General features: G+C 50.2%; 18 protein-coding genes and 3 long non-coding RNA genes across 92 annotated transcripts; 10 read left to right on the top strand and 11 right to left on the bottom strand.

The window, feature by feature from the left end:
- Positions 1–476: 476 nt before the first annotated feature.
- Positions 477–14,148, bottom strand: SEZ6 (seizure related 6 homolog). Of its 2 annotated transcripts, none has more exons than XM_072026136.1 (17): positions 14,020–14,148; positions 6,348–6,911; positions 6,143–6,276; positions 5,307–5,499; positions 4,833–5,018; positions 4,577–4,745; positions 3,972–4,138; positions 3,695–3,889; positions 3,294–3,432; positions 3,009–3,205; positions 2,734–2,928; positions 2,456–2,647; positions 2,157–2,354; positions 2,032–2,070; positions 1,803–1,923; positions 1,614–1,716; positions 477–1,137 (listed from the first exon to the last, which is right to left on the bottom strand). In XM_072026136.1, the coding sequence occupies exons 1-17, from the start codon at positions 14,081–14,083 to the stop codon at positions 1,066–1,068; spliced, it is 2,928 nt and encodes a 975-aa protein (XP_071882237.1). In that variant the 5' UTR covers positions 14,084–14,148; the 3' UTR covers positions 477–1,065. The 2 variants fall into 2 exon arrangements, with proteins under 2 accessions (XP_071882237.1, XP_038021893.2); XM_038165965.2 differs by having other exon boundaries at positions 478–1,121.
- Positions 14,149–17,213: 3,065 nt separating this feature from the next.
- PIPOX (pipecolic acid and sarcosine oxidase) lies at positions 17,214–19,973 on the top strand. The gene is made up of 8 exons (XM_027472177.3): positions 17,214–17,382; positions 17,832–17,980; positions 18,193–18,394; positions 18,485–18,667; positions 18,737–18,889; positions 18,962–19,120; positions 19,239–19,314; positions 19,394–19,973. The coding sequence occupies exons 1-8, from the start codon at positions 17,239–17,241 to the stop codon at positions 19,522–19,524; spliced, it is 1,197 nt and encodes a 398-aa protein (XP_027327978.3). The 5' UTR covers positions 17,214–17,238; the 3' UTR covers positions 19,525–19,973.
- Positions 19,974–20,524: 551 nt separating this feature from the next.
- On the bottom strand, positions 20,525–52,011 carry MYO18A (myosin XVIIIA). 14 transcript variants are annotated; one of them, XM_072026092.1, is made up of 49 exons: positions 50,998–51,109; positions 46,656–46,721; positions 45,743–45,801; positions 44,567–45,235; positions 44,271–44,336; positions 43,945–44,022; positions 43,401–43,541; positions 42,648–42,704; positions 42,081–42,168; positions 41,901–42,010; positions 41,649–41,825; positions 41,321–41,531; positions 41,041–41,183; positions 40,526–40,626; positions 40,382–40,445; positions 40,040–40,184; positions 38,734–38,745; positions 38,102–38,275; positions 37,929–38,019; positions 37,658–37,850; positions 37,099–37,185; positions 36,145–36,286; positions 35,899–36,058; positions 35,631–35,817; positions 35,264–35,504; positions 34,338–34,447; positions 34,193–34,258; positions 33,772–33,900; positions 33,168–33,311; positions 32,217–32,306; positions 31,999–32,118; positions 31,805–31,916; positions 31,580–31,707; positions 31,326–31,480; positions 30,192–30,315; positions 29,905–30,105; positions 29,466–29,576; positions 29,045–29,149; positions 28,821–28,967; positions 28,613–28,726; positions 28,287–28,403; positions 28,130–28,213; positions 27,827–27,964; positions 26,861–27,046; positions 26,619–26,758; positions 25,942–25,986; positions 24,175–24,297; positions 22,090–23,286; positions 21,029–21,237 (listed from the first exon to the last, which is right to left on the bottom strand). In XM_072026092.1, exons 2-48 carry the CDS (start codon positions 46,690–46,692, stop codon positions 22,098–22,100), a joined length of 7,311 nt encoding a protein of 2,436 aa, XP_071882193.1. In that variant the 5' UTR covers positions 46,693–46,721; positions 50,998–51,109; the 3' UTR covers positions 21,029–21,237; positions 22,090–22,097. The 14 variants fall into 14 exon arrangements, with proteins under 14 accessions (XP_071882195.1, XP_071882193.1, XP_071882192.1 ...); XM_072026091.1 differs by lacking the exon at positions 50,998–51,109 and adding an exon at positions 47,424–47,591; XM_072026095.1 differs by lacking the exons at positions 44,567–45,235; positions 50,998–51,109 and adding an exon at positions 47,424–47,591 and having other exon boundaries at positions 44,271–44,333.
- A 536-nt stretch (positions 52,012–52,547) lies between these two features.
- Positions 52,548–65,350, top strand: CRYBA1 (crystallin beta A1). Of its 4 annotated transcripts, XM_072026100.1 has the most exons (7): positions 56,792–60,047; positions 60,685–60,748; positions 61,314–61,422; positions 61,646–61,764; positions 63,426–63,567; positions 64,207–64,349; positions 64,516–65,350. In XM_072026100.1, exons 1-7 carry the CDS (start codon positions 60,017–60,019, stop codon positions 64,661–64,663), a joined length of 756 nt encoding a protein of 251 aa, XP_071882201.1. In that variant the 5' UTR covers positions 56,792–60,016; the 3' UTR covers positions 64,664–65,350. The 4 variants fall into 4 exon arrangements, with proteins under 4 accessions (XP_038021777.1, XP_071882200.1, XP_071882201.1 ...); XM_038165849.2 differs by lacking the exons at positions 56,792–60,047; positions 61,314–61,422 and adding an exon at positions 52,548–53,027 and having other exon boundaries at positions 60,685–60,749; XM_072026099.1 differs by lacking the exons at positions 56,792–60,047; positions 61,314–61,422 and adding an exon at positions 55,027–55,529 and having other exon boundaries at positions 60,685–60,749.
- A 3,706-nt stretch (positions 65,351–69,056) lies between these two features.
- NUFIP2 (nuclear FMR1 interacting protein 2) lies at positions 69,057–85,180 on the bottom strand. 3 transcript variants are annotated; one of them, XM_038165846.2, is made up of 5 exons: positions 84,823–85,180; positions 80,476–82,185; positions 74,685–74,717; positions 74,032–74,086; positions 69,057–73,732 (listed from the first exon to the last, which is right to left on the bottom strand). In XM_038165846.2, exons 1-4 carry the CDS (start codon positions 84,974–84,976, stop codon positions 74,034–74,036), a joined length of 1,950 nt encoding a protein of 649 aa, XP_038021774.1. In that variant the 5' UTR covers positions 84,977–85,180; the 3' UTR covers positions 69,057–73,732; positions 74,032–74,033. The 3 variants fall into 3 exon arrangements, with proteins under 3 accessions (XP_038021774.1, XP_038021776.1, XP_027327975.1); XM_038165848.2 differs by having other exon boundaries at positions 69,057–73,427; XM_027472174.3 differs by having other exon boundaries at positions 69,057–74,086.
- On the top strand, positions 84,757–86,608 carry LOC119713285 (uncharacterized). Its single transcript, XR_005260347.2, has 2 exons — positions 84,757–84,895; positions 85,138–86,608. It is a non-coding gene; the product is annotated as an uncharacterized lncRNA (long non-coding RNA).
- On the bottom strand, positions 86,343–106,070 carry LOC101804034 (uncharacterized). 32 transcript variants are annotated; one of them, XR_005260334.2, is made up of 16 exons: positions 105,456–106,070; positions 105,238–105,329; positions 104,066–104,232; positions 99,417–99,660; positions 99,058–99,153; positions 96,414–98,918; positions 95,552–95,770; positions 95,365–95,442; positions 94,823–94,973; positions 94,405–94,719; positions 92,356–93,468; positions 91,903–91,983; positions 88,290–89,222; positions 87,593–87,668; positions 86,684–87,076; positions 86,343–86,591 (listed from the first exon to the last, which is right to left on the bottom strand). It is a non-coding gene; the product is annotated as an uncharacterized lncRNA (long non-coding RNA). The 32 variants fall into 32 exon arrangements; XR_005260343.2 differs by having other exon boundaries at positions 86,684–87,668; positions 88,290–88,403; positions 88,983–89,222; XR_005260344.2 differs by having other exon boundaries at positions 88,983–89,222.
- Positions 106,071–106,445: 375 nt separating this feature from the next.
- On the top strand, positions 106,446–171,692 carry TAOK1 (TAO kinase 1). Its single transcript, XM_027471817.3, has 20 exons — positions 106,446–106,989; positions 135,205–135,431; positions 139,204–139,275; positions 142,191–142,292; positions 143,949–143,994; positions 144,891–144,987; positions 145,775–145,888; positions 146,703–146,794; positions 149,345–149,438; positions 150,853–150,934; positions 152,891–153,058; positions 153,990–154,193; positions 155,420–155,554; positions 156,133–156,369; positions 157,142–157,270; positions 158,739–158,942; positions 159,392–159,631; positions 163,289–163,501; positions 164,582–164,764; positions 168,611–171,692. The coding sequence occupies exons 2-20, from the start codon at positions 135,300–135,302 to the stop codon at positions 169,070–169,072; spliced, it is 3,006 nt and encodes a 1,001-aa protein (XP_027327618.1). The 5' UTR covers positions 106,446–106,989; positions 135,205–135,299; the 3' UTR covers positions 169,073–171,692.
- A 5,989-nt stretch (positions 171,693–177,681) lies between these two features.
- On the bottom strand, positions 177,682–180,257 carry ABHD15 (abhydrolase domain containing 15). Its single transcript, XM_027471831.3, has 2 exons — positions 179,392–180,257; positions 177,682–178,460 (listed from the first exon to the last, which is right to left on the bottom strand). Exons 1-2 carry the CDS (start codon positions 180,255–180,257, stop codon positions 177,992–177,994), a joined length of 1,335 nt encoding a protein of 444 aa, XP_027327632.3. The 3' UTR covers positions 177,682–177,991.
- Positions 180,258–180,504: 247 nt separating this feature from the next.
- GIT1 (GIT ArfGAP 1) lies at positions 180,505–189,145 on the bottom strand. Of its 4 annotated transcripts, XM_038165939.2 has the most exons (21): positions 188,988–189,145; positions 186,044–186,177; positions 185,849–185,961; positions 185,661–185,766; positions 185,487–185,573; positions 185,236–185,366; positions 185,055–185,149; positions 184,921–184,963; positions 184,660–184,686; positions 184,340–184,388; positions 184,171–184,243; positions 183,408–183,505; positions 183,051–183,290; positions 182,824–182,976; positions 182,505–182,732; positions 182,297–182,350; positions 181,953–182,039; positions 181,784–181,857; positions 181,505–181,687; positions 181,357–181,420; positions 180,505–181,283 (listed from the first exon to the last, which is right to left on the bottom strand). In XM_038165939.2, the coding sequence occupies exons 1-21, from the start codon at positions 189,037–189,039 to the stop codon at positions 181,071–181,073; spliced, it is 2,304 nt and encodes a 767-aa protein (XP_038021867.1). In that variant the 5' UTR covers positions 189,040–189,145; the 3' UTR covers positions 180,505–181,070. The 4 variants fall into 4 exon arrangements, with proteins under 4 accessions (XP_038021867.1, XP_038021869.1, XP_038021868.1 ...); XM_038165941.2 differs by lacking the exon at positions 182,297–182,350; XM_038165940.2 differs by lacking the exon at positions 184,660–184,686.
- Positions 189,146–191,161: 2,016 nt separating this feature from the next.
- Positions 191,162–199,913, top strand: ANKRD13B (ankyrin repeat domain 13B). Of its 6 annotated transcripts, none has more exons than XM_038165937.2 (15): positions 191,162–191,407; positions 194,771–194,906; positions 195,031–195,155; positions 195,251–195,296; positions 195,450–195,635; positions 195,720–195,909; positions 196,464–196,530; positions 196,619–196,700; positions 196,778–196,842; positions 196,930–197,060; positions 197,192–197,349; positions 197,482–197,634; positions 197,726–197,886; positions 198,558–198,638; positions 198,808–199,913. In XM_038165937.2, the coding sequence occupies exons 1-15, from the start codon at positions 191,297–191,299 to the stop codon at positions 199,027–199,029; spliced, it is 1,914 nt and encodes a 637-aa protein (XP_038021865.2). In that variant the 5' UTR covers positions 191,162–191,296; the 3' UTR covers positions 199,030–199,913. The 6 variants fall into 6 exon arrangements, with proteins under 6 accessions (XP_038021865.2, XP_038021862.2, XP_038021863.1 ...); XM_038165934.2 differs by having other exon boundaries at positions 195,432–195,635; XM_038165935.2 differs by having other exon boundaries at positions 195,432–195,635; positions 198,558–198,643.
- A 440-nt stretch (positions 199,914–200,353) lies between these two features.
- CORO6 (coronin 6) lies at positions 200,354–206,191 on the bottom strand. 3 transcript variants are annotated; one of them, XM_072026159.1, is made up of 12 exons: positions 205,984–206,191; positions 203,872–204,071; positions 203,341–203,463; positions 202,754–202,883; positions 202,480–202,661; positions 202,210–202,329; positions 201,854–201,973; positions 201,396–201,500; positions 201,157–201,302; positions 201,019–201,076; positions 200,692–200,922; positions 200,354–200,543 (listed from the first exon to the last, which is right to left on the bottom strand). In XM_072026159.1, exons 2-12 carry the CDS (start codon positions 204,067–204,069, stop codon positions 200,421–200,423), a joined length of 1,536 nt encoding a protein of 511 aa, XP_071882260.1. In that variant the 5' UTR covers positions 204,070–204,071; positions 205,984–206,191; the 3' UTR covers positions 200,354–200,420. The 3 variants fall into 3 exon arrangements, with proteins under 3 accessions (XP_071882260.1, XP_038021861.2, XP_071882259.1); XM_038165933.2 differs by lacking the exon at positions 201,854–201,973 and having other exon boundaries at positions 205,984–206,190; XM_072026158.1 differs by lacking the exon at positions 202,210–202,329 and having other exon boundaries at positions 205,984–206,188.
- Positions 206,192–207,374: 1,183 nt separating this feature from the next.
- SSH2 (slingshot protein phosphatase 2) lies at positions 207,375–296,826 on the bottom strand. Of its 3 annotated transcripts, XM_038165645.2 has the most exons (16): positions 296,688–296,826; positions 284,488–284,577; positions 265,398–265,441; positions 240,426–240,529; positions 235,951–236,015; positions 231,880–232,001; positions 229,476–229,544; positions 228,630–228,695; positions 227,298–227,492; positions 225,365–225,458; positions 225,113–225,241; positions 222,746–222,792; positions 221,387–221,533; positions 219,423–219,623; positions 214,347–215,190; positions 207,375–213,102 (listed from the first exon to the last, which is right to left on the bottom strand). In XM_038165645.2, exons 2-16 carry the CDS (start codon positions 284,497–284,499, stop codon positions 211,168–211,170), a joined length of 4,074 nt encoding a protein of 1,357 aa, XP_038021573.2. In that variant the 5' UTR covers positions 284,500–284,577; positions 296,688–296,826; the 3' UTR covers positions 207,375–211,167. The 3 variants fall into 3 exon arrangements, with proteins under 3 accessions (XP_038021573.2, XP_027327611.3, XP_038021572.2); XM_027471810.3 differs by lacking the exon at positions 284,488–284,577 and having other exon boundaries at positions 296,688–296,821; XM_038165644.2 differs by lacking the exons at positions 265,398–265,441; positions 284,488–284,577; positions 296,688–296,826 and adding an exon at positions 253,910–254,054.
- On the top strand, positions 296,627–335,510 carry EFCAB5 (EF-hand calcium binding domain 5). Of its 6 annotated transcripts, XM_072026157.1 has the most exons (26): positions 297,086–297,378; positions 297,521–297,579; positions 301,312–301,387; positions 301,499–301,671; positions 304,707–304,777; positions 304,906–305,282; positions 308,341–308,497; positions 309,098–309,161; positions 310,705–310,775; positions 314,075–314,230; positions 318,185–318,284; positions 318,942–319,225; positions 319,672–319,810; positions 320,988–321,056; positions 321,196–321,288; positions 321,714–321,928; positions 323,168–323,324; positions 326,643–326,932; positions 327,802–327,974; positions 328,705–328,933; positions 329,680–329,832; positions 331,032–331,135; positions 331,964–332,217; positions 333,037–333,263; positions 333,887–333,983; positions 335,280–335,510. In XM_072026157.1, the coding sequence occupies exons 6-26, from the start codon at positions 304,921–304,923 to the stop codon at positions 335,420–335,422; spliced, it is 3,537 nt and encodes a 1,178-aa protein (XP_071882258.1). In that variant the 5' UTR covers positions 297,086–297,378; positions 297,521–297,579; positions 301,312–301,387; positions 301,499–301,671; positions 304,707–304,777; positions 304,906–304,920; the 3' UTR covers positions 335,423–335,510. The 6 variants fall into 6 exon arrangements, with proteins under 6 accessions (XP_071882255.1, XP_071882254.1, XP_071882257.1 ...); XM_072026154.1 differs by lacking the exon at positions 297,086–297,378 and adding an exon at positions 296,627–296,706 and having other exon boundaries at positions 304,707–305,282; XM_072026153.1 differs by lacking the exon at positions 297,086–297,378 and adding an exon at positions 296,685–296,822 and having other exon boundaries at positions 304,707–305,282.
- Positions 335,511–336,192: 682 nt separating this feature from the next.
- On the top strand, positions 336,193–351,420 carry NSRP1 (nuclear speckle splicing regulatory protein 1). Its single transcript, XM_027472317.3, has 7 exons — positions 336,193–336,335; positions 337,121–337,208; positions 344,081–344,137; positions 345,785–345,916; positions 346,809–347,016; positions 347,673–347,781; positions 349,729–351,420. The coding sequence occupies exons 1-7, from the start codon at positions 336,316–336,318 to the stop codon at positions 350,765–350,767; spliced, it is 1,653 nt and encodes a 550-aa protein (XP_027328118.2). The 5' UTR covers positions 336,193–336,315; the 3' UTR covers positions 350,768–351,420.
- Positions 351,421–354,236: 2,816 nt separating this feature from the next.
- SLC6A4 (solute carrier family 6 member 4) lies at positions 354,237–376,788 on the bottom strand. 2 transcript variants are annotated; one of them, XM_005023142.6, is made up of 14 exons: positions 376,418–376,788; positions 368,456–369,068; positions 367,654–367,788; positions 366,692–366,911; positions 366,126–366,264; positions 365,606–365,740; positions 363,631–363,734; positions 362,783–362,910; positions 362,584–362,696; positions 361,693–361,824; positions 360,455–360,554; positions 359,991–360,091; positions 357,127–357,294; positions 354,237–356,310 (listed from the first exon to the last, which is right to left on the bottom strand). In XM_005023142.6, the coding sequence occupies exons 2-14, from the start codon at positions 368,916–368,918 to the stop codon at positions 356,236–356,238; spliced, it is 2,013 nt and encodes a 670-aa protein (XP_005023199.4). In that variant the 5' UTR covers positions 368,919–369,068; positions 376,418–376,788; the 3' UTR covers positions 354,237–356,235. The 2 variants fall into 2 exon arrangements, with proteins under 2 accessions (XP_005023199.4, XP_012958482.4); XM_013103028.5 differs by lacking the exon at positions 376,418–376,788 and adding an exon at positions 370,842–370,994.
- Positions 376,789–382,175: 5,387 nt separating this feature from the next.
- On the bottom strand, positions 382,176–404,042 carry BLMH (bleomycin hydrolase). The gene is made up of 12 exons (XM_038165852.2): positions 403,886–404,042; positions 403,012–403,209; positions 402,406–402,515; positions 401,638–401,779; positions 399,290–399,378; positions 397,914–398,006; positions 393,354–393,509; positions 392,734–392,892; positions 392,570–392,637; positions 392,061–392,178; positions 389,864–389,933; positions 382,176–383,197 (listed from the first exon to the last, which is right to left on the bottom strand). Exons 1-12 carry the CDS (start codon positions 403,896–403,898, stop codon positions 383,046–383,048), a joined length of 1,368 nt encoding a protein of 455 aa, XP_038021780.1. The 5' UTR covers positions 403,899–404,042; the 3' UTR covers positions 382,176–383,045.
- A 169-nt stretch (positions 404,043–404,211) lies between these two features.
- On the bottom strand, positions 404,212–408,574 carry TMIGD1 (transmembrane and immunoglobulin domain containing 1). The gene is made up of 7 exons (XM_005023141.6): positions 408,517–408,574; positions 408,145–408,245; positions 406,986–407,264; positions 406,221–406,499; positions 405,368–405,471; positions 405,073–405,101; positions 404,212–404,683 (listed from the first exon to the last, which is right to left on the bottom strand). The coding sequence occupies exons 2-7, from the start codon at positions 408,221–408,223 to the stop codon at positions 404,680–404,682; spliced, it is 774 nt and encodes a 257-aa protein (XP_005023198.3). The 5' UTR covers positions 408,224–408,245; positions 408,517–408,574; the 3' UTR covers positions 404,212–404,679.
- Positions 408,575–409,522: 948 nt separating this feature from the next.
- On the top strand, positions 409,523–412,107 carry LOC113845642 (uncharacterized). Its single transcript, XR_003501381.3, has 3 exons — positions 409,523–409,661; positions 410,627–410,727; positions 411,969–412,107. It is a non-coding gene; the product is annotated as an uncharacterized lncRNA (long non-coding RNA).
- Positions 412,108–414,036: 1,929 nt separating this feature from the next.
- On the top strand, positions 414,037–436,252 carry CPD (carboxypeptidase D). The gene is given in 21 exon segments (NM_001310382.1): positions 414,037–414,797; positions 416,695–416,942; positions 423,131–423,273; positions 424,025–424,194; positions 424,771–425,138; positions 425,557–425,748; positions 426,629–426,796; positions 428,008–428,117; positions 428,419–428,521; positions 428,956–429,098; positions 429,684–429,853; positions 430,396–430,707; positions 431,956–432,151; positions 432,419–432,554; positions 433,364–433,513; positions 433,954–434,049; positions 434,138–434,202; positions 434,390–434,521; positions 434,892–435,077; positions 435,398–435,497; positions 436,026–436,252. Coding segments are annotated over 21 exon segments (4,176 nt in total).
- A 2,799-nt stretch (positions 436,253–439,051) lies between these two features.
- GOSR1 (golgi SNAP receptor complex member 1) lies at positions 439,052–470,584 on the top strand. Of its 4 annotated transcripts, none has more exons than XM_038165762.2 (9): positions 439,052–439,206; positions 439,357–439,465; positions 441,212–441,299; positions 441,511–441,618; positions 443,100–443,191; positions 443,602–443,676; positions 458,418–458,447; positions 467,008–467,090; positions 468,407–470,584. In XM_038165762.2, exons 1-9 carry the CDS (start codon positions 439,176–439,178, stop codon positions 468,529–468,531), a joined length of 741 nt encoding a protein of 246 aa, XP_038021690.1. In that variant the 5' UTR covers positions 439,052–439,175; the 3' UTR covers positions 468,532–470,584. The 4 variants fall into 4 exon arrangements, with proteins under 4 accessions (XP_038021690.1, XP_038021689.1, XP_038021692.1 ...); XM_038165761.2 differs by having other exon boundaries at positions 439,357–439,471; XM_038165764.2 differs by having other exon boundaries at positions 439,162–439,201.
- The last annotated feature ends 5,139 nt before the right edge of the window (positions 470,585–475,723 follow it).

Here is a 475,723-nt window from a genome sequence, read left to right as displayed (position 1 = left end):
CTCTTAAAGGCGCAGAGCACCTGGAAAATTATGGGGGGGGGGCACCCAGGGGGTGGGGGCTGGGGGGGGGGGGAGCAGCGTGGGGAGCACCCAGGGGTGCTGCAGGGCGCTCCCTAGGGTGGGGGGCGCCGTGCACAGCCCCGGGGGGGTGTTATAGGGCTCGGGGGGGCTTTATAGGGTGGTGGGTGCCCCCCACCCCAGGGACCCCCCCATTACCCCAGGGACCCCCCCACGACCCCCAGTGCCCCCCCCCCACTCAGCACCACGCTGGGATTTCTTCTAAAACACCGCTTTTTTTATTAATGAACCGACCAAAAGATGAGGGGGGGGCTCCTCTGAAAAGGGGGGGGGGGGGCACACACCCTATGTGACACCCCCAGCCCCTGGGGGGGGGGGGGGGGGGCACACAGGGACACAGCCAGGCCCGGTGCCCCCCTGCCCACCCCAGGGCTGGGGGGGGGCAGATCTGGCCCCATAGGACGCCAGGACGTGCGGTTTGGGTTGTTTTTTTTTTTTGGGGGGGGGGACACGGGGACACCCCCATGGGTGCCCCCCATCCCCCAGGAGGGTGAAGCAAGCAGAGGGGGGGGGACACCAGGAGGAGGGGGGGGGGGCAGCATGCTGGGGGCACCGGGGTCAGGAGGGGGATGGGGTTGGGATGGGGTGGGGGCACCCTGAGCCCCCCCTTGTGTCCCCCCCCTTTAGGACACCCCATTACCTTGCTGGCTGCCCCCCCCACACCCCCCCCAGCACCTTCAGGCTGCCCCCCGGGGACCCCTGCCCATCCCTAGGGGCTCCCCACAGCCTCGCGCCCCCCCCTGCCCCATTTGGGGGGCGTCCTCCATCACTGGGGAAATTGGGGGGGGGCCCAGCACCCCCTGCCCACCCCCATTAGGAGGGTCAGGGGGGGCTGGGGGAGACCCCACGGGGGTCTCGGAGGGGTTGGGGTGGTGGGGAGGTTGGGGGGGGGGGGCTCCCGCTGGGGGGGCTCCTTGCGGGAGGTGTGCCTGGCCCCATAAGGGGGGTTATGGGGGGGGGGGGGCAGCAGGCACAGGGAGGGGGGGCTCAGGAGGGGGCTGCGGCACCCCGGGCTAGATGGACACCTCGTATTCCCTCGTCTCCTGCAAAGGAAACAGACTGCGAGGGGTTGGACACCCCCTGGTGCTGCGGGGTGCCCGGGGTGGGGGGGAAACGTCTCCCACCCTATATGGTCCCGGGGTGGGGGGGCACATCCCATGGGCAGCTTGTCCTACAGAGCCCAGTCCTGGGCACATCACATCCCACCCCTACAGGGTCCCTGAGACATAAATCCCATCCCATACATGCCCCTGGGGCTGAAAATCCCCCCCACACACACACCCCCTAAGACCCACATCCCACCCTATAATGCCCCAGGGGATGCCCACCCACCCCATACCCCTCCCCGAGCCCCCCCTATCCCACCCTACTCATTCCCCAGGGGGGTGCACAGACTCCCGGCCGCACGCCCCCTGCGCGCACCCCTTGGGGACACTCCTGGGGGTCCCCGGGGCGCACGATCCCCCCTTATCCATGGTCCCGGGGTTGGGGGGCGCAGACCCCCTGGATATTGGGGCGGGGGGGCTGGTTCTTACTCCGGTCTCGTAGGTGGGGTTGTCGAACGCCGACTCCACGGTGATGTGGTCGTAGGGGTGCGAGCCGGAGAGGGGCAGCTGTAGGGCCGGCTTCCCCTGGAGCCTACGGGGAGACGGGGACAATGGAGGGGCTGGGAGTATGGGGGGGGGCTTGCATGGGTTGTGGGGACCCCCCCGGTGGGCACTCACTTGGAGAAGTAGAGGTAAACGCCTGCGATGAGCAGGGCCACCACCAGCACGGGCAGGAAGACGGCGATGGCCACGTTGGTGCCCTCCAGCGCCGGCCCCGACGGCACAGCCTTGGCCACGGCTGCCCCCGGGGGGGGGGAGAAGAGGAGGAAAGGGGGGAGCTCAACATGGGGGGGGCACCGCACCCTAGCACCCATGGGTGCCCCAGCAAGCCCCCGCTTCCCCTTACCATCCAGGTTGCGGTTGCTGTAAAACTCATCGTAGGAGGCTGAAAAAGGAGCTGGTGTCAATGGGGAGAAGTTTTTTGGGGGGGGTCCTCGGGGGTGTTGGGGTAGGGGGTGGGGGTCCGCTCACCCGCTTTGCAGATGGGGGGGGAGCCGCTCCAGCGCGAGGGGTGGCCGGGCAGGCAGCGCAGGCTGCCCTCGCCCAGCAGCGCCCGGCCGGAGGCGCAGGAGAAGCGCAGCGTGGCCCCCGCCGGGTACAGCCGCCGCTCGGGGCTCTGCCGCCCGCCCGCGGGCACGCCGGGGTTGTGGCAGGGCTCGTACGCCTCCGCTGCGAGGGCAAGGGCACGGCCACGTCACCACCCGCTCGTCCAAACCCCCCCCCTTTGGGTGCACACCGGCCCCCCGGGGTGGGTGCGCCCCCCGACTCACGGATGCACTTGGGCAGGCGGTCGCTCCATTTGGGGCCCCCCGAGGCGCGGTCGTGGCAGGTGAGGAGCCCGGCGCCCGCCAGCACGTAGCCCTTGTCGCAGACGAAGCGCACGGTGGCCCCCACCGGGAATTTGGGGCTGGAGACCACCCTGCGGCTGTGCTCGGCGTCCCCAGGGTCCCGGCAGGTGGTGACTGCGGGCGGAAAGGACGGGGAGGTGAGGGTGGGAGAGGGATGGGGTGGCGAGGAGGGGACACGGGGGGCGCGTGTCCCCGCTCACCCCGCTCGCAGGAGGGGAGGTCGCCGCTCCACGTCAGGTCCCAGTGGCACATGAGGAGGTCGGTGCCGGCCAGCTCGAAGCCGGGGTAGCAGTGGAAGGTGACGACGGTGCCGTGCAGCAGCTCAGGCTGCGAGGCCGTCTTCCAGCCGTTGGCGATGTCGGGCAGCTCGGGGCACGTGTCGTTGCGGGGCACCTCTGCGGGGACAGCGGGGTGAGAAGGGGACGGGGACGGGGTAGAGGAGGACACCCACACCTCTCCCCGCCGCGGGGCGCACCGGAGAAGTGGATGACGAAGCCCTGCCGGTAGGCGAAGACACCGGCACCGGGGTCGGACTGGAACTGGATGGTGACATCGGCGCTGGAGGCGAAGAGCTTGAAGCGGCCGCGGGCGCCCGTGTACTGGCCCAGGATGCGCGCCGTCAGGTCGTCCCCGTCGTAGAAGGTGAGCACGTCCCCGGCACCCAGCCGCAGCCTGGGGGGACACGGGGGGGCGTGGGTGTCCCCCCTCCACCACAACCATCCTGGACTCATCCCCGTGCCGCGGAGCCCCCCGCACTCACACGCGGACGTCCAGCATGACGCGCTTGTCCTCCTCCACGTGCAGCCCCCAGATGCAGTCCTGGCCCTTGCCGTATGCCTCCGGCCAGTTGGGTGACAGCACCACGCCGGCTGCGTCCGTCAGCTCCCCGCTGCACACCGCTGCGGGCGCACGCCGGGCTCGGCACCACTGTGGGGGCACTCACCACAGCACCCACTGTGGCCCCCCGAGCTCCAGCACCCGCTTTGGCACCCCAAATCTAGCACCCAGCATCGTGGCACTCACCTCCAGCACGCGCCGTGCCGCGGTGGCTCCACCACCCGTGGTGACCCATCCCCATCTCCAGCACCCGTTGCACCCCCAGCTTTGTCCCCCCCGGGTCCAGCACCCACAGCCCCCCGTCCCCCCGTCCCCGGTGCCCACCGCGGCACGCCGGCTCCGTCTCGTTCCACTGCGGGTCGCTGGGGTCGACGCACTCGATGATGGTGGAGCCCTGCTCCAGCGTGTAGCCAGGGTCACAGCTGAACTCCACCGTGGTGCCCACCGGGTACCGGGGGTCGCTGGCCGTGAAGTTCCCGTACTTGACGAAGGGCTCGTAGCAGTGCCCCTGCTCGAAGGCTGCGGGCACACGTGCAGAGGTCTATGGGGTCCTGGGGGGTTGCCCAGGTGCCTCCTCCTCCCCGGGACCCCCACCCCGTACCCTCGTAGCGCAGCGCCATGCCCGCGGCGGCCCCGCTGCTGTCGGTGGTGAGCTCCACGAAGAAGTGGCGGCCGGTGCTGAGCAGCCCCTCGATGGGCAGGTACTCCACCTCGTAGGAGTCATACACCGGAGGTGCCTCCATGTTGTTCCCGTTGCGGATGATGAGCCTGGTGAGGTGCGGGAGGGTCAGGGCGCTGCACCCGACCTTGGGCATGGCCAACGGTGCCCATCCTTGGACATGGCCAATGATACTGACCCTAGGACATGGCCAACGGTGCCCATCCTTGGATATGGCCAACGGCACTGACCCTAGGACGTGGCCAACAGCACCCATCCCTGATCATGGCCAATGGCACCCAGCCTTGAGTGTGCCCAATGGTCCCCACCCCTGGTATGGCCAACGATACCTTTGAATATGGCCAAGGACACCCATCGTTGGGTATGGCCAACAGCACCCGTCCTTGAGCACTGCCACCCCCCTGTCCTTGAGCACGGCCAACATCACCCCTCCATCAGCAAGGCCAACCCCTCCCATCCCCTCTCATGGCGAGGGGCTGTCCCGAGGTGCCCCCTCTCCCCCTCTCCCACCCCGTGCTGACCCAAACCTGTCATCATCCTCGGCCAGAGAGACCTTCTCGAAGTGGAGGTGCAGGCGGTGGCCGGCGGGCGCCTCCAGCAGCCAGTGGCAGGTCAGGTTGTTGCTGTAGTTCCCGGGGAAGCCGGGGGAGACCACGCGTCCCACCGTGGCGTTACGGATAGCCCCGCCGCACGCCGCTGCGGGACGGGCAGGGGTGGTCAACGGGTGCTTGGGTGGCACCGGCCGCGTCCCCGTGCGGGGCTCAGCCATGCACCGGGGCTCACCCATGCATTGGGGCTCGCGGGTGCTCCAGAAGGGCCGGGTAGCGTTGCGGCAGGTGAGCAGGCGGGCGCCCTGCAGCTGGTAGCCCGCGGCGCAGCGGAACCGGGCGTCCCCGCCGGGGTGCAGGCTGCTGACCGAGACGTCGCCGAAAGCGGGCCGCGATGGGAAGGGGCAGCTCAGCAGGTAGGCTGGGGGCGGGTGGTGGTGTTACAGGGCAGGACAGACCCCCTCCGGACACCAACATGGGGATCCCGCACCCAGCCCTCAGCCCCAGCCCCTTGCACATCGGTGATGTTGCTGATGGTGCTCAATGAGGGCGTAATTTCTCGTGCTAATTATCTCTCCGTTAGCGTACCTGCTTAACCCGGCGGCGGCACGGGTCGCCGTGCTGCAAATTGGTGCCACACCAACGGGGGCACCCCACGGGGACAGGTAGCACCCCGCGGGGTGTCAGCAGTCCCGGCAGCGCCCCGTACCTTGGTAGTGGAAGCGGTAGGAGCCGGGGCTGGCGGGCTGGGGGCTCTGGAAGCGCAGGGTGAGCAGGTTGGCGGGGCTGCGGATGACCTGGCCCCGCAGCAGGAAGGACTCGTTGGCCAGCACCGCGGGCTCCAGCCCCGCCGCGCTCTCCACCGTCAGCGTCTCGCCCTCGGCCAGGCTGATGTTGTGCACCTTGGGGGGGGGGGAATGACACGAAGGGGGTGTCACCGCGCTCCCTGGCAGCGGGATCTCCCACGGTCGATAGCGCGCCGGAGCTTGTCCGCGTGGGGCAGCGCCTTTCAAACACGGTTAGCGCCGCCGTAAATCTCCCCGTGGCACGTGGAGCAGCAAGAGCCCAGCCAGAGCCCTGCGGCACGGCCGGGCCCGCGGCAGCCAGGCGTGTGCTCCAGCACTCCGGAGCAATTTGCTGTTAATGATGTTAATTAAGCAGCGCTGCGCGGTGATGAACGGCGGCGCCGGCGAGCGCGGCTCGGCGAGCTGGGGGCTGAGCGCGGAGCAGCAACCCCGCGCTGCTGCCTGCTGCTTGCAGGAGGCTTTTGGCGATGTCAGATTGGGTCGATGCCGTCGTTAATTAAATCCTAGATTGCTTCTTCGTCAACAGGTGCCAGCCGTGGCAGCCGACAGCCACGGGGCATCGCGCCAGCCCCGTGCACCCACGTCTCTGCTCTGGAGCCCGAGGGTGGGAGATGCCCTGAGCTGTTTCTCCTGGGACAGTGGCACAGGGATGGGGACAAGGACAGGGACAGGGCTCTCTGCGCCCTGTAGGGCCACGCGTGGAGACAGGGACTCACGCCCTGTGCCACCCGCAGCTCACCTTGATCTCCACGCCATAGCCAGGGTAGACGGAGATGGTGTAGGTGCAGTCCAGGCTGCTGTCATACGGGGCACCGGCCGGCTCTGGGGACACCAGCCAGCCCTCGGGGCCCGCCAGCGTCCGGTTGCACAGGGCTGGTGACAAGGAGACCCCCGCATCAGCCCCGTGTCGCCCTGACCCCCCCAATCTCCCTCCCGGCGCTCACCTGGCCCCTGCAGCGTGGTGACAGTGGTGGTGGTGATGGTGGAGGTGGTGGTGGTCCCCTCCTCGTCCCCGGACACTCCGGTGCCCCCCGGGGACGTGCCGGGGGTGGTGGGCACCTTGCTGGGGGCTGCGGGGCTCGATCCTGACCCCGCAGTGGGTGAGGGCGAGGGGTCTGCGCCCAGCGTGACCCCCCAGGGCTCCCCCCACGGCCCCGGGCGCTCGGCTGGCGTGGTCAGGGGGGCGGTGGGGAAGGCGGCACGGGGCAAGGCGGGGGCACGAGGAGGGGAGCGGGGGGCTGGGGGGCCAGGGGCCGGCCGTAGGGCATCAGCAGGCAGTATGGGGCCGGGAAGGGCGGGCGGGAAGGGCGCCTGGGCCAGGTAATCCTTCTTCAGGAAGGCCTCGTGCAGCAGGTCCTCCAGCAGCGGGTGGTGGTTGAGCAGCTTCAGGGTGGGCGCCGTGCTGACGAAGCGCGCCTCGGCCTCCCGCTCGGCCGGCGTGGGCAGCGCCGTGGGGTCCCCCTCGGCCTCCGAGCTCTCCCCGGCCTTCCCCTGCAGCCCATTGAAGCCTGGGGGAGGAGAGAAGGTGGGAATGTGGTGCGCCACGGGCTGGCGATGCACCGTGGAACGATGATACACCACGGGCTGATGCTACACCGTGGACCGATGCTGCGCCACAGACCAACGATGCGCCTTGGATTAATGCTGCACCACGGATTGATGCTGCACCAGGGACCAAAACTGCCCCAAAAACTGATGTTGCCCCACGAACTGATGCTGCACCATGGATTAATGCTGCCCCACAAACCCGTACTGCCCCACAAACCCACACCTCACCGCGGTGCCACCCCAAGCGCGAGCCTCTCACTGCGCACTGATGCCGCACGCGGTGCTGCTGCGGTGCCACCCGCACTTTTTGGCCACGCTCCCAGCACAGCGGTGCCGTGCCACGGGGAGGAGAGCGGTGTCAGGGGGACCGAGGGCTGTCGATAAAGCCGATCGCTTTCTCCAGACGCGCTCCTGGGTGAGCAAGGCCTGAGCCAGGGCAGCGAGCGAGCGCATCAACCGCGCGCAGCAGGGCTCCGCCGCACCTCACCCCAGCGTGCTCTTCACCAGGGCAGCATGGGCAATTAGGGCTTGGCTAATTAACGCACAGCTGGGTCACGCTGCACGTTAAGGGTTGCCCTTCTGGCCTCCGAAATCAGCCCTGCTGGGGACAGCCCTGGCCTCAGCTTGTCCTCTCCGTGGCAGGGACCCCCCCCAGGACCCCCATCCCCATGGTGCAGACGTGCAGGTGGCTGCCATGGGGTCGTCACCGTAGCCCCAAAGCTGGGACCGTGCCCACCAGCACCCCAAAATATGCCAAACCCGGCCCCCTCCCTGCTGCCCCACACAGCCCTGAGGACCCCCCCAGTGCCACCTCCCAGCCCCCTTTACATCAACACCCAGCTCTGCGAACACCCCAATTAACCCAAACGAGAACAGGACCTCATCAGCCCTAACGAGCCACCGTGGGGGTCCTGGGGGTGGGGGGGCTCAGCCCCCATCGTGGCCGTGCAGTGGTGCCGGGGGGGGGGTGACAGTGACGCTCAGCACCCCGACGTGGCACGGAGCAGGGCGCATGGGCACATCTCGCCGCGCACCGGCGCTGATGACACGATACTGCCAATTACCGGGTAATTAGACTGAGCCGTAGCAGGGCAGGGCCCCGCAAAGATTAATTACTCTGCGACTGCCACTTTTAAGGGACTATTAAGAGACATTAGCTTCGGAGAGCAGCGTGGGGGGAGCCGCTGGGTGCTGCAGCTGTCCCCAGCACCACGTCACCCTGTCCCCGCGTGTCCCCCTGGCTGCCCAGGGGGGTGAGCGCCCAGCCACAACGCCTCCGCGAGGTTAAGCTGCCCCCCGGCACCGCCAGAATTATTTTCTAATAGGATCCATTTATTAGAACATAAAAGTTAATGAGTTTATATTGAAGGGCGCCAAAAATCCCTTTTAGGCTTTTATAGCAGATCGGCACCCCGGGCCTGGTCCCGTGCTGCTCGTGAGCTGTCCCACGCAGCAAACGGGGGCGCTGGGGCACAGACATCCCCCCCCCAAACCCCTCACACCCCCTGCCCACAGCCTGTCACCTGCTCAGGGTGCTGGGGGCACGGTGGCACGTGTCTGGGGCCATAACACCATGGTGTTCTGGGTGACACGGGATGCTCATGGTGCCACGAGGATGTTTTGGGTGCCACTAGGGTACCACAAGGATGCTCCAGGTGCCAGAGGATGCTCTGGGCACCAGGGGATGCTCCTGACCCTCGGAGGACACCGGGTGCTGGGGGGCACCGCAGAAAACCAGAGCGAGCCCAGATGCCACCACCGTGCCCCTCAGGCACCGCAGGGATTACAACCTCCACCTCCGCAGACGTCTCTAAGCCGCTTATCTCCAGTGACCGTGCCACGGCTCCATCCCTTCTGGGTCCCCGAGGTGGCCAGGTGCTGGTGACAAAGGGACCTCTGCTAACCAGCACCCACCACCCTGGGGCCTGGTGCTGTCGGGGGGGGCGAGACCCTTCCAAAGGGGCCGTTCCATCCCTTTGGGTGCCCTCTTGGCATGCGGAGCACGTGGCTGCGGCCAGGCCGGGGTCCTAATCCGTCACATCGGCTTTGCCGGGCGGGAGTCTATTAACGGCGGCCACGAGCCGGAGAGATGCTGGAGACTAATCCGTCTGCGGCGGGCGGCCGCCCCCCCCGGCAGAAATCAATCGCGGCTGGTGTCGCAAATAAATAAATAAGCAGGCACGCAGCCGCCCGGGGAGCGCCGATCGATACGGCCGGCGAATAAAGCAATAACACAGCGCCCGGCAAAGCAGCCGGGATGGGACAGATGCTCGGCTGCCCCCGGCACCGGCCCTGCGCCCTGCCTCAGTTTCCCCATCCTGGGGGTGCTGGCGCCCAGCCGGGGCGCAGGATCGGTGCAGGGAGCCGGGATCGCCGCCCGGAGCGAGGGCAGGGGCCGTGGACGTGTAGGAGCCGAGGTTTATTTTCCAATTTAAAACCAATCTGGCTTTGCCCCCGTGGCCAGGGCTGGCAGCTGTGATGAATGAGCTGTCAGGCAGCCGGCGCCACGCTCGGCACCCCGCAGTCCCCAGACAGCCTCCCCCAGTCCCCAGACACCCTCCTGCGGTCCCCAGCCACCACGGGCACGTGCGGTGCCACCGGACTGAGCATCTCGAGCCGCGGGGACGTGCCTGAGTGATGGCAGCTCCCGATCTGTGCCACCTGCCTCGGTGTCCCCAGAGATGGAGACGTGGCACAGGGACTGGGACGCCCTCCTGGGTGCCCAGGAGCAGGCAGGGATGGGCACCCGTGGGTGGGCGCAGGCAGCACCAGGATGCAGGTGGGTGGCACACGAGCACGGATAGGGGTGGGTGGGCACACGCAGACGGCACGTGGGTGCAGGTGGGCACCACCCTGGCGCCTCCACTGCCAAACCAGGGCTGCTGTCCCCTCTCCAGGGAGGTGACAAGCAGCGACAGAACCCGGTGCAGCAGCAGGGGACACACGAGGGGGCAGCCCCCGGGGACACCGTGGGCGAGCGCGGCTTCCAGCCCCGGCAGCTGGCGGCACAGCCCGGCTTTAATATTCATGGTGGCGCTCGCAGGGAAGCGTTTGACCTTGTATGTTTTGCGATTCTCCTTGAATTGAACAGTCATTTACCCGCTGACACATGTCACATGTCGCCGCAGTCGGTTCCCCGGAGCATCGCGGCCGAGCCGCCCGCTGACATCCAACCGCGCCGCCGGCACGCGCCGCCACCGAGCCCACGGCACCCAGCACCCAGCCTGGGGGCTCCGGGGGGGGCCCAGCCTGGCCCCTTCCTTCTTGGTGACCCCAAATTTAGGCCGCTGATGCGTTGAGACCCCAGGGAGATGGGTGCCCTGGGTCGTGGTGCCCCCATCCTCTCCGTGCCGCCCTCGCTCCCTGCGCCCCCGGTCCCCGCGCCCCCACTTCCCCGCGCTCCCCGCGGCGCTAATGCATTTGTACGGCGATTTCCATGAGCAGCAGCGATGATAAATTGCACGTCTGCTGCTATTTCGGACCTGATCGCTGTCGCCACGCACGCCGGCGGAGCCAGCCAGCCTCGTGGCGGCGTTTCCCCCCTCCCCGTGCGCACAGAGCCCGGAGCAGCCCCCCCCCCGACCCCGCAGCCGTGTGCCAAAATCCCTGTCACAGCCTCCCCCGTGCCACCCTGGGGTGCCAGCCCCATCCCCTGGGGTGCCAGGCTGAGCTCGGGGCTGCACGGGGCAGCCTCGGTGCTGTGCACGGGTGACGTTTTTGCTCCAGTTTTTGTGTCCTCCCCCCCCAGCTCCCAGCCCTGCTCCTGCTGCCAGCGATCAGAACCGAAAGGCGGCGGCGCTCAGCACATGGAACCCGCTCCTGGGGCTCCCCGTTCGGCTGCTCGACCCCGACAGCCTCCCCGCAGCCAAAACCCAGCCCCAGCACCACAGGGACGCTTCTGGGGGTGCCAAACCTCCCCCTATCCCCCCCACCAACCCCTCAGAAGCATCCCCCTGTAACATAGAGCCCCCCACCCTTCCCGGTGCCCCATCACCGCTCTGTTTGTGTAGGGCCTACACTAACAGCAGAGCCACCCAGCTCGGGCTGGAAGCCACCGAGGGCTGATGCCACGGCCACCCCCAGGGGACCACAGCGGCTGGGGACAGCCAGAGCCCCCCCCCATTTGGGGACAGCCCCCGCACGGCGCCGGCTGATCTGGCATTTCAAGCACCTCTCTCCATTTTCACAGGGTCACAGCGGCGCTCGCGCGGCTGATTAATATTTGATCCCTTCAGAGCAGCTCGTTACTGCATTTAAATTATATCCGTAATAACCCCCAGCGGCACGGCGAGCGGGCTGAGAGGGCCCGACGCGTCCCCAGCACCAGGACGCCGCGCCACGGTCACCGCCACCGCGGGGAGCACGGGGCCGGGTCCCAGCGGGGAGCTTGGGGACACCCCCGGCCCCCCTCCAGGAGCCCTCTGGGGAGCAGAACCCCGGCACGAGGAAGGGATCCTGGCGCTCCCGAGCCGCCGCCGCCGCCTGTTACTGGAGAGAATCCATTACCTCCCTGGTTATAGGCAGCTTTCAGAGGCAATCTTTCAATTGTGCGCATTTAAAGAATTGATTGGAAGCTAAATTATCCTCTCCTGCCGGATCCACCGGAGACACAACTTCATCCACCTCCCCGGGGGCAGCCGCCTGCGCCCCCCCGAAGCCCCCAGCCCACCCCAGGCACCGCACAGCACCCGACGGCCCCGGCGAGCCCCGTGCCAGCCTGGGGGGTCCCCAAAACATCCGAAGAGGGTGTCCCCATGCCCTTGCCGTGCCCTTCGCAGCGCACAGCCTCCTGGCACCCTGCGGCAGCGCCGTGCCCAGTGCAGTGCCCAGCGCCGGCTCCATCCCCGGTGAGTTTCCAATTGAGGGGTTGCCGCTGGCCCAGCCACGCTCGCCGTCCCCGTGGGGCACCCCAGCCCCGCTTAAGAGCATTATCCAGATAATCCCGGCCTGGCAGCTCGGCGGCGTGGCGGCGATGCACTCCTCCAAGGCACGCAGGGGAGGAGAGCGCGCTCGGTTAATTACCGAAGCAGATGCTCGCTCGCTTCCTTCCCCGGCCGCCTCCTCGCACGCAAAGCCCCTCCGAGGGGGGGCACAAAGACCCCCCCCGGCAGGCACGCACACAGGTCCCCAAAACGCGTTGCTACCGGGTGTGCCTTGCTGAGGATGGATGGAGCAGCAGAACCGGGGGGCACCGCCAGGCCCTGCGCCCCCCAGCCTCGATCCACGCCGCCCGCCTGTGCTCCTAGGACCCCTCCTCACAAGCTGGACCCTTCAGCGTGGCAAAAAAGCCTCCAAAATCCAGGCTGAGCAGGTTTCAGAGCTCGGGTGCTGCGGGGAAGGTGGGATGGAGCCGTGCCCTGGTACCGCAGCCGCTCGCTGCGGCAGCGCCACGGAGCTGCCCCGGTGGGCACTGGGGAGGGGGGAGCCAGAGCTGCCCCCAGGAGGGGACAGCACAGGGGGGCTGGCAGGAGGGGGACAGGGTCAGACCCTTCCTCACCACCACCTGAGAGCATCTCCAATCCCCCGGCCTGGCTGAGGGCCCCAAGCCCCCATCCCCGTGCCTCCTGTCCCCGTGCCACGTCCCCACCACGCACCGGCCCCGAGGCCGAGCCAAGGCCACACCGAGCGTGGCAGTGCCACAAAAGTCAGTGCCAGGCTGGGACCCCCATCTAACGGGGATTTTTTGGGGGGGGCTGACCCCACAGGCAGCCCCCAGCCCCAACACCACATCGAAGGGGGGCACAGGGCGGATGGGACCTCGCCGCTCCCAGCCCCGGGAAGAGCTCAGCACCTCCCAGGGCATCCCTACCTCTACGGCTCGGGGAAATACACATGCGGAGTTTAATTAACTTTATTGATATTCAGAAATTAGGGGACTGACTGGAGGTAATTGCTCATTAGAAATCATTAAACTGACACGGCAAGCACCAGCCTCCCTCCGGGGAAATCCTGCCCTACCCAGGGCCCCCTCTCCTAGGACAGAACCAACCCCAAACAGAACCAGGGACGCGACCCCCCTGCATCCCCACCGCCCCCCCCCAGCAGGACAGGGCTCCCCGCAGCCTCACCCCAATTTTCACCCCACGGGGGGGTCCCCATACATTCCCCTGAGGAATGGGGCCAGGCCAGCAGCTTTGGGGTGGTTTGGCGAGCCGGGAATAGCAGCGGGCACGGGGCCACGGCGTCCTTCCCGGCTGGGCTCGGCGGCCAGATGGGAGTTTATGTAACTCCCCGCACGGCTGCTCCCTGCGGCTGGCTCCTCCACGCAGCCTGCACCCCATGGGGATGTGCCCCCCAACAGGGACAGACCCCCCCCCCCTTGGGGACAGACCCCCTCACCAGACCCCCATCGCTTGCGCCGTGCCGGATCAGGGCACCCCAAAGCTTTCCAGCTCCCCTATTTTTTATTTTTTTGGGGTGGGGGGCTGGTGAGCTGCATGGTGGTGAAGGTGCCCGCACCCATGGGGGGTTTTAGGGCTGGTGAGGTGGGGGGGGGGATGCAGGTGGTGGTCCCCCCCCTGGGAAAAGCCACCCCCTGCCCTTCCCCACCGCCCTCCCCGCACCTCGGGGTCACCCCAAGCGATGCAGCAACCAAAAAGCCCCCCCCACCAACACCCCCCCCACATCATCCCCCAGCCCCACAGCGGGGTCTGCACGGAGGGAGCAGACCCCAATGGGGCGTAGCCTGCCCGTAGGGCGGGGGGGGGCTGCGAGAAGCGGGTCCCCCCCGGGCGGTGCCAAACCGTGCTCCGTGTACCCCCCCCATATTTCACACCCCGGTAAAAGGGGGGGTGCCACCGGAGCCCACCGGGGGCGGCGTTGCAGGCTGCAAAGCCCCACCGGGGGATATTTTTTTGGGGAAGGGGGGGGGGACACAAGATTACCGTTTGGTGTGGGGGGGTGCGCATAGAGGGGGAGGCTGGAGAGGAGATGGGGAGGGGGGGGCTCAAGTTGGCAAAGTTTGGAGCGGGGCCACCGGCACGGGGGGGTGCAGAATGGGTACGGGGGGGTCGTAAAATGAAAGGGGGGGGGTGGTAAAATGTTAAATGGGGGGGGGGGGTCTCTTACCGTGCGCGGGGGCGCGGAGCAGCGCGGCGAGCAGCGGCGGCAGCAGCAGCAGCAGCGCGCCCATGGCCGGCGGCGGCAGCACCGCGGACAGCTCCGCGCTGCGGGCGGGGGGGGGGGCAACGGGAACCTCCCCCCCCCCTCCATCACCACCACCCATCCCCTCCCCTCCCAACGCCCCGAGTGCGGCGCCCGCCAATCCTGCGGGCTGCGAAAGGGGGGGCTCCTCCCTGCGCCCCCCCCCCCCCTTCCCTTCGCCACCACCGCCTCCTCCTCCCCGCCCAGCGCCGTGATGCTGGGAGAGGGAGGCTGGGGGAGGGGGGCACCCCCCCCCCCAAAAAAAAAAAAAAAATAGAATAATAAAGCCCAGTGCCCCCCCCCACACCCCCATGTTGGTGGGGTGGAGCTATTGAGGGCTGTGGATGGAGAGGGGGAAAGGCAGAGCTGCGCATCGCATCCTCTGTTTTTTTGTGTTTTTTTTTTTTTCTTTTCCCCCCCCCCCCCCCCCAAGGACCCCCACCCCATCCCAACCTTGCACACCCCCCCCCTTCCTCCCCCACCCCTAAATAGCCCCAATTAGGGCCGGGCTCATCACGCCCAAGCAGCAAAACCTGGGGGCGATGGCAGCTCGCACAGCTGGGCACCATCCTCCCCATCCCTCCCACCCCCGTTTCATTCCTTGCCCCCCATCCAGGGGCCGAATTCTGCCCCCCCCAGGACCCCTCCCTCGGGCTGCAGCCCCCCCCCCCCCCCCCATCAGCAGCACGGCCCCCGGGGGGCTTGGCAGTGTGGGGGGGAAGCCATCCTTGCAGCAGGCAGATGGCGTTGGCACCAGCGCAGAGCTGCTCGGTGCTGGCTGCTGGACGGCTCCTGCGTTGTGTTAAAAATAATAATAAAAAAAAAAGGAGAGAAAAGAGAAAAAAAAAAAAAGGGCTCTTTGTTTAATAACCCCCCCACCCCCCACCCCCCACGTCTCCGTGAAAGCCCAGATGGCTTCGCCTTGGTGACGCCGCGCCATGCGCAGCCCCCGCAGCCCCAAAAAGATGGGGCTGGGGGCAAACGCGGCTCTTGGGGCATCCCGGGGGGGGGCTTCAATCCCACCCCCGGCACCGGGGGGGAGCCTGGCCCTGCCACGGGGACCCACGGCCTGGTTCGGTGTGGGGGGGGTCCCTCGGCGGTGCCGTGCAGGGATCTGGCACACCTGCCACGCACCGAACCCCGGCAGGGCTGGGGAGACGGGCGTTTTGAGGCCAAACTGAAGTTTCTGACGTGCCGATATTCAAACAAATTTTAATCCGCCCGACGCTTCCCCCGGCACGCACCTGGACTGCTAATGAGGGGCTGCCTTAAACGGCTGTGGATTTTGAGACAAAGCAAACAAGCGCCGCGCGGATGCCTTCGGAGCCTTCGGGGCGGCGCGGGTGGCACGGGACGGGGAGAGGCAAAGGAGGGCGAGAGCAGCCCGAACCCCGCACGCCTCAGCTCCTGGAGCTCCTCGGGGAATTTCTCTAGGGATTTTGTAGGGCTGGGTGCTGAGGGTGGCACAGCCCAGCAGGGAGCGTTGCGTGGGTGCTGGTGGCCCTGGGGAAACTCCAGCGTGCAGTGGGCGCAGTGCGCGCAGTGGGTGCAGCAAGCCAGTGCCGAGCCCCACCAGGCTCTGGTTGCACCTCCTCATTCCCAATCCCTCCAGCCCCGATCCAGGCAGTTTCGGCAGGGAATATTTCATTCTTACCCCGCGGCCCGGCACCGCTCTCCTGACCTGCACCGGCTCCTTTGGGGAGCTGATTTCTTGCTGCCGTGAGCATCGCCTGTGGTTACGTTAAACCCAGGTCAAGAGGCCGGTGGCAGGGCATGGGAAGGGCTCTACCCCCTCCAGCCACGTCCTGCTGCCACCGATGCGGGGCTGGAGGTGCAGGGGGGGGTCCCCAAAAGCACGGGAAGATGTGGCTGCTTTGGGGTGCGTGCCCTGGCGGGTGTCCCCGGCTGTCCCCACGGCCGTGGTGGCCTCCCCGGGCTTTTCCAGCGCGATCCATTACGGCGCCGTTAGTGGGAGAGGAGTTCGTTTTTGCCATTTAACATTTCATGGATAATTAATTATTCTTCATGTTCCCGGCGAAAAGCAGAAGCAGGTACGGGCTGTTCAAAGGCTGGGCGCCAGCGGAAAAGCGAGCTGAAACCCTGGGAAATTGGTGAATTTATTCGCAGCATCAAAGGCGAGGGGGCGGCGGCGCCGCCGTAATGGGGCCCCGCGCTGCGCGCAGCCCCCGGGCACCCGCCTGGTGCCGAGCCCGCCGTGTGCTCACCAGAGGTGAGCGGGCGGGCAGCAAAATGGATAACGGCGTTTAACATCTCCTAATAATGACAGCTCGCTGGTAAATAATGCCTGTTATACCACAGGAGCCCGAGTAAATTACTTCCCCGAGTTAGCAGGCAGGGAGCACAAGCTGGGGGGGCTCAGCGCAGCCCCTGCCTGAATTATCCCCCCTGTGGTGTCCCCCCCGTGTGTCCCCGCATCCCAAATCGCACCCCAAATCTGCACGCTTGCAAAACGCACCGCGGGCAGCGGGGCGATGCGGGTGCCTGGCCGTGCACCCACCGCCCGGCGGGCCCTAAATCACGGCTATCTGCTGGCAGAGGGGGAGAAAAAAAAAAAAACGGAGATGGCAACCCAGTAGTTTATGGATATAATAAATTGCTCCGGAGGAAAAAAAAATGTTTCCCCTGAAACAAACGGCACGGGCTGCAATCTGCACACAAATGGCCCCTCGGTGCGCGGCCGGGTTATGGCCAGCCCCTTGTCCTGAGAGCAGCCACAAAACAGTGGGGTAGGAGTGGGGGATTTAGGGAAAATAATTTTCCATCGTGTTTATGCTGCCCACTCGCTCCGATGTCTCCTGGCTGCCTCCAGGGCACCCAGCAGCACCCTTGGGTGCAGGTCGGGCAGGGGGTGACGGGTCCCCGCGGTGCCAGCGGGTGGCAGCAGGGTGGCAGTGGTGTAGGGGTGGCACGGGGAGCAGGGGCTGTGGTGTTGGTGGGGAATCGGGGGGGGCTCTGAGGATGGGGAGAGGCAGGAGCTGTCCCCAGCGTGTCCCCACGTGCTCCCGCTGCAGGCTGGAGGGTGGCCAAGGCTCTGCTGCCAGCTCCACCCGGCCGGACTCTGCCCCGGCCCTCCCCTTGGCTCGGCTCCTGGCAGCTCGAGGGGAACGGGGACAGGGACAGGGGATGGGGACGAGGACGGACATGGCTGCCCTGAGCCAGCCCCAGCAGGCGTCCTATGATGCCATCGTCATCGGGGCTGGCATCCAGGGCTCCTTCGCCGCCTACCACCTGGCGCAGCGGCACCGGGACACACTCCTGCTGGAGCAGGTACCGGCGTCCCCAACCCCGCCGTGTCCCCAACCCCACCGCATGGGGACAGGGACCTGGCTGCACTGTGCCTGGCCCCATGCCGTGCGCATGGCACAGAGCCAGGGTGTGCTGGTGGCACGACCCCAGTGTCCCCAGTGCCAGGACCCCCATATTCCCAGTACCAGGACCCCTGTGTCCCCAGTAACAGTCCCCCAGTGTTCCCAGCAACAGGCCCCCAGTGTCCCCAGTACCAAGACGCCCATATCCCCAGTGCCAGACCCCCCAATGTCCCCAATACCAGCACCCCCAAATCCCCAGTTCCAGTCCCCCCGTGTCCCCAGTGCCACCCCCCAGCCCCACTGTTTCTCAGAGCAGTGTCCATCAGGGTGGGCTGCGCACCCCGCTACCTGCTGGGGCTCGGGGACACCCTGCAGCCGTGGTCACCCCGATGTCCCCGTGCCCCACAGTTTGTCCTGCCCCACTCTCGGGGCAGCTCGCACGGGCAGAGCCGCATCACCCGCAGCGCCTACCCGCAGGCGCACTACGCCCGCATGATGCCCGACAGCTTCCTCCTCTGGCAGAGGCTGGAGGCTGAGGCCGGCACCAGCCTCTACAGGTGACGGGGACGAGGACAGAGCCCCCACACCGGGCGCTGTCCCCTCCCTGGGGAACCGGGCTGGGGGTGGCGAGGGGTCCAGCACTGTGCGGGGAGGCAGCCCGCGGCTCCGGCTAATTTCTGGGGCTCCCTAAAGGAGGAGCTGTTAAGGAAATAGGCGGCTAACGGTGCCATCCGTTGTCCCCAATGTCACCGTGGTGGTGGGGACGCAGGCGGACGGGGCTGGTGGTGCTGGGGCCGGCGGGTGACCCAGAGCTGGAGGGCTGCCGGCGCGGCACGGGGCCCGGTGACACACTCGACGCCGCGGCGCTGGCACGGCGCTTCCCCGGCCTCCGGCCCCGTGCCGGGGACGTGACCCTGTGGGACGGCAGCGGCGGGGTGCTCCGGGCAGACCGGGCGCTGCGGGCAGTGCAGGTGGGTGCCACCGCGGGGGACGGGGACGGGGGACAAGGGTGGGTGTCCCCATCTCCATCCCCGCAGCCACCTCCTGCTGCCCGCACCCAGGAGGTGTTTCGCCGGCACGGGGGCACGCTGCGCGACGGGGAGAAGGTGCTGAGCATCCAGCCCGGTGCTGTGCTCACCGTCACCACCACCGGCGGGGTGTACCGAGCCCCCCGGCTCATCATCGCGGCCGGAGCCTGGACCAGTGCCGTGCTGGCACCGTTGGGCCTCCGCCTGCCGCTGCAGGTGAGGGTTGGTGGCACCGCGGGGCGGTGTGGCCGTGGGCACGGCTGACCCGGTGTCCCCCCCCCGCAGCCCCTGCGCATCAACGTGTGCTACTGGAGGGAGAAGGAGCCCGGCAGCTACAGCGCAGGCACGGCCACCCCCTGCTTCATGGCTTTGGGGCTGCCCGAGGCTCCCCACGGCATCTACGGGCTGCCTGCCCTCGAGTACCCCGGGCTGGTCAAGGTGAGCGGGGCACGGTGGTGGGGGCACCGCGTTTTCCCCCCCTGTTTGTCCCCACTGAGCGGCTGTCCCCAGGTGTGCTACCACCACGGCAGCCCCGTTGACCCCGAGGATCGGGACCGGGCCCCCCCGGGTGCTCCCCACCCCGACGTCGCCCTCCTGAGCAGCTTCATCAGCAGCTACCTGCCCGGGCTGGAGCCGCAGCCGGCGGTGCTGGAGACCTGCATGTACACGGTGAGACCTCGCTGCCCCCTCTGTCCCCGGCCACGGGGCCAAGAAACGCCCCCGGTGCCCTCCCTGTGCCCGTGGGGTGCAGCCCCCAGCCCCGCTTGCTCACCCTGTGACCCCACAGAACACCCCAGATGGAGACTTCATCCTGGACCGGCACCCCAAGCACAGCAACATTGTCATCGGGGCCGGCTTCTCGGGTAGGTGAGGGGCACCCGGCCCCCCCCCCAGTGGCACCCTGGGCACGGCCACGTCCCCCCCAACTTCTCCTCCCCGCAGGCCATGGGTTCAAACTGGCACCGGTGGTGGGGAAGCTGCTGTGCGAGCTGAGCCTGGGCGAGGAGCCGTCCCACAGCACGGCCCCCTTTGCCATCAGCCGCTTCCCCGGTGCGCTCCGGGCTGCGCTGTAGGTGCTTGTGCCCTGCTGTGCGTATCCCTGCACCCCAAAATGCCACCACCTCCAGCTCCCTGCATCCCGGCATCCTCAAAGCCTGGAATCCCAATACCCTGCATCCCCACATCCCCATGCCCCACTGACCAGCACCCCAGCACCTGGCACCCCTCTGTTCCAGCAGCCCCACACCCCAGCTTTCTGGTCCTCTGCATCCCAGTGACCCTAAATCCTGGTGCCCTGCACCCCAGTGTCCCTATATCCTGGTGTCCTACACCCCCGTGTCCCTATATCCCGGTCCCTGCCTCCCTGCACCCCCCATGCCATGCGTGCCAGCCCAGCTCTGCCAAGCGCCCGTTCCCCGGGAGCTTTGTCAGCCTGACGGAGCTGGAAGAGCGCGGCGAGACACACTCACTTAGGAGTCAAGTTAAATGTTTTAATGTTAAATGTGCCATTTTATTATCATTAGATCGCTCCCACTTAATGAAAGCGCATTAGCGCAGCGTGGCTGTAACAGCAGCGAGCGCCGAGCTCGGCCCATTTGTTTCGAAGAGATGCTGGGGGGGGGCAGAACGGGATGGTCTGGGGGGGTCCCAAGGGTGCCAGGGGTCCCCAGGGGTCCCCAGGGTGCAGGGAGCTCCTGGGGTGGGGGATTTTGGGGGGCAGCACCCGGTGGGTGCCTGTGCCGAAGCCCAGCGCAGGCGGCCAGCGGCGCACATCGCCGTCTCCTCCTCGTTAAATAATTAACAGCGGCAGGCGGAGGGCTCCCATCTCCGCCGCTCATCTGCATATTTATGAAGATTGATAAACGAGTCGGCACCCGGCACCCTGCGGGGGCCGTCTCCCACCTCTCCTTCCCCAGCACCCGTGGGTGGGGTGGGCTCAGGGAAGGCGCTGGGCTCATCCCATCCGTGCACCCCGAGCAGGAGGTGTCCCGCTGCACCCCACAAACCCATCCTCACCCCCCCCCCAAAAAAAAGGGGTGACCCCCCAGGACACAGGGCAGGCAGGAGGCGGCATCACCAGCCAGAAATGACGTTTATTTTCATACAGAAAGGAAGGGGCTGAGAAAGGACGCACAGCTGGGCTAGTGCAAACCAAAAGAGGTGGAGTGGGGGGGCCGGTGAGGGTGGGGGGGACACACACAGCCCTGGGGGGGAGGGGGGCGCACGGGACCCCGTCCCCACGTCCCCTTCCCGGCTGCGGGGCGGCTGCTCCCGGGGGCCCGGCCGGAGACGTCTTTGGCTCAACTAAACGGGGATGGGGAGCACGGGGAGTGCCCGGGGGGGGGGCTGCTGGAGGTGTTTTTTTTGGGTGGGGGGATTTTAAGTTACAAAATAAGGAGACAGCAGGCACTGAGGAAGAGACCGAGGGGCACGGAGCCGCCGGGGACAGAGGGAGGGGGGCACGGGGGCTGCAGCCAGCGAGCCGGCCGGGCTGCTCCCCCCGTGGAGAGAGCCGGGACCCCCCCTGTCTGTGTCCTCCCCCCTCACCGTGCAAAAAAAAAAAACAGAAATACCGGCTGCCCGGGGGGGCCCCGAGGAGCCCGTGGGGCCCAGTATTTCGGGGCCATGAGGGGAAGGGCGGTGGGGGCTACGCGGGGGTCTCGGCGGCCCGGCTCTCCGTCTCGCCGTCGCTGGTGGGGCTGCGGGACGAGCGCTCAGCACCTTCCGTGGCGTCCAGGTCCTCGTCCCATCGGTCGTAGGTGAAGGATCTCCGGCAGCCCGTGGGGCTGGGGGGGAGAAAAAAGGGGTTAGGGGGGGACGGGGCAGCTGCCAGACCACCGCCCCCTGCAACGGGGCTGCCTTGGTCTATTTTTTTTGTTATTTCTGAGAGATTTGGGCACTGCCATCGCCTGCTCGCTCTGTGTGCCCAGTTGTTGGGACCCCACGTGCACAACCCCACGTCCTAAAAACACCGGGTTTGGGCTCAAAGAGGTGCTGGGCTGCACCCGCTGACTCTGGAGCTGTGCCCCCAGCCCTTGGGGACAGCCCCGGGCAGGGTGACAGCCTTGGGCAGCGATCCAACAACTTTCTGAAGGCTTTCTGTCCTCCTCCTCCAGCCCTTCTCCTGTCCGAGCCGTAGGAAAGGATTGAACCCGCTCAAAACTTGCTGCTGGGCTGGGTGGTGAGCCCCCGGCACCCTTCCCTCTGGGGTGCAGCACCCCAGGACGAAATCAATTGCACCCCCATGCTCCGGGGTGGATAGGGTGCAGGATACGGCCCCTGAGGACCCCCACACACCCAAGGCACAGCCGCCCACCCCAGCCACTCACCCGCGTCCCCCCCACGTCCACACACTGCAGCAGGTGCGTGTTAGTACCCGGGTACCACGGGGAGGGCTGCGGCCCCCACCTGCCCACCCCAAATTTCCTGGAGAACTCCCCACGGTGCCGGCGGGGAGCCGGCAGGGGATTTAGGGCTCCCCGGCGTCATCCCGGTGTGTCGGCTGAACACGAGGAGGGTCCCAGCAGGGATGCTGCTTCGGGGGGGTCCCCAGAACCATCCGGGGCCGGGCGAGGGTTAGGGCGAGCGGTTAGTGGCACACGGGGAGGTTCATGCTGCACTGCACACCCCGCTCCCACCTCCTGCCTCAGTCGCTCTCGGGGCGGTACAGGTACTTCATCATCAGGCTGTCCACCTGCTTCTTGCGCTGCTTCTCCTCCTTTTTGCCCCGGCTGGGGCGTGCTGGCTCCTCGCCTCCCCCCCCCGCCGCCCGCGGGCCCTTCTTGACGCTGGACGTGCTCCGGTAGGAGCCGGAGGAGGAATCGGAGGAGGAATCAGAGGAGGAGCCCGATTCGGAGGACGCCTTCTTCTTCTTCTTCTTGGATTTCTTCTTGGACTTCTTGGCGCGCTTCTTGGAGCTCTTCTTCTTCTTCTCCTCCTCTTCCTCCGAGGAGGAGGAGGACTCTGAGGAAGAGCTGCTCCGGTGCCGGCTGGCGTGCCGGGACGACCGGGACACTTCGAGGGTGGATGCGGAGCGGCGGAGGCTGCCGGGGTTTCGGTCGGCGGCGCCCAGGGGGGCCGCGCTTTTCACGCTGCGCACGCTGCGGCCGTCATCCCCCGAGTCGGCCTCGGGGCTGGAAAAGCCCCCGGCCCGCGGCGAGCGATAGCTCAGCACCTCCTGGATGGCAGCCTCCAGGTCGGGGTCGAGGTAGGAGCGGTGCCCCACCGGGCGGGCATCCCCGGGGGGCCCATCCTCGGAGGCGGCGCTGCGGGGCCGGGGGGGCACGGAGAAGCTGCGCCCCAACGGCGGCTGCCCCCGGGACACCTCGTCCGCCTCATCCAGGCGGCTGCGTGCGAGGGAAAGCCGCGATTCGGGGCGTCCATCCACCCCACTGCGGCGGCTCCGCAGGCTGCCGGGGCTGGAGAGGGCGAAGCTCAGCACCGAGCAGCCCTCGTCCCCTTCGTCCCCATCCTCCGGCCCGCGCCAGGAGGCCGAGGATGCCCGGCTCACCGGGGCGGAAGCGACGGAGGCTTTGTCACCCTCGGTGTTAGCCGAGAGGGACCACCGCTTGCCCAGCCCTTGCCGAGCCCGGCCGCTGGCGTCGGCAAAGGCGCGGGCGATGACGGCCGCCCGGTCCTCGTGCTCGGCGCCGCGGGCCACCCTGCGGGCAGCGCGCTCGGGGGACTCGGGCCGCTCGCTCAGCGCGCTGAAAAGGGTCTGCTCGTCCCCGCGGCCACCTATGGAGTCCTTGAGGCTGGGCCGTTTCCTATAGCTCAGGCTGCTCGCCACCGACACCGGCCGCTCCTCGGCCTCCGGGCCGTCCGCGGGGGCCGATCTGGGCAGGGGGGCAGCGGGCGCGCGCCGGGGAGGGAAGAGAGAAAGGAGGTGAGCTTGGGGGGGGGAAGCAGCGTGCGGCGAGGCAGGCTAAATAATTTGCGTCAGCGGAAAACAGCTTCATGGAAAACGCCATGCAAATTAGGGTATTGTTCTAGCCCGTCACTTTGATTCCCCTTTAAAGTGCTGCGTTCAATTTATTTCATTGTCAGCTACCTGGAGCCGCCGCGTTTGATTCCTGACTTCAGAAAAAGGTGGAATTATCTCCAATAACAAAATGTTTTACATCTGCACCGCTGAATAAATTAAACCAATTAAGAAAAACTGGCTCAGATCTTTCCCCCCTGCTCAGCAGAAGGAGGGGGGGAGCCCCCCGGGACTCCCGAAGCCCTGCCAGGAAATTGGGTTTGGATGAAAGCAATCTGCACTCATCAGGCGAGCGCGCTCCCCGGGGATCGGCCCTGACCGCCGCAGCAGGGGGACGTGAGCAGGGCCACGTGTCCCCCCTCGGGGACAGCTGGGGGGCGTGAGGCTGGCTGATGAGCCAGGGACGGGTGTGAGATGGAGGAGCTGTGGAAAAGGGGAGGATGGGAAGGGGTTGTGGGGGCAGGAGCCCACCACAGGTACCTGAGCAGGGAGGCAGGGGAGGGGGCTGTGGCTGGGATGCTGGGGGACCAGGGAGGTCCCCAAAAAGGATGTGGGGAGCTGAGGACATGCCAGCACCTGGGCACCTGTGTCCCCAGCAGAGACTGAGCCTCTCACCAGCGTTTGCCCCAGAAAACCACACGAGCATCATGCAGCACCCATGGGTGATGCCCATCCCTCGCCCCGGCCCCTCGTTGGCCATCCCCGTCCTCTCCTGCACGCTGACCCCCCGACCTGCACCCACCTGCTGCTCTTCAGGCTGCCGTCATCCGAGAGCGCTTTGGAGGAGCCTTTGTTCTTGGACAGCCACGACTTGACCCCATCCACGCGGTCCTCCAGCTCCGAGTCCACGTCCGAGTCTCCGTCGCTGGCAGAGGGAGAAAGCCCCACGGTGAGCGGGGGGGCACCGGGTGCCAGGGAGGTGCCACCGTGCACCCGGCGTGGCCACCTCCTGGCACCCATCCTGCTCCATCTCGGGGGCACAAACCCGCATGCTTCAGGCTCCCCGAGGCACAGCCGTGCCACGACCCCCCCCAAGACCCCCAAAAAGCCCCCCCAGGAAGATGCAAGGATGCTGGGCAGGAGGGGGCTCGGCACAAGCGTGCCGGCTGCCCCAGGCACGCGGCGCTTCTCGCTGCAGCAGCAGGAGAGCCCTGGCTGCGCACAGCGACGTGGCTGGAAAAATACCGACGAGGCGCAGGGGGAGCGAGAGGAACCACGCGGGGCACGGCTCCAGAAACCTGGGGGGGTGGATTTCGGGCTTGCCGAGAGCACGGGGCCGGGGAGGAAATAAGTGGGTTCGTTTTATAGGCCGCCGTCAGGCGCAGAATTACAGCGGGGAAGAGGCACGTTGATGTCTCTGGGTAAACAGGAGTTTAGCAGGCAGAGCTGAAATGACTCCGGCAAGGCGGGCGCACGAGCGCGGCGGGCAGATTTACGGCCCCGCCGTGACGGAGAACCCCTGATTTACACCCAGGCATAAAAAAAGCCCTATCTGGCTTAAAACATCTAATTTATAATGGCCGTTCATAACCATATTGATTGCCTTTGGAAAGAAGGTGCCGGGCGCGTCGCAAAAATCCATTGCTCCGCGTTAAAAGCATCCCTGCATAAATCTCCGCTAATACCCAACCGCTCACTGCTTTCATTAGGGTTATCGCGGCGCCCGGGAGGAAATCGAAGCCTCGTGTCCCCCCCCGACCCTGCCGGGCTCCCTGCTGCTGGCCAGCACGGGGATGGATAATTTCATCCTAAACGGGTGCTTTATCCACACGGCTTTGGGCTCAGTCCCTGCCCGGGGACCAGCACGGAGGGGAGGGGGGGACGGACAGGCTATTATAGACCCTGCGTATGAATCCTCCTCGTTACATTCAAAGCAACGAGCTGCACTTCATCACACGCCGCTCCCTCCCCTGCAATATATCCAGGCAACGCTCGGCTTTAAAAAAAAATAAATAAATAAAAAAGGAAGGAAAAAAATAAAAAAGAAGGCAAAAAAATAAAAAGGAAGGCAAAAAAATAAAAAAGAAGGAAAAAATAAAAAAGAAGGAAAAAAAAGAAGGAAAAAAATAAAAAAGAAGGAACAAACTAATAAAAACACAAGCCCCATAAACAAACTCAGGGGGCAGCCGAGGTTTTAAATCGGAGGAATTAAACTCGCCGTCAAACGCAATTTATGTCTGGAGGAGAGTGCCATTAGTTAACCGGGACCCGCGTCGCGGGGGAGCGCACGAGGCAGCCCGGGTGGCGCGGGACATTAATTGCGGGTGACAGCGGGGCTCCGGCAGGTCCCGGAGCTGCTTTGTGCCCTCCCGGTGCCCGGTGGCGTGGCAGGATCCGTCCCCGGCCCCGCGGAGGCGGTTAGGGGCAGGCGGTGAGGCCGCGGGTGCTGTTAGCTGCATGCGGAGCTGGGCCAGTGGCATGCGGGGGCCCCGGCCCCGGGGGGGTGAGCTGGGGTTAGGGGATGGGGATGGGGATTGGGGGGGGGGAGAAGGAAAGAGGAGGTCCTCACAGTTTACTCTTTCTTTTCTGATACTTTGCCACCATGTCCTGCAAACTGGGAGGGGGTGGGGAGGGAGAAACATAACAGAATGAACTCAAACGGAATTTAAAATAATAATAAAAGAAAGAAACCAAGTGGAGGGGGGATGAAAAGGGAGTAAATCAAAACGGGGGGTGGGATGGGGGGGGGATTTGGCTGCTCTGACCCCTTCTGCAGGGCTGGGCTGGGCTGGATCCCAGCGCCCTGAGCCTCCTGCGCCCTGGGGGTCCTGGGGCTGACCCCAGAAATTTGGGGCTGGGGGTGCTCCGTAACGCCCACGGCCGTGCTCCGGGCACCTCCGCAAGCTGCAGGGGGGCTGCGGGTGGAAGGGGGGGGGGATGGCCGGGTGCGGGGCTGCGTGGGGGGCTGCGTGGGTGGGTCCGTGGGTGGGTGGATGGATGGATGGATGGATGGATGGATGGATGGATGGATGGATGCACGGGTGGCCAGATGCACGCGTGCAGCAATGCACGGATGGATGGATGGATGGATGGATGGATGGATGGATGGATGGACAGCGCCCTGCCAAGGCTGGGCACAGCTGAGGTGTCCCCCCCCCACCCCCGTGGCATTTCCAAAGTGGCGAGGAGAAGCGGTGAGCCCGGGTGAGGTGCCCCATGCGGGATCCATGCGCGGGGCGCGCTCACCTGTTGATGAGGTCCTCGTTGCTGTCGCTCTCCATCTCGTCCTCGATGGCAGCCTGCAGGTCCCCGATGCGCTTGAAGGCCAGCTTCAGGTCCGACTGCAGGCTCTGGTTGGCGGCTTCCAGGCTCTCCAGGTCCATCTCCTGCGGGGACGGTGCGGGGTGAGCATCGGGGGCGTGGGGCACAGGGACCCCACTGCCCTCGCAGCCCCGTTTTTTGGGGGTGCTCCGGAGCGATGCCCTCACCAGCTCGTGCTTCTTGCGGCTGGCCTCCGCCTCCTTCTTGGCCAGCTCGCCCATCTCCTCCTTGACATCGCGGAGCTGCCGCTGCAGCCGCTTGTTCTGCTCCTTCTCCCGGTTCTCAGCAGCCGCCCGCTGGTCCCTCTCCTCCGTCAGCTTCTCCATGTTCTCCTTCAGCCTCGTGGCCAGGCTCTGCGGGGCATCCGTGTGGCTTTGGGGGCACCCCGATGCCCTGGTCCCCCCCAGGCACCCCCAAATCGCATCAATCCCCCCCCAACCTGCTGTGGTTACGGGTGCTGCGCCACCCTCCCCGAGGGCTCGTCCAGATCCCGTCCCCATGAATTTACATGAGGGAAGGAGGCGGGAGGAAGAGCGGCATCACCGGGGAGAACCCCCCCCCCCACACACACACACCCCCCCAGGCCAGGGAAGGGGTAGAACAATTGCAAGGGCTTTGGTGAATTGGAAAAATAGATTTAACTTTGTGTGAAGTAATTACAGCATGTAATGTAGGGAAAAAATAGCTTCCATTCTCCAGCAGCCGCTGAGCCAGCCGCTGCATATTTATGGCCCCGGCAGAGAGAGCGGGAAGGGAAATAACAGCTAGGAAAATATTAAGAGGAGAGCTAAGCTGCTCAGCTCCCTCGGCAGAGAGCTGCAGAGGCAGAATATAAAGCAGGCTGCGTTTAGCAGGGCCGGGAGAGTCTATAATTTCACTTAGTCGATGCAGGGAAATAGCAGCACTTTGCCGGGCCGGGTGGCGGATTACGGTTATCAGCGCCCGCGGGAGCTTCCCCGGTGGGGCTGGCGGCACCGTGGCGGTGTGGGGGGTCCGGGGATGGGGACACCGGGGATGTCCCCAGGGGACCCCTGGGCTGCTTCGTGCCTTGGTCACCTCGCCGTGGTGGTTCTGTGGGGACTGGGGGGGTGTCGGACCCAGCCTGAGCCTGTTCGGGGGGTGCCTGCGCCTACCTCCAGGCGCTTGACTTGCGTCCGCTCGAACTCCAGCCTGGTCTCCAGCTCGCGGATCTTGGCCTCCTGCCGGCTCACCAGCGACTTGTCCACCATGGACTGCTCGAGGAACTCCAGCTGGCTCTGCAGCGCTTGTAGCTGCGGGCAGGCAGCCTCAGTGCCAGCTCCCCCTGCGCCTTCCCCCCCCCGCCATCCCCACGGAGAGATCCGGGGACCCCCTGGGATAGTCCCCGGGATGTTGCGGGGTCCCATGGGGCAAGCAGCGTGTTTCTGGGTCCCCCCACCTCCAGCTTTGCTCCTCACCTTCTCCTGCAGCTCCTGCTTCTCCTTGTTGACCTCCTCCAGCTGTGCCTGGAGGTCATTCATCTGCGCCAGGTCCCGGGATGCCTGCGGGACGAGCCGGGCTGTTAGTGGGGCCGGCAGGGGCTGGACGTTATGGGGTGCAGGGGTTCCCCCTCACCTGGGCCACCGCCGCCTTGTGCTTCTTCATCAGCTCGTTCATGTCCTCCTGGTCCTCCTCCAGGCGACTCTGCACCTCGTTCTTCTCCCGCTGCAGCCTGCTCAGCTGCTCTTCCAGCTGGGGGGAAAAAACAGCACCTCCCGCTGTGCCTCCTGCCCCCCTACACCTGGCCGAGCCCCTGGGGAGGGGGCACCCACCCTGGAACGCAGCAGGGACTCCCCAAAAAAAACCCCAGAGGGTGTAGGCTCATTCTGCTGGCATGGGGAAGGGGTCTCCCCCTGGGGGCACGTCCCCACCGCGGCACGGCGCACCCCGAAATCACTTACGGCTGCCTTGGCTTTGGAGAGGTCATCGATCTGAAGGTGGAGGTCTTCAATCTCCACCTCCATGGACTTGCGGGCCTTGACGGCGGCCGCGCAGGTGAACTCGGACTCCTCGAGCTGCGGGGACACGGCTCAGCACCTGGCCTGGGGGCACGGGGACACCCCCAGCCCCTCGGGGGACACGCTGTGGGGGCGGCCAGCCCGGACCCACCTGGTTCTTGAGCTGGGCGATCTCCCTCTTGCTGGGCGCGTTGTTTTTCAGGTGGTCCAGCATGATCTGTGCGTCAGCCAGCAGCGCCTTCGTCCTCTTCAGGTCGCGGCGCAGGCGCTTCTCCGTCTCGAAGTCCCTCTGGTTGGCCTGCAGAGGGAAAAAGCCGTACCAGGCACCGTGCTGTGGTGACCCCCCCACGGCACCTGGGTGTCCCCATGCCCTACCTGGTCGCTGACGGCCGATAATTTGCTCTCCAGCTCCCGCTTCTCTCTCAGCACCTTCTGCTTGTCCTCGTACTCCTCCTCCAGCTGCACCTCCATCTGCTTCAGCTGCGGAGAGCCCGGGGAGCCCGGTCAGGGGGGACAGGGATGGGGACAACCCCCCAAATGTGTGCCACGTGCCCCGGGGACAGGGGGTGACCCCTCGGGCTGGACACGGTGAGCACCCATTTGCGCAATGGGCGGCGAGGTGCCCGGCGTGTGAGCGGGACCGGTTGGACCTGCCAAGCCTGCTGGAGCCGGGCAGCGGGCGCGTGGGAGCCGGGCGTTGTGTGATGGTGTCCCCAGCACCTCCCCGGCACCCAGCTGGGGCACGGGACGCATCCCGGCCTCTCCTTTGGGCAGCGGGGCCGTGGCCAAGCCCTACCTTCTTCTGGCACGACTGCCGAATCTCCTCCACCTCCTCGTCGCGGCTCTCCACCTCCTTGGCGTGGGTCTGCCGCAGCCGCTCCATCTCCATCTCGAGCCGCAGCTTGGCCTGGAAAAAAGGGGAGAGAAGGGGGGGTGGTAAGATCCAAGGGGACACGGGGACGCCCCCACGCCGCTGCCCTGCTCACCCAGTAAACCCCCTGCTCCTCGGCCGACCGCGCCGCCCGCCCCGTGGTGACCTGCCGTGCCATGGTGGCGGCGCCAAGGGCCGGGAGCTGCGTCCGCAGCCGTAGCCTGGCCTGACGCCGGGGTGAGGGCGGTCGCCTCCGCTCCCCGGGCAAGCCCGGCCCAGGTAATGACAGCCCTGCACGAAACCACCCCGCCCAGAAACCCACGCGCACGCGGGGCGGCCGAGCCCTCGCCCCTCCCCGCCGTACCTGCTCCAGCATCTGGATGGTGCCAGCCTGCTCGTCCAGTTCCTCCTCCTGGTCCTTCACCTTGGCTTCCAGGTCCCGCAGCTGCTTCTTCACCTTGGCGAGGGACGCCTCGTCCTTCGACTCCTGGCAGGAGATGTCCTGCAGCTCGGCCTCCAGCGCCTCTGCCCGCTGCGTCAGCCCGGCGATGTCTGAGTCCTTATCCTGCGGGGACAGGGAGCGGCGGTGAGCCGGGGGAGATTTTGGGGGTGCCCGGTGTGGCAAGCAGCGAGGTGCCGGGTGCCTCTCACCTCCAGCAGCTGCTTGAGGCCGAAGACCTCGGCCACCAGCACGTCCTTCTCACGGCTCAGCTTCTCCCGCTGCAGCCTCTCCCGCTGCGCCTCCTCGTGCGCCTGCGAGAGCTCGCCGTCGAATCTGCGCAGCGAGAGCGCGGCGAGCTCAGCGCCCCGTGCCCCCACCAGCCCTGCTCCACCTGGCATCGCTGCTGGCCGTGCTGGTTACGAGCCCTTTTGTCTCCAGCAGGGAGATGCTCGGAGCAAATCCTCCCAGCACCTTCACCCAGCGGCTCCTCGGGAGCGTGGCGCTTGCGGTGCGCACCCGAGCAGCCTCCCCATGGGGCTGTCGTGTGCCGGTGGGACCGTGGCTGCTGGTGGGGGGGCTTGGCTACGTGGGGACGGCTGCTTGAAGCAGGACGCAGAGGGGCTACAACGCACAGGGGTCTTCAGCAGAGAGGGGCTCTTGCAGTGCCTCGGCTCCCTGGTCCCATCCCCGGGTAGCCACAGGGACGTGAGCCCCCGGCGTGGCAGCGCTCAGCCCCTCCCAGTGCCCCCAAGAGAGGATCAGAGGGGTTTGCTCTGAAATCGCTGCCTCTGGGGCTTGGAAAATAACCCTGCGCTCGGGTTTGTGACCTGTGTTACACACCCCGGCAGCTAATCCCCATTTTTCTTCGCGCTGGGTAATAAACAGCTGCATTAACACAGACTCCAATCCGCGGAAATTGAAATTAATTAGATTGGATTCTCTCGCTGTATTTGTGTGTGTGATCATTACCATAATGAGATGAAAGCGTCCCTGCTGCTTAATAACGTTAGCAAACTTTGGGGCTGGGAGAGGAGACGGGAAGAGAGCGGGCGCGGAGCAGAGCCACAGGGCACAGCCCCACCGGGGGCTCGCTCAGCCCCGGACCCTTGGGGGGACAACGGGGTCCCCCACGTGGGGAAGGGGCTCCCCAGCCCCGAGCACCCCCCACACCACAACCCAGGGAAAAGGGAGCCTCATCTTCCCCGTGCGAAGCGCCTCGCCCAAGCGGGAGCTGGTGAAGTGCCCAAATCCCAGCTAAAATGGTAAAACCACGCTGCGAGAGGCTCCCAGAGCCACCCGGCGGGGGGTGCCACCACCCCGTCCCCGTCCCCGCGCCACCCCACCTCCGCTGCTTCTTCTCCAGGTCGTGGTTACGTCCCTGCTGGCCCTCCAGGTGCAGCTTGGTGTCCTGCAGCTCGGACGCCAGGCGCTGGCACTTCTTTTTCAGCTGCTGCAGCGCCCGCTGGCCCTCCTCGCTGTCCGCCTGCAGGTCCGCCAGCTGCGCGCAGGGGCAGGCAGGGTGCTCAGGGCCGTGGGGTGGGCAGGAGGGGGTAAAAAATTGGGGAGGGGGGGGGTCTCGGGGCAGAGCTGCACTCACCCTCCTCTCCAGCTGCCTCTTGCTTTGCTGCTCCACCTCCAGCTTGTCCTCCAGCTCCTGCTGCAGCCGCTTCTTGGTGAAGTCGATCTCCCGCACCGCCCGCTCATATTTCAGCCGCCACTCGCCTCCTGTGCGGGGGGCACCAGGGGGCTGTGGTGGGCGACACTCCGGGAGGGGCATCCCAGGGTGCACCCGAGATTTTGGGTGCCCGCTGTGCCACGGTACCTGAATCATCGTCGTCCAGCTCGCCGTTGAGCTCGGCTGCCCGGATGAGCCGAGCTTCCATCACCTCCATCTCCATGGACTCCATCTGCTTCTTCAGGGCATCGTACTTGGCCTGCCAGGGGACACGGCCCCGGTGAGCCCCGCGGGGACCCGGGGAGGTGCCAGGGGGGCCGGGCAGAGGCTCGGTGGGTTACCTGCAGGTCCTTCATCTCCTTTTCGGCCCGGAGCCTCTCGGCCGTCTCGGCGTCCAGCAGCTGGGAGGCCGACTCGCCTGTGTTGCGCTCGTCCGTCAGCTCCGACGTCAGCTCCGTGATCTGGGGGCAGCGGGGACGTGGTGGTGGTGGTGGTGGTGGGGGACAGGCACCGGGGTTTGGGGACGCGCTGAGCCCACCCGGGGCCGGCTGGGACCTACCCTGCTCTCCAGGCGGTCGCTGTTGAGCCGCAGCTCGTTGCGCTCCTTCTCCACCTTCTCGAGCTTGCTCTTGAGCTGCTGGATCTCTTCCTGCAACACAGCGGCGGGCGGTGAGGGAGGGGGCAGGCGCCGAGGGAAGGGGCTGGCAGGCACGATGCTCTGCACCCCCAGCACCCTCCCCCTCGGCACGGGGAGGGCCGGGTGGGGGCTCCCCGGGGCTGGGAGGCGCTGGCGGTGCGGGGGCTCTCCCCTGCCAAGGGCTGGGCAGGGACTTTCCCCAGCCTGTGCTGGCTCCGGCGGCCAACTCCAACCCCATAAATGGTGCCGAAACACCCGGAGGCCACGCAAAGTTGGCCTCCGGCAGAGAGGGGGGTCCCTGCACCCCCCCCCGGGAAAAGGGGTGGGAGCAAACAAAGCTGCTCTCCTCCTCCCCTAGCACCCAAAGGGTTTAGGGCACCCAGCCCAGGCGGAGAGGGAGGGGATCCTGGGGGGATGCCCAACCAGCACAGGGCTCCGTGCTGCCTGCCAGCTGCGAGCGCATCGCTCTCTCCCTTGTCCCCTGGTGCCAGCAGGCAGGCTGGGGGGGACAGGAGGGGACCTCAGAGCCCCCACCCCGGGCACCCGAGGTGAAAGCTGAGCCGGCAGCGGCCCGGTGCCAGGCGGGGGGGCACGGTGTCCGGTTGCCTGCACCGTGCAGAGCCCCCCGCGCACGGTGCCCGGTTTCGTTTCCATTCTCCACGCCTTGTAACCGGGCTCTCGGGATGCTAACGACATGCTGCTTGGCAAATTAGGGAGCAATTCATGCTGGGGGGCACGGGGCAGAGGTGACCCTGCAGCCCACCCTCTGTGGGGTCCCGCAGCCCACCCCACTGAGGGTCCCTGCCCGTCTCCAACGTGCACCCGGACCCATCCTGCCCCATCCCCACCCCCCCCCGGCGCAGCGGTACCCACGTCTTTGCCCCGGATCTGGTCCTCGGTGAGCTGCACCTCGATGAGGGGCCGCACGGTGGTGAAGAGCTTCCACCAGGGCCAGTCTTTCACCCCCTTGTTCTTCTTGATGTTCTTCTGCACGCAGCGGATGGCCAAATCCTGGATCTGCGCGGGGCACACGGCGTCGGCACGGCTGCCGCGGGGCGCCGCCGGCCCAGCAGGACGCACGGGTGCTCAGCACCCCCACCACCACCCCGGCACACTCCCCTTCATTAGCATGTGGGCTAATTGCTCCTGGCTTATCTGCTGTCCGATTACCTCCGGCACCCGCACGAGCTAACCTCGCCGCGGGCGAGGCGCCGCTGCGGTGCCTATTTTACGCGCTCCTTAATAATAAAAAGCAGGAGCTGGCACGGCCGCTTCATCCCGGCAGCCCGGCGGGGCAGGACGGAGCCGACGGCCCCGGGGCTGGCCCCACGGCTCCCCACGGCTCCCCACGGCTCCCGGGGAGGGGGAGAGAGAGGCGGGAGGAGGAGGCGCTGGGCCAGGCGGCGGCAGAAAAGCTGTGCTGCCCATTTTAGGCGAAATTGTGCAGCGGAGCGGGGAGGGGAGAGGCGCCACGAACCTTCCTCTTCTTGAAGAGCTGCCGTGCCAGGAAGCCCCTGCACGCCGCCTGGAACAGGGTGATGTTCCTGCTCGTCTGTGCGTCCCGCTGCTCCTCCAGCCTGGCCAGCGAGCCCGCCCGGAAAAACACCTGCGGGAGGGGGGAAAAAAAGAAAAGGGGGGAGATGCGGTGCCACCATCCCGCTGTGCTGGCCGGTGGGGATGTGCCACTTGTGTCTCCTTGTCCCCACCACGTCCTCGCCCTTCCCCAGCCCCCTGGCCCCGTCCTGTGTGGGGTTTTTATTCGGGGTTTTTATTCCCAAGGCGTGAGGAATGGCGTGGGTGGGAGTGCACACTGCTGCCCTTGTGCCGCTGCGCCCACCCTGCCCTCAGCCAGACCCCGAAGCCTGCAGCGGGCAGGGACGGCCCCAGCGGGGTCCTACCCGGCTCAAGCCCATGTGGTAGCTGCTCTTCTCCAGGTCCAGCGACTCCAGGAGCTCCTCCACTGCCTGTGGGGAGGGACAGGGGTCAGGAACAGGGTGCAGGACCCCAGGGCACAGGACCCCAAGGGGTGCCAGGCACGCGTACCCGCTTCTCGTCCACCACGATGTAGTTGCGCCCGTGCTTCTTGGTCAGGTGTGGGGCCAGGACGTCGAAACGCCGCCTGAACTCGGCGAACACCATGTGGTCGGGGTAGCCTGGGGGGGAGCAGAGGATAGGGGGGCCATGGGGCAGCCAGGATGCCTGGGGGACGGCCGGGGACAGCCCCGTGCCCCCGCACGCACGCTGCCCCCTCCCCTGTCTTTTGGGAGATTCAACGGGGCCACCCAGGACGGCTGCTGGAGGTTTTCCTTGGCCTTGTTGTTTAATAATTTCAGCCAAGATGTGGGGTGAAAGCAGCCAGATTGCTGCCCCAGGGGAGAGCAGGGACACGTGTGTCACCCGTGCAAGCAGGCGGGCCCCGCTACGGGTCCGTCCTGAGCCGCAGTTAATTGCCGAGCCTCCCCATCTTAATTAACGAGGGGGGTGCTGATGGAGAGGCTGACCCCTCCACAGCCGGGGGGGGGTCATGTTCATCGCTGCGGGGAGGTGTGCGCCCAGCATCGATTTCCAAAGGCTGCAGGAAGGGTCTGGCCCCGAGGCCCTAAACCCGGGCTCGGCGGCCGCATCCCCCAGCACTTGGCTGAGCGCGACCCGGAGCCCCCCTCCCCGTCGGGATCAGGGCCGGCTGCCAGTGGGATCGCTGCCAGCAGCCGGGCAGCACCGGCGCAGACACCCAAGTAAGGCCATGCCTGTCCCCGGCACCGAGCCCCGAAGTGACAACAGCCCCGCGGGGGGAGCGGGGCCAGCCCCCCCGGGACGGGAAAAGCTGGCAGCAGCCGGGCTCTGCGCGAGGACGCGTGCCAAAGGGGTTCCCCGTGGGGCCCCGCGCTGCAGACGGGGGATTTGCTCCCCTCCTGCCACGCCCGTGGGTGGTAAGATCGGACACGAATTTTGGACTGGGGGGGGCTCACCTTGGCGGTACATGCGGAGGGCGTCCAGCAGGCGGGAGCCGCGGAGCTGGGCGCGCAGCAGGGGCACGTCGAGCTGCATCAGCCCCGCAGCCTCGCAGTGCTCGGCCGGCAGCTCCAGCTCGCTGCCGCTCACCCGCCGGCACGGCAGCCCCCGGGGGTCCCCGCCGCCCCCCGCCGCCTTGGGCAGGAAGCAGTGCACGAAGTGCAGCTTGGACTTCTTGATGCTGTCGATGAGGGCATCCTGCGGGGACGGGGGAGAGGTGACACAGGGCAGTGCCCCAGCCGGACCCGGGGACACACACCCGTGCCATTGTGCCAAAGCAGGGTGCTGGGACCCCCCCAATCATCCTGAGGGCCCCCCACTCACCACTTGCAGCTTGATCTGGATGCACAGCGACTTCTTTTTGACGGCGGCCACGCCGGTGGTGAAGGTCTTGCGCATGCTGGTGGCGCGGCGCAGGGCCAGCTGCGAGCCCCCCTCCAGCCCCGCCACCGAACCCGATAGCACCAGCGCCGACCCGCCCCGGCCCGCGAACAGGCTGCTGATGACCTTCCTGCGGGGCACGGAGGGGACGTCACCCCCAAAATCACCCCTTTCCCAAGCTCCTTCCCCAAGCCCGGGGGACCCCACTCACTTCTGCGACTCCTGCAGCAGGACGGAGGCGTTTTGGGTGGCCGGGTTGTGCTTGACGTGGTTGAGCCAGCCCGTGGCATCGTACTCCACCCAGTTGGTCCCCGAGCTGTGGCCCAGGAAGAAGTGCCGGGGCTTGTCGCTGGGGAGCAGCGGGTCGTGCCCTGCGGGGAGACACGGCACCGCTGGGCACGGGCACCGCAGCCAGCTCAGCCGGCGCAGCAACGCGGTGCCGGTCGCACCCCCAGACCTTTCTTGCCCCCCTCCTGGGGACCGTAGTAGGCGAAGAGCCGCTCCAGCAAGGTGTCCTCGCTGCCGCCCGGCTGCAGCGCCTCCTCCTCCAGCAGCCACAGCAGCCCCCGCGCCTCGTCGGTGCGGGCCAGCGAGCGGACCTGTGGGTGACACCGCGTTGGTACCGGGACCTGGAGGTGGGCAGGGATGGGGGGGGGGGACCGGGGGAGACGCGGGGAGCATGCAACCTCCTCTGCTGCCAGCAGCACGGCAAAGCGGCGCCGCGCGAAACGGCCCCTGCTTAATGGGTACCTGGCAGGGAAAGAGGCAAACGTAACGCGCCAAGCTCGGTGGCGAGCCAAACGCTGCGCTCTGGCACCCCTGGGATCAAACCCGGTGTGGGGCCAGCGCCAGCAGCCACACTCAGTCTCTGAAAGCCTCGTCCAGCAGGGAACGGAGCACCCCAAGGACCAGGGCACCCCAAGGATGGGTGCACCCTGCAGAGCGGAGCATCCCAGGGATCAAAGCACCTTCGGGATCAAAGCACCCCGGGACCAGAGCATGCCAAGGATCGCCCCAGGGCCATCCTGCCCTCATCCTCCCCTCCCGGAGGCACCGGGGAGCACGGTGCCGGGGATGCACCAGGGCTGCCCGCTGCTCGCACGCTCAGTCACGCTCTCATTGCCAAGCACTTAGGAAATCACCTTTCCTTCCCCATAATTACCGCTAAAAGGACAGCAAAGCAGCACGGCCGATGCTATCGCCGCGCCTAATGCTCAATAACCCGCCGTAATGGATCGCGGGGCTGCCAGCAGCCGCTCGGCTACAAGGAGGAGCAGCAGCAGCCGCCTCCAGCCCCGCTGTCCCAGCCCTCGTCCGTGCTGCAGGAGCGGGTTTTGGGGACGGAGGTGGCCACAGAGGAGCTGGGTCACGGCCGGGACGGAGGCCGCGAGGAAGCGCCGTGGGTGCTTACCAGTGCCTGGTGTGAGGGCTGGTCTACAGTGGCTACAGAGCCCCAGGTAGCGGGCTCTGTGTCAGCCAGTGCAAGCTCTATGTTTTCCTGGAGAGGACGGACAGAGGAGCGATTAGTGCCTGTGTGACTGGAGATCAGCGTTAGGGCCCCCGCGGGCCGGTCAGTACGTTAGTCTCAATCGGATCTAGACAGGAGATGGGGGTTTCCCGGGCGTCCCACCGCCCCGCTGCTCCAGGGAGAGGTGCCGGGGGCGGTCAGGACACCAAAAAGGGTCCCCGTGGGCACCCAGGTGGTGCCGAGATGGAGCAGCGGCCACCGTCGCCCTCCCACCACCCGCAGCAGCCCCCCCCCAGGACACATTTGCCGGCACCATCAGCGGTGGGAACCCCCCCGGATACCCCTGAAGCAGAGAGCGCGGTGTCAGAGCTGATTGGGTTGGACCCGGTCCTGAGTGACCACTTGTTAAGAAATTTGGGGAGCAGGGGGGGGGTCACAGGAGATGCTGGAGCAGAAAGGAGAGAGGAGGGGGTGACAGTGCCCCCGGGGGCGTCCCCGCTACCTCCTTGTAGCGCTCCAGCTCCTGGGCGAAGGTGCGCTGGTGGAAGAGGAGCTGCAGGCGCTCCTGGGCGTAGTTGTGGCACAGCTCCTCGAAGGTGGCCCCGCGGCTCTGCCCCGCCACCTCGGGGTTCTGCGCCCCGGGGGTGTCCACCACCGTCACCGAGCACACTGAGTGCTGGCTGGACTTGAGCGCCCTGCGGGGGACACAAGCGGGGTGGGTGGGTGCTGACCGACCTCCCCCGGCACCCCCCACCCCAAATCCCGTCGTGTACCTGTTGAGGAGGGAGATGAGGAGGGTGAAGAGCTCCGAGTACAATCCCGAGGCCATGCCCTCCAGGCACTCCAGCGCCGTCAGCTTGGGACCTGGCGGAGGGGACGGCTGCGCCCTGAGTGTCCCCAACCAGGCGTCCCCCCCGGGGGCCACCCGCCCCTCCCCGCGCCCTACCTGTGCCGTCGCCCATGCCCTGCTCCTCGGGGCCCTGTCGGAAGGAGGTGGAGCGCTGCAGCGTGCCCTTGGGCTGGTGCTTGAAGATGGAGGAGGAGAGCTCCTCCAGGCTGCAGCCCAGCAGGTAGGCGGCCTTCTGAGCCCACTCGTGCCGCGCAAACTGCTTCCTCCCGGCTGAGGGGGGAAAAAAGGAGGCTCAGCGCCGGCTGTCCCACGTTTGGGGCTCTCCTGGTGCACCCCGGCTGGTCACTGGGTCCCCCACGGTGGGATGGGGACAGGGGTGGCACACAAAAGCCAACCCCGAGGCGGGGACGCTGTGCACGGCTGGCGCAGCGTGATCCCAGGGCTTGCACGTGGCCAGCACCAAGAGGAAAATTTTGGGGCTCGATTCGAGGAGATGGGGGGTAAGTGGCTTCGCCTCCCTGCAAGGCTGAGCCATGCTGGGAGATGGGGACGCCCCTCTCCATCACTGCCCCCCGCTCTGACAGGGACAGACCGCGGCTGCCGGACACGGACACACGGACACAGGGTGGGGAAGGGAGGTGGGAGCGGGTTAATGGGGACACGGAGGGGGGGACACGAGAATGGGACGGGACAGGGAAGCCAGAGCCGCGCGGAGAACAGGACTTTACCTTCGTCGGCGTCTGCATTGCAAAAGGGCAGCATGCACCATGCGAACAGAGACAGGGGTTAGCAACACCGGCACGCGGCAGCGCGGGCACGCGACGCGGGGACGCCCTCCTGCCAAAACCCCACATGCACCGAACCTGGTTCCTAACCCCCCCCCGACCCCCTGAGCACCGCCACGGCGAGATGTGAGATGCTAAGACCCGCTGTGGGGTCTGCCCCTGCCCCACAGCAAGCACCACAGGCACCAGATCGAGCCCCAGGAAAAAGGGGGCTGGGGTGGCCGAGCTGGTGCTGAGCATCCCCAGAGATGCAGGGAAGGCACCGGGAGCAGGATTTGGGCTGGGATGCTCCCCCCCTCAAGGCAGGATTTGGGGATGCTCCCCCTGAGCAGGATTTGGGGATCCCCCAGCCCCTCGCAGAGGCTCCTGCACCAGCCGTGCGTCCCTGCAGCGGTGCTGCAGCGGGGCCCTGCTGCCCTCTAGTGCCTCGAAGCGCCCCTGGGAGCACGCTGTGCCCGCCGAGCACCCAAAACCCGCTCCAAAACGTGGCACAAATGGGGCTCTCTGCCCATTTCCATCTTGATTCCCTCCCCCAAGCTGCTGAACCCCTCGATCCAAGCCTCCTGCGAGCATGCAGAGCCCAGGGCAGGCAGCAGAGGGGGCTTCCAGCACCTCGGGGGTAACACAAGACCCCCAGCGGGGAGAAGAGCAGCTGCAGAGGCACCCTGAGCCCCCCAGCAGTGGAGAGGTGAACCAGTGCCATCAGGGCGAGCCCACGGTGCACTCCTGTGCTGGGTTGCCAAGAGGTAACCCCAGGGCTACCAGAGCCCAGCCCGGGGCTACTCCCAGCACACCAGCAGCACCCCAAGCCCCTTCTTAGCCCCCAGACCACCACCAAGCCCGGAGCAGAGCCCTGCATGGCTCCAATTACCAGCTCCATCTGCCAGTGGCTCTGTGGGAGGACAGGGGAGGGAACGGCGTTAGGTGGGGGGGACGACATGTGTGCGCCCCCCATGCTCCCTTGTCCCCAGCCACAAAACTCCCTGATGTGACAGGGACGGTGCCAGGGTCTCGCTCTGGTGGTGCCCGGGGTGTTTGATCCCTGCTGGCTGGGAGCTACCCGGCTCGCCCCGACCAAGGGGACAAATCCAGGTGTCACGGAGCACCCAGAGCACTGCCCGTCAGCTTGCACAACCCCAAAAGCCCCCCTAGAGCCTGTCTGCAAGGCGCAGAGGTGCCAGCATCAATCTGGACCCCGACCAGCCAGCAGACCTGAGCTCTGCTGATCAACGCGTCCCAGCCCCGTTACCTTTGGTGGCTCCGGCAGCCCCCAGGTGACAAATGGCCCCCAGGACGAGCCAGAAGGCTTTCTGCTCATCGCCGGAGATGCCCATCACCTTCATGGCAGCCTGCAGCTTGTTGAACTGCTGGGCTGCCTTCTGCTTCTCCTCGGGCTGCGGAGAGCAACGGGAGCCATTGGCACAGGGTGACTGCTCCCGGTGCCTCTGGCCAGGCCACGAGCACCCAGAGGGGCTGGGGACCAGCAGAAGTCCCCCTGCCCGCAGGGACAGGGCCACCCTGGCTCTCCCATCTCCTTCCCCAAGCCCCCACCCCCCTGCAGCCCCCTGCCCAGCCCCGCAGCAGGCAGGACCTTGGCGAGGGGCACGATGCCGAAGACGTTGTTCTCCGCCAGGTGGTTGAAGTGGAGCTCAGTCCTGTTGGGGGAAACACCACCCAGGTTGGTCCCCGAGGTGCCGGGAGACCCCCAAGACCCCCGTGCCGGGGCCAGGCTCACCGCAGGGCGCTGTCGGGGCAGGCCAGCAGGTAGTAGAAGACGTTGAAGGTGGCCTCGTTGGCAGGGCGCCGGGCGACACGCAGCTTCTCCAGCAGCAGCGTCTGGGAGAGGTCAGGGGGGTTGGGAACCATCCTCGAGGGCCAAGCTCCCACCAAGACCCCCCAGCCCCAGCCTCATCCTTGCTGCCAGCCCAGGATCCTTTTCCCTGGGCTCCCAAGGAGACGTGGAGGTCTCCTGGCCCTGCTGCAGTAAGGCAAACACCCACGCAAACCCTGAGCATCTCTCCTGGGGGCGCAGGGCTCGATCAGCAGGTGCACTGGAGCACGAAGTGGCTCTGTTGCATTTTAAGGGCTGCTGTTATCACCCCGACTGGCTGCAAACAAAGCCACGAGCTCGACGCTTGGCTGCGAACACGGCCTGGCTGGCAGGAGCGGGTTAGAAAGGAGAGCTGGCAGGAGAAAACGCCCTCGGGACGGACCGGCTCCTGCGCCGAGGGGGCCACCCCGGCCCCTCACCTGTACGGAGGCGGACGCCACCTGCCCAGCCTGGTCGAAGTCCAGGGAGATGATCTGGGAGAAGCGCGTGGCGTTGCCGTTCATGCTGGTGCTGCTATTGCCAAAAGCCTCCAGGACGGTGTAGAGAGCCTGCCACTTCTCCGCTGCGAGGAAACAAGCGGGGCGGTGGGGTGCGCGTGGCCGGCGGCGTGCACGCGGCGAGACGAGTGAGAGAGCAGCACCGTGACCGCGAAGCGAGGGGCGTGAGGAGGTGGCAGGGGGCCCCGAGGCGAGCACTCACCGGAGAAGACCTTGCCGGTGCTGCCGGCGATGGTGGCGAGGTACTGGACGAGGTGCTGGCAGTTGGTGGTCTTGCCGCTGCCGCTGGCGCCCAGCAGCACGACCGCCTGGTCCTGGCGGCTCATCAGCATGCTGCGGTACGCAGCCTGGGCCACGGCGTAGATGTGCGGGGACGTGTCCTCCCTGCGGCACCCCTTGAACATGTGCATGACCTGGGGGGACAAACGGGGGACGCTCAGCACCCTGCGGCCCTGCAGGAGCACCTCTGAAGGGTGACACAGCTCCGGTGCCACCAGCGTGCGCCACCGTCCCCCCCACCCCGGTGTCACCTTCTCGGAGTACATGGAGGGGGAGCTCAGCGGGTTGATGACGACCATGGTGGGGCCGGCGTAGGTGTGGATGAGGTTGCCGCCGTAGCGCTGCCGCAGCGTGTGCAGGACGCTGGACTCGTTGAGGTAGAGGAGGCTGGCCAGGTCCTCCACGCGGTCGCAGGATGGAGGGTTCGCCTGGGAGCGGGGCCGGGGGTCAGGCGGGGAACGGGGGTCCCCACCGCCCCGCGGCCCCCCATCCCGCGGCCCTACCTTCTCCACGTCGTCCTCCTCCACCTCCAGGACGGCTCCGTCGTGGTCCAGCTTCACCTTCACCTTGCCCTCGGGCAGGGCGCTGGCCTCCTCCGGCCGCAGCTGGCTGCCTGCGAGGGCACACGGGGCTCAGCGGGGCCGTGCCGGGCACCCCCACGGCCTGGCCTGACCCCAACTCACCCAAGGAGAAGCCATCCTTGTGCACCAGCCACACTTTGTCGGTCTCATACCAAGCCTCCTCGGCAGCTATCTGCTCCTCTGTCTTGGCCTGTGAGACAGGGGGACGTGGGGCTGGAGGGAGCGTGGCGCCATGCCACCTTCCATGAGCCCTGAGCCCTCCCGAAACGTGTCCCCAACTTGTCTGCTGTCCCGGGGACCCCAGAGGGTTTGGAGCTGCAGAGCCCCCCTGTCCCTGACACAGCCGGGGGAAGACACAAAGCCACAATGACCCTGGGATGCAGTCACCACACACAACCCTGGCTGTGCTCCCGAACTGCAGCCCCGGCACCCACGGCACCCCCGTGCCACTCGTGTAGCCGTGCTGGGACACAGGGACACGTGGCGTGCTGTGGGGACGCAGGACATGCTGCAGGGACACAGGACATGCCGTGGGAACATGACGCAGGGACACAGGACACAGCACAGCAGTGGCACAGTCCCACGGGGATGGGTAAGGTCGGGCTGGCACAGCCGGCACGTGGGGGACGTCCCCGCTACCCGCGAGCAGGGCGAGCCCCGGAGCCAAACCTGAGCTGCAGCAGGGACGGGGCCAAAGGGGGCTGCCAGGACATCGTCCACTTGTCCCTATCGAGGCCGAGAGATGGGGCGTGAGGGCGAGAAGGGCCACGCTCTGCCCCGCAGCGAGCACGGGAAGCGGTGGGGGAAGCGAGCGGAGGCGTGCGGCGAAGCGCGGCCACCTTGGAGCCCCCGGCCACGCGGACACCGCAGCTGGGACAGCTCTGCCAGCACAGCAGCAGCTCCAGCACAGTGCTGGACATGCACGGAGCTGGGAAGGTGGCCATGAGGCTGGGTGGCCAAGCTCCCAGCGCAGGTTGGGGGTGAGGACACAGCCCCCGGGGCTGGAGGTGGCTGTGCCATGCGCCTGGGATACTCTGGTGCATGCCCAGCGAGTGCCAGCGCAGGGACACGCGGGGAACCAGGGCACTGTCCCCCCTCCTCCACCTCTCCCTGATGCTCACCGGCCCTTCAGCCTGGCTCTGCCCTTTCCCTGCCCGCTGGAAGCCCCTGCCCTCCCCAGCCAGGCTGAGAGCCACCGTCCTCCTGCCACCTCCACTGACAGCAGCCGGGGTGCCTGGCTCTCCACCGCGTGCCCCAGCACGGCCACGGGGAGCCCGGAGCTGCAACAAGTGAGCCCGGGGAGAGGCACCCAGCCCCGGCCGTGCCCTGCTGGCTCGGCTTGCTGTGACCGAGGGAGCGCGATGAAGACGCAGGGCCACCCTGGCCACTCTCTGCAGCAGCCCTGGGTGGGGAAAGCCTTACGCTCCAGCACGAGGCGCGGGCGCAGACACCAGCCCAGCGGCAGACAGAGGACAGCGGGAGGTTGCCAGTGGAAGCAGAGAGCTCCTGAGGACAGGGGTACGGTACCTGGCTGGGTGCCGGGGCGGAGGCTGCGGGGTCCAGCTGACAGCAGCGAGGGAGGAGGAGAGAAAGAAAAGAGGGGTAAGAGGCAGAGAGCAGCAACAGCACCGCGACACCCCACGGGGCCCCGGCATGGCCAAAACCCCCCAAGACATCGCCCCAGCTGGCACAGCCGTGCTCGGGCTGCAGCGGGGACACCGACACAGGGACATGGCACGGCGCTGCGGGCACCGCAGCTCCCCACGGCCACGCACGTTGCTCGGGGCAGCGATCACCAAACCCAGAAGCCAGCGGCACCCAGAGCGGGGCCACGGGGCTGGCGGCCACAAGCGGCGGTGCAAACACCAAGGGAGAGCACACGGCGTGGACGGGGCAGCGTCCCCATCCAGCACCGGGCACCGGGCCACGCACAATCACCAAATTCCCACCCCCCTCCCCGAATTACAGAAGCCGTGAAGATCCTCTCCAGCCGGCGCTGCGCCTCTTCCGACGGGCTCAGCTGGGGAGCGGGGCCGGGGGCAGCCTGGAGGCAGAGCACCGTTAGCAGCGGGCTGGCTGGCACCGGCACGTCGCCGGCACGGGGGACATCACGGGTGCTTTTTTTTGGCCCTGAAGCCCACGGACACCACGCAGGGCACCTCCCTTGCGCAGACCCTACAGCGCCCTGCCCACCTGCACCTGTGCTGGGGCACCCGCAGGCACCCAGCACTGCCCTGGACAGCCCTGGCAGGCCCCTGGCACCACAAATCCCGGGTCCCTGCTCCCACGCACCTGCTGGGGGGGTCCCAGGGTGGTTTTCGCGGGGGTCTGTCGCTTCTCGCCGGGCTGCTGCTTCTTCTCCACACGAGCAGGGTGGGGAGACAAGGGGCAGCGTGATGCGGTGGCCATCACCCACCCGGCCGCACCAAAAAGTGACCCCCGCCCGGCACCACACACCCCAAAAACACCCCAAAACCACTGCAAACCATGCTGGTGAGCTCACACCATGCTCCGCCGTGCGGGACGAGGCGTCCCTGCGGGTCGTGCCGCACACCCACGCCGGGTTAGAGCCGTGCACACAGCGGTACCTTGTGCCTCTCCAGGGCGGTGGGCTTGGGGGCGGGTGCCTTTGGCGGCTCCGCTTTGCCTCCCGAAGGCTGCGCCAGAGGCTCCGGCTTGGCTTTGGCACCCGGGGACACAGATGGCTTTGTGTCCCCCGCAGCAGGTGGGGAGCCTGGTGCAGAGGCTCCTTTGCCTCCCGAGGGCCCGGGGGACTTCTCCTCTCGCCTGTCTCCCAGCCGGAGCCGCGGGCGGTGCTCTTTGGTTTTGCCCTTGGCCATGAGGGTTTTGAGCCCCGCTGAGATCTCATCTTTGGGCTCCGGCTTGGCGGGGGCGGCCGGCACAGCGGGGGGCGGTGGTGGGGGCGCAGGGGGACCTGGCTCCTCTTTTCTGGGGGGTGGCACGGGCTCGGGAGACTTGACGTCTCGCGCCGGCTCCCTGGCACCGCCGGCATCCTCCCCCGGCAGGACTTTGCGCACCACCTTGCGCACCACCCGCACCACCCTGCGGCGGGACAGGCCCTGCCCGTCGTCCCCCTGCGCCTCGGTGCCCGCTGCGGGACCCTCGGGCCCGTTGGCGGCCCCGTTCAGCACCGGCTCCGGGCTCTTCCCTGTCCCCGGGGGCGGTTCGGGGCTCTTCGGGGGCTCAGGTTTTGGGGGTGCGGGTGCCGCATCCTTCGCGGCGCTCGGGCTCTCTGGCTGCAGCCACAAAGATAGGGGTGGGTTAGAGGAGGTCTGACGGTGCTGTGCCCACTCTGAACCCCTGTGCTGCGGGATGTGGCTGTGCTGGGCAGCTTGGGCTGGTGCCTGGGGTCCCAGCACGGCTCCTGGCCAGATTTCAGGCACCATAGGATGCGTGTCGGAGACATCCAGACATCCAGTCCCCTCCCTGAACCATCCTACAGCTCCCTGCGGTCACTCAGAGCAAGCACCGAGCCTCTGTCCTGCTGGGCTCTGCAGGACAGGGACGAGTCCTGGTGAGCCAGAGGGTCAAAAATTGCTGTGACCTACAGCCGGGCACCCCTGCGGCTAGGTGCCAGCTCCCACCACCACCAAAACCACCCGAACCCCGCACGCTGCCCTACACCAGCTCCAGGAGGGGGGACGCTGAGCCCACGACCCTCTCAGGAGGTGCCACCACACCGCAGCCAAGGGCGAGCCCCATCCTGGCACAGAGCCCCCATCCCCGTGCCCTGCAGCACTTACAGCCCCGTCCTCCTTCCCGGGTCTTTTCACAGCTAAGGCTTTGTCCTCGTCCTTAACCTGAGGGTCAGACAAACAAGAGGGGCGAGTTTCAGCCGCCGCGGGGGGACGCGGCGACCCGGTGGGCTCGGTGCCGGCCGCCTGCTCCGGCAGCACCATGGGGAAAGGCACGCAGCCCGGCGCCCTCCGTGCTTCGGGGGGAGGAAGCCTTTGTGTGAGCAGGTGAAAGAGCCCAAATTTGCAGCCCGCTGCTGAGCACGAGGCCTCGGTCCAGCCCGAGGACGGCACCAGCTGAGAAAAGGGGGCGAAGCTCCGAGGCGCGCCCCGCAAACCCCAAAACGTGGCGCAGCCCCGCTCCCTGCAGCAGGAGGGGCTGCGTTGGCAGCTGGTGAGCGAGCTGGTAAATAAAGCCCCTTCGCTCCTCCCCGCGCGGGCTTCTGGCTTTTCGCACGTTGCTCAACTTAGCTCTGACAGCTGAGCTAAACACAGCGCTGAGCAACAGGCAAGGTGCGCGGGGGGGAAAGCGATCCCGCCCGCCGCCACCCTGGCGGCACGGCGCACGGAGGTGGCACCAGCTCGGCTCTCTGGGCTCTCTGGGCTCAGCACTGCCAATTTGGGGTGTCCTGGGTGGCGATGTCGAGCATGAGGGGGTTCACACCGTGTTAGGGGAGGCACCAGCCAGGTGGTTAGTGTGTTAGTGGGTGCATTCGTGGCCGCAGCCATGCAGTGACGGGGTGTGGGGCGGCTGCCTGTTTGCTCAGCGTGGCACGAGGGCAGCTCGAGGGCCACTTGATGTGCCGGAGGGGGGAATTTTGGCCCCCCGGGAGCGCTGCTCTGGATGCGGCACACGTGCTGGGCAAAGGGGGGGAGCTGGTGGGCACCGTGGGGTGCGAGCACACGCGAGCAAGACTTCCCTTCTGCTCCCAGAACGCAAAGCGGGATGAGAAGGCCATGGCGATGTCTCATGGAGCCGCAGCCCTGGCTGGGGGAGAGAGGGAGAGGTGAGAGGGAAGGCTCGGGGGTCTCAGGACCCTGAGCTGACCCAGCCCCATGCAGCCTCCGAGCAGACGGAGCCTGTAGGAACCGCTCGGGGACAGGCACAGAACTCATTGTGCAAAAAAAGCCCCTTTGCTCATACGGCAGCACTGTGCCCAATTTTCCCCCCATGCCGGGCCAGCCCGCTGCAGTAAGCAGCTGCGGGGTGAGGGAAGGGATATTTTCTGCCCTGGGCACGCACTCGGCACGCCGGGGGGGCTATTCTGAGCCTGACCCCGTGCCAGCAGCCGGGCAGACCAAGCAGGGACCCAGTGGGGTCTCCGAAACCCAGCGGGGCCAATCCTGCGCTGCCCATGGGGGGTCCACAAAGCACCACCCCTGACAATAAAGGGCGCAGAGGAGCACCCAAACCACCCGTTTGGGGGCACAGCACCCTGCTCCCCCCATCCCCAGCACCTAGGCCCCCTCCCACCCACCGAGACACGGGGGTCTGGGCACAAACCTGCCCACGGAGCCCCCAAATCCTCTGCCCCCGGTGCCCTCCCCTCCATGCCGCACGGCACCAGCACCAGGGTCCCCTGCCACAAGCAGCCCTCGGCCACCACGGCAGCTCCCATCCCACCAAGGGGGTGGCCCCCACGCGTCCCCCTCGGGGTCCCCCCCAGCCGTGCCGGGGTCCCCACCTTACCGCGGGGCCGGCAGCGGGGTTCCCGGTGGGACGAGCAGGGCTCAGGGTGGTGGGAGAGGCGCGCGGCGGCGCGGGGACAGCTGGGCTGATAGGGCCACCCTAAAAATAGCCGAGGAATGCGAGGGCCCCGGCGGCGCGCGCAGCAGGCGGAGGGCGCACGGGGGGGAAGCTCGGGCAGCGGGGGCCTCTTCGCCGCTGGAGGAAGTGATGTGGGCCCGCGGCAGGCTGGCGCCGCGGGGGGGAAGCGTCCGGCCCCCCCTCATGTCCCACTGCCCGCCCCTGTGGAGCGGGATCTGTGTGCCGAGGAGTGGGGTCGGGTGCTCCCGCACTCCCCGTGGCCCCGCTGCTGCTTGCTGGGGGTGAGCGGCGGAGAGCGTTGCTTTGCCAAGAGCGTGGCAGCCCCCCGAAATGCTACCGGGGGTGGAGAGCCCTGTGCACCCTGGGGGGTGGCACAGGGGGGCTGTCACCGTGCCGGTGGGACAGGGATGAGGGTCAGCACCCTGCTTATACCACGCCAGTCCAGCCACCCCCAGCACGGTGTCACGGCCCCCGTATGGCCGCGTCCACTGCAAAGCTCCCTCCGAGCACCGAGGTCTCCCCGGAGGCACGGGACCGGCACCGAGGGCGAGTGAGGCCGGGGCCTCCCCACACGGTGCGTGCCGGGAAGGGGCCGGCAGCAGGGAGCAGAGCGAACCAGCAGCACCACAGAAACTGCCCCAAACCTCGAGGAGATGCGTGGTGAGGGCAGCGAGCACGGGGCACGGGCACGGCGGGGATCCCAGGTGTGCCCACCCTGGGGACACACACACACGGCCCTGCCTGAGGCCACGTCCCTTCTGACCCCACAGGGCAGCCCCAAACCTTCCCCACTTGCCTCTCTTGGGGCACAGAGCAGGGACAGGTGACTGAAACGCCCTTGGCATTGCTGCCGTGACGTGGTGGAGGGTGCTGGAAGGAGGAATCACATCGGGGCACTGCAAATCCCACAGCCCCAACCCCACAGCCCCCAGCACCTCCCCACCACTCCGCTTTGGGGACCACACGCGTCCCACCGCCACGTCCACCCATGTCCCAGCACCCCGGTGGGACACTGGGCGCAGCAAGGAGCTGGCAGCCAGCTGCACCACGGCACGTCAGCCGTGCGCCCCGGGTGCCGGCGGGCGAGCAAAGGCCAGCGCAGGGCAACCAGGGCACGCGGGGCGCGCCGGCACGGCCGCCGGATGCCTGTGGTCTGGCTGAAGTGCTGGAGAGGTCGGGCGCGTTTCTGGAATATTTCTGCCCCACCAGAGCCGGACGGCGCATGCCTGGGCCCTGCCCGAGGAATTTCGAGGGTAAATAAATAAATAGGAGCGTGGAGCCCAGCCAGATCGGCTGCCCAGCGCCGGGAGCGCGGCTGGGATGTGGTGGGGCTTTCCCCCGCTCCCCATCAAAGTGCTGTGCCACCAGCCAGACCCCACGAACCTCACAGAGTGATTGGGGCTGCCCAAAGCACCCCAAGCATCGCACCCTCTGCCTCCTGGCTCCAGCACGTGTCCCCACCTCGGGGACAGGCAGAGGGACAGGGGCAGCTCGGTGGGGGCCCCTCCGTGGAGGGGTTAAACCCCGGCACCTTCCCTGCTCCAGCCGGGGAGGGGCTCCCAGAGCAACAGCCCAAAATATGCCTATAATTTCCTGTTTCAAAAAGGATCATTTTTATTTAAATTAGGACCAGAAGCATTCCAGGGAGCTTAGCTGGGCCTGGGGGAGAGCCGGGCCTCCCTGCGCGCGCCGGCACCTTGCACGGCCCCCGGCTGCACCCGCTGCCTGCCCCAGCTCCCCGGCACGGCCGCTGGCACCAGCTCCACCTGCAAAGCCATGGAGTGTCCCCCCGTGTCCCTGCTGAGGGTCAAGGGTCCCCAGCGAGGACACAGGACGAGCTCATGTGGAGAGGTGCCCCTACCCCGAGCCAGAGAAAATGGACAGGGAGCACGGGGCCGGCAGGGCTGGGGATGGCGGTGGGGAGCTGGCTGCAGCCCAGGCGCCCGCCCCGTTACGCTGCATATCCTGAAGATAAGCAGCGGTCTGTGGTCAGCACACGGGACGGCTCCTTTCCAGGAACTGCTCCTGCCATGATTTATGATTTATGCTTTAACCCCTTGCAGGCACTGACCCCGCAGCGCCGGGCACGGCCTGGTCGCAGCACAAAGGGAAGGGCACCGCTGTTACCGAGCACAGCGCGCCCACCGCAGAGCCCTGACAGCCTCCCCTCGGCTTTCTGGTGGCTTTTTGGAAAAGTGAAACCCGGAGAGGCATGGGGGAGGCAGGGAGAGGGCAGGCAGAGAGCTCTCCTTGTGCTCTCCATGCACAGTGGGAGCAGATAGCCGCTGCCAGCGCCCGCCACGAGGCCATATGCTGCGGCATCTCCCCCGCAGCCCCGGCTGCTCCAAGGGCACTGGCATTTCCTCCTTCCCCTCCCCAGCCCCAGCACTGCGTTTTTGGTGCCACAAGCACCTCACCAGCCCCTACGTGCTTACATCAAACATGCACCTGCACCCACAGTGGCGTGCTGCAGCAAGAGTGGCAGCCACAGGCAGGCAGCCGTGCCCCTCAGCCCCCAGCCCAAGCCTCTTGGGGCTGTCCTGGAGCCAGCAGTGCCCTGAGCAGCTCTCCAGAGCTGGCCACGCTGCAGGGCTCCAAGGAGGAGCTGCTGGAAAGCCAGCACCCAGATTCGGTGCAGGCTCCACCCTGCAGCACTGGCACCTGCCTGGGGAGCTCAAGGAGCAGCCTCCCCACACCACGGCCACCAGCGACACGGTGGGGACAGGCCCAGCTCTGCAGGGTCTCAGCATCCAGGGAACCAGCTGGAAGCTGGCCGGGGTGATGGTTAGCCCGCGGCAGGGTCAGCGGAGCCAGCGGCACACGCGGAAGATGTGGGTCACGCAGCCATTAAGTTTCTATTTATACAGCACCAGCCACGCACATCGGGCTCTGCAAACTTTCCGTCTCCCCATGGCACTGCACGCCGCGCCGCCCCCACCGTACCCTCCTGCAGCCAGGAGGGGAATCTCATCACTCCCCTCCTGCAAAGCTTCACAAGTTTCCCCCCGAGCTCCTTTCCCTGCCAAACCTCACTCCTCCCTGGGAGGAGAGGCAGGGGGAGGTGGGCACGGGGGGCTTTGGGGTTGGTAGGCATCGTGCTGCGTCCCAGCGCTGGCACGGATGCTTTGCCTTCACTTATACCTGGGTCAACGCACAGGCTTTCCAAAGGAGAGCCTTTCCAGAGCCCTTCCAGCAGGAGAAAGGCCAAAACCAGCCTCACGTTGAGCATTTTGGGGCCAAAACCCACCAGTATGAACTCACGAGCCAGCTGCAGACTCCTTCCTCAGCAGCATCCTGCCTCCCGGAGCGCAGCAGGCATCGCCCCCGCATCCTCGCCACAGCCGCCCGCTCCTCCCTGCGCTTGCTGCAGCCGGGAGCAGCTGCAACGCCCGCTGCTTCCCACGCCCTGTGCCAACCCAAACACCCGCCGCGAGGACGGTGGCGGCCGGCAGAAACCCGGGGGCACCAGCCGGGTGGCAGGGACGCCGCTACTCACATCCCAGGTGGCGCGGCGCGTCCCCTCGCCGCCCCGCAGCCAGCAGCGGCTCAGCTCGCTCAGCTCCAGGATGGGCTGCACCTTCAGCTGCACCGTCTCCCCCGACTGCCGGATCATCTCCACGATCTCATCCCGGGATTTGCTCTCCACGTTTCTCCCGTTGATCTCCACCAGCCGATCGCCCGGCACTAGCCCCAGCGCCAAATCCTTGGTGCCGGCACCGGGTTCGGCGAAGTGCACGACGCGCCGGTACACCTGCCCATCGGGGGCACGGTCCAGCATGGTGGTGCGGCGCAGGGAGAAGCCGAAATCGCCGGTGTTGCGCCTCTGCAGCTCCAGCTGCCGCGGCACGGGGGGCTGCGGGGGCACCAGGGCGGGCAGCCGCAGGTCTGCGGGGAATCTCTTGCCCACCAGCTCCGGCACCCGGGCTCGAAAGGAGGTGGCAGGGGGGGTACGGGGGTGTCCCGGGGGCGTCCCGTGCTTGGCGAGCTGAGCCTCCAGCGTGCGCACCTCCACCTGCGGGGAGGGGGCTGCCGAGTGCTCAGAGGGGGTGGAGGTCTCCGAGGCGCTCTCGTCCCGGCTCTTCTGCGAGAAGGAGAAGCGTTTGACGATCATCTGCGAGTTCTGCTTGGCCAGCGAGCCGAACTTGGCCGCCCGCTGCAGCACCGAGCCCTTGAAGTTGGCGTCGTCCACCTTGAGGTCGTCGCTGGAGCTGGCCGTGCTCAGGTGGCCCGAGTCCAAGATGACGCTGCCCCGGTTGCTGTCGGAGTCGATGTCGGTGAGGTGCAGGTCGGAGCCGCTGGCCACCTTGATGGGGATGGGGTTGGAGATCTCCAGGCGCGCCTTGGAGTCCCGCTTGGAGGCGCGGTTGAGGTTGAAGAAGCCCCTGCGCATGCTCATCTCCTCCAGGCTCTTGAGCTCGGCCGCCGACATCCGCTCCTTCTTCTCCTTCTTTTCCTTCTTCTCCTTCCGCGCCCCATCCTTCTCTTTGTCCTTCTTCATCAGGTTGAACATGGTGGAGGGGGGCTCGGGGCGCGCTCGCCCCCGCGGCAGGGTGCTGCTGGGGGCGCTGCTCACGGCACGGCCGCCTGCCTGCGGAACGACACACGGACACGGTCAGACCACGGCCAGCACCGACCCCGTGTCCCCACAGGGTCACCTGCTGCCACCCCCAGCCCAGGCCACGTCTGGGATGCCCCAAAATGAGAGCAGAGACCCCCACAGACCCCTCAGGCAGTTTGGGAGCCGCACAGGCAGGCAGGAGAGGGAGGTTTCCCGAGGGCCCATGATGTTTGCAGCGGTTTCTGCTGGTGTGGATGTTCCCCCAGGCAATAAAGCCTGCGGCACCACAGACACCTCGCCTGCTGGTTCAAAAGCCCCTTGTCGAAGGCACAGAGGCCTCTCTGGGGCTGGCCCCAGCCTCGGCCACCGCAAAGCCAGCAGGGCCGCGGGGAACAGCAGCGCAGTGTCCCCACCCAGGGGGGACAGCAGGGAGGGAGCCCCCCAAACACAGCCCTGGCCGAGTGCCCCCCTAACAAACAGGAACCTGTGAAATCGCATCCCTCCGAAAGGCTGATAAACGCCTAATTTTAGCCGGGACGACGCAGAACTCGTGACGCTGCGGCGACCTCCAGGAACAGTCGCTCTTTCATTAGGGCATCCCGCGCAGGGGGAGGGCCCCAGATTGCAGCAAAGCCATGGCACGGCCAGCCCCGGGCCCCACCGCACAGCCTGAACCCCCCCGGAGCCCCCCACACAGCCCCGGGGCACCCCCAGCCTCAGCCCCGGGGCGAGCACTGCCTCCCCGCGCGGCCGCCAGCCACCCACCGACCTCCATTGTGCGCCTGGGCTGCGGATAAACAACTCAAAAATCAAACAGCTGGGTGGAAAAGCAGCGAGGGACGGACTGACAGCTATATATAAACAGAGCAGGAAGCCGCGCCGCGCAGGAACTGAACCTCGGCACAAAGGACAACAGGAAAAGTCCCCACGTTCCAAGCATCTGCGCTGGAGCAATCCGGCAGGGAAAGGTTTGTGGGACCCATGGGGACGGGCACGGTCCCCACGCCAGCAGCATGGGCTCCGTGGGCACCCGAAATGCCCGTGTGCCATGCCGTGCCGTGCCGTGCCTGCAGAGCCATGCTTCAGCTCCAGCGCAGCATCCCCACCTCCTGTGCCACCTCCCCGCAGGGCCACGTGCCCCCAGATGCACCCAGCAGGACACAGGGCCCTTTGTGCCCCGTGTCCGAGCTCTCCTCATGCTGGGGACGAGGGCAGTGCCACCGTGGCCTCGGTGCCAGCAATGGCAGCGAGGGAACCACCGGCACCCCTCCTGTTGATATGTGCCACCGGTGACCCCACCTGCTTGGGCATCCCCAGAGCAGCACGGTTTGGCCAGGGCAGTGCCAGGCACCCCCAGCTCACCATGGGGCAGTGAGGGGGTTAGGGGCTGCCGGGACCCTCCCCGGGTACCGCGGGGAACCCCATGGGCAGAGCGGCCGGCGCAGCCCGCCGGGCAGGTGCTGCTGAGGGACGAGGCCCTTCAGAGCCCGTCGGCCAGCACCGCTCTTTGTCCTCGGCCGTTCCTCTCCCCCGCACACATGCTCCCTCCGGGCCTTTGTATGCTCGACAAAAAGGGGGAAGGAGCGTTACGAGCTGCATCGCTAATGAGCCAGCAGCGCCAACCAGCCAGCAGCACCAGCCCGCAGCACCGCCACGCGCACCCCACGCAAGGCCACTGTGCACAAGGGGCAGGAGCTTTGGAAGCCACGAGGCCCCCCAGCATGGCCAAGCGCAGCCCCCCGGCCTCCCCCTGGCTCTTATGGGGTCACTGCCTGTCCCCAAGGAAGCTCCATGATCCCAAGGATGCCAACGGGATGCAGGCACTGGAAAAAGCCGGGCGCAGGCGGGTGCTGTGAGCAGGGGGTGGCCGCTGAGCGTTCCCCTGCTCCTGAATCACCCCGTGCACCCTCCCAGGCTCAGCCCGGGCTCGTTCCGGGATTATCCAGCTCCAGGCATGTTGGGGTGGCACCGTGCATGAGCCAGCACACGGCGGGGAGAGGCGGCCGCGGGCGCCAGCTTTGCTCGCTCGTTGCACGCAAGGTGCTTGCTGCGACACGCGGGCTGTCAGGGCAGGGAGGACATCACCCACAAGGTCACAGCCATAAGGGAACCGACCACAAAGCCACCCCCCGGAGACCCCCAAAGGGCTCCCCCGCTGCGGTGCTGAGCCCCATGACCCCGCAGCTTCCCGGCAGGGAGGAAGGCGTTCACTGAAACTCGGGGCCACTCCTTCCCTCCCCGCGACGCAATCTCGTCCGACGCGCTCCCGACACGGGGACCTGAAGCGCAAGTTTGCCGGCCCCTGCCCGCCCCACAGTGCCGGCGGTGGGACCTAGAGGCTGGAACCCACCCCCTTGGGACCCCCATGCCCCGGCTGTGCCCCAGGTTTGGGGACAGTCCTGAGGACCAGGGAGCTGCTGGCAGCGATGTCCAGCTGTTCCCATGCAGCGGCTGACCTGTGCCACAGCTCCTCGCCTCCTCACCGGACGCCGGCACAAGATTTCCGCAGAAGATTTAGGGGGTTTCCAAAGTTCTCCACTCTGCCTGCCCTTACGGACAACGCTGGGATGCGTCAGGAGGAGAACAACTCCTTCCAGCGCCACCAGGCTCTGCCCAAAGCTGGATTTTGGGTCCTCCCGTGCAGGAACCCGGCAGCAGAGGACGCGGCTGGCTGGCAAACGCGTCGCCGTGCCGGGAGAGCTTCAACGCGTCACCCTGGGCTGTGGGGTGTGCGTGCCCGGCGCGCCCCAGCGCCCGCCTCGCCCCAAACCGGGGCAATAAAACAGTCTGAGCGTTACAAAACACCGCTGCAGAGCAGTGACCCCGCCGGGCTCTGTGCTGGGAACGGCAGCGATTCAGCAACCGGCTGGCGGGGAAGGAGAAGTCCCCCACTGCAGGACACCCCCTGCAAGGGGGCTTCACCCCACTGCCCACATGAAGGGTCGCCAGCAGCCACCTGCCTGCCCCGCCAAACGTTTTGGGACCCCGTTTTGCAGCGTGACCCCCAGCAGGGCCCAGCCCACAGCAAAGAGCTGAGCCACAGCTCGTCAGCGGGCAAAGTCCAGGGCCGGCGCAGGCGCTGCGGTGATGCTTGGCTCTGCCCAGGGCTCGGTGCAAGGGTGGGGGTCCCCCAGCTCCAAGGGACCTCCGAGGCAAGGGAACAGTGGCTGCTGCTCTCCTGGCGTGATGTGGGCCCACGCTTTTCAGCATCTGCCCTAAGTTTAGCTCCAACGCTCGTTGACCAAGCGATTTGCATCTCAGAGGCCAGCTGGAAACCACACTATTTCTGGACACGCGTCCCAGCCCTCGCCGCTCTATATATTGCTCCCCGGGCAAATTAACGCACCGGCAGGCACTGCAGCACCCAGGGGCTTTGCCAGCCCCCCTCATTTGCTGTAAGACCACCCCTTTGGGCACCCCACTGCACCCCCAGCAAGGTGACCCAGGTGCCAGGGGACCACTGCTTAGCGGTGAGCCGGGCGAATGGCTTTGAGTTCAATTCCCTGGCAGCACGGGGGGGCCCAGACCTGCATCTTCTCCCTGCTGACACCCATGTGAGCAGGACCAGGCTGCCTGTCCCCAAATACCCCCCCAAAAAAAAAGGGAGACACCCCCAAATGCCCCCCATGGGGGGCGCGCACAGCTCCCGGCACGGGGTGGGGGCACCCCGGGGGTGCTGCGGCACGGCACGGCTTGGCACGGGGAGGGGGGCACCCAAGGGCGCAGCGCACAGCAGGGGAAGGGAGGGGGGGTCAGGAAAGAAGAAAGGGGAGGAGGATGCACAAACACGGGCACCGCAAGACAACAGCGCCCCGTGCGCGTGCACGCCGGCGGGGGGGTGCACGCGCACGCGCGCGCACGCACACCGGCGCGGCCCGGACCGGGGGGAGGGAAGGGAAAAAGGGATCCGGGGAGGGGGGGGAGCGCGCTGCAGGAGCCGCAGCCTCGTCCCGGTGCCGGTGCCGGGCGCTCGCTCACTCACCCGGAGGCGCAGCGGGGCCCCGGCGCTGGAGGCAGCGGCGGCGGCGGCGGCGGCGGGGCCGGGCCCCGGTGGCGGCGGCGGCGGCGGCGGCGGCGCGGGGCGGGGCGGGGAGGGGCTGGGGGGGGCGGCTCCGTACCGGGGCGGGCACTGCCGGCTCTGCGCGCGCCGCCCGCAACACCGGGGCGCGGCCCCGGGACGGGAGGGGATGGGATGGAGAGGGGCGGTGGGGGGGGGGCGAGGTGCTGCGACCCCCCCCCGGGAGGGTGCGAGGGATGCGGGGCTCGCCCCGGTGCGCGTGCACCCGGTGCACGCGGGCACGCACACGCGGTGCGCGCACACAGCCGGTGCACGCACGCACGGAGGTGGCACGCGCCCCTGGTGCACAGGCAGCGCGCACACACGCATCGGTGCTGGCACACCCCCAGTGCGCACACAGCCTGGTGCACACCCCCAGTGCACACACACACCCCCTGGTGCAGGTACACCCCCAGTGCACACACCCCCAGTGCACACACACACACCCTGGTGCTTGCACACACACCCCCGGTGCACACACACAAATTGCACACACCCCCAGTGCACACACGCACACCCACCCCAGTGCACTTACAGCCCGGTGCACCCAGCAATGTACCCACGGGGCCATAAGCTGGGTTGCACACTCCCCCCCCAACACCCCCAGCACACACGCGCACTCTTGCACAGCCACGCGCACGCTGCTGGTGCACGCAGAGCACGCTCACCCCCCCCTGGAAGTGCAGCACAACGCGATCCTATGGCACATCTCTGCAGCCCCCCAGCGCACGCAGTCCCCACCCCGTGGCACATCGCACCCCGCGATGGAAAGCACCCTGGTGCTGTAAGGATCTAACCAAGGGCAGTCCACCCGGCAAGAGGAGGGTTTCAGGCTGACCATCCCTGTATCCACTGGTGTGGGCTGAGCTGGAGAATCCAAAGCAGGAGGTGGAGGAGCTGCCTGCAGAACCATTTCATAGCCGGTGCTTCTCCCCATGGCACCTGTCCCCTGGGTGCAGGAAGCTGATGGCTCCAGAGGATGCCCGCTGCCTCGGACAGGAGGCAGCACGTGGCCAGCAACCAGCACCAAGCACCGCAGTGCCTTTGTTATGCCCCTTCCACTCGTGTCCAGCTCCGGGCGGTGTGTCTGTAAGGTTAGGCACAGCCCAGAAATGCTGCAAACCCCCGTTGGGGCACCCCAGCATGCACGGTAAAGGCTGGCAGCCTGGGGAAGCTGGAGAGAGCTTAGGGAATGGGGACCGCATAGTTGGGCAGCCACAAGCTCGTCCCAAAATCACTATTCAGTGTTCATCTCTGCCCCAAAGCCTTGCATGGACAGAGGGACCCATGGCACTGGGATCTGCCCCCAGTTCCTCCCTCAGCTCCCAGCCCCGGATCCCAGTGGCAGATGAGGCCCAGCCCTTGCAGCGATGGAGGCCGGCAGCCGTGAGCGCAGCTGCCTGCTGCTTTTGTGGTGCTCTCCTTTTGTCCTGGGCACGTGGCGCTGAGCGCGGGGAGCCGCAGCCAGCTGGAGAGCGGCAAGGGGGACGGGCGAGACGGAGGGTCGGTGGCTGAGGTGGCTTGTCCTGCTGCAAGGGGACGTGTCATGCTACTCTACCTCGGTGCCCTGCCTCCCGGCACAGCCCGGCCGACAGTTAGAGCCTGCGGCAGCTCCTGCTCCCTTATCGCAATGGGCAGGCAGCAGCGGGGCTGACGTCGGTTGGAGCTGACGTTGGTTGGGGCCACCGAGCCTCAGGGCAGCATCGAGGGGCTCACGGAGCCTTGTGTGCACCTCCCCGATGATGAACACCTCTGTGCACATGGCAAAATGCCCAGCACACGTCTGCGGGAGCCTGTCTGACCCCACCAGCCCTGCCTTGAGCAGCCCTTCCTCGGCACGGAGCTGTGCGGGGCTTTACTCAAATCCCACACCCTACAAACTCCCCGTGCTGCTCACAGCTTTACGGGGGGCAGCGGGTGCTGGCAGCATTTTGGAGTGCCCACGGCAGGCTCAGACGTCTGGCCACGGCAGCGAGGGCCCCGAGTTGGGCTGGGAGGGGAGGCAGCCGCTTCGCAGCGCCACGGGGTTTGCTAAATAGGTCACTGCTTTTTTATAGTCTCCGGGATCTAGAAAAACCAGTTGTTCCTGACAGCCCGCGGACCGACAGCGCTGTGGCAGCAGCGGTGGCTCCCCAGGCCCTCGCTCCCATCCTCCCATGTCCTCGGCGGGGGGATCTGTCCCCAGCAGGGGCTCGCTGTGAGCTGCAGGGGGGACCTGCAGCACCCCTGGGTGCCACGCTGTGGCCATGCCCGACACAAGGTGGTGCATAAGGGGGGTTTCTTCCCCACCCTGCTTGTGGCCGGTGCTGGCTGCCAGCTCGGGGCTTTGCCCAAGGCCCATTTGTGGTGTTTTCTGTTCACAGACTGGCTGTGTGTGGGTGTAGGGGTGAGCGGTGCCGTACACCCCCTGCACACTGCTGCACGCCCGCATGCGCCAGCTGCAGCGCTGCCTGGCCGGGCTGAGCTCTCCCTCTAGCGGCACCACGCTCCTGGCAAAGCCTCCATGCCCCTCTGGCAGGGTCCCCAAAAGGCACGCTGGAGGATGTGTGTGCTGAGAGGGGTTCACGTGCTGCTGGGGAGGGTGCCCCGATTCACCTGGGGACACTTTGTGGGCTGTGTCTCAATGGCTGGGCAGAGGGCAGCCGCCCCCCACCCCGAATTTACTGGGATGTGACAACAAAATCAGCCATTGTGTCAGTGTCAGACCTCAGCAGCGCTCTGCTTCCCCCCATTTCACCACCCCGACCCCCTTAATTCAGGATGCCCCCATCCCCATCCCCAAGGACGACCCCAAAGCCGGGCTGCCCCATCTCCCCGCACACCCCACCCCGGCCATGCCGCCCTGCCGGGGTCCCTGCAGGCCACGCGCCAGGCCGGGCTGCAGGCCGTGCTGACGGGGCGCTTTGTTTTGTGCTGCGAGGACAAAAGGGGCAGTCAGACGCGGGCGGGCGGCGCTTTGTGCCGGCAGCCATGCGCTGAGGCAGCAGCCCGCGCCGCCACGCTCGCCTCCTGACCCCCGGCGGCTCGGCCTACGCCCGCCATGGCACCCACAGCCCGTGCCCACCATGGCACCCCACAGCCTGCATCCCCCACCCTGCGCCACCCGCCCTGCCATGGCCCCGAGAGAGCCCTGTGGGGAAGGGGGAGCAGGACCTGGTTGCCATGGTTACTGTGAGGCTTAAGGCCTAGGTGCGCCAGGTTGCCATGGTTACCGCAAGGCCTATAGTGCCGCCCAGGCCTATGGCGGCCCTGCCACCCCCACGGGCTCGCCACCAAGGCCATGGTGGTGCTGTGTGAGCTCAGGGAGCCAGCACCGTACCAAGGGCCTGGTGTGGCTCTGGGGACATGTGGGCAGGGGGCCCCACAGCTCCCACCATGTTGGAAGAAGCAGCCTCACGGCCCCCTTGCTGCCATGGGGCTGTGGCTGCCCCACAGCCCCTGTGCCACCCCACAGCCCCTGTGCCACCCCACAGCACATGGGGTGGAGGCAGGGACCCTCTATGGCCGGCGGAGTGAGGCTCACCCAGACGGTGCCACGCTGTCCCCCCCCGTGCTCACCTGCACCCAGGCCAGGCCAGCCCCGTGACGGCGCAGTGCATTGCCCCTGGAAAATGCCAGAAGAGCCAAAATGTTGAGTCATTCACGCCCAAGATTATCTGTGCAAACAGCCGCCTCGATTATTTTTGTTATGATCAATTTTTTTTTTTTTTTTCCTTTATTATTATTTTTTTTTTCCCCAAGAATGTGGCCGGGCCCATGGGGATGAGCTGCTGAAATCTCTGGGGATCAGCAGAACAATGCCAGCCGGAGCATTGTGCTGACGGCTCCGCAAATGCTGGCAGCGGCTCCTGGCCAGCAGCGCCCTATAAAAGCGGGGCCGCTGAAGTAGGCAGACATGACATGGGCGAAGCAGCAGTACCGCCTGAGCTAGGTGAGTCCTGGGGCCGGCCCCGCTCCACCCCAGCCCCTCTCGCCCCGCTGCTGCCGTGCGGATGCTCCTCTCCGGTGGCAGGAGAGGAGCCAGAGGTACCTGGAGGGCTCACACGTCCCCACTGGCAGCTCGGGCACAGCGGGTGGCAGAGAGCCCCCCATGGTGTGGGGTATCTCCGTGCCCAGCACCTGCCTGGTGGGGCACAGCACCCCTGTTGGCACCTCAGGCTGTCCCGATGTGAGGAAGGAGTGCCCAAGGGAGGCATCACCAGGGTAGGGATGGGAGCAGAGGGTCCCTTGGACCTCTCCAGTAACTGGGCAGAGTGTGCTCCCCAAACTGTCTTGGGGTTTCCTTGCCATGGCTGGGGGAAGAAGAAGTGGACCGAGCGCTGCATCCCGGTGTGAAATGGGTGCACGGGCTCCGTTCCATGGCTGGGAGGAGGGAAGGGGCCCCATGGTGGTGGTGGGCAGGCTGCGGGCAGGATGGGGCACCCCATTTTGTCTGTGTCTCCTGAGCCACCTCTGTGCCCCCCACACCGTCCTGCAGCTGGCGAGGATCTCATGGAGAGACCCGTGAGCGGGCAGGGGGATGCGTGGCAGTGCTCTGCAACACCGATTGCTTTTCCTTCCTTCCCCAGATACCTTCCCAGCAGCAAAGATGGCTCAGACAAACCCTCTGCCTGTCCCCATGGGCCCCTGGAAGGTACGTCCTTGCACCCGCTGCCTCTCAGGTGTGGTGGTGGGAGACAGGGAGGGGGCGAAGCCGGTCCTCCCCAGCCAGAAAAGCTGCACCGCAGGGAGTGAGGCCGGGGGAGCCAAGAAAACAAGGCACTGGAGCATGCCTCCTGCCTGCTCAAACACCCCCGGGGGGGTTCATAAGCCTCTTTGCAGCACCCTGGCCTGGCCGTGCCCTGCTGTGACAAATTGTGCCATGCCAGGCAGCTACCGCAGTCCCCCAAAGCCACACGCTCTTATTGCCCTCCCCTGTGGGTGAAGGCAGGCTGGCAGGGTGGGCATGGGACTGCAGGGCACAAGGGCTGCAAAAGGGGCATTGGGCATGGCAGGGCGAGGTGGAGAGCAGCCCTGAGGGCACCAGGGATGGTGACAGCACTGAGGACAAAGCCAGTTCGCAGAGGGAACCGAGAGGGAAAGGAGAAGCACGTGTGCAAGTGGGACAAAATCCTGCCAAATCATGGAGAGGACAGCGTCAGCCGCAGCCCCCGGGGAGTTCCCCCTCACCCTTTCCCCATTAATCCTCTTTGCCCTCGAGTGTTCAGAGCAGAGGCTGGGAGAAATGCCAGCCACAGCTCTGCCACCCTCCCGTCCCAGAATGGCTCCAGATGGTGCCGCTGCCCCTGGGACTGATCTCCGCAGGGGTGAGCAGGAGAGTGGAGCTGGCATGCGGCTCCCCCAGCACCAGGCAGGGCGCTGCGGGGCCAGCAGCACCGGGATGCACGAAGGCGTGTGGTTCTGCATCAAAACCCAAAGGATGCCAGCTGGCTCTTCCCCAGATGGAGCATGACCCTCTGGAAAAGCTGCTGGTTCTTTCGGGGCCACTGCCGGGCAGTTCGCAACTTGGCAGCTCGTTCTCTGTTCCAGATCACCGTATACGACCAAGAAAGTTTCCAGGGCAAGAGGATGGAGTTCACCTCGGCCTGTCCAAACATCATGGAGTGTGGTTTCGACAACATCCGCTCCCTAAAGGTGGAGTGTGGCGCGTGAGTACCCGGCTGCCCGTGGCGTGGGTGCTTTCCCAGGTGTGGGGCTGGCAGGGCAAGGGGTGCCTGAGCACGTGCAGGGCTGGAAAGTCTCACCCCACTGAGCTGGAGCCAAGCACTGCAGCCGGGGGAAGCCAGGTACTGGGATCCCACCCTGCCAGGGCAGAGCAGCGAGCTCTGGGCACCACCAGCACAGACACAGGGCCAGGGGACAGCAGCAACACCTTTGGCATCATCTAAAACTGCCTCCTGCAGTCTGGGAGCAGTCGTGCTGCTGTTCCCCAGTGCCCAGCATGGATGATGCCCGAGGATGCAGCAAAGATCAGTGCTCAGTGAGGGGCTCTTGGCTCACAAGCTCAGCCTGGTCCCCGTTCCCCCGTGTAACCCCATGAAGCACCATGCCTAAGAACCCCATTTCTCAGCCCAGGGCCCAACCCTGCTCCTTAGGGCCATAGCAGAGCCTTCCTGCAGCCTGTGCTGAGCTGCCCCGGTCACTGTTAGGGTATGGAGCAGAGCCAGGCTTCTCCCTGCACGCAGGAACCTTCCTGTAACAGGCAAGACAGCTCTCGAGCTGCTCCGAGATGCTGTGCGTAAGGAGCAGTCCCCATGGCAAACATCCCGCTGGGGCTGGGGAAGCAGACAAGATAGATTTGCACTGCTATATTTAGGATTTGTAATGCTAATGGGATTACCGCAGCATGCGTGCTCGCGCCGTAATCAGCTCACTGCTCCACTTGACGTGTTCCCAGCCAGGCTGTTCACCTTGCTTCCTAGGAGGCTGACTGCAAGGCATGGGACCAGGGCTGAGTTTTGGTCAGTGGCAAGAAATCCTCAAAACCCCCACTCGGCGTGCCCCTCAGCATCCCCTCTACCCCATAAGCAGGCCTGCAGGATGCACAGCTCTGTGCCTCCCTCCTCCCAGCCCCCAGCCCAGTCTCTGCCTCCCTGCTCCCCTCAGCTGTGGATGTCCCGTCCCCAGTCCCTGTACGGGGACGTGCCCAGGAGGGATCTGCACCCTGTGGGGTGCCCGGGGTGGGGGCAGGTGCTGGGCAGGCTCTCGTGTGAGTGTGCAAACTGCATCCTGCGGGGTGGAGGCATCCCTCTCACCTCCTTGTTTTCAGTGTAGAGGGACCCAAAAAGGGCACAGGCGACAGCTCCCAGGCCTGCCCAGAGCCAGGTTGGTTCTGCCTGGTTTGGGCATGAGGAATTCAGGTCTTTCCAGCTGTGCCAGGCTGTAATTAGGAAGTAAGGCAGAAATGAGGTGTTTGGGAGAGGACAGCCTGCTGGAGACGTCCTTTGGCACCCTAACGTGATGCCAGCCCACGCAGACAGCCACAGAGCTCTGCTGGGGAAGCGAATCCCCACCGAGGTTTGCAGGCTGGGCCCCTTGAGGGTGGGATCCCACCTCCTGCAGCAGCCAGGGGATGCTGGTGTTGCCATGCTGAACGCCTCTCTGGCACTAGCCAGGCTGTTACACCCTCTCCGGGTGCTCTGCCCACATCCAGCACCGTTTCCTCTCCTCCCAAGCACTCGGGCTTGCGGGCAGAGGCCAGACCTCAACCTCCTCCTTGCACCTACATCCACCTCCTGGTGCCAGCCCTGAGCAGGATGCCCAGAGCTGCTTGCAGGAAGCCCTGGCAGCCCTTGCTCTGTTTTTGCAGCTGGGTCGGTTACGAGCACACCGGCTTCTGCGGGCAGCAGTTCATCCTGGAGAGGGGAGAGTACCCGCGCTGGGACGCCTGGAGCGGCAGCAACGCCTACCACATCGAGCGCCTGATGTCCTTCCGCCCCGTCTGCTCTGCCGTGAGTGCCCCTGCTCCTGGGCTGCCTGCAGCCTCCTGTCCCGGCAGCAGCAGAGGCACAGGCAGGGCAGGAATTGCCCCAGGCAGGGCAGGAATTGCCCCGAGCAGGGCAGGAGCTGCCCCCCGGGTGTCTGCGCTGCAGCAACCTCTGTTGCCCCAGCACGGAGCCAGGCAGGGGGCTGGAGGCAGCAGCGGGCTGCACAGCAGCTCCCAGCTCACACATCTCTGAGCCCAGGCAGAGCGAAGGCTCCCAGGCAGTACCCTCAGACCAAGAGACTGAGGTTAGGAAGGGCAAAACTGCTGTGCCAGGGGCTTTGCAGGCAGCAGAGGCTCTGAGAGTGGGCTCAGCTCCTCCCCTGGTGCCCAGAAGGATTTGCTGTAGCTTTTCTGTTTTCTAAAGCTTTAAAGGGAATTTCTGTGCCTGCTGTAAAAGAGCACAGCTGTTACTGATGCCTCCCAGGACAAGCCCTGACCCTGCCCCAGCACCTTCACACCAGCCCCAGGGGCTCTGAACGCCTCCATCCCTTGGGCTGCGCACACAGCCCCCAGGAAACCCTCCAAACTGTGCTGTGCTGCTGCCCCAAATTGTGTCTGGGGAGGGCGCACTGCCTCCCCCTCACCCGCTGCTCTTCCATCCCAGAACCACAAGGAATCCAAGATCACCGTCTTCGAGAAAGACAACTTCATCGGCCGCCAGTGGGAGATCAGCGACGACTACCCCTCGCTGCAGGCCATGGGCTGGGCCAACAACGAAGTGGGCTCCATGAAGATCCCCTGCGGCGCGTAAGTGACGGGCAAAGGGCCACCAAGCACCAACGTGCCTGGGCTGAGCAGCAGGGACAAACCACGGCCACCGCTCTGCTGCCACAGCCCGAGGGGGGACGCCCCGTAACTCCCTTGCTTACCTCTCGTTCCCCTTACGGCCGCCTGACGACTCCGTTTCTTCCAGCTGGGTTTGCTACCAGTATCCCGGGTACCGCGGCTACCAGTACGTCCTGGAGGCCGACCACCACGGGGGAGACTACAAGCACTGGAGAGAGTGGGGCTCGCACGCCCAGACCTCCCAGATCCAGTCCATCAGGCGCATCCAGCAGTAGCTGCCCGACGCCCGGCCCCCCAACTCTCGAGCACATCTTTGCAAGGTTTCTAAAGCTCACCGGCTCCCTTTTGGTGCTAATACTCCCCTCCTAAAATAACACCCCCTTCTTGTACTGCAACTGCTTTATGGAACAACACTCCTAAACGGTACCAGCTGCCACAACTGCCAATAAATGTGACTGAAAGAAAAAGATAAAACCAGCTTGGTGGGTGTTTGCTGTTGTGCGCTTGGAATCGGAGTCGCGCGTCCCCATCCCGGCCCCTGCAGGGCTCCCTTCCTCCTCCCAGCCCTCCCCGTCCCCCTGAAGGTTCGGGACACCTCACCCCATTGCCCTGCAAGGCCGAGCAGTGCCCAGCACTCACGTACACACAGCCACAACCACGCGTGTGCTCCATGGGCAGCGTCACCCGGCCAGCAGCCACGCAGCATCCCCAGGGCCAGGGGGATGCTCCGTAAGAACGCAAAAAAAAAAGTCACACCGACGCCCACAAACTTTAAAATTTTTATTCAACAATTTACATCACTTATTGTCTGTCTTAACGTATTCGATCTACACAAATTTCTTTTTTTTTTTTTTTCCTGATAAAATAATAAAATTTGGATAAATTTTGAAGACCTGTTGGTGCAGAATAAACAAAATTCAGGTAACTTTTTTTTTTTTTTTTAAACATTTAGTGTGAAGTATGACATCATTGGTAAAGATACATCATGCCATTACAGCTCATGGACATTACCTATCCTTACAGTCCGTGACATCACCCATACCAGCGCAGCGGGCTGCGCCGGACACAGCTACAGCAGGTATTACACTAACTCTTCTAGCCACCCTCTCACGATCGGGAAAACGCCTACTTTTCCAGCTGGGCACACAGAGTGCGTTAACCTATTCCAAAAATACCAGGAAGGGGAGAAGAAAACAAAACCGACCTTTCCTGTTTCGTCTGGTTGCACACTACAACATCGACGACAAAGAGGGGCTGCCCCTCTCCGCAGGTCAGAGGTAATTCAGCTCCTGAGCAGGTAGAGCACAACCCCTCGCGGCGATTTTAATACACACCAGGGAACTGAAGGAAATGAGAACTATCGGCAGGGCAGGAGGAGAGGGCTCCTGCCCGGGAGAGCCGTGCCCTGCTCCTGCGGGTCTGCCTGGAGAGAGCTCTCCAGCCCAGCACGGAGTCGAAGCAAGCGGTGGTGTTTTGCACCGCTATTAACACTGAAGTATTCGGGGAGGGGGAGAGAGGGGCATCCGTCCCCCGAGTAAACAAGTTGAGGACCTCCAGAGGCTTGCGAGCCACTGAAGGTGTGTAAGTACACGTGTGATGGTAGATAGAAAAGCAGCCCTGTTCTGTATGAAAAAAAAAGCTGTCAAGTTAGTACAAAGTTCTGCCATGGTGAAGGGAACACGGGGAGAAAGCTGTCGGGGTCCTTCTCCCGTCACAAAATCCAGACGCCTCTGCACAAAGGCTCTGGGCTATGCAACAAGTTTTCAAAGGGGGCACCTGCAACCCAACGCACATAACTCAGGAAAACAAAGCCAAAATAAAGCTCTCACCCCGCAGGCCGGGAGGGAGCCCCTGCTCCGCTCCGGCGGCCACAAACCGCACGCACCCCGCGCACACACACCCGCAGCGGGACAGCAGGGAAGCCTGTCCCTCTCGCTCACAGTGGGAATACAAAACGGTAGGGTTTCTCTTCGGTTATTTTGCCGTTAGAAGCCTCAAGTTTGCCCGTGCCACCAGCTCTGCCCGGCGGGCAGATCTCCAGCCCCTCCTCCAAGCTGCTTCGCCCGGCACGAGAGCGCAACCGGCGCGGCTACGGCCCCCGTGCTCCCGAGCAGAGAGAAAAGGGCACTCGTTCATCCAACAGCACGAAGTGTATCCGAAACAAGCCAGCTCACCCCTCTCCCTCCAATTACTAAAGTAGGCTCTTTAAAATAAAAAAATAATATATATATTTATATAGATATACAGAGAGAGAGAGAGAGAGACAGAGAAAGCAAAGGAGAGAGAGGCTACTAAAAAATCAAGAAGCGCCAGTTTTCTGCTACAGCTGTCAGCAAAGAACTGTCACCTTACATCATACCCTCCGAGATGGTGAAGATAATGTAGGCAATGACAGCACAGGAATGCAAAAGAGGGCAGATAAGTCACTTCTGGTAATGAGACACAAATTAAACTTTCAAAACATGTGCATAGCTTTATTCATCTGCTTCAAACTAACCTTTTCACGGAGCTTCAGCGAAACCCGAGTGTGCAAAATGCATTTCTAAAAAATAATGCAAGCAAGCTTTCACATTTACAGTGGCAGAAGTACGGAAAGACTAACAGAAATCACACGGACGGGCGAGGAGAGAGAGAGAGATGAAGAAACAAGAATTGCACAGCTTCATATTCTGAGTCACTGACTGCAAACATAAGCATTTCTACTTCGTTAACTGTAAGCAAGGCATGTTTACTTTTCCTTTACAAAAAAAAAAAATAAAAATGAAAAAACCCACAGTAACAAGAACCACAGCCTGGAAGGGAATAAATCCCCTGGGCAATGGGGATCCCGGCTGCTGCAGAGAACCCCCAGTTCCAGTGGCGCTGGCTCTGGACCTTCACCTGGTTTTGCTCTGCAGGCCAAGCACGGCAACGCTTATTTCTGTCTGCAGGAGAACAGCAAAGCAGATTCTTTCTCTCACCCCCACTCCCCTCGAAAAGTCGCAGAAAACAGGTCATGTTAGGAAAGGAAAGGTGCCATCCTGAAGGACATTTTCCCCAAACTGTAAGACAGCCACTAGCCGGACTGGCTTCAAAGCCTCGTTTGCACCGCAGACCCGATGGGCCGGCTGGAGATGGGGCAGGGTTACGGGGTATGGGAGATGGTCGCTGTGGTTATGGGACTTGCGAGTGAGCAGCCCAGCTCTCCGACAGCTCGCGAGCCACTTCCAGGTCTGTTCAGACGGAGCGAGCACACGCGCAAGGCACGTTCAGGATAGGGACACACACGCACGTGTGTAAAAGAGCAAACGCTGGCCAAAAGATGATGCTGGATAAACTAATTAAGCAGGCGGGGAATTCTGCTCTACCCCATTTATATGCTATTTTCCAGGCAGTTGTAATCCCAAAGCTTTTTTCCTACACTTTAGCCCTTCCCTCACTTTACTATGATTTTTTTAAAGGATTTTCTATAGATAGTCAATTCTGTCTTTCTCCGTGGTGTGCAAACCCCCCTGCCAGCCCCGGTGGCCTGGGTGTCCCCTATGGGGAAGGAGAGGTCCTGGAGCCACCCACGCCCCGTGGCAGCGCCCCAGGGCCCTTCCTCCCCTGCCACACGCCTTCAGGCCACCCTGCTGCAGGGCTTCCTCCAGGGAGGACATCGGACACGGCGCCAGCCTCGGGGAGGCAGCCAGGCAGGAAGGAGGCCGTGCGATTTTTAATACTGCTGGTTAACTTCACATTGAGATAAAGCATTAAAAAGATTTTTTTTTTCCGTTTTTTTTTTTTTTTTTTTCCAGAGATGAGCAATTTCCTTCCAAAGATCTATTCAGACAGAAAACAAAATATTGAAAGCGGAGACGAGACAATAGCTCATTGAGATTTTTGACCTCACAAATACTCCGGCATCTTTCCCGCACCGCCAGCCATCGAGGAAGGAGAAGGTGGAAACCTCGGGGATTTGCACTGCCCTTCCAATAGCAGCTTGAGAAAAGGAAGGAGAGAAAAAAAAGAAAAAAGCACAGTGTTCTTTCAAGTTAAGAGTTCTCCTTTTGCTTGCGTTTGCATAGAAATTCAGCACCAGGATCGGGTACAGCCCTCTCCGACACCCCAGCTCCCAGCTCCCCGCAGTTAGTGGCTGTGTTACAGGAGGGTTCAGCTATCCTCAGAGGAACTACATGGTCATGTAAAAAAAGTGCATCACACATTCTTGATTTTCAGGGTTACTTATAGCAGCAGCAGCATTAATCCAAGACATGAACAGTTGTAGATTCATTCTCAAATGCAGCAACACTCAATGAAATGTCTTCGAGGAAGGTCACGAGAGGGTCCTTCTCAAAAGGATAAAATGAAAATTAGACTATTTAATATAGACAAAAAGGAGATAAACCAACAAAATTAAAGACGCATAATCTTATTTACATTAAAAAAAACATTCTTGTTAAAATATCTTTACAACACCTAAGCAAAAAAATATGTATTTTAAGAATAAAGCAGAAACTCCTAAAGCAGTATCCATTTTTGGAACCCTTATTTAGCACCTGAGGAAAGACTGTATGGAAAGCAGACAGGTTTTTTTGTCTTTTTTTTTTTTTAGTTTGTTTTTCTTAAGAAAACTGTAAGTTGTATTTCTGCTAAACGTTCATATGTTCGCAGTACACGAGTTTCATACCACAGAAAGAAATGAACTAGTTTTGTTTTTTTTTTTTTCCGTTTTTTTTTTTTTTTTTCTTTTAAAGATACTCTACTCATTAATAAGGCTGTAGAAAAGGGATACTGCTATCTTACAAAATGGCTTTAGGGCTCTGGACACGTCGCGATGAAGCTTTCTGATTAACAGTCATGATAAATACAGGTCAGCATCCCCTGGTGACGGCACGGGTAACGCCTTGCTCCTGGAGCTCCCGCATCTCCCGGCACCGCGCTGCCGAGCGCTGCCACTCGCGAGGACCTCCAGCAGGATACAAGGAAGCCAGCCTCACCCTGCGGCGTCACACCTATTGTGCAAATTTCTAAAGCTCTGTGAGCTCTGGACGGCGGCGCAGCCGGCAGAGGAGACCCAGATCTGCTCCCGTGCGCCCAGTCCAGGCTCGCGGCTCTCGGCTGCCTGCGCTGGGGTTTTTTTCACAAGGAAAGGCCGAACACACCTCGTCCTCGTGGTGGCCGAAGCCAGAATCACCCTCGCTCCTTTCCCCACGCCAGCAGTCTCCCAGCCTCAGCCCTCCTCTGCCTTCTGCACCCGGGTGAAGTTTTTTGTAGCAGCTTTAAGTTACGGTTAGCCTCGTTCTCTCCCCTCCTGACCTTATTCGCCTCCCTTGTAAACAGCCTCTGCACGGAAAACAAATCACTACACACAGACATACAGAAAGATCTGCTAGGGACAAGACTCCTGAAAGCTCCGGACACCTTGGCAATTCACTGAAAATGCTGAATCAAGAGCAAAAACTGGATGCAGGGGAAAGCCACCGGCTGCGCACGAGCAGTCCCGAAATCGGCCCGAGGTGCTCCCGCAGTCACCCACCAGCCTCTTTTGGAAAGGATGCGGTCGTGCTGAGGTGATGCTCTCTTTAAGGTGAAAAGCACTAATTACACACGCGGCTCAGAGGACAACTTCCATCTCTTAATTTTGTTCCAAGCAGGAAGCGAGTTCCCTTCTGATTTAGCCAGCCGGCTCTCCCCGTCACCGACCCCCGTCAAGCAGCTGGCACGCTCGCGACCCAGCGAGAATTTTCTTTTAGAAGAAAATCCACGTTTAAAAGAAGCTCACAGCAGCGAGGGAAGGCAAACAGCGGCGCTGGAGGCTCGGGAAGGGGGATGGGTTGAAGCAGGTGAGCACCAGAAAGCAGATGCTGGAGCTACCCGTGTTATCAGAGAGCTTTCTGAAATTGGAGAGATTTTGGAAACGGGTTTCGCAGATGGGTTTAGAACAAAACCAAAACGCAAGCGGACCTTGGAAGCTGAACACCTGGCAAACAGGCCCAGAAAAGGGGACTGAGGGGCTTGGAGAGCCTTCCTCTGCACAGAGCAGCTTCTGGGAGCACACCAAGCGCTCCCCAACCTGCCAAGAAAGCATGCGCCCAAGCCTTGGGTGCACGAGACCCCAAAGACACCCTACAGGACCCGCTGGGGAAGCAGAAGAGGTGAGGAAAGACCAAACCTCTGTCCAGAGAAGAAAGCAGCGCCGCAGGGATGCCCACACACCTGCACATCCCCCGTCTCGGGCAGGAATCACTACTCAAATAAATAGGAAGCCAAAAAAAAAAAAAAAGGGAACCGGGCAGAAAGGGACACGTAGCGCCTCCGAGGAGAACAGAAAGGTGAAAGAAGCCTTAACCTGAATTAGTTCGTAGCCATTACAAAACCAGGTGGTAATTTCACCCTTAGAGCCACTTCCCAGCACTGCACACATCCGAGGGGTTTGGTTTTGACCTTCCTCAGCTCAGCGTAACCAAAGCCATGGCACCAGAGCCACACGCTCCTCCTCGCGCCGCGGACGCCCCCAGCCCTGGGCAAGGGGCTGCGCACCCCCTGCGGGCTGTTTTTGGTTTATGCTACAGTACTAAAACTCTGAGTCCAACAAACAAACCATGAGACCGATCAGGAACACCTTAGCATTAATTCAACATGCTAAAATTAGTCACAGCTCAATTTCACTTTTTTTTTCCTTTTTTTTTTTTTTTCTTTTTTATAAGTTTACACAAAAATAATCAGAAAACAGATTAAATCTTAAGATATTTTTAATAAGTGCTCAGTAAGGAATTGTGTGAGGACTTGGGGAGGACTGCAGATGGACAGGGCGAGTTACACAAAGCACAGAGAAAAGCTTCTGCCACGGTCCTGCCTGGCTCCGGGCGCTACCTAACCAAACCTGCGCTGCCTTCAGTGGCGGGGCTGCGACCACGAGAGCTTGGAAAAAGGATTTCCTAACCACGTCGTGCCGAGCACGTGGCGAGGAGCTCGTGCAGACAGACAGACAGACGGGTGTTTGAAGAGGGGATGTTCAGAGACACAGCAGAGGAGGGGTCTCCGCGTGGGTACGGCCAGCACGGGGCCGCGAGACAGAGCAGCGGGGACGGACGTCGGGGACCAACCAACCCACCCATCGTGTGCACCGTGCTTCCTTCAGAGCTCCTAGCCGGGGCAGGGTACCAGGACAGCTCAGACCCCCCAGGGGAGCAAAACAGGTCTTGGTTTTGTCTTTTTTTTTTTTTTTTTTTTTTTTTTTTTGTAATGGAACCCAGCCCTTAAGGCGACAAGTGACTACACAAGGCAAATAAATACACAGCAGAGCCTTAAAGCCAGTAAAACAAACTGGAAACTTTGCCATCAGCCTTCAACATTTCTTCCATTTTGAAAATAATAATAATAAAAAAATGTTTTCTTCTCCCTTACCCCTCCCACCAGCCCCGTTGTCCAGTTTGTTCAACACCTTAAAGCTCAGGAACGCCCCCGGCTCTTTCGCAGCGGAGCGGGAGGCGATTCCGACTTTTGGCAAGCAGTTGGGAGACTCAACAGAAGTAAAACCAGGAAGGTAGGAGGACTAGATGTAGGGCACATCTGTAAACATGTTGTACATCTGCAAGTTACACACACCTGCAAGGGTGATACAGTTTAGAGGTGAAACAGAACTACCAGCGACTGGCCAACCACAAATTTCTGAGCTTGGACTGATACAATACATCGCCGCTATATAGTACCATACCAGGGTATTATACTATATAGCACTTAATACAGAAAATGGAGTAGGCAATCCAGAGTCAAACTTTTAAAACGAAGCATTGCAGAAAGCTAGCACTCTTACAAAAGGTACAGAATTCAGTTTCCATGTCCCACCGTGAACCTAAGCGCTTCGTCCAGGAACAATCTCATGAAAAGAAGAAAAACAATTAAAAAGGCATGCTACATACTCGTTAACAAAAAAAAAAAAAAAAAAAGTGGATAAATCTAAGCACGAGGGGTAGACGAAAGGTTTGGGCTTCTCTGCTTCCTGTAATGCCCCAGAGGATCCAGCCTCACCGGAGGATTCAGCGCCTCTGCTGAGCTGGGTGCCCAGGCTCAGCTGAGCTCAGAGGGGCCAGAAACCCCTCGGGGTTGCTTTTGGGGTTATTCACTGCTGGCTCTCGCCTTGGACCCTCCGATCCTCCCACCGGGAGCCCCCCCACGAGAACCACGCAGCCCCCAGACGGTTTGGACGTGCCACACACAAGCTGCAACGGGACAGAGCGGGTTACACAGCTGGAGCCTGCAGGCTGAGCAGCCTTCGCTACCACTGCTAGAAAGCTCTCCTTTCGTTCATTATTTTTTTTTTAAATTATTATTTTCATTCCTAAGCCCTCCATTTTTTTGTAATAAAATATATTTTTATTAAGAGATAATTAGAAGCAGAGCCCGGAAATACACAGACTGCGTTAAAATATAAAAGAGCGTTTCCAACGGGCAGGTGCGGGGAGCCCAGCCATCGGTGATCTACAGACAAACTGAAAAGGATTCAAGTTCCCATTTTTCTTTTTTTTTTTTTCTTTTTAAAATTTTTGTGGTTTTTTTTCCTCCTTTTTTTTTTTTTTTTTCAATTTTTTAAGAGAAAAAAAAATAATTAAAGAAGGGTGAGAGTTAGCAGATCTCAATTCCACTTCAGTTTTTCAATGAAAATGGGAAAAAAAATCCAGCACACGTAGTGTTAGGAGACAGACAGAGCAAGTATGAAGCACCTACGTTGAAAGCAAGAGATTTTTTTTTTTTTTTTTGCTCCCAGTAATACAACGGCATTAACCTGTGGGAACAGTGGTGTTTGTTGATTTTTTTTTGTCTGTTTTGTATTTTTTTTTTAAACCATATTAAATGCCTAAACCAATTATTTAGTTTTCCATGTTGTCTTTTAAAACGAAACAACTCTTCAGTTGCAATAGTCCAACGTGTAACCGGAGCCAGGTCAACTGTGTGACTTCACCATGCATCCTAGAACTGCAGTATTACCATCTTTCCCCCAGAAGAACGATGCTTTAAGACAATTTTCCCAAAATAGGACTGGCTGCTTTACTCCTGGCAAAAATATGTTATAATTCTCTGGAAAAAAAAAAAAAAAAAAAAGAAACTCTGCAAACTTCAAGGTGTTTCTCCAGCATTCAATGGAAAACAAAACAGGAAAAAAAAAGGGGGGGAGGTGGAAGGGAAAGGGGAGATGAAGGATGGTGAATCATCCTGATTTCCCTGTGATTAGTGTGTCACTACAGTCACAGAACGAGAAACAGAGACCTTGTCAAGTGGAAATGCCTCTCCAGTGGGTTGCTGTTGCCCATGTAGACGACAGCAGGAACTTTAGAACTGGGCTTGTAAATCGAGTCTGTGTTTGTTAATCACTTGCATTCACTCTTTAAACAAAAACAAAACAAAACAAAAAAAGAAAAAAAAAAATCTATTCAGTACCGGAGATTAAATAATCACGTGTGTAGTCTCGTTGAAATAAATTTTCAGATTCCTTAAGAAGTCTAATTACTTTCAGTCGCCATTTTTAAATAACTATATTATATATTTGTATATATTATCCTGTGATTCTAGTTATGGTTCCTCTGCTGCACTGAAGATTTAGAAGGAGCATAAAAGCCTTTTGTCCCCCACGAACAGCACGAGTGCTGCAGAAAGGTTATAACAGGCAGTCTTGTCTTGCTACCTTCATTGATCCGGGTGATCCATGGCTTCATCGTAGGTGATTATCCTTTTGGGATCTGGAAAGAAAGCAAAATCCTAAGTTTTCGGCAAGCTACTTCCAGAACCCGTGGCTGAAGATATTCCCAACAGACCTGCAAGATCCTCAGCTGTTACCAAAAGCCTCCCACCCCGAAAAGAGGTGCAATTAAAGGCAGGTCATTGGCTCCGTGCAGATCTGCACTTGCTGCCCTCGTTGCATCACGTGCAGCAACACCATGGGAAGCACAAGGCCCCACATAACGCTCTCCCCACACTGTGGTCACAGCTGAAATGGGGGGGGAGGCACCCAAATCTAAAGCTTAATCTTGGGTGTGACGCCCAGCACCAGAAAAATAGAACAATTATGACATGCACATGCGTAAGACTCATGAAATCTAGACTGGCTCTGTTTTTCTTTCAGGTGCTCTGCTTCACTCAGAGCCTCCCACAGCCACGGCACAGCTTGCTGGCCTGGCTTTCAGAGATCCCAGCACAGATAAACCCAAGGAGATGCAAACAGCAAACGCCAAAAATCTCGAGCATCTCCAGACACCGGCACGGCCGGCTCTCAAGACCCATCCCAGAGGTCAGAGCAGGACAGTGACCGGGTTTGCTTGTTATTCCCTGCATCCTTACCTTGCTTCTGCAAATTCCAAATCGTTTCCATTTCTGCGAAGACAAAACGAGAAGACCATTGTTACTAGGTGCATCTGGGTGGTACTTACAGACAACCCCAAACAGGCTTTGATTTCTGGAGTGTGATACGACACCATAAGTGGCGGTGCCATGACTGCTCCAAGGCCACTGCCAAACAGCACCGGCAGACACCAGGGAGCGATGCTCCAGCGGCACGTGGCTCCTTCCCCAGTTTTCCACCATGGCACAAAAACCAACCCGACCCCCCCAGCCCTCACTGGAAGAGCACGTGCCTGCCCTTGTTTACCTACGGAGTAACAAGGAAGTTAAATGTTCTCCTCGTTGGCATTAAGAAGCGACAGAAGGCTGCTCCGCTTAAATTAAGCCCCTAAAAAAATTAAGTCACAGTAGGTCTTTAGAGACCTATTCAAAATAACTATAGCCAGCCGCTCGCAGGTTGCATTTATGAGCTGGAATATTTATGAAGACGCTAACTGTACCCTGCGCCCAAGATTAAGAGGCATCATTATGGAAAAGAGCAGCGAGGAGGAGCACGCGCTGCAGGAGCAATCTTTACAGCCTCCCTTCTGCCAGAGGGGAGCACGGCCGCCACAGGTGGGAGCAGGGATGGCAACAGGTTATTGAACAACACAACGCCTCGCGTGGCTGCAACACAAGCAACAGGTAAAGCACACGAGGGAAAAAAGATGAGAAAAGGCTACAAAACCCTTGGCTTGTGTCCCTTCGGCTTTTGTTCCCTACGACCTCGAGCTCCCCGAGGCAGGAAATTGCATGCAGATAAATATGACCTGTCCTCTCGGCACAATTCAGCCTTTTGTAAGGAAGGCCCTGACCCAACGTTCCAAGGCTGTTATTTTTGCCTCCCAATAGCAGCAGTGCTTTACTTTCACTGAGGAACCCGAACCACCGGGACGAGAGCTCCCTCACCCCGAGGGGCGAGGCCCCAGAAATGAAGCAAACCAGCTACCAAAATCCCCTCCAGCAGAATCGGGTTTTCCATTCACCGTGAAGTCAGACGCATCATTTCCTAACCGCCGAAAAGCATCAATTTTCACAGCTTTCTTCCCCAAAGGCAGGGGGCAGAAAGCTGCTCTCGCACCTCGCCGGCTCCTCCACGTCGGAGCAGCGAACCCGAGGCAGAGGCTGAAGGACCACCACCAAACAACTTCAAGTACCAAAATTCTGTAATCTAATGAAAAACAACCAACCAAACAACCCTTTTCAGACTCCAAACAACCTTCCTTTACTTCTTGAAGGAGCAGTAGGGGAGAGGGTGGTGTGAAGCACCCCGTACACCCTAAATGCGTGGATGCAGCGGCTGGCGGGTGCTCAGCCTGACCCACATCCCACACCGAGCAGCACAAGCAAGCCGACCACGATATCCAATCTTCCCGACACTCCTGATGCTGCCTGCCAGCAGCACGAGCTGCAGGTAGATAAATAACTGCCAGCCACAAACCCTTGCACAACCTGGCTTCAAAGCCAGCCCTGCTCCGAGCCGGGGGCCGAACGAGGTCACCTCCAAAGCCGTGTCCAACCTCTCCTCCAGGGCTTTCACAATCGAGCTGCGGGTAAAGGAGCCACTCGTGGGCACTGCCAATAAACCAGGGGGCTGCAGGGAGGGCTTTGATGTCAGGAATGGACTGAGGCACTCTGGTGAATTGCACTGAGGCTCCTCGTGGGGCAATAAACTTTACAGCAGGATCGGTGCGTAACCTTGGAGGGGAAGAAGTCTTTATGTGGTATCTCGTTAAGACGGGCACTTTTATACACGTTTCCCTTGCTAGAGAGAATGCCCCTGCAAAGAAAAGTCTGTGCGATGTTCTCTGCTCTTATAAACCTAACACAAAGTGACAATCGTCCCTAAACTGAACAGCTAGAAAAGAAAATAACCCAGAAAGAGCATCCGTGTTTGATGGCTCCGCAGGACACGATGATTATGCTCAGGGATTGTCCAGGAAATAAAGCAAAAATTAAAAATTTGATGCTGCAGAGACTCATCGTTATACCACTGGGCAGCGGTTCCTGCCAAGTGGAAAAAGCAGAGAGTTGAAGAATTAAATCAGCTTCTGCCCCACAGCCCACAGGCTGAGCCCTAGCCCCTTCCCACTGAGGGGGAGAGAAAACCACGGCTTCCCCCCCCCTCTTTCCTGATGCAAAGGACGAGATCTGCTGAATTCACAGCTCTGCCGTTCCTTCTGACCCAGTTCCCCATCCCGGCGAGCTCCTTGCTGGCCCACGCTGCCTCGCTCTATTTTCCACGCCGCTCTTCTGCTTCTTCATGCGAGCGGAGCCGTGGCGCGGCCGAGACGCCGCGAAGGAACAAAGCGGCAGCGCAGGCAGGAACTCGGGGGCAAGGCAGCAGAGGAAAACTGCTGCAGGTCCCTCTCTCCTCCACCTCCGTGGTCTTTGCCACCGTAAGACCTCACTGACCCTCTCCTCAGCTCGTGAGCGGGATGCCAGCGAGCCCCCAAGCACAACTGCTGCCGTACGGAGCCCGCTCCAAGCCGTGGGCACCCTCAGCCTGGATCACAGAGAAATTCTGCACAGCCTTGACAAAAATTACAGAATGAAATGTTTCATCCAGCTATCTGGAGGAGTAAAGCAAGGGGAAGATGTTGATTTCAGCGGAAATAAAGCTGAGATACTCCCAGGCTCCTCTTCTCAAGGACCAAACCACCTGCGAGGACCAGACCCAGCCTCAAAATGACGAGGGTTTTGGCAATGCCATGCCAGGATGAAGCTTTGGTTCTGACCCAGGGGGGAACAAAGCCCCTGAGTGAGAGCATCCCCTCCTTCCTGGTCCTGGCAGCCTCCCCCACAAAGCTCACAATCCTGGCTCCAACCAGACAGCGTAACCCACCAGAACGTGGATCACGTTTTACACCCGAGCAGGTCGGATGACCAGGGGAACCTCTCTGCCCTTATAAAAAAAAATAATAAAATAAAATAAAAGGGAAGCAACAGCACGGAGCGGGAGCGGACAGGAAGCAACATGAAAAGCATCCAAGACCAGGAGCACGCAGCAGCAGCCCTGCCAGAACATTCCCAGCACCCCGACCTGCGGGGAAAAGGCAGCCCGGGTGCATAAAGGAGCTCAGCTTCCTCGGCCAGGACCTCACTGCTGGCACCCACGTCTGGCAGGCAGGCAGGAGGATCGCTGCACAGCGAGGCTGCTTGTCCTGAAGCCCAGCCCTCGCTGCTATCTCCCCGTCTCACTCTCTCTCCACGTGCTGCCTGCGCTGGATTTACTGCTCGTGGAGCTCAGGGCAGGGAACGCACCAGGGCAGGTGCCCCGAGCTCGTCCCCGTCCTTGCCCCGCAATCGTGTCTCTGTGGCCATAACCCCGGAGGCAGGGCAGATCCCGAGATCAATGGAGACTTTGCTCAAAGGCAAACAGATTGATCTGAAGAGGGAGGAGTTCACCGGCCTCTCTAACTCCAAACCAAACAAGCCGAGGACCCGGCTACCCACGACACCCGAGCGCCTGCCCGGGCACAGAGCTGCTCCTTTCCCCCTGCAGAGGGACTGGCTGGCTCCTGGCTGGGACCCCAGGAAAATAACCCAGGATAAATGGAGATCCATGTGGTATTAACCACTACTGCCCCACAAACTGCTCCCCAGCAGCTCCGTTTGCCAAATAATTTCTGGTCTGGTGTGACAGAGGAGGGCACGCACACGGTCTGACTGCAGGACGGTGGCACTGGGGTTTTCCATCGTGCACAGGGCAGGGAAAACGCTGTTCCTCCAACATCACTTACACTAAACTCACCACAACAGCCTCCAGCAAACACCAAAACACAGCATCCAGCATCACTGCAGAAAATGTACTAAGCCCTAGACTGATCTCTGCTTGGTACACCCACAACAGCACCCGAAGACTGCAGAGAAAGAGGAACTCAGGCTGCCCGGAGCACCCTGCCACTGCACTGCTGGCACCCCCGTGATCTTGTGCCCCTAAATAACCCCCTGCAGCTGGCACAGACACAGCCTGCAAAATAATGAGGCACAGAGGAGTGGCAGGGCAGGAGCCCTGTGTCCCCAGGACAGCCGAGCACCAAGGTGCTCGCTCTGGCTGCCCAGAGCAAAGCCCACGTGGGGATGCCTGCCCAGGAGAGGAAGGAGCAGAAAGCAGAGCTTTAAAAGGAGCGATCGAGGTGTCTGCTCTTGCTGCTGAATGCAATTAACCTCAGAGTTCAGAAAGACTGAACTCAGCCAGACTTTGAAGTTATCACCTCCTTAAGAGGACATGGGAAGGGAGTGGTCTTTATTTTCCTGTTGGTACTATTGTTTTACTGGGGTCTGTCTTTCACGCAGCCGGTGAGAAAGGGAGAGCCGAGGAGCCTTGCTGAGGCTGGACAAGGTTACTTTTGTACAAGAAAGTCCAGGCTGACAAAAGGAGACAAATTTAAATGTTAGAAACATTTGCAAACTTAAGAGGATTTGCCCAGGACTTCCCTTCTACACCACGCTAGGCTTGTGGCACCCCATTTCTGATGAGAAAATTAAATTCAGGCAGCGGGCAGACAAGAAATGAGTACAGAAAGCTTGCACTAAAGCTGGAATAGACCGAGCAGAGGGTGGAGGAATAAGGCCCAGATAAAAATCTATCGAAAAATGAATTGCTTTTAAGTGACCGGGCTTACTATTACTTTGTGTGGGTCAAAACACAAGTTTGCCAAAGCCACCCAAACACTAACCCCTCTGCAGATGAGACATTACCCATGTACACACATGGAAGCACCCCCACAAAATGGGTGATTGCCTTCTTCACCCTTGGGGCAGGGGGATTCAGGGACAGGCAATGTGGAGGAGAACAGAAAAGGTCCCTGTGTTTGCCAGAGGGGGAGAAAACACTGTGCCAAAAGGGAATCTCAGCTCCTCCTAGCATCCAGCCAGGCCTAGGAGAGACCTCTGAGCTTTTGGGGCCGAGACCAGAGGTAAAGCAGAGAGCAAGCTGTCCTACAGCCTTTGCTCTGCTCACTCCCAGCTCTGCGCACCCGTATCGTGCTTCAGTCATTTCAGGTTTTAATAAAAAAGAGCCAGACTACAAAGGACTCCATGAAAGCAATAAAATCATCTGAAAGATTTGGCCTACAAAGAGAACAGGAAAATTCAATCTGCAGCTTGCAGAAGAGATGATACGCAGAGATTTGTCTTGCTGTTGCCATAATACTTAAGAAGGATAGAGAAAAGTGTAGGGGGAGTGCTGAAAAATACAAATTAAAAAAAATAAAATTAAAAAAAAAATAACACCGTGAGGAGCCAGAGATGCACAGGAATCATTTTCCTTTCCTTAAAGCCACGATTTCATGGCCAGATCTGCCCAGGGGAGAAGCTGCAACACTTTGGTGGAAGAGGTGCGAGCACAGACCACGAAGTCCTCTCGGTAACAGGAAAGCTGGAACAGGGCAGGTGAACCTACACACCGAACGCCTTCCAGTGCCAAGAAGGACAGGAAGACCTGCTTGTTCCATAGGAATTAAAATGCAAAACATGCTAACAGCTAGCCATTACCCCTAGCGACATCACTTACGCTTGTCCATTGGAATAGAGGAACGAGCTGCTAGCAGAAGCTAAATAACTTTTACAGGAATTTTCCCAAACCGTTATTGCCATTAGACATATGCAAGCAGAGAGCCCATTTCTAAAACAATCAGAACTGCTGTAAGAAATACACCGCGTTATAATATTGCATTGCACTTCAAAGGAAAATAAAAAGGAAAAAGAAGAACAGAGAATGCCCTCAGGCAGCGCGTTAAGCCATTACCTTTAGTGTGATATTTAACAGCAGCACTCAGGTCAAAAGAACCCCAGCTATCTTTCCTTTCTAGGCCTCTCTGGTACCCCTGTTCTTTGGCGGAGGCTAACAAATTGTTCGTGGGAGAGGCCAGAGGATTCTCTACTTCATAGTCTTTTGAAAGAAACACTAAAGCACCTTGGCTACCGGTGTCTGCCTTTTGCAGCTCACCGGCGTGATGCGACTCCAAAGCTACGACACCACCCTCGACAGCAGTCCCAGGCTTAAGAATAGCGCTAAGAATTGGAGGGCTAGTCCGTTTATCCAGCTCGTAAGCCTTAGGAAACACAGGTTGTTCAGTTCCTGAGGGAATGATTTCAGCACACTGTGAAACCAAAGTGGCAGGATATTCCCCTTGAAATGTCACTTCCATTAACTGATTATCCGCAGGTTTCCCCACAACAGTTTCGGGGCCAGCGCTGGGCTCGTTTATGAACGACAAGCCCCACTGGTTCTGGAAGATATCTCCCAGGTTCTGCTGATTTGTCTGCGATGGGAAGTCGACTTGCGCTGTACCCAGAAGCACAGTTTGCATATTTGAAGGGTAGATAAAAAGGCTAGATTTCTTTTGTTCGAGAGCTGTCGAAGCTGTACTTATGTCCTGGGGTACTGACTCAGAAGAGGTTGATGTTACAGTACTAGCAGCAGTTGTGAGCAGTGGCTGGGTCCCTGGAGAATATACATTTCCATCAGTCCCTGCTAAAATTGGCCCGTTGGAAAAGCTAGCAGAAGTAACAGATTTCATAGCAGACATGGGGACTTGGGACAGTCGACTTGATGTTTGGGCCTGAGTTTCCCCGGCAGATGACGAAGACGACGACGATGACGTGGATGGGGTTTGAGCTGCTTTGTTGAGGTTTTCTTTAACTTTACTTGCATAACTTATTTTGGGAACAATTTTAGCACTGCTATTGTCCACTGGAAAAACTGGGGGTGGCTTAAATAAGGTCCATGAGTCCTCTTTAGACGTAGCTGACGAAGCATGCTTCCCTTTGGGCCGGTCATCAAACTTCTTGCTGCTAATCCCAGGTTTGGCATCAGAGTTTTTTCGCTGTACATCCCCAAGCCCAGGCTTTCCTCGGCCCGCTCCACCAGCCCCAGCCTCGTATTTCCAAACGGGCTTAGTATTTTCGATTCGGTTCCCCTTTTGTTCACTATAATCAGGCTTGAAACTCTCAAGTTCCTGTTTTAAGGTCGGCGTGCTGACCTCCTGTTGCATTATTTTGTCCTGTACTAGATTCAAGTTCTCACAACCCTTGGCACTGTTGCGCCTGCCTTTCCGTTTCTTAGGCGTAGTATATCCACTCTCAGAGCCGCTACCATCGTTATCGGCCCCCTTGCCTACGTAGCCATTGGTGATGTAGCTGGAGTTATTGGTCACCACGCCGTTTGGGACAGACACTCCCTCTGGCTTGTCTGAGGACTGACTTTCTCTAAGCTTGTTTTCGTAGGACTTCTCATTCTTTTTGTCCATGCTATTTTTCTGAACGAAGTTCTTGGTTTTGATTCCGGCTTTCCCCAAAGCACCGGCCTTAACGGTCTGCTTTGGGGTCACATTAGTGTCTACGAGTTGCTGGCTGCCATTGGGTACCCTGGATCCTGGGTTGGTGGTTTCATCAGAGCACAGGCCCTTCAGCGACACTTCTCGTTCCCCTGCGTTACCATTTAGCTCTCCATAGCCTAGAAGAAAGCCAAAGACAACAAAAAGCAAGAATTAGAACGGGAATCGTTACACTTCTGATTGCAAAAAGCTGTAATCAGCCCCGAACATATACAGTTTTGCCGAGCAGATGTTTTAAAATAGGAAAACTTTGTCTGCTCTCCGATACATGAAAATACATCCTTATTTGCTGGAAGCCAAGGAAAGGTTCAGCAGAAGGCACCAGCAGCTACCGGCTCTCACCCAACAGCAGCGCGGTGTTTAACACAGGTAACAAAATAAAGCAAAGAGGCACTTGAATGCTACACAAGGAAAATACGCTGTACTGAAACCCCCTTGCAACCTGGCGAGCTATTTCATCAGCTGCCATTTCCAGGTCACGCAGAGGAAATTCCCAGGATGCTTCAAGAGAGAGGGCCCTGCTGCCTTCGCTCCAAAATTCCTTGAAATTCGGCATCTACCCTGTGAGCCAGCTCCACGGCCTCTGTCCTCTCACAGGCCTGTGGCACCAGCACCCCTCCCTCCCACCTTCCTCCAAGCGCCACCTCTAGAAGAGGCAACGAGCCGCCTTCCGAAGGCCACGTGCGAGTCCGGCTGGGAGCTGGAGGGAAGACAAGGTGGCAGCATTTCCTCTGTCATTTCCAACCGGCACCTCCCTACACGTGCTCCGAGCAGGCGAGGGAAGCACCACGTCCCCCGAGCACCGCCACCGGCCCCCTGCCCACCGAGAACATCCCAGGGAAGCGCCCGTGAGGGCCCCAGCCCACCAAAGCAGGGCACTGTGCTGTTATCTCATCTCCCCTTTTTGCTTCTGGACTTCAATTCCGGGCCTGAAGGCTCTCAAGGTCTTGAGGTCATGATTTAAGCGGAGCAGAAAGCCCAGACCGAACCACCTCGCCTTCCTCGAGCCGACGCAGAGCACCACGCGTCCCCCAGGCCCGAGAGCGGGCAGGGCTCCAGCTTGGAAAAGAATGTTTTTGTTGTCACCGCTGCTGCTGAATTATGCAGCTATACTAAAAAAATCATTGTTATCCTCACATCCTGGAGCCTCAGATGCGCGGCAGATGTAACTGCTCAAGTTCTGCGCGACTCGGGAACACGGGAATCCTTGTAGGGAATCTTTACAGAAATTCCACAGCCCCCTTTGCCGAGAGGGATCAAAAAGGGTTTTACTACACTCGAGTATCTCCAACCACCACAACTTCCACTGCAACTTCCAAAGGCGCTGCTCGGAACAGGGCCCATAAATACTTCATCCCAGAGAAAACGAGCAGGGCGGGACTCTCAGCTGAGTCGAGGGCTAAAAATTAAATATTCCCCAGCAGCGAGCGGGGGAAGCCCGCTCAGGAGTAACGTGGTGCAGCTGACCTTGCGCGACTCGGGGCTCCTGACACCACCAGCTAACGAAACAAAACAATACGCGCGGTCACGAGACCACTGCGGACGAGGAGCAAAAAAGAACAAAATGAAGAAAAAAAAAATCCATTTCACCAAGTCAGCGTGTCAGCAGTTTCGAGTCCCAGTTTTCAAGGCTTCCCAACTCAGCTGAGTTTTGCCCCAAATCAAGGTTTGGGGCGGCTGGCTCCGGCCTGGAGCCAAGGGGGGCAGTGACCCAAATTTTGGGGGGTGAGGAGGACGTGGGAAGGAGGTGAGGAGCCAAGAGGAAGGGGGTGTCGGGGGGCAGTGTGTGGGGAGCCCCCCTGCTACCTGTGGGGCTCCTGGGCAGGAGGGAGCTGCCCCAGGGCCCCCAAGCTCCCTGCTGATGGAAGTGAAGATTTCAAGGAGTATGTGTATGGAGGGGGGGACGTAAAAAAACACAAAAAAAAACACTAAAAAAAAATAATCAAACCAAAACAACCCCCCCCCCCACGCACATGGCACCGCGACTCCTCATCCCACCCCGCGCTGCCTCGCGACCCGCCGCACCCCCGGCCGCTTTTATTTTTATTTTTATTTATTTATGAGCAGAACGGGCGGTGTGTCTGTGTGTGTTGGGGGGGGTGAGGTCGTGCTTTAGCGGGAGGAGGCCTCTCCATGAGGGGGCTGAGGGGGTTCCCCCAACATCGGGCTCCTCACGGGGCTGCGGCTGGAGGCTGAGGAGGGAGGCAGGGAGGGAAGGGGGCTGAGGAGAGAAGGAGGCTGAAGAGGGAAGGAGGCTGAGGAGAGGAGGCTGAGGAGGGAGGGAGGCCGCCGCCCTGCGCTTTCCGTGACTCATTGATTTGCACGCTCATCACTTTTCCACACGGGGCGGCCTCCCCCCCCCCTTCACCCCCTTCACCCCCTTCTTCATCCCCTTCATCCCCAACCGCCTCCTCGCTCCCTTTCTTTATTTTTCTTTATTTTTTTTTCCTCTCCCTTCCCCTCCCCGCACAGCCCCGGGGCCGGCCCCACACGTGCCCGGCGCTGCCGGCGGCCCCGCGGCTCCCTCAGCCGCGCCGGCTCCAACATGGCGGACAGGAAGCGGCCCCAGCGCGGCGGAGAAGCTTCCAGCCGGGCCGGGGGAGGAGGAGGAGGAGGATGAAGAGGAGGATGAAGAGCAAAGAGGAGAACGACCAGGAGCAAGGAGGAGGATGAGGAAAGCCCCGCCGCCACCCCGCGAAGGTCACCAGCCCCGTCCACGACCTCCCCCCCCCCCCATATTCCCCTCAGCCCCGGACCTGTTCTCCGCTTCGGCGCCTCCTGGTGCTTGTGGAGCGGCTTGGGCTGGGCTCGGCCGTCGGGCGGCGGCAGGTAGGGGCTGTGCGGGCGGTGGTGGCTGTAGTAGTAGTAATGGTGGTGGTGGTGGTGGTGGGGAGGGGGCTGCTCCTCCATGGGGAGGGGGCTGGCTCAGCTCGCTGCCGGCGCTGCCTTCTTCTTTTTTTTTTTTTTTTTTTTTGAGAGAGGGAGCAGCCGTGCCGTGCCTTTTTATTATATATATATTTTTTTCCTCTCGCTGTGTTTTCCTTCTTTAAAAAAAATATATTTTTTTTCAGGCCGTGCAGGCTCCGGCGGCTGGGACGCGGCTTGGCGCTGGGGGGGAGGCGGCGGAGGACTGGCAGCGACCGCCCCCCGCCCCGCGCCCCGCCCCGACCGGCGGAAAGGGAAGGGAAAAACCCCGGGGGGGGAGTCAAAAAATATGGAGGGGAGAGGCCGGCCCCACGGCTCGGGGCGGTGCTGCCTCCCCCGAGCTGCTGGGTGCGGGATTTGGGAGCGGGGGTGGGGTGGGGAGCGGCCCCAAAGGGGGGCTGGGGGGGGATGGAGGGAAAAGGGGGTCCCACAAACGGGTGCTCGCAGCCTTCCCGAGGATGTGGTGAGGAGGAGAAGGGGTCTGGAGCTTCTGCTGGGGGGTTCCTCGGGGGTCCCAAGCCCGCTGGAGCGCCCCCGGTGTGGCAGGGCTGGGGGCTGGTTCAGCGGAGCCCCCCCCGGGTCGCAGAGAGGGGTCGGGCTGCAGGGGGGGTTTAAGGGGTAAGGAGAGGGTTGGGGGACACTAAAATGTGTTGGCTGGGGTCACAGCCCTGTGTGTGGGGGGCTCAGGGTGATGAAATAGCTGCAGGTGGTGGTGGTGTGCCCTACAGCAACCGGGGGGGTGAGCGGTAAAAGAAAATCATGTAATTAAAGACTTATAATAGCCACAAAATGAATAAACAGGGTGCATAGCCCATCCTTAAAATAGGATTGTGTTTAAAATAGGATTGCGTAGCTTCTCAGGGCTTGTAGTTGTAGCCTTAATACCTGTGTGTTATTTTAAGAAATTAAAATAATAAAGCTTCTCTGTCCAGAAAGCCCGATCAGGCTTTATTTCTGCTCTGCAGGACATCACACAAAACACAGAGCCCTTCCCTTAGTTTTATTTCATCAGAATACGATCGAAAGCATATGCCTCCAGCACAGCTTCCCCCTCCCTGTTCTTTAACACGTACAAAGTAAAACCCTCCCTACCACAAATCCAACTTCTGCATTAACACCGAGGGCTCCTTTTCAAGGTTGGAGGTGCCTGAAAGAGGAGTTCTGTGCCCAAGAGGCCCTACAGTTTGCATTTCTTCCAGCACACTGCAAAGCAATTTAAGGCGCAGTGAAAGCGTTTAAAGGATGACTGCGAACGGGAGGCTCTGCCCCTGCTCCCCGGAGTAACGGTGCTGGCAGCCGCTGACTCAGAGCGACCTCACGGCGCTGAGGAGACAACTCTCGAACCCAAGAGTCAGGCTTTAATCACAGTTGACATTTTATTGGTGGCTTGGAAGAATTTATTTTTAATATAGGGAACTGGCTTGAAGACAGGCTTCAAAAGACTCCGGAGAAAGCAAACAATTACGGACAAATCAGCTGCACACACAGACAGCAGAAATCTAAATACAAAGGGCAGCGTGTTGCACGTACATGAAAGGTGAAGCAAGTCTTCTGTTTCTTAGAAGCGCTGTGTTGTCAGTTTTACATTAACCATGTAAAGCTGGAAAAAAACAACAACAACAACAACAAAACAGATTAAAAAAAAAAACACAAGATAATGTAGCCTGGGGCCCACCAAGCCCCGTAACACACCTGGCGAAGGAAGCACGGGCACCCCGCACACCCTGCTTAGTGCCGAGATGTCTTTTCATGCACTACAAGTTCCAGCATGCAGCACTGCTCCGTGCCCTGACGTCTGCGTGCCATGCTGGGACACGTAGTCCTCAGACGCTGCGCTTTCTATTAAGGGCAGGCACAAATTTCTCATTGTCGGGCTATTTCATGCTCTCCTTTCAAGCCGACTTTGTTCCGAGTGACACCAAGCACCCTGCCCTCGCTAGCGCAGCGCTGCACCAGCTATATAACACGTGCAGCTGGGTGGGAGGTGTTCTCTGGAGCTGTGGAAAAGAAACAGGAGACTTCCACGCTTCCTCATCTGCAGCGGTTTCCCTCCTTGCTGCTGAGTTTGGCAAGTCAGCAGGGTCTCTTGCAAAGGAAAGAGGTAATTTGCCTTGGAATTCCACACCCACTGCCAAGCATTCCCACATCCAGGCACAACGCTGGGCAGAGCCAGCATAATTTCTAGCTCGAACTCAGAAGGCTATTTTATAAAGCTTTGAAGTGTATGGCTTTTCAGAGAGCCTGCCATTTAACGCTGCAAAATGAAGGCAGCAAGGAATGAATCAACTGCTACAGAGCTCATGAGAAAGTTTTCCTGGACAGACCTGAGGTGATTTTTTAATTCATATGAAGACGCAGTTAAGCTTAGAAGCTACTCCAATGATTTCCTAAGAATAAATGATTTCCTCTCACAGGCAACCCTCTTTAAGGCACTGCATTTAATTTTCATTAAATGTTTAGGGTGAGTTGAAACCTTGAAACTATGAAATTCATCCACGAAGTGTCTCCTGTTTAAAGCTCAAAACTGGGAAACATCAAAATTACTGTATGCACAGATACTGAGAAGGACTCTTATACAAAGCATGTTCAGCATTTACCTACCTTTTTTTGCCATAATGTTTTCGTTTCTAGCAAGGATCCAAACTTGCCAAGAGCCCTATATTCTAATACACCCAACCTAACAAAGTAAAAGAGAGGATAGTTCCAGTTATGTTTATAACAATACCATTTCAATCAGTACAATATGGTCACAAGTCACCAGCTGATATTTAAATGCTGGAGGAAGACTCGGATCTAGAAGTAGAGGTTATTTAGGATGGATCATGGGGGTGACAGTGCTCCTTGCAGCTTCTACTTGACCAGGGGTACGGCTGTCCTCACCGAGCTCAGAACACTGCCATTGACAATTGCATCCAGGTAGGGGGGCCTTTCCTTGACTCCATTTTTGTACTTTACTGTGTATATTATTTATATACAGTCTCTTTAAAGACTTCACCCTCTAGAGACAGTTTGATAGCAAGCTGTGGCTTCGAGGTCTTAAAAGGCAACAACAAAAAAAACATTTAGTCCTTAGCAGAATTGTAGGAATGGACACTGCGGACACTTATCTTTCCTATCCCTAATAATTTACACATTTCTACATAATAACACATGCTGAAGTAGATTTAAAATGAAAGGAAAAAAAAAAAAAAACCACAACTTACAAATGCCATAAGCACACACTGTTAATCTTTCAAGAAAATTAAGGCAGCCCAGCACCCAAAATATCCATAGGGCATAATTTTGTGAGACAGCAAACCTCATGTAATGGTTAGCTGCTCCCAGAAGGGAAGGTCATCCCTCCCTCTGCCTGCCTGCCTCTGCCCTGCCCGTGAAGCAGCACTGGAGCTTCTCTGATCCTGGGTGAGGCCATCTGAGAAATTAAACAAACAGAATTCCTCAGATGAAGAAGTGTACATTTTTCTTCTGGTTAAACTTCCTGGCCTGTTTCACTGGGGAGCCAGACAAACATTAATGCCCTTAAGAATGGGCTGCAGCTCCAGAGACTTCCAGCTCCAGCCTTGCAGAGCCAGCCCTGCAGCAGGGATGACCCCTTCTGGGAATTGGGCAGTGGGGACACAGCTGGGGCTGCAGCCACTTCAGCCAGCTAATTTTATTTTGCTCATATTTGTTGAGTCAATCCCCTCGAGCGCCCGAGGATGGTGTGACCACCCTTCAAAGTATTCGGAGCAAGCTGTAACAGAAGGGCTTTAACCAGTGGGACTTCATTCTGGTGGCTACATCCATTGTTTAATAGGGCTGGATCTGAGGAATGTCCCCTGTTGTAAACACATTGAAGTGTTCACACAGGCATGAGTAACATCTGCTGCCCATATCTGCATGAAAAATTGTTTACTAGAGTGCAATCGTATAAACTGGAGGCTGCTTCCTGGACACGTATAAAGGGAGCACAAGAGGCAGGCTAGTGGTCAGCCTCAGCCAGGCCTCTTACTGTTACTTGTCCTGGATTTCCAAGAATCCTGGTTCTGGGGTTTCAGACGGTTCTGGATCTCCTCCTGCACCCTAGGATCGTCACAGGGACCACAGAAATCAGCACAAGCTTCCCAAGGTGCTCCTGCAAAAGCCGTCCTGCGGTCAGCAGGTTGCTCTTCTGGGACCTGAGAGCACAGGAGGCCCTGCCTGACTTCGGCTGGGGATTGTGTCAGTCACTGCTCGCGGTAGACTTTGACCCCTGGAAGACAAACGGAAAAAGCTCAATCCACAAATTCCAAGCGCTTTTTATCTTGTTATACAACACAACAGTCACAAGGGTGCTAGTCATTCATATTTCATTCTCACTGCATTTGGATACCGAGCACTTATTTCAAAACAGGGACATTTTTATTTTTTTTTTAAATACTCGTGGGGTACATAAGCATCTGGCACCCAGAGACCTAAATACCTGTGTTTGGACTCAAGGTCTCCAACCTAAAAATGCCTGGCACTGGCAGAACACTGAATCTGGACGGGTTATTATTTGAGTTATTATTACAATTGCTGTTTCATTGTGTGATACAGGGCAACAATGGTTGACTACAAGATTAGGGACTGAGAAGAGCCCTTGTCAGAAGGAAAATTAAAAAGCCCAGGACCATTCACCTCTGAGGAAGTGAATCAAAAAGCCCACAGTGAAGGTATTACAGAAGACGTAGCAGAGAGATAGCAGTTTGAGAACTTTTGTTCACCTTATCTCAAATTATTGGAACACGGGAACATGAAGGGGGAAAAAACAGCAAATTAAAAGATAAGCAGCCACCTTTTAAAGCCTTGCATAAAATATAGAGAGAATTCACCGACACGCAACATTGAGGAGAGCAAGGCATTATTAGTATTCTCAAAGGATGGGCATAATTCAGCTAAAAGTAAATATTAACATCTAAAATTGAGCTTTTAGAAGGATTATTATCTATTACTCTCTCAGGCACAAGTGAGAGTCTACCCCTTATGATTTAAGAGAAGATTTCTGCCAGGTATCTAGCACCCGGAGAGCTCAAAAGAAGCGGGGGGCAGTATTTACTCATTATAAAGCCATCTACTCAGAAGACTTGATGAACTGAACACGAACAGGACAGCTGGTAGCTCTACCTAGACAGGGAGGAAAACAGGAGGCAGCAGAGAGGAGTAACGACTTGCAGGGCAAGCCGTGGTCACTGCACAGCAGATTCCCATTAGTATTTTCCACAGAGAAAGTATTTTCTTGCATCCTCTACTCAATGGGTCTATGCTCCAATTTAGAGAAGACAGGTGTTTGGGTTACTGTGTGACAACACTGCACAGGACAGAGTTAAAGGCTACTCTCACCTCATCATCTTTTGCCCTATTTCCTTATCTCGGAATCTGGTCCGCAGCGCCACACTTGTTCTCCCAGCCAATTTCCTTTACTTCACTCCTTACCTACTTGTGAGGACTGAATTACAGGACGAGGCTACCGTGCACAGCAAAGGGTTTGTAGAACAGTTTTTCTGGCACAGCTCCCCAGGTGGAGATGTGGTTCATATAGGCAAAAGTACTCCCTCAACTATCTCCTTAAAAGGCAAACTATACCATCAGAATAAATCATCCACTTCTTTGCTTTTTGCGTGCCATCATTGCTGCAGGGTTGAGTCTGGTACATTCCAGCCCGCATAAGTATTCTGGCAAAACTAGTAGTTCCTTGACCAGGAAGACAAGATGCACCAGGAAGCGAAGAGCTTGTATTGTTTTCTAAAGAAACGGCTTCTTTTTGGTATTTACTGAAAGAGGAGAGTGAATGAGCCATGAGTACTGACTCTGTTAACAATGGGATGGGGAACTGCATCCAGAAGTCACCTCTGGGGTGGCAAATGGCAGCAGAACAAAACAACACTCCCAACAGTTCATTTATTATACGCATTAAACAATATTATTATTTCCTAGTGAAGCTATGGTGAACCCTAAGTAATATCTAAAGACCTAACAGAGCTTACACATCTGGAGTTGAACCAGAACCCTAGATGTAAGACCCCCACTCTACTGGAAAGTAGCCTAGGACTTCACACACCAAGTCCAATTAGTAATATTCTTCATTATCATCTTTAGACTGCAATAGACCTCATGTCAGCCCCAGGAAAGGATGTGAGTCAATCCTTGACTAACTGGCTCTGATTCACTAAGGAACCAACATATATAAAGTCATCCTAAAGATAAAAAAATGCTAAGGCTTGCTTCACTGATAATGTATCTAATGGCTGCTGAGGTTGGAGTAATAGAAGAGAGATGAGAGAGAACAGCACTACATTGCTATGGAAACTAGAATTTTCAAAATAAATACCTTTGCAGAACTGAGGTTGCAGATCTAAAATAATCCATACTGTTTTTGACATTTCCTCCCTTTACCATGGGATTCAGACAGGCTGACCAGCCAGGCATGGGCAGCAAGCTCACATGCACAGAGATCAGCCTGCAGTGACACAAGGTCCCCCATGGCTCACCTTCCTTACTCCAGTGCAGGTTTTGGGCCCTGAAGAGAAGCATCAGCACTTGGTCTGTTACCTGTACAGTTTTTGGGGCTTTCCTTCCAGACTAGACAAGCCAGAGTAAAATGAGTCTATAACCACTTGAGGGGGGAAGTGCTATTTTTATCCCACTAAACTGGGATATAATCTTTTTTTTTCCTCCAGTCTTTTTGTTAAGTGAACTGAGACAACACAATATATTCAGCAAACCTTCTTTATGAGGTTCTGATTCCCTTACTCACTAGGAAACTCCTTACCGTAACAGATGACTCCTCTGCAATTACCATTCAGGGTCCCTACCCAGTACGTGCTTCCCGTTAGTCCCATTTCAGAAATACAACCGGTAACTTCCTTGACTGCATTTGGGCAAAAGGTTGCTCATTTTAGACACACACATACCTCCACACACCTGGTACCATCTCACCGACTGCTGCTATAAAAGCGTCCAAGCTCTCGAAATGCTGACTCACAGGGCTAAGACTATGGAAAAAAAAAATAAAAATTAGACTTGCTAACGTGGAGTCTGGCAGGTTTCCTGCCCTTCCTTATCTGCGAGCCCCTTGCCACCACAGGCTGTAACGAAGGACCTTGTTTCCTGGGAGGAGGCAAGGAGTAGGTACTTGTTTCCTAAAGATAGCCCAGATTCCTTTCGACTCTCAGCTGCTAGCTGGTAATTGCAGACAGAAGAAAACCCCCAGTGCTTACAGCGACGGGGCTACATCTGAGGAGAGATGAATGACTTCTGGGGAGGCTCTCTTGCTTAATGCAGCATTGCCCACTTCTGTGCATGCCTGGGATGTAGTCAAATTTCTTTAAAATGCCCTGCTATGTACTACAGGATACACTCCTCACCTGTAGCCTTCGCTGGCTGGGGTTAGTTCGATTCCTGCCTTCAGCAGAGCTGACTCAGTGCAGACAGGCAAAAATCACTGTTTGCATTAGGAGACACATCACAGATGCAGGCGAGCAGCACTGGGTACAGACTGTGGTTTGCTGCAGGCATGCCAGCACAGGCGAGGACAGGGACCCAAGCTCACGCTGCGTGGGGACAGCGGGGAGCAGCGTGGGGAGATCCCTGCCACCTAGCTGGGAGCCGGGCTGGGTGCGTTCTGCCTGCGTTAGCACACCGCTGTGCCCAAGCTAATCAGCTCTGGATCTGATCCAAGCTGACTGCCCACCACATCAACAGCTTGTCTTCCCCCCAGGAAATGACCTCCTGTTTGCGAAAGGCTGAGCATTTAGGGAAACAAAAGTTTGATGCCCACACGTTTCATGTGGCAAAGGACTTCAGAAAGCAGCGAGGAGCCTTTGGGACTGGACCTGGATGGGATGGGCAGGCTGCTGAGCTGCCTCCTCCTCCCAGTACCTACGCAACTCATTTGCAAAGAAGCAGAGGCTGACAAGCCACATTTGCAAGCTGGGCAGGGCAGGCCAGGGAGCAACTCTGGCTGAAGGTAAGGAGCGGCAGGCTGCGGTGAGAGCTGTACTGCAGCGAGCGCTCGGAAATGACTGTGCTAAAGGTCTGGATAATGACCGGGAAGGTGAGGTGCTTCAGCTCCCACAGCGATGCAGAAACAAGCTGGCAACACAAGTTCTCTCTCCACTGCTCTCTCGTGTTCCTAAGCAGGTGAAAATAAATCTTCACGGCGGAGCTCAACGCCAGCTCCTGAGGAGCTCTGTCTAGGAGAGCGAGTTAGGGTGAAGACCTCTGAATCCCCCCTCAGCTCTTTTCTGTCAGCTGGAACCTGCTTTCGAGAAGTTCCTTGTCTGAGTTCATGCCCTTAGATTACACTGAAAAAAACCAAAGTCCTTCGTGCGCCTTGGGGACACCTAGTGCTGGAGTAGAAGAATGTAGAGTGCAACACGCAGGCACTGCAGAGCTGGGTGTGCTGGAAGAGACGCTGGAAATGTCCCGATGAGCCCAGATATGGGGGCAGCAAGACAAAGGGCGATATATTGCAGTATCTGTTAGGCATGAGGCAAGAGATCACATGCTATGCCAAGCATCCACAACCTCAACTCCCAATTCAAACTGGTTTTGATACAAAATACCACTTACCCAACCAGTGTCCCCTAGCAGGTTCATCATACTGGGCATTACTGTGTGCCTTACCCCAGCCTCCCCAACTCAGAGGAGATTCCAAGCCAGGCAGAGGCAGCAGACCCAGCTGTGTCACTTGGCCACCGTGTGACCAAAAGCACAGCTTTTGTGCCTCTCTCCCTATCACAAATGCATTTTATAATGTAGGGAGAGCAAAGAGCTGCCATAAAAACAAGGCAGCTGAAATCAGGAGCAGCCTGTTTGGCTTGCAAATGGCACCTGCTAGGAGGTGACGGCTGCGCAGAGGCTTGGGAAGGAGCGAGAAGGTCCCCCCAGGACAGGTGAACTAAGAGGTTATGGAGCTATTAGGTCATGCCACACACGTAGCAAGTAGCTTATCATCATGAGGAAGCAGTCTTTGTTTTTAAATTAATCACTTAGAGGACTCTGGCTTCCATCTTGTGCTCCCTTTTTATGAGCTTGTTTCATTTTGGTGACCATTTCACCAGTGGTCACTGCACCGAGCCTGACTGAATTTAAGAAGAGATTGGACTGTGCACTTAGTCACATGGTCTGAACTTGGGTAGACCTGTGCGGTGTCAAGAGTTGGACTTGATGATCCTTAAGGGTCCCTTCCAACTCAGGATATTCTATGATTCTATGATTCTATGATTTTAAAAAGCTATAAACCTTCAAAGCCGATGCAGAGGTGGGAACACAGCTATAGAAAACTGCAACCAGACCACCACTTCTACAGATCCACAGGGCATAAATTGAGGCCACAGCCCAAAACAGCACTGAAAAAAAAAAAAAAAAAAAAGCCAGCACAGCCTCCCACTCCCTTTGTGTGCATGCTGTACCTGTATTTGATGTATTAGCTCCACGCTGCAAAGCCTGGGAGAAGCCCATCAGAACTGTGACGTGCCAGACCAGGCTGCCAAGCAAAGCACTCACGTGTCACTGGAAAACATTTTACCCCTGGAGGCATGGGGACTTGTTTAATACCTAGATGGGTGGTGAATGCAGGGCACCGTGTAGCACACTGCAAATTACAGCCACAGCAATCCTGTAGCAGGCTTTTCTGTTGTTTCTGGCTAGCTAGCGGACGAGAGGGGCTCTGTAAGTATCCCTCACCAGGCCCGCAGTAAACACACTGTACAGGCAAAACAGTACTGCTGTAATACAACGACAAAAAAAAAAATCAGGAAAAAAATACAGGAGGGGCTTTTTTTTTTTTTTGCTACTTTGGCTCACTTCAGACACCAAGAACAAACTTACCCAACACCCATTATCTGAAACGTTGCTGCTGTGATGGTTCAGATGGCTCCAGCATCTCCGTAGCAAATACCTGCTTTCAAGAGCTGTTATAGTAGAGCATAAACACATCCTCTGGCATAAAATATGGATTGCTTGCTCCAATTTCACAGACCTGTGTGAAATTTCAAGTAGATTAATGAGGAACAGTCCTGAACTAGTTAGATGGGCTTAAAAAAAAGTTGGGACTTCTTTCTCCAGGCCTTCTGCTTGACGTTAATTAACTGGTTAGCATTCAGGATCACAGTTACATTTGTGGAAGCTTCTGTACCCTGCTGGTGCCAAGGTGAACTGGCTAGACACAAGTCACGAGTTGTATTGAATTGATTTTACCCGTAACCTGTTCTAAGTACAGTCTGCAATCAACACGGCCTGTAGCTTCAAAACGCACTAGAAGCACACACCTCGGGACGCAGAGCTGCCTTTTTTATTGGCAGCTTACTTTCTGTCTCTCACTAATCTGAGAGCCGTAACTATTGTGCTTTTGCCCTGTTTATAAAGCTTACTCGAAGCAAATCCGAGGACCTGTCCTCCATCTCACATAGCTGCTGCTGCAATGACAGCAGCTCAGTGCGAAGACAGCCCTGTATGAAGGCGAGATCAGATCATAAATGCAGAACAGCTGCTTAAGCAGAACGTAAGAAAAAGCAGCAAGGATGTTGCTGGGCAGAGAAAAGCATTGCAAGAGCTTACAGATAGCCTCCTTTCTCCAGAGGCACATGCGCACTGCTACCGTTCAGTCGCATTTCTCTCCAGCTTCCCGGTAGCAGCAGCAGCAGGCGCGGTCCGTCACATCTGACTGGCTGCAGGACTCTGTCCTCCTCTGGCAGGAATGACCCGGCCTCGATTTTTCACAGTTCTGTCACCTCCTTCCTCCCTTTTCGGCACGGTAAAAATCACCAGGCATGAAACCTGCAGCACAAAGGAGATTCGAGCCCAGCCTGCTGCAGCACGCTTCCCTCCGCAGCGCAGGCTGAAGGCACGGCGAGCCTCCCGTAACCTACATCAGGTTCCTGTAACAGGTCAGATCAGGCACTTCAGTGCCAAACCTGAGACATCAGGGAAATAAAACCCAAGGGAGAAGTTACGCATTAGCACGTTATCTTAGCCAGTGCCACAGGGTGTGCCCACGCCTTTGATCCTCTTGTCCTTCTCTTGGTGCACCCCTGAGCCCTCTCCCACTGCTCAGCACCTCTCCTTCCTCAGGGCTGCTTAGCTAATTAACTGCTGCTCTTCCCCTTGCTTTACCCAGCTCTACCTGCACGGAACGGCAGAGCTACTCCTGTGTCATCACTACCTTTAAGAAAGGAGCTGACCCGCAAGCTATTTTTAGTGGCATTGTAAAGTTGTGGAGCTATTTCGGTCACATCCCTGTGCCGTAAGCTGCAGGACGCCGACAGGCTCTGAGCCTGCCTAGGGCAACGGGGCTCTGAGTGCGAACCAGAGCGGCGCGTGACTCCGCACTACGGCCTCTCTGCCCTTCCCGTGCTGTAAAACTACACCAAGGTTTTATTTCTAATCATTTTAGAAGCGAGCAACACATCTTCCTGGGTACCAGAGGCTCTGCAGGGTCTTCACGTCGTTGTCCTCCAGCCTGTAGGTCTGCAGAAGGTGCTCTTCATTCTGCGGGCTCCCTCGCTCCCATTTGCCTTACTCACCAGGAGGCGAACGGTGCAATTAGGAGCCCGCAAAGGCACCCGAGGAGATTTTATCCATCTTTTGCATCAGACCTCTGCGAGAGATCAATAAACATTAGGCTGGTGTCTGCTGAGAAGTTGGGTGCGTGTAATTCTGTGGGGGCAGAAGGGAGGCCAGGGAGGAACCACTCACGCAGCAACACGCTGTTCTGACCGCAGACGGTGCCGAGGAGCTCGGGGTACATCCAGGACACCAGGCAGGAGGTGCCTGGTCCAGACAGTTGTTTTTTCTCCAGTGCCTAAGGCTTGCTTGCCAAGTTTGCTGGGGCTACGTGGCAGGTGCAAAGCACAGGCAAGAACAGAGGCCAAAGCAACTGGATTTAACAGAATTAAATCCCTAGATACAAAAGGAAGCTTGAAGGATGGGAAGTGTGAGGGAAATGAAGGGAGATAAAAGAGAATACTGAACTGCTGCGTTCAGACAGGGATGGGTGAGTCAGACATACAAAGGAGGAGCAAGTGAGTAACCATATACACAAGTTATTAAACATCTGACAGCCATCCCTCCCCAGAAAACCCCTCTTAGGACTGCTGCTGTCTTCAGCTGTGGTGTGTGTCTTCCCAGGACACTCCAGATAGATGCAGGACTGTTAATATCACTGTCCCGCTTGGTGCAAGCCTGTCATGTAGTGAAGAGGAACCAGAATGCCCTCAACTCAGACTTCAAGGTCCATCTTGCATTCCCCCTCCCTGTCTTCTAGATTCTCCTCAAGAGTTCTGTTCTCACACCACAACCCACAGCCTGCTCCTATCAGCTGACCATTAACTAATAAAATTTTACAGCATGTAAATTAAAACTAGTTTAGTAAGAAATTGACTTTTTGGTCAATATGTGGCAAAGGCGCAGACAGAATAATAAAGTTTAATATATTGTTATTTTTTTCAGGACACAACGGAGCTGCAGCTCAGTTCAGACACAGATGTGTCCAGCAACAATATGTCAAGGCCTGTTGGATCAGAGGGCTCAGTGAAGTGTTCTGTGTTTCAGCTTCCCCCAGAGCTATGCACAAGACTAGCAGTAAGCATTACCTAGTGAAAACACTGGTGTGAGATGGAATAACACAGTTACATGTTGCATTCTTTCCCTGCTGAGCTTCAGCAGCCTTGCTTTGGGACGCTGCACAGGCAGGATAACAAACACGGCGTGACACAGAACCAATAACCTGCACGGTGTGCCCGTGTTACTGCTAGCAGAGCTGTGCCAGGGCAGGGAGTTACCAGTTTGCCTTTCATCACCTGTCTATGTCCTTAATACTTCATTCATTTGCACGCAATTTATCTTCCTTTTGGAGCATTACCAGAATCATCACCTGTCTCCAGCAATTATTTAATGAAGACATCAGATTGCCATCTTCGCAACGCAGGTATTTGGCTGGTAAATATAATGCAAACGCAGTTAGAATATTGCTACACCTGTTCCATTTTCTGGCATGGAAACACCAGATGTACAGTAACAAATCACAGGCGGCTCACCCCACAGACGTAGTCAGAGGTTGTCCACCAATTGTGCGACTCAGGCAGGAGCACACAATGCGCTCTAGCTGACAACTGCAATTGTTCAAGCCTCCTCTAGGGAGTGCAGTCGTAAAGGAAGAAATGAAACTGCAGCACGGATGCCAGCTGGTAATCTGTGACTCAGGATATTCAGGCAGCCACAAATGGTGCCTGCCCATTTCCAACGGCACACAGGGAGCAGCAACGAGGTTTGAGCTTGAGGGAAGAACAGGAGGCTGCTGGAACCCTGGGTACGCTTTAATATGTGAAAGAAACGTCTTCCAAGAACAAAGAAAAAGTAATCAATAAGTGAATCAAGCAATAGAACAACAAATACTGAACCAATCAGTTAAACCAACACGCCCGTGGGTGCATACAGCATGGACAACATTGCTATGGGCTCTCCATCTCCTGCCCACAAGTAAATCATGCTGCGTGTCCATCGGATCATCCACGGAAGGAACACTCAGCCTCAAAACATCATTCAGCCTTTGGCCTCTCTGCAAAGAACAGCAAATAGATTCATTTCTAGGACTAGCTGTATTTTGTAGTGCACACACATCTTGGCACTAGGAAGTGGGCAGAGACATCAACTTATTTCACTCTAGAATCACAAAGCAGCTGGGCAGGCAGCTGTAGTACCTGGCTGATCCTGGTGGTAAGGAATCACGGGTCCAAAGGCATAAGGTTGCTGATTTCTTCCCTACAAATCCCATGCATGCATCAACTCCAAATCCTTCTACGCCTTCCTTAAAGAAGTACCATAACGTGAAACAAATCCTCCCAGAACACAATCTTTGCCAAGAGAATCCATGTTCCCAGTCTCAAGAAAGAAATTTAAGGAATGCAGAAATAATACCACCATCCACCTGAGGCAAAGGATAAGAGAACAAACACGCTGGTAACAGCCTGGATGGAAAGAGCTGATCTGCAGAACTACATGCAGACAAGTGCCAGGGTCTTTCCCACAGCACAGCAAAGGACATGGTGTTTTCTGAAGTTATTTACCAGTTTGTGACAAAGCAGCTCCGTGGCACTCCTGAAGTGGAAGATCCCTTAGCGTTGCCAGGACAGCACAGCTTTAAAGCAGAGCATCTTTCTGACCTGCCAAAGCACGGACATGCTTTACTTTCCTAAGTAAATGCTACATAAGAAGCTGGCATCACAATAACTAGGGGATTACATGGTGACCCACTGAAGTAGAGGTCTGGGTTCCTCACCAGATCCTCTGGGGAGCAGCAACATTGAGGATGGTAGAACTGGGAGGCCAGGAAGCAATAACTCTTGCTGCATATGGATAAAGCACCCGGCTGGCACAGAGAACTTTGCCACAAACAGAAACCATCCACAGCAAACCAGGAACTTACGTGCATGAAGGACAACAACTGGACCAGGGACTTCACTTTCAGCCAGACGCTCAGGTGGCAGCAGAGCTGTGGGACAGCATCAGCCTTGTGCTTTTAGAGACCGAAAGTCCCCTTTGCAGCAGGCAAGAGGACGATAGCTTCTGCTGTGTCTGTTACTAGATGTGGGTTCTGCAATCCAAATGCCAGCAGCCGGCTCGGTGTAGACTGAGGAGCATTGCTAGTATCTGCTAGTGTGTAACAGCCCCTGGGAAGGAGGCACAGCCACTGAGCACAAGCTCCGTGTTTACTCAGCAAGCACCAGCTGAAGAGAACCATCTGACTTCTAAACTTCTACTGCCTCCCACTTTTTGTCTCATTGCTGCACTACCTATCTAAGCTACAAGTATAGGGTGCCACAAGCTAATTCACTCATTCTCCCTTTATTATACGCCCTCTTGCTATTTTCTCACCTGTCTCCTCAACCAGCTTGCTGAAAACCCTAAGTACTGACACAGAAAAAAATAAGGAGTTAGTAGAAGACACAGCAAACAAAAAGGAACCATCAGCTCACCCTTGCAAATAAAGGAGCATCTCCTCCCTGTCTTATCTACCCTTACATTTCCCCATCAGCACTAATTTCTGTCTTGAACAGTTACAGGTGCTTTTTAATAGAGGCACAGGAAAGGCAGCCTTCACATTTAAAGATCCTCAGGAATATGCAAGGTTTTTAATGGTAATTTCTGGTGAGGGCAGATCTGATTTCTAAGGAGAATGTTCGTGATGTATGCATTTCCACAGTCTCTCCACCTCTTTAGGATTCCCACACTGGATTACAACCTACCTTCACATATAAGATGTTGAAGCTTTCAATGAGGTCACACCAGACACTGACAAGCACTGATGGGTGAGTCATGCTGCAGTAGCCAGAGATACTAGCAACAGATTTGTTAATCTGTATGCAGTCTAACCCTTTTTCTGGTCTAGAATCTTATTTCAGACTGAAACACGGTATCTCGGAGATGAGTGAATGCAGAATTGGGGAGATACATGGCTGTATTTTTGCAACTGTTGTACAGATGATGAGGAGAGGAGAATCAGTTCCTGGGAGTACCTTTACAGCAACACCTAATTTGTTGTTTTACTTGTAAAATGGAAGATCAAGGTCCAGATCAGGTCAATGGGGGAGCCATTCAGTGCATTTCACTGGAAAAACAGGCATGCTAATTAGGAATGTAAGGGTTCTCCTGGGAAAGCTCCACACACATTTGCTCCAGCAGTTTAAATCACCTCCAGCAAGCTGCTCTTCTGGAGGATACTGCCCTGTACCAGGGTCAGGGGGTGTAAATGCCTGCCTGTACAGCAGCCACTCCAGCACAAAGCCCAGCGTAGGATTTGGATAGGATTTGCCCTAACATAAAGGGCAAACTAAATCTAGAAGACATTGTAGAGAGGGAGAAGAAAGAAATAATGCGGTGCTATGGTCTCCTTGCTATGATGCTAACTTAAAACTTCCCACCTAAAGGAAAGAATTGTTAAACACTTCTCTTCAGAGAACAGCGTGAGCAGCAGCCGCCAGTGGGACAACTAACACAAGATGTATTTTACAGGGAAAGACAACCACCTGTAGATTGCGTAACTATAATGAGTTTCTTCCTAGTTTCACATTATTAGTCACCTTTCACCCTTCTCTGCCAAAGGCCTCTTCATACCCATCCAAACCAGAAACAGGACAGAATCTCCTCCTGTACTACTGCTTTCAATCACTCTTCAAGGTCAAGGACTCCATAGTAGTGAGGCTTACAGCCCATCCCAGCCACATTGAAATAACCCCAGAGTAACACCCCTTCCAGTCTTGCTGTTGGGAAAAGGACCTGAACAGATTCTCCTTATACTTTTTTTTTTTTTTTAAAAAAAAAAACAAAAAACAAAAAAAAAAACAGCCATTAAAAAGTCTTTGGACCAAAACATTTTGATTTTGCTTTTAAAAGTGAGACAGGAATATTATTATCTTCAACTGCGTTTAAGACATGCCCCAAAACCCTACTTATCTTTAAGCATCTGATCAGATTTATTCAAGTCCAACGCATCTCGTGGGCTCTGTCAATCACAGTAAAGCTGTACTGGTATTCTGGAAGTACTTCCTAGCATGAGTGTTTCAAAACAGGGCAATTATAGGCACCCACCAACACAGCACACAGGTACTTGATACAGAGAAGCACAAGCATATCAGTGCTTCTCAGAAGATAGAAGGCCTCACCCTGTACCTGGTAAAGAGATGTGGACACAGCCAACAATGCTGGGTCATCAGCTGGCTACAGAAATTGAATGTGTGCCTTTAACTCAAAGCAATTCTCACTTTTTCCTGTGGGGGCACTGTGTGGAACAGGCCAAAGTGACTAAACTTGATGTTATTTGGGCAAATCAAATCCTCCTGATATACAATTAACTTTCAGAAAAACTGTCGCGCAGTTTTAGCCCAGAGGAAGAGTCCTGAACACATTTTATAAGTCCTGAAACTAAATCATTGCAGAGGTCCATCCAGAACCCTTCCCCAACAGAAGATAAGCCTACCTGGAGTTTCTTGGTAACCTGACACAGGTGCAAATGACATACTGGCAATTATTTGTAGTTGCCCAGCTTGCCAATTGCTGAGGAAGGAAGAGCTGCTGAGTCACACTGCAAGCAAGCCACTTTTCCACTTTTGCCTGGCTGCCCAGAGGGTAGAGTGGGACAGTCAGCAGGCTGAGATTCTGTTTATGCCTGACATTGATTTTCCCTGTGACAGTAGTAAGTACTTGTGCCTCTGTTTCCCCACTTCTTAATGGACACCTCAACTCCCTTGACTCACGGGACAGGGATAAGTGCACAGCAAAGAACAATTCTGTTTGTCTAACAGAAAGCAGGAGAAGAGTGAAGCAGTATTGGTTTTGTGTAATACAAATGGGGTTATGTAATAGTGTCAGTATTGCCTCATTTTTGTCATTATGGCCTAACAAACTGTCAGAAGGATACTGCCTGACGTGGTATCTTCATCCCAGTGAATGTACTGAGCTATTTAACCCGGTGATACAAAACCGGATCGTAACAATCTGTAAGACTACCTCGCTTCTTTTTGACCAACCTTCCTCCAGAACATGTTTTTCCTGTATAACCTCGTAACCCATAATAATGGCCTAAACTACGCTATAGGAATGATGTCATGTTTCATGAGCTAGTAAAAGCAAAACAATCCCTCACTTGTGCATTTCATAACGAGCAACACACTAAAACACACAACCACTTATCTTTACAAGCAGAGAACAAGGTGAAAGTTGGTTTCTAAATCAGTATATAACAGATTCGTAATAGCTTCTTGAAAGAATCTAAAAAAATTGGATCAATTACATTCACTTACTTGACAAGTTCCCTAGAACAGAAGCAGTGACAAATGCAGTTCATAACCACAGTTATAATTAATAACTAAATTTCATTAATTCAGGTTCCATGATTTATTCTGCAATTTATATTTGTTTGCTTAAAAAAAGGTCAGACTAAAGCAGCGTGTGGACTGAAGACTAAGGAAGGTATGCCTGTGATTACAGTGGCTGAAACTGCCCTAATCACACTCTTATCGTTCCTTATCTACTGATAGTATTTATATAGCAATGATTACTGAAGTAGGCCCCATCACTCCACTGAGTTACTACTGCACCAGCACCTTCGTGTTGTAAGAAGTTTATACTGCTAGAGGTGTTGTCATTCTGCTGAGACAGAAAGCCAAGCTTCTCATCACTTAAAGTCATTAAAAAAAATAAACTATGACACTTCTGAAGAAGTAGGGGTGTTAACCCCAATGTCCTGGCCAAATTCCCAGCTTGAGTAATTACAATGCGCCTTGAATAAATTCTTGCCACAGCTTCCGTTGGACACAGCATTGTTCTCTACTTCCTCTCCTACAGTATTATGTAGTGCTGATGCATGCTCTTAAAGGTCCTGTCTACAGAGGAACGTCGTAAGGGTCTACCCCCAGCCCAGCTCTGCTGCAGAACATTGGGAACACCACAAGGAAACCAGTTCTGCCTGTCAGCTGAACCGTTAGGCAATTTGTAATTTTTATTTATTGATGTTCTGGCACCTCCTTCAGACGGGATTAACTTTGTGTATTGCTATCTGATAGATAAACTGCTGCAAATCCCAGATGCAGACATATATGATGTTGTTTAGTTTTTCTTTAAATGAGCTAGATTTGCATTAATAGGCTAGCAAACTAAGCTAAAGCAATTTAAGCTTCCTAGAAGCCTACTACAGTCAGCAGGAAAAGCAACCAAGTCATACCTACTACAACAGGCCTAGAAAACCATGTTAAATATGTCTAGTTCGGCTAGCAACAATAAACATTGTAATTTTTATAGTGCCTGTTCTTTAACAATTTCAGTCAACTTTTTCTAAACGGGTGGTCCACAGCTGATACTGTTTACTTTTAAAGCAGTCACTGAAGACTTATCAAATGTATATCTAGCATTTTAAATAAACTACTTGACAATTAATAGTGAAGCATTACTCATGTTTTTCAGCAGCCACCATTAGACTCTACAGCTTTTTACCCAGAGATTTTATCTTTTTATGTGTGTAATACAAAGAGCTGAGGCCTAGATTCTCTGCTGGTGTTTTGCTGGGTTGGCTCTACGTACCTCACTAACTGAAGCTTTTACTCTCATAATTCACGAGCTTTAAAGGCAACTTGTCTGCAGGAAGAAGTACAAGACCAAGATTTGGAAGAACCTGATCCTTAATTCCACCTTATGACCCCATGGGCAGGCATATCACTCCCTCTTTCTGCTCCATTTAGTTCTCCCATCTGCAAAAAGTAAACGATACCCACTAACGTGATGAAACAAGTACAAAAAAAAATATTTATAGGCCATGCTGAACAGATTTGTGTTAAATACTATTGTTCCAACATTTGCAAATACAAATATTTACCTTTCCTCGTAGGCCCTTAATTTCCCCAGAAGCATGCATCCAAAACCATATTATTTTTAAAAGACAGAAACTGTAGTTTCAGAAAGTGGATGGTTTTATTTTTGTGCCATTACAAAAATGCCTTTTAACTTGTCAAACGATACGCTACAAATATCTTTGGCAGATGAATGAAACCAAGTTTCCTGTCATAGCTGCCAACTTCAAGGTTGAGATAATCAGATAAACCTTTAGTTTGCCTTTCCCAATACTTACAACAACATATGTTTGAAGTGATCCACATTTGTCTTACTTTTCCTACTGGGATTTGAAAAGGCAAAGTATTAGACCACTATGTGACACGTTTGCAAAACACTAGATGTGGTCCACAACCATTACAGTCAACCTCTGTTCTCAACATTCCTTAGGTTTCCTCTACCCCAGGTTAAATAATCCCCAGTAGTTCTGTCTGCTTGTTTGGAAGTAAATGTGAAGTTTAGATTAATAGTCTCCAGTACCATCTTCAACATCTGCTGGATACAAAGCCTTCTTATGGTACAAAATATCTCTTTATTTATAGGAAAATAGGAAAGATGTTTCCTTGGTTTTATTGGTATCAGTAATATAGGGGCTTACAGAATTGTATTGTTTCATACTCAGGGCGCCTCAAAACTCTTAAGTGTTTGCAGGGCACCTTATAACCTGAGAACACTTACTTTGTGTATAACCCTGAATTTAAGGAGTGAAAGCAACACCTGCAAGAACACCTCTTCCAAGCTTTGTCCCTTACGTAATTATTTCTATCGATTTATTATCCGGACATCAGTATAAATTGTTATTTTGATGATTCTTTGCCCCCATGCTCCTGAAAGGGAAAGCAACTATAAACACAAGGGCGACTGACCTCAGCGATTTCCTCTGTTCAGACAGGAGCACAATGCACTTAAACACCATGACAAGGAGACTTGGATTGTTTAGAATTCCTCCAGCTGTAATCTATGGCAAAAACAAATAAACAAATATGTGACTACAAGACACGATAATTAATCCCTGCACGAAGCCAACTGTTATCTCTAGCTCGTAGACGGAGATACCAAAGCACACAGAGGTTCAACAACCTACCAAGTTCAAAACCCACCGCTGAGAGCCAAGACTACCGCTCAGGAGGCCATGTGCTCACTCTGTGAGATATTTTTTTCCCCTCTTCTGGCCCTAAGCCAGAGACGGTTGGGGCGGGCGGCCTGAAACACACTGCTGTGCTCAGGCCAGGGGTGCTGCAGACCCCTGCACCAGCAGGCCCTCAGGGGTACTGCTGGTGGCTGAGCTGCTCCAGCACAGCCCTGTTGGGTCTCACAATTCTTCTTCACAGAATCACAGAATTTCTAGGTTGGACCTCAAGGATCATCGAGTCCAACCTCTAACCTAACACTAAGAGTCCTCCACTACACCATATCACTAAGCTCTACATCTAAACATCTTTTAAAGACCTCCAGGGATGAGGTCTTCATCCCCTCCCCTGCCCCCAGTCCCCACCTTCCCCATCCCTAACCCCTCTTTCTCTCCACAGCCCCTTCCTCAAACCCTTCCTCAGTTTCCCCTTGGCTCCTGCAGCCCCACGGTGCCGTTACACCCTCAGCTCCCCCAACCTCAAGCAGAACCCTCTCAGCCTCCCCCTCATCCCCCTCATTTCCCTCAAGCACCCCCCATTTCTTTCACACCCCCCAGACCCCTTTGCCCACCCTCCCATCCCTCAGCCCCCTCCTCTTCCTCATCTCCCCTCTTCCTCACCTCTCCCCTTCCTCAGCCCCCTCCTCTTCCTCAGCCCCCTCCCATCCCTCAGCCCCCATCCTCTTCCTCAGCCCCCCTCATCTCTCTCACCTCTCCCTCAACCCCCTCCTCTCCCTCACCTCTCTTCTTCCTCAGCCCCCCCCTCCCCACCAGCCCCCCCCACAGCCTCACCTCACGCCCCCCCCACCCCCCTTTACCCCAAACCTCTCCCTCACCCCCTCACCACCCCCCCCCCAGCCCCTCCTCGCCCCCTTCCCCCCCTCCACTCCCACAGAAGGGGGGGGACGAAGCAGAAGGAGGAGGAGGAGGGCGGCGAAGTCTCGCGAGAGGGGCGGGCGGGGGCCGCTGGCTGCGGGCAGCGCGGAGCAAGCAGCGGCGGCGGAGGCGGAGGAGGGGGAGCAGCCGGAGCCCCGGGAGGCGCTGAGGGGAGGCGGCCAGGCGGGGCGGGCGGCGGCGGCGGCCATCGCGGCCCGGCCCGGCCCAGGCGAACCCCGCTCCGCCGCGGGCGGGCAGGCACGGCCCAGACAGCCGCCCGCCCGCCCTCCTCCCTCCCGCAACGCCGTGAGGCCTGGCCGCGGCTCGGCGAGCGGGGCCCTGGTGGTGGTGGCGGTGGTGGAGGAGAAGGAGGAGGTGTTGGTGGTGCTGGTGGCCGCCCTGCCATCTTAGCTGCCGTGCCCCGCCGCCTTTGTGCCCGCCGCGCCCGGGCACCCGGGGGGGGCCGGGCCCGACGCCCCTCCGGGGGCGCCTCCCCCCGCGGGGCCGCCGCCCCTTGCCCCGCTCCTCCTCCTCCTTCTTCTCCTCCTCCTCCTCCTCCTCCTCCTCCTCCGCGGGGGGCCGACCGGCGCTCCCAGCCCGGCTGCGGCGGAGGGTAAGGCGGGCAGCACCGCGGGGGGCTCGGGGGGAGGGGGGGGGAGGATGAGGAGGAGGAGGAGGAGGATGAGGAGGAAGAGGAAGGAGATGGCGGAGCGTGGGGGGGGGGGGCTACGAGGAGAGATGGAGGGGAGAGGCGAGGCGGAGAGATGGTTGGTGAGGTGGTGGGGGGGGGGGGGAGGAAGAAGAAGAAGGCGGCGGTGGGGCCGGCGCCTCCCCCGCCGGGCTCTGCGGCACTGCCGCAGGACCCGGGGCCGCTTCCCCGGCCTGGGGGGGCTCCTCCTGGGTGGGGGGGGCTGCTCCGGGGGGTTGGGGGCTGAGGTGGCGGCGGGGAGGGAGCGGTAATGGCGCTGCCGGGGTGTTCCCCGCGCCCTGCCGCTGTCACGGCCGGCTGAGGCCTAAGGGCTGCGGCCCGGCCCCCCCCGGGATTTTTGGGGAGGAGGGGGGAGAAAGAGGGGGGGGGGGTAGGTCCCGATGGGCCCCTCTCAGTACTCGGGCCCCCCCCCCCCAGCCCCGTGTTCCCGCAGATCTGACCGCGGATGCTTTATTTTTTATGATTATTATTTGATTATTTTTTTATTATTATTATTATATTTTTTTCCCCAAGCTCTTTTTTTTTTATTTTTTTTATTTTTTTCTCTCTCTTTTCCCTACCCCCTCGCTCCTCCCCGAGCGGTGAGTTCTCGGTGTAAATACCACTCGGCGCGGCGCTGGGGTGGGATCGGGAGGAAAGTGACCTATTTTGAAGGCCTTTTTATCGCTTCCCCCCTCCGAACGGGCATGTGCCGGCCGATTCCGTTAGCCAAATAGCGTTTCCCAACCATTTTAATTTGCCAGATTAAAATATCTCGCCGGGGCTAGGCTCCCGCGAGCCGGCGTGCGGGTATGGCTTTAGACAACCTCGCTCAGTCGCCTCTGCTGCAAGCCTCTCGGGAGCCTCGGAGTTCACCTTTGTCACTGTGGGAGCAAAAAAAAAAATAAATTAAATAAATAGAAAAGAGAGAGATGCCCGGCTGCCTGTAACGTGCAGTTGTACCATTGTGCTGGGTGCGGTAGGAGAACCAAGGGGGGGGGGGGAGGAAAAAAAAAAAAAAAACTAGGATTAAAATGGTTGTTGTCAAACGTAAGATCTTTACGTGTCTCAGGAAGAAAACGGCAGAGAGGACTTTGGGGTTATTTTCTGAGCAAAAGGCTCGGTGGTGGTGGTGCTCGCCCCTCCTGCTTGTCACGGCGTGGGGCATTTGGCCGGGTGGCATTCTGGTGGCTGAGGCGGTTTACATGGCACTTGGCTTAACTAGTTGGCCAAATCGTGTCCTTCACCTTTGCCCATCGCGTTTGGAGAGCCCTCACGGCCGTGTGGCCCTGCACGCCGAGGGCAGATTAATAAGATGGTACCTAAAGGTTTGGCTGCTATCGATTCCTTACTATTACTGCTATTTATAGAGCGTGTGACATGGCTCTTGTTTTATGTATTTGGGTAGAGGTTACCGGCTTGGAATGCTTCAAATGAAACGTTCCCAAAATACCACCCCTAATGCTTCATGTATTGTTGAATGGTATAGCTCGGATCCCCAGAGTCTGAAAAATAGCTTTGGCTATTAGCACGTCATAATAGTGCAAATATTGTGGCAAACCCTGATATATTTTGACACTGCGGAAGGCTTGTTTTCACTTCTCAGGATTACAAAACACCAACTTTTGTTGCAATAAATGCAATTTTAGATACGTGATCCTTGAAACAACTCCCGAGTCTACGTTTTTGTTTCTGTTGCCCCTGCTCCCAGTGAGCGTGCTGTGATTTTTGCCGCTTGTGTCCAAGGACAAACCTAATCAACAACTGGTTCAAGCCTTCGTCTTAGGTTCTCCACAACACTGGCCTAGTTCTGGCTGGTGCCTTTGCCATTTTTAGGACTCCTCTTCCTTTTATCTGTTGACTCAAATACATTGATAAACTTGAACCTCCATTTATCCTTTGAACTTGAGGGAATGTTTTTCTCCTCTGTTAAGAATGTCTCGCTGAAGAGAAAGGGATTCTGGCAGAACAGCTTAAATTAAATTTAATCTTGTTAAAAACTGGCTGAAGTAAGAACTCCTTGGGTAGTTTGATTTTATTTATTTATTTATTCTTTAACTAGGCTGAAATTAAGTGCTGCATGTAGAGGAGCAGATGTTGGAGTCAGAATTATGTACAGATAAGGTGACTTAGGCCTCAAGTGAGACTGCTGGAAAAAGTTATCTGTCATGGCCTTCCATTGAATTCTTCTGCAAGCTAAGTTGGAGAATTTTAAATCTGTACTTCCATCTAAATAACATTTCCATTTGTGCAGCTTTCATCTGGGCCTTATCCATGATAATTCATCGGGTTTTGTCACTAGAGTAACGTATTTTTAATGTGTTGTAAGACAGCCGCCGTTTTTGCGCGTGGTGAAATGTATCAGAAGAAAAGCAAATATCACACCAATAATTACATCTTCAGATGTATCCTAGTAGTGAATTTCCTGTAATGGGGATGTTTTGTGGAGAACAATAGATGTGGCAAAGGATTCAGAGATTTGTTTTAAAGATGTCGTAGGTAGCTGACTCTGCAGCAGAGCCCCTTGGACGCAACCTGTGCGTTCCCACCCGTTACCCCAGGTGGTTCCCAAGTACTTCGTCTTGGTGCTAATTCTCCTTTCCAGCAAAGAAAGACTGGATGTGCTGCTGCTGTTCTCTCTCTCCTGCCTCTTTTGCAAGAATATGCTTCTCTAACTTTGTAGAGCCTACAGAATATTTGCAAAATATTCCTCACATACGTTTATTGGGCCGTATATCTGTGTTTGTCAAATAAGAAAATGTTTAGGGTTGATCTGGGCCTCTCTGATCCAGCAGTGGTAAAGAAGCTGTGATAAATATCTCTTCTCCTATTCCACTCTCAATGTATTTTGGAGAACGCTTGCATAATTAATAAGATCCTATCTTAGAAGAATTTTCTCTTCATATTAAAATCCTTTTAACTACATAATATTACGTTGAAGCGCACACCAGAAACTCTGAGGACTTCTGGCTGCTGGTGTTACCAGTGGTGATCCTGGCTCTTGTCTTCTGAATCACGATGGTGCTGGCCATTGTGTGCTCCCTTTTCCAAGTGCACTATGGAGCCTGAGGGGTTTTGGTTGTATTTTCTTACACAAACCCAGACAAAGAGGAGAGCTTCAGCTCTGGACCAGAGTCACGCATGCATCAGAGAGTGTCCCGAGCCTAGGTTGAGCTGTGGATAATGTTGGTGCCCTCCCTCAGTCAACCAGGTCTGAGACAACCTTTGTCATAGCGATACAGAGAGGAATATTTCATCCCTTCTGAGATTGTTGGCCATCCTTCCTTTTATACCTCATGAGTGTGTCCTACTCCTCTCCACAAAATGCTCGTTCTTGACTGCATGGTGCAGAACATATCCCCAGTCTGTGCTGTCCTGTGCTCTGTGGTGAGCTCCCGAAACTCTAAAAGTCAATTTGGTTGTGTGGTGCCATCCTCCACCTGCTTTTCCGTGTGTATCACTCCAGTGACTCTGGTCTTTGTCTGATCCTGAGCTGAGCCCCTGCGGACGCACCAGCAGAAAGCTGACCTTGGGAGACATCTGCATGGTTTGGTGCTGGTTTGGCACTGGTTTGGTGCTGGTTTGGTGAGCTGGGCCAGCTCAGCACACTGCTGGTGCATGCAGGGACAACTGTGGGCACTGGGCTGCACGAGAGCCCGCAGCTGGATGGAGCTTGTGCTGCCTGCCACCATGGCTGGACCAAGGAGGGACACTCTGATACAGTGGTTGGTGGCACCTCTTCCAAAATATTTAGTAGCTAGGTTTGGGGATTCTTTGTTTTTGTTGTTCTGTAATGGGCGGAGGAGATGATCACCCTACATTGATTTCTGCGGGGAGAAGAGACTGGAAAAAAATCCACTGGATAAAGGGTCAGAAAAGCACTAATCCCCCTGTGTGAAGCTCCAGCGGGAGCTCAGCTGTGCAGAGCTGCAACAGAAAGAATGAAAACGGAACCTAAAATGTAAAAACGTGAAATGAGAGGTGAAGTACAAAGTATCTGAGGGGGAAAAGTGCACGAAACAGGAGGGAAGGATGGGGAGCTGTTGGAAGCACGGGTGGCTTTTAACACCATATTCCTTCCTCCTTATCTAAGTGCTCATTTACAGCACAAAACATGGAGGCAGAAAGACTTTCTGAAGGTCCTTAGACATCAGACAGCATAATGGGTGCTCCAAACATGGTTTCTTAAAGCATTTTTTTTTAATATTTGATGATCACTGGAATGACAGTCTTCTTTATTATTATTTTTTGAAATTACCAAAGGGAAGCCATCGAGAAGTTTTAATACTTCGTCAGAAATTATTACACTGGACACTCTTGACAATTTTTTATTTTATTTTTTTGACATCCTGCTAAATCTTCCTGGTTTCTGTGGCAGAAGAAAAAGCAAAGTAGCCACCGTAAACATATGACAAAAATTGCCAAAACAGCCAACAGGCTTTGTTAATCCAAGGTGATGGCTTCTTACTTGGTGTGGACAGGAGGTGATCGCTCTGCCTCTTGTATCGCTTGGCTAGAAACCCTTTTGATTTTCCTCTAGGAGTTGGGATGGGGTGACAGCACGAGGTTTGCATATTAGCTCTTATCCTTAGTGTGGAAGAGGCTAAAAATAGTTTGTTTTGGGGAAAAGTTAGATCTTGACGGGAAAAAAGTAAAAATCGCAGAACTTTGAGCTTGGCTCTGCCGTTCTCTGTGCCTGTGGTCTTCTGCTGACCCTTAGAGCAGTCCTGGCTACAGCCATGCAAATGTTTTGTCAGGGTGAGATGTAATTTTGTAAGAACAGTTTTCTCCTGTGCTCATCAAGGGTAGGGTGCTGCCAGGGCAGCCTGCTGTCAGTGTGGGTGCACGGTGTCTGAATTTGGCTGGGAGCCTCTGCTGTGTGTTGGGGATGGTTGGGGATGCCAAGCCTTATTTAAAAAGTAAATTTGGTTAAATTTGGGTGTTTAATGTTAATCGCAGAGATTCTTGCTGGTAGCTTTTGGACTGAAAGCCAGCGTGTGTTTTGCTGGATTTCTTAAATTGCAAATCAAGTTGGTTTCAGTCTTCCAATTAGTTCAGCTAAACCTAAACCCCCCTAATTCACCCTGTTAGTCTGCTGCTGGTCACCAGGCCTCCAAGTGGCATCATCCTGCAGGATGAGCACCCCTCCTTGTGCTGCTGGTTCAGCTTTGGTTCATTCTGCCCCGGGCTGACTTCGAACCCGAGGAAACCCTTGAGGTCCAGGACCTTGGGACAGGCTGCGTGCATGTTGAAAGATAGGGAGCGATTCTTACAACAGCTTTTGGCTTGTTCCCCATCCCTGTGCTCAGCCTGTTGTCCGAGCACCCAGAAACCCTTCCCCTTCCCTGCCACACCACTGCTCAAAGGCCGTAGCAGCCCCGCGAGCCTGTTCCCAGGGAGCTGTTATGCTGGGATTTCTTGGAAAGAATCGCATGTGGCACTGCACATGTTCGCTGTTTTGGTTTCCCTCCCCCTTCTTCATATGCAATTGTCCCATCCCGCCTCGGTCCCCCCTTTTCATCGTTGCCTGTTCCTCCCTGCCCCAGCCAAGGAGACGAGAGGAGAGGTTATTTTTGCTGCTTCTCAAATAGGCCACGAGCGTGCAGTAAGGAGCGCGGTGACTTTCTCCGTGGGAAGCTGTCGGTGGCTGGGATTTCTCAAGCCGTGTACCCCTGGCAGCGCGAGATGTTCCTTCTCTTGCAGCCTGCAGTTGTCACCAAGCTGCCCAAGCTCCTCCCAGTCCCCACTTCCTTGTAACCCAATCTGCAGAGAGATCATGGGATTTGAATGCTTTTCCCCTGCTCCCAGTGTTTGGGTTGTCCCTGCGCTCCTCGCGGAGCCATCTCTGTGCCGCGCTCTCCATTTCTCTGGCTTTGCCTGTTCCAAAAAGCAGTTGACAGTTGTTAAAATCAGTTCTGGGCCAGCCACGATTTGATGCAATTAAACTGTGTTAAATGCGTTCCAGAACTGCTTCTTGGCCTAGATAGCAAACTAGTTAAACCCTGGGTTTGGAAGCTATTTCTGTAGGATTTGACCCTGTACCCTGGGTGAGCTCGCTCTCTACCTTTGTAGATCTCAAATGCAGCACAGGGTCTTCTGCCTTCCCGTGTCTCCTGGGGCCTTTTTGTTGCTCTTTGCTTATCTGAGCCTTGCCTTGAGAATTACAGGCTGGTCTAACCCTAATAATCTCGCCCCACCACCCAGAAAGACTAAATGTGTCGCAGCGATGGGATTTTCCCCAGCACCAGCTGAACTGGTGCAAACCCCACTTCATACCTGCTCGGTACACCTAGTACAGAGGCAGGCTCTGAGATTTTTGTGAACATTTGGCATTTTAATTAAAAAAGGAAGGTAACCTAGGCCTCGGCAGAACCTCCTGCTGGCTTCTAGAAGTGCTTCTCAAAGTTGGGAAGGAAATAATGCCACGTTCACAGGCAGTGCCTTACTGAGAATGCCAAGCTCCGTTTTTCTTACAGGTTAATTGCCATATAGGCAAACCCTGAACTCTTACCTGGGTTTTTGGCTTGATTTTCCTCCTTCCCTTTCCACGCAAAACCCCTCTAACTCCTGCTTTGAAGTATTTGGAACTGGGTTAGTCTCTGGCTGGAGGTGTGTGGTAGAACCTCGTGTTAATTCTTGCTGGGACCTGCCCGTTTTGCAGCAAGAATGCAGGCAAACCCATCTGAATGCTGATCATCTGTCCTTTGAGGAGAACGGGAGATTATTTTTCCTTCGGTTAACACACTACGTGGGCAGACGAACCCCAGAGCATCGCCATCCCACAAGCCTCAGGTACCTGAGTCAGGGGACAGCTTTGTCAGGATGCTCGGGGCTGAGCTCCGTTGACCTGGGGGTGGTCACTGCAGTTATTTCCCTGCCCCGGGACCAGAAGGTGCTGCTGGAAGCTGCTACTGGAGGAAAATGGCCTGAAATGGCCTGGGTTTAAGAAGAGGTCTCTATGAGAGCTTTGTGTCCCAAGCAAAATATATTGTGGAAGAAGCAAGTCCTCACCCAGGCTGTTAGTTTGGTTTGCATTGCACTACGCGTTTTAAATTGATTTGCAAAACCAAGACCGGACAAAAGATTTATTCCTGACTTGACAATACCGAGCAGAGAGCTCTGGATACTAGAATAACATGACAATTGTTTACTTGGAAAGAACATGATTTATATTCACTAGCTTGTAATTAGTCAGGAAAGCATAAAAAAAATAATTAAAGAATGATTTGTAGTTTATTAAAGAAATGTTTTGACAGTCAGTTTTTGATGTATATATCAGCAGTTCTTTTTTTTTTTTTCCCCCATATTTTGGAAGAGCCCCTACATTTTTCAAATTCTTTTATTTAGATGGCAGGTGTTCTTTCTGAAATAGCCCCTATCTCCTAAAATAACGTGTGAATTAATAGAATTAATATTTTCAACTATCTTGAATTTTCCCCTGTTGCAGGAATTGGTGGCTGTGGGCCATCGCAGCCAGCCTGGTCCAGCCCCAGGGTGCGTGGCCCCCTTTCTGTAGCCTTTCACAGTCTTCCCGTTGTTCTCTCTGGTATTGAAGGCTAATAACTGTAGTGGCTATAAACTGGCATAATCACTACGCGTTTTGCAGGTATTGCAAATATTTTTATGTTTAACTAGAAATAGATGTCGTTAATATTAATACGGGGAGAAATGAAATATTAATCCACAAATAGAAATTTAAGTAAGCTGTAACACAGGAAGGTTGTCTTAAATATGTGATGCTTTTATACTTTCCTCTGAGCTGGCAGGGTGATAATGGTAATCCCCGGTTCTTAATTTCATCCCTAACTCTTAAGGTACATGAAATGAGCGATGAATACATATTTGTCTCATGTTTATATGTCAGGGGTAGGGAGGTCCAGGTGGAGCAATGAGTGATTTGCTCATGATCTTCCTGGAGTGGCTGACCTACTCGTAGAGCAGCCTGCAAGGGGGTTTGTTTCTTCATGTATTCCCTATAGATTTTTCTCATCACAATGGTCACTTAATGTTGCTTGTGAATGAGCTGGATAAATGCTGAAAATTGTAATGTGATATATCGCTGTGATGGGACTCGTTGCCTGATTTGTGCTTATTTTATATGGAAGTGTGAAAAGGGCCTTAAATACTCCATCAATCAGTCCTTAAACTTGATGAACAGCAAACTCAATCTTTTTGTTCTGGAAGCCAGTCACACCCAGGGATAACTGGGGACGGCTCACCTAAGCAAAAATATTCCTGATTGTGTGCAGTTGCAAGAAGGGGAGGTTGTCTGGACATCTTTATGGAGATCTGTGAGGGTGCAGTGTATCCTTTTATCCTCTCTGTGCAGTCCCTACCGCAGCTGTATCCCAAACCTCCGTAAGGGTCTGGGTGTTGTGCAATGCCATGACATGCTGATGTTTTCGGTAAAAAAGCCGAAAGCATTCTCACCTGGTGTGCTAGGAAGAAAGAAGAGCTTCGAGCCCCTGTGCCTGCCAGGAGTCTGGAAGCGTTGAGCTCAGTTCATCGCAAGAAACTTCTCATCTGTTCTGGATTCTGCTTTAGCTGTCTCCACAGAGAAGTTTACGGCATTGGTATTCATTTAAAACATATCTACGCAGTAAAATTGCTGTGGCTTAGTTGGAAATAATCAAGCTAAGGCTTATATTGCTTCAGTTCCATTATTTTTAAACTCGAATAACCAAAACAGCATATAGGCCTTGAAATTTGAGCCCATGTGTGGAAGTGCTCAGTGTGCAGGACCTTGGTTTGGTGTTGCCACTGCCATGGAGTATACAATTCAGTGAGGTTTTTTGTGTGAAAATCTGCTTTTAGCTTTGGAACTAATACCACCTGTGCTGGTTTGGAATTGTTCATACCTATTTAGCGTCTGCATTGCAAAATCTACCTCCCTATTTCCATGGGTGTTGGAGAAACACGGCTGATAGGGCCCCGTGTGAGTGCAAGGGGAGTATCGTGTGAGGTGTGCTTCTACTTGTCTGCTTACGGTCTGGTCTGGAGGCATGGAGCACCTGCTGATTTCGGGGTTTTCTCTATGTGATTTCATGCCTGTGATTAGCATTTCTGAGGACATGACACATAGGGCCTCACCACGAAAGTATGTTCAGTAAATACATAAACAGAATTACAGCCATGGTCATTGTCAGTCTGTCCTGACTGGTTTCCAGAGGTAACCCAGCAGGACACGGCATGCTTCCTCGGGTCCGTGGGATATAACAGCTCTCAGGCTTGAAACTTCTCAGTACAATTCCTGCCCTGAATGGAGTTCCCACCTCCTTTTGATGCCTCCTCAATGGCAATTGTTTGTCTTTTGTTTTTAATGATTAGGGCAGGATATTGAAGTATTTAGGTGGCGTATCCCAGCGCCTCACCATTTTATTGTTCAGAGACTTCAAGTCAAGCTCTGCAGAACACTTCAGCTGCTTCACAGAAATCTGTGGTTGCATTTATCCAAACCCAACCATTTGCTTTTCTGGGATTTCTCAAGGTAGAAGATGACTGGTAATAATAGGACTTGTAAGCTCAGGGAGGTGTGAGAGGTGTGGTCTGATGGCATCTTCCAAAAGCTTTTTCTGGAGAACATCTCGGAGCAGTCCCTGGTTAGCTGATGTTATCATTGCTGCCTGGTCCCTTAGTTAACAGCAAGGCCGTGTTTGTGTTGCTGTTTGGAGAAACTATTAGTATTCTGCCTGAATTGAGCAGGCTGCTAATAATACTGATTAGCTTCTGCATAAGGTGGAGATGGCAATCTCATTAATTTTGTATTTAATTACCAAAAAATCAAAGCAAAGAGCTGTGGAATGATTTGTAACCATTGTGCTGTTCAGTAGCTGTCAGTGGAGCCATGTGACCACTACATACTTAGTATTTAATTCTATCATTTACCTATTTCTTTTTGCTTTGCTGGATTTTTTTTTGTATATTTTTACTTAAAATTAAATCATAAATTGTTAAGAGCAAGGAACATGATTGTGTGGCATCTGGTTGGTGCCTTGAATCTCCACGAAGCATCTTGAAGCTTCTCTTCAAAGATCTTGAAGAGATTTCTCTCTTAAAGCCTGTTATTTCTCAGCCTGCCAGCCACGTCGGTCTGTTGAGCTCAGGTTTGACTTGAGGGATAGATCTGCTGGTGACGTGGGGCAGTCAGCTCACGGGCTTCTAGCATGGACCTCTCCTGAGCTGTAATAAACACGGACAAGGTATGAATGTCTCCTCTCGGCAGGAAACGGGGCTTTCCTGCTGCAGATGCTGCTTTCTGCATGCATGCACATCTCCACATTCCCCCGTCTCTGGCGTAGCGTATTGTACTTGCTCTGCAAGAGGGCTGCTTCCTAGAACGCTTACCTCACGTGGAAGAAATAATTTTATAAAGCTTTTAAGTAAGAGCAGCTTCAAATTTACAGCGACTTAGACGTGCTGCGCTCTGCTTTGTTCCATCATGGTAGAAGCCACTTGCCTGTATAACTCGAAAACAATAATAAAACAGGCATAAACAGGCATAAAACAAGGTAGTGTTGGAGGTATTTTTTTGGCGAGCAGTAAGTAAACACCTTTCACTTGATTCTGCCTGGCCTGGAAAGCATCAGGGTTGTCGCCTTCCCCTTTGGAATGGCTGCTCACGGGCAGAGCTCCGAAGGGGAAATTCTTCTGCACGGACATGTGGAGTTGTGAGTTGTCCAAATGTTAACAACCGCAGGCAGCCCCAAAGATGAAGCTTTTATTTGCCAGAGGGCTCCTTCACTCTTGTTTGGGTTTTGCTTTTTTTTTTTTTTTTTTTTGTGCGTGTGATGTCATCATTCTGCGAGGTCTGCGCTCCGGCGTCCTCCAGGAAAACAAAACAGGGGACGAGACCGGAATTTCAAATGCAAGAAAACAAGCCGATCTGATTCTTCCTCTCCTCCCGCCCCCTTTTTCTTTGAAAGGAGCTTTCAAGCTGACTTTTTACAGCAGGAATTAGTTTAATAGAAAAAAGAACGTTAGGAAGCACGGCTGTTTCTCTCCAGTTCTCACTATCAAGTTCTCCAAAATAAACTTTCCTTCCTGCCTTGTGTGCTGTAGGTAGTGAGGGATGTGATGCCTCTTGTGTGCCAGATAGGAGTGGATGGCTACCTTATAAATAGCCAAGGCCTTTAAATATCCGAGTCCTTATTTCAGGGATCTTTTTTTTTTCTTTTACTGTAACTTTTCTTTGTTTTTTACTGTTTGGGAGACATTCAGGCACGCACGGTGTAGTGCCTTGCTGCCACACTTGCATTAGTTCCTTCCCATTGAGCTATCCCATATAGTTTTTAGGAAGTCGTGGTACTACCAGCAGCCTTCCACCGAGGATACTGCAGGCCCTGGCCAGGGTCAGGGGAGCAGCCAAACCCAGCGGTGTGACTGCTGCAACCAGACTGGAGCTGGAGGTGTCCCACAGGTCTTCTTGCTTTTTGGGAGCCCTTCAGTGGCCCAGCTGCCACTGCCTTCCACGTACCAAGCTGTATGGCCCATGTAAGCACCAACACGTTGTTCTTTTCCAGGATAGAGCTCATTCATAATGACTTTGCAAAATAATCTGCAGAGAGGTGTTTTTTGGTATTTGGAGGGCATAAACGCTGAGTATTGGTCTTCAGGGGTAGGTTGGGGTCTCCAAAAAGCCATCCAGATGCAGTAAGAACTTGGGGCAGTGAGCAAGGCTGGAGCTGATACTCTTTGCCCCAGTGTGTTCAGGAACTTTAATTAGTTCTTGGTTGCTCTTTCTAGCTTGTGTCCCAAAAGGAAATTCTGTTTTCTGGCATGGCATGTTGGGTTCTCAGTAGCTCCCTGTGCAGCTGGGCTGCAGGGGTAATCCGCATGCGGTATGAGCGAGCAGCTCTCATGGTTTGCTGGCTGGTTGTGAGGACAGGATCTGCCCAAGGTATTGGTGCTTGTCCTACTTTCCCTGCTCAAAATACAAGATCCTTAGCGTGTGTAAAATGGACACCTGGCATCCCCTTGGTTTACTGGCCAACAGGAGCAGTCAGCAAATAGATCTTCCTTTTAATATTGAAACTTGACTTGTTTTTCTTTTTTCCCTAATTTGTCTGTTCCTACTGACAAACAAAAAGCATAATCCATCATTCCAAACTGCTGAAAAAGAGGCCTCAAATTGCCAGGTATGAAATTATGCTGCTTGTTCACTTACCAGTAGGCAACGGCGTGCCAGATGTTTCAGAACCTACAAAGAAGAAAGTTCTTTGTACGTGTGATGTTAGTATTCACAGAAGGTGTCAGATTGACAGCCTTGGAGATTGTGGAGATTGGAATGTTATTTATCCCTATGAAAGGTGCAGTGCAGACTGCAATAGTGCAAAAATTTCTTTCCTTATTCTGCTGTTACACCCTATTAGTGCCCTTCAGAGGCAGCCCCCAGGGGTAAGGAGCACTTTCGCTGTGCCCATTTAGGTAGTTGGCTGCTTTGATGAAACTGCCAGAAGGATATGAAGGTGTTGTTGTTGTTTATTTCTGTGATGTGGGTGCTTGTCTCTTGAAACCCAAATAACAAGAAAGGAATTTGCTAACATCTGCCTCTAAACAGCTCCTGTAGCAGAGGCAACCTTCAGCCACCACATTCTCTGGTCATATACAGGCTGCCAGGCTCAGGTGAAAAGATGCTAGCCATCCTAATTCATTCAGTGAGTTATTCAGTGAGTTACCCATTCTTCTGCAAAGCTGTAGCATAGAATCAGGTAAATACATAATGCTGTTCCTTGTTTTAATAAGCTGGGCGCTGGATGAAACTTAGGAAAAAAAGCAAACAAAAGAACCCAGACCTTGTTCATGTAGCAGTTGGCATAAGGAACTGGACATCAGACCTTTCTGGTTTTGCAGTGAACTTGTGTGATTGTAGGTCACCTCTTATTTACATAGTTCACATCTTGTTTATAAGGTAAGAATGCTTATTGCAACTCGACCAAGCACCAACAGATATCAGGTGCTTTTTAAGGGTCTGTAATGAAAGTCTTATTCTGATGTTCCATTGCAATTTTGCCAATTGAATAATACCTCTTTAGGATAAAGTGCTGCAAAAGAAAAGGACAGGAGAAGGAGCAGTGTTTTGCACCAGAGTTCGGACCTGTGTAAGACAGTAAATGCCAAAGACCTGTGAATGGAGATACCGTAGGTGTGGTCTTTCCCATCCTGCTGCACTGACACGGTTGGTTGATGTTAGTCATGCAAAGCCTCATTCTTCCTCATTCTGCAGGCTGCAAAACAATAGATCTGGGTTGTGATCTGCTTGCTTCAAGCTGTGGTGGTGATATGTTTGAATACCATCGGCTAATAATGTTCTAGCTTCAGAATGAATCGTCTTTATTTCAGAGATATGGCTTAATTTTACTTTGAACCAACAATTAAAAACCATCAACCGCAGTGCAAACCATTGTTTCCATCCCAAAAGGCAAGCCTCTTTGTTAAAGCTCTCAGTGTTCACCAGGACTAAATTTCTAATATTGTTTCTCAGTATGAAATATCTGTTATGATAAAATTTAAATATGGATAGCTATGATTAATTAAGCTGGACTTTAGGTAGCATCTGGTCTTTCTAGCTATAACTCCATCAATTCCATCACAGCATTTTTCACTTACTTTTTAAGAAAACTTGATTTTTCTGCTCAAAATAAGGACTACTTCACTGCAGCCTTAGCTGACTGTAAGGCGGATCCTTCAGTAATCGTAAGGAACCTGGGCAGAAATGGTGATAGTACTGAACTATTGATATAAATACTAAATATGAATACTAAGTATTGATGCAGCCAGCTTCTCTTATTTTGTAGGAGTGTTCATCAAACTCTCCAGAGATAGAGGAGGGTCTCTGGGAGCTGTCATGTGGGAAAAGTGTAGTGTTTTGTGTGAACCAAACACTACAGCAGGCCCATCTGCTAAAACAAAAGTGGAGAAAGAATGCAAAGACCTGGTTCTAGGAGAAAAACAAAACCAAACCACATCAGGGGATGTCTTTTTGGAAACTTCCAACATCCCACTGCTCTCCTGGGGCTGTTCCTGGGCTGTCTTTGTCCCCTGATGCTTTACTTCTTCCACATCTTCCCAGACCCAACCCTTTTGTGGTGTATCAGTGGACAGTGGTGAGGAAGCCCTGCTGACCACACAGCTGAATCCTGCTCAGGCTGCATGGAGCGGTTACAGCTCTGGGCAGTGGCTCCTTTGTCATCTCCAGCCTCCGTACTTCACACGATGGTGTGATTGTGTCTCTGAGTTGTGTGGTTCGGCTTTGGCCAAGCCACTGCCTTGAGATCAAAGACTCTTCACAAGAGCCACGACTGCCAGCTAGCAAAGCGCAGGCTTCGAGCTCAGTCCTGCCAGTACCGAGCGCTTAAGGAGGGGTATGAGATTATTTTAATTGGCTTTTCCTTTGCATTGCTGTTCCTTTACTGCATCTCTCAAAGGTCAGCCTCAGAAAAGTCACCTGTTGGCAGCTCCCTGCTCATGCCAAAGCTGAGCCTGGAGTTCTTGAAGCAGGCAGGGCAGCCTTGTTCCAGAGAGCCGACGTGAGAGCAGGATCCACCATATCTCAATTAACCTTTTATTTAACGGCACAGAAAATAGTCTTCTCCATCAACTCAATCAAATTTTGGTCACCTCAACTAAAGGGGAGGAGTGGAAGTGGTCGCTGATTTTTTTTTTTTTTTTTCATTCATTTGCTTTTGTGAATGATTGCTGAGAACAGCTGGATTAAGCAGCTTTGTGTGCGAGCGCACAAAGAACCTGTGAAATATAAAAGTGTTTGGATCTGTGCTGCTGGAATAGACCAATTTCTGATTACAGCTTTCTGTCAAATTTAGGATGGATGCGTTCCTACTGTAGCTGAAATTGCCTTTCCAGCCTTAAAATACTTTAATGCTTACGAGGTACATTCAAGGATCTTAAGCACTTTCCTTCTCACTTCAGTCCAGAAGGAAGTGCAGCATTTCTTGCTTGGGAGCAGAAGAGTTGGTGTACAGGAGGAACGGTTGTGGAAGTATTTCCAGAGTAACATGCATGGAATGGAGCTTGAGCATTAAAACCTGCTCTGTGGACCTTGTTTCTGAGTTGTTCCAAGTATTTCCTTCAGATGCAAGTGTTCCCCTACCTCTTTCATGCCTTATATTCAGGACAGTTACTGACACTGCCAAAACAAGGAAAGAGCCAGCTAGCTTTTTTTAAAGCAGGCTTTTGGAGAAAAGATGTACTCGTTTACCTTCGGTGTGTGTGCAATGGCAACTGAACCTGTCTTTCTGGCGGGGAGGCAGTTAAGCAACAGGGTGTCTAAGTCCATGGGTTGATGGACATTTTAGGAAGCCCTCTGTGGGGTGAGTTCTGATAGATTCCCTGGGCATATTCTGCTGGAAGTCACTCCTCTCCTCAGCTTTACAGAGCCTGCAGGTACTGGGATCGAACGGACCCGTAGCACTTGAGCACTCAGTGGATGTATCTCCTTCCTGGTGGCACACAGACATCACAAGGATGCAGGCGGGTAAAACGTACAGCTCAATTTTTATATAAGCTCATCAGCACGGAGACTCCTTGCGTTTGCAAACCCGCTGCTGCTTAGCGAGGCCCACGGGGCGCTCCCGGAGCACGCGGGGCGGTGGCAGCAGCGGTGCAAAACAGCACCGGGCACTGCGTGGGCAGCTCAGAGCTGCTGGTGCTGGCCAGGCCCAGGGCTGCAGGGCTCAGGAGGACTTTTCCCCTGCAGCAGAGGCTCTCGTTTCCGTTTCCTAGACTGTCGGGAATCTCTGTCCTGCGCGCGGTGAATCATTCCTGGATAGCACCCAGGCAGCGTGGAGGAGGAAGGCGCCTGGTGTGAATGCAGGAGGTATAAAAGTCAGATGAGAGAGGGGAAATCAGAAGTGTAGTGAGGGACTGCAGAGGGATCAGAGAGGGATGAACCATGTCTGATGGAGAAATGGAGCCGGAGGTTTGCAGAAGAGGTGACTGGGGAGGTGGGGAGGGAAGGCAGCGAGCGGAGGTCGGTTGGCAAGGGGGGTGGCAGGCTCAGTTCTGACACCTTCTAATTCTGGAGCGCTTGCCTTTGTAACCTTAATCATTTTGTTCTAATACACTAGATACAAAAATTACATTATATGTTCCGAGGAATTTGGTTACTATGGTAATGGGTATAGAAGTACATAAGAGATAAGATGTCAGCAATCAGAACAGCTGTAATTCAGCACACAAACCCGTGACTGCCTGAATTTGGGGAAGCAGGCCGCTGCAAACTTCTGCTTCGATCTCGTGTTTTACTGCCGGCACGTCTGTTCCCGTGTGAAAGTGACGTCAGGGCTTCTACAAGAAATCTTTCAGTTTTTTTTTCAGGAATTTCGGCAGACGTGCCCGAAATTTCTGGGTAAACAAACCACATACCTCCCTCTGTGCCAGGGGAGGGAGGTCTCTGTGTTCCCACCCGGCCTCTGCATGCGCAGAGCGTTTTGCAGACCCGGGGACAAGTTAAAAGGGGTGGCTGTCCTCATGTGGAAAATAAATGGGAATGTACAAAGTGCACGGCCGTGCAGTAACAAGAAATATCCCATATAAAACTGGTTCATCAGTTAGAAATGGAAGGATGTGAAAGTCTTGAGTATATCCTTTGGTAAGACGCTGATTGTAAAACGGAGTGCTGTGTGGCTGGGAAATACACAGATGTGGAGAATTTTGATGTTTAAAAAATTGCTTAGTTTGGGACAGATGCGTGGAAGGACTGCTGGGATGGTCTGGGAAGTGGATGTTTGTAAGAGGAGGCAGAACTGGCCTGCTTTTCTGAGCTGGCAGGCTGAGGGAGACAGTGCATGTCTGTGCTTGCCCTTATCCCTCAGTATTGATAAGGGAAAAGAACTGTTCAAGCTTTGAATACAGCACAGGAAAAGGAGTAAATCAGTGTAAGCTGGCACGTAATAAATACAAACTGTAAATCACTCCTAATCAGTTATTAAATTGATTCCTAATCAAATAGGAATGGGGGTCTGGAGCAGCCTTGTAGTCAGGGTCGTGGCTTTAAGAAGTCCTCAGGGAACTGGCCATCAGTTGCTAACTGGATTCTGCTGTACATTCGCTTAAAATAGCAGGTACAGGGCTTGAGAAGACCTTCAGTCCTATGATCCAGCTATCCAATGGGTCATATTCTGTGTCTGAGCCACCGGCACCCAAATCGTTGTGTGTATTAGTTAAGAAAAACATTTTCCCCCGTGAAACCGAATAAAACTCATTAAATTAAAAGGGTATGCTCGTTATCTTAATAGGCACTGAAAGCTGCTTTTTTGTTAGTGGAAGTAGCCTAGGCCTCGTAGAACTTGCAGGAGAAGCATTGCCTCAGCTAGGTAAAATCGTGAAAAGGATGTTCTTTGTTGGTGTTTTATTTCGGTTTTAGGTTGTTTGACTAATCCTCTTGCTGTGTGCTATTTAAAAAGTTTTCCTGCTCAGTCATGTGAGGACAGGAAGAATAAATACTCAGCTTGAGCTGGAGGAAAACGGGACCGGTCCCCATTACCCTGGGGGATTCCAGCAGGGACGGAGGTGTTGGGCTCTGGGTGCTCGGCGAGGGTCCTCCACTGGCTGCAGAGGCTGTGGCAGAACAAATTGCACGGCTGCAGGAGGTTGCAAAGTGTCCTGATGCTGAAATACATCCTACCTTTTTGAACCTGCTTTAAGTTGCAAAGTGGAGGAAGAAGCTTATATATGCACGTGTGTGTGTTATATCTGCATATGTGTGCTCCTTATACATGTATCCTGCCGAACTCCTAATGCCCTGTGGCTGTGCTCCGTTAGATTGCTCCCTCCTTCATGAAGAGCAGAACAGCCTTCCACTGGTAATCTGTTTTTAAAAAAGCTTTGCAGCATTCACTAAGTAATGAAGATCCATCGTGTCCGTGCGTGTTCCTGGAACCTAGCGAGATAATTTCTCATTATTTGCGTGCGGCCTTTCGATAAACCTCTCCTCTGGATGTGATGCTAGTGGTATATTTTATAACCTCCCGTGTTAAACAAAATTGACCTTTTTCATAACAAAGTGTGTTGATGAAATGTTTGTGTCTCGTCCTGCCTTCTGTCTCTGGCAGTGGGGAGCGATTAGGTGCTCCAGCAGAGCCAGGAGCATTCAGAAATACCTCACCTGACCTGTCTGGGGATGCTCTTACGCGTGTAAACGTCTAGATTAAAAACTAGTGTTTATATCTCTTGGACTCAGTACCTCTGCAGTATTTTCTGCAGGTTAATTTTGGTCTTTATAGCTTGGTTGGTTGAATTCCTTCACCGTTATAAATACGCTGCTCTTACATTTTATGGACTGTCCCCTTGCTCTTGAAGTGTGAGGATTTACATGACTTTCTTATGTGTCGTTTTTGACTCCTACACCTTTTCTCATGGAGTTTAGTTTGTCTTCTTGGACGTTTATGATTTCGTACTTCTGAAGCCTTATTGTACTGTACTTTGATTTTATTGCTAGTAGATTTGAGTGGGGAATAATAGCCAGGAGCAGACCATGGCAGAGATTTTCTTAATGATTTTTATCAGAAATTCTGTATTATTTTTGTAGTTGATTCTTCTTCTTTTTCTTTTTTTCTTTCTTTTTTTTTTTTTTAATTTGACATTGTCTTCACGTAATTGTGCAATTATTTTCATTGAGCTGTCTGCCCAAGGCTCATTTCTTGTGAGTTATGTTTAGTTTGGGAGTAGGGGTGTGCTTGATCACTCATTACTTTGGGAGCTTTCATCTCTTGTTTTGTTGCTCGTTCACGTTATTTTTTTATGGTTCTTGTATAATTTTTGGTACTGTCAACTGCCCTAAATAAAACTCACGTTCTTTTCCCCTCTGATTTGAGACCTTAACTGCAAATATTTTGCAATTTCAGTACCTGTGGTCGCTCAGGGGCTGCAAGGCCCTTTTCCCTTGAAGCGTTTCATCATCTATCTGACCTCTTGCTTTTTTCAGAGCTTTCTATCAGTATTTCAGCTCTCAGTCCAGAGGTGGTTTGGTTTCTACCTACAACAAACCAATGCTCAGAATAATTCTGCGTACCAGGCTTCGGTCAGTACTTCTTGAAGATCCTTCCCTGTTCTGTTATTTGAATGACAAACAGTCTAACTGCTTGGCTTGTTGGTTTTTGGGATCACCCCAAGATCAGGATGTTATTTCCCCCAAATATTCAGTCAATTCTGCTCGGTTTGGTGTGTGCTGCCCTGGAACAGGAGCTGTTGCAAGGAGCTGGCATTGTTCTGGAGTTACTTCAAGTTCCTAGGACAGTTGCTCATCTTCGTAGCTCGGTGATGTTTAATTTCCAGATTTATTGAGTGGCCAGCTTGCTTGATGTATGATCTGTGATACCTGCTCTTCTCACAGAGCCAAGCCATCACGATTTTGTGAGTAATTCTGCTTCCTTGCTGTCCCTTCGCCCTCCAGCCCGGCAGCAGAGTGGATGGGCGACCGCCCAAGGCCCCTGGCTGATGTGGGTTTGGTTGTGTTGTTCCATTTGCTGGATTGCTTTTATTTTATTTTATTTTATTTATTTATTTTTTACAAGACAGTTCCCACAGAATCTTCCAGTTCTCTCTTGGATTTCTCAGTCCGATTTAATTTCAATCCCAGATCCTTGCTGCTGGCTTCAGTGTCCCCAGGTTTCTGCTTGCTCAGGGAAGATTGGGAGCTGTGTCCCACTGAATTTGATTGCATGCACGATTTAAATGTTTTCCTGTTCTTACTGGTCAGAGAGACTTCAAATTGCTTCCTTTCAGGCCTCCTTTCTGAAACTGGGTATGATACTGAAACTTTTTAATTACTTCTTTTCTCAAGGGTAATTGCCTATATTGTGGGCTTTAGTGGCTTATTTCTGAGTCTGAGTCCAAAACAGCTAATTTGCTTGTTTACTGTATTCCTTGTTCTGGGGCAGAATTGGTTTAGGGGTCAAGAAAAGGTTTCTTAAAGCTCCAGTCCCATTAGGACATCTGGCTCTAGTTTCTTTTATGGGCAGCTGGAGTTTCCCAGTATTTTTCCCTCTGGACCTGATGGACTCCCATCAGCTGGCTGCTCACCAACCTTCTCCTGGCCGGCGAGCAGCATCTCCTGTGCTACAGCCGTCAAACCTCACACTCCTCAATCACTGCAGTGCCAGCTGAGAGAGGTGGGCACGAGCTGTCTGCAGGTGATTCAGTGCACAACACGTTTTGGTGTGATGCTTCACCACATAAAGGTAAGTAGCTGGCAGAACTTAATGAACTGCTAAAGAAGGCGGCAGAAGATTTCGTTTTTTTTCCAGTTGTCTTCCTCATAGCTTTGCTAGCCTAAGGAATTGCTAAATTTAGAGCTGACCTTCATAATAAATATACCAGAACTATCACAAGCAAAGGGATTCGGGAGATGTTAGTGCTGGCTGTGCCAGGGTATGGTTAGCGCTTCCTGGAGTACCTGACACTGGTCCTTGGGAAGCAAACATTGGCCATTTTTCAGCTATTGTGTAGGCCTAACTTGATCCAATTGAACGTTTTTGCTTTAATAAGGAGGAAAAAATACAAGATGCTTTTTGGTATTAATGTTTCTTTCAACTGCGTCAGTAAGGTGTTTTCTTTGTGTTGTTTAAGCTGCAAGATCAGTGACAGATTTTGTGTTTCTTGGGTGAGTGACGCTGCAGAAATTGCCAGTTAACAAAAGCAATATTTCCAAGATTGCTGATAGTGTTAGGTGTACTCGTGTTTGTTTGTAACTGGCATGTGTAACTGTTGTGAAAATAGATTCAGTTTCTTCAGAGTATCTGTCTTTAGCACGGGAACAGGCTTACCTAGATAATTATCTTTTCTGCCTATTTTAAGTAATAGAAATACAGAACACAAAACAAAATGGAAAGCACAGGGTAATTGTTGCTTTGGTAATCGCTGCTGGCTTACTGCTGGTGCAGATCATCCTAATAAACACTTGCACCCAACCCAGAAGACGATCCTGGGCTATGGGAAACTTAACTTTCTGACTTTTGCTCGTGACATTCCTGGAAAGTAAACATCCAAGCAGAACAGCTCAACTGGATCAGAAAGTGTGCTGGGGTAAGTAATTCAGGGAGTTATGATGGACGTTTTAGTGTCAGAATCTTGAGAGGAAATCAAAGTAAGCCGCACAGTGTACAAGTGCATGTATAAGGCAAATGCAAGCAGTACTCCGAGATAAAAGTATCTTCCTGAGGCTATTCTGTGAAGAAGTATAATACAAGAAAAAAATACAGGTAGCGAAGCAGAGAAAGAAAGGAGAAAAAAAAATCTGCAAAGAGGTTTTTCCAGGAGAGAACCATTCCTCAAAAATCTTTTTTAAAGTAGAAAAAGGAATCTTACAGGAGTGATAGGCTTGCTTTGTCAGAAGAAGAAGAATTTATCATGTTGGGGAAGAAAAGGCTGTTTGAACGTGGCTGCTCACACAGACAAAAAGCTGCCAGAATTCACCACAATACCCAGCTACGAATTCTTCTTACCCTTATAATCTTTTCCTTCTACAAATACATACGGACGGGAATGCGGAAGGTATAAAGGGGCCAGCGTTTTATGACCGTTCTTTGCTGTAAACTTCTGCTGCAAAGAAGGACCTCGCAGTGAGCAGCACTCGTGGTACCCAGGTGCGTGTGGGGTTGTAGAGCTTTGTGGAGGCTGTGAGCTCTCACCTGCTTCAGCCCTTGGCAAACACTCTTGTCTTTCCTCTTCTCCAGTATGTATTCTCAAGTACAAGCTCGAGACTGAGGTGCCAGTGCAGAGAACAGTGTTGCAGTGGGGCTTTCCGTGGTCCACAGTTACTGCCTGCATTCCCGTTTCCTCAGCCCATTCCCACGTGTCTTTGTTTTGCCTGTGGTTGGCATAATTTTCAGGGTGGTTCCTTTTTTAATCAGTTTAGTGACAACATTTTAGATGTTTTTTTTTTCCCCTGAATGTTGAACACCTTCCTAACAGTCTCTGATACAGCACCATCCATCTGCACCTCCATTTTCCTTAGTGGCAGGTGGTCCTGGTGGAGAACAAGCATTCCAAAACCAATGATTTTAGGATCATGGATCAGAAGGGCAAGTTCATGACATTGTCAGCATTTTTTCGTCTCAGTAGCAGCTCGCTACTAAACAGCAGAAGGCAGTCAGCAAGATCCCAAGGAAGATGTTCCTCAGTGCCTCTTGCCCCTCTTCCAGGGCACGGGAGGAGCAAAATGCCACTTGCTGCATCTCCAGGTTTTTCTTGTTTCATTTCGGGGATTTTTTTCCCTTAATTACCACTCTAGGAAGACTTCCAAATTGCAGAACTAGAAGGAGAAGCATGTTGTTAGCTTGATGGGAAGGGCTTACCCAAGTACGCAAGCACTCTGCGGTGTGTGGTTTCACATGAATCGAGTGCTAAAATCAGTCATTTTGTGAGGCTTGAAGATGCTGATAGGCTTTCCGCTGTGAGAGTCACCTAGAATGCACCTGTTTTGGTACCATCTGCCACGGTGTAATTGAGCACGGACAGGAAACTGATTTTTAGCTGCTGAAGGAAATGGTCTTTTTCTGCAGTGAGCAGAGAATAACTGGTTTTCCACATGGAGCCACTGGAGATGTTCTCCACTTTTATCAGAACAGGAAAAAAGAGTAGACTGGGTGGGCCAGAGCCAGTGTTGAGAGATGTTTTAAGGAACATCCACAGCACTTGGTGACTTGGCAGGACTTTTTATTTTTCTTTTTTTTTAAATCAGGTAACAGGTATATTGTTTGGGCAAGCTTGCTGGAAGGAGGAATTGCATCCCATGTCTTGGAGGGGTAGGTGCCAAAGCAGCACAAACCATTTCTATCTCTTGCCTCAGACACTACATAGCTGTTCATCGTGCTGCCTTCTCTTTGCATACACCGTGGCCTCGTTTTGTAGTGGTGTAGATTGGGTGTTTTGCTATCAGGCTTCTAACAGCTCGAGCTCAGCCTCCTGGGCTCGGCAGTGGAGTCTTGCTGAAGTGATGCCTGGGCTACGTAGTTGTGAACCAGGAGAGCCTCTTTGGCAGCTCACCTGGGAGTCAGAGAAGAAACTTCCTCTACCTGCTGGGCAACTCCTTTCTTCAAAGTCCAGCTGAGGTTTGCCCTGCGCGGTGTGTGAGCAGACAGCTCCCACGTGCTGTGTATCTGGTTGGGATGCTGTGTGGTTCGTATTTAGGAAATTGCCTGAAAATGCATAAATAGCGACTGCTGCACGTTTTGTGTACAGTCAGCAACTTGCTTTCTATAATGTAGCTTTTTTTTTTTTTTAACCTTATTTGTTTCTATTCAGACTGTATTTAAAAATGTTTTGTCTGCTCCTTTAAAAAATATAAAATACTGGGACTGTAAGTCAAGGCTTCAGTGCTGTACTGAAAGCGAACAGAAATTTCCGAGTCGGTATTTTAAGCATTCTTACCATCTAACTCTTGCTTTAGGATAAATTGTAAGTAAAAGAAAAAAAAAAATCAAAGTCAGTTCTTTCAATAGTTCCAGTTTACCATATTTATGAAAGTGGTGGAAATTTTTAGTGTCAGCTGGAAGCCATTCAGGAAAATTTTAATAGTGTGTTGAGTGGATAATTTAATCTCTGCTTCATACACTCCCTGGATCTGACCCATATGCAAGTGAGAGAAAATCCTTTTTCCCTCTTGACAGTGGCATGATGCACTCGTTGCCCATCTATTTGATGCTTTTGCATTCGGTCCTAGCAGAGGAAATGACTCCAAAATTTAGCAAGTGTTTGTGCTGCATGCAACGGAGATGCTTAAAGGAATAAAAACTAAATACCAGTTTCCAAATGGTGGTGGTGGGCTGTGTGTTTGTTCCCCCAGTTCCGTGGCTTTGATTAAGGAGGATATCAGAGGGTTGGTGTGTTTGTGCTGGATATTTTATTCTCCTTATTGTCTGCTGGCAGTGTGCAGCCCTAAAAATCACAGGTAGTGGCCTCCCGAACAGGTCCTTAAGCCTGATGCACACATTATCAGGGAGACATACCTAGTGTACCTACACTTGATGTTAAGGATAAGTTTTTATTAGTTTTGCAGTCCTAAGTGTATCGTGTGGCAGATGACTGTAACGTGAAGCAAGATTTACATCTCAAACAGCAAATAATTGCTTGTTTGTAGGTCAGTGATGGAGGTAAGCGTTCCTCTTGTCCTCGTTAGCCATCGCCGGAGCCCTTGCGGTGTGCCCCTGGTACCCAGCGAGATGGAGAGAGGCAGGGTGGTGGGCTGCCTTACCGTGCAGATATCTGCTCACTGCTTCCATTTCAAGCTCCCGAGGTGTTTCTTTAACCCCTGTTATAATATTCCTACTTAGAGAAGCCGAAGGATGTTGAATATGTTGGTTCTTTGAAACTTCATTTGTAGGGACAGCGTGCGCTGCTTTTTAATGCTAATATCCTACATTAGCTGTCACGTTTGGGTCCCCACGAACTTTTGAACCATCTGAAGGAACTGGAAGTGCTTTGAGGCACTGGTGCTTCGTGTAGCCTGGTGCCTGTGGTCATCATCGTGGCTGGGTTTGGATGGGAGACTGAGGAGTTGCAGGGCAGGTAGGTGGAAGTCTCGGTGAGTAGGCTTGCCTCTCGTTGGCAGCACAGACCCGGTGCCTTGGTTTATTAATGGGAACAGCTCCTTGGGGTGCTGGAGGTCGGGTGTTTGGGTGCAGCATGGACAGGAGCAGCCTGACCAGCCTCGCTAAATGTGCACCCAGCATTATTTCTCCTAATTTCTCTAGAGTTTCTGTAGTGTAAGCCTTCAAGAGGCACGTAAATACAGCAGAGCACTGCTCGTGCTCTGCAGGATCCCGGGGGGACTTAGTCACAGGGCTGGGTCCGGCTGGAGCAGGGGATGGCCCGGCAGACGGGAGGCAGAGCTCCCAAGGGAACAGGTCTTACCCCTTCCGCACCTTCCAGCTTCCTTCGGGCCGCGGGTCAAGGCGTGCGTGTGCTTTTAGCCTGGCCGCGATTACAGGGAACGCGACGCCTTATTCATGGCCTGCTGTGGATGCGTGCACGCAGTTTCTGCTAATTGGCAGTTGTTCAGATGAAAGTAATTTGATAAAAGTATTTTGGCCTGTAATCAGTGCCATTAGTACTAGTAATGGTAGCCAGCCAGTCAATCTAGTTTGGCCCAATACGTGAAAATAGAGCTGGTCTGGACTTGTGCTTTGCTGGAGCCCTGGTTTATTTTGAGTCCTTTTTGCCTCCTCCAGCATCTGGGTGGTTACGAGTGGAACCAGTTGCAGTAGGGATCGTGGTGTTTTACACCATGAGATGTTTTTTCTGTCCCTTCCTTTGGGTATGAGTACCAATGGGGCAGAGCAGGGGGCTTCACCTCACTGCAACACACACACCAAACGCCCCCCGGGCGGCAGGGAGCGGTGCAGGCACCCAGGGGATCCATCTGTCGGCCTCCAGACCTCCACCACCACCATGAGGCGACTGGTCCCATCCACTGGGATCAACTGGGTGTAATGGGAGGGCTGCGCCGACCCCGGAGCTGCAGGAAAGAGAGAGCCCGGGTGGAAGAATGTGAAATATGTAACTGCGACTTGACTGTCATTTAGAAACCAGCTGCTTGGCGGTCTGTAATTTAATTTTCGGTGCAGTTTAGCTGCAGTTTCATTTTTATTTTTTTTTCTTAAGGTTCATCTGTATTTTCAGTACATTTACAATAAGGTGATGGCCACATCGCATGGTGCTTGACCTAACATCCATTCCCCAAAGCGTTCAGGTCTTGTTTCTGCACGAGGGGGCTGAGCGTGTCGGCTGCTGGACCGGCCGAGCTTGGCAAGCCAGGCATGTTGTCTGGGCAAAAAGATATCTGGGGAGCTTTGGTGTTCTCACATCCTTAAAAACAGGAGCACTGCAGGCAGCTTTCTTAAGGATGGACTTTGCACCGATGCATTTTATCGATCCGTGTGAGCAGGTAGGATGACGAGCGTAGCGTCACCTTCCCATTGTGCCTACTCTCTTCAAGTTCTTAATACCCGGTGGTTTTACCCTCGCACATCTCCAAGCAGCAGTTACTTCCAAGAACAGGGATAAGGACGTCTGCCTTGATCCTCTCAGGACTTGGAGCTCACCCCAGTGGGCCCAGCCTGGCCCCTGGGTGCTGTCTGGGAGGAAGGCTGAGCGGAGGCTGCGAGGGGTCCTGGCCGTGTGTGTGCGGGGCTTTCTCCTCCGCTGGCTCGTGTGACTGCTGGCCATATTAGCAGGTTTATCCAAGCCTAGCCCCTCTGACTAACAGATGTAGGGAAAAGGGCATTCTGGGATCGCAGCAGTTGCTTTTGAACAACAATGTCCTTTTTGTAAGAATCCGATGCTTCTTAAAAGATGGAACATGACATCATTACCGTCGATCCAAGAAGCATTCCTTCAATAACACTGAGTGTGCTCTGGTTATCAGCTCCCTTCCCCCAGCCCCTTTCTCTCCCTCCTCTGACTGATGCTTTTTGTCTATTGTTTCGGCCGGGGCTGTAAATGCGAAACAGTTGTCTTTCAGTGTTATGTGCTTGTTAGGGCTGGAATCAAGTGGAATATTGTTGGCTCCTTTGAAAGAAAGGACGAAAAACAACAACAAAACCCAACTTGCCTTGCAGTCTCCACAAACGTAGCGTGCTGCAGGTAGGGGCTGAGTCGTGGCTATCGATTTTCCTTCCCACACCGCCTGAGTTACTGCCTCCTGCAAGGGAAGGTGGGGAGGTGGCAGCCCTGTTCCCGTGCACCCAGCCCCGCTCCGTCGGCTGTGTCCTGTGCTAACGGGCTGAAGGCTCCCACGACGATGCTGGCATCGATACAAAATGCGCCTGTGCACGCTCGTGAGAGGGGTACGGCAGAGCTGTGAACAGCTGCGTGGCTTCTGCATGGATTTTGTACTTGCTCCACCGCTGGGATTCCAATCCCGTTTTTTCCCTCGGCCCCCGAGAGTGGGCTAGCGTGGAAACACATCCAGGGTTGCGTTATAAATCTTGTTGAATCTGCTTGGAGGAGAGCTATGAAAATGCTGGATTTCGCTTCCCTGCTCTGCCTTCCCTCTCCCACGCATGTCTTCAGGAGAAAAGCTGGAGAACCTTGCAGTTACAGCTAGGTACGTCTTGGCTGCCTCTCGCACGATCGCGTGCTCCTTGTAGCCGTGCTGGCAATTGTTTGAACTAACAAGGAGCAGGCAGTCTTTGGCACTTCCACGTGCTGCATCCGTCTAGAGGAGAGTACCACCGAGCACAACCACGCAGGGGTATGGCTTTTTCCATGTCAGAATCGCTCCGCAGGGAGGGGAAAACAAATGATTCATTGATGGTCTGGAGGCTTGGAGAAAGGTGGAGCTCTCACTGTCCTGGGAAGGAGGAGAAATGGGCAGCAATAGATAGATTGATTCAACTTGGTGCCTTTTTTTCTGCCATAAAGATGTAAAACTTTAAGGGTAGGTTTTGAGATGTAAAGTATGAATTAAAAGAAGTACAAGTCTCGACCAGATAAGGGTTGTGTGAAGGAAGGGAGCTGTGTGAGCAGCTGTCTGCCAGTGACACGGGGTTGGTTTTATTGGTGATAATTTGCGGGGAACCGAGAGGACATCCCAATCCTCGGGCTCTTCCCCTAGGATGAAAAAGCAGACGTTTCACTCACAATGGCTGTGTGGCTTTCACCTGTAGCTAAGAGACGGGAAGATTTGAGCACAACCTCATGATGTATTATGAAATGGATGGGCTCCAAGGCGCGTTTTCAGTAAATGACAGCAAAATGTAAACAGGAGAGGTTCCATGCGTCCCTAACGGGGTCTGAATATGCAGTTGTGGTCCATTTTAGGAAGTCCACCAGGAATTTAATGGCATGTGTAACTCTTCAGGGAGGGGATATCGGAGTAATATGGGCTCGTTAGTGACAAACTGGTTATCACCGCGATTCTGCTGACCCCTGTGCAGGGGGCTGAGCAGATGCTGGGGCAGGAATGCGCCTCGTTTTGTGCTTTGATTTCAAATTGTGTTCTGTAGAAATAAATACCTGACCAGTGCCTCAGTGGGACTTCGACATCCCGGCAGATAGGTTGCGCTGCTTCGTGGAAGGGGGTTGCTTGCTCTGGAAGAAGTGGAGGCTGCTCCTCCGCTGCTTTGTTTCGGTGTCTTTGAGCAGAGGATAACCAGTGAAGGCTTTGCTATCTTTTTCTTGCAGTGATCCATGCTGAAGAGGCTCCATTCATACAGATGAGCCAAGGGTTGAGGCAGCACTTTAAACCCAGATAGTCAGTCGGCTAACTGCCCAGCAGGATGCCATCAACCAGCCGAGCGGGCAGCCTGAAGGACCCCGAAATTGCAGAGCTCTTCTTCAAAGAAGATCCAGAAAAGCTCTTCACAGATCTCCGAGAGATTGGCCATGGAAGCTTCGGAGCAGTTTATTTTGTAAGTAGCCTCGTGGCTCGTGAATTGCAGCTGTGTTTCCTTTTGTCTTCAAACTGTGGACAGAGAAATTTTTTTGAAATTGTTGAGGAAAAGAAACTGTGTGAATCTTTTTATGGTGCTTGGGGAAGAAGGGTTTTCTTTTATATGTGCACAGTCTGCCTGTTCACAGGCTGACAGCATCTTTAAGGTGTTTGCATTCAAACGGAAAGAAAAAATGGGAGACATGGCCCTTGTCCAGTGCTTTTAGGTTATGTGGCAAGTAGGGATTTTTCTGCAAATCAAAAAACGTACTTTGGCTCCATCATTTCTGATCGCCAATGCACTTCTTTTGATTTGATTGTCTCCTTGTCATCTCCTGTTCCTTGAGAGAAATAGAGTTCTCTCCCTTCGTGCATACCCCACAGACTCCCTTAAAGACATTCTTTGTATTTGACACCTGAACATTGGTGCTTTTGTTATCCTTGGGCCTGTCACATCCTCCTTCCCTACTGCAGGCAAGAATCCCAGTATTTATCTGTACAAAATTTACTCGATGTGAGCGTCTGGCCAGTAGTTTCTCCCAGGCTGCTTGTAGAGCTCGACTGGAGGTGGGATATTTCATGGTAACCTCATGTGCAGGTTGCTGTATGTTAACCCAAGTGCACACTGCGAGACCTTCATTAAAAAACCATTTTCCTCAGAAAACCTTTTCACGTTTATAATTACAGGAGGCGTGGCCAAACCTGCCAATGTTCCTTCAGAAAGCCATTTGTGTCAGTATTTTATGAGGTGCCTATTCATTGGTAATAATTGCAGCAGGCCATGTTGGGAACCTTCCAGCACAAATTTAATGCAGCACAGATGAACTAATTAGGAAAAGCTTCTTAATTTTGTTCCCTGCTTAAAACTAGGCGCTGCCAGTGTCTGGGAACAGATCTGGAGGAGGAAATGTTTTCGAATGGAGCAGTACTCACCTGCGGCCTTTACTTCACTCATTTGCTTAAAGCGTGGCTATGAGAGGAAGGAACACAAAATCTGTCTTCCTGCTAAGTGGAAATATTATTGAAGTTTTTCAGAAATACTGTAACTTACAAAGGAATGCATGCACCACATGAGTATGCAAAGCCAGCATTCAGCCGTAGATAACCTGCAAACTGTGCTAATGTCTGTTTGGGGGACTCTATTTTTGCTAAATAAAGAAGTGTTTCCAGCAGAGAAGATAAGCTGTTGTTATTTGTGTGCTACAAAGTTTTAACCTATACCAATATTGTATTATGATATCTTTTTGTTGCCAGTAATACTAAGAGCTGGAATCTGAAACTGTTCCACATGATGCTTGGTATCTCAAGCAGAAACCCAAAAGGTGGGATGGGCAGCCTGGGAGAAAAATTTAGTTTAGGTGAAATAAGCGTAAAGAAATGAGGTAGAGGGCACATGTTTTGGGTCCTTTATTATTCTGTAGAGCTGGAAAAAAAATAAAAAAAATCAAGTCTCTTTAACAGGATTTTGATTCTGCTAATGTAAACTATTAAATTTTATCTAATCAGTGTAATATTGGATTACAGTAAATAACTGCTTAAAAACATATTACAAAGTTGATGACATACTCCACCTTTTGTTTGCTCGTGCCTGGCTTGTGTCACTGTTCAGGGGCACCAGATTTTAAACCTTTGTATGGAGTTTTCAGAGGATATATGCCCCTAAATGTCTGTCATAAAGCAAGCCTGGTTTGGTTGGATGAAGTCAGCTGGCCTTCTAACAACTTCATGGCTTTTGTCTAGGAACTCTCTTTTTTCCAGTTTTTCAAGATCACAAGGAAACTTAAAAAAAAAAAAAAAAAAAAAAAAAAAAAGCAAAATTGTGATTTTAACATTCTCTGGGGTGTCAGCTGTGGGGTTGTCTCTCTTCAGTCCCCCTACAGCAAAGAAGGGCTCCAGGTGTTATGCAAATGCAGCCAGTGGTGGCTTGCTTGGGTTTTCTGATATTTAGCACCCAGCCACCAGTCTGCTTTCATTGCATACAGCCTGAGCCCAAAATGTTGATGATAAATAGATGTGGGAGTAATGAACAAGTAGAACAATCCAGATCCTGTCTTTCCTTTTACTAGTGATCCCCAAAAGGGGGTGATATGTTTATCTTATGTGATAATTGGCTAAGTTAACACATTAGAGAAACTGTTCTTTTTTTCTTCTTTGTTTCTGTCACATTAAACATCCTGCAATAGTGCAACAACAACAAAAGTTTATTTTATAATTAACACGACTTTTGCTGGTTCACCTCATGGGTTTAGTTTCTTAGAAACTGCAAGTCTGGCACCTCTGAATCATTTTGGTATTGTCCTCACCCTACTCCATGTTCTGCAATGTAATAATAGCTTTCATTTGACACAGGAAACCTACTACACGGGAACACTGCAGATGGAGCAGAAGAATAACCCACTCTCTTTTGTTAGCGCTGTGCTCCTTCTGCTCCACTGTAGTATTTTGCTTGCCTGCTTTATTGCAGCTCTTCACTGGCTCGAATGTCTCAGAGATTGCCTATAATTAGTAAAAGGTCTAGGAGTTAAAAATTTATTCTTCTTTCCTTAAAAAAACAAACAAACATAAAAGCAGACCCCCCCCCTCAAACCTTAAAATATTGCAGTATCAGCAGGGCTGGAGGGAGTGTCCTCTCCGACAGAAAGAAAACTAAAAATAGTGTTGGTTCCAGCATCTCATAGCTGGCTGAAATCAAGACTGACAGGGAATTCTGGGAGCCTTTTCTTTCAATGAATGACAGAATTAAAATATGACTGAAAACCCTTTTTACAAAAGGCAGAGTCCTCATACTTCATTAATCCTGTCCAGATAGGCTGTGCATGGTAGTACCAATACATTACAAATCAGCGTTTTCATCAGTCATCAGCGAGTTCGGCGATGCACATCACTTTGATTTATATCATTTGGCTTCGTATCCAAGCTGATGATGCTTATCAGAGAGGCTCAGAGCTACCCCCAGTGCTGTGCCACCCAAACCCTTCAGGGGTGCAGGCTGGGGTTGGGGTTGGCACCGACATCCAGCGGGGTGAAGCGGTGCTGGGCCCTGTCCTGTAAGCACCTGGGCCACCCTTTGGTGCTGAATTAAACAAAACTCATCTTATCTTGGACTATTGTTGTGTGAAAAACCACGTGCATTTATTCTGCAGTATAAACCACAACGTTATTAGGCTAAGAAAATGAAAGTCTGAGCTGGAGCCTGAAGATGGGTCGCGTAGAGTGCTGCCATCTCTGTAGGATCTTTCTTCCCTCAGGACACGGCAGCTTATTTGTGAGCACTGGGAAGAAAGCCACCAGCTAGAGCAGGTATCTCCTGCGCATCCTGTGGCATCTTTGCTTGTGTTTGAGATGGAATAAGGGGGCTGAGCCTCGCTTCTGTTTTGTCTGGAATCTACCTGGGATGTGAGAGAAGCTGATTTAGAAAGGATCCATCTTGCTGGAATTGCAGCTGCTTTTATAAGCTATGATTTTTAGTTTAGGAGTGATGGCATTCAGCTCCTGCAGAGACTTGCTGAACGCTGAACACAGAAAATTGTTGCACCTTGTCTCACAGATTTCTCATAGATGCAGCAGTCACACCCGTTGGAAGACATTTTAGTTTTCACTCCCTATAAAAGTTAAAAAAAAAAAAAAAAAAAAAAAAAGGATAAAGATTTTTCATTGCTTCTGCCAGAGTTAACTCCCTGTGTGTGTTTGTTTTACATCCTATGGGAAATGATGATTTGAAGAAACTGATGCCTCATGTTTTCGTGTTTCAGGCACGTGATGTGCGCACCAATGAAGTGGTGGCCATCAAGAAAATGTCATATAGTGGGAAGCAGTCCAATGAGGTATGTAGAATATCCTGTGTATTAAACCTTGACCTCTGCAAATGCTTATTATGTGGGATGATTTTAATTAGCTTCAGCTACAGCAAGAGAGATCTTCCCTGTAACTGTAAAGGTGAATGGGGAGACTGTATAAACAAAACAAATTTGTTTACTGTTCACAGTGTATATCTGTCTAATCTGCTCCTGGGAAACGTCAGTAAGGCTCATTGCTTTCAGACATGAAGTGCACATTTGCAGGGCCACATAGTATGTTTGTTATGTTTGTATTCAATCTTAAAAAAAGGAGTTGTCGTTTTGCCCTTAGACATTCAATTCTGAATTCCTTTTTCCCTTACCATTACCATTTTGCTTACTGTACAAAAATTTATTAGGAATTACAGCAACGGATGCAGCAGTGAAAGATTTAGAGAGAATTTTGCATTCTACAAAGTAGTAAGGCAGAATGCATCCTTCCCTGAAATGACTCTTGAGGAGGAGCTAAAACAAAAGCAAAAAGCAACAGTGAATGAATGAGTGTGAAAATCTGAACAGCAGCACGATCAGGGAAGAGCTGTCAGAGCTGGGGATTAAGGTAGCCCTTGCAGAGTGATCTGTAAAAGTAGGCCTCTGAGATTTAAATGTTAAATGTTTTCTTGGCCACCCTGGATGTGTGTTTTTTCTTAAGACGCTTAACAGAGATAATTGATTTTATACTTCAAGCGTTTAAGTGCTAATACAGATTCTTGAAAAGCCCAACAAGACGTGAACAGCTGATTTGGTATTTCTGGTAACGACATCTATTAAGTTAGGGTGCCATTTTTTCAGCAGAAGTATTTATTGCAAGCATATTGTTCGAGGCATTTATAGTTGAGTCCTCCCTCCATGCTCTTTATCCCAGTCTTAGAAGCAGTCTAACTGATGAGTTTGACTAACAACTCGTTGCTTTCTGTGCTGCCTTTTGTGTATTGATCATCTGCGCTACAAGGAGCTGAAGCATTGCCTCCTTTCTGTGTGTGTGTATGTATATGTGTAGGAGGTAGAGGTGGCAATGTCTCCAGCACTCCTAAATTCTAGCTTCACAGTTAATTTTGCTATGCATGTTTCTATTTTGTCACTGCAGTGACTTGTTTAACTGTGTACTGATGAAAGAATAATTTGTACTTACTACTTGTCCTACTGTTTTAATTACTGTGAGCTATAAATACTCTATTCACATGAATGAAACAAACTGTGCATGCTTCAGAAATAGCTTTTGTTTGTCTTCAATGCGTATGTTTCTTTATTTTGAAGAAAGTAATAAGACCAGGATTAAAACGCTTTATATTTTACTTCTATATTTATTTGTTTTATTCAGAAGTTTGCGAAAGTTATGATCTAGTCTGTGTAAAGAGAATTCATTAAGGGCAATCTGGTATCGTTTATATTTACTTAATTTTCTTAATAAGATTTTATAATTGGTGGGATAAATCACTCCTTAAAATAAGCACATTTTGTTTTTAAAATAAGTTTAAAACCTTTGAAATATGTAGCACTGCGCTCCTAATGTGATCTCAGAGCTTTTTTTTGCTCAGGAAATCATGAATAAGTCTTGACTAATATATCGCCTCTCTCATCCCAATATAGAAGAAGTTCGAGTGGCGCTTCCTCGCTTTGGCTTTTAGTGCTTAGTACCTCAAAGGCAACCAGGTCATCCTTGTGCTGGAATGAGAGCGTCAGTGAGGAAATTTATATTAGCGTAGCTGCACGAATGTCCTTCTCATAAAATTTCTGGTATTAAGAAGCACTTAGTCAGTGAGTTGCTACCATGCTCCCTCATTTCATTCGTGCCTCTAACCTCAACATTTTTATTGAGACTGGGGGCTTTTACATGTTTTCCAAAGTATTTTTGTCTCTGGACCCTCTGTCCATCGATGACTGCAAGCCACACACACATGAGGTGTTGAGATCAACAGGGCCTGAAAGACAACCTTTGACCCTTTTGGTTACTGGGGGAGGTTTCTCTGCTTCTGATTAACTTCAGAACTGATATTCTTTCTCAAAAACATTTTCAGTGTCAACACTGTCGTGTTGACATCTGCATACTTAAATGGTTTCGGCTACTGCATTTGTTTTTGAACATCTTTCCCAGTAGTTCTTGTTTTTACCATTGCACTTTCCAGCTTTTGCTTTTCTTGCCTGAGGATGGGTGGATGTGCTGCAAATGGAAGGACTTGGTGATTTTCTCCAAGGGAGCAATGAAAGTGTCTAAGCACATATTGGAAAATGACATTTTGCCCTCTTCTGTACTTTTAAGTTGTACTGGCAAAGTTCCCCTTATCATACACCTGAATTTTGTTTTATCTGTTTATTCTTTTACTCCTGCAAAACTGTTCTCTTATTGAAAGATAACTCATGTTAAATTGTTCCTTGTAAGGATTAAACTAGTAATGGAGAAGTGTTATCAAGAACATAGATATTTGGCAGCTGATAAATGGAGCATCATCCAGTGCAGTGCACTTCCCAGTAGGGATAAGTCTTTATAAGAGTTAAATGAGAGACAGCTGATCCTGCCAAAGGACACTTACCCACACCTTTTTCAGGTCAGGATGTATGTTTGATTTGACAGCAGAAATGGTATCCCTTAGAAAAGGATTGCTTCTTTTTCAGGACTTCCTCAGGTACCATGTGTTTACCTGTATATCCTATGCATACCTATAAACACAAAACATGACATCGAAGAGAGATCCTTCCCCTACATTTTAATTGATCAACTTCTTATTTTGTAGGTCACTTGAGGAGTTAAGTAGTGAGCATCATGGTGTTGATAGAAACTTTTTTGATTTGGAATTTCAGGATGATTTCTGCCTTTTAAAATAAATAAATGACATACTAACTTGACCAAAGGAAATAAGCCAACAGTTTCATGAAGTCTTTCTGTTCCTTTTTTTTTCCTACAGAAATGGCAGGATATTATTAAGGAAGTCAAGTTCCTCCAAAGAATAAAACACCCCAACAGTATAGAATACAAAGGCTGCTATTTGCGGGAACATACAGCATGGGTAAGCATCTGCTGCACTCTGCACTTCTCTTGCCTTGGTTAAGGGTGCTTTAAAATATCTCCAGCTGGCTCTCAAGAGGCACCTGAACATTTACATTGCACAGACGCAGATAAGTGTAGCCAAGGACCTTAGAGATGCTCAGCAAAACTGCACGTAGTTTTTGGAAACAAGATTTAGAAAGTTTTCCCTTTAACTTGCAGAGTCAGGTGACTGTGCTGTTATTGTGATGTGTTTAGCTTGGTGGACTGAGTATTTAAAATATAAATAAAAACTGGAGGAAAAAAAAATATCTCCATTGCTTTTCTCACTTTAAGGAAAAGTGAGAATTTCAGTGGTACTGCCTGGGAGACAAATATGTCAACTTTATTGGATATTTGAGATCACTGAACAGAACATTTGGTATGCCCCTGAGTGTTAGCGGTTCAGTACTTTACAGGTTGACTGAATGTGTTCCAGAAGTAAGTGTTCAATTGTGTTTTAATGGAATAGGCTTGAATCCCTACTGATAATTGTAAACAAAGTATGTTTTGAATTGTTAGTATTTCTGCTATCTAACTAAATGCTTCTGTTGTATATTGTTTACTTCTGCTGTTTTGTTTGTGGTGGTGTTTTTTTTTCTGCGTGTGTTTTAGTGACAAAACCAACTAGCTGTTTTTATCTCTGGCAGTCATCTCCTAACCAATTTCAGGCATTTGATTTAAACAAACAAAAAAACAAACCCTGAAACTAAATGTGGTTTATTGGACTTTGCTTAAAACTGTGTGTAGGAATAGATGCGTTTGGTTATGTAGAGGAAGAATCTTGTCGAACTAAATGTGATTTAGCACCTTTCATTGACAAGGTCTTTCTAGTATTATGGACTAAAGAAATCACATCACTGAAGCAATATTTTAAGTTGTAAGTAGTGTTCATGTATCAGCTTCAATAAATCTGTAGGACAAAGTTTTAGGTTTTTTGTTTTTTTTTTTAAATCTGACTGGAACAAAATCTGAAGTAAATCTCTAAATAGCCCCTTAATACTCTGACAAGCTTGTTACGTGCAGTTTAACATTTGTCTTAGGTACATGCATATAGAATATGGTATGTAATACAATACATAACTGGCTCTGAAAATGTTCTTGCCTTCCTTAAAAGCGTTGTTGCTTGGTATCTTACACAAGAAGGCAGTGCTAATTCCAGTGAGAGCTGCTCTTGTGTGAGGGGTCAGTGCTAGTATGGGGCTTATGTTATAAGCAATACTTGCATTGTTGTAGCTGAGCACTGCTGATTCCCAGCTAAGTTTAGCATACAATCCGTGCTAGGATTTTTGCTGGTCAGTCTAAATACCATTTTATTGTTGTTTATTATAGGTTTGTTTTGCAGTACAGTAATTTGCTGCTTCTCGTGGACACAATATATTCTGGAATATTTTTTCACCCGCCTTTCTTTCTTACATAAAAGCTATGGAGTTCTAAGCATATGGAGTTTATTAAAGGGCAGTCTGTTGTTATAAAATGTCATGCTCCTTCTCGTCCTTGCTGGACATGGGACAGACCAACAGTCCAGGTTGCATTTTATGCACCAGTAATTATTTCTAGATTTCTGTGGGAAAATCTAGAAAATCGGCGTTTGCTATCAGAGATTTTCTAACAACTATTTTGATTTCTTCCCATACAGCTTGTTATGGAATATTGTTTAGGATCAGCATCAGACTTACTAGAAGGTATGTCACACATGCTTACTTGACAGAAAATCAGTAGTACAGAGGTAGGATGTTATAGAATCATGGAATAGTCCCTGAGTACATAGTTTTCTTTGGGAGAAGAGTATGTGTAGACAGTTTGGGAAATTCATATGTGAATGTGGTGTTGTTCTGTAGAATATTAACTTTCCTGGATAAGCCTAGTTTTTCTTAAGTTCATATTATTTTTAAGTAAGTTGTCAGTCATCTCCTTATTTTCTTTTGAGTTTGAGATTCTCGTGTCATGGCAGTTCAAGATTTATTTCTGAAAACCCTTGCTGTTGATCCTAATGCTTACTAACAACTGTAGGCCTATTGACCGAAATAGCACTGCAGCAGTATTAGGGTTTTACTTGATAGGATCTTTGGTTAAAGGGTCGCTTTTCTGTCAGGCTTCTTGAAGTGAACTTTCTTGGAAGAAATATGTGTGTTCAGTAAGTTGCTCATCTCCTTCCCTTGCCAGAAGCATTTCAGGACAAAAGGCTGAGCTGTCTGGGAGTCACCTTTATTGCTGCAGTTTGTTTATTTGTGTCTGAATTGTCATAAAGTTCTAGGGTTTGGGAACTTAGATGGAAAATCGAGTTTCAAACATATCTGGGAGAATTGTCATCAAACTGACAAGAATGTAGTTTTCAGTTGCAAAGTAGTCTCTTGATAGTAAATAGCTGCTGTTTTATAGTGAAAGATTACATCTGATTATAGAGCATATTTTATGCTGTGAACTACTTTTTAATTGCACATTTGCTTCTCGTGCTGGACCTAGTAAAATTAAGTTTTAGTGTTTTCTCTGTGTTTACATTGTTAACAGTACTCACTTGCATGCTGCAAACTACATTGTTTTCTTTAATATTGAATTTCAAATAAATTCTTTCCTGAAGTTCATAAAAAGCCATTGCAAGAAGTGGAAATAGCAGCAATTACCCATGGTGCTCTCCAGGGATTAGCATACTTGCATTCTCACAATATGATCCATAGGTAAGTGGTTATATTTTTGCTGTCTCATGCACTTATAGATAATTTACCTTGTTGATTGTATCCTCTTCATCCCAAATTTAATATTCGTAAGCAGGTATTTTCTTTTTGCAGTGACCATATGCTCCCAAACTAGTAATTTATAATAATAAAAAAAAAATCCTAGCAAGCTATGTATCTCTGTATGCAGTGTCTCTGGCGTTCATAATTTCTGCACAAGGGCAGAATTTGCTAAGCTTTTCAGTGCTTGGTATGGTGCTGATTGTTCCCTGAAGCAACGAATAAAAAGGTAGACTGAGTTCACCTAAACAGCTTGCAGCAGCTTCAGTAGAGACATTGTTGGGAAGAGGAGAATGTTAATATTAAAAAAAAAAAAAAAGGCTATATATGAATTCATGTGTTGAGAAACACACAGCAAGGATAGGATGCAAATGGCTCTTTTATTTAAAGTACCAGCTACATTTCAGTAGGACAAGCGATTTGAATAATTGCACTGTTAGGACTTCCTGAAAAACATTTATAAATGTTGGTTAAGGAGTTATTGCTGAACTGTATATGAAGCTTATCTAGGTGTGCCATTAGAAGTAGCTGAAATTTTAAGTTGATTTTTGAGACAAGCTAGATTCAAAGATCAAGGGTAACGTTAAGCTATTAGCCCAAAGATTACAGGTTTTGTCTTTGGAGGAAATGTGGGTATTTTGCAGATTGAACATGTGAATGCTTGTCGTGTCCTATAGAAGGTTTTCTTTTTTGGAGAGGAATAATACTGACATTTGTATTCTATAACCAGAGATATCAAGGCAGGAAACATCCTGCTGACAGAGCCAGGACAGGTGAAACTTGCTGACTTTGGATCTGCTTCCATAGCATCTCCTGCCAACTCATTTGTGGGGACGCCATATTGGTAAGCCAAGTGTTTTAAGCGTTTCTGGCTATGTGAAGTGAAAGGATCATTTACTGGGTATTTAATGTATTTGGACTTCACTGGAGCTAGCTTTGTAATCCTCTAGTTGTGGTAGTGATAAAATGTACTTTGCAAGAGATTAAATCGTAATTAGGTTCTGACTCCAAGAAATTGGGACTCCTTGTACTTGCAGTTCACCAAAAAAAAAGTAATAAAAATATTTTGTTGTTCTATTTACCCTGACTTTAAGTGGTGGGGGTGGGATTTAATAACCTGAGGTATATTTTAATCCCTCCCCCCGGTGGCTTTAACAATTCGTATGTTCTTACCGCATCTGGCTGTTGAAATAACTGAAGTGTTTTTTCTTTCATAGGAAAGGCCAGGTTCATTGAACAAAACCCTTTGCAGATCCCTTGTATGCTTTTGATCTCTTACACCGAATCTGTGGTGTTTACACAACTGCATGCTATAATTATTTCACCAGAGTTGGCCAGCCAGCTAAACTATTGGAAATGTGGGAGGGCGAGATGGTGGCGATGCTCATGAATGGAGAGCTGGGCAAAGCACAAGAAAACATCGTGCAGCCTCCTTAGGGGGTTGTACTAGCGTGGGTGCCCGGCTGAGTGGCGTTCTAAGGTCCATCCACATACAAACTGATCCTTGTTTCCAGTATCCCATGTTCATGGCTGGTATCTTGGGGAATTTTGTGTTCGTGGTAGCTGAAATCAGTGAAATAGTCTGTTTCATTGAAACACTGCTGATGACAATGTGTTCGGCTGAACAAAATTTTATGAGCACTGATTTACTATTTTAGGATGGCCCCAGAAGTGATTTTAGCCATGGATGAAGGGCAGTATGATGGCAAAGTAGATGTTTGGTCTCTTGGAATTACCTGTATTGAGTTAGGTAAGTTATTTTCTTTGCAGAAATTATGAAATAGAACTGTTTAATACTTAGAACTTTTCAGCTGAATGACAGTGCTGAAGACATATGTTTGCATCCTGTCCTGGTTTTCTCAGGGGCTTGAATTTTAGGGAAAAGAACTAAATGTGCGCTACAGAATTGAAGACCAAGTCTCCAACTTGATGTTAATTGAGCTGGTGTTTTCAGTACCCAAAGAAAGAGTTACATAAACAAAGCAAATAGCTAATCTATATCACTAAACGTGTTCGCATTCTGTGAGAGAGGCAATTAACTTTTGAACTGAAAAACAGTCTACTTGCTGAACAGGTTTATAAATGAACCATTGAAAATACCAATGTTAAAATATATTTAGTGGTATAAATTGATGTTGTTTGCCTGGAACTTTCGGATATATGAATCAGTCCTGCAATGATGGGAAGTTTGGGATAAGTGAACAGTTTCAAAGCTATATTCAGTGTACATTGCCATTTGTGAATAGATTTGGCTAGAAAATCTCTTTTTACCAAAAGGAAAAAAAAAAGGAATAATCCAATTTGAAGTGTTAACCTATAAATCAAAACCAGAAGAAATTATGCTACTGCCATTTGAACAGACTTCCTAAAGCTGAACATCAATTGAAAAGGACTACGTTAGTATGGCATTCTATTTAAATGTACTGCGTGATATTTTCTAGGAACAAAAATACACTCATGGAAGCACAACACAGCACTACTTAGATGTTAGTCAGGACCCAGCTCTTTAGGAGCACGTAGCTGTAAGGTCCAGGGATGGTGAGCTTTATTCCTGCTCGTTGTACCTGAGGCTGTCCTGCCATCCTTGTCAGATCTCATCGCTTGTGCTCCAAAGCGACCACGCAGGAGGAGCAGCCTGGTGGGGCAGCAGGAGCTCTCAGGAAAACGCTAATCCATGTGAACTGCACAGTTTAGCTAAAAATGCTGTCTGGCATTCCAAACTGTCAACTTCATTTTCTTCCAGGACGCGAAATAGATTCTTTCTTCAGAGCAGAGATTTTTTGTTGCCAATATAAAGCAAGTTCAAGGGGTGTGACTGCCATGACAGAATCCTGCTCTGAGTGGACCGAGGAGATTTGGCTGGCTGCAGTGCTCCAGGAATGCAGTTAGCTCATGGCCACCACACCCCCGGGTGCCGTACTGCACGCTGCATTTTTGCAATACGAAGCATTAGGCTTTGTGTATGGCTTCTAACTTGGTGGGAGGTGAGGCCAGGTCAAGACGGTAGAGTATTATAGGCTGGATCGGTGTGGTTATCTCATGTGTGTTGGTTTGAGTAAGCATGGGAAGAAGGCAGGAAAATGAGACATCTCACAATCTTCTCAAACTGTTGCTTAGTCTTAGAAATGGCCCTCACTGAGGTCTCAGTTTCGCTGTTTCCTGAAGATTTGTACTTTATCCAGGTGAGTTAAGAGAAAAAAGATAGGGAGAGCAGCCAGTTAAAATAGTTTAGTGGATCATCAGTCTGATCCTGAGTAGAGACAACTGGTTATCTGACAGCTTAGAGCAGGTAAATTGCTGCATGGGGCTTAACTCCTCAATTTACCAGTTGTCAGGAATTTGTAGGGCTTAGTCTGTTCCCTGACAGCAACAAATAGCTGTGATCTCTGATACATAGGATACTGCTACTATTCAAGTTAAAGAGCAGAATAAAAAACTATTTTTTTCTCCTTTTTTTTTTTTTTTCCCAGGAAGGAAAGCTTTCTGTTGCATTTTCACTGGTGCAGGAATGTCCTCATGGCCTGACCAGCTTCTCTGGAATGTTTATAGTGAGGCTGAGCTTTATAGGTTTACCCTATAAACATTCTGATGAAGCTTCAATTTTGTTGTTACAGTGAGATCATCTCCTTCCTCATTAAGTTTTCATGCTGTGTCAGTCTGTAAGAGTAACACAAGCTTGAAAGAGAGAAGAGCCAAAGAGAATGCAACTCTCAAAATAGTATAGAGTTAGAGTTAGCCTGTGCCTGACTTCCTGCCCGGGTGCTTAGTCAGTTCAGTGTGATTTGATGGCTGTTGTAACCAGCTTTTTCTACATCACTGCCGTGATGTCCTGATAAAATGAAAAATGTATTAGCTTTTTAGCAACTCTAGTGTTGTGCTGTTTTGTTTGAAAACAAAACAAGCAAACAAAAGCAGAAGGGTGACACCAAACCAAGGATGTTAGTGGCTGAACACTGAGTATAGATCTTACTGTTAACTTACTCCTATTTTAGGACATTTAAATGAGTCAGAGAACTCAACTATGATAAACCACGTAATTTAGAAACTTGAGAGGACGAGGCATTTGATCTTCAAAGTGCTTTCATCTTCTGCAGTGGAGAAACTGATGGTATAGGACATATGCCAACATATCTGTCTGATTGCAGGGTAGGGTTGGTTTGGGGTTCCGTGTTCAGGCAACAGTGATTCTGCTGATGTGGTTTTCTTGTTAAAGGGATGTAAACTAAAAAATATAAAAGAGCAAAAAAAAACAAACCTGAGACTATCTCCCTATATAAAAATTATTTTCTTTTGTGTGTAGCGGAAAGGAAGCCTCCTTTGTTTAATATGAACGCAATGAGTGCCTTATATCACATAGCGCAGAATGAATCCCCTACACTACAGTCTAATGAATGGTGAGTATTACTGAGGGAGGAATGTTGTAGGGAACTGCTGTAAATGGAGTGCTTTGTCATGCTGAGTTCTTGAAATGGCTGGATTCCTATTGGGAAGATGTGAGCTGGAAGGTTCTTATTAGGATCGCTGTTCACTATACACAAAATTGACCAATTACTAAATATGCATTTTAGGGTCTAGAATGTAGTAGGAACAGGACGAGCTGCTGGAAGAATGCAAGATCCTGTAATAAATATGATACATGGGCCAGTAAACTTTTGAAGCTCAGAGGCTAGCCAAAAATGTGGGGTTTAGTGTTTTTGTTCTTTTTGCTTTTTTTTTTTTTAAATCACAAACCACACTGTCAATTCCTAAACCTTGTTTTGTTGAAGTATTGCTCTGAAAGATGAAGACACTGCTTGTATGTGGCAAGTGTCTGTTGCATAAACTTCAGAAGAATAAATCACAGCAGCAACATTTTGTGCCTCCCAGCCTCAAATGACTGTCTTTTTTTGAAACAGTAAACTGATTTCAAAAGTTAAAAACTTCCTAATTATGTTTTTCTGAGCTGTAGTCCTAGGCCCCTAACATAATACATTGTACCTTATTTTTAGATTTTTTTTTTCTACTTCAGGGATTTTCTGGTTAGGCTATTTCACACCCTGGTGCTTGACAAAACATTCGACTCATTTTCTGCATTTTTCTGACCAAAAGATGCAAGAACTTAATTTACTGAAAAATTGCGGTAGCAAAACCCCACATTACATGGTGGGGGGGCGGGGTGGGATGGAAAAAGAAAGAAAACCTGTACAGCCGATGTACCGCTATTCTCAGTGTTTAATCGTGCTCTTCTGGAAACTTGTGTTCAGGGGAAAAACAGACGAAATAGGGAATTTTAGCTGATGGGGGAAGAGGTGGTGTTACTAAACAAATCGTGGCCTTAAGCCTTGCTTGTGACAGATTGCACAACAGGGTGGAAGTCGGGTCTGAAGGCATTTCAGGAATGGTGTGTTGATACAGTCTGAGGATGAAACACACCTGCACACGGGGGGCAGAGCAGGGCAGAAGCTCTGCTTAGGCCTTGAAGAGTTTGTGCAACAGAGAATTTGACAAGTTAGATGCTGACATGGAAATGAGTGGGTGTTTGCTTTTATACAAAACTGCTGCTGCTCTCAAATTGCCCTTGTTTTCATGTTCTTGAGCTGAAACTTTCTCTGGAAGCTGAGGTTACAGGAACCTGCCCACTGGTAGCTGTGAGCTTTGGCTTGATTAGGGATGTCAGAGGCTGTGGTACAAGGTGGTGGGTCTATTTGATTTCCCCCCACTCTTTCTAGTAGCAGCACCCAGATGTGAATGTCTTGATGCCTTAATGAGCTTTCAAAATTAACTGGGTAGTTAATTCAGATGGATTTTTTCCCCCTTTCCTTGCCACAGGTCTGATTATTTTCGAAACTTCGTAGATTCTTGCCTCCAGAAGATTCCTCAAGACAGGCCCACATCAGAGGAGCTTCTGAAGGTTGGCTTGCTTGTCCTTTTTGTTTTCCATGTGGTGTTAGAACAGGGCTGTGCCCTGTGACATTCTTCTGTCTCACTTACAGCACTAGGTTACAGTTAACGATGCTCTGCCCGTTAGCCTCAATGTCTTTGAGCTGAGGGTCCAGGGAGTGTAATCAGCTGGCATTCCTAGCTGTGCTGACCCTTTGCAGCATCTCGGGCAGCTCCCCAGGTGATTCTCCATGCCAGCCTTGTTCTCATGATGAGAACACGCAAGTGACACTGGCTGACCATCAACATGTCGAGGGTTTCGGTTGCTTAAGCTCAGTTTATCCTTCCAGTGATTATAATTAATCCTGACAGAGCTGCCATGCATTAGTTAACAAATGCCTTTCTTTACTTCCTTCTTTATTCTATGCTATATACACCCCTAAAGGCTTTTTATCCTCTCCCATCACCTATGTGCTTTATACGTAGGACTGAAATCTGCTGTTCTAATGGTATCTCTGGGGGAAGAGGTCAGAGAGAGGCAGATTTTCTTCCCCATACTTCACCTGGACATGAATATGCCTCAACCATCTGCAGATTATCTCCTGCTTTATTTTTTGTTTTGTTTTGTTTTATTATTCCTCTGGTATGCTGCAGATACTGGATACCAGTGTGGTAGATGGTTGCAAAAAGCTGACGTGTTCCCTGAGCAAACACGACTCGCGCAGAACTTAGGTGTTAGAGCTGCTTTATTATAAGTGTGACTTTGATGGATTTCCTCTGTGGCATCAGGTGGCATTCAGAATTCTGCTAGCTTGTCATTCTCTTTGCAGTGCTCATGACATTATTTTGGGGAATTTTTTATCCCTGCCATGTTTCTGCTAAACTGCCATTTTTCCAAAATACTGCATTAACTGAAAATGGATGCTATTTATGAAGGTTTTATCATCACCTTCTTGCATGTTTTTACTCAGCTGGTTCTGAGGACTTTTGCCTCTTTAAAAATGGTGCATTCAGAAAGTAAAATGCAATTACCCTGTAAAGGTTTTGGTGTGGGTGTGTAGTCCTGCCATTTCAGAATTCTGCAGATTGGTTTTATTTTGAGCAATGCACTGCAATTAAAGAGAACATTGATGGAAATTAAACGTTTGTGAATGTATTCCTTCCATATCTATAGTCTGAAACAGCTGCATGCCACTTTAGAGGGACAGGTAGGGAATGTGACATGTTGGAAATGGCAATACAGCCCTCCAAAGGAACAAAATGAAACTAGTGGTGATGTTAATAATGACTCATGCTTGCACAGCACATTTCATTTGGAGACTGGAAAAACTGCCTCTGACATACATAGGGAAGACTTGTTTTAACTATTAGCAAAATGTAGCTACCTTTGCAGTGAAATGTAGTGAATATCTCTAAAAAAGAAAAAAAAAAAAAGCATAACATGGCTTTTAGGACTGAGCGTGCAGTTCACAGCCTATTTATGACTGAGCTGTATGCTTGAATATTTGATTCTCAAGCTTTATTAAACTAGGAAATTGGTTTTATAGTAAAAGTTTGCTGATACGTTATTTAACATTCGGTTACCGATGTTAACCAATGTAAGACTTTTAGCATTTGTATGTTATTTGCTGCTCTTTCCCCACTGAGACACAGCTAGATAATGTATCCAAATACCCAACACCCAAAGAAGTCTAATTTTAACCTGAGCCTGTTTTCATAGTACATGCAATACCACTTCTGTTTTTTTTTCCCCTGTTTTGTTTCACATCGTTATTTTTTAGTGGTTGTCTCCCATCAGAAAACAATCATTCAGAAATCTGTCTGGATCATGAAATCTAAATATAGTGACAATGTAAGCTGTCAAGGTATTCTCCTCCTGTGCAGAAAAGAGGGCTAACAAAACCAACAAGATTTCCTAACTGTTATATCCTCAAAGCATGTGCACTGGAGGCATGAGAGGTCCCTCACCTATTTGTGTGTTCTGCAGCACATGTTTGTTCTTCGGGAGCGGCCTGAAACAGTGTTAATAGACTTGATTCAGAGAACAAAGGATGCAGTGAGAGAACTGGACAACCTGCAGTATCGTAAAATGAAGAAGCTCCTCTTCCAGGAGGCACACAATGGCCCTGCAGTTGAAACACAGGAGGAGGAGGAGGTGAGAGAAACTTTGGATGTCATCACTGAACCAGAGAAAGATGATGTCATTTAAATAACTGTAGCTCAGATATTGCTAAAATGAATGGAGGGCATTTACACACCTGGCTATAAACTCTGTCTTCCTGTCTGTACTTGGAATAAAGCCTACCTCAAGGCACATACGAGGACAAACAAGGTAGATGGCTAGTGCTGGCAAGAAGCCGTGCCATTTGCCCATGCCTGAACAGTTAACTTCCAGTTATGCAAATCTTACCTTCTTTTGTCCGTTTATAAAGCTTTATGAGGACTTTTTCAGCAGCTGTATTTAGTCCCTAATTTGACTGTGTGTACCAGCCTCATGCTAGTCTTTTGGATACACCCAGAAAATGTTTTTCTGAGATTTAAGACAGAGAAATTCATACTTGATTTAAAAAAAAAAAAAAAAAAGAAAGAAAGAGAGGGGGAAAAAAAAGAGAAAAAAGGCACAGAATTTTATTTTTCCTTTTTTTGGGTTGCATTCTGCAGTCACACACATGAAAATTCAGACTCCCTGAATTGCAGAGAGTCCAGTGCTCTCATCTACAGAAAGGAACTGTGCAAGGTGCAGGGTCCCAGCTGAACACCTACTTAGATGATGCTGGTGTCAGAACAGTTTCTGGTGACACGCTGGTGCTGATTCAAGATAGAGTTCAGCTTGTTAACAGGCTTGCTGTTGAAAAGAATCTGACATCAGCCAGTTAATCTTGACAAGGTTGCTTCTTTCTCTCCCCAGCAGCCCACAAGAGAAATGTTTCACGACAATGCCTGGAGGGTGGGAACTGCCATGAGATGGCAGGTAGATACCTATATAAAGGAATGGAATAAGCGTATAATTTGGTAATGTCCACAGATAGAGCTGTAATGGATTTGAGTTTTCTTGCTTTGTTTTTCTAATAATTCCTTTCTTTTAGGAACAAGATCATGGTGTCGGCAGGACAGGAACAGTGAATAGTGTCGGAAGTAATCAGTCCATTCCTAGTATGTCTATCAGTGCCAGTAGCCAAAGCAGTAGTGTTAACAGTCTTCCAGATGCCTCAGATGATAAGAGCGAGCTGGATATGATGGAAGGGGACCACACGGTGATGTCAAATAGCTCTGTCATTCATTTAAAGCCGGTAAGCATTGGATTTTTGGCTGGATAACTTTGAAAATATAGAATGGGAGTGGGTTTGTATTGATACAATAATAAAAAGTCATTGAGTGCTTCCTATTCTAAATCATTATTGGCAGTTCGTGTGATGTGTCCCAAATACATTAATGTGCATTGGAAACTTTGGACAGTGGCTGTAAAAATCATTTCTATTAATTCAGTAATAATTATTTTGGTAATTGAATTGTTTCAAAATTGTTTGCTTGATCATGAGGACTTGGAATGGCAGGTTGTGAAAACATCCATTTAGTGAATGCCCTTACCTTGCAGAGCACTGCTTCATGACACAAAAGGACGTGAGAGTTCCCCTGTTTTTCCTCCTAGTTAGTGAATTCTTAAATTTAAGACCTCCACTAGTGATTGAAATCTGTTCCTAATGCTCCCAACTTCCCAGCACTTGATTGGAATATTTGGTTAATGAGCAAAGAGGCACAGAAAAGGAAATGCAGCACTGTGGCCATGGCAAGCTGTGAAATCCCTTTGAGTGCCTTACCCCTCTGCATGATGAAGGATAACTGCAGATTGTCACTCTGAACCGTGCTGCTCTTGCTACGGAGGGGTTATCATACATTTTCTCAAACCAGTAACGTTTCCCTCGCTAATGATAGGTGTGGTTAGAATGTTTTGTTCTTTGCCCAGATATGCAACAAAGACACAGGTATTTCCTCAGGGAGTTAATTAGTATATCATATCTAACTACTAATCGCTCTGTGATGAATGACAAACTCAAAATAAGAATGTGGAATACACCATGACAAATTTTAAATTTTGCTTTGAGGTATTTCTGTAGTGGGTGTAATGAAAATCATCCTCTGTCTTTCAGGGTTACAAAGATGTTGTTTTTGTCTCTCTGGCTTGATATAATCTATAGCTTTTATGCTTTGTTGAAGTAAACTATTTAACTCAGTTTTCAGTTTTCCATTTATTTTTTTCATTTACAGCAGTAATCAGTAATTTTCCTCCTAGTAATAAAATTGCGCAATGAAATTTCCAAATTAAACATCCTAGACCACAGCTCCCGTTGCAATATATTCCTTTGTCCAACCTATTGGCAGGAGGATCCCTCAGAGCCGATGAATGTAAAACGGGTTTACTTTCTTCTCTTTTAAATGTTTTTTGTATCAAACTAAAACAAAAATATTTAGTAATGGTGATTCTTTTTATTCTCTCGTGTTAATATTTGCTGATAAGGAGGAAGAAAACTACAGAGAGGAATCAGATCCTCGAACAAGGGCATCAGAACCCCAGTCTCCTCCCCAAGTATCTCGCCACAAGTCTCATTATCGCAATCGAGAGCACTTTGCTACTATACGCACAGCATCGCTGGTATGTTAAGCTTTTTATTTTGATGAAGTTGTAGAGGAAGGGATGTCTTTGAACACGGCACTATTAAACTACTTAGAGCTTTTAGGATTTCATGAGAATATGAGCTATCTTCATTGACTGAGATATTATCACTGAAATAGCTTAATGGGAGTTAATAAAAGCGTAAAGGAGACACCTGGACAAATGTAATTTGTGTATATTAGGTATTTATAAAACCAGTAGGCTTAGTAGAATGCAAGAACCAGCTTATAATAATAAGCTGGCTTTTATTTTCATATGTATATTATGTACATTTGTATATGCATGTACGTATGCACACTCATATTACATTGGGCTAAAGAGACATTATTTAGCACCAGCTTTATAACAATTGTACAGTTTTTCTGCTGGATCCCATGTGAGCTTATCATCTACAGCAGAATTCAGTTTTTAATCTGCTCTACTGCCATGAGGAGGTGTGCTTTTCTTTACAGCAAAATTACATTTCTTTACTGAATAGTTTTCTTTTGTGGTCTGAAGACTGCTGAAAAGCAGAAGAAGCATTAACTTACTTTGCCCCGATGTGGTTATCTTCCTAGGTGACAAGGCAAATGCAGGAACATGAACAAGACTCTGAACTCCGAGAGCAGATGTCTGGCTATAAACGTATGAGACGGCAACACCAGAAACAACTGATGGCATTAGAGAATAAACTGAAGGCAGAGATGGACGAGCATCGCCTCAGGTTGGACAAAGATCTTGAAACACAGCGTAACAATTTTGCTGCAGAAATGGAAAAGCTAATTAAAAAGCACCAAGCAGCCATGGAGAAGGAGGTAGGAGATTACAGTTTAACAGACTAGTCTACATTTGTTAATTACATTGAATTGTCCACTTCCCCTCACTGATGAACAGATGACATTGTAGTCTCTTACATGTCTGTTTTCAGGAGCCAAGCAAATTGCTAATTAGAAAAAGGCTAATACAGCACCTCCTTACACTAAGGGGTTTATGTAACTAGAGGAAAGGTATGTCCTTCATCGCAGTGCGTTATACTAAATGTTAGTATGCTGACCCCAGAAAAACTACTGTAAGGGTTTTCCTTTCTTTTGCCTTGTGTATGCTGTCAATAACTGACTGCCATCGAGTGTTATGGAGGCAGATGAGCCTGCAGAGAAATGTGCCAGCTGTGCTTAAAGGCTCACTGTCTGGTTGCTTGTGGATATGGGGGTTTTTATGCTTTTAAATAATTTATAATGAAGTGGTGCCACCTACAGAGATTATTATTGATTATTTGTTCATCTTAGATCTCTTGGTGGAGGGCTATGAATATAGCTGGTCATAAAGTGTTGACTTTGTTAGGAAAGAATAGCTGAACAATAGGATTGAGAAAATGAAGCACTGAAAAAGGACTCCTACTGGTGTATTGTTGGGGGTGGGAGGGAATAAGAAGAGGTTAAGGGCAAACTCCTGAGGCTTGTGCTTTTTCAGAGTCATGGTGAGTATTGTGGTTGTTGAACCATGAGTTCCAGGTCTTGGGGCTAAAATGGAACATAAGCTACAATTGATTAGGCCTCAGAAACTGATCTGCTTTTGGATTTGCTATAGGCTAAAGTGATGGCCAACGAAGAAAAAAAGTTTCAGCAGCATATTCAGGCCCAACAGAAAAAAGAATTGAACAGTTTCCTGGAGTCCCAGAAGAGAGAATACAAACTCCGTAAGGAGCAGCTGAAAGAGGTAACCCGTCTGTAATGAGGAATGTGAACCAATAATACCGTGTATGATACAGTGTGAGCGGTGAATGGTTGGAAATAAGAGTGCCAATGTGAGCAAGAAATCTTTACCTGGACTGCAGCAAGTTCTGCATTTCATGACCGAAGTCCTGTATGTACTGTATTTGTTTCATGACTTTAACCTTAGAGTAAGAAGGTTGAAAAAACAAAGATTAAGGAAGGTTATGAGCATTTTTCTCATACCTGGTTGCTGCAGATATTGAATGTGCACTGCAGCAGTTAGTGAAGTTTCTCATCACTAAATATTTCTGCAGCATGAAGAAAACAGAGCAGTAAAAGGTGACTTGCAGATTATGTTTAAAGGCAAGTATCTGTGAAAACACTTAATTTTAATGGGAAAAGCAGTCCAATAGTTCAGTAATCACTGTATTGTCGTGAAAACCATGACCTTTGTGAAATGCAGAGAAACTGTAGAATCAAACTTCCTGATTCTTTTTATGGAGTGGCTGAAAGTGTAAGCACTATAAATAATTTTTTTGAAAGAACCGTTTAGAGCTCGACCATCAACTTCTGTGACGCAGCCTTGGAACTTTCCCCAAAGGAGAATATTCCCAAACATAGACATTTCCTGGGAGGAAAAGGCCAAAGAGCAGTAGAGCCATGAAAGATTTAACAAAAACTATAGTAACATGGGCTTTTTATAATAACATGGAATCTTTTCCTGGGCAGGCAGTAGATTACAGTGTAGCAAAAAAAAACAACCCTGATATACAGAGGAATTCTGTCTCATACTTCAGGTGAAACATATCACAAGTTTAGTTACTGTATGGGCACCTCTAGCATGCGGTTCAAGTAAGCAGATTCTTTTGTGGCAGATGCCTCAAGCTGTGTGTTTATTACAAATGTGGAAACTGTGGCCTTACGTTTCACCTGTGCACTTCTTTTTATTGTTTTTGTAAGTTATGAAATCTTAGTGAGTAGTCCACCGTGATGAGTTCCTTACAAAACGTGTATGTGTTCTGATCAAGGAAGGTGCAGGAATTTTCTGTTGTGCTTTGTGTGACTGGAGATGTGTGTGAGCAGTGTTTGTAAATGAGATGGGGTGACAGCGCTTTTCTTCTCATGTCATTCCTTTGGGACCATGTATTTGGGGCCTGTATTTTCTGTGGCAAACCATCCTTTTTATGTTTTGAGCTCATATATATGTCTGGGAACTGTGGACATGAACCCGATTTTGACTCATTAAAAGGGCCAAAGCAAAACCAAACCAAAACAAAAGGCAGCTATGAATTGTCTCCTGGTGTTCCCTTGGATATGCGATATGATGCGTTTTGCAGAGGCTTAGATCATACTGAACACGAGAAGACCGTGTGGAATGGCTTTGTCTGCAGCATAGTTTATTAGGCAGATCCACCCAGCTGTTCAAGGCCGAAGAGCTACTATTCCACAATTAATTACCTTACTCTTATCAGGAGCTGAATGAAAACCAGAGCACTCCAAAGAAAGAGAAGCAGGAGTGGCTCTCCAAGCAGAAGGAAAACATCCAGCATTTCCAGGCAGAGGAAGAAGCCAACTTACTGAGGCGTCAGAGACAGTACTTGGAGCTGGAGTGTCGCCGTTTTAAGAGACGGATGCTCCTCGGCCGCCATAATCTGGAGCAGGACCTGGTTCGGGAGGTAAGAGAATAGGCAGAGATGGGGCTCTGGAACCACGTGTGTGAAATGTATCTCATCTGCAACCCAACTCCAATCTCACCTAAGTGTTATTTACCAATCTGAAATATTTTAGGAAAATAATGGTTTGGTATTTTTTGCAATCGTTAAGAGTCGAATGTTCAGATTAGTCTCCTATTTTGAGAGAGTAGTTCGGTCCAAAAAGTCAGCAGATGGAACAATTAAGGTCCTTTCCAGAAAGTGCTTACTGTTTTGCATCTAGAACAGGAAGAAGAAAAGTGAAATGAGGAAGGAAAAATTACCAGTAGCGTACTTCTGATAAGGTGTAGAAACCCTGCTTTGTCCTCAGATGGCTTGAAAGAAGTGCCCTTGTGAACAGCGTGAAATGTCATCTTGTACTTTGAGATTTGCATTCTCCAATAAGCTAATAATTCCCTTTGCCATCCTGTTAGGAGTTAAACAAAAGGCAGACCCAGAAGGACCTGGAGCACGCCATGCTGCTGCGTCAGCACGAGTCCATGCAGGAGCTGGAGTTCCGCCATCTCAGCACCATCCAGAAGATGCGCTGTGAACTGATCCGACTCCAGCACCAGACCGAGCTCACCAACCAGCTGGAGTACAACAAGCGCCGGGAGCGGGAGCTGAGGCGTAAGCACGTCATGGAGGTCCGGCAGCAGCCCAAGAGCCTGAAGGTACGGCGCGGTGCGGGGCTGCTGGGTGTGAGCTGCGGGATTGGGGTGGTGGTGGTGGTGGAGAAGTGGTACATTGCAGCTCGGTTCTCATTTGCAGTGTACGTGAGCCCAGGGTATTTCGAAGCTTGTTAATTTGAAGAGGTGTCTAATTTGACAGCGAATATCTTGTTATAGAAGTACCTTGTTTGTCGAGTTGTGTGACCGCACCAGGTGTCTACAAGCACCATACGTACAAACAGTAGCAATGGTGAGCAGGGTTGCAGGGCGTTGTAGGCAGGCTGTAACAGCACTGTTCCCTCATTTTGTTTGAAAAGCTGTTATTCCCAGCAAAGCGTCTTCCTTTTTGTGGTAGTTTAAAATCTATTTAATCTTTTCAGTGTCATTTCCCCCCCCCTCCTTCTTCCTACGCTGTGTTCTGATCCTCTTCTCCTCACATACACAGGGAAGAGAATCCACTTTTCTATAATGAAGCTGTGTCATTAAAAAAAAAAAGGAAAAAGTGAAATGCACTATCAGTCTTGGCTTGCACACCTTGTTGATGTTTTTTATATTGAAGCTGGTATGTTAGCAAGCATGGGGAAAAAAGAAAGATGCCAGCCAACTGCAGTGTCCTCAGGAAGCTCCTAGCACTGACCTTTGCCATGTGCTCCCATGGGCTTCTTGTAACTGCAGTGGCTGACCAGAACTATAGGGCCTCTGTAATTGAGGCTCTTACTTGTTTTCATTGCAAACCCTCACTTCATCCAAAGAAGTCCAGTGGTTTATTCTGAAGTGTCTAAGAATGGAGTGTAAGGCTTCCACATAGCTGCCTGGTGCATGTCCTTTGAGGAGGCAGACTGCTCTCCACCCAGTGTTCGGCTGTGCCAGTAACAAAATGGGTGATGGCATACTGAACATGAGATCTTTGTTGGTCTAGGTACTTCTGCTTTGTGATATTTCACATCTGACTTAGTTTGCACCAACTGCAAGTCATCTCCTTGCAGAGAAGAAAACAAAACAGCTCAAAATGAGAACTTCAGCAAGAAAAAGAATGTTATTTGTCAATATTAGAATAATATTTAATAGTGAAAACCTAGCTTGTGAGTACAAGGGACCATCTGATCACTGTTGAGAATCTCCAAGGATATAAAGTATAAATAGCTGATGACTTCACAGGGAAGCTGTGCCGCACTCTGAGCTGAATAAAACTGAAGCAGCTGCATTAGGTTGATCCTTCGGAGATTAGCATGAATGAGTTCTGCCTCCCCAAGGTGATGTGGCGCAAACACGAGTGGGCAGCACGTCCCTTTGCGCTCCTCGCTGGCAGCGGGGACAGCAGAATCGGAGGCCTGTAGGGGCTTAGCTGCCCTCTCACCTCTGCAGACCACCCAGCCCCGTCCCTTCTGCAGTGAGGACAGGGCTGGAGTGTTTTGGCAGCGGGCACAGAAAGCTCGCACTGTGCCTTGCATGGCTGTTGTGCGATTAGGGAAGGATTTCAGGCTTGAGCTGTCAATCCAGCACCTTGTGCATGCACACAGCGCTAATAACGCAGCCTGCTGGACAATTGTTCAGTTTGGAGTACAATCCCCCATTTATTGAGGCTGTTTCCTAGAATTAACTCATTCTCTCGCTTCTAATGCAGGCGAGTATTCTTATTTGCCTAGATAATTTGACTGTTTGTTCAGTTTCTCTCTCCAGCCATGTTTTCCCTGGAGGGCACATCTCAGGCTTTCCCTTTGTTACTTGGTGAAGGCTTTTGTCCTGAAAACAGTTTTTTTAACGGTCAGTGTCTGTCGCTGCTGTTACGGCACCAGAAGGACTGGTAACTAGAATTCAGTAGAAACTGCTCTGTTATTATTTTGAGCGCTTTAATTGTGATGCAAATCGCCTCTTGCTGGTGTTTCACAATACTAGGTCAAAATGATCTTGTCAGAAGTCTGACTGGAAACCTTACCCCTCCCTTCTGTTTCCTGTTGTTGAAGGCCTGGGGTTGGAAGGCAGTAAACAGGCTGGTGTCCAAGTGAAACTTCGCAGAAAGTGAGGACAAAATAGATTGCTGATGGTCTGCTGGGACCAGGTCCTTGATGGGAACGTGTAACCTGCAGACGTTTCTCTTAGGGGCAGGGAGACACCACCCAGGTTTCCTGGTGGGAAATAACGTACTGTGAATTCAGAATTGGTAAAAGCGATGTCTTTCTCTCCGTGATAGATTTGTTTGAATAAAACCCATCTCTGTCCTGTTTTCTGCATCAGGTTGGCAAGGTGGAGTTGTTGGTTTATGCAACAAAGCTTGTTGGTGGCTAAATTGGGCTGGGTGCATTGTCTGAGCCCACCGGGTCTTTGTAGGTAGCTCCAAGTGCTGTGCTCATCGCCTGCCCCGCTCAGCCTGGAGCTAGTGCCAGGAGCAGCCAGTGGAGGAGCTGATGGGAGACGTGCACACATCTGCATTGCTGCTTCAGGTCCCAGGGCTCTCCCAGCTTATTCCAGGGACACAAATCCGCTCCTATGCTCTGTTCCTGCCCCAAGTGCATCAGGATGTGACCGTGGTGGCTGACGGTGTGAATGGCCCAGGCTGTGCTGACTGTGCTGGTGTGGTTTGTTCTGTTCTGTTTCATCCTTTGGTTTTGTGTGGTGATGTTTTTTTTCTGACCATGGAAAACTTGACTGTCTGTCAGTTAACTGGTGTCACTCATCACTTCTGGATTTGTTGGGGTTTTGTTATAAGTATCCCAGCCAGTCCTCCTGTAGAAAGATGCAGGAAACTCCACAACACCTTCCTTTTCAGGGCCTTAAAACATTTGGCAGATGTTACCCCTTACAAGCTGCTCTGCAGGCAGGTAAGGGAGGTGAAAAAAAAAGAAATAATTTATCCAAGGTCGTACAGCAAAGTCGGGCTCAGATACCTTTTCCAAGATTGATGTCTCCCGGCCCTGTGTGCAATAACACAGTTATGTGTCTGCACAGTACTGAGATGCAGCAAGTGCAAAAGGAAAACTCAATCTCCAGTAAGCCTCCGTTGGGACTGGGGAATTGTTTTGTTTGCTAGACTGGCACCATACCAGTGTTGCTTGTGGTATACATCTTCAAGTGTCAAACCTTTCCCAGCCATTTTTGCTTATCTTTATGAAAACCAGACTCTTAAAGTTAAGAGTTAAACATATCTTACGCTCATCAAACCCTCACTGGAAAAAGTGTTGCTCTTTTTCCCTGTCCCTTCCCATGCACCAGATCTGCTTCTTCTCATACCATTAAGTGCTGTTCATCTATATGTGCCATACAACCATGGTCATGTGCAAGTATGGCTTTTGGTGCTAATTAATGTTAGTTCTGTCCCTCAAGAACTCTTCTTGAAAAGCAACACCCAGCACTGGATCCAGTCCAGTGACAAATGTGAGGCTCTTTGTGCGGAGACAGCTGTATTTAGGCTGGAGCTTTGTTATAAAAGTGTCTCTATTGTAATTGTTTTGCACAGTGGCAGTGTCAAAGCAGCTGCAGCAGTAGTCATTGCCTCTTGTATATTTTGCTTCCCTCCTTGCACTGTAGATGTTAATATACATTTGTGTATTCTTGAACTCATATCCTTAATGTAATCCTAAATATCCATTTGAATGGATATTTCTCCCATTTGAAACACGCTGTTTTTTTTTTCTTTTGTTTGTGTCCCCTCCATCTTTCCAGTCAAAAGAACTACAGATAAAGAAGCAGTTTCAGGATACATGCAAGATCCAAACCAGACAGTACAAAGCACTGAGAAACCATCTGCTGGAGACCACGCCAAAGAGTGAACATAAAGCTGTCCTCAAACGGCTCAAGGAGGAGCAGACCCGGAAGCTGGCTATCCTGGCTGAGCAGTATGATCACAGCATTAATGAAATGCTCTCTACACAAGCTGTGAGTCGCCTCCGAGGGACCCAGGGTTCCTCAGCCAAAGAGGGATGTTTGCATTTTAACCGATCTGTATCCTGACAGCAGGCTATCTGCTTCCTTGCTACACATGCCATACCCTGCGCAGTCGTTCCTCTGTATTTAAAAAGCTGAATTCAAATACAGAGGAAAGAGGTGTTACTCCCATCAGACAGGTTGGAGCTGAAGCTGCTCTTGCAGAGATGCAAAGTGATGCATCCGTGTGGCTAAAGGTCTGCTTTTGCATGAAGTCTGACAGCGTGAATGTCTCTGTTAGAGCATCATTAAATCATGTGCAACTTGCTGTCATAAGTCGTTTAGGTTTTGATTTGTCATTGATACCAACCAAAGCATGTCCCACTGGTGGAAGATGCTCGGTGAGTCATGGAGGAGTTCAGAGGTTTGACTTTAAACCTGAAAAAAAAAAAGTGTTAAAAGTGTTGTGAAGGTTCTGTAAACCCTTCTTAAAGAATGACCACCTGAGCAATTCTGTGAGTCCCTGCTATAACTGAATGTGCAGTTTTCTTTGCACTTCTTGCATATTGCATCCTGCTTGTCACTCTGCACAAATTTGACACTGTGAGGCAGGGTAGCTGGCCTAATTTATGTATCAGAAGTGAAAAGTTCAGTATTGTATTGCTTTTAGGTTTGTGTCATTTTATTCTTTTGCCCTAAGTCATACATTGGCAGGGATATGAACTTAAAGTCTCCTGCTCACAGGAAATTGGTTAATCCAGTTGAACAGAGCAGGAGACCTTTTCTTTGCCTCTACCAAAAGGACAGCTGTGGATATTAGCACCTCCAGCAGTCTGCTCTCTGCAGCATGGATCGTGGTTCCTGAGGCGCCACCGCTCATCAGCGTCACTTGCATCAGCACTGTGGGCTCACAGTCACCAGTCTTTGTCACTATAGGTTCTCTGTTCAGTGAAACCAAGTACAATGGAGACCAATTGTATTGCTAAGAAAACAAAGTCCCATCCCATTCTCTCCCTCTCCCCACAGTCCTCCCCGAGAGTGTCATGAGTGGTTACCCCATAGTGAAACATCTCTATTGTCTGCCTTTCCCAGCTGCGTTTGGATGAAGCACAGGAAGCAGAGTGCCAGGTTTTGAAGATGCAGCTGCAGCAAGAATTGGAGCTGCTGAATGCATATCAGAGTAAAATCAAGATGCAGGCAGAAGCCCAGCATGATCGGGAGCTGCGTGATCTTGAACAGAGGGTATCCCTCCGTCGGGCCCTCCTTGAGCAGAAGGTAAAATGGGCATACGAGCATCATTAGCACACTCAGATCTCAGATCCTAAATTGCACTGTACCTATCAGCATAGAGAGAAATTGCTTTTACCTTGCTGTATACAGTAACATGGATCATTTGGATATTCGCCTTTCTGGGATGATAGCTCAGTGACACGCAGGCTAAACTTTGCCAGCTCAGCCATCCTATGTAAGCAGCTTCTGGCTGGGATAGAACTGCTTGAGGCATGCCAGAGCCGGAGGGAGTCGTGCCTCTCTGCACAGAAAGGAAAGCAAACTCTTCATTCTGTCTCTGAGCTGCAAATTAACATCACCAGTTTATAAAAGAACAGATGTAACAACCTAACATGAAGTTTTTTGGTTTTTGCCTTGAAATTTGCATGGTACAAGCAATTTGGGGGGGCAAAAAGGTGGCAGGGGGACGGGTTAAAATGTATTAGATGGACTTGGGATTTGAGACCCTGTTTTTTATGGTAATATGTTTGATTATTTTGGTGTAGCTCTGCTCCATTTGTCAGTGTGTGGAGACCCAGCTGCAGTTCCCTACGAAATGACACTTGTTACAGAAATACTGCTGTCAGCAGCGTTGCCCTTAAACTGCACTAGCCAGAGCCACAAGCATGGGCAAACTGCTGCTCCCTGGGTTTCAACTTGAATTGGCTGTTATATGTGTTAAGGGGCTCCTTGTTGAAGCATGCTTTTCTATGCAGTGCCAGAAACATGGTGTTTATAGAAACGTGTGCGAGGGAGGGGTCTGTGCAATCCAGAAGAAGGGTAGTTAGTGCAGCAGTCAGTGAAAGGAAATGCACAGCTTTCCTCCTGCAGCTTTTTTCCGTTTTTGATTTGCTCTGTGGGTGCCAGCTGTCACCATTCACACAGCAGTCCCAAACTTTGCTGCTGCTCGGCGATTATTAAATTACAGCAATTACTCTGTGGCCTCGAGGTTCTTCACACTTCTCCCAGAGGCTAACAGATGGATGCTTGGCTGGTAGAGGGCCCTCGTTGGAATAAAACTGCTCCACCTCATGGTGAGCAGAGGAAGCATCTCCAAGAGCACAGCATGGGCCTGCTGTGCTTTGGTCCCCTGCAAGTAGATGAATCTCTGGAAGTAACTGAATTTGTGAAAGCAGAGATCCTGTGTGGCACCCACGCGTGGAATAGCTGTCCTTAAATTCCATCGCTAGTCGTTCCTCTCCCATCCAGCTCCTGTCACAGCCCTGCACGTAAGCGTGTAAGCAGGCTGGGTGTGCATTGCCCTCTGGCGGTGCGAGCTGACGAGAGCTCTGGGAAGCAGTGTGACATAGCAAGCCTGCTGCTGGCCATCTCTTTGTGCGGGGGATCAGCAGAGACTGCACTGCACACAACATGATGCCAAAAGCTGAACTGAGGCCAGTGGCTCATGGAAACGCACATCAACCAATATTAATGTTGTACAAGTCTTTCAGCGTGCACAAGGATCAAAGTCTGTGCACAGAAGGCCCATACAAATCATTTGCCATTGGTAATGGGGAAGGAAGCTTAGTAAAGTTATAGTATAGTGGAGAAAAGGAAACAACAACAGTAAATTCTAAGATAATTTTTCCTTTTTTTTTAATGTGTCCTGTATGTCTCTGCAAGACTAACACCTTAAAAACAGATAGATAAATAAATAAATAAATAACAGTCCATCGACTCCCATGGGAGGGAGCCTTTATTTAGCAATATAAGCAATGCCAGTGCATTGCTGCTCACAAAGTTGTGGACCAGAGGTGAGACTTTCTTGCTGGGATTACAATTACTTAGTGGCAGCTCAAGGAAAAAGAACTGGGTGCAAAGGTAGATGCACCCTTCTTTTGCAGGGATATTCCTTACAGGGAGGGGTGGACAGACTTTGTAGGAGTTGCCAGTGCTCTGGTGTGGGTTGCTCAGCAGTGTCACCAGGGATTTGTGTGCCTGTGCTCACTGAGGCTGTCTGGCAGCCAGGGAGAGGGCAGGTACGTGCACAAGTCGAATGTCTGAATTCACGTGCACAATTACATACCTAGCCTGTGGCAAAGTCAGTCCCTGATGTTCCACGGTAAATGAGGTTCCAGAAGTAAGCATGTGCATAGGATTCTGCTTCCTTCTCAGCGCAGTGCTCTCCGTTTTTGGTGGTGCCCATCACCACAGTAACTCAACAGAGCGTAAATGACTCAGGCTAAGGAGCCAGCAGCCAGCCCCATCCCTGCACAGTCTGTAAGTGCCAGTGACTGAGGTCCAGTTACACCCTGATGCGATGTTGTTCGTATTGCACCAGTCACAAGCGTGTCCCAGGAGTGTCTTTAAAAGACTTCAGATTTACTCGTTTCCTTCTCATGTGCCTCAGGCACCTCATCTTCAGTCCTGCATCCTGAGGTTGTTTCTAAGTGATGTCATTTTAACACAGCGCGTTGGGCATGCAAAGTTGGATTGCACAAAGTCCTGTTTTGTTTTGTTTTCTGTCGCAAAGACTGAAAACTATGTGCAGCTAGATGTGCTGAGGATGCTCTAGTTCTGAAAGAAAAGGGGATTCTTTTTATATAGTGTCACTGGAAGAAATATGTGCAGCATTTTGAAGAGCTAACGTCAGAGAAAGCGCCTTCCTCTTGCTGTTTGCAAGCCAGCTGACCACTGCACGGCTCTCAGAAGAGTAGGGAAGGCTGCTCCGTGAGTCAGTGTCACTCACCTAGCACCAAGAAGCAGACAAGTGGAGAAGGCTGTTTCTGAGAGCCCAGAATGGCTCAGGAGATGACTCACATAGGAGCAGATTGTTTCCTAAATTCCAGATGAAGTCATTTTGAGTATTCCCTGACTAAGGCAAGAGAATGCTTACAGCGCTCTGCCCGGTACCTCCAGCACAGACCAAAATAACTCCTCTTGACCACATTGCTGCTGATGCTAGTGAGCTCTGTTTAAAAGCCTTGGCTACTGCTTTTTACCCTTTTGGCCTATTTCACTGAAGCCAAAAGTAGCTTTTTCAGTGCTGGCAAGAAGATAATGGAGCGATTCTTTGGTTCTCCACCTGCCTGCAAAGATTTCAGTAAGAAAGGCTTTCATCCCTCCCTGATGGGTGTCAGGAGGCTGTAGCCCAAAGTTATCTGCACTGAAAAGAGCTGATCCCAGTGCCCCTACCAAAGTACAGCTGGAAACTGGTTTGGAACAGTGTCACAGGGAGGATACTGGAGTTGCCAGCTTGCATATCATCCAGCTAATAATCTGCCACCCGGTGCAAACATCACTGCCTGCTTTCTTAAGTCGCACGCACTGGGGGAAGTATCAGGGTAACACAACCAATTTAGGAAAGGGATAGATAAGAGGTGATAAACATGAGCTAAGAAAAGCTGGCTGATGAACATTGGAGAGGAAATTGAATGTGGGCTAGTACATTGAATCCTGGAGAAAAGAGCAGCTGTCATCGTCGGATTCAGCGACGAACAGTGGAGGTCACATTAAGCTGTGTTGGCAGGTATTTGGCTGTATAGATCCTGTGCTTGGCTCTGTCTAAAGGTGCTTTTGCAGTAGGTTACTATGGCAGCTGTAGGCTTTGCTGCATCTTAAAAGATTTATCTGTGTCAAATTGTTAGTATCATTGCAGGCTTGGGATTCACATCCCTGAAAGGCTCTGTATTGATGAGGGAGCAGGCACCAAGACACTCCAGCTAGTACTCGCTGAGCTTTGCCATGCACACAGATTGTGTGTTGGGGACATCTGAGCTAGATCCAGCCTCCTTTAGAAGTCCGGGGAGAAGGTTTTGCATTAGTTTGCTGTTTCAGGTCCTTCGGAGACTTGAGGCCGTGCCCGTAAAGGAGCCCTGCTGCTACAGACTCTCTCTTTTTTTTTCTTCCCAGATTGAGGAGGAGATGCTGGCATTACAGAATGAGCGTACCGAACGGATACGAAGCCTGCTGGAGCGTCAAGCTCGCGAGATCGAAGCCTTTGACTCAGAAAGCATGAGGCTAGGTTTTAGTAATATGGTTCTTTCTAATCTCTCCCCCGAGGCGTTCAGCCACAGCTACCCGGGAGCTTCTGGCTGGTCCCACAATCCTACTGGGGGTGCAGGACCTCACTGGGGTCATCCCATGGGTGGCCCACCACAAGCTTGGGGCCATCCAATGCAAGGTGGACCCCAGCCATGGGGTCACCCCTCGGGGCCCATGCAAGGGGTACCTCGAGGTAGTGCTATAGGGGTCCGCAACAGCCCCCAGGCTCTGAGGCGGACAGCTTCTGGGGGACGGACGGAACAGGGCATGAGCAGGAGCACAAGTGTTACTTCACAAATATCCAATGGTTCACACATGTCTTATACATAACTTAAACAATAACTGAGGGTGGCAATTCCACTGGAGCTGTCTGCCAACAGAAACTGCCTACAGACACCAGCCCAGCAGCCTCCTCAGTGCGGTGCTGACGTGTGGAAGCTGGGTGCACATGGAATATTGTATTCATTTTGTAAAGCATTACGTTTTGTGTTTACTAACTGGGATGTCATAGTATTTGGCTGCAGGGTTTGGGGGGGGTGGTTTTTTGTTGTTGTTTTTTTTTTTTCTGTTGTTGTTGTTGTTTTTTTACTTTTTGGAGGGGTCTTGGGAGGGCGTCTGAGAAATATATGCAATTAGTCAGAAGAGTTGGCTGGTGGTCATCACACTGACAGGACAGAAGGGCCTCAGACTGCCCTCGTCACACCATCCGTAGTAAGTCTGAGGGAGAATGGAGACCTCCTCCCATGTCCATAAATTTCGAACTGCCACCCTGCAAAAACCAGGCAAGCTGCCTTTTAAACCAACATCCAGGGGAGGAACAGCTGGATCTTCTGTTCCGTTTTTATTTGTCATTAAAGTGGAAACATTTCTAGGGTATTGCCTCTTCTAGGCATTTTCAAAAGACTTGTAGGTGAGGAAGAAGGGTCAGAAGAGAGGCCAGGAGACACCAGGGCTCGGCAGGGCCCTTCTACCCAAGTGCCCGCTCCGTGTTGTGTAAGAAGTGAAGTTCTCTTAGATGGCACTGGTCAGCTTCCCGAGAACTGTGTAGGTAAACCTGTTTGGAGGGAACAGGCTAGAAATGTTAAAAAAATAAATTAAAAAATAATAAAAAAAAATTGTATTCCTGCTTTAGCACTCCCTGACTGTGCTGCTGGTAGCTCAGACGAGGTTGGGCAGAGGAGCGTAAGTAATGCACTTGTACAGCTAATACTGTGACATCTCATTTTAGCTAAGCATCAGAATAATTCTTGGAGCCCAGCGTAGTCCTTTTTGCTCCGTTCAGAAATGTTAGATTTTCAGCCAATCAGTCTCAAATGCCAGAGGTATTTTGAAGGATGCCATAGTCACAAAATGCCATTGATCGGGTTTTTCATTATTACACTACATCCACCGATTTATTACCTTTTTGGCTTGTTGCAATTTCCTGTTTACATGTAGAGTGTAGCCAACTGTTTAAATGTTTAGTTGCCACAGTGTACCAGGAGGAGCTGAGCCAATGACTCTTCCCAGTTGATGACTAACCCACATCACCACTGTAGATCTTGCTGCATGTGAGGCTCCTTTTTATTATTTTCGTTGCTGCAATACTTTACAACCTTTACAGTCCCTTGAGATGCTGTGATTGTTTGGCAGCATATCACACCACGCAAGAAGGCACTACTTCCAGAGGCTCCTCGGAGCTGCTGTACTACTGAAAGGAAGCAAAGGAGGTTGTGAAATCAATACAGTGATAAAAGGGCAGGGAGTCGAATGAACCGAGGGACTTTGTGGCATAGTGTCATCCCTTAGTGCTGGGAACTGGAGATGCCACCGTGCTCTTGTGTCAGTGCCCGAGCGGTCTGGGTCAGCCAGCGCTGTGGGGTTAGGAGAGGTGCAGGTAGATGGAGTTTGGCTCGAGGCAAAGATTTCTGTCTTGGGGACTGACCAGCCAGGGTTCTTTGTAAATGTTTTTCCTTGCACACTAATCATCTTGAAGAAAACACTAGCTGCTAACTCTAGGATTTGCCTTTAATATGTTTATAGGGCTCAAAAGCAAGGTTTTCCGAATGTGTTTGTCCACGTGACATATTTATAGTGTGAATACTCTAGTGTCTCGCTGCTGTTCGGAACTCTCAACAGGGCGACGTTCTTTCGTTATAGCTAAATTAACATCCACTCCCAATCCTTAACACTCTGCCAGTGTCCAGTGAATCCAACTGGGACTTTTAGCATCTTGACATAGCATATCACTCTAAGGAAATATGGAAACTACCAAAACATGTTTGAGCAGCCCCTTAGTAAAGAGCTTTGTAGTGCTAAGAGGTCACAGGAGCTTGGGACGAGGCAGTGGTCCCAAGGAAGTGACTGGTTGCCCCCTGCGGACAGTGGTGACTATGAATTGTCCTGTCCCTTCCTCTGCTTTGTTTTTATGTGGATGTTTTGGGGTCACTCCTTTGCATCGCAATATTGTTAAAAACGCAGTGAAACTGATTTAGGAAAGGTACCTGTATTTTCCTGGGTTTGGAAAAGAAAGACAAAAGAAACGAGTTGAAAGGCCAAAACCCCCCAAACTGTATTGGCATTTACCATGTGAGTGTGGAGTGTGTGTCCAGAGCATGGTGCTACCACGAGGTTTTGAAGCTCAGCTCCTCTATCGCGAGCAGCAGCAGCGACAGTGGGGACAGGCTGCACCCGCGAGTTCAGCGGGTTCGTTCTTTTGCTTCTGTTATGGTTTGAATTTGGTCAAAGTCTCTGGCTTAAATTGAGCTACTTCAACAGAATTCTCTCAACCCATCTCTTTGTGTAATGTCGAGCATGACTGAATGCTGAATCCAAATGATGGCTGTCCCATATTGGCTTTTTTTGTATTCAAAAAGAATTGTGTAGTAACCATTTTTACATGTATATCATGTGCAGACCTGGACTATTCCAACAAGTTAATATTTTAATTAAAATAGTTTGCAAAAACTGATTCAGATCAACTGGTCTAAATGTGTGTGTCCCTGTGTGTGCCTGGGGGAAGGAGAGCTGTCCTAAACAAGCCTGGTCTCGAGAGGAAGCACCCCGTTACGCAGGTGTAGCCCGAGGGATGCAGTCAGGTTGTGCGTTGGAGGTGTATGAGGAGGTCGTTGGTGTTGAGAATTTGATTTTGCATCTCGGATGTCATTCTGAGATGCTTGAACAACTCTAAATTACGCTAGAGCGACGCAAACGCTTTCTGAATCAGTTTGCAAACTCTGTTTTTAAAAGCAAGACCAATTGCTCCCTATTGTGCTTGTTGCAGTCGTGCCCTAACCTTGGCTTTTAAAATACTGTAATCTCGAAATTGTAGAAACTGCTCCAGTACCTCAGCAAAGATGTTTTTACATCTTTTAAGCTTGTGTTTAACACTGGGGAATCTCTGCTGTGTGGACTACTTTGCAAATTTTATTGCAGTATTCTCAAATCACCAGCTTGACACCTAAAATCTGTTTTTCTGTGGTTATTTTCTTTTCCCCTTTGCCAAGACCTGAAGTTCTGATGTAGTTTAGCTCAGAGATGGAAAAACAGTGGAGCCAGCATTTTCACCTCGTTACCCGATTTCAATTTCTTTTGATTTTATTTAAGTAAAATCAGTGCAAGGGACCACATTTTTTCTTGTTCTCCGTGGTGTCGCAGGGAGTCAGCAGCCACCTCTCCCATCCATGTTGAGCGTTTCGTGCTTTCTTCCCGGGATGCAGAGCTGAAATGGAGGCCGCCTCTATTTTCACCTGCATTCGGTCCGAGCCTGTGAGCTTCAGAGGGGTGGAAGAAATCAATGTGGTACGATACCAAGCTTCCCACAGAAAATTCCCTGCAGCCCTTCCTCGCCTGGCTTGGGGCCAGGCTGGCATTGCTCTGCACCCCCTTCGGCCCTCACGCTTCAGAAGAAATGTGTGCACTGCACGTGAGCTGTAACCTGCCCAGAGTGCACCCTGCTAGATCCTGGAGTTTATTCACCCCCCAGGGAAGAGGGCCCGTTGCACTTCCAGCTGCCCTGCCCCGCTCCCCCTGTCCATGTGCCATTTCTTGAGAGGCAATAAATCGTGTTGTACCACTGTCTGCCATCACTCTGTTGAATACGCACATCTCTCTGGATATATATATGGTCTCTCGTGTGTATATATTTATATACTCTGTGGAAGCGTGTGTGGGTATGCGTGCACACACGAGTCATGCTGTGCATTTCTGTCAGGGCACTTCAGTTCTGCTCTTCTTTAGCCCTCCCTCCCTTCGTGAGCTAGCTCAGCCCGTGCAGCAGGGCTCTCTTAGGACAAGGGCACCAACAAAAACTGTGCCGGGGCTGAACGCCATCAACAGCCCTTGCTTCAACGCTGCCCTGGTAATTGTAGCTTTCTTTTTCTGGGGAGCAGGAGGGCAGGGTGGCTGCTGGTGGTGTGCTGTAAAGCAGAGACGAGAGCTCCCAGAGGGTACCAGGAAGTCAGAAGACTGCAGAGAAGAAAACAAGATGGCATAGAGATAGGAAAAGCGGTTCAGGCAGCGCACCGACCGGCAGGAGGGGCGCTGGGTGGGCAGGTGAAGTGCTCAGCGGGCTGAGCTCAGAGTCCCCGGCTGTGCCTCACCACGGAAGATCACGAGCCCAGCGTGGTCCTGGCACACCAACTTTTGGCATTCCCCAGTTTAAGCTGCCACTGACCCCGAACACGATGTCCGCCTTTGTTCGTGGCTCCTAGCTAGAGCAGGTTACGTGGAGGATGAAAAGAGAAGTGGGAAGATTTCATATAAAGGTGTGTGTGTACACACGTACGTATATACACACACCTCTGGTGCGTTCTTTATTCCGCTAGGCACGTGTGCTTTGTTACTCAAGTCCCGTGAACAGAGGACAGCCTTGTTCTTCCCCTGGGTGCCTGCTGTGGCTTTCTGGTGAACCTGGCTGTGGTCTTGTCTCGTAGCAGAGGGGCGAGAGCCACGCTGGCCAAGTGGCTGCCCTCAAACACGAGCTCCTCAAGCTGTGAAGACCCTTTTCTTCTAACCTCCTCCTTTGTCCTCGAAAGCCCCCAACATCTTAGCGCGACATTTGGCACGTTGAGGGATAAAAATGGTTCTTTTGTGCGTCAGATCGTTCATCCAGCCGCAATCTTTACCCTGTGGGGCAGAGCAGCCCCGAAGCCCAGCCAGCTCAGCAGCATGCCAAACACGGGCTCTCTTCTTCGTGCTACCAGAGAATTTGGAGTTGGTTTTCTTTCCCCCCCACACACCCCTTTCAGAAGGTCTCCTGCAAGCTTTTTAGGAGAGGCTTGGGTTTGGTTGTGGCATCCAGGAGCTGAGCTCCTGCTCCTGGGACTGTCCCGTGCCGGGGGTGAGGAGCGGTGGGTGCCCGGGCAGGGACGCTGCTGCGCGTCCCTCTGCTGTGGTTGTTTCAGTTTGCACTTTTAAGAGTCGATTGAGCCGGAGTCTGTTGAGAAATGTACGTGAGGCACTTCAGAGGGTTGCGGGTAGCTGTTTATAGCCAAAAGAAGGAAAAAAAAAAAAAAAAAAAGCTGATAGACCTGGTGGTTGTAGTAAACATCACCCCACCGGGGAAAGATGGCAGCAGATAACCCCGATTCCTGTTGTGCAACGCAGCTCAGCCAGCTGCGCCTGTGCCGTCGCCTCGCCGCATCCCTCCCCTGCCCGGCCCCGCTCTGCTGGGGAAGGAAAGGCCTTTGTCAGCTAGAGAGGGACTTAGTGAATGAGATCTGCCGGCAAACAAGCACCTTAACCACTGAGCTGCGGGTCTCCGAATACTTGCACTTCACCCGCAGGCTCCTCGGGGAGGCGGGGAGGGGGGTTGGAGGAAGGCACTTTTGGCACAGGACCGTTTGCTTTGCACCTACCCGGTGGCCTCGAAACATCCCGAAGCCATGTCCTAGAACAACCCGGCGCCGGTTCCCTCTCTGCTTGCTTTCTCCGAGTGCACACACCGAGTCCGGACACCCGGGGTAACCCGGCCAGGAGCGGCGGGCGCTGCCACCGCCGACGTGAACGAAGCCGGGGTGCCCGGCACCCCGCCTCACCCCTCTGCTCCCCTGCTCCCCACCCCTGAGTACGGGTACCTCAGAACATGCACAGTTTGAATTTTTCACTGACAATTAGTTTAATTATTGTGAGTGAAAACAATTGTAAGTATCTGTAAATATGTAGTTAACAAATTGACCTAGTTTCTGTATTTTTTAAGTTTTTGTACTAAAATTTATAGATACAGTATGTGCCAGCTAGCAGAAAGCTACTGTAATTGCCAGTCGTAGTTCAGCATGCGTCTAATCCCTGAGACTTGTCGAAGTGACACTGTAAGGATTTGTGCTTAAATATTGCGAGCTGGGGAGGCGGGAGCTGCGGCCGCAGCCGCCGAGCGGGGCCGAAGGACTTCTTGCGAAGCTCAGCCGCGCCTGGCAGCTTCACGAGGCCGGTGGGGTTCCCTGCTCTGCCTGCTCCTCTCCTCCTTCCCCTCCGTGTTCTGTGCAGGTGCTGTAATGTAGGCGGTCCGAGGGATGGCAGCGGTGGCTTGGAGCTTTTTTTCTGGGGCTGAACTCCACGGGAACCGAGTTCAGTTTCTTTGCTGCGGTTTTAATATCGTCTTCTTACTCTATTTTTCAGCCTCTGTAGAAATGATACGTTTCCCTCCCCCCCTCCCCTTCTAAACTAAACGCTTTTGTCTTAAGCCCGAGCTCATCTAAACTGGAGAGAGAGAAAAAAAAAAAAGAAAAAAAGAAAAAAAAATTTTGCTTAAGATCACTGCCTGCTTTCAGCGCTAGGATCGCGCATTTCTATGGCAACTCGGAGCTCGGCGCAGCTCAGGCACCGGCGCAGTTGCCGAGGAGCTGAAGGACGCGGCTGCTGCTTCTGCATGGCTCACCGTGGGCGTCTCGGCGAGACTCGGGCACCCACGGGGGGGTCTCGTGGCCACCGGTGTCCCTCGGCAGCACGTGGTGGCCGAGCCCCGCTCGTCCCCAAAGCCCTGTCGCCAAGCGAGGGCTGGGTCCCCCCCGCCGTGCTGCCTCCGGGTGCCGCCCGTCGCGCCTCCGCTCCTCGCCTCGTGGCAGAGGCAAGTCTGCAAGTGGGGCCTGGCTTCGCCGCGTGTCCTGGGAAGCTGCGAGCAGAGGAGGGCGGAGGCGAGGCCGTGCTCTCGAGGGCTGGTTTTCCAGCCGCCCCCGTCGCTCGGTGGGGACGGGAGCTTTTTTTTTTTAAGGACTCAGAGCGGCAGCAGAGAAGGAGAGGCATCCTCGCGCGCACGGGTTTGGCTTCTGGCAAGCAAACCACCTGCTTCCTTTCTTCGGCTTTCCTTTCCTCCTAACCCCTCGCAGCTCTTCCCCCTTTTCGCTTGCTTGGAACAGGGACATTTTTACCTGCCTAGGAACAGCTAACCGTTGTGGGGGAGGGAGGGGGGGGCAGACCCGATGTAAATACTTAACCGTTACAAAGTGAAGTGTGTATAACATAAAAAGGCTACAGCCGTTTTGGTGACTTGTGAGTGCTTGAGAAAAGGTCGTGTTACCGCCTGGGTCGCTCGGTCCTGCGTGCGGTGCCGCAGACACCACCGCGGACACCGCGAGGATCAGTTGGGGCGTGAAGTTAGCCGTGAGACCCCCTTGGTTTAGTGTACGAGAGGGTAGCGTAACGTGTGTCATAAGGGTAGGAGAAGCTGTGTGAGGTGTGTATAGTGTATATTTTTAAAAAATAAAAATAAAAATAGCTTGCTTGTATTGTGAAGATTTTAAAGACAAACTTGAGAATTCTAGCCTAACTATTAACACAAGTTTAACATCAGTTACCCCACTGGGTTCAGAGCCTCTTGAATGTATATTCCTTTTTGTAACCTAAATGACCTATTCTTCTACCAGTCAGCCAGACATCCTATTTATATTTTTAATTTTATATATTACTTTCCATTTGTTTTCATTATTTCCAGCATGTTTCTGGTTTTGGTTTTCGTTTGTTTGGGGTTTTGTTTTGTTTCTTTTTGCACAGGCATTGTGTGAAGTCAACGAAATGTTAACTCGAACCTGGTATTTTCCAACCTGTTTCCCCACCCCTTCCTCTCCTCCACCCCTGTTTTTTTGTTTTTTTTTTTTCCTCCACCATCCGTTTGGGTTTTTCTGGGATGGGATGCAGCGGGTGGGAGGAGGGGATGGCTATTTTCCATTTGCAGCTTCTGTGCAAATGCCAGGTCTTTTGCCAGTCAACTACAAAAACGCTTCACTTGCTGGTTGCTTTAAAGAAAAAAGAAAAAAAAAGAAAAAAGAAAACAAAAATGTAACCTTATCAGTGGAAGTAGACCATGGCGGGAGGAGGGGAAGTGCACACCTGTAGCGACACCAGTCTAGCTTTGGCTGCGAAACAAAAGCAAAACCTTTCTGGCGAGGCCTCGAGGCAGCTTCCAGCCCCTTGGGCACCCCCTGCCCCATTGGGGACGGGGTTTTGCTGGTTTGGGGCTGGCGGAGCGACGTGCCCTGGGCTTGCTCCTACCCCCGGTGCCCGCGCGTTGGAGTGCACAGAGAGCCCAGAGCTGCCTATTGCCGGCAGCGAGGCCGTGGCTGCTTTCCCCATCCTCCTCCTCCTCCTCCTCTTCTTCCTCCTCTCCCCCATCAGGACGTCCAGCTCCCCACCAAGAGCTCGCCCAGCGCCGCGGGGTTTCCTCCAGGTACAGCGCCGCGGCTTCGGCAAAGCCAGGCTGCCGCGGGGGGGCCGGGGAAAGGCCCCTGGCGTCGTGGTCCTGTGCTGCAGAGCATCAGGTAGAAAAACACACACATATCTGCTGTTTTACTATGAACACTGGTCTGAGGGGTCCGGGCCCAGCGCCGACGGTGGTGGGCCGCGAAGGATTTAAATAGGGGACTTGAACTCCTTCCTGCTTCCGTGTCTGGTAGCGCCAGCTGGTATGAGTGAATCTACAGGTGTGCGTTTTCCTTCTGGTAGAAAATGCCACGAGCACTAACTGGTAAGGCTTAATGTACAGTATATTGTCAGTATTCTGGTATTCTTCTGGTTCAACATACATTATAGCTCATATATAACCTGTATTAATTGTATAGATTGTGCATTTAAAGCTGTTACCAAGTTGTCAGAAAATAAGAGAAGAGAAAAAAAAAAAAAAAATAAGGTCATATGTAATATTTTGTTTGTAAGTATCCTTTGTATCATAGCAAAGGAAATGTTAAAAAAAAAAAAAAATCAACTGTAATAAAGTAATTTTAGTACACGGAGTGTCTGCCTGCGTTCCTGAGCTGGTGATGGGGTAGGGGCAGGGGGCTACCTGGTGTAGGACCGCTGCCAGGTGAAGGCGGGGGGCTCGGGGACGGGACCCCCCCACCGCCGGGGCTGCGGCACCCCCGTCCTCCTCTCCTCCACCCGCAGGAACTCACCGATAGCCCTAAAATATTCCAGCACGGCCTCGTGGGCCCAGCAGCGCCCGGGACCGCGTTGGGGGAAGCCGCAGTGACCCCCACGCGGGGTGAGCAGCAGGAAGAAATAGGGGCTGCTGCGAAACAGCTCCCGGGGCAGCGTGCGGGCAGGGGGCCCGCGGACGGGGTCGTCGGCGCTGCAGACGCACAGCACGGGCACGGCCACCTCGTCGGCGTCCCGCAGGGGCTCGTTGCGCTCCCAGTAGGTTTCCCAGCCGGTGGTGGTCCCGCAGAAGAGGGCTTCCTCCAGCTCCCGCAGCGAGCGGCTGCCCAGCAGCTTGGCCACGTCCACCGCCTGGGCCAGGGCGCCTGCGTACCTGCGGGGATGGGGTGGGTTAGGGGGGGTGCTGGGGATGGGGTTGTGCGCCCCAGCGGCCCTAATGCAAGGTTGGGGATCCCCCTCCCCGTGTGCTGTTGTGGGGTGGGGGTGTCCCTGCAGCATCCTGGCACCCAGGAGCCATGGCAAAGGGAGGCAGCGGCACCATTGCTGTGAGAGCACCGGTAATAAGGGGTAGGGGGAAATGGGGGGGGCCCAGACCCCCCCTGCTGTCACCTGGCCAGCAGGAATGTCCCCGTTTAAAACCCCAAATCCTCAGCCTGCATCTTACACAGCCTGGCGGCACCCACCCAGGCTCTGCAGGGGCTTAGGGCTGCCATTATTTATTTATTTTTTTCCTCTCCCCAATCAGTTTTGGGAATATTATTTTTTTTAACTATTATTTATTTATTTTGACCCTCATTCCCTCCCCCCTATTAAGCCCCATTTTCCCCCAAATCTCTCAGCACCACCCCCGGAGGTGACACTTGCTCGAGGCCCCCCCCTGGCACTCGGGGTGACACCGGGTGACAGGGACACCGTGGGCTGGGACGGGGGGGGGGGGCTGCAGCCACAGGTGGGTGGTCAGGGCCCCCCCACCCCATAGGGGAGCCCCCCAGGGTGCTGGGGGCAAGCAGCGCTGTGCCTGGCCCCGCTTTGGTGCTGGGGCTCAGGGGAGGTTCAATAACGCCCCCAGTGCCGCTGTGGGGGGTGGGAGGGAGGTGGGGGGGGGCAGTTTCCCTACGGGGAGAACCCCAAATGGCCGCCACGACCCCGCAGCGCGTTGCTGAGGCGCCCAACCCCGCCGCCACCACCAGCTCCCGGGGTTGGTGTTCATTAACCAGCGCATTTTGCTGCCCTCAGCACCTCCGCCAACGCTGGGGCTCCCGGCACGGGGACACCCCCATCCCCAACCCCCGTCCCCCACTAACCTGCTGAGTCCCCTCTTGAGGTGCAGCAGCAGCGGCCACTCGTAGAGCCGGGGCAGCGAGGCCTCGAACCAGTCCCGGGCACGAAAAACGGGCGAGATGCAGGCGGCGGCGGCCAGGCGGCTGGAGGAGCCGCTCTCGCCCAGGTAGGCCAGGAGCAGCCCCGAGCCCGAGCCCTCGCTGACGGCCAGCAGCGGGGCGCGGGGGTGGCGGCAGCACACGTAGGCCACGGCCTCACGCAGGTCCCCGGGGTCCCCGAAGGGCTGGAGCTTTGGGGTGGCCAAGGGGCAGCCGTTGTGGCCCCGCCGGTTGAAGACCACGGCTTCGTAGCCCAGCTCCAGCGCCCGGCGGCCCAGCTGCAGGAGCCCCCCCGGCACCTTGCCGGTGGCGTTGGGGATGAGCAGCAGCACCGGGCTGGGGGGGTCCCCGCTGCCACGCCGCCGGCTCCCAGCCCCCCTCCGTGGCCCTACGAACCAGTCCAAGGCCACCAAGCCGCCGTCGGGGACCTGCAGGTGCTCCCGGACCACCGCTGGTGGTGGGTTGGGGGGTGCCAGGAGCTGCTGCAGGAGACGGAGACGAGGCCAGCGGGGCCACGGCCAGGGGCCCCCCCTCAATGCCGCCGAGCGCCCCAAGCTCCGCTCCAGGTGCTGGGCCAGCGCTGAGGGCTTGCAGAGCAGCCGGCAGCACCCCACGGCGTCCTCGGGGAGGATGGGGGTCCCCTCCTCTTCCTCCTCCTCCTCCTCTTCCTCCTCCTCCTCCTCCTCCAGGCCTCCGGGCACCCCCAGCCTCGCCCCCAGAAGGTGCCAGGCCAGGAGGCCCAGGAAGGCGAGCGCGGCCACCACGGCCACCAAACCCTCAGGGGACAGCATGAGGGGCCCCCCCCGGCTGGCAGCCCCCGGTGGGTGCTCGGAGAGGTGGTGGCGGGGCCCTGCCGGGAAGGCCCAACCCCGGGGCTGGGCGAGCAGCGGGGGCCGTGCCGGGGACGTTGTGACCGGCCGCCAGCCAGGGACAAGGGGACTGGGTGAAACGTGAGCGTGGCGCCGGGCTCCCTGCAGCCCTCCTCACCCTCCCCCCGTCGCCCCAAAGCCCCCCCCATGCTGTAGGAGCCGGGGGGGGTCCGTGCAATGCTCACATCTTTATTGATACAAATGTACAAGAACACATCTTACAGTAGGGAGCGCGGCCCCAGCATAGGGCAGGACGCCTGGGGAGAGGGGTTTTTTTTTTTGGGGGGGGGGCCGCGGGCATCCCGGTCCAGTGTAACGCTGCGGGTGGCCTCGGGGGGGTACCGGCCACCCGGCGAGGGATGGGGTGGGGGGGACAGGGGGGGCATTGCAGCTGCCAGCACGGGCAGCTCCACACGCTATGTACAGGATAAGTTAGGCGCATGCCCCGGGGTGGGGGGGCTGCACGGGGGCGGGCGGGGGGGCTGTACAGGGGGACGCAGGCACCTACCCCACAGCTGAGCACCAGCTCCGTGGAGGCACCAGGGGTGGTTTTTGGGGGGGGGGGGGGGGATACGGGGGCTCGCCCCGCTCCCTGACCCCGCAAGGGCTAAGGCCACTTGCACCCCCGGGTGCCAAACGCCGTCAAAAAAAAAGAGGGAGGAGGAGATGGGGAGGGGGGGGGGAAAAAGGAGGGGAGGAGAGGCCGGGGAGGTGCAGGAGGGCGCGGGGCGGCGCTCACTGCTTCTTCTCGCGGGTGGTGATGGTGACCAGCTGCTTGGCGGCCTTGGCGATGTCGTAGGCACACTGGATGACCTGCTGGGTCAGGAGCTGGTAATCCACGGCAGCGCCCGGCTCGGGGGGCACGGTTTTGCGGCACTCGCTCTGCAGCCGGTAGGCGCTGGCGTTGAGCAGCCGCAGCGAGCTCCGCACCGTCTCCAGCGCCGGTTTCTGCAAGGAGAACAGCGTCAGGGCATGGGGTGATGGAAACGGGGGGCAAAGGGGGACACCCCAAACCTCCTACCTTGGGGAAGAGAGATGCCATCTCCGTCACGGCCGAGTGGATCTTCTCCGAGCAGGGCACGAAGCTGGGGGGACAGGAGAGGGGTTAGGGAAGGGGGGGACACACGATGGATCCTGACCCCCTCCCTGGGGTCGTGGCGCAGCACTACCTGTCGTGCTTGGACTCCTGTGCAGCCCGCAGCAGCTCCTGGATGTTCTTGGTGACCTGCTCGGTTTTGAGGATGACGTCCTCCGTGCTGGGCAGCCCGGGATCCAGCTCCCCGTCCAGCGGGTCCAGCTCGTGGGGGAAATCCTCGTCCTTGCTCAGCTCCACGAAACGCTTCCCCTCCATGCTGCGGGGACCCCAAACACCCAGGGGTCAGTGCCCACCCCACGTCCCCATGTCCCCAAAGCAGGGTGGCAGCGCAGTCCCCAGCCCCGGCGCTCACCCAAGCAGGATCTCGCCCGCCTGGGTGTTGTCGTAGTCGCTGTCGGTGCCGCTGCCGTGCCGGTCCAGTTTGCTCTGTAGGGCAGAGGAGCGGTGTCAAAGCCCTGCCCAGCCCCAAATCCTGCACGGGGCCGGGGTCCCCCCACCCCAAATCCTCCCCAGTACGTCACCATGTGCCGGGCACCGTCAGGCGGGCAGGAGAGCAGTGGGGAGGACGGGGGAAAGGGCATGGAGGAGGCCGACGGACCTTTCCGCATCTGGAGGGGGGAAAAAGGGGGGAGACGGCGCTGAACGGGGCGCACAGGACCCCACAGAGCCGACCCCGGGCACACGCAGGGGAGGACGAGCAGAGGGGACACGGTCACCCTGCATGCGGGAACCTCCCGGGGAGGGGGTCCCAGCGGTGTAGGGGAAGAGGGGGGGGACATCCCAGGAAGATGTGGAGGGCTGGCAGTCGGGAGGACGATGGCCACCACGTCCCATGCAGGAGCCGCCCCCGCCGCGGCCCCCTTACCCGGTACACGCTGGCCGGGATGTGCATGGAGTACAGAGCCTCGTCCTCCGCCTCCTGGCGACACACGAAAGGGTAAAGCCCCGCCGCCCCCGGCCCCCCCCCGGGGAAGGAACCCAGCTCTGCAGCACCACCAAGCCCCCTTGGGGTGCCCTAAATTCCCCCCCAACCCCCAAAAATCTCCCCGTGTCCCCTCTCCGGAGCCACTCACGCTGCTGCCGAAGGGCTGCAGCCTGGTCACCAGCTCCTCCACCGGCTGCCCAAAAGGCTTCAGCGCCGAGCCGGGCTCGTACATGGAGAAGGCCTGGCGGTCCCGGCGGTGTGGGGGGGCCGTGCCGGGGGGGTGCCCGTGCTCCGGGCGCTCGCTGGGGGTCGGGGCCGGGTGCGGGGGCCCCGTCTGCTGCCGGATCTGCGTGTTCTCCGACTGCAGCTTGTGGATCTGCAGCAAGGGGAAGGAAAAATTAGGAAGGGAGGGAAAAACGCAGGGATAGGGGGGGGTACGATGGGGGTCCCGGCGTCCCCGCGCCCACCTCGCGCTGCAGCCGGCGCAGCTCGTCGCTCAGGCTGTTGTTCACCTTCATCAGCTGCTGCACCTTGGCCTCCGAGGCGGCCAGGGCTTTCTTCACCTCCAGGTACTCCTGCAGCGTGATGGGGCCGTCCGACAGATCCGAGGAGTCCATGCTCTGCGGGGACAGGGGCTCAGCGCCAGGATCCGACCCCGGCTGGGAGGAGAAGGAGGGGGGCGCACGGGGCTCACCCGGGCACGGTTGTTGCGGGAGGCGTTGCGCAGCAGCTCCTGGTCCGTGTCCTCGTCGGAGGCGACGCTGTCGTAGTCGTGCTGGTCGTCCAGGTCGCTCTGGCTCCGCAGGGAGAAGTCGAGGTCGCCCGTGGGGCTCAGCAGGCTCTTCCCTTGCTGCCGCCGCTTGGCCTCCCCCAGGATGTCGATGAGCAGCGTGGCGAACTCCCTGGCGTTGAACCTGGCCAACTTCTGCCGGCCCTGGGAGGTGAAGGAGGGAGAGAAAAAAAAAAAAAAAAAAAAAAAAAAAACGGGGTGAGGGGGTGGGGGGGTCCGGGTGTAAATCCTGGGGGGCACAAGGGGTCCGGTGGGGCTCACCTGGTTGCGGGTGGCCGAGTACTCGGGGTTGACGGGGAGGAAGGGGACGGCGCTGCGCTCCGTCACCAGCGTGCTGTGGTTCTGCGTCGTCAGCCACACTGAGGGCAGGGACCTGGCATCAGGGGGGGGGGTTCCGACCCCCACCCCAGGGGGTGGCTGTGTGGGTGGGGGGGCCCAGGGGTGCTGTCCCCACCCCGGGCAGGCCGCGGGGCCGGCAGGACGCAGGCGCGGGCTCGGGGCCAGCGTGCTGGGGCTGGGAGCGGAGCCCAGCTGTGCTGACGGAATCGCCTCCCCCAGCCACCCCCTCTGCCTGGAGGGGGGGGCTCCAAACACCCAGGACCCCCAAACCCCTTTGGGGCACAGCCCCGTGTCCCCCCCAGCCAAGGGTGGAGCAATTTTGGCATGCCCATTGCTCCCTGCCTTTCCCTGGAAAAGGGTCCCCCCCCCGGCACCCTTCCCTGAGGACCCGGGGCACCCCACAAAATCAGACCAGGGCTTGTCCCCCAGCCCCACAGCTCGGGGGGGGGGGGACACACCCAGCACCCACCTCCGGCACCCCCACGTCCCGTGGCGTGGCAGCAGCCCCTTGCGTGGAGGAAACGGCCCCTGGCCCCGGCCGGAGGAATGAGGAAGGAGGGGCCTGCGGTGCCGGATCGCCCCCCCCTTGCTGCCTGCTCCTCCCCGAGCCGGGACGCCCGCCAGCACCGAACGGGGGGGGGACACCCTGCGGCCACCCCCGGCTGCTCCCCGTGGCCCCGCTCACCCGCATCGTTCTCCCGGCGATCCACCTCGTCGTACACATCCATGGCCAGCTCCTCGAAGAGGCGGTTGCTGAGCTGCAGCGGGACGAGGGGGGGACATATAAATGTCAGGCCGGGGGGGGTGGCAGGCACTGAGCCCCCCCCCCAAGCCTGGCCCCGCTCCCCACTCACCGCCTGCAGCTTCTTCTTTGCCGCCTTGGCCAGCTCGGAGAGGTCCAGGCTGTGGGGTGCATGGGGGGGGGACACAAATTGGGGGTTATTCCTGCTTTTCCTCACCAAAACGCTCCCCAGATGCGCCCCAGATACCCCCGGGCTTGGAGGGGGCTTCGCCGAGCAGGGAGAGGGGCTGGCAGGCAGGCACGGGGCCGGGGGGCGAGGTGGCACGGGGCGAGCGGGACCCCCCCCAACCTGGGTGCCCCCCGCCGGGCTGCGCCGAGCGCCGGGGGCTGCAGCGGGGGGGCCCCCGGTGCCGAGAGCCGAGCGGACAATACCTCTGTGCCATGCACTTTGGGCGCACCCTGCGCTCCGGAGAAGGCAGCGGAGGGAAGAACAGGATAAAGGAGGACGTTAAACCCCACCACGCTGCACACGGACCCCCCCACCCCATCCCATTTCCCCCCCCCCCCCCTTCCCAAAAAAGATGCTCCAGCGTCGGTCACGGGCAGGCTGCCACGGTGCCCCCCTCGGCCCAGCAGGGATGCCAGGGGGGGACGGGGGTGTCGGCGGCGTGGCCGCGGGCACGGGGCGCTCACCTGTCTGCCATCTGCGGGATGATGTAGTGCCCGTTCTTGTGGTCTGCGCAAAGACAGGGGTGGTGAGAGCAGCCCCCCCTTTTTACCCCCCACCTCCCCAAGGGCTGAGCCCCGGCGCCGAGCCCGGCACTCACCCGGCTTCCTGCCGCAGAGGTAGAAGGCCAGCCGGTCGGTCAGCTCGTACTGGCACTCCACCAGCCGCTCCGCCAGCTCGTGCTGGGCCGCCTGCCTGTGGGGGCACGGGCTGGGGTGATGCCAGTCCCGGGGTGATGGTGAACCCCCCCCCTCCCCATTTTTTCCCCCCCATCATCTCACCTGGCGTAGTCGATGGGGGTCCGGCCGTTCACGTCGGGCGCCCCGGGGTCGGCGCCGTAGACCACCAGCAGCTCTGCCTGCAGGATCTGCCCGGCCTTGGCCGCCACGTGCAGCGGTGTGGTGCCCTTCTCCTGCGGGCACCGCGAGCATCAACCTCCAGATCCGGGGCTGGAGCACACCCCGGGGGGCTCCGAGACCCCCAGTGCCCCACAGCTGACCCCACAACCAGCCCCACGGCGCGGGGCGCTCACCGGGTGGAAGAAGTTGGCCTGAGCCCCCAGCGAGAGCAGGCGCAGGCAGGTCTCCAGGTTGCCCGTCCGCACGCTGGAGTGCAATTGCTGCGGGGTGAGATGAGGTGTGGGGGGGGTAAGTGATGGGTTTTAATCCCCCCACCACAACCGGGGGGGGGGTCCCCACGCCCCCACCTTGCTGAGGTCCTTGGCGGTGACGCCGTCGTCGTCCCGGCAGGGCAGCTTGTGGACGAAGGCCAGCATCTGGTACTTGGCGCGGATGAACTCCGACTTGGTGGGGCTGGTGAGGATGGTGGGGGGGGATAGCAGTGAGGGGGGGGTCACCCAGACATTGCAGCCCCCTCCCCGCAGCCCGCACTTACTGCACTTTGTCCTGCGGGTTGGCCTTGCGGCGCCCGCTCTGCACCTGGGCCGGATCCAGCAGCGAGTGCTCCCAGATGGAGTTGGCCCCGTTGCTGGCCAAGGTGTGCACCATCTGCGGGGCAGAGGCACGGCGCTGGGTGCCGGGACCCCCCAAAATCCCCCCACGACCCCCTCCCCAAGGCCGGGGCACCCACCTGGAGCAGGGTGGCGGGCCAGGGGCTGTGGCGCAGGTGCTTGACGATGGAGATGTGGCGGCCCAGGCTGCGGTGCACGCTGCAGCACTCGTCGCAGATGAGGACGCCGCGGTTGATGGAAGCCCAGCCGGGGTCTGCGGGGGGCACGGGGCGTTACGGGGGGGTCCCTTCCTTCCGTGCAACACCCGAATTTTTATTTTGGGGGGGCAGCGTCGCCGCAGCAACGCGGTGGTTTCCCAGGCGACGGCGAGGGGCTCATCCCACCGCCGGGGGAAACCCAAAGGTTTCCATTGGCAACCAGGCACTGCCTGGGGGGGGGGGGCAGGATTCGGCCTCCCCCAGCACGAGGGCGGCTGGCAGCGGGGGCGACGCCAGCCCCATGCTGTGAGCGGGGGCGCCCCAAACCCGGTGGGGGGGGCTGTGCACCCCCTGAGCCCCAGGCTGGGCATGGGGAGGGCATGGGGGGGTCTCTGGCTGGGCGCAGCGCGCCCCCAAAAGTGTGGGCACCCCGTGCCGGTGCTCTCCCATGCACGCAGCCATCGCTGGCTCTGCAACCCCTCAGATTTGGGGGGCTGGTGCTGTGCCCCCCCCCCAGCACTGTGCCCCCTCCCCAGCCCTGGCTGCTGCCCCCCTCCTCCTGGCCCGGCCGGACTGGAGCCCTTTGTGTCCCCATGAGAACAAAGGGACGTTTGAGCGGCCGCGCCGCTGGCACCGGCCCCGCTCCGGCCACGGCACCCACGGGGGCCCCGCTGCTGGCCTCAGGGGGGGGCAGCTCCCCCCACCCAGCACCCAAAACAGGTCCTGGCCCCCACCCTGCACGGGTGGAAAAGGCAGGGGACAGAAGGGGCAGGGGGTGTCACCCTCCTGCCCGCAGGTTGTCCCCAACAGCCCCTCTGGTGCGGCAGAGCCGTGCCAGCCTCTGCCCAGCCCCACAGCCAGCACTTCCACCCTTGTTTCTGTAGGGCCTACACAAACACCCCGCTGTGCTATAGGAGGAAGGGACACACGCAGGGGCACACAGCCCGGGGGGGTGACAGCCCTCGCTGCCCACCCTGTCCCCAAATGGTGCCTTGTCCCCACGACCCCATAGAGGAAGGCGGGCGAGCGGCCAGGCTCCGGCGCTTCCTTCCTGCCTGCGGGGTCCCAGCCCCCTCCCCAAAACCCCACTGGCAGTCCCACAGCGTGACAGGCAGCCCTGAGGACCCCATTTTGGGGGTGCTCCCAGCACCGGCCCCACAGCCCCCCCGCCCCCCCAGCCTGGCAGCGCTGCCCGGGCAGATGGCAGCGCCTTGGCAGCCGGCACGGTTGCATCTGCGCCTCCGCGCCCGCGGCCCACGGGGCGCTGCCGGGAACAGGACGCTGCGTGCAGGGCCGTGGGGGGGGGGAACACGAACCACCACACCGGCCAGGCTGCTGCAGCCCCTGCACCCTACAGATTTGGGGTCCCACGGCGTGTCGCCCCCTCTGCACCAGCGGGACCCAGCGGGATGCGCGGGGGCATCAGGGTGGCTTGGGGAGCCTTGGCACCGAGGGACCCCGCACCCCGAGCGAGCGCCAGCCCCGTGTTGGGGTGTGTGTAACGGGGGGCTGATGTCGAAGCCCCCCCAGGCCCAGTGAGGGGAGGGTTGGGGCCAGCTGCCAGCCCCACCTGGGGACAGCAGGGCGGGTTTTGGGGTGAGCAGGGCAGGCAGCGAGGCTGGGGCACCCTGGGCACCCCTTGGAGCACCCACGTGGGGCCGCGCATCCCCGGCACGGGCACTCCCAGCGCGGTAGGAAGCGGCCTCTGGACTTTATAACTCATTTCCTCACATGGCTGCCGGGTGATAAGAGATTGGAAGAAACTGGTTTCCATTTCCCCCCCCGGGCTGGGAGCTTCGGCACCGCCAGGCTCGCGGCGCCCCGCGGAGAGCCCCGGGTACCCCCCGCTCGCCCACCACCGGCCGGGGCAGCCCTGCGCCCACGCGTGCCGCCGGCTCTCCTGGCAGGATCCGGCCCTTGGCACGTGGCCGGAATAATTTGGGCACAGCCTTCGCCCGCGGGCAGCTTTCCGGGGCCGGCTGCGAGGCCAGCTTCGACGCTCGGGCCCCGTTCATTCATCGCCTCGGCGCCGCGGGGCTGGCCGCCGGCACGGGTTTTTGGGGGAGCGGCCCCCGGCGCGACGCCCGCGGGGCTGGCACCCGGCACCGGGGCTGCGGGCACCGGCACCGCCGCGGATGGGGATGGGATCCGTCATGCCCAGGCTCAGGCTGTGGCTTGCAGCCCCGCTCTGCCCGCCCCGCAACCAGCCAGCCCCATGGCGTGGGCGCTGGGGGGGCCGTGGGGAGGGTCCCCCCCGGGTCCCCACCAAAACCCTGCCCTCAGCCGGGTCCCCAGATGGCACCGGGAGTGCCCGTGCCGAGGGGCGCGGAGGCTGGGGGCAGATTTGGGGGGCTCCAGGAGATTCTTTGGGCTGGGGGGGTACAAGGGGGGGGTGCTCGGTGTGTGGGGGGGTATTTGGGGCGCATCGCAGGGCTGCTGGGGGGATGCGGGGATCCCAAGGGGTGCGGGGTGGGGTGCGAAGGGGGCGCACCGTGGGGTGTGGATGCGGCCCCTGGCACTGCTTTTTGAGGGGGGGGCGCACAGAGGGGGGTGCAGGGTTTGGAGAGGGGGGGGGATGGGGGTGCTGCGGGCGTAGCGGGGGGGCACAGCGCTGGGTGCACCCAGGGGGGGCTCAGCGGGAGGGCTATGAACCGGCTCCTGGGGGGCTCCGGGGGTGCAAACGCAACGTGGAGGGGGGGACACAGACAACCGGGGGGGGGCTCACGGGCAAGGTGCAACCGGAGCCGCAACCGGAGCCCACCGGAGATGGGGGGGGGGCAACGGAGACTCCGGGGGCTGCAGCCCCTGCACGGGGAAGGGGGGGCCCGGGGGGGCCGGGGTTTGTTAGGGGGGGGTCAGCCCTTACCTGGGGCGCTGCAGTCTGCGCACACCTCGGCCCGCTGCGCCTTCCGGGACATCCTCAGCGGCGAGGCGGGCCCGGGCCCGGGCCTCTGCGCCAGCGTGGGGGGGGGGGGCGGCGGCGGCACGGACCGGGCCCGCCGGGGGCACCGGGCAGGGCGGGGAGGGAGGGGGGAGGAGGAGGAGGAGGAGGAGGAGGAAGAAGGGGAAAGGGGAAAGGGGGGGGGGACAGACGGCGAGGGGCCCCCCGGCCGGGGCTGCCGGCTGCTCCCAGCGCCCGGCGGCTCCGCAGGAAGCGGCGCAAGCCCGGCCCCGGCGGAGGAGGGGCCCCGCCGCCGCCCCCGCCCCGCGCCCCGGTACCGGCACCTCCCGCACCTCCGGCACCGCCCCGGTACTGGGACCGGTCCCGCACCCGCTGATGGAGCAGCCCCGACCTGCTGCCCGGTTCTGGTTCTGGGCAGCAAATGGGTCTGGTTCCGAGCTTGGTCCTGGTCCTGGTCCTGGTCCTGCTCCTAGTCCTGTTCTTGGCCCTAGTCCTAGTCCTGCTCCTAGTTCTGGTCTTGGTCCAGTGCATCTCTTGGTCCTGGGCACCCCCTGGTCCTGATCTGAGTCCTGGTCCTGGTCCTGCTGTAGGGCATATCCTGGTCCTGGGCATCCGCTAGTCCTGGTCTTGGTTCTGGTCCTAGTCCTGGTCCTGGTTCTGATCCTGGTCCTGGACCTCGTCCTGGTCTTGGTCCTGGTCCTAGTCCTGATCCTGATCCTGATCCCGGTCCTGGTCCTGGTCTAGGGCATCTCCTCAGCCTGGGCATCCCCTGGTCCTGATCCTGATCCTGGTCCCGGTCCTGGTCCTGATCCTGGTCCTGATGCTGGTCTTGGTCCTGGACCTGGTCCTAGCCCTGGGCATCTCCTGATCCTATTCCTGATCCTTGTCCTGGACCTGGTCCTGCTCCTGCTCCTGGTCCTGGCCCTGGTCCTTGTCTTGGTCCTGGACCTGGTCCCAGCCCTGGGCATCTCCTGATCCTGATCCTGGTCCAGGTCCTGGTCCAGCCCCCAGCCCCTCCAGCCCCGGGCACTGCTCTGCTCTGCCCCCAGCCCTGCACCCCCAGTCCTGCCCAGTGCCCCCACCCCGGTGCCCCCACTGCCCCCAGTCCCAGCCGCAGCGTGGGGTCACTGCGGGCAGCCTGGGCCGGGTGTGGGGGGGGCACAGGGGTCCCTGCCACCCCCCCCACCTATAGACCCCCCCGGATGGATGAACCCCACCACGTAGGGAAGGTGCAGGGAGGGGGATGACGCCAAGGGGGATTGGGGTGAGGGTGGGGTTTGGGGTCTCTCTGGGGGCCGGCCCCACTGGGGACCCCCCCGGTGTCACCATAGGGACCCCAGGCCACCAGAGGGGTGTGGGGGGGGTCCGGATCTTGTCCCCCCCCCGGGGGCCTGGCAGCGCTGTAACCTCACCGCTGGTTGCCATGGGGATGACCCATGACGTCATGGGGCATTTGGGATGGTGGGGACATGGGGGAGGTCCCGGGGGGGGTCCTGGGGAGAGGGGGGGGGGCTTGGGGAGGGGGGGTCCCGGCCACCGGCTGCCACCGGCCCGGCGGGGGGGGACAGGCAGCGCTGGGGGGGGGAGGGGGCAAAACACGGCACCGGGGGGCTGGGGGGGACAGGGGGGGTCCGGGAGGGTCCTGGGGGGGGGCCGGGGGGGTCCAGGGAGAGGGGGGGCGGCGGGGGGGCCGGGCCGGGCAGCGGAGGCCCAGCCTCGCATTGTTCTCGGGAGGCCGCCGGAAAAGGCAGAAACGCAGGAGGAAAAGGAAAACGGGGGGGGAGCTGCTGCTGGTGGGGGGGGGTCGGGGCTGCACAGAAACCCCCCCACGGCCGGGGGAGGGAATCATCCATCCACCTCGGGGGGGCGCAAATCAGGCTGGGGAAGGAGAATACGGGGGGGGTGGGGGTGAATTTAGGGAGGTGATTATGGGGTGGGGGGACACGGGTGTCCCTTGGCAGCCCCCCCGCACCGTGCACACAAACACACGGCGGGGGGGGGGCGGCTGGGGGTGGGGGGCGGAGGAGGAGGAGGAGGAGGAGGAGGAGGAGGAGGAAGGGCGCGATGCGCGCTGCCTACAAGTCCCATGAGGCCGGGCGGTGCGGGGAGGGGGGGCCATAGGGGTGTGTGTATGTGTTGTGGGGGGGGGATTGGGGGTGGGGGGGGGCAGCCCCGGCCGGGAGGTGCCCGCCCCGCTCGGCTCCGCTCCGCTCCGCGCCCCGCGCCCCGCTCCGCCCCGCTCCGCGCCCGCCGCTCCCCGCAATGCTCCGAGGATGCTCGCGTCTTGCTCGGGCAGGAAGGGGCCGGAGGGCAGGTACCCGCTGCACTACCTCGTCTGGCACAACCGAGCCCGGGACCTGGAGCGGGAGCTCAGCGCCAAGCAGGTGGGGAGGCGGGGAAGGAGAATTTTTGGGGTGGGTGGTCCGGGTAAGGGGAGGTTTGGAGGGGGTTTGGGGGCATCCCCGGCGCGGTTTGGCGAACGGAATGGCACGGCCGGGGCTGATGCAATGGTGCCTGCACGGGGTGCTGAGGATGAGGAGGGTGAGGATGGTGCTGAGGATGATGAGGAAGATGAGGAAGATGAGGATGAGGAGGGTGATGAGGATGAGGACGGGGATAAGGATGTGGATGGAGGTAGGGATGGGGATGGAGATAAGGATGGAGATGGTGCTGGGGTCCCCCTCACCACACCGCCAGCAGGGCTCAGGGTCCCCCCATGCCCCCCCCGGGCACGGCAGGGCTGTGACAGCCCCACCAGCTCTGGCACACGGCGGTGCCCCCCCCCCACGTGCCCCCAGCCCCCTCTTAGGCCTCCGCGCCCCCCCCAAACCCAAGGTGCCGAGGGCCCGGCTGGGGGGTGCGCCCCCAGCTCCCCACCCTTTAGGGAGGGCCCCCAGCCCCAGGAGGCCCAGCACCCTCCTTGTGCCCCCCCCCCATGGGTTGGGGACCCCCCCCCAGCTCTCCGATGACCGCGGGCGCGTTCCCAGCCCCCATCTCCCCGCTGGCGTTGCAATCCAGGTAATTAAAACCCAACCCTGAAGACGCAGGAAAACCGCAGGCGCTGGCGGAGGCCGGCGGCGAGGCTGTGCCTTCCCCCCCGCCCCCCCCCCGAGCCTCAAATGCAGCTGCTCGACCCCCCCCCGGCACCCTCCCAGCACCCTAGGGTGCTGCGTGGCCCCGTGCCGGGTGGGTGCGGGCAGGGGGTCCCCGCCGTGCCGTGGTGCCCCCGCCACACCCGCCTCCATTGTGGGGGCTGGCCGGGGGGGGGGCTGCATGCCGGCATTGTGCCCCCCCCTCCCCAACACCGCTGGGTTTATTTCCGCTGTAATTTGGGGTCGTTTTGTTGTTTATTTTTTTTTTTTCCACCAGGAGCGGCAGAGATCAAAGCAGGGCGTGGGGGGATGCGGGGGCTGCGAGCGGGGTTTTCTAAGCGAGCCCCCCTTGCTCTGGTGTGGGGGGGCTCCTCCTGGGGCCCCCACCGTGCCCCTGTGGCTGGGGGGGGAGCAAAGCCGGCCCTGCCTGCACCCAGGGGTGCTGGGGGTGCACTGGGGGGGGTGCTGGGTGCTGCAGGCCAGGCTGCAGGGCAGGAGGGGTTTGGGGAGAGGAGGGGGGGGGCAGCCTGGCCTGAGCCCCCTCCCCATCCCCACCCAGGGCATTTGGGGACACGGCTCGGCCCTTTGCAGCCCTGAGCTGAGCGGGCCCGTGTGGCTTCTGCGGGGGGTGCTGGGGGTGCCTGTCCCCTGCCTGGGCACCCTGCCCTCCTGCCACCCCGGGGACCCCCACGGGGGGCAGTGGCACCCCATGGGACCCCCCCCCTCTGCGTGCAGGTGCGTGGGGCTGGGAGCGCTGGGGCAGATCCTGGGGCTGCTCCTCGCCGCGCCTCTCGCCGTGCTGCATGTGGGTCACCCCTGAATGTCACCGCCGGGCCCCAGGCTGCGCTTGTCCCCACCTGGGGACCTCGACCCGGTGTGTCCCCATGGCAGGGACAGCGTGAGGACACGGCTGGCAGTGCCACGACCCCACAGTGCCAGGATGCCCCACGCCACCGCCTGCCCCGTCTCGCACGACAGTAATTGGGGTCACCCCGCTGTCCCCTGGGGCTGCGCAGGGACACCACTACTGCCACCCCGTGCAGGTCCCTGTCCCCCGCTGCCACCCGGGCACCGGCTCTGGGGTCAGTGCCCACCCTCAGGTCCCCCACCCTGGGGACAACCCGCGGGGTTTGGGGCGAGGAGCGGCCGTGCTGCGGCCTCACGTGGCACCGCCACCGCCCCAAACACGTCCCCGTCCCCAGCGGGTGTCACAGCCCCAGGACAGGCAGCTGTGCCCCCCCCTGGCCCGGAGCTGTCCCACGCTGTGCAGGGTGGAAATTGGGTCACACCGTGTCCCCCGGGGCTGGCTCCGGCATCGTGTCCCCAAATTGGTGGCCCTGGACCCCCCCCCCCGTGCCCCATGGCGCTGGGGCACGGCTGCGGGTGGGGAGCCCCGCGGAGCCTGCAGCACCCGTCCCCCAGCTGGGGGGCGATTGCTTTAATTAGAGTCATTTCATTAGCGCAATTAAAAAGCAGCAGTCGCCTGGAGAGCGTTGGAGCAGCACGCGGGCTCCTGAGGAGATGGAGGGGGAGGTCTGTTTGGTTTGGGCGGTGGGGGAAGCCTGGGGGGTCCCCTGCGTGATGACCCCCAGGGACATGGGGACACTCACGGCCCTGGGGACATCCCCAGGACATCGCTGTGGTGAGCAGGGGGACAAAAGTGACTAGCGGGGGGACTTGCTGGGGGGGTGAGAGCCCTGTCCCCAGCAGCAAGAGCCCCCACCTGACCCCTGCCCATCCCCAAATCCCTTTGGGGTGCCAGGTCCCAGGCGGCACCTTTGGGTGGCACCTTTGGGTCCTGCAGCTGCGCCTCCTGCCCCGGCACCATCTGAGTACCGCCTGCTGGAGGGTGGGGGGGGGATGTTGGGGGGCTTCCTCACAGCTCCATCAGGCCCCCAGCCATGCCCCCAGCCCTGGCAATGGGGTGGCTGCAGCTTCTCCCCCCCTCTCCTCCCCCAAGTAGGACGCTGGGTGCTGGGTGCGCCGCCACCGCTGCCGTCGGGGAGAGCCGGAGCCCGGGGAGGGGTAGGGGGGGGGGGATTCCTCAGGGCTGGCTCTGCGCCAGCCTCCAGGCTTGGCACAAACAATCGCAGCCCCAGCACGGCTCCCCGGGGCTGGGGATGCTCGGAGCAGCCGCTCGCTCCGCTCACGCAGCGCCGCCCGCCCCCGGCTCCGGCGGGGAACACGTGCGCCCGCCGCAGCACCAAGCGTCGCCCGCCGTGCCGCGGAGGGGGCTGCCGGCAGCTGCTGCCTGGCAACTGGGCACAAACCCGCCCCAAAACCCCCTCCCAGATCCTCAGAGGTGGGGGATTTTCCCAGCTCGCAGCTGCATTGGGTGCTGTGGAGCCTCGTGCACCGTGCTGGGGGCACGCACCCATCGACCGCCTGCGCGTGGGGACCCTGCTCCATGCCCGTGTCACGGGTGCAGCCCTGCCTGGCCGTACCGAGCCGTGCTGGGAGCAGGAAAACCTTTGGGTTTTGAGCATTTTGGGGTGCGGTGCCCATGCATCTGCTCAGGGGGATGGGGGTGCTCATGGAGATAGAGGCAAACGTCGGCTGCTTTCCCCGGCCATGAGCCTCACGTCCGTGGGAGGGCACGGGCAGGGGGTCCCGGCCATCCTGGTGCCCCCTGAGCCCTGCCAACCCCCCCGGCAGGCCGACATCGAGCAGCTGGACCCCCGAGGACGCACCCCGCTGCACCTGGCCACCACGCTGGGCCACCTCGAGTGCGCCCGGGTGCTGCTGAAGCATGGAGCTGACGTGGGCAAGGAGAACCGCAGCGGCTGGACGGGTGAGCAGGGGCTTGGGCACGGGCACGGGCACGCTCACCCCGCTGCCCCAGCTCCCTGGGGGGCTGCTTTCTGGCACTACATGTGTGGCACCGTGCCATGCCGTGCCGCCCCTTGGCCCCGCAGTGCTGCAGGAGGCCGTGAGCACCCGGGACCTGGAGCTGGTGCAGCTGGTCCTGCGCTACCGCGACTACCAGCGAGCCATCAAGCGCCTGGCCGGGATCCCCATCCTGCTGGAGAAGCTGCGCAAGGTACCTGCCCCCGCCGGGGCTTGGGGGGGGGAATTTGGGGAGGTGGGGGTACCACGGCCAGGCTCCTGCCCACCCCGCTGCGCTCCCACCGGCAGGCCCAGGACTTCTACGTGGAGATGAAGTGGGAATTCACCAGCTGGGGTAAGCTCGGGCAGAGCGGGGGCTTCCCAACGTGTCCTCCCCCACCCCTGCCCCGTGCCCACCCCCCAAACTTGCCCCTGTCCCCCCCTTTCGGAGGCGCTGGGTGCGTTCCCCCACCCCGCTCAGCGCTCGCAGCCCACCCGGGGGACGCAGGGTGGCCCCGTCCCCGGCTGGGCTATCGCCGTCTCCCCCCAGTGCCGCTGGTGTCCAAGATCTGCCCCAGCGACACGTACAAGGTGTGGAAGAGCGGCCAGAACCTGCGGGTGGACACCACGCTGCTGGGCTTTGACCATATGACCTGGCAGCGGGGCAACCGCAGCTTCGTCTTCCGCGGGCAGGGTGAGACGGGGACCTGGGGGGTGTGGGGACAAGGGGGGGGGACGCACGGGGGCTGTCCCCGCGCCGACCGCCCGCTCCCCGCAGACACCAGCGCCGTGGTGATGGAGATCGACCACGACCGGCGGGTGGTCTACTCGGAGACGCTGGCCCTGGCCGGCCACGACCAGGAGGTGCTGCTGGCTGCTGTGCAGCCCACGGAGGAGCAGGTGATGGGGCGGCTCACGGCCCCTGTCGTCACCACCCAGCTCGACACCAAGAACATCGCCTTCGAGAGGTGGGCATGGGCTGCGATGAGCCCCCCGGGTGTCCACGTCCTGGCCATCCAAGAGCAATGTCCCATCCCATCCCATCCTATAATATCCTTCCCATCCCATCTCAACCCATCCCATTCTTTCCATCCTGTCCCTTCCCATCCCATCCCATCTCATCCATCCTGTCCCATCCTGTGCCATCCCATCCCTTCCCATCCCATCCTGTTCCCATCCCATCCCTTTCCATCCCATCCTATCCCATCCTTTCCATCCGGTCCCTTCCCACCCTATCCTATCCCACCCCATCCCATCTTATCCCATCCTGTCCCATCCCATCAGATCCTTCCCATCCCATCTCAACCCATCCCATCCTTTCCATCCTGTACCTTCACATCCCATCCCATCCCTTCCCACCCTATCCTATCCCACCCTATCCCATCTCTCCCATCCCATCCCATCTAACCCCATCCTGTCCCTTCCCATCCTTCCTATCCTTCCCATCCCGTCCTATCCATCCCATCCCTTCCAATCCCATCCATCCCATCCCATCCCTGACAGCGTCCCACCTCACCCCCAGGAACAAATCCGGGATCCTGGGCTGGCGGAGCGAGAAGACGGAGATGGTGAACGGGTACGAGGCCAAGGTGAGGGGCAGGGGGCCGAGCCGTGGCGGGGGTACGGCCGGTTTTCGGGGAACACCCACCACCTCTGGCACTCCCCTCCCTCGGACAGGTCTACGGGGCGTCCAACGTGGAGCTGATCACGCGGACGCGGACCGAGCACCTCTCGGACCAGCACAAGGGCAAGAGCAAAGGTAGGGCGAGGGGCTGCGGTGGGCAGGGGGCTGCAGCGGGCAGGGGGTCTTCACCGGCCCCCATCCTCACCCCGCAGGCAGTAAGACCCCGCTGCAGTCCTTCCTGGGCATCGCCGAGCAGCACGTGGGGCCCAACAACGGGGTGAGTGTGGGGGGCACGGGGAAGGGGGGGGGGTCCCCGTGGCCGCGCTCCCCCCGCGCTGTGCCACCGTGGGGGCCGTCCCCGCAGACGCTGATCACGCAGACGCTGAGCCACGCCAACCCCACGGCCATCACCCCCGAGGAGTACTTCAACCCCAACTTCGAGCTGGGCAACCGGGACATGGGGCGGCCCATGGAGCTCACCACCAAGACGCAGAAGTGAGGGGGCGAGCGGGGAGGAGGGGACCCCCCCCCCCAACCTTGCCGTGCCACCCCCAACCCCGCTGCCATCGCGGGGTCCCCGGGGTTCCCCAGCCCGGCACCTGTGTCCCCCCCCCGCGCCCCCGCAGGTTCAAGGCGAAGCTGTGGCTGTGCGAGGACCACCCGCTGTCCCTCTGCGAGCAGGTCGCCCCCATCATCGACCTGATGGCGATCAGCAACGCGCTCTTCGCCAAGCTGCGGGACTTCATCACCCTGCGCCTCCCGCCCGGCTTCCCCGTCAAAATCGGTACCGGGGTGGGGGGCACCCGAGCACCCATGGGTGCAGGGAGGGGGGACCCTTTGCCGCCAGCATAGCCCAAGCAGCCAGCTTCAATCCCTACCCTTTATAATTTATTTTTTTTTGTATTATTTGGGACAGAAATCCCCATCTTCCACATCCTCAACGCCCGCATCACTTTTGGGAACCTCAACGGGTGCGACGAGCCCGTCAGCTCCCTGCGGCACAGCCCCAGCAGCGAGGCGCCCTCGCCCAGCAGCGACTCCTCCAGCGTCAGCAGCTCCAGCTCCCTCAGTAGGTGGTGGGGGAGGGACCTGGGGAGGGGTCCCGGCGGGGGTCCCGGGCGGCGGGGTGCCCAGCCACGCCGGCCCCTGTCTCCCCGCAGCGTCGTGCCGGGCATGTGAGATGGACCCGGCGCTCTTCGAGGTGCCGCGGGGGTACAGCGTGGTGGGCACCCACCAGGACGCCCTGCGGGAGGACGAGGACGACCTGCTGCAGTTCGCCATCCAGCAGAGCCTGCTGGAGGCGGGCAGCGAGTACGACCAGGTGGGCACCATGGGGAGAGCCCGTCCTCAGCATCACCCAGCGGCCTCGTCCTCATCCAACAGCCTCGGACTTGTCCTCCACATCCAACATCCCCGGCCTCATCCAACAGTTTTCTCATCCACCATGCTGAGCGTCCTCATCCAACATCTTCCTCCTCCTCCTCCTCATCCAATATCTTCTGCCTCCTCCTCATCATCCTCATTCAATATCCTCCTTCTCCTCCTCCTTCTCCTCATCCAACATCTTCCTCCTCGTCTTCATCCAACAACCATCCTCAGCCTCATCCAACATCCTCAGCCTCGTCCTCCACATCTAACATTTTTGTCATCCACCATGCTGATCCTCCTCATCCAGCATCTTCCTCATCATCATCATCCTCATCTAACATCCTCCTCCTCCTCATCATCATCCTCATCCACCATTCTCCTCCTCCTCATCCTCATCCAACTTCCTCAGCCTCCTCATCCATCATTTTTCTCATCCACCATCCTCCTCATCCTCTTCATCCCCATCCAACCTCCTTCCTCATCCTCACCCACCGCCCTCCTCCCCCTCCTCTGAGCCCACAGACCCCATGGTGTCACCCACCCCTCTCCCCCCACCCCCACGTGCCACAGCGGGGCTGAATTTCCCCTCCGAGCCCCCCCCAGCCCCATTTCCACCACCCCCAGGTCACCATCTGGGAGGCTCTGACCAACAGCAAGCCGGGCACCCACCCCATGTCCCACGAGGGCCGCCGAGGAGACAGGTTGGTAAGGTCCGGCCAGCGCCCCCCCCCCCAACCCCAGGGTGCAGGGGGGGGGGGGATAAAAAAAAAAAAAAAAAAAGGGTCAGGGGGCAACCACCAGCGGGGGCACCGACCCCTGGCACATCGTGGGGGTCCCGGGGGGATGCCGGCTGAGGCCGTGCCGCCCGTCCTAGGACTCCCCAGCACACGGCAGCCCCCCGAGCCCCGGGCAGCCCGTCTCCGGGGGGGGGCGGGGGTCCCGGGGCGCTGCTCCCCAGCTACGCGGAGCAGCTGCGCTTGGCCATGGCGCTGTCGGCGCGGGAGCAGGAGGAGGCCGAGAGGAGGACGAGGCAGGAGGAAGAGGAGCTGCAGCGCATCCTGCAGCTCTCCCTGACCGACAAGTGACCCCCCGCTGAGCCCCCCCACCCAACCCCGGTTTTCCCCCCCCCCAGGGACGGGGAGAATGCACGGATGGGGCTTAGGGTGGGGTGGGTGGGTGGGGAGAGGGGGGAGATGGGGGGGGTGTGAGTGTGTGTGAGTGTGTAAGGGGGGGCACATGGGGGGGCACGGGGGTCCCCATAGCTGGGGGGGGTGAGGGCCTAAGGGGGTGCTCTGGGGGGTGGCAGGGAGCAGGGGGGGTCCCACAGCCCTGTGTCCCCCCCCCCCCCCCCCCCAGCCACCCCCCTGGGGTGCTGCCCTCGCCCTGGGGAGGTGGGGGGGGGGGCACCCTGAATGGAGTGAGTGGGGGGGGGCTGTCCCCGGGCACCCCCAGAGCTGTGAGGCTCCAGGCACCCCCTGCTGCCCCCCCCCCAAATTGGCCCCACTGCCCAGGCGCTACCAAGTGCACTTACCCGGGAGCTGCTCTGCCTGCCAACGGGGGGGGGGCTCAGCCCCACTGCACCCCCAGCCCACATGGGGCAGCCAAGGGGGTGCCCACAAAGGGGTGCCTGGTTTCACATCCCCCCCTTTCACCCCCTGCTTGCACCCCCCTCCCCCCCAATTCCCTGCTCGGCTGCCCCCCACCCCCCTCTCCCAGCCCCCCCATCCTGGGCACTGCCCCCCCAGCCCCAAGAGAAACCTTACATCAAATGGTGCTAACCCCCGGGCCCCCACCTCCCCGCCCCGGGCTGCTCCTTCTTTGCACACTGGGGGGCTGCGGGGGGGGCCCCCGGCTCGCTCCCGCGGGACTTTTCGTAGCGGCCCCCCCGCCACGCACCCCACAAGCGACGTCTGGGCCAGGGCCGGGGGAGCCCCAAGCAGCTCCGAGCGCGGCCGACACCAATAAATGCTCTTCAACGGGCGCCTCTCGGCCTCTCTCTGCCCCCCCCCGGGGCCGTGCGGGCAGGGGGGGTGCAGGGCAGGGCCCCCCCATACGGCCCCCGGTCCCTGCCCCGCAGCCACGGGAGGCCGAGCCCTTTATTGGAGGGGGACCCCAGGAGCACCCATAAATAGGAACTGTGGGGTCGGGGGGGGGGTAGCACTGTACCCCAGTGTGTGGCTGGATGGGAGGGGGGGGCACAACCCCCCCCCCCAGTCCTGGGAGGATGCTCCGGGCACCGAGGTGGGACCCCCGTCCCCTGGGTGCTGTCCCCGGACACCTCTTGGCACCCGGGGTGCAGGGGGGGAGCGATGCCGCTGGGGAGAGGGGTGCGAGGTGGGGTGGTGGGGGGGCTACATTTGGCCCCCCACCCTTCAGCCTCGGCTCCTGGGGAAAGAACATGGCTCTGGCCTCCTGCCCGCTGCGGGGACTCGGCTTTAATGCCTGCCTCGGGCGGGCGCAGTCCTCGCCCTGCCCGCGGCCGCGGCGCTAGTCCGTGCCGTTGGTGAACTGGCAGAGTTTGTGCTCCAGGTCGGAGATGCGCTTCTCCTGCGCCTGCACCGTCTCCTTCAGGGCACGGATCTCCTCCAGCACCTCGTCCAGGGTGGGCAACTGCAGGGGGGGGACACACACACATACATGGGGTCACCTCCCTGCCTCCATCCCAACCCAAAACCCCCAGGAGAAGGGGACGGCCCCGGTGCCGAGGGGTGGCACGGAGCCTGGGGTGCCCAGTTAAAGGAAGGGGGGGGACACTCACGGAGAGGTCGGTGTTGGAGGTGGAGTGGCTGCGGCGGGGGCCCGGGGGGGGCCTGTTGTCCAGGATGTTTTTCTTGACCACCTTCAGCTCCCGGTTCTTGACGGGGACGTAGCCGTCCCGCAGCGAGATGAGGATGGGCTCCGCGTCCTTCCCCGACAGCCACTCGTCCGCCTCCAGGGCCGGCTCGGGGCCCGGGGTGTCGGGGTACAGGTCGTCCTGGAAGAGGTCTGACTGCGGGGACAGGGTGGTGGCGGTGAGATGAGGTGTCCCCCACCCCCCAAAAATTAAAAATAAATCCCATCCCCATGCGGGTGCCCAGGGGCTCACCTTGCGCGGCACCGTCATGACGATGGGCTCGCACTTGCGCTCGTGCAGCTTGAAGAACCTGCGTGGGGTGGGGATGCTCAGGGTCCGGCTGCCCCCCTCCCACTTCCCACCCCCCCCCAAAACATTCCGGGCCCCCACCTGGCGATCTCGCACTTGCTGACGTCCAGCCCGCGTTTGGGCATGAAGCCCATGCCCCGCTGCGGCTCCTTGCTGCTGTAGGTGTTCAGGTAGTGCACGTAGGGCGCCTCGTCCGTGATCTCGAAGTACCGGATGCTGCTGTCCCCCTGCGGGGACAGGGGGGGACACACATCAGCCACCCGTGTCCCCAGGGGTTGGGGGGGGATAGCAAAATGGGGGGCAGCACCCCCCAGGGTTACCTTTCCGCACAGGTAGACGATGCTGGAGTCGGCGTCGTAGAAGGGCAGCAGGACCCCGTTGCTGGTGTCCATCTCCTGCAGGGCGATGGGCTCCTCGAAGTTATTCTGTGGGGTCGCAGCAAGGGGTTGGGGGTGAGGAGCAGCCCTGCTCCCCCCCCCCCAGCTCAGTCACAACACGCCTTGGCCACAGCACACTGCGGGGACGGGGACGTCCCCCCCAGGACCCACTGCTCGGCATGCCCCTGCCCCACGCCTGCTTACCTGCACCGGCCCCATTCCTCTTCTGGGGGAGCCCCCCAGCCCCCCCAAACACTCCCCACGCCCAGGCACAGCACAGCACACATGGGAACTTGGCATGTTTTTTTTGTTTTTTTTTTTGGGGGGTGGGGAATTTGGGATTGGGGTGGGGACCAGGGGAGCCACGTTCCCAGGAGCATCACTCCATGCGGCCTCGTTACCGGGTCCCACAAGCCCAGCTCCCGCTGGCTCATCCTGGTGAAGCCCGTGGTAAAGATGTGTCCTTCCCGCGTGAAGATGGCCCGCACGGGCCTCAGCCCTTCGTGGGGGGCAAACCTCTCCTGGGGGGGCGGAGGGGGGGGCACAGAGTCAGCACAGGGCAAGGGGAGGGGATGAGAGGGGAGTCCGGATCCGTCCCTGAAACATCCGCTGGGTCCTGCTCGTGGCGGGCACGTGGTGGGCACAGGGGGAGGTCCTGGGGGGCGCACGAGGTCCCGGGGGGGCCCCGCTCGGCACGGCACGGCTCGGCACGGCGGGGTCCCCAGCACGGCGCTGGCCGGGCGCCGCCGTCTCGTACCAGGTCCCAGAGGCCCAGCTGCCGCTCGCTCATCTTGCTGAAGCCGGTGGTGAAGATCTTGCCATCGGCCATGAAGATGGCACGGATGGGGCGGGCGCCGTCGTGCGGTTTGTCTTTCTCCTGCGCCGGCCGTTAGCGGGTTAAAGGCAAAGACAGAGACGCGCGGGCGCGGGCGGTTAGTAGGGTCGGGGGCGTTAGCGGGGCCGCGGGGAGGTGGGTGGGCACAGCAGGGACACGGACACCAAGAGGGGACGGGGGGGGGACACTCACCGCCACGACCTGCTGCTTGCGGGGGTCGATGACGCGGACCTTCTTGTCCTTGCAGGTGGTGACCAGGAGGCTGCCGTTGCGGTTCCAGCCCACGTTGTAGATGAGGTCGGTGTGCATGTCCTCCAGCGCCAGCAGCATCTCCCCCGTGCCCACGTTCCAGAGGATCACCAGGTTGTCACAGCCTGATGGGGACACACGGACGGGGGTGGATAGACGGACGGGTGGACGCTGTCACCGCCCTGGCCGCGTCCAGCCGCCCCCGGGGAGCCCTTACCTGCGCTGAGCAGGACGTTGCGCGCCGTGGGGTGCCACGAGATGATGCCCACCCGCTTGGAGTGCCCCTCCAGCGTCACCACCGGCTCCGTGATGCTGCGCACGGGCACGTAGTCGGGGATCTGCCACACCTGGGGGGCACGGAGAGCACAGCGCGGGGGTGGCGACCTCCCCCCGGCAAGCGCTAAGAGTGCCAGAGCCAATTAACAGCATCATTAATTGCAGCTCGAGCCACGGGGACGACAGCGGCGCCTCCATCCCTGGCACCGGCTGCGGCGCACGGGGTGCTCCTGAGCCCCAGGGGGGGGGACACAGACACACGAGACCCCATCCTGCCCGGTGCAGGACGCAGCCCCCGGCCCCCCCCCGGCTATTCCTGGGTGCTGAGTCGCCGGGGCGGGTATATTTAGCACAAAGTGCTGCATCATGGAGAGAGCAGCCACCGCCAGCGCGAACGCATGGCACCGGGGCTAAAAATAGGCCGGTGACACTTCGCAGGCTGCGAAGCACAGGACAGGGGGGGGGTCAGGGCCTCCTTTAGCTCCCCCTCCTTTTAGCCCCCCCCTCCCGGAGGGCTGGGCCCCTCACCATGACGGTGGTGTCCTCGGAGGCGCTGGCGATGACGTTGTCGTTATGGGGGCACCAGTCGATGTCCAGCACGGGCGCCGTGTGCCCCGTCACCAGCGGGTGGTTCTTGTCCACGCGCCCCGTCTGCAAGGCGCAGAGCCCGGCATCAGCACCCAGGGGATGGGGAGGGGAGAGAAAGGTGGGGGGGGCACACAAGGACCACCCCCCCAGACCCCAGCACGGCTGCTCAGAGGGGGGGACACGCAGGGGACCCTGACCACAGGCAGAGTTTTGCAGCTGCCTGGGGGAAACTGAGGCACGAGGCCCTGCAGGGAGGTGGAAGGGAGCGACGTGCCTTGGACCAGGCTGCTTTGTGTCCCCCTTGATGGGGGGGGGGGGCTAAAAGAGGGGGTCCCCAGCCCCTCTGCCCGGAGCCCCCACATGGGGACGGGGATTTTGGGGCAAAGCTGAGCAGAGCAGAGCCCGTCACCATGTCCTGCATCCCCCCTGCACCCCGGGTGGGGGCCGTGTCCCACTGCCCTCCCCGCTCACCTTGGCGAGGGGCAGGACGATGAAGGCCCCCCCGCCGCCGGACTCCACGATGATGGCCAGGAATTTGGGGTTGACGGCGCAGAAGGAGCTGTCCCACGTCACCTTGGAGACGCGGATGTCCTCGTACATCTGGTCGGCCTTCACCGGCTGCCCGAAGACGTGCCGGAACTTGCTCTGGCGCACCACGCGGCGGCTCATGGCTGGGGGGGCGCGGGGTCAGGCCTTGGGACCCCCCCCAAATGGCACGGGGGTGTTTTGGCAGTCCCTAAACCCAGCGCTCCCAGGGACCCCTCCCTGACCCGGGTACAGGAGGGAGCCAGGGGACACGGTGATGGTGGGGATGGAGGTGTGGAGGGGGGCACGGGATGGAGCCTGAGGTGGTTCTGGCCCTGTAACAGGGACCTGGGGTGGCCCCGGTGCACCCGGATGGGTGCTGGGCACGGGCATCCCGGGGCGTGATGCCATCTGCCTGCCCCATACCCCATGGCCGTACCGTGCCCCATGGCCGTGCCGTGCCCGTGCCATGCCGTGCCCCCTGGCCATGGCCGGGGTGGGCACAGGAGCAGCAGCAGTGGAGGAGCGGGGCTGAAAGGAGAAGCCCCAAGGGGACGCGGAGGTGCCACGCACCAGCTCACAGCTTGTCCCCTTGTGTCCCGTCCCGCAGCGGTGGCCTGAGGTCACCCGGCTCGGTTGTGCCTCCGGCGGTGCCTCCAGCATCGCCCCCACCCAGGGCTCCCCACGACCACCCACTCTGCGCCCCCCCCGCACCGCAGGACCCCTGGTGAGGGTCGGATCCTGCACAGGCTCCGCTGCTGGCACAGCCCCACGGCCCCACGCGCACAGGGGGTGCAGAGAGGAGCCCCCAGTGCTCAGCACAGCCCTGGGGGGCTCCAGCCCTGGTCCCAGCCAGGCACCCGGTGCCCCCATCACCCTGTCCCCACCCTGCTCCCGACACCTCCCTGGGGGCAGCGAGCCCCCTGTGCACCCCAAAACCCCCCAGGTTGGGGCTCTGCGGCACCCATGAGCTGCTGACCCCTCCTGGGGGCACCCCCACGTCCTTCTGGGGGTGCAGCCACTGCTGGGGCCGTGTCCAGCCTTCAGAGCCCAGCCTGTGGGGCCGGTGCGGGCAGGGGCAGGGGACCCTCAGCTCCCGGTGTCCCGGCCGGGTGGCTTTTGGCCAGGCCACGTGCAGCACCGAGCCGAGCCGCCTCTGCCGGCTCCCTGCAGGTCCCCAAGGGTCCGCGGCCCTTCAGCATCACCCCAGCGGGTGCAGGAGCCAGGGGTGGGGGTCCCAGAGCTGGCACCGCTGGTGTCCCCCCCACACTGCCCCAGGAGAGGGTCCCCAGTGCTGGGGGACAGCAAGGGGGCTCCGTGGGGGACACCCCGAGGGTGCTGCACAGCTCCCAGTGGGAGCGTGGCTTGGGGTGCAGGTGGGGACGGGGAGGGAGGGGCAGCCTGGCTGGTGGGGTGGGGGTGAAGGTGGGGTGCAGGAGGGGTGCAGGAGGGGTGTGTGTGGGGTGTGTGTGTGGGGTGTGAGCAGGAGGGGTGCAGGCAGGGGACCGGGGGGTGCAGGAGGGTGCAGGCGGGGAGCAGGGGGTGCAGGTTGGGTACAGATGGGGTGCCACTGGGGTGCCATTGGGGTGCCACTGGGGTGCCAGCAGGTGCAGGTTGGGCACAGGCTGGGTGCTGGCGGGTGCACGCTGGGTGCGTGCGGGTACAGCCAGGGTGCAGGAGGGTGCCGGTGGGTGCGCGCTGGGTGCCGGAGGGTGCAGACAGGGTGCAGGCGGGGTACAAGGCGGGGTGCAGGAGGGTGCAGGAGGGTGCAGGCGGGCCAGCCCCCCTCCCGGCCGTGCCATTACGTTGCCACAATTGAATCCGCAGCGGCTGCCCGGCCGCCCGGAGGTCACTTTCCATTTATAGCCATCTCCCGCCGGGCGCGGGCGGGCGGGCGAGGGGCCGGGGGCCCGGCACCCCGCACCCAGCTCCGGCCGCCCTCTCCCCGGGGCTCTCCCCCCCCTTTCCCTTCCTCCCTGGGCTCCCTCCTCCTCCTCCTCCTGCCTCCTTTCTCCCCATCTCAGCCCGGCTCGGCCCGGCCCGGTCCCCGTTTCCCACCTGCGCTCCGCGGCTCCGTGCGCGCTGCGCCCCGCTCGGCTCCGCCCGGTTTCGGCCCCGTTCCCCCGTAGCCCCCGGCCCCCGGCCCCGCTCCTCCCGGCTCGGCTCGGCTCGGCTGGGCTGGGGCTGGGCGCGCAGTGCCGCTGCCGCAGGGAACAGCTGAGCCGAGCCGGGAGCCGGGGCCGGCACGGCCCCCCCGCGGCGGGCACCGGGAGGAGGCGGAGGGGTAGCGGGGAGGGAGGGAGAGGGGGGGGGGACCCGGCCCCGCCTGCCCCGCACCGGCCCCTGCCCGCCCCCAGCACCCCCGGCCCTGCCCCACCAGCCCCAAATTGGGATGAGGATGGGGATGGGGATGGGGAGGGGGTGCCCGAAGCCTCCCCGCGCGCTGGGAGGGAGATGGGGACGGGGGGGGGGTGGTGCAGGGAAAATCCGCTCCCCCCCCCCCCTCCCCTCCTTGTCCTCTTCCCACCCCGCAGCATCCTCCCCGCAGCGCGCAGCCCCTCCTGGTCCCCCCACCCCTCTCCGCAAGGTGCTCGTCCCGGAGACCCCACCCCAAACCCCCCCGGGGGATCACGGCCGTGGGATGGCTCCTGGGGGGCCCAGCACCCCCGTAACCCCCCCCTCAGGGGGCTGCAGGCAGGGGGGTGAGCCCCCACCCCACGATTTGGGATGGTTGCAGGGACGCTCACAGGCTGCCTTTAGGATTTAGCAGAGCCCGGCCCCGCAGGGATGCCCTGGCCCAAGGGGATTAAGGGATTGTAGGGCTGGGGGAGCTGGGGGGGGGCAGCCCTGGGTTCCTGGAAAGGCAGCGAGCGCTGGACCCTACAAGGGCACCGAGCAGAGCCGGGCCCAGCATTGGCTGAGGCGGGCAGGAGGGGGCAGCTGGCGAAAAGGCAGCGAGAGGTGACAGCCCCGACCCGCCTGCCAAAGGGGTGGTGGGCAGGGAGGGGGCTGCAGGGGCACCCCCACACACCACACCTCGTCCCACCACGGTCCCGGCTCGGTGCCTGGAGCTGGGGCACAGAGCGAGCCCCGTGTCCCCAGCACCTCAACCCTGGCAAGGTGGGAGAGGCCCCAGGAAACCTTTTCCCAGTGGGTGCTGGGGGAATGGGGTGGGACGGGGCACCCCAAAACTCCCCAAGCCCTACAGGGATGGCTCCGCACCCCAACCCCTCATCTTAGGCCCAGATTTGGCACAGGGAGCCCGCAGGGGAGCAGCTGGGGGTGGGCTCCTGGCTCCCCACACAGGTCCCTTGTGGCTGGGGACCATTTACCCCTCTGGTGGGGGCCAGAAGCAAACCCCACAGCCCCCCCCATGTCCCTGCTCTGCCAGCAGCAGGGATCACCCCCCTCCTCGTACCCAGTCCCAAGCAGGGGGCGGCACGCGGACGTCGTCGTCAAAATAAAACTTTATTCATTCGGTAACAAGAACATTGAATCTGCACATCAGTGCACAAGTTCACATTTAAAAACAGCTGAGCACATCGGTCTTAAGTCTAGAGGGGGAAAGGGACGATCCCAGCCACCACGGAAGGTCCGGGAGGGGCCGAGGGCAGCGCTCCGCTCCCCTCCCCGGTTTGCAGCCCCCATGGGCTCGCTGCCCTACAGCCAGCCCGACAAACCCCGCACGGACATCGCATCTCCAGGAAGGAAAAGAAAAGGCACCGGCACTCGCATTCGTGCCAAGGGAGATGTCTGCAGGGCGGCCGGGCTGGGGGCACCGCTCGTGGCACTGCCAAAAGGTGGCCAAGCCCCTGCCCAGCCCGACCCCGGCTCCCACCTCTGCCCACGCCAGCAGGGGTTCAGGGCTCTGGCCCCTTTACGCAGAGCCAGGACGGGATTAAGGCAGGAGGCACCGTGAGCAGGGACCCGCTGCAGGTGTGGATTCCTCGTCCCAGTAGGGCTGGTGGGGCTGCGGGGCTCCCAGGGCAAGGGCGAGCGGCACCACGGTGCCCACACCGAGTCCGAGCGGTGCCGGGTGCCACCGGGCTCCTTTCCACGGGGCCCTGGCCCAAAATCCTTGCCCGGCTTCGAGCCCAAAAGGAGCCCGAAGCGGCGTCGCCTCCTGCCACCCGCTGGGACCGTGCCCCCCGGGAGAGGGCCGAAGGGGAGAGATCTGTACAGGTGGTGACTTCTCAGCAGACCGGACGCACGCACACACACGCACACACACACCATCGAGTGCAACAGAACGCAGTGTAAAAACCAGATTCACGCACACGCTATCCGTTTGTGCAAGGCTCACACGTTACAGTACAGCCGGAGATCAGGCGGGCAAGGTGGGGGGGTCAGGGGGGAGGCAATGGCTGAGATATTGTACAGGAGTCAATGTAAACAACAAAGCGTCCTCCGAGAGGGCTTCGCCAGAGACCAGAACAGCTGCTTTGTACAAAAATGCCCTTAAAACAACGCGTTTCTCCTAACCCCCCTCTGTCAGCGAGGCTCGTCAGCTGCCGAGCCCTCTGGAGATGCTGCTCCTTCCTCCTGGGGGAAGGTGCTGCTCCCCGTGGTGCTCAGCGGGGCGCAGGAAGCACTGGGGTGGCCGCGGGGACCAGGGGCGAGCCAGCGGCACGGAGAGGGGACAACTGTCCCCGGGCAGGGACCTCTGAGCCCAGGCACTTGCCAAGGACCTGCGCTGCGCCCCTCCAGCCCGCTCCCCTTCTGCCATCACGTTCAGAGCCTCCAGCCCCCAAGGCTTTCATCGCTCTGCAGGAGAGGGACCTGCCCTGGGACAGCACGGCACGGCTCCCCCCGGCTGGAGCACCCGGAGAGGAGCGGAGTATTGGGAGGAAGCAGCGCTGCTGGTCTACAAAAAGTAGGTGTCAGATCAAATCGGGCAAGAAGAAAACCCCAAACCATCACCTGCCTGCTCCTGGAGGGGACAAATGACACAGGGCTTTCCCTCCCCAGCAGCTTCTTGCCCTCCGGGGCACCCAGCCCCTCTGCCCCTGTGGGCAGTGGGGTGTGCGGAGGGCGGTGGGGGAGGCGAGGGCTGAAATTGCCCTTCAGCGGGTGACACGAGGCCCTTGGCCTTTCCTCAGTGCCTGCCTGGCTCCAAAGCCAGCTGGAGCTGTCTGGGAGAAGCCAAATGTGTCCCGGAGGAGCTGGCCTCCCAGCTCAGGGCCTTGGGTGACTTGCAGGGAGTTGGCTGGGGCCACCGTGCTACCTGACCCCCCCAGGGCCCTGCTGGGCCACCCCGGGCTGCGCTCCAGCCCAGGCAAGGAAGCGAAGGATCCCTCGGATCATCTAGAGGAGGGCAGGGAGGTGGGATCCCACCCCAGGCTCACTTCACCTTGCTCACTGCAAAATCTGCCCTGCCACAGGGCTCCAGCTCTCCCAGTGGGGATTTGTGCTGCTTCCCAATACTCCGCCACGCTCCGGGGTTTTTTGCTCCTCTGCGGCTGGAGCTGAGCTGGGCTCAGCAGAGCCCGCAAGGCTCTGCAGCATGGGTGCTGCTTTCTAGGCACGGCCTTGTCCACTGCTCCTCCCACCCCATGTCCTCTCCGTGCCGGGCTTTCAGCAGCTGGAGCCATTCTGCATCTTCTCACTGCTGAGCTCCTCCTGGGAGCGGGTCTGGGCCGGCGCCAGGCACCAGCTCAGACACGCTGTGCGTGCCCTGCCATAGCCCTGCCACGGGACTGCAGACAGGACCCAGAGCTCCCCTGCAGCCCTCAAGTGCCTTTTTCTCTGCTCCCGACAGCAGCCGGGTAATTTGTGGACATGCACGGCTGGAAAGGAGGAGTTTGGATTTAGCCAAAGTGCTCGGGAACCGTAAATAATGAGCTGAAAGTGGGAGCAGGCGCCGCAAGAACCTGCAGAATGGCTCGGGGAGGGCTGGCCACGTCCCCCTGGCACTTCTGAAACCCAGCTTCAGGCAGGAGGGAGAGGGGCAGAGGCACAGACCCCCTCCTGCAGCAGGGTGACGGGGTGAAGGCAGGACTGGAGGGGCCGAGACACATTTGGCAAAAGCCAGCCTCGAGGCTCACTGGTAGAAGGGGAAGACGGCTCACAAAGTCAAAGCCACTCCGGGTCTGTGCAGATTACAAGGAACAGCACTGAGTGTGAGTTAGGTGGTTTTGTTTTCCAGTTTACAGAATGCAGTCTTGCCCTTAAAAAAAAAAATAGAAACAACAACAACAAAAAATCTATATAAATACCGTATGTACAATTTAGGCAAAAAAAAGAAAAAAGACTTCCAGAAAAGATCTTCCCTCCGGGTTGAGTGGTAGGAGTGACAGCAGAGAGGACAAAGCTTTGCATTCAGGAGGGGAATACATCGTGTAACAACTCCAACAGCCTCTGGGTGGGGAAGCGAACAGAAGTGCCCGTGAGCGTGGCAGGGGGAGAGGAAAACTCAGGCAGCACGAGACCAGACCAGCGTTCAGGTGGAGGGGAGGCAGCAGGAGGGCAGAGGACAGATGATATGGCCATGAACTTGGAAGGCCCACAGCAGAATTCAAGTAATGGAAGGGTTCACACCCTAACGAGGTGCTTGTTTTAGAAGAACACCCGGGTTTCACAGGCTCTGGCTGGGGTAAGAGAGGATGGGGCAGCTGGCGGAGGAGCTGAGGCCCCAAAAAAGCGGGGCTGAGAGGTGCTGGGGGGCTCGGAGCCCACCCTGTGCATTCCTCGCCAGCAGAACCGAGCCTGGGGGCTGGTCCTGGAGCAGCTCCATGAGACCTGCCAGAACCGTGCAGTTCCAGTTCGCAGAAAGAAAAGAAAAGGCCAAACAAAGGGGTCTTGGCACAGCCTTCACAGTTACGTGGGCTCTCAACCCAGCTGCCCAGCACCATTTCGTGGCATGGGGAAAAAAAAAATTCAAGTCAGAGACTAGGACCTGCTTCTAAGCAACATTCCACCTTGCCGAAGCGAGCCGATAGCGTGTTGCTGGGTAAGGGTGTTCTTTTAAAACAAGCCAAAAAAAAAAAAAAACAAAAAAAAACCACATTTGAGGTTATCTGAGTTAATAAAAAAAATTAAAAAACAAAAAACCAAACAGTCCTGCAGTCAGAGTCACACACAGAAGAACCAACCCACACCTACATGCGCCAGGAACAGTCAAATGACAATATATATATATATAAAATTAACCCATAAAGTGCATGATCCTTATATTACACCTGCCCCTTGCGTGAACGCAACCACACGGGTTCTCTGTAGGAAATGGCAGCCGAGGGCTCGGGATCACATCGTGTTATAGAGGGGATTGGTTGTCCGCTTTTTATCATTGGTCTTTTTCAGTCTCCTCAAGGGGTGAGTTCTACCATGCTGCTGCCGGGGGGCGACAGCCGGGCCCCGCGCTGCCGACAAGGGGTCCAGGAGCAGCGGAGGACCCTCCGAGGAGGTAGTCCACGTCGGAGCCGTGCCGGGAGCCGAGCTCTGCTGGCTGGAGCCACAGTCTTTGGCGTACTGAGCCAGCGGTCGCTCCACCGGCTTGCTCTGGGCAATGCACTCGGCTGTTCTGAGCTGCTCTACGAAATGCTGAGCAGGTTTGGGATCCCCGAGGGCCGGCGGGGAGGACAGGCGGTGCTTCCCCCACGGGCTCTCCAAGCCCTCCTCCAGCCTCTCCCCGCGGAAGCCTCGACCCAGGGCGACGCAGGTGAGAAGCACGGGGGGGTGGGCGTTGGAGGAGGCCGACTGCCTCTCGGATAAGTCGTCCTTGGAGAGGTCCAGGCAGTCCAATTTGGCCAAGGACGCGGAGCGTTTCATGTGGGAAGGCGTGGTGAGCCCCGCGTGCCGGATCCGTGCTTCGATTTCCTTTGCTCGCTGCTTGACCAGCCCGGGGCTGTTGCTGCGCTCCTCCACGCTGTGGCTGCTGGAGCTGTGGGGGAGGCTGTAGCACAGGAAGGAGATGTCCAGCAGGTCCATGTTTTCGGCACGGTGGCTGGATAAGTCCTCGCCGCTCAGCTGCCTCGAGGAGCCAGCACTGCCCCGGCACGGAGGCTGGCTGCTGTCCCTGAACGGGAGATCTGCATCTCCCTCAGCGCCACACGGCGCCACTGGCTCAGTGTCTGTGCTCGTGCTCTGCTCGGTGACGCCTTCCAGGTGAACTACACAGGGGTAAGACGAGCCATCGGGGCTGGCTGAAGGCGTACTGGCCACCTGGGCAGAGGGGGAAGCAGCACCGGGGTGAAGAGAGAGCCCAGCACCTTCCTCGCTGGGGCTGCCCTGGGTGGAGGTGGCTTGCTTTTGTACCGCATGCTCTGGCAGTGACAGATTGACCAGCGTCGGAGCTCCGGGACAGGTCGGGGCCTTCTCGGAGCCCAACGAAGGGTTCAAGTTTTCATCTAGCGGAGGGGCGGCCGTGGCCAGCTCCGCAGCCCTGACCGTGGGAGTGTACTCGATGATTTCGATTCTTTTGGGGAGGAGGGAAGGCAGTGCTGGCTCTTCTGTGCCATCAAACGAGACCACCGTCCTGCGCTCTTGCACCTCCTGCCCCGGGCTGGGCTCTGCGGGCAGCGGCTCCTGCACAGGATTAGCACGAGGTGCGGGTGGGTGCCTGCCTGCAGGCTGCTCTGCCCCCGGGGGCAGCAGCTCCTCGCTCCGTGCCCTGTCCTCTGGAGCCAGCTCCAGGGGTGGCTCCTCCGTCTTCCCCCGCGGCAGGAGCTCAGCAGCAGCGGAGTCGTTCCTGGAGTTCTTGCGGGTCGGTAAGACGCAGGCTGGGGGCGCATGCTGGTGCTCCTGCTCCTGCCTCAAGCGCTCCTCGAACTCCAAGGTGGCTCGCCGGACAGAACCGGGGCACCACTTGGGCTCCGGGTTGGAGCTCTGCTGCTCCCCCGCAGGGCTGCTCTCCTCCAGGTCAGACTTACGGGAAGAGAGCTGCGGCGAGGGGGCAGCGTCTCGCTCAGCTTGCAGAGGGTCCCTCTCCTTCTCCTGGTGTCCAGCGCAGGCTCCCTCGCTCTGCTCCACCCTTTCCGATGCCCAAAGGGCCTCCACTGGCAGGTCGTGCACCGTGGTCCTCTTTGGTGTCTGGGTGGCGGTGGCTGAAGCCTCCTTCTGCTGGGCAGGTGCTGCTCCCTGGTTGATGGACTCGATCTCCGTGATGATTTCCTTCACAGAAATGGCATTTTCGGAGTGGGACTGCGTGAGATGGCCTGCGCCAGGCAGCTCGGGGACCTCCTGCAAGGCACAAACAGGGGAATTACAAACGGGTCGGCTGTGCTGACACACAGCAAGCTGCCTAAAAGCAGTGGGGGAGCACCCCCCAAAAGGAACAGAAAGAACAAGTGCTAATGTGCAAGCACACAGCGATTACCAACACAGAAGCAATATTGTCTCTGGGACTGTGCGTAACATATTCCGGGCTCGATTTCCACCTGAGCTGAGATTTAAGAATTGTTATTTCATTGCCATGAATTCCAAAGGATTTTTGTTTTCCCTAAATATAGTTCAGTTAACCAAAAAAAAAAAATCCAGATGCTGCTAAAAGTGCAGTTTTGAACCGAAAACGTGGAAGATTCTTCTCACGTAGGGGAGCAAACAAAAACAGAATGGCCAAGCACTGAAACACTCCCCGAGGAAAATGGCCAGAGAGGCTCCCCCAGCAGCACAGACGCTCCTGCTGCCAAATCACAGGAGAGAGCGTCGGCCTCTTGTGTTTGGAAGAGCCTTATTGCCTCACATGGAGATGGAAAAGATTCAAGCAATGCAGGGTGGAATTTAAATAAGAGAGGCTCCTAGAAAAGGATGGCCCTGGACACCATCAATCCCTGTGAGAGCCCTGCAGGGTGAAAAGCAATTAGGACAGAAAGGTACCTAAACACAGAGGTTGCTAAATTCTCTCAAATCTCTCTCTGCCCCAGGAGAGAAGCCAACCAGGATGTCCCTGACTCCATCACCCTGGGCCCAAACGAACTCATTTTATTCCATTGGTGGAAGCTCTAAACCTGCCCCAATTTATTGTCCCAGTGCTGGTGCTTTCCAACTAGGGAAAAGCGCCAGCTTTGTCCCATTATTTGGTGGATTCCTCAAGTCAGATGAATATCCGTGCAGGTTCAGGATGCTGGCTGGCCTCGACTGTTCAGCTGCACTAATGGGTCAAGTCCCACCTATCCGCTCTCCTGATGTGAAACTCAAAAATAAGTTTTTCATGAGAACAGCAGACCAGGGCAGGGCAGGGTTGACTCAGCCAGTGCCCTGCCACAGCCAGTAAATAGATGGTTAAGGAAAAAAAATGCAGAAAATGGCAAGTATCTAAACAGAAAAGAAAAGGGTAAGTTATCCAGCAATCCCACCCCTGAGGGTGGCCCTGTTCACTGACAGCTAGACCTAGAAAATCCCCTGCCCGCAGCAAGCTCCCAGCAGAACTACCCACAGCCACGTTTGAGCAGTACTTCCTAAAAAAACAAGCAAGTTATTTTAACCTTTTGTTGCTCTTCATCTGTGGAAGAGTCATCGGATGCCTGAGGGGAGTTTCCAGAGCTGTTCCTCCGAGCATCTGCACCCACGTCTGCAGCTGGGGGCACTTCCAGCGCGGGCACCCTGGGGACCCCGTTCCTGCCACTCCCTTGCTCCTCTGTCCTGGAGTGGGAGCAGGTGCGTGACCTGCTCTCCTGAGAAAGCTCCACGAATTTCTCCAAAGCGCTGAAGAAATCAATCCTGTCTGTGCTGAGGTCTGTCACTTCGGGCTGGGCGTTCTGCTGGAGACTCAGGGAGTTCTGGTTTGGGGACTGGGGGAAGTCTTTTAAGCACGAAGTGAATTCTTCCATGGGGACCAAGTGCACGTTCATATCGGGTTTGAGGGCATCTTTTTCTAGGTCGTCCACCGTCAAATCCGGGAACTCCATTATTTCCAAGGGGCGCTGGAGCTGCATTAAGGCCTCGGAAGCATGGCAGTTATCAGTGGGGACAGAATCCACGCAGCACCCTGCCGTACAGCCGTTGATGTTGTTGAGGTTCAGCTTGTCCTCCATCTGCTCAGCGTGGAAGTCTCTACACGTGAACTCCAGGTGGATCCTCCTCTCCTTCACGCACGTCTCCTCGATCATGTTGGCATCCTCTGGGAGCTGCTGCTCCCTGTCCAGCTCGGCTGAGTAGATGGGAGACATGGGCTGCTGGTTGTCGTTGGTTTTGGCCTCCGAGATCTGGTCGGCCGAGCTGGTGATCTCCTTTTTGTTCAGCTCCAGCCCAGCCTTGCAGATGGGCTCGTGATGGTCTGAGAGGTCGCTGTCCGAGTGCGAGCGCCACAGCTTGTTATGGCGCTGTTTGCTGTGGGAAAGAAGAGCAGAGGAAACACTGAGCTGTGTTTTCACATACCAGGGCCAGACCCACCTTGTTCTAAGAGGATGCAGCCTACGTGAAAAGCCGTGACAAACACCAGAGTCATCAACCACAAGTGCAGCTGAACCTAAACATCCCAGGGCCAAACCTGCTGCTGGAGAGGTTGATCCAACACCACGCCGCTTTCCAGCCCCTAAATTCCACCGCACTGTTCTGCTCCACACACACACGTACTCCCCAGCAGTGTTTTTATCAGTGTACTCAATCAATTGCAGCATTTAATTGACTACAGAATCTGGTTCTCAGCCAACACATGCTTCTCCACTTGCTAGCAGGTAAGCACTGGCCAGATGGGACAGGGTCCCTGGTCTTGGATGGTGGCACTGAAGCCCCATTTCCTTGTGGCTCCCTCTTTGAGTAACTTCAGTGGTCAATCCCCAGGCCCTGGTAACCAGACAGGGCTCTGTGCGTGTGTACGTGTGTGAGTGAGACAGGAAAACACAGAAGACATCCTCTACAGTCAACAAGCGGCCCCAAACACCACCTGCTTTTCCACAGGAAGGAAGGTCAAAAGTTCTCCAGCTCTTGGAAAGCCCCTTTAGAAAGGTCTGAGCAGTCACAAAGCACTGCACCAGCTTCGTTATTCCCACCTGCCAAAACCAACCAGCCCATGTTCTGGGCTTACAGAGAGCAAAGGAGGCAACTTCTCGCCATGAAACCACACCAGCTGGCCACATCTGCTAGGGCTTTGCAGAGTGACCACGGCCACAGGGCTGTGCTTCCACTGCTTGCCCCTAGGAGGAGAGCAGATACCACAAAAAGTCCTCGAATCTGCAGGAGACTTGGCCAAAGCTCCCTCGTCCCCTGCTAAGCATGAGCAGGCGCTCCCAGACACATCCACGGGCTGCAATAAGTTAATTAACAGAGGCTACTGAGCTAATTATAATGCAGCAATTTAGTTGTGGGTGCCCAACAGCTAAGGAAAATGATCCGTCATGGATTTAGCTGCCTAGCCCCATAAACCAGCTGCAGCCTTCCCGTGTGGCACAGGGCAGACCCAGGTCCTTTCAGAGAAGAGGAAGGTCTGGATGCTGCAGGGCACTGCTGCGGGGTGTAGGTGCTCCATCCTTCATGGGTTTTGGAGCAAAGGAGGACACCAGCACCAGAACTGGGCTTGTCCATGAAGGAGGCTCCTGCTGAGGCTCCATACAGGATGGCAAGGATTGCCCGTGCCTCTGCTTGGGTGACCTGGGGAGAATTGCTGATGTTTTCTGAGCTTCAGCGGTGCTTCAAGCCTTTCCTAACACCCTCCTCAGATTCTGTCCACCAGAGCTGCACCAGCTTACAGGTCCAGTCCTGCCCACAGCTCAGCTGGGGCACTTCCAGCCCTGCTGCTTCAGCGCTCAGCTGTGCCCGTGGTTTGAAAGTCAAAATTGCCTCTGTGCAAGGACAAACCAAACGTGCTTAGCACAGCCCTGACCTGCGATCAGAACAGATGTCAGCCAGCCCCGGGTAGGTGCCTTGCATCCTGTTAGCTTGTCACCTCACGCTTCCTCCAGCCTTATAGCCTGCGAGAGGTGCTAAAAACAGGTCCAAGAACCAGAGCCCATGGCCCTTCCTGGAGCCCACAGGCACTCTTGGCCTTCTCAGGATGGGGAAAACAGCTCATGGATGTGCTAGCACCGAGCCTGGAGCTTCTTGTGGCAACCCCACACCGCAGCCAGGTCTCCAGGCCCCCACATAAAGCCACTGCTGCTGGGTCACAAATTGCACAAGGACGAGCAATGCCAAGCACTCTTTTGCTGCAACTCACCCATAACTAATCAAAGAAACAGGGCTAACTTCTCTGTCACTATCACTGGAGGGAGGGGATGGTTTAACCAGCCCCAGGAAGTACAGCTGTTCCAAAGCCCAGCACACGTGTTGTTGTGCAGGCAGGGGGGTTTTCGTTTTACAGCTGGAAAACATATCCCAGTTGCTGTAAGCCCAGCACAAAACTGTAACCAGATAGTGTGAGCACATGGCTGCCCTCCCAAACCTTCCCTCTGAAATCCGAGCAGTCACATGAGCGTGAATCCGATGGTTTCTTGTTTTTTGTTTTTACCTGGCTTGGAATACCACGGGAATAAACAAGGCAGCCAGAGGGCAACGCTAAATAACAGCCAAGAAAGGGGAGAAAAAGCAGTTAGAGCCGAGAAAGGAACCGCATAAAGGAGGACCGTTTCTGCAGCACGGAGGCTATTCCTTGCTTCAGTGAAGCTTCATTTACTGCAGGCTTTTTAGCCCTCCACGCACAGATGTTAATGCAGTGTTCCTGCATTTTTTAAAGCCTCACGAGTAACTGTGTTCATATGGGGACGTGCAGAGTAGGTCAGGAGCTGTGGCGTGCTCAAGTGGGAGGGGAGCCACACACCACGCAAATGTTGGCAGCGAGAAAGATTTACCTCCTGAGGAAAAAAAAAATACTGAAAGAGACAGGAGAAAAAAACATCCTTAACCAGAATGTTTGTACAGGGTGGCTTTGTACGTGTGCCACCAGCTCGCAGGCTGACAGATTACCCGAAGTGATTGCAGGGCTTGAAGATGTGGTACGCCGGCTGCTGCCAGCCTAGGGCTCTTCGCAGGTGCTCACCAACCTGTGAGGGTTGCACAGGACGTCGGTGTGCTTTTCCCATCTGAAAAGCTTCTTTTTGTCCATCCAGTGCACCCCAGAGAGATCTAATTTCCTAGCCTGCCGGCGCTATGTAGCACACCACAGCGGTCAGGTCACCTCTAGCTCAGAGTTAAGCACTGACCTTTATTCACTGGTACCAGCAGTGGCATCACATGAGGCAGCCAAGGCAGGTGTGGTATTTGTCTCAAATGGTTTCCTCAGTGCAGGAGAGCAGCATTTCTTAAAATATCTATTTGACTGTGACCTATCCTGAGAATCCTGCTTTTTCAGGTAGAAAGAGTCACTGTGGCAGCCAATGTTTGGGGAGCGGGGATGAGGAAGGCAGGCATGGGAAGAGGTGGAGGACAAAGATCCTGTGGGTGCACCTGAACAGGGAATAAATGAGCTGGGAAATGCCCTCAGGTTGCTTGTCTGTGCTGAGAGAGAAAGAGGACGCATACTGCAGTGATAGGAGGAAGTCACACCAGGGGTTTGGTGTAAAAACCAGGAATCCAGACCTGGCCCAACAGCAGAGATGACAAGAAGGCTGGAAGCAGGTGGATGGAGAAATCCTGAGCACAGAAAGGGAAGGGAGGTCTTTGCAAGTGGATAGGAAAGACCAAAGGGTCAAAAGCAAGATGAGGACAGAGATGAGTGTCCTGGGTGTCCTGAAGATAGCACGTGGGTACCTGAGCTGCTGTGAAGAACAGCAAAGGGCAGGCACATTTCAACCGCACTAAGGTGTGAAATACTTGGGTCAAAACATGCACAGAGCCACCTCCTGTGGCAGGAAGGGCACAGCTTGGGTAAGTTCTGCTTGAAATTGCTCCCCTGCAAGGCACACCAGGATCCCAAACAAAATACTGTACTCTGGTGAAACACGGAGTATCACTACCTCCTTCCAGCTGATCACGTGGAGGCATTGCTTAACAGAGCTTACAAGCAGATTTCTCAGAAACTTGCAATATTTATGTCTTTTTGCTAATCAGGTGATAGGTTCGGGGTTACAACACACTTGCCCATACCCAGGCCCAGCTCCAGACCAGCCTCAGGACTCCATGCAGGAATAAACACTGCTGTTGCAATGCACAGAACATCCTGTCCCCTCCCCTAACACCAACACTCACCAAAGGGATCTAAATAAAACCGCACCAGCTGCTGAGGAGGGGCATGTTCAACAGGGAACTGTAAGGCTGAGATGGAGACAAAGCGACTTCCCTGCCAAGTGATGTTACAAGCAACGGGGACATCGTTTATCTCTGCTGGAGCCTGCACAGATCTGAATGCTGCACTCAGATAGCAGTTCACGGGATGCTACTCTCCAAAAATAAAAACAAAAACAAACCAACCACCAACCCTAGAAGCCAAACAGGCTCCTAAAAGCTCTTTATTACACCCATTTTCCCAAGCTCAGCTGAGATAACCCAGGCAAACAGAGCACTATCTTCCCTCAGATAACCACGACCTTACTTAACGCAGCAATGAAAGTCCTAATTAAAATAACAGAGTCAATCATTTAAGTGTTATGACTTAAAATGGGTAAATCTGGGTCACTCCTTCTGCTCACCTGGCCAGCAGGATGCCTTGGTATTCCTCCAGCTGCCGCATGAAGCTGGGGTTGGGCTTGGTGACGGTGCGCCGCTCCTTCACGTAGTCGTAGGCCCTGTCCAGGTTCCAGCCGTACTCCTTCATGGCGTAGGCGATGACCGTGGATGCCGAGCGGCTCACTCCCATCTTGCAGTGCACCAGGCACTTTGAACCATTTTTCCTAGAGCAAGAGAAAGGCAAAGAGTCATTAAGCAGAAAACACAGCCTCTGAGAAGCTTAAGAGCACAGCGACTTCTCTCCCTGAGCACTACCAAACATGTTTTCCACACTGTGGCCTCGCTTGTAGCCTCTTGGATGTGATCTGGTAATCCAATTTACAAACTGGAGCAAGACACACAAAGAAAGTGAAGAACAAGACCTTAATATTCTTAACAGGTTTTGTTACAAGAGTTCTTCCAAAGCTTTTATCACAACGTGGACAAACATCAGTTGTTATGAAAACTGCTGAAGACTAACACAGCATCCCTGCACTACTGACAACACACTGGGTTTGGCAGCTGGCTAGACAAAACCAACACTGCTATGGTCTGGTGTAAGAAACCCTGCCTAGCCCCCTCCCAGACCTCTCTCCCTATTGAGAGAGATTTCTCTCATTGAAAGGAAAGCAAACAGAGCCTTTGGAGCACGATGAGCAGCCGCTCTGCCTGGGGGAGGCTGGCCCAGGTAGTGCCCAAAAGGGCAGCCAGCACCCAGCTCCAAGGAATTCAGAAGTGTTTCTCAGCCATGAAATCGGAGGAGGGAGGTTAGCGGGCCCTTATCTGTCTGCTCCATGCACTGGGCAGCGCTGGCGCAGAGCAGGATGAGAAGATTTTCATTTGGCACCTACAATTTTCTCTTTTAAGTGCCAGTTTCTTGACTGCCAGCCACGTGAAGTACCCACAGGACAACCAGGGAGGCCACGCTCCTGGTGACCAACAAAACTCCCAAACCCCTGACTAACAAGCAGACAGTGCAAAGAAAGGGGTACGGTAATTGGTCCAACCTGGAAGATTAACAACTTCCATCACCTCACACACAGAGCTGAGGCCCAATCATTCAAGCCCCAGTGGAAAATATTCTGGGCAGAAGAACACTTGTGAGGATGACAACACTTCAAAGTCAATACTGAAGGGGAAACAGTGATGTCTTTTGAAGAAACCATCTTAAATAAAATAAATCTCTGTAACTTGCTCAAGAGAGCCATACTCAAACAAGTCAGCTTTTAAAGTCTGAGAAATTGCCAGCACCAGCTGTGGTTAAGAGAAGACAGACTGCTCTAATGGAAATAATACTTTAAAGGCAACATATGCCAATCTGCTTTCTGACCAGTTTTCCCTCAAGGAGGCTGCTGAATTAGCTGGAGGCAGCTCATATAACTGGGATGCAGTTCTTTGCAGCAAAAAGGGACTACTTCCAACATCCACTATCAGATTACTCGGCGTAACTGACAGCTCGGAGACCTATCCAGGCATTTATCCTGTAAAAGGGAAGAGTTTGCTCTGCATCACACAAGAACCCACTTCCAGACTATGGGCTTCACAGTACTACCTAACAAAGCAGGGAGCAGCTTATGTTTGTGTTCAGTTTGCAAGATTTTACTTCTTACTTTTGATAAGCCCTACTTGATTTGTTATTGCCTTTCCCTCCCACCAGCACACTGCAAATCCACTGTGCTCCTTAAGCAGCAGGTGAACTTTTAGATCTCTGCTACAGATCTCCACGATTTGCCTGGACTGCAACTGGGCAGAAAACACTCATTAGTCCTGCTTGTTTCTTTTACAAGCACCTGTAAGAATGACAATGTGTGGAAGGCAACTCCAAACACTTAGACTACAACATGAATAGGCAGGCAAGAAAGAAAAGCAGTTGAGAAAATCAGTAGGAGAATAATCAATAGTTAGTAATACATCTTCTAAATGGGTTTGTTCTGTTCTGAAGACTTACTTTGCCTTGGAGATGAATTTGTAGGTGTCATTCCAGTAAGCCAGAAGATCTGTTGCTTCTTCATCATACACCCGAATATTGTGGTACTCAAAGAGGCCCGGGAAGAAGTTATCTATTTCTCGAGTCACATTCAAAATATACCGCACCCTGCACGGAAACAGACAGCAGATAAGAATGCAGAGCGTGCAGAGCACAGTGAGTTCAGAGACATCACAGCTGCCAGATAGCAGCTTCGCCTTGCTTTGTGATTGGCAAAACTCAAAGCATTAGAAGCTGCAGTCTTGAACATATCTCCTTGGAAATGAGGACTTAGCACAAGGAAGCATTGGCTCACGCAGACAAGAGGTTTTTCTGAGCAATTCAGAGCTCAGCCCCTGATTTAGAGCTTAGCCTCTTCCTGCACAATCTGTCAGGTTGCTCTGCTTGCCCCCACCACCTCTCTGTTTTAAGTGTTCGCATCACCTGTGTCACAGGAGCTCCTGCCCAGACTGTTCAGTTAGTGTCTGGATGCTTTCTCGAAGCCCCTTTGTGAATCTTTCCCCCTGCTGCAGCAGTAACACAGAAGAGCACTGCGAGGGAGTGACATCCCTTTTCCCTAGCAGGTCTGAGATCGTTAGCAGTCAAGTGGGACCCAAGGAAACCACAGCAGACCCTTAGCTCAATAAGGGGAGTCAGTTTTGATATACTGATTCTCCATGGAGCAGTAGTAATTCAGTTCAGCAGAGTGATTAGTTTTTTTTTTTCCCCCTCAATGGATTGGCATAAATAAGCCAAACCTGTAAATAATGGTTTAATTGTGCAATCCTGGTGCTCAGACCCACCTGGTCTAGAGACAGGACACTAACCTCAGGTCTGAAAGAGAGGAAAGGCAGAAAGCAGAGGAGCCCACCAGTGCTAGGCCCAGGAGCAACAGGACTCGTTTCCTCCAGGCCCCACTCGAAGGAACAAACTCTCTTTGACACATTTTCCTTCCTGCCGCAGCCCGGAGGTCCAGACTCCAGAATGCCTCTGTAATCGTGAGGCCTCAGCCCAGAGCACCAGGCTGGAGCAAAGGGCACGGGGCCAACTCCGCAGCACCCAGCTAAGGAACTGCAGCTTGCTGCTGCTTATAGCTGTGAGATCACTGCTGGCCTCCTTCGTTTGCCAAGGGGATGTCAGTCAAGGTCAGGGAACGGGATTCTTTTACTTTAGGGTGCCTGCTTGTGGGACACAGATTTCAGAGGAAGCGAGAGCTTGTTCAGATCTGCAAACCCTTTAATGAGACTCAGGTTACACAGCAGGTAAAGGATAGAGTTTGTTGCATAGACAAGTGTTGAGGCCAAGCTCTCGCTTTTAAGCTGATGGCCTGGAGCTACTTACCCTCTGTTCTGCAAGTCTTCCAAGTTGGAGGCGTTCCATTCAGAGCCCTGCAGGGAAAACACACACAGAGACATCAGCCAGCAGGAAGGCATGGCCAGACAGCTGATGGAGGGACGGACGGTCACCAGTGAACCTGAGGAAGCTTGCAAGCCAAGTGTCAGGGAGTAGGTGTCTCTTGAGTAGAGGAACACACAGAAGGGTGGTAACCGGGCTGGTGTTCAGCCCCTTATCTCACCCCATCAACCAGACCTGTCCCGAAGCAGCAGGCAGCTCTGCAAAGCAGGAGCCCAGCACCATACCCTGGCACTTCTTGTAAACCACTGAGGAATCGACCTCAAAGATGAGACCGCTCCACCCTTTCCCTGGAGGCTGCTGACAGCTCTGCCCCACAGAAGGGAGGCTGCTGGTGTTTCAAGCCATCCAGGTGCTCTTTATACATGAAACACCCATCTCGCACATCAAAGGCAGCAGCACTGTAAGCTCGCTCGATATACACATCGCCTCCCTGAACTCAAAGCCTGTGTGAGCACAGGAACAAGCAGGCTTTACCCTGGTGAGCTAATTCTCTTCCCCAGGGCCTCCAAGCCGCTTGCTTCCTGCTCAAACACAAAGAGCTCAGCTGAGGACAAGGCCACTCAGACAACAGCTTCCTTCCAAAGTCACGGTGTGCAGGCTATCTGCTTCACAGGCGTGCTCCTGCATCAACTACAGAGCTCACAGAGAAGCCCTGAACACACACAGCCCTCATCTAGAGGTAGGCACACACCCAGGGAGGGCCGTGTTACTGTTCTGCCAGCGATCAAGGACAAGTCTGGTGTCTTCTCCTGACACAATAAACAAGATGTCTTATCCTGATGCAACAAACTAAATGCGGCTGAACTACTTCCCAAGACAAACCTTCATAATGAGGGCATCGCTCACGGGCTCAGTACAGATGGGACTCTGAATTCTGAGCAAGACAAAGGGGGCAAATGTTTCATGCCTCGATGGCCCAGATTCCAGCAGAATCTGCCTGTGGCCACAGATCTGGTCAATCCCAAAGTCCAGAGCTGCGCACAACCTGAAGGAGGACCATGGGGCTCTGTGGTGTGCTGTTCAGTACCTGCCAACAGATGTATTGTGGTTCTTGGTGTACCACACTAGCCCCCAGACGTGGTTTCATGTTGTCTCCTTCTGGCCAAGGAAGGTTCCTCCACCTGGTAGGAAGCAGCTCTGTGCCTCCCCAAGACCTCACAGCACAGCTCTGCCCTGCAGTACACACGCTGCTGAATTAAGCTGCTGCTCATCAGCACAGGGCCTGCTTGCAAACATTTTATCCCACACGTTAGCCTCAGCCCTCCTCCTTGGTGTTGCCTGCAAACTTTATTTAATGGTCTTGTTCCCATTAAACGTACTCAGAGCCAAGACTCCGGGGCCCTGCTTTGGACTGAGCTGCCTGCGCTGCCTTTGACTAGCACTGTAATCCTGTAACAAGCCTCTCTTGGGAACACCTAGTCCACAAAAACACATTACATCGGAGGTACTTGAAGTTTCCTGGCTCCACCCCACCACAATTTCTTGGGAGCACTCACATTAACATACCCCATCCCTTCTGAGCCATAGCATTAAGCTTCAGGAGGCTGGGAGAGGCCGTCTCCGTTTGGCCAGACCAGCTGGTCCAAGAGGAATGGCTTTGTTTAAAGCTGAGCCAAGTTCGCAGGCTAGGCAGCCCAACCAAACCTGCGTCCGTTCCTCCAGGGCTGGGAAATCCAGCGGAGTGCTGACTCACCAGAAGGAGGTGTAGCAATTAGACAGGCCCCAGCAGCAATGAAAGGCAACTAAGCAAGCAAAACATTAAGAGGCGAAACATTTATGTTTCCTTAAGCGACTGATCTCCAGGATTCTTGGTTCAACTCCTCCGCTCCCCCTGGATCGCATGAACTCAGAACTTTCCATGCTGTAAAAGTGTCGTTCCACCTGAATTTTACACAGCCTGTGCCAACTGCTCCCCTCCCTCTTTGCTGTAGCTGTGTCCTTCCCAAGAACTTGATGTGTGGGTACCCTGGCCAGCTGAAGCTACAAAATTAGTCTTACGTCAGTGGAAACAGCGCTGAGAAGTGAAAATTGAAGACTTTTTTTTTCCATTTCACCCTCTAGTGACAGGGACTACAGATTGGCTGGTATTTGGTAAAACTTAGCACAGCCAAGCAGTGCTCAACAGCCCTAGTGTTTTGTGTCTTGCTTAACATTACGTGACCTCAGGACCAGCCACCCTCTTCCTTTGGAGATCCCTGAAGTTCCTCCAAAGCCCTGCTTCAACCACGACGTGGTGAGAAGGGCTAGGTGTGCTCACAGCTGGAGCTCTGTGGAACTTGCTGTCAGACTTACCAAAAAGACGTGATCAAATATCTGTGTGGGGCTGTCCATCTGCCCGAGGATCACTATCATTTCATTGTCTATGAACTCTTTGAACTCCCGCAGGTTGCACACCATCTGCATCTCCAGCTCAGTGCGTATCTGGGTGGGGAGGAAGAACACAAGGAAACCACGTGAAATTTTCTCTTTTGGTCTTTTCTCACGGCCAAAAGAGCTCTCTACTTTGTGCAACAGTGCCTCCGGTGCTGCTCCCTCACCACTCACCTCTTTTGATGTGATGTTCTCCAAATCTTTCTGCATCATGATCTCCCTTAACTTGGTCTTTATTAGCCGTTCCGTGCGTTCCCGCTCAGTCGGGCTATCACAAGAGAGAAACAGAGTCAACAGGAAGGGAAATGAACCAAACTTATGGCACTTTTAAAACTGGCGTTGTTCAGCCTGGATGCCCCACAGAGTCTCAGATACTCCTGCTACTTTCCCCAAGCACATCCTCAGCTGAAAGGAATTCAGGTGACTGTAAAGCCCGGTTTACATTCCCAGTTGTATATGAAAGAGACCAACTGAACACTCCTAATCCATTGTAGTCATCCAGAGACCCTCTGGTATTTGGTAAAATTTAAATTGGGAAGGCTGCATTATACTCTCTGGAGCAATATCTGAGCCTCTCCCTACCTTTCTTGGAAAGGTAACAGCTCCAGAGTTCCTTACATGGAGAGAAGAGGGCAGCTAAGCCTCTGTGCATTCCTCCAGCCTCTGCTGCCAGGGGCCTTATCACCAGCTGCAAAAATAGCCTGCCTAACACCAGGGGAAGTTGCAACAGAGCAGCAGCACAGAGCTGCCTGACCCATCACCATCTCAGAAGGGGCCCAGCGGTAACATCTCCCACCACCTTTCTGTTCCTCTGGAAGGCTGCCAGGATGGCGACCGCACAGACACTTCTGCTTTACAAGTGCCCAACTGGTGGGTCACAAATAAACCCCATCAAAGTTCCTGGTGCCTTTAACCTCAAGCATTACTCCAGGAATCGATTAAGAGAATGCTGCCCAGGTGTCCCCAGGAGATAATTCAATTCCTGCCACCGGGGAAAGGATGGGCTACCTAAAATACATATATATATGAAAAGCTACGAGAGTATTAATCTGACACCCTGCCAAAACTTCTCAGCCGCCCTCCTCATACATTAAAAAACAATCAAGTGTGAAGACCTGTTCACAGCTGAATAACTGCGTTAGCATTGTTATTCACTCACTGAACTCCAACAAAATGAAATCTCTGAGAGCATAAATCAGCCAATGGCACCGTTACACTGGGAAAGCAGCTGGGGCTTGTGAAGTCATTTCTTCTCCTAAAAACCAGGCAACTAAGCCCTCATACTTGGCAACACATCTGGACACAGAGTACTTTGAGGTTAAATGGTATCAGTACCATCAGCAATTACTAATTACAGAGGTTGTAACCCTTGAATATTGACAGCCTATAAATTCTGCCTTTCCAAACTGACTACGCATCTACGTCAGCCACTGTTTTAGACCATACATCACCAGACATCCAAGCATTTAGCTGGAGACAGCTTGGGACCTCCAGACAGCCCAGTTCTGCACTTAAAGAGCTCCTCAGAGCCAAGAAAACTGGCACTGCTCTTTGTCTTCATTCTCTAGTGTATCAGATGGATGCTGAAGAGGATGCCTCCGAGCTCACAGACTCACAGGTCCCTACCTAAAGGCTTCACACCAAAACGAACCGTGTAAGGAAAAAAGACCATGTTGTTCCAAACATGTGCTGAGACATGCTTCAGTGTAAGAGCAAAGTCCAGAGAAACCTGTTCCTTCCAGACAGCACCAGGCCTGGAAACCAGAGGACAAAACTAGCAAACAGGAAGGTCCAGGCAGCAGATTGCACCACACCTATCTCTACTGCAGTAACACAGCACTTACCTTGTAAAGATACGAGAGCCTAAAGCCCAAGGTAAACAAACAAAATGAAAACAGAGGCTGGAGGAGACGGAAGGGAGCCCCAAGAGGGCAAAACTTCCAGCACCGGTGTTTACCTAACCAGGTCCGTTTATTACCTTGAACAGGAAATCTCTCCTCATTAGTACCTAATTAAGAGCAAAGTCTGTGGAACCAGGACTCCTTTTCTGGAGACTGCACTGCTCAAAAGCCAAACACCTCCGCTCAATGGAGCAGGACCGACTTACACATCTGTGAAGAGGGCAGGCGAGTCGGGCCGGTGGGACTGCACATCTTGCATGGCATTCCACTCGTTGACCGACGACTGGTCGGAGTTGATGTGGCTCTCATAGTAACTGACCCACGTGAGGAAGAGGCTCCCCGGGTAGTAATTGTTGCTTCGCGCCACTTCACAAGCCTTGTGTAAACTCTGCAGAGCAGACCTAGGAAGGGGAAAAATACTTGCAGGATTATTATTTCTTCCTCAGGCTGGCACTGAGCACAAAGCAGCTGCCAAATCCCGGGTGCTGCTCGCGACCCAGTGGGTACAAAGTCCAGTGCTACCTGGGCAGGGGCTGTCCTGCAAGGATCACCACACTGCAAGAGCCTGCTGCCTTAACTGAAGACACACTCCTCTTGCCCAGATTAGAGCAAAGATACCCAAAATTCAGAGGGCAGAGGCATCTGTGTCACTGGCTCCAAAACCAACTGCCTAAGTTGTGAGTATGATGCACAGAAATTGTGTCCCATACGGGTGCTCTGACTGATCCTGCTGTGCTGTCACCTCTCCACATGCAGGGCAGGGACATCCAGGAACGAGACAGAGAGCTGCACACCCCAGGGTTTAGGGCTTGACTTCACTGAGGTGTTTGGGTGTCTGCCCTCCCTCACTGCATGAGGGATGTTAGAAGTTTCTTCAGCTGCTGCTGGGAAACAAATCCCTCTCCCCTATTTTTAGCTTGTTTTAAATCTTTGACTGTGATCAGAAGAATCCAGGTCAAAATCACTGGGGTGACACAGTAGCATGACACCCTGACGGGGGATGTATTTCTGCAATGCAAAGAAGCTTGAGCCAGAAATACTTTAATGGCCACTACATTCTTACATGAACCACCCTAAAAGGAAAGAAAAATGCAGGCAGCTTCTCTTTCCTTCTTGCTATCACAATGTACATGTCTCACATGTACAGAGACTCCTAAAATACGTACAGAGTGTATTTCCTTATTTACGTCAAATAAAATATTTCAAATGCATGCTTGCATTAATAGAAAATTCTGCTTTGGAGAGCTTCAAAGCAGCAGCCCTTTGCAAAGAAAATTGCCCTATTCCCTCCTGCCCCCAGCTGCGATGAAGGCGCGGCTCCAGCAATGTTATGAGCTCGCTGCTGCCTACCAGCACTTGCAGGCTTTTCTTTTTTCCTTTGGCATCAAACTTCCTTCCCTGTCCCTGACGGAGACTGCTGGCTGTTGAGCAGGTCTCAGGATACCCGTAACGCAAAGCAGCACCTGCTTTTTAAGAGCCCGAGAAGCCAAAACACCTTGGAAAAAGGATCACTGGGACAGATTACAGTAAGTGCTTACCACATCGCCTGTACAGACACTGGCTTGAATATGTGAACCCTGTTATCTGTTGATACGCTGAACCCACTGGAGAGAAGAAAAAAGGCACAGTAAAAACGTGTTCCAAAAGTAGGTTTTCAGTTAACAACAGAGTTTGTAGCACGCTAGAACAGCAAAGGACTAGCCCTATGTGCACACTGCTGAGTTCAGCTAGCAAACAGATCAAAATAGCAGGCTAAAAGCTCTAAAGTGACTTTTTTTTTTTTTAAAACGGCTGCTGTTCAGGAACAAAACTAAGACAGGGGCACAGTGCTGGGCTGTGCTGATTACCTTGGCAACACAAATTCAGTGCCACAGCTGGGAGCAACAGAGTGCAGCTAAAGTGATCCTGGGGCAGCTACCAAGGAAAGAAAAGTCATTCCAAGCGCTGCGCCGGACAGCCTTTGTGACTGGCACAAACAGGAGCCTGCAAGTCAGGCGTCTGCTTGGCAGAGACACATCATTCTTACTTCATGTTCAGCAGAGCGCTGCCTGCTGCAAGCACGGTGGAGGAACACATAATAGGATCCCTTTAAGAAGCTTTCACTACACACCCACTCAGCAGCAAAAGCTCCTTTACTCCAGCTTAAACACACACATGAGCCACTGTCTCGGTGCGTGTTTATTCACAGGGAAGTCAATTATGGGTGTTCCCTGTGACAGCCGCTGTGATTTAGGGGCTTTAAGTCTACCAACCTGGGACAGGTCAGCAGCAGGAAGCCTGCTAGACCTGCTCGGGCCCTGACATCATTTGAGGTCTCCTCCATACCCCATACTGCATCACTAAGACCCTCTGCTACCGACCCAGAAGGTACAAAGGACACTCACCCGTCCCCATCCAGGTGGATCAAGGTGTCACTCCACAGCGGCAGCACCAAACCCATTGTACAAGTGCTACTGCAATGAGAGAGAGGAGGTCAGGGCATCTATGACAGAACCATGCAATTATCCAGATCTCACAGCAATGGTTGCAGACGTTTGCATTCATTAGGAAAAAATAAATAAAACAGATCCCACGGTTGCTTCAGGAACAGAGTCAGTGTTGTTTTCTACAGGTGTCTGGCAGGGATTATCAACCAGATACAAGGTACAGCAGTGCTCTTTCAATGAAGCTTAAAGGGTTAACATAAACCCAGGGGAAAAGCAAACAGGATTCAGAAGCAGCAAGCTCCACACAGGTCAGAGGAGGCTCTCAGTGTTGGGTCAACTCAAGGCTTTCTTTACACATTAATTTAGCTCAGGCTCAAGTGGGAAGTGGTTTGGTTCTCGCTCTGATTTTGCGATCCCCAGCTTTGTTTTCTTGTTTGCCCCTCGGCCACAGGTGCTGGGAACTGGGACCAGTGTGGTGTAGTAGTAGGGTGACTCCCTCCCGCACCTACAGGCTGAGCACAGCCACCTCTTGGTGATCCTACTCCTCTCTTGGCTGCTTTGACCTCTTTGCCCTCATGGTCACCTGCTTTCTGCAAGGCTGACCAACAGGCCAATTTCAAAGCAGAAATCAAGTGATAGAAAAAGGCATGGGCAGAGGAACCCCAACACAACCTGCAGCAGGCTGTCAAACAAAAAAGCGCAGTCTTAAAGCTGCAAAATTGGTCCATAATCAAGGCAGCATCTTGGAGAAGAGTCAGAGCCACTCGCCTCCTGTTCTTAGGCTTTGCTCTAGCTGCTCTCAGATTTCCACCAGCCCTAACAGCCCCCATTGGTCCCTACAGCTCGCGAAAAGTAGGGGAAGAGGGCAAGACGTGAGGCTTCGGAGGGTCAGCAGGCACGAAGCCCTGTAAACGCGCACGCCTCGGAGCGACCGGTGCCCAGCACAAGGAGACACTGCGGCACGCAGCTATTTCTGTTGACAACATGAGATGAGCTCATGGAAAGATGTGTTTTTAAAAGGCTTCCCAAGGTGGCCGGGGTATTTTTAGTGATACTGTTCAGCAACCGCTTATCAGAGACCATAGCAACAAGTCTATATTGAGTTATAAATACCGAGTGGGCTAGGGGAGGGAGGATCAGACTGACCATCCACAACCTCAGTAACTCTAGGAGAAAGCTGAAACAACCCCGCTGTGTTATTAAAGCCCGGATGCCAGTGAGCTCTCAGCTATCAAAGGTGGCTGTGCTGGTGTATCACAGCCAACAGCAGGTTCCAGGCTCACAGCAACCTGTGCAAGGACAAGTTATTCTTACACTACCCCGAGAGCATCTCTGAGCTGCAGCTGTGCACACACGCACAGGCAGGGACCCGGGAGCCAGCGGCAGCATCGGGCTGCTCTCCCTTTTCAGCAGGCATCCCTTGAGCTGAGCATCCCAATCAAGCCGCTCGAAACTAAGCGTGGTGGCTGTTGTGCTCAGCAGGCTGCTGGGAAGGTCATTTCATGGCCAAATAGTTCCAAAAGGTTTCTAGTGACCCTGCTAACTGCCTGAAAGTAATTTCTACCAACTGCGGTCATCAGCAAGATTCACTTCCATGTCTAAAATCAGAGCTAGAAAAAAAGTGCCTGTACAAAAGCTTCCAAAATGTTTTGCTTTTCTTTTTTTCTCTTATGTAGACCAAGATTTACTTAAAATTCGTTAAAAGATCTGTGCTCCCCCATGCCCTCTCCAAAGAGTCCCCCTCTAAACTTCTGCTGCTGGGGATGCTGCCTCGTGGCTTGCAGTCACTCCTGCAGCAAAAGCTGCTCCCAGCCACGTTCTCCAGCCCTTGGAGAGGTGAGCAGCGATTAAAATCGATGAAGCTTTTGCTACAGCGATGACACACTAACGCCTAGGGAGAACACGCGTTGTGTCAGATGTGCCATCAGCAACCCTGACATTCCCATCGGGCCCTTTGTGCCTTGACCTTGGCAAAGCGCTGCCTGGCAGTCGATTTCCTAAGTGCTCTCCTGAACCCTGATGTCCAGCTTCTCAAATGACAGCTTTGCTTCTTTGCATCCAAGTCCCCCCCATGTCTCATGTGCAGATACAAGGGTGAGGGACCTTGCCTTTCAGAGACCACTTAAGGCTCTTAATGTACTCACTCAGGCCTGAGACTTGGAGGAAATGCTGACCTGTGCTGTTTCCTTTTTTTTTTTTTTTCTTTAAACTCCTTTCAATTCTGGAATTCTGGTTCTGAAAAAAGGCGTTAGGCTGGAAGACCTGAAGCAGCCTCCAGAAAGCAGATACCAGCCAGTGGTTTCTGCACTTGACTCAACACGTGGTGAACACAAGGACTTGCCCACCCAGACAGCACACGTACCTGTCGTTAGAAGAGAAATCCATCCCGAGGACGATGCTCTCCTCCGTGTCTTGCCTGCCGTTGGTAGACACTACCACCATGTATCGGGTGCGGTTCTGGTACGTGCTTTCCAGTCTTACAGCCTAAGGAAACGAAGGAGAGAGGTGAGCAGTGCAGGCAGCAGGACACACAGCACTACCTTCACGAGCCACCTTTCCATGCTGAGCGGCAGGCGCGGAAGCGGTGACACAGCTTGCATGGATGTGATGGCCCGGACTGCTCAGCCAGGGAACCAGCAGAGCAGGGAGAAGTGACTTGCTCTTACACACAAAGCTCTCCTCGACAGCTGGGGTGCTCCCGGGGCCTTAACACACTTTTCTGTAGGCTTGCTCCGTCCCACCAAGGCTGTGGTGAAGCAGCAGCCTACACGGCCCTGGTTTATGCGCCCTCACAGAGCATTACACCTTCAGCAAGGCTGTAAACCATCCTTTTCACCCTCACAGGGTTTTGTTCCCAGACAGCTGAGGTTCCTGTAGCACTGCGCCATACTCGTGGCTGGGCGCAGATTGCTCCGAGGGTGAAGGTCGTGGTGCCTCGCTGCTCCTGTGACAACCACATGCACCCAGTGGAAGAAAAGAGATCCAGCAGGACTGGAGAATGCCTGGATGCTCCCCCAGCCCAAATATCACTAACAGCATTCAGAAAGCAGCCGTGCAGCTAAGTTGTGTGCATCAGACCGATGAGGAAGTTCCTGAAAGCCTGCACCAAGACGTAACGCTCCTCCAGGAGCCAAAGGGAAGTGAGAACTGACGGGACTCAAGCAAGTCATACAGACAGACTGCTGTTTTGCAAGGAGCCTGGGGAAGGGAGCTCAGCTTTGCGAGCTTTGCCTATCCCTATCTGCAGCAGACAACGTTTTACTTGCAACACTTTTTGGACTCCTCACCCCTCGCCTATCCACCAGCCAGTAGTTCTCGGCCACCTACAACAGAGGTTAAAACAGCACACGGCAATTAAATCAGAGCTCACCGTTTCTCTAGGGCAGGAGACAATGCTGAGAGCAGCTTGAAAAGCTTCCCAGTGTTGCGGGGAGCAGCAGCCCTGGTGCTGGGGGTGGAAGAGCAAGTGCAGGCAGAAGTGTTCGCTGCGCTTTCTAGACTCGTCCGATTAGTCTAAGACTAACAGAAGGTACCCAAAGGCTGATGCCAGCGGACAGATGTGCTCTGTATAGCAAGACTGTGCCCCACCCCGTCTCTTTAGGATAAGTCATGCTAAAACCAGCCTTATTTTCCTCCTTGCGCCTCGAGTCACTGGGGTTCCTTTGGGAAGGCGGCGGATCAAAGCGGGCAGGCCTTCGAGGTGCGTGTTCTGCCAAGGGAGGCTGTTTCTACAGCTCACCACTGGCAGCAAAACAGAAAGGGTGCTCTTCAACCTAGAAGAGCAAGCAGTCACCGAGGTCTCGGTGGTTAGAGTCAGCATCGACATCAGGATCCAATCCTCAAAGAGCAACGAAGATTTGCCTAAAGCAGGAACAGGCAGCCAAGAGCTGCTGTGTCCAGGGCATCCCCATGAGTGCTATTTGCTGCTTGAGGACAGTGCAGCAGCAAGAGGATTACCATAATCTAACTTACTTTGCTAAACCAATTTGGCTAGCAGTAATTAGAAGTGTGGCTTTAATGCAAGACCCTTTAGCAGGGGACTGGCCAAACAGCGACCCAAGGTCATGCAGCTCCACGTCACTGGGGGAGGATTTCCAGGGGACCAGTTAAGAGAAACAGGGCATGACTTGTTGAGGCCCTCCAGACCAACACTTCCATCCTTCCCTCAAAGCAAAGGGCCATCAGTGGAGCAGATAATGCATTCTGCTAAATTTGCTGGAATAATGTAACAGTGAGCTTCATGTCCTAAACCAGCCAAGCTCAGAAGTTACTATTAGAGGTTGAATATGCCCAGCAAATGCAAATTGCATGTCTGATCTCTTCATTAAGCACTAAGTCCTTATGCTTACCCAACAGTAGGAGTACACCAAGTAACTAAATGGTCTGCTGCCTTTTAAATTAAGACGTTTGAAATCCCAACCAACCTATGGAGGATGGCCTAGCTTCAGAGACCATGATGACGTGGGAAGGTTTCTCTACAGCTCATCTGCACAGAGCCTTCTCCTCAGTTTGGCGACATTATTTATAGTCTGTTCATGAACAAAAAGTTCTCTGCATCCTCCCAGGACCAGCAATGTTTTGCTTAAGTTTTATGCTCACCTAAACACAAGCCAACTTTAGCTTTTGTTGCGTTCCTGTTTCATCAGAAGTGTTGAGTATTTTACCTGCCCTCATGAACAGCACCTTCCAAAGTGTAAGTTCATACTGACCTTTCATCTTTTTGATGCTACAGGATAGCAGGTGTTTCGTACAGGATCACAGTTCTCACTGGGACATTTGATTTGAAGGCAAAAGAAGTGCTCGAGTCTTCTGAAGTATTCTTTTATTATTAAATGCATGGAAGTGAACAACTCCCTGCTCCGCTGAGCCCCAGGAATATTTTACATCAGTTTGTACACTTTCAACTCCTTTTCCTCCTTCCTACTGATCTTACACTCACACCATTTCCCTGATTCTGCTCATTTAGAGCTAAAAGCTCTGCCAGTAGCTCCAACAGAAACAAGAGTTGTTCCAGAACTTAAGTGTGGGTTTGTAGAGGATTGGATTCCTCCGCTGCCCTCTGAGCTGTGAAGCCTGCCCTCGGAGTGACAGCAGCCAACACAAGATGACAAGAATGCATTTCTCTCGGTACTGTTTATATTTCAAATCTCATTTGTATCTACTATTTTATGAGAGAGTCTATTGCAGCTCTGCACACCCTTCGTTCGTCAAGAATCAATTAAATTCAAGTAGACTATCGAACTTAACCTCATGCAAGATTTCAGCATTCCAAATGTAGCTCTGAACAAAAGGGTTTATGTCTCAGCCCACAAAGTCCTCATTCAGCTGTTAAGGCTAATTTGTCCCAAATCACACAATGTAGCCAGTGATATCGCCGAACAATGACTTGTTCAATAGCTTCCAATGTTCTAACCCCGGCTCAGATTTTGAAAAACACCGAGAACCCCCCAGTCCCATCACTTTCACTGAAATCTTCACTTCAGCAAGGTGTGCCTGACAAAATTTGGGAGTAGGTCCTTCAGTTTGCGTATGACAAATTAGTTTCTGTGGTTGCTTTTAGAGTTAAAGCACTCTGTAGTAACTTGGTCTGTTTTATAACTATACTCCTAAGATCAGTCCGACTCCAGCACAGCTCAGGAGGATTCAACAAAGTCGAGGTGCCAGAATAACACTTCTGAGGCTGGCAATCCTGCTTTGGACACACGTTGCTAAGATGCACCAAGACAACACGGCAAAGGAACTTCAGGCTATGAAGTGATGAGAGATGCAGAGGCACTGCAGTCATGCCTGACCTTGTAGAGCACTTCAACATGTCCTAGACAAATTCCTCACTGCTCTTCTTCAGCTTCTGGAGGTCTCTAATGCAGCCTATCAATGCTATAAATGGCAGCACTTGGTTTTCACCCTATCATTATAGGATGCAACAACCCAAAAAAGCGGAAAGAGAGGAATCAACATGGGTACATAGCCACAAGGGGATCTTGTTCGTTCCTTCCTGATAAGCCTCAGCCTTTTGGGATGCAACCAGTTAGGAGAGCAGAGTGAGGAATACAGCTGAGCTAACAGGGAGAGGCAGGTATTTGTGCTGGTCAGACATAAGTCACCTACTCCTGATATTTTAATAGGACACCAAGTTAACTTACCCAGCTTCTCAGAAAGGACTGTAACAATTGCCAGAGCACAGAACTACTCAGTACTTGGTTCAGACAAAGGCAGTCTGCTCGCCATACAATTTGTCTCCCTGAACAAGCAGGCCTTTTTATAATAAGTTGTTTTTTTTCCCCTTGTGGTTGTTGAGAGGACTCCCCAGACCTGACGATGAAACCACTGGCACATACACACAGCACTGCTTTCAGGAGTTACACAGGTGTATTTGTCCAGTGGAACTTAACCTTTATATTCCTAGCAGCAGATAAGCAAAAAGCCAGCCTACCAGTCTGATGTTGTCTTCTGGGCGGAGCAGTATGAACATGGCCTGCAGGTGTTGCTGGAGATCCCCTGGAGGAAAGAAGGAAAGGTGAACACTCAAAAATAGCTTTAAATCACATGCAAGCTCCTCGCTGTCCAGCCAGAGCAAATGTCCCCCAGGAAATTTGACACGTCACAGTGAGTGTTGCCACTTCCACCCACCCCCAGATGACAAAACTCCAGCTCTTAGTCAGCTGCTCTTTGCTCCGTGTGCTCACCTGTTCTCATTTCACCATGCTCTCTCCTGCTAAATCCTGTTATCTTTTGAACAGAAGTAAAAAAAAGTTTCAGTACTCTTTGTTCCTTTAAAAGGCAAAGCAAGCCAAGCAGAAACAGACCCTACCTCATGGTTCAACATCTCATCTACCGTGTGGCTCGCATCAGGAGCCTGCCATTCCTTTTCCACCAACTTAGTACTCCGAGCAAAACTCTCACCTAGACAGAAGGGTCCCCTTCTAGGTGAGGTTTGGTCCCATCGTACAGCCCACACACTTCTGTACCAACCCCATCCAAGAGTATCTAGGAATTACCACCTGAAAACTAAACAACTGTAGTTTTTCCTACAAAATGCTTGCTACTCCTTTACTGGTGAGGCTGAGAAATAGTGAAAGAAAGAAGTATCAGTCACACAGTAACTGTGAAGTCTTAAAAGGCCCGAGGGGCACAGGATCCTCAAGTAGCAGACTTCTGACAGACACAGGAGGTGCTTTCCATCACTGCTCCTGCGCTGACTTCTCTGCTCCACTCCCTGGCCCGCAGGGAGCCACGAGCTTTCGGCTCAGCGCATCGCCCGCCAAGCATCAGCGAGCAACAGCACCTCCAGCAACGAGCTGCTTTTTTTGATCATTACCTGGGAATTTCACCTGCGTTCCCAGAAAGGAAAGCTCAAGGCTGCCAGGTGGCACACATTGTCAAGCCGAGGAGCCTTCCCTCTCCTGCCCTCTGCCACCCCTATGCAGTGGAGAAGCGAAGTTGAGGCAACGCTGCTGCGAAGAGCAGGAGTGCTGGAGCATTTGGGACAAAGTTTCGGGGATTTGTAGAAATAAGGGAAGCTCATGCATGGGGCAGCACCCAGAAGTGTCACATAGGAGTAGGGAAAGAAAGAAAACGCTGCTTAAGGAGAGCATTGTAATCACTTATCGCTGCTGCAGCCCCTCTCCTGGTGGGAGGAAGATAAGCTTGTGCAGAGCGGGCTACACAGGACGCAGCATGCACTGCTCCCCCCTTCCTTCCTCCTTTAGACACGTTTCAGCATATGGAGAATGAGTCAATGCTCCGGGAGAGCATTTTCACTGGGGGGTGGGAAATCAAGGCGAGCAGCCGTGCTAGAGCAGTCCCACACAAAGCAGCAGAGGTGACGGGCACCCGAAGCCGCTTCGTGCCCCAGGACATTGTTCTCGGTGCTGGCACACGCTGCCCTAACCAGCGATTATTTAGGGAGACAGTTAACGAAGGAAAGGCCAGCTCATCCATCAGATGCTTCTCCTCCCAGGGGTGCAGTGGGAGACAGGATTTCCCTGTGTCAACACCAGTGCACGAACCCTGCTCAGTTCCTCCGAGTCCCAGCTGCAGCAGGGACCAGGAGACCAGCAGGCTCGACACTCCCTCTGCTGCAGGTGCCAGCAGGCACCCAATTTGGGGTATCCATGTGCCTGAAGCAACGTGAAACAGAAGATGCTTCATTTCGGTTTTTCCCTCCCCAAAATGTAACAGCTTCCACCTATTGCTGCCGCTAACTCAACGTCAGGAACCAGTTTAGGAGCTGAAGTTCCCAGAGATGAATAATACTTGAGGAGGTTTCTAAGACCCCTTTCTGCAAGGCTCAGGCAAGGAGCTCCGTTAACCCTCAACCCTCAGAAAGTTTATTCCACTCTCTCCTGTTCCCGGCTGCCCACCAGCCTGTCCCGCCAGCCTTGAAAGCCGCAGAGCTGGAGACCAAAGCACTGCTTCCTCGGCCAGCTTCGCTTGACATGCAGCACTTCCAGCCCCAAACACACAAGGCATTCTGTAAGCTTGCTGGATGAAGAAAAAGCCAAAGGAAGGTTTTAGCATGCCAGAATCAGCACAAAGATACCACATCCTGCCCTGTGAAGAGCTGCCGGCTCTGCTGGCATTCCTGGCACGGCTGCTGCTTCCTATCACATTGTCCAGCAGCAAGCAGATGCCTTTGTTTCCTCCGAGCTGGCAGGCTAGGTGCAAAGCATTAGTGCTCAGATGGGATCTTAAAACCGATTTATAGTATTCCAGAGATGGCAAAAGCCCCAGGGAATTTGCATCCTTTTCTGGCCTTCTCCAGCACCACCAGAGCATGAAAGCAAGCCCCCAGCCCCCAGATCCGGGTGGCACGGCACGCAGGACCACCCGGGGAGAGGGGCAGACAGCTGGGACCTTATCTAGTCCGTCTGCCAGCAAGCAATTTCCATTTCTGAAGGTGATACAATTAAAGAAATGGGTGTGAGCATTAATTATTTCCTGTTACGCATTTACCCTTCACGCTGGGTTCTAGCACCCCGATGAATTAGGGAGGGAGGTCTGGGAGGTCAGGGAGCCTTCCCGGAACACAATCCCGCGGCCACTTGAAGCACGACTGCATCCAAAGGCACGATGTACGGGGAAGTTACGCCCGCTCCCCAGCCCCCTTCTGGCTTTGTGTGCCAGAGATAAGCCTCGACACACGTGGGATGGAAGCGGAGCATGGATCATCAGAGGCTGAGGAAGGAGGCTGCTTCCTGTGCTGCACACCGAGCTCACCGCCAGCGGCCGGTTCCACTCCCTGAATCACCCTCTCTATGCTGCTGGTTTAGTTCTGGTGGCACAGATGTTTTGCTCAGGAAGGAGGCACACGGATCCCTCAGTGCCTTGGTCTGCCGGCACATGCTGCACGTCAGGAAGGTCCACAGAAGAGATGAATGGGGTGCGCTCATTCAAAGGACACTTTGCAGGGAAATCTCCAAGTGCCTTATAAAAATGCCACAGCATTAACATCACTTGACCAGCAGGGAAGCTGAGGAAAGGACGAGTGCTGATGCCTTGGAACTCTCGCCCCCTAAGTGAAGTCTTCTAAGAACAGAAATCCCATCCCTTAGGCAAGCCAGCTTCTTAAATAGAGCACCTTGCTGTAAGCAGTTACAACACACCGGGTTTGCTTTCTTGGCAGCCCAGCTTCCAAAATCTCTGTGCTGATTACCAAGCACCAGGATTTTCCACCAAGCTCTCCAAACCTCTCGTAGGTTATCTGTAGCAAGTAGAACGTGAGCAGCAAGAGACCCAAAGCTGTCTGCAATGCCTCACGTGGGCTCACAGGGAAACCTGCCCAACTTTCAGCTGGGCTCCTGTGCAAGGCAAAGCCACTTCAGCTCCAATGAGAAGGGCCAGCTTTGAATTAACTTTAGGACAATTTATTTTCCTTTGAAAATTGGCAATTAATGCATCTCAGTCAAAGCAATCTGGGTACTGATTATGCTGTGTGTGATGTGTAGCTGTGTGTAATTAACTGCCTTTTGACTTAAACTCCATCTATAAAGACGTTTGTGAACAGGTTGTGAGGTGGATCAGCCCAGTAACTGCCGGATGGAGAGCTGGGTGACACTGATGGTATCAGAGCACAAAGAAACCTACACCTGGAACCAGATCAAATCACTTTTTGGGGGCACTTTTTGGCAAAGAACGACAGCTCCAGCCTCTCTGCTTCTGCCTCTGCCCCATACAGATAAGCCCGAAATTCTGTACGTTGTTTTTTTCCTGCTGATAGTTTAATGGCAGGGAAAAACCCCACACTATCTGATCCCTGTAACACACCATCAGTGAATAAGCACCACGCACACATCGGAAAACAACCTACCCCGAAATGTTTGAGTTTCATTATTCAGACTGACTTTTCAAACAAAGAGTCAAAGCAAAAACACAAATCTAACGTCCAGGTGATAAAGGGGGCGGGATTCTGCCTGCCTCCACATTATTCACTGCTGATACGTCTGCAAAGTCACTCCGACGTTGCTCAGAATTTTCCTCACCACCACGCAGAGGTGAGCAGCCTCCCTTTCCTCCATCAGGAGTAACTCTCAGATCGGGAAGGGCAATTACTCATCTCGTATCTAACCTCAGGTTTTCCAGCACAGCGTAAGAGACTTTGAGTACAATCCTCCCTCACACAGAAGGTACAGCAGGACCTTTTTTTGGGGTGGCAGTTCTTAACCCTCCATGATGCCGTGATTACTGCCCCAAAGTCACTCTTTTTGTTTGATTTTGCTGGGTTACAAAGAGTACTGAAACTTTTTTTTCCTACTGGTATAAAATCTAAGTCCTGAGGCTGGGAGATCTAGCTCTAAGGCACACCTGGTGCAAACAAGCAATGTGTGTGCCATCTGCAGAGAACGAATTTGAGAAAGGTGGACTGGGAAAGAGGAGAGCAGAGGAGCCTCAGCCCTCAGCTGCACCTACCTGCATGCTTGTTGCGCCTGTGGCTGATCCTGGGAGTGGAGGAGCCGTTCCCTCGGGGCAGGAAGAGCGCCGCTCCTTTCACCGTCAGGAAGCTTTCGCTGATGCTGCAAGGGAAGAGACACAAACAGTGAGCCAGGGAATCGCTTTATTGTCTTTTAGAAGGAGAAAAGCAACAAAATCGGCTGGATTCACGGAATGAGTGCTCTGTTCTTTTGCACAAAATAGATTTAGTTCAAATTATTTTGTTGGTAGAGAACTTCCCCCCCAAAGTACTGCAAACATCACAGAGGAACCTCGAAAAGCTGAACATGTGCCGGGTGCTGTTCTGCCCACAGAGGTGGAACCTGAGCAGGCAGAGGGGATTAACCTATGGCTATATTTTGGACTTGAAAGCCAAGATGAGAGATCCACATTTCTAAATGGTGATTAATACGGCAAGCCCACGCATCGCTGCAATTATGGATCCTGTTAACCCCGTGCTTTGTGGTTCAGGCACAGCTGATGCCCCGTAGAAACAAATGTCTTCCTTCAGCAGTTAGCCAAAAGAAAATTAATTAGTGCATGCAACAGATTAAGAAGCCATGAAAATACTACGAATTGTGTGATGTTTTACTCAAAGACCGACAAATTAAAAGCAAAAGTGTAGTGCTGTTCAATTCAGACATCTCTTGCTGCCCTGATTTTGCCCTTTATGGAGTCAAACGAGGAGAGAGGTTTGTGGGAAGGGGCAATACCAGGAGTCCTCGAGCTCCGTGGTACAGCTGAGAGTTTGAGCACTTCTTCCAGTAACTCTCTAAGATGCTGCAGCACATGGAAAAAGCAGAGCTCACTACAGATGTTGCAATTAAGCCATCCTGTTGCAGCACAGTTCAGGGTTCCTGCTTTTCTCAGAAGTGATGAGATCGTCGTACACGCTTTGAAGAAAGCCAAAAACAATCCTACAGTCAACAGGATGGTTGATGAGCACGATAAGACAGGATGGGAGAGTCCCTGGCATCAGGCACCGCAGCAGCTCCATGCCCTCAAAAAGCAGACGGTGTGTCCTTGTCAACCAGAGAAGAGACTGGGAACGTCTCAGTTCCTTTCTCCGCTTAAGCAAGTAACAGAAATGATTATTTACTCCCTTCCCTTAAGGGCCAAGGGCCAGGAAATAACAATAGGGCAAAAAGCCCCGGCATGTGTTTGAAGAACCTCTACGTACGGAGGGAGGGCGAGCGCTGCACCGCGCCAGGTCACCGCCTGCAGGGCCGTGTCCCCGCTGCTGCTGCCCCAGGGACACTTTTTGGTGGCTCCTCGGGGCAGATCGGTGCCTAACCACAACCAAACACCACAGCATCACAGAGAAATCCTGCGTGACTGAGATCCAGGAGCCAGCGTGCCACGAGCTGCCTTCCTGCTTTGGGGCTGACCGCTTTACCCCCAGGCGTCACCTGCTGGGTTCTTGAACCAGGGAGTTACAAACCCTGCGTTACGGCTGGATTTCCCCCTAACCTCACACACGTCCGGGCATCTCCCTGTTTTCCTGGTGGGGATATCACACAATCAAATTCCTGGAGCCCCAGCAGGGCAGATGCACATGCAGGAAGCCCCTTTCTGAACCCGCAGCACACCCCCCTGTGCAGGCTGCACCTCGGCACCCTCCTCGCCCGGTTTCTCCCCGGGCTATTTTCTAGAATTATAGCAGACGTCAAAACATGCACTGGATGTTTCAGCAAGACAGAACTTTAAAAAGGAAAAAAAAAATCACTCTTTGCAAATTAAAATTGATCAGAGATCTTTCTCTGTGCCAAAGAAGAAGTAGAAATAATTGGGCACAGCACACAGACCCTGCTCAGGTCAGGAATTTTGCCTGAGCCTTCCTGCTGGCACACAGATCCTCTGAAAGCCCTCAAGCTGCAAATTTTTTAAAGCCTGGGTACTAGAGCGGGGTGAGCAGGCGCACAGAGCTCCTTCAGACCAGGCTGCCGACTCAGATGACTTCTCACCTTTTCTTCCTCCCTTTACAACCTCACCACAGAGGCAAACACACGTCAGGGAGGAGAAAGAAGCCGGCAATCACAGCCTGTTCTCACCTAGTTCATTTTATCAGCCAAGCCTACAGGCAGCATTAGCAGCCCTTAGCCTGTGCCCGAGGTTTCACCCCAAGGGATTTAACCACTTCTAGTGGGTAGCAGCACGTAGGTAGGGGGCTGCAGGTTAGGACTCTTCTCATTTCCATCACACAGGGCAAAACTAACCGAGGGGCAGCAGCTGGAGCTGGGAACAGGCTGCACAGTGCCCAGGTCCGTGCTGCAGCAGGCAGGAGCTGGCTCTTTCCCTACAGCATGGGACACAGCATCGCCTGCTGTGTGCCCACCTGCCCACAAGGGACAAAACCCCAATTCCTCCAGCACCAGCCCCAGCCCAGGGCGGTCAGCACAGCTGGGACCTGAGGGCCCTTCTCCATCAAACCTCCAGGCGAGAGCATCGCCAGCTCCAGCACCCCTGCCTAGAGCAGTGCCCAAACTCCTCCGGCTCACCCGTGCATCAGTTTTCATCCTCCCTCTTTCCCTTGCCTGTTTTTTAAAGCACTTTGTTTTAATTATTGCCTACAACAGCAGTATTTGTGACTTCTATAGAGGAAGGCAATGCTTGGCTCCCAGTTTAAGCTCTGCTGAGCGTTGGAGCCTGGTGAAATGATTCACAATTTAAGTCTGGTGAACAGCGACGGCAGCCAGTTATCCTCACGCACAGGACTGGGAAAAGCAAAGCAGCACCCGTCACTAACAAAAACCCCACAACAAGAAGCAGGAGATGGAAAAGGCAAGAAAAAGCCTCAGGACCACTCTGTACTGCCATATTAGCAGGGGCAGCTGGCACGGACACAGCCAGGCCCCTCTGAGGTTCAGAACAGAAACAAGCCCAGCATAGAGCAAAACAAGGCCACGGCTTCCCGAAAAGGGCTCTGCGGTGCTGTCAACAGAGGTGACACCGCCGAGGGCAAGGAGAGAAAGGGGAAGTGGTTCTCCAGCCCGGCAGCCTCTTGCCACTCAGCACTTCTGCAACTTCAGAACCGGCCCAAGGAGGAAAACAAACAGAGCGTGGGAACCCTCCCCATCCCCAGCGCCTGACGCACGCTGCGTTTTTAGCAACATCTGCATTTGTGACTTTTTTTTTCCTCCCCTTAAAGGGCTGTCTGCAGGCATTTCCTCTGCTCCAAGGTGGGGCTCCCTGGGGAGAGAGCTCAGCTGCGACTGCACCGACACAACCACAGGGAGGGCTGCAATGCCCGCGGGGGTTTGTCTGTGCTGACCTACCGAGCCCTTCTCGCCTTAGCCAAGCCATCTTCTCCCTCGCTTCGGTCTCCACGATGGGCAACTGCTGGGGCTGAGCTGAGAGCCAGGACAAGTTCCTGTTTGCAGAAGATGCCCAAAGGTGGGGTGATGGGTGCGAGCCTCAGCTCTAAAGGCATCACAGCCCTAAGGGCATCCCCTCTGCTTGCTCCGAGTTCATGGCACACATGGAGCCTTGCAGCACTGATGATTCTGGCTGTGTTTGCAAGCAGAGAGCAGCCACCTGAGCTGCACAGACCAAGCAGCTCAGGCAGTATCAGAGAGGGGATCGCAGCAGCCCCGGGTCACCCAACGCAGCTGCAGGGAGTTTTGACACCCACTCAGCACCCTGCCGAGCTAACAGCCTGCGGGTTGAGGCCACTGCTGGAAAAAAACATCGTGCTCACGTGTCATCCGTGTTTCTTTGCCACCAGGTGTGTTTGAATTGAACCCCAGAAACCTTTCTGCAGCCTCCAGAGCAGGAGCAGCCAGGGCATGCCAGCAAAGCCTGTGCCTCTGGCAGGACATCGCATTCACCTCTCCTGCTTCAGAGCATCACAGCAGCCAGGGCTCAAGCTCCTGGGGGAAAGCAGGCATCCTCCTGGTTCTCTTGCTCTGGCCAAACTGCAGGGCAGCCCCCTTTGAAGCCCTGCACGCTACATGGAACAGAAACACGGAGCAGTGGCATCCATTGGAGATGGCACCAAAGACAGCGGCTCTGGGCTCAGAAACTCACCCCAGCCACATCCCCTGGACACCGACCAGATGTGCTCCCTCACGGGCAGGGGAACTGACCCATTTGCAGCAGGGAAGCAGGCTGGGTTGTAAGGCAGACTCGAAAAGAAGTTCCCAGATTTGTTTTATCATTCACCAGCTGCTGCAGATGTCAAAGCCTGCGTGAGTTCCCCGGTAGCCTCAAGTCCTCAGCTGTGCTCCGGGGGATGCACCCGGAGGGCAAGAAAAGTCCCCCAAAGCAAGAGAAAAACGAGTTGTGCAAGCAGGGCTCTGACGTGCTCTGGAATGCAGGGCAGCAGAGGAGCACAAATCATTTTTCCTCCAGCAACGCAGAGCTCACGCACCAGGAACACAACCGGGGTGCTGACTGCGAGATCCGGGCACTCGGTGCTCACAGCAGAAACCCGATTCTGTGCACAGGGCTTTAGGCTAGAGACCGGGGCAGGAAACGAGGCTGTGAAAGGAATTTGCTTTACACGATAGTCCCCGAGGGCTTCCTCCAGGTCTCCAAGTCAAGACGTTCCCAGATGGAGCCCCACGGACTCCAACACGCACTTGGAGGGCACCACCTCGTGCCCCACACCACCATCCTGCCAGCTCCTCCTGCCCCCGGCACCCACCCAACACCTCCAGAAATACATTCTTTAAAAACACTTTAATCAGCGTGAGAAAACATCATAAGGAGAACCTGCCACGTCAAGGATCAAAGGAAAAAAATAGGGTTTTGATGAGTTATCTCCAGAAAAGCGCCCCTCTGGCTGACACGTGCTGATCTTTTCTTCCTCCCCCCCGAATTATCTCGGTGGTCACCGATCGCCCTCACCCCACACCACCTCTGCAGCAGCTGGCTAACACCCAGCACACACACAAGCCCTCCCACCACATCTACCCACGTTTAGCTCCCTAATTTCTCCCCAGACCCCCCCAAACACGTGGTGGCACCACTCCCAGCTGCCACGGCCCTGCCCGTGAGCCCACCACCCCCATGACCCCGATGCTTTAAATACTGCCGTGACCCAAGGCACACGAGACACGCTAAGGTCACCGCGCCATCCTGCACCACCCAGGTTTTGGGGGCAGCTATATTTAGGCCAAGCATGCTCAGCACTTTGGGGACGCAAAGCCCCGTAAGCACCAGTCCTGGGGGAGTTCAACTCCGTGAGCACCCGGCACGGAGGAATTGTGCTGGGGGAGCTCTGGTGGCAGCCTCGCTGCCCGCACGTTAATGGTCCCCTGCGAGCAGAGCACCAAAACAAGGATGGCTCTGTCTGCCCGCACAGAAATCAATGCCTAATAATAAGCCTTTCCTCTGTGCTAAAAACAAGCAGATGCTTGATTACCCCAAAGCATCACAAATCTTCAAGAGGCTGTTGGACTTCGCTCATATAATACAAGGAAGTTATTTGTTCGGTATTTTAACTTCTGCAGTACTCAGCACTTCCAATTTTCTCTCGTTCTCCTTGCATCCTCCCCATCCTTGATCCCTAAATCACAGCTTCCAGCAAGAAGAACAAAACCAGCTCAGAGCTGGCTGCCCCTTTGGGCTGGCACAGAGGGCAGTGGGTGGTGAGCAGCTCCAGAGGGACGGGAACCCGGCGGGTGGCTAATCAGTGGGTGCTGATGTGAACTGGAAGGTGCTCGGAGCTCCTGCTGTGCTGACACAGCCCATAACCAGGCCGATGATCTGCTCACCTGCCTAGCTGGTGGACCAATTTGCAAATACATCTGTGGCTTCATGTTAGGGAATAGCACAGCCACAATTGAGAGCGAATAAAGTTTAACAGGGCTGTAAATATCAGCCTGAAGTTCGGGCTGGTTAGCAGTGAGTAAGCATCATAGCCAAACTCAAACATTTTAAAGTTGAAGTAGTTTCATGCATCTGTATCTTTTCTTTAAGGCTAATTTAAGTGGGGGAGAGTCCTTAACATAAGCAAGGCCAACACAAACTTGGGATTTGTTTTAAAGCTGCAAACTGAAGAGGAAACACAGCATCACTTTAGGCTCCCTGACCCCACAGCGCTGAGGAACGGGGCAGCCCAGCCTTTGGAGAACTCACCCCATTAGAAGGGAAGGCAACCAGCAGAGAACAGCACTCCAACGTCCTGCTGGCGTAAGTGACAATCCGGAGAGAGCAGGAAAAGCTCTCCGAATGAGACCCTGAGATATAATTATGACGCATTTCAACATGCAGACTCAGCACTGCTCTCCAGTCCAACTCTTCCCCCCGCGGATGCGGCGAGCTCTTCCTGGAGACGATACCCCTTGTGACTCTGCTTTTCTTCTGGCTCTCTCAATAGGGATCGGCTTACCAGGAGGCCTTTATTCCTGAAATAATTTCCATTAATCACTCACCATACACCGCTTTAAACAGAAGCTGACAGACTGGGGGATGTCCAACAGCACCGTTGCATCTCCGAGCCTAAAGAAAGGCTGAAACGAAGGGCGGGACGAGAGGGGAAAGGAGCTGGAACACTTCTACAGAGCAGACAAGTGAACTTCAAACCATCCAACAGCACTGCAAGGTGCTTATACAGACCCTTGCAAATTTGAAATAATAAGCAGCATCGCTTGAACCATGCACGTTTTGTGCTGTCTGCCCATAAAACAGGAAAGAAAAGGCAACACCAGCACGCATCGCCCCGAAGCACGGCCCTGCAGCAGCTTTGCATTTGAGATTCCTCGGCGCAGCTGCAAATTAACTTACTCTTAATATCTTCCCGTGACTTCCAGCTAAAGGAGATGTCAGCACTCCTCTTTTCAATGTGTTTTAAGGCGTTTTTAACTCAACACAAGAACCCTGTGAAGTTTAGCTGACTAGGTCTTGGGCTGGAAACCCATTAAATAAAGTTTTATTTTACAAGAGCTTGAACTCAAAGAGCAGAGATTCCAGATGTGTTTATCCCTGCGAAATCAGGTGCTAAATTTCATCAGAATTAGCACTTTCAGCAGTTTGGCAGCCAATTTTCAGTAGCTCTTAACGCAGGTCCTCGTATTTCCTAAAAACATGAGAACCCATTTAAAAACCACACGTGGAAGCAGCGAGATCAATGCAACACCGAGCGCAGACCCGGAGAAGTCTCTAAGAACAGAGCGTACTTTAGGGAAAAGGCTCTTAAACAGCTTTTAAAAAGCCTCTACGACAGATATTTGCTTAATTTTGAGTGTGAGCGAGTCCCACGAAGCATTTCATGATGTGCTTAAAGGAACCGAGGACAAAGCAGGACCATTGCAGTTGGGTCAGGGTTTTGCACCACGCTGAGCACCCACCCTACATCTCCGTGCCTCCCTGCTTGCTGCCAGAGGGACCTGCTCTCAAAAACCTCCACCTCTGGGCACATCCAACAGCCCTGACATTCGGAGGCACTGCTCAGCAACCCACAGCTCCCTGCACACACCGAATGTCTCACGGCCCGGCTCGCAGCTGGGTGTTTCTCCAGCACTCAGCACCCCACCTGCTAACAAGGCACGGCCCCGTTCCTCCGTTTGCTCTCCTGCAACTTTCTCGCCGTGCTAAAGCAGCAGGGGGGCTAGGGATGGTGCTGACAAATTATTTGTTTTTATTTAGACTAACTGGCTTTCCGTCCTTGCGACACACGGAGGAATGCAGCTGTGCTGCTTTCCGCTGGGGTTTGGATTTCTCCTCCTCCTTTTCAAAGTAAATAAAGGGAAAACCACCACCAGCAAACTACCATCATCATCATCATCCCGGCCAGTGACAAACTCGTCGCACGCTGCCACTCAATGAGCTTTAAAAAAAATAAAATGAAAGGGTGTGGGCACAACTCTGAGCTCATTTTAATCCAGCATCAAGGTAAAGAAAGCAAGACACCGGCAGACCAAGTTTTAGAGGACAAAGGTGAAACCGATGATAGCTTCTCTTATCTGTAGCTGTGTACAGCTGAAGGTTCCCCTGAAATTATGGCCTGGTAGAGTTGGTTATCGCTGGGTAATCAGAATAACACCGCTGCAGTCCCACCTGCCATTGGGAGCCTCTCACCAGCCCCGGGACATCAGGAAAGCCGCCCGGCGTCTCGGTGAGCTGAACGTGCCCAAGTGACGACACTGCTGGCCACAAAGCGACCTGCTGGGCAGCCTGAGGGCTGAGGCTGTGGGGAGACCAGAGGCTCGGACAAGCAAATCCGTTCTCTTCACGCAGGAGAAGGAGGTGCAAGGAGATAGGAGACACCCCGGAGCTCATCAGACATGGCAAGGAGGTGATTTCTAAATGCAGGAGGCAAGTGCAGAGCAGATGACGGCTCCTAAGCTGCCTGTGTGCTGGTGTCAGGGTGCTTCACTCCAAGCTCAGCTCACCCAAATGAATCCCAAACTCACCCAAGTTAACCCCAAGCTCAGCTCACCCCAGCAGTCCTCTGTAGGGCCGGGTCCCTGCCCATGGAGCCAGGGCGCTTCGAGGCAGCGCTGGACTGAAGGACAGACGTACCCCAGCTCATCTCTGGGACTGCACAGAGCCAGAACCCAGCTGGGACAAACCTGCACCTCTCCAGGGAGAAGCCTGGAGTTTCCCCGTGTAAACCCAACGCAGGAGTCACCGAGACCCGAGAGCCAAGGAAGCACACGCTGGGGGACGGCACGGACCTCGTTCAGCCGAGGGCTTCACTGCAAAGTGACAAAGATCATTTGTTTACAGAAAGGGCTAAATCACTTCTGGTTCAGCAGCCCGTGGGTTTAGCCTACTTGTAACAAAGGTGTTTTGAGAAAAAGCACGCTTCTTAAATGGCTTATTACAAATACACCGACGGACTCCAAAGGGCTGAGGAGGGCCAGATAAGTACGGGATAAACAAAAAAAAAATGCACTGAATGAGGAGCCTGTGGCCTTAATATCCCTAAAAATGCCCAAAAGGGAAAAGCTGCCAACTCCAAGAGGCGCTGACCCTACCCCCGCAGGCTGGGCTGCCCCAGCACCCTCAGCCCCAGCTGACACTGGGGTATGGATGAGTTTTGTGTTCACCCTTACAGGGTTTTCTCCTCCCCAGCTGCGGCTGCTTGGTGTCCTTGAACCAGAAGGCTTCTCCCTGTCACAAAGCACTTGGCTAATCCCCCCCCAGCAGTCACAAGTGGCTGCAGAGCCACCGCTCCCGGTCTCCAGTTACTTCCAAGCTGCTAAATTAAAGCCCCGGCCCACACGAGCAGGCGAAGCAAGGGGCTGGCTGCTGAACACATCACCGAAAGCACAGCCGTGCAGGTTGAAGGGCAGCGGGGGAACTTCACCCCCTTGCATTTGGGGGATTGGGAGCCTTCAGCTAGCTGCTCCGGGGCGCCGCAGCTGGAAACTCAAGCTGCAGAGTTGCTCTGGACACATTACAGCCATTACACTGGAGAAAAAATATTTGCTGAACTAGTTTCAGGCCCATACGGGCTGATAACTTGGATGCTGTTTGCCAGACTGATGCAGAGGAGGCAGCAGCTCTCCGCAGCCCGTGGCGGAGCGGGATGCGGGGTTTTAAACTCTCTCTGACCCTGCGAGCACTGGTCGGGAGCAACGCTTCGAGAAAAAGTTTGCCTGAAGTTGTTTAAAAAACAATGAAGCAATATTTTAGCCAGGGGCTCTCTGATAAAGGTACGAGGAAGTAGAGTCCTGTGGAAAAATCCCAGGCAGCCTATGAAGCGGCCCCAAAAGGTCCTTTTCTGCTGATAATCTCGCCCCGGGTCCTTCTGCTTCGTAATCCTGCAAAAAATCCCAAGCATTTCCAGAGACAAGGAGCATCTGCAGAAGTTCCAGGACGATGGCGAGTCCATCTCAGAGGCAACCTCTGCCCCTCGCAGCCTGTTTGGCAGGAGCTGGGCAGCCCTGCGTGGGCTTCCCCGATAAAATATCCCACCTCAGAGCTGCTGGGTGGTGTGGGGAACCCTCATGCGCTGTCCAAATTTTACTTTTACATCCCATAACCTCTCCCATCCCTCAACGTCATCCCATAACCTCCTTCCATCCTTCTCCCTGCCCCCTACCAGGAAGGCTCAGCGAGACAAATACCCATAGCTTCCAGGGGAATAAAAGGAAAAGCCAAACAGGAAAAGTAGTTATGAACAATAGGGCCCTGCCTGGGTTAATGATCAGCCCGGAGCAGGCAGCACACTACTTTTACCCAATTACCGCAGCTTATTTGCACGGCTTTTAGTACTCAGCAGGTAGTAAGGGACCTTTTACACGTCATCTTTCTTATCGGGGTGAGAGGAAGGAAGAGAGAAGGCTGGCAGCCCCACAGGGCAGCGGGAAGCCCAGCACGAGGTGCTGTGCCCAGGGGCAAGGGGCCAGGCTGGACCCCCAGGGGCTGCCCAAATGCTGCTCCGTGTCCCTGCTGGGTTTGGGGCCGTCCCCTGGAGCCGCACACACCGGCTTTCCAAGCATCATCTCTTCAAACCTGAAATATCGCCGATTCTCAGCACAATGCTGAAGTACTTCGGGAGGTACAGAGGCGATTAAAGATTTCCAATAGCACGCTGCTCTGAGGACAGCAGCCTAATTGCTGAGCGAACAGGGCTTTTGGCAGCAGGAACGTCGTGAGCAGGGAAAAAGTGAAGCTTCCCGTGCAGCAATAAATAAATAAAGAGTCTCCAAACAGCAGCACCGGCGGCCACGCACTCAGTGAGGATCCTGGTGGGGCACGTGGCACAGCTTCAAGCGAGGTGCCCTCAGGACTTCACAGCACCGAGGCGCAGCCGCAGGGCTTTGAAGACGAAGGTGAACGGCAGGGTGGAGAAGGATGAGGACCCGGGCACAAGGACACGGTGCGGCGAGGTGGCGGTGATAAAACGGGTGCGTATCACGCGGTGATGCAGCCCGCAATCACCTGCAGCTTCCTCTTACGGCGTCACGCCGCTGCTTCACACCCCAGCGCAGGGCTGCTGCTTACGGGAAGAGTGGTTCTGGGGGACAGCGAGCCTGCAGCAACGTTTTGTGGCTACCTTTAACCCTCTGCTGAAAGTGTTCTGATTAACTTCTGGGTTTTACTTCTCTTTTTTTAAAGAGCTCCAAGCCATGCCCGTGACGCTGTGAATAAACTACCCGTGCTGCTTCGATTTGTCCCCCAATGTTTAAAATACTCGTTGTAAAAACTCTCGGTTAACGTCTTATAATAGGACACAGGCTGGGATGAAGCAAGCAGGGAAAGCAGCGTGTTCATTTTCAGATCCATCTGGCTCCAGGAGCGTCGGGGGATGCAGTAGTAAACACTCGGAGCGCTCCAACACGTGCTCGGCGTGGGCTCCCAGAGCTGCTTCAAGGTGCAGGACGCAGCCCAAAATGCACCCAAATCCCAAGGGATTTGAAAACCACAGCTGGGTGCTGGGGTTTGAAAGCAAGGGCAGGCACCCACCAACATCCTCAGGCACTGCTGGCTGTCCTGGTGCCCTCGCAGCGGGGAACCCTTCCCTGCCACCACCACAAAGAGGGAAAGGGGGGCAGAGGAATCTGGCACGAGGAGCAGCACTATCACAGGGCCACGGAAAAAGCACTTCAGGGGCACCAGCAACGAGTTAGATACCTAAAACTTGGCACGAGAAAAAGGAAGCGACTGCAGACAGGAAGAAGTGATCTGCGGCAAGCTCTCCAGGCTGCTTCTGCTACAAAATTCTCTGGTATTCGCAGGATGTCTGAAGTTTGGCTTTTTTTCCTTCTATCTCTCCATCAGCTGCTTTAGGGTTTCATTAGACCAAAGCGAATTCTGAATCCCACACAAAAATAAAGCCAGGAAATCAGCAGAAGTCCCACTAGGTTCACCAAGAGTAGCAAGACTTTCTGGAACAAGTTACAACCGTAAATCCTGAGCGTTTGGAGAAACCCAAGTCCCTCAGATACAGATTTGAGTCCTTGTGAACCTGAAATGAATCAGACCCAGGGCAGCTGACCACGTTAGTGGCTAAAAGCGTCAACACAGGAGCAATTTGTGCTGATCTCTGAAAGCCAGAGCTGACCAGCCAAATACAACTACTAAAGGACACTGAAACACAAGTTCCCGACAACATTTGGGTCGCCGACGTCCTCCTCGTTCCGCAGAGAATAAGTTTCAAAAGGAACAAAATCTGGATTTTTAGGTCTTGCCCACAAGGAAATTAGGACGCCTGATATTACCCAGCCTTTATGAACCTGTAATTAGAGCAGTGTAAATTTAAAAACAGGTCCTTCTTGTGCCAGCCCCGGACACTGTCCTGATTGAGACCGCTCTCAAAATATTAATCCAGCCTCGTGCAGACATTTACACGTGGGCTAAAAGCTCTGTCACTCTCACGCTTGTTAATCTTTCCTTGCAGAAAAGGCAAAGGACGGCGCGAGCTCCCCGATAACCCGGTTATCTCCCCAGCCAGAGGAGGAACGGGTGCGCCCTGCGCCCAGGTGGGAGCTGGGGCTGCCAGCGCCCCATTTCCCCTCTCCTTCCGTCCCTTTCTGGACAGCCTCAGAGCCTGCGTTCAGTGTTTGAGCAGCGAGTAGAGCAAACACCTTAAAAGCACTGAAATTGTTACCTAGCTACCTGACAGAGCTCGGTAAACCCTACCGATCTGTGAGGCAGGGCTTCAGCCTACAGCGGGTTCGTTGGGGTTTGGGGTTTTCTCCCCACAATCACAGAAGTGTTTTTATTTCCCAAAGCCCAGGGCACGTCCAATTTGCATTCCTGCTTCTACGGAACAGCTCAGGTAAATCACTGCTAAACCTTCATTATCAGCAACCGCAGGGAGAGCTGGAACACTTACAGGCACCGCCGCGAGCGAGCGGGGAGAAAAAAAAAAAAAAAAAAGACTAATTATAAGCATTTTGGGTCAGGTATGAAAGGCTCAGAGAGACTTAGCTGATTACCCAACGCAGCAGTGATTGCTTGTGCTCCAAAAAGAGGCCACGGAGTCCTGGGACGTGTTTCCACCCCGAGCACAAGCAGGGGTCCCTGCTGCGAGCTGGGCAGCGCCGTGCGGCTCGGGGCTTTGCCAGGGCTCCTGGATAGAGGCACGCAGCCCCCGTGGGACCCCCGGTGCTTTATCCTGCTACCTTTAAACCTTCCGTGATGCCTCCATGGGACAAACCAGCGGTAGAGAAGCCTCAAGCAGGACCTGACCGCGCTGTCTGCTCCCTAAAAACTCCCCCACCGCCCCAATGCACCCCCACAACCCTGTACCGAGCACTGCTACCGAGCAGCCCACGGGGTAAAGGAGGCGATTTGGGGCCGGCACCCCGGTGCTGAGCGATTTTGGTGCTCGGCACCCCGGGGCTCAGCGCTCCCCGGAACGAGCCCCTGCGGGCAGCGAGCGGGGGCGGTGGGAAAGCCCCGGGACGAGCCGCGGCTGCCGGAAAGCGAAAAGTTTGCTCGGAGAGACGGGGACGGATCAGGAGGGGGGGGCACGGAGCGGGGACAAAGCGGGGACAGGAGAAGGGAACCGGCACCGGGGGGACCCCAGCGGGGACCCCCCCTCCCCGGGTGCTGCTACTCACAGCTGGGCGATGGCTCCCTGCGAGATGACGGCGTTGTCCGAGAAGTAGGGGATCATTGCGGCGCCACCAGCGGCCCGGCCGCCCCGCGCTGCTCCGCCCGGCCCCGCGGCATGGGGGGGTATTGAAGGGGGGGGGGGGGGGGGAGCCGCTGCCGCCGCCGCTGCCCCCGCTCCGCGCCGCGCCGCTCCCCGCCGCACTGCGCAGGGGCGGCCACGCCCCCCGCTTGGCCACGCCCCTAACCACGCCCCCGCTCCGCCTGGCCACGCCCCCATCCCGGTTGGCCACGCCCCCGCCACGCTCGCTTTCGTGGTGGCCACGCCCCCTTCTGGTGTGGCCACGCCCCTCGTGGTGTGGCCACGCCCCCTGCCGCACGTGGCCGGGGCAGCGGGGGGCAGCGGGGGGTGGTGGTTTTAGGGCGGTTTTTGGGGTTTTGTTTTTTTTTCTCCCCATTCGGTCAGGTTGAGGCCGGAACAGCCGTGTTTGAGGCTGGGGGGTCCCTCCCTGGGTGCCCAAACCAGGTTGGGTGGGCAATGTGGGCTGGTGGCACTGTGGGGCCGGGGCTGGGTGGGTTTTAGGGTGCCCTGCAGCCCCCCTGCAGCACCCCAATGGGGCAGGCAGTGGATCGGCCTCGATTCCTTGCCCGCAGGAGGCAGGGCAAGGTGGTGGTGGCTGGAAGCATGGTGCTCAGGGACCTGCCAGCCCAGGAGCCAGGCCTCCCGAAGCTATTTAATGCCCCGCTCCAGCACCTGTAGGGCGGAAAGGCAGAAAGGAGGCTCCTGCCCACAGACCTCTGCCATTGCCTGGGATTTTTCCACCACCTCCATGCAGTTTTCCACCAGGAGCCCCACGCAGCCCCGCACACACCAGCCCGAGAGCCCAGCTGCGTCCTGCACCCCCTGCTTCGTGCGGAGGAAAACAAGGGAGAAGGGCTGGAGGCTCACTTGGCCTTCCCCTTCCCACGGAATGCAGGCTGTCCCAGCCCAAGGGGACACAAACAAGATGCTATTCTCGGGCGGTGCACATGCTCAGGGTGGTAACACGGCACCAGGGAGCTGGCACTGCAAGGAGCGAGTTTAAACGCGGTGAGGATGGAGGCAGCCATCCAAACTCCCTGGGTTTGGAGCAGAATGTTAGTCCTAACACCTCCCCAACGGGGAAAAAAAAATGTATTATTGCCAGGGCATCACTGCAGAACTGCCCGCATGATCAGGGAGCGGAACTAGAGGCCAAAAGACAGCTTCAGCTAGGGATTGTTTCCAACTAAAACTTCCAAAGGGCAGAGGAGCTCTAAAAGTGACACAAGCGGTGGCAACCGCCCCGGGTCCCACTGAAAGGTCCCCGCCAGCCCCGCTCCCCGCGGTCCCAGGGGAAGACGAAGCGGCAGAACTCGTGATTCTGCAAGTTGTGCTAGGACATGGTTGGGCTGCATTAATTCAAGCAACGTCATCTCATATAGCCCAGAGCACATCCCTGGTAACAGTTCCTCGCAGCTGTAAAGAAGACGCCGTGCCAGCTCGCTGCGGTGCCAAAAAAAGTCATTTTGCTGAACAGGAATGAAGTGAGCTGCAAGAAGTGATGGAAAAAATCAGAGCATTAGAGAAATGGAGGGTAACTCAATCCTTCCAGAGGTCAAGAGACTGGCAGGAACCTCCCATCGGTAGTAACGCATACCACACGTTCAGAGACTGAAAAACAAGCCCAGAACTTCTGCTCTATTCTAATTAACAACTGAAGGGCTTTATTCAAGCATTGTGGAAAAACAACTGCGTTTAAATAGAGCGCAGAGAGATGTCAGACTTGTTACCTGCAGCTAGCATCACAAAGGCAAGCCCTCAAAACTGCTAAAAACAAGCGCGGTGATTAACTCTCCTTATTCTTATGTGGAAGTCCTCTCGGCTCAGCTAACAGCCGGATAATGGGGCTGCAAATGAACGAGCCCGGGATTAACACAGACACAAGCACTGCGCCTCCATATGCTAGGAGACCAAATGGAGACAGCAATATCCCAGCTCTTTCCTTTTAGAAACTTCAGAAAGCAGGAATGGGAAACGCTCAGAAAGTCCGCATATTGAAACCCATCCTAATAAAAGGGCTTTCAGTCTGGTTTTGTTGCCACCAAGACTGGAATATGAGCCTGAGAGTGGCCCTGCCGTCAGATCGGTGCCTCGGCTCCCGGTGCCCATTTACGCGTTATTTTCACGTTCTGCTTTTTACATCAGAGTTCAGAACAACCCCGTTTCTCCACGGCTGTCTCCTCCTGCGCTCATCCAAGAGCTTAAGCGTGAGCCCACCAGCCTGCGGGAGGAGCTGGGGTAGCACTTGGCTTCGAGGGGCTGGAGCCGAGGGCAGCAGGACACAAAAGCCAAGGAACCGCTCGGTGCTGTGAGCGGCTGCACTCTGCTGGGGTGAATGCATGCGGAGATTGAAGCGCACGAAATCGCAGCGATGCCAGGTAAGAGCCTAAAGCACGGCCGTGCCGCACAGGGCATGTGAGCCCAGGCATTAATCACGGCGTGACAAGCTGGAAATAAATCCGTCCGGGGTCTCAGGCGCTTCCCAGCCCGCTGCATGAAATTACATTTTGCTGCGGGGGGGGAAAAGGGCACCGCGTGGCCGAGCTGTGGGTCGGCATTCACACTCCTGGGGAGGACACAGGATCAGTGCCACCACGCTGCCGCATGGCCAGGCAGTAACCAAGCCCCCCGTCTGTGATTTCGGCCCCACATCGCTCTCACCGGGCAGCAAGGATTCTGTCTAACCTTTGAACACCACGCAGACTCATCAGCTCCAGCTAGACGCATGGTGTAAGACACCATAAAAGGACCCATCTGTGGACCTTTGGAAAGCCAAGCACCAGCCGTGCGGGCAGGCAGAGCCAGGTATGGAGCATCCCGATAAAAAATGAGGACAGAGTGCTGAGGATGCACGGCCAGGCTCATCGAAAGAAGGACCGGAGAACTGCCCCTGGAGAGATGTTCAAGGGGCTGGAGGGAGAAAACCTACACGAATCTCTTGCCCTGGCTGTTAGTGTTCTGTTCTGCAGACAGCAGGGCTGAAAAAGGTGCAGTTTACTCCTAAAACCATCATTATCCCCACTGTCTGTACCTTAAAGCCGCAGTCACAGCAGCGTACACCCGCCTGCCTTACCTTCCTTGTGCATTTTCACCTTGCAGTGATCTAACAGGGTACTTCCACGTCCCGCATGGGGCTGGCAGCTTGCAAATGGGATCCTCCTCGGACAGCCGAGGCCTGGCTACACCAGCCATCAGTAAAACTGCAGGAAGCTCTCTGGTCAGGCTCTGCATTAGCATCTGCAGATTTGGCAGTTGCAGAAGCAAGCTGCAGGACAGGGTGTCATCAGCGCAGTGTCCACATGCAAAGAGGGCGTTAATGGAGCTGATGGTGCCATCCGAGATTAACAGTTTAAGGCTGAATTGCTGCTTCTGGTCAGACCACCCAGAGGTGTGGGTGTCACCATAACCCACCCACCTATCTCACAGGGGTTTGCTGGGCGTCTGCTCGCATGAAGATGATTGAAGTGGGAGCAGGGATTGTCTTATCAGGCACGTTTGGTTCATAACACAGTCCCACACGGGCCCAGCCACCTCTCTCCATTTCGGTTTGTATGCCAGCAAGCCTCTGCTGCTCTCAGTTCCCTCGTTCAAAAACACCCTGATGAACATGAGCTGTTATCGTCATGTCTCTAGAAACTGCTTTCAGTGGCTAAGAAGGGTTAGGTGTTATTTTAAGTTTGCACAAAGTCCAGGCACTCTGCAAAAGCAAGGCAGGGTCTTCCCTTCCTCCAGCACAGCAGGGTGAGCCTGTGGAAGGGGCTGCAGCTGTAACGTTGGCCATGTTCAAGGTAAAAGGGACAGCGGGATGTTGCCAGGCATGGAATTTACACCTACATCTATTAGCACCAGTGTAATAGGTAAGGCAATGCAGAGCCTGGACCCACGTTTCCAGGTTATGGAAAAAACTCTGGGGCTGCTGAGTTCGACAAACACCCCCCATCACATCCTCCTTCCCCTGGGAAATGCACGGCTGCAGTGCCCGCGTGGCCACCTTCACGGCACGTACGGAAAGTTTGCTCCGGCCTGCCGGGCAGCTGTTTCCACCGTCATTGTGAGAAGTCGGAGTTTGAAAACAACACGTCACTGCCCGCAGATGAGCACGAGAGCCCTGCACAGGCAGAGCCGCAGAGATCAGAGGTAGCGAGTTCATTTCCGTGTGCGCAGGCGGGGCGCAGCGCTTTGTTTTCTCACCGGCAGCTCTACTCGATCTTTCCCCACACAGGCAGCTGTCTCGGCATCAGGCCTGGTGGGGAAAAGAGGGTCTTACCAGGCAGATTTTAAGGACGGGGTGCTAGACTGCAGCTGTTCAGGAGTCAAAGGCTGTAGTGTGCCTTCTCTCCCGGTGAGAGGTCAGCTAACTCATCCTACGGCTCGGCGGATGCGGAGCTCTCAGCAGTGAGCAGTCCGAGCTGAGACCGAGCGGATTAGGAGCACAAACAGATGGCTTAGCTGGGGAGAGCCTTCAATCACTGCAGCCAGCCTGTGAGCAGGCAGAGACTGAGCCTCTGATAGCAGCACCTCCTCTGTGGGTCTCCTACCGCTGCCCTGGTGCCCCGCTTCGGAGGGAGAAGTGCATCAGTGAGAAGTCGCCTTGCAGCACAAAAACCAGAGACAACTGTGTTATCTCGTCTCATTTATCAGCACAACACGAAGCCATTTCGGTAGCAGTGGTCATAAACAAGCCAACGCACGCAGGGCAGGAGGAGATACTGTGTAAAGAAACAGAACTTTCCCAGCGCTAAGAGGCATGCCACCCACCAAGGCAACACTCGCACGTTAGGCACAGCAAGGGAAATACAGCAAAGTAATGAGAAAAGAGCCTGTATCTGGTTTGGAGAAGGAAAAAAAAAAAAAGAGGGGGGAGGCAGGAACCGGGAAAGCATGCAAAACTGTACTTGAATCCTGAAGAACCAGTCAGAACAGGAAGCCACACTCTAAATTTGGTTATTTAAGCTGTCAAAGAGTATTTCTGTTTTCAGTTCTTGTGCAAAGAATCAGACAGGAGCAGAGGTAGGCCGATAAGCATCACAGACAGAACAAAACCACACTTTTAGAGCCCGTTTGGTCAGTTGCCCATCACGATCAATGATTAGGCTTCTCAGCTGAGAATTCAACACCTATTTTGCAATATTATCACTTCATTAAACCCTCACAAAACCCACACCCAATCCTTGTACAGTTTGCTTATCGTTAAATCTCAGAGGGTCTGACACAAAGAGGTCAAGGCTCAATTACACCCGCTGTACAGCTGCAGAAGCACGGGGAGCTGCAGGGACTGGAACCAAAGGGGAAGCACGAGGGACACGAGCAGCCGCGGTGAAGGTCTGGTACCAGCGCCGATGTTGGACGCTGCCAGGCATGGAGAGACTTTTGCTGAAACGTCTTGCCCACAGCTGCCTTCTCCTGCTCCCAGCAAGGATGTTTAACATGGTGAGCTTCCTGGAGAGCTGCTTTCCACACGCACTCAAGCGATTTCCAGAGCAGCCTTGAAGAAAAGTAGCTCTTTGGATACGCAACTGCAAAGCATCCTGTTTATGCAGCAAGCTGCTCTCCATGCGAACATCCGTGCTGCTTCTGAAAAGCTAACCCAGAGCCTTGCAAACCACTACAGCACTACCTGGAGTCCAGCAAAGAAGAAATGCCAAACTGACATGGCTGAGATGATGAAACAGCAATGTGCTATTTCAGTGACCTGTAGAAAAGGAACAGGTAAATCCGCTCAAGTGTCAAGCACAACCTGATTTTTAAACTAATTTTAGAAAGGAATGTGTTTGATGCAAAGATACCAAAGCACTGAATGGCAGTAAGTCCAGAAACCCTTGCTGGATTCTCACCATACATTTGAGTGCCTGAAATCCACGCAGAGCTGAAAACAAAGGATTGCTGTGTAACTTTCAAGCCTTGCCAAGGTACCCTACCAGGAAAGGGACCAGAGCTGCTATTTTGGAGTCTCCCTTTCTATTTACAACTGGAATCTTTCATCAGCTTAGACTCCTCTGGCCCAGAGAACCTGGTTCATGCTCAGCAGGAGACACAAGAACGTCTGGAATCCCCGTCAGCCCCTCCTTTGTAACCTCTGAAGGAGGAGCACAAGTGCAGGGGGGCAGCTGCTCCGGGCTTGCTCGGCGCTGAGCAGACCCTCGTGGTAGCTGAAGGATCTGACCCATCTTCATTCCTCTCACTTCCAAGTTTGTCCTTGCTTTGTTCCTCATTCTCTTCCGTTCACACACTTAGAATGACAAATTATCAGACTTTTCGTAAGCCTTCATATTTTGAGCAAGCTCCTTGCAATAGCAGTGTGCGTTTACCTAGGAATTTGGTAATGCAACAAGTCACACGGACTTGCTTGATCCCTCAGCTACGAGGATCGAGTCTCAAGCCTTCTTCTTGCTTATTGTGAACCACGGGTATGTAATCGGACTGGCCTGAACACACTGCAACCACAGAAAACCTGCAGTAAACTAGCCCTGCAGGTATCTGTTACCAATCTAATAAACCTGATTTTACTACAATTGCTATACCTTTGCTCACAGTCTGGTGATGAAACACCTGGCACTCAGAACGAAGGCTCTCAGGAATGGTGCTGCGTGGCCCGCAGAACTTTTCCCAGCGGTCAGCAGAGCTGGCAGATGAACAGAGCAGTTCTTTATCTTGGTATTACATTCTCCACAAGCAGCTGTAGTAAGTGCCACGGAGAGACTAAGCTGTCACCGAAAGGAAGGACAGAAAGATGGATTCAGGAAATGCATTCTGAAGATAAGGTTCGTGCTACAGGAGCTTAGTAATCTCCGGCATGGATAAACACAAGCTCTTCTGCACACCACACAAGCAACTCCCTCTTACTCAAGATGTGGAGTTAACCAAGTGCCTTGCAGACCCACCAGAAGATCCAGCTGCAGCTCAAGTACTGACAAAGTGATGGTTTGGCAGCTGGGGCAGCAAGCAAAGGAAGCACAAGGAAGGTTTAGGTGCCAGAATGGGCAGCGCATGGTTTTCAAAGTCTCTTCTAACGTGAGAGATGTGCTCTAAGGATAACCAGAGGTGATAGAAGATAACCAGAGCCTGCCACAGGAGCACCAAATGGCAGCAACACCCATCTCCCACAGTCACAACCGACACAGGATGGCGAAGAGTCACGCGTCTCGGTGTGGATGCTGAGAGCCCTTTGAAGTGCAGTGGGTGTGGAATCACCTGGTCCCTCCTCTCCTCCCAGGGACCCGCACACATCTGCTGTGACCCTTGGGTGGTGAGGAGCCTGCAGGGAGTCCCAGCTTAAAAATCAAAGAAGCTGGCTTACCTTCCACACCTCGCACAAGGAAACCCATGCATTGCTATCAAGGTAGCTGAAAACAACTTCTGTGCAGTAATTAACCATAAGCTTCTGCATTAAATTGTCGTCTTCCACTCCTAAAACAAAAGGTATTTACTCACAGCTTGAAACCTTGAGGCACCTTGGCACATCCAACTGTTATCACAGCAATAATCTGTTTTGTTTTCCTTCCCAGTTCACTCCTGGAAGGAACTACTTTGACTAAAGAAGAAAACCAAAGCAGAAGGTAAGCACACGTGGGCTGCAAAAGTAACGCAGCCTCCCCACTCAGGCGGGGCAGACAAGCACTTTTAGAGAACATTTTCAGGTGGCAAGCCCCAAATTCAGAGCAGGACCCGACCACTTTCTGTGGCACTCCCAGGGAACACCAGGCCCCGTGGCTTTACCTGTGCAAACGGACTTTAGCCTGACCCAGCAGCAGGCCATAAAAGTGCAAAGATTTCCTCGGAAGTCCCAGCAGCCTGGCTGGGGAGCACTGCAGGCTCAATTTTATTCTCAGCAGCTTCTGTGCAGCCTCAGAGGCTGCGTTTGGGCAGTGAGTGCTGCTCCAAGGTGTGCCAAGTGGTGAGCGCACAGCTCGCGGGGAAGCAGAGGCACCATTTCAACACAACAAACACAAACTGCAACCGAGAGGTTCTGGCAGTGCAGCCAGCACAGGCTGCAGCCCGCTGCTGCCCCGGGGATGTCGTTTGTCAGCAAAACAAAGATGCTGAATCCCTGCAACCCTGGCACGGGGCACACAAAAACTGGACGGTATGAAGCCGGTTGGTGTAAGCACAACTCAGAGCTCGTTGCATTTTAGGTGAGCTTTAATGACGCTGGGGTGATGCAGGGGTTGTTAACGCGGGGGGTTCGTTAAGTCAGTTCCGTGTGACAGCAACAAGACTGGGGACAGGAGAGAGGAGCAGGCCCTGCACAGCTTCCAGATAGCTAATAAAAATGTCTGGAAGGTAGTTATGAGGGCAATAAACGTAATAAATAGGTCGTTCGGTACACCTGCCTGTGCAGTAGCTCCGTCTTAGTCTCATTAGCCAAGAATTAGGTGACAAGGACTGGCTCGGTCAGGAGCTGCAGAGCAAGAACATGGACTCGTGCTAAGGATTTGGGGATTTCACCCCAAAACGACAAGAGTGCTGACAGCTACGGCAGGGTGCAGTGACCCTCCCGGGCTTCACTGGGAGCAGGGCTAAGGGGTTCTGGAAAAATCCTGAAAAATTTGAAGAGTAGGGAAAGCCAAACTGGTTTTCACCTACTGTCCTAGCGTCAGGTATTTGCAGTAACACTTTGCTGCAATTTTCAGTAACAGAGCGAGGTCTTTGTAAAGATCAGGTGCTTGTTCACTATCCCCTAGCATTTCCCTCAAGTACAGAACCAAACCATTTTGCTTTGCATCAGTACAAAACAGTCGGCCAGAGAGCACAGAAGTTTGCCAGTGGCAGAGCACACACAAACTCTCCTTCTAATATTTAACACCTCTCAGGGAAAACCTTTAAGCAGATCGTAACTCGGAGCAGAAAACCCCTCACCCTGTCTGCACTGGTGCTGGCAGAAGCACTCTAAAGAGCATCCTAAAGGAAGGAGCAGAGCTCCCGGCAGAGCAGACGTCGAGGGCTGGTGCTGCTAGGGGAGAGGACGGGCTGAGCTGTGTGCTGATGCTCCCTTCGTGCCAGCAAACCCCAAGGAAGAGGCAAGTGCAGACTCGTCACGTCATCTGACTGCTGCCTGCAGCAGGTTGAAGCTCAAACACCGTTTTCACACACTTCCTTTCCCTTCTCTGTCAGGCTCCAGTCCGTGCAATCACAGCGTCTGTGGTGTGAGCCCTCAAAGAGCACACACAGGTCAGCACCTGGATAAACGAATTGCTGCAGGCTTTCTTGAGGTACCTACCTGCAAGTTTCAGCTCATGTGTGAAACACATTTCTCTGCCGCTGTGGAGGATATTTTAGATCGGTTGCTGGATTTTTACCAGCTACTACTTGCTACTTTCCCTTGAAAACCAGGGATTAGATAAATTTACTCAATAGCTGTTTACAGACATCTGTTGCTCCTCCACAGCAGGACTTCAGGTTGATGACTTACCATGTTTGACCCTTATTTTTATCCCACTGTAATCAAACACATTTCACACCCATCCCCGTGTTTTCCTTACGAAGGATCTTGGCTTTGGTTAGCTCTCTGACCCCAGCCACAGGAGTCACTGAGTTCAGATCATCACATAGCAGCAGGTTGTCATTTCCTACCCTAGGAAGTTAGTTCAAGTATATTAAAAGAAGAAATGTTTGTTTCAGCCCTAACCTACCATTGTTGCTAAGTGCCCACAACAATGAAACGCCTCCCATCCCCTCCAATACATTATGTATACTGAGATAGGTCATGAGTTGATCTTGTGACTGCTGGAAGGCTAAGAGAGAAATTAAAATTAAGAGATTAGCTGAGTTCAGTTTGAGCCGTTGGGAATTGTGTTTTCCAGCTTTCCTAACAGTCACGAAAGCTGTAAAATGAAGAAACAGCGATTCTTAAATCATCATTTAAGGGTAGGAGCCTGGAGGGAACAGAACAGTCACCTTCCCCGAGCCAAGCAATTGCAGGACTACACTGAAGTCATGGGAATGTGCAACCACGACTGCTTTTTCTTTTGCAGATTCATCCAAGTTGGTCCTAAAACCAAGGCCCGCATCTTTTTGAAGCCCTTTAAATACTAAAAATGACAGCTTCTGTAGTTACCTACCCGTGCAAATGGCATTAAGCAAAGAACTGTAACAGCCAAAGAGCTCACGAAGGAGAACTGCTTCACCTTCACTTCTCCTTTACTCCCCCTGGAGGGAATCTCACTCCTTTCAGAAGGTTTGGCTGCAACATTTTAAGCCATGAAAGTGCTCCCGCTGCTGGACAAGTTACCCAGTTATATACTGAGGTTGCTTATTTTAAGTTTAGATGAAATAATTCTTTTGATGGCTGAAAGGGTAGGAGAAAAAGCTTTCAAGAGGTCTACTGTTGAGACTACGACTACATTACAAAAACACCACTGATACCTGTCACCATTAATACTTGTCACCATTCGATCAGATGACTTCCAGTATTTGTTTGGGTTTCAGATATAAGCATTTAATCAAAACACGTTCTTCCTGAAGCAACTGAAACTGGCACGTACAAGAATGCACATCTCCATACAAAACAATCCCAATTAAAACAAAAAGAGTAGCAATTTCTGTCCACCGCAGCGTTCTCCTGCCTGTGGAGCAGATGCTTGACCCCCTCCATCAGCAGCAAACACCTCCACACCTATCCAATATGCTTATTTAGGCAGCAGGAGCCCTTACAGCACAGAGTGAGCCTGTACTTTAACTTCCAGAACTGCAGCTTTTCACAAATCCCAAAGACATAAGCAGGGGCATAACCAGGAGGTGAAGGAACACAGCTGGGGATGCCTCGGTGCTGCAGCACCTCCCGTGATACTCCCGTTAATTCACAGAACCCAGCTCAGCTCGTGAGGGCTACAGGGACTTCTTAAAACCAGAGAGCAGAGTGTTTATGAATGTGGCCATTCTTCTCAGAGTATTCTGATGTTGGGCCAAACCCTAAGATACAGCACACAACGTCAGCGGGAGATAAGGAGAATAAAACCAGGATTTGGTCCCAAAATTCAAGGTCTCCACAAACATCAAGTGCAGCATCACCGTCTTATTCAGAATTGGCTATAGGCAACACATCATCCATCCCTCGGATGCAAACAGCAATTTGGAGAATATACTCGTTGGTTATCTTTGTGAACTGTTCCCCATGTATAGTTTTTAGTGTGTCATCATTTTTTCCCCATTTCCCGCTGCAGTAGCCCCATAACTGAGGGCATCATTTAGGTCACAGTTAAATGTAAATATATATATATATATTTTTTTAGTAAGGTACCCATGAGACAGTTACACAAGATTAACAATAGACAGAAAGTTATCTGTGTTTATGCTGGTAAAAAAAAATCCAGAATAAAACATGCAGAACAAAACCAAAATAAACTAAAACACCGGGGAACACTTCACGAAGAAGAGCATCCTCGAAGACTCCCACAAGCCCCAAGTGAGAATCTTACCTTCTGGGCTGGGACCGGCATTCTTCTTCCCCGCTGTCTGCCTCCTGCACACATAGAAGAGGAAAAAAAAAAAAGGGTTAATATGCTATGTAGGCAGAATCCAAAGACTTGCATTTCACTGGTTTGACTGCAGAAGGCAAAGGAAATCCGCACTGCTTCTGCACGTAGCTGTCACTACCCAGGAACTCATTTTCTGCTCGGTTGTCACTTGATGTTCACTCACGACCCTTTTAAAAGTCGACCTACAAGAATTTTTGCCACTGCAGGATTTAGCAGGCGTTCGCATTTCCTTCCAATGACCCCTGCCAAACATGGCAGGCCAAGAGCCAAACACGTGGCTTAATTCTGGGCAAAAACATTATGTTTTTTAATTATCTGCATATATATCGTATTAATTCGTATTCTGGTGTCAGCAATCAAGTTTAAGAGCCCACAAAACCAGAAAGTAATAAAGCTGCCAGCTAGGAGCTGGGGAGCACAGATAGGCTAGGAAGTGGCAACATGAAATACGACGCTGCTTTAGATGCAAGATTAATACACACAACCTCCAGTGCACTGGGGAATTTCACTAGGCATACCTCCTAAAGCCCAAAGCAAGACCTCAGCAGAGAGATCTCAGCAATTAATTCCTTGTCACAGGGCATTTAAGTATCTGTTGCCAGGCACTGGCTGAAGATGGAGTACAGGATCTGCTTTAAATCAGTGAAACCTTACTGTGTTTATGTGGGCCTGCGGAAAAGAACATATTTTAAAGCATTCCAAGCATTCGGTTGTGCAGGGGCATCCCAAGAAAACCAGAGGTCGGCACAGGGAGCCAAAGGAAGCAAAAGGATGATTTTGTGTCTGGCTGGACACAAGCAGGTGGGTGCAGGAGCCCTCAGGCATTCTGCCCACAGGGGTGCTACCCACGCCAGCCATGGACAAGCCAGGTGGGACCGCACGGTCCCCTCCAAGGGCAGCAGCATTTTCTTCCCCTTCACCTTTCTTCGGGACAGCAATGCAGCAGATGCACAAGCTGCTTTCTGTTTTACAGACCACGGCACGCGGATGGAGACAGAGAGAAGGCATGGAAGGGATCTGGGCTAAGGGAAACATCTGCTCTCCAAGGGGTCAGCGGAGAAGAAGACGAGGAGCTGCACATCCCAGGCCTCTCGCTCATCCCTACCAGTGTGGGCATGCAGCTGCCCGGGCAGGAGAGCCGGTGAAACAACAGGAGAGGGAGCGACTCCGGAACAGACACCTTACCAAAACACACAGGAACTAACAGGTTTAAGCATCAGGCTCAGAAAAGGGGAGGAGTGGAGTAAGTTAAGTTTCTGTAAGAGAACTGTACGAACAGATGCTTTTGCCTGGAAATCTTTTCAGGTACATTCTTGTGCTTACTGCATGCAAAGCTTGAATTGAGTTCCTCTGTTCTTCTATTGTTTGCAAAGCTTGTGTTGAGTCTATTCTTCTATTTCGAAGAACAGAACTAGAACAAAACCATGAAGGAGTTCACTGGGAACCACCTGCAACCACAAACTCAAGCTAAAACCCGCAGACCATCGACAACAAGCAGGAGCTGGCACAAATACCTTTTACTCATCATACCTTAGAATTAGCTCAGCATTTCAGCAGCTCGATAAGGAAGCTGGCATGCCCGTCTCTGAAAATGGGAGCCCCAATGCCTTCCACAGACAACACAAAACAAGCCATAGCGTCATTCAGAAAGGTGCAAAAGCACGGGTGAAGAGCAGCCACCCGGGGAGCAGAGTTGCACTGCAGGAAGCCAAGCCCTCCTTGCTGTGATGGGATGTCAGCATCCCTCCAGCTGCGTTCAGGGGCTGGCAGGACACTTCTGGATGCTCTCTGGGCTCCAGACCCGAGGCTGGCCTTGCGAAAGAAGAAATCCAATGGCATAAAGTCACTTTCCATTATTCAAGCTTTTGCAATAACCACACTGGCTCAAGACCTATCTGCCTGACTGTTGTCCACGGCTCCAGACACTGGACAGCTGTCCTGGCAATCTGTGCTCCCAGGGCAGCCAGAGTCTCTGTGCACTTCAACTGCTTGCTTAACACCTCAGGGGCAGTGGTTATCCCATGGACCATGCTACTCTCTCTGCGCTTTGGTGCATTTTGTCTTCACAGGTGGTAACAGCAGCATGTTAAATTTGCAGAAGCAAGGTATCGAGCACTTCTAAGAAGTTGGCTCGTGCTTAACTAGCACGAAAGCAGCAAGTATTTGCATTTCTAGAGCAAGCAAAGAAAGTCTAAGTCAGTCCTAAATACTTCACATACCTCCTTTCCTTGCCCTCTTCCCCTAAATTTGTTATCCGAACCACCAGCACTTCCCAGGAGAGTGCATATTTTATTTCTCACCCCAGCACCGGAAAGTGCAGGCGCTTCCCAGTGGTTTGGAGCGGAAAATCCGATGGTGAAAAGGGCAGCTCTGATGGCTGAGACCACACGCTCGGTCAGGCAGCCAGCATCGTCACAGAAGCCACAGAGGCCACCTCCTCGGTGCCACACAGCAGTTATAGCAAACTGGAACAATGTGCAGAGCTAAACTCACCTCGGGCTGTGCCAGAGCAGACAACTATCTGTATGCTGATATCTGGGTTTGAAAACAAAGGTCCCAGTTTGAAAACAAAGGTCTGGATTACCTTGGGCAGACTCTGCACTAGCTTCTGGAGACCTGCCTGCAGAAATGGAGGGATGTGGAGCGTCCTCCACACTCCTCACTGCTGAGTCTTGCAAGAACTTACACAGCTTGCGAGGCTCTGTTGGGAAGGCTCCTTATTAGAAGCCCTTGCAGCATGTTAAAAGCAAAACAAAACCAAAAGTTGCACACAAGATTTGCAGGATAAGGATTCGCATTTGCAGAAGACCAGTCACTCAAGTGCCATCAGCAGGAGAGCCCCACGAGCTGACAAAGACAGCAGCACCACAGCTATCTTCACAGACTTTGACCAGCTCCAGGAGCTGGACTCGATGATCCTCGTGGGTCCCTTCCAACTTGGGATATTTTGTGATTCTTTTGACCAGTTTCCAGCCCCACACCGTTACTTGGGGTGGCACAACTTGATGCAGCGACCTCACAGCACGAGGATGGCAGTATCAGATGTGGTGGACAAACTCAAGCGTAAGGCAGACACTGGAACCACACACCCTGCATCCAGGAGGCCGCATCACCTGGGGGCCTTGGCGTGCCAAGTGTCCCAGACAAGATCAGCAAGACAAGAAACTGAGAGCTGCTGCCAGCCACACAGTTAAATTCCTCTGAACAAATTTGTTAGCTATCTGAAGTCCTTCCGAAAGCACCACTAGCTGTGGGTGTGTGCTACTGCTGGAACTTCTCAGATCCTGCCAGAGCATAGACTCTGATGAATTCCCCATGGGCTGGTGAAAAAGTTGATGAGGGGCATGAAGAGGACATGGAGACACAGACAAGGGAAGAGGTCAGAGCAGGGGGAAGAGCTCTCATACATGCAGGATAGCTGAAGACTTTTTTTTTATTTTTTATTTTTTGAGTAAGCCAAAACAGCTCAAGAGCACGTATTTGTCTAGAGAACAAAAACAATTGAAAGAGCACTTGCAATCTCTACCGTGCTGTTCAGGAAGCCCAGCTATGCAAACATTTTCAGTATGGTAATGATAACGAATGGCCATTTCCACATGCCAAAAAAAAATCAGGTCACAGCAACTGGCAAGCCTGGCACGCCATAACCAGAAGTCCCACAAATGACAGGAGAAGAGCCTGAAATATGCAGCTCGTTAACGTGGCTCCACTCAAAATTCAGCCCTCAAGAGCTTGATGTGGAGGAGGCTAGACACAGCCCAGTCAACCACCATCTGTCTCTGCTGAAGCTCTTACAGGATTTCTTTAATATTAGACATAAATGTAGCAGATTTGTGTCAGGAGCACATCTATGCAGAATAGAGCTGGCTGGCTGTAGACAAGTGTGATTCGAGCAAGAGATGCATCGCCTGGGATGCTATCTGGAGCAGAACTAACCTTCACTTTGAGGATGTCACGAGGCGCTTCTGAGCTCCTCCTCAGCAACGACAGCCATCCCAGTGTGTAAAATGCTTCTTTGCTGCATCCCCCTTGTGTCCTGCTATTTACAGGGTGCTGAGATTTGGGTAGCTGAATGCTAACACATCGCTGTGATCACCTTACCCCACTGACTGCCTCCTTTGCACCCGTAACATCTCGTGGACAGAAGGCTTTGGGGATGCAAGAAGACGCTTCCAGTGCTCCCGTACTGCACATACCCAACTGCTGCTACTTCTCCCATCCCACACCAGCACCCCATAACCACACAGCTGGCCGGCAGCTCTGTGCTAAGCCCCACTCACCCTGCAGTCCTGCAACTGCAAGAGACATGAAGACCAAACTGTCCGGCGAGGTGGAGCTGCAGCGACGAGCCGCAACACTAGAGGGGGAGGCAGGACAGGGCAGGCGATGCCAAGCCATGGCCGAGCGCAGCCTTTCCTGGAGGCAGCGGCTCCGACTGACGTGTCTGCTAAAACAACACGCTCCCGGTCACTCGGCCGTGTCAGAAGGCCACGTTGCTGCCAGTGCCCTGCTGCACCAAGGCATGGATCATGGCCTGCGGTGGATCACGGCCTGCGGTGGATCATGGCCTGCGGGTGCCCCTTTGTGGGGACAGCTCTGAGGAGCAGCTTGCTGGTTGTGGGGAGCTGGGGTTGGCCTCTTCTCACACATAACTAGTGATAGGATCAGAGGGAATGGCCTCAAGTTGTGCCAGGGGAGGTTCAGGTTGGAAATGAGGAGACATTTGTTGTCAGAAGGAGCAGTCAGGCACTGGGACGGGTTGCCCGGGGAGGTGGTGGAGTCACCGTCCCTGGGGTGTTCAAGGAGAGGTTGGACGTGGTGCTTGGGGACAGGGTTTAGTGAGTGATACCGGTGATGGTTGGCCCAGATGATCTTGGAGCTCTTTTCCAGCCTTAATGATTAAAGAATCATTATGATCCTATGCTTGGACAGCAACCCCAGACCCTATAGCCCGTGACCTGTGGCAGCGGCGAGAGCCTCAGCTCCTCTCCCAACCTGGGCTGCCCACAGCCTGCAGCACCCACACCATAATGAAGGGTGAAGGAGATTACAGCATCCATGCAGGAATGTGGAGCCCCCGATGTGGGACTGCTCTGGCCCCACAGCAGCCTCCGGCCCCGGCCTGCACGGAGGAGGGAGCTGAGCAGCACCGAAAGGCTCCAGAGGGAGTCGTGCCCTGCTTTCCTTGACCAGAAACACAGGCCTCGGGGGAAACGGAAGGAATGAGTCGCATAGCTCTAAACTAGGCCACATATTAAATGCAGTTTAAAGTGGAAGATGAAAAAATTCCATCTCTGCTCCTTTCAGGCCGTGTAGGACAGAATATGCAAAACATTAATCCTGTTTGTGCTTTGATCCGCTGCCAACTATCTGTCATCAAAAGGCTAAGGGAGAAGAGAGAAAATTTTGAGCATTATTCTGTTCCATACAATGGGAGTCACTCCATGTCACGCAAACAATTCTGCTCTTAGAAACCTCCTTTCTGCAGACTGATGCAACGATAAACGAGATTCAGTCTGCGTTATGGACAGGGACTGGAGCTGTCTGTCTGCATTTAACACTGGGAACATCAGAGCAGCTTCTTTTGTTGTACGAGATAGGATTATTAGCATAAGGCGTGCATCTAACATTCACAACACTTTTACTAACCAGGGAACATTTCACACAGACTCCTCTTCACACAGACTACACCCTGAAAACACATCTTGCAAACCTTGAAAGTGATTCCAAGGTAATAACTGCTTGCTGCACACGATTTTATGCCAACATACCTGACTGCACAGGCAATGCCTGGGAAGTGTTTGTATCAGGAGCGTGAGCACGCCACAGCCATCAATATCAAGAAAGCACTGACACCCCAAGCTGGACAAGGATTAGAGTTTCTGTCACCCTGCAAGCCTCAACATTTTGCTAATAGCTGTAAAGTGCATGCTTAAAAATTTGCAGAACTTCTCTCCCCTTCTCCATTTTCTAACTCTTGGCTAGGTGTTGCTTTTTGTCTGAGCAACTTCATTATTTTCCATCGTTTGCTATGCTTTTATAGAAATCTTCTGCACAGTAACAAACACCACTAGTGAGTGATCCCAAATTCCCTACAGGAAGGCAGACCAAGAACTGGATGTCAAGCTATTCTCGTTTCTTGAAGCTGCTGAATTTCAAAGTCAATAGTATTCTTTTTAAAAACGATCCTTACTAAATCAGCTGAGGTCTTGTGCAAGAGTAAGAGCACAGAAGCTAATTTAAAATGCTGTGAGACAGCCAATTTGAAGCTTTTTCACCTCTCTTAGCGAAGGGCAACCGGCAGCTTCTTATTTATACAACAGAAGCTGAGTTAACACGGATCCCCCCAAACCCGTAGCAAGATGCAGCCGTGCCATCAGAGAGGCTTTTCACTGATCACTGTCAGGCCACTGTCATGTGAACAACTCCGGATTTATAATTAAAGAGCGACCTCCTAGTTCCCTGCCTACCCTTCCCTTGGCTAGATCCCATCCAGTTGTTCAAACACACACAAATGCGTGGTTAAATACCCCAGTCTGGTTGAGTATTGCAGAGCGTGCCATTTCTGCAGCCACAGCCTTTCTCCTAACGCAATACCACCAGAGATGTGAGCATCCACTGCACGTTTGGATTCCTTAGGGCTCAGTTCAGCTACTGACACAGACACGGTGACATTACAGCCACCCTGGGGTACCTGAGGTCTGAACAGCTCTGGCATGAGATGCCCAAAGAAGCGACTGAACAGAAGCCCCTAAAGTCAAGGGGACCAGAAGCCACAGATATCATGCAGGAACAAAGCTCAACACCTTCCAAGATGAAATAAATACTCAACTGATGTCTATTTAGCAGCATGCCCTGGGTAAAGCTGGTCCTATCAATGATCTCAAATCATCTGCTGGAAGAAAACAGGACAAATGGTTGAGTCAGACTGCCAAATATCTATTACGTATTTCTGTAGCAGAGACTTTCATAGAGTTGTATCAACCTCTTAAATAAACTGTGTTAGCATAAAGCCCACACATGCTGCATTTGCAGCAAGGCTGAAGTGCCAGCAACAACACTCTGGCTGGTAAAAAAGAAACAAGGGCTGACTTGAAAAGCTGGGTCAAGAAAAGGTTCCCTTTTTCTGCTAAAAAGCTGAAGAATGCCCCCAAATTATCCAGCGAGAGCTTCCGGGGCAGCAGGAGGAAGCCAGCTGAACTACAACGGTTTGTTTCCAGCCTGACTTCATCTAGGAGCAGTCACTCGGCACTAAACAGGGAGATTTGACCACAAAAAAATAAATGGACAGAGTTCACAAGTTCCCCAGCTGCACAGCGAGAACAAAGCCCAGCAGAACCCGCAGCGCTCTTTGCAAACTGACTCAGGGAGCAGAGCACGGAGAGCATCGCCCCAGCAGCGGCGTGCGAGCACTCACAGGCACGGGACAGGTCCCAAGGCTGGCTTTAAAACCAGTTCATTTCAGAATCCCTCAGTCTCTGGAGAAGGTTAACCTTAGCCATTATTAAAAATTACGAAGCTAATTAATAAAGTCCCTGAGTATGCTCTAGGGAACTAGCTCGTGGCCACCTTTGGAAATACTTACATCTGCCATCAAACACTTCTCAAAAATAGAAGCTGCTGCCAGGAAGCCTTCAAGTTTGACATTAAAGTTCTTTGGAAAGCTAAGCGGAGCAAACGAGGCCCCAAACGGGAAGGGGAGAGCTACGCAGTGCTTTGCATAGTGTTTTTACCTCTCCAAAGCCGCCGTACCAGGGGTAACCAAGCAGCTTTCCCCAGCAGTTTCTCCCTCACCCATCGCTATTTGCATGAAATAGTTTGAATGAACACCTTTTCCTCCTCGCATTTCTTCTGTGCATTTCATTCACAGGTTGCCATTCCTTCCAGACTGTTTTCTGCATCGCTTTGCTGTGTCAGTAACCGGTATATTTAGGTCAAAGACACTGTGCTCTCGCTCTAGAAGAAAAATAAAAAGTTCCTTATCAAAGCTTTCATCTTTCCACTGGAGCTAAGGGATTTATGCAAACTTTGTTTAGATTGGACCTCACTGAAAACTGCAGAAATGAAACTCAAAACATTTGAGCACAAGAATGAGAAGCCTCCAACTGGAACAACAAGAGGCAGGATGAGAAATCCAGTGTGACACAGCCGGCTACGCTGCTCTGCGAGAGCAGATTAGAAAGAAGATTACGGTCAATTTCTGCAGCAAAATAAGCTCGCCTGATGGGGAGCACAACAGCTTCTGCTTTAATCACAGAGGCGCACCCAAGGGAAAAAAATAACCCAAACGCCATATATCCACATTAAAACCCTACACCGAAGCAGCGTTACACATGGCTTTTCTCTAAAAACTGTAGTGGCATATCAGTCGGCACCATCTAGAGAAGTACAGACACTAAGAACCAAAATCTGTCGTCTCCCCGAACAGACCTTTCCTCTAACATTAGGTGGCCTTTCAACACAGTGCAAGTATGACAGTAAAGACTGGTATTTAATGTAATCATGATTCTCTGCTAAATGCAATGCTTCCCAGAACCTTGAAGGTATCTGCTTACTCACTCTCCTTTCAGGCAAAGATAATGAAATTGTCCATTGGAAGTCTTCAAATCTTCAGGCATTCATTTCCCCACAGCAGTAACAACTGCTTACAGTGATGGGATGAGCGTGAGAAAACTCATCTGCTGTATAAACACGGGCGCTATAACTCCAGTTTTCATACCAGGAATCGTTGCTGATGTCAGAGGTGTAGTTTGGTTAAGACCAAGTCAAAACCATGCACACGTACACTGCTGGATCCCAGGTGGGACTTCTAGAGATCCCCAACACCTCCGAGGTCTTGGCCTCAGGGCCCCTTTCCTGCTGGGAGAGGCAAAGGCAGCAAGAACAAAACAGGGCTGAGGAAGCCAGGGAAGCAAACCAGGCGGTAAGGAGCTGTACGAGGAGAAGCTGGAGACCTGGGACTGCAGCTGAGATCTTTTATAATTCATGAGCAGTACTCTCACACGTTACAAGGGATAAGGATGTAGAGCAGACGTGGCTGATGCACACCACCAGCTTCTGGTTTAAGCCACCAAAGTTGCGTTTCCCATTGAAATGGACAAACATGAAATGGGCTTTCATAGAAAGGGAAATATTTGGGTTTTGCTCCTAAACCCGAAGGGCTATTTTAAGAGGAGGAGGAGGGTGGAAGGAAGGGAGGTACACTGCAAAGGGAAGGGTCTTTGTCCTGCAATCAGCCATCTTCCTGTTAGCATCAAGTTTACAAATAAAAGTAAGTTTGGGTTGTTTTCTTTTTTCTTTTTTTTTTTTTCTTCTTTTTGCACACAGGTGCATCCTCACAGCAGCCCCATCTGTATCCCACTGCAGTTACCTACAGCAAAAACCAGGGAGCTATTCCGGGGCTCTGTGCAGGCACAGTTCAGCCCCAGAGCTTTGACTTTTCCCATAATCATTGGGTCACCAAAGCACTGCTGATCCACCTGCATCAGATGAAATATTGCATTATTGCTGCGCTGGGATGGGAGGGGAGCTATCTGGATACTGGCCCCATTTGTGCCCTGTGCCCACCCTGTGCAGCTGCGCCAGCACAGCTCCGACTCCTGGGCAGGTTTGTTATTTCCACTGCTTGCCACGTGGACAGAAGCACATGCAGCCATCTCTAAAGCATGTTTAATTTGAATCTTCACCCCATAAAATCTCAGGAGTACAAGTCTAAACCCAAGCAGTGGCTGTTAACACGTGTGCATCTCTCTCCCTGCCAGCAGACAGAGAGCCTCTCACCCACTCGGCTCCTGCGAGATCCAATCCCTCCCAGCTGCGGCCAAATCCCCCCTTGACGTAAGGAGCAGACGACGCAGGGGATGAATTGGGAGCAGCGCAGATATCTTCATGACCTAACCAAACTACGAGGCCCTGGGCCTCCTGCATCAAGCATTAGAAGATGATTTTCTGGGTGAAAAAAAAAAATCTGCACATGGGAAGTTATTTAAGACTTAAGAAGGTGAAATAAAGGCTCAAAAGGAAGCAGAGCAACACCCAATGTTTTTAATTCCATGATGCTCGACCTCTAAAAAAGCAATACGGACGGAGGGGAGGAGGGCAGGAGGTCATCCCTGTTTGAAATTGTCAGCTCTTAGCGGTGGTTGATCTGAAACGGTGCTCAGCGGCGCGATCACAAGTGTTGATTGTTACCTGGCATTCGTGAGAAGCAAAAAAACAAAGCACAAACGGGGGTATCCAAGCAAGAACATCGCGTGGCGTGCCTGGATGCAGCAGCATCTGCGCTGCCTCTTGCAGACAGCCGTGGCGTGCCGTGGGACTCGAGCAGAGCACAGCGGGGGAGCAGGAGCAGGAGGCTGGCAGAGGTTTCCCAGCAGGAGGTTAGGCTCTGTAGCAGCGGAGGAAGCGGCAGGGAAGTCTCTTCACCCCTAGACTCGGCTTGGGGAAGGAAAAAAAGCAGCTCTTTCAGGCAAAACTTGGAAAGGAATGGCAGGGACAGCTGTCTGTATGTGCAGGACACAAAGCGGAGCCTTTGGAGGGCAGGCAAGGGCTGCAGATCCCCCCTGGCACACCCCTCGCTTCCATCCTTCAGCCCCCAGGAGCAGAACAGCCCCCGGCTGCCCACTCCTACGAGACCTCCGCTGCTAAAACCGGCACACAGCAGCTACAAAATACCCAGAATTGGTTATTTAAAAAGAAAAAAGAAAAAAAAAGCACACGCCCAGCTATTAGTGCCATGCTGTTGGAACCCGAGCCAACACGCCGAGCTATTTTATTGCCTGATCCAAGCGCGTTTGTGCGCTCTCGTGGGGCATTTCCCCACAGCACGGCTCTGCCTACGCTCGGCCAGCCCCGTGTGCCTTCCCCACTGGTGGGGGGACCAAAACCAAGGCAGCAAATACAAAAATACAACAGCACCTCCTCCAGCAGGGGTGAAAAAGAGAAAGGAATGAAGCTGAGGAGTGAGAGAAGGCTTTCTGGAGCGGTCAGATGCGAGCAGAGCTGAGTTGCATAACGACGGCCCCTTGACTTTTGTTATTTCTCCCAGCCAGCTCCTCCAAAAATCTATTTGTTATTGTTTATTTGGGTACCAGTCCAAATTGCTGTGGGAGGAAAGAGATTAAAAACAAAAAAAAAAAGGAAATGCTGTCCAGCTATTCTAGCACTGCGGCCATCCAGCACTCTTCGTCTGTTAACGAACCAGTGCCCTGCTTATTGCAACACTCGTGCACAGAGCCTGGAAGTTCAACAGGAGAAGAACAGATCTTAACGAGACTCCAGCAGAGCAGCTCTGGCAGTGTTTCTCCTCGGGCAGGATCACTGTGCCCCTGCTGATTTACCCTCGGCTCGGTCCAGACGCGCAGTTTTGCCCCACATCTGCCCCCAGAGAGAGGCGGCAGCAGCGCTCCTGAAACGTAAGCCTCTGCAAAACATCTTATTGCCGTAAAGGCCAGGCTGTGTCAAAAGCTGGGAGCAGCCATCCGTCCTCCCGGGGTGGAAAAGAAGTCATGTTCCTGCAGGTAACAGGAAAAAGCCCTTTCTGACCCAGAAAGCAGCGCTCTGTTGGGTTATTTTCCCCTCCCAGGCCATAAATGTCACTGTCAGCAGGTACAGCCTGGCCTTGGTGGGTACAGTCCGACCTTTTGGCCAGGTTCTTGCTTTCACACAGCCACCTCCAGGCTAAATTTTGGCACATGCCCAGCTTTGCCCGACCCCTGAAGTTCCCAGCCCTACAGTCGCGTGGCCCTGCGGTGCTGGGCTGCGTAATCCCAGCTCCTTCCCACCATCTGTTCCCCCCTCGGCAGCCCGGCCATCAGAGACGATGCTGCAGCTCGTGTCTCCCTAGTAACAGGGTTTTGTCGATCCTTCCCCGTCTTCCTACCAATCCTGCCATCTACCAGGATTTTCCCTGCAGGGGATGCAGAACAGCATTGGTGGAAAAAATGTAAGGGATGACAAACACTTCAGGGCAGGCATAGAGGGTGTGAGAGCAGTGCATGGGGTTAGGAGAGCTAAAAGCATCCTGAAACCAGGTGTTCTTGTTGTATTGGAGTTAAGACACCAACACATCTTCTGTGAGCCAGGTCTGGGATCTCACCTGAGCACTCAGCGCTTCCACAGCTCCTCTTACAAAGGTGCCAACTATGCAGAGCCTTGAATCGATACCCAAGTCTTAAGAAAAACACCCTACACGTCCCCTGAATCCCTAAGACCACCTTCTGTAACACCTCCAAGGCTAAAAATGCCGCCACTCTCACCGTGCAGCTGAGGAGGGGCTGTATCTCCTGCCTAGGCACTGGCTCTCTCACTGCAGGTTTTCTGTCGGTGACTGCTGGCTGCCTTCAGTTCCTTAATCCTTAAATCCCCACACTCTCTTCTGGAGGTTAATCCAGTTAAAGCTGTCCCCTCCCTTTGGCCAGGGCTCTGCAGAAATGACCACCTGAGGGGCAGAGCTGCTGAAGCCAACGCTCAGGGTACGGCACCTCCCAGAACCAGGACACAGCGCGGGATAAGTGCTCATTGCTGGTGCCACACAAAGAAATGAAGATCAGGCAGCAGAACTTGCCTTCGAGGTCGCCTCTAAATAAGATGGCTACATGGCATTGCTGTGTCTGGGAAAGCAACCACAACCAGCAACAAGAAATCAGTTTCTCCAGGCAGGCCACGTGGATCCTGCCCCAGTGCCCACGCCGTGCATCTTCTTCTCCTTGTGAAGCTGGCCCAGAGCACCCTGGAGCAGTGTGTGAAGCTGAGGAGCTGTCGGAGAAAACTGCTGCACATGGGCTCCCCGCTGCTTGCCAAGCTCTTCAGGCTATGCACTAGAGCCAGCCCTGGGACCATGAGCTCTTTGTGTCCCTGGTCATTCACAACCCCGAGAAACACAAGCCTGGTTTCGAGGACTGTACGTCAGCCTCGTCCTTCCCAGATCCTCAGTCTCGGGATGGGGATGAGCAAGCCCTGCAGCGTGGCTGCCTGCTGGGGGGCCAACAGGAGCTGTGTTCTGCTCCCCGGAGGGGAAGCAGCTACCCAGAGACAGGCAGGTGCAGGGAAAGGGGATGAAGCGAGGGACAAGCCTCCCGTGCGGCTGAGATCCGTAGCACGTTGCTGACTCCACTCACCCAGATACGGAGAGCCGCTGCTCGGTCTCTAGTGCATATTTAAACGCTCCTTCTGAATGGCCGATTAGTCAGAAGTGGAATGTTGCTGCATTCATGGAAGAGCTATTTTAGGATTACATTATGCGCTCTGCTTCCATTAATAGGTACACTCAGAAAAAAAAAAGCCGAGGCGCTACACCCAGCGCTGCGCTCGCCTCAGCAGCCTCGAGTGCTGCAAGCACAGACAGCCAGGGCAGGCAGAGGACAGCCGGGTCCTGCTACTGACAGACCACATTTTTCTTCACCCTTCCAGGGATCACCTGCTCATTAGGCGTGCCAAATCCTCGTGGAACAAGCCAAATTGTTCACCAGCCACCTCCTTCACAGGCCTGTCAGCCTGCATCTTGCAGAGGTGGAACATCGCCGTAGTGCCTCCAGCTGAAGGAAGTTAACCACACCAGGGCAGCATCTCACGTGTCCCGGGGCTCTGGCTGACCCAAACGCTCTCGTTCCAGGCTCCAGTTGTCCTGCCAGTGTAGCCCACGCTCACCAGCACTACTGGGGCTCACCTGCACCCTGTCGGTACTGCTGGGTTCCCTTCCTCAAGTCCCACGGTTCTTTGTCAAGCTGAAACTCACTGCAGGGTGTTTTGGAGCGAGTCAAGAACTCTCAGGTTTCTTCAGCTAGCAAAGCTCAAATTCTTGATTGCTGTCAAGGGTTTAAGAAAGCCAAAGCCCGGTGACTTTTAGGAAAATTCACACTTGTGTTTGGCCCAGAAGAGCTGTGCGATGCAGAACGATCAGATCAAAACAGTTTGGTCAAAACCCAACCAACCACCAACAAAACAAACCCAACCCCCCAAACAACCGCACCCTTTGTTTCTTAAAAAAGCTTAAAAACGTGTAGGCGTATATATGGTGCTGGTCAGATGAGAAGAGACCAACAGAGCTGCAACTTCTCTTCCAAGGCTCACAGCCACATCTGTACCACACATGGATCTAAGGCAGAAAGGTTCAGCAACCTGCTGCTAACACACTCTACCCACACGCTATGTGCTAACAGCCCTTCAAACCCCCCCGTGTTCTCTCCTCCATGTATTGGGACTGCAGCTGCATCTCTAAAGCCGCACGCAGTGACCTGGCTGCTGTGACATCCCGGTTTCTTCCATCCCCTCACGTGTGAGCTGCAATATCAGGGTTAGATCCATGGGAGAACTGGGGAGGAGCTAAGGAAGGAAGCATGAATGCAAGCACTTTGCAAAACACCACAGATAAGTTGCATGCCAATGATACAAATGACGTTATTCCAAGTTCAAAAAAATAAGAATAAATCAATAATCTTAACACGGGGCAGGTTCAGGATGAAGATCAGCTTTCTGTCAGTCTTGCTTCTGCTGGCAGATTTATACGGAGGGGTTTGAAGACCAAAGGCAGCAGAATCCAAAAGGTGCATGTATAATAAATCTCATTAAAGCCAGAACAGGTTAGCCCTCTGATGAACTTAAGCTGCAGATCCTTCTAATGCGCTTGAAGAAAGCTTGGCTGACCAGCCAAAGGAGGAGGATTCCCTCAGCTCACACATCCACATCTTCTGAGCCCAGTGGAAATATGGTGAGCTGCACAGGATGAGCTGAGTTCTGGTGGTTTTCTTTTTAAATGTAAGCGTGAAGAACAAACAAAAACCCTGAAGTCTGATGCAACAGGTAGTGGAGGCAGAGCTGAAAATAAGATCCAACCCGGAGGAATAAAGGTGATACAGAACCCACTGCATTAAAACCAGCATCACTCTGAGGCTGAATTCAGATCTGAAGAAACACATCAGTCCATGCAGACATAAAAATACATAAAAGGCAAATAGTCCGGGAACTCCAGAGCACAGTTCTGCTGAAAAATGAACCCCCTAAAGGTGGTCAGCCTTACTGCCGAGATCTGGGACACCGAAGACTTGAGGAGACATTCATCTCCTCCGTAAAGCCTCAACCCCAGGAGCTAGGGGCAGCGATCTGCATCCAGCAGCAGCACCAAGGGTGGGGGCAACACAGCACATACAGAATCCCAGAACAAAGCAGATCATTCGCAGCTTTCTCACTTGAAGCACGCTCCCCAAAATTTAGGGGCTCTCTGAGCAAGATGTCAAGGCACTTCTTTTTACCAAAGCATGCTTTTTTTTCCTTTTTTTTTTTTTTTTTTTTAAATAAAGAGGATGGGGAGAGGGAAGCAACACAACTTCCAACGCACAAAACATTTCTGTGAAAATACAGAAGAGTTAGGTTAACGTAATCCAGGGTTCTCTAATGAACAAAGTCACAAATTAAGCAGTCTGAGAATTTCTAGTAGCCTGGCTATGACACAGCCATCCCCCCCCTTCACTACTTAGCTCAAAATGCAAGAGCAACAAGAACACATGATGCAGCCTGCGCTGGTACGGGCAAATACACGGCTGGAGTCACAGGAGCACATTCTTGGGGGCTCATGAACCATCACATGACGGGTATCACAAGAAGCCAATTTACTAAATACAATTTAAACTCGTGGAAGTTACAAATAATAATAAAAGCCATTATGGAATTCCCTTGGGAGGGGGGGAGCTGCGCTTGAAAAGAAAGCAGCAAACAGCAAAATAATGATCGGTTCTCATGCTGTCAGAAACTTCTGATCCAGAATGCTAAACACATAAGCTAATATTGGGTAAAAGTCCCTAATAAATACATACTTCTAGTTACACAACTTACAGCCAGTAAAAAGCTTACCAGCTGTCACTGAAGACCTTAGCAATGAGCCTCCCAAGCATGTACAAGCATTTGTATTAAGTTGTAGAGACCTGAGCCTGAATGTTTCTGATCCTGTGCGTCTGAAAGCCAGCACGCTGCTCGTTTGCTATAGAGCTGAGTGACTTTTTTAATAACTCAAACCAAGAGGACGTGCAACGCGCAGTCCTTCGACTGCCAAGACGCACTGACAGCTATTCAGAATATACTCACTGCTTCTAACTCCAACCACATAAAGGAAAACAAAGGCAGAACTGCCTCTCAAGAAGAAGACGCTATACAAATTGATTTTCACACTTGCACTATTTGTATTGATTTCTATACCAGGACAAAGGAACCTGCTTTTTATTTCATAAGAGTCACCTCCATATGAGATCTCAAAGCTGCATTAACATTTGATCTTGCCGTTTTCATTAAGGATTGGCCCAATCCCAGAGCAGTGCTCCACATTCAGGGATCCCAAAGGCTCCTGACTGTATAAAAGGTTCTGATGATGCACGGGGTCACTATCAAACAGATCGCTCCAGACTCATCCTCGGGATTAAGTCATCTCTATTTATGAGCCCTGATGCGATGATCTGTCTATTACAGAGACTAAGTGCTGCATGAAAGCCTCTTCAAGGCCTTCACCATCTGTGAATTACATTATTAACAATGGCACGAACTTCCTAAGAGCATCTGGTTCTCTCCCCACCCCCCCAAACCGCTGGAAAATTGCCCTTCAGCATCCAAACAGGCTCGGCTCGGCCGCCCGCCTGCCCTCCGAGCGCGGAGGGAGGATGGGGCTCAGCTCCCCGCTCCCACGCCCTCTGCGTACTCTGAACGACTCCTGCTGTTGTTAAGTTAAAGAGAAACTAAAACAACCCAGACACGTGTGCCACAGGCACTCGATTGGGAAAAGCCCGGGTTTATTTCGTCATTTTGCAGTCCTAAGGGTGATCCTGGCTGCTGCAGTGCTATCAGGAGCTGGCAGCAGCCAGCACACCACCCTGAACAGCCACTGCTGGAGGTAACTGGCGAGATGTGAATAAGCGTGTTGTCATCCCAAACCTCTGCCCCACCAAGGATGTTTCAGAAGCTGGTTCTGAAAACACGCCAGCTTCTCGTAAACAAGGGAGGAAGGGATCGCACCGCCCAGGGCATTGGGGCGCGCTCTCCACGGAGCTTTGCAGAGTCCCTGTCCCATCGCCAGCATCCTTGGCTCCTCGGCAGCACCACTTACCCTCGCAGGACCAGAGGACCTAGCTTCTTTTCCTGCTCTGTACCTAAGGTTTTTAAGAGCTTCTCGTCACCTCCACTTTCTGTATACACCACCAGCAGCTTTTCCAGCCCTTCCTCGTGGTGTAACTCCTTGCGTTACAGATCACAGCACAGGCAGTGTTGTTAGAGCCCTGTGAGATCCAGTACCTTCCTATCTCAACTTCACAGCAGGATTTCTTGCAAGAGCCCAGCAATGCTATGGGCAGCTCAATAAAGATTTCTATTCAGCAGGGAACAGCACCCAGAACAAGCAGTCCTGTAACATGCAATAACAGGCAGAAAACACGGGGTGGGGGGAGAAAAGATGACAATGTTTTGGGACAAATTCACGAGAACCCTTCTGCTGGCACACTGGCTGTCCGATTCCCATCCTTATAAAAGAAATAAAAATGAAACCAGGCGTGCATTCAGCTGCTCAGCCACTAGCGACCGAAACATACTCGTGCTATGACTACAGGTGAGCACTTAATTTGTTCAGGTGTCCAAAATAATGGAGCAGTATGTTTTTCCATGGTCATCATCATTACACCGTGCTGCCTGAGCGCGCGCTCCGTGCAGGTCGTGAGAGGAAGTGTGCAATTACTGGTGACCTCAAGCTAGAGGAGATGAGGAAGCTGGAAGCACACAGCAGCTAGCCTCCAGGATGGTCTTGCCAGGGTTTAATTTCGTTTCAGCCATGACTAGTCCCTGCAGTTTGGATGGCAGGTTGGAACCACGGCCCAGGCTCCCGGGAAGGGACATTCCTGTGTTTTTATTCAGCCATTTGAACAAGAGAGCCAAAAGTAAGCAAGTTTTATGACTGCCTTCCGAAGGCCTGCCTAATAACAGGGTCCCAAACTCTTATTTCCATGTAACTTGTTGGGAGGGGTGCGGGGACAAGAAAAGCAAAGGAACGTGGCAATCAGGGATGGGCTCTGCCAAGCCCAGCTCCCGACACAGCAGCAGCAGGGCATCCTGTCCCCAGCGCCTGAGGGTTACGACACTACTGCTCCACCAGCAGCAACCAGAACTGGAATGAAGTCCCAGCCCTCAAACAGTAAGCGCAGGTGATCATGTAATCAAATTATTAGCTAATATTATGCTAAATCGGTGCATTGAATATCAGCCAGTGAGCTCATTTCTGGAGGCAGTTCAACGCCTCACTTCTAGGACTGATGTCAGTGTCACATGCCTGGAGAGGATCAGTCTGCAGCTGGATGTTTTAAAGCCTTCTATGAGGAGCGCAGAAAAGTCAGCGGATTTCAACAGCATCAACTAATGAATTTGTGTTTTATCATAACAGTTCAGTCACCAGACCCAGCTGGCAATATCGGAGAGCGTACCAGGCCATTCCAGAGGTTCCCCTTGCCTCCTCTTTAAGCCACTAGACGGAAACAGTGGGAAAGTGGGGCAACACTTGTTTCAGCAGAGAAAGTTGTGTTTCAACAGAAAAGGAAATCAACAGAAAGCCGAGGAAACAGGAAACTCTCGCTGATTCTCAATGATTAACCATTGAGAAACTAGGCTCAGTACTTGCAAATAAATCACAGCAGAGCAAAAGGTGCTGAGCAGGGGGAGCACGAATGCTTCACACTGCAACATTCAAGCCTGCATCCAAACCCCGTTCAACTCACAGATCAACCGTGAAGCCCTATTTCATTGTGACATAACAGAGGGCTGCCTGAAGTTCGGTGGCAAGTGTTCATGCAGGATCTGTGAGGTCTCCCCGCACCCTGACACTCGCTGCTTGCACCCTCCCAGCGGCTAGGAACGGATCTGCGTTACACAAATAAGCAGTGTCTTCATTGTGCGACTGCATGCGACTTTTTTGGGGGAAAAACAATGCTCAAATACAAGGGGTGTTGTGTGCATCAGGCCGCAGAGTGGGTGGTAGTGGTGTTGTCAGAAAGCACTCAGCGCTGCTTACCTCCACGCCCATTGACTTCAGTGGAAGAAGGCTATTTAGGAAAAGTCTCTGAAGCTGAAGCGTTCCCTAACCCATGGTGCTGTCCATATGCTATACTCAAGAAGAGAAAAAAAAAAGAAAAAAGAAAACCAAAGAGGTGAAGAAGCATAAAATTGTAGGCCCCCATCTCTTCCTTCCTTGAAGGCTCTTGCAATCCTCATTCCAGCCAAGAAACCAGGCTGTACACCCATCAGCTCCGAGCAAGCCCTTCACCGCGCTCCCCGAGCCTTTTACACCTCCAGAGAGGAGGATGAGAACCACGCTCATCATTTCCTGCATGCTCACATTGCTCCCAGAAGACCTTAGATGAAGATGCCTTAAAGCTTCATATTCTGCTCAACTATTCATTTGTTCAGCGAGACCATCTAGCTCAGTCAGGGGCTGCACGAAAACACGCAGCCCTTGCACAGCACAGCGCAGGGACCATTTGAAAAGATCCAGGGGAGCTTCTCTCAAAGCAGCTCCCAAGCCCTGAGTCTGTTTCAAGGGCGATTCAGTTCGCCCTTACCCCTGCTACAAGTTTCACTTTAGGAGGAGAGCCAGAGGCAAGGAGCACCGTGCTGCCATGAGCGCAAAGCCCCACGCACGGGGCTGCCGGAGCAGCCAGCAGCTCGGTGCCGCTGGAGGAGCTGGCAGAAAAACCAGGCACTGGGATGCTGGGGTGTGTGACAGGCACCGTGCTCACCCTGGGTGAACCTGAGGGTGAATAAATGTGTGTGCAGACCGCAGCTGGGGTCAGGGAGGGTTACTGCACAGCCAGCTCTCTAGTAGCACCAGTAGTAGCTCCCCGAGGCTTACCACTTATTTTCAGACTACACTTTTCATCCTGGGTATTCAGTCAAAGCAAGAAGAGACTAAAGGAAACTACAATGTACGAGTTCTTATTTTGCTGCTTGCGGTTCAGTAAGACATGCCCCTCCTTTCAAGATGAGGTTTATAAACTCAGTGTACCCCCAAGGTTTTATTAAAGAGAGCAGAACGCAGCCTTAATTCCAAACTATCCAATTTTCAGCCCAATTCCTCCATACAGAGCTCCATTTTTCAAAGGTTTGAAGCTACTTGGCAGTTGTATGCAGCCCAGACCAGCCTGTACTTTTTTTTTTTTTAATTTTAGACTTAATGTAGCATGTACTCTCAGAAACGTTTACAATGCAGCCTTTTGTAGTTAACTTGCTCCAAGCTGGGCCGCTGCCAGGTTGTTATCAATGACATTTTAAAGCAGATGAATGAAGTTCTTATGTACAGTGACAAGCAGAATTGTGATATGGCACATGCATACCCTGAAAGAAGAGAGCTTGCTATTAGTTTGTCAGGTTAATAAATAAATAGTGATTTCAGGAATAAAAGCCTTTTATTAGGAAACAAAAGAACAAAATTAATATTTATAAAGCTTCAGTGGTTAAGAGCACTCCTTAAAACAAGATTATTCCATTTCAGTCGGAGCCACCGCCACGGACCAGAGATCCTCGACCGTGGCTTCCCCTCCCAACATCCCCGCTGGTGCTGTGCTGGGCAGGGGACGAGGCTCAGCTCCTGCTCCTTCGGGGGCAGGTTGCTCCCTCACACCTCAGGAAGCCCACGACACGGCCACAGCTTTGGGGTTGCAGCTGCTAGAGGGGCTGCCTGTGGGTTTGGGATGGCTGCAGGGAGCCTGGGTGCTTGCTGAGAGCAAACCCAAGGGAGATGATGTCCTATTTCACAGCGGCCAAGTGACGTCCTGACAAACGCAGACTGCTTCTCCCCCACGCTGCCTTCACACTAACCCCCCTCCACTCAAGAGGATCTGTGCTCATCTGTCCTACAACCAAACCTGTAAGCTTAAACTTAACCACAGTAAAATCTGCGCTTGTTTTACTATTTTTTAGATGAGGTGCATCTCAAGTTTAAAATCAAGACACGATCACTTCCTCAAGCTTAATTTATTTTGCGTCGAGCCACCTTCAGCCCAAATTCCAACAGACATCAGGCTTTCCTCCTTCTCTAGAGAAAATCAAGTTGGACTTCCTCCCGCATAAGAGAACGAGGCAGAAACCGCCCCAAAATAACCGTCTCAGCCATCCACACTCACAGTAACAGCTCTCAGTTAAACAGAGCTTCCTCCAGACTCCAGCAGTTTCTGGTGTACGTGTAAGAGCAGAATTCCACTTCAAAGCCCCGAAGTGTGGGCTGCAGAAGGCTGTGGCACAGTTGATATCTTTGCAAGCACAAGTTGAGCTCGGGGATCTGCAGAGCATGCGACAAACACTCCTTTCACCCCCCGAGACTGTGCAAACTCGACTCCAGCCGTACTATAAGCGTTAACTGATAACGTCTCCCTTGCCTGCCAGTTTATGTAACTATGCCCAACTTTGGGGAAGGCGTCTGAAAATACGCTATGTTCGTGTTGCTTTGCCCCGACAGCTGCTTATTCAAGCCTTGGGAGCGGAGCAGAAGGCGCCCAGATGAGGGTGAAGGATTTCCAGTGCAGAGGAGGCACCCGCAGCACATGCCGAGGCGGCAGCAGCAGGCGGACAGGAGCTGCGAGACAGCCTGAGATTTTCCTTTCCACGTGTGATTGTGCTGAGAAGGTTCTGCAGTATCAGACCTGACCCTCGCTATGGGGGAAGCAGCCGTCTGGAGATTTGCTGTAGAGCTGAAGTTTGGGCTTCCACGTTCTAATAACTGCTGTGAGATCAGAGTATCACTGAGAAATGTCAAAAAAAAAAAAAAAAAAAAAAAAAAAAAAAGCAGGTTGTCCTGTTTCACTTCACTTTTTGAAGTCACAAGCTCAGTTCCCCACCTAAGCACAACTCAGCTGAAACCAAAAACAGAGGAAACTCCCACTAACAAAGCTCACGAGATGTTACATAAGAAAAACACTTGTTCAGTACACGAATTAGGTCTTTGTTAACTGTGCTGCAATTTTAAAAGGTAAAGGAGAACTCTGCCATTTCAAGGCTTACACTGCACCCAGGAAGACAAGAATATGGCAGCTAGTTAACGGCTTAACGCCACCTTCTGAAGGACTATGTTTGAATCTGAAGCATCAGCTGAAGAACATGCCCAGATCTGTGTCCTTTGGCTATTTTACACCATGCAGGAGGACTGTAGAGAGGAAAGTAAACAGAAAAGGACTGATAAGAACAGAACAAAAAGAATCAATCTGTACTCCAGAAACACCGCTACCCTGTCCCCTGGTGCTTCCTCCTGCAATTAGGTTGAGCTCCCTATGCCTGCTCCCTACCAGGATGCTTCCCAACTCAGCTCTGCCGCAAACTAATAGCAGACACAAAAGGATGCCCGCTGCTGAACAAGTCATGAGCCGCCTCCCAGAGAGCTGAGCTGCTCACCCTCAGCTCCTAAGCATCAACAGCCACATCCAGGAGCTCTGGTTTTTAATTCCTAGCTGAGCATTTACTCCAAGTAAAGATCTGGGGCTTTAGGTTTTGGATGCCCGGACGATGGCACTCAGCACTCCTAATAGTATGCAGCAGCTTCAGAAATTTGCAGCAAACTCCAGCTGCAGATGGGTTAACACAAAGGGCTGGTCCTGCCTCGCGCAGAGGTTCAGACTACCTCTGAGTACCAAAGCTCTCCTTCGGAAAGCAAAGCGTTTTACACATGCATGGCATATCCCCTCTCCCTCCCTCTCATCATCACACCAAAAGGTACAGAGATGAAAAGCCTGAAGTGTTTTTTATTTTCCCTTAAGGATCCTAATATACGCATTTCTCAGATGTTGGCTACTGAAGCTAAACCAAGCCAGTTGAGCAAGTCTTAAAAGTTTTCACGTTAATGGTAAATGTGATAATTCTGTACATCAAAACCGAAGGGACGTGGTAGCAGCCAGCTGGAGTAACTGGACAACTGCATTCCTTGTGACAGGGCCAGCTTTCCACACTGAGGATCCACCTCGCAGATATTTAATCCAGTTACAGGCTGAAGACAAAGGGGCTCAGCTCAGCAGCTTCTGCATTTTTGCTAAGGAGGCCTTGAAATTTAAGAAGTAAAAGCAGCGTCCCTCAGCAAGAGCCTCCCGGTGCCATTCTTCCCTGTTTCTTTTGTTTCTTATTGAGAGAGGAAGAAAAGGTAAACTCTTGTGTCTGGAACCTGCCCTGACCTGCCTTTGGGGTGTCCCCGCTCGTATGACAGCAAAGCCAGATGCAGGCCAAGGAGCAGAGCACATCACGTACAGGCTGCTGCTGCAGGCAGGCCCAAGCCAACTGGGGAGAAAATGCGACTCGATGGGACAGAGGAGTCAGGTCAGGGTCTCCTGCCCTTCGGATCCTGCTTTATCTCACCTCAGACTGGTTTCTGGCTCACCTCACCAGGGTGTGGGCCCTGCAACCAGCAGCTGGCATCACGATGCCAAGATGACGCCTTGGAACCTACTCCCTGTGCCACTGCTGAGCAGGGAAGCACGGGCACCAAGCCACCTGCTGATCTCTGGTATGAACACAGTGCAGGGCCAGGGTGATCTGTGATCAGTTAGTCTGAAATAGGCCAGAAGAAACTTCCCATGCTGGAGTAATCACAGAATATTTAAGTTGTGGCCTTGAGCGCCCCACTAATTTCACCCCGAAACAGCCCACGCCGATGCTGTACGGTCGCTGTTTCACTGAATCCTGAGCTGAGGAGCCCCTTGGGAGAAGGAGGGCTGGCACAGCCCAAGGCAGGGAGCAGCCACAAGCAAACCGCATTTCAACAAGTGCCACGGGCACTTCGTTTACCAGGGCCATAAGAAGTTCACGTCACAGGGCATTTGCCGGGAGTTTCGTGCTTGCTGGCATGCACACGAAGGGTGCGTCTCACCATGGAAGCGGCGAGCTGCTGAGCTGGGTGACTCATCCCATGGCAACGTTTTCTGCCTTCCGACAGGAGAGCGGCCTGCAGTGAGCAACGCCGATAAGGCGCACACTCAGAGCAAATCTATTTGGGCAAAAAGCGGCTGACACATCCAAAGCTGCAGGTACAGGAGCCTGCCCAAACGCTAACTGAAACGCACGGACACCGCAGCATCACACTACTGCACTAAGACATTTTGCAGGGGGTCCCAGTGATCCGGTCTATCTGTATGGCCCAATTCAGAAATGCAGAGGTGGTTTGACCCTTCACACCTCTTTTATCCCTTTAAACAGAGCCCTCCAGAGGAACAGCTTCCAGCCAGAACACGAGAAATCATGCCTCCCTTGTCTAAATCATTCACTACCTCCAGCAGGCATCACCCATTTCTTCCTTTGCTTCCAAAATACCTTCATACAAGACATGAGTTTCACTGCTGCTGTCCAGTAAACAAATTCAAAGCATGCTCTAACAAATCAATGAAACGGAGAGGAGACTTCCTAATTCACAGGCTGAACCACACAGCTCAGAGCAGGCAGACAAGCATGCTGCTTGCATGGTGCCAGGCCAGTGCACGTAGAGCAAGCAGCAGTCACAGAAGACTCAAGCATTAGCACATACTTCCTGCTAACAGCATCAGCAAGACTCTGGTGTGAAGACAGCAAAAGCTCTGAGTCAGTTGAACTGCAGGAACACAAGAGCATTTTTTGAAGTCTGCTGTCCAGGGCATCCTTGCAAGGACAGCAGGAACTTCCAGCACATGGATCCTGAGAACCGGGCTGCAAAAACTGCCCTCCCACATCAGCAGAGGGGAGCTGCGCTGCCATACCAGGAGGATGTGGTTTGTTGCTGCAGAACGAAACCTTGAGCTGCAGGCTGTGAGCAGGGAGCAGCTACACTGAACTAAGCTGCCCAAAGGCTAGTCTTTTTTTTTTTTTTTTAATTTCCCAAGACAGAAGAGTTGCAGCTATAGATCTTTCAGGATTTTATTCCAAGTGAGTTGAAATCATCCATCACTGCCCCTGTGTGAAGACTCTCAGGTTAAACTTCTTCCAGCAGACTGGTTTTTGAATGGCAGCCTTCACTCAGAGAGCACTCTTCTCTTAAGTAAATGTTTCATTGACTCAGAATAGCTGGAGATAGCACACAGCACCCCGACCCTTTCACCCTTCTTTCATTGCTGCAGCAGCAAGGATCAATAGCGGTCAGGTAAGGACAGCATTGCAGCCCGTTTGCATTTTCAAGTGACAAATTCCTTTTCAAACAAGAATTTACGTGCAGCTGCAATTCAAGAGGCAACAACTTTGGTGTACTTCCACTCCCCCTGTTTCCACATAACGTCATATTTTGGAAAATGCAACTGAACTGAGCGGCAGTTTTATACAAAGTGCCACGAATGGCACCACATTCAGTAAAAGAACTAATAAAACACAAAATGGGTGCAAGGACAGAACTTCCCTCAACCTAAAAATGGCCATTTGGGGTCAACGCTGAAGCATATTGACAAAGTGCCACAAGAAGCCTGACTTTTCTGTGAAATGCAGGTTTCAGCTTCTAGGCAAACTCCCATAGCTTCTGGCTGGACTTCACTGGCCATGCCAAAAATACTCCAAAGCTGATAACTTGTGAAGCAATGTTCCAGTAAACAAAAATATGGAGAATAGAGGCTGCCAACTGCAAAAATATCCCTGTGATCCTCACTGAGATTCCAGTTCAGCTTTCCTCATCCTCCTCAACTCCAAATACTCCAAATACTGTTCTCAAGCTAAAAGAGGACCTGGCATTTCATGCAGACCTGCAGGAGAGCCTGCTGTGTGTGTATACGCTAGGCAACAAACCTTCAGAAGGAGTGTCCTGGTGTCACCATGCAGGTGACAGTCTGCTTGAGGAAGAGAGTCTCTCCACAGGTGAATGATTTACACATCCAAAAGTTCCTCTCTGTGGTCAGAAGCCTGGCCTGGTACAGCCAGACAGTAGCCTTCATCCTTCAGCAGTACCGCACACAAGAGGCAGAGGCTTCCTGTCTTCCTTGAGGAGCTTTCAATAGAAGTGGAAGTCTGATGGATGGGGAGGGGGTCACTGATCATCTCACCAAACGGTGGCAGATGACAACACGGGCACCTGAGCCACCTGTGAGGCACTACGAGGGGTTTATCTAAAGCAGACATCAACACATCCTCCTGGGCTGCTGCCTTTGAGAACTTCAGGTACTGGCATAGCTCGTGGCAAAGACTGAAAAACATCAGCTGATGAAAAACAGCAAGTAAGAGATGACGGCAGCTTTAATAAAAGGCATTTCCAGTCTATTAACTGGTTCATAAGAAACTACTGTTCTCCTAGCTACACTGGAGTCCCCTCCGAAACACAGCTCTCCACAACCTTACACAAGCAGAAGCTATCAAGATCTTAACTGAAAAAAAACAACACACTTCTACAAGATAGAGACTAGACCTGTTGATGATTGAGTGAGCTCACAGTTATCACCCGGTTTAATCGTAATCGCAGGACCAGAGGTAGAGAAGCTTTATATTTAGCTTCCCCATAAATAAGTGGGAAAATATTTCCTGTGTGTTCCACCAGCAAGGAGCTTTCAGACAAAACATGACAGAGACTCCCAGCCACATTTGCAGGACTCTGCTTCCTGCTCAAGCTGTTCCCCTGGGATTAAGGAGTGGAAGTCAAATGGTTTATATTTTCATCTGCTTTAAACTTTTTTTTTTAAAACCCTGCATTTTAGAACAATGTATGCAGCATAGCCTCTCTTTCTGGGTCAGTCGCTCCCTTCCATAAGAGCATATTGCGTCCCTGAGGGTAGGGAAGACAAGTGAGCTGCGAGAGGCAGACTGCCTGCCCAGCATCCTCACTTCCAGAAAGATAAGTATTAGGCAGAGGAAAGACAGCACTTAAAAGGAATTACAGCTTTTGTTCCGTGCATAAAATTAATTTATAAAGGCAAGTTTCAATCTATTATTTCCCGCTCCACATAGTTATCAGAGGTCTTTTGGAAAGCTACAAAGAGCTCAAGAGCTGTTTTTCACTGCTTGCATCAACACGACGACACAGATTTGATGCTAGCCTGGTGACTGACGTTACCCAACAACATCCAGGGCCTTAGAGCACAAGGCTCACAAAGGATTTTGAGGCAGGCATCTTTTACCAGTGATTCTCTGCTTTAGCCAGGCTGCTTTCACGCTGCTCGTCCTTAGAGCTGACGACGTGACTGCTGTGCCCACCCTTAGCTACAGAGTGAGCAATAGAGATACCCCGGGTCTGTTGGAGTGAGGCTTCTGCAGTTTAACAGCAAGGTAGATTCAGAGATGGTTCATCGCTTAGAGATACAAACAGCCAAATTAACTGAAAACTGACACGTAAACAAGTATGAACGACAGTGCACGCACACCACCAGTCCCAGCAAAATAACCTATTCCCTTTTAGAAGGTTAGATTTTATTAAACAATGGTGAGCATTTTTTTTTGTTTAAGTCACCAAGCAAAGGTTATATCAAGTTAGATCCATTGCGATTTCTTTCTGTCCACTGTCTTAGGAGTTGCCAAGAAAGCACCCAGACAAAATACGTTTCCATTCTTTTCCATTGAAATGAGATCTCTAGAAGGGAAAACCCCACCACCTGCAAGGCAGGAAATACGGCACAGACACTGGGAGCAGAGTCAGAGAATCCCAGGCATGGGGAGGACACAAAGAGGCCAGTTTCTTCAGATCACCCTAGCGGAGCTCTGACTGAGGGGCGCTTATGAACAAGGTGTTTTTATTCCCCTGCTTTTGGTGATAAGGAGACCACCGCGCCCACCTGCTGTAACCCAGCTGCGTGCTCCCAGGGCCCTTCTCTTGGGCACAAGTCTTCCTTCTCGCAGACAGACAGCTCTCCCCTCCCACCTAGAACCAAAACCAGGCAAACAAAAAAAGCCACTACACACAGAGGAGGAAAAAAAAAAAAAAAAAAGAATTCTTTTTGCAGTATGGGATAAACAAAGGGTGCTGACCTGCACCAAGCAGCCCCTGGTACCTGCACCTTCTGGAGCACAGCAGCCCTGCCTTTCCCACCCCCTTCTGCCCCCACGGTGCTCTGAAGGACAACTGCTCTGCTCTAGAGAGGAAGGTGAAGGCTGCTGTCTTGTGTCTCAAAAGTGGCTGCATAACCGAAGGCCAAAACAAACAGCTAGCAGACAGCTGGACTGACAATTAAGGGAATTTCATAAGTCATCAAGTGACCGGAGAGCTGTAAATCTACAGACAGCACCGCATGAACTGTGCCTGTCCTGAAATGAATGCCCACGAGATGCTCTATGGCAATGAGAACAGGATAAAGACCTATAAATAAAAGCCATCCAATTTCAGAGCGATTCACATCAGCTATTCCCCTGAATCCATAAAAGCCAATTATAACTGTTTATAGGGCATGCTTAATGCAAAAATACAGTCTGAGGACATCAATTTCATCCTTCTCCTTTCCTTGTCTGAAAAGTTCATCTCTAAAGAACAAAAAATAAAAACCAAGCAATTTCAACGAGAATCCATTTCTGTCTTCAAAATTCTTAGTAACCTGGAAACTGAACTAGGCAGAGCCATATGCTTGCACACTTACATACATCTTGCTTGCCCACAAGCCAGAACAGCAAGCTTCCCACAGCCACCAGACAATCTTTCTCCACAGGGTTTCAGGCAGCAAGCTACAGCTTCACACTGCTCACCGAAATTATTTAGCAAGATGAACTTCCTTTCAAAGAGATAACTTGGAGATAGTTATCAGCCCATAGAGAAGGAAGCTGTCATCAACGGCTTACAAGAAATTGGTTGAAATAATTTAATATTGAAAGAATCAAGCTCCCATCAACGCACTTGTCAATGGTGATCCATAACAATAAGCATGGCCAGCTTGCAGGACCAAAGCCTTCACAAGGATTAAAAAGGCAACTGTTCACCAGCCCTTCGCTGTCTAGGAAGGTCCATCCCCTGAAATGCTGCTGCCATCAAGAAGAAACAACTGAGAGAGGGGAAGATTACACGAACCAGAAGGATGGAGAAACAGCCAGCCCCAGCTATCTAACAAGAGGCTAAAAGGGCAGTCAAACCCCTAACGCGTGGTTAGGAAGCTGTGACAGGAAATGCAGAAGTTGAGAAGTAGGCTCAATAGCTGTTGAGGGCAGAATATGATGAATTGCATTTCCACCTTAGGCTGCAAAAAAAATAATAAAAAAAAAAGGGTCTGAGAAAGAAGAAGTAATTTTGAGAAGCAAAACCAGGCCATGGAAACAGTCACACGCACTTTTGCATTGGGAACTTGGGAAGAGCAAGGGCACAGCTTACATCTGAGCACTCTGAGACTGAGGAAGAGAATGCAGATAAACGCACTGAAACCTGCATTCACTGGACTTGTCAGGAGGGAGTTGTTTGTATATTTAAGAACTATGTAGAACTCAAAAATTGGGACAGATTATTAAAAAAGAAGAAAAAATGTTCCTGTTATACTGCGTGATTGTAAGCAAAAGAAGCACATGTGGTATCCTGGTCAGGAAATAGACTGGCTGTTCCAGATGGGAAATCCTCACAGAATGCTGCTAATTGCTCCTGTGTATCAAATATCTAACACAGAAAAGGGTTATGCATCCAAGTGGAAGACAGAAGGACACCAAGAGAGACCTTTTGCACAACAAGATGTCTTAAATGCAACAAGTTCATCGAAAAGGAAGAGCGGAGAAGGTAAAGAAGTCAAAAGGAGGAAGCAACCTCTGAAGTAATGCAGCACGTTAGTCTACAGCAGAGAAACGCAAGTGGAAATTAATGTGTTGCCAAATAAACGTATCTTAGGAGAGCCATGGGAGTGAAATAAAGAAAAAAAAAAAAGTGTTCTGACAGCTAAAATGCTGTTGGGGCAGGCAGGACCTGTCAAGTAGTTGATCTAGTTTCAGCAGAGGTTACCTAACACAACAAGAAATATTTTCAGAGTAGCTGGCTTTTTTAATCCTCACATGATGGAAGCAACTGGGATTTCACACCCTGTGTCCCCCCCCAGCACTTCCAAGCCTGACATAACAGCAGTGGGATAATATATGAGGTTTTTTAAGGAGAAAAGCCAACAGAGAATTAAGCATACAGAAAGTGAAAGCAAGCTTACTATTTTCATTCCCATCCTCATTTATAATATTAGAAACAAGCTGTGCAGTCGGTAGGCAGCAGCCCAAGGGGTTAATGTGCCGGACTGTACAACACAGAGGCACTGAAACACCAGCCTGGCCCGAATTTAAAGAGGGTGTAAAGCAAGGAGCCCTGGAGTCGCCTGCCTGGCTTCCTGATTCAGGGCACTGCTGGGAACATCTCCTGCATGTTTCACCCAGAGATGGGAGATCTGGTGATCTGTGCCAGCCTCGGGCTTCACACAGCCTCTTGAAAATTATATGCAAGATGAAAATAATAAAATAGAAATGAAAAAAAAAAAAAAAAAAAAAGAGAGAGATAGAAGTCATAGCTCTTCCCAAGGGAAGGGCCGCATACTGGAGATACCCAGAGGGTGCTGTCAGGTTGAATCACCTCACAGCACCCATGCCCGACGGTGCCAGCTCACATACACACACAAAATCAGAATTCAGCCAGGCACAAAGGGGGGGGACAGCACCCACCCAGGGTCCCACGGTTCAGGGGGACAGCACCCACCCCCTCTGGGGACAGCTTGTCCAGGCTGAGGGGGGGACAGGGGTGACCCAGGCCTCTCCCTCTGCTTGTCACCAGGCCACAGAGACCCAAAGGAGCAGGGGGGAGGGCTGAGAAGGGTGATGGGGGAGCTGACGAGGGTGATGGGGGGCGTGAGGGGGTGACGGGAGGCTTGAGGAGTGTGATGAGGGGAGTGACAGGGGGCTTGAGGGGAGCGACTGAGGAGGGTGACAGGGGGCTGAAGGGGACGACAGGGGCCTGAGGGGGAGCTGAGGAGGGTGATGGGGGGCGTGAGGAGGCGACAGCAGGCCTGAGGAGGGTGACAGGGGCATGAGGGGGATGAGGAGGGAGCATGAGGGGAGTGACTGGGGGCGTGAGGGGGGCGACTGAGGAGGGTGACAGGGGGCTGAGGGGAACAACGGGGGCCTGAGAAGGCTGACGGGGGGCTGAGGGGGGTGACAGGGGGCTGATGGAGACGACGGGGGGCGACTGAGCAGGGTGACGGGGGGCTGAGGGGGTCGGGGCCGGGGGAGGCGGGGGGGGGGGGCAACGCTGAGGTGAGGGGAGAAAGGGGGGGGGGGGGAGCGCGATGGGGTCCGTGCGCATGCGCACCGGCCCCTAACGGCCACCAACGGCCGCGCCGCCCTCAGCGCCCGGCGGGCGGTCGGACTCACCGAGGCGCAGGGGCTGGAGGTGGCGCTGGGGGTTGGCGAGCGCTGCACCGTGACCAGAGCCATCGAGGCGCGGCGGGGCTCCCCGTCCGGCCGGCGGGGGGTGGCCTTACTCCATGGCGAAGGCGGAGGAAAGGGGTGGGGGGAGAGAGGAGAGGGGAGGGGAAGGGAAGAAGGGGAGCGGAGCGGAGGTGGCCGCAGGGGGCAGCAGCTCCGCACCCGCCGACGGCCCGCGGCCGACTGAGGCGCTCCGGGGCTGGGCCGGCCGGGCACAATGCGGCGGCACGGCGCATGCGCCACCTGTCAGCGCGGCGCCGCCCCCGGGCCGCGAAGGAGGGTTAACCCCTGCCGTGCCGGAGCGGGGGGGCGGGGGGGGGGGGGCAGGCCTCGGGCTGCTGAAGGGGGGGGGGGGGGGAGCCGCAGCTCCGCCTGGCGGCTGCCTCGGTTGGGCTGTGGGAGCTCTGTCAGGGACAGAAAGGGGATAAAGTTTTTCTTAGTAAGTCAATGGGCAGCCGCAGGTACCGCACAGCGAGTCCGATACGGGTACGGGAGGGTTTAGGCATGAAAATGTCCCCAAAATGAGGTGGGCCCTGAGGCGAAGGGCCAGGCGCTGTCAGGTGTCATCCCTTCGGTTTCAGGCTGGTGCTGCCAAATCTGTGGGGAGATTTGCCACTGTGATCGAAAATTGCCTTGGGTATGTAGCAAAAACACTACAGACGACAAATAGAGGCCATTCTGAATATAAACGGGAACAAATTCCTTGTCAGAAATGCCTGTTAGCCCATTGTTAGCCCATCTGAAGCACTCAGTCCATATTATTCTTATTTGCTCCTCAGGTTGACAGGACTGTAAGGGACTTGGACTCATTCAGAACTCTGCACACCACAAGACCCACGTAAGTAGCTCTTCAGGCTCTGCCCCCAGTGCCCTGCAGTCAAAATAATTATCTGGGAGGCTCTGCGAGCCCTGGAAGCTGGGCTTTTGCCACAATGAAAAAGTCAGGCTGGCTAATGAGGCGTTTTGCCTCCTAGTGGACAAGAGAGGATGAAGGGCAGGCTCAGGAAGCGGGACTAAAATTGAGCATCGAGAGTGAATTGCACAGCAAGCCAGAATCCTGGATGTGAAAGAGGCCAAAAGGACCCCCAGTGGGATTCCAGCACATGGGGAGAATAAGCAAAAAGCATGGATAAACAAAGAGTCATTGTCCTGCCTCATACAACCATCGTGTTTTTATTTTGAAACACAATATTTATGGAAAGTGCGCTAGCGGTGAACTCTGATTTATGTCACAAAGGTCAAGAAAATGCCTTCCGGATCCCTTTTAAGTTAATATCCCCCATGTTCTAAATATTCTACAACCTCCCAATAAAACAAGGTCTTTTTCTAAGCAGCCTTGTTTGGTCCCTCCCTCCCATTTATTTATTAAACACCTTATCTTTTCTGTGGGGAAATGTGCCAGGCAGATGCGTGTCTGTACAGTAGAAATGTGTGTCTGTACATCTTTGGTGTGTCTGTACAGTAGAAATGGATTGGCAAAGGCTACTCCAAATACGGACATCCTTTTGCGTTTGTAGATAAAGGATCTTCTCTGTAAGTTTTGGGAGCAAAAGGACCGCTCTGTGTTTGAGAGCTGCACATAAATGATGAAAGTGTGTATGACTTTTTTCACATTTTCACATAATACAGCTAGACCAGTAAGACATCCACTCACATACAGTCATGGTTCTCCTAGCTATGTTTTTCTGTCTGATTTATTTTCTCTGAAACTGACAAAGTGGTTTGTCTCCTGGCACAGCACTTCTTCCTTTCAGCTAAAAATGATCCTGCATCACTTTGTAGGCCCTTTGCAGAAGGTTTGGGGAACATACAAGGTCCAAGATTTTTCTTCTCAATCATATGACAAGAATCTTAATGCTATTCACCTTTCTCTAAAGGATGATATCTACTTTATTGGGTTGTTCTCAGCAAATGGATTCCTGCAAATACAGGGCTGCTTCAAGGCACGTAGCTCGTGTTCTGTTCAGATGTGTCTACTTTGGTACAGGGTATAGGTGGAGGACTGCAAGTTGCCAGAGTATTTGTGCAAATCCCTCACCTGGGACTGGTGTTTCATTCTGGATTTTGAGAAATAGTAATGCAGGGATTACTATCAGTAAATGATTATTTAAACCAGCTTCCAAAATAGACTCTAGTGTAATATTCAGATATCCTATAGCTTTTCCAGGTATTTGAACAGTGAACACTTCTAAAATATATTTACCACAAGTAAATAATGGAATTGCTATCTACAGTTAGCTAAAGGTTGAACATATCAGTTATTAACTACAATAATCACAGATCGCAATGGCTCCTCGAGCTATTAGAAAGGTATAATTTGTATGTGCAATGTTTTGTAGCAGCAGAATTTAAATGTGAAGGAGGCGGCTGGCTATAGGCAGATGCATTCTGATTGAAAAGAGCGATTAGAGGGCAGCCTGTGGTCACAGCATCACGGCTGGTACATAAAGGAGACTGGAAGCCTGTGGCCAAATTCTCCCCTGTGCTATAAGCACTGTGGTCAGCACCTGGACCTCTAGCCCAGAGTATCATCTGAAGGATGTGAAGCTACACACTGTCTGTCTTTGTATGCATTTCTGAAGCTGTCTATTTTCTTTCTTTAATGTACTGCAAACATTTCTCTGGCTAACGCAACTTATTATTACTACGTGTCAGGGCTTTTATTGCGTAATCTTGGCATCAGCTGCAACAGGCAACAGAATGCTTCCAAAATGTATCTTAAACAGAAAAACAACAAAAAAAAAAGATAGAAGAGGCAATTCCAGCAAAACATCTGTGATGACATATTCAGTCCATTATTTTGTCAACAGTGCAAGTATTTGATGGCATAATAAAAGGATACACTTTGCTTAGCAAAAACATTACGAGATAGCAGCCAAGTTAAATAGGGTGCGATTAAAGGTTTGCTTAACCCACAGGATTCCATTTCCAGAAAAATAAAAACAGAACCACTCACATCCCTCCTTCCAAATTCTATTTGCATGCACTTGTCAGGAGGTTAAAAAAAAATCATTGTAAGAAAAGGGAGAGTATTTTTTAATTGACATTCCATACCATCAAAAAATTCACAGTTCAATTTAAAGCTTCATTTTAAATAATTCCTGTGCATCAATTTTCTGCTTCATTTTATTGACATAATCAATGCTATATTTCAACACACCTTGGAAATAGACTGCAATAAGCATATTTCCTTCTTTTGTTCAAATCATAATAGCAAAGGAATTATAATATATTACGGTATTTTCCACACTAAATTTGATATTTTATTAATTTTTTTTATGCTTTGTTTCCTTTCTACAAGCAACTACTGAATTCAAAAATCAAGTCAGTGTTGTAGTGTCTGCAGTTGCAGGCTTGGTATTCCAGTGATATTTGAGAGTGTCCAGAAGAAACATTTTTTCAGTGAGACGCTTAGCACAGATGGCCAAAGGTGTCTGTAGAAATTACAGCCATACAAATGTTTCTCAAATACGCACAGGTGGACAGAGGAAAATAAATGTTGCTGAGTACAAACACCAGGGATTTCTGTAGTGGAAAAGAAAGTATAAAAAGAAAATAAAAAATTGAGGCTTTTGACTGTCCTCTAAAGTACAATTGTTATTGTCATTTATGAGCAAATTCCCTCCTGTGTAAAGAGCCTGTACACAGCATGTGTACTTTCTAGCTTCCATGGCAGGTTTTAGGAACAAAACTAAGTATATATTTTTTGAGTGCAGCTTAGGTATTTTAGCAAGTTCATGTTGGGACAATGGGTGCATGGCACTTACAGCTATTTCCAATTCCAGAGGTTTTTACAAATTCAATAATATTTACTTTAGTTTTGTGGGTTCTATATCAAGTAATGAATGACTTGGTGAAAATAAGAGAGAATGACATTTTGGATTCGGAAATTAAAACTCTAGTTCCCGAACTGAAGAAGAAATGTGACTCTGACAGTAACTGCATCAGATTTTGGGGATTAAATCTCCTCATTATGTTTTGTAACATGTTCAGCTGCCCATAAAATGGAGACTAATAGTCTTACTAGAGGATAGGGACGTAGGAACAGTGCAGCTGTTCCAATGACGATACCATGAAGTCACAGCTCAGAGTTTTCATGCTGGTAGATAATCCAAAGATCAAGCTTCTTCCAATGTAAAACACAGCAAAAGAAATAGCATTAGATAAACCTCATTTCCTGGCAGAAGTTGCCATTAATTTCTCTGTTGGAAATCCTGCATAACACGAATGAAATAACTGAACAGACACCTGATTATGTGGGTACACTTAAAAGTGTGCAGAATGGCTGTTCCTAGATGTTATTTTCTCTTCTTTTCTCCTTCCCCTGTGTTGCATATTCTTCATGAATATAAAAGAAATTATTAAAGGTGATTCATTAAATTCCTTTAGATTCTGGTTTAAAGGCAGTCTAACAAAATGGCATTATAAACTTCCCCCTTATTAGTGCTGTACATGACTTTCCCTCTAGGCTGCTTCAAAGTGGTACAGTTCTTTACAAAAGGAGAACCTGAAAAAGGTCCGTTTAAATTGAGTTTGTACTTCATGTGTTTGTTTTTTTTTTCTCTCTTAGATTTTCCCGTCTGGTTAATACCATCCTCAGTTTAGCTCGTAAGGGACTTTCAACAGTTTTGGACTTGAACCTGAAGGTAAACCTTCTGTCACTGGGCACCTGTGGATTCCCTCTGACTATTGGTGCCCCTAATATTGCCTGTTGCTATTCTTAGTCTTTATTTTATTTTATTTTATTTTATTTTCAGTCACGTGACACAGTGAGCTAAGTTCAGTTCAGAAGAGTGTGTTGGCCTGCCAAAGCCAAAAGACAACCTACGGCAATTCCGAGTCGTGGATGAGACATAGCAACCTTTGGGATTATTGCTTAGCAACTGCAAACACAGAGAGGAGTAAAACTCACAGCCTGGCTCCGCAGCAGGTCTGAGAAATCCCTAATTCACTTTAAGATTTTTAATGCCTGGGAACAGATGGGCATATATTAAATTCCTATTCATTTGCAAAGCCACTCTGAAAGCAGGAGGAATAAGATCTATTTTGATACCTGCTCCAAAGGTAAGAAAAGCAGTTCTTTAGAGCGTCAGAAAGCAAAAGAGGAAGTCTTTGTTTAATTTTAATTTTAATTGAAAAGAAGATCAGATGTGAAAAGGGTATCAGGCTCCTTGTGATTGGTGTGGTAAACACGCTCTACGAAGAACTTCAGGGAAAGGCAAAACTAGTCCTGAGCCATAGAGGGTCAAAGAGATTGGATTCTGTTTTTGAAAGGACTTTGGAACTCCAACATCTCCAAAATATTTTCCTAGACAAATTTTAGTCTTTCCTGGCCCTATCCCACCCATCAGAATGCTCTAACAGAATAACAATGAAACGTAAAAATCTTATTTATGAGCAGATTTGTTTTTTTGTACAGGAGATGGAGAGATAATCGTTTTGTACCTGCCGGGTTTACAGCAAGAATATTTCTCTCATAGAAAAGGAGCCAGGAAAGTGGCATCCTACTAAATAATGAAAAGCTCATCTTGCCTTCAGCTTGAACAAAGACTTACAGGAAACTTAATATCACATTTCAAATTTCCTGGGTGCTCCTAAAGCTTGTGTTTGTGCACTGTGCTTACTTTTATTTGGACAATCAAGCCTCTACTTGGGAATGTCATAGAACTTGAGAGCTTTATATTTTATGGGCCCAATTCTCAACTGATGTAAATCAGCATTGAAATTTATGAGCTGAAGTTGTCTTACACAAACTGGAAGTTTGTCCCTGCAATCATTGATAAATTCCAAGTTTTAGGCCCTGATTCTAGCACCCCTTTGTTGTTTATTTTAACAGTTATGTGCTGTGGGTATGCTCTTCCACACCCTCATAGCCTGATTTATCTGCTCCACATGAAAGTAGTTGTCATAGTTCTGTGTGCCCTGCTTCCACTCCTGGAGATTTGCCAATCCCATGGAATTAAGATAGAGCAGTAGCACTTAGGTTTTTCTGTTGTTCAGAGACAGAGGCACTTCATAAACATATGCTAATCCTCAAAATCTTCCTAACAAATAGTTCAGAGCGGTGTAGAAAATATGTTCATCATCATTCAGAATAAGCCACCTCCTAAAGCAGAGTGCAATTGTCACCGTAACGTTGCACAGAAATTGCAGAAAGGTTTCACAAAGGATGTTCAGAAATAACATGAGTATTTGATTCTGCAAGAATAGTTTATTTTGGCACAAAAGAAAAAAAAAAGTTGATTTGGAACGTGACCAGAACGTTTGTTTAACAGCCTGCTTTGAACCGGAAAGAGTCTGGTTTTAAAGCTGATTGAAAGAAACTCACCTAAGCAAGGAACAATTTGACAGGGTTGACAGGTTTCTTTTTCTACCATTATAAATCTAAACTGCACAGTTCATGTCCTTCAGTGGCAAAACCAGCCACCATTGTTACAACACTGAGTCACGCAGGCAGCTTGATCCATAAATCCATCTCACTTCCCAACAGGTTATGCTTATTACAAACAAATTACCAGAAGATGCCAACAATCCCATCTAGAAAACAGAAATTCAGTGCTGTAAAGCATCCTACCTATCCGAGCAATATTCGGATTCAAACAATGGTTATGAACCAGAAGATCATTGTACTAGCAACTACATTTGTGTTCCTGGAGGGCTTTAGTTCACATTTATGCAGTCCCTAGAAGGCTAAGTTCTCTTCAGAACAGCCACAAATGCTTAAATATGAATAGCAGAACATAGTGAAAGCGATGTTATTTCTATGGATACTGGAAGGCCTTAGTGAAAAGCACTTTTAAGTAAGAGCTGCAAAAGAATAGCGTGGCAGCAAGTTCAGAGCAGAGTTTCATCTTTGATTTGGAAGGGCCTTAGTCAGGCTCTATTAATGTCACCAATCCCTTGCTGTTTAGCACTGAGCTGTTTTTTTTCACAGCATGCCGGTGATTTTTCATGCAGTAAATCAAGTGGGTTCTGCTCACATTCTGCTCCATTACATCCGTGTAAGTTCCACTGTAGTTGCAGACAGTTATGTATGGAGACATATAGCAATAATTTTTCAATTGTGCCTCGTGAGCAATTCTGTTTTTTCCTGGTATTTCACAGTATTGACATTTTGAGAAGAGAACAGTGTAGTCTGGGAAACTAAAGGGAGATCTCAGCAACTCTCTGTAGGTCTTTTACAGAATAATCTACAAATTATGTGTTTGTGGACAGTTTAGTTTCAGGGTCATAGTGCAGTTTCCCTTTCTTTAGGAACTCTGCTGACCCATATATTTGTGTCCTGTTACATTAACAAAATATCCAGAAGAAAAGCAGTTGCAAAAGTTGAAATTGAGTAGTCTGTGGTACAGGCTTCCTCAGGATTTTTCACGGCTGCAGAAACCACGAAGAGTAAGTGGTAATTGAGGAGAGCAGAAGGTGGTGTAGAGATAGAGAAATCTTGCTCCCAGGTATCTGGTATTTTCCCTGGCTTGCTTCCTCTGTCTCATATCCACTGGAGCTCCTCGCAACACGGAAAGGGCCCTAAACAGAAATAATGATATTAGGGGCAATTGGAATCCACTGGTGTGAACTAGGGGACAAGACTTCTAAGCACTGTTCACCACTTGGTTTCTGACTCTCTAAGTGACCTGGAATTAATCACTTCTCTACCGTGTCTCTTTTTTTTTTTTTCTTTTTTTCTTTTTTTTTTCTCCCATTAAAGAGGATCACAGTTATGTAGTTGCTCTGTCTCCAAGGAGTGTTGTGATACATAATTAATCTTTATAAATCATTTACTAATCTTTGAAGTAAAGGGGCTGTACTTGTTTAAGAGTACAAAGCAGCAGTAAGAGAATAAAATAGGCACATAGAAAAGGAATATTGGTTAATTCCTAGCTATAAACTTTCTTCCTGTGTCATCTGCTAGGCCACTGCTGCATCTTTTGGCATTATATAACATACTTCTTTTGTTCTTTATCACAGTCATTGACAAATGGCTGCTCAGCCAGAAGAAGCAGCTCAAACTGCAGGTCTAAACCATCCCAGCCTTGTAGGTAAGAATATGACTGCCACAGAAATGAAGAGAAATCATGGGAGTGATGAGCTGCCATGTCGTAGTAATTGTGCTCCGTGGAAAGAGTGCTTTTATGAAAAGGTACAGCAGAGGTCTCTGAATCTGCAGGAAAAAAAGGTGAAGATGATTCAGGCACAAAAGGCAGAAGAAGAAAAGGTAAAAAAGAGAGAGCCCTGCGACTGGCTGTGCAAAGAGTGGTTCAGTGATGAGAAGGAGTCACTGGATACTCGCACCTATTTGCTTGACAAACTCCTACCTACATTAATCCCAGGAGTGGAAAAGCTGTTAATGCAAGTGGAAAGAAAGAATGTGCTTGTACCAGACAAAGAACCAACCAAATTTGACCCCATTACTTTTCTTGGAGAATATCTGATGAGACATAACCCTCAGTATGATATTTCTACAAAGCCAGGCCCCTACCTGAGAGGAATGAAGATGGTCACAGAGGAGCTGAAAACTGAAATGGCAGATACAGCACCGGAGAGGTGAGAGAGTTGACAGTGTGGCTGGTCACAAGATTAGAGCTGGGTCCTGGTCTCTGTTTTACAAAAGGCATGGCATGGCTGCAGTCTGGCTGGCAAAGCGTCAAACAAAATGAACTTTGTGCAGCGCAGTGCCAGAGATGGTAATTACCTCCTTCTTAAAACTCGAGAAGCAGGGCAATCACCAGAATGCCACACACAATGAAACAGTAGTCATTCTTGTTTAAGGCTATATTCTGCCCTTCATGAGTGTATAATTCCAATTTAGACCCTATCTTAATTACATATGTGAAATGCAAACTACTTGCAAACCAGTCTGGGTTAGCAACAGGAGCTCTTTAGGTGTGGCGTTGGTATCAAAGGTCTAAGGACTCTTCACACTGTTTCCTCCATATTCTTCCAAACTTAATAAAGGTGACCTCTTTTTCTCCTTCAAGGTGATTTTTTTTGACCAAACCAAGGGCAATATTGTCACATGGCAAGGTAGCTGGCATGTGATAGAAACTCTCATAGGGTTTTTACTTCAGGTTCTCATTTCAGATCCTTTTTCCCCTTTAAAGTAGAAAGTGTTCTGTATTTTATTATGTTGCTTACTTGTGGGGTGTAGTCTAGGCTGCTTGGTTTAGTATAATATTAATGGATATTTAAAGAGGGTTGTATGGCATCTTACAATATGCTCACGTTAAAATGTGAGTGCATCAGGTGAACGATACTGCTGTCATTTTAATTGTTTTATTCAGAAAAATCTAGAAGTGAACATTTGTATTTGTAGAATACCCAGAGATGATTGTACATGATATCAGAGTTACTCATGGCTACCAGGTCACTCTCTGGCTGTGTCTGCAGTGTAATGACTCCTTTACTGTCTCGTCCATTTGCATGAATACCACATACAGCTTGAAAATTGGTTTCAGGGTTTCAGTGTGAGGAATTAGGGAAGTAAAATGTTGACGGGACTTATTCATAGACTCTAAATGAAGATAATTGATGTTCCCAGTATTATAATGAATCACAGAATCACTCAGGTTGGAAAAGGGCCTCTAAGATCATCTGGTTCAACCTTTAACCTAGTACTGACGAGTCCACCACTAAACCATGCTACTAAGTTCTACATCTGCACGTTTCTTGAAGACCTCCAGGGTTGGTGACTCAACCACTCTCCTAGGCAGCCTATTCCAATGCTTCACAACCCTTTCAGTAAAGAAAATTCTCCTAATATCCAACCTAAGCCTCCACTGGAGCAACCTGAGGCCATTTCCCCTCGTCTTACCCCATGGGTTATGAGTATGTTAAATATCTCTCTCCACCTCTGAGTTTGTCTCCCTGCATTTCTAGTCCACATCAGTTATAGCTCATAGGAATATGTCCTGTATGAATTCAATTAAAGCAGTTTGGTAAGTGAATTTTGTGCAGTCACTTACCCCCTTTTTCCCTACAGATAGAAGTAAATATTACTGACCAATTATGGTCAGTGACCAATTATGGTCAGTGTGAGCTAGCCCAGCTTTTTGTCTTTTCTTCATAAACAGACTTCCAACAGCATAACCAGAGCTGGTAAAAGATTTTCAAAAGATTTTTGTTTGTTTGTTTGTTAGGTTGTGAATCAGAGCTTATTTCTGGAGAGGTTGGTTTTTCCTATAGAATACAAAGTGTTGGCTACCCGTGACATGTCTTGGCTTATCTTGTTAAGCTCATGTTGGCATTTGGAGACAGGTTCTCTGTAGCTATGGAAGCTCCAGAACTGCTGCACAGGAATCGTCTTTCAAGGGTTTGACAAATCAGTCTCTTCGCAGGCAGTGCTGCCAAGGGGGTTTATGTAGCCATAGCTGTAGTAGGGTTGGCATATCGGCTGGTAGTAGCATCGTGGGATTTGCATTCTCAGTAGCTCAGGATTTACATATTTGTGATGGCTGTGTTGTGGAATTTGCATAGGATTTTCGAACTAGAGCAGCACAGAGGATCTTACTAACTCCATGTAGTCCTGAGACTCCTAACGAGAGTCACTGGCTTTCCAAACAGAAAGAAAACGTTAGAGAGAAATGCCAGTCTGGGCTCAAAATCTCTCACATAAGCACCAGAAAAATGAAGAGGGAAATTCTGGTCCCAGTGAAACTCCTGGAAGCCTTGGCATTACTTTCAGCAGAGGCAGGATTTCACCGCAGATTCATATTTAAAGCTTACCAATTCTTCCTCAGGCTTCCTCCAGTCTCTCCTTAACTACAACCTGAGTGGGAGACAAGAAATGAGGGAGAACAGATGGGAGAAATTCCTGATCTAAATAGATTGATACCTGAAGCAGAGACTTTATTTTGTCCAGGGCTGGTAGTCCTTCAGTCTGAGTCACCCATCCTTGTGTGGGAGTTAGGCGGCTGTCTTCCTGAAGGAACATGTTTCATTCTGCAGTGAGGAGTTACCCTCGCTGCAGAAATTTCATTGAACATTGTTCTCTGCCAGTGAAGTGCTTGTGTGAAATGGTACTTAGGCGCTGAGACAAACGCATACTGATGCAATTTTGTTGGTAAATGAAGTGAGGCAAAATTAGGCACCTCCGTGCCTGCTAAAATTGAGAGAAAATTGAAAGACATCTATACAATGGATGATTAATGCCGTTATAAATGTTTGCAAGCATTGATGGTAAAATTTATCACTGTTGAAACCACATAAACTAGAAGAGCTGTACAAATCATTTTCCCTTAAATGTCAACTGTATACTCTACAAGGCACTTTTTCCACATGCACATATCTGATACTCAAAAGTTATTTCTTCAGATTCACAGTTACGCTAGATTTCAGGAGATTATATATGTCAGGATATAAATATTTTCATCTCGGAGCTGCCCTCTGAAAACACAGATCACTAGTCTCTAGTGCAGTAACAACACTAGTAATTTTGTGCCCCAAATATCAAGTACAGTTTTGGAGAAAAAGTCTGCTTTTGCTAAAGGACAAGAGTTTCAGTAAGTTATTTCCTTTCCTTTTGTTCTTCGGGAGAGGTTTCATCTAGCTTACTAAAGCTGGTTTATGTTGGTATTGTTCTAAGTCATCTGCCTATGTCCTACAGGCTGGCCAGGATGAAGGCTGAGGCAAAGACCAAACGTAAGGAAAGGGAACAGGTGGAAAATATGAAGTCCGAGCAGAAAGAGATGAGAAAGGAGGCGCTGGCAATTCAATTCAAAGAGTGGACAGTGGATATCAGTGGCAGAATACCAGTTGCACTGGTAACTAGGGTTGATCTTGTTAACACTGCTATGGTTGTTCCAGAAAAAGGAAATCTGGGCAGTCTGCCCTGGAATGGCAGCAAAGGAGCAGAAGGGTGGGTAATGGCTCTGATATCCCTTGGGATCAGGGTGCAGGTCGGTGTCTAGCACACCCTCACCAAGCTGAGCACGTGGAAGGCTTGCAGTGTGTTCTCCACAGAGGTTTGTGTGGGAGGCTAAATGGATTGTGAGTTACCTGGACACTCCCGAGGTTGCTGGATACCTACCTTATCTCTGGATGTCCCTCTGTGCAGCTGGCTGTCCTTCAGAATCCCCTTAAAAGACCTGGGTCTTGCTCACCTGTGGCCCCAGTTAAATCTCCTTTCTAGCCCCGAGACTCATAGAAATTGGCAGTGCATCTTCCTTAAAAGTCACACAAGTCCCCTAGAAAATCTTCCTATGGTTACATAGAGCATGTCATAGACAAAGTCTACATTTAACAGGACCTGCTTGTTTGTGGTAAGATGTGTGATTGCCCCACATGACTGGTTATTCAGCATGATTTACTTTTTTGCATTTTTCTGCATGAAGCAGGCCTTTGACTATTACCTTGATTTGTAGATTCAGAGTGCACTGAGGTCTTTCCTGGATGTCGTTGCTTCTGCTCCCATGGATGTGAGAGAAGGTAAATTTTTGATGTGTCTTTCTTCTTTAGTTTTATTTCTGTGACCTGAATTCTAATGCAAACTGAGCAAACAATGAATGAATTTGATAATTGATGTAGGATCTGTAAGGGTAGTTACACCAGGAAGTATATCAATCAATAATCTTGAGACAGATTGGAAAGAGACTGAACCATTCCACGAAATAGCACATCTTGTCTAGCCATTCATTCCCTTTGCCAGTCCAAGGCATGCCAGTCCCAGCACAAGGGCTTCTGTGTCAAAGCACTCAGCACAGAAGGGATTTCCATAAATCCTGTCCACTTTATAGCTCACACTTGACCTCTTTGAATAATGATAACTGGATGGATAGAGCCAGGCACAGTGAAGTGGCAACATTCAACCTGCTGCCAGCCCTTTACATAGATAGCATGTAATGATCATCAATAATAACAAATCTGCCTTTGTTGGGAGTTGGGATAATAATCAGGGCACCTCCAGAGGGTATTTCTGCTTGCTGCTGAAGTAACCTCTGTGTAGAGCTTGCCCTTGCTCAGGCCTTTCTGTATTACAGATTTGTCCCTCTGAGTCGTCATCCCGTGTTGGTAGCACATCATGTAGGTGGCCAAACAGAGCCTTTACACTCCTGGTGTGGTGGCTGTGGTCCTGGAGTTCTTGAGTATGAACAGTTCCTGGGGTGTGAAACTCATATGGAAGTTTCTGTCTGGGTGCTTGCTCCACAGATTCTGGAGATGCTTCATGTCAGATTTCACTAATGTGCTGCTCCATTTCTCAGTGAATTTAATTTAGTAGCATTCAATATATATTAATGGAACATTAAGCTTTTTTTTGTAGTTTGGTAGAGATATTGTACAGTTTCAGAATGTCTTAAGCAACAAGAGATAAGTGCATTCTATGGGGAATTTTCTCATTATTCCTGAGGTCTTGTAGAATAAAGAGCAGAAAAATGATCCCAACAGAAATAGCGTGTTTGTGCTCAAAGACCTCATTAAGAAATCCGTGCAGACATGTGGTGTAGCTTCTCCATTCCTTTACAGCGGTCAAGGAGCTGACCAACAGGTAGCTTTGAATAGCATAATCAGTAAAATGTTTCCTGCAGAGTTTCTTGGAAAAATTACTCTGATTTTCAGATTCCACTCTTGCAAGGCAGAATTGATGTCCCCAGAATTTTCAGGCAGTTTTATCTGCTAAATCAAAAATAATTTCTTCCCTCACATAATTAATTAGTGGTAACTGCTGTTAAAATCATTGCTATTTTCACCAGCATATATCAAGAATAAATATGACCATACAGCACTGAATAGTTAAGTGTAGATTCTCAACAAGAGAAATATTCTCAGTAAGGATCAGATTTAGATAGCCTTTATACAGCCAGATGCTTGAGATCCTTGTAATTTTTCAGCTATTGTGTAAAATAGCCTCAAACAAATGTAATCCAACATGAAAAGAAAGTGAATGTAACATAAAACATGCAAAAAAAATTATACAATATGCTAAACCATGGCTGCTTGCTTTCTAAACCAATATCTGTTAATTTTTTACTAGCCATCTATGACAGGAAGCTGGAAATCATAGACACATTGGAACAGAAAGTAAACATTGATGAATTCACAGAGGTGAGAAATGAAATAAGAGTATCTGATTCAGAAGGTGATATTTATCACAAAGTAGTACCATTTCCCTGTGGACAGCTAAGATGAGTAAGTGAAGGGCTTCTGTTTTCTCCAACACCCCAGGTAACTGGTTGTGTTAGGATATTTCATATTCCATCTCTGTATCCATTCTCTACTGTCACAGTACTTTCATTTTTGCCCTGAACTGGTGTAAACCATAACCAGACAGTAAGAAATGTCAAAAATGTCCATAAAGAGTAATCAGGATGAAAAATACGCAGTTTTAAAATCAAAAGCTGTCAATGAGAAGCGTCAGAAGTGTGTTTCTAACTCACCAAAATCAAGAAAAGTGATTGGAAGTTTCACCTCATTACTCTTCATCAATTTGAAAACAACCATATCAGTTCAAACTACATTACTGAAAAGCTCTCCAGGCCAAGACTTTGCCATCCGTTTCTACCTATGACAGAGCTAAATTTTATGGCGAGGTTATTAAACCTGTGAAAAGGGATGTTTGGAATAGAAATAATGACAGCCCCTCAACTGCAGCAGTATAGTGGGTGCAGTTACAATAATTAAAAACAGAGAATAAAGCAGCTGTGCAGAGACTAATTTCAAGCAGCCATGTGTGATTTTTGTGCCTTCTTCACTCTCAGGAGACTCACATGTTCAGTATTTTGCACAAAGATGCATTTTTATAATAACTTGTTGAAGGCTTTTTTAAGCATGAAATGAGTTTTTTTTTAAATTTAACCTCAGAATAACTGCATTTAATTAAGGAAACTGTTGTGGATAATGGGAGCCCAGAGAATTGTTGTAGTCAGTGAAATGAAGCATCAATCCATAACTCTATGGTACGTGTATAAGCACAGAATGAATTCATAATACATTAACATTAGCAAAAATGTTTTGAAATATATTTTGTGCACTCTTTATTTTAACTCAATTAAAAATGTGAGAACAGAGATCAGAAATATGAAAGACATGGACTGTCATGCTGTCTGATTTACCAGCCAGTGCAACATTGTTCTCGGAATATATTCTCTGATGCTTTTTCCAGCCGGGTTTTAATTGAATCGAATGATGAGGCTTTCATCACTTCCCTTGGGAAATGCTTCCATAATCATAGACCTCATTCTGAGGATAGTGCTGTTTCTAATCCTCAGCTACAATTTACCTTTGGTCATCAGTTTGCATCATCCACCAAAACCAGAAAAAGAGGTGATCTTTCTCCACACTGGTCTAGCCCTTTTCACATGTAGAAAGCATTGTTTTTTAATGTACCTTAAAATTAGTGTTTTTTTCTTTTCCTTCCTTAAATTCAATGCAGCTTTTGGTTACTTAAAGGCTGTTAGAAACTCAGTAGAGAAGCCTCACACTGGTGCACACTGGTGGCTTTTTTGTTTGTTTTGTTTTGTTTTGCTGGACATGCTCAGTGGCTGCTCCTTGTGTTTTTGCCTCCTTGCTGATGAGCTGGTCAGGTTTTTTATATTAAAAAACATTTAGATCCCAGAGACTAGTCCTCAATGGTTTATTTCACAGGTTTTGTACTATAAAATGTGGAACTTCCAGCAGTCTGACAAAGCTTTTGACACCAAGATAAATACTTACATTTGTAGGGTCCAAATCAGGCTTTACAGGTGAGATGGTTTTCCAGGAGTGCATGTGGCTTACTCAATTTCTAGTGAGATCAGTAGTGATAAAAAGCAAAGACTAGCTGACCCTTTGTTATTGATGATTATGTGTTTACAAACTACCTTGAGGTTTCACACTGGATAGCATTAGGAAGTGTCCCAGCTTTCTTCTGATAGGTGTCAAAATCTCTTGGTTAAGAATAAATAAATGTATGTTTATTGTGTGTACAGCACTTTACACTCTAGAGTGCTTTACACACATCAGCTAAGAAAAGCTTATAACTCTACGATAGTTCCTCCTGCCCACATAGCTGAACATACGCTTCTAAAAAATGTTCTGTGGAGCTGTTAGACAGCAGTATTAATATATGAGCCTTTGTATGTGTCATCAAGATGACATAGAAAATAGCAAGCTGCTTGTCCAACCTGCCTCCTCCCAGCTGCTGTCATCTTCAAGGTTCATCTGTCACAGGGTTCCAGGCTGCAATAGCTCTGAAAAGCTAGTAGATTCATGTAGCCCCAGATCTGCCACCTTCTCTCCAACCCACCTACATCCTTTCTTTTTATGCTGAAATGCAGAAAAAACACACTTTGCATTAGGAGTTGTTCTTTCCCACCAGCCACTCTTCAGGCCATTGGCTGCTGCTTTTCTGCTCTTCCTCTCTTCTCCACTTGTCCCATATATTTGGGAATTATGCAATACAGGCATGAATAATAACAAGTATATTAATATTTCAGTTTGTTAGTGCCCGTGTGGCATTTCAACAAGTTCAAGATGCTCTAGCACTTATGTCAGGTATCCATACTCTAAAAATGGGATAATGGGGAACATTTTCTGTTTTGCAAATTCTTCCTTTTAACTGTATAGGCTCCCTATTACTGTGACTGGCTGCAGAAACCTGCTATAATAATTCAGCACAGGCTTTGGGATTGTGGTTTGTTCTGATGGCTTTTATTATTTATGTCATGCACACCACATTTTTAGAACCATATTGCTTGTGCTCATAAAAACCACATGGCTATAAATCCAAAGCGTTAAAAGTGTCTCCAAGGCTAGAACTTAAAATAAATCTCAAGTCAGTAGTATTCCCAGTGTCAGAGGACTTAGGTGACAGAAGGCTCACATTCAAAAAGTTCTTTCCTTTTTTTTATTGTATTCAGAGTGGTTCTCTAAACACTGAAATTGCAGGCAATGGTCATTTTGTGGCATGAGAGAGTTGAGTGTCAGTTCTGCAAAAACAAACGTCTCAAAAGGCCTCCTTGGGAGTAAAGCCAGGAATACTAAACATTGCAGAAAACCATGGAGAACTCGTATCCTGCCTGAGATAACCTGCCTTAGGCATTGCTGGAGAGATTCTGATCCAGCATCTCTGAACAACTTAAAGTGGGAAGTGGTTTCTGGGCCAGGAAAGGAACTGTTTGATATGCATTTGTGCAGTGCCTAGCGCTGCAGCATCCCAGGCTTGTCTGGATAATATTGCTGCTTCTGAAAGAAAGAACAAAGTAAGCAGTGTAGCACCCATACACCGAGTTTGTATCACATTAGCAGATCGATCCACAAAATAATTTCCTTTATATTTCATTACGTGATAGATTTTTGAGAGTTCAAATTGCGGTGAAAATACTCAAAGAAAGCTAATGATTTACACTACTGCTTTCTCTCCATAGTATGTCCATTCCTACACTGAAAATTTTTCAAGTGACATGTTCCAAGAAATTCTGAAGCATCTCCGTCAGTGTGCTCTTGACTTCCAGAAAGCCATAAGATGTGATATGTGGAGGCAAATGTTTACTGATCTCTTCCTAGATTGTGATTATGGAAAGGTATGCAAAGCAGTTCTCAGCCTAATTTCAATATGATGATGCTTCTACTTTGGTATTTCTCTGGGTCACTGCCTTCTTTTTATTCTTTATGACTCCAGGTACTCTTTGCACTTACTTAGCATTATTTTAGAGGGCAATAGCTGTTGTGTTGTCTTGAAATTCATAGTTCTTACTTAAACACAGAAATACCAATAGCCTATAAACTGGTGGCTATCTACAGACTAAATGACCTTACATGATAACTGGCTGGTGTTTGATGATTCTGGAGAAGAAATTAACCACAGACTTTACTACTGGTTGTTACCTGTTCCTTTAGCACTTTTAGAACGTTTTGGTGCTAATTTGTCTATTCAGCTATATTTCAGCAAAGATAACCTGATATAGATTGGCCTCAACAAATGTGTACATTACTACAGTAGTTACATACATTGTATTGTATTGCATTAATTGTGATGTATTAATTTATACATCTTTAGGCCTTATATCAAAAAATCTCAGGAAAGTATAAAGTTCAAATGCAAAATAATCTATCCATACTGCCTTTCTGAGGTAAGTAGTATGAACTTCAGCTGCAGTTTATAGACAGGAAATTAAAATACAATGAGTCAGTTACAGAACTGGAAATTGAATTCAAAAGCCATAATTTGGTTTTCAACAGCTCTTATCTCTATCTGTCATACCCTGAATACACCTGCATCCCCATTTTAAAAAAGCTAGACTTACTATAAAACTAGCAATAGTAGAAGCTGAAGAATCAATGACAAACTATTGCTAAAAGCTTGGTCTTTGTGCAAAAAGTATGGTACTTAATTTGAGTAGCCTCAGTTAGCCAGTTGCTGGCTACTACACAGTAAACAGTTGCCATGATCTTGCAGGTTTCTCCTCTACATATATTATATATTCCATTCAGCACTCGTAGAGTGGTCTTTACATCATGCCTACTCAGAATGAATGAACTGTGCTCTACAATGTCATGCTAATAATGTCATTAGCTCTAAGAGAATGGAATTACAGAGCACATTTCAACACCAATGACATGTTTTAGAGGATGGTGGTGAGCTGCTATTTCAGGGATGAGGAAAGAAATGTGTCTACTTCTCAGTCAGAAGACATTTCATTTGCCTATTGCTCTGTCAAGCACAAAGAGCTATGGTGGATTCTCCCAGACGGAGTAGTATATAAAGCTGCGTCCTATTTTTGCTATGCATTTTGAAAGGTTCCCTTCTTTCCCTTTCATGGTTTAATGTGACTTTCTTCCTACTATTTTGGTGGCAGTAATCACTATCTCCATGCAGCTAGTCCCAGTGGAATCTCAGCTGCAAAGAGCCAGAAATGCTACTACAACATAACAAGACTGAGCAGCTCTCAGCACAGACACCATCACTGCGCAGAAAAAACTTACCACAGCACAAACTTGGTTGCTGTTTGTAGCCTCTGAGGTAGACTTGCTCTCCAAATTGAGTGTGCTAAACTGTAGCGTGGGCCACGCAGTTCTTTTAAACCTGACCTGGTTTCTTTTGTATAGTGCTAATAAGTCCTGCTGTACTGTACCCACAGGCGAGATAAAAAATGCAAACTAACCCAAGGACTTCTACCATTTTGAATGTGATCCATTACCTGTAGTACTCATTCTGCAAAGCACAGCAGAGCAGTTGTTTCAGTTCCTAATTTACATTTGTTTGGCAGCAGGCAGTTATTCCAGTCTGCGTGGTGAGTGTGGCTGGCTGTCTCAGTGAGTCGCAATTAGGGCCAGGGAGCTGAGAAAGCAGTGTTTAAATTACAGTCAAATTAGAAGGTATCCACATGATCATTATTATGATTTCAAATGCATGCATCCAGAAGGATGGCAGCTCAGCCAGAACAGCCTGGACTGTGTAGTGAAGCAGTAACTTTCCAAGGCAGTTGAATCACTGCTCCAATGCCCAAAAAGGAAATGGCTCTTTGAATTTGAAGCTTATGGCGTCTCTGTGCTCACGTGTGTCAAGTATAATTTCTCTTGACGTTATAACAGAATCTGTATTAATATTCAGGGACATTTTAAGCCCAAGACCTTTAAATGTAACTGATTCTAATCAGAGATTAGTTTTCAAACTAATGCAGTTTGAGACACTTCTGATTACCTTCCTCGCAGTACAACAACAAAGTCTGCTTTCTCATGACCTTTCATGAGTGTGTGTTCCCATCTTACTCACTAACAAGCATATTGTGGTGGTGAAGATATGCATATTATGTTTCCAGAAGAACAATCAAGCAGTTAAATACTGACCTATCATTGATTAAATGGCAAGTCTGGTTTAGTCTGTGTTGATAAAGGAATTGCTCATAGATCCTAGAGCATTGCTGAAAACAACTGAGGATCATCACCTGCCAACATTTAGGTGACAAGGAAATTAGGTCAACACGTTTCAACTCTCCAGCCTCTGCAGTTGGCAGTAGTTAAAAGTGGAGGCAAATTTTGGGCAGTTGTACAAACACAGATGGCCTGCTGTTATTTATAGTGGATGCTGTACCTATCCTACTGATAAACAAGAGTTCGTACAAAGGGCTGATATGCAGGAATCTTTAATCAGTTTCCCCAGTCATACATGAAGTGCAAAGAAATGTGACCTTTTTCTAATAAACTTAGGAAGCCAGGGAGATGAGAGTATGAAGTATGAAAGACTAAAACTAGACTGAATAGTTGGTTACATTTCTGGTTTGTTCCTTTCCTCAGAATTTGCAAAAATCTTTCAATCTGCTTTGGAGGAAAGGTGTCACAGTAATAGAAAATGTGATGTATTTACTTACTTTTCAGAATTAGCCTACTTGGGAGGCACTTCACCAGTATATTCTGGGTATGTCCGTTGTTTTCAAATGCTCTGATCCTTATATTTATGCCACTACTTACAGTTTTGGATTATAAACATCGCAGTTATCTTGAGCTCGTTTCCAGAAAAGAACAGCAAACTTCTTCTGTTATTTCTTCAAGTTAAGGACAGGAAGAGTTTCGACATAATTACAAGCGTGGTGAATTTTACATTTTGCAGTTTTTACTCTAAGTGAAAAAGAAAAATAATAATCAATAATACAAAAGAAAAGCTACTTGCCACAGATAAACTTAAGTAAATCTTAAAGTACTTAAGTAAATCTTCTCTAATGAACTACCGTATTCCATTAATGGAAGGGAGATTACAAAGGTGATGGGACTGAAATAATGACAACAGGAATTCATCGTAAAATGGAAAATTTGCATTTGTTTAGATTTGCTTTACTTTTAAAGCTCACAATTTCCTGATTGGAAATGACCCATTTCATTGTCTTTTCCTGGTTTTATTGTCTCTACACACTCACACTGAGCAACAAGAATTTAATAAACTCTCTGCTTGCCTCTGCACTGGAACTACTGATGCCTCTCTCACCTCTGTGGTCATCTGTGTATGAATTTTTAAAGGAAATCAGGGAAGTTGTAATAATAGCTTAGATTTTTCAACTAATTATTTTCCCATACATAATGCTTCAATGAAAATGATGGGGCACAAAACCAAACCACAACGTGCAGCTACTAATATAATACAGCACAGCCCACAATAAGTGAAAATCTTCCATAGTACTGTCAGGCAATCAATACTTATCTTGATAGTATGAAATGTTGGTTCTTTGATCTTTATATGCAGAACTCATTTGCCAGAAGTAGTCACAACCATCTAACTGCAATTTGTCAAGGATATGCAAAAGAATGTGCTTGCAAAGTAATATACGTGAGGAGTCCTAGCTAACCCAGAGAAGAAAATTTGGTCCTTACAAAATAAATTGATTTCTTTGAAATTTGTTCTGATGTTCTGCTAATGGATAATTTTTAGCCACATGTAATTCTTAGCTAATATATGGTTCCTTTGTAGTGCTACAAAGGTTGATTCAAGTCCCAAGAACTAGAGAAAAAAATCCAGAACCAGTAATTGTAATATTTTTGTCTAGGTTGGTCTCTTAGACAGACAAAAAATTCTTGCCCTGCTGGAAGAATTCTATGACAGAAGCCCCATGAGTGCTAAGAGGAGATTCTGTAACCCAAGACAGTGTAAGTATATGGGATGTTCCAATTGTAGGTGAAACATTAGGTCATATGGATTTGTCTAGTTAATATGTGTTTTATGGACAAAATGGACCTAAAAGGATGCTGTGACCTTTGCACTATAATTTGCAAATGTTTTTCAAACTGTTCAGAAATACTTCAGTATCCGAAACTTTTCCTTCCTACAAGATTCTGTCATACATTCCCAAAAGAATTCTTTCTTATTGTGCATTATTAGAAGTTAATTTCCTGTTTCCACTAAAATTTCTCTGGAACTTGAAATAATAAAGGAAAGAAAAACAAACAACAGAGAATCATCTACATGAAAGTAAAGTATCTTTAAGATATTAGTTATTAATTAATTGGTGGGATCAAATGTAAGGCAAATTACAGCTTTCAGTTTTAGTATGGAGAATTATGAAAAACTATTTCAAAAGAAACACGGTGTAATAGACAATAAAGAGCAGTACTTTGCAAGCAAAGATACTATTCTGAAGTTTTGATTTTCTGGGATGCATGTTTGCAGCAGGTACTTGTAATTTCTGTTTGCTAGGGAATACCTTTGTTTTTTTTTTTTTTTTTTTTTTTTTTCTTATTTCTTTTGCAATAATAGAGGACAAAACCCAAGCAAACTATAAACTTACCTATTTTTTTCTACATTAGGGCCAATAATTGAACTGCAAGAGATTGAGCTTGCAGATTTCTGGGGAGACCTTCATGACCAGGAAGTTTGTGAGGAACTCAGTGAAAATTTAGTCTTGTCTCAAGCAGAGATTTCCGAGGGAGAGATTTTACCATGTGAACCTGTAGGTGACAATAGCCAAGGCAGTTATGAAATGAGCACTAGTGTCAGTGAAAGTCCTCTTGAACAAATGGACATGAGTGAAGCTGAGACTGGAAGAATTTCTAAGGAAGAAAAACAAGCAGCAGAATCAAGTGATGCTGAGGTGAGAAAGGAAGGTTAAGAAACTATCAGTGGTGAAAAGCACTGATTTTGAATGTAGTGATTTGAATGGAGATGTAATACATTGTGAGAAAACCAGTTTCCATGAATACACCAAAACTGAGAGGCAAACTGAGTCTGCAAGTGCAGACAGGAGGATCTTGCTAGGATCAGCCTTTGCTGATTATAATCTCAGTAGAGATGAACCTGGATCTGAAAAACAGACAGAGGAAGAATGTAGCCTGGGTAGTGAACCTGCTACAGAAGTAAATAGGGAAAAAAATACCATATATTGAGCAGAGAACCTGTCTTAGAAGGGAAGTTAGTAGGGAGGGGGACAAATGGATTGCAGAGGCAACCAACACACTTCCAGGACCAACACCTGAAGCTATGAATGTGACCTCTGAAGACAGAGTTGTGGCAGACATGGATGTCATTGCTTCAAAACAGGATGCTCCAGTTGCAGAGGCTGTGAAAGAAACTGCTGCAAGGAAAGAGAGTTCTCTTAGTGAACACAGCGGCCAGTTTGGACAGCAGACAAGCTCAGAGACAAGACTGCAAGACGAGGACCTGCAAGACCAGGGTAAAGGTAAAGGGTTCTCCTTTATTGTGGCAGACCTTAATCTTTTTAAACATACGCCTGTAGGTGTGTTTTTAATCCATCTCAAAACCAGTGCAATCATGTGAGTGATTTCTGAATAGACAAGGCTAAAAGCTTTGGTACTTTCAAGACTAAAAGCTTTGGTGTCTCTTCAGTATGGTGTTTTCTGTCGGGGTTTCAGTGTTCCTCCCACAGGACAGCAGGTGAGGCACTGTGCTGCTGATCTATATTCAAGGCACTGAGCAGACACTTTAATTCAAGTAGGGACTTTCTGAAGCATCAGCATTTTTGTAATAAGGAGAAATTATGTTCTGTTTCACTCTGTAATACTACCATAACAAGACAAGAGCCTAAGAACATTAAATATGAAATTATTTTAATAATCTTTAGAATGTGATTGCCCATAGGGAGATATATTATTGGATCATGCAGCAGGAAACTTTTGTTTTAATCTCTCACTGTGTCTCCAAAGGAATACCATCCTTCTCAAGTGTATACACAGGCCTGTTCTAGGAAGGCTGTTGTTGGGCAACTGTATATTTCATAATAGGTGCTTTCTTAAACATACTTCAAGGACCAACTTCCTTGCTAGTGCTCTGTTAATACGCTCTTGCATCTCACAGTTTAAAACTGCAAGAACTGGGTCTACATTGCCAGAGCAGCCTAATTACAGACTTCTTACATAAGGGACTGTAAAGCTGATAGTGCAGCCCACTAGAACCTACAGCTTTCTGTGGTTAACTTCCAGCGCACAGCACGAGCCTGTCACTCAGCCAGTCCCTGGATGCACACACCCTGCACTGTTTGGGGCAGGCAGTACTGCCAGCTTAAGAGCAGATACCTGCTCTGTTCTCACAGAAATGATGGGGTGGTAGTAGAATACTCTTTGAGAGTAAGATAGAAATAAGAAGTCTGAATATCATTTTGCATCTGCACTGGAAAAGAAGCTATCTAATTGCTCTTGTTAAGGTTGATTATTTGTAGCTGGGCTCAAGAAATGTAATAGTCACCAGGTGAATTTCGGAACACGGTGTTTCCAGACAGTAAATAGCTACTGATAACAAGAGTAGCTCCAGAGACATGGTGGTATATCTTACATATTAATCAGCAGGCTGGTCAGACTATTAAGCTCTGGTTCACAGAAGATTTCTCTTTAAAATTGCAGGTCCAGCTTATTCAGACAGACAGGATTCTCAGGCTGAAGCTGGCCAGGAGTTTGAACTGCCATGGTCAGGTGAGTACTCAGGTCAGATCTTTTCACCTGCTTTAGAAACTATAGTTTTTGTGTATATATTTAACAGCTTTTAGTATATCTGTACCTTATGCTTGTTTTAAAAGATTATATCATTACAGACTCTATTTTGTCTCATCAGGTGACCTTCTCACCTTTGACCTAAGCTTCAAGTATAGCAGCTATGGAGAGAGAATTCCAGAGGAGTGGATCTGTGAGGACACCAGATTTGCAGGTATTTGGTTACAAAATTGTATTTTCACTTGGCACATGGAGATTGGCAGAGTCTGTAGACATGCTGTGAGCTGAGTTTTGTCCAGAATATAAACAATGATTGCTAAGGCTGGCTTCAAGATAAGAGAGCAGTGTAGTCATATTCTCAACAGCCTACTTTCTCCATAACAATAATTTCGGCTCACCTGTATTCAGTGATTTGACCTCACTGTATGATTGTATCCGTGCTAGACTGGAACAAAAATCTGAAGAGAGCACATTAAAAAGTCCAAACAGATTAAGGCCTTTAGTCAGCATGGAATCAGTCTGTGTTTAGCCATACTTTTGCTGCCTAGGAAGCACAGGATTCAGGACTGCCACTGTCACATGGCTGGCTTTAGGGCAGCATTTGGCTTCCTGTGACACACTGTGCTTTCTGCCTTTCAGACTTATGTCCCATCATGGCAGACATTCAGAACCGTTGTACATCTCGTGTTAGGAGTGCCTTTGATGAACACTGCCTCAACCTGCCACAATTTGTTCAACTCCTGGAGACATTTGTTGGTCAAGACATTCCTCTGCCTACTGTGAAGAGTCTTATTGAATTTATCAAAGAAGAATACAAACAGACAGAAGAATCAAAAATTGAACAACTAGAAAAGGTAAATATTGATTTGCTGGTCCCAAGTCCAAACAAAATAAAAAACCAAACAAGCAAACAACTAAAGGCAATTACAAAGTCAGCTTTTAATCTCTTGCTGGCAGAGCTTTTCACTTGCAGCCTTGCATTCTGTTTCTGCCCCTTTGTTTTGATATGGATTCACCATCCTTAGCCCTTAGCTCTAGCAGTGCTGACAGACTCATCCTGTAGGAGGTTGTCTGTCTGTTCTATGTCTGGAACCAGTGAGACAGCAGGTTGATAGTTAACCGTGAAAGAACTCAAAACATTCTGTTCTGCTTATTCACCTTTATAATAGCCAAGAACCTGATGTCTGACCTACTATGCTGGCATGTACATATGAGGTTGTGGATGTTTTGGGGAGGGCTTTAAAACAACCCTTCAACATTCTGCTTTGCTTATGTGCATGGGTATATGCGAATGTGCACATTTCTTTGCGTTTAAGGAACGAGGTGTTCTTGCTATGTGTTTGGAAAAAATACATTCCCCTTCAGCAACATTCTCATGCACAGCACGAGGCTGCCCCGTATCACTTCAGAATATATGTGTATATGTATGGATTTCATGGTGGGTCTGTCCATAGTAGCCTCTCTAGCTGCATTTTTCTCAGACCTCTTTCTAGTTTCCCTCTGCGCTGCTGACCTAATTTGGATGAGATATTGGATCTGACGGCTCTACTGTCCTCATGCTTAGCACAGCACGCTGCCAGTATTTTGGCCTTTGAGACAATTCCACTCCTAGCCATTTATCACTGTATGCTGTGCAGAGACTGGTTTTAAAGGACAACTTGCACATGCGTTTCCTCGGAGCCCACACACTTCAGGGCAGTGCCAGCAAAAGTGATGTATGGAAATAAAAACTGTGAAATCTTTGGGTATTACTAACAAGCCTCTGGTTAGTTCTTGCTGTGAAGACATTTGTATTCTGGGAAACTTCCACTTACCTGAGTTGATCTCGCCTCAGGCCCATCAAGGGTTTCATTCATTTACTGGGAAATGCCCTCTGCAGAGCTGATTCTACCTGATAAAATTGTCAGCGGTGTTTAGTGTTTCCAATCTCCCAGGTTTACCGATTCATCTCTAGGTCTGAGCTATGTATTTACATAGATTTGGCCTGACACACAGGGGCTATGATCAGCCTACTGCTGCAGTTTCCATATTTGTGTAGACATTGAGCTCCAGTGTCCAGGAGTTCTCAAAGACCAGCTCTTTCTCTGTTGTAGGTTCGCCGCACCTCTCGCTTGGCCCATCGAAAACTGCTTTTGGGAGCACTTTTTGAAAAGTGGGACAAGAATGCATCTGGGTTTCTGGACCTGAAAGAGGTGGATGCTGTTCTAAGCACATTCAAGGAAGGAATGGAAAAAGAGGCCTTGAGGAAGGGTAAGGAAATGGCTCTGCTCCGAGAGAAGTACAATGTTAACACAGTAGGCCTTAAACCATTCAAGGACGGTGCTAATGAAGTTGTTGGCGAGCACCAGTATTTTTTTGTTTTTGCAAGCAGTCATAAGCATACAGGGCATGATGTACAAAATGAAAAGGAACAGTTATCCTGACCTACTTGTTAATAGAGAGCTCCACCCCTTCCTTCACTGCAAGACGCTCCAGAGAGAGCAATTCCTTGTCAGAGAGAAGCTCAGTGCTTTCATGACATAGTGATATGTTGAAAAATTATTTCAACTGTAACGTGCAATATCTACTTGTGATATGGCAGTGAAAAAAAAAATACTAAAGCCTGAGGACAGGTTTCACACTTTTAATCTGGCTATGTTATCCAGCTACATTTTACTACAGAGTGTATCTCATAGCAGAGAACTCCAGCTTTCTTTATTGGGCTCAGATGACCTTTAGTAATCCCACACTGTTGCACAGCTCTCATGAATTAGATAGCAGCTTTGAGTCTCACTTTGCTATTGGTTCATTACTCTGAATAAACTTAGCAATTTTGGTCCTTGACAGAATAGGCTTGGGTCAGACAGAAGTGCAGCAGGTTCACCTGGACCTGTCTGGCAGCCTCATACATATTAAAACGTGGGCATCAGGTGCTCTGAAATACTGTATTAGCAATTAAGAACATGTCTGTATGTGTGCTTGGGTGGAGAGGACAGGTTTATTCATCTGCATGAACATCTGCATGTGGCTCACTCTGCCACGCATTACTGAAAAAGGCTCATTTTGGCAAGCAACAAATTCTATTCTTTAGCTCATCTGAGGCAGCTGGTGGGATGGGGAGTGCACCAGCATGCTGTAGTTAGTTGTCCCCAGGCTGCACAGCCAAAGAAACTGTCAGTTTACAGCTCTGCTGTATTCAAAGTGTGCCAGAACCTGCTACAGAAATATGGAAGGACATAATCCCTTCTTTGAAAGGCTTATAAACTAAAGGACAAATAAATAGAAAGATAGTATAGCAAAATCAATACCACCTACAAGCAACATAAAACTATTTCTAGCAGCTTCAACATAATCTCAACATCATGGAACAGGCCAGATTGGAGGAGAGGCTCACAGACATTGCACTTTCCTGGATGAAAGCACAGACTGAAAAGTGGGTAGAATTATTTGCTTTCCTTGTAAGTGGAAAGTGTAATATTACAGATATAATGGGAAAAATAATTCATTATGCTGTGGCTCAGTAAAGAAAGAACTGATAATGGCATGTTCAGCTTCATCTGTCTTTCTTCATCTCTTTCTTCAAAGAGAGAAGGTGAAGGTCAAAATCCAAACATTTTTATACCATCAAAAAATTCTTCATCCTAGTTTGGTCAGAAAGCAAAAATTACATGAAAAAAATACTGAATATTGTTTAGATGATGGGCAGGATAAGACAGCATTAACAATGAGCTCCACCATGACTGAGGCCTGCTAGTATTTGCTATTGCTATAGGTAAAACTAGTGATAAAATGCCCACTGCCTTCTGCAGGGGAAGGAGGAGGCTCTCAGCCCCCATAAACACTGGTGTTGGCAGCGTGCTGAGAGGCAGCCAGGGTAGCTTCCTGCCTGTTCTTGTGCGTCATTAATCAAAGCTTTTTCTACTGCTCTGGTCTTTATAGACCATTGTACGTATTGATCGCAAAATACTCCCTGCCTAACAGCAAACTTCACGCTTCTTCTACCTGTATATCTTCGCTTGGTTAGTTTGCTAGGAGGGTGTGGCGTGATGAATAGCTATCTGTCGTTTGCTTTACTTCTTCGGGTCCAACAGGATTTGAAATCAGGATGCAGAACAAATGATGAAAGCGTTAGTCACTGCAGCGCTGAGGAGAGGCACTGCCCGGAGCGTGAGCAGACAAGCACGGCTGTGGGCAGAGCACCCAATGAACCCCAGGTTTCCGAGGCAAGGAGCCACCCTGCAGCTCTGAAAGGTTGTGCAAGAGCACCCCCGTGAGTCTGGAGCTGTAGCACAGGGAAGAGCAACACTGGGTCTTGGAACAGCTGGGACAGGGGTTGATTGCTTCAGAAAATCTCACTTTGATTTAACTAACACTTAAATAGAAACTGATGTGGTAATTTCACTCTTTCATGCTCAGTCTGTTAGGATTACAAGGCTAGGAGGAGACCCATTTGTCTTAGGACCCCTGAGCAAACTGGAAATTTGTGAACTGGAGAAAGTAGGTAGAGGAAAGTGATTCTTTAGAATTTGACCCTTGTTGCATTCCTCCTCCACCAAGCAAAAACTCTGCCAGATATCTACTGCAGATGGTTGGCTGGTACCTGGGCCAGCTCAGCTGCAGTCTCTAGGACATGAGGAAGGGGACAGGGCAAGGCTACACTCCTCAACCTTGTACAAGATAGGAAAAAGCAGCCTCACAGAGTGATCACACAGTGATCTTTATTCCTTCAATCCCTCGCAGCTAATAGGCAGCAGCTGTTCTCTGTTCAGGTGTTTCTCATGCTAATTTATTCTTCTAAACCCAGGAAGATTGTTCTTGTTCTTTCGCACTACATCTACATCTGCTGGTGCAGTGCAGGTGACTCCAGAGCACTGTTGTCCCATCCTCTGCATGACTTCAATGAGGCTTTAAGTTTCTTTGATTTCCATTTATAAGTTTTAGCACAATATAAATGTTATTTCAATATTTCATCAAAGGCACCTAAGAAGGGTAATTAAGAAAGGCTGATAGTTACTTTGGAAGGTCTTGAAAGAAAAATATAATGACTGAAAGCATGGTATGTAATAGAAAATCCAGGTATATGAGTGATCTGTGAAATCATCTGTAAAATCTACCCTTCACATTTTTAATGGAAGAGGTGAGTAATTTTCCTGTGAGGTCTCAACTACTATTGCTGTTTGCAGCATGCCTACCTACACCCCAGTCCCACCAGAACCCCATGTGTCCAGGAAATTTGGTTTTGATGCACAGATACCTCTGATTTTTTGTATTTTTAATTGACCTTCATTGTTTAGGTATCTTGTAGAGGTTCAAAAGGAGCAAAGGTGCAATGGTGTGTGGGTTTCTTTCTCAGTAGGTGAGAACACAGGCATCTAAAGGAAAAGGTACAGCCAGTCCTGAAGCTGAAGATTACCTCCCATGATGACAACCCACTTGTAGGCGATAGCTGGAAGAAACCCAGAATGATGGGTTAGGCTGAAGCGCTTCACCCAGAACCAGTTTAAGGCTTGATTCATAGTTTGCACAGGAAATGCAAAACATATTATTCACACAGATTGTCCCTGTCTTATTTTTTGTTTCTTCTACTAGCAAAAAGCCACTTCAGCTCACGTTACCCACAGTCTAGCAGAGTGGAGAAGCTCTCCCCAGAGGCATTCCAGACTTTCCTTGAGCTACTGGCTTCTGAGTTCACTGGGAATGAAGATGAAGTTATTGCTAACATTGTGGAATTTTTGACTATGAGTGTGGAACGAAGCTGGATGGAGTGCCTGCAAAGCTTGACCAGGAGGAAATGGCTGCACAACATCCAGCAAGCAGCTGAGACAAGCGGAGCAAGCATGGAACCTGTTTACAAAGCAGTGTTTAAGGCCCTCTCCCAGGTGTGCATCCCAGGGAGCGTGAGAGTCTTTTTTGTAAGGATTGTGCCACTGACTTCAAACCCTGGTGCTTCGAGTGGAACTCACAGGTAGCAGGAGAAGCTGGCCTAAGGCTCTTTTTCCCGTGCTTTCTGCTCTTAGCTGATATTCAGAAGAGCCAATGGTTATGCACAGAAAGAGTCACAGGTCAGATCAATGATAAAAGAATTCTTGTTCATGCTCTGCCAACACAGACTGCCTTTCATGGATAATTACATCTCAAATTTTGAATAGCTGACTAGGATCAAATTTGGAAATCCATCCTCAGTTCTGGTGTTTCTTAAACACACCAGACTTGGTTTGGGATGCAGATAGTTAATTTGTAGTGGAAAAGGTTTCATTTTTAACTTGCAGATGTAGGTCTGGATGTTTATCTTGAACATTAAAGTATTCCCCACATAAACACTTCCTTCAAAGTGGTTCAAACGTTGCTACAAAATTGTCTAGCTTTGTAAATGTAGTAACTCTGGCATTTGTTTGATTGTTCCAAAGGAATCTCCTGTTGGAGATGAAATTCACAGTAGTTTTGCTCAGGCCCATCTTACAATTAGCTTTTAGTTTAAGATGAACTGCTCCCTGCTAGAAGCAGGAAAAAAAGAAATACATTCTCTCTAAGAATCTAAATACCATGTGGTTTTGCTTGTAAGAGAGCATGCCAGTCAGACACAACCACGACATGCACATGTATAAGTCACACAGTTGGTGCCTGACATCCAAAATCAGTGACCCAGAAGAGCATGTCAGCATAAGTGAGACGAGTGATAAGTGCATGAAATAAGCGTAATGGCCAGTGGCTAATGTACATAATGTAATGGGAACCATTTGGTTGCTAGGATGCAGAAGCCCACGGGGATAACAAGAAGATCAGTGCGTATATTGCCCTTTTGGAAGAGAACCAGCTCTCACCAGAGCGGGGACAGATTCTCTTACACTATGTGGCGTGTACCACAGATGATGCTCCATATGTTCTCAACCAGATTCTGTACAAAGACATGAAAGGAGTAAGGTAAGAAAAGCTACAAAGAACTGTTCCTTCTTCCCGAAAGTATCTGGAATGCAGGGGTGCCTGGAAGTGGTTTGGGGTGCACTGAAAACAGAAGTTGGTAGTACTCCAGAGAGGAACTTCCCTCAGGGACCATTGTGGATGTTGCGTTATCATACAGATATCCTTATGCTTTGCATGCTCTACTTAGAACTGCTTTATTTGGGATTTTGCTCCTTTCCTTGGGGAGATTAGCTCACAGTCTAATAAATCTCATCCCTTAGCAAATGTCTTGTATTGGGCCTACATATCTTCTTTTAAAATTAATGTCCTTACAGCAGTTACATCCACTGGATAATTTTTGAGAACAATGCCTTCCCTTCCTTCGTGTTTACAGTAAAAACAGCCTTCGTACCTCTTTAGTTCTTATTTCCATAAGATAAACATATTTCTTTAAATATTGCTTCTTCTGACCTATAAAATGTACCAGCTACTCCCTTCTGAATTCCTTTTCATTATATTCATTAGTTGGTGTTTTTACAATGTCTTAAGAATAAAAAGTGCCTTATTTATTACCACTGTCTTTGGGATGCAAGTGGTAAATGTGGTATTTCTAGGTGTGGTTGGAATAAGGAGCTAAAACCTTCCTTCTCTAATGCTTAAAAGCAGGAAGAGTTCAAAGCTGCAATATTTATTGTTTTTCTAATGGTTTTCTGATACTCATAACAAACCTGCTCGTACATTTATTTTTCAGCTTTGCAGCTGTTGAAGAGGGAAAACCAATCCATGTTCCAAGAGTTCAGCTCCACGGAAATATCCACTTCTGGAACTATGACCGTCCAGTTGAGGAGAGAAGAGGTTCACTCCTGGTACTGCCATTACAAGATGCTCACTGGAATGTCTTTGGCATTCTAGGAATTGATACTCTTCGGGACCAGAGTGAGAAAACCATCTTTCTGACCCATGAGATCAGTTTCTGCCAGGTGGGTACTACCAGAAAGCAGTTTGTATCCTGCACGTCAAAAAAATGGATGGAGACTATTTGCATTTTTTAGGTTTGCTCTGCATAGACATAAGATGTACAACTCAGAAAAGAACTGATGTGATTTTACAGTATGTGATAAAACTGGTGTGAGCAGAGCAGCTTGTCAATATCTTACTGATTAGCATCTTATTTGTAATTGATTGTCAGCTATCACCTCATCAGTAATTTATTTGAACTTCTGCAGACCTGACTAGTAAATCATTTGCAGATTTGTGCAAAGCCCAAAGGTAGTAGCTTTTAGTTACTGAAGCTCTAAATATCTTATTTGTGTTTGTTTGTATAAAGTGGTGTGAAACCTCACTTTTTACATGGTGGGTTAATTATAAGCAGCAGCAGTCCATATTTCTTTGAGATGCTGTTACGCAGTGCTCTTTAGAATCAGCCTCACTGTGCATGCATCATCTGGGCAGCAGGGAGCGCAGCAAGCCAACATTATCAGTGTATTTGACTATCAGTCACCACTAAAACCAATTTTGACTACTGTAGTACTTGGCTGTGACCTGGGTGCTCTGGAGTCTTAAGGCCTTATTTGATAAGGGAGATATCGCAGTCACTTTTCACCTTTGCAAGCTGCAATTAAAGTAACTTATTACAACCATTTTGCTTCATTTTACCACATGAATGTTTCCCCAGCGTTTTCCCCAAAGAAAGGTCTGGCTCATTTGGAGCATTCTGCTTTCACAGGGAGTTTCCCTTGCATTCAGCAAAGCCTACCATCATGTGTGCGCACTAGAAAACGTTCTGCAAATGACCCTCACTGCACTCGACTGGTTGTATCCCAGAGTCTCCAGCATCCACGCTGTTACTACATACCTGGTGGAGCCTGGCAAAGATCAGGTATGTAGTTTACTGATTATGCAATTATGCTAATTGCAGGTATGCGGGGCTGACAGGACTACTTTAGTGAGGGGACATGCTATATCTAGCTGTATATGATTTCCCAGTGCTGGTGTTGTCAAAACTGAAGGCTGCCTGAGATTCTTGTGTCTGCCTGTGCATCAAAAGGTTCCCTCTGGAAAGGAGGCCACTTGTTCTTTTCAGCCTTTCATGGAAAACAATTCAACAGCACTGCTAGCATATCTCCTTTCTCCGTCAGACAAGGAAATATTCTCCTACTTCAGTGCTCACAGGTGCATAGCAACCAATAGAGCAAACCCCCACCCCCATCCATCCATCCATCCAGGTGATTAGCCTGCAATGCCTGATAAAGGTCAGCTTTTTGGAACCTCCACAGAGGGAGCTGCTCTTCTGTGGGGATACTGTGCATGTTAAAACTATGGTGTGGAAAAAAAGAACGCCCTAGCTAATGCATTACCTCTTCATTCTGAACTGATGTCAGGAGTCAAGACCTAAATTTGACTCAGGAAATGGCTGCTCCCAGTTAACTTGCCTGTAAAGGCAGCCCACGTCCCTGCAGATCATAGTCCAGTTGTTCAGCAGGCACTCAAACCCTGGGAACCTTGTCAGTCCACAAGTGAGTTAAGGAGAAGGAAAGTGTATGCAATATTAAGAACTGATCCCATGCCACCACAAAGTCTGCATGACATCAGCTGAAGCCATAATTCATCTGTTTCCTCTGATAAGTATAGTTTATGCTGGCAGCCTTCTGTTGTCATTCCAGGCTCTGCACTGTCCCCTTATTAACTGCCTGATAGCCAGGTTGTTTGCTCCCTTCTGTGCTTTTCATGTTTCAGGGCACGCTGACACAAACATAATATAAGAAAGGGGGCTGTAATAGGACATGAAAAAGAAGGAAAACCTCTTCATTGGCCTGTGGGTGTTCCTCAGTGTAGAGCCTGGGGATGGATTAAATAGTCAGTCTGAGGGAGGTCCACGGCACACTCTTCATGCATCTGGAGCAACAGACTTTGGGAATAAAAACAGATATTGTTGGGAGATGTCTTTAAACCATCTCATTTCACTTGAATATACATAGGAGTTTTTCTTTGAGAAATAAACTCTTTTCGCCCTCTCCAAGCTTCAAAATGGCTGTTCTTTTCCTGGATGCAGCTAAATGTCCCTTTTCTCTCCGACAGACATGTGACTATGCTCTACGTAAAATGATTACTACAGATAATACAGGACAAAAAGAAATTCATACTTCTGCTGTTCTTTTCCTCAGAAAAGAAAACCTTTTAAGGTAGGCTCTGGAACCTGCAATCTAGCCAGTTACCTCTGCTCCTAGATTCTAGTCTGCATGATGTACATTGTGTAAAGCCCATTGTAATGCAACCCTACAAGACTATCTGTCTGTAGTTGTCTCACTGTTGAGGCTTCTGTTGTAGATGCTGATGTGATACTGAATTTTGAAGGGGTAAGGTGAATTTTCTCTTTAATTTTAGGCCTGCGAAAACTTAACTTCCAACTTAATGCTTACCAGATGAGCTGCCAAGCAAGCTCTGCATCTGTTGCGAAGGGTTTGCAGGATCAGAGCCTGTAGTGAAGCTCTTTACAGTAATCTGTCTTTTTTTTTTTTTTTCCTGGCTATGTATCTCATTTCCTTCAACTATCTGTTTCCTTCAACTGCCAAGATCCTCACAGACTTTTCTTTTAAGTATATCATCCTTGTTGTCAAAGTTGGTTGAATAGTAATTTGCTGTTCCAGCACTTTTTTTTCTTTTTATAAAAATGTGTAGAACAAATGTCAACATGGTTATAATGGGAATCTGTTTTTAAAGCAAGAATACAAACTAGTGTGGGTCTGTTAAACTCTTATGATGTTCAGCAATTGCCTTGGGTAAGCAATATTGTGTTCCAAAACACTATTTTCTCCTTTCTGTAAGTGGTTTGAATGATACTGAAATATGTTCATATTTCAGTTCAAGGAATAAACAATGACTGTAATGTAATACCTTTGTTTTAACAACACAAGATGAATGATCTTTAACTAAAATATGCTAAATAAAGTACCAAAAGAGACTGGAATGGTAAAAGTTAGGATTTTTTCCTCTCTTTACTCTCATTTCAGAGATTACCTATTTAAGTGCATAGACACTTCAGAAGTCATTTGCACTTCTGTCTGTGGAGAGTACCACGTTGCAGTACCTCTCCGTGACCTATCGAGACAAGCTTTTGCATTATTTGATATCAGCATCGGACACCACCAGAAATTATCTCCTCATGAATATAAAGACCTGCAGAAAATGCTGAAGATGGCCCAAGCTGCCTGCTGTGAGATACTGAAGATACCTTCAGAGGAAACAAAACCAACCTATGTACTAGGTATTGTGCACACAGAGCCAAGATACATTTTTAGGAGTAGAAATAGGAATGTCAGTAAAACCACATCTTAAGTATCGTTCTTACAAGTATAGAAAGACAAATACAAAGCTTTGGTACACATGAACTACTCATGAGCAACTCTACGTGCTGAGCAGAGTACAGTTAAACAGAATGTTCAGATTTTGGCTCTGGTTCACAGGCTACTTTTGTGCCCGAGTCCCACTAAAATCAAAGGTGCTTTGTTGCCTTCAGGGATCTGTCACGTTCTACACAGAACTGCCCCACCTAAGGTTAAGAGGGTTTTAGTGTCAAAGTTCCAGAATTAAGTGCGTGCCTGGACCCTTCACCTGGATCCTAACCAAGGCAAGCACAGTGCCAAAGCTGCTGATAAGTCAGGGTGCCCATGTCAGGTCCCCAGGCCAGGGTGCAATCTTGATACCATTTGTGTTTTCTGTTTGTCTGAACTCTGGAATCAGAATGAGCCACTATCACCCCCAGAGGAGGTTATGTTAATCACTCCCTCAGTGGCTCCAGTTCCCCCAGGAGCACAGCAACATTTATGGCATCCATCTAATCCCCTTAGGATGTTCAGCGGTCTCAACATACCACACTTACGTTACAGCAAGTTTTGTCTCCTTCTCAGGCACGTATCCATTTTGAAATGTTTCATCGGATACTTGGGCTGTATGCAAATTAATCACGCAGTCAAGGAGAAAAAATGTTAATCAGATAGAGTGCAGAGCCTTTCGGTCAATAAAATAAGTCTTGAGTATCATATGTTTCTGATCAACTTCTTGAAAGGTTGGTTTTTGATTCCAGAGGCAGAACACATGAATTCGAGGCATGCAGGAATTCTTTTCCACCGGTTCATGCTGCAGGACCTACGTGAGTGTGTCCAGAAACTCAGTGCTGAGAGCTTTGCTGAAATAAAGGGCTATGAAGAACCACCAGCTCTAATACATAACATAGTTAAGGCTGTGCTGTTGCTTTTCAATCCAAACTGGAAGGGCTCAGAGAAGATTGAGAGCTGGAGTCAGTGTATACAGGTGAGCCTTTTTTTTTTTTCTGTTATTACGAAGATACAGTGGTATTTGCCAAGGGTCAATTGGTAGTGAAATAATTCCATGCACATTACACAAAAGGGGCTGTCCAGTTTAATAAACCAGATTTGTTTTTAAGAGAACAGGAAACGGATAAGTGGGCACTGGAGATATGTTCATGTAAAAGCAATGACCAGACAGAACTATTTAAAAATCACATTGTAAATACAGTTGCAGATGTGGAAATGTAACAGAATTGGATGGTTGAATTTGAAGTGATTACAGTCATTAAGACAGTGATAGGGAGATGTTACATACAGTAAGTGTCCATATACTGACTAAATGCAAAATGAAGAGTATGATTTGTAATTATTTTTAAAACATTGGAAGGATATCCTCCAAATTAAGAATATCTGAAAGACTGTGTGCTCCTTTGTTTCTCAGGTACTCACTCACTTTCCTGTATTTTTACTTTTCAGTTTCTCCATCCTTGCAGACATCTTCCTTTCAATTTCCACTTTTTTACTTATCATTTCTAGATTTCCTATATACTTGAGTTACCCTTCTTTAGTTCTGTAACTCTCTCTTAAGATTTTCACTGCCATCTGACTCTGTTCTCTGCATTGCAGAATCTTGATGACAATTTGATTCAGGAGATTTATTGCTTTGATCCAACTGCTCCATCTGTGCAAGTTCAAGGAGAGCTGCTGCTGGACTGTATTGGTGGTAAATATTGTACAGTAATTGTGAGATTACCAGACACAGCTCAGTAATGAAACTCTCAGTTGCAACATTCAGCTGCATGCTTTTAAAATCCTTACTTCTGAAACTAACTTTGATTTCCCAGTACATTAAACAGCAGATAAGGGGGCCTAAAGATCTGCGGTCTTTTTTGGTCAATAAAAGTCAACCTGTTAAATTTATTATCAAAATTCACCGCCTTAAGGAAAGGGGAACAAATCAGCTTTGAAATCTACCAGAACAGGTGGTCTCATTGTGATCCTGCAGGTAACATGCAAAGAATGATGGTTTTGTTTGGCAAGTATCCTGTTCTGTGTACCAGAGCAGTCAAGAGGTAATTAGTACTTGTAACATCTCTGCAGGAGAAATGACTGCTGTTCTTATGGACATCTTTCACTTGATTTAATGCCAGACTGAGGCCTGTTAAAATCAAGCATGGACGAGACTTACTAATTTAGCTGGGGATAGTTGCTGGCAGTGTCCAGCCTACTGATGAACAGTGAACACTTAATACAGTCAGCGTTTCTTTTTGTGTGTTTTCCTCATATATATTAAACTAATACGGGAGACAATGAAGCAGGCCTAGAGCATCCGGTCCTACTTCACTAAGAACCTTGATTTAACTAGAAAGGGTACAGCTTTGGCAAACAACTGTTGTGTGCTACAAGAGACTTGTTTCCCAGATGGAACTTACTGTGAGACAGTAGTGTGAGATCAGCAGTGTGAATGCCGCTTTGACTCACAGTTATAGCAATTCCTTTTCAATGAATATCAGTGTTCACGCATGGTGTATGTTGGACAACACCTGCATGTTCTATATGCGTGCCCTGTAATATGGAACAAAGCACTAATAACCTATGCTGTACTCACAGAGCAACCTTTGGAGGTATGACTCTAGGGTGACCTCTGATAGCATATAATAAAAGAGTTTCAATGGATAATTACTCTAAAATCAAATCTGAGCTTGGGAAACCAAACCAAAACAAAAATACTTTTCTCACTACATTTTTAATTATCAAATGTTTAGTATTAAATAGAGCAGTTCATACAACAGGGGACCTACCACAATGTGAAATAAATTATAATAAAAATGAAGCATTCATGTGCTTAACTGTTCACTATCATAATACACCATTTCAAAGCACCAGAATTTTCCAGGGTAGAATTATTGGACTTGGGGAAAACTCTGCTGATGGGATGACCTTCTCTGTGCAGTCCTGTAGAAACACTGGTCGCAGTTTTGACTTGGCCTGTTGCAGTTACAGCTCTTCTTTGTTTCAGGTGTACCCAGAGCAGATCTGTGGAAGCAGGGCTCAGTTCCAGCCGAGTACCTGTACAACTGGGTGCACACCTGCTTGGCACTGATGGAGATGACAAAGAGCCTACAGAATAAAGAAGTTCCAGATTTCACCAGCAAAGTCTAGCGTGCCTTCAGCTGAAACACTGGTTCCTCATCTAACCCTAGTGGTTCTGCTATTTGACATCTTTTATTTAATAAACTGGTGCTTTATATTTTGGTCTGTTATAATGGTCTGTTGTATGTTATTAAGAAAAATAAAAGCATTAAAGGAGACAATTTTATTGTTATAAGTATATATAGTAAATTTAAAAGCTTATTTAACTTTTTTTTTTTTTAATTAATTAATTCCAATAAGAAAGAAGCAGGTAAGAGTTTACGTCTGCCAAGCTACAGTGCTCATAAATGATAGAGCAAAAGTTTTTAAGACTCACTGTCCTTAAAGTACTTTTTAGAAATAATTTTAACTAAAGGTTGTTAATCAGCATTTTTTTACAGTTACTTCTACATGTGTTATGGAAAAGCCCCATAATTTTAATATATAAAGGGAAAAAGCTGTCTTATTGGGATAAAGCCTGAGATTACAGCAAACTTGACCGTCTGCCGCAAGATTTCATCTTTGCAATAACGCTTCTTACGGCAGAACCGCTTCTTTAATAAAATTTGATAAAATTGGGGGAAATTAAACTCCTCTTTCTTCACTCGGCCACAGGCAACGCCGCCAGGGGACCGGTGCCCCCCCCCTCCCCCTCAGCCCGCCGCGAAGGGCGCCTCAGGGCGGCGCGGGCCGGCCGCTCCCCGATCGGCACTTTCGCCACTCGCCAAAAAAAAAAAAACAAAAAACAGCCGCCCCCGTTCCTTCTTGGTCCGTTTCCCGTTTCTCCACAGGAGCGGGGCCGGGTCTCGGCACGGCGCTGAGGCGCCGGGGTGGGCCGGGAGGGACTGGGGGGGGGCTTTGAGCCGTGAGGAATCTGCGGCACCCGAACGGCGGCGGCGGCTGTGACGGGAGCGCGGCCCAAGATGGCGGCGGCCGGCAGGCAGTGAGTGCGGGCGGGCCAAGGGGGGCTCAGGGGGTCGCAGGGGGCCGGGGCGAGCCCCGCACAGCCCCCGGGGGGGTTCCCTCGACCCTACCGCGGGGCAGCTCCCGCAGCCCTGCCCTGCCGGCCTGAGCCGGAGCGCGGGCAGCTCCGTGAGGCGATGTTTGTGGCACCGCGCGCTGTGGAGAGCCCTGTGGGGGGCTCAGGGGAAGGGTGAGGGGAGAGGCGGGCCTGGGTTAGGGGCTCAAGCCTTGACACGACTGCAGGGGGTGTTTCTGAGCGTAAAAATGCGCCCTGTTCGCACCAGGGCCTGAAATGTGCAGTTAGGTGGTGTCTGGGTGATGTGAGTGGGCTGCAGGCCGCGGCCCCTGCTGCTGCTGCCTCAGGGGGTGGGCTGCGGGTTGGTGCCACACGGGGTGGGTTCACGGCCACAGAACAGCTCGTGTGGGGGGAAACCTGCAGCTTGGGCAACAGGGGCTGTTTACTACTCTGAGCAGGGGAAAAACAAAGCATCACATAGGGAACTCAGGGCTGGAGGGGTTTGTGGCATGATTTAGGAAGGTAATTTTAGTCAGAAGCATGGGAAAAGACAACCACAGCCATGGGAGAAGCTGGCAGGTGTGTGGCGATGCTGAGCGCGCTGCTGGAAATCCTGCTCAGATCTGTATTCAAAACGTTACACTGATGCTGACCTTTGTTTCTAAAATTGTGAGGAGTAGGTTTCTGATTTGTAACCTCTGTGTTTTGCAGCAAATATGTTAAAGGTAACTTTTAATGTTTTTCCCTAGGTATGGGCTCATTATGCCCAAGAAAATGCAGCAGAAGAGTCTCGTTTCCAGCAAACTCTCCGTGTTCGCAGATGACTCTGATGAAGAGGTCAGTTCAACAATTTTCTTCCCATTTTCTGCAAACAATTTGTTTACAACCATAGTGCCTGCATCAGCATCTAGCAGCAGTATTATGATATTTATTATCACTTGGAATTTGGGTGTGAAATGTGATCTGTTTTCTTTAGTGCAACTTAAAGGTAAGTGATTACTTCACTGTTAATTTCTGACAACTCTTCCAAAAGTTCGTCAAATTTATATTTGCAAGAGTTAACAGCAACTAGCTCATAGGTTTGTTGGTTACCTAGGTGATTATGTCTACAAACGGAACAGCCAGGAGCAAGCAACAGTCGTTTCTCAAATATTAACAGCTGTTAAGTGTGTTGTATCCTTTAGATTATTCCACGCAGCTTCAATATAATTGATTTATTGTTGGTACTCACTTTAAACAAAAGCAAAGCTGTACAAACTAAAAGTTTTAAAGAAAAAAAAGGCAACGAAACACACAATCCCTGCAGTAACATATGTACAGCTTTTCAGTGACCGCAGAGTTTATTGATATTCTGTGATGTATGGCAATATTGCATGATGTTGATAGTGTTATTTTATATAGTTATCTTTATTTTTTTAAGCCTTACCTTAAAAATATTAGCTTTCTACCTGATCCAGTAGATGGTGCTGTCCACAATAAAAATTACACTTCTGGATGTACTGCTCTACACATGGGGCCATCCAAGAACTGGCTCGGAGTGTATGCTGGTTTGAACACTTACAGATATTCAGCTTCTTAAACAGAATTTTTGAAGATTTTAGAGCCAGTAGTTTCATAGCTTACAGGAAAAGGATAGAATTGTGGAGAGGAGCTCCCTACACAGATGAGAGATACAGTTACAATTTCTTTCTCTGTTTCTGGAGATAAAGTTACAATTTGCTGGGTAATATCAAGCAGCAATTACCCGTGATTATTGAATCATTTGCATAGTGTAATCATAATACAGGAATATTAACCTTTTTTTCCTCCAAAACCCAGAAAATGCTCTTTCTATTGTGTAGTTGAAAAACCAATGCTAATAAAGCATCAAATAACCTTTGTTGGTCTCTGACTCCTAGTATCAAAACATTTTTAATGAACTAGAAGTTGTTATTTTTTGTCATATTTCTATGACAAATTGAGCAATTCCCAACCTTTGTGAGAGGTTGCATCCAGAAAGTCGCTGCTGCAGATGTCTGAGTTCCCTTTACAAAGTGCGTGAGAGGACTGAGGGGTTTCTTAGTAATATCCACTCAACCCCAGACATGAAACTGCAGCTTATAGGAAGCACAGAGGGCAGGAACATGTCTGAAATCCCCTTCCTTTCCTCATTTAGCTGCTCTCCTCGGTACTACGAGGAGGTGTGTCCCTCCAACAGCTCACAGCTGACAGCAGGGCTCTAAAGAGAGGCTTTCCTTCAAACACAGCTGGTGAATGTGATGGGGATCCACTATCCTCAGTGCCAGGAGCACTTTCCCTTTCTGTGGCAGTATGGGGTTTGGTATCCTTCTCTGCATCAAGGGACTGTCCCCACATTTTCCAGATCCCAAGAACTGAATTAATCTGTTGTCATTAAACATTAAATGGTAGGACTGGGAACCCTCAGTGGGTGAGGCGTGACTTGCATGTTTTCTATTTCTGAATTTTCTCTTTTTAATATCTCAACACGAAAGTAAAATAATGCTAATAATAATATTGGTAATAATAACAATGTGTGTTGGTGTCAGCTAACTTGTAGCTTAACAGATCAAGTATCGTTCCTTTCCGAAGAGCTGACATTCGCTACCAGGCTGCTCTACAGACTATTTAAAGTTGTCATGCACATCAGTATGGTACATACCCAGCAAAAAGTAATAATCTCATAACTGCCTTTATCAAAAAGGATCATTTTTTAAAAAGCAAAATTACTTTATTAGTTCAATAATAATTCCAGAGCTTTTCGAGATAAGGAGCAGCATTTGGGAGGGGTTTCATTTCCTGTCTGCTGCCTTATCAGTCAGAACTACATCTCAAATGTCTGGAGATTATGTATTTTTAACTGAACTCTAATAAAGTTTGTGCTGGGAAATCTGCACACCTGACTTGGTCTGTGATTATATATTAGATACCAAACTTTCAGTCCCTTCTTTTTTTTTTAAAATGCTACTATGCATATTTCATTAAGATTTTGCCTGTACCCTTGCTGAAGGAATTCAAAATGTGATCATTTTTACTGTGACTAAGTACGTTAGTGGATGTTAGTCGCTGATGAAGATGTTCTTTGGGTTAGTTCACAACAAGAACACCTTGGATAGAAATTTTACTTAAATTTTCCCAGTGTTGAGTGGCAAAAAGAAAAACCAGGTGATTACAGTTATTTCTACACAGCATAGTCTTGAATTATTTGCCTTCAAAATGAGGAACTGTTACTGTTTTTAAAAACTGGAGGGAAGGTTATCCCTAGGAAAACCTGTTATAGAGAACAGACGTTACATCAGCAAACTATGAGATGTCAGAATTAAGCTTCTATTCTGGCGTACCGTTACTTGCTGTATATCCATTTTCTCCCAAAATATTATCCCAAAATATTCATGCACTGTGCTTTCAGAGGTGGCTTGTCAGTGTTCCCAGCGCACTGTTCTGTGTTCTGTTTCGTATTTGGGATTTAGTGGAAAGTATCGCTGTGTAAATGGAGGCTCATTTTGCAGCATGTACATGTAGACTCAAATTTTTATTTTTGCTTACAGTTCCTTTCAAAAAGGACACTGTGACTGATAAAAAGAGTGGAGAATTCAGTAGAGTAACAATAAGGACTGGAGTTTATGCAGCAGTCTGCATGCAGGATAAGACTAAACAGACTGAGGGGCTCTTAGCTCACTGACAGAAAGGAAGTGGAGAGGAATAGTTCCCAAGGAAGCATGTAAAATCAAAAATGATTCAGAGAAAGTAAAGTGATTTTGGTATTTCTCATAACATGAGCAGTAGGGGATCTAAAGGAATGACCAAGTAGCAGGTTTCATCTAAACACAAGGAAGTTGTTTTTCTCCACACAATGTCTAATTAAGTTGTGGAACTCGCTGCCACAGGATATTGTGGCATGGCCAAAGCTATAAATGGGTTCAGGAATGGATTCGTCAAATCAGGGGATGCTGCTGGTGTCAAACAATGGTCCAGGTGCATCCTCCATCTCAGGAAGCCCCAAGACTCCTAGTTGCTGGAAGCTGGGTGGGTATGCCAAGGAAAGCTAGTTCTGTATGGGAGTTATTTTACGCATTCTGTCTCGTCGCCTTGTACCAGTCACCATGGCTTGTACAGTGTATGATTTGAGGTGAATCTGTTGTCTGAGTTCTTTCCTTTTTCATTGCCAAGGTGAGATGGGAGGAAGCAGAAACTACAGAGAGAAAGGGAAGAGCTGCAGATGAGACCTGAGATGTGGGAAGACAGGGATGTTCTGGTGGGAGGGCAGAGAAAACATGTGGAACCCCCCTTTTTAGGTGCTGGATTTTTGAACTTTGAATTGTGCTTTTTGTATAAAGCTGCAAATGGTTTGCAGTGCTCTGTTAGAATTTGAACTCACCTGAGATGAGCTAAAAACATTGGTCTGTAGCTTCGATGTGTGACAGTGAGAAGTGTTCATAGATTGAGGCCATTTCTTTAACTGTTTTGTGTGCTTGTGTTTGTTTTTTTTTAACCTTTTTGTTTGCATCTAAGCTTTCTTCCATGGCCTTGTAGAGCTGGTAAACTGTAGAGTCTCATTTTTAAGTTTCTTTATTATTATTATTTTAAGTTTATTTATCTTTTTATTTGGGTTCTACGCAAATCAAAGGATAGGGTTAAACCATCTTTTCCTTCTAGAAAATATTAAACTACAGGCTTTGTGCTTCTGAAGAATAGCTTGACTTCAGGGAAAGAGAAGGTAGGAGACAGATTGCTGAGCTTCTGGGGCCTTTAATAAATGGGCAGTTGATAAGTAAAAACAATACAAAAGAACAGGAAGTTCTCATCTATCAGAGCTCATAGCACAACAGGAAATTGTCAACCATAAACCATTAGGGAAGGTGTTTGTTTTCTATAAACCTGCCGCTGTTCTAGGCAAACATATCACAGGTGGACTTCTTTACAATTACATGTACAATAATGAGGATTATATATTACTTTTGTGTTTGTGTAATCTTTGTAGATCAACACATTCATTTCATGTAGGCTGACAAGGAAAACTCTCTGAGCAGGGTCTGAAATATTTCAGTGGAATAAAGCTCACTTTGTCACTAGGGCCGTGGGGTCTGTGCTGTCTGTTACCGAGCCTTTGCTTTCTGCCGTAACACAGAGGAAGCTCCTTGGTGTTCAGGCACCTTTTACAGAACATTAGCTCTGCAATCCTGAGAGCTAGGGGGAAATACTGATGGCTGAAGCCAGGAGTCTTGTTGGGTGATACAACCAAATAATCCACTAACCCGAATTCAGCGGATGCTGTCAGGGGGTACCATACCTACTTCTCCCAGCACTGTCAGTGTTGCCTTAGCACCCTTTTTTCCTCTTGCTGAGCTTGGAATTGCTCGGTACTGCTTGGACATAGTAAATTTCTGGATATTTTTTTTAGACAGGACTACACAGAAGCTTGCAGATCTTGTTACCATTTGTGCTTTGCCTAGCAGAAAAAAAAACATGTAGAGGTGATCCCTCTATGTACCTGTTAGTTAGACCCCCACTATCAATCCTAACCACACAACATAGGTGGCAGAGGGCCCAAAACCACTCTCTTCCTTTGTTTTTTTTGTGAAATTTGGCATCTGAGTAAAGGACAGACAGCTGAGAGTTTGTGATTCCAATTTTCTTCTGCCCAAAGAAGGCATAATTGAGGGACTGCTCAGCACAGGGGTAGCTGTGGATCACACGGAGTGTTGCCCACTTGACAAATCAAGCAGGTAGGGTGTTTGAGGGGGTGATAATGGGAATAAAGAGATAGAGGGCACAAAGTCACATAAAATGAGAGTCCATTAATTCTGCTGCTTATGGCACAACTTGTTCTGTTTCTGAAATTAAGCAATGACAAAGATTTGAACTGTTTACAGTCTGTCATGTAGAAAATTATGGAAAAGCACTTGGGCGTCTTTCCTTGTTGACCCATCTGTTAAAACTTCAATAACGTAAGAAAAAGAGGTCATGACACGTTATTACTTGTAAGCATCAGATGAAATTCAGAGCCCTCTTGATACGGGAATCTGTTTGGGTTTGCCTTGTGCTAGTTTTGTTTGATTTCAGAAGATCCTAGTCGCTGTTTCAGGCTCCCTGCTAGTTGGTTTTCAGCTTAATTTTATTAAGAGCTGATTACACAGTCTCTTCTCCTTTTAGAAAGAGAGAGAGTGTGTTCCAAGGTGGTGGGGCTCTGGGACAGGCTGCCCAGAGAAGCTGTGGATGCCCCAGCCCTGGGACAGGTTGGATGGGGCTTTGGGCAGCCAAAAGTGGGAGGTGGCAGGGGCTTGGGACTGGGTGGGCTTTGAGGTCCCTTCCACCCCAAACCGTCCTGTGATTCTGTGAATCCACGTACTAGTCAAAGTCACAAAGCTTGGGAAGCTGCCAAAACGCAAGAGGATTTTTTCCTTCCTATTTCTGCTTTTTAAGATGAAGCGATACCTAATTACATAAACAAGGATAGGAGTCCTGACATTTATAGAACGTCTGTTTAATAAACAGTCTTATCTCTTGGTTCAGAAAAGAAGGATATGCAGTCTAGTTCAACACTAATTAAAAGACAAAACTAAATAAAACTCAGTTCTGTTTTTTGTTTGTTCGTTTCTGTTATTTGTTTTTAGAAAGTATGCTGATTAGGGAATGTTTTCAGTAGTGGATACGTGTTTTTCTTGGGGAAGATTAGTATTGCTGCTTTCTAGCTTACTTATCTTGAAATATTATCCATTAATGCCTGAAGTACATGCTGCTCAAAACAGCAACATTCTTGTTTTTAAAAAATACAGAATTAACGATACTGATCAAACTTGAAATATTGCCAAATCCTTTCGGATATTTCTATGAATGCAGTTCTCCTGTGGGGTTGTCACTAAGAATGTCTGCTCGGCACAGTCACTTCTCTGTTGAAATTTACACACGGGAAGCAATATGTATACTCTGAACAATGCCTGTTTCACAGAGTATTAGAAATATAATTCAAAAATTATTGAGAATATTTATCCTTCTGTATTCTTAAGTACAGTTTGCAAGAGCATTAAAATGGTTTTGATACATAAATTGGTAGGAGGATATAATTCCAGTTTTTGTTGATTTGGGGTGGTCTGTGTTTTCCTTTTTTTTTTTTCTTAGCAACAATGGAAAGAAGTTCAGTGTTTGTAAGAGTGCACAGGTGTATCACAAGCATTATCTCTTAGGAATCTGCTTTGGTTTTTGCCTTAGATACCCTTTCTTGGGTGTTTTGACTCCTGATGTGCTAGCTTCGTAAACCAGTAGACTGACGCTGCAGTGGAGGGACATGGCTTTTCTATGAGTTTTTTGGCAGTGGTTGGAAAAAGGCATTGGGACAAAACAATTTCCACAGATCTCACGTCTCTGAGCATTTCTTGAGCAGAGACTGCTTGGTTAGTGAAATAGCAGGAAATTATTTGTAGCTTTTGAGGTACGCTGTCTGTAAAATCATGTTCTTAAACTCATCATCATTTTTATAAAAGACATATACATATGTTGAGGTAGGGCAGTATTTTGCTCATGGAAAAGGCTGATTCATTGTATGCTTATGAATAAACTTTTAGCTTTTCTTGCTTATGGAAAAATGCTGATGGAGTGAGAGACTGCCTAATGTAAGGAGACTGTTTAGATAACTGTTCATTAAAATGGCAGAAAAATAATGTGAGCTGCATCAATGTAGTTCATTTTATTTCTGCAATGTTTTTTTCTTACAGCCATCCGTTGGTGAAAGTCTTCAGAAAGAAGCATTGAAAAAACAAGTGATGAAACAGGTAAGGTGCAGTGGAGACTTTTCATGCCCATGGCAAATTTGGAAATGACTGCATTTACTATCTGCAGAGATATGGTAGTTTTACCTGGTTTTGGTTGTTTGTCTTCAGGCCAGCAGCCAGTTCAGCACAGATTCAGTCACACACGTTTTCTTCACTGGCAAAGGTGCCAGAAATTCCAGCTAAGAATAAGAAATTCTTGCTCCTGTCCTTTTACTCTTGCACCTTTGTGTTGGAATAGTGGCTTGTGAACCCATGCTGCTACTGAGACCTGTGAAACAAGCAGCCTGACAGTGCAGACCTAAAAGCAGGGCTGTGGACAGAGGAGTAAATGGGACACAGGGAAGACAAAAAAACAACCAAAAAAAAAACCAAAAAAAAAACCCTCGATGGAGTGAGTGAAGCTGAGGAGCTTTCTAATCTGGCTTTGCCAGTGACATCAGTGTATATGGGTGTGCATTTTAATCTGTTTTTTGCTGTATTGATAAAATGTGTTCCCTTCCTAAACTTCCTCCATAAATTGTTTGCCAGTGTGTTAGGTTTTTTTCAGTTCTTTATGTGGTAATGTATCCCAAAATGCACTGCCGTATATCCTGCTGATTCCGCACATCCTGCAGGCAGTGCGCTTCCCAATTTTTCTGAAGCATACTTGAAAAGACAAAGGAAGTGAGAAAGTCCTTTACTAGTTTTTGGCCTCCTGTCTTGACTGAATGAAAATATAACTCAAATTATATGGTTTGTATTTAAGTGCGATTAGAATCATGGAATCAAATAGAATGTGATTCTATTTTTTACTGCAGTTACAGAATGAAATTTACTATCCTAATTCTAGGCTTCCACACAGATGTCTTTCAAAGATAAGACTCGTTGTAATCAAGATGGTTTTTTTGTTACTCTGGTCAACAGATTAAGGATGTTATAAAATGTTTTTTTTAAACCTTACCAGTAGGGAAATGCTCATGATTATTTTCCAGAAGCATAATAATTGGAATCTAAAGTGTTCTAAATATGGAAAGATAAAATTGTAACCAATTACATTTCCCATTTTATTAAATAATTGCAGAAACATAATTGTGTATTTTCAGAGTTAGAGTTACCCTTTAAAAAATTCCTCGTGGTTTTATAATTTCATGCATTGCTCTTCGCAGCATAAAATTTTTTTAAACATGAAATTCTCAGCGCCTTTCCTCCAGCAAAGATTTTCTTTCGGTTTTGTGGGCAAGATCGTTCTTTTTTTAGGTTCTTGCTATAACCAGAGTAGCTGTAGAACTGCCTAATGAGCGGTCTATGGCTGAGGTTTAACACAGAGCTGGTCATAACTTGAAACAGTAAAAAATTAAGTTTAATCAATACAAAGCAAAGCTTGTATTATGGCATAAAATGCATTTATGTTTTTAGTTTCTCAAATTGTTTTATTTGTAGAATGTAATGTTACAAAGTGTTGTTGTTGTTGTTGTTTTTTAATATTTAAATATATGCCAACAGTGGGCCTGTGACTGTAATTGAGGAGTAAGTTATACAGAAGAAACATGAGTTTTACTTTTAAAAAAAGCTATGGAAGACATAGTTAGAAGGAAAAAGATATTTATGCATCATTCATTTAACATATTTGTGATTCATTCCTTTATCTTCTGTTTTGTTTTGTTTTAGACTAAATTGGAAATTCAGAAAGCTTTGTCAGAAGATGCTACAGTGTATGAGTATGACAGTATTTATGATGAAATGCAGCAGAAGAAGAAAGAAAATAATGCCAGAATGTTATCAGGAAACGATGACAAAAAGGTCGATACTTGAAAATGTATGCTGTCTGTCTTATCTCTGTGTGCTTGGAATAACTACAGTCGCTTAACTTCTAAGCTTTGCCAAATTCATTCTCTAATTTTGTTACCTAAGCTAGTAATTTGCAACAATTTTGGTAGAACTACTGGTTCATCAGATACTTCAGAGTACTCAGGAGAGCAGCAGACTGCAAGTTTCCCACCCAACTTAGGATGTCTAGCATATCTTTCTCTATTTCTTAAGAGACTGTTATGGTGGGATAATAGGGTTAGAGGCAATGGGCCCTGCAGCAGTATGACTTCTGGCAATAAAGGACGATGAACATAAATTGTCCCTTCTTGCTCACTGGTGTGCTCACAGGAAACCTGTCAGAAGACTAAAGTAATTACCTTTCGCTGGTGAAATATGAGCCAGTTTTCACAGCCCAATGCCTAATTTCAAAGCATTGCAGAATTATCCTGACAAGTGATATTTTTGTTTTTACTTATTCTGTTTTGTTTGAAAGGGCTTGTCAGGTTATGGGGATATAAAAGAAAGTTTTCTACTCCCTTACATAAGTAGAAAGGCAAGACTTTACAAGACAGAAGACAGGGTTGAGAAGTCAAAAAAAAAAAAAAAAAGATTTAGTTTCACTCAGACAAAAAGTCATCGTAGTCTGTCGGGCTGAATGTTTTCGTTGAATACAGCAACCTGTGATGTTATTGGGAAGCATACCACAGTAGTGACCTAAAAGAGGATGATAGTTTAAAACTGCTGTTGGTGTGAGAATGTTATACTAACTTCTGTCATTTTTTATCCCATTACAAACTTAATCAACATCAGGCCCAGTTTGTGTTTTCTTAGCCACCTTAATTATCTCTCAGCATTAAACTTTTTTTTTTCCCTCCTATTTTAGCCCAGATACATCCACAATATCCTCAAAGCAGCAGAGATTAGAAAGAAGGAACAAGAAAAAAGAATGGAAAGAAAAATTCAGAAAGAGCGTGAAATGGAAGGAGAAGAATTTGCTCACAAAGAGGCTTTTGTGACTTCGGCCTATAAGAAGAAGCTGCAAGAGAGGGCTGAGGAGGAGGAAAGAGAAAAAAGACAGGCAGCTCTGGAGGGTGAGATTAACACTAAACCAGTATAATTGTTCTTAAAAAGAAGTATGCCTTGTACAAGATTTACAGCATTGTCATCTGGTCTTTCTGTAAGGCTTGATATAGTTTAAGTATAAAAAAGGAGCAGATAACACACACTGAATCAGATCCCGCTTTCCATCTGTTATTTTCCCTTGTGCAGGTCATTGAGAGCAGAAGCTCCTCCATTTGTGTGTCAGTACTATTTGGCCTTTAATTTTTGAGGAGGTTTCTCTTACTGAATTAAGACTTGTAAGCCTGGAGTACAATTACGCTTGCGCTCCCTAACCAGATATTCTGTAGTGTCACAGAAATAGGCTTAAAAATTAGAACTATAAATAGATGTTAGAATAACAAACAAAGCATGTTTGATCACTATGTAATCTCCTGCATTTTCAGCATCTTGAATAAGGTAATTCTGGTCTAGTTGACCTCTGTACCAGCCTTCTTAAAGAGTGGCCTGCTATGAGGTCAGATCAGCTTGCTCAGAGCTTTTTGCACTCCAGGCTTGAAAACCTCCAGGTTTGCAATCCAGCGATTGCACTCTTGGTGTCTTTACCAATTGTGAATTATTATGTCTGATGAATATTTATGACACACTAAATCCAACCTTGCTTTTTTTTTTTTTTTTTTCCCCTTAGCATACTTGGATGTGACCAAACAGAAGGATCTCAGTGGATTTTACAGACATCTTTTAAACCAGACAGTAGGGGAAGAAGAGATGCCGAAATGCAGCTTCCGTGAAGCCAGGTACGATGCAATTCCAGAAAGCTTTCACATATAAAACAGCTTCTGGCTGGTTGTGGTTCCAGACTTACTGGAATACAGCGAGAAATAGGGAATAGTATATCACACAGGTAGGGGTAACTTGATTATTTCATACATACAGCTAGTTAACAAAATTATTTGGAAAATGTCCAGTGATCATCAATGATCTAGACTATAAGACAGCAACAAGAAGGACAGGTTAAAAAGTGGTTAAAAAGTGTCAGAGGACAGTCATACTTGTAACAGTACTTTATATTATTCTACCTGTATTTACTTTGGTTTACATAGTATTTTGCAATCTGCATTAAGTTACATATTCTGAATCACAAAGGAGGCAAAAGGTAAAATAAAATAATGGGCACATAGAGGTAAGTCATAGGAAATGTTTATAGGAATTTCTTGAAAAAAATGTCGAACTCTAATACTATACTTATTGTACTAGATTATGTGTTTGGTATAAAGATGTGCCACCTATTGGAATTAATAGGAAAAGGTAGTGTAAAAGAAATAGGAAGTAAGAAATACCAACTGGAAGAAAAGCAGAACAGCTTCCTGAATTTAAGCAAAAAAGTGTGTAATTTGAGGCCACAGTTTCGTCATTTCAGTCTTAAAGTATTAGTATACACATATGTTTGGAAAAACATCCTGTCCCTGGCTTCCACCAGTGAGAAAGACCTGCTTGATTTCAGTGGCTTACAAAGATTGCTACTGAGGTGGTTAAATGAATTTTGCTTTTTATGGTTTCTTCTTTTTTTTATTGATGCAATCTTTGTTATTCTCTTGAATCTGTGTAAAACAGTAGCAATAGCGTTTGTAGTGTAAGTAACAGCCTACGTAGTTTGCTGTTTGCTTTAATAGGTCTTTCAAAGCCTCTTCAGTAAAATGTGGTTTTCTACTGTGTAGAGATATCTGAAATGGTGGTTTCTTAATCTTGCATATTAAGGAAGTGTTTCTTTTGCAAGTTGTATATAAAATTAATTTGTGGGAAAGCAAATAGTACGTTAGATGGTGCTTCCAGAAAGCCTTTTGTGTGAGCTCCAGCTTATATTTTAATCTTTCTTAGGGTGGTACTGTAGGATACAGAGAGAACACAGCTTGACTTTCAGATCTCAGAATTTGCATTACATTCTTTCTAGTTAATTGGGTTAATAAAGTAGATTATTGGATTTCCCAACTTAATGTTTTAGTCGTTGTTCTAAGACTTTAAAGCATGCATCAGACATTCAATCTATCTGGATGGTCTGCTGATTCATAAGAATTTACCACAGCCTGTAACTGCAGCCGTATGATTAGGAAGAGGAGACACATGGCTTGTGTGTGATTAAACATGCATTTCCATCAGTCAGAAAAGAATGACGAAGCATAACTTTTTCTGCCCAGTTCCCAAATTTGTCCTTCATGGATTGTCTTTTTTGTTTGAGAATCTATGAGCTGTTAAGAAGTGTTACTTAGTCACAAGAATCAGAACTTCAGAAATATTGCAGTAAAAATCTACTACTTCTAATGGAAGCAACGTTCCTACTTCTGTGAACAAAATCACACAACATGCTTCTTCTTCGGACAATTATTTGACGTGAATAGAAGAGTAAGTGCATAGGAAAAAATGTGTAGCTTGCCAGAAAGCTTATACAAGAACTCAAATCTCTTTTCTGTTCTTTAGAAGGAGACTGCAGATACTTAACCATACTCATTCTTTTAGATAAATTCATCAGCTTTCATTCACCAGTGAACCACATGTAGATTTTTAACAGAAATCATTTATGCTGGATTCCTGGAACCTGAGCTACAGATAGATTTGCTTTCTTAGACGTCTCAGCAGCATCTTTTGTTTACAGTCTTGCTTAAGCCCTGACCAGAAGTCACGCTGTAGAAAAGTCTGAGATTTCAGGCTGTGTAACGTTTTTTCTCTTTTTTAACATAAAAATGTAGGATAAAGGAAGAAAAAACTAACACTAGTTATGAAGAATCCGACCAAAGGAACAAAGGCCCACACGAAAGGCAAAGGCTCAAGCCCCCTGCTAAGGAAGAGGATAATCCAGATGCTGATACCGACATAGGAAGTGATAGTAACGATGATGATAAGAGAAACAAGACTAGTAAAGTAAATTTGAAAAAGAAGAAAATGAGAGACAGCTTTGTGAGCAGTGAAGAGGAGGCTAAACATCACAAGCACCAGAGGCATTCCAGGTCACCAAGTTCATCCAGTGTGGATGAAGAGCTGCGCACAAAAGCCCAGACAAATCATCAGACAAAGAGGGGAGAGAGCAGATCAGACAGAAGGGGAAGTGATGAACAATACAGGGAAAAAGATTACGAGAGAAGTAGGACCCATGAAAAGGATCACCATAGGGAAAAGGAAGAGCGGCATAGACATGGGGATCATGCTACTAAAGATAATTACAGAAGGAGAGAAGAACAAGATGATAAACAAAGGGGGAAGGAAAGAAAAGAGAGGGAGGGACATGGAAGAGAATGGAGGAAGGCAAAAGAGAGAGAGGAGAAGTGTTCAGAAAAGGAACGAGAAAAAGAAAGAATAAGAAGTGGTAAAGATAGGTCCAGCGATAGAGAGAAGGAGAGAGGAGAGAAATGCAGAGAGAAGGAAGATCATGTAAAGGAGAGGAGAGAGAAACATGGTAGTGATGAAAAACACAGAGACAGGAGGGAAAACAGCCCTGCATCTTTAGAAAAAGATGGAGAGAGAGATTTAGAAATGGAGAGGAAGGGAAAAGAGAGAGAGGTGGATGAGAAGAGGAGCTCCAGCTCTAGAAATTTGTCTGAGCAGAAACGTAAAGCTGGAGAAGAAGGGGAGAAAGAGGAGAAAGAACAAACACACAAAGCATCCGAGAGCATGAGCAAATTTGCCAAACGGAGCAATGAAGAGACAGTCATGTCAGCAAGGGACCGCTACTTGGCAAGGCAAATGGCACGTGTCAGTGCCAAAACTTACATTGAGAAAGAAGAAGATTAATGCCGCTGCAGTGGACAAAACCACTTGGTCTCTCAACCAAGAGGAAAATCCACTGCTGCATGGACTCTTGTACAGAAGTAAAAGTGTACCTTAGCTATTTATTCTTGGCTTTCATTTAAAAATTTCTGTGCTCTATTAAAAACAAGAACATCTTTTGAAATGGATTAATGGATCGGTTGATAACATACCCTTAGTTTATCCAGTCAAAGTATTAAATTTGTCTGAATCAATCCACCCTTGCCTGCACCCTATCCTATCCCTGTTGTGTTTTATTTTTCATCTGAAGATTCTAGGAAGTTCTAGGAATGTTAAACAGCCTAAAGTGAGAATGCCTCCCCCAGGCAGCCCCTGCTCCTCTCACCAGCTCAAGCAGAATGAGCTCTTTAAGCTCTTAATGCTTTACGGCTCTCAGGCCTTACCAAGAATTATCAATGCCCAGAGATGCTCCTAAAAATAGGAAACATACCTGTAACTGAGGAAGAAATGCCAGCAAAACAACCCAAACAACAATCCAGGAGATGTCTGTATGTAGTGTGATGGTTGGGAAGCTAAATGCAAATTGACATACGCATTTTGTATATATATGTGTGGGCTTTGGTTTTAGGGACCTAATGTACAGAAATACTTAAATAAAGTGTAAGATATGTACTACATCTAATGTGCGGGTCTTTTTGAATGCTTGAGTTATTTTTTCCGGCAATAGCTTCATATTTTTTGTATGTGAAATAAGGTAAATGCATCCTTTTTCATGTATTGCAGTCACATTTGCTTGTTCTGCTGGAGGTAGTACTTTAGATTTGTCACTCTGTTTAGGGGTTCATAAGAAAGAAATAAAGTTCTCTCCAAACTATAACTTGGTAAGTAGGCTATCTGGCAATGGGCATTGATTTTAGAATATTTTTTCAACAGTTTTCACAATGGTCTCTTTCACTTATTTTTTCAGTAAATCTCACTTTTGTCTCATAATAAGGTGAACTGAAAATAAATGTTTTTATAAGTGCCACAAAGATGATTTTGAACACTTAGATAATCAAAGTCCTTTAAGGCGATCCTAGTTTCAGAACAAAGCCTATGACAATCAAATGTTTATATGGGAAATGATAACCCTTATTCCTGGCCAAGATTTTAAAATGTTATTCTTTTAAAATGATATTCTTTTTTCTCTCCAGATCCCTTTACATTATTTTCCAAAAAAAACTTTCTGATTTACTAATTCTTTTACTTCTGGGAATTTCTGTGGTGCTTTCTCAATTATGACTTCTGTAGCTCAGGTCTTGTGAGCTGATCGTTTGCTGCTAAGAGCGGGGAAACTTGAAATGTGTCATTTTAAGAAACTCATCGGGAAGGGCACGGTATGATTCACTTAACTGCAGTGGTTTGTAGTAGGAAGAACAGCTGAGTCATTTGTGTTTTTGTGTCCTAGTTTTAGTAAATGCTGCCAAAACTGTTGGGCTCCTTTTTGACATGTTATAAAATAACGTAGCTCAGAATAGAACCAATTGGAGTTCTGTTTGATCTGTATTTTCCCTTTTCCTTATGATGTGCTTATGTTTTCTTTGGTCGGGAAATATGCTAGGCTTATAAATAGGAAATACATAAGTAGAAATACTTGTGTTGGACTAATCCTCTTTCAAATTTTTTATTTATATTTTCCTAGATGAAGCTCTAAAAAAAAAAATGCTTTGGCATTTTATCTTTTTGTCCTTTTCTTTTGCTACCATTTTGTTTTTACCTTGTCTTCTTACGTAAATAAATTGAGTAGCTAAGCATTTATTCCAAGTGTGGATCAGTTTGGTTTTGATGTTCTGTCTAAACAAATGTCACGCACATTGTTTTTTCTGTTGGAATAGAATGAAAGCAGAATATTTAGCAGTGGAAAAGGTTCAGACAGCAAAGGAAATACTCTGCTTTTTGTCAAAGAGGCCTTAGTGGTGTAGTAAACTAGATTAATTTTTTCTTGGAATTCTTTTATCTTTGCTTTAAAAAGCTGGGAACTGCTGTGGGCCAGCTTGAAACTCCCCATAAGAGAGAGGCACAAGAGTCATCTACAGATGGATTATGAATATTAAATTTATTACAATAACAGTTTACAGTACAAGGCACATACTGATGACTTACACTCAGCTTGCAACACTTGTAACTAAACAGCCACATAAATTAATACAGATGCATCCATGTACAAGGTGGAGGGAATACCTAGTTCTGTACAGCTAAAGCTCCAGCCTAATTCTCTGTTTGAAAGGCAAATGCGTTCCTAATTTACCAGTTTCAGTAAGTCCCTTTTCACCGTTCATTATAGAGGGTGGGATGTACTGGTGTGGTAGATAAGCAGAAGGTGAGTTGAAGAATTTTGTTTGCCTCAGTTTGAATTGCAGTGCAGCCCGTTTGGTATCAAAACAACTATGTTTTAGACAAAAAGAGTGTTTTATGTATGGCTGCTTGTTGGGCTACCTGATAAATACTGGTTACTGCAAATGGTTTCAGGTGGATATGTAAAAAGAAGAAAGGCAGATCAGTGATAAATATAAATGAAATCAATTTCTCATTTTTTCAACTACTTGGCTAAACAGAGATACTAAGAAATTAATTTATCATAAGAAGATTTTGAAAACCTCAAACCAGCATGCCATCTAAAACAAAAAGAAGGGGAGCTGAAGTACCTTGCAAAATCAGCTTTTTTAGAATGAAAACACAGATGTTTTTTATCTTTACATTATTCAAAAAAATAAAAGCCTTTTCAGTCTACTTCTTGAGGGCTTCCTTACCCCCCCAGGATTATCCTGGTGAAAAGAGAATAGAGATGTAACATCACTAGTGATCTTCTGGACTGCCTTCTTCTGAAAATATTTTTTTCCTGTGACTACATGTCTGCTTTGCTTTTTCTATCTCTCTTCAAATATTTTTAAAAGCTTTCATCTCTCATGGTACAGCTGTAGACACAGTTCATTATTCTGTTTTTTTCAACTGACAAAATTCAAGCTGAGAGAACTTGCCCAGTTTTACACTGTGACTGTAACAGGAATCTATATTAAGATCGGGGCTTTTTGGCTGAGTTTTAATCCACTAGAAAAAAACTGGCATTTCTTGGGCAGTTTCCCAGCATTCTGTGCTAAATCCACCCAGAGAATAAATGGCTGTTGTATGTTAGTGTCTTAATACAAACTAAAGATGCATTTTTTGCCTTTCCAAATGCTGTTATAAAGGAATAACATGTCAGTAGTATTGGACACTAAATAGCAGTGATTTCTGCAGTTATTACCCTGCAAATTATTCCATTAGAAATAATGTTCCCAGTTTCAGTTTCTTTGCAACGGCTAAAAGAGAAACTTTGGCTTTGATGCAAATAATGTTCATATTTAATTCAACCATTTCTGCTATCCTGTCGCCTTTCTTAATAAAAGGTAGCACAATGTCTGTTAAAAGAGACTTTTGCAAGCGGGCATACAAAAATGACTAAAAGTTGGAACTGTAAGAGTTTAAAATATTTATTTATTTATGAGCCTAGCACGGAACAGAGTATCAGTTCTGGCAAGAAATACATCTGTAAGATATATCTATTGAAAATTCCCATTTAGGAGGAAAGATACCTAGCATTAGGTGGACACCAGTCTAAAGAATGGAGAAGCTGGGTGGGGTTTTCTCCTTTATTTCCCACACTTGATACATAAGAGTACATCGTTCATTTTACATTGACATTTCATATGTAATTTTTCAATGAATGAACTCAGAAAAGTTTATTAAAAAAACAGTAATTTTCTGGTTGACAACTTCAAATCTTAATGCGTTTTTATTATTAAATGGATTCTCAACTTGTTTGTCTTTTCCTCACAATGAAGTCAGTTTTGGAAGTAGTTTTCAAATATTCTTGAGGAGTAAACTTCAGAACTAGCTTGTATGAGTAACCATCCAGTAAGACAGATTTATTATGTTTTTCTGGTGGCAACGTGAGAACCTACTCCCTTTTTTAAAACGGTGCAGAAGACTTATGTTTATAGTTTGGAAAGAACCTTCACTTTAAGTTATTTCCTCATTGGAAGCTGGGCTTGAGGCCTAAAGGTAAGTGAAGTCAGCAGCTGAGGTATAGGAGGCATTCCTCCACGAGGTATCTGCACACCTAAGCAGCAAAACAACAGAAGCAAGGGAAATGGCTTCAAAAGGCAATTGTACCCTTCCTGCTTTCCTCTAACCAGGTAAGTTCTTTGTACTGATGTAATCTCTCCAGTGGGTTTCTTAATGCCTGCTGCTCCAAATGTGTACGTAACATCGTTCCTTATAGCAGTATGTTGCCTAAGTAGACCATGAAATACAAAAGAGACTTTTATGCTCTATTTTATTTTACTTTTCATAGACTGTTATAATCTATGTGGTAGAGTAAAAATACAATGTCTTTACATAAATGATGACTACTTAGGTTTATCTAAATTTCCACCTAACTGCAGCAAGAATGTTGTCCTCCAACTGACTTGGCGGCTGCAGTGAGTCTAAAGGGCAGTTCCTGTTGGAAGGCGTATGTACATATCTAATAGGAAGAGATCAGTATGTGTATGGAAGTCAATTTATAGTTTCCTTGGTAATAAACATTAGGTCTGTCAGTGCAATGACTTTTGCGAATATCTAGCTTATTTATGAAAACATTAGAGTAAGTGCCAGCAACTTAAATACTTGTCAGGTAACCCATGATGTATTTTGCTTGATTGCGTCTCAAGGAAGGTGAAGCCTACGTTGCAAAAATGGATTTTGTAGAATGTATTAAGCAAGAAACAATTAACAAACTGTTAAAATCTATGAAATGTGGGAAATGAAAAGGAGGATAACGTTACCAGATGTGTGTGCTAACTCGTGCGGAGTGCTACCTAGCGCTGCTTGGGGTTGTTTCCTCTTATATCATGACTCCCCTACAGACCGAGGGTTTGCAGAATTTACTAATATATTTCAGTTTATAAAACCCTGTGTTACTTGAGTAATATATGGCTATCGGAAATACCTTTGTATTTTTCACTGTAGTTGAAGCAATTAGAACCTTAGAAGCGAATACAACATTGCCCAGTACGAACGATCACATTGAGGAAAATACAGGGGTACTGCCACACACGTGCGATTCTAAACCTAATCCCCCCCGCTGACACTCGTCCCACAGAGGCTTTGGCAATCACGCAGGCTTTCAGCCAGCCCCAGTGCCCACGCGTGGAGCAGTGGTATTCTCATGCACGCAGACGTCCTCGTGTTTCCAGAACGGATTGGTCCCAGTCGGTTCAGTTCTGGTTAGAAGTGCTCGGCAGTTTTCATCGGATTGCTTGGATAAATGTGCTGGAGGCATCACGTTTCCAAATGCCCATTGTCAGTGACAGAGCCCCCACTGAAAGCTCCTCCAGTTGTTATCTCAGCTGGAAACGTAATTCTTTGGGTGGGGAAGAGTACAGGGAAAGTTAGGTTTTCTGCTCCACCTCTCCCCCAGCAGACAGGTTAGCTTAAACTGCATTCATGCGGATGTCTCCAATAGGAATTTCTGTAGCTGTTTCTGGAGTGATGCTTTTCAGAATACGCTGTTGGAAAGAAATCAGTATTAGAAGCTGATTCATTTTATAGGTAATAAATAACACTAGCACCATTTGAAAAGGGATTTGTAATAAAAACGTGACTCTGGTTTGAGTTACACCTCATCAGCTACAAGACAAGGATGTTTCATAGTTATGTTATCCTAGCATTATGAAATCGTAAGGGGCTACAGAAGTGCACAGCATTATTTATTAATTATTTGTAACAGATGCAATTAAATCAGTTTGATAGCTGTCATGTTAATGCTTTAGGACTTTGATGTTTATGTGGGTACCCTGAGCAAGTTGAACATACTCTCTGAACTGGTATTTACATGAACTTACGAGAAATCCCCAAAATGTCATCACAGACCATCAAGGATTTATGGTGGAGAAATCTTACTAAGTGTGGGAGAGAAAAAGAAACTTGTTCTTGTAAGCTCACCCAGGGGAACTGGCGTTCCACTGGCTCAGGCACACAGACAGCGCTGTGTCATGTGTGATTTCCAGGGAATGCCTCCAGTTCACCAGTGCTTAAAAAAAAACTTGATTTAATTTTGGGTTGGAACTAGATGATCTTAGAGGTCTCTTCCAACCCTGGCCATTCTATGATTAATAAATTGATATGAATACGTATCTCAGCCCCCTCGGTGAGACCTGGGAGATATGTAAATCCCTCAGAATGGACAAAAGACAATTAGCTGTCAGCAGGCTAGGAACAAAACAGCCGAGGCCATCAAATCCTAGAAAAAAATAATGTATAATACTTATGGACATCACCTCCTTCCTAACAGTCAAATAGAAACAACAGAGCCTACTGGATACCTCCTTCAGTGTTCCTGGAGTGACGACCAGCCGATAAACCATGTAGATCGGGATGCAGATGACAGAAGAGGTTCCTATGCAATAACCCAGCACTGTGGTCCAGTAGGGGTAATTATAATCAAAAAGCCGTAGCTCAGGAGGGTTGGACAGAAAGCTGCAAGTGACAAACTGAAAAAGAAACAAGAAAAGTATAAGCATGTATTTTGATAGCACGCATTAGGGAGCTCTCTGGCCCAGAATAGCAGTCAACTTAAGCCTAAATACTAAGACTTAAGAAGGATTAAATGTATATTGATCCTGAAAAAAAATCTCAGATGATGTTAGTATCAATTAATAAAAAGCTTTTGGATATCCAAACTTTCCTTCAGGAAATTTAAAGGAGCTCAGGAGCTTTAGGATATAAGCCAACCAGCAACTACAATGACCTAGGTAAAAAGTGCCATATGGATTGCTTATTCCATAAATATGCGTGCTGGTGTTTCTTGCCTAAGAAGCATTAGGGAGAAAACTCAGGACCACACTTGTATATTTGAAGGAAAAGAAAAAGAGAGTAGATGAACAAAACCAGATCAGTCGATACCAGTCTGTAGAATTTCATCAAGTTATCCTTGTATTGAGCCCTACAGCTTGGTTTCTGCTCAAAAATCCCATGGGAAAGGCATCACGTGAATGTTAAGCCACCAGAAATGAAAACTGTGCTGTTTCCTTTAGCTACTTGCCTCGTATTTAACCATTATCAGTGTCAGTTCTGGTTTGCCTGAATTTAACCTCCAGCCCCTCTATTGTTTTCCTTATGCTGTTCTTTGTTGGGTTCAAGACCCTGCTCATGCTCTCTCAAATACCATTAAAGTACTTCCATACAGTACTCACAGCAGCCTCCCATTTTCTCTGTGATAGGCTATACAGGTTCCAATTTTTTCTGTTACTTACGTTCTACAAACTTAGCATATTTTCTGTGATATTCATCCGAATAATTGTTGTTCTTCAGTAGCTTTTGCAAATGCCAGTCCTAGTTTGGATATGGTATTCTGCTGTCACCTATATGAATGCTGTTAGATGGCTTTCCTGTGTGTAGTTTGTGAATCCAAAGATCACAGCAGCCCTGACATGTACAGATAGCCTGGAATTGAGGTCTGAAATTTCAGCTCTGAACATGGTTTTTATTTGCTCATTCAGTTAAATTCCACAAATATTGCAAGTGTCTACTCTGAAACAAGAGGGAAGAGAAGCAATCCCTACTGTAGTGATTAAACAACTACGTGGGAACAGGAAAAAAGTAATCTAGGACCCATTTTAATTATTCCAACTTCATTGTTCCTGTTGCTCTGCCCTCTTCCCTGCTTAAGATAGTTGAAGAATGATGCATTAAGATACGCTTCCTAACAGTTCATAACTCTTTCATATCCTCTGTGGTCATTTCCTTATTCTATAATCTGAGTGTGCTTTTTATTTTTATGTATAATCAAAATAAATGAGTGGATTTTTAAAGTTAAACAAACATTACAACTTCCGCAGATACCAGTGTGCCTACACCCATTTTATTTTTGTCATTTTCATTGGTGAGAACCTCTCTTAATGGGTTTAGGTCCCTAAGGAGGGATTTAGGGAGTAAATGACTTTTGTGTGATTCCGGGATTGCCTGTCCTGAGAGAGGTTGTACTGCTTCAGGCTTCCTACAAAACGTGCCTTTTTTTCAGTGCTGCTCTTAGGTCTTCCTCGTCCCATGTGTTCCCAGGCGGAAAAAAAATTGGATAGCCAAGTCTTACTCAGAATTTGAATCATCATCTTCAATCTGCACATCCTTCATGACTGAGAACCTTCTTGTGAAATGACAAATACTTTGTAGCTGAATACTACGTGAATAATATTTGGGACTGCCCTTGGAAGGATCTCTGACTTGTTTTTTCCAGATTATTATTAGAAGATAAGGATTCTGTCCTTAAAATTTCCATAGAAAACTAACATGCTGCCTTCTGGGCTTTCCTTAGTTTGGGTTAGTTTCCGCAGCGAGGACAAATAGCTCTGCCTAGTTACCACATCACCAAAGCTGTTTGCTTCTGTTTATTTTACTGTTTTGGGATCACAAAGAGGACAGTAGTATAAAAATTATTTGTGGTGTAACACTTTTATTTACAGTCTTTTTTTTTCTCCTTTTTTTTTTCTGTGGGTAATAAAACAAAAATCTGTTAAACATGCATTGATCATTACAATAGTGTTTGGAATTCATTCTGTAGGTCTTAAATCTAGTTCGGTGCTCATAAACTCCATCGTGACCTGCCCTGCTCCCACTAAGACTGGTGACAATAAAAGACAGCACGAACTAATTTGGGATCAGGAAATGAACACTTGATGTTAAAATGTTATCGATAATCCTGCCAAGTCAAACATCAGGACAGTATTTCCAATTCTGTAATGTAGATTTAGAAAGGCTGCAATTAACTGCTGTAAATGTTATATGGAGTACTCTAAGTGTCCATCAGCAGTTACTGGGACAGTGTATTTACCTACCTTGGTTTTGCTCCGCACACAGTATGTTTCCTCATCATTTTTATTTGCTGAGGCAAATATAAAACAACAAAACAAAGTAATACTTGTTCATGAGGGGGATGGAGAAGAATTATTCATAATCCAGTCTTGTTTACACAGCTCATCTCCAAAAATCCTTAAAATTGTGGTTTAGTAGCAAGACCTTGCAGCATTGTGTCAGATTCTTCACTAGTTGGGCATTTTTGATTTAACAAGAATTGTTTCTAAAGAACTTCACAAGCAAATCCTGTCAACTTCTAGAAGTCTAAGGAGCTACATTGTTCAATGATTATTTTCTTATGCTGGATCCAAAAAAAAAGAGTGTAAAGAAAACTCACCAAAAGGAAGATGGGGCTAATTGCTACCCAGCAAATTCGCCAGTACCAGCCTGGGGCAAAGCCAAGCATTTCCTTCACATCGTTGCAAAACTGGGTGATGCCTGTGGAGACAAGCAGGAGGAGTTGTGACAGCAGAAACACGTTTTTCCAAGTAGACGCATGCACAGCAAATCAATTCAGACCCCATCTTGAAATAGTGTTTTGTTCCTGTAAGTCCTAACTACATTAAATCCTTAATTATTTGAGTGATATCTCTTACTGTTTTTAGATGTCAGTACGCATCTATCAGAGAACAATCAGTAACAATTCTCACAGATTTGGTAACTGGAGAGTTTGTGGGAGGAAAAAAAGGCAAACTTTTCCCTGAGATGACAGTGATCTTGTCTGCAGACACAGGAAATGCCATTCCTCATGGGCTCAGGAGTGCTCGCCAGCATGGTTTTGCCCCACGGCAGCGGACGTACCGTAGAACCAGGCCACAGCAACTGCTTCCAGGAACACCACTGTCAGGACAGCGGGGCCGGTGGCGTACTCTTCAAACAGCTTCACCACGTATGCGCCTCCCTGTGAAGGAGATCGCGTTAGCAGTGAACCAGAGATCCAGTGACGGAAGTCCTGGAACACTATTTTTTTTTATTATTGCCTTCATCTGGACCCGAATATTTGCAGATGTGTAAGTTCTGCTGCGCTGTGACCTGTGAAAACCCTGGCTGTGCTGCTGGTCTGTTCTGGCTCCCCATGAACATCCTCCCCCAGTGCCGTGCAGAAGAGCTAAAAAGCTAAAAATCTGCTGGCTGTTCTACTTGGCTTTTAATGCACAAATGAGGTTTATTGGGGTGTGATGGAGCGGCTTTTTGCATGCCCTCTGTGTCTTCTTCCTCCAACCTGAGTCATAGTTACAGAACAGGAAACATGCAGTGTGTTGCTTTGCTTTCCTTCCATTTGGGGTGCCTAGAATCAGATGGAGGAGGAGGACATTGCGTCCCAGAGAGGGACTACGCCTGCCTTTACTGTAAAATGCTTTAAACAAGAAGAGAGTTGTTAATGAGCAAGGGGAGTGAAGTGTGACAGGAAAGGCGAGTACTTTTTCCTTGTCCCTTATGATCATTGCATTCATAATTCAAAATTTAGCTTATTGGGAAAATGAAATCCCACAAGAAATGAAGGGACAATTAAGGCGTGACTGATGATGCTTTCCAGCTTGATTTGATGAGGAAGATCTGGGACATTCATTGGCAGAAATTCCTGGAGAGCAGTTCAGCAATACTTACAGTAATCTCTAGCAGATACTTTTTAAATAATTTTTTAAAATGCAATATACTTTTCACACACTGGGTAAATGAAAGTAACAAGTCCCATTATTTTTAAACATGGAGGTTTGGACAGTGAGAAGTAAACCACGTATGCAATGTGGGAGCATCTCTGCTTGCTGATTTAGCAGTTGGGGCAGCAGCTGCGTCATTTGTGACTTGTGGCATGTTAGGGTTTTGCTGAATTGCAATGCGATTGTTTCACAGCACGTTTCCTAGTGGGAGATACTGTTTATGTTCATTACAAATACAGGTTTCTAATGCGTAAAGAAAACAGGCGAGAGATTTAATCTGACTTCCTCAATCTGTGTTAAAAAAAATACTCTCTCTCCAAGACGTCATCTGCAGAAAGTTGCCAGTAAGGAAAGCTGAGGAGCGGGTAAAATACTTACAAATGTCAGGGTTGCTAATGAGCCCAAAAAGCAAATAATAATCAGGCCGAGGACAAATAATTCCCTGCGTTTGCTCCAGACATGAGGGAATTCATCCAGTACTCCAGTAATCACTCCTTCTAGTCCCGCAAACTGAAAAATCAATGAAAAACAGAGGACGGTTTTACCAGGAAAAGGAGTTTTAGATGATTGAAACACTTCTGTGTTTTCTTCTGCCTGTAGAGTTGGTACAACTGCTGTTCAAACAGACTTTCTTCAGAATTTTTTAACTCTATAGGGCAGGGATTTAGTCATCAGTAAGAAGTGCCTATCACCCGGAGTAAGGACTGTATTACAAGTAATAAGCTACTGATAAGACTGCAACCAAGACTGTGCACTCAGCCGAGTTCAGCCTTCCTGGAAGGAGCTGATTCACAATCTCTCAAAACAGGCTTACGTAGCAAATTGTTAGAACATCTTTTTTGCAGTGCTATTGAGAAGGCTTTCACCAGCTTCCACCTTTTAAAGCCAATTAGTGTGGAAAAAAATAACAGAATTTAGTAATTGATTTATAAGTTTATGAGTACAGAAGAGAAGGAGGCTGCATTCAACCAGGAGTTTATGAATCCAGTGCTTCAGCCGTGTTCCCAGGTCTCTTACTATTTATCACAGTGACTTTGACAAAGCATTTAATTTTATTTTGGCCTCAGTTTCTCCAACATCGAATTTGGAGGAAGAGCTGCTGTCTCACAGAAGGTGCGTGGAGGTGCCGGTCTTGCTTTAGAGCCCTTTGATGACAGCACCATGGTCGTAATTCTGCTTCTTCTGGTGTTTGCTGGGGTAAGGCCATCATACACCCAATGCCATTCATCCATCTCTTCAGATCTGCTCCCTGAGGTCTCATCTACTCACCGTGCTGTCTAATCCCAGTGTGAGTAACATCAGGAAAAATATGATGGCAAAGAAAGTTGAAGCAGGCATGTTTGCAATGGCCTCGGCGTAGGTAATGAAGAGCAGACTGGGTCCTGGTGTAGGAATTAGAGGTAATTGTTAGCACGGTGCAACTAAATCTCTTAGAAGTTGGAGAGATCTGTACAAAAAGTTAGCCTACCAGTGTCTTTGGCAACTTCTGATACGTCTTCATTCCTCATCTCAGCCATGTAGCCCAGCACAGTGAAAATGACAAATCCAGACACAAAACTAGTCAAGCAGTTCACGGTACTGGTAACCAGAGCATCTCTGCAACAGAAGACCTAACTCATATCAGGGAATTGGCGTCTGATGGGAAGGGTAGGTTGCTACCAGATGGGGTGATCTGAACAGAGTCCTACAGAAACTAGGGGAATGCGGTGCAAAGAACTAGCAGGGCATTTTGGCAAACAAGCAAACAACAACCGAGCTCCTTCTCATTGCTTTTCCTAAGGAAGAACTTCAAGCAGGTTATAACATTAGTCTGGCACAGGATTAAATGCTGGATTTATGCTTACAGAAATACTGGAATTTTAAAAGGATTGGAGTTACTACAGAAATACTAAAGAATGGAGGAATACTTTATTTAATGTTATAAATAACAGTTTTTAAGAAAACAGGAAAACAACTACAAATTGCCATCCAGCTCCAGATTTTAAAGTCGTATCCATCCTGACTGACTAGAGTAATTGTAATCTGATGGTTTGTCAGTGGCCTGTGCCATTTTCTTTTGGCACATTTCTACACCTAAGCTTCCTTGCTCTAATTGATAGAGATTCTCTCTTTCGGGGTAGGCAAACAGAGAGAAAACTGTTTTAGATTGCAGAATCTTTGAATAAGGATTTTTGTTCTGTTACAGCACTGTCTGATTTATGTGTATACAGGTTTGGCAATGCAGTGTCTTTCACCATCACTGTGTTTCTTTTTCATAAATACAAGCAATTATATATATATATATTAATTATACATACAGAATAAGTTAGAACTCACTGGTAGCAGTTGTTATGGAACTTGTTGTAGCTGGCATAAGCCAATAGGACCCCAAAACCTGGACCAAGGGAGAAAAAAATCTGAGCTGCTGCATCCACCCAAACCTGAAAAATAGTAAAGTCAAGAAAAAATGATGTGAAACAGACTGAGTTTGGCAGATTCACAGTATCACGTAGCCATACAAAATGATGTTTTGCTACTCTGACTATATGCTAGTCCTGGCCTAATGAACATTTTGTTAAAAGAGTTTGTTAGAATAAGAATTGTTTTTTAGATTTGAGACAGGTACTAACATCCACTATAGTTTTCGTGCCTTTGCTATGCCTGTGTTCATTGGTGATATAATTAGGATTTATTTCAAGGAATTTACCATGGATAAAATGTTACTGTATTTCTTCATACACTTTTTTAAAATACTAATTTCTGACAGTATCTTAGATTAATTCACAGTGATTTGCCTGTAATTAGATTAATGTAGCTTTTGCAGTCCATGATTTCATGGTGGGCTTGGCCCACCTTTCTTCTTCCAAGCTCTGGGTGCCGTGGAACAGTCCGGTGTTTGGCTGTGCATCCTCTGGGCTAAGCAGTAGATGATCACTGCCTGTATTTTTTCTCGATGCATTAAAATACGTGTGACAGTGTGGGTGCAGTCCTAGTTCGAAGGACTCAGTACAGCTTTGTTGTAGCCATGACAGATGCAAGTGTGATGATCTTGTTATGAAAAGCCTGTTGTACTTGAAAAGTGGCCACAGCCTTAGCGAGTAGTGTTCCTAAAGTACCAATATCAGCTCTCTTTCTGAAGGTGAAAGCCCACATTCGTCTCTCCTCTTTTGATTGAAGCCTGGAGTTCATTACAACTCATTTCTAATACTCTTCCATCGCGTGAGGCCATCCTGTATCAGCCACAGACAGAACTCTGTCATCGTCCAGCACACACAGATTGCGATCTGCTGTCCTCACTTCAGATCCATCCAATACAATATCAATGCCCTTTATTGCTTTTTCAGAAGATGTGGTCCCTTATTGGAGATGCTTCTTTATCAGAGACTGGTGTCTTTTCATTTCCTTTTCATTCAAAACTCTCCGTATCAGCTGGGCAGTGGCAGACTTGCAAACATTGGAATTTTTTATCTTTGTATTTGTAGTATTTATTGCTTTGGGGGTTTTCCCTCACCCTCCCCACTAGAGACTTTGATAAGCAGCGAAGTGAGCGCAGCCTTGAGCCTGATGGACCGCTTGTCATCCCCAGAGCTCAAAGCTAGATCAGATACTGGAAGGAGTTTTTGTGGTTAGCTCAGTACTGTCCTCATTCCTCCTTTCTTTTCAAACTTTGGGTGCGTATGCAGGCCTAACTGACCTCTTCCTTCTCCAGAGCACTCGCACGTACCCACTGATCACCGAGTCGTGTGTTAGCTGGCAGTGGAGACTCTCCTTGGGCTTTTCTGCCAGAAACCGTCACCGGTTGGAGATCTTAAGTTTCAGCTCTGGTAACTACATTTAAGTACAGGTAACTGGAGCCACTGCTGTGGGGGGAAAGTCTGCCTGAGTGTGCAGTGATCCCCTCACAGGAAGAAAACCTGCAGCTGATCCAGATGTTAGGGTTTAGTGAAATGAGTTTGCTCATTGTGACTGCCGTAGGTACAGGACTGTGTAGCAGGGATCATAGCGGCTTCTTGCTCGATGCCAGGCTGCTCACCATTCCCTAATAGCTTGAGCTAAACTGACAGTGGACTTAAGTAGCTAAATAGAACCAGAAAACCTGTCTAATCTTACAAACACAACAAAAAGCCATTATATAATTATGGAAAGAATGGCATGACTGTTTAAACAAGAGCATGAAGTCAGGCTTTTGAGTCCAAGCTCAGACGTGTGTGTAGTCGTGCCCAATGCTGGGAGTAGACACTGAAGTTTATACGTGCTGATATCCATGCTGAGTGGCTGAAAGTAAATCCCTGCCCTTCTATAATGCTTTTACCTCAGTGGCCAGGAGTTTCTGCCAGTCAGGTTTCAGGTAGTAGAGGACGCCTCTCCAGGCACCGGGCAGAGTTGCACCTCTCACCAGCAGGATGAAGAGGATGATGTACGGGAAGGTGGCAGTCACCCACACCACCTGCGATGGGAACACGAAGGTAGCATTTGCCGTGGGTAGAAAATTAACAGATGATAAGAAGTTAAACAATTGATAACTCTTAGCATTTATAGCATCTTCATGTGAACTTCTCAAAAGTTCTGTGAATGGGCAGTTGGCACATGAACAGCCATGCTTTCTCTGGGCAGGGATGCTCTTGTCCACAGAAGGGTGGCATAAGGTATTGTTGTGGTGTATTACTTGGGTGACAGTCGCAGTCACTGCGGTAAGAGCTTCCCGAATACACGAGGCCATAACCCCTGCCGTGAAGGCAGTCTGGGATAATTCTCTGCCGTGTTAATTGGCTCCTTTAGAACTGCTGCTAGGCTATACTGTACCAAGTGATTTGTCTTGCTTTTGCATTCACCTTGCCAGATGTTTTGACCCCTTTCCAGATGCTGAAGTATACAATGGTGAAGATTAACAATAAACAGAGGGTCAATTGCCAGCTAATGCCCCCCAGGTCATCCAGCCCATTGGACCTATGCACCTGTAGAACTTGGCGGCTGAAAGAGGAAAGAAAAACAGAGTGTAGATATTTTTGTAACAAATACTTATGGTCAGTATGCTTTGAGCAGTCCCATACTGTGATCTGAGCATTACAAGTAGTCCTGAGGCCTTGATAAGGCCTTCAGAGTCATATCATATCATGGGATTTTTTTAATTACAGGCTTGATATTTGTGGTACATCAGTGATGATAAATGATAAGCGTTGACAGCTGATAAAGGCCAGAAAATTGCGAACGTCTGATCTAAAATACAGAGCACCCTCCCACACACCCTAAGCATACATACCCCTACAAGCATTTGATTATTTGAATACTTTAGAAAAGAATACTCTTGCTAAACACCCCTGCTCCCCCTCCAAAGAAAACCTTGCTACGTGTTCCACCATTCTGTCTGATATCACTGTCCTCACTTACATGCACTTACGTATAAAATTCTTCTGCAGGAGAGATGGAGTACATGGTCCAGCTGACGTTGTCCTTGCTGAAGTAGTTTGTGCAGTTGCCCGTGTTCCAGGCATTTGTGCAGCTGGTCCACGGCAGCTCCGCCGTGAAGGAGGACACGAGGTAGTAAAAGGCCCACGCCATAATGGTGTTGTAGTAGGAGGCCACGTAAAGATCGATTATACAGATGGCAAAGCCAATTCCTAGTAAGGTAGGAAATAATTCCAGGAAGACAGTGAGTTTGGGGCCGCGGAAAAGAAGGAATTGTTTATTCACATCAACTACAGTTAGTGATTGCCTAAGGCAGTTCTGCAGGAGGCACACATGCCCTGTCCTGTGTCTACCACACTGGAATTTCTTGTGGCTTTGGAAACACTCAGGCTCTGATTCCAAAAAAGCATTCTTAGTCAAGACAAAATACGCTTAAATAGTTTGTTTCATCCACTCTTAAAATGTGGAATTTAGAAACTGCCATCTTGTACTCCCAGTGGGGAAAAAAAAAAAAAAAGACCAGAGCACTAGCAAGAGTAACAAGCATATAGAATAGGTCTTTCTATTCTAAAAGACTGCAAACAGGGACTCATTTCCTTGTATCTTTGAAATAGAAGTAGTGGATCTTTCTTTCTTGTTTTTAATTTTGGGTTCAGTAATATTATAATTATTTTAGTAACTCATTTTTTGCTTGTTTTGTTTTTTTTTCAAGCTTAGGTCAGAGAAAATGGACTGGCCTCTCTAGTCAATCAGAGAGTTGCACATCGTGTGTATATGAGAGCACACACACATCTACAGATGTACATAAGGTCTTAGGAAAGCTTACTTTGTAAAGCCAAAATCTTGTGTAGAACTAGCCTTTTGTGATTTTCAGATTTTTTTCAGAAATGTCATCTTTATAGAAAAATCAGTTACTTGGCAAGTTCCTGATAATTTTCCATTTCCCTTCATTACCTTTGAAAATGGGACATATTTTTCTCCAGATTGAGATGCACCCATTCCTGTGGTACTGTCCTAATGCTAGTTCCATGTAGAAGAGAGGAATACCTCCAAAGATGGCCATGATTGTGTACGGAATGAGGAATGCTCCTGCAAGAAAGCAGTTAAGAAAGATGGTTACAGTTCTTTGTGGGACTTCTCCACCACCAGTCCCAACACTCCACAAACAGAGTTCTTTCTATCTCTCAGGGACAGTGCATATTCCCTCCCTAGCCAGTGTGCCACACTGAATTATCCTGGGATTTCTCAGCAGGGCAACTACCCAGCAGCATGAAAGAAGCAGCACTCAGGCCAGGCTTCTCACATTTCTGTATAGGTGGCATTCACAAAGACCCTACTGCCTCTGCAATGGGTACAGTCGTGGGATAGAGACAAAAATGATTAACTTCAGTAGAATGCCTTTGTACGTCAGGGAGGCAAAAGTCTTTCCTGTCCTAGCTTTGCTTGATTGGATTTGTGTTTTGGGTGAAATGTCAGTGAGTGTTTTGACACGTTGGTTTATCTGGTTGTAGACAGCCCTTGGGCAGGGCTTGAACATCTCCTGCAAGGTTGTTTTGCACCTAACCAGCTTTCAGTTTCTAGCTGTACTGATTATTTTATCTTATCCTATCACACTGCTTACGTTTTTCAGTCTGCTTCAGAAGTATTTTCCCCTTACTCATTTGTCATGGGTGGTATTAAAATGAGCCACTAAACTCACTCCTTTCTAAGCAAGGAAGCTGGGTGTTAAAAACAACACACAGAACCGGTCACTGACCTCCTCCGTTTTGATAGCAGATGTAAGGAAATCTCCACACGTTTCCCAGATCCACTGCATACCCGATGACAGAGAGCAGAAAGTCAATTTTTTTGCTCCAGGTCTCTCTGTCTTCCAGCTCCATCAGCTGCTGCTGGCCCTCGGCTCCGCAGGTGGTGGAGGTGGTGGTTGTGGTGGTGGTCGTGGCTGCAGGGGCAGTGCACTGGGCATCTTCCACCCCTCCCATCCCGTTGCAAGGACCAGAGCTCTGAACCCCCGAATAGCCATTTTTGATCGGAGCTGCCTCCTCCTTATCTCCCTGGCTGGGATGGACTTTGTTCCCATCCTCCACTAGCCGCAGGGCAGATTTAGGGTTCCTGATCAGAAGTCCGTTCTCTCTGCAGTCTGCTCCTTCACTGCAGCCTGAGACATCTTTCGTGGAAGCCAGCAGCTGAGTCTCATTGCTCGTTGCCTTTTTTTCCATTTTTCCAAGATTCGTCCTGCTCAGTTGCAGAGGGACAGCAGCACGGCCGCGTGGCTTCTTTTCCCACGCTTTTGTTTCCACTGTATTCCCAATGCTCCTACAACTCCCCCTCCATCTTTAAATCCATCAGACTGAAGGCACGAACACCATCTAAGAAATGAAAAATAGTTAAAAAAAAAACTGTTACTGGGCTTACTGATGCCAGTAATTTCATGCTACCAGCGCTTGTAACACTTTCTGTGATTAAAATACTTTTGGAAATAATTCACCACCACAGCACGCAGTGTGATATTTAGCAGATAATCCATTCAGGATGTACCAGCAAAACTCAACTGTGTACGGAGAAAGGAAAGAAGCAGTCATCCTCTCCTACAGCTGCAGGTGGTGTACCTGGCTTATAAAAGATCCAGCAGACCTGTTATAGCCAGCAGATTTGCTGGATTTTATGCATTGTGGGGCAACTCACAGGTGGTCACAGTCCTGCTGTCTTCTGGTACTGCGTTGTCCCTCTGAGCACTGGTTTCACACCCTGAGAGGTTGTGGGACTCCCAGATTGCAAACATCAGGGCGGAGCATGGTGTTTGGCTTGTGTTTGCTTTCTCATAGTTTCATACTGTGATTTCTACCATTAATTTCTAGATTCATCCAGTATTAAGAGAGCAGAATTAATTAAACTTTGTTAATTAATTAAACATTGTTATCTAAATATTTAGATAACAATGGATATACAAGTTACGTTTTAGGACCATATTTCTTTAGAAATCCCACTGTGTCTGCCACGTTTAGAAGCAGATCTGGAAGGCTTAAATGAAAGTTTAGAAAAGTATTTAAATGCCAGTGCTTTTGCATCAACTAACTTTTAACATTCAGTCAGTTCTAATAACAAGGAAAAAGATTAGGAGACTTCAGTTTGATCGTTTTGAGTCAGTAACAACTAGCATCGGGGTTTACTTAGGACACTTTTAAACACTAAAACTTGTCCCCTATCTTGTTTAACTCCTCGGAGAAATAAAGGCATCTCTCACTCTCTTTGGCTCTGCTCACGCCGTGGTTCCAGCCCTGGGAAGGGCACTTGGTGCTGCTCCTAAGGGACTGTGCTGCCAGCAAAAACCCTGCACTGAGCGACTCCCTGGCTTTACATGAGGAATCCAGGGGAAACGAGCCATTCAGAAATAGAATAAAGCGATTAACTTTTCCTGGAGAATATAAAAATAACAGAAAAAGGACTGATTCCCCGTGTCTCGTTCTGTTTTCTGCTTGTTTGTTAGGTAGTGTGAATGCCCAGCTGCCCTTACTCAATGAAACGTCAGAATAGGAGCAGATCCTTGGTGCTGCACATGCACTGACCTTGCTCTATGGCTAGCAAAGTGTCGAACAATCCGTGATACCCCCACATACTAAATGATGATAATTACAACTCATTTTCCCTTTTCAAAGCATTTTGTACCGCAGTAGCTGCCAGTGCAACATCCTGAGCGCAAGGATTAGCATTATTTCACTTTCAGCTGCTGGGAGATCTAGAGCAGCAAGGGTATATTATTGCTCATTGCTAGAGGTTGCTCATTGCCGGAGCTATTAAAACTCATGTCTTTTGCCAGCATTCAGTCTTGTAAAAAGACAGTTTACTAAGCCTCTTCCTAAACAAGCAAGCAGAAGGAAAGTTACCGAGTTGCAGGGGATGTTCTTTAGCAAGAAGTTCCTCGAAGGTATTTTTGTAACTTCCAGAAGCCCCTCGTTTGTTCCTGCTTACTTTCTGTGCTCACCCTGATAATATTCTCATCACACAGCAAGCAGTGCATATCAATGCGTAATTCCTACAATTGCAGCACTTTGCTACTATTAGTTAATCATCTACAAAGACCGAAACATCTTCAGGATTCCAGAGAAAAATACTATGGCAAAGAAGAGCAATTTCTGTTTTACCTGCAAGACTATAAAACCTGAGTGTCTTTGGAGTCCGAAACCTTCCACATGTCCCAAAAGAGCTTGTGCAGATGAAAACAGCTCTACTGCCACTGGTAGGAACATGAAAATCCTAGGAAAAGCCACGGCCAATCCTTCTCTCCATCGTGGATAGAGCATGTTAAGTGTAAGACTTAAGTGTAATATGGAAAAGTAACCTGAGCCCTTCTGGACTTTATACCTCTTACTCATAAGTGGGAAAGCAGTAAAGGATGTTGATTTAACTTCATAATCTTGTGAGACTGAATTTTCCACACCTGAGAATTAAGCATTTACTGTATTTATAAAACGTTTTGCTTCCGCACATAGACACTTCTTGGCACATTCCTCCCGAGGAAAGATTGTTGAAGATGTTGTTGGTTTCCTGGATCTGTGACAAGGTCCTTACCCAAATCTAAGCTCCGTTTGCAGACCACAGGAAAGGAATATCACATCACTTTACATAAGTAGGTAGAATTTTCAGTAGTTTGAGCCTCAAATATGCATAATGACTTGTGAACTTCGAGGGGCTTTAGCTGGAATTTCAACTCTTTCTTTCTGAAAGTGAATTACAGCTCGTCAGCTACCATGGGAAATCTCCGGAGTGAGACTCCAGAGCTATGCGGTCATGTTCACAGAAGGAGAGTTGGCACATGAAAACAGACCCATAAGATTTCATTATCCAGTTAAAAAAAATAAATCAGGAGAATGTACTTTTTTTTTTCTCTTGGTATAATTCAAGAAAAAAATGTCTGAAGGAATTGCAACTGCTACAAACAGTGGCAACAATGGCCAAAATAGAGCTCTTGGAGTTGAGAAATACTCTAGAATTATTAGGGACAATCACCAGGAGAAAATTACGCTATTAGTGAAGGATTTTGCCCAGCCCAGCCTCCGCTTAATTACACGTGCCCATCTCCCTGCAGGACCCAGTGATACACGCCTTTAGCAAATGATGTAAGGAATGGCAATTTAGTACAGATTTTTGATCTGAGCTGTTGCAAAGGTTGCTCTTACATAAATTCATCTTGGCTTCTTATCACCAACCTACTTAGCTAAAGATAAAAAGAAAAAAGGGGGGAAAAAAAAGAAAAAGGAAAGAAAGCTGTGCCTTTTTTTGTTTTGTAAGTGTGACTTTACTCTTTTTGGCTTTACCTTTTTTCTTTTTTCTTTTTTCTTTTTTTTTTTTTTTGATGTGACCTTGCTCTTTTGGAGACGCTTCATGCCTGAGTCTTTTCTCCCTCTGGTGTCCTGTGGGCAGCTGTCCCCTGTGCTGCCAGCTGTGCTGCCCCCTCCTTGTTCCAGGAGAGCCACAGCTCTGCCCTGGGCTCCCAGCTCTGCCTCGCCTGATGGGAGCACTAGGATGGAGAACCCAAGCCGTGTGCTTCTTGGGGCTTGTATTAAATACACGATAATTTTTGGTTACTCCTACACAGAGCTGAATTTCAGCCAGCCCTGTAGCTGCACAAACCCAACTCCTTTGCCTCTACCAGAGCAGTCCTAGAGGAGCATCCCTGGCCTGGGGTCCAGTTCCTTTCCGAGCAGGGAGCCTCGGAGTTGGTTTCTCATTGCCTTGTTTTATTTCTGGAGGCATGCAGTGACCTCTCGTGGCAATGTGGGAATCCCTTTCCTTTAATGCGCTGCCATACGATAGAATAAATCTTCCCAGCACTTTAACACAAAATGATTTTCCTTTCCTCTGTATTTTTAAAGGAGAAAACTGAAATTTAATGATTGATATGGGACTAAAACAATCAGGCTGAGGTGCAGCAAATACCAGATGCTCCAAGGGAGGCAAACCTTGGTGTCACCTGGTGAACACATCGGTGGCAGGCAGCACCAGGCTTCTTCAGGCTGACTCTGCATCGCTGCAGAAATCATTACTGGCCTCCCAGTGATCAAATACACTGTGATTTGCAAACGTGTATTTGCATACATGTCGCTTGGAACAAATTATTTTCCTTTTTAATGTGCTAATTATTTAAGGCAGGGCTTGCTGGAGTACCAGCCACCGCCTGGGTTGCAGCTGCGCTCCCGTGGTGAAGCTCCCCCTCTTGCCACCAGTGCCAGCGCTCCAGCTGCACTGTTTCTGGCCAGTTTCATGCTAGCACCTGCAAAAAATTAAACGGCTTGGAACCCTAGGACAAAACGTTAATCTATGCTGTTGGCAAACAGCATTGAACGTTGAGATGATTTCTGCTAACTTGACCTACATCTCACTGCCATCACCCAGCACTGACGGGCGCTGTGATCGTGTAACTGCTGCAGTGCTCGTTACACCCTGCCGTGAAGTCGCAGGTCACACAGGCAGTTGCACACAGAAGGAAGGAGCCCAAGGAAACCTCTTGTCTAGAAAATCATACAAGTGTTTTGTGTGATGAGGGAGAAGTCAGGTATCCCTCGAGAAAAAGGCTGTCTTGTTTGTCGCCAGCCCTACTCTGCCTTTTTGCATGGGGAGGTTTGTGACTGGGATGACAGAAATTGTAGAAAATCGATCCTCTGAAAAATTGGAGAAATTGATCCTTTTCCTGTGCTCTTGGGGGTCAGGGAGTGCCTGTTGGGCTGCCTGTGTGGCGTGGAAGGGTGTAGAGGCTTCATATCGATCCTGATTTTCCACAGGCTGGGAGTAACCCTTTAATCAAAATTATTACAGGATAGCTTAAATGCTTCTGTAGTCTAGGGAGCTGTTAGAAAAGAAAAAAAGTAAGGAAAAAAAAAAAAAAAAGAAAATATCGGCTATTTAAATCTTGAAACTAGACTGCACTACATAGCAACGAATTTTACCTGGATTGCCATTGATGAGTCACATTTAGAGTTCATAACTCAAAAAAATAATGACTTAGGCTTTTTTCCACGTGTACTTGTTTCATCAAAAATAAAGGAGTACCAAGATCATCCTTTTCTGTTAACTTGTTTCCATGAGGTGAGCTGATAGGAAGTGTGACAGATTGTGTTTTGGGTTTCAAAAACTGCTCTTCATTAATACATAACAAGATGATACATAGGTGTTATGTGCAAAGCAGACCTAAGCCCACGTGTAAAGAACAACAACTGAGAAATGATCTCTTCAGGTGCTTCTTTTTTTTGCTTGCTTCTCTAGTCTGTTTTAAAAGAATCAAAACTGATTTGGGATAAGGAATGATCAAAACAGACTGAAATTAATGGGTCTGGTGAATTTTTTTCCATACATTGCACGTCTGATCCCAGTGATCTGAAATGGAACTGGACTGTGCACTTCTGCACATCACTGGAATGTGTATTTTAGAAGAAATTTACAGCATGGAGGTAGCAAACTGGGCCTGTATATGAATATTTGCACTCCTCCAAGGGCTGGCTCCCATTCCCATTAAAGGAAAGTAGAACTGTACTCAACCAGCAGTCCCCCTGAGACAATGACCCTTCTGGGGAATAAAAGGCTGCTTAGGCAGGAGCAGCCCAAGGAGTGAGCTCTCCGGTTAACTCGTGTGTGCCCAGATAAGGCTTTGTATAGGTAAGATGTGAAAATAGTTCTGGAAACTATTGTACTGGGGGAATATCAACTTGTACTGTGAGGCGTACAGCATCACCTGCCCGTGTTTCGGGCTGAAATTCAAGAGTCAGCAGAAAAGGGAGATTCTACCTGGAGGAAAGTGTGGAGAAGAGAGGTGCGGTGTCGGAGTGGGAATGCTGCCAAGCTGAGGACAGTTATTTAAAGAGCAGAGAGGGGAGGAAAATGCATTTTATTGGCTTGAGAGCGTCCACATGGAGTGCAAGGAAACAGATAAGCTTGGAGGGAATGATATTCCTTTTGTAGTCTTCCTCGAATTATTTATATCGGCTTGGAGGAAGGGCTGTAAAACAGCAAATGTCACCAAAGGAACAGGGCACTGCTCCGTGATATAACTGCACAGGGACGTTAATCTGCACAGTGCTTCAAGTAAAAGACCTGTTTGCACACTCAAGTCACAGACCGGCTGCACATACGTGCTGGCATACACACACTTAGCGTTGGAATGGTTTTGTGTGAAAAAAGCAAAGAAACGGTCACCAGATGATGTTTCACTGAAGGACACTTGCTCCTGGCTGTCTCCAAGACACAGCCCCTTTGTTCAGGCTCCCAGCTCTACCTAAGTACTTGGGGAAACACTTATCCCGTGGATGGCTCCCTTATGTCGTATCACTTCTCTGAGCCACGAATTGCCAGCTCAACAGAGCTGCTGGAACTCGGTTTTGGGAAAGAGTTAAAATGTGAGCATGAGATGGGACCCTGGGGTTCAGAGCGAACGTTTCTTTCAGCTTCTAACGCTGTTTCTAATGAAACCTCAGCAGTTTATAGTTCCTAGGACGGAAACAGGAAAGAACCTAAATGCACTGCACATTTCCATGTGTGGGAATAGCTTAGGGTTTTTATTAAATTTCCAGTTTGGAGTCAGTTTTTGTTAATTTGTAGAATCATTTGAAATTCACCACCCTGTTCGGTTACCAAACAGTCCCACAGCGGTCTCCTGCCAAGTTCCTGAAGTACTCTCCAGGACAATTATGATCAATTCACTCATCAAAAGCACAGAAGATGACGCCTAGCTGCATGAGAGCCTTCCTGTTAAAATGCCTGACAGCCTGCAGCCCACATTTTAAAAATGTCACAAACCTCCAGTGCAACCAGAGGCATTAAATGCACTGTCCTCTCCTTCCCAGGCTCTCTTGACACAACAAAAAGTGACTATTTATATGTTCGGTTACATTGCATTCCTCACTTCAACTTCTGTCTGACTTGGACTGACCCAGCAAGCCAGTTTCAGCAGTAAACATGATTGACTGTACGTATATTTATGTACAGATTTACTACTCACAATAAACCTGTCCCATTGAGCTAGATAATTTACTGTGCTGGCACAGTTTACCTATTAAAATACAATTTAATTTGGTTAATAAAGTTTACCATTTTAAAGTAAATGTTTTGCAATGATTTTTTTTTATTTTCTTCAGATTCTGGTGCTTTTCTTCATTTTTCATTATAGTTCATTTTAATTTTGGTAAACTTTATATAAACCCTGCTTTAATAATGCAATTATGCGGACTGCCAAGACTCCGATATTTCAGACTGTCACAACATGTTCAGCTACAGGCATTTGACTCCCAACATTCATAATTGCTGGACAAGTGCCTGAACGAGGCAGAGAAAGGCATATAACAGCTGAAAAGCAAACAAAAGCATAAAAAATATAAAGTAATAAAAAAAAGACAAAAGGAAACTTTCACCAAAAATTAATACATCACTGTGTTGTTTTTGTTTTCCAAAGCTTTGCTGGATGTACTTTTTCCCCAGTGTTTTCGAAATCATTCTAAGACCTTAAAAGTTAAGTTAAAATGAAGCAATTAATACATTTATAGGATTGAAAGTGTCATCAGCATTTCGGGCTTTACAGCCAAAGTTGAAAGAGGCAAGGAGAAGTTAAGGAAGCTCTGGTGTCTGCTTGCTTCGGGAGGCAGGTTCAGCCTTCCAGGAGTCCCTCTGAATTTCACAAAGTACTTTAGGCAGCTGCGTGTGGAAAAAACAAAATCATAAAGTCTTTCATTACCTGTCTTTCGGCCGGGTTGGAAGTGCTTTCCCTGGAGTTATCCAAGCTGGAGGAACCTTCACCCACATTTACTGCAGCGGCTGGGGAACGCAGCCTGTGGGCAACTCAGCATCTTGGGGAGGTTTTTGTACACCAGTCCCCCTCACATGGTCTGATTTCCAGATAATCTGCTGCCAAAGAGCTCTTTAAGAATTTTTGCGTCACTTTAGTCAAATAAACTTTATGTTTCACCAGGGCTGCAGCTCAGTTTTTCTCCTAGAGGTGGGTGGCTACATTTGTGCCTTCCGATCGCTTCAAAAGAACAGGATCCAATGAAGGCAGAGGGAGAGTGAGGGAGGCTGTTCTGGTAAGGGCCAGCTTTGCTGCCTGTTATTACAGCTATAAATAACAGGACGGTGATGATGAAGGGGCTGACAAATGGGACTGAAGTTTTGAGGGAGTCAGTAAATTGCAAGTTTGCAGGTGGCTCTGCAGATTGTGTACCAATAGGGATATTAGCACAGCAAAGGGGCTTGGAAAGAGTAATGTTCTTTCTGAGCACTTACATTATTTTTTTAAATGAAGAAATAAGTTTAGTTTTGTTTTGAAACGTTAAGCACAGATTCTTTAAAAAGTGTTTTCCTACTTCAGTAAAATCAACAAGTACTTCCCTTTCTTCCTACTGCTCCTCAGCCTATCTCACCTCTGACACAAGCTTTTTCACCTGCTTCTTTCACCCAGGAGTTCTTCATTCCGAAACTTCACAATTTGTTTATAAAAAGCCACGAATAGCAGGTCAGTGAAATACTGCCGTACTTTAGGTGACAGATTTGAAAAAGAAAGTAGAAAAACAGAATGGGAACAAGTAAGAGTAGCTGATTGTTAGCTCTGCTTTTCAGAGATGTGTTCCAGACATTTAAGTGGAAAATATATATATATTGAAAATGAAAATCCTAGGGTTATAATTAGCGTATTCTTTTTTTTTTTTTTTTCCTTCTGTTCCCTTAATGATAGCAGCAATCAGCCAGCAGCGTGCCATTTGCACCATCTCAAGGATAGTTCAGGTACTGCAATTGCAAACAGATGTGTATCGAAAGTGATTTTTACTTTCCCATTAAATCTTGTGGCAGTACCTTAAAAATGTTTAGCAATTAAGTTTTTTTCCCCTTAAATAGTAGTAGAGACCTATTGCTTTTTGGTGAAAATAGCAACATTTAAATTTGTCTTCTTGCTGTACTCCCCTCTTGCACTCCCCTTTCCAAAATAAACAGCTTTGGTCGTGTTAATCTCTGCTTAGCTGCAGGCAGGAAAAAAAACTCCAGCAGGTTAGTGTTCTGGCACGCTGTAATCGTTCATGGTCTGAAGAGGACAAGCACCCCCTAAACCTTTCTTGAGATCAGAGCACGGTATTTCAATGCGTGTCTCCATCTGGGGATGAGTCCCTGTGGTTTGGGCAGGAGGCTTTGGGAGGTGGGAGGACGGACAGCAGGAGGAATCTGCGCCTTCCTTTGCACACAGGGGTGATTTCCAGCTCACCACTGCTGGGAAACTGGAATGGATCCCTTATCCTACCCTCTTACGTGAAATAAAAGCTCTGCGTCTGCTTTGTTTCTCTCTGCTCTTTGTAAAATTCTGTCTTTTTTAAAGTCTTAGCATCATGACCTTTGTATGATGTTATTCTCTATCTCAGGCTCTGCTTAGACTAGGTTCTTTGACCAAGTTCTGCAATACTATCACACACCATTCATCAGCTAAACTGCTTTCATCTGGGCTTATTAGTGGCACCCAATATCAGTATTTAATTATTTTTATAGAGTAAACAAAGCTGCAATGTGAGAAACAGCATATGAACACAAAACCACCTTTCATGACTTATCCTGGCCTTTTTGTTCCTTTTTTTTTATTATTATTATTTTTTTTCTTCCATTAATGTCTTCTGCAGCAGCATGGTTTCTGTTGTTGTTATTTTAATTTCTTGCCAAACTGTCTGGAGCCTTTGGGGCGTGATGTCAATAACAGACTTAAGATTTCAGGCTGACCCCTCAGCATTAGGACACTCATTTATCCCGTATGTAAAAACTTTTGGGTGCTGAACTGAGTTGGTTCCAGAATTTCAGTGAATCATGGGGCAAAATCCTAATGATTTTGGGAAAGTACAGAAAAACAAGAGAAAATGAACCAGACCTCCCACGAGACATACATTCAGACGCTTCCATGGTTCTCCACAGAGAAAGCAGCCGTATCTCCAGCCAGCAGTGCCAGCACAGGAATGGGAAGCCCCAGCAAAATTACCTAGTAACAGTAGTACCAGCTGTGCCAAGGGATTAATAGTAATTCTGCAAGCATGTTTCTGATTCACTGCCAACAGGAGGATAGGAGCAATCTTGAGAATAACATAAACAAATCCTAAAATATTTATTTGTTGCTCCCTTTTGCTTAGTTAGGAATCAGATTACATGTAGAAGCTATTAAGATTGGCTTTGGGATAAAAGAAGAAATCCTGATTGTCCTTCCCTGCTGTTCTCTAAGCTGACCGTGCTGGGATGTACAGCTGGCAGGTACATGGATTTGGAGATGTTTTGTTGTTTCCACCAGAGCATCGATGGAAGAATGCGATTCTGAGACCCTACAAACTGCTCCTGGATGTCACCTCACCTCCTGCCTCTTCCTTTCCTTAGCTGTACGCATAATTTTCTGACATCTGAAACTGAGGAAGAGGACTTGGATAACATTATCTGTCAATATTTTCCAACTGTCTGAGTAACTTTGCATTGTCACATTAAAGCTCCATGGCTTTATTGACAGAAACTGGAAAAGGAAACTCTGAGTTGGCTGGTTCCTCAAAAATCCAAAGGTCTTCTTAAGAGCATGCAAAAGATTCAAACTAAACAAACACCACAGAAACACAGACATGAATAATTGTTTTTCTTTTTTTTTTTATTCTAACCTAATAACCTTTTTATCAGTTTTATTTATTTATTTACTTTTGTGACCTGGGTTTGGAGCTCGTAAGGCATAGAGCTGTCTTTGCCAAGAGACTACACCTGTAGCAAGCTGGGCTTATTCCCAAATGATTTCCACTCCGTGCGTTGAAGAGAGTTTAATTTTTGATCTTTTCTGGAGCGTTTCCTGAGGACCAGAGCCTAGCCAGCACAAAAGGGTGGCGTGATCCGGTAAACCATTGTGTCTTCTCTGAGTCAACAACTGAAGTGCAATTTCTTCATCATCTTTTACACCAGGAAAGTTACGGAGGTGCAAACACAATGCAAGGAACTTTCATTCTGGATTTTTTAACACTTAATACGAATAAGATGTTGTACTAGCTAGCTAGCAGTACCCACAGTTCATTAGACCTGGGCTCTAACACAGAAATAAGTGAAAACTAAGGAGTAAAGGAGGCAGATACAGCTAATTACTTTGTCATTTTGGTTATCTTTTATTGTGCAAGAAGAATTTCTTCTGCTTTAGAACATCTCTCCGAAGACTCTAGATGTTTTTAATTCTTTGCAGCCATACCCACAAGAATACTACAAATCTAGGTGAAACCCAGGGCGTTTTCAGAAACTTTTCTGCCTTAAACTAGATGATATCAACAGGAGCTGTTAATGGAACATCACTTTATACATACTGATTTTATTTGTTTCAAACTACAATTTACAAACAAGTTCACTTGCTAGTAAGATATGAGCATGCCTTATGGATAACACAGACAGCTGCATAGCAAGAACCTGCAGCTAGTGATTTGAAAGCCACAGGACTGGTTTTTGTGGATTATCATCACCTAGGCAGCAAAACAGAGTATCCTACCTGATGTTGTGCCAGCCTTAAATTACAGATAGTCATTATCGTGAACCTTGGAACTGTTTGTTCAACTGCCCTTGGAGTTCTTGCAGCAGAAACACAGCTTTCACTTTGACAAACGTATTTCCCCTCTTTTTCCCTGCTCCTAAAGAATGTATAAAATTGCTGGGCATAAACGCAAAACTGCTTCTGCCAGTTTGGCTTCGTTTCCTATTCTGTGTTTTAGCCACGTGGATTTTCTGTGCTTATTTAAAGGAAAGGAAAAAAATATACTGTTGTTAAAGCTGTACTGGGAAATATCTGGGCAAGTACTCCAGAGATAAGCACAACACCGGACACTACTTTTAAACACTGAAATTAACAAAAACTGGCTTGGAAACAGTTCTTGATTTATCAAATTCAATCATCAGAGCTGCCCCAGGCAACAAAAATGTTAGCCAGTTAAACTCCAGAGAAAAAGTTAATTGTCCTTGGCTGCTATAGTCCTCTGGTAGAAAGTGTAGAGGGAATAGAACTAGCATAATGTCACAAGCAGAAAGATTTTGAAAAATTAAAATACTGACCTTTTGACTGAAAAAAGCACCAAAAAACACACACATTAGTCATAATGAAAATATTGTGCATAATACAGCTTCCCCAGAGATTTGGCTTTGTTTCAGAGCCACCAGGGTTCTGCATCAAGTACAGGGCTGTTTATTTGCCTTGGTGCAAGCATGAGATAGAAATTGTGCATCGCATACCCACAAGGGCAGAAGGGACCTCAAAGGATCATCCTGCCCATCCCTGTGCCAAAAGGAAGGATCAGCTCTATCAATGTCATTTCTGAAATGTTTTTCTCTAACCCTCCACTGAAGATCTTTAACAATAGAGGGAGGCATCACATCCTCAGGCAATCCATTTTTTTCTTTCTAATCACTAGAAAGCTTTGAAAGCTTTTCCTAATTTCATTGACCCTTGTAGTTGAAACCCATGACTTTTTAATCCATTTATCATGAGCAGTGGTAACAAACAATTCCCTATCTATGTATGAATTCAAAGAATGTGACATCTCCCCTTTTCTGACCATGGTTCTTCCAGCCTTTTACCACTCACATTTCCAGAACCTCCGCTCTTCCCACTCTAGAAGGGAAACCAAATTATAGCATCACTGCACTCCCAAAATACATTCTGAGTCTTCATCTCCAGAACAGCTTTGTTACCTTTGCTGGAAATACTGTGGAGGACAGATTCTTAAACAGCATCATTCAAGCAGAATAACACACTGCCCTGCTGCAGTTCCACACCAAATTGTTTTCCATCTAGCCAGCACTCCCACCCAATTTGAGGAGTGTTAACTGCAGCAAGTTTAATAAGCTTGGGTGACTCCTAGCTAAACCCTCATCTGTATTTAGTTTAGCAAGCAACATGCAGGCATCCTTTAGCTTGGCATTTAGTGTATGTATATACATGTACATACATATGCATCTTACACTAGATACACAAATGTATAATTTGCTTCCATAATCATGGAACTGTCTATATCTGTAGCCCAAATGGAAGGAGTCAAACTAAGTTGTAGAGTACCACAGCCATAACAAACATGTTTGCTTGCATTTGACTTAAGCAATATTTATCTACCACCCATGGTAGCTGGCGGTGTGGTTCTATATCCTCACTTACCCTTTTAGTTGCTTATGACTAAACTCAGGACAAAACAGGACAATTATCAGGGTACATAAAGACAACCCACCGTGTTGTCACAATTTAAATCGCAGTATTAGCACTGTGCTCATCACCAAACTATTCAAGTGTCTGTAGCATGTGAGATGGTGTTTATTTTTTATTTGTTCAGTGAGATAAGCATCTGTGACTACTAGGAATATAAAGCAACATGTTTTCCTGTTCACATTCTGGCTCGCTTAGGTCTGTTTGTAGGTCACTGATCTTTCACATTCAATAGTTCCATGAGGCTCAAAAAAAGAAACCAGAGCTGTACCAGTCACTTAAGAAAGTGTTTATTCAAAAGCTTCATAGCACCATCTTGTTTTTGAAAACATCCAAATAAAATGCAGCAATTTATTTTTTTTCTGTTGAGCATGACACTAACTCCACCTGTGAACATTTACGGTTGTTCTTGCTAATATAACTGAAAAATAGCGCTCCTGTACACACAGACATAGCACTGGGCCTTGATAGAGGTTATCCAGTCCCATCTCAATAATGGAAGAATAAAGACAAATGAAACTGGAAACAAAGTTATTTCCCCCCCCTCCCCAATGCTGCTGAAAGAGAAAGCTTCCTAAGGGTAAATTAGGTAAACCGTTTCTAAGGTTCAGCAGTGTCTATTGTATGTACCCTTCAAAACTTCTTCCCTTGGCAGAAAAATTAGAAATGTGGATGTATAAAATATTTTGGGCATTCTTACGGTATATGACAGACCACAAATGGTTAATTTATAAGTATCTTGATGTATTTGTTCTAACACCTAGCTGTTAACTCTAAAGAATAGCCTTTTATGGCCATCTTGTCTAGGGAAAACACTGGTCAAAACAATTCTACTGAGTTACTATTCTGATTTTTTTATTTAAGATTTAAGATAAAATCAAACTGCCATTGACAGCACTTGTAATATATTTCATAGTGAGTTTTTTCCTTTTCCCTTTTTAGTTTTGCAAAGTAGCCTGTCTGAGAGCTTTAATTCAGACAAATCAGTAAAGCGCTATTTCCCAAAGATCCTTAACTTACATTTCAAGAACATGGACCATGCTGAGTGCTTGGTCACATTATCATTTGGCTATGGCTTCCAACCACTCGGATTCTCTATTGCATCTACTTCTGGTTGACCATTAGGAGGCAAATTTTCTGTAGTTCACTTGGCTAAAGCCCCCATAGGGTCCCAGGCTGGCAAAACAATCGGTTCCTGCTCCATCACTGCCAAGATGTCTTCTGGTACATGCTTCTTGTCCACCACAACTTCGTACACATACTCAGAAAACCAGTCGTCCATCATGATCAGGTAACCTGGAGATGAAAAGATTCATTACAACAGAGAACCATTACTGAGACAGTGAAACAGTCACAAGTTGCACACATTAATAATCCATTACAAACAGGAGCTAGTCATACTTCTGTCTCTCTCAGGACTTACGTAAAAAAAAAAAACAAACAAAAAAAATAACAAATAGGCTAAGTAGATGCATTTCATGTGCACTGAAAAACCAAGAAACTCACTAGGAAAAAGAAGCTCAAGAATAACTGTCAGTTTGGCTTATCTGTTAAAATAGGCATTAGGAATACTTTAATAAATTAGAATGCCTTAAAAACAGAACATAAAACTACCTGGTTCTCTGGCTTTAAAAGTTTTCAGGATTTTGGTAAGAAAAGGGGAATTGTCCAGATGGATATCCAAGCCACTTCTTGCTTAAACCAAACTTTGCTGTTTCAATTCCTGCAGCAAAAGAAGGCAGCTCTCTGCTCTCCTCAATTTCAAAGGCATCTAAATCAGTTTGGCTGAACTAAGTTATCTTCCTCAATGTAATTCTTATCAAGAATTTCAATGAACAGCATTTGAACTGGGGAAAAAGCCATGTTTTGAGTATCACAGGTTTTTACAGAAAGCTGCCACTAGAAACAAACTATTCAAAGTGAACTGAAAACACAGCGGCAGGGAGAAAGAAAGCACTTAGAAGAGATGAGAAGGCTTTATGTAATAAAGTTCCTCGTGTCCTTATACAGTATCATCACAATCAAATGAAACAAGAAAATGTCCAATATGGACAATAAATGCATCTATCTACACCATCTTGTTTCTAAAGCAAGAGATCAGATAATTCCCATAAATTAAAAACCCTATCAATTGTAATCCGAGCTAGAAGCCATTTTGGAAACATTGCCAAAAGGGAGCTGCCTTGATTATTCTCTCTTCAGGATATGAGTTCTTGGGACACACAAAAACCTCTCACTCCCAAGAGCCAACAAGTAATTGCACCCTGAGAGGATAATGAACTCTGCTTCTGACATCCTGTATCTCAAAGCTTGACAGTGCTGATTAGTATCGCAGTGTCTGAACAAGAAGAAAACGGCGAGCAGAACTTCAGAACATGCAAATAAGTAAGGTCGCTCTTTGAGAAGGCCTGTGCTCGGTGTCACAATGAAAGCCATTATCAATTTCTTCATTACAAGGAGACAGACTTTGTAGGCAGCAGCATCTTGCTTTAACAAAACAGAACACCTGACTGGGAGTACGCTCCTCTGCACATGAAGCTGGTCCACGTTTCTGACTTACCCAAAGGAAAACTTAAAATGCAGCGTTCTGAGAGTAGCAAGCTGCCGGGTAGGGAGAGGTCAGCTGAGGATGTATGGTCTGAGAATTATTACCTAACCCAGCATTTGGGAACCTGAAAATAAAGCCCTTGCAAAGTTCCTCACAGACCTCATACAAGACACTTTGTGCTCGTGCCTTAACTCCTCCACGGGGAGCGCAAGTTAGAGCCTCTCATAATGCACTCATGGGATAATATTCATATATGAATACGCCTGAGTGTAAAGTTAAATCTTTAAAATGTCTTCATGCAGAAGTATGCAACAAAGAGACAAAAAGTCAGAAGATGAACTCAAAAGATGACTTTTCTTGTCGTACATCTCCTGCTAGCACTTCCATGCCAAAACAAACAAAGGGACCCCTATCAAGTGGCTGTGATAACGTGATTTAGTGTTCCTCTTTGAAGACCTCCTGCTTGTTTTTAGTATAGATATCTGATGGGATAAGCTGGGTTCAAACTTCAGGAATACCGTCCTGTGTCTTCAGAACAAAAGAGTAAGCAGTACAATTAAACTTGGCTGTATAGCTGACAAAGTGCCAGTAAAACACAGAAAGGAAATATTTTACTAGGAAGTGACTTTTTTACCTCAAAAAAAAAAAAAACAAGCAATGTTTGTCAGCAGCTGTGTTCGTTCCTTAAGGAAAACCAGATTGGATTCCAAGAAACTCTTACAGCAGAGATGCATGTAATTACAAAGTATTTAGCAGAAGGCAACGCGAGGCAGTTCCCAGGGCTTCCCTTTCTCCAGGACAAGCACTACCACAAGAATTCAGCTCTGCCCACACTGCTGAGTCTGAGCATATAAGTAACTTCCTCCCAGATACCCAAACCAAGAGTCACTCGTTCCAGTCCTGTGCCATGCAAGGCCGGGGAAGCAGGGATCCTCTGGCACCTCAGACTGTGCTCACAGCAAAACACAAGGGACTCCATATGAAACACTCATTTCCTACCAAGTGTTTTTGTTTTGTGCTATGTTTTTAATGACAAAGCCTAGCTAGTCTCTGGTGTCCTGCGGGCTGTACTCAATTATCCTGTCCAATAATCCAGTAACAGAGTTGGGGCTTGCCCATATCCCCCACACCCAACAGGGCCTCAACCGGGATGTGCCAAGTGTAACATCATTCTTGGCCTTTTCTTTACTGATGTGGACACTGGTTCTCTGCACTGGACTTAGCCCAACACAGCTTCCCACCTTCTGTGGTGTAAATGCCTGAAGTAACTAGGAAAATAAAACTAACATTCACACTTTTAAGGAAAAGGTACAGCATTGAAGAGGCTTTCAGGGTAGGGCATAACTGCATTATCTGAGCATTCCCTAGGCTCCCAACCTTGGATGCTATTGCGCTGGGGAAACTTGGTGTGCTAGCTCTAAGGAACACCACGGAGCGTAGAGTGGAGTGGAGACACCACGGCTAGGCTCTGTAATCAGGTGGGGCCTCGATTGTTCTTGTGCACAAAGCTGCACTTTTTGCCACCCTAAGCCAAAGACCTGTCACGTTTTGACAAATGCTGTACCCTAGTGTACTTTTTGCTCATTATAATATCATTATAATACCAAAACACACCTCCATCCCAAAAGCTACCCGCCTCCAAGGTGCGACCACCCCTCACTGAGCATGCGCTCTGAATTTCTCGGAGCCTATTACTTTAAACGGAGACGGGAAAACTTTACACCAATCATAACTAAGATATGCTTGACTAGAGCCACTCAAGCTCCACCTAAAAGGTAGAAAATAATATAAATTGGCCCAAGAGAGAGGGGATGTTAGGGAAGATACCATCGTCAGGGGAGATACCATCCCGAGGACATACAACATCCTTAGGACCTCCTGACTCCTGGGATCAGTCGACGGGCTGAGCCTCTCTTCCCCCCCATTGGGACGCCTTTGGGTGAGATCTGAATATTTGCTTATAAATCTCTATAGAGTCTTTGATCCTTTTAACGCGTTTATTTCTAGGCTGCGCACCTGGAACACCTAGAACCCAGCACCTAGAACCCGCACCTAGAACCCGCACCTAGAACACCTGTGTATTTCATGCATACTAGCTTGCTTTTGCAGATAGTCACTATCACCGGCAATCCAAAAGAACCTGATTATCTGTTGCTGTAATAAACCATACTTGATTGCATTGTGATAGCTCTCATTAATGCAACTAGGGTTAGGGTGGTTATCCGTGATAGTTCAGTGTTCTGAATCTAACCAGACCCCCAGACGGTTAATGCATTGTTGGTGAATGTCTGAACGGACCCCCAGGTGGTTAATACGTTTTTGGTGAATGTCTGAGCGGACCCCCAGGTGGTTATTACGTTTTTGGTGAATGTCCGAACGGACCCCCAGTTTTGGTGAATGTCCGACTGGTTCAGTACTCTGAATCCAACCGGGCCCGTAACGGTTAATCAGCTACACCCCTTTAACGCGACACCTTCTTAACAAAGCAGATAACATAAGATAAAATTCACTGCCAGATTGACTCAATGGTATAGCAAGAAACTCAGGACCGAGTACAACAAATACTCATCCTCCCACACCAGCTAGTACTGGACATTGAAGAGAGGGAAAAAGCAGGGCAGGAGGTGGAAGGAAAGAACCCTGTCACCTCTTCTGGTGTTTCAGAATGAAATCCCAAGGATATGTCTAATTACTTTTAGCTAAACAGTAAGTTGTTGAGCCATACTTAAAATTATTAAGGGATTCATCTCTCTGAAAAAAGCAGTCTGAACTAGAAGTCAGGCTTCTTAGTTCTGATAAGGTTTTCTGCCAAGGCACTTTTCAAGACAACTCCCTAACCAAAACAAAAAATAGACAGTGAGTGAGACTTTCCAGAGACAGTGGTCTCCACCAGCAGGGGGGACAAGCAAAACAGATAAGTGACAGTGACTCACCCAGGAAGTTCACACAGCTGGTGTGCATGCAACACACGCACAGAAGGTGTGGACAGGGTGTATTCAAGTCGCTCTAGAGTCCAGTTATGTTTGGAAGGAGCAACTAGCTTCCCTCAAGGAGTTATAGAAGAACTCATTCTTGAAAAGTAAATCCGTAATTGGAAAAAAAGACAATATCTAATGAGGACGAATTGTTGCTGCAAACCAAGTAGCAGCTCAGGTTCACAAGGCTGGCAAACAAATTCAAAGTAAAGCTCAAGGACAACCAGGTATATGGATTAGTGTTATTTACAGCTCAAAGTCTGAGACACTGCACTTGTTTCATTTGTAGGTGCTGTAGATCACAGCCTATGCAGCTCCTCCAGAACATTCACTGATGCTCCTCCAGCCCAGCAATACTGGCACAGAACTGCAGCTGTTCAATCACATCTCATCAGGTACAGTTTCTAGTCCGATCTATCTACTGGAAGAGAGGGAGGTTTAAGTTGGGAATTAGAAATTCCTTTACTGAAAGGGTTGTGTGGCATTGGAACAGACTGCCCAGGGAAGCAGTTGAGTCGCCATCCCTGGAGGTCTTCAAGAAACACATAGATGTAAGATTTAGTAGCATGGTTTACTGGTGGACTTGTCAGTACTGGATTGGACCAGATGATCTTGGAGGCCTTTTCCAACATGAATGTTTCCATGATACTACATTGCAGTTTGGGAACAATAGCCAATATCCTGAAATTAAGCCCAGTTTTTATCCAGCTCTAATAAAAAACAGCTCTGAACTTGACTAAGGAACATATATGACAAGCAAACCAGAAATGTGGACAGACACCTATTAACTTCAGAAAGTTTTGAGTACTAAAAATCCATGCTGAGCAGTCGTAAAGCAAGCTGAGTACGACACTTCCTCTGTGGAAGTGTTCTTCTAACATTACCACTAGCAGTCTACCACTGCAATTCAAGTATCCAGAGCATCTCAAAATGAAGTGTTCGACAATAAAAGCACAACTAACCAAGCATTTCTATATTTTATTCTCTATATAGACTACACCAGACCAAGGGGCCACAACAAATTAAGACACTGTTCCAAGAATACCATTTTAGTTCACTACTCACATATAAGATATCAAAACTGTATAAGTAGACCACATCCTAAAACAAAGTTTTCCCAAAATAGTCTATTCCCAAAAGAAAATCCACAACATTTGGGATTAATCTGCAAGAGAAATATGCGGTCAGCAGTGACTGTTGTATTATGCCCTTGGACAAACCAAAGCCTGGCTTGGCATGCTCATCAGAGAGGTCACCACGCCACAACTACATGCACATCCAGCTTCTCTCATGAGAAAAAAGTCACAGAAGTCCTGCTGCGCTCATTTAGGATGAGCTGACAGACTGCAGACCTCAGCAGAAGCAGACTCTCACACTGCCGGCCCCACTCACCTAGGGCCATGCAGGATCAGAGCTGCCCAACTCAACCAGGCAGAGCAGCATTGCTCCAGTTGTGCCCCTGCTGAGCAGGAAAGAGACTAGAAGCTATCTCCTAACCCACTGCTCGCTGTGACTCACTGTTCTGCCCACAATGCCCGTCCACGTGCCATGCCAGGCTGGCTCATCTCCCCACTACAGCCCTGCAGAGCTTAAAAATCCTTTGTAAAGGATTTGTAGGGCAGGCCAAGACAGTCATCAACAGGAAAGCAAGTTCATGCAGAAACCTGCCATGAGCTAACTGCACGTTAACTGTGGATTTTTTGGTTGCTAGTGCTTGTCATGCCAGAGAGGAACACTGCAAGGACGCCACAGGTCATGTTTTTACATGGCTGTAGAAAGGCTACCAGAAGTATTTTCTTGTAGACAGATGTTAGAGATAGAACAGTCACATTGCAACTGTTCACATCACCATCTGGAACAGGCCATACTGATTTGGTTAAAGGAAATTAAAAGCAAAAGCTTGCAGCGATTGATAAGCAGTGCTTTAAAATCTAAAACACTCAAGTTTCACATGACTTTGGAATATTATCCAGAAACTTTAGTGCATTTACAAGTACTGCAGTGAAAACTTTATTTTCCCTTTCATACTAGAAGGGAAAAGCATTTCTATACAGTGCACACTGAGGCATTTCTTTAAAGTGATCCCATCTTATTTGGTACTGCAAATAATTTCTTACTTGCTGTCCCCTTTTTAAAAGATTGTTTCACATGCCTCCTGGAATTCTTGGTATTTCAGAATAGAAGTACCACCATGCTTTCAAAGCAACACTATCAGACTTCTCAGATGAGTTCTGTAGCAAAGGATTATGAGAAAAGGTTCTGCTCTCTCCCTACCACCGTTGGCAAACTGCTACAAACTGCTTTTCTTTTCACAGTGATACCACCTGGCAATTTTCTTGTGATCAAGAGCAAACTGGCATACACTGCTTAGACAAACGAGCAGCTTTATACTAATAAGCTGACTGACCTTTGATAACCTGTGATTATAAATTATTTTACCTTTATTCCCACGATCTTCACCCCAGGAGTTTTCCACTCGCCATTTTTCAAAGCAGTCTTCTTGCCCATCCTGTGACAAAGCAAGAAGATGGCTATTAGTGGTGAAGGACTGAGAGTTCATAGCAGCCAACCCTTCCAAATCTAAATCCAGCACAAGCAAACAAGAGCTCCACTCCAAAGGCTACAGACACAGTTTCAGACAATGGTTTCTTGCTAATGGTTGGAGAAATCATTTTAACTACATGTCTATCTCTTTACATGAAGTATGAGTAAGTGTGATCAAGATGACAACCTGCAATAAATATTTAAAGAGAACAAACTGACCTAAATTCAAGTTTGGACTTAGCTGAAAGAATTTAAGGAGCCTTCCCTATCACCTATCAGTGCCCTGTGAGCCTTCTGAAATAAACGCATCACTTGCTTGAGCTAGGAATCAGAAAAGGCACACAGGCAATAAAGCAACCGCAGCCAGCTTTGGAACAATATTATTAAGAACAAGTTTAAATCTATCAAGTACATAAAAGCACTTGAAGCACATTCATAGGCTTGCTATGCCACAAAGCAAGCTGTTGGTAGTTTCAAAAGATTCTCACAAAAACAAAAAACAAAAAAACAAAACCTGTGTCCCTTGAGGAATCAAGGAAACAAGAGCCTGGAAAACATCCTACAAATCCACTCCTAAAATTTGAGTGAATGCTATTGTATCGCTTCTATTCTCACTTTAAAAATATAAGAATGTCCTTAAAATTAGATGCTCAAGAGCTACTAGACAAACCACAAATCAACTCTTGATGCTATCGGACAGAAACTGGTATAAACTTGTTTACATATATTACATTTAACCAAATAGTGCATTTAATCTGCAATTTTTTACCTTGTAAAATTTAGTACTTATTTTTTTTTAAATCTTCAAAGCCTTTTTATAAAGTAGTAAATCCAAGGTATTGCATTTTTACAACCATTTATCAAAGCTCCTTTAGATTAATCTCAGGTTTAATATTAGACAACATGTTCAAACAAGGTAGAAACAAAATAAAAGTAGATTACTATCCTTCAAACAAAGAACAGTAATTTCTTAAAAAATCTTTTCATTCTAGATACATATCTAAGAAAATCAGGTCATATCTGATATTTTATGCAACTATACTTTTATGCATGCAAAAGTAAAAACTTTGAAATATAGACTGTGAACTATAGCCTCCAAGGAAGTGCTGCCCACAACTGGGGATGTACAAACACACATCCTTCAGCCACAAGTAGATAAATAGGTTTTGAACACTAGAAATATATCATAACTGAAAAGCAATGAAAACACAATCTAGTACATAAAATACAAGTGTTAAGAGCTCAAAACACAGAACAGTAGAAAATTGTATATTGAATTGTACAAAGCAACTTAAATTCCTATGACTCAGCAGTCTCTGAAGTCCTTAAACGCTGGAGCTGAAGCAAACTTAAGTTACATGCAAGCTGTTATTTCTCAAGCCAAGGTCATGTTGGACAGGAAGAGACCACTTCAGAGAAACTCCAATAATGACAACTTCTGGAAATAACGGGAAAGATCAAAACTGCAAATAACCCTACAGTGTAAATATTCGCATGGTTCTTTTTACTTCATCTGTGCTTTGTTGCACTGCCAGGAGCAGGTTTAGCTGTGGATTCACCTCAGCCTGCTGTCTGCCATAAAGCTGCTTGGGACACCATTTTCCCCAACTGCACAAGGTTGCAAAAGGTCAAGACTGCTGCCAAGTGCCTCCTACTAGCTATTTTAACATAAGCATCATGCTGTAAAAAGGTAAATCAGACTAGCTCATGCAGTGGGATTTGGTGTTAAATGCTTGCTGTTGTACTTCATTCCTTGCTTAGCAAGGTGCATCAGAATCTGCATTTAGAACCAGTTAAGATAGCTTCTATTTCTGGGACACCAGAAAATCTAACTTCCTTTCCCCACCTCCAAAAAGTTTGTGGGCAGAAGGAAAGAAAACCTTTACTTGTCTTAAATTTTTGTACTGGTTAAATATTTAGTTCTGAACACAAGGCAAATAACAGTAAGTACAGACAACCTAGGTGTTGTAGCACACATGCTGAGCTCTAGAACAGCTTATACACTGTGCATGAGCACAGAACATATAAACAGGCTGCCAGAATATTCAAATACATCTGTTTAAACATCACAGTTTCAGGACAGAGACCCTACCTTCTCCGAGACAGCTGTCAGGACCATGGCATGGGTCATCATTGATTCTCCAAAGATCAGTCGTTCTGCCTTGTTCATGTTCTTGACAGAGACACCAAACACTAGCTCATGATTGAATCTGTTAAAAAGCCACATACACTGTATCAAAAAAGGATACAGGGAGGATTCTCACTAACAAACCAGAGAATCAGTACCCTTCCCTGTATTAGGAACCAGGGCACAGGCCTACAAGTTCTGCAATTACAGTGTCAGAATAAAAGCAGAAGACCCATCTCTTTAGGAGTTTCTCTCACCAGATACTAGACAATCAAATGGGTACAAATATGTAACAGTCCTTTAAAGATTTGCTACAAGTGATTAAGATTTTAGCTAAGAAGTGAAAAAGTATTTCTGTTGCTCAAATGCTTTTGTTTACATAAGTGTATGTACAAATTAGTTTAAGCAGCCAAAGCTTACTTTGTGCCCTAGCTAAGTATCCAAAGTGGCATTCTGTTAATTTTTTTACTTACATATTCATGTCATTGATTCCCAGCTTGCCATAGAAGTGCTTTGCAACATCACAGCCAAACCACACAGCCTACAAATAGAAGGAAGTCATGTCTAGGCCATATCCCAATGAGTTTTATGTTACAAGAGTTACACCATATCATCCATGAAAAGAAGCCAAACAAACCTCGCCATCCTTAATAGATGCTGCAGCCAGTTTTTTCAAGACATCAATAGGCTGGTTGTTATAGAGTGTTTTCCTCCCTCCTACCATGTTGCCCAGGTACTCCACTGTGTACAGCTTGTTGTATGGGTTCTGAGGTCGAGGATCATTCACTAGACAAATCTGCCAACGAACAAGACATCATAAATTAAGGTGCAACTGAAATCTGGGTGGATTTCAGACAATTGCTTTTGTCCAATCTAGCTGTCTGTCCCACAGCAGAGAAGCAGCTTGGCTGAAGTACTGGTTTCATTTTTTTTAGTTTTACCAGTACACTTCCAATTGTAGCACAGGAGTTTTACATGTTATTCCTTTCCTCTAATGGCTGTCTCACAGCTTTTATGACTGATTTGATCATTGAATATTATTAAAAATCACTGAAGTGCAATGCAAGGCCACGACTAATTGAAGAGCACAGCACAAACAGGAAACTGGGACATAAACACAGGGCCACCTGACTTGTACCCATCCCACACAGTGGGGTTACAGGTGTGGACAGGACACTTGCAACAGGGGAAAATAAGCTGGGGGAGGCTTAAAAGCAAGAAGGTCTTTGGAAGCCACTGCCTTTCTGCATCCCCAACCTTGTCCTCCATGTTGAAGTACGGCTTCACGTGCTCGTTGTAGAATTCCACTGGTGTCACAGGACCGTACTTGTGGTAGTTCTTCTCCTTATCCCGGAACTCCCAGCAGAAGGTCTCCGGAGGGTTGCCCAGGCAAGTACTCACTATTCGGAACACCTGGCCAGAGAAGCAAACAGCTGTGAACTTGCCAAAACACGCAGGTCTGCCCCTCCTACCACAAAAATGCCATTGATGGAGTTCTCCACGTGAAAATCAACAGGAGAAATGTAATCTTAACATTCACCTTGGAAGCATGTGAATAAACATACACACATTTACAGTTTTGTAGCAAAAATGTTGCAACAGTGAAGAATCTATCTGAAATGCCACAGGAAACCAGCAGAAGCTTGAACATCTGAATCCCAAGCTATTCTAGGAATGCAGCAGCCAAAAAGGAAAAGCCAATACACTGCCCAGTCTTGTTCCAATATTTTCAATAATTCTGAATCTTCTATATCAAGAAAATCTTCCAGCACAGGAGGAATATTGCCAATCTGATTATAAAAAGCTTTCACAGTCAGCATGACCTGTTTTAGTAGGTGATTTGCCCCACACAGAGAGACAAATGAGATCTTCCAACACACGTTTTATGTGAAACACACATTTTATCCCAGTGTTTCCCATACTAATCCCTTTTTCCCTGTAATGATGATTTGGATTTCAGTGATGGGCCTTTGCCTCTCTCCAAAATCCTAGAATAATCTTCTCATCTGTTTTAATACATTTAACAATGCCTCCATTTAGGGTTAAGATGGCAGATTATGTAATTTAACTGAAGATCCACATCCCATGACTGACATCCTCTGCAGATGACAGCTTTTTATTGAGTCTCTTTACCACAAGAAATTGAAGATTAAGTCAACCTCCCTATAAATCAGACTATAAAAGAGTACTTAATCTATACTGTATTTTCTCACAGGGCTTATAAAACGTGCTATCTTGTAGGCAGTAACCAGATGACTGTCTTTAGGGATATTTAGCAGGATCTGTCACAGCATATATGGGGACAGAAAGAATTCAATCATTGAAGCAAGTTTTAAACTGATTTACTCCAGCTGAAACTACTTTACTTCAGCTCTGCCCATCCATATCTTCAGTACAATACTTCCTTGCAAAGAACCAACAGTTTTAAAATAAGAGAAGGGGGAATCAAATCTGAACTGCACCTTCTGCACTAAGATCCAATGCCTATGGTTTGTGCCAGCTATCCTAGGCTGTCAGCCTTCATGTCACTCTCACCAGCTTTCACAGGAGTGGAGACAATGGAGACAATACTTTTCCAGGGCTGACTTGCTCTTTCTGGAGCCAGCTGAGCTGATTTATAAGATCCCAAGGTACCACAGGAAATAGTTGTTAATTAGCAAAGCTAGACAGCCTCCATAACCACACACACTTTTTTTAAAACAAAACAAAAAAACATAGAACAGGGATTTACTTTCTTTAAACTCAAAAACAACAACTCAGGCTTTAACAGCACTTATGGGCTGGCTCATTAAGTGCTTGTAAATTAGGAGTTGTGTGCAGTTTCACACACTAAGAATAACCCCAATTCTTAATAGGTTTTCCGCCCTTTTTCATTGTGTTCTGAAGATGAGTAGAGAAAAATGTTTGGAGAGATCTATGGGGTTTCTGTGTTTTAAGCTGTTTGTGCTCATGGCAAAATGCGTGCACTGCTCATGCTAAGTAACATTCGCTATTTGGCTGTGTACAAGATGCAAATAAAGGTGTTGCTGCTCCAAGCAGCTTAATGAAAACAAATGAATAGATTAATTACAGGTTGAAACTAAGGTGTGGGCTTATGTTTTTACCGGAGGAACTCACCTTTATTTACCAATAAATATGTTAAGGAGCAAATTTAAATCCCTAAACTACTCTAAATATTTATGTTGCACCCTGCACAAAAGGTAGCATTTGCTGTGGATACACCCACATTGCCTCAGATAACCTCAGCTCTCACCACTTGGGGTTATGAAAGCCAAGCAAGAAAAATGCCTGAAAGGAAAGAAACAAGCAAGCAAGCTCCAGCCAGAGGAAGGAAAGTGATGGAGACAGAAGTCTCAAGTTAACAGAGGCAGTTAACAGCGAATGACCTCCCCTGATTGTTTTTTCCACCACACCCTTCATAGGCCAACCCTTATTATCAAAAAAGCTTCCTCCACTAATGCCCATAGGAGAGGCATTTAAACTAAAAGGTGACTAGTATCACTCTGGCAACGACTGGAACCAAGATAAGGCAAAGATGTAGTGGATTGTGCTAAAAAACAAAATGAGCAAGGAGAGGAAAAGGACGCTCCTGATAAGAGCCTACAAAGGAAAACGGTGAAGGAAGAAAGTCAATCACATGCACTGCACTGATTTCAACTTCTGACCTGTTGTGCTCTAGTTTGATAAGGAGAATGTTTAAACAGTTCTGGAGTGAATATTTAATCCCACGTTCCAGTGCAGCTGCCCTGTTTTAGCTAGAGCACCGCCTCCCAGCATAAGTGAGCTAAGACTTGATATGCAAATAAAACTTCATAGAACAAAGGCAAATTGTTTTGCCACTTATGAAAAGAGATTAACAGCCACTTACATGTAACAACATGAAATAGAAGTCGTCTTACGTATCAAACTAAGTGTTCCTAAAAGACACAGGTGCAGTGCACATTCCAGATACAGCGTTTATTTTAAGTAAAACCACTTAAGTTGCAAAACACTCTTACTACTGCAAGAGGAAGTGCTCTGTTAACCACAGAGAACTAAGCATGACCTTTTTCAGAAAAAAAATTACAACTAGTTTAATGAGCCTCTAATGATAGTTCCAGGACCCTTTATCAAAGGGCAAGAGGCTCTAAACAAATAAAGTGACATTCTACAGTGAACTCTATGTCATCGCCCTCAAAAAAAGAACATTGCCAGCCCTGGGAAGCTTGATAGCTCGCTGTAAAATTCTCCAAGGGCTTTTGAACACACACTTTGGACAGACGTTACATTACTCACTTTTGGACTAGCTGCTGATTTGCAACATACTGAAGGACAGGCTCAAAAAGCAGAACTATTACTGATTTTTGGGTATGCATTTCATAATATATTTTAGTCTCAATAACATAACCCAAGGAACATCTACAAATTGCCTTTTTAATTAGATAAAAGCTACAGGTCTTCAAGTGAACACATTAATCAATACTTGTGTATTAATGAAACTGCTTAAATCTTTGCAGAAATGTCCCAAGTAGGTTCTGCCTAATCCCAATGTTTATTTGGTTGCAAAAAAAAAAAAAAAAAAAAAAGACAAGAAGATACTTGATTTCTTGAGACATCGAAGGACAAACATTAAAACCACTGGGTCGCTTTGCATTATGCTTGAGAAACAAGTGAAAAAAACTTTACATGTATGCACCTGGCTAAGAAAATTCAAACTAGCACACCCTCCTGAGCTTTTAAAGCTAACTTTTGCTATTTAAACCTCAATTACAAGAACTGTAGAATAAGAACAAGTGCCACGGCCACGTTCAGTGAACAGATGGAAGGCCAGCCGCTACACAAACACCACTTCCACAGACTTACTGATTGATTCAATTCACACAGCCAAAACCAGATGCTGTGGTTCATCCCTCTGCTGCTCCCCAGTATAAATCACAGCTGGATTCAGCCTGGCCTTCAGCTTACATCTTTCCCACAATGCAGAGCACTGACTTTTGTTGTTCTTTCCTGCTCTCTTGTGGGGAATTTCTGCAACAACACTCATGCTGTAGGAATCTACACTCAAAACCATCAAAATGCAGTTATAAATGCTAGGAAAGAGGCGAGTTGAAAAAAGCTTGATAGGTCACTATGTTGATCTCCATGCTGCCCCCCTATTCCCCCCCTTATTTTTTTTTTTTTTTTTTAAACAGAAATGCATAGATCTCAGTTAAGTTCTGGAATATTTGTTTGGAAGTGCACTCATAGCTGTAACAGCACTGGTATCACTCCAGTGTTGTGTCTATTGCTGTGTAGTGCTGGCACAGCATCAGGACTCCTTCCAAGCCCCAAGAGCCAGCAGGCTGGGGGTGGGCAAGTGATGGGGAGGGGACATTGCCGGGGCAGCTGACCTAAACCAACCAAAGGAATATTCCATAACACCTGATGTCACACTCAGCAATAAAAAGGAGGGCTCTCATGAGGGAGGGGGCTGTGCTTCCTGAACAACCACTATACATTTTCAGGCCCTGCTTCCCAGGACGTGGCCGAACATCACTCGTTGATGGGAAGTAGAGAATATTTTTTTTTTCCCTTCTCTCTGTGCTTCCGTGCGGCCTTATTGTTTCTTTTGTTTCTTTTTACCCCCATTCCGTTTCCCTTTAATTAAACCATTCTCATCTCAAACCTTGAGCTCTCTGTGTTGTATTTTCTCCCCCTTCCTCTTTGAGGAGAGGGGGGAGTGAGAGAGCAGTTGTGATGGAGCTCAGCTGCCCACTCAAGTAAAACCACCACAAACAGGAGTGAGCATAAAACTTTCATTCTAGTTTCCCGTTCCAAAAATACTAGCACCACATTTACCTCTTCTATCATAGTGTCCATTGCAGCACAAAGTTCTTCCTTAATTGTTCCACTTGCCACCATGTTTCTCAGCCGCAAACAGTACTCTCTCATCTGTTTAAGGAGAAAGCCATTTTAAGATTATGAAAGGTGCTGCCTCATCAGTCTTCAGGACTTATCTGGTTGTTACAGGCACCCATTTTACTCTTTCTAACACGTTTTCAAAATGAAGAGAAAATCCATCTCAGAAAGCCTTGTCAGATAGCGATTCTTTAAAATCAAGCTAATTGTTTAAAAGTAAAGGATCAGCAAAAAAACTCAAATACTTGCGATTCAATTGCCGTTTTCCAACTCCTGATTTGAAGCTTACAGCCATTAGCTTTTCTTAAGGCTTGGTTTCTCTGTTCCCTAATATAACTCATGCTGCAACATCCATACACATTACCACCTCTGTGACTCACGCACAGACCATCTCCACACTATAAAATTTATTTTGCAATTCTAATGCATAATTGATCTCTTGGTTGATAAAAATAATGGAGCATTTCCCCACTGCATGCAGAATTGCAGCAGGAAGAGTACATGCCTCCCATTACTGTCACCATCCATAAGGCTGAGCAGCAGTGAGTGGGGCTCCCTCAAGACCAGCTGGTTTGCAATGTTCAAGACAAGAATAACATTAACACCACTGTTATGTCTAAGCTCATTTCAACACATTTTAAATTTTTTATATGTACTTCAAAGGGCAATCTTCTCTGAGCACAGACCATATGAACTGGAAAAAAATCAAAGCCTGCTGTAAAAAAAAATAAATAAATTGCCTTTTTAATCTAACAGCCTACACTAGCATCTTCCCAGATAAATTCACTTTTGTAGTTCAGAGCACAAGTTTACACCTTCCTTCAGATACAGCTGCACACCTCCATACTGCAAGCTGATTTTTAAGATTTAGTGTTTCTAAAATATGTATTTTTGATCTTTAACACCAGATTTGGCAGCAATATTAAGACACACAGGCATACTGGTAGGTGAACACTGAGGGGGCAGAAGAATCACCTACGTGCCAAGTGCTAGCTCTCCAGAAATATACTTAATCAGCCACAAATCAAGAATCAACTTTTCAGAGGTTTGAGGATTGGGAGCAATTGCTACTAAAACTATGGTGCATTTTCAAGCTACTGAGGCCTGCCAATGGCTATCTTCCATGAACGCAGTTTCCTGCTCCGTATTTCAAGATTGATCTCATTCCCTTGCTATGATTTTAAGCTGTCTTTCAAACAAAAAAAAATTTGCTGAGATGCACTTGGTACTTCACTCAAAAAAATGCTGGAATACCTGGAGCAGGGTCATTCCCATCCCCTCTCCTTCTTTAATTGCAAGATCTAAACCAATTTTACCTTATGATTCAAGATTTCATTCATCCTTCTAGTAGCCTCTGTAGTATGAGACTCTGGGAAGTATTTCTTGGGAACCACACCATACTTTTCTAAAAGAAAGCAATACAGGTACACGTTAACAACTGTCTTTTCACCACAACAGAACTAGTGTTTCTGCTCATGCACACATAAGAACTACATAGTGTTCTGTGCAGACTTTATAAGAGAAAAGTCTTGTTTAAAGGTTACGAGTACTCAAAGTTTACGTCTTCCCTTGACAGAATCCTGACCTCCGATCTGCATTCCATGCAGGTCCTAAGAGGTGGAATCCCTGAGTGGCCTCGTATCATTTCATCTGACACTTTAAAAGGCTCTAAACTAGTGGTTTGTTTGTTTGTTTCTAAGATCTTTTTTAACAGGAAGAAAGCTTACTTGAAAATTAGCTTCCAGAAATGTCTTCCAGAAAGACTGGGCCTCTTATGAATAATCCCACGTATTTGGTCTAAGGTTAAGTGACTAACTTCCCAGTTTCCTTTCCTCCTGAACATTTATAAAACATCAACAACAGCTCAGTTATTTCCTACACCATGGTACTAAGGATCACACCATGCAAGCTCTGGATATAACAGCAGCATCCAGAAGTTTTCTCTGGTTTGTTTAAACATTTGTGAGTACTTGTAATGACTGAATGGGGAAAAAAGTAACCTCCAGGCTTCAAATAAACGAGTTCCTTTTGTGATTCTAAACTTGCATTATTAGCTTGTGGCTTTACAAAGTGTCGCAATGTTTCACCATACAAATGAAAGCAAATGCTAGTCTAATTCAAACACTAAACATCCCCTTAATTATTGCTAAGGATGATCCTACCTAAACTGGATCTTTGTAAGACCAGCACTGCCACATTCCACATAATTTCCCTCTGACTGATCTTTGTATCAGCTTTCTTCAGGCTGCAACTCTGAAAGCCCTTCTACTTCTGCCTTGTAGACACACCCTGGTCTAACAAGGTTTCTTCTTTACCAGGTACACTGAATTGTAAATATGGATATAAACAAAGGCAACATGTCAAATTATAACTGAAATAACAGGGGACTGAAACACGCTTAGTAAACAGACAATCTGGGTTATCTAATTACTTCTGCTGATTTTCTGAGCTTGTATCAGCAGCAATATGCAAAAATGAAGATCCCAGAAAAGATTTAAGCATAATATTTAAAAGATAACATGAAAAAGATCATTGATTAAAAAAGGAAATGGCTAACAGCACTGTTTTTAGCAAGCTTCTAGGTCTCACAATGATTCTTCTTACTCAGAGTTTACAGTAATCTTAAAGATCAATCACCAGTCTATGCTGCTAGTTTTTCCTTTTCCTATCTGAGTATTAAGGAGATGGGACAAGAAAACCCATGTCTATGAAAGTTCATATCCTTTTTTCCTACATTAGTAACATGAAGGTGATTATTACCTGAAAGGAAGTGTTATTAGGAAACAGGTTAGCTGCTTTTTGATGTGGTATGTTAGAAACTTAAAGAAAGCAAAGCTGGAAATCAATAACAAAGTCCAGAAGAGCTTACATAACTCTCCAGACCTCATTCTAACCCGCAATGTTTTCCATTAAACATTAGCAGAATGCTCCGAGAGACTACAGTCCTGAACTTTCAGGCACAGAAAAGTAAAAGACCAGATAAACTTTACATTTGGAGCTATGTTATTACTCCTCACAATGCACAAACCTGCTCAGTCCGTATGGATAGCCACGTAGTTTTGGCATGGCTAACAACATTATCACAGCTCAGCTCAAACCGTGGTCACAGGGCAGTTTAGGCAAAGCAATCCAAAGTGAGTACATGCATCTAAAGCAGGTGTCTGAAGTTTTTCTTGGTTGAATATTTAGCAGAGCATTGCTTTAATGATGGCAAAAGTTAAGGAAAGCAAAAGGCAGTTAACTATTGGCCCTAAGCAAGATTATCATCGCTTCAGCTTTATCATTTGTTCAGATCATCAATTCTGTTTCTTACTGAGTGCAAACTGACAGCTGCCTGTGTGCAGACTTGATGCTAAAAAGAATGTGTTTTGAGAGAACGAGAAATACAGCCAGGTAACTAACACGTGTTTTAAGGTAACTACACAGACAACCACTTCACTGCAGATTTTGTTATATCACACACGTTTCAAGCCAGTTTTTGAAAGGTAACAGTGAAAAGTAAACTCAAACCTCTGTTTGAGATCTTCTGTGGTGCCAGCTACTATTTGACCTAGGTGATCCTAGTTTTAAACACTGCAGAACCAATCCAAAATTGTGTTTTCACTCCTTATCTCCCAAACCAGTGTACAATTTAGGAAGTGCTTCCAGCAACCAATTCCCTTACCTATAATGTTAACCAACATATCCCACTGTCCACCATCGTTTGTGGGGTTAGAGAGCAGGAACTGTACCAGTCTTCCTTCTACAGGCTCCTTTTTCTGAGCTGTTTCCACAAAGGCATTTAAATAGTAGTAACAGCGTTCGACCTGGAAGGAACAGACAGGATAAATGTCTAAGTGTGATGTATGCATGAATACACTCCCATATAGTCCTTTCTTTGGAAGCCTGCACATCCACTAACACTCTCATTTTCCCCACAGTATTTCTATAAGCTTATTCTTGTTACAGACCAAGTATTTACAAGTGAGTGAGTACAGAGCTTGAGGGTGGAAAAAAACAGGAAACGTGAAAGAGAAGTTATGTAATGAAGCCTGGCCCAAACCAGCACTCGATTTTCTCAATTTCCCTTAGGGAAGAAAGCAAAGACACAGCTCCCAGATCAGCAGGTCACAAGCACTACTGAAAGACCTCTCAACAGAAAATTACAGTTATGTTTCCTGCTGGGCCTCCTGCAAATACCTTTGGAAATACTCAAAGTCTCTCTCGAGTGTTTTTTACTTTTCCAGACCATTAATATCTTCACAGCTTCCTTTGCAATCTGGAAGTCCCACTTTGTGCTATCTTAATTTAAAACATACATTTAAGGAACTTCTGGTGTTTCCTATCACGCGTGTTTTCCATTTAAGACAGTCCAACCTAGAAGAAATTCCATCCCAATACTAAAACCAGTCGCAGATGCAGCTTTAGCAGTCTGTGAGCTGTACTACCGTACCTTATCCCAGAAAAAGAGGTACGACTGGCTGAATTCAAACTCTTCAATGTTGTACTTTTTCATGAAGGGAAGACGCATTGCATTGAGGCAGGAGAAGATCCAACATCTCCCTGAGATCAAAGGAACAAGAATTAAACCAGAATGCTTGTACTCAAATCCACACAAGGTCTCCAAACACCAGATTCATGAAAACATCCCTTCTGAAACCTTTGGCCCACTGTCCTGGCTGGCACTGTAAAATACTGAATAACGACAGCTCAGGAGTCTTGAAGCACACAGGTAGGTCTCAACTGCTTCATTCTTATCCTTTACAGAAGGCAAATATTGGAGGTGTGAAGACAGTTACCGACTCAAGGATGCTGTGAGGATTCAATTTCAGCTCTCAGAAGTCTTTTGAACAGATGTTAGCAGAACACGGTGGCAACAGAAGCCAGGTAAGGCTGGAAACCCTTCTAGCATACTGCTACAAGTTAACTGCCTTGTGTCAAACCACTACAAGCCATCCCCAGCAGGCACAAGCCTGAAGACCCTGAAGACCCCCCCCCCTTGCTCTACAACCCCCCGGAACACCTCCCACAAGCCCCGTTCCCCCCCAACAACTCTTACCGGAGTTCTTCTGGTTGGTGACGGGCTTGCCCTCGGCGGGCAGGGCATGCTGGAAGACCTGCACGGTGTCCTGCACCACCTGGCGCTGCAGGCACACCTCCAGCGGGTCGCTGCACGTCGCCACATTCTGGGCCAGCAGGAAGCGGGGCTCTGCCCGCAGCCGGCGGCTGAAGGCAGCGGCCTTCTCTGGGCTCAGCCCTGAGGGACGGGGGGCGGCCGTCAGCGGGGTGGCTGGGACCCAAGGGACCCCCCCTGGGGCCTATCCTTCACCGGGACCCCCCCTCCTCACCAGGACCCCCTCCTGGGCCCCCCCTACCAGGATCCTCTTCAGAGCCCCCCTCCCCACCGGGACCCCCTTCAAGGCCCCCCCTCCCCACCGGGACCCCTTTCAATGCCCCCCCCCTCACTGGGACTCCCTTCAGGGCCCCCCCCTTCACCGGGACCCCCTTAAAGCCCCCCCCCCCCCCCTTCACCGGGACTCTCTTTAAGGCCCCCCCTCCTCATCGGGGCCCCTTCCTCCCTCACCGGGACCCCCTTCAGGACCCCCCTCCGTCACCGAAGCCCCCTCCAAGGCCCCCCACTCACCAGGACCCCCTTTAATGACCCCCCACTCCCCCCCGGGACTCCCCCTCACCCCCCCTCTCCTCCCAGCCCCCGCCTTCAGGACCCGTTACCCCAGAACCCACCCCCTCAGGCCCCCCACCTCCCCGTTGCTATGGCAACCGCTCCCCCCTTCCCTCCCAGACCCCCCCCCTCACCCCGTTACCCCGGTAACGCCCCCCCCACAACCCCCCCATCCCCGTTGCCCCGGTAACCACCCCCCCTCCCCCCTCCCATCCCCGTTGCCCCGGTAACGGCTCCCCCCGCCCCTCACCGCGGGCGTTCATGGCGCGGGTCTGGGGGCTCCGCTCACACGGCCGGGGCCCCGCAGCGGGTCGTGCGGCCGGGCGGAAGCGGCTTTTATAGCCCCGGCACCGGAAGCAGGAAGCGGGGCCTTGAGGGGAGTGGGGGGGCGGTGAGGACGGCGGCCGCCGAGGGACAAACTTGTGCCGGGCCGCGCGCGGTGTCCCTGAGGGCGCCTCCCCCCCCCCCATCCACCCCCCTTTCCCCGACCTCCCTCCTCCTTACAGCCTTCCAGAATGTTCTGAGGGGGGGAGAGGACCCCCCCCCCCCCGCCCCCCACGTACACACACACCCCTATTTAATTATTTATTATTTATTTATATAGTGAGGTGCACAGAGGGTCCCCGTGGCGCCTTCGTGCCCCGTAATGGCCCCAAGGGGAGAGTTTGGGTGCCACAGCCTTGTGGTGATGGGGTTGTCGGCACCACAAAAAACACCACAAAACACCACAGGGCAGTCGGATGCCAGCAGGACGGGGCGGCCAGGAGCCATGCTGTAGGACGGAGCCCAGAAGGTGGCTGCCAGCCCCTCAGTCCCGTGTCGCACCCCGATCCAGCCCTGGGTGTGCACACAGGGAAGGTTTGGCAGCCTGCCCCCCCCGGCTGTGCTTTAAACAATAAACCAGAATCGGGAGCCGTGAAGAAGTATTTGTATTTCAAAAAGACCACAGGAACTCGAGCCTCATGGCAGGGTTTAATCATCTCTTTGCAGGGGTTTGTGTTCCGCCACTAGAAGCTGTGGGCGTGCACGGGAACTTGCTGATCCTTACCTGCAGCGAAATGAAAACAAAGAAAAATCACCTACTATGGAAAAAAAAAATACAAAAACATCCGAGTGGAATTCACTTGGGCTGTATTGGGGCATCCCATTTTCCTCCACTGCCTCCCCACAGGCATTGCAGGGTGCTGGGATGGCCAGGCCAGGAGCCACCTGGGGCTGTGCCTCTGTGCTCCTGTCCCCGTGCTCCTGCCCAGCCTCTCTGCTGGGAGAGGAGGTGCAGGCCAACTTCAGCCAGAGCAGAAGCAGGGGAGCTCAGCCTGGCTGGAGTTAGTGTGTTGAGAGGTCTTTTGTTCCCCAGCTTCTGCTGAGGCTTAAAGACAGGATTTAATTCAGAAGCTTGTTCTGGGAAGCTGCATGAATACGCAGTCAAATACTTACAGAGCTGTTTCACTTGATTTCTTGAAGCACTGAAAATAAAGACAGAGTCCTGTTATCTTTCATATGTTCTGGCCAAGGGGTGTTTTTACTAATGTCTTACATGCGTGTAATTCTTTCCCCCTAGAATACCTAATATTTGATTTATCTACTGGTAAATCCAACGCAGGAGGTAGCACATAATGGTTCTCTAACACTGAAAGCAACCCAACAAAGCAGTATAGAAAAGGCAGAAAACAAAAGGGCATCACAGCAAAACAATCTACTTTTTTCCCTCAGAAACTAGATCTATCCGTACCTTAAAAATTTTATCTTTTCGAGCCACAATTCCAAAAAGCACGGTGAGCGTAACCACCACCACAGCAGCAATAACAGCCTCCAGGGGGAAAACAGTTTTTTTATCTGCAAAGAGGGGAGAGGAGGTTGTGTATCTGCTAGATTGGTACAGTTACATAAAACAAGTCATTTCACAGAACCACAGAAAGGCACATTTCTATTTTGGCGAACCAAAGGAGGAATTAAAATGTCGGTCCCTGCAGAGGATCCCCGGGGTACTGTTACGTGTGGCAATATGGATATCCAGCTGTATCACTGACAGCTAACGTTCCTTTTATCTCTTTTTCAGGACACCATGGGCAATGGGGTGGGCAGTGGATGCCCCTAATCTGGTGGGCCACCTGACCAAGCATCACCTGTCAGAGACACAGGCATCCAGCACGGCTCGGCCTCCGCCTGCCTGTAGTCCACAGAGGTACAGTCATTTCTGGAGGACAGCTAATCTGTCTTGCCTTAAGCAGCTTTTTTAGCATGACAGAATACTGTGGTTGGAATACAAAGCTTCAAGTGAGACCTGAGGTGCTTTAAAACACACTTGGATGTGCCCTGTCATCATGGGAAGTGAGAAAGCGGGACGAGTCTGCTTCAGGCCATGCTTGCCAAGTGCCTGTGAATAACAAGTAAAGCAGGAAAGGCCTTTACTGGTGCTGTGCACCTGGGCGCAGGTGAGATCCTCATAAACACAGGGAGTTTGCCACTTTCCACTTACATTTCTTTACACTTCTCCACCATATTAATGTAAGTGGACTGCTATCGTTGTAAAACAGAATGGAGAGTTAGGTGTGAACCTTATTGTTTAGCAGCAGCCTTGTTACCTTCAACTATCAGGTGGAAATTCTTTCTCCCGGTTCCCAAAGAGGATTTCACCTCACAGGTGTAGGTCCCGTTGTCAGACTTCACTACTTTCGTGATAGAGAGCTGGAAGACCTCGCTAGTCTGGTACACCTGGTAGCGATTTTGCTGTAGGGTCAGGATGGTGTTGTTCTTGTACCAGGTTGCTTGGCCTTGCGGGTTGGATTTGGCATTGCAGGTCAGAGTGACGTCTTTGTCTTCTTCGGCTTTGACGGTCTCGTCTTCAGTCACATTGGGAGGAACTGTTCAGAGTAAATGCGGATAAATAGGTCGTTAACAACGCTGCTCGCCATTAAACAGGAAATAACTTCGCTTTTCACATCGCTTGTGCGCCTTGTTTAAATGGGGTTGGCACGCTGCCCTGCAGCCCTTCATGATCCCCAGGGATCAGCAGGGCAGGCATGACAGTCGCTCCCGTGACTCCCCTGCCCTGACTTGTATCCTTGAGAAAGAATCTAGGTGGAGGCAGGGACATAGCCAGAAAATCTTCTTAAGGGCCCACCCACTCCCTGTAAAAGAGGCATCAGATCAGGCCATAAGCAACAGTGTGGAAAGGGAGTGTCTTACCACGTGAGCTGTCTCCTCCTAAACGCATTTTTTCCGGGTGAACACAGCGTACAAGGGTGCAAAACACCCTGCCTTCGACTCACACCCAGACCCCAAGGTGCTCAGCCCATGATTCTGTCTCACCAGGCCGTTCCACACAGATATCCACAACAACGACTCACACTGGACATCCAGGATCACCGAGACCTTGACGGATTGGTCCCGCCTCAGCTTGCACGTGAAGGTGACACCATTGTCGGTCTCAGTGGCCGGGGAGATGCAGATGTTGCTGATGTTCACTTTGTTCCCATCTTTCAGATCCACTTGGCCATCTCCTCGGTACCAGAGCAGCTCCTCGGCCTTGCTGCTGTTCTGTACCAGGCAGGAGAGGGAGATGGGAGTCCCAGATGATGTGGACAGGGTGAAGTCAGCAGCATGGTTGTTTACAGACAGTTCCACGCCTGCAGAAGGAGAATGAGGGCATTTGGGTGTCCTAAGCTGTACCCTTCCCACAGAAGCCCTGCGGTTTCCCCAGGCCTTGACTTTGAAGGAGACACTGACAGAAGAGCTCCAGGCTTCAACATGACACTTATCTTTCAAGTGTGACTTTAGTTTCTGAGACAGGAAGCACCTTCATCACAAAGCTCACTTCATGGTTACTTAAAATCAAAGTGAGGCATTTGCAAGTGCCTGCGTGAATGCCAAAGCCTGACCTATAATAAGACAATGTCTGAAAACCACATTATGTCAGCAACGACGTAACACACAGCAAAAGAGCATCCTGCCAGTATTGCCCAACCTTCTGCTACAAGTCACTGATGCAGCATACCGGTGCCCTCAGTTTTCGTGACACAGTTTGGTATTCTGCTCTTTGGCTTGAGCTGAACGTGCTTGAGAGTGTAGAGCAGTGAATCAGCTCCTCTGCCATGCCCAGGCAGTTTGTGAGTTGCAGTTAATCTAACGTACAAACCTCAGGATGTATTAAATGGGAAAACAGTATGGGAAATAAATTTTTCTATCAAGTTAAAACTCACTAGACTAACCAGTCATGGATTAACGAGCTAAAAGCACATTGCAGAATATAAAAGCACAGCGGCCTTGTCATTCCCATGCAGCTGCTGCACTAACATTTGAAAATGCTGATGCTTCCCCATTCCCTGCTCAGCTCCTCTAAAATCAGAGGCCAGCTTTTAGGCAATCCTCAGGGAAAGAGCTCCAGAGCGTACGAAAACTTGGGATGCTGCTGTGGCACATCACCCCAGGCAGCACCCAGGCCCGGTTTCTCCTGTCAGCACGAGGCGGTTCGGACAAAGTGATGATGGATTTTTTTCCATTGCTTACCTGTGGCTACGCATGCCAAAAAGCAAACCAGGAGGACAGGCACTGCATAGGGGACTGCAAGGCTGCTTTTCTGCGCCATCTCCGAGGAGCCCAGCCGGTGCCTGTTGAAGAGAGGGAAAGCCACAGCGCTGCTGCTGCTGCTGGGGCTCGCAGAGGGGCTGCCTGCTGCCATCAGACACCCTGGGGAGAGCCCTCACCAACACCAGGCCAGGGTCACTGGGGATAAACTAAGCCAATTTGTTGCACAATTTTTTCCAAGTCCAAGCATAACCAAGGAGATTTTGTGTCTTTCACCTCTGTTGCATGAATCCATTGCCTCTCACTACCTGCCTGCCAGGGGCGGCTGTCTCTGGGATGTAGCAGAGGACTTACCTTGGGAAGTGTCCCAGGAGAGGCTGCTTCTGAAAAGAAATGTGCAGCGCTCTCCTCCCTGCATTTATAAGGTCTGGATTTTAATATTTTATGGTAGTTCACTAAGAAGTGAGTCCATAAAATGGGTTCAAGGCCTCATTTAATTCCTGGATTTCTGAGCTCCCAGAACATTGAAGAAAAGTATTTGCTGGGCTCTGCTGTCTGTTTTATGAGACTTGCTGAGGCAATGAGTAACTAATGAGAAAGTTCCTGCATCAGCTATAAAGACCTTCTGCCAAAAATAACACCTTTTCACTTTCAGCTTTCTGGCTGTTTGTGACACCGTTTCAAGCCGTAGGAAGTTTATCCTAGATTATTGTTGAACAGGAGGAGACTCCGATACTCCCCCTCCTGCCTGAAGGTCCGTTGCTGTGTCCTTCTTTGATGGAAAAAGGAGAAAATGCACCGATTCAGACTTTGAACCGTGTGTTGGCAGAGGGAGCAGTGCCACTGCCCTGCTAAAAGGTGAGTACCCTCGGCTGGCTCAGCCCCTGGGAAGAGCGAGGGTCGCCGCGCTGCAGTGGTGCCGCATGATAAAAAGGAAATGTTTGGAGTAAATGAGGATGTGAAGGATGAGAGCACGGAGTCTGGGGTGTGTTTTTCAGTCTAGAAAGAAGAGTAAAGGAATTAGAGGTTCTATGGTGGGTCTGTCATGATGCAGGGCACAGCATCAAATGGCACCTGGGGAAAATTCTGCCCTGGATTTGCCCCAAGTCTGTGTGACAGGCAGCAAGGTGAACTGGGGTTCCTTGGGTTTACAGTTTTGAAATGAAAGCAATGGCAGTGCCCTGTTTTGCAATGGGATTTGGGAACTGCCAAAGGAAGGGAGACTAGAAAAGCAAGGTGTTAACTTGGCCAGAGGCACCGAAAGGGAATGCTCTAAAACTGATAAGAATTACTTTCGCAATGACTTTTTGCATATTCCCTTTTATAAAGGGCACAATCATCCTGTGGGAGTCTAATTACCGCCGAGGTCTCGAGCTGAGTGGGTTGCGTTATCCACCTTCCCGGGACACCTAGGAGGGACAGAAACGTCATGTTCCGGGACATGAAGCAGCCCCTGGTGACTCAGACCAGGAGGAACCCTTCAGACAGGCAGAACCCCGGTGAGTCTTCGCAGCAGCAGATCCAGTGCCCTCCTTTGAGGTGTTTGGATTGTGTCAAGGCTGGGTTAGGCAGAGCTGGGCTTGAGCCACAACCATCCACCCACCCGCTCCTCCTCGCCGTCCTTATGGCAACAGTGGGCTGACAATAATAAACCCCAATTAAGCCTGTTGTTAAATATGACTCTGAGCAGCCCCGAAGGGAGTAAATTAACACACAGCAGTCTATTTCTGGGTGTAATCCAAGCCTTGGAAACCCGAGAAGAAAAGATTTAGAACGTGATAGAGATTGGGCCAAAGTTCCTTTTCCACTGGCTGTCTTAACTCCCAGCTCCAACCTCCTCCTTGGTTTGGTTTCCACTTGATTATCCTCAGTGCCTCCGGGGGTAGAGAGCACAACGAGTAATCCCCTGAACGTTTGCTGGCAGGCAGCACAATTGATATTCAGCAGTGAGGGTGGAAGATTCCTCCTGGAGTCTGGGGCACAGCAGGATCTGCACCGACGTGTGGGATCTGAGGAGCGAATCCACGGGCTGGGCTGTGTTGTGAGGTGAGCGGTGCCTCCAAGCCCACTGTAATCCTGCTCCAGAAAACATGTTTGCAACAGAGCCTGAGGCTCTGCTCCAAGCCTGCTCCCGTCTTCCTACTCGTGGTGGTTCTCCTCTCCTAATCCCTTTTTAATATGCGGTGCTACATATTTTGCAACCCCATTGTTTGGGCATGACTCTAACATGGCCTCCGCTTGCCAGCTGTCAGCTGTCAGGGCCGGGCTGCCAGGGGATGCCATGAGCATCCTCAGCACCCCTGGGCCTCCCCCAAAACCGAATTTCCCAAGTATAAAGATCAGGAAGGATGAGACATGGATTTGCAGGCTCGCAGCCCATGCCCCAGATATCATCCACTGTTGGGACAGAACTTTTTCACAAGTTTGTTAATAATTCTGTTTCCTGATCGCCCTGAAATGAAAGGTTATGTGCTCTGAATAGCCATGGGAAGGAGAAAGAATAGCAAAAGGAGTGCTGGACCAGTGCATGTTGTAAAAAATTATGGAAAAGAAGTCACTCAGCAGGTGAGTGGCATCTGGGCTGTGACGTGGTGCTGGTGAGTAATGGGTGCGGGTTTGGGTGTGGAGGCACGGGGTGCGGGTGCCCCCTGCGGGACACAGGGTGCCTCTGGCAGCCCATGGCAGTGGCCCAAGCTGTGGGTAGCAGCTCAGAGCAGGGGTGTGGGACCTCCTGGGTGGGTTTGGGTTTCATCCTGGCATGGGAAGCCCCCTGAGGAGCCTGTGCTGGCAGCAGTGCAGCACGGAGCTGTATCCTGGCCTCGCTGTGCTCATCTTTCAGAAGTTTAGGTAGTTTTTTTTAGGCAGGCATCAAGGTTTAAATTGTTCAAACAATCCCTTGAAGCTGTTGTTTCAGGATCTTCTGAGCTCTCCCTCCTTGAAGTGAGCACGAGGAGCAGAAATGTGCCCAGAAGGGCAAGTCTGACCTTTAGGGAAGAGCATCGAGGCACTCGCCAGCATTTCCTGTGCTGTGATGAAAACATCCAGAGACTGCAGGAACTCTGAGGAGTGTGCAGGGACATCGTGGCATGCTGCTGCACCACAGTGCCTGCTGCTGTTCTCAGCCTTCTTCCCGAACTGCTCTGGGTCACATTCGGTGCTGCTGGCACGCCTCGTCGCCGGTCTTGATTTAGAAAACTAAAGATAGCAACCAAGTGTGGCCGTTGCTATCCTAACCTGAGAAATACAGTCCCAAATAAAAGCAAATGTGAAAAGAACTTAGCATGACATTAGCAATATAGGTCCCTGCGGGAGATAAAGCTGAGTTTTCTGTGCTGAATTCCACCTCGGTGTTGGTCCTTGCAGCTTCCCATCTAGGGAGTCCTGTTTAACAGCCTTCAGCTTTCACTCCTCGTAGCACTCAGGCAAATTATTAATATCGATCCTTAATTTGCATCATGAAACTCCATTTTCAACCTGATTGAAGAAATTTGCAAGGCAGTCTCCTGCCTCAGCAGGCTTGTAGCAGAGATTGTCTGCTAGGTCCCTGTGACTTTGTTGTTTTCCTGGACAGAAAACATGCCGCTGCCACTGCGGGGCAGGACTTCAAGTTTTTTTTTCTTCCTCTGGGAAAAGAAAATGACTGGGGATGCTGCTAAGTTGGGTGCCTGTTTCTTGCCTGATTTAGATGCTCTCTGACGGCCAGTACAGGAAATTCCCTGGTATTATTCTCAGATCTGCTTCTCTTTCATCACTGTTCTTCTGTGGCTACTCTACAGCCCAGACCCAAGATATTTTTGCCTACCTAGGAACCATCATCACCAGTGGGATTTCTCGGAAGTGCTCTGCTGGAAATCCGAGTGCTGATTTGATCGTGTGAAGACCTGCCAAAAAACACGAGCAGTTTGAACTTCCCTGCTGTGGAGTCATCCCCCGTTCCTTGGGCGAGGAATCCGCAAAGCCCCAGCTGCTCCATCTTGCTGGTTGACGGGGAGCCGCTCGCTGCCAGTCTTCAGGAGGAAACCGCACTCCTCAGGGGCTGAAACCACCACGGACGGTGTTGTAAGGCAAAAGCCACAGCCCCCACGTACCGAGCCTTGCGGTGTGCCAGGGCTGCAGCTCTCTGCACGCAGGAGCACGGAGCGGAGCTGGAGGAGTCCCGCAGGTCAGTCCCTCACCTATGGTCATGCTCACCCAGGGGCCTGGCAGCTCCTAGGCTGGCCCAAGGAAGCGTGGAGGTTTTGTTTTTAGTGGCTGCAGAGAAAATGACGGGGTGAGTCAGTCCTCTGCCACATGCTGCTTTTACAATTGGTTTGTTGAAATTCCAGACAACCGGGCTTTTATCAGCTAAAAAGGGAAATGAGCTCAGTTACTCTGTGTAAATCCAGAGTGATTTATTTGTAGACGAAGGACTTAAACCTATGTAACTGTGACCACTTGTGAGGCTGCCAAATTCCCTGGTGATGTCCCTTCTCCCTTTTGGTTTAAAAACACCCTGGTGACCCAGCTCTTTCAGCTTTCCCAGTTTAATTAGATCGGGGACATCTCTTTGATGGATAATCCCTGTTCCCTGCTCGTCTCCTTCGTAATGACTGTGCAGCGCAGATGAGCCCCGAGGAAGAGAAGCCAATTTACTCTCCTTTTCCTCAGGGCCCTTCCGATGCTGCACCACGCGTGGCTTACACACAAGTTCTCATCATCTGATTTGTCGTGCAGGGGATCCCTGGACGCAGCGAGATCAAAGGTTCAACAGCTGACGGCCGCCCTGAAGACTGCAGCCTGATGCTCTAAGCTCAGAGCTGGTATCCCCGACAGGAAATGCCGGAGCTGGGAAGCAGATGTGTGTGTGAGATACTGCCGAAAAGTTAAACAGGAATTGATGAGCCCCGCTGCCGGACAGGGCCGCTCTTGGGGCTTTTTGCAGAGTAAGTTATTGTGCTGGTTATTCCTTGTCATTTCGCCTCCCTGGAAAAAGGAAGCCACGAAGATCTGAGTGGTGGGACCCCCAAAGTGGTATTTATATAAAGCCTCTCGGGTCCGTGTCCCGTTGGCACTGTTCTGCCATAGCCCACGGCACAGCAGCGCTGTGCACGACACCTGTGGGTGCTGGGGTGCCTGTAACGACACGTAACCATGCTGCAATGCCAGTAATGACACCTAACGGTGCTGGGGTGCCCGTAATGACACCTGAGGGTGCGGGGATGTCCCTAAGAACACCTCACGGTGCTGGGCTGCCTGTACCAACACCTAATGGTGCTGGGTGACCCCTAACCCCCCGGGGTCAGGGCTGGGTGCCGGGGGGCAGCCAGGACAAGCCCCCTGCGGGCAGCCAGGCAGCAGAGCCACACCTGAACCCCTCATTGTTGTGCCGGGGCAGGCAGCCACCCCGCACCTTCCTCCTCCTCTCCGGCTTTGGCTCCGTTTGCAGCTCCCTGGCTTTGCTTTGCTATCTCCGGGGGGCTCTGCTCCAGCAGCACACGGCGCTGGGGGCTGGGGCAGGGCTGGCCGGACACATGCGGGGCCTTTTGGGTTGCCCAAAGGCCGCAGAACCCCCAAAGACCCCAAAAACCCCAAACCCCCCCAAAAACCCCAAATCCCCCCCAACCCTTCCCGCTCCTCCCGCCAGGGGGCGCCGCTGAGCCTCCGTGCGCCCCCCCCCTTCTCCATGACGCTCCTCTCCCCTCCCCTTCCCATTGGCCAACCTCCCCTTTGCCCCTCCCCTCCCTCCCCATCCGCGCCCTCTCATTGGCCAGGAGGGGCGGAGCGACAGCACCTCGGCCCCGCCCCCTCCCCCTTCCTCCACCTCCTCCTCCCGGCTCCGGAGCCCGGGGCTGGGGTCGGGGCCGGGCCGGGCCGGGCGGTGGCGGCGGCGGGGCCATGGCGGGGGCAGCGCGGGGGCTGCTGTGGGCGGCTTTATCCCTGTGCCTGCTGCCGGAGCCTCTCCGTGCTGCTCATATTAAGAAAGCGGAGGCGGCGGCGGCCGGAGGAGGAGGAGGGGGTGTGGGGGGGGAGCTGCGGTACCTGCACGCCGCCGAGCTGGGCCAGGCGCTGCGGGACCTGGTGGCCGAAGCCCCCCCGGGGCTGGCCCGGCTCTTCAGCATCGGCCGCTCGGTGGAGGGGAGGCCGCTGTGGGTGCTGCGCCTGACGGCCGGGCTGCCAGAGCTGCCCGAGGCCCGGCAGGACGGGGAGAAGAAGAAAAAGGAGGAGGAGGAGGATGAGGAGGAGGAGGAGGGGGAGGAAGGAGGGGGGGGGGCGCTGCCCGGCCGGCCGCAGGTGAAGCTGGTGGGGAACATGCACGGGGACGAGCCCCTGGCCCGGCCGCTGCTGCTGCGCCTGGCCCAGGAGCTGGTGCGGGGCTGGGCCGGGGGGGACGAGAGGCTGGGCCGGCTGCTCAACACCACCGACCTGTACCTGCTGCCCAGCCTCAACCCCGACGGCTTCGAGCGTGCCCGAGAGGGAGACTGCGGAGGAGGAGGAGGAGGAGGAGGAGGTGAAGGAGGAGGAGAGCCCGGGGGCCGGGAGAACAGCCGAGGCCGGGACCTCAACCGCAGCTTCCCCGATCAGTTTGGGAGCGCTCAGCCCGACCTGGAGCCAGTGCCCGAGGTGCGAGCCCTCATCGCCTGGATGCGGCGCAACAAGTGAGTGTGGCCCGCAGGGAACCCCCTGGGCTCTCCTCGGGTGTCCTCCAGTATGGGCAGAGCCCTCCTGCTGCTGCCTGGCCCGCAGGGTGCTGCCCCTGCCCTGTGCCCACCTGCCTGGGCTCAGCCTCTGCAGCCCCCTGCATCACTATCCTCGGATAGGGGATGCTGCTCGCATGCTCCTCTCCAGCCTGGCCAAGCCATCGGTGCCGCCAGTGCTCCCTTTGTGCTTCCCTTCCTGCCTGGAGGAAGGGGGAGAGGGCTGGGAGGCTGCTGAGCAGGGGAGGCAGCACTGGGGAGGCTGTCCTGGCAGCCTTCAGGCCTGGGTGCTGGCACTGTGCTCACTCTGCCAGCTTCGTTGGGTGCCGTGTCCGAAGCACAGAGCACAGCGCAGTGTGCACGGTTGTGCAAAGCCAGAGCCTGAGTCCCATCGGCTGGGAGCAGTGCGCTGCAACAGGCCCTGCGCCCTGCCCGAAAAAGGGACAGAGGAAAGCTGAGCGCGGTGTGCTGGGGGCTGTTGGTCGGGTCTAAAGGAGATGTGCCAGTGTTCAGCATCCTACAGCGCATGCTCGGTTGTTGTGGGGAGCAAAATTTGTCTGAGGAATTATCTTTAGTGAAACTTAGCAGATGGCAGCACCCATTGGGATCGTTGCTCTAGAACTTGTGAACTGCTCCGGTAACTTGCTTGTCCTAAGGGTCTGTTAGGGGACAGCTCTCGGGCACCAGTGTGCGCTAGGAGCCCTCCAGATTTGGTGCAATTCAGAACTTGTTACAAGGGGCACGTTGTTGGTGTCACTTTGGAAATACCTTGCGCTGTCTATTCAATGATTTTGCAAATTCTGGAGGTGAGATTTTCATGCAAGCCAGGCCAAAACGTGAAGAAACCAGCACCTTGTGCGTCCCTTTGCCTGGCAGCACCAGGCATTGCTGTTCCACTTGTTACACCAAGGTAGCCACTGGTACTGAACGGAGTGGGTAAACAGAACTGTTTGATCAAAAAAAAAAAAAGTTAGTGTTGCAATTCACGTGTCCTTTTTAAGCAAGGCAAAGGTATGGGTCACTTTGCCTCTGCTCAGAAATCGAATTATGTTTGGCCAAAAGAGAAGTAAAGCTCTCTTTGCCCCCATGCTGTATTTAGTGAAAAGGAGAATAGAGACAATTACTCCTTTGAGGGCCCGTGATCAAATTAAGGCGCGATGTAGGGCATGCCGTGCTGTTGTACTTTCTTCACTTTTTTTTTTTCAAGATTTTAACAGCTCTGTCACTCGTCCAGATTTTATTTATGCCAGGCAGTTCTGTTGTGCGTATCGAGCACTGCTCAGAGGCGCCGTGCACATCGCGCTGTGTCTATCACAGGCTTTGAGGGCTTCGTCTTAGGCTGGAGGAAGAAACTTGCTTCATCTCCAGCACTGCCAGATGTTGGTCTGGGGAGCAAATAAACCAGTCCTGACAGTTGGTTTATCGCAGAAATCTGACGTCCCTGACATGCTCCCACTTGGACATTGTTCATATGCTCCAACAATCCTGCGTGCTGCGTTGGGGCTGGCGTTGAAGTGAGGGGCTCTGTCTCCCAGAACAGTTTGGAAACTCTTAACAAAAAGATTTTGTCAAACAGTGGCCTCAGGGCTGGAGGAGCGCGTGTCTGTAACGTAACCTTGGTGGAGCTGCAGCTCAGCAGGAGTTCTCCTTGCACGGAAGGGTCTGAGTGGTTCCTCTTCCAAAACTTGCTGCTGGGCAGCTCTTCCCGTGGGCCCTTTTCGCTTGCTTGATCCCAAAGAGGGTTTGGAGGCTGTGGAGAGCTCGGTTTGGGTGGGAAGGCAGCAGGATGTCTGGTTGTAGCTGGCTTCTCTCTCGGTGTTCCAGTGACAACTCCTTTCCTTCTCCTTCCCAACCCCAGGTTCCTGCTCTCCGGCAATCTTCACGGCGGCTCGGTGGTTGCAAGCTATCCCTACGATGACTCTCCCACGCACAGGCCCACGGGAGTCTACAGTAAATCAGCTGATGACGAAGTGTTCAAATATTTGGCCAAAGCTTACGCCTCACATCACCCCATCATGAGGACTGGCAAACCAAACTGCCCCGGCGAGGAGGGAGAGACCTTCCAAGACGGCATCACGAACGGTGCCCAGTGGTACGATGTGGAAGGTAAGCTGTGCTGCTGAATCGCTGTCAGTTTGGGTCACACACCAAAGTCTTAGAAATGCTTCGTGCTTCCACCGAGAACTGATATCCAAAACCGTGCTGCTTGTCACCGAGGCGAGGATGGTAGGTGAAGGGGTATTTTTAGCTTGGAATGTGTTCTAGCAGCTTGAAATGACGTGAAGTGGCTTCGCAGGCACACCATCGAGTGTTTGGTGAATCACAGTTGGGGAGACGTTTGTAGGAAATAGATCCCAGTGAACTGGAGGGCTCTTCCTGACCCCGCTCGGTGCTGGAGGCATCCTGCACGGAGGAGGCTCTGTTTAACAAATGAGCTGCCATAAGATCTCAAAACAGTTAATAAATTTTCATGATGATACAGGAAAGAGGAAACTTGCCAACGCACTGCAAATCCAAACAGTATTAAACTGAAACCAATGTCAGTCTTCTGCGAGGTTTTTTTAACCTTTAACCTTGCTGTTTTGTAAATGATTTATAAGATAGCCTGCTGTAAAACTGTAGAACGATGTAAATGCGTGGCCTGAGCTAACCGAGCTCCTCTGCCTGGAAGTGGGGCGAGGAACTTGTCTGTGAAGTGCTCTGCTGTCAGAGCTGTGCAGAGGGAGACAGCACGGGCCGTGATTGCCCCTCCTTGCAGCAGGACCTAGAAGGGATCCCAGATTCAGTCTGGAGATGATGTGAGGAGAGCAAAATCCAGTACCAGCAGGCTGCTTCTGTGTGGAAGTGGCTGGCCTGGCACCGGGCTGCTCTGTGCGTTGAGATTCAAAGGCCGGTTTGTAGTGAGATGCTCTCGTGGAAAAGACTCCGTGAGCTAGCGGGAAGAAAAATCTTGGCTGGGTCAGTAGAAGAAGTTTCACCATTTCCACGCCCCCTCAGCGGAATTGTACAATCGCGGGCTCACCAGCCAGCAAGGCAACGTCTGTGGTGAGGACAAAACAAAAATCTTGCATAATTGATATGGAGAAGTTGCATTGCTTTGCTGTGTCTGGGCTGCTCTGCTTGCCCTCCCGCTAGGGCCGAGGGATGATGGCAGGAGCGCTGAGCAAGCAAAGCAGCCAAGCATGGTTTATCCCTAGCAGCTTTTCCTAACGAATTCTGGAAAGATGGTGTCTTTCCAAAACGTGGGTTTAGGAGCTGAGTCATCCATCAGCCCTGACTCTGTTCCTTGGGAAGCGAGGAGAGCTCCCCACTACTGGGCCTGAGCACACGGCACCCGTGCTGGAAGAGGAAGTCCTTACTTCAGCAGCGGCTGAATCACTCCTGAAGATTTCACTGGTCAAACAAGACGCAGCGTTCAAACACGATGGCTGTTAGCAAAAAGGGAAAAGCGTGTCTCCTTCCCCCCGCCCTGCCGAGCGCACCGCTGCTGGTGTTTACTGGCTCAAGGTTCACTCTGCTTCTGCGGAAAGTCCAGCGTGAGGAAGGTTTGTGCAATTTTGTGCAGCTGCTTACGACGGAACAGGATATCCTGGATGATCTGTGCCGCCTTGTTTGCCGATAACAACAGCCACCAGAACATCTCAGTCGAGAGGGTTTTCAGCTGCAGCTCTGTGGGGTTTTGCCTTTTTCACCAAACTGGGACGAGTGCAGTGCACTGCTTCACAGCACAATGTTCACTTGTTGGCCCTCCTGCTCGAATGTGAAGCACCCGCTGGTGCCAGCCTGCCCTCGGGAGGTTTGCTGGTGGCTGCTGCGAGCCTCTCAGGCTGCCTTTGCCTCGTTAGCTGGTGGGAGCCGCCGGGCTTTGCTGCCTCCCCCCCGCAGGAAGCGGCAAGGTGTGGGCCGGAGACCGCTTCGCTCTGTGCTGCCATCGCTGCGGTTTGCACCCCGTGTGATAGCCTCCAGCTTTCAGCCTCTGCGGAAACAAACCCTGGGGCTGTGACAAACCACAACCTCGGTCTCGGTCCTGTTGGTGCGGGGGGTTCACAGGCAGAGATTATAGAGAAAGTGCTGGCGCTAATCCGGAAGGGAATATCACTGAGGTTGGCACCTGTGCTGTCTCTCCCCCAGGCCATAATTTCCATCTAGCTGCTGTTAGGAGGGTGCTGGCAGCCTTTGGAGCGTGTCCCAGGCTGAGAAGTGTGACCCACAGGAGCTGAGAGCCAGGGAAGAGCACAGCTGAACTGACAGCGCAGAGGGCAGGGCGTGTATTTGGGTGCTGGGTGAAATTCCTGGGTCGCTTCGAGGTTTTAGGCATTAACGGTTATTTTGGGCAGCAGATAGAGAGTCAGTTGTACGCAGACCAAGAGGCCTTCCCCTGTGACCGCAGAATTTCAGTCTGCAGTGAAATGAGGCTGGGGAAGTCCCGGTGCCCTCGTGGGAGCTCTCGGGTCCAGGCTGAGCTCGAAGTGACAACCAGAGCACGTGGGGAGAGGTGCAGGGCAAGCGCCTGTGGCTCCCGGATCAGGTTGTGCCAGGAAGGACTGCAGGCTCCACGTGAACGACGGCCAGGAAACGAGAACAAACTGTTTCAACAGGTGGAAATTTTCCTGCCACGTCTTATCTTGTGAAATCAAACATGCCAGGAAGCCAGCTGCTGTGGGCATTGCTGTCCTGGAGCCACCGGGGCAGGCCACTGCACCGCATTAACTTCCATTCGGGATTGCAAACAACCTCGTGTGTGTATCAGGCTGAGGTGGCAAGGAGAAACCATCGGAGTCATTCTTAAGGTCAAGTGTTTGTGGAGAAATGTGGCTCCCTGCCTCACAGCCCAGTTTGGTTCCTGCGTTCCAGCTGCTGCCGATAAGCGCGCCTGTGCCGGGGACGCTGCTCGGAGGCTATCTCGGTGGTGCATGGGCTCACTCTTCCTTCCTTTTAACCTCCAGCGTGTTTAACCACTGAGTGGCCGGTTCAGGTCAAGAAAATAATTGGGAATTTGGGCTGGTTTATGAGCCGAGTGGTGCTTAGTGCAAGAAGAAAAGCCAGCTGTACAGAAGAGGCCATGAATTTAAAAAACAAACAAACAAACAAAAAAAACACCACCACCTGTGGGTGGACGTTTGCCTTTATTTCCTAAATAGCCCAATTCAGAAAGTGAATTCAGTGTAACATTGAATAGGGCATTTTGCGGGCAGCCTTGGGAGGCCTTTTCTTGACTTGCAGTCCTTTCCTAAATGATATTTCCTGTGCTGGTTTGTGGCAGCACTGCTGTGGGTCCCTGGGCATGGCAGAAGGCAACTGCGCAGCGTGAGCTGTGCTAGATAGCAGCCTTCAATTTCTGTGCACTTGGAGTCTTCGTGAAATTCCTCCTGTTAATTTTTCTTCCCTTGAGACAAGGATTGGCTTGATGATTCAGGGGCCTGATGCCTCTCTTCCCATCTCCCATGAGCCGCCGAGCAGTGCTGCAGCTCCTGGGCTGACCTGGGAAGACGCTGCCCTCCTCCCTGAGAGCCCCGGGAGGCTGCAGGGCTGTGCTGCTGGAGGCTGGGACCTCACCCCCTCTGAGTTTTAATGACCGCAGACTACTGGACCAAAACCTTCTTCCGCCTTGTTGGGGCTGCTGCTGATTGCTTACACTGCTCTCGTGCTTCAAGACAATCGGTTCTGTGCTAGGGTAAGCAACTTGTGCTGTGTTTTTATCGTGTCTCTAGCTTGCTTTGTGCCATCTGCTCTCTCTGCAGAGCCAACAGGAGCCTTTCTCTGCTGTGACTTAGCTGCAGGTCTCTTATCTGCTCGTGTCTGCTCCAGCGACAGCTGGAATTAGGTTTTGCACGGTGCACTTGGAAAATGGAGGCCTTCCAGGCTGGCCCGAAAGGTTTCTCCTGGCATCTGGTGTATTTACGGTATCTGGAGCTCCGGGCTTGACTCGAGAGCAGCATTCTCCCGCCTGTCTGCCTGCTGTGGGGCTTGGCAGGGAGCAGAGGCATGCCTGGCAGCGTGATCTCCGTGGCTCTCGTGCTGCAGGAGGTCTGGGATCCTTGCTGAAGTGCAGTCCTGATGCTTGAGGTTTGGGACAGAGCAGGGGAGAGGCTTGTGCTGGGCAGGCCCAATCCTGCACTGGGAGTGAGGGGTCAGCTCCAGTCCGGGAGATGAAGCTTTAAAAGGGCTAAAAGAACCTGTGATAAAAAAATATTTGGATTGAATACAAGGAATTATCCAAGGTAACACCCGAACAGGTGGAATGTAAACACTTCAGTCTGACAGCCTCTACCCTGGGTGTGCCTTTCCTGCTCAGTTCCTTGAGCCTAGAGCTCTGCTCCTGCTGGGCCCTGTACAGGTCTCTGTATGCCTCCAGATCTCCTGCCTAAGCAGGAGAGGCTGTGCAGCTGGGATTTGGAAAAATACATGATTCCATATGCTGTAAAAATAACCGTCCTGCTCCGCAACGGGGCCATGTGAAGGCCAAATATGTGCAGTGGATGCAGTCCAAATTTTTGAGCATGTATTGGACTACTTTCTCCAAGAGATGTTTTTACCAAAATTGATGTACCAAGCACTAATTTAGTCTGTTGCTGCTCTATTATGGGTGAGCATCTGTCCTAAATTTACTTGAATGGCAGTTGAAGCCCTAAATCTGCTGCTTAATGGCTCTGGTTTATGTATGGATGTTTTCAAATGCATTAGCGTCCTGCTAGGAGCAGATGGTTGCAGGCTGGCAAATTGTTTCACTCTGCGTGGCGTTTGCTGGCGAGAGAGCAGCCCGCTGTGGGCTGCTTTCCTGAGCCTGGTAATAGGAGCCGAGCAGAATTGAGTACATATCAGATTCACAGCCCTTGTTTCTGCAACCTCTTGGACTGAGCTCCAGACTTGTAAAGTCCTCAGGCACTCCGTGGCTCCTTGTGCAGGACAGAGAAGTCCCTTACCCGACAATCTCAGCCCCTGCATGAGGTGCAGTGCTCTCTTTGCACTGGATTTGCTGGGATAAAAGCCTCCTGGTCCCTCACCAGCAGGCTCGCAGGAGATCCAAGAGGCTGAGCCGTGTCTCTTGGCCATGGTGGGTGCTGGGTGGCTGCTGCGTCGTCCTGGGGTCACTGTGCGCTTGGGATGGAGCCAGCTGGGCAGTGGTGGCCAAGGCTGTGGCATGCCAGCCTGCCCGGATTGTGTTTGTAGGAGGTTGTGTGACCCAGGGGATGTGTAAATTCGGAGCAGTGTGCCTCTTCCACGTGGACACAGCCGCCTGATCTGCTGTGGGAATGGTCCTCTTGTGTGGCCGCAGTCATGTGCCGGCGTTTGTCGGGGTGACTGGAACCTGTTTCTCAGGCTTGCGGGGGTTTTTGCTATCGAAAGCTCCCAGGAATGTTTGGAGGGGTTGAGTATTTGCAGCCTTCAGCAGCGTGCTGGGGTACGAGCTCCAGATCGTGGGTGCTGATACCTGGGGACCTGGAGTCCTGCTGGTGCGTGATTCATCCCTGCTCACAAAACAGATTTGCTTGCTGAGGGCTGAACGTAACCTTCAGTAAATGAGGGCACGGCACTTGCTAGGACAAGGTGACATTTTTTTATTTGCAGCAGTACCTGTGGTTTCCCTGAAAGGCAAGAATAAGCAGATAAGGTTAATACTGTGAAACAGCTCTGTGTGCTCCTGTTTGCTGGTACTCTTAACAGCAAGCGACCAAGCTGTCCCCAGGTGCTGCAACATTACTTAAATTACTTGAGACGGCTGCCTTCAAGAGGAAATGGGGCAGGAGGCTGGTGACGTGGCTCCAGAGCTCGGGGAAGAGGTGAACAAGTCTGTGTCCTGGTCTGCTCATGCAGGACCCAGCCGTTGCAGGGTCACAGCAGTCCTCAGAGGTGAGGAAAGGTTGTTGCTGCCTCTAGTCTCGCTGAGAGTTTTTGGGAGAACAGCTGTGTGGTCCTTGAATATGATTTCTGGGAAATGCAGGTAATATGAAGGTTGTGTCTAGCAGATGTCTTTGCTGTGGAATGAACCCACAAAGTGCTGGGCTGCTGAGTTCAGCTGGCAGCAGTAAGGCCAAAGGGACGGCCTGCAGGATCTGAATGGCCCAGTGTGGTGGCCACTGGGAGAAAGAGGGCTCTGTGTGCCCCAGCACAGGCTTTCACCAGGATCTGATCTGTGATCTGACTTTTCTGCTTAGGTTGTTCGCTCTGGGGCTCCGGCAGCAGCTTGGTGACCTGCCCCAGGGGGCTGAACGGCAGGCAGAATGTGGATCCTGGGGGGGGGGCTGGATGTCCGTGCACTGCTCTTGTGACGTGTCTCTGCCTAACTTCCTCAGGTGGGATGCAGGACTACAACTACGTGTGGGCCAACTGCTTTGAGATCACCTTGGAGCTGTCCTGCTGCAAATACCCACCGACCTCCGAGCTTCAGCAGGAGTGGGAAAACAACCGGGAGTCTCTCCTTACTTTCATTGAGAAGGTAGTGGGGGCTGAGGCAGGGTGTGGGGGCAACATCTGGGTCAGCCCTGTGTCCCCGGCGGGCTGAGAGCACTGCCTTCAGATGCTCCTGTAGCTTGGTTCACTGCATGCAGTAACGCAGCTGCTGCAGTTGCTGCGTGGAGGTCAGAGGCTACAAAGCTGCTGCTTATCTCTGTGGTTCTGCCACAGTTCCCACATCCTCAGCAACAACAGAGCTCCCTCTGAGAGGGGCCTCGTGGGGCACAGTGGGATGCAGAGGCTGAGAAATGCAGATGTTGCTACATAATGCAGAGTACCTGTATGGCCTCGGTGCCTTCAATCTCAGGTCTTCAAAGGCACCAAGCCACACAGCTCAGACCTTGGCTCACAGATCCATCCTCCAGGCTTTTTCCACATACCCACGTGTGGGTTGGGTAGGGGACAGTTGACAGTTTAGGCTGGGAAGGGAGGCAGCTGCACTGGGTCCCTCAGCATGGCCTGCAACCCTGCTGTGATCATAGTGTTGTGTGCCCATGCCGATGAATGAGAGGATTTGCTAGGGAGGATCAGTTCCGAAAAGCTGCTGCCTTCCCAGTGCATGCTGAAGTTCCTGTCCTTGCTGTCTGGCCAAGCACTGCCTGAACCTTCGGCTTGTCTCTGCCTGGCAGCTGTCTTGCTCTGTTGTTTTGGGGATGGGAGGGGATTGCGGGGTGAGGATGTGGTTGCACTGATGTTACCTGTCTTCAGCCAGGCCCTTGCGTTGTTCTCCTCAGGTCCACATCGGTGTGAAAGGCTATGTCAGGGATGCGATCACTGAGGCTGGCTTGGAGAACGCGACCATTGTCGTTGCCGGCATCGCTCATAACATCACGGCGGGCAAATTTGGTGACTACCACCGGCTGCTCGTGCCTGGGACCTACAACGTGACCGCAGTTGTGATGGGGTAAGGTCTCTGTGGCAGCCGGTGTCTGCGCTGCTGACTGCTTGTGTTACTTTATGTGATTTCTTTTCCAGGAGCATCTTGTGTGTGTTTAGGGGGCTCAGAGTAAAGGACTCTGTGATGGGTTAGAGCTGCAGCTGTGTTTGTTCACCCCATGCCCTCCTGCAGTGGGGAGCTGCTGGGTGCACAGCACTTCTGTTACCTTTGATTGCTTATAACAACCTCATCTTACTTCTGGGCAAACAGAGAGAAAGGAGTAGGGTCGTCCCAGTAAGAGCCTGCCTTGTCTCAAGTCTGGGCGTAAACGTGTCACTTGCCACTTGCTACCCCTGTGATGCACCTGTGGCTTCTTCCCCATAAACAGGAACTTGTGCCTCTGACACCACAAGGGCAGCAGCATAGTTGGATCTGGTGGCAGTGGGATGAGCCCCATCAGCTTGTTTGCTGGTGAATCTCTCCCCTAGTCCAACATCTCACTGCGTTCAGGCTGGGAGGAAGAAGCTGGAGAGCGTGGAGTGGAGGCTGAGAGGCTGCAGAGCCTCCTTGCTGAAGCCAGCTCTTTTTTTTTCCCCCCCACAGTTACGCACCAGTGACCAAGGAGAACATTGAGGTGAAGGAGGGAGATGCAACAGTAGTGGATTTCTCCTTGCAGCCAACCGTGGTGGCACCAGACCCTAACCTCACGCAGTTCACCGCGACGCCTGCTCCTCCATCCACCCTCACGCCCTCTGTTGCGCAGGCAGAGCCCCCGGCCACAACCTCTCTCCACCGAGCAGTCCAACCCGTGGACTTTCGCCACCATCACTTCTCGGACATGGAGATCTTCCTGCGGCGGTATGCCAATGAGTACCCCAGCATCACCCGCCTCTACTCTGTGGGCAAGTCAGTAGAGCTGCGGGAGCTCTACGTAATGGAGATCTCGGACAACCCCGGCGTCCATGAAGCAGGTATCGCTGGAAATCCTTCCTAGCAAGGCACAAATGCGAGTGACAGACGCTTTGCTTTGGTGCTTGGGCAGGGCAGGAAGGGATGTAGAGCTGGAATCTGTCTGAAGAGAAACCAAGTTCGTCCTCACAGCTTTCTTTTTAGAAAGATCAGGCTCCATGGGTGGTACTGCTGTGAGTTAAGGAGCATTCCTGGGGACATCGGCATTGGTGGTGGGGCTCTGGGAACAGAAGGACCAAGGGTTCTCCCTGCAGCAGTGTTTGTCCTTCTTGGTGGTGTGATTGCAGAAGGGTATGTTTGAAGTAAATGCCCCCTAGCCTGCAGAAAGGCCTGAATGTGCAATGCTCAGGGTGATGAAATGTCTCCAAGTGTTACTGTAGTGGTTATTATTGTCTCTTTGGCGTGGCTGTGTGTGTGCAGGTGAGCCAGAGTTCAAGTATATTGGTAACATGCATGGGAATGAAGTTGTGGGGCGAGAGCTGCTCCTGAACCTCATCGAGTACCTCTGCAAGAACTTCGGCACAGATCCCGAAGTGACTGACTTGGTCCAGAGCACGCGGATCCACATCATGCCGTCCATGAACCCAGATGGCTACGAGAAGTCCCAGGAAGGTAGTGCTGCCTGTGCTGAAAGACACACGAGGGGTTTAGGTCTGAGAACAAGAGTTGGGGCTCGTGGTACTTCTGCTCTTGTGCTCCAGTGAGATTTCTCAGAAGTGCTTTCTGCCCGGGGAGGATGGGAAGGGACTTGGGGTGTGCTGTGGAACGAGTGGGCAGACCCCGCGCTGCAGGAAGTGGGTTGTTGGCTGCTTCTTGAAGTGGTTGGAAAGAGCTCTTCCGCTTCAGCAACGCTATATGCTACCCCTGTTTGGGTCCCCTTATGGTTTGTGGCTCTCCCAAGGGTTATTAGAAATAAAGACATTCCTTTGACACAGCTCATACTTGTTGTGCTTTGGTCCGTGCTCTTACAACACGTGATGTGGGAGCCAGGCAGTCTGCAGAGCACTTGTCCAAGGATAATAGACTTTTATCGTGATGTGGAAATTGGCAAAAACGTTCAGGGAAGTCCTTAAAACTGCATGGCTTTTGCAGACTGACAGAACAAAGCCTGTCCAGAACAGGTTCCTGGAATTAGAGCTCTACGCGGGTTTAACAGGGGACATGTCCAGCTGGTTTGAGAAGGTGGGCTCTGAGGTTTCTGTGGTCGTGACACCCAGCTGCTGGGATTGTTCATGGTTCACTGCCTTCCTGCTAGCTGTGGCCTGGCTGGCACTGAGAGCTGCTGAAACGGCCCCTGGACACCTTTGGGCACTCTCACTGGAGGAAAGCGTGGGTGTCCCGTCACTGTTGGCTGCAGGAAGCCAGCTCTGTTGTGTTCTCTGCCATTTTTTGTTAATTGGTAGCGTGAAGATCTTCAGCAAAAGGACACAACCTCCATAGTGAAAAGGGAACTTTTACGGGGCACAAGGCTGAACGTGTGTTTCGTTTTCAGGAGACAGAGGAGGCACCGTTGGCAGAAATAACAGCAACAACTACGACCTGAACCGGAACTTCCCAGATCAGTTCTTCCAGGTGACAGACCCTCCGCAGCCAGAAACTCTTGCTGTCATGAGCTGGTTGAAAACTTACCCGTTCGTGCTTTCAGCAAACCTGCATGGAGGTAAGTCAGCCAGCCAGGCTCCTTCCTCAGCACTGAGGTTTGAGGGATGGGGTTTGTTAGGGATATAGCCACTGTGATCAAGGCCTAAACAGAGGAGACCGAGCAGAGAGCTCACAGACCTAAGTGCCTGTGAGCAAGGCAGGAGAAAAGGCAGCCAGGTTCCTGCACCAGGGATGAGGCTGTTTCCAGAGGACCTATAGGGGGAAAAAAAAAGGGTAAACCAAATCTATTATTAGTAGGTTGGAATTTGTACTGCTGGAGGCTGGATCAGAAGCTGGGAATAGGCTGAAAGCCACTTCCCCAAGCATGTTTGTAGGGAGCTGAAGAGGCTGCTGGGAGGATCACACCTGCTTCTCTGAAGGGAGCACAAGCACTGGGCAGTAGCTAGCACACTGCCTGCTGCAGGACGGGGCAGGTGGGATGGCCTTTCATGTCAGCAGCTGCTCAGCAGCTGGTTTGGTGAATGCGGTAATGCTGTGGCTGCTGGAGGCTTCGTAGTATTTATAAATTGGAGGGAAGGAGATGTAATCCTGAGGGTTCCCCGTCATGAATTGCATGGCGGAACTATGAAATTTGCTGTAATTTAATTATCTTTTTAGAGTGATCTAAATTAAGTGTCTGTCTTACAGCTTATTCCCTGATTCCCCAGACTGTTTGTTGTAGCTGTGGTAACTTGCAGGTGGTTGCTTTGTGCTAGCACGCTTCATTTTGTCGTGCAGATGTACCCTGCGTGGGTAAGAGCTGGCAGTTCTCCAGCAGCGGTGGTATCTGGGTTCCCACAGTACAGCTTGCCTAGGAAAAGCCAGAGATGTTATGATTTGCTTGCCATAAATTCCAGAGGGCTGAAAAGCTACAGCAGTTGGGCCAAGGCTGCTGTGTGTGTTTTAAGAAATGTATTCCTTTACTTTCTCTCCTCTGTGAAAGGGATTATCAGGAGGTTGTTATCACCCCTCCTGCACGTAAGAGCCAAAGCTTTGATGTGTCATGGCTGGGGCTCACCTTCCTTGTTGGGCAGAGTCTTATCTTTTCCTGTGCTTTTTGTCTCTTCTGTCCACTGGTGTTAATGCTACGTATTTAGTATTGAATGTCAAGTCTTGAGAAACACAAGGCTTGGTCCCTGGCACTCTTTGGAGGAAAAGAAAAACTCCTCTTAGGCTGAGGGATCAGTTGAAAAGCTTGCAAGTTCAAGTCAAATCTTGTCTCCCCTGCAGGTTCTCTGGTGGTTAATTACCCCTTTGATGACGATGAACAAGGAATAGCCATATACAGTAAATCCCCAGACGATGCTGTGTTTCAGCAGCTGGCACTTTCCTACTCCAAGGTAAAGCTCTAATGGGAAAACAGCTCATCCTGCTAGGGTAATTCCTGATGCTGTCATGAGCCCTTTGAGCAGGCACCCACATGTTGCAGACTCCTTGGGTCACAGCAGGAGGGTCCTGTGGGAGGCTCTTCCCATACAGGGATGGCCGGTGTGCTCTGCCTGCAGGCACTGTAGGAGGAGAGCTCTCTGCAGGCACGGGGCCCACAGCAGTGTGCTGAAGGGTGGTAGAAAATGCTGTATGTGGGCCAGGAAGGGCTATAGAGTACAGACTGAGCTCCACGTGTCACATCTTTTGTTTCAGGAAAACAAAAAGATGTATCAGGGCAGCCCTTGTAAGGATTTGTACCCCACAGAGTACTTTCCACATGGCATCACGAACGGGGCCCAGTGGTACAACGTTCCAGGTAAAGTCAACCTTCAGTCTCTCGATTATCTCCAAGTTAATGCATGTGCAGCTTAAAGAATTTAATCTGGTCATCACAAACTCTGCGTTGGTCAGTCCAGATTGCAGGAATTTGAGTTTCTTTCGTAGCCTCTTCAATAATGTACCCAGATTAAATCATTCTGGAGGGAAGGAATTTATAGTGTAGTATTTCTGGCTAGCCAGCAGTATGAAAGGCATTTACAAGAAGGTTGATTATCAGTCTGCTATTTTGACGTCCCCTTGAAGCATGAATCTTGCCCTGTGTAAAACCCTTTTCACTTCAGTATAAAATGCATGCTGTAGTTAGGATTTCATCTCTCTCTAGTATCTGATTTCTTAATCTTTTTTTGAGCTGGGGCTTGACTCTGCCTTCAGGAGACCTTGTCAAAACTTTTTTCTACATTCCTGTTGTAGGTGGGATGCAGGACTGGAATTACTTAAATACAAACTGCTTTGAAGTGACCATTGAGCTGGGCTGTGTGAAATACCCAAAAGCAGAGGAGCTGCCGAAGTACTGGGAGCAGAACCGTAGATCTCTCCTCCAGTTCATTAAACAGGTGAGCCAATTTGATGCCCAAGAAAATATGTGAGCTGCCTCTTGGGGTCTGGATTAGTCGTGCCAGAATAAACAGGTTGGTCTGCACACTGAGTGCTGCTTCCTGGCCAGGCTAGGTACCTGCTCCACAGAAATCCTTCCCATCCAAACATGCCTCAATTTCCCCCTCTCCCCTCCTCAGCACACCAAAAAATCCATATGGAAACAGCAGCCAGGTGATGCAGGTGTGGGCATTTTATTTACCAATCCCTCAGTTCTCCCTAGGCTAGTGGCCTTTATGTGCTATTTCCAGCTGGGTCAGGGTTGGTGGTAGTGCAGTGCACCTGGGGCATGCAAACAAAGGCGTGGAGCAGAGCGTACTGTGGTGGCATCACGAGCCAAACAATTGCCCATTGTACTCGGGTGATCTTTGTCCATGCCAGCTGCTGGCGGGCTTAACCTGAGCCCTTTTGGGACGTGCTGATCCTCTGGAAATGCGGAGCCTCCTGGGGAGCTGGTGGGGTGTGGGTGTCAGCGCTCTCGCTGTGGTGTGTGGGGTTGGGGATAAGGTTGCTGGCTCTGAGCAGGGCTCCGGGTTTGTGCTCAGGTTCACCGCGGCATCTGGGGATTTGTGCTGGATGCCACGGACGGAAGGGGCATTCTCAACGCCACCATCAGCGTCGCCGACATCAACCACCCCGTGACCACCTACAAAGATGGGGACTACTGGCGCCTCTTGGTCCAGGGGACGTACAAAGTCACAGCATCTGCCCGAGGGTGAGCAAGCCATGGCACGGGGAACAAACAGCTGCACGGTTGCCACAGCGCGCTCCTGATTTTCCCAGTCAAGAGTTAATGAAGTCGTGCTACTCCGGTGTCAGGGACTGCTAATCTGGTGACAGTGCAGAGTACAAACCTTCCCTTGTTTGGAGGTGGTGCGGTGAAGTAGTCGATAACCTGATGTCTTCAGGGGAAATTCTCATGCAGGCAGCTGCCCGCAGAAATTGCTTCAACAGCTGCCAAAGCCTTGTTGCTCTTTGGGTTAAAGCTGCCTGACTTCTTGTCCTGCCAGTCCGCCACGTAACCCTGCAACACCTGAGCCAAAAGCAGCTCAGTGCCATGTAGGGCCCTGAGCTGCTTCCTGTCCTCCTGCTACTTCTCTGTCCCTTTTTGAAGTGTTCTTGCTGCTTGCTTTTATGCTGCATGCTTCGTTTGGCTAGAGAGCAGTCCTGTGTTGAGTGCCTAGTCAGGAAGGGGGGTGGCTTGGTGTGTGAAGCTTCAGCCCCTGACATCTCCTTGTGCCTTCTCTTCCTGGGCAGGTATGATCCAGTCACTAAAACGGTGGAAGTCGACAGCAAAGGTGGGGTGCAGGTCAACTTCACTCTTTCACGGACAGACGCCAAAGTGGAGGAGGGGAAGGTGCCAGTCCTGAACACCCCAGACACCAGCGACCCCAACGAGAAGGAGTTTGAGACTCTGATCAAAGATCTATCTGCTGAAAACGGCCTGGAGCGCCTTCTGCTTGCCTCCTCAGGGAAAGTCTCTCCTTACCGATACCGCCCCTACAAGGACCTCTCTGAGTTCCTCCGAGGCCTCTATCTGAACTACCCACACATCACAAATCTCACCAGGTGAAAGCTCAAAGCAGCAACGCTCAGCTCCTCTCTGAGGCAGGGAAGTAGGGAAATGATGAGCTGTAAGTGCAGCCCAGAGGTGGGGAGCTTGTTTCTGCCCATCCCTGTGGTGCCTGAGTTCAGAGGAGCCCCAGGGGTAAGGACATGGTGGCAGAACATCGGCAGGGCCCCCGTGTTTTTCCTGAGACCTCACTTTACTGACTTAAACCTTGGGGGGCTGTCAGCTACCCAGCAGCCTGGGTCTGGTGGTATTCCTAGCATTGATACCCCAGGTACCTGCACATATTTCTTTAGTGTTTTCTACTTCCTCCCTTTTCCAAATCCTTTATGACAGCTACCCTGCTAAAAAGTTCCCAGCAAAAGTGATCAAATTTGGCATACAAGTCTTAGAGAGTATCTTGAGTTGGAAGGGGCCCATGAGGATCATCAAATCCAGTGGCTTTTTAAACTATCTGCCTTCAGATTTTAACTTAACAGCGTGAGATGTGTTTGAGTTAATGTGCTCCGAGCCAAGGTCTCTGCCCTCCTGCAAGCGACCAGCTGTCTGTTGTCTTCTGCTCACCTTTGTGACCTGCAGCACTTACCCTCTGTCAATTTTAAAAGGCATAAATCCGGCCTCTTTGTCCCCGGGACCCTGATTGCTTGTTGTCACCAGGCACAATGTGCTCATGTCCTGTCCCTGCTGGTGCCAAGGCTGCCTTTCTGATCTGTAGCCTCTATTGTCCTTCCAGTTGCATCAGCCCCGATTGTGTTCCCTGCTTTGCCTGCATTCAGTTTGCTAACTTAAAGGCACGACTGTAGCAACAACTTCTACTGGAAATAGGCCTGCTTTTGTCCTTGAAACTGGCTGCTTTCTAAATTAGTTCGATGTCCAGATGTATCCTGCACTGATTGGAGAGAGGAGAGGAAAAACAAAACAGGAAAAAAAATAACACACAGGAAGCACAGAGGCATTTTGCCATTCCATGTTTAGAATGATGTTGTGGTCTATATAGAGAAATACGGAGCATTGGGTGTCCTGTGTGTCTCTACCTGGGTGCTTTTTCACACAGATGTTTGCTCAGACTGATCTTCATAGTGGATGTGGTTCAGTGCTGCTGCAAATCTTCTGTGATGTGGCTGAGTTTTGTGTGTCACTTGTGGTCTAGGCAGCAGTTCCTTTCCACACCAGCACTTCTTGTAAGGCCAGGCTAGGGGAGTGGCTCTGTTCCTGAGCTGATGCTCTGGTTTCTCATCTCTTGGCAGCCTGGGTCAGAGTGTTGAGTTCCGTCAGATCTGGTCCCTTGAGATCTCCAACAAGCCCAACCACTCCGAGCCTGAGGAGCCCAAGATCCGCTTCGTTGCTGGTATTCATGGAAACGCCCCCGTCGGTACGGAGCTGCTCCTGGCACTGGCAGAATTTCTTTGCATGAACTACAAGAAGAACTCTGCTGTTACGAAGGTGAGGAGATGATGGTTTTGGCTCCCTCCAGTTATATCCTGAGAAGACAGTGCTCATTGAGAGAGATTAGTCTCATTAATACTGGCTCGCAGCTTGCAGTGGCCCCATGCACAAAGGGAAGGTCTTGTGAGATACATGGGGCCAGTGGGAACCACTGAAATCAATACAAGCAGCTGGTCCTAGGATAAGAGCAAGGTAAATGAGGTGTAGAGAAAACAAAGCCCACTAATTGTACTTTCTGTACTGTTTTCCCCCTGATTTTTTCAGCTGATTGACCGGACGCGGATTGTGATCGTGCCTTCCCTGAATCCAGATGGACGTGAGATAGCGCAGGAGAGAGGCTGCACCTCGAAGTTAGGCCACGCTAATGCTCATGGCAGAGATCTGGACACAGACTTCACTAGTAAGGCAAACTAATGCAAGCTGATATGTGGTGTCCCTGTAGAAATGCAGGCTGCAGTAGAAATCTGCTAGCCCCTTTAGGGTTGGGTGTAGTCATTGGGTTACAGGGTCCACCTGTAAAAAGAGCAGCACTCCTGCCTCAAAGTTGAGGGAGCACAGCTGCTGGGAAGCTTCCAAAGCTTGAATACTCCTTACAGGTGATAATTGGCAGTCCTTTATTTGAAAAGGACTTGATGAAGCAGAGTTGTTTAGGAATGGTCCCAGAGATCAGACAACATTTAATATTTTTTCCTGTTAGTTGATTTCCTTTAACCCTAAGTTTCTGAGAAACATTCTCTACTCATGCTCCCTGGGAACAGCCTCCTTTATTCACGCTCTTATGGTTTCTATTTAACCGCATGGTGTATCTGCAGAGCTCTGTATTAATTCTATCCCCACCCTTCCTGGAAAGGAAGTGTTCTCTCTGGCCAGGTTTGGCTGGGATCATCCCCAAGTACTTTCTTCCAATAGTGGCAGTTCAGTGACAGTAAAAGAAAGTAAACACCCATGAAACACCCTCTGTATCACAAAAGTAAATAGCTTGGGGAAATAGTGATGTATTATTTGTTTAGCTTTGCAGATGAATTCCACCCATGGGTAGTGTGGACTAGGTGCCTAACGTTGCAAGTGCAATCTGCTGAAATCTAACTAATATATTTAAAATAAGCAGCAGCCAATTTCAGCCATAAACAAAGTACATGCTTCTGGCCTCTCAAGTAGCAGAGGAAACTGTTGTCAATTCCCTTTTCTATTTGTTGTTTTCATTTACAGGCAATTACTCCCGGTACTCAGGGACACGAGAGCCTGAGACCAAAGCCATCATAGAGAACTTGATACTGAAGCAGGATTTCAGCCTCTCTGTTGCACTAGATGGTGGATCTCTACTTGTCACTTATCCATTTGATAAGCCAGCACAGACAGGTATGACTGACTCCTCCAGGGTCCTGCATGCACAGCTAGCCTCTGGCTAGCCCCGTGACTGCATGGTGTTAAGAGTTTGTCCTCTTGAAGTTGTCCCACTGGTGGTGTCCTGCAGCCTTCCTTTATATTCAGCCCTTTGTTTCTAGAGAATAACTGAAAGTCTGTAAAACAAAGCTGAAAATCCTCACAGGATTCAGCTAGGGATTGAAAGATTTATTATTATTTCCGTTTTTACAACAGTATACCAGCTTTTCCTTTGCCAAAACCAACATAAGGCCTGCTTATGTTGCCACCGCTTAATGTCAGAGGATATCTGGAATCGCCCTGAAACAATGTGTGTGACTGTTTAATACAGGGTTGTGTGGGGGGGGGTAGAATAAGAATCTGCTCCCTTAATGAATAGGACTTGCACTCCCAATGGCTCACCTTTCTGTTTATAGTGGAGAACAAAGACACGCTGAAGCATTTGGCATCTGTGTATGCAAACAACCATCCACTGATGCATTTGGGCCAGCCAGGCTGTCCAAATAAGTCAGGTATGTTTGGTTCAAGCCTTTAACCCCAGCTTGTGCAAGACTCTGCTAGGAGCAGGTATGTCTGATAGCTGTATTCTTGCTCTCACAGATGAGAATATTCCTGGGGGTGTGATCCGTGGCTCTGAATGGCACAGTCACCTGGGAAGTATGAAGGTAACTTGTCACAGCACACCTCTTGCTATCTTTGCAGATACAGCTTTAAATGAGCATTAAAAAGCGTATTTGTTCTGCTGTCTGGGCAAAGCTTAGCCACCTCGAGCTGTGCTTTGGAAAACTTAAGTACCACCTTTTTTTAATTGTGTGGGATTTTTTTTTTGTTTTTTTTTGTTTTTCTCCACAGGATTTCAGTGTTACGTTTGGTCATTGTCCTGAGATTACAGTTTATACCAGCTGCTGCTACTTCCCCAGCGCAGGGCAGCTCCCTGGCTTGTGGGCAGACCACAGGAAGTCTCTGCTTAGCATGCTCGTGGAGGTGAGCCACAGTCTGGGGGAAGAAATTCTGGCAAGGATTGAAGGCAGTGGGATGATGGGTCAGGAAGGGGAGAGGAAGAAAGTGTGGAGACTGCTTGTGTTTTTATTGGTGCTGTGTTAATTAGAGATTAATGTGGACTGCGTGAGGAATGGATTGAAAAGAGGCAGCGAGTGACCAGGAAATGTGTTGACATGTAAACTGCCTTCTGGTGGGATGAGCAGTCCTCACAATATTGTGCGGTCTTATTTCTTAAGGGGGAGGGCGTTAGGAAAGTGCTATATTTTGAGGGGAAGATTAAGTCCTGTTTTAGGTAACAAATAAGCCATGCTCTTGGATCTGAACGTGAAATGTTTGAAATGCTTTATCTCAGGTTCATAAGGGAGTCCACGGATTTGTCCAGGACAAGAGTGGCAAGGCAATTTCTAAAGCTACCATTGTCCTTAATGAAGGCTTGAGGGTCTACACTAAAGAAGGTGGCTATTTCCATGTGCTGTTGGCTCCTGGTTTGCATAACATCAATGCGATAGCGGATGGGTACCAACAAAAGCATATGAAGGTATGTGCCTTGATCAGAGATCTTCTCTCCCCTCCTTGTCCTGTGAGGGCACTGCTCATACTTGGGATCTCCCTTGTTGGCTGTGTTTAGCTGCTGGTTGCGTGCCCGTGTTGTCTTTTATACCTTGTTATAACGGATGAAGAAGAATTTCCCGGCATGGCAGAATTGTTTTGGGTGGTAGCTTTTCCCTACACCACGCTTGTCTCTGATGACATCTGCCTGGTTCTGCCCTGGTTGGCAAATACCTCTTTTCTCTGGACACCTAACAGGGATGTAAGGTCTGAGATGGTCTGAACTCTCACATCTCTCTCTCTCTCCAGGTCTTGGTACGCCACGATGCACCCAGCTCTGTGTTCATTGTATTTGACATGGAAAACAGGATATTTGGTCTGCCTCGAGAGCTGGTTGTAACTGTTGCAGGTAAAGTGATAGCTCCAGTCACAGCCTCCAGCCCTGCTTTCTGGGCTGGTTCATCCTGATCGTGACTCTTCTCTTTTCACTGAACTGGAAAGTCACCTCCTGCTTTCCCTTCTGAACATAAGCTTGTCCTTGCGGACGGGTCCAACATCCCTTGGATCTAGTGGTGCTGGGCTAGCAGATAAGAGGAAGGGAGAAAGGAAGGGGGGGAGAGTATTGCAGGGGCCTGGGTGGGGCTAGAGATGACTGGAATGGGGGGAGCCTGTTTGAGCATAGAGCTGGGACCTTGCAGATCTTGTGTCTTCCCTAAGGTTTCTGTGGGTGGATTGACAGTGAAGTACTAAGGGATTTTAGTGCTCTGAAAGCACCTCTCTTGCATGGTGCATTTTTACTGTGTCCATGCTCTTTCCTTCTAGGCCACAGAAGTGAGGAAAATGGCTGTATCTGTAGGAGGGAGGAGAGAATGTGAGAAACCTAGAAGCTTCTGGGGTGGGGAACATAGAATTAACTTCAATACCCTCTCTCTGGCAGGTGCAAGTATGTCTGCTTTGGTCCTCACTGCCTGTATCATCTGGTGTGTCTGCTCAATCAAGTCCAACAGACACAAAGATGGCTTCCACCGCCTCCGGCAGCACCACGACGATTACGAGGACGAAATCCGCATGATGTCCACTGGCTCAAAGAAATCCCTTTTGAGCCACGAATTCCAGGATGAAACAGACACTGAAGAAGAAACATTATACTCCAGCAAACACTGACACCTCCCAGACAGGAAAGGAGGTTCCCATGGACCAGCCCCAGTGGGAGGGGGGGGGATCCCTGTGGTTCAGTTTTGAAACATTAACTTGCAGGATTGTGTCCTCCAGAAATGTGGGTGGCAGCTCCTGACTTCCCTCTGCTGTTTGCTCTGTTCCTACGTACGTGCAAATCAGTGGGTGTTAGGGGTTGTGTTTGGGTTAAGGACAAGGCTTATGATTTTAGGTCAAGGTTTGGATGTTCTCACATCACGTTGTTTGAAAGGTAACTTAACAGGGTGGCCAGCAGAGTTCCTAGCACTTCCCCAACATCTCAAAACAGTGAGCAGATGGTGGGGAAGTGCCCCAAGACCTGCATGGGGTCATAGTTACAACACTCCAAAGTGGTTTCTCTACCTGTTTTGATTTCATTTTTCTTACTCTGTACGTGGTGGAAGCCAGATCCATCACTGACTCCACGTTCTGCAGAGCAGCCCTTAGAAATGGACTGTACCTGGTTCTCAGCTGCTCTCTCAGAGCTTTTCCCCGCCTTGAGATGCTGTGGCCTGCTCTGCTCTGCAGTGGTTGTGGAGATTCTCTAATGCATTGCTAGTCCCAAGCAGGGTCTTGGCTAAAACCTGGGGGAGATGACATCCATTCTTCACGTGAACTGGAGAAAGGAGCAAATGTCAGAGCTTCAGTGAACTCTGACCAAGTTCAACAGCTTGCCAGCTCTGAAGAACTGCTGTTCCTGACTTCTGGGGAAGAAAAATTCTGTCCCCATCACCCCTGGTTGTTTCTCATTTGTGTGGACTTGGCTTTTGGAGTCTCATCTTAGTGTTACAGCAGCACAGTGTCTGAAAGCGCAACTGGAGATTGTTCTAAACAGACGGATAAACTGGTTGTGGTGGATGCTGTAGAAAATAACTAGTAATTGACTCCACTTTTGCTCAAGTCCACCTCTATTCAGGTGGAAACAGTGAAACCTGGCCACTGCTTGGAGCATTATGGGAACAGCAGAGAGTGGCCATAGGGGTGCCCGTGGCCTGACTTGTCATTGTCCAGCTAATACCATTTAGTGATCAGAGTGCTTTGAACACCTCTCGTCAAGCTCTGGCGATGGCAGGCACCAAATTGGCCTGCTGGCCTGGCTCTGTTCTGCTGCTCCAGTGTCCCTGAAGTGTGTAGCAAGAGCTCCACCTGCTTGTGTGTCTGCAGTGTCTGCTGCTGCGGGGGCCTGGTGCAAGGCGTGAGGAAGGGCTGAAGACCTGTGCAGAAGAAGGGAAAAGCAGCCAACTTTTGTTCTGTAGCACTTGGCAGGAAGGTGGGAAGAGGAGCCGCACTGCGCGTCCTCAAGATGCCCTGGATTTGTGGGGAATAGAAGGAATGCCCAGAAGGGCACGATGCCTGAAACATTGATTTCCAAAGCCTTTATCTATAAGTTTCTGAAGTTCTTGTGCTTTCTGGGCAGAAGTCTGGGATTAGAGTATAGGCACTTATTTTCTTGCTGCTGGTTCTTTTTTTTCTTTTTTTTTTTTTTTTTTTTTAATTCTCTCTGGGGTACAGGAGCTGAGCACTGCAGCAACTCCTTGGACGTACACTTTAACCTGATTTCCTCCTGTTCTCCGGCAGCCCAGGGAGCTCTGCTCGTGAACCTGCACAGGGTGTCTCCGGAGTGTGTTTGCACCCAAACGTATGACAGGGGCTCCTCTGGAGGAGCAGAGCAGCAGCTTCCCTGTCAGAGACTGCTGAGCCTTATCTTGCAAGGACCACTTGGTGGTCGATTTCCCCTCCAAAACTGTGTCTGTAGCCTCGCTGATCATTTTGGCAGCTAGCTGCTGGTTTTCTACAGCTACCTGGAAAGAGGAGGATAACGCTTGGACTGCAGCCTGCCTTCTTCCCTCTTTCAGGGGGTGTTATGGGGCAAAAAGCACGTGCTGAGAGCTGGCTGGGGTGGGGGGCTGGGCCGAGGCTGAGCATTCCCCATGCTCCTGTCCCACATCACTGCGCTGTGAAGGAGCCCCCCCATGGCTGTGTTCTGCTTGGTCCCAGCTCCTGTGGGCTCTGGTCCTTGGCTGTGCCTTTTCCCCAGGTGCTGGGCTGTGGCACACCAGCAGTAATGCTGCCAAATCTCCACCCTGGCCCTGCTTCTGAGGGCTCTAACAAGAGCCGCAGTTGGGTTTTATATTAAAAGTTGATGGTTCAAAGGGCTCTGAGAGCTCTGTTTGGGCAGCGTTTTCTCCGGCAGCAGGCAGCGGATGGAGCTGGCCTTGCCTCGTCCCACTAGCAATAAGTCTCGGCAGGATGGGGGTGTGTGAGCTCCGGGGGTAGTGCACTCAGTGCCTCTTTTAAAGCCGAGTGGGGTTGGGTCGGGTCGGGTCGTTTTGTAACCGGGAGCCTTTTCTACGCCTCAGGCCCCACCAGGGCTGGTGGCGGGGCAGGAGGAGCCCCCACAGCCTCCCTTTGCCTTCTGTCCGTCCGTCTGTCCGTCCGAGGGCAAGGAGCCGCTTCCCCACACGTCTCACCCGTGCCTTCAGCCTCCATTTGTCTACACGAGGCGAGGCTGGACAGCAGGGCCTCTCATCCTCGTTTATTTTATGTGGTTTTGTGGTTTTTTTTTTTGGTGTGTTTTGTTTTTTAAACCTGTATACCGAGCTCCAATAACCTGTATAAAACCTATTTTGACGCCCAGCAACGTCTTTTTGTCCTTTTTTTACCTCAGTGAGACTGGGGGGGGGGAGAAGAAGCTGGAGCCTGACGGGGGGGGGTCGGGGCCATGACGGGGATCGGGGCCTGAGAGGGGTCGGAGGCCGGGGGGGTGCCGTGAGGCGGCTGCGGGCCTCGGGGGGGCGCTGCAGCGGGCGGCCCTCCCGCCGCTCCCCGCCCCGCTCCGCCCCGCTCCGTGCCGGCCGTCTCGGCGGGCCGCGGCTGACGTCGGACAACAAAGATGGCGGCGGGGAGCAGCAACTACTGGGAAGGCGAGCGGGGGCCATGGGGGGGTTGGGGCTGAGGGGGAGGCGGTTGGGGCCCGGCCGCGGTTCCCCGGTTCTTTCCCCCTCTCGCTCCCCGCGGGGTTTTGGGGCTCCCCGCAGGGCTGTGACCTCTCTTCCTCCGACCCCCCCCCGCAGATCTGCGGAAGCAGGCGAGGCAGCTGGAGAACGAGCTGGACCTGAAGCTGGTCTCCTTCAGCAAGCTCTGCACCAGCTACAGCGGCGGCCGGGACGGGCGGCGCGACAGGTATAGGTACTAACACGTTTCTTTACCGTTTAATTTGTCGCTCTGTTCCTCTCCCTGCCGCCACCTCAGTTGCTTTTTTTTATAAAGCTCGGTTTCTTAAGCTCGTCGCAGCGCTTGAGGCTGGGGGGAGGCACCGACCCTGGGGGTTCAGGGAGAGGTTGGAGGTGGGTTAGGGGGGGATGGTGGTGGGCGGCTGGAGCAGGTGATCCTGGAGCTCTTTCCCACCCCTCACAGCTCTGTGATTCTCCTCTCAGCGTGATGCCAGGTGGCGTTTTCCAGTTTTACTTGTATGGACTTAGCAGAGGCTCTCAGAGGCTGCAGGAAGTGCTTTGGGCTCTGGCAGTTTAGCCTTTACGTGGCCCTGGTGGGCTGCTGTGGTGCTCCTCATCCCTGCTTCGGAGCTGGGGGAAGCGGGCACTGAGCTGCGGCCACTGCAGCTGGGAGCATGGAGAGCGGGGAAGGGAAGCGGGCAGTTTGTTGCTTTCCCCTCTCCAGGGTGGCTGTCACTTTCTGGTGTGCTCCTCAGGTAAGTAGCCAGAGTGAGAGCTATACGTAGGTTTATTTATATATAAACCAGGTACGTGCGTGTATGTATATATAACAGAATAATATATATATAAAACAGAATAATCTTACATTACGTAGATTTATGTTTCACTGGAGATTTAGTATAATAAAACTTTCCAACTCTTTCCAGCTTAACAGCAGCCTTGAGGCCTTTTTGCAGTCCCACAGCAGTAATTATCAGCTTCTCTGTCCCTGTGCACAGTCTTTAAAAATGTTGTTCTTTGCTTATTAATTGTGGATCTCAGCATCGTGTATCAGTTATGAGTGACTGCTGCCTGTGTGTGCGTTGATTTTGTTTTCTTCTTAACTCCACGTTTATCCTTCTCAGTGCTGTAGGTTATATCTTGATAGGTACAAACCTGCAGCCTTGTGTGCTCTTTGTCTTTTTGAGTAAGTGCTACTTTCTTTAGGAAATCTGGTCCTATTTGCTTGAAGTGTAAGAGCATTTCTTGCTCTCAGAGCTCACATACTGTGGTGGGTTGGGTATAACGCTTCTGGAGGGTTGAATATTTTTTTTAATCTTCCCCTGAATTTCTGGTCCTGGAAGCCTGAGAGCAACACAAGAATGATCACGTTACCCTTGAGTCAAAAGTCCTAGTCTCTGCCTTTTTTTTCTTTTAAGCTCATACGTTACTTGCTATGTAATCTAATTGTTGTACTTATTTTGCTACCCTCTGCAAAACTTTCTTCTCTTACTCTAGTTACAATAGATAATCAAAACAGAGCGTTTTCTGAAAGGTGTTAGCTGTCAGATGTCTGCAGGTTGGCACACTAAGCGGTGTGCTGCTGTTCTCTTGCTTAGGTGTGATTTTGCATTGTGTTTTTAGTTTATCTTAAAAAAAAAAATAGTGAAGGTGTGCTGTATGAAACGAATGGTGATAAGCTGGGTGGTACGCACTGCTGTGTAGAATGTTTGTCTGCATAACAGCTCAGTGGGTTGTCCTAGCACTGTGTAACTGAAGTGTAATTCTGTAGCTGATGTAACATACCCATCCTTCAGTGCTCCTTAGTGCCGAAACATAAGAAAATAACTTGAGCTTAAAAGTTGAGGATGAAAGGGCGTTGGTACTAGACAAATGTTTGGTGTCAGGAGTATTTTTCAAGGGGAGGTTATATTTTCCCCAGGTGATGCAAGGTGGACATTTCAGTAACTACTTTTTTTTTTTTTCCCCCCCTTAGCTCTGACACCACTCCTCTCTTAAATGGGTCAAGCCAGGACAGAATGTTTGAGACCATGGCTGTGGAGATTGAACAGCTTCTGGGAAAGGTAACCCCGGTTATTGTATTTTTACTTTGGCACCTTGAAAGTGTTACAGTACAGGTTTCTGTGATACCTGTTTATGAAGTACTAGAGGGGGTGGTAGAGAAATGTTTCTGAAAGTGTGCATCTGTTGTTAGGGGGAGTTCCTTCATCTGATGCCTTGTAACTTTCTTACAAGAATAAGCCTTTTTTTTTTTTTTTTCTTTATCCCTTCCAGCTTACTGGAATAAATGACAAAATGGCAGAATACACAAACAGCGCAGGAGTCCCATCCCTGAATGCTGCACTAATGCATACGTTACAGCGTCACAGAGACATATTACAGGTAACAAACACGTTTTATTGTGTTGCTTTGTTGAAATAATTACTAGTACTGCTGGTATCACAGCATACTTGTTTGTTTTATCTCAGTATGGATGTACTGTGTACATATGCTCAAACGCGCTCCAGATGCCAATTGGCTGGGAGGAGTCTGTGAGTACTGTATTACTGTGCCTAACTTGCAACAAGTAAAAAGTCTGATTAATTGAAAAAAAGTTTTCTTCAAATGTGTTGCAAGCACAGGATCTGAAAACGTTTGTAGAAACAAACTTCTCCAAATGAGTGTAAATATTTATTTCAATGCTAAGTGCTCTGGGAGTATGATTTATCCAGTTATCTGTGCATTCATAGCATTACTTCCTGCTGGATTTCTTTATAAAATAAAAATATTATAATGAAGCTGTATTGCTTTGAGATGCAGGGGTTGTTAGCATTTAGTTACCTAAAATAACTGCGACCAGCAATCTCTGATAAAGGAAAAGCTGCCCCAAGGAGGCTGCTTGGTGGGAGGAAAAGAAAAAGAAAAAAAAGGCAGTTGAAAGACTTGAATATGGAAGTTAATCTCATTTGGAAGTTTCTACTGATTGTAGAACTGAGTCTGTGCAGGTCTCTTTTAGCTGCTTTGTTGTCATGGTGAAGAGTATTTGGGATGTTTTGCAGTTTGTGTTAATTAGTGTAACTTGTTTTTGAAACACGTCATGTGGATGTTCTACATAAACTGGACTGTGGCTTCTTCCTACATTTAGGATAGGAAAACATGATTGTAAAACCATCTGAACTGATAAAGGGAGTTGAAGGAAACATGATGGCTAAGGCTACTAATCTGTTTAAATGAGCAGTGTTTCAAACTGGTGATGTTTTCATGGCATAATAATATTAAAAATGCCTGTTCTTTGCATGTTCTCTGCAGTCATATACAGTTTAATTTCTCTTTGGTATCTGTACAACGCAGAATATTAAAAAAGCAGTGTTTTGTAAAAATCACAATGATTTTGGTGTTGTACTGGACACTGGTTACCAGTTGGATTGGTTTTCAAGCTGCCTGAAATGTTTTGAAACGCAACTTGAAGATCTTTGATTTCATTGTTCAGAAAATATTTTTTCTCACTCAGTGGAACTTAACTAAACCCAGGAGCATCCTCACCACACCATATCAGTAGGTTTTACTGTTTTTGATTCAACCAGTAATGGGAAATTGATAATCCAGCAGAAAGCTGAAGATGTGTGGAATTGGGAGAAGGAATTAACAGTGGATCTTCCACTTTGACCTTAACTGTAGCTACCAAAATACAGCAGCTAAAAGTGAGTTTTAAAAATACTTTATATTAATTTCCAAGAAGTTTTGATGTTAATTTAATAAAGTTCTCTTACACTTCTTGTTAGAGAATAGTTAACATTTTAAAAGATGGTTGGATCTTCCTTGAGAATCTTGTTCTGTTAACATGATCTCAGGACCCTAATTTTGGACTAATTGTTTTATTACAGGACTACACTCATGAATTCCACAAAACCAAAGCGAACTTTTTGGCGATACGAGAAAGGGAAAATCTGTTGGGATCAGTACGAAAAGATATTGAGTAAGTTGTAGCATGTGTTCTAGCAATGACATGGTCCTGCACTGGAAGGGAGGAGGCAGTACTTCCCTGTAGGAGGAGATTACTTGGCTTAGGTTAATCATCTGTGCTCTGAACAACGCAAAAAAAAATTGTTTGAATTCGCAACTCTTAATGAGTTTGTGATAAGATTCCTTGGTGGATATTTTTGTTCGTTTGTTTGTATGTTTTAACTTTGAAAGGGAATTAATGTTTTTAAAGTAAAACTATTAGGCTGTGCTGAATCACTTCAAAAATGTCTTAGCATGACTGGAGCTTTCCTGTTCGGTCACTTCAGAGTAACAAAGCATGAAATGCGTACGAGTTGATTAATAATATCTACTGAAAACCCTCTGGAGAAAACGTCTTCCAATTTTTATTTTTTTTTCATGTAGATCATATAAAAGTGGGTCTGGTGTGAATAACAGAAGAACAGAACTATTCCTGAAGGAACACGAGCACCTTCGAAAGTAGGTGTTACATGTTTAACTTGCACATTTACTTGCATTGGAGGTGCCTAACTTTTCGGGGGGATAAAACCTTCTTAATTCAACACGTGGAAGAAAACTTTGTCCTTTTCTAGAAAATGTCCCTGATGAATGCCTTGCACTATGTATTCTGCGACAGTGCTGCTACTTACACAGCTGGATAAATGTTTGTTGCTCGTGCTTACTGTAAGATGTGTATAGTTGGTAGTAGTTATGGTAGTTTTCAGTGATTTCAGCTTTAGGATCTTGTCAGCACTCAGTGGCTTTTGTTGTCTTCTGTGGGCTTTCCCAAGTCACTTGGCCTCCTCTCTTCATAAGAAGGGAGATGCCTGTACAGTATCCTAACTGGGATAAGGGTTAAACGAAACTGAAAGTCACAGTGAGTTAGCTGTTCTCCCCTTTCTTTTGCTTTATTTGTCAGCACTAAGTAGTGAAGAACGTTTTTTTGTTTGTTTGAACTGAATGTGTACAAAAGGTTATGGAAGGGACTAATGCCAAAATTAGCCATGCATTTAAATATTTGGAAATTGACTCTACCTTATTGGCCAAGATAAAAAGCAAAGCAGAAAGTGCTTTCTTTTTCTTCTTGCTGCAGGTAGCATTAGATTATAAGTAGCTTGTTTTTACATTCCCCACACAGCAAAAGCAATGCAATGACAGAGTGCTGGAAGGTTTATGGTTTCTAGACCATTGTGATGTATAGTCATGAAGTAGCACCAATCTTTGTGTCTCTATTCGTAACTCGTCATGCTAAACTCCAACCTTACACAAGAGGGCAGGCTTTCATTATAAACAAGAATTACCTGTGGCTTTTTCAAATGTGCTTTATTAAAGAACTTTATTTTCCAGTCGGAACTGCACGAAAAGCTTTCACAGGAAATTAAAACCCAAAACTTAAGATTATGGCTTACCACTACCATCCTCAGTTTTCTTCAATATCTTTAGGACTTTGAGATAAATTAATTTAAAGTTTGAATTATGACTTTGGTTAGGTTGAATTTGTTATTAGACATGGATGATCAGGAAAACAAACAAACAGGCTTAGTATTCTGGAGAAGAATGTTAGCTGAAATGTCATGCTTAGATTATTGACATAGATTCTTCAAAGTAAACTGGATTTTTTCTAGATGTGATTTTTTTTTTGAGAGGTAGTAAATTTTTTTTTTTTTTTACATTTGGTATTTTTTGTAAAGCTACAAATTAAATGTTTCTGGAGTTACATACTTCTAAAAAGCTTACGTTCCTCTGAGTACACTGTTTTGAAAAGTTCAAAACATTTTGTAAACATTATCTGGCAGATGTTTTTAGAAATTGAGAATAGCACTCTTTGAAGCATTGGTTACTTTGATCTCTTTAAACATTCTCCAGTATGTTTTTAGGATAAAAATGCATGAAAAATAGGCTGTTTTAGAAACAGTTAAAACATATTCTAGGTGACAATTTGAAAATGTCAAGACTTCAAAAAACACACAACATTGAGAGAAAGCAAACAAGAAATGAATGCAAGCTGAGGATCTTTAGGAAACAGGCACAAAACTAATCAGGGAACAGCGCTGCATTTTGGAGATAACTAAGGGTTGTGAAGAAATCTGGGGTAGAAGACAACCAGGATGAGAAATCAAAGCCTACAAGATGTTTAAAACTTTTCAGTTGAGAATGTGCATAAGCTCAGAAACAGATACAGGCAGAGGAAGTTACTAAAGGGATTCAACATATTTTTTTTCAGAGAAAGAGTTAGTGAGCTATGAATGCCAAAAAGCTGTAAAAGCTAGCTAAAGTCCCAAGAAATAACCAGGAGCTGGCAAATTATACCAGGCGTGCTCCTAGGGTAAGCCTTGTATGAGTTTTGAAATGTCAGGCGTTTGCAGTGCAGTAAATCACAGAGCTGGACTAATTGACAGAGCAAGGCAACGTATGTAAATGGTAACAAAGGCACAATGGTAAGAACTAACACGTATTTTCAGTGAAGTTGTGAAACCTTTGACAAGAGCTTGGAGGTGGGAACACACCCTGTGCGCGTGTGTCATTATGTGCTGCAGAGTAATGAAATAATGCCACGGGAGAGACGGATTCATATCGAGCACCGGAGCGTTCCCTGGCTGTGACCCTGCTTGATTCATGATATGAAGTGCTATGGCCTGTTCGTATTTATTCCCTGATCTGCTAATGGGGAGTGGTGGAGCTGTTATCCCAGCTCGGAGTAGCAGCCTCATCTGTCAGCCTTTTTCCTTGCGTGCCACCACATGAGACAGGGTGAGGGGAAACCTGGGTTTTTCTTGGCGTCGTTTTCTGCGGGTGCTCTTTAAAAAGCACGCTGGCAGTCGTGGCAGTGCTGTTTGTGGTGGTGTCTCACCCGGGAGTGAAGGGAAAACAGGGAGGGGAGCCAGAAAACTCTTCTCTGGGAGGGTCTTGGGGGAGAAGCTGGGTCTCTGCTTTTACCCACATCTGCCTTCTTATATTTCCGCCCCGTTTTGAACATCCTCTCTTCTGGAAATACAGAGAATGAAGGAGAAGCCGCCTTGTTTTTATGTACGTAGATAATTGTGTTTAATAAATAAAATCCGAGTACCAAAATCCGATGAGTAAAAGGGTTGGGCGCATATTAAGCACCGAGGGAATTCCTGCAGCGCTGTGCGAGCCCTCGCTATGCCTCTGCCACCCACAGGAGCATCCATCTGGATGCTCATTTCCATTCATTCGAGCATCCAGCTGGATTCGCATCCCCTGGGTGAGGCTGCTGTGTCAGCGCCGTTGGCACGAGCGGGCTGTGCTCGAGGGCAGCAGGAGCCTTCGTTAGGAAGGCAGATGTGTCGGGAGTTTTATTGGCTGCGGGTGAGAGCTGTGAAGTCTCCGAGTCTCTTACTTTGCAGCTTTTATTTCTGTGCAGGCAGTTCAGGGGTAGTTCTGCCCCCTCTGGAGAGAGAACCACTAATGCCTACTTTTGTTTTTTAATAAAAAATGTAATACCTGTTAATTAAAAAGAGGCAAAACGACAGCTCTTGTTGCATATCGTTGCCCTGTTAATATTTTTGTCTTTACAGCTCTGTTTTTTTTGGCACATCAGGTACTTAAAGAACTAATGAAATAGAGTAATGGCTGCAGTTGATTTCTGAATATTTGTTCCCTCAGCACTGCACAGTTCAGTGAATGTCTTCGTGTGCTTTTAGCTGGGGAAGTAAACAAGTAATTCTTTTTCTTGTAATACCCTTTTCCATCTAACGGAATCAGGAATTTTGATTAATAGATCTGGCTTTGCAGTTTGTGAACTGCTCTGAAAAGTGCTGCCTCAGAGGAAGGAGTCCTGTCAGCTCTGAGAAGTTCTGCAGAAATTGATGAGCTATATCTGAAGTCAGCAAGCAAAGAACTAATGCTTTTGATTAAATTTGCAATATTGTGTGTGTGTGTGTCTGTGTGTGAGTGAAATGTCTTCCCCCGCGTCAGTACTTGTGCTGTTTGTGATTGGTGTCATTTCAGGTGATGGCGCCGGTGAATTGGTGTAAAAAGTGATGGAGGCTTCCGAGATTTTGGTAGAAATTGCAGATTTTATTGTCCATGATGAATTCTTTTTAAAACTGGACGAAGCACTTAGTGGTCAGCAGCTTTTGCTGTAGTGGATTTGTTCTGTCATTGCAGGATTTGTTCTGTCATTGTAGCTTTGCTGCTCAGCTCCAGTTCTCAATATCCAGGCATTTGTCCTTTCCCAGGAGAAGTGCTGGTGGTGCCTGTGCTGGCGCAGATGCCGTGAGCTGATTTTAGTTGCCAGATGACCGTGTGTTCCTGGTGAGTGCTGCTCTGCAGGCCATCAGTCTCTCCAGTAAGGAATTTTTCAGCTTAGTGTGGAGCCTGTAAGTGGTGTGATGAGGCGAGGGGCACCCACCTGCACAGCCTTCAGACCAGCCGAGGACATAAAGCAGCCGTGTGAGTCCTGGGACCTGCAGCACTGCGAGCACAGAGGGTAGGGGTGTCCAGGTAGAAGGGTGAGAAACTTTGAGGCAGAGTGGGAGCAGAGCAAACAGATCGAAGAGGGAGTTCTGCATGGGAAAGAAAAAAGGTAAGAGAGAAGTGAGCAGAAGAAATAGGGGAATGTGCAGCAGTTGTGTAATGGTGCTCTAAATAATACATACCTGGCTCAGGGAGATGTTTAGGGTAGATTAATGTTTGTGAAGCACTCAGAAGTACTGAATATTGCTGTTACTACCATTGCATTTCATTTTTCCACAGAACTATAACAAATTTCCTGTTGTTGTTTGTGCAGAGATGGCTGCATTCAGTTGAGAATAATCACCGGGAAACTGCTTTCAAACTTTATTCCTAATACAGTCCAGATCTTAATAGAGGGAGTGACTTTGTGACCATTTTTCTCTCTTAATACTGATGTTACTCACAAATAGTCACTTCAGTGCTGATTGGCACAAAGCAGCCAGCTTCCTGAGCTGCTGGGGCAACTCACAAAGGTTTTGGTTATAAGCACACTGTGGAAAAAGCTGCCAGTTTTCTACCTTGACTTAATTTCCTTTTCTTTTTTGACTCTGCTCTGCTCCTCACGCCAGCACACGATTTCCATTCACTGTACTTCTGCTGCTCAGGTTGCTTCAGGGGCCCTTCAGCACTGGGTTAGAAGCTGCTGTTGTCACCCCTTCTGTGACATCGGAGCCTCGCCTCTGGTGGCAGGGGGGACACACAGGTGCCTGGGCAGCAGCTGCTCCAGCTGACAGTTCTTCCACTGCATCTCCTTCATCTTCTCTTGGAGACAAAGCCTGTGGGGTAAAACACCTTTTTTTGCCAATTCCCTTTTCCTTCCCAAGGTGGTTGGGGAAGCAGCGGGGAGGGAGGAGCGCCATGAGCCTCTGTGCTGGGTGCCTGCCGGCTCTGCAGCCCCAGAACTGCTGAGCTCCGCTTCGCTCAGGCCCAGTAAGGATTTTCTTAATTGCTCGACTTGCATCTTCGGGAAAAACTTATCTTTTCTTCATGTCAAAGCAGAATGTGGTGTTCTTGTTGCTCCGTCCTCTTAATACAGATTTTACCTGAAGCAGCGCTTTATAATTAATAACTCTCCTCGCTTCGTAGCAGCTATGAAAGGAACAAAATAGATCTGCTACCAAAGGACAATCCATACTATGAGCTCGGCTTGGACTGTTTGCCAGGAAGCCCTGAAAAAGGTGCGATTTGGCTGCATGCTTGCTGTGCGGTAGTAGATGAAAGCTGCAGCTCTCTGTCCACCCAACTGGAAGGTACAATGGGAGAGGAGAGGGAGGAATCTAGGTTAAAATGTTTCTCTGCTGGTGGTTAACTGCCAGAGCTCTAGCAGAGCTGTGTCACCCTTTTCCCGAATGCAATTAAGTAGCACTGCTGCCTTTTCTTTGTTTCTGGAATAAGGAAAGCTGGGAAATAAATTGCTGTAGAAGTACGTGCTGGTGCCTCTGCAAGGCAGTCGGGGCAACTGCGGAAATCACCCTGCTGCCACCTGGCTCACCCAAATGGAGCTGTGGATCCATTGATGCTGCCTTCTTGGGTAGGGGTGTACGTGCTATCTGAGAGGCAGCACAAATAAAATGCTCTTCAAGGAAGGGATTTGAGCAAAGGACCTTCCGTGGTATCACAAGAGCTAGCTTAAAGGCGCACAGCAACTGCTATTGTGTTCCTCTTTCAAAATCCCAGCCTGTTTTCCCTTTCTGCTGTCTCTTAGTGCTGCAATTTTCCCAATCGTAGTTACGCATCAGTGATTCCTTCCCTTAGCCTGGTTTCTGCATGGGGCTGAATGAGTTTTATTTCCCAGCCTGCTGGCAGGACCTCTGTCTCTTGAAAATTTATGGTAGGATGACACAGGGCCACTTCATGAGCAGCTGGATCGCCTTCCTGAGTAACAGCCCCAGACTGAATGCAGGACTCATGCCTCTCACATGATGCTTATCCACAAAGCCAAACTGAGCGCAAATTATCTATTTTCTCATTTTAATAGTAAATATTTCTCAATGAGGGAGGCAGTTCACATGTCTCCTGCAACAAAGACGCTTTATTGCTTATTGTGTGAGCGTAATATGACTGCATGAGCAAGTCATTGAAGTGGTTTAATGAGAATTTGGGGAGGCTCAAAGGCTGCAGGCAATGAAGGAAGATGCTCTCCTGGGTGTCATTACTGTTTATAAATAATTTTATAAAAGAATATGAAAATCAGCCTAGCACGTCGGGATTTAAAAGAGGTTTTCCCTTTAAAAAATAGTTTGAGCTTCATTAGACTAAAAGCATGTAGTGTTTTTCATCTTCCCATGCTATATTTAGGACTTCAGAAAACAAACAAACAAAAAGCATTAAAACAAAGATGATATTAGTCTCATGAGGTTTATTTGCAAGCTTTCCTTATAGTTAGATTGCTTTATAAATTCTGTCATCAATAAATTCCCTGACACTTGTGGCTGTTGTGATATTGTTATAAGGAGAAAACACCACATGCACAAAACCCAATTTGGGGACTTCCTTTACGGTTCCACTACCGAGTTAAGTGAGCTGTTAAATTGAATTATGCAGGTGACAAAGGATGCAAACAGACGTTAGCACTGAGAGCCTCAAAACCCATTTTTTGTTTTTCACCTGTATAAAATGTGAAAGCTTATGCGTGAATTTCCACATACCCCAGGAAAGAGCCTGAAAACTATCCTAGGTCTTCACAGCTGTCTGCAGAAACTAAAGGACAAACCCTCACAACACACTTAGGAAACATTACCTGCATGCATCACGAACAAAGGGTAGTGGGAGACTACAGCTCTGCTCTGGTTCTTGGTTCTGGGCTTTATGTCAGAAACAACATCGTGCCCTCAATTTGGGAGAGGGAGGGATATAAAACCACACTTCAAACTTCAGAGCCCTGTGTGCGCTTCTGAAGCTAGTTGCTTGTTTCAGAAATAAACAGCACAGTGATGCATGTTTTATTTGCTTTTAGCTTTCCTTTAAACACCACTCCTTAACTAGGGCAGCTTTCCCCCCCAAGGTCGGTATTGAAATTAGGACTTTGACAAGTACTGAAATCCATCTTGCATGGGTTGATTCTGAAAAGTAGGTGCCTTGTTTGAACAGAATCAACAATTGTGGAGTTGGAGAGAGTTCCTTTTGTGTAGCTTATTTAAGATGATTAAATCAGTTCATATTTCAGAGGAGCTGCCACCAATGATTACAGTGCTCTAGTTATTCTCAGTCAGTGCTGTATGTTTTTTCACATATAGTCACAACAGTAATGCGTATAGTATAAATAATTTTCTAGCTAAAGAACATGTTAAAATCTCCAGTTATGAGTAGAAAAAACATTTTAAAATTGAGACAAGTATGTGCCAGATACTTCTGTTGTTGCAGAAAGCATTCGTAATGCAGAAATTCCTTGCAGAAATGTTTTATGAAACAAGCATCTTCAGGAAAAACTGGTGGCACCCACATGGACATCTTTTTCTGCCATTGTGATTACGGTCTTCACTCCTCCTTAGGAATGCTCACTCTAGGCTAGAAGAAATGTTGGTTTGGATATGTGGAAATATTCCTGAGGCGTACACCTCTTGTGTGAGTTATTAGAGGTCGATCCTTAACAGAGCTGGCTGTGCTTTGATCATTAGGATTATTGAAGTGGAACCTGGAAGTTATAATACTACTGTATAAATGTCTCTCTTGATTTTATTGAATTTGAACCTCTGTAGTAATGCCTCAGAATGAGGTTCTCCTCATTCTCAGCTGCTGTTTGGCAGGACACACAGAGGTCCCAGCGTGTTGATTTACTAGCGGCTTGATAAGAAGCATCAGCTCCCAACTTCTGAGGATACTTTCTCTGAAATCGATACTGGTGAGCAGAATTAGATAAAAAACCATCAAAGTTTGCCTATTTTACCCCAGTAAGACAGTATTGCTTAGAACCTTTCAAGGTGCATGTTTTGCTGTCAAGTGAAGGATGCAGCGTGCTTTGGTGTCGCTTGAGAGACTTGTTTGTACTGAGTATCCTCACTCCTGAAAGAAGGCATCTTGTTCAGTCTTAAATAAAAGGCAAGCAGTGAAATTGGGTTGGAAGAAAACTGTTGATAGATTAATGAATTGCATCTTAAATTTGGACCTCAGATTGTTTAAGTGTAGCATGCACTTGAAATTCTAAATGACAGATGTTCAGTATGTTGTTAACTATACAATTCTGAGAATCATTTTCCCAATTATAACGAGCAGGTAGGTACTTCTAACAGTAGGTACTTTGGCCGAGCCCTAGATGAAAGCCTTACAGCTTTCTCCACCTACCAAAAAAAAAAGTCAAAGCCACAGCAGGTGGAATGCAGAGTTAGGAAGCAGAAAACCAACGTGTATTTTAGGGCTTCGTACTAAAATAAAACTGGGTTGTCATCTCATGGATAACTCTCTTCATTTCTGTGCCGCCTTCACTTGAAATTAGAAAGACATTAAGATACTAAATGCAAAGGTTTGTATGGTGGGGCTCTTCTGGAAGGCGTTCTCCTTTGTGTTCTCTTTTCTCCCTTACTTAGGAACGTGTGAGTATTTTTCTGGCTTTGTCTAGCTTGAGGCAAAAAAGACTGAGCTAAAAAAGTGGTGGAACCTTTTTTTTGTTACGGTACAGATTATAAGCAGCTTGTGTTTCTTGTAATTTGTGCATCTACCTCTTCTGTGTGTGCACAGCAAACCAGTACTGACAGGTTATCTCAGTGGAGATCATCTTTTCTTCTGTCAGATCACTGTTGTGCATGGAAAACTCTTCATGTGCGCTCACAGGTGTTGCTGGGTTTTGAGATTTTTCCCCTTGCTTGAAGGTATAATCTAAATTATATCCTTTAAACCAGAGGAAATAACTCAAGCAGCAGTGCTGCTGGATGCTAGTTCTGCATGCAGCATGTAGGATGTGAGGAAATGCCGATAGAGTCCATTAGTAAGTTACTGGAACCGTTCTGCCAGTTGTGGTTACTGATAATGACTTACAGTAAGGCCTGCCCCTCTCTGTTCATTTAACTTTGTTCCTGTGGGTAATATGGAACAATTACACGGCAGGGTCAGTCTGTCCAGGAACTTTCACAACCCTGAACAGAGAGCCTCTAGAAACTTCGTTCCGTGGCTGCTGGTGCCGTGCTGGCATTGGCTTTGTGCTTGCTGATAGGCAACCAGCTGCTGCGCCTCCTTGAGCTGCTGGGAGCTGTTGTCATCTTGGGATTTTAGCTTTGGGTGAACTGTACACTGCAGATTATCGAGAAGCCTCTTACTTCCTTATAGATTTGCTTTAAAGGAAGAAGTATTGCTGTTACTCACCCTCCTGGGAAGCTCAGACATCAGGCACTCTCCCCAGGAGTCTCTCTTGTGTGCCAAAGAGCTTTCTTGGCTAACTCCTCTTTTTGCAGAAACATTTATTTGCTCTGTTGATAGTTCACAGACAAGTCCACGGAGCTCAGTGGAGATGCAGACCATTTGGATATCCAGGAGAAACAACCTGTGTGTGAGTGAAGCTGGATCCCTGGGTTCAAGCAACTCCACCCCAGAAGGGTGGAAATAATCTTCTTATTAGCTGCGGTCCATGCGTAGACATGATTGCAGGTGTTAGCTGCAGAGAAGGTGTGTGTTGACTTAAGTTCCAATTCAAAAGGCTCTTCTTGCTGTAATTGATGAGCTGTTGAGGTATTTACTCGGTGGTGTAGCTAGGAGTCCAGCTTTAATGATTTTTTTTTTTATCAGCCCCTAGTTTATTTTCCTGGAAATCCTTTGTCCTGTGAAAAGCCTGCTTCTAACCTCTTGCACGTTGTTTGCTCATGTACAAGGTGTATGTGAGGCATCTGGAAGGAAATTCAACACCGAATTATGTTGGTTAACTTCTGCCTAGAGCAATGGATTATGTTGCAGTGCCTTTTGTTGTAGATCTAACAAATTGCTTGTATTGATTAAAAGCAATGTAGTGATGTGCTATTGTGCTTTTTTTCTTTTCCAATCTTGCAGCTACTCCTGTTTCTTCTTGAAAGTGACTGCTGAGCATCATGCTGCCCAGTACAATGATCTGCAGAAATAAGCTTGCTTATGTGCTTAAAGCTTGCAAGTGTGATGCTGTTAACAATTTGTTCCTTTGGGGCAAATCTATACATTGACTCAGGCTTGTGCTGGTTTTTGTTTGATTGTTGTAGACTCATATTTCATTTGGCTCCTGCAACAGATAGTTTGAAAACATCACATCTCTGTAGCATCCAGATCTGTGCCCTAATTAACGTACAAAGGGAACCCGCAGGAGATGGCAGCTTGTGTAGGTACTTGAACTTTTCTCTCGCTGCTTTCAGAAGGGTTTTTGTACACCAGCTGTTCATCCCAAACAATACCCAGTTTACATCAGGTCTTCATTTCTTGGCCAGTCTGCTCTTCTCGTTCTAGAAATGTAAGATGCCTGCTTTGTAGGCAGACGTGTTCTTCCTCTCTGCTGTTGTACTCTTTGTGCTCCTGACAGGTGCTTCCTCTGCTCTTTACTAAAAACATGGCAGTGAATTTTGTGGTGTTTACATGGTCCTCTACTATAAATTGTTCTCTCTTTGGGTGTTGCATATCTTAAGGTTTTTTGTCTCATCATGCTCTTGTGTTGGATGCCAGACAATGAGTAGGCTTCTGCAACAATTTTTGTCTTCATTAGCAGCTGTGGGAGGCTGTCCGAACGAGCTAAGCAGATCCAGCAGAATTTACAGTCTTGGACACAAAAGTGAAGCAAGCTTGATATAAAGCTTATCAAATCTGGAATATCTTGTTCATTATCACAGGAAAAAATATATTCTAAAATTGTAAAGAGCTTAATGATCTTTTGAATGTGTTCAGTGATGCAGAATCTTAATGGCAAGCAAAAACATGAGTTGGAGCTGTTCTTTGTGTGTGTGTGCCCAGTGCTTCACTTGTGAGATAGGAATGGTAATGGTGGAAATAACCGACTGTACAAGTCCGATCTGCTTCATCATAGGCTGTGTATTTGTGTTAGAGTATCAAGTACGTTCTGTGATATTTGCATTCCTTAAAGCTCCACGCTGCCTGCTGATCCAGGACTGTGAAAATAAAAAAGATTTAGTGCAAGCAGTTTGAGCGAGCTAAGGCTATTGATTAATCTTGCAGTGAGATTCTTTTTTCTATAATGTTGGTCCTGAAATTCATTGCCCTTAATTTTATCTGAAAGGATTGAAGTGCATTGTGCAATGAGTGGTGTGCGAGGAGCCGTAGAGCTGTATTTTATTTCCCTGACAAGTTCGCGTACTAGGTGTCCACTAGGAAGTCAGCTGTAAGATCTGTGGGTGTGGGAGAAGCCCGGTCCTCAGCGAAGTAATCATCTGAATTATTCAAATGTAACTACTGCAGTGGGGGTAAGAAAAAAAAGGAAATGAAATGCTTTCTTTATTTTCAAAAGCTCAGTGTAATGGACACATTTGTCTATCCTACAAGCATGTTTTACTTAATTTTTCCTCTGGATTAATTTAACTGTCTGCATACTTAAATGATGAACTGCATGATCTTCTCTGAAGATAACCGTTGCACCGAGGCCTGGTTATTCCATATGTGTGGTGGCTGCTGTTGGATCTGTGCCATTGGTTGTAGCAGGTGATTACCTCAGCATCCTCGAGCATTCCCTTCATACAGTATCTTTAAATGACTTTGTCCAAGTGCCATCTGCCTCAACTGGTGAAAACACATAGCTTATTGAAACATGTGGCAGCTCACATTAATATTGCCCAGAACAACTGCTTGCTGGCTTGGAGGTTCATAAGGTAATGTCCACAGGAACGTTATTTATAACAACTGTTTGTGTGCAATGGGACATTAGTATGTAGAGAGCCACAAACTTCCTCTGTACTCATCTCACCTGGGTGCTGCTTTGGTGCCGTATGGTCTCCATGGCTCCTGGTCTTCCTGAAACCTGCTGTTGTTTTCTGTAAGTGTTGAATCAAGTGCCTGCTGCTCTCTGGATATCGCCGTAAGTGAGCACTTGCCAAGAGATTTGTAAGACTGCGATGCTGTGTGAGTGCACGTTACTGCCTGTAGAAGAACATCTGACTTCCTGAAAAAGCTGAGTTTAAGCAGAAGCACTAAGTTTAACAAAAGTCTAAAGGATGGTGATGCACAGATTTTTACGCAAAAATGTTGTTCCTGCTCATGCTGTCTTTACCAAAATTTCAATGAGCAAAATAACCTCTTAATCTCTCGGCAGCTGAGGAGCAGGAAAATGCATAGATCGTGGCCTTGTCATTTTTTGCAGGAGTTTGTATCCCTGCTGGAGGCTTGCAAGCAGAGCCTTTTTTGGGGCGTACTCTCAGGACCTTCAAAAGATGATGTAGGAAGAACATAATGAAAGATGTGCTTAGTAAATCTCTGTCCTTAGCAGCTATTTATTTAAGTGGAATATGTAAGTGAGTTCAATCTGCTCTTACCTGTGTAGCAGTCATTCTGAAGAAAATTCACATGCTGTGCTCATCCTTCTAAGTGGTTGGTGTGACTGCCACGTAAGTGGAGAGTCATCAATATTGTGACTCAAGTACCAGTTAAATGTCTTGTGTTGGCATTCACATCTAATCTGTTTGTTGGTATTGAGATGTTTGTTGGTATAAGATGTTTGTACATCTTATTAACTGCTACCTGTCGTCATCTTACAGATGGCCACATTTAAGTCTTTATTTTATTTTTATGCATGTGTATCATAGGTATAAGCAAAATAATGTATTATGATTGAATCTGAAGCTTTTAAATACTTTTTGGATTTACTTCTTTGATTAAGTAATAAGACTGCCTAACTGCTGCTTTATTTAAGATAAAGAGCAGTGTCTCTCCTGAAAACTGAACGGCCTAATTTTTGTGCTCTGAAACCCTTGGAGAACATCCAGGTTCACGTAAGGTCTGTGATTGTGTTCAGCTTCCCTGTCGCCTTCAGTTCATCAACATGAAAGTGTGGTAATTTCATCAATTCAATGGACAAACTTGCTGCTGCAAAGTTTTGTTCCACAGAATTTGAATGTGCACTTTATTTTTGGCTACACGCATGATAACTCCTTTTGTTATTAACATGTTTTTTTAAAAAAAAATAAAAAATGGTGCGTTCTTGTGCAACATTCTTGCTTTTCAGCCTGTGTTTGGGTGGCTTTGTAGCTTATTGTGCACTGGCCACATAATACACCAGTTTGTTAAGAGATGGTATGTGTGTACAGAAATAACATTCTCAGTTTAATTGTGCATCTGAGATTGAGCAATTACAGAAACCTTTAAGGCGTTGCTTTTCTGTTCTGCTTGACCTGGGGGCAGCATCAGATCCCATGAGACTTGCAGCTGGTTGTGTTCGTTCTGTACGCGTGCCTCTGGCGTTTCACTTCTCTGTACTCGTAGCAATACACACCACACAGTGAGTGAAAACGGTTTTACTTCATTAAACTGATTAACTTGCAGCTGATTTGACTCTTCGGAGCCTGACTTCGTTTTGGGAGCAGAACGATGTGCTCCAGTTTGTGTTTTTGGTGTTCGCTGCCCCAGTTGAGTCCCTCTCAACTCAAACTTGGGCAAAATATTTTTAGCGCTGTGTGCTGTCTCCAAATTTCAAGCCGTGGACTATTCAGAAATAGCAACTTGGGAGCTGTCACTCCTTCCGCAGACAAACAGGGATGTTCCATCAGCATCTCTCCCCCGAGCAGGTTCCACACACCCCCTGCACAGCTTGCTGCTCCGCCGCGGGTCTCCAGGCTGCTGAGCATGATGGAAGCTTGCAGGTTGTGCTGCTGCTCCTGAGACCTCCTCTGCACAAGCTGGCAAAGCTCTTGGGACACAGAGGATGGAGGAGGAGGATGGTTGTGCCCTTTGTCGTGCCCCCTTAACCTTGTTTTGGCAGCAATAATTCCCATTTTATTACTGGAAGCAATATGCAGTACTATATCAAACTTGCTTCCCTCAGGTTGATTGCCCCTTAAGCTGCGAAGAGTAGCAAGTACAGAAAAATTGCTCGTCTTCTGAGGATCCTGTTCATCATCTTAATCTTGCACGCCTGTTTTTAATGGTGGGGTCTCTGCAGTGCTGTATTTCAGCTCTTTTTCCCAGTGGTGCTGCACAGACCATCAGTGTGTGGCAGCAGTGGGAAGGGGCACGTGTAAGCGAGGTCTTTCTCTTACACACGATGTGGATTCTGTTTCCTGTAAGCATCACTTAGTTCTCATCCAGCTGGTATTACTATAGGAAAAGCATGTCTTGCTAACCACCCTGAAACGATACTTGGTAAACCAGCTCTGAGGCCGTGCTTTGAGATGTTATTACCTGGAACCAAGCTTCAGCTTTTATTTGTAATTACTTCTTTTGAGGGGGTGGGAAGGAACAACTGGGATTAGAGACCAAAAATAGGAGGTACTTCCTTCTCTAATACTCCTTTCCAAACTGTCCTGGGTATCTTGAACGTGTTGGGCTCAGTTAACATTAATCAACCATGAATTAAGGAACTCATTCCACCTTTCTGTCTGCAGGGTAGTTTGTGTTCTCCTGAGCATCTGCTCTTGCATACAGTCGGTGCTGCGGTAGGGGACACTGTGCATCTTCTCCAGAGACTCTGACTGCATATATCCACCACATCTGTGTTGTAGGGAAAAGTGACAGAGTCTTGAAATACTCTAAGGGCAAATTTGTTAAGGATTGTGTCATGGAGATCATTGATGTAATGGTCAAAAATACTTTTGTGCTCATTCCTTTTTTTAACTTTTTTTTTTCTTTTTGGCTTTCAGCTCAGATCGGCTGATAGAAGAAACAATAAGGTAGGAATGAATTCACTAATTTTCATTATTTTCTATACAATCAGTGTTTACACTGAACTGTGTCCAAAGATATCAGTCACTTTATTTATACAATAACTGTATTGTTTGTAACTCGTACGCAGTATTACAATGAAATGGGGTTTTATTTCTGCTATTCAGTATTGACATAATCATATTGCCTAAATATTTTATTCATCCTAATTTAGAAAATGTAGGTTTATGTTCGAAAGTGAATAGCTTCTTTAAAAACAATGGGAGTGACTGAGCAAAAGAAATCTTGGGTTGAGCTATCAATATCAAGGTCTATTCCAGTAGTGGAGCTGTTTCTTCTCATAGTGACAGTCTTCTGCAGCATGACTTCCTGTAATCCTTTGACATGTTCAGCTTCCTAATATGCAGCTGATATTGGTAAGAGCTTTTACCTTACGGACTTGAATGATTATTACTGTTGTATAGTTACTTATCTTTTGTTTTTTTTTTGCATTGTTTGAATACTGGAGTGCTGCCTTCTCTAACTGATTTAGAAATTTTAGAACCATAGCATTATAAATTGCTTCTATCATCTGTGCCCTTCCTGGTCTTCCATTGAACTCTGGGATTTTGAAAACCAATAATTCAGAGTGCCGACTTAATGGTTTTAAGTTTTAGATTATTGCTTTAAAAAAAAAGAGGAAGAAAGAAAGCAAGATACGGTTTCAGATAATGCATGTACTGGCAGAAGTGATGAAGATGAGTAATTAGAGGTGCAGCAAGGCTCTGTGTCCATTAAGGTCTGGCTAGCTTAAGTACATCCAGTGGGCTCAGTATAATTAACATGGTGGAAGAATGTGTTAAACCACTACATTAATGTGCTATGATGAACCAGAAGTGGTCAGCACAATAATGTCTGAAAATGTGGATACGATGTCTCCACAGCCTCATATTTGCCAAACTTAGCCCAGTTATTGTGAGTCTTTGTTTTATTTGGGTTCCGGTCTTTTCATGATTAAACGTCCTCTCCTTTATTGCCATGCTTGTAGCCCTACCTTTCCATCTTGTAAAAACACTCACTATTTATTGAATCTCTTCCTTGCTGCCACTCCAGTAACGAAGGCATTAAAAGGCCTGTGATGACTTTCTGAGCTTTCTGTCCTGCAAAATGACTCGAACATGTAGCATTTGAGCTCTTTGCCTAGCCTCATGATGACCTGTCCCCTGAGAAGCTCGGCTGGGAGCTCCTTGCTGCCATTAAAGCGTTCCTCCCGTTAGCAGATGAACTTTGGTTTTAGGAGGCTGGATTTCAGCACTCCTTCTTGCATCGCGTGTTATCTGTTGTAAGTGAACTTCTTGTGGCTGTTGCCCAAAATGTTCTACACTTATTTTTGTAGAAGAAGAGTTTGTTTGGTAACTACATCGCCCAGGAGATGTAATTTCATGTTATATTATTTTAGTTAAATTCCGTCTCTGTTGAAGCCAGGGTGATTTTTTAAAATTTTACTCTCCATCCCCAGTAATTGCAAGTACTCAGCTGTGATGTTAATTGATGGTAAACCCTGATGCATTTTAAGTGAATTCACCGGATAGAAATTTATTCGATGTCTGATTATCAATTGCTTTATCTGTTGTAAACCAACGAAACGATGGGACTGTGGAGGGGAAGCTGTTTGAATTCCTTGAGTAAAGTGAGACATCATTAGCTCATTCTGGCGCTTAATGCTGTCTTGTCTTCAAGAGCTACATCTGCTATAGTTCATTACTCATATTATTTGGGTGTAATTCAGGAAGTTATGAGATCACTTTGCATTTTTTTAGGAGTTGTTGTTAAGCAGCACTCTAAACACTGGAAAGCATTTTTCAGTGCAGTGGCTTTTGCTGGTAAGCTGCATGCTGGTGACCCCATTGGCAGTGACCCCACAGAAAACCCTAACTGTGAAACTCCTGCTCTGCCTTTCTGCACAGAACAGAACTGAAGAAGTGCAGATCCTGACTTTCCTGTGTATGGCTCCTCCACGGGACCAAACATACTTGCAAGAGAATTTAGGGGTACCTCAGCTGAAATTATTAAGTGACAACTAGGGCTGTCATTCAGATGTTTTGTTAGTGCTAAAATTAAAATCAATTTTTAAATGAATTGTGTGACACAGGTTCTTACTGCAGCATATTTCTTTCCAGAAAGGAGTGGGATGTGATAGTTTGTACTGCAGTTCTTTTGGAACAGTGTTCACTTGTCTTGGGCATATTTAAATATAAGCATAGATTTTGCTTAATTTGTTTGGTGTTCTCAGGTTTTCATTTTCAAACATTATCACTTTCTCAGAATAGCAAATGATTTATTTCTTGTTTTCCAACAACTTGTATTTTTAGGTTGGTTCGCTTTGAAAATTTGTTATAGTTTTGCCCGTGTAGTGTGGTCGGTTCTTTTGGTTTTATAATAATCAGCCTGACTGAGGCTGATCTGTCAGATTTATATATTAACAGATTGGACTACTACGCTTCCACTTAGAAGCTGGACCAAACCCATAGATTAAATAAAGAAAAAAAATCTTCTTGTATACTAGGGTATTCCTTTGGGTAATAATTAAGATTTAATAAAAGGGAAAAATTCAATTGCATTAAATCCTGCCTTTACAGAATGGGAAGGTATGAATTAGTTTTTGAGACTCAGCTATTTTCAGAAGAGCCTTCCAGAGTCTGGGCAAAATCACATGCTTTTCTGGAGAAAAGTTCCTTTTGTTTTCATTTTAGCCTTCATCAAAAGATGAAATAAGCTTTAAAGTAATTTGAAAGATGATGCGTGTGTGTATATATATGAATATATATACGTATACACAGAGAATAAGCAATCTAGTCAGAATTGTTATCAATTTAAAAGTAGAGCTTGCATTTCTATGCATAGTCACAGAGTCCATTCCCTTAGTCACAGATGTTGTCATGAATTTAAATGAGCAAGTATGATTCATGGAGTACAAAATGAAGCAGAAGTTCCCGTAACACATAAATTATTTGATTTTTAAAAACACGTCTTGTTCCTTTGGAGTTTTGTTTTAGTTCTGAACCAATATATATTTGACTGAGCTGCCTCAACGGATGAAACAAGGAGTTGACTTTTGGTACATTTTGCTTGATAACATGCTGTGTATATAGGGCTGCTATGTGGGGTAAAAATACCCAACAGCTTGAACATTTGTCTAGGTAAAAACATTTGGCTCCCAAGTCAAGCAGCGTTAAAAGCGTAGCTTGCGTGTAAGACTAGTTTGAATTCGATAATGGCTGGAAATGTTTATTACTGTGTACTTTTTCACACTAGTGAAAACTGCAGACTTTTTAAAGACAAATTTGCTTGCTCACATACCTACAGCACTACTGAACATTCGAGGCCAAACTAGAAATGTAAGTGAAATTTTGGGGAAAGACTGCTACTAGTGCAGGAATTTGAGATACCTCTTGCTCATTCATGGAAGAGATGGATGGCTCTTTGTGGTTGTGACCCCAGGCTTACCCAGAAGAGATTCCTCCAGCACGGCAGCAGTCATTAATGCTGTATTTGAGCAGCACTTTAGTATTAAATTTAGAGGGCAGAATACCATCTGGTTTTAGGAACTTGGTTTACACCCATCTCTGGTAGTTCAATCCAGTGCTGCGCTGAGAATAGTTCGTGCTATTTCCAAGTGAATTGTTAAGTCAGGGTCATCTTGGAATCACCTGACACTGATGCAGATGGTCTGAATTTATACACAGACTGTTTTTGGATCAGAGGAGAGAAACCGAAATATGTGAAGAAGAGAAATTTGGCATTTCTTTCTTGTTTGAGACCTGTCCATGCATTATAAACACTCTTGTGCATGTAGATAAGCTGCAGGTCTGCCTCGTCACACTGTTCACAACAGTGAACTAGTGGAAAAAAGTTGCCTGTTTCCACACTTAGATATAAATTAAATCGGCTGAATAAACTGAAACAGAAAGCTCGAGATGTACAATAAAAAATCATTTTCTTTATCTTCCCTATTACATTTGTAAATGTAGATTAACGTTGGGCGTGCTTTCATGAATACAGGGCACGGGGTTATGGTTTAAGTAGTTGGGTTACAATTGGAGTTTTTAATTTTCTGCAATGTTTCCACTCTTGTGACATGGACTAGCAGAAATGTATTGTGACTGGTAATCACCAGTTAAGAAGAAATAAGGAACCAAACAAAGGAGCTTGGGAAAATTGGAGGATCAGAATCCATTATCACTTTCCAGGAATGTCTCAACAAGGGATCATCATTACGTTGAAAAAAAAGTGTGCCTTTAAACCTTATTTCAGTGTACTGCTGAATAATTTAGTATAGTTGGATCTTCCACAGGTAGGAAAGAGATAATAGATTCCAGTAAGAAGGATATAATCTGTTGTCGTAAATGTTAAATAGAAGTTTCAAAAAAAAATAATTATAGTTCTAGGAATAACTTGTTACTGTGTCAAGCAACTAAAAGGGACAGATACTGGGAAGGGAAAATGATTATTTTTTTATTTAAAAAAAGCATTTGTCAGTAAACAAATGGTAACAGTGAGTTAATGAGCATGTGTTAGGGATGGGAAGGGAAGTGAAACTGTTTATTGAAGGATATGAGGAAGCCTAAATACTTGAGACTGTACAAAGACCGGCTGGGGGACTAGCTCTGAAGAGTCATGTGTTTTCCTCTTGGTAGTGCTTAAACTTAATAGCCTCAGGTTCGCAAATACAAAGGCTTAGTAGGTAAACCAGTTAATGTTCTGAGGAATCAAATTATACATGCAGAACGGTGCTTTCTACTTGAGTTTTGATTTCTGAATGGCAGCTAGCATCCAGTCAGCCTCTTGTTTGTGGACATCACAATGACCATACGACATTAAAACTTAAAAATGGCAATCGTTACTTTTTTTTTCTCTTCAAGGCACATCAGTAAAACTACCCCGTTGTGCTAACATATTCAGAATCCTGAGAGGGGGAAAAAAAAAAGGTTCCAACCTTGTCATCCATAAACTTAAACAGTTCTATCGTGCCTTTTTATGAGAAATGGACAGTTTTTCTCATCAGACACTAAAGCTTGAACCCTGTATTCCATCATAATCTGCTAGAACCATTTCCAAAGGCATGCTGGAGGTGTCTCAGGAACACTTTATATCCTGGCAGTCACCTCGTATTTTCACTTCTGTAAATTAATGGATGCCTTAATGAGTCTTTGGATGCATCTTACGAAAACACGTGGCTTAATTCAGGAGTGCATTGAGAGATGATGTATTAAAATTTCATTTGGACAAGTATCAAGCCGGCGTGGAGGCATAAGATAAGAAGCTGCAGGTTACTGAGCAAGCTTTCCTGTGTACAGCGATGAAGTCTTTTATTCCAGCTCAGTGCCTAATAATTCCAAATTCACTGAGTGCTTTTCTCAATAACAAACCCAATGTTTTTGTGAGTTTGTTTTATACTTTAGGAAGCTAAACGACCCGTATGCTGAGTTGTAAATATGTAATCTGTCAAATGCTGTATCTTCTCACATAGGATGCGGTTTGGTATATTTGCTGTTCTAATTTTGTAGCCCCTTTTTTCAGCCCTAGATCGTGACTGCTTTTCTGTATTGATCTACAGCTGTTATTCTTTGTTGAGAATCTCTGTTGGCACCTTCTCTGACTTGCTGTTCGTTAAACTCTCATGCACTGTTGGTAGAGGCAGTGAGCAATGCTGGTTTTTGTTCCTCCTGTTACCTAATTTTCACTTTCTCTTCTTGTAATTCTGTCCTAAAAAGGACAAACTTTGTCCTAAAAAGGTCTCCTGTGTAATCAAATCGGTTGCATTCATGGGTCAGGTGAGTTGGGGTATCCCCAACACCAAGCACGTGCAACTTGCTGTGTGTCACTACTTACATGGTTTAAGAGGAGAAGCTTTGCAGGCTTTTTTCGTTTCTTTTTGCGCAAATGAAGGGCCGTGGTTAGCTGATTGTGGCAAGCTCCATCTGAACACCAACGAGGCAGCTGCAAGCCCTGTTGCTTCCAGTTAGCCCTGAGCTCCATTTTCACTTTCTGCTGATTCGGCACTTCAAAAGTATGAAGCAAAAAATGCAAAAATACAAAATGCTGCAGGTTTCTATTAGTTGTGCACAGAAGCTTCCATTTTGTTGTTTTTTTTTTTTTGTTTTGTTTTTTTTTTTTAGTGAATCTAAAACCTCAAAACACTATTAACATGTTAAATCTCCTAGAGATGCTGATTCGAAATGTTAACTTTTTGCCTGCATGTTTTCAAACTGCTTATTCTCTTTATGCATGATAAGCTCCCAGATCCTTCTGTAGGTTCAAGTTCACCTGGATGCTAATGTAACCTTAAAATAATTGATCAATCTGCCTTGTCAGTGCATCTTACTCTGTTCACAAGGCCTTGCAGTACAGACTTTTGGGGAGAATCTTTCTACGTTTGCCTGGCACACGATATGAAGGCTGACAGTAGTATGTCAGGGGCAGCTTGTGCTGGAGCGGGTGGATTGAATGGAAAGGAGCCCAAATGAACTTGCAGCTCCAGAAATCCTTCAGGGCTCATTGATCTGGGCTCTTTCCTTAAGATGTCTGTGAATTGTGATGCTGACTTCTTGCTACAGGTTTGAAGGGACAATTGTTAGGCTTGGCTCTGCTGGGTTTTGCCAGCTATTTTTACGTTGTTGGCTGTAGCATCCTAGTAGAAAAGCCAGTGCTATGTCAGGTGGTCCAAAGCTGCTCATTTCAGAAATCTGTTCAGAGAGAAACATGCAATGAAATACATCAAGTGGTCTTCATTACAAAAATGGGAGGAATGCCAATACTATGTTGAGTAAGTGCAGAAATAGTCTGTGTGCATGCTTCTTCCTACCAGATTTACCTGGGAAGGTGCACCAAGATGGGCGAGGGTGCTTTGCTACCTCCAGGTACCAAAATGCCACGTCAGCTGAAGTATATTAGTACTAGCATCTGAACAAATGGTGTTTCATCATTTTAGCTGATTTTTGTACCATGCTTGGGTACAGAAACCAAGTGTGAGCAAGCATAAAATGCTCTTGAAGGTTGGGTATGTGTATTTGGTAAACGATGCGTTCTCCTATCCATTTATTTTCCTGGGAGATGGCAGCTTTAGTTCCCTTTTCTCACAGTTCTCTCTGTGGTGATGTTGTTCCACTTAACTTTGTTCTCCCAGAACCCTTTCTCTCCATATTTAAGGCTTAGAAACTTCTCCAAGCACTTCTTTTAATCATTGTTACTCATGTAAGTATAGTCAATAGCAATATAGGTGTCATTTTTTGAGTTTTTATCCGGCAATGTTGTATTTATGCCCTACTTTGTTTCTCTCTGAACTGCTGCCAGCTGAGGAGAGCAGTATTTCTCCTGCTGTTCCTTCTTAAGCACTGCATCTCCAGAACCTAACCTTTTATATATTGTTTCTCTTTATGTGAATGAGGGTGTTTGTCAAGGCAAAGCTACTGCATTCAGAGCAGCTATGTGAAATACTACCTGGGGCTATATAGTAATAGCATACCCTTCCGATTTTCATTGCATAGCTGTTGGTTTTATGGGCTGAAGAGAAATGTTTAAAAAAAAAAAAAGCCAGCTGACTATTTGTTTAAAATGCTCATGTAAATATGTTATTTAAATGAAATAGAGCATAGTTCGAAATGGGAAATTTTATTTTATATTCACCTGTGTTGTGTTCTTTTATTTGGATAAAGTACGTACAACTGGACTGTGTATTATTAAAGAAGCAGAGTGTGAAAAATGGTATTCCCATGTATGACATTCTTAATTAGGACCAAAGTTCAAAAATGTGTTTTATCTGTGCTATGAAAGAAGTATCATTTGATATGATTTCATTTCACACCAGCTTTGTTAACTCCAGCTTGTGAAAAACAGTGAAGTTGGGCTTGCTGGGACATGAATACAGGAGAATCCAGGCTTTGCCCTCTTACCTGGAGAGAGGACAGGATTAATCCTGAGTCAAACAAAGTAAACCCCAACACTTCATTGTGTTCAAAGGTCTTCAAAGACCCAGTGACTGTGTTCAGAAGCCTTTTGTGTAAAGCTCCCTGAGCTGTGTTCTCAAACTGCCCTTCCATCTCCTCTCAAGCAGCACATTCCCTTTGTAAATTGATTTTTAATAGTGAAGCAGCTCTTATTTGTGTAATACTTCTATAGTAATTTTATCTTGATGGTAGAAAAGAATTTTAATATGCCCTCTGGAGTGAAAATAAGCCTGGTGCTTTTCTGATAAAACAAAATTCTGAACTTAAATCTTAGGCTGGAAGATTACCGTTAGGTGTGCTTGTAATGGAACATCCCTTTTGTTGGGGGCTGGGGAGGAGATGTCCCAAAAGCCTGCCTCTTTCAAGAAATCGGTGTTTTCAGTTGTTAATGGCTTATATGAAAAAAAAGAGAAATCATTTAAGTGTAAAAGATAGAGATTAATGGAAAAAAATGTTGTTTCATTCATATTGCTTCACCTCATTCATTGTTCTCTAAAGGAGTGCTCCCTGCTCGCTTTCCTGTTGTTGTAGCTGGAGATTATTCTTAGCACCAGCGACTTGATCCACTCTTTTCTTTCTCCAGCATCGCCATGGCAACTAAAGAAAATATGACTTCGCAGAGAGGGATGTTGAAGTCAATACAAAGCAAGATGAATACCTTGGCTAGTATCCTTTCTTAAAAAAAATGTACTGCCGGAGCACAAGAAGAGGTATAGTAACATTTTTTTTCAGCACATCATTTAGGGATCAAAATGCTTTGCAATGCTAAAGGCTGTATAGCCCACAGTGGTCTTGGCATTAGTGACAAATAGGCTTTTTTCCCCAGTGTCATTTTCTTAATCTAAGTGAAGTATCTTAATGATGAATGTGGTGAACAAGTTGGTTTTGCTTAACTTTGAGCACTGTATATAGATCAGTATCTTTAATTTTCACATAGAGATCTGCAACAGCATTTAATGGCCTTCTCTGCTATACATCTTCTTCAAAGTGTAATACCTTGCTTTTTTTTGCTTTCAAGATCATCCAGAGCTAAAGCTTGGCATAGATTGCTGCTTGTTATGGTTTACAGGCGAGTACTCATGACCTGACAGTCTTGCAGACAGTAAGATTGTGGTTCCTCGGTTTCTCTGCATACTTGGTGCTTGTGGCTAAAAGTATGTGCCGGGTTGTCAAGTCATGCACGGTTGTCGTTCTCCCCCTTACTCCTTCTTCTCTGTCATAAGGGCCCAAGCAGCATTAGTGTCATCTGATTAGACAGATTACATCCTGAAGAGATGTATCTTGGTGAGCCATAAATTTCATTACAGTTTTTAGCAACTGGCAAGAACAACAACAAAAAAAATTCAATAAGCTTTGGCCTTAAAGGATTCTTGGTTCCAAAGACATGAAACTCTGAAACTGATTATCTTGCTGGCTGTTGTATTTTTGTACATTAAAAGATAGATTTGCATTATTATGATTTTACAGTAGGAGGAGTTGTTTGTTCTATACAGGGAATAGTGCATATTCATGCAACGTGCATGCTTTTCTCTGTCAAATGCCTTTGGTTGTTCCCTTCACCAGTAACTGTTAAGTTTCATTTTTTTTTAACTTTCATTAAATATCACAGATGTTATATATAGTTGTTCTATTTTTTTCATTCTATTTTTTTCATTCTCATTCAAGTGTTATTAAAAGTAGCTAAGCCTCACATTCAAGATTATATCAAGCACTGGTAATTTAGGTGATCAAATACTAAATTCTATGTAAATGTGAACTCTGAGCTGCTCTGTCACCTCTCTTCTCTGATTGTCTGATTAGTAGTAGTACAGTTTAAATCCTGTTAACTGTCTGTAAGTTTTTGTTTTTAATTGCATTTGCTTTCTCCAGCTTGGGAGTAGTTCTGCATTTCTTGCAATGTTGCCGACTTCCACATGCAGAATTTGGGGCTTGTTAATAAAAACACTGGCTTTTGATATGACCTTGACTCAGCCTCCCTACAGATCGGTTTCCAGCAGTGAACAGCCTGATTCAAAGGATCAACCTTCGGAAACGACGAGATTCTTTCATCTTGGGTGGCGTCATTGGTATCTGCACCATCCTACTGCTGCTCTATGCTTTTCATTGATGGATGTGCCCTCGTGGACTCTGCTAAACTCATCACCACCATCCCTCCCCCCCCAGTCAAATAAAAGTGAGTGGGGGAAGAGACAGACTTGGAACAGCCTGCTCTTTGTGGCTGGGAGTATCAGCATGATGTCTAAAGTTTAGGATGATAAACTGTGACACTGGTTTTGGGTTGAAGCTGCAGTGTTTCTCCTTCCCTGCCATGCATCTTCCTTTGGTTAAATTAGATGGTCTTAATTATTTTTTTTTTCTCTTTAATTGCCTTTTTCACTGCAAGGTAAGTAAACACAGGACTCTTAACAAAACCAGTAGAACAGCTGCTGTGCTCAGTGGTGCTGGAGGTCTGTTGTTGGCTGGTAGGTGGAGAAAGTGTTAGGCTTTCCTGGGGTGGAAGCTGCAGGAAGCCTGCTGCCCCGCTAGGCCAAGCACAGTACTGAACACTTTTGCCCTATGAGAAGAATATTGCAGCTTTAAGCCATCAGGTTGCTCTACTACTAAATACATGTTCTGTAATTCTTTTTAACTCATGGCTGAGATACTAGTTATTTCTGCGTTATTTGTGCTGTGAAAACTGTGCTTCACGCAAATTCCTCAAAGAAAAAAAGGATTGTTCAGTTCACTTTTTGCACAGAATATGAATAAACCACCCTCTGAGGAACACTTATAGTTTTTTTTTTTTTGTGTGTGGCTTTAAAGGGACTAAAAAGTCCCCTTTTGTAAAAAGGGAGCACAGTGTCCTAGCAGCTGTTTACCATAGTGTTCAGTCATCTGAAACGTGACCAAACATGAGTTCACCTGAAAGCAGTCTTTTGGGTGCAAATACTTGGATTCTGGATGACATCATAAAGGTCTTTATAAAGACATGATTGAAAAGCCTATATTGTAATTTACATAAAGTTATTCTAATAGCATTAATATTTTTACACTGTAAGTAAGATATAATCTAAACTGTCAATTGGAAATTAAAATTATGATGGTTATAGCTGAGGCAAATGTATCTAAGTGCAAAAGTTTGGGACTTGCCTCCTCATAGTAAAGAGCTGAATGTATGAATGGTGAAGCAAGTTTCATTTACCATTATCTGGGGGGAAGTTTTTGTTTCTTGTCCAGACATGGAACATGAACCCTGTTGTGTTTGTGTCAATAAACAAAACCGATGTCAGGAATGGCTTTGATATTGCAGATTCACAAGTTACGGATTTCTTCTGCTCTCTCAACGTCTCTTTTTCCATCTGTCGTATCATAACCCACTAAATTGAAACTGAGGCACTGGAATCTCTTTCTAAGAACTTGATTAACTCTTTTCGCAGTGAATTTGCAGTGCTTCTAACTGGTTTCATATATGCCATTACCCACAAATGCCAGGTAGTCTCCGGGTTCTCTTCTGGAATGGAGTCTAGTGGGACAGTCGCGATATTTTTACTGCTTTTTATAGTGTCTGTGAAGTACCTGTCGGAGGGAATAGAGACTTGTGCCTGTCTAGTGTGCAAAACCACACTGTTGCGCCTAAAATGTTTGTATGGATTTGAAGGCTTATTTGCAGAATAGTAACTTTGTGCTAAAAAGTCTACGAGGACTTCTAATCAGCCATCTTGTCATTTGGGATTCGAAAGCGTTTGGAATGGATACATGTAAAATGGTGGGGCTCGTATTTTAAATAAAGGGTGATTTATCTGGATGATCTGGGAATGTTCCTGGTTTGAAATAAAATGTTCATTAAAAGGGTTTATGGAAAACCTTGATGGGTAAAGGAAGTTTATTAATGAATCTGTGTGTTGGGAGATCAAACCTCATATCCCCTGATGCTTTTTCTTTGATTCCACCCCCACAGGACCCTGATCAGCAGTTGTCCTTCTGTTTAGGATTTGTAGGATTTGATCGCTATATAGTTGGCAGTATAAGATCTGCAGTATCGTAAATAAATTCATTTACTTAATCTTAAAATCAGTCTTTTTTACTGGACTTAATTGATTATTTGGTGCATATATTTAATCTTATTGTGTGATAAAGCTGCTATGGAAAATGTGTAGATTATAATAAATATGTAAACATGATTGATTTTTCATGTCATGAAGATGTTATGGAGGAACTGATATATTTTAGTACAAAATAATAGAAATATGCTGAATTATCTCTGATAAAGCTTTACTGGAAGTGGTTTCAGTATTTACAACCCCTCTATGATTTTTATTTATGTTGGTTTTGCATTGGAAAATACGTTTAATTAATCTTGTAATCTCCCTTTCATTATCTTCTCCTCTAGCTATGTGAGTGGGCATTTTGCATTGCTCTCTGAAGTGATGTGCATGCACATAGCCAAAGGGGAAAGACTCGCTAATTCTCCTGAATAATTCTCCTGAATGTCTCTGATAACATGAACCTGTAGGTGGGACAAGGGACTGTTAAAAGGAAAACGGGGTTGTACATTTAATCTCAAATTTCAAAATACAGGTTTGTGCGTCTCCTATTGCTAGATATGTTCTCTAAGTTTTTTCTTCAGTATAGTTCCTCTTGCTCTAAGGAAAAAAAAAGTCCTTAAAGAATTCTCATTTCTGCAATTCCTGGCAAAGCTGCAATTTTGAAACTCATCCAAGCAGAATTGTGCTGAGAAAATTGTTAGTAAGCCATAGAAATGAAGTGAGTAAATCTACGTTTCTGCAGGGCACGTCGTTTCCTTCTCTTCTCCTTTTTAAAGTTCTTCTTTATTCTTGCCAGCACACAAACACCAACTTTAAACCTGTCCACCAACCCCTTGGGTAAGCGTTAGAACACAAGAGATCCTTTTGATCCCCCAAATGGACACAAATATTTTTAGGCTTTTTTTTTTTTTATATGTTTTTCTGATCTTTGTGCTCCAGTTGCTTGAGCACAAGGGGGCATGGGGACAGCACCAGGTGTTGCACATTCAAGTGGTGAGCATTTGGGTGGCCACAACCCAGAGCACAGCTGAAGCTTATCCTTGCCTCTCGCTGGAGGGTGTGCAAGCAAGGTTGGAGGCAGGGCTTTGCCAGCCCAGAAGGGACCTGGGACCAAGCAACACGGTGCTTCTCCTAGGGTGAGTTTGCCCTTCCTTGGGGAGGCACGTTTTTCTAAATCAATTCTGAGTTCAGCTTTTGGATATCACGGTGTGCTGTAGTGTGATGAATCCCGGAGGAATTTAATCAACTAGACTTTTTTGTTTGTAGCTTTACAAGTAATTTCTTTTGGAAAGCCTTAAGATCACTGTGAGAAGAAAGAGTTGTTTCTCACTGGGTGTCAAAAATGAATGAGCGAAAGTAGGAGGTTTTTTAGGTGATGTGAAAGTTTCAGATAAGTCTGTCAACTGCTTGTCCTCAAGGGCTGTGCTCTCAGAGGAACTGTGTTCCTGAAGCTCCCCCCAAACTGCTACGCAGGGAGTGGAGGCTGGTCCACCACTTCTGGTTGTGAGACTCAATCAGGATTGTTTTAGTTCCCTAAACCTAGCAGCTTGTTTCCCAAGATCACTTAATGCATGATCTTTTCTTACGTGGTTTTTTTGTTTTGTTTTCCCAAAACTTTTACCTCTCCTTTTTTCAAATAACAGCTATATCACTCTTGAAGGAAGAAATAGTTCTTAAACCCCTAATAACGGTACTAGATTTTGCAGTCCTTCAGAGTAGTGGTCCTATTTAGCAATGTAAAAAGAGTCTACAATGAAAAACACAGTGAGACAAAACTGAGCTATATTCCAGGTGAAATCCTCTTGGTGCCCATATCTGATGTGCTGACTGGATATTTGAAACCAGTGTGATGCTTTCAGCCCTGAATATATAAGTGGTTGTTGGTCTGTCTGCTATAGAGTGAGGAAAGAAGTTGAAATCAACACTCAAGATAACAAAACCCACACACGACTTTCTCACAAAACATCCCAATGCAGACTTTTGTAAATTAGTTTGATTACATTTTCTGATTTTTTTTCTTCTTTTCATGTAGCTACTTGAAACTTGTTTTATTGTATCTGTAATTATTTTTTTCACCTATTGTGCATTCTCTGTATATATTTAAAAAGCTTTGATATGTAATTTAATAATAAATTAGAATTCTAAGCAAGGTGCTTGGTTCTTTCCCCATGATGATCTTTACCTACTCGACCTTCTGTGAAGATGCGGAGAAGATTTGATAACTCATCTGTCCAGTTTGGGATTGTCACTGAATGTACACGAGTTTGTTCTCTAATTTTGTGCTAAATATCAGACGTGTAGGAGCATTCCCTGACCCAGGTACTCAGTTTGGTGGAACCCATTCCTCCTATCCGTGTGTTCTTGGAGCCCCCTTCTCACCTTCTGTTTCAGGCATCCACTTCGGAAGGGTTTGAATGTAGTAAGATGATGTTTTATAGTGCTTTGGCAGAAAGAAACAAGGATGGTTTTCTTTAAAAATAAGCTTTTAGAAGTTTTCTGTATATCCATAGTATGTGACATCAATTCCCAAATGCACACCAAAACTGACATTGTTGTAATGGTGTTGGTGTGTTCGCCATCTCCTTTTTTAATACACTTCTCTGGGCCTTGATACCATTTCCCCCTTCTCTAATCACAACACAAATCCCAAAGTAAGCCAGTACTTTGAACACAGACCAAGCAGTTGTAAGAACTCACAACAAAGTTGTGTCGCAGTGTGCAATTATCCAGCACTGCTGCGCTCCGGACAGCCTCCATCCCTGTGTGTTCAAACCAGGCGGTGGCGTGCCCAAAGAACTGGAAGGGGTTCCTCTGCTCATCAGTATCTGGTGTTTCTGTAACTGGTTGCTGCGTTTTGCAATGTCATTCAGATTTATTTTCTCAAACAAGAAAGTCTGGGTGGTGGTGTGATACCTGCCCATCTGCGTAAGAGCCGGAGCGAGGAGAGGTCCTTAGCTTTCTGTCAGCACTGTTGTGCTGTGCCTGTGATGCTGCTTTAAAGAGAAATTTCTGTGCCCTTAATGTGCCTCCTAAATATTCAGGAATGACCATATCCTTTCCCAAGGGAAGGTTTAGGCTGGATGTTTCAAGCCGGAGAGCTAACTTCAGAAACTGCTTTGCAAACGGAGAGGCGGCTCTGCCTCCCGACAGCGGTCAGCGCAGTTCATTCCTCCAGCAGCGGCGCTGGTAATAAGTGGTGCATAAAATTCCATCTTCGCTTGGATTAGAAGGTAAATTATTAATGGAGCTGAATCCTTTTTTCCAACTCCCCGTACAGTCAATAATTCATAGTGGCACAAGCGTAAGATTTATATTTTTAACCATCCACCTCCCAGAGTACCGTTGTTTGTGTTGCAAACTGTTGTCCTTCCTGACAACCTCGGGCTCTTTGTGCATTATGGATCAGCTCTGCTCTGCCCCTTTGGTCCTGGAGTGATTCCCCGAGCAGATTTCCTGCTGAGAGGGAACCGAGCATGCCATGAGAAATTCATAAGGAGAGACGGGAGTGGCTTTGTTTTATCTGTGTGGCTGAACGCAGGATATGTGCTGCTGGTGGACTGGAGATTTTCTGTTGAAAGGCTCAAAATTCAACATTTACCAAATGTTCCTTTATACAGAACAGAGGGCTGCAGGTACAGAGACTGCTTGCACTGTCAGGGATGTGCTCGTTGAACGCAAAAGCCTTCATCTCACCCCTCTGAAAGCTGTTTGAGGCTTCCACGCCTGTGTGCTGGCGCTCATCTCCTCCTTCGTGTCTTCCTGTCACTGCCGCCCTCCTTGGTCTTTGTTCCTAATGGGACCCCGAGGCTTTGCTAACCCACTTCTGGCAGCACGAGCACAGCAGGCGGAAAGCCCTGGCTGCGATCGGTCCCTCTGCCTTTGAAGCAGCGTCTGCAGTTCCCTCATTGTGTATTATTTTCCCGTTGTCTTTCCCCTTTCACGCCCTGTGAATCCTCTGCCAGTGGTGTGATTTTAAGAAGTCTTTTCTGATTGAGTCCTTTCAGGTCTTTGCATCTTGTGATGCTTTTTCCACTCTGCTGCCCTTCAGATCCTCCTCCCTTGCTGGGTGTCTGGCTTCAAGCAGACATTTCAAACACATGAATTAATTTTTGCTCTCGTGATTTTCATCTCCTAAAAATTTATCCTTACTTTGAAGTCCAGAGAGGCTGTCCCAGAGATACTTGAAGCTTATCAATCCAAACCACACCTGGAGCTCTGTCTGAAGCCTCATGGATGATACCCACCTCAGTGCTGCAAACAGGTAGACCGGTGCCTTCAGATGCTTTGTTTCTCTTATCTTCCTTGCCTATACCCCTCTGTCTGGTGCAAGGTTTGTGGGAGAATATTCTTCATCTTTTGTCTTTCTAAAGATGTATGGGAAAACCTGGGAGCTCCTTGCTGCTGGCTGCAAACCCAAATCCCATTTAGCTGCCAGCTGTATTGTGGAAAGTGATGGTGTTACTGGCATGTGTGCCTGCGTCAGTCTGTTACAGCCCTGTCAGGCTGCAGACCTGTGCTGAGCTGGCTTCTCTCAGGGTGAAACGCTGCTGAAACATCACATTTTTGAGGGAGCCTTTTCTTGGAGCTCTGCAGGGTGCCCAGGAACACTGCAGGTGGAAAAAGGCATCGTGAACACAGCGGTGGGGTGTCCCTGGGTGGGTCCGGCTGCTGCCACACAAACATTCACTACGTTAGTGAGGAACAGGACTGTGAAAGGGCTTTCTTGGCTGCTGGAGGCTGGTGATGACCCAGTGATGGAGCCAGGCCGTGGCAGAGGCCTGGAGCTGCTGGGCTGGGCCCGGCCTCCTGAGGCCGAATGGCGCCTGGCGGGTCGGGCACAGAACGGGGCAGGCCTGGATATTTCCCCACTTAGGCCGTGAGGGGAGTTCCCTCTAGGTCAGGCATGTCTCAGTAGTGCTAAATTTACTCTAAAATATTACCGAGATGGGGCGGCTTGTGAGTCAGGCCTCTAAAAGCACGCCTCGCTTACGTAAAGAAACGCAGCTTGTGAGGAGGCAGAGGGCCATCGGCACTGGTGTGTCTGCCCTCCCGAAATAAACGGGGCTCTGCAGGCAGGGATGGCTCCTCGGGGTTGGTCTGTACCTGAGAGCAGGGCCAAGGTCTGCAGCCACCTCTCCCTGAGTTTCCAGGCATTTCAGGGAACGTAAATACTTTTCAACCTCTGTTCTGTCTCAGTTAAATAAATGGAACTGGGGGGGGGATGAATAAGTTCATCTGCTCTTGTCCAGGAATATTCAGCTGGGGCTATGCTCT

Source organism: Anas platyrhynchos, chromosome 20 (assembly GCF_047663525.1).
Source record: "Anas platyrhynchos isolate ZD024472 breed Pekin duck chromosome 20, IASCAAS_PekinDuck_T2T, whole genome shotgun sequence".
Classification (NCBI taxonomy): Eukaryota; Metazoa; Chordata; class Aves; order Anseriformes; family Anatidae; genus Anas; species Anas platyrhynchos.
This window is presented reverse-complemented; position numbering and strand designations above follow the sequence as displayed.

What these genes read in the sequence shown, in the direction of transcription:
- SEZ6 (XM_072026136.1), bottom strand. Translation starts at nt 14,083, where the DNA reads ATGGGCGCGCTGCTGCTGCTGCTGCCGCCGCTGCTCGCCGCGCTGCTC. An exon ending in CACCACGCTGCAGGGGCCAG is followed by an intron (nt 6,277 to 6,347) that starts GTGAGCGCCGGG and finishes CCTTGTCACCAG; the next exon opens with CCCTGTGCAACCGGACGCTG. An exon ending in CCCCCCCATCTGCAAAGCGG is followed by an intron (nt 2,071 to 2,156) that starts GTGAGCGGACCC and finishes CTCCTTTTTCAG; the next exon opens with CCTCCTACGATGAGTTTTAC.
- PIPOX (XM_027472177.3), top strand. Translation starts at nt 17,239, where the DNA reads ATGGGGACGAGGACGGACATGGCTGCCCTGAGCCAGCCCCAGCAGGCG. An exon ending in ACACACTCCTGCTGGAGCAG is followed by an intron (nt 17,383 to 17,831) that starts GTACCGGCGTCC and finishes CGTGCCCCACAG; the next exon opens with TTTGTCCTGCCCCACTCTCG. An exon ending in GCCTCCGCCTGCCGCTGCAG is followed by an intron (nt 18,668 to 18,736) that starts GTGAGGGTTGGT and finishes CCCCCCCCGCAG; the next exon opens with CCCCTGCGCATCAACGTGTG.
- MYO18A (XM_072026088.1), bottom strand. Translation starts at nt 52,011, where the DNA reads ATGTTCAACCTGATGAAGAAGGACAAAGAGAAGGATGGGGCGCGGAAG. An exon ending in AGCAGGAGCTGCAGGAGAAG is followed by an intron (nt 27,965 to 28,129) that starts GTGAGGAGCAAA and finishes GCCTGCCCGCAG; the next exon opens with CTACAAGCGCTGCAGAGCCA. An exon ending in AACGAGGACCTCATCAACAG is followed by an intron (nt 25,987 to 26,618) that starts GTGAGCGCGCCC and finishes ACCCCCTCCCAG; the next exon opens with TTTGCAGGACATGGTGGCAA.
- CRYBA1 (XM_072026100.1), top strand. Translation starts at nt 60,017, where the DNA reads ATGGGCGAAGCAGCAGTACCGCCTGAGCTAG. An exon ending in TGGGACTGATCTCCGCAGGG is followed by an intron (nt 61,423 to 61,645) that starts GTGAGCAGGAGA and finishes TCTCTGTTCCAG; the next exon opens with ATCACCGTATACGACCAAGA. An exon ending in CTAAAGGTGGAGTGTGGCGC is followed by an intron (nt 61,765 to 63,425) that starts GTGAGTACCCGG and finishes CTGTTTTTGCAG; the next exon opens with CTGGGTCGGTTACGAGCACA.
- NUFIP2 (XM_027472174.3), bottom strand. Translation starts at nt 84,976, where the DNA reads ATGGAGGAGCAGCCCCCTCCCCACCACCACCACCACCACCATTACTAC. An exon ending in GGCGCCGAAGCGGAGAACAG is followed by an intron (nt 82,186 to 84,822) that starts GTCCGGGGCTGA and finishes GCTTTCTTCTAG; the next exon opens with GCTATGGAGAGCTAAATGGT. An exon ending in TGTTAAATATCACACTAAAG is followed by an intron (nt 74,718 to 80,475) that starts GTAATGGCTTAA and finishes TTGTCTTCGCAG; the next exon opens with AAATGGAAACGATTTGGAAT.
- TAOK1 (XM_027471817.3), top strand. Translation starts at nt 135,300, where the DNA reads ATGCCATCAACCAGCCGAGCGGGCAGCCTGAAGGACCCCGAAATTGCA. An exon ending in CTATACGCACAGCATCGCTG is followed by an intron (nt 155,555 to 156,132) that starts GTATGTTAAGCT and finishes TTATCTTCCTAG; the next exon opens with GTGACAAGGCAAATGCAGGA. An exon ending in AGCAGGACCTGGTTCGGGAG is followed by an intron (nt 158,943 to 159,391) that starts GTAAGAGAATAG and finishes CCATCCTGTTAG; the next exon opens with GAGTTAAACAAAAGGCAGAC.
- ABHD15 (XM_027471831.3), bottom strand. Translation starts at nt 180,257, where the DNA reads ATGCTGTCCCCTGAGGGTTTGGTGGCCGTGGTGGCCGCGCTCGCCTTC. An exon ending in CTCAAGAGGGGACTCAGCAG is followed by an intron (nt 178,461 to 179,391) that starts GTTAGTGGGGGA and finishes CCATCCCCGCAG; the next exon opens with GTACGCAGGCGCCCTGGCCC.
- GIT1 (XM_038165939.2), bottom strand. Translation starts at nt 189,039, where the DNA reads ATGTCCCGGAAGGCGCAGCGGGCCGAGGTGTGCGCAGACTGCAGCGCC. An exon ending in ATCCCGCAGATGGCAGACAG is followed by an intron (nt 184,687 to 184,920) that starts GTGAGCGCCCCG and finishes TCCGGAGCGCAG; the next exon opens with GGTGCGCCCAAAGTGCATGG. An exon ending in TGGCATCTCTCTTCCCCAAG is followed by an intron (nt 181,284 to 181,356) that starts GTAGGAGGTTTG and finishes TTCTCCTTGCAG; the next exon opens with AAACCGGCGCTGGAGACGGT.
- ANKRD13B (XM_038165934.2), top strand. Translation starts at nt 191,297, where the DNA reads ATGCTCGCGTCTTGCTCGGGCAGGAAGGGGCCGGAGGGCAGGTACCCG. An exon ending in TGCTGGAGAAGCTGCGCAAG is followed by an intron (nt 195,156 to 195,250) that starts GTACCTGCCCCC and finishes TCCCACCGGCAG; the next exon opens with GCCCAGGACTTCTACGTGGA. An exon ending in GCCGCCGAGGAGACAGGTTG is followed by an intron (nt 198,639 to 198,807) that starts GTAAGGTCCGGC and finishes CGCCCGTCCTAG; the next exon opens with GACTCCCCAGCACACGGCAG.
- CORO6 (XM_072026159.1), bottom strand. Translation starts at nt 204,069, where the DNA reads ATGAGCCGCCGCGTGGTGCGCCAGAGCAAGTTCCGGCACGTCTTCGGG. An exon ending in GCAAGCAGCAGGTCGTGGCG is followed by an intron (nt 202,330 to 202,479) that starts GTGAGTGTCCCC and finishes CGGCCGGCGCAG; the next exon opens with GAGAAAGACAAACCGCACGA. An exon ending in TCGTCTACCTGTGCGGAAAG is followed by an intron (nt 201,303 to 201,395) that starts GTAACCCTGGGG and finishes CTGTCCCCGCAG; the next exon opens with GGGGACAGCAGCATCCGGTA.
- SSH2 (XM_027471810.3), bottom strand. Translation starts at nt 296,750, where the DNA reads ATGGCTCTGGTCACGGTGCAGCGCTCGCCAACCCCCAGCGCCACCTCC. An exon ending in CAGGCGCAACAAGCATGCAG is followed by an intron (nt 236,016 to 240,425) that starts GTAGGTGCAGCT and finishes TCTTTCCTCCAG; the next exon opens with GGGATCTCCAGCAACACCTG. An exon ending in TATTTGATCACGTCTTTTTG is followed by an intron (nt 222,793 to 225,112) that starts GTAAGTCTGACA and finishes TTTTCCCTGCAG; the next exon opens with GGCTCTGAATGGAACGCCTC.
- EFCAB5 (XM_072026154.1), top strand. Translation starts at nt 304,717, where the DNA reads ATGGCTGCTCAGCCAGAAGAAGCAGCTCAAACTGCAGGTCTAAACCAT. An exon ending in CAGAATCAAGTGATGCTGAG is followed by an intron (nt 319,226 to 319,671) that starts GTGAGAAAGGAA and finishes GCTTCAAAACAG; the next exon opens with GATGCTCCAGTTGCAGAGGC. An exon ending in TGGAGCCTGGCAAAGATCAG is followed by an intron (nt 329,833 to 331,031) that starts GTATGTAGTTTA and finishes TCTCTCCGACAG; the next exon opens with ACATGTGACTATGCTCTACG.
- NSRP1 (XM_027472317.3), top strand. Translation starts at nt 336,316, where the DNA reads ATGGCGGCGGCCGGCAGGCA. An exon ending in CAGATGACTCTGATGAAGAG is followed by an intron (nt 337,209 to 344,080) that starts GTCAGTTCAACA and finishes TTTTTCTTACAG; the next exon opens with CCATCCGTTGGTGAAAGTCT. An exon ending in AAGACAGGCAGCTCTGGAGG is followed by an intron (nt 347,017 to 347,672) that starts GTGAGATTAACA and finishes TTTTCCCCTTAG; the next exon opens with CATACTTGGATGTGACCAAA.
- SLC6A4 (XM_005023142.6), bottom strand. Translation starts at nt 368,918, where the DNA reads ATGGAAAAAAAGGCAACGAGCAATGAGACTCAGCTGCTGGCTTCCACG. An exon ending in TGCTGTGGCCTGGTTCTACG is followed by an intron (nt 360,092 to 360,454) that starts GTACGTCCGCTG and finishes TTGTCTCCACAG; the next exon opens with GCATCACCCAGTTTTGCAAC. An exon ending in TTAGCCCCATCTTCCTTTTG is followed by an intron (nt 357,295 to 359,990) that starts GTGAGTTTTCTT and finishes TTTCTTTTTCAG; the next exon opens with TTTGTCACTTGCAGCTTTCT.
- BLMH (XM_038165852.2), bottom strand. An exon ending in CACCAACCAGAAGAACTCCG is followed by an intron (nt 402,516 to 403,011) that starts GTAAGAGTTGTT and finishes CTTTGATCTCAG; the next exon opens with GGAGATGTTGGATCTTCTCC. An exon ending in TGAAGATCGTGGGAATAAAG is followed by an intron (nt 383,198 to 389,863) that starts GTAAAATAATTT and finishes TTTCATCTCCAG; the next exon opens with GTTACCTGATCATGATGGAC.
- TMIGD1 (XM_005023141.6), bottom strand. Translation starts at nt 408,223, where the DNA reads ATGGCGCAGAAAAGCAGCCTTGCAGTCCCCTATGCAGTGCCTGTCCTC. An exon ending in TTTCCACCTGATAGTTGAAG is followed by an intron (nt 405,472 to 406,220) that starts GTAACAAGGCTG and finishes CCCTCTTTGCAG; the next exon opens with ATAAAAAAACTGTTTTCCCC. An exon ending in GAAAAGATAAAATTTTTAAG is followed by an intron (nt 405,102 to 405,367) that starts GTACGGATAGAT and finishes CTTTATTTTCAG; the next exon opens with TGCTTCAAGAAATCAAGTGA.
- GOSR1 (XM_038165761.2), top strand. Translation starts at nt 439,176, where the DNA reads ATGGCGGCGGGGAGCAGCAACTACTGGGAAG. An exon ending in GTCACAGAGACATATTACAG is followed by an intron (nt 441,619 to 443,099) that starts GTAACAAACACG and finishes GTTTTATTACAG; the next exon opens with GACTACACTCATGAATTCCA. An exon ending in CTGATAGAAGAAACAATAAG is followed by an intron (nt 458,448 to 467,007) that starts GTAGGAATGAAT and finishes TTCTTTCTCCAG; the next exon opens with CATCGCCATGGCAACTAAAG.